We start from the raw sequence: 462879 nt of genomic DNA, 5'->3' as shown, positions 1-462879 counted from the left end.
TATATTAGGAATTATTTGCTTAGAACATATGGAATCCTCAAAACATGGTCTGTTTGAGATTCCTTAAAAAATCTTCCCAGTTTGACATGTTTGAAATGATTTAGGCATGCAGATGTTCTGCCTTATGTAGAATTTGTCAGTGGAAGTGAAATGATTCTATGAGGAATGCATTCATGATATATTCCAGTAATGTACAGAGACCATCTTTGAGTAATATAAAAATTGTATCCAAAGCAGGAGTGAAAAAAGACACATACAAAACTTGAACTCTTAACAACCATGTAAGACCTGGTAGACCATCAAAACTGTCCCCTTCAGAAGCAAGTCCATTAAGTTTTTAATAATAGGAAATGAATTGGCTTCTGTATATGTTTCTGTTATATATTTATATATATAAATACATAAGAGATCCCTTGTGTTTCAGGTGTTCATTAGTATCAGGCCATCTGCGAGTGTGTGTTTGAGCAGAACTGTTTCAAATCTGCACACTCTTTGGAGCATATGTCCTGATTCAGTGTGCTGGGGGCCCATTGTTGAGGCTTATGGCGCCAACTAACCAGAGCACAAATCCACTCCCTTCCTTAGACTACGTGAATGATTACATTGACCCTCCAACAGCTGCCAAAAACAACAATACTCTATGATCTCTGTACATGCAATCTCTCTGTCACACATACAATGTTTTACATACGGTAAAGTGTTGTTACTCCACATTCAACAAGTGCAGTTGTTAATAAGGTCATAAAACACACATTGTCAAATAAGCACTGATTTGATTTTGTGAACAAATTTGTACAGGCCATGCTTTGAAAAATTGTGTGGGATGTAAAAAAAACAAGAACAGTGAAAGAAAGCTGCATACCAATTTACAATACGGTGTTGTGAAGTAAGCTAGATGTGTTGTGCAAAAGGCTGTAAACTTGAATGATGGAAGCTTGATTAATCCTGCGTTGCTTTTTTCCTTTGCCTTTGAGAACAATAAGCAACATAATAATCTCTTATTTATGATATACAGTGTGCATTCCAACTGTTTGCTAACAAATGTTCTTCTAATCTTTCAGATCAGAGTCATGTGCCCGACCTCAGGAGAGATAGTGCTATCACAGTCAGGAACTACTCTACAAACATTAGTCTAGGGAGAAGTTCTGTGCTCATACAAAAGAAAGTCTATTTTGAAGCCCAAGGCTTGCCTCTAAAGAGCACTGTGGCACCAGAGTGTAGGCAACCATGGGAAAGGTAGAGTACTTGCAGGCTCAGTGGGATGTTGGAGCAGTGCAGCCAAAACAAACAAAGTCATATCACAAACCAGATGCTTGCCGCATCTTTGCTGGTTGTGGCGTGCCGAGTCATTTTTCATCCCAGGTTTTCCTCATTCCAGTCTTTACTGTGCAGTCAAATCACTAACAGCAAACGTAATGTCCTGGTCTGTGTGGATCTTTTATGAACATTCCACACCCTTAATAGCTTTGTTGGTTGCTCGTGGCGCAATGAGTGATTTAGCAATGACTAATAAACTGACAGTTGAAAATGACTTTATAGTGGTATACATATGTCCACACAGCAAGTTTCAAATGCTGACCTATACTGACCAAAAGAGACATCATTATGCTGTGTGTAGTACCTCTCAGATATAAATCTATAAAAATATAAAATGCAAACATCACTGGAAATATCTGGTTGGATTTTTTCTTTTTATTAAGTTCTTTAAATTGTTTTTTTTTTATTTACTACCAGTCAAAATGATGATTTATATTCATTAAAAAGAGAAAAAAAAAGATTTAACATAGTTAAAAGCCTCAAAAACTACACGTAAAATATAAAGTTATCCATCTTAAGAGGTTTTGACAACACATTTGATATTTGTGTAAATATAGATATGTGAAATGTATGAATATAAAGATGTCCCATGTCTTACCACTGTCTTTTAGTTATGTCTGGCTTCACAAATATTTTACTGTCCTTTCATCAGAATGCATTTCATTCACTGGAAATGATGTGGCATTTTTTTCTCTTGTATAACTAGCTGGCATTCCTGAGATAAGAGGAGAGTGATAGGCACTTTCCCACGATTGTTCTTGGTGCCCACACAGCGTTCAGGCCTAGTATTCTTCATTCCGCAGCTTGTCCAGGCCTCTGGGGGGGCAGAAGGACTCGCAGTGGGCATCAATGTCCCACATCCAGCTCTGTTTGCGTCTTCATTGTTTATCGCTGCTGAATGAGAGAGTTGAAGAGCTGGGTGGAGGGTTAAAGCCCGGGCTCTGTTCTGGACAGCCCCAGACACACTGGGCAGGACTCTTAAAATTCTCCAGAGACAGAGGTGTGGTATGTGTCTTATCTACATGATTCAGAGTGTGTGTGTTTGGGGATATGCAAACAACTCTCAGAATCTCTCACACACACACACAGTCTCTCCAGTGCTATGGTCGTTCCTCATTTGTCTAGTCTTTTTTGACCACATTATGGCTCAATTCCCTTATCTTTCTGTCCAGAGGGAGGTCGTTCAAGCATCAGCAAGCAAGCTCCATTTGTAGTCACCTCTTATCTGAGTTTCACAATGCAGTTTAGATAGAAAAGACACGTTTGGTAAGTGACTGACCATCAGATTATTATTCACATCCACAGTATCCCCGCACATCCCATAATTATGCATCCTTATTAAAAAAGGCTTACACTGTACATTAAACTGTACATTACATTGACGATCTTGACACTTGCACATCTCAGTTACAAAAAGGGCTGTATAAAGAACCATACTTCAAGGAACCATCCTTCATTTATTTATTCTATGGCATTACTTCAAGGAATCATTTCTGGCACTTTGATCTTGAAACCGACTCCTTCCAACAATCGTCACTCTATACCAGCCAATCATTTGGACCATGAGGACCTTTTGTTAGCACAGTTATAGAAATTACTCTAACCTCAACCCATTACGCAGTGAAGGAAGGGACTTTTTTTTGTAACTTCTTAGATTTCTGTTTTCTTGTAAATGGTTATTTTAGAAATGTTTAAGTAACTACAGTGTGATGCAGTATAAATCTCTATATGAAATGATCCTACCCCCTTTATTTGTGCACTTTTATTTTGCTTGTTGATTTGTTTGATGTTGGTTGATTTATTTACCCTCAAATACACCAGTGAGGAATCGGATAAGTTCCTGTTCATGAACCCAGTTTGGAACCATTTGACACAAAAAGCTCAGAGCGTCAAATAAACCGTTATCCCACAGTGGAGGTGGAAGGGTCATTTGCAGAGTGTTATATAAATAAATAATATGAAATAAAACACACATGTTTTTGGTTTGTGTGTTTTTCTGGGGCTGTGTTTAGCCCCACTTGCTGTTGGCTACTTTTCTCTGCTGTTTATGAGCTCAGCATGGTGGACCAGAACTCACCAACATTCACATACACATATCATATCTCACTCTGATTTGAATTTGAACCCGCTGTAAACAAGAATAAACAATGACTCTGTCCGTTTATCTCCGGCGCTGAATAAAGCCACAGCGACTAGAGTAACCCCACAATGCCCCCCACTGTTGATGTATCATTGGTTCCCATCTAAACAGGTGGAAATGCCCGGTTCCAAGAATCAGGAACTGAACTAGCTTGTTGTTTTGGTGGTGTTTGTGGGTTTATAGTCAAACTAATGACACTTTTGCACTGCATGTTACCTACTCCGCTCAACTCTGTCCTACTCTGCTTTTTTTCATTTTCCTTTAGGTAAATATGCTCCTTGATACCTAGAACCAGATACTATTTTTAGAACCTGCACACTCCAGTCTGGAACCAGTCCAGGCGAACCAGAATCTGTGCATGGGTCTGTCTAAGAAGAGGTCTAAAATTCCATGATTCTGATTATTTGAGAATCCAGGCATTCAATCTGGATAGTGTGAGAAGATTGTGGTGGTTAAGGGAATTGGAGTTCTATCTGATCTGACCACACTGGAAGCAGGCCACGGCATGGCACATGTGTTGGCAGTACGCTGTGTGTGATTACAGAGAATGAAATGAAGAGGAGATTGGTTTGGCGCCTGTTGGTAATTTGAAAAAAGTGCATAGATGTATATCTGTAAGGCCAAGGAAACAGCACCCATTTTGGATGAATGGCCTGGGTGAAGATGCATGTAAGTGTATCCCCACTTGCCCTATTGTTTGTGCATTTTAAAGCTAAGCAGTGGTGGTCCCTGTCAAACATCTCAAAGGGTGAAGATTGTTGTGATGATTACTAATATGACTTGTTTATTAACTTGTGAATTAAAATGTAGACATCCAGAATATTTGCACATTGCGAGGTACGATTTAATTAACTTGACATGGTCACATAATGCAGAACACACCTCGTGTAGCAATACCACTTTGTCTTTATCTACATACCGTACGTTGCCCCATTCACTATATAAAGTAGGGAGCCATTTCAAACATACCTCAGGTTACATCTGATGAAAACACATTAGGGCTAGCCCTCCTAAAAGTCATTGTTATTGCACTGCAGCCTCTACAATCAGAGCAATCTGGGTGATTTTTAAGCATAATGATTTCACCCAAAAGTTGAGGTACTGTATAAAACCAAACTTGAAGCTGAATGGACTACGATGTTCCGAGGTAGGATAAACCATCTAGAACATGTAGCTCTCCCATAACGCTGTGGTAGAATGTGATCGTAAAATTTCCTCCCTTTTCCTTTTGGTAGTGCATCACACAGTCACCCTAACAAACACATTGCCCATGAAATTAAACATTATTGCAGAATTTGATTTCTCATAAAGTTTGTGGTGTCTTCTGCTCACTCTATATGGAGAGAAAGCTATTTCCTTCCCTTGGGTCGTCTTTGGATATATCCTGTGCTCTTCTGAGTTAACTGTAAGCTTTCAGCTGTGCTTGGCAGTAGCCTCTGTTATGTAAAAATGTATTGTGTCCTCTCCTTTTGACCACTAATGAGAGCAGCCACTTGGAAACTGGCCTTAATTAAATTGGTTTGCCCTGTGACCACTTGCCCTGTCCTAGGTCTAGGGCTCTGTAACCCGCTTATGCACCTTGTTGCAGCAACTTCTGTGCTGCAAAAAAGATAATCTTATATCTTACAATATATTTAATATGTCAATATGAGATTATTGTACAGTTACATTTTATTTAAAATAATAATAATACTAATTATAATTGTATTATATTGACTAGATTGAAGATAAATTCTTTTTGTTGTTTTATTGGCAGAATTTTAAGAAAACCTTTTGTATCAGGAACCGTAAACTGATATAACTTCTTTTTGTTGTTTCTAATGTATGTATTCTAATATAAGATCTTGTTCTAAGTCATTTTGCATCTCATAATTGAAATTCAGTCATGTCTGAGGTGTTATGGAGAACACCAACTAATGGAGTTTAGAGTCTACTTTAGCAGAATAAGAAGAGAAAAATATTTTGGCATTAAAAAAAATATCGTTAACAAAATAGTTTTTGGCTTCTTGGATAATTTACTAACAAAGCAGATAAGAAATGCAACTCGGATTGGTACAATGAGTTAGGATAATGTTGATAGAAGTGTGAAGATATAAAGGAAATATATTGATGCCTTTTGAAATATGGCTCTGATGAAGACTTTAAAGGATACTGTGGATGGGAAGAAACCCAACAAATGTCTTTTAAAAGGTTGCCATGTTCCACAGATGTAAAAGAAAAATAATAAATAAAATAAAAATATATATAAAATGAGCTCTTGTGATGGCCAAAACAGTTTTGAATATTATAGGTGTGGAGAATGAAAGCCAAAGCCTGTGTGAATTAAAACGAATGAATAGAAGGAATGTCGACCCCTACTTTGTATTGTTTTAAGGAATGACTAAAGAGACAAATGAAGATTGGAGTGTGCTCATTTGTGAATCAATGCCAGCTCCCTAGGTCCAGGCTAAAGACTGCTATTCATATTCAATGCATCTGATAACTGCTGTCTTTAGCCTCTGTAGCTTTCACGCTTCAACTAAATGCCTCATTGCTGCAGCTCATTCTCTGTCATTGTTCGAGCTTGGCAAAGACTTCTTTTGAGGGAGAGCAGTGAATAAAGCCAGAAATATTTTTCTGAAATTAAAAGTCTTAAAACTTTCACTGCTTAAGATGCACAGATGCCTTGGTTTTGTTTCGAGGCGAAAGGGGAAATTGTTGTCGTTCCTAAATCCTTGCGCCACAAATTCTTCCTTAATAGTTAGCAGCCTTGTAGATGTACCAGTTTCTGGGTTCCTCTGAATATTGTGCTGGTTGATTCAGAAGGTTTTCAGATGTCGTATGAACGATTGACTAATTGCTTATGGTAATAGTAGAGTAAAATTATGTGAATATTTAACACAGGTCCTCAGCCTTATCTGCAAATATTGTTGGACATTCCTCTCGGTCAAGTGCCTGTGACCTTGCGCTGGATTCCTGTTTGCTTTTTGGAGGAACCGTGGAGGAGACTGATTGTATGAAGGAATGTGAAATGTGCAGAGGAGGGTGTGCCAGTCTTGGAGGGCTAAAATACAGGCGGGATACATTTACGCCTATGTACATACACATCTGAACTTTCTACACAAACAGAGAGCCGGAGGGATTACCTGTTTACATTCTTGCTCAGGGAGATTGACGCAAAACACTAAAAATATTTTGAATTTTGAATTCTTTCTAAAGTAATACCACTAACTGGTGGTCGTGGGTGGGACTCCAATACTATTTTGAGGCTTTTCAATGAAGAACAAATATGTTGAGCTTCAGGTTTTTCAGCTTAGTGATTCTAAAGCAATAGTTAAGCTCATATAATCCAATTTACACAATTTAACTCATACCCCAAATAATTGGTGTCCACGTTTTGCTTCTTTAATATTGCCCTGGAGCTATGAGGCTATTGTAGCTAACAAGTAATGATCATGAAGTCATTTTCAGCGACGATTAGCATTGTTTAAACCACACACCTAAATAATCTCTTACACACACCTCAAATTTCACTCAATTATGAGCTTTCTGTCCATGCTGAACTGAGGAACAGACAAACGTGCAGGCATATTTAGGCTTTGTGATGGCTGTAAATGTGGGATTTTGTTATGTAAAATATTTTTGATCATTTGTGTACAGATAATGTGATGTACACATCTATCTGAGATTCCTAACATTTCCTGAGAAGGAGAATTTCACTGATTTTCAATTTTTCTGTATAGTTATGTTCTTCCCATGTAAACAAAATCATATTTCTAGGTTTCTGTGGTGAGTGTTATCTCATTCTGTGGGAACTGTGGTCTTTACACTACAAGGTTCTTTGCACTATAATGTTTTATGAATACAGTGTATTCACATTGTACTATATTGTATTACCTAACGTGCTACTCTTATCACACTTTAACTCTCATTTTACATTTTAGACGCAATATACTCTGCCATTTACCCTGTGCCAATAATATGTGCAACACCTACAGCTGATCTATTGGGTCCCATTCGTCTCTGTGATTGAATTATGCAGAATGTTTGAGAAAGGTTGAAGTTGGTGTTCCTGTTTAAGGAAGCTCAGCACTGCAGGAGTGAAATGATTGGCGGGAAAGTGACTATATTTTTTAGAAAAAAATATAGCCTTATTTTTGTTATTTTGTTTAAATGGATAGTATCAAGCCATCTTTCATTCTCAGCTCTATGTGAGCCCTCCCCTTGAATTCCTCTAGAGCAGTTTACTGCAACAAAAGCATACCAGTAATTCTCAAGCACTTTTATGCTTGTGTCCACTTTGGTCTAATAACTGACTAAAGCCTTCATTATGTCCATCATAAAGTTGTGAGTAGGGGGGAAGATGAGAGAGACGAGTGTAGTCACCTGCGAGGGAAACTCCCCAGAGGAACTTCATCATAAATCAGCATGCCTTCTGTGATTCCTCTTTCTCTCACTCACTCTGTCTCACTTATTTTCTCGGGCCTGTCGACTCCTGTTATCTGAGCCTTTGATAGGTTACTGTTTGCATTCTGAGAAAAGCTAGTGTTTCTAAACTGTTTAACGGCTTAATGCACACCATATGAATATTTTGACAAGAAATATGTTGTGATGTTTTGTGTCATTCTTTTGTTTTGAGTCAGTTCAGCTGATGGAATTCAGTCTCCTTTTTTAGTTTGTTTGTTTGTTTGTTTGTTTGTTTGGATAAAAACACGTGTCCGAGGAGATGAGTACTGAGATGTAAAAGAATGCTTTAAAAACACTTCAGAGATTTTTTTTTTCTTTCTTTCTTTCTGAAAGTGCACTCCATGTCAGTGTTTGTACAAAGAACCGCTACTCATCCTGAAAACAGTGAGGACACTTTTTGGTACCTGCTCTTAAACGAGATTTTGTTGTTTTCAGCAAGGGTTCATCAAGGGCATTTGAAAGTAAAACAGTAGGACTATTATTTATCAACCTCTACTAAACTACTCAACTACATTTTCTGCACTTTGGTTGTGATAGATGCTATTTTTTTCATATAAAATCAGGAACTTTGCAAGTTACGGTTGTTCACACATTTCTTTGTCACTTAGGTATGTTTGAAACTTTTACATTTGTAGTAAAATTAAACCATTTAATAAATATGTAATAAAATAAAAACATTTAATATTAATATATTTAAATTAATATAAATAATATTAATCTATTCTTTTGCCATAGCTTGTTCTTGAAATTAATAAAAGTTTTTTTCAGTGTTTTTGGCATATTACTGAGAATATCATTTTTGCCAGTATATTCTGAAATATACTGTGAAATATTGTGATATTTCAGGATATACCCCTCGTGGGAATCTTTTAAGGCACACACAGTGATGATGCTTAATGGCAGTTAAAACCAGAAAATTATAGTAATCTTATTTACAATATATAATCTTATATCCAATATATTTTATAAATAACATTCTATAAAAATCAGGTTAACTGGTAACAGGCGAGGTTATCACGATTAGGCAACAAATGCAGCTACCTTTTAAAGGCTCACTGATTGCAAGCAAAGATGGCAGGTGATGCACCACTTTGTGCCATGTTTTGTGAGAGAATTGTAAGATATCAACATTTGAACTGTTAAATGCCAGATTTCAATACATTTCACCGGAAATCTCAGTCTGCATAGGGCTGTACTCTTGGGACTTGGCAGAACACATGATTAAATGTAGCCAAATGGGTTTGGGAGCACTTTGGAAAAAGCCCATCACATAACAATACACCAGTAAATCAAGAAAATCACCAGAAACTGTATTTTACAAGAAGAGAGCAAACACATCAGCTCTATGTTAAAATGCTAATGAGTTTACTGGACCCAAGCTCATCTCAGATGGCCTAAAGAACCGTAAGTGTGGTGTGGTCAGAGAAGTCCATATTTCAGCTTGTTTTCATGAAAAATGAAAAAAAAAAAACATTTCCTGTGCTGATGATGGAGACTGTAGCAGTGACCATGCCATGGGTGACTTGTGTTACTTTGATGTGGATGCGAACATTGGGCTGTAAAAGAGGCATGCTATTTTCAAGAGCACATCTTACCTTAGGAAGTCTATGGTTATTTCAGCATGACAATATCAAGCCTTATTTGCTATGTGCTACAGCAACATTCATTCATAGACATAGATTTGGTGGGCTTGACTGACCTGCCTGCAGTCCAGATTTCCTATGTTACTTCATGAAGAGAATCCTGGGGAGAATCTGGCAACAGTGACCACAGGCTGTTGAACAGATGAAGCCTATCAAATCAGAATGGGCAAAAATTCCACTTGCAAAATTTTAACAATTGGTATCCTCAGCTCACAAAGAACTTAACAGTGTAATAAAAAGGAAAAGTGATTTAACATAATAGTAAACATGCCTTGGTTTCAACTTTTTTAAATGTAATGCAGATGTGTGTTTGTATTTAGAAAATACAATGAAGTTGTTAAGTGAATTCATTGGATTTCTCTCTTTTTTGTGCATTTGTCAGTTTTGTTATAGAGTAATATTTGTCTCAGAGGAAATCTGATTAAATACGAGCCTATTCACACAGATATGATGGCAACTTTACAATGATGCATATATTATCAGACACAACTCAAAATTAATATAAATTTCCTTAATTGATCCTGCCTTGGGCCTTTACATTCAGTTCTCTTTTTCATTCTTCTTGTTTCCGAATTTTGTTTACCTCTAAGATGTTGTTAATGCCATCATTCTAAAGAACTATTTGCTTTGGCCATTGGAAACTTATTTTTAAGCCTGCTTGAGGAAAACGGAGAGCTGTGACAATTGGCAGACACTTTCATTCAAAGCAGCGTACACATTTTAATCATGTTATAGAATAAGGCTAATGCTGGGTTAGAAGTCCTGCCCAGGAACTCTTATATACTGTTGTTGCCTGGGTTCAAACCCCAATGTTGCACATGAAAAGCAGTGGCATTACTCCTCCTCTGAACCAAGAAGTATAGGTGTTCTTTAATCTAAAACCAATGCCACTAACATTTATCACTTCTCAGTGTCTATAATATTTAGAATTAGCCTGTTTTTAAAGCTTCCATTTATTTTATGACTAGAGCAGAAATACCACCACAGAGTGATGAGCACTCACTCACAGTGAGCACACTCAGCTCTGTTCCATCCATCTGTGAGCAGGAAATCGTGGCACATTGCCTCGGAGAGTCTGTGGGGAGAGCCAGAGGAATTCCAGGAATTCACATCCCCAGCAGGACACCATACAATAGCGGTGAAAATGGTAATGTGTGCTCACATGCAGGAAACTAAAGGCTGCAAGCTCCTACTGAGTTAATGGCCAATTCGACAGATTTCTGCATTCTGTTTGATCTTCATATATTTTAACAGGAACAAGAGAGACCTTTACATTTGTATGTACCTTTTTTTGCGATTTAGTTGTAGAGGTTACACAGTCATACCAACGATCAGTGTGAATTGGGAAATCACTGAAGGGTATGTCTGAGTGTAGTTTTTTGGAACTGTTTTGATTGTGTTGGAAGGTGCTTTCAAACATCCCAAGCCCTTTCCCACGTCCTTTTCATTCCTGATATGTGCTTTCTTTCTCTCTTTCTGTGTGTCTCTATGTGATAGACAAATGGCAGAGGTACTGAGGGTCAGTCTTATCTGACTGGAGCTGATACACAAGCCTGAGAAAGCTCCAGGCCTGTGTATGACATCAGACGCTCCATCGGCCGCCTGATGAAGCCTATCAGTGGCTCGCAGTGCTTTCGCTCCTATAGTGCCAAAGGCCTGCTGCTTTCATACTCCCTCTCAGGCAGCACATTTGTTTATATGCCCTGTCAGGATGTGAGGTTGTGAATACATATAAGAAGTGAGGGTGTGCAAATAGATCTGCTTTTTGATGCAGTAACTATTCTGTGAAGACGTGCTTATTAGTCCGTGAACATTGCTGTGAAGATTCGACAGTATTCAGCCATGAGAACGTTAATAAGACTAGGCAGTTGTGTTAGATAATTAATTTTGGAAATGAATGGCTCTACATTTCTCTCTTTAGGCCTTAAGAGCATGGTGATCCTAGCCTCTTGTACATGAGGTGCAGAGCATCCCATTTCATTCCATGCCTTTCTGTGGAGATAATAAATAAAATAATAATAATAAAAAAAAGTGCAATTACTTGTCATTGTACAATGAAATGTGTCTTCCACATTTAATCCATCTGTCGCAGTGAACACACAAACACACTAGTGCACTAGGGGCTGTGGACACACACCCAGAGTGGGAGCATTGCTCAAGGGCACTTCAGCCATGGATGTTCCTGCCAGTCCTGGGGATCAAACCGGCGACCTTCCGGTACTAAGCCGGTCCTCTAACCATTAGGCCAAGGCTGCCCCATATAGATTGTAATGTGTCTCTACCATTTTTTGGAAATATGGGTGTGGTGTTGTGAATTTTCTAAGCCTAACTTTAAAAGAACCAGTAGGTAAGTTTTTATTTTATATTTGCTCTTGGGTTGCCCCTACAGTTGCTGTGTTAAATCTCACCAGTGTGTGTATGTGGATTGAATGTTGTGTTGATTGTAAAGCATCCTTGGGTTTCTAGAAAGGTGCTATGTAAGTCTAATATTAAATAAAATAAATAAATATATAAATTTACATTTACAACACTGTCATGTAATCTGTGTGTGTTTGGGGGAGGAGGTGTTTCTATGTAGTGTTAAGTTATGTAGTGCAGTTTCTGCAGTGCTGAGCCTGAGTAGGAACAACAAATGCTCTATTCTCCCTTTTACATGACACTCAATCATCACCATGATTTTGAAACTAACATTTTTATTCACAAAAAAACAACTTGGTGTTGCTTTAATAGTTTGGACTTTCAGACTTACAAAGTTAAACTTGGAACTTTTAATAACCGCATTAAACTAGGACCTCTTTTTGGATTCTGTAGGTTAATTCTGTGTTTCTCTGTTTTTTACAAAAGCAGGACAAGCTGAAAGATACACAGACATTAAGGCAAACAAGGCCCAGTTTAAACTTGTGAGCTCAAACAATGTGTGTATGCACATGCATTTTTTGATGCTTTCTCATTCCTGACCCCCCAAATCCTCTCTTCCCCTCTCTCTCTCTGGTTGTGGTAGTGGTGGACTGTGGAGGGGTCAGCAGGAGCATTCCCATGGACAGTGGTAAGATGTTTGCTCAGTTGGCCTGCAGTGTTTTCTCAGGCTGGGTTCTGTGGCTGTGAGGGTCACATACACACACTTCACTAGGGGAAGCAGCTTGATAGAGAAAGTGTGACAGGACTGAGACTTTTTGAACATGGCCATACTCTTGGCTAAACTTTTACTTTCAAACCGACAACTTTGCTGTTTTTTTTTTCCTTGCACGTGTCTGAAGTAAAATGCATGATTTTAAATGGTAGAAATTCTAATATTTGAGCTGTATTGGACAAGAAAATTTAACCTAATTCTAGATATTTTTTATGAAATTATATAGTACTGATATGTTTGTGTCAAGACAAAAATATCTTAGAAGAAGAAAAATTACCTGCAAATACTATACTTTCAGTTTATAAAAATACATACAGTATCTAAGTCAAAGGCCAACTTTTTTTGACATCTTCCCAGTCAAAACTGTCATAAATGTATTATTTTTCATAAATGATTAAATATGGTTATAAAGAAATTGCAAACCTTGAAGGAAAACCTTGACCTAGTGCTTATGAGATCACCATGTCCAGTGTCACATGTCAGCCTTCTCAGCACTTTGAACAGTGGAAACACAGCCTCCACTGGTTTAAACACAACTGAAATAGATGGTTAACCACCAATGTCATTCCCATCAAACTGATTGTACCAAAAATTTCATTTTTAATAGACACAAGGAAAAACAATCTCCATTTTTTTCTTCAGATCACATGCAACCAGCATGTTCTATAGAAGTTATAATAATCTGTTATATTTAGTTAGTAATATAGTTGTTGAATTTTGCCCCAGAAATTGTTTGTGATCACAATATTCTGTAGATAGCTTACTTAATGTTGTTTTGTTTCGAAATATACCATTGTTTTTCAATGTCCAGTATTTGCATTTGTGGGGTGGTGAACAGAGATTTTGACATTGTAGCACTCTTTAAAACAGCACTTCTTCTTCCTGTGCTTATTGAGTTCATTAGAAAGTGTCTTTTGAAGTTCACAGTGATGTTTGACTTGAATGAGATACATTAGGCCTAGCTTCATGTTCTGTTTATTGCTGTGTGTGTGTTTGTGTGAGAGAAAGGCATGCTGGTCATGAAACCCTCCTGCCAGACAAATGTGCTGGACTTGAGCCCATTGCAGGACGGTAAACACGCCGTCCCCGTGTCTCCTTCACTTCCCTTTTGAGCACTCTCTGCAGCTCGAGAATGCAGGGGAAATATGCAGACGCAATTAGCTTATAGCAAGAATAGTTCGAGGGGAAAGCTCCCATCATCGTCTGAGATCGCCTTATTAACAGAAGGTGATAAATTTGGCTGCTTGGTCATCTTAATGTGTCAGGGGACACACAGGATCTTCTACACTTCAGTGGGTGTTTCAGGGTAGGGACATAACTTTGGGTTGAGCAAAGAAGCTGAATCCATTTCCAGACTATCGGGATGTTCCTGTATATATATTAATTTAGTTGTCATATGTCGATCTCAAAATAAGTACAGCAAAAATGATTACACTGCTTTTTTAAATCCCACCACAAGCAAGGCCAGATGTACATCTGGTTAACGTAGGAAACTTCCCAGAGGCACTCAGTAGCACCACAAGGTTGCTTCCAAAAAAAATGAACAAGAATGGGGCAAATGTACAAAAGATGTTCATCTGTTAACATTAAAATTGTATATGTTCATATTGTATATGATTACATATTCATATAAATCATACATTTATTTTCTATTCACAGTTCAGACCAGTAGTCTTATCTGAGTAGTAATAAGTGTCATTATTTCTGGTGCCTTAAATTTAGCAGACATTGGCAGAGTTATGCATAGAACACAGACAAAATAAACAATCGTTTTGGCATGAGGTAAAATAACCATAATGTCCCGGGGCACCAGAGAATTTTAATCTGGCCCTGACCACGAACATTCCAAACTAAATATGTAATAGTTTTAATAGCTGGGCAAACACGGAGAACTAATCGTCCTCTAAGTTATACACAGTAGTAGAGTGTATTAGCAGTAGCACTCATTAGGACATCTGGACATTACACCTTTTTTTTTTTTCTTTTTCTCAGGCCTGACACTCTGTGGTCTTGTCTTTACAATCAGCCACAAACAGACTAACACACAGCAGGGAATAAAGACTCGTAGCTGTTTCTCTCTTCTCCTGCTGTGGTGTTGCGGTAGCTTCAGAGCTGGAGGAAGAATGTGAACATTCAGGTTGAATTCTGGGAAGTTGAGACGGGAAGTTTGTATGGACAGGAACATAGATAAAACATTTCTGGAAGCCAGGTTGCATGTCACGCCAAGTACATAGAGTAAAGTGTCATAGAAGCTATTTGTATTAATTAATCTTCAATATAAAAATTATACAAAAGCTTTAAGTATTTCATTTGTCCATTCTTTCATTTTGTGTACTTAGTCCCGCTTTAGTCCTTCTAGACTTCCAGAGTTAAAACTGAAGATGTGTTACAGATGTGTCCTTCATTAAAACCTGTTCTCAAGGGTGTCAATGAAATGACATATTCACACAAGAAACTACTCAAAAATACCATAGCTAGCTGTGCATCTAAAGTTGCTAAATGACATGATTAGGTATAAAATGATCCACTTGCATATGGGAAGAGAATAAAAATGTTTAAAGATATTTCTGCATCTTTTACTAGCTCTCCAGTCTGGAAACTTGTCTAATGTGTTCATGAAACCCTAGTGTCAGAAAAAAAACAACAATAAAAAGGCTTAGTCAGACATGCTAGGCTTCCTCTCTCTTTGCTCATGGTGGGAAAAATGGCAAAGAGCCCGCCAAATGTTGAAAATCATGAAAATGATGAGGATATTGTTTTATTCCTGCTCCATATGTGGGTAATATTGACTTATTTTTGCTGTTTCAGATTATTTACATTGGAACTGACTATAAATTCTGCTAACTTTATGAAAGTAGACACAGACTGGAACAAACAGTGAATAAAGTTTTACAGAAAAGTTCAAATCGAGCCACATAAAAACAACAGTCAAACACAGCTTTTGAATGTAAACAAACAAGAGAGAACCGCAGTTCCCCACAGTCATAGACATTGCCTTTAAATTGTTAAAAAATATTGAGAAAATGGCACTTTAAACAAGATCTTCTAATGACGGACACTGTTACCAGTAGATAAACAGAACTTTAAGCACTTAAATTAGAACTACTTTTGCACCAGATCTGACAAAATCCACAGGTGTTTCTGTCCATAGTTAAAGAAGAAACAGAAACATAGGGCTCTTGTTCTTAAAGAATGTGTAGCTGTTAAGTAAGAATACATGCAAGAACTGGGCATCTGAGATACAACGGGAAGTCTAAAATTGTGTTTTCCTGGTTTATAAAAACAGAAAATGGAATCAGCCTTTAAGACACACAAATTGAGTAGTTAAGAAGAAGCATTGAAAATTTCCTTGCGTATTTCTTTGAAATATTTATAACAGTTGAGCCAAAGAAATGAAGCTAATAAAATCTGAAAATATTCATATTACATTTCGTTGTTCAAACTTCAGATAAATCTGATAAATGTTATTAACTTTGTCCCTGACATTAAAAAATGAAATAATGGCCATAGTAATTGCCATGACTGCAGCCAAACATCATGCAGTTATTTGATTTATTGAAGATTTCATCTGTTTTATTCACTAAACACACACACACACACACACACACATATATATATATATATATATATATATATATATATATATATATATATATATATATATATATATATATATATATATATACATATATATTCCCAGGGTGAGGCAGGAGTTTGCCAAAATTCCCTGGCTTAGCTCAAGATTCTGGTTTTATTCTCTTCGGTTATCTCTCGCACCTTCCAGCACTGTGGGAATTATACAAGTTATATCCATATATATTATTATTAAATTCTTTATGCTTAAACGCTAAGGACATTGCCCTCTTAGTCGTGGGATTAAGGGTCAGGGTTTTTCAGGGAGGGGATTTTTTCAGACCTGAAAATGCATTTCGGATGCTTGATGGTGGAATGTACAGCTTACAGGTCTCAGGACGTTTTCACATTCTTTAGAATTTGTTGCATATTCTGTAGATAGAAGATAACATATCAAACAAGCAAAGGCAACAAGCAGGCTGCGTTTAGAAAGCATAATGCAAAAGGAATGTTTCACTTTGGCTCGAGTGTCCCTTTGGTATTAATGTTAATTAAGTCATATCATACAAGAGCGAGTGTTATACTGAACATCATCACTGTGTTGTAGACAGAAGATAATCGCAGCTGTGCTGATATTCATTAAAACAGCACAATATTGAGTATGATACTGTATTTAAACAGCAGTTCTATAAGCATGATTTATTAGGTAGCAGTAATATGTGACAACACATCATGATTTATTTGTTTATATAATTATGTATTGGGCTGCACCCACAAATATTTCCACAACTGGAATGGGTTTGGACTTTTGCCAAGCAATGCATGCATATTTTCTTGCACGCTGGTCTGCTACTTTATATATGTCTATGATACCACAGGCTGGTTACTTTGTATTATGTTCCTATGTTGTTGTCTTCTTTTTTTCCATTCTGAGACCTTTATGCATGTTTTTATTTTTTAAATCTCTTTCAGACTTAATCAGCTTTTCTCTATCAGACTCTATCAGCCATTCCTTACACAAAAACACACACTCTCTCTGATTTTATTTCTGATTAAATATTTTAAGGATGGGTTTGTTGCTCCCTTATTTTATCCTTTAGAGTAAACTTTATTCTTCTCTTAGCTATTTTTTATGGTTTATTCTTGACATTTATATAATTGTGCTTATTTTGTGCTTGCAAACTATTTACTTTTCTATTGTGTAGTGCCCTTGGGTATAGTGAAAAGTTATTATAAATATCTAAATATATAAATTAAAAATATGTGATAAATAAATAATCATTATTATTACTATTATTAATAACTTGTTGTATGAATCGAATTATTATCATTTATAAAATAACAGGGTTCAAGCTTACTATTCGAAGTCTAACCTACCAGAAAAAAAGTTAGTTGAAAGAATTCAGATGAGCTTGTGAATCAGATGACAGGGTTAATGATACAGTTTGAAAGAACTGTTTGATTAATTGAATAGCACTAATATGATGACCTGTGAGCTGTAAAATAGTGACACACGTTCTCCTTCTCTCCCTCTCCCTCTCACTCTGCCTGTATCCATATCTCATTTTTCTCTTTCTCTTTAGATGTTTCTTTCAGCTCTGTTCCTCTTCTCCTCTGTCAAGTTGCCCAAGGGTTGGGATGGGCTTCAGCGGTGGGTTTACAGTGGTCTCAGGTAACTCCAGTAAGACAGAGAGAAAGAGTTTATGTCACTGACACTAGAGCTTTGGGTTGGAATGAAAGCTTTGAGGGTCTCCTTCTGTCCTACTCTCTTTGTGCTCCCTCAGCCAGGCTGCTATAATGTGGCCTGCGGCCGGCCAGGCCCATTTCCTCCTGCTCACTCACATGCTAATTGTCCCCTTTAATGTTGAAAGGTGACTTAGGCTTGGTTGAGAAACACAACACTGGTGGAGTAATTATAGGAGGAGGAAATAAAGATGAGATTTGTAGGCGCTGACAGGTCCACGCTATACCAGGATGAGAATGAACCTCTCAGATCCTGACAAAGCCATGTGAAATTCTTCTTATTCTTTAACTTAGCCTATAACAGATGAGAAATGTCTTTAACTGACATACATCAGCCTCCAGGCCGGTCTCTGTCACAGTGGTCCATCTGCACTGCTTTTAGTGGGACAGATTTATGTCCGTGAGATAGTTATGCGGAATATTCAGACTTGTTGTTGCTAACAAAAGCGTTTTTTGGACTTTCTTCAGCACCGTCTTGTTTGGAATACATTTTGTCCCCGTGTAAGTGTCTGTCCCCATGTCCTCATTTTCAAAGGTATGTGTCACTTCCTTTTGGCCATCGACAAGGTTTTAAGTGTGTGCATGTATGTGTGCGAGCATTTTGTGTTAAATGCCTGTATAGCCGGAAGTGCTTGTGCTCCAGACGCTTGGCCTGGAAAACGACAGGAATTGCGCTCTGAAATCCCAGGAAACATCCGTAATTTTTGTCCGCATTCCTTTGCAGTTGACTGAGCCCCCTCAGCCGAGCACCTCCTATCAGGAAGTGTGCAACAATGGGAGCAGAGTGGCAGAAACAGGCAGGCAGACAAGCAGACAGGCAGACAGGCGGCTCAGAGGTGGGAGGGGTCTGGAGTCAACCTCAGCCCCCACGTTCTCCCTACATCCTTCATTCCAGCTTCAACTAGCCATCCACTACAGCAGAACTCTGGATCACTCACAATGGGAGACAATGGCCACAACTTGTATACCTTCATGATCGGAGGGTGTTTTTTTAAATCTGATGAATGAGTTTAAAGTTTAATGGAATCTGTTTGGGCTGAGTTCATAAGTTTTCTTAAAGCTGAAGTTAACTTCTTCAAAAGGCCAATCACCCAAAGGAAATTTTCTGGTGCTTATAGTTATAAAGAAATAAGAAATATCATTTAGATGATGAGCATGGACTCCAGAATTCTTCCTTTAAAGAAGCATGAACAAAGCTAAACTCGAAGAGTATATGAGAAGATGTTGGTGGTGTTAATTAACTGTAATAAACAGTACTAGGTACAAATTCATATAAAGCTAAAGTGAGATTTTTTGAAAAATAACGTTGAGTATAGTTTATATAAATTTACCTAATCTGAAAATTAACTGAAAATATTCAGGTACGCAACCAATTCAAAGAGTTACTTGCAATATAAAATAATTTCTTGGAGAAAAAAATATATCAAATTTATAATAAACAATTTTTAGCCATTGGATAAAAGGAATAACCATTAAAAAACCCTGTGTCTGCGTGGTGCCACTGAAATGTCATAGCTGAAGGATCCTTTAATGTGTAACTATAACTGTAAGGCTTTGGCTAAGCAATGCTTTCAACCACATTGGATTCATAGCCACCTTGTAAACTGGTATGAGGACTTAATGTTTACAGTCCTGCATTAGGGGTTGCACGGTCAGCATTTCAAACAAAATGTGGCATTTCAAACAAAATGGCCAGCACAACTTTTATGTTGTAAGTTTGAAGGTGCCCAAGCACACAACAGAGCATAATATGAATACATTTTAACTATAATTACTGTACTATATCCAACCCAGAATGTTATAATCCAGCTCACTAATACACAAGGCAGGAAAGGCAGCAATGGTATTGTTTGACATTTTTGCTCCTGTGTAGCAAAATTGTATTCTGTCCATGAAAGTCTGATGCTTATTGCCCTCCTACAATGTTCAGTAGAAGCATTCTTCTTTCCTCTTGGTTATTTTTTTCTACCCCAGATGAAGTTGGTAGTTTAGCTGATAGTATACACATGAAAAATGAGGACTCCTTATTAGGAGCACAACTACTTTCACCTGATTGTTAACGATAAACAGTGCACGAGTATTGTCTTACTCCTAAGGATAAAAGTGTCAAAAACAGCAGCTGTGAGACCCCAAGATATTGATGGAAAATATGTGGTCAATGTAAATGGCAGTGCTGCCCAACATCTGCTAAAGGTAAATACACTGCATCAATAGACGAAAACCACAGAATTCATATCTGATGTTTGCGTGAATGCAGCAGATTCAAATCTTGATTATACAATTCTTTGCATGTCTGTTTGTGGGTAATTGATGTTCCATACGCTCTGTGGTGTAGCTGTAACCACCATCCTACAACAATACACAGAGATTGCATTCAGCAGCTGGGGGATGGGGTTTGAGATATACTACCCATCCCCAACCTCAGGCCTTCTCTTCACCACCTGGCCTTGCTGTAAGCGCGTGTGTGTGTTCATGGTCACTAGGCTGCAGGCTAAGAAGCATCCATCTCATTTCAATGCCTGATGAGTGGCTCATAGCTCTCCAGTCGGCATGGCCTTGGGAGACAGCTTTATCTGGCCTGGAAATGATTGCTTAGTAGCTCGTCTGCTCTGAGATGTGTGTGTGTGTGCGCGCATGTGTGTTAGAGAGAGAGAGAGAGAGAGAGAGAGAGATAGCATAAGATAGAAAAGACAAAATAAGAACAGATACCTTTTGTGCTTGGTCACCTTTTGTTGAAGAAAGAAAGTATAACAAGTGAAGCATCAAGTTCTGATACTGAATAAAAGAACTACCTGCCACTGACTGGCTTATTAACCCAAAAATGTATTAGTTCAGTATACTACAGCATATAATATACAGTCTGCACTGTAATGACTTATGGATGTTTTGTTTTAACTCTTATTCGTATTCCTTCAGAAGATCGGCCTTTCAGGCCCAAACATTAAGAAATCCAAGGGCAATCTGAGATACCAAACAGTGACAAATAACACTCTTGTTCCTGTCCACATGTTTTCTTTTTCTCAGCGCTGTGCATAAACCGCAGTTGGCTGGCAAAGCGATGCGCTTAAATGTAAGCATTTCAAGATGTTTGGAGTTGATAGATCATTTTCCCGGGACTGGTTTACAAAGAGCCTTTTGAAATTATGTAACGCAACACTGGAATCAACTAATATGGAAATGGCAGAAATGGCAGCAGCTTTTGGTGTTTATTTTTGGATGATAAACACATTCCTACGACAAAAGAGATGGAATGAAAACAACAGATAAATCAGCTCCAGTATTCATGGCACATTTTTTCCACTGCTTCCTTTTTTTCACTTTTGGTGTCTGAGCATTGTCCGTTTCCAACTGAGATTTAGATATAATTTCATATATTGCTAATATAATCCAAACACGTCTCCATTGTTTATATAATTATCTTTATAATTATACACTATTTAATACTAAATAGAAGTTGTGCTAAAAGACTTAAATATCTTCAGATTAACTTGCATTAATCCTTTGGGGAAACCAAGTTTTGTTACGACATATGTGATATACACTATATGGACAAATGTTTGTAGACGTTTTTTTGTGATATCAGCAACATTAAGGTGCACTAATAGTGGACACCAACATTTAGTTGTGCTCACACTACTTGCAAAATATCCAGAGAAAAGAATTTTAAAAGAATATCAAGTATCAATTAGAAGGGTATGAAGCCCCTCAACATTGGACTGTGGAGCAGTGGACTTGGGTTTAGTATGTGTTGGAGTGGTGTTTATGATCCAGATCTAATCATCTGGCATCAAATGTTCCATAATCTATTGTAAAGCAAGCTGTGTTCTGCAAAAATGGAACAAACTACCAGATGTATTACTTAATTTCAGAAGATATACTGGAGCTTTTAAAAATGCCAATTTTTCTTCACTTTACATGAAGAAACAGAAATGGTCACACTTGCAAAAGCCTATGTACATTATCATGAAATAAATTGGACATTATTGGAGGATATATGGTGGTGATATATTATTTTCCATATAAATGAATGTATTCACAACGTAGATTTTAAAGCAGCTCAGTTCACATTACATGGAGTGCATTTCCATATAGATAGCCTTTTCACAATGGCCCCTTATGGAGCTGGATGAAGCGGTGAGGGTTTTAAGGCCTAAAGCCAGGCTGCTCTCCCACCTGCTCTGGTATAATAGGCGTGTGGAATGTGGAGGGAAAGTGAGAGAATACCTCTCATTGATAGTGCGGCTCACAGCAGGACAGGTGTTGCTGCCATAGGCTTCTCTCGGTCCTCGCTGGGGGAGCTGGACACTGTTGGTAAATACATTAAAGTAATTGAGTTTGTAGCTGCAGGATGTTAGCCAGAAGCTGGCAGATCATTTTCACCTTTAATTTCATGAGTGTGAGCCTTTTGACGGAGTGACAATGAGAAAGATTATGTGGAATTCACCACATTTTATACCATAGATCAGTATAAAATGTTTATTTCTTTGGTCCATTCATCACAGATTGCTCACACAGTGTAGATGACAGCTGGTGTCTCAAATGGTATGGAATTACTAGTTTTTTTTTTACGACAGCGACATATGTAGAGGTTGATTAATGGTTTTAATATGTGTTTTGTGTGTATATGTGATTATGCAGGCAGAGCTGAGGGGAGCTGCCTGGTCCAATACTGCTCAGACACACCATATGGTGGTAGTGGAGGGACAGGTGCAGCTACTGCTTAATGCTCCAGGCTGGACTTCCTGTGGCTTTGTTTACACAAAAACAGCAGCACCCACAAATACTCCACACGAACCTACTCACAATTCATCTGCACAAATTAGCCCACATTTCAGACCTGGAATGAAATTTTCACTGTTCAAATGAACCTCTGTCTTCTTGTTTGGTTCTACGTGTCTAAATTGGTGAATTGTGTTTAGACCTTTGACACTGAAAATGAAGTGATGTTTTGAATTCCAATATGCACATACTTTTCAAAATAAAAAAAATTTGTCAGTACAAATGTGTACTTACAATAGTTTGAGAAGTGAAAGACAGAATAGTGTGGAATTAATATATCATCGCTGTCAACAATTACATCATATCTCTAAAATGTTAACTTTAAGAAAGTGATAAAACATTCTTAAATGTGGATGGAAGTTAATGTAAGACATTGATATTTTAACATAGTTGGAGCATTTCTACTGATCTGTTCATCATGACATACAGGAAATTTGAAGCAGAGCTGAAGTTTTCAAATCAGGGCAAAAAATAAAAACACCCAGAAATACAAGTTTTTGTCCCAACATTGACAGTATATTTTTCATGAGGAAAATCCATACATATTTAAATCAAGTAACTTCATTGCATTCATTTTTTGTTCTTTCAAAAGCATTGATTATTTGACAAAGAGATAATCACCTAACTTATACATAACAAATTATTTATAAAGCCTCAATGAATTTTCACAGGACAAAAAAGACCCATTTTTCTTCCTGTTTACCAAACAGTGTGCAGTGAGGGTTTAGCATTGTCCACAAACAACTTCAAAATGGGAAAATGGAATCTGGTCCTGACTTAAAGAGCTGGTGTTTATGGTGCAAACAAGAGCACTTTCTGTTCTGAATGCCACAAACAGTAAAAGCAGCGTTCCCAGCGAATTGGAATGCTTTTCCGCAACACTGATATCATGGAATGCCTGACCTTCTGCGGGTGGTGTAAGGGCAAGTTCCAACCTGGCTAGTTTTTTTTTTTTTTTCTTTTTCTTTTTTTTTTCATATACTCAGCATCTTAGGTGCTTCCATTGTTGTACTCATAACACAAAGGTTAACTTTTTTGCTCTTCCTTCAGGTGGAGCAGTAAACGTACAGACAACAGGTAATGTACTGTTGTCTGTCAACATGAGTCACTATGTAGCAGGGCTGCATTCATAACACTTTATACATATACTATAATACATGCAGACATTCTTCATATTGAATATGTTTAAGGAAAAGTTGAACTACATTCTAATTATGTTTTCTTAGCAAAATGTCATGTAGTAAGCTGTACCAATTTGAGACATGGCCTTTGGTCCACACACAAACTGCCCCTTTGTTCTTTGTGTGGACTCTCAGGCACTAGCCAAAGCTTTCTTTGTGTTCTTTACAGCGCAGGCGAAAGTTGTAACCTGGCTTTGAAGGCGGCTGTCAATGGGACATTTGGTGTTCAATTAAAAACTCAAAGAGCAGACGTCACACGTGTCATGGGGCATAGGAAATTAACTCTCTGCTGGGTTCAGTGCACACCTGGAAAACTAATACTATTTTTAACTTTTTGGAGCCATTGAAAGTCAACACTATATGGTAGAGGTGGTACTAAGTGGATTAGGCTATGTAAGAGACGGGAATAGCCTATTCAAAATGTGGGGGAAAGTGATAAATTGTGTATAATATACAAACAAAGAAATTACATTAAACCTACAGTTATCATAAATAACACGGTGAATGTTAAGGATATACTTAGCTGTCACGAAATACAAAGTACTACTAACTCACTAAAAACCAACAAAGAAAGTGAGATTTTACACTGAATATACAAGTAGAGAAACATAACAGATGTGTAGATGTTTGAAGACTGGTGGATTGTCTAATACACTTCAAGGTGCACTAGGTAAGATTTGGTGTTTTTGCTCCTGGGCTTCCCCTACATTTTCAGAGTGTAATTCATATTTATTTTACATTCCATTGTGACAGGTTCAGGTCAACATTTTGTATTGTCAGTAAATTACAAAAATGTAAAATACATTTTATTCTGTCTAATTTGTGACTGCACGCAAAACACCTTTTCATCAAAATTAAATCATCAAAATCCAGTTTTTGTAGGGCACATATCCCACATCATTATTTATTTTTAAGTCTGTTTATGTGTGGAGTGGTCTTATGAATCCAAAATCAATCTCTGTATCCACACAATGCTCTCTATCATTTAGAACTAAAGCACTTTTTCTGTTATTTGTAAATGACATTTGAACACAGCGGCTGTCTTTCACATCGTGTGAAAACTTCATGACGATCTGACCAATAGAAGTGCTCTAAAATGACTTGGAATAAAATCTTTTTACAGTGACTAACACTGAACTTTAAAAGAAGGTTCTGAAATCAAGGGGGAGGGTACAGTGCACTTTCTTTACAATGAACCAATTCAACAGGAACTATTTAAATAGCTCAACACTACTAATATAACAAGATGTATCTTCAAATTCAGCACAAAATGTCACTTTTAATGACTACTGCAGTCTCAGGATTTTTCAACCCTTTCATGGCAAGCATACATATAGTAGAGCACTCGTTTGCTGTTGTGACCTGCTGCAAACATGATGTATAGCCAGACAACAGCTTCTGGCAGCTCTCCTGAGGAATCTTAGCCCCTTCCCTATGGGCAATGACCTCCAGTTCACTAATAATCCTGGTTTTCGTGCTGCAACTGCCTTCTTTAAATCTCTCCAAAGCTTTTCTATAGGTTTCATGTCAGGCAACTGTGACAGACACTCCAGAATCTTTCAGGAGTTCCTCTAAATCCAAACCATGGTGAACGTTGTGCTATGAAGTTCTTTCCTAGGATTTCCTGACACTTGATTGAATCCATATTGCTCTCCACATGCTGCAGGTTTCCAGTGCCAGAGGAAGCAAAGCAGCCCCAGAGTATCACCGAACCACCGCCATACTTCACTGCAGACAGGGTGTTCTTTTCAGCATATGCTTCATTCTTTCTCTTCCAGACATACTGCTGATCCATAGGGCAAAAAATGTTACCGTTTTATTTCATTGCACCACAAAACAGAATCAGATGTATTTATATGGCTTCGAGCATACTGGAGCTGATTTTTCTTGTACTATACACTGTCAAAAAGAAAAGGCACTGTATAGGTACATTATTGTTCAATAAATGTACAAGCCGTCTAAAGTCCAGTTTTGTTCCCTAAAGGTACATTTCATTCTCTTCTCAAAAAAAAAAAGGAAAATCTGTTAGCATTTACTATAGGTCCGGGTAAAATAAAACAACAAAAAATAATGGAGATTAATGTGGATGTATCAAATAAACACAACTTTAAAATTAACTATTAATATAGAATTTGGTATAAATAACTAAAATGACCACCACAGTGACAATTTTATGTAGGAAATGTAGGTTCAGTACAGGTGTAGGTCTTGGAGCTCGGGCAGGGAGGCCTTTGGTGTTAAGCATTTACGTTACTGTGCAAACTGAAACCTCAGTGCCTGCTGTCACCAAATTTTGCTGCAGGTCTTTTGCAGTCACTTGAGGGTTTTTGTCCACCTGCTTCCTCAGGTATCTGGTTGCAGCTAGTGATATTTTCCTCTTTATGCCACATCCAGGTAGTGTAGCCAATATTTCTTTAGCTTTAAAATTAGAATAAGAAGAAAGGCCTTTATTGATACCCTTAGGCAAATTGCTTCTCTGCATCTGTGCATTAACCCATCCGTGGTAGTGAGCACAGAAACACACTACTGAGCAATTCTTGACACAAACTAGAGACTTTTGAACAACATTCTTGCCATAACCATATTTCTAATATGCAGTCAAAGTCAGCAAATCCCTAGCCCGTGCAGGTATCTGATGTGTTTTATTTCAAGAACACCTAATGCAACTAATGAAGAAATTGATAAATTATGTCAGTTGTGTTTGTGAGACACCTGATTGGCAAATGTGTGTATGCTCTTATGAAGAATGTTAACGATGGCAGTAGTCATTAAAAGTGCCATTTTATGTTGAATTTTGAGAAACAATTCTTATATTATCTGTGTTAAATTATTTAAGTTGTTCTGTTTTCATTGGTTTTCTACAAACAGCTAAACAATTCTACTTTTCACAAACCTAGTTTACACTGGGGGTTGAATTCTTTTTATTGCAACTCTGTCTTTTCTGTGAACTTATTACCAATCATTAAATTCTTTCGTTTTATTAGTGGAGGCTCATATACACTCAAACTGAGACTTTTCTTAGAGGAATGTTCCAGCAATCTAATATCTAATCTCATCTTAAGCATGTATTCTATTATATACAGAAGTTTTAGCACATTCCTCTGCAACCATTCTTAGTAACAGAACACTGGAAACACATTTCTTAGTAGATGCCAATGGGCAAGTATCCAGATTTTTTAGTACAGGGAATTTTTTTGTGAAGTGTGTAACATACCACTTTACTCAATATGGGTATAGAGTGCAGATTCACTAAGATTCACCAATTTAAGATTCATCAATTTATCGAGTGCAATGTACGTTTTTTTGCAACAAATCTCAAGATATGTGAAAGAATGATATGACATTCAGAACATGAGGTGTACAAAAGCAGACCAGACAGCTGAGAGCGTGCCGAGATGACCCAGAGTGAGGCAAGGACAAAGGAGGACAGTGATGTGGATGGTCACGGGCAATTACACATTTCGAAGATTTACTGCAGGACACATGCAGCTGTCATGTTTGTGTGTGTGTGTGTGTGTGTGTGTGTGTGTGTGTGTGTGTGTTTGTGATGGGTTTGGGGTTAGGCAGGGGTATGTGTGTGTATGGCGTGAGTGGTCAGCCAAGCTGTTAGTGGGCTCCATCAGCCCTCTGGCCAGGATGAATTTGGTTAGGCAAATGAGAGGTCAGCGGGTCAGGGGAAATATGAGTGATAAGGATCTGCTCCAGCAGCTGCACTCTGACCCCTGATAAGTTCTGACCCCTGGTTGCAGTGGCTCTAGCCTGATGGAACTGACAGTAAAAAAAATGGAGGTGGGGGGGTGCGACTCCAACTAGGCCAGAAAGGTTCACATTTTGGATTTTCAATATTTATGTGGCTAAATAAATGATGGAATATATTCAGGTATAGACCATGCCAAAATTTATATCAGTGTGAGTTTGTTCTTACACATTCAATGGTATATCTTATCCAATTTAAATATTTTTGGAATTATCCTCCATATGACATAAGGTTTAACTTGTTTGATTGTGTTTTTTTTTTTCTATTCATTTGGTACCCCAAGTTGATCTGAGTAGTGTATGAATTAAATTTTCATACTGAAAGATATTCACCTACTGAGTTTTGGTTAAATAGCTAAACCTCTCCTTTGGAGTCACAGTTATCACTATGTAAATGCCTGTTAGTTTTAGGGTTAATCAAATTTCCATGACACCGCGACCCTGAAATGGAGAAGCGGAGAAGAAAATGATGATGATGATGAAATTTCCATGATATTTTATTAAGGTAAATAAAAACATATATGCAGAATATAAACCTTGTTTGGTTTCAGATCATACAACTCCCTCTTCAGTCCACTTTTATGAAAACTAAGCCACAAAAACAGCCTGAAATAAATTCCATATTGTCATCATCCACAGCAAAACATATTCTCTAAAATATTAACTTTATAGGAGAAGTTAAAAATCTTCTTTTAAATTTCAGTGTTAGTCACTGCAAAAAAGGTTTTATTCCAAGTCATTTTGGAGCACTTCTATTGGTCGGTTCATCATGAAATATTCACACGATGTGAAAGACAGCCACTGTGTTCAAATGTCATTTACAAATAACAGAAAAGGTACTTTAGTTCTAAATGATAGAGAGCATTGTGTGGATACAGAGATTGTTTTTGGATTCATAAGACCACTCCACACATAAACAGACTTAAAAATAAAGAATGATGTGGGATATGTGCCCTACAAAAACTGGATTTTGTTGATTTATTTTTGATGAAAAGGTGTTTTGCGTGCAGTCATAGATTAGACATATTAAAATGTATTTTACATTTTTGTAATTTACTGACAAAACAAAATGTTGACCTGAACCTGTCACAATGGATTGTAAAATAAATATAAATGTAATTTGTTGTGTCACTAAGTGTAGCACTGTACACTTAGTGACACAACTGTACAGCAAAACAACAGTTATTACTCTAAATGACAATTTTAATTACATTAAAAAGTCAATATAAATGCAAGTATGTTTGAAGCAGTGGTCATTAGCTTTGTGCAGACACTGCAGTATTTGTTTGTTTGTGTGGTGCTCTGGTGAGGAATTTGTGCTGCAGGCAGGTGCACTTCGAGCCTGTTCAACAGCACACACTCCATGTCAATATAGACTAAGAGCAGTTGTTTGACACACTCCTCGCGCCATTCTACTGTTTGCTGTTTGTCTGTTACTGCCTTTCACACAACAAGAGCTCTGTTTCTCTGCTCATTTAGTACAGTCAACACCTCCCTCCCCCTGTATTCATTAACATTCTGCAGAACTTCAGACTAATGTTCTGGAAATTATTACAAAAGGCATGTCTTAAAATAACAGTTATTATGCATTATACCCATCAGAATCAGTTTCTATTTCTGTGTAAATCCTGTCATGGCATTTGTTAGAAAGCTGAAGTCTTTAATGAGGCACCTAACAGTCATAACATTATGACCACCTCCTTTTTTCCACACTCAACTCTCCATTCTCTCAGATCTCTGACCACACAGGAGCACTTTGTAGTTCTACAATTACATAGTGTAGACCATCAGTTGCTCTGCAAACTTTCTTTGCCCCCTTTTACTCTGTTCTTTAATGGTCAGGACCACCAGAGATTAGGTATAATTTGGGTGGTTTATCATTCTCAATGATGCAGTGACACTGACTTGGTTGTGCTGTTGTGCTGGTACGAGTGGCTGAGACACAGCAGTGCTGCTCTTTGGTAGTCCTTTGAGGGTCCTAATCATTGAACTACAGGCTGAAAGAGGGACAAAAATGTATGCAGAGCAACAGATGGACTACAGTCTGTAATTATAGAACTTCAAAGTAATCCTGTATTGTCAGAGAGCTGGGGAAATGAACAGTGAACGTAGAAACAAGGAAGTGTTTGTGTGTGGAAATGTGTGGGGAAAAAAACATGCCTGCATAACAATGAGTATTACTAGCAAATAAGGTATATATGTTCTTCTGGACAACCAGCTCCCTGGAGTGATATAGATAAAGATTACAGACAATTTTATAGATTTAACAGGAATGGTATGCAAATCTCATCCCAAATTTCCCACGGAATTCACAGTTGAGAAATCTGGAGGTTAAACATTTTAGGTTTGCAAACTATTTGAATGCAGGTCTATTATTAAAAAAATGTCATTTTTATAACTGAAACACGGTTTGTTTTTATATAATCTATGTTCACTCAAACTTATCCCCAATTGGATGCACACAAACACAGCTGCCATTGTGCTGTATACATGTGGCAGCTCAGGCATTCAGGCATGTTGTTTGTAAAGAAAAGCCTAATTAAGTAGAAAATGCCAGCCCCCCCCCACCCCTCAGTTGTAATGGCCGACAGGCCACTCCTCTTGCTCATGCTAATGTGTGGAATGCAGCTATTTCCTCCCACTGCAGGAAGACAAAGAGAGTCAAGGTCGAGGCTGGGGGCCTGATTTTAACTAACTTCTGGCCTATTTTTACTGGGTAAATGCTGTTTGTCTATTTATGTGAAGCTTCATAGCAAACTGATAGAATGGAATGCTAATCACATAGTATTATTTTCCACAAAACTACTATTCATGGACAAAGAGCCTCAGAATTGTAGGTCCTGTAATAGTTGATGAACGTTCATATTTGCAGATGATTATTCATTAACTTTTCTGATTTTGGGACCATTTCTAAATTATTCACTTGCATACCTCGCAATATAATTTCTTATTTTGATTGAGATGAACAATAATTTGGGTACTGGATTTTAAACACTGGTTGGAGATGTCAAAAGCAATAAAATGAACTTTTACAACTAAATAAATTTTTTTGTATGTAAGCTGCTGAACTACATAAACACTGATTTAGAGTTGGTTTGATGTTAAAGCACCATTCAAGAGACACTTTCCAATTTTTATTTTTTACAGTCGTGCCAATAGTAGTCAGAATTCCAAAACATTTAGTTCCTCTAAAATCTCAGTAAGACTTTAATGCATTATGCTTTTTTATTGTTTTGCAATAAATGTTTGACATTATACAGTTTTTAAAAACAATTCATGTCTTGGATAAGAGTGTATATATAATGCCTGGTTCCTATCATCACTATTTTAAAGAACTCTGGTTTTGATGCAATACTTTTCGTCAAACAACTTTGAATTACTTTGTTTATGAGGCCATTTATTCATGCACTAGATTAGGGTTTTAATTATTCCTCTTTTAAGCTTCATATAGCATTCATTTAACAATGCACCCAAAAGTCTAGACCCTACAGGTCTTGGGCTGAGGGACATGGCCTGAACACTACACACTATTTGTGCTTCATTAATGAACCATCATGTTCCAACTACTGCTCAAATTTGCCTCCAGGCCTTTTCTCAGAGAAGTCTATGGTTTCGATCCGGTTCTTGGTTAGGCTGTGCAGGAGAGGTTGGTTAAAAACAGATCTATGTGGCGATTGGATCACTGTGCCTCAACATATGTGGGAAGCAATAGCACACATCAACAAACAAAGACTTGGTTCTGCACCTGGTATTTTAACAAAGTGCCTACATTCTTAATGATGAGAATGAGCTCAAAGAAAATTGAGAGCGTTCGTAGCGTTCATATGTCAAATAATATGAGGTTTTGTTTTTTTTATATTTAAATTCTTACTGCTCAGATAAATACATTTAAAATGGTATATTTCTTTCAACGGGTGAGAAAAAATATATACACAGATTTATATGTGTATATTGTGACAGGATGAAGTGAGAGGAGTTTGGGGGGATGGAGTGTGTAAGAGCAGATGGTAGACCTCTCCCCTGTAATGTCTGCTGTGGGGACAACAATACGTCTCTCTGAAAGCTTATTAAGGAGGGGTAGACCATAGCACTCCATGGACAGCTGGCAGGCAGCATGCCTCAAACACACACACACACACACATATACATTCACCCCTCCCTAACTGTCCACACAGACACACACTCAGCAATTAACTGGCACGGGCCAGGGCTTAAATATTCACCAGCTGAAAGCAAACAAAAGAACCTAAAATCAATTCTGTATCAGTTTGGTCATTCACTTCACTGCATTTGGCGCAATGCATACTCCTTTTTTTTAATCTATCTGTTTGAATTACGTGTGCTATTTTTCAGATGTCTTTTTTGACAGTTCTAACCCTGTAAATAAATAAGAAACTCAATCTTTGTTACACTGACTGAGTTCAGAACAGAGGATAAATGAACGACGAGGATGAGAACAGTTATGCAAAAAACAGTTCTATATAATTTTATTGGTTATTGCACATTCGTGAAACAATTATAACAGCATCTAATGTGTAATATTAGTCTCCATTATCCATGGGTCATGCATATTGTCTATATATGCATATTGTGTATATATTTTTTTGCATGACAGAGGCAACTAATCTGCTCTTCACACTGTGTGCAATCACCAGCAGCTAACACTGTTGTTATATATGTATGTTAGCTGTTTCTTAGTTGAATAAAAGGCAATATTCTGTACTCACATGGCCTGCCTTTTTCATCATTTACCAACATACAGCTAGCGGTTTTTCAGCAATCAGGATCCAGAGGCTAACAAAGGCAGCTGTCATTGCAGTGGAATGAACTGAAAACAGGCTTGATTAAAATCCTCAAATTAGTCAATTAGTCAATGAGTCAATTAATATGTAAACATAAGCAAATAAAGGCACATATAGAATTAATATGATTAAGATATACAAAGACCCAATGCCTTATATAATCTTGAATATTTTATTTTCCAAAACAAGTTATATTGTTCCAAAATCAGTGTTTTTTTATGCATACGTATTTAAAAGTGGTCTTTACACCTACAAATACTTTAATGTAATATCATGGTTATTAGATTATTTATCAGCTGTTTTTTTTTAACAGAGGAAATTGATCTATATAAATAAAACATACAGAAAACATAAACTGAAAGACAACCCAGGCACAGGAGTCGCTCCAGCCGCTGCTTCAACCAATCAGCGCGGAGTGGGCGGGGCCTGTGTGAATCCCCTGGACTTGCAGCCTTCACATTCCTCACATTCCAGATCCGAGAACAATCGAGCGGCGGCGCTTTAACAGCGCTCCTCCTCCTGCTGCTCTCTTCATACACTCACACAGTCTCACACTCTCAGTTCAGTTTCTCTGTCCGCTACAGGAGCTCACGGAGCTCAACACGCCATAGCACCCAATGGACATATAACCTCCGTGACTTAAACCTAAGGGAACGTACTGTTTATGAGAATTACCAGCTCTAAATCACCGTCCTAATTTTTCATTTGTAGCCGCCATGCGACACTGAACTGGTGAGAGTTTTTTTCTTTTTTTCTTTTTGGACTGAGCTCCCGAAAGCCCCGAATGGCGTTTCGCGGATTCCATTAGTAGTTGCCTTTCTTCTGTGTATTTTGAGAATTGTTTCTCTTCTGTTTGTTTTGAGTATGTACCTTAGGTCTCACCCCTGGACGCACTCTTGTGTGAATCCCCTTACCGTAGGCTCGGATTCAAAGGCATGAGTGCCAATGTGCTGCGCTGTTTTTTTTTTACTTCATGCTTGAACTGCTTGTGGTTGGGTTTTAAAGCCACATTTGTGTAGTTGGGTCTTTGATACAAAATTCCAGTTGTAACGTTATCAAATGTTGTACAATTTGGGCTAATCAAGAGTAAAGTAGTTGTGTGAAGGTGAGGCAATAGAGAGGAATTTGGAGCAGGAAATTAGTGACGCAAATGAGTGCAGAAATCTCACTCACCCTCTAGTAATGCCTTGAGGTCAAACAGCCTCCAGTTAGGAATAGCTGGAGTGTTTCTTTTTCTGTGTCCTAGGAAATGCACAGGCATTGGAAGTGCTTGTATTTGTGTTGGTGCAGATTTGTTTATTATGTGGCATATTTGTTGGATTTCATTTGATACAGGTCCTTGGTAAATATATAATCTGCTTCTTAGCATGATATTCAAAGCGGCTGTTATGAGATTTTTAAAATGAATTTACTCTGAGACTATGACCTATACAATGTTACTTTAAGTTGTTTTCTTTTTTTACTTCTTTTAACCCAGGTTGACCAGTTAAGTCAGAAAAGCACTCAGAAGGTAGGATTTGATTTTATTTACAATTGAACTTTGCCCCTGACCAAGATGAGGACTGCAGAGGAATCATCAGGCACAGTTCTGCACCGTCTGATCCAGGAGCAGCTGCGGTATGGGAATCCAACGGACACACGCACTCTCTTGGCCATCCAGCAACAAGCACTGCGAGGAAGTGGCAGCGGCGGTGGCGCAGGAAGCCCACGCTCATCCTTGGAGAGTCTTACTCAGGAGGAATCACAGTTTCTCCACATGTCCACAAGACAGGAGCCCCAGGGCCAGGAGCACCAGGGGGATTACCAGCACTCAGAAAGCCCTGTCTGCCACCTTTACCAGCTCCATACAGAAGAGCTACCTACCTATGAGGAGGCGAAGGCTCACTCACAGTACTTGGCCTCACAGAGGGGTCAGACAAGTCTTCAGCAGGGAGGTCTGGACACCCCAGGTGCAGACTCGGGGCTTGAGCAAGACCAGGGCACATGGGACCTCAAGCGGGAACATGCTAGGTCATTAAGCGAGCGCCTGATGCAGCTTTCCCTGGAGAGGAATGGTACCCCTGACAGCATGCCCATGAGCTCTTCACACAGTTACCCCCAGTTGTCTGGTAACCATGCTGGTGCTGCTATCAATGATGGGCCCAATCAGCGTGGACCACCCCCAGAGTACCCATTTACAGTCAGATGCCCTGGATATATGCTGAGCCATTCACAGGAGAATGGACACTATTACAAAGAAGCTCCTCCTGCTTTCCACTCCCAACACCACAGGTGAAATATGCAACATTCAGTCACTGTGCACTACATTTACATATCAGTTTCTTCATAGTCGTTTGACAAAATGGCCTAACCTCGCATTTATGTCTGTTCCAGGTATGTTCCAGCTCAGCCACAGGTGGCTAGACACAACACCCTGCCCACAATGACACCTGCTGGTCAGGAGGTCATAGTTGGAGGCTACAGCATCACAGCCCCAAATCCTCAAATGGAGCAGCTGATAAAGGAAAACGAAAGGCTAAAGAGGGAAGTGGAGAGCTACAGTGAGAAAGCAGCAAGACTGCAGAAGGTAAGAGAACTCACATGGTTGGCTTTATGTTCATTTAGAATGTCAGTCACTTTTGAATAGGCAGTTATTCACATTCCTTCCTGTTTTGAGCTAAAAAATGGCTTACAATGGGTGTGGATGAAAGAAATCATAGTGTTCTAGTCACTGCCAAATGCTGCATTCCAAAGAGATTAACTCTCTAGCTATGTAGGAATGTGTGCAATGGAGGGGATAACAAGGATTTTGATTTAATTTAAAAAGTACTCTTTCTTGGTAACTCAGTGAAATTTCTTCAAAATAATGTTGGGTACAACTGCAATTCTGGAATGTTATGGTAAATTAAGGAAGGAAACCAAGTCTATATTGGCAATTTTTTTCTTGAATGTAGTGGGTTTACCTAAGCCAAGCTTCAATGCACAGGCTCCTCTTTCACATGCAGAAATTTTGCCATTCATTGCCTTTTTAAAGGATGTTAAACAAATTCTAATTCAGTTTATTTATATGCCATGTCAGGTCCTGAAAATCTATAGTTTACTCCTAAAAAGGGCATTGTCCATAATTGTTGAGGATTCTATAGATCAGGCCTTACTGCTATGGATCAATAGGCCATAAATTGAAGCAGGGAGGGGGTTGCATCCCTGAGTTTCTCTGAGGTCGTCTTTGTCTACCGTTTGGAACAGATGTCAGAGCTCATCCCAATGTGTCTGAGAGTGGTGAGGGGATTCTGAGCAGCCTGCAGCTGACGGGTGAACCCCGCAGCTGTGGATTCCCAGACAGAATGGCCTCTTTCACTTTCACCCCTAAGCAGAATCCCATTTAGAAACCCGTGTCTTCTCGCTGTGTGTGGAATGATAAAATATAGCTGTGTTTACATTAAACAGATTGGCCACTTGATTACCCTGAACACCTCAAAGCAAAATGTGGAATTGTGTTCTTTGGTTCCTGATCCCACATTTCTGAGCAACTATAGCATACAGTCTTGCCTCTGTGAATGGTACGTCTTCAACACGTCCTGTTCCTTTGTTCCCTTTGGCTTGCCTTTGGCATCCTGCCATGCAGAGAGATGAATGTGCAAACACCTGGGACTCATAAGTGTTCTTTCTGGAATGTTGATTCAATTCCCAGTCCCTGAAGAGCTCTGTGAGAGAGTGATTCACTTGTGGGCAAGCACAATGAGCAGACCAGCCAAGCACATTCTTCTCTGTCTCCCCTTCTCACTCATCCTGGCCAGATTCCTTTTAGGTGTAACACATGAAGCTTCCTATAAGCTCACTCAGGTGGCGTCTGAGGAATTCTTGTGGTCTGTTTTAAAAAAGAAAAAAAATGACTTATGTATTTTTTTTTTTTTAAGTTGGAGCAGGAGATTCAGAGGATATCTGAGGCTTATGAGACTCTTATGAAAGGATCTGTGAAGAGAGAGACTCTTGAGAAAACCATGAGAAACAAGCTTGAATGTGAAATTAAGAGGCTTCATGACTTCAACAGAGACCTTAGAGGTAAGTGCTATTCTGCAGAGGTTTTCTCAACTGCAACAAATTCTATGGGTTTAAAATTTGTGAGAAAGCACTATGGAGGCCTCAGTTCTGTGAATTCAAATTTCCACTTTTATGTTTTATTTTAGATCGCCTAGAAACAGCAGCCAACAAACAGAGAGCAGCCATGGAAGATCAAGATCATAGCCAGCACGTCTTTGCCAAACTAGCTGAGCAGAGTAAGTAAAAATTCCCCCTGTGCTTTAGTTGATTGAAAAAATCCCTCTCCTAATCTGTTGTAGAACCCGAAGCCCTGAATGTTACAGTTGTGTAGGGTTTTTAATCTTAAGTTATTATGACATATCTTAACATTCCTCCACCAACACAGTTCTGCATGTTTGTGATGGCTGTGATTCCTGAGAAAGCTGTTGTTTTGACATATCACATTCCAAGATTAAGCAGCCCATTAGCATTGCAAAGGCCAGCTCTCCTGTGACAAATTACAGTGGCATGTTGAGTTCAGTGTGAGTAGTTGCTCGTTTGTGCTAGCTGAGGCCCAGCAGAGGGGAACATGCTCTTCTCCAACTGAGAGAGCTGCTCTCGGAACTTGAGCGCAAGCCATTATTAACAGCATTGGTAAATGTGGCCTGGATTCCTGGAATATTTTCAGGTATTTTGGGCTATTCCATGCTTAGGGTATGTGTCCCAGCCCCCCTACTGAGGCAAAGAGGCCCTGAGCACCCGTTTCTGGAGGCCTCTGACACCCATTCCAGATTTAAGCAAGATCTGGCTTACTGTCTTTCCTTGTTTGGCCATAGAGGTGCTAAAGTATGCAGAAATGAAGTAAACAGGTTTTATGCAATACCAGTGGAGGTGTTTAGTTGCTCATGGCACTGAAGCAGTTTGGCTATTGTTTGAATCAACCTCTAAATTACAGCCTCTCACAAAAATGTTAATTTGGGCCTTGCATTGGTAACTAATCTGCTCAAAGTGAGCCTTACTTTGTTGCATAATGGCATTAGGTTTCCCTCAAGAGCTCAAATGTTTGTCTTAAAGGCAGCAAACCCCCATTTATGTAAAATGCCGAGTGTTGAAATGTTTCGAAATTACAGATTGTATACTTGCTGCTTTTTAGAATTTAATTGTTAGTTCTGGAAAGCATGTGATCCAGTGTCTCCTATCTTTTAAGCAATATGTACGCTAGCACTCTGTGACCTTGAAAAGGTATTTGAATTACTTGTTTACCACTTGGCCCAAAGGCATTCCAGAGTTCCACTGGATATAAAGACACGCCTGTGTGCGCAAGTGGATAAGAGGAAGTCTGCATTCCATTCCTGTCCGGCATTTTGGGTTGTATAAGCAAGGCTTGAGTACTGAAGGGAGTTGAAGAATTAAGACTTTGTAATTTGTTTTCTTGCTCAGCAAAGCATTCAGACTGGAATAAACAAGCCACTGGAGGTGAAGTGTGTTCTCCCATTGCTGAGAGATGTTAAGTGCTAATTGGGGCTGTGGAATTCGGCATACCAAATTGTAATTCAGTTGGCCACTCTGGTAGTCTGGGAATTTGGCCGGATCTTTGGTATGTTGGGTCAAAGGACAGCAACGAATATGCAGCTACTCCTACTATGGCCTAGACGAGCATGTGTAAATCAGGCAGTCCTCTTTTGTCCCTGTCTCCTGTGGGGAAGTTTGTCTCACAAGAATCTGTTAGAATGAAGCTGAGGCCCAGAGAATGCACTGGGCACGCCCTAGACCTTAAGTGTGGCTATTCATTTTGTGGCCCTCTTAACAACTATGCTCACTTGTCTCTGCTGCATTCACTGCAACATAGTCCATTTCAGAGAGGACACATGCCAAAATGCTTCCAACTTTGTGAGAAACAGCATTGTGAGAAAACACTGGTCCTAACTACTTTTCCCCTTTTTGTCTCTTGATGCATAGATGAGGAGCACAAACGTGAGCGAGAGTGCCTGGAGCGTGAGCTGCAGCGTTTAAGGGTTTCTGGAGAGGAATGGTGCAGGCGTAGGGAGGCCCTGGAGCAGGCCTTGGTGTCCGCTCAGACCCGGAACAGGCAGCTTGAGGAAGAACTGCGGAAGAAGAGAGCATACGTGGAAAAAGTGGAGAGGCTACAGAGTGCCCTGGCTCAGCTGCAGGCTGCTTGCGAAAAGAGAGAGGCCTTGGAGCTGAAGCTTCGGACAAGGCTGGAGCATGAGCTGAAGAGTCTGAGGGCACAGCAGGTAAACTTGGTCTCCATGAGATTGCATCGTATGATTTCTGTAATAATGATATTTCTTGGACGATGATGGGCAGGTTTACAGACTAAATTTGTCTTGTCATTCAATCAGTGGCAGTCTCAAGGCCAGCAAATGAGCAGCAGCACATCATCCAGCCTGAGCAACTCTTCTTTACAGCAACAGCTGAGGGAAAAAGAAGAGCGCATCCTAGCTCTGGAAGCTGATATCACACGTTGGGAACAAAAGTATCTGGAGGAGAGCACAATGCGTCAGTTTGCCATGGACGCCGCTGCCACTGCTGCTGCACAAAGGTGAATAACATGCTAATAAATATATTATGTTTATTTGTGATATAAGCTTTGGGTTCTGTTACTGACATTTATCTTTTTTATTCATTTTAAACAGAGATACAACCATTATTAACCATTCACCCAGGCATTCGCCTAATAGCAGCTTCAATGAGGTGCTTCCAGCGTCCAACCACAGGCATCAGGAGATGGAAAACAGGTATTTTACATTCCCTAGACTAAATTCAGGACTGAAACATCACCTCATTTGCAAATGTTCTGGGAAAGCAAACTGTCTAGTACATATACCTAACATTCCTTGTTTTGTTCAGGATCCGAGCTCTGTACGCCAAGCTGCTGGAGAAAGATGCTGTCATTAAAGTCCTGCAGCAGCGCTCACGGCGTGAGCAGGGACGAGCCGATCTCACCGGTCTGCGGCCTGCCCGATCCGTCCCTTCAATCAGCACAGTCTGCGCCACAAACACGTCTCGGCCCAAAGGTGAGGAATTAGGGGTCAGGAAAGCAGGCTTAAAATTGCCTGAAAAATTTCCTGACAACTGGTGGCTCCTTCAGTAGACAACTATGTATAGTTGCCCGTAGAGAATGTGTTCATCCGAAATAATGTCAGTGAAGCTGCCGGCAGTGCGCCTCAAATAGGTCCAAGTCTTGTGAACTGGAATGCATTTTTATGCCCATGTGCTGGAATAAGTGCTCCAGAATAGATAGAGCTTGTCTATAGGGGAACATATATGTGTGTCCTGGTGGGCTAGTGGCAGGGAAGTATTTGTGTATGTGTTAGGGCTGGTAATTAAACTGTTTTCTTTTTTTGACTATGTTGGCAGGGAAGAGTCTCTCAGATGACCAGACAGTGGCTGCGATAATGCCTCCTTCACCCCATTCACTTTCCAAGGCCCAGAGCTGTGACTGCAGCACTCAGTGTGACGAACCTTCAGGCGAAACAAATACCACACAGCAGATTTCTGATGCACCAACTGTCCAAGAACCTAAACCTGCATCCCTTACTGGTGTGTATCTGCCCAGACTCTCTTTCCCTGTGTTAAAGTGTCACCTTAAAATGTGTTTCTGGCATTAGCACAGAGCTAATATGTAAAGAGGTTGTATGTTTCCGCTTTTGAAACAGACATGGTTAAATAGTAACTTGCATAGCAAGGTAGAGGGGTTTGGACTCTGATTCCATTCAGACTACTTAGGCCAGGCTTTGGGTAAAAGCTTTTTGGTTTTTTCACACTGTTATCTGATCACATTTTCAAATGTTTTTATGTTACAGATTGTAGTACAGAGTCGCAGCAAACTCAAACTCCAGTCTTCACAGCCAAGGGCAACAGCAGTACTGACAGCGAAGTGGTGGAGATACTCATCTAAAGACAGTGGACATTTCAGTCAATTTCTGCAATATGTATAAATGGCATGCGGCTCAATGATGTCCATATATTGTGACTTGCACAGGATTTGCTAAGCAAGACTTTCTCATCTCTAATGGTGCTTGAGACAGCTGTTACCTATGGAGCCAGTCTGTTTTCCAAAAATGTAAGGTGAGGTGGTGAACGAGAGAGACAACCACAGACTTTCCTCAGTGCAGAGAGGAGAGCTGAGCTCCCTTTACTGTGTCTCTAGACTTAAAAAAAAAAAAATACATCAATTGCCATCCAACCCTTCTGGCAACTCTCTCAGCTTGCCTCACAAATTTGAATCTGAGGTACTTGTACAGTAACTCTGCTCAAAGAGTCAAAGAGGCTGCTGTGATATGACATGAACACAAACAGTGTGTGTGTGTGATTTTATATATATATATATAAAATGTATGTGAGTTTCCTTTTACTTCCTTGTATTTATATTTATAAGAATTGCTGCTGGACTGAGTGAGGTTTTTTTTTTCCGTTCCTTTGAGGAGTGTTATTGTATGTGAGAAGGGGGAAGGGGGAGGAAGGTATATAAGAGAACTCTTGAATGTCTTTTTTGCTATCAAACTGTTTTTGATACACTTTTCCTTGAAAGATGAACCAAGGGCAGTGTTTCTATAACTGATTTAGTATACAGTTCTTTGTAAAACAATATCCTGCATTCCTGGACAAATGCACAGACATAACAGCTAACTTTGGTCATTCTCCATATAGATGATGATTAGTTGCAACTGCTTTGCCCTTAAAAGTCAAAAAAAGAATAGTAAAATTTGCGGGTAGCCAACTGTAGTTTAAAAGTGGTAGACCTAGGATTACAGTTTACCAGAATAGTTGAGTGAAAACTGATTGACTGAACTGTGACACTCCCTTTGACTAAATTAACATTACAGTTGCTGTTCTTATTATAATTGGCTGGCAGTGGGCTTCTCTCTCCCTGTTTTAAGCAATGGAATGAGAAGCGTCCTTTTGTGGACTTAGGCTGCTGGGCACATACTTGTCTCTTTTAGTGAGGCTTATGAGACGTGTCACCCTTTGGATGGACAGGGGCTGATGCTTCAAATGCCAGATTATCATTTTGTGCCTCTAGCAGCAGCTACCCAGCATGCCTTTATGTCCTTCACTGACAAGCTGGAGCTAATCTTCTCGCATCACTTCATGGTGGTATGCTCCGGCTCGATGCAAAAGGCTATCTGCTTGACCCCTGGCCTGTTTGAAATGGCTGGCATTCATGCTGCTATTCTCTTTGTGGGGCTATTTATTTCTACACAACTACGGTAGCTGGTTCTACCATCAACTTCAAAACAGCAGAGCAGTTCACACAGCATCATGGAAATGCTTAACCATATTCGATGTTTCATCATTTTATTAGCTGTAATAACAAGAACACCACAAAGTTGTGGGTGACATTATAGTATTATAAAAATGTTACTGTCTTAACTTCAGAGACATACATTTCTGTGATCAAAAGACTGTCTGAGACGGTGTGATGTGAATTCACAAAGAAAAGTCAAGATCTGCATTGGCTGAAATGGTAAACTAAGGGTTAACAAATTACTCTTATTTGATCTAGACTGTGTATGCCACATTCTCTCAGAGTGACTCTAGACTGGAAGTGTGGGTAATCATTATTGCACCATATTCCTCTATGTCACTTAATGCTACTTTTTCTCTGTTCTCCTACACAAAGAATTTGCTGGTCAATGATTTGTAGAGGAGGCATGCTTTTATATTCCTGTGTGTGTGTGTGTGTATATATATATATATATATATATACACATAGATACACTTTTTTTGCGCTCTCTCCTTGGACTGTTTACAGAAAGGGCTGTTTGGAAAAGAAAAGATGTTAATATATTTTGTATATTATTGTGCCTTTTATAGTATCTAGTGACATAAACATAATGCCAAAGATTTGCATTACAAAATAAGTTATATAATGAAAATTTGCGAACTAGTGAGGTGAGTGTAGATGCCTCGCTAAGACTGGTTGACCCATACTTGGATGTTGCTGTGAACCTCTGGAATGGGACATGTTTGTATGCCAATAACATTTCATTAATTGAATAAAAACTTTAATATATATATATATATACGTTTTCAAAAATGCTGTGGTGGTCAGTTTGTTTCTTGCCAAACTATAGCAAAAAAAATTATTTTCTATCCCTAAAAAAAAGATGAATGGGAAATGAAAAATAGGAAAGAAAGAAAGAGGAAAGGAGGAGTGGTTGCATTCTGAATCACTGATGTTTTACTATTATTTATTTTTTTAAACACAAGTGCAAATCTGTACATACTTGTTCAATCTGGGTACTTCAATTGCCATGAATGGTATTTTAATTCTGCATAGAAGAAAACTACCTTACTGCAGGAAAACTATTCTGCCAGCTGCTTGACTTCTGGCAACCAACCTGTATCTCTGGTACATCAGCAGTATCTACTCATCATTGCTAATAGCACACTGCAATGGTATGGCATTTTTGATCATGTTCATTCATGATTTAAGGTTCAGTGTTCAGTTTAGTATAGTTTTTTTTTTTTGATAGTGTTGCCCATTGAAAATGACAAGCTGAATGTTGGACATTAGATATAAATGACACAAAAAAACTCGTCCATCTGGGTCAGTCACTCACAGACTCTCAGTCATATAGACCCATTCATGTGGGCACCAGGAAAATTGGGGAGGGTGGGGACGAGTGAGGCGTACCACACCCACAAATGCCGCTCTGGGAGTGTGTTCACAGCCCCTAGTGCATTAGTCGGTGTGTGTTCACTGTCACAGATGGGTTAAATGCAGAAGACAAATTTCATTGTACATTGTACAATGACAAATAATAGCACACATTTCGCATAATAGATACCCTAGTAAGTTTTTTGCTGTGTCTGAAATATGTATGGTTAATTTTCAGTGTTAATGGTTTGCAGTCACCAGAACACACAAAAAATGAATGTGTGCTATTAGTATACTTCTTTTAAACTAAAAAATAAGCAGGTATGCTTACATTTTACCTTTTGTGTACTTATCAGTGATACATTAAACACAATTATATTTGGCTAATGCTGGAAGAATTCAAGCTTTTGAGGTGCCAGATAAAGTTACTTTGAGGATATTCAGTTTTGCTTTTGTACCAGGGAATTTGATACATCATGGCAGTAATTAGAAATAGTTATAATGACTGGATCTACGATTTCACCATTATCATTGGAGGTATTAATTAGGGCCTTTAAGTGGGTTGTAGGCAGGGAGATGTTGCATGAGGATAATCTTCTCCCCCCTGGTATGGTCTCCCAAGGCAAATTGGTCCTAGGTGAAAAAGAGTGATCCACAAGACCCTGATGAAGTACACTAGAGAAACAGCTTCCCTTGCCTGGAGTAGGGATACCAGGGCCCCACCCTGGAGTTAGGCCTGGTTGAGGAGCTCCTCGACGAGCGCCTGGTGGTCAGACTTTTACTCATGGGGACCGGCTGGGCTTAGCTCAAAGAAGCAACATGGGTCCACTCTCCCATGGGCCCTCCACCTTTTTTGATCACCGTTTTGTGGATCTGGAGAAGGCATTCGACCGTGTCCCTTGGGATAGTCTGTGGGGTGTGGAGCCACTGCTGACAGATTTAGATTATTGGGTGGTCTATGCCTTTAAATGTTAGTTTAAGTACAGGCCTAAATTTTGTATGGCAGTAACCAATGGCACTGTGTGATTTATAATATATTATTTGTGACCACTGACTACAAAGGTTGTATTGTGGTACATGACACATTAGCTGGTGTAATGGATTTATCATTAATGTATTGCAGATGTTACAGTAAACAAGCAATACTCTAAGGATTGTAAGACTTCTGTTTACTGAAGCACATGCCTGCACTGTACTGGTTTCCCATTATGACCTGAAGAAAAAATTGATTCGCCCAATTTTCATTGTATAATTCGGACCCTGATTGAAAGGGTTATGAACACAGCCATAAGGAAGTGGCTAGGGTGTTGCAGTGTTTAAATAGCATGGCATGGGATGGGAGGGTGGTACTAGATTACCAAAAAGTTTAGCTGAGGAATTTAAATGTGCAAAGGTGAGTCGTGAGAGGATTTTGTCAGGATTGAAGGATGCAGTTGCAAAAGCGGAAGCGCCAGTCACAAAAGCAAGAAGGAAATGTAATCTGAAAGTGGCCGTGCAGGTAGCCAGAAGCTCATTAGAGCTAAGGAATGTGATTGGCCAAGTACAATGCGAAAGAGGTGATTTGTGGAAGGCTTTTAGTACAGCCACATTACCTGAGAGAAGGTAAATGATGACTATTGATGATGATTACCAGAGAGAAGGCAAATGATGACTAGATCTATTTACGGGCAGGAAGAGGAGGCATGGTTCACAACAGCAGCGTCACAGGCAAAACAAGGCCAGTTGCTTTGGTGGGAGAATGTAGAGAAGTGGAAGATTTCCTGGTGATGGAGGCCAGTCGTATTAAGTTTTTGCCGGGACCATTTTACGAGGCCTTTTCAACACCGCAAAATGTATCGGCTTGCAATTTTAGTTTGTCACAGGGACATTATACATGGAGACATAATTAGGTGTTATGTTTGTTGGACAGCAAATGCCTAGAGGTTAATGCATTGACGAGTAGCTGTAGTAATAAAATGCTTAGGCTTGTGCGTGAGGGGGACACTAAACTACACTGAGGCCAGACATGGTGCTGTACTCTGAAAGAAAATGGATAGTTTCTTTCATCGAGTTAACAGTTCAATTTTAGGATGCAGTAGATGAAGCATTCGAATGGAAGGAGCTGAAGTATGTGGACATGTTCACATGGAACCTGTGGCACTGAGCATGTCTTAACAGTGCCAGTGGGGCTAGGTACAGCCTTAGTCACCAAGGAGGCCAGTGTGGATTTATGGTTGTTGATGGTAAAGGGTAAGGTAGGACTGTAAAGCTGGCTTGGAGGGGTGGTGGGTCTGAGACACCAGACTTTACTGTTGGGGGTATAGTGGGCTTAATTCAGCGAAAAACAGACGATGGGAGGTGCCTACTTGATGACGCCTGTGAAGAGCTAGTGATAGAGTGAGTGGTTTGGGTACTCGTGCTGGGCTCATTGAGTAAACGTAGTTGTTAAGGATAGCTGGTTGCTGATCTGATCAAAAACGGCCACAACAACCTTGGATTGGCAATGGATATTTTACATCTTATCCAGTGTATGATTATAATTTTGGGATTATAATGTTCAGAGAATACATTTACTTAATCTTTAATCAAGATATACTCAAGAACATTATAATTTAGTATTCTTGGCTATAAATACATAAAATATATACATGTATATTTGTGTTGTAGCTTAGAGCAAATTTTAATCTGATACCAAACATATAAACATTTGTTTGATTTTATATTCTTCTGGAACAGAATTCAAGAAGCTGGGGAATAATGGCAATAAGACTCATAAACTGACATATAAGGGGACTAAATGTTTGACTATGAAAATTGTGAATAAAAAGCAAAGATCTGCCTCCTAAATCAAATTTATTGTGGATAGGTAAATCGACAAGTAACACCAGCCTTGTCTAGTCTAAATATTTAAGGTGGATTTGGACAGTAAAGACTTGTAAATACAAGGAAATGCTTGTTCCCTTTTTTGTCTTTCTCTTGCATAGGTAGATGTTTTAGTGAAATGATGGACACACTTCTGAGTATATATGTTGATTATGGCACATTCTTCATAGCTATTACGGTCCAAATATCATAAACTTTCTCTTGCTTGTTTGCCCAGTTTTCCTCAAACTGGAACCTGGTTGAGCTTCACATCTGAGGAGGAGGGGGAAGAGGCAGACCGCTCTTTCCACTGTTTTGAAACTGTATTATAGTTCTAATTTTAAACGCTTGGTGTCAGTATTACAAATTGCTCCTTTAATAAAATAAACTTCAAGTATACTTTTTATAAAGGCAGGATTGTACTATTTTCATTTTGATATTGTAAGAGGCACTTTGCAAAAATAACAGGAAAAAAGTAGCACATCAGTATATATCAGTCTGAATCCAGCAATGATGAAATTTAAGGAAAAGTCTAGGAAATAGCTGGAGTTTATTTGGTCATATTTTTCAAATAAGCTAGCAAAAGAGGCCACAGCATAAGGGGTTATTTGTTTTATTGTTCTTTGGACAAAACTGTACATATTACTTAATGTGCTATTTTATGACAGTTGAAACTTCTCCAGTGATTAACAGCAGAAATCTGTCTGAACCATTTCATTTTTCCTCCCTTTTTAACTTCTTTGAATGGCATTTATCTGTAAAAACTTGCACTCCCAATACTGTGCTGGGTACATTTAAATATATTGTTTAAGGAATCACACCCAGTATAATCAAATTACAAGAAATTACCTTTGAATTTGTATTTCAACTATCAGTATTCTGATATGTAAAGAGATATATTTTTTCATGCCTGAAGCCTTGCTTAAGTGAGTTAGTAATAAGAGGGCAGTCCATCGATCATCCAGAAGACATTCACATGGAACAAACAGGAACAACACTGTCTTTAATAATCGAATGTTGAAATGTGAACATAGAGACTGGAAGTCTGATTACAACAGTGGGAAAACATATGTGCCTTCTCTGTCGTCTGAGCTTGAAGATTTCTTCAATATTGAAAAAAGTAACTATTGCTATGGTTGATGTATTTAAACATTGCACGTATTGTTGTCATTCCTGACTATCACTGTCAAATTTTAGGTGAAATAATATTGTTTATATTAGGGTAGAAACCAATCAGAATTTTTCTTAATGGCCTCCAGGTTTATGCATTCATTCAAACTCTGTTGTTGCTGGAGTTGAAATAACATCATAATTTAAAAAATTAACTACCAGTTTTTGTTTTCAAATGGTTGGAATCTGAGATAATTAGAATCTGAGATCTGAGGACTTGTGGAATATGTGTATTGATCATTGTCTAAGAGTGGTTGCCTGACCAATAAAGAAAGAAAATATAAAATAGGCCTAGTTATAGAAAGCAGCTCTGCCAGGAATCGTTAGTGTATTACTCACGATCAAGTGTTACAGAATAAATTAATGTTAATATGTCATTTAAAATTATTAAAAAACAAAACATGTTTAATCTAGATTTGCTAATCTAGCTGCTTTAAGCATATTGAAATGCTACAAAAGGTGCTGCTAGGATTAGTGAAGTGTTTTCCTTATTTTTTATTAGTTTTACCATTTCCTATAGAACAAGCTGAAGTCTTAGCTTAAGTCATTATGTAATACCTCTGGCTGGATGGTCATATTATAGGATATGAATATCTAAACATTGTTAGCATACCTGGGCACAGAAGTTCCCATATTAGTTTAGTGATCGGCTGGCATATGTTCCTTACTGGTTCTCATTTTACACTCTATATATTTTCTTTCTATTGTGTTTCTCTCAAAAGGTGTAAGTTAACATTCCTTAAATGTTTTGGAAGTTTCCTAGCTGGTGGGTTTGCTTGTAGCAAGCGGGTGCGACTTTTCTCAGCTCAAGCTGAAGGTAATGGAGGTAAAAGCCACTTGAGGAATGTCTCACCCTGTTCTATCCACTGGGAACAAGGTAAAACCGGCATGTGTCAAGGTCAGTTAATGGGCTGGCATACCGTTTGCACACATATTCATCTTGTGATTAGTTGGACATGTTCAGCGATGGGTCTATTAGGACTCTGACATATCAACTGCTGAAACCATTCAGCGCTTGCATGCCTGAAGCATTTGGTTGACCAAATGTTTGTAGATACATGATCATCTTATTTCTGAAAACAAAGGTGAATACAGAGTTTGTTCCCTCTTTGCAGCTAGCTTCTTTTTATATATGAAGGCTTCATACTTGACACTGGAACATGTCTAGGATTGAATATTGGGTGATAAGTTCTACAGAAAATACAGTTGTATTGCTTCACAGCCAGAGCAATTTATAACTCTCTAGCTAATATTTGTCTATGAGCAACTGAGCTTAAGCTCATGCTCAGCTGTATCCTATTTCAGTTATATTAGTTTGTATAAATGTTTTACTAAAGGTGCACATTTGAGTGGATATGTCCACTATTGGGGCACGTAAAATTTGGTGAATTCGCTAATTGTGATGTGTCTCAACAAACTTTTGAAGACGTAGCATATTGTCCTATTGAAATAGATTGATTTGGTAGATGAAAAACACACTCTAGGTAAGAGGCTGTCCCTTTGAGGCTGCTGAGCAATGCTTAAACATCTCTGTGTATGTTACATGTGATATTCCAGGTTATGTTTAGGCAATCTCATTGCTTATGCCCTGCTTGTTTCAGCAACCCGAGTTTTCCCTTAAAATTCTACAGAATTTGTAGAGTTTGGGCATGTTCCAAAAATATCTGTAGTTTTCCAATGAAAATAATTAACAATGGTGGCTCTCATTAAAACAAAATATTTCACAACTGCATCCACTGCAATTTTAACTTAAATAAACTTGTTTACCCCAGTCATATTAATTTGGAAATAACATGACAAAATAATTTAATTTGGTTTTTCCTTGTATTGAAACGGATCATTATTATCACAATTTCAACATTTGTAAAGATTCTGAAGTGACTGTGTGGTTCTGGAAAGAGAGAAAATAGCAAAGCCCGGGCCCCCGTTTTTGGCCTTTCCACATAGTTTTTGTCCAAGATTTTAGTGAGAAATATTCGGAAAAACGGCTCAGTTCTGAGCTGTGTTTTGCTTCGATTGCCATGGAGATTCCAAAACTTCCTGCTTGGAGCGTTCCTGGAATGCACTGGCCCCCTGTTCCTTTTCCTCTTTTTTTTTCCTGGCACATAAGTAAGGTCTCATTTTAGAGCTGTAACTACTTTCATTTGCCAGATATCTAGTGTGTGTGTCAATCTGTCTGTCTATAAGAAGTAAAGTAAACATTTATTGCCTTATTGTGATCTCTCTATGATCTCCCTTCTAAAAAATAGGTACTGTATTGCACTTGCTACTAAGTACAGCATTTAAAATAGTGTAATATATAGGAACATAATGTGATCATAAAAGTAATTTACAGCAATATATTTCCCTACAGTATCTGCACTTAACCACTCCAAGTGGAGTATATATTTACATACCAAAAGCACCCAAAAAAACCCTTCTTGCGAAATGAATTGCTTGTTCTTGGAAAATTCAAGTGGTTGGAAAACAATTTACTGTGTGTCATATCTGCCCTCAAACCAACTCCCTCTAGAGTGGCTCTCCACAGCCTGAAGGTGTGGCGTCTCTGACTCAAGGCCTCTCCAGACAGACACGTCTTTTCTCACAGGTGAGAAGAGAATGAGAGGTAACAGGAAGCGACAACAATGCCTGTCCTGCCTCAGCCGTGACATCTAAGTGGTGTGAAGCTCATTCTGGCATATATAGCACTTTGAATTACACTGTCATATGCAGGAAAGACAATCAAGTACAAAACTACACAATCAAGTGAAAAATCTAAACAGTTTATCAAAGGATTATCAAAGGATAATCTTGATCCAGATACACAGTCAAAAATAATACAATTTATTTCATATCAAAACTCTGAAATGAATCTAAAAACAAATATAACCTAAATTTGTTCTTTATTTCTACATAACTAATACATAATATACAAAAACAATGAATGCTAAAAGTAAGTTGACTAATAAATTGCAAAGCAAAATTATTATAGTAGGCTCTATATATCCAAATGTTTGTAGATGTAGATGTTATTGCTAGTAAATGTAGCTAATTTAGGGTGCACCCATTGTGGATTTATATGATTGTGTAATCTTCATTGAAAAGCATGAAATGAAATGTTAAAGGTTGGCTAAATTAAGATAAATTCCTGGGCACTGAGCTCTGGAGCAGTGGATCTATTTGAATGTTTGGGGTGGTGTGTTTACCAGAACTTATCATTTACTTCCCCATTATTCATTCATTCATCGTCTGTATCCAGTTCAGGGTCGCAGTGGGTCCGGAGCCTATCCGGAATCTCTGGGTGCAAGGCAGGGACGCACCCTGAAGCGGGCGCCAGTCCATCACAAGGTGACACACACTCACACATTCACTCACACACTCACTATCACACACTCACTATTCCAAATCTGTACTTCACAAATGTTTATGTAGTTAAATGGCAAAAAATTCTCAGAAATATTTCAGTATCTAGTTTAAAGCCTCCCCAGAAGAGAAGAAGCTGTTACGGCCAAGAAAACACTGTGTCATATTATATCGTATTAATTGTATGTCATAAACAGTAAATAATTTTTTTAAATAATATACTTTTATTGTTTTCATGGCTGAGTAATAGTTTTAGTAAATGAAATTACTGTCAGCACTGTGTGAAGTTCTAAACAAGAACCTTTTTTTTTCTTGCATTATCTTCAATATAATAGATTTAAACAAAATCCATTTAATGCACACCTTGACTAGTCAAACATACCTGTATTCATTGTTACCGTGTTGCTAATCTGCTGTTGTGGAAACAAGCAAGTGAACACAGTCATACAGCCAAGTATGAGTGCCAGCTGGAGGAATATTCTCCCTCCTTATCTCACGTAAAACAGATTCCTGACACTGTGCTAGTAGTATGCTGCTCTGTGGGCATGAACAATGAAGTTGCAGAATGATTTTGATGATTTATAGGCTTGAATATGATTTGTAGTCTCCAAATGACCTGACAAGACCTTGGGACAGGTTCCTAAGTGTAGAGTGTTTTATGAGCTTTGCCTTTAAATCATAGTGTCAATGGGTGTAATATTCCGAGCCTATTTTCCTGCACAGCAATCAGTTCCTCAATTATTGGACATTAAAATAAAAGTCTGATGAAAATGAGATGTATTGTTTTCACTGGCCTCAGATGTAATCAGCTAAATCTAGTGTCTAAAGTCAAGTAATGAAAAAAGTGATATTTTTAATTGATTTAATGTTTGTTAAGTTTGATTCTTCCAGTGATAAGTAACAACAGCATGGTGACCCTCACAGGCCTCTCTTCTGGCTATGCAATAACCTCTACACACAGGAATGTTCTCCATTTCTGTTTCACAACAACTCTGCTAAGGCCCAACCATGACAGGTGAGAGTAGGCATGTTGCCACATATTTAGGATTTGTGCTCACACTTTTCTGCATGTGCAGCAGAGAGAGAGAGAGAGAGAGAGAGAGAGAGAGAGAGAGAGAGAGAGAGAGAGAGAACTATGTGAAGCAAAAAGATTTTATATAACTTTTATATAACAACCCTAATGTTATATTTTTCTGAACTGTGTGTTCCACAGATGGACAAAAGCCCATGTGTGGTCAGAGGCATGAGTGGTATGCGCACATGCATTTTACTGGCCGCATGAAAAACTCCACCACATGCTGAAGGATATTTATGTGTCTTGCTGCAGATTGTGCTGTGAGAAATCTGAGGTGTGTATTTTTCTTGTCTCCACAGCACCCTTTAAACTTCCTGAGCCCTGTGGAGAATCTGAAGCATTTTAAAAGATGAGGTTTGAAGGCCTAAAGGTCACATGTCCGACAGGCTTTATTTTGCTTGGAATGTTCTTTTTCTTTTTTTTTTTCTTTTTCTTTTTTGTCTCCCCTGTTGAAAGCTGCTATTTTATAAATCATTGTGTCTCCTCAGTAGTATAAATGTTGAATGTTGAATAAACAGAAAAACAAATATTCCTCTGCAATTCTTGTTGGGGTCAAAACATGAATTATACAGCTAGATGCCAGCCCTACTAGTGCACACATGTTGGTGGCCTGTCTTACAACAGTTTGTCAGAAAAAAGTGACTGTCAATATAGAGACAGAGAGAGAAAAGGAAATTCCATCTTTTAACAGATATCTTGATAAATTCTCTCTCTGGAACTTCACTGAAGGGATGTAAAACCATTCTTCCAAAAGAAAAGGATTCCCTCAGGTGGAGTTTTGATGGTGGTAGAGTGCACTGTAGTCCAATGCCTCCGTCAGGTTTTCAACTGAGCTGAGATCTGCTGATTGAAAAGGCCATAGCATTCATATTGTGTACATACTCTTGCTCCCCACAGCATAACGGGTTCACTGGAGCTGTACAGGAGCAAGCACTGAGGCTTGTACTGTATCTTAGTGTACACAAGATAATAATAATGATGATAATAGTAAGTTAATGGTAAACAATTCTACCGATCCTATCAAATTATATTTTTCCACACCTCTGTAGAGACATGCTGCTGAAATTTCAAACATGCTATCAACTTTGTAAGTTTTACAAACAAACTGTAAGTTCATACACTTTAGTTCTCATGTTTCTTAAGTTTGCTACCCCTCTTACTGAATAGAGATTATTCTGTATTTCGACAGATAAATATTTAGAAGACATTTATGTAAAGTTATGAAATATGAAAAAAATATACATAGCACCTTAAATTCCTCAAAGATTCCCATAATCACATTACTCATGGGATTACTGCTAACTGCACCTGCTCTTCACATATTTTCATTTCAAATAACAGGGCATTGTATTATAATTGCTGGTGACATTTTGGTTTGATGCTTTCCCCACAGGAGCTGTCAGGATTTCCTGCATGCAATACAGTATTGTGCAAACTGCAGACATGAAGCAACACTCCCACTTCTCAAGCTCGCAGAGTAATTCATTCATAGATAAATTGCTGTCTGTGAAAGTAGGGCAAAGGAGCATTCCTGCGGGAAAAATCTGGCATCCATCACCCAGCCCTCTGCTGGGTTTTTTTTTTTTTTTTACAGTAAAAAAGGTGAAGGTTGCCATTTTTTAGAGTAGAGACTTTGAGATGACATGTTGGTATGGGAAAAAGATTAAATAAATAAATAAATAAATAACTACTCCTGTCTACAGGTTAAAGAATATAGAAGCTCTAAATAACGCTGGTTTGGAATCTGATTTTGGCCATAAACTTATTCATCGATTAGCCATTACATTATGACCATTTCCTTGTTTCTACACTCAGTGTCCATTTTCTCAGCTCTAATGGCCATACAAGAGCAGTAGTTCAACAATTACAGACTGTAGTCCATCTGTTGCTGTGCACATTTTGTTTGCTTTCACCCTGTTTTTCAGTGCTTAGGACTCCCTCAAGACCACCAGAGAGCAGGTATGATTTGGGTGCTGGATCATTTTAAGTGCTGCAGTGACACACAAAGTGGTGGTGCGTTATTGTGTGTTACGAGTGGATCCACAGTGTAGAACAAGGAGGTGGTTATAATGTTGTGGTTGATTTGTGTATACAGTCCTTGCGTTCTATGCTTGTATTCTAATAATGAATTTTGTTGGTGTGCTGGGTAGAAGTCATTGTATTCCTCCAGAGAACTGTGGATAAAATACTTTTCCCAATACTGACTTATTGATGTGTACCAAGGCACAGCGTTGGTATTAAATATAAATACAAATGTAATTTGTGCCTTATAAAGTCAATTTATATTCAGTTCAGCTTTTTATTGTTTTAGAAATGCACTGGACTACTTGTGGATAATCTAATAAGGAACTCGTCCTGATTTATAGCTGTTTTCAATCACCAACGATACATCACAACAGTTGTTAACAGGTTTATGGACACAGGGCTATCATTTTATAGCTGCTTATCAGGTTTGATCCTGCAAACAACACTTGTTCATTCCACAGTGAATGACTGTTTACTGCCTTGATAGCAGTTTGGGGTTATCGTCTGCCTGCTCCTTTGCAGTGTGCCGCACAAAATTAAACACACTGTCCTAATCTATGTGCAAGTAATGTCATGGACAATGTCCTCCAAAATCATTCCATTCATATCATTCCTCTCTAATCAGACTTGAGCTCCCTGTGAATTTCGGACCAGAATAGACACACAGCTGGAGAAATTGTGTGGTTTTAGGATTTGAATGTGATTTGTTTTGATAGCAGTAGGCTGGTGCATGCCTCAGCTGTGCAGAGACACCTTTCTGAAGGGCTGTAGTAGGTGTGTGGTTTTGGTGTGTGTGTGTGTGTGGGAGGGGTGTGGGGTGGTGGTGGGGGTGACAGAAATAACTCATTGGCCCTGCGGAAAAATGGCTAGAACTCTTAGGGTCACGCATCACCCCGAGGCTGCCAAGTAGCCTTGATATCCAAATGATGTAATGCCCTCAAAGAAATGTGACAGTAACATGATGCCAAAGCCCATGGATTGTTGTCAGTGCTTAGAGTCTTTTCACATCCAAAATGGTCTGTCATGCTTCTAAACTTGAGGGGCCCTCACCTATACTGATTTTATTACTTCATTCAGCACATGTATGAAAAAAAAAAAACATGCTAGTTTTTCACCTCAAATCAGAGGTTAAAAAATATTCCACTTACCCCAAATGTCATCCATAAGTCAAGACATGTAGTTTATGTACTGGGCTTCTGCAGATTTCCACTTGCAATCTTTCAGGCCATGTCGGAAATAGATGATGAAAGATTATATCCATTGTTGTAATCTTAGATTAATTAGCTGTCTCATCACATTACATCAAATCACATTGTGTTCATATTTAAATTAATTATTTGGGGGAAAATGCAAGTTTGAAGATTGATTCTAATTTGTACATTTAACAGGATCTGACAGTAGTTATTTGTGTAAAAATCTCAATATCTAGCTCTTTATCTTAAAACAAACCTGAAAGTGAGTATACGGATAGGATGAGCTACAGTCCATTTGTCTATGGCCTCGCTTTGTTGTGCAAAATCAATATGGAAGGCCAATGCTTCAAAATCTCTCTTGTCATGTTGTAACATTTGCATCTAATGCTCCAACCCAGGGGAAAACCCACACTGATTTTTTTTTTCATATCCAATAAGATCCAAAGACTTGTTACACCTAAGAAAGAGCTAATTACGAGTGAGGCAAAGACAAATTACCTATGCCATGGTATGCGTGTTCCTCTAGCGTTCAAATGCTGAAAGACTAATGCTAGTGATTTTTAAGGGGGAATATGGAGGAATGTCTTGTGTAAATATTGATGGAGGCCCTTGGAATGTGATCTGGACTGGAGCCAGACAGGAAGCCTGGAACATTTGTTCCTCTGATCCCAATTTCCTCCGGACAATCGCGCTGAGAGATATTTTGGGATGTGTTTTTTGCCATTGGACCACAGTCGCTGTGAGGCCAAATATACAATAAAATCAGGACAGCATAAGGTCACTGAAATGGTACAGGGATGGTATATGTCTGAAAAAACTGTTTAAGAATTTCAGGGTTTCATTATACATTAGACTACATGTACAATAAATCAACATTAATGCGGTCACGTTCAGAAGTTGGAATTGTTTTGAATCTGAAAACATCCCAAAGGTATTGAAACTCCAAGTAAGAAGAATGTAGTTTCATTGCTTCACAATTCTTGGGCCTTTAGCCCATGTTTGGCATTGAGCATGTTGGCCTCCTTAATGTTTCATTTCATTTTAGTTTTTCTGTGAAGATTATAGAAGCAGCCTGTTCCTAACTGAATGCCAGTGTCCACAGTGAGTGCACCATAAAATAGTAGGAATTGGCAAAGGGGAGACTACAAATATATATAGCACTAGGATATGATAGTGTTTGTTTCTGAGGCATGAAACAGGAGCTAAAACTGTTCCTGGTTTTTGCCAAGTAGTTCCCATATTTTACTCTTTTTGTTTCTTATGCCTCAGTTGTGGAATACAGTAGTAGTGTGAGACAGCCTGCAAAACTGGGAACATATATCACTAAATACCTCAGATACAATGGTATCTAGGGTATTTAGTTCCACAAGCATTATTCCTGTTAAAATATGCTGAGGAATTAATAAGTATAGCAAGACTCTTCAAACAATGTCATGTGCATATTTAAAAGACAGAGAACAGCTTTAATGGATTACAGCAGGTTCTTGTACTCTGGTGTGTAGGGGATTTATAGTAGTAATACAAATTAGTATTTTAACATATTTTAATAACAAGTATTTTTGATCTGAAGGGTTATTCCACAAAACAGCATTCCTCTGTTTAGCCAGATAAAATAAGCCAAAAGTCAAATCTATCCAACTATTTATCTAATTTTTAAAAAGGTGAGAGACCGATTTACAAATCCTGAACTCTAGTGTTAAGTTTTCTGACTGAGAATTCCTACCCTGAAGAAGACCCTACTGCAAAAAAAAGTCAAAAGGAGGGTTAAATAAACCTTTTAAAACTGATCTGGCTTAATCCTGCCATCTTGTGGCAACAGGAAGAAAGCCGCTAGTCATTCTATAGCCTCAAACATAAATATAGATTTCTCTCTCTCTCTCTCTCTCACACACACACACACACACACATATAATATATAAATATATAATGTTTTGTCTACTTCTGCATTCTTTTGTAAAATAATAATAATAACATTGATACGTTAAAATTTAACTAAACCTCTAAAAGAACAAACAGACGTGTATGTGCAGAAAAGTATGTGTAATTGTTTTCATTTTTTTTAATCAACCAAATATTTAGTTTGAGCATTGACAACTTACGTTTGTCTTCAACAATAGCCACCTGTGCGCGAGCACGCGGAAGTGCGAACTTTTATTTTGAAGGGGGTGCTGCGCTCTTCGCTCCTCCATTTCAGAGCTGTTGATTGCTGCTGTGTTCACAGCGCAGTGATGGAGCGGCTCTGAATTGCTTAGTTCGGTAATGCTTCTGCAAATCAAACAGTAGATTTTATCGCTCTCTGATCAAATCTACAGCAGCGGAGGAACAGTGCAGAGAGACTAACCTCCCTTCAGACCAGAGAGAGCATGAGAATCCGCTGCTGTTCGCAGTAGCGCTCGACGGACCACAGTGGATGCTGGTCAAAAACAGTGTAATAATGATTGTTTCACAGCACAACTGACCTCTTTATTCCGAGCACAATGCGGGTTCAGGTGGTTTTACGGAATAATGCACTGGTCGGTTACTACTGCATGAAGATTAAGTTGAATTCGTCTTCAAATGCATCAAATTCTTTCTTCAATTGTCCGGTCCACCTTAAATGGTAGCGCCAGAATGCTACGGCTGCACTGTTTAAGGCGGAACGGAACATACGACTGTGAAAACAATGTTAAAAAAATGTTATGTTAATGTGCTGCTCGTTTTCAGTCAGGGTGCTCGGAATAACGTTCAGAAATAGCTTTAGAGAACAAATTTTAAATGGTTTCTCCGTGTTCTTGATAGATCCTTCTCACTGACGGGTTTCCGTTTAAAAACTCGCTACGTGAGTCTGAATTAACTTACACTGACCTGTCGCCCATAGTGGTGACCTAAATTATATCTGGTCAAATTTCATTTTCATAGCCCACTTTAGAATGTGCTTATGCAGGCATTCTACAATGGATTTCCATTTGAGTAAAACGTGTGTATAATTTAATATGTTAAATGGATAAGACGTAATTAAAGCGATCCAAAACGCTATGATGGGAAATGTACAGTTCTAGAGAAACAACCGCCTTAATTATTTTTCATAGTGGTGGTGATGTGAACCAGAACTCAGAAGAGTTTGTCACTGTCACTAGTGGTTATTAATATCACTAGTATGAAGAAACTACAGGCTGCAACTCAGTTTCTCTCTTTTGTGCAACAAGTGTTTGGCATAATTTATTTGACAGTAAAGGTCATATGAATGTAAAGTCTGCAGTAGACCAACTAAATATACTGAAGGTCTTCACACTTCTCTGAGACACATTAAATTATCTGATGGTGACACTTGAACAGGAAGTGAGGTGTCCTCTCTCAAGCTGTTCTATACTCTTAGGTTATTAAGAGAAGATGAGCTCTCAGCAGTTTCCTAGGACACCTCTGCCTCCGTCAGGGGTTTCCCAAGGCCCTGCACCTGCTGGTACCAATAACCTCATGCCAGGAAATCAGACAGGTAGAAGAACAATACAGTTTTATTTCACTTGTGTGGTTCATCCATGTTTTAGAATGTTAAATCACTAATTTATGTTGTTCTAGGTGGCGAAGAAGGCAACAGAGAGCCAGATCACCCTCAGGACTCTATGGCCACTAGCAGTGCTGCTGGAGGGCCTTTACCTTTCCGTGATGAGAAGCAGGAAACTGTAGTGGTCAGGCCCTATCCTCAAGTGCAGCCTTCAGCCTTGCCCCAGCATGTGCCTATTCAGCCCAGTCCCACGGTCACTGTGGCTGCTCCACCAGCCCACATGGGTCAGCCCCAGCACCCCCCCTTCACAGAGGGAGCAGTGAAGGTACTTTATTTTGTGATTAATTCAATATTTGTGTTTCTCAGTTAACAGGCTGGAAGAGAATAAATATAGTTTTGATGCTGTATTTAATTACACATTTGTATTTATTCTGTTGTATTTAATATTCTTGCTCTATACAATTTCTAACATCTGTTCTCAAATGAATGAGACAGCAAGTTGTAAACAAGTCAGAACTGAACTCAAGTTGACATATTTTAAAATCACGTGGTCAGTGGTACTGAAATAGACGTTTTGTTTCAGTAATACAACTATGATAATCCATTCGTTATTGTAGATAGAAGAAATCATTTTCCATCCATGGGCTTAGATTTTACTAATGGCTTATTTATAGATTAATGTTCAACAAATTTAAATATTAAACAGATAATTCCAATAATTACAAAGCAACATTAAAAAATACCCTTTTTAGGTGTGTACATCTACACTTTTACACTTTACGTAACTATGAGCTTGTGACTTGTTGCTTTTACCATTTTTACCAACTTTTAAATCAAGCAATAATGTAAAACCTGCTGAAATGTATTAGTTATATTTATTTCAGAAACCATTCACACAGTACTACTAAGTATTTTCATTGAAATTTATTATTATTTTATTTTTTTTTATAAATTCCTTCAGGCTGGCCTGAAGCCTACCATGCCCAGTCGGCTTATTGCCCCAGCTCCAGCTTCTAGTCAAGGGCATATTCCTGGACCAGCTAAGGTGTCTGGACATATTACCGTTACCCTGGAGAGCAGTATGTCTCCAGCTTCCATCCCTGTGGCTACCATCAGTGGTCAGCAGGTAGGGATGCAACATTCTGTGGTGTGTCATCATATTATTATGAATTTTAAATATGCAAATCAGTTTTACTCAGTAATATTGTGTTATAATAAAAGTGATGTTTTTGGAGAATCCTGAAAACATCTGTTTTGTTGCAGGGACAAAGTAACTTGCACCACCTGATCATTAGAAGCAGTACTCCTGCACTGCAGATTGGATCTCCTGCTGCTCAACCTCACACATTCACTTCCCACTTGCCCCGAGGTAAGTTTAAAGCATGTTTTCCTGAGTTTCAAGGTGTATGTAAATTATGTGCCACTGATTCTATTAAATGATTGAGATTACTTCTCAATACCATAATTATGTTGCTGATGAAAGAAGCTAAATTATATACTATTTACTTTCTAATGCAGCTGGTCTTTGGTGAATTGTTAAATACGTTTGGTAAGATTTCAGTATGTTTTGATTAGGAGCTTACTACTTCAGGTTGACTGTATGTCCTCAGTACCTAAATAAGGCAGAGAATAACTGCATGTTAACTATGTTAAATAGAAAATAATTAAATATATTTAGTATAATACAGCCACAGCAAATGAAATTCCGAATAAGAAACATGTAATTGGTAATTTATGATAAAAACATTTTAATGTGGAATATTTCTTGTCCGTTCAACATATAAAAATAAGTAAAAATGTTTTTTATTGAGGAAATGTGTTGAGTTTTGGTATTTCATATCTAGCGTGTAAAAAAATAAAAAATAAAAGAAATCTGAAACAAGGGCGGCACGGTGGTGCAGTAGGTAGTGTCACTGGAAGTTGTGGGTTCGCTTCCCACTCCGGGTGACTGTCTGTGAGGAATTTAGTGTGTTCTCACCGTGTCTGCGTGGGTTTTCTCCATCCAAAAATACACGTTGGTAGGTGGATTGGCGACTCAAGTGTCCGTAGGTGTGAGTGAATGTGTGAGTGTGTGTGCTTCCCTGTGAAGGACTGGCGCCACCTCCAGGGTGTATTCCCACCTTGTGCCCAATGATTCCAGGTAGGCTCTGGACCCACCGCGACCATGAACAGGATAAGCGCGTACAGATAATGAATGAATTCAATCTGGCATTTTTATAGCCAGTTCACTGAAACAGTAAAAAGTATACACATCTGGAAATTAAATATAACCACAAATATTACTGGCACATTCAATGAATTTATGTCTTGATTTATTTGGGACTGTTGTCATTGACTGTTACTGTAAGGTGAATTCATTCCAGCAGTGTAATGACTCTCTCTCTCTGTGTCTTGTGTTTTCAGGCGCAGCTGCTGCAGCTGTCATGTCAAGTACTAAAGGCCCTACTGTTCTGAGACCTGCATGTGGAGCTAATGCTGGCCCAGGCCAGCCTGCAGCTGTACAACACATCATCCACCAGCCTATTCAGGTACTTACAGATCCCTGCATGAGCTGCTGTGTTCTAGTTATTTTTTTATGTTAACTATTATATTACAGGGTTCTATCTGATGAAGTGATTATTTGTAATGCAGTTCAAATTTAGACAGAGTAATACAAAGTTTACATCCTAATGGGGAAGAATTAGAATTTTAGTCTTGTATGGTCAACCATTCAAGTTAAGTATATTTGCTGGACCCCCTACCAGGCCGGCCTAGAAGAGGCATATTCGCTTACTGACTGACTGACTCCTAAAGTTAAAAGTAGGAACTCTTAATTCAGCTGTATTTCACAAAGAGAACTTAAGGTGGTGCTACTACACCATCTGTTGTTAGTTAGCAATATTTTACATTCCAGTTCATGAACAAAATTTGTAATTGTTTGGCATGTTTCCTCCAATATAAACTGGTTCGCGAACCAGAAAAATTTGTTCCCAGCTGGAACCAAACAACAGGATGTTCTTCAGCGATAACCATGACTGAATAATAGGAAATAAGGCAGGTGTACACTCCAATTGTGAGTTTCTGGGGCATTGGCCAGAGCCTCCGCTCAGCGTTGTTTAGTTCACAAGCTCTGCAGTACAGCTTGGAACTCAGCAATATTTACACACATTATATCTCACAGAGAAAATTTGTCTGCTGAATTTGTCTTATCTCAATGAAGGGAAGTGGTGGGGAGCCATTTTGTGGCTTTAGTGTGTATATAAAACTCCATATAGCTGTGCACAGCCTCCTTCACATGCTTTAAACGGTTACATTAAAAAATTAATAATTTTAATTCTTAAAATTAACAAAATGTTCTTGGTCTTCTTTGTTCATTGGTTGTAGATCATCTAGTATATATTTTTAAATAAAATTTACAAGAAAACCACTAATGCCGGTGTTATATATATATATATATATATATATATATATATATATATATATATATATATATATATATATATATATATATATATATTATGAACAAAACTTTGTGCTCCTTTTTTCATTTCTACATTTATTAGTCCTGCCCTCGTATTTTCTGTACAACACAATCACATAATAAAGACTACATGTAAACAGACACTGATATGAAGCACCAAAGCTTCTCCAGACCTTCCAATAACAAAGATATGTATTTTTGAGCTTTCCTGTTCTTGAAATGCCAGAAAAACCTTTGATAATGGCTGTATTACTAATGGCAGTCGAGTAAAACTAGTTTCTCTTAGCTCTTGCTGTTTTAAAACAAACTCTTGTTTCAACAGTCTCGATCAGCCGCCACCACATCCACTGCTGTCCTGCCCACTGTGGTCGCCCCAATTTCAGCTGCTAGAACCCAGTCTCCTGTCATCAGTCCTCCAGTAACCCATGCTGCAGAAATAGTACATGGGTAGGCTTCTTTGAAATTTTTAAACACTTTAGGACATTTTAGTTTAATATTGCCTATAGCTATTGTGTAAAGAGCTGTTTTATTTCAGTGGATCATTCATTTTGGGGAAGACAAACAAACATGATTATTTTTGCGTTTCCAGGCGACCTGGACTTACCATCCACCCACCCCCTGCCACTATCAGTATCCAGCGACCCCCGACTCCAAGAGACACAGCTACACGTATAACCCTGCCCTCACATCCTGCCATGGGAGCCCAGAAGGCTCAGCCCCCACACAATATAACTCAGGTCAGCTTTTTTTTAAAAGCCAGTTTAATTGATAGGGCTGCAACTAACAAGTACTTTTGCAATAGATTAAGCAGTTTTCTTTAATAGTGCATTGAAACATAAACATTATTTTTCCCAACACTACATAGCAGCTACTAGATACTAAGAGGTTTAAAATTTTGGCCAAAATTTATAGAAGCATTTATTGTTAATATATTTTATTTAAAATGAACAAGCATTAGAGACTGCTTATCAAAATTTGAAAATGAAAATTAATCAGCTTTATCAACTAACAGTAATCCATCTAAAAATAAAATAAAATTTGCCCGTGAATTATATTATTAAGTAGTAATGCATGGGCTTGATGAGGTGTCTAAGACAATAAGAATATCCTAATATGTAATCTTAATACTAATAATATATTAAAATTTGTGGCACTTCATGTTTTTCTCTACAGAAGCCTATATTTAGCACTGTGACTCCTGTTGCTGCTGCAACTGTTGCCCCCATCCTAGCTACTAATACTGTCCCGTCAACCACCACTACAGGTAGAGTTTTAAAGTTTTAAAATTTAACAAGTAAACATTTCTGTTAAGATCTGAGACGGTGATTAAAATGTTAGTTTCTTTTGCAAAAGGCTCTGCACCCCACACCCAAATGACCAACAGTACCATAGTTACAATGACTATGACATCCCACTCCTCCCATGCCACAGCTGTGACCAGTTCAGCTATCCCTGTCGGTAAGTTCTGGGCTGTAATACATGCAGATTGGAGATCAGCTGTTCTAAGGAAATGTCTCATTTGTGCAATGTTCAGCAAGGTGCCATGTTCTTGGAAATGTTGTGTTTTACAATGTCTATGTCTTTATTTCTCTGTATAATTTGTGAAAGTTTTGCAGGTTTTAATACATGTAAAATCTCAGCAATGTCTGATAGAATGAATAAAATCAGATTCCAGATGCATAAGACATAAACAGGCACCCATCCCTTTATTAATGCCTGATCAATCATTTCTTTGTTAGACTCTGATAACATGTAAATGTATGTCATGTGCAGCTAAAGTGGTCCCTCAACCAATTGCTCACACATCCCCTCGGATTCAGCCGGAGTATGCTGGAGAGAGGACCAACCTGATCCCCATCTCTGGCCACCGCTCCTCCCCAAACCCTGTCACTATGGAGGCCCGCAGTGACAACAGGTAACAAATGATTTCACAGAATTAATAACTGATCACATTATTGAGGCATTTGATAACGTTACACTTGCAGGAGTTTCAAACTTCAGTGTTTTATTTTATTTACATGTATTTTTGGACATGGTTTATTTACACTCTGATCCTTTTTGCCACTCTGTTTACATAGGCCGTCTGTGCCAGTCCAGTTCCAGTATTTTTTACCCACATACCCTTCATCTGCTTACCCTCTGACACACACCTACACCCCTATTACCAGCTCTGTGTCCACAATTCGCCCCTATCCAGGTAAACTTATCCTACTTGACCTTTATTTTTGTCTTTTATTCATGTTGCTGTCTGCCTGATATTAAGCCTCTTGGTACAGAATTAAATGTTAATAAATAAAAAAATATATATATATTTATGGTTTTAGAATGCAATTCAGCTAAATTTGTTATAATGGGCAAATTTAAAAAAATCTTAATAAAAATAAAATTTATGCCTACTAGCATTTTTCTTATAATGTGAAAGCTTTGCGGCTTGCACAAGTCTAGCATGCCTAATTAATTGTATCCAGTTTTTGGAAACCAATCTGGTTTATATTATAGTAAATATTAATTATAAATTTTGAACGGTGATACCAAATTTTGAACCACACTGTATATATAGGTGCTGGTCATAAAATTAGAATATCATGAAATAGCTGATTTATTTCAGTAATTCCTTTCAAAAAGTTAAACTTGTATATTATACTACCGTATTTTCCGCACTATAAGGCGCATCTAAAAAACTCAAATTATCTCAAAAGCCGACAGTGCGCCTTATAATCCGGTGCGCCTTATATATGGACCAATATTGAGCCACAACAGGTCTCGCAACTACGGTAAGCAGCCGCCTACTTCATTTTCTTCCGCGCGCGGTGCATGCTGGATATATACCGGTATATATATATTTCATTTCCATTTGTTTTTTATGTAAAGACCCCAAAATGGCTCCTATTAAGAGACACGCATATGACGCAGAGTTTAAACTCAAGGCGATAAGTCACGCAGAAGAAAACGGGAATAGAGCAGCAGCAAGAGAATTTAACATTAACGAATCAATGGTGCGAAAGTGGAGGAAGCAACAAGATGACCTACGCCAAGTAAAGAAGACTAAACAGAGTTTCCGAGGGAATAAAGCGAGACACTACATGTTTTACCTTAAACTACGCTGGGTTGTAATCTATTAATAAAGTTGAATTGACCTATCTGACTGTTTTGTTGACATTCCCTTTAGCGCAGCTCCATCTAATTGATGCATAACGTAACCCCCAGCCTCTACTGTAGCGTCTATTGTATGCGCCTTATAATCCGGTGCGCCTTATATATGGACAAATTTTTAAAATAGGTCATTCAATTAAGGTGCGCCTTATAATCCGGTGCGCCTTATAGTGCGGAAAATACGGTATATTCAGTATGTCAGAAAATTAGAATATTGTAAAAAGGTTCAATATTGAAGCACCTGGTGCCACACTCTACTCAGCTAATTAACTCAAAACACCTGCAGAGGCATTTGAATGGCCTCTCAGTCTTCTGTAGTTCTGTAGACTACACGATTATGGGGAAGGCTGCTGACTTGACAGTTGTCCAAAGGACGACCATTGACACCTTACACAAGCAGGGCACGACACAAAAGGTCATTGCTGAAGAGGCTGGTTGTTCACAGAGCTCTGTGTTCAAGCAAATTAATAGAGAGTCGAAGGGAAGGAAAAGATGTGGTAGAACAAAAAGTGTACAAACAATAGGGATAACCGCACCCTGAAGAGGATTGTGAAACAAAACCCATTCAAAAATTTGGTGAGATTTACAAAGACTGTACTGCTGTTGGAGTCAGTGCTTCAAGAACCTCCACACACAGACGTATGGAAGACATGGGTTTCAGCTGTCGCATTCCTTGTGTCAAGCCACTCTTGAACAAGAGACAAAGTCAGAAGCATCTTGCTTCCAAAAAGGACTGGGCTGCTGCTGAGTGGTGCAAAGTTTTGTTCTCTGATGAAAGTAAACTTTGCATTTCCTTTGGAAATCAAAGTACCAGAGTCTGGAGGAAGAGAGGAGAGGAACAGCATCCATGTTGCTTGAGGTCCAGTGTAAAGTTTCCACAGTCAGTGGTGGTTTGGGGTGCCATTTCATCTGTTTTCTGAGGTCCAAGGTCAAAGCAGCTGTCTACCAGGAATTTTTAGAGCACTTCATACTTCCTGCTGCTAACCAACTTTATGGAGATGCAGATTTCATTTTCCAACAGGACTTGGCACCTGCACACAGCACCAAAGCTACCAGTACCTGGTTTAAGGACCATGGTATCCCTGTTCTTAATTGGCCAACAAACTCGCCTGACCATAACCCCATAGAAAATCTATAGGGTATTGTGAAGAGGAAGCTGCAATACGCCAGACCCAACAATGCAGAAGAGCTGAAGGCCACTATCAGCGCAATCTGGGCTCTCATAACACCTGAGCAGTGCCACAGACTGATTGACTCCATGCCACGCCGCATTGCTGCAGTGATTCAGGCAAAAGGAGCCCCAATACTTTTCATGTTCATATTTTCAGTTAGCCAGCATTTCTAAAAATCCTTTTTTTTGTATTGGTCTTAAGTAATATTCAAATTTTCTGAGATACTGATTTTGGGGTTATTTTTGGATTGATTTTTATTAATTTGATTTATCATCAAATTAAAAGATATAAACACTTGAAATATATCAGTCTGTGTGTAATGAATGAGTAAAATATACAAGTTTCACTTTTTGAAAGGAATTACTGAAATAAATCAACTTTTTCTTGATATTCTAATTATATATATATATACACACACAGAGTACTGTGCAAAAGCTTTAGGCACATGCAAAAATATTGGAACGTATAGATGACTTCAAAAATAATGGAATTCTTTATTACTGGAAAGAAAAAGACAACAATGTGCTGTAAACATTAATAAACAAAACAAAGTCAGTATTATGTGACAACCATTTTTCTTCTTAAATGTTAGTCCTAAGTACAGTTTATACAGTTTTATAAAGAAATCAGATGGTAGTTTTACTGAGTGTCTTGGAGAATCTTTTTAATGCAAAAACTCATCTGCCTTCATTTTATATATATATATATATATATATACACACACACACATATATATATATATATATATATATATATATATATATATATATATATATATATAAAAACAATAAATCTCACAAAAGTGAGTACTGCCTCAGATTTCTGCAAATATTTTATTATTTCTTTTCATGGGACAACTCTACAGAAATGAAATGTCAATATAACTTAAAACTCAATATAGTCTGTGTAGAGTTTATATAGCAGTATAATTTTACCTTCTTCTGAAAATAACTCCTTGCACATCATGTTGGACGATGACACAACTGGGCACAATTTGGACATGTTCACTGTGAGGTGTACTCACTTGTTTTGCCAGCTATTTGGATATTAATGGCTGTGTGTAGTGTTATTTTCAAGAAGACAGTAAATTGCTACTGCTATACAAGCTGTACACTGACTACTCTTAAGTCATACACAAGTTTCATTTCCGCTTAGTGTTCCCATGAAATATTATATAGATTCATTACAAACGGTGATCTATTTCAAGCGTTTCTTCCTTTTCATGTTGATGATTTATGGCTTGCAGCCAATGAAAACCCAAATCTGTTATTTCAGAAAATTAGAGTATTATATAATTTAGGAAATGACTTTTAATACAGGAATGTTGCTGTACTGAAAACTATGTACAGTACATGCACGCAATTCTTGGTCGGAGATCCTTTTGCATGAATTACTGCATCAATGTGGCGTGGTATGGAGGTGATCAGCCTGTGACACGGCTGAGGAAGTTGTGGAAACCCAGGTTGCTTTGATAGCTGCCTTCGGCTCGTCTGCATTGTTGGTCTGGTGTCGATCATTTTTCTCTTGACAATACTATATAGATTCTCTGTGGGGTTTAGGTCAGGCGAGTTTGCTGGCCAATCAAGCATGCTGATACTGTGGTTATTAAACCAGGTACTGGTAATTTTGGCAGTGTGGACAGGTGCCAACTTCTGCTGTAAATTAAATCAGCATCTCCATAAAGCTTATCAGGAAAGGGAAGCATGAAATTCTCTAAAACTTACTGGTAGATGACTGCGCTGGCTTTGGACTTGATATAACACAGTGGAGCAACACCAGTAGATGACATGGCTCCTCAAACCATCACTGACTGTGGAAACTTCACACTAGACCTCAACCAGCTTGGACTGTGTGCCTCTCTATTCTTTCTACAGACTCTGGGACCTTGATTTCCAAATGAACTGCAAAATTTACTTTCATCTGAAAACAAGACTTTGGACCACTGAGCACCAGTCCAGTCCTTTTCCTCCTTGGCACAGCTAGGACACTTCTGGTGCTGTTTCTGTGTCATGAGTGGCTTGACACAAGGAATGAGACAGTAGCCCATGTCCTGGATACATCTGTGTGTGGTGGCTCTTGAGGCACTGATCCAAGCAATAGTCCACTCCAATTTTCTCCCCCAATTTTTTTGAATGGCCTTAACTTGACAAACCTTTCAAGGCTGTGGCTATCCCTGTTGCTTGTGCACCTTTTTCTACCACACTTTTTCCTAACTCAACTTTCCATTAATATGCTTGGATACAGCAGGAGGGTGTCAATGACTGCCTTCTGGACTTCTGTCAAATCAGCAGTCTTCCCCATGATTGTGTAGCCTGCTGAACCAGACTAAGAAATAATTTTAAAGGCTAGGAAACCTTTGCAGGGGTTTTGTGTTGATTATTCTTTTTTACTGAGATAATGGCTTTTGGGTTTTTATTGGCTATAAGCCATAATCATCAACAATTTAAAAGAAATAAACTCTTGAAATAGATCACTTTTTGTAATGAATCTATATAATGAGTTTCACGTTTTGAATTGAATTACTGAAATAATTACATTATTGGTATTCTAATTTATCAAATTATTTGAGATGCTTGTGTGTATGTGTGTGTTCTATGAATTTTTTGTTTATGGAAAAACTTAAGCTATTTATAAAATACTGTTTGTTTTTTCAAGATTAAAAAAATTGGAGCATTTTTCCTGCTGAAGTTTTATTTCTGCTGCATTTCTTCTATTGTGCAGTTTGTCTTACACATTTGGAGATTTTGATTACAATATTGGCTTTTCTCTTTTAATTATCGTTTCTTTTTTCTAGTCACTGCACAGACTCCGACATCAGCTCTTCCTGCTCAGGCCGGTGTGGGTGTGGCCACCACTGTGCATTTGAACCCCATGCAGCTGATGGCTGTGGATCGTATTGGACTGCAGTCTGCCCAGATTAGCACCCAGAATATTCAACCAGCTTCCATGACTGCCCAGGGTATTCAGCCTGCACCAATTGGAGTTCAGGGTCTGCATGCCACTGCACCAATCAGCACACAAGGGATCCAGCAGGCCCCTGTTGCTGCACAGCAGCCACAGCCAGAGGCAAAACCATCAGGTACAAATAAAGAACAAACATGCTTTCCGAGAATGCATTTCCTTTGGAATTAATTGTTTTTGTGTGTTTTTTTTCCAGCAAGTGTTGTTTTGGCTGACAGCACTGCGTTTGTGACCAACCCTATTGGTAGCACATTTAGCGCTACACAGCCTGTCACCACTGTGGTTCAGACACACCCCCAGGGGTCAGGCACAGGTGCACCCACACTAGGCTCCTCCCCCAGACCTAGCATCCTGCGCAAGAAACCTGTGAATGAAGGGTGAGTGAGCTTTTAAGTATTTTTTATTTTTTTTATCAGCAGGATATATTTAAAAGTGGTAATTAAGTTTGACACTTCAGTACTGAGGCTCAGTGTTCTGGCCCTGTATGACTTTATGCTAGTATTTTTGAAATCGGGTTTGTAAGTCACAAAGTATCAAACATCTTATTGAAAATATAAGTAAATAAACTATGCCTAAACCAAATGATTAATTACTTAAACAAGTACGTACCTGGTTTCTTTATGAAAGCATTTTTCCCTACACTTGTGCCTGATGATGGTTAACAGAGTTACCATGGTAAAAGTCTCAGTCTTGATTAACAGTTTGGTTAAAGGTCGATTGTGCACAAAAAAAACAGGCAACAACTACTGGGATTTCTGTCATTCCTATTCAGACTCTGTGTCTGTACCAGACAAAAGGATAAAGCAAAGTCCACGATCCTCATTCAGCTGTTCACTTGGAAAAAGAGAACTCTGTTATCCGCACAGGCCTAACTTTGCCTGCTTCAGCCAGAGCAGAAAATAATGATAAGCTAACCCAGGTTTTGTGGTTTTGGGGTGAATTTCTGGGACTGTGCATGAATATGGTTTTGGGGTGTATTTCTAGGGCTGTGCGTAAAAGTCTCATCCCAGCCCAGCCGAATGAGCCTAATTCTTGCAGAGTGGATAGTGGCGTAAGACTGGCGGGATCCCCAAGACCAGCAGGGTAAGCCCTGGCTGATGCTCCTTTTATTTGGAGTAATTTCATAGGAGAATAGGACTTGGATCGTTTATTTTATTTTTATGTCAGTAGTTACTGTTCTCATATGTGATGCCTTCATATTCTGATATCGGCCTTATATAAATATTGACCTTAAAGAGTTTAAATGTAGTCTAAATGTGAATTTTTATTTTTATTTTTTTGTCCCTCCCAGAGTCAAGCCCAAAGCTGATGTCCATGTTGCCATGACACCTCCTGTCATGGCTGCGGTGGAGGCACTGCCTACCCATGGAGGAGAGCAGCAGCCCTTACCAACTCCTACTCAGCACTTATCACAGGCCATTCCCACTCTTCTGGCTCCACCTGTTCCTACACCCCCTTCCCAACCAGCTGCGGTTCTGTCTGCATTGCCTGCTGCCATGGCGGTCACACCTCCTGTGCCTGCCTCCATGGCCAATGCTGTCGCCTCTCCTACTCAACCAGCAGCTAGTAGCACAGCGGCCCTTAGCTCCTCCCCCTCTGAGGTCAAAGTCAAACAGGAGGCAGAGTCAATGGACACATCACAGCCAGGTGCATATTTTTTCTGTTTCTGGTTATTGTAAATGCTATATGGCTGCAATTTTTGCCTGTTACTGTTACTACTCTTACTAGTATTTCAGCTATTTTAACTAATTATGATGACAGTATACATTAATGAATGTCCTTTGTAAAATGTTTTAGCAGGCCATGGTGTTGGCTTACCCTATTAATCTAAATTAAATCAACAAAATATAAATTAGATTAACACAAACATTTTTATGGCCTGTTTAGAGTATTATTTTTTTTTTACAGCTGAATTAGCTTGTAGTGTGAGTTAGAGGAACAAATTAAACACACTTTCCAAGTAATTTCTGCTATCCACAATTGAAATATGGAATAAATTGTTTACTCTTATGTCCCAAACACACATTTTAAAGTCTGTAAAAAATAAATAAATAAAACTGTGCTGCACCTAATATAAGCAGAATTGAATTAATTTATTTATTTTTTCCAGTGTAGACACATTGAATGTCCACAGTGACACTGTAAAATTTCACTTGTGTAAATGTTTTTTTCAGTTCTTCAATAAGTATGAGACAAATAAATCAACATTTAAAAAAGGGAGGTGGGATTTAGAGGGGGTCTTAATATAGTTAAGCCATTTTGATCATAATTTTACAAATTTAGCCATTTTCAATCTGACAGAGAATGTATTTTTCCTTTACATATCCCTTATTTACCCTCATATGTCCATATATATGTACATAAATAGTATTTACATGAGGATGAGCTATCAGACACCTCCTTGTTATAACTTTTTACTTGAGATTAATAGATTTTCCTACAAATATTTATCTTGTCCTGTTATGCTTTGGTTTTTCTCCCCAAGGAACAGTGCATCAAAACTCAGGAAATTAAATATTTTTCCAGTGTTTTGTGCAATTCTGTCCAAAATAATTTTTCAGATACTCCCAAAATATACAATATACAATGGCCAGCCTATTGAACCCAATTTAGTCTCCAAAGTTGTTGTTGAGTTATAACTGATAAATGTGAAGCAGCAAGTGAGCTTTCCTGGCAAAAGAACAACAACAAAAAAAAGATTATATTAATAATATTTCTTGTTCCTGTGCTTGTTTAAAAGAAAAAAAAAAATCTGTGCTTTTGTTTTGCAGCACTCTCTATTCCTTCATCAATGGTCTCAGGTTCAGGTTTCTCATCCCAGGCCACAGGCCTCACTGTGCCCCCTCAGCCTGGAGACCTCCTGCCTGGGGCCTCACCACGTAAGAAGCCCCGCAAGCAGCAGCATGTCATCTCCACAGAGGAGAGTGAGATGATGGAGACTAACAGCACAGATGAGGAAAGGGCCAGCAGCAGACCCCTTGGGAACAAGGCAGAAAAACAGGTGTCCCCTCCCAGGGAATATGTGGGTGAGTGACCTGTCATTGAGAAAAAGCTTTAAAATGTACTCTGACAAAGATTTTGATTTTGATTTTTTTTCCCCATCCCCTTTTAAGTGATTACTTTATTTGTTCGTTTGTCATAACTTGTAGTAACTGTTTGCTGTTTTAATTGTAATTTTTAGTAAGTTGAACGTTTGTCCAGCTCAGCAATAATAATAATAATAATAATAATAAATAGTAAATTTACTATTATAAAAATATTGATTCTTTACAGTAGCTGTAGTAAAAACAGCATAAAAGGAAGTGAATAAATGTATAGGGAAAAGTGCCATAGATATTTAAGACAATTAACTAAAAATAGGAGGGGAACATTTGTTGAATTTTTGACTTTATTTTACTGTTTTCATTGTCACATATGTAAAACAAAAAAGTGTATTAAATTGTATTGTAAACATACAGATGAAGAGGGTGTACGCTATGTGCCAGTTCGTCCCAGACCCCCAATAACACTCCTGCGTCACTACCGGAACCCCTGGAAAGCTGCTTACCATCACTTCCAGAGATACAGTGACATCAGAGTGAAAGGTTAGTGCTTCTGCTGAGTGAGGAGCAGAAATGGGAAAATATTTGTTTGGTGGAAAATATATAATTATGTATACAGACAGAGAAATGACAGTGATGTCCAGTAATTACAGTATCACAATTATTGGTTCATAAACAAATGTTTAATTTTTATTATTATTTTTAATATAAGGTTATTTTATTATTTTTTATGGTTGATTATGAAAGTTTTATGTTTTATTAATTTATATTTTAGATTTTATTTTATAAAAGTTTATTTTCTTTTTACTGCACTCTTAGTCTTCTTCTGCCAGAACATAAACATCAGTAATGTTATTTTGACAGTTTCATCCTGTGGGCAAACTGCCTCGATGGATCATTAAACACATCTGCTATTTTATTTTACACTCAGTATTTTTTTTTTTTTTCTTTCATAGACAGTTTTTCCATTTCAGTAGTGATTTTTTCCTCCTTTGAGCCAACACCACCAACCCCAACTCATTTTCATATATGAACTCCTGAAAAAGTTCAGAGTATCATGTCTGGACATTTTCTGGAGTTGACCATCCACACACACATATAGCAGATATTTTCCATGTCAGACGTGTTGTTACAGTTGGAAATGTTATGAATGGGTTATGTACGTGGCTGTGTGTGTGCAGGATGAAATATTAACAGCTCTATTCGTACCTGAGCTCAGTTGGACATAACCCAGACTTTGTAATGGGGCTGTCAGGATAAATTCTTGGTAATGTCTGGCACATATGTTATGAACATTTGTATTCACACACAGAGCCCCTCTTGGTTATTGTTCATGTGTGAAAGGCACTATAGAATGTTAAATGATTAGGCATTCTTCCTCTCTATGAAACTGCCATGTACACAATGTAGTGATGGGGAGGAGGGGCTCTTTGAAGTTCTTTGCCGGTTTAGGCCAGTTATCATTCTCTTTAATGCTAAATTTGAGACTGCTAATTCACCAGAGATGCTTTTGTAACTTTTCCTGATTTATGAATCTGTTAATTATCTCTTTCAAAAATAACTTAAGTACATTGCTACTTTTTGTGCTTAGAGAAGTCCAAGTCTGAATTTCCTTTATTTTACTGTTTAAAAAATAATATATATATATATATATATATATATATATATTTTTTTTTTTTTTTTTTTTATTTACCTACCAATGCATGAACATTTATTCGAAGGAATTAAAATGAATCATTGTAATCACTGCAACTGAAATCATGAGTGTATATGCCATACTAGAAAAAAGCTATTGCTTACTGAAAATTACCCTATGGTTGTTTTTAAAACTGGTAATTTACAGTACCTAACAATATATCATAAGTTCTATTACATTTTTTACCAAAACGTTTTGCTGGAATGCTAATATTCTAAAAACTAATATTTTGTGGATTTGTTTTCGTCAGAGGAGAAGAAGAATTCTCTTCAAGATGTGGCCAATCAGCGAGGAGTTGCCTGTCGAGCTCAGGGCTGGAAAGTGCATCTGTGTGCTGCCCAACTCCTGCAGTTGGTGAGTGCCACATGTAATTCTGCTCCACTAGTGTGCTCTGACCTTTGCAGAGCCAGGTTCTGCCTCCCACTGTGAAGGTTTTTACTGAATGTTTTTACTCCATTGTTTCTCTTTAGTTCATTCTGTGATCTTATTTCATTGTAGACAAACCTTGAACATGATGTGTACAGCCGCCTTACCACCCTTCAGGAAGGGCTCATCCCAAAGAAAAGAGCAGGAGCTGATGATGACCTTCACCGCATTAATGAGCTAATTCAGGTGGGTTTGAGAGGCGATTCTAAAAGCAAAAATTGCTTTTTGAAGTATTCGGGCCTTGAAATGTGAGATCAGGTGTCTAAAACCTGAAACAGCCAGTATGGGGTTTTTTTTTATGTGATTTTGTTACTGCCCGTCAGTTTAAGCTACATATCGATTGGAAAGTTAGACTCCTTAAGAGTAGAAATTTACTCTTATTGGTTAGGGCTGGGCTTTTAGATATTTAGGGTGAATAAAATTAGTGTAGAAAATGGCATTTTCTAGTATGATTTTACGTGGTCCGCATTCTTAAGCGGAAATTCAAATGTTAAGCGTCCTAAGCTTGTGCTATAAACATTGTTCTCAGCTTGGAGGCATGACATGTTAATGCATTGAGGGTTTTTGTGTTCTTTGCCAAATCTGACACACTCTTAGAACTAATATTTATTATCTTATAGGAGAGTGTCACATCTTATAGCTCAGTGTACTTCTCATATTTCAGACAGCTATTTGTCCACCATAGCTTGAGGTGGGCATTGTCATCAGGGGGTGGCAGTATTGGTTGAATAATATTCATAATGTGACATTAGTTAGTGTATACTTAAGTGCTGCTGTAGCAGGGCTGAACCAGAGGGTACTACTCGATATTGACCATGATTATTATTTTTAAAAATAATAGTCAACATTTTATCAGAAAGACTGAATTCATTTATTGTTACAAGGAATTATATTTCATATATATATATATATATATATATATATATAAAGAGGCTGGGTATAATTAAGTCATTGCTTCATGACTTTAATGGTGAATATGTAAATAAGTTTCATGGTTTCTTTTGCCCGTCTTTGTGTCTGTGATATCCAGGGTAATATGCAGCGCTGTAAGCTGGTGATGGATCAGGTAACTGAGGCAAGGGACACCATGATGAAAGTGCTGGACCATAAAGACAGAGTTCTGAAGCTGCTCAACAAAAATGGCACTGCCAAGAAGAGCTCCAAGTTAAAGCGCAAAGAGCGGACCTAGATGTGACTGGAGCTTCCTCTCATTTTCTTTGTTTTTGCACCAGATGGGTCAAGCGGAAATATTTGGTCTGTTATGTGGACCAGTAGGGTTTTTTTTATTTTTCCCCTCCCCTTCAGGTTGCTGTGCACAATCACCCAGTCTGTCACCTCATTTATATTCTTTTGAGCAAAAAAAGCAGGTTCTAAACCTTTTGCCTCCCCAAGACCACAAATTGAATTCACAAGAACTGCTTATCCACAGGAAATGCTGCTTAACAAAGACTAATATCTACTTACATGGATACAATCTCCCAGTTAGTCCCCCCCCCCTCCTGTTTTAGTATGGATTTTAAAGTGTTCAGTTGCCTTATTTTGATTTTGTAGTTATAGAGGAGTAGTGTTCGCCATATTGGACTTTGGATATCACATTCTCTGATTTGTCACAAAAATCATGGACTATGAACAGCTTTTTTTTATTATTATTATTATTTATTTTTTTGCTTAATGTTAAGCCAGCTGAAGCAGAGTATGTACAGGTATGTATCTTGGTATGCAACACACACAAATGCACTAGGACAGTGTGCATACTGTCCAAGTTTCAGTGCCTTCTATTATGAGTGTAACTGTAGAATTTGTGTGTGTTTGCATTGAAGAATCTCGAGAACGTCAGTCAGTTTGGAAAATATGCTCCTGAAATATTCAGCCCAAATTTTTATTTAGCAGTAAATTCTTACCATACAAATACCCATTCTATATATTTTTCCTATTCTTAGTAAGCAAATATTAAGCAGATTAGCTGAAGAGCAATTGGTGATGGTACATAGATGTATATGTACTTGAAAGAGAACAATATAATTGTGTTATAAGAATGTGGATTTTTTTTTTTTTTTCAAATTTCATCCTCAGAATAAGATTGTTGTGTAAATGCGTTTGACTTGCTGTTTACTGTAAGTCTTTATATTTTTTTATGTGGTCTGCGATACCCTTTTTTTGTGCCCTGTATATGTGGCTCTTCTTTTACAGATTGTAAGTGAATGTTGTGGTTAACTGGGTTTAAGGAATAATTTTGACTCTTTTGTACATTGTTTTTCTTTTTTGTTCTCTATATACTATTATGTGCTAATGCAGTAAAAAAAAACTACTGTATTTGTAGCTGTGTAGTCTCTGATTCAGATTTGCAGTTTTGATCAGTGGGTTTTATTTGTGAGTTTGACACTTTTAGCGGTACTGCTTAGAAAATATGCATCAAATTTGATTTATTTTTTTATTTTTTTTCCCCCTTTTACTTGGTTTTGTTGCAGATGAATGAAAACCACCCCCCAACACACACACACACACCTGTGTTAAGGAGCCACAGACTAAAATAATCACACATTGATCCTAGATTATTGTGTACAATGAGCAGTACTTTATTCTTATTGTGTATTGTGGAAGTCTTTTGAGTTCAGTTCTTCAGGTTTTCTCTGCAGAAGGAATACCATAGCAGAACTTGCACCAGTTCTGAGATGCAACTACAGACAGCCCACAGCACTGAGGACCATGTGCAGCAGTGGGTGAGGCCTGCTATTTAGATTCAAATGGATATCATTTGTGCCTAAATACAGTAGGTAGCATTTTATTAGTCTCAGCCACAGTTGCTCTGCCTACAAGTTGATGTATAGTCTGATACATTCAATGCACTATACTGGCCTCACTGTCAGGATTCTGCCAGTTGCATTCTGATTGGCTTTCTGTACCCATGCATGGTGAAAGATCAAACTCTCCGTAGACAGCCTGGCAATGCGAGACTAACATTGACATCTATATCATTTATGCATTTGTGGTTTAGAGAACTATATGTTCACAAGTAAAATATTTAAGTAGAATGACGACTAAAAATATATTTAGTAATATTATTGAAAGAAAATAAATGTATAATTATAGTACTAAATGATTGTTGCTGTCCAATTAAAATGTATCTCCATTTTTGTGGATTTTTAGTTTTCTGCATCATTCATAATTTGCGAAAATTTCATGATGAATTAACCAATACAAAAGCTCCAAAATTACTTGAAATAAAATAAAAATCCTTTTACATTGATGTCCATTGAAAGATGAGGTTTTTCCTTCTTCTGTAAAGTTACTATTGAGAGAGATAAATGTTTTTAATTTGACAGTGACAATAGTAATAATGTCAGTTCAGTATGCTTAAAATTGAAATATAAGATGATAGCAGATTATTATGTGAAGTTTGTTTTGAGCATCATACCGTTCAGCTCAGTCCAGTCCAATATCTATTATATATCCATTATCTATTGGTGTGGTGTTTTGAGTATTTGTGCTCTAGCTTTATATGCAGTGCTGTAAAGGGTTTTAGTGTAGAGTAAATCTTATCAAATCTTACCAAGCTATCAGGAGACTCTTCAAACTTTTACTGGTAAACTTTTAATAATGTTAATACTGTGCAGAAGTAATCACAGTAAATCCAAAATAGAATACTATAAAACCAATAAGATATATAAGATAATTTATTTTTCTATAAATTAAATCTTTTGTTCAGATTCTCCTTGAGTGCATGAATTTGTTCAAATAAACAGCACACATTATTTAAAATGATTATTTATTAACCGATTAAACTAGGTATTGGATGATAACCTCAAATAATACGGACTCCACGAGGAGAGATTTGGGAAAAAGTTAAAACAACACATTCACACAGTATCACACTCGCTGGAATAATGGTGTTTAATTTTATTCTAATGTTGGGTGTTATTTGTTGTTTGTTTGTTATTTATCAAATAAACACTGCTCAGATAAATAGCTTTTTAAAACTCATAATCTCTGGTGCCCAAACCTTTTGCACAGTACTTTTCTGCATGGTGCATCAAAAAATTTCATATTGCATGTCTGCAAGACTTGGTTCACATCAACTGGATTTTATAGAAATGTGGGTAAAATTAATTTTAGTTCAATCTTTTTGCAATGTGGTCAAATTTGTATTTGATTAAGTTACTTAAATGGCCCTTTTATATAATATTTTTGCATAAGTTGTGTGATGAGAGAACTATTAGATGTTTTGCATGTATTTGTGATGCTGTCGTTTTGAAAGATTTTATTTTTTTTATTATTTTTTTTTTTGCTGTGTATTCAAATTCTCCATCCTCTGTTGGTATAATTCAGAAGTATTTATTTCACTTCCTGATTTTGGAGTCATTTTAGGCTACAGCCCCTTTTTCACATCTCTTTTGCTGGTGTATGATGGCAAGTTACAAGTTGCTTTTTCATTCTTTCGAGAAGAATTCTGTCAGTGGAAAACATTTCTCAGAACAAGTCCACCCCTTCTGTACCTGTGTCATCTGAGGCATGTACTCCGTCATTTACAACTTGATTACACTCCTATAACCCAGCCGGAGCTAGTGCACCTGCTCCATTGCAGGAGTCCAAAAGTTCACTTCCCTTCCCGATCATGGCATCTGGGTCCTAATTACATTCTTTTAATTATCTGTAATAAATACTTCAGGACAAAATGGCACATTTCTAAACATGTACAGTTTAGGCATTTGGCAAAGACTCTTCTCTAGATTGAGTTTTAGTCACATAACAGGGGTAAGCTAATGTAACGTTAGGAATCCTACCCAAGTCATCTATGGCATAGAGTTATTTTCCTACCAGAGTCTTGTAACTGAATCCCATTCTGAAGATGACAGCAGTGTTATAAATTACGTCATCCACCACTGCATTACTGTTACAGTACCACTGCACAATTTTATGAATAGATTTTATTCTAAGTACTTTTGGAACATCTCCATTGGTCCGTTCATCATGAAATTGTCACAGTGTGGTGTGGACAGTGGCGATTGAAAAAAGCCAGAACAGTCTCCAGAACATAACTGTACAAAACGGTGGGATCAAATCCTTAATTTTATAAATAGCATTTAAATAGTTCTATGCTGTGCGTGTTGCCTCTCTGCTGTAGTGTATTGCAATAGAGAAGCGGGTGCTCCCTTGGTTTCCATTGCTGTAATTACGACTGCTGGCTGTATTCACAGAGACCAAAGTCAAAGTGCCATAAACGATTGCTGTGTGTAGGGAAACACCCTAGGACACCATTACATCTGAGTCTCTGTGACACTGGGGCAAGTGGACAACTTGGAGAGAGGCAGAGGATTGTGCTTCGTTTTCCTTCTGAAAAATCTCAGTAAATCCAGGTAAAGTCAGACAACCTTGACTCTTTGCGTCGTTTCAGCTTTAAACGGCTGAACTAGAGGTTGACAGGTGGAAAGGATTACCGTGGAGTAACAGTATGATTTCATATCCAGGCCTGGCTGGTGCTGAGTACCTGTTATTTAATTCATAATGCTAAAAGTATATAAACTCTTAAAGTACATAAAATCTCTCTGCTTTATCTGGTTCTAGCGATATATGTAACAATTTTGATAGTGTGATCTGTTTGTATCATCTAATATGAAACTGAAAATTTCACAGGCCTCATCTTGAGTTTCTTATAGAGGTTATAAGTATAGGTGTAGTTCTGGGCACTTTTTATCTCCTGTACAGCAGTGCTGTTACATGATGATCTAATGTATGATTGGTTTATTTTTGTCCATATTTCAAGGCCGGAATTTTGTCTTTGTGCTTTGGCAATTAGACCGGGGGAAGAGATCACTCAGTCATGGTGGTCCTAAGGAAGGTAAGTCCTTCTGAATGCCTGTTTCAAGTTAGAAAAAAAAAAAACAGATTGGTCTTGCTAATACTAGGTTCATTTCCTTGACATGAATTTAGTTTCTGTCTTAAACTAATGTTCAGTGCCAGTAGGAATTTTACAGCTGAAAATTAATGGCTTAATTTTCGCCAGGAAAATCAGACAAATATGGGTGGTTTCCCAGATGGGGTTCAAGCCTAGTTCTGGAATATATCCTCCTTTCAATGGAAAAATAACTATTCAGAATTCTGTGTAGTCCAGGACTAGGCTAAATAATTGTTTGGGAAACCAGCCCATAATGTTTGAGTCATACCTAAACCTTAACTCTAAACTCTAGAATACTATGGACATGCCTCAGGACTAAACAATGCTTCAATAATTTAGACGTCTGGTTAAATTGAATGTCTATTGACTTCTTAATGATTTAATTATGCAGAAAATGAAACTTTCTGCCATTTAGTTTTTACAGTTTGTGTTGTTACTGAATATTTAAATGTATTAAGTATGCAATGAAAGCACAGGATGGAAATATCTCAATGCTGTTTTTGATGGCTTAAGGGAGATTATGTGTGGCTGGACTCCAGTACTGGTGTTCCGATTGGTGCTGAGGTCAAACTCTCAGACACAGGCCAGCTCCAGCTCATAGATGATGAGGGGAAGGTAACAGCAGTCATTCAAATTTTATTGATTCAACATATAGTTGTTGTTTTTTTGGACACATAGTGAATCAGAATCTCATCCGTGTTGGTTTTATTCTCAGGAGCACAAGATCAAGAAAGATGCCTCTCTGAAGCCCATGCACCCCACCTCTATAAATGGAGTGGACGATATGATCAGACTCGGGGATTTAAACGAGGCCGGCCTGCTTAGGAATCTCCTTGTTCGCCACAAAGAGGGAATCATCTATGTGAGTCACACAAAGCGATATTCAGTAGAGCTCTTTACAGACGAGTTGTTATCCTCCGCAGCTAAAAAAACCGTGGTTTAGGGAGAGTGGCGTGTGTCTACTGACTGGATCTAAGAGCTGACTGAAATGAAGTATCCGTCTGTGTGAGGTCAACTGCCTGCTTGTCTCGGACTTTGCCCTCTCTGGTTAATGGCAGGATTGTTTTTCTCCATAGAAACCAATAGGCCTCTGTCTGATGACAGAACTGAACTGTAGAACTGAAATGGCAGAAGTCCATGGCACATCTCACTGTCTTAAGCCAACTGTCGAATTTCCTTTTGGCACTCCATGTCAAAAATATGAACATATGTGATTGTTTTGTTGGCATAGTTTTTAAATAGCTTACAGTTTAATTAATTTTTCAACCTCCTACACAACCTCTTACACTTATGTGGTTGTTTCTATTTTACAGTAAGCACTTGACTAACTACAGTCCAAGTTAAAGTGTGATTTTGTCACACAAAATGCTACACTGAGTCATCCCCCTTATGCAGTAAGAAAAAAAATTACCCATTTAAAATATAAACATAGATGTACAAAAGTTTTAAATAGTTTTTTGTGTAATGTATATTCATGATTCAGTATTCTTTTGTCATATTATGTAAAATGTTGCATAGTATTAAATGATCATTTTATTTAACAAAAATAACCTAAAAAATAAGTAATTTGACAAGTGAACAATTTAAGCGAATGATTTAAAGTTGGTGATTTCTAGGTTAGAGATTGTGAACATAGTATTTTAATACTTTGTTGTTTTTTTGTGAATAAATAATAATTGTCATATACATACTATGCAACAGTTAAAATAAAATAACAAAAGAGTGGAAGAATATTTCAATTAAAATTATACATTACACAAAATCATACAAATATTCTGACCTAAGATAACAAATCATGCTGTGTTTCTTCTGAGATCAAGAGTATCAAAAATGCTGCAGTAATAGCTTCTGCACTTCTAAGGCTCTTGGACACTTTCTGTAAAGGTTTGATTGTATTCAGCCATTAAAAACTTTTGTGAGACTAGGTAGTGATGGATCTCAAACACCACTCCTAATCAATCAAAGTGCTGAACAGTGCTCCATCCCTCCAATACAAGCAGTTCCACTGCTCAACAGATTAGTTACCCCCTAGCCAACACTTGGCACTGAGCATGTTGACACTACTCTGATATGTAGTTGCCCCTTTTGTATTCACCCGTAGTTTTGTAGAATGTCTATGTCATTAGTGCATGCTAATTAAAGTACTGGAAATCAGTACATTTATATTTTTTGCTTTCTCTCTCTCTCTCTCTCTCTCTTTCTCAGACATACACAGGGTCCATTCTGGTGGCAGTGAACCCCTACCAGCTGCTGCCTATCTACACAGCTGAGCAGGTGCAGCTGTATACTGATCGGCGACTGGGTGAACTGCCCCCTCATGTCTTCGCCATTGCAGACAGCTGCTTCTTTAACATGCGCCGCAATCGCAGAGACCAGTGCTGCATCATCAGGTCAGTCACTTCTTCAGTTGTGCTCAATGTGAGATCACACTTCAGAGCAATGGAGCACTGGAGGTATTTAGTCTCGTCCTACTCAAATCTCTTCTCCTCCTCTAAACGTGTGTTGCAAAACAAACTTCATATCCAAATTTTGTATTTACCCCATGTCATTAATACTTATGGTAGATGTGTACACACAGCTTTAATAATCTTCATAGAAATATAGTAAAGAAATTGGATGCTCGGTCACTGCTGCACATGAGCTTAAAGTCACTATGCCCAGTGCCAAGCATAAGCTAGCTGGGTATTAAAGCCCAATATTAAGCTGTGGAACAGTAGAACTGTGTTTTTCACAATGCTGTAAACGTATCTGATACATATGGGATGACTTGGAATGTTGTTTGTGAACCACAGCTAATCTTTTAGTAGCAGTACCTGACCTCACTAATATTCTTGTGACTGGATACAATCAAAGCCCAAAAGCAATGTTGCAAAATCTAGTCTACAGACGTGATAGAAGACTAAAAACTGGTTCTGCAAAGGGATACACACTCTATTAAAACTTTTGAATAAGCACCTTTCCACATACATGAGTCTCTGTTGTTAAGCTGACCACCAAAATACCATACATTTCTGACTGTGGTGAATGTTTTATTGCGGTTTGGAAATGTGTAGCTGCAGAAATAAATCATTTCAAAACTAACATATACATGGGTTGAAATGATACATTTGTAATGTTAAAGAACATTCACTCGTGTTCTTTAAACTCGTGTTTTTTTATTTTTTTTATTTTATTATATACCCATGTTTCACATTCACATTGTGGTCTCTGTAAACTTGTGCTTATCAGTGGGGAATCTGGTGCAGGGAAGACTGAGAGCACTAAGCTGATTCTGCAGTTTCTGGCAGCAGTGAGTGGACAGCGATCATGGATAGAGCAGCAGATCCTAGAAGCTAACCCCATACTGGAAGGTAGTGTGCTAAACATTAAATATCGAATTAAAGACAGATGTACCATAAATTGGCCACAAATTTTCATAATAGGCACTTAGTTCTTCATGGTAGACTAAAAAGGTATTGTGATTATATACAGAATAGTAAGTCTAGAGATATAAATATTGTACAATAAGTGTTCAAGATGTTTACTTTATTAAGAATTCCAGGCTTCATGTCATATCGCTGAAATAAAAACATCTTTTACTCTCTATGCCTGTAGCCTTCGGTAATGCAAAGACCATTCGCAATGACAACTCAAGCCGCTTTGGGAAGTATATAGATATCCACTTCAACAAGGGAGGAACCATAGAAGGAGCCAGGATTGAGCAGTACCTGCTGGAGAAATCCCGTGTCTGTCGACAGGTACATAACATTTGACCTACATCTAAGCCAGTTGAGATATTTTTTATTGTTTTATTGCTTCCTATATATTTTGCTGGACTGGATATTTACATGCAGTATTGTTTTTATACTTCAATTTGGAAAGACTTTCTACTTATATTTGGAAGTTTTGAAAGCATGTACATAGTTTGTACTGTTACATGCATTTATTTATTTTATTTTTAATGGGTGGCTCAGTCTATATTGAAGTGGGAGGGCAACTTATATTGGCATACTGCAAGCCAGGTAGTTGTTGTGAAAGGACACTGATGGTAAAAATAAAACATACAGAAAACATAGTGTATGCTGTTAAACCAATAAAGCAGGCGGAAACAACATTACAATAATAAGAAAAGAATAAATAAATTGCATAATAAATGCCACTTGTATGCCCTTTTAAAAACATTTCCATTTATGTCTCATAAATGTTTCATAATTTTGGCTCAGGCTCTAGAAGAAAGGAACTACCACATCTTTTATTACATGCTGATGGGCATGCCAGCTGAACAGAAGAAGATCCTCTCTCTGAGCAATGCTGTTGAATACAACTACCTGTTTATGGTACTGTCCATGACTATCAACTATAAATCTGTACAAAACGGCATATGTAACTGGGTTGAATAAAGCCGGAATTGCTTATCTTGTCATTCTGATCTTTAAACCAGGGTAAATGCACTTCCTGTGATGGGCGGGATGATGTAAAGGAATATGCCCACTTCCGTTCTGCCATGAAGATCCTGACGTTCACTGAGAATGACTCATGGGAGATTCTAAAGCTCCTCGCTGCCATCCTCCACCTGGGCAATGTGACTTTTGAAGGTGAGGTGGCCTTAAAGATTAAAGAAGCAATCAGTCATGTTCACCACTAAATAAATAAATAAATGTTATATTTATTTTATTTATTTGATTAATGCAATTTCCCCCTCTATAAAGTGAAACACTCATTAGATCAAAAGATATCTTTGTTGTCCCTGAATGAAAGGCAGGGACCCCCAGATGGGGTCGGCCATGTTTGGAATAAGTTTAATTCAGAACCTCTGATATATCCAGGCCAATATGTGTCAATGAATTGGCAGTTTCATGATATAAATAAATATCACTGGAGAAAATGACTGATTGCTCCTTTTAAAGGCCAAAACATGGGAAACAGTGTTATCTGGTGTAATATAGAAGGACAAATAAGTAAAAGTAAAACTAATGTTTTCTCTTTTAATTTCTTCTCCAGCCATTATTTCCAACAATCTGGAGGGCTGTGATATCCTTAGCTCTAAGCATTTCAACATGGCTGCACAGTTGTTAGAGGTATATATGTTTTTAAGTCTTAACATGAACAGTAACTCTTGTGATCAGCCTTTTTATTTAATAGCCTCAGCTGTCTCTCTGTAGGTGGACACAAAAGCTCTGGATGTCAGTTTGACGCAGAGGTCTTTCATGACGAACCGAGAGAGTGTCTCTAAACCTCTGAGCTCTGAACAAGCTGTGGATGGCCGGGATGCATTTGTAAAGGTAAACACAAAATAAGTAATAAGAAAAACAAATACAAATATTAGCATCATTAAGATAACTATCCTTGTTAGCCTTAAATGGAACTTAGCAGTGCTAAATACACGCCTAATCATATTCACAGGCCATCTATGGACGTTTGTTCATATGGATTGTGGAGAAAATTAATAGTGCCATCTACAAGCCATCCACTGAGGACACAAAAGATACTCGACACTCTATAGGGTTGCTGGACATCTTTGGATTTGAAAACTTCAAACAGAATAGGTTTGGAAATATAGACATTTTAAAAATCTATTATATAAGACTTTTTGGTTTACACTCAAAGATTTAGGATAATTACAAGTAAGCCAGGAGGAAAAAACATAATTGTTTGAAAGAATAGAGAGAAAATTCATATTCATGATATAATTTTTTTTTCAGTGTGCTAACAATCATCAGATTTTCCTCCTTTGGGGGAAAGGGTCCATCAGATAACCAATGCTGCACAATGTTGTTTGATCCTGATGTATGTAATTACATCTTTCTAACAGAGAAGTCCCCCAAAACCCCAAAATCTCCAAAACCTATGTAGTGCAGCTTTAATTATGTGCACAGATACTGTATTTCTGATCTGAAAGTGATCCTAGGGACTGCTTTTGATCTGCATTCTTTTTCATGGTATTTATTTCAGCTTTGAACAGCTCTGCATCAACTTCGCCAATGAGCAGCTTCAACAGTTTTTTGTGAAACACGTCTTCAAGCTGGAACAGGAGGAGTACGCCCGGGAAAACATAATCTGGACGCACATTGACTACAGTGATAACCAGCACACTCTGGATGTTCTGGCCACCAAGACTCTGAACATCCTTTCACTTATTGATGAAGAAAGTCACTTTCCCAAGGTAGTTATGTATATGACTCGAGGCTTTTATGTGAAGGACACTGTTATCAATCAAAGTCAGCAATTTAATCTAGTTTTTTTTTGTAAATGCATTTATTTACGTCAAACACCCGGATCACCAGGATATATATATATATATATATATATATATATCTCCTGTGAATGTATCTTACATTACTAACTTTTATGTCTTTTATATTAGGGCACAGACACCACTTTGCTGAACAAGTTGGAAAAGGTGCACGGGAAAAGCAAAATATACCTCTCTCCCAAAAACAACCATGACACAAACTTTGGAATCCAGCATTTTGCTGGACCCGTCTATTATGACTCAAAAGGTACATGGGAATAAAAAGCCAGCATAAACATGTCTTTGCTGTCTCAAAGTAAATGAACAGTGTGCTATTGTAAGATAACGAGCATTATTTAATTTCCTGTATGAAGGTTTCTTGGAAAAGAACAGAGATGCTCTGAGCTCTGACATCATTCTCTTAGTGGAAACCTCAAGCAATAAGTTGCTCAAAAAAATCTTCCACAATGAGCTATCTTTAAGTGAAGTCAAGGGCAGAGGAAACTCCAAAATGATTATTACTCCCACCAACTCCCTTCGGGTAGGTTATTTTGATATATGGATATATATGATAATTCTATGAACTCTTTACTAATACAATCCCATTCTTTTACTTCTCAGCAAATGTCAGATGGTAAAAAGCGTGTGCCCACTCTGTGTGGGCAGTTCCGCCTGTCTCTGGATGCTCTGATGAAAACTTTGACTGCATGTCAACCTTACTTCATTCGCTGCATCAAGCCCAATGACTTTAAGAAGCCCATGGTAATTTCAAACCCAACTGTTGGTCCATCTATCCCTTCCTCCATCCATCTAATCAGTCCAGAGTGACTTGTATTCTTTATTAAATATGTGCAACTTGCTTAAGGTTAGTTATGAAGCTGGAAAGCTGTGATTTATCCATCATGCTATACAAGTCCATCCATGCATTCATTCATTCATTTATTCATTCATTACCTGTAACCGCTAATCCAGTTCATCCAGGTCGTAGTGGATCCCGAGCCCACCCGGAGTCACTGGGCGCAAGGCAGGAACACACCCTGGAGGGGGCGGCAGTCCTTCACAAGGCGACACACGCATTCAGTCACACACTCACACCTATGGACTTTTTTGACTTGTAATCAACATGTGATTTTGGAGCGTGGGAGGAAACCCGAACACCCGTAAGAAACCCACGCAGACACGGGGCGAACACAACAAACTCCTCACAGACAATCACCCAGAGCTGTGTGACTAGGACACTACCTGCTACACCACCGTGCCGCCAAACCATCCATTCATCTATCTGTTCATTAATCAGATATTTCATTAATTCATTGATTTAATAATTAGTGCATCTTTTGATTTGATTGTATTTTGGCAGATATAATTGGGTGTAGATTATTTAGTCATTAAATATAAAGTAGATGCTACTTACTATTCTGTTAATTAATTGACAAATGTCTTACAGGAGAATATTTTTTTTCCTTTTATGTGACATCTGTTAATTATTTGGTTATTAAAATATTAATTTATAATTATATTTTTCTTCCATCCTTAATGACCATTCTCTTTTTGGTTTAGTTGTTTGACAGGGAGCTATGTCTGCGTCAGCTGCGCTACTCAGGCATGATGGAGACCATCCGCATCAGAAAAGCTGGATACCCCATCCGTCACACTTTCCAGGAGTTCCTTGACCGCTACAGAGTTCTACTAAACTCCACCATCTGTGACCCAAAATCAGTGAGGAATACTGCTCTTTTTTGTATATAGAATTACAAAATACATGATGTATAGGATTGCTTTGTGTTTGTTATGGGCTTGGTACAAACATACAACGTTTTATAATACAGAAGTCATCTGATGGAATGATCAGTACATTTTTTTTTTCTTTTGTCAGGAGAGTGCTAAGGCCTGCAGTGAAAGTATTTGTGAGAATGTGTTCAGTGCTGAAGATGACTGGAAGATTGGCAAATCTAAAGTGTTTCTGAAGGTAAAATAATGAAGCACAGAATGACTATACCTGTCACTTTAACTTAGCATATGTTACTTAACACTCATCCCTGTCATAGGATTACCATGACACCATGTTGGAGCTTAAACGAGACAAGGCCTTGAATGAGAAAGCACTTATTATTCAAAAAGTCCTGAGAGGATACAAGCACAGGTAAATATTGGATATCAGATTGGACATCAGGACTGGATTCAATCCTTGTCCTACAATCGTCACACTATCTTTATAATTGCAGGAAGCAGTTTCTTAAAAAAAGATCTGCAGCTGTGGTTGTGCAGAAGTATTGGCGTGGCCACAAAGGCAGAAAATTCTACAGAGTGGTGAGTTATCAGCAGACAGACTATAAACTGATAAGCAATTTTAGACTGTTTTAACTTAAACTGTCCTTAGCGACACAAATGCAAATTAGACCATGTCTACATACAGAGCACACACCACTTAAATGGCTTATTATCTTTTTTCAGAAGAAACCCCTGTATCCTCAAAAAGTTAACTCCATGAATTAGGTTTATTATGTTGTAACAGATGTTAATGCAAATAAAATCAAATTAAAATAAAGTGCAGTGTATTTGTGCAATGTCTGTAATGTAGCAGCTCTTGTGTCCAGGTCCAGTTGGGATTTGCACGTCTCCAGGCAACAGTGCGTTCTCGTCAGATTGCACGTCAGTATGATCTGGAGCGAAGAGCAGCGTTACTGCTCCAGGCTCAGATCCATGGATATCTGGCCAGAAAGGAGTGGAAGCTCAAGAGAGATGCTGTCATCCTCCTTCAGGCTCACATTAGAGGCATGAATGCCCGCAGAGCTGTCAACAAGATGAAGAGAGACGTATGTTATTAACCTAATGCCTTCATGTGATTTTCACTCTTATAGTAAATAAGAACTACACAGTGCAACTAGCATTTTGTGGCATTTGATAAAAACTGCGTTATTTCAGTTATTCTCCATTCTTCTACTGTAACTAAGGAAGGTGATTTTAAAAGCATTTTTACACTGAACTGAAATCTGATTTTCTGTTTTCTGATTTGTTCTGTCACTCAGAAATTTTATTTTATTATAATGACTGAAGATTTTATTAAAACTGCATTAACAATCACAAATAACAATCACGCTGGTGCCACAATGGTGCCAGTTAATGTTCTTTACAGTGTCCTTTAAAAAATCCTTAAAACTTTTCATATACTATTTAGCTACAATATTTACTTACATTATAACAATAAAATGATTTCTATGCTCACACATTTTACAAAAATGTTTCTCTTTCTGGCAACTTTATTTAAATTTACAGTATTTTAAAAGTTACAGTGTATAATTTTCTATGACTTTAGCTTGTAAAGCATTTCTTTTTACTCAGTTATCACACTAGGGCTCCCCTTTACTGTATTGTAAATCTCTTTGTTGAATCATTTGTTGAGTCACTGGGGACTGTGAATCTACACTGTACATTGAGGTTTCTTGGATTTTTAAGGGTTAATTTCACTACAGAATGTTGGAAGTTAATGTTGTCTCTGGGTTGCAGGCTTTCCTGTCGCTGCAGGAGCGCAGGGCAGAGGAACTCGCTGCTCTGGAGAGACAGAGGAAACTCGAAGAAGTTCTCCGACAAAAGAGAGAGAGAGAGGCAGCTGAACAATCAGAGGCCATCACAGATCAGGAAATGGTGGACACCATCTTTGGATTCCTTCCCAGTATGGTGGGGGGGCAGGAGGGCCAGGCACCAACAGGATTTGAGGTTTGGCTTCAGTTCTCACAGTCACTACATCAGCAATCTAGTTTTCAGTAATTATTTGGGATACTGCTATTTTTAAATGTTGCTTAATACGCAAACCACTATCTCAAATGTGCTCCTAGGATCTAGAGGGAAAGCGCACAGTGCTGGAGGAAGTGGACCTGGATGATGCTCCAATGATTGAAGAGTTTCCTGAGGAAGACTATGATGATCTGGATGAGTACTCGTTCTCCAAGTTTGCATCTATGTACTTCCAAGGTGCTGCAACCCCCACATACATCCGCCAGAGACTACGCCAACCACTGCTGTACCATGAAGACGAGAGTGATGTGCTGGTAATTCAGCTTTATGCTGTTAACTGAAGCATATTGTATCCATTTAATTTTTCAAAAGGAGTAATAGTTCCTTTGTAAATATATGTCACTTCATTTTGTTTTGTTCAATAAAAAATAGCAGTTTTGTTTAAATTGCAGTGCTTGAAATAAGTTCCATTGGAGTTTTGGAAGCAAAAGCTTCTACCTTTATCTACCAGCAGTAACATTAGACCTCTTGCCTGTTCACAAACTTGTTGAATTAAGTAGTTTAAACAATAAATAATAATATTTGTCACCGGTTGTGTCAGGTATATATTTCGTCTATGCAAATATATGTGAATGGAAATTTGGTTTTAATAACTGTTGTTATTATTATTATTTAGTCAGGACTGCTTTTTATATAATCAGAACTGTGATGGATTTGTGCCTGTTCAATCCTGTGGTGTAACCTTGATCTGTAACTTAGCAACTTCATCCCATTGCAGGCCTCTCTAACTGTGTGGTGGATCATCCTGAGGTTTATGGGAGATCTTCCTGAACCAAGGCCTCAGCAGGTGCCCAGAAGTGGATCTGCATTTGCTGAACGCTCTCTACAGCAAGATGTGGCCTCCAGACAGGACAGACGTCTCAGCCACATGGTGGGACTTGACCAGGTGAGCTGGAATTATTCTGCTACAAAGCTTCTGCATTAACAGCATTCATTGTAACTTCATATGTAAATATATATGTCAATGGGACTGTAAAAACATCATTTTTAAAATTGAAATCACAAATTGAGGTGGAGATTTCATTTGTTTTTTGTTTTAACAAAATTTAAATTGTAATGTTAATCTTCTGTGTTCAATCAGAAGCAACCACTGCTTCTGATTTCTGATGCATCACTGTTTAAATAATAGTATGGCATTTTGCATTCAGTACTTAAAATTAAAGCCAGATCTTCTTGGTTTTTGTTATAAAACAGTTCTGGGCTAAATAGAATTAAAATCATAATCACAATATTGTTATCAACGTTTTTAGAAAGATTTTCCCTCTCTTTTTGCATTCTGAATTGAATAACAATGATTACACATTAATTTTATTTTGAAAATACAAATAAAAATATGAAGGATGCTGATGATGTAGGATGGCATTGAAGGTTTCAGTTTTGCCTTTAGATTCCAAATGTGCCCTTCATTTTTTTGGATTGTAGAGGGTGCTGAGAAACAAAAGGAACAGGAAAGACTCTTCAGTTCCAGAAGAGATTCCCCAGAACAGAAAATCCTCAACATTTACAGATCTGCTGTCACGAAGCAGGAAGACCTCCACCATGCCTGAGGAAGTTGTACTCAACCGGAAACCTTCCTCTGTACCTTCTGAGACTCCCAAAACCCGGAAGTCCTCCACCTTCACTGATTTACTCTCCAGGAACAGAAAGATCTCCACCATCCCTGAAGAGGGACCATCAAACAGAAGGTCTTCCAGAAAAACGTCCACCATTGAAGAAGAGGTATAGAGATAATCTTTCAAGTCATGACTCTCTACACAGTGCTTGGCACTGTTCTCTGTAGTCTAAACAAATCCTAAACATTGAATTTTTATAAAAATGTGTTAAAATATAGGATGTTAATTCTCAGTCATAACATTTTCATGTCTTTATAAACAGCCAGAAGATGACACTTCAGTTTCCAAGCCACCTACTGTGCAGACGATCAGTGAGGAAGAGGAAATAATGCTGGTGGAAGGACCCACCATAGACCGCCCACTCACCTCCCTCGAAAAGTTGCACATCATTATAGGATATGCCATTGTCAGACGTGACCTAAGGTTGGTAAATTTCAAACTGAGTCAATGCGCTAACATTGCATGCGCTAAAAATACTACAAAGCACAATGGCCTCTTTCCCTCATCTGAATGTATGTTAGACCATGTCTCATGATACAGTGAAGTGAAAAATACAGAGAACTAAAATGTACCAGTGTTAGTAAAAGTTAAGGTCACTATAAATTTTCTGAACATTTCAATGCCAACAAGTGTCAAGGTGAAGTGTAATTTTATAACTCATTAACATTATGGTCTTCAGCATCTAGGCTAGTAAATATACATTTAAGCATCAAGGTTCTGTTTCTCAGGGATGAGATCTACTGTCAGATCTGTAAGCAGCTCCAAGAAAATGGCAATCGCAGCAGCTTCTTCCGTGGCTGGATTCTTCTCTCTCTCTGCCTTGGCATCTTCCCGCCCACTGAGCGCTTCATCAAGGTGACCCTCACATACCTGTCTCAGTTAAAGTGGAATTTGTTTGCTTAGTTAAACTGTTGTGATTGTTGAAACAAAGAGTGACACAGTGGCGCAGTGGGTGAATGTCTGAGTGTGTGTCACCCTACAAAGGACTGGCGCCCCCACCAGGGTGTGTTCCCGCTTTATGCCCAGTGATTCCGGCTGGGCTCCGGACCCACTGCTATCCTGAACTGGATAAGCGGTTTCAGACAGTGAATAAATGAATGAATGAATGTTGAAACCAATTAATTGAGACTGATTTGTTGTGAAATGTGTTATTATATATTTGCAATAATAGAAATAGAAACCATGGATGAGTACACAAAAGCATAACACACTTACATTTCAAAGAATAATTTTCTTTGAGGCTGTGTAAATGTTTTGAACATCTTGGTGTTTTCCACATGCCAGGATTTCCCAGTTGATACAGGTAATATAATTCTCACGTCAAATGTCCTAAACTCTGCGATTATCTACCCAAGTCACTAAGAGAGAACAATGTTTTTGTTCCTATCACTTTTTATTATTAAAATATTATTTTATATATTTCTCTTGAATGAAACCCTCTGTTCCACATCAAAACACTCTCTTACATTAACATTTTAACTCCAGTGTATATAACAGAGTAAACTCACCTGCTTTAGTTCCTTAATCAGTTTAGTTATAAAAGCTGAGTAATCTCTTCCTTCCTCCTTACAGTATCTGCAGAGCTTCATTCGTCTGGGTCCAGTTGGATACGCTCCATACTGTGCAGAACGGCTGCGGCGCACTGTGGCTAATGGAGTGAGAGGAGAGCCACCCAGCTGGCTCGAGCTCCAGGTGAATCATTCACACGCTCCCCTTTAATTTGTATTTTATTATGTATTCTACAGTATAATGCTGCATTACTCAAGTCTCAACCCCATAATTTGATGGCCTCCGTATACGACAGAGGCTTACTCCTGTCTCTTGAGATTTGAGTGCCATGTCTCCTTTGTTTAATTTTGTTCTTTTTCATTTTGATCACAGTTTGTAAAATAAATTATTATAATCTCTAATAAGGGCTTCAGAACAGACACATACAAAAGACTTTGACAATAATACACAAATAAAAGTGCTCTAAAGTGTTTGTTTGTTTTTTTCTCACCTGACATTTTGCTTTGTATAGAGCATTGTATGGAGTACTGGCTTCTTAATGTTTAAAAAAAAAAAAGCATTGTAACTGTTCTGAAAATGATGAGTTATGGTTTATTAGTGTTTAATAATTGAGTAATAGTAAGGGCATTGTAAGTTTTTATAACATGATAAAAGAATGACCTCTGTAGTGTAATATCTAAACACTATAAGACATATCTCATCATTTTCCTTAAGCTTTCTGTGTTAAATCATAGGCCACAAAAGTCAAGAAACCCATGGCCATCTCTGTGACTCTTATGGATGGACAGACTTTGAACCTGGCAGTGGACTCAGCATCTACATCTAAAGAAATGTGTCAGATGTTATCACAGAAGGTTAAACTCCAAGACACCTTTGGCTTTGCTATTTACGTGGCTCTCTATGACAAGGTACGAGTCCTCACAACATTAGACGTTAAGAGATTGATACATGCACATGTGAACAAAATTGTTGATACCCCTCGGTTAATGAAATAAAAACCCCCAATGGTCACCGAAATAACCTGAATCTGGCTTAAAAAGTAATAATAAGTAAAAATTCAATGAAAATGAACACATGAAAATCCGACATTTGAATTTGAACAGTGGTTAACAGAATTACTTTAAAAAGTAAACTCATTAGACAGGCTTAGACCAAAATGATGGTACGCCTGAAAATGTGACCAAAGGGACATGTTAAATCAAGGTGTGTCCACTAATCAGCATCACAGGTGTCTACAATCTTGTAATCAGTCAGTGGGCCTATATTTAGGGGCTACAGGTAGTCACTGTGCTGTTTGGTGACATGGTGTGTGCCACACTCAGCATGGACCAGAGGAAGCGAAGGAAAGAGTTGTCTAAGAGATTAGAAAGAAAATTATAGATAAGCATGTTAAAGATAAAGGTTATAAGACCATCTCCAAGCAGCTTTGTGTTCCTGTGACTACAGCTGCACAAATTATTCAGAAATTTAAGATCCATGGGACTGTAGCCAACCTTCATGGACATGGGCGCAGGAGGAAAATTGATGACAAATCAAAGAGATGGATAATACGAATGGTAGCAAAAGAGCCCAGAAAAACTTCTAAAGAGATTAAAGATGAACTTCAAGCTTAAGGAACATCAGTGTCAGATCGCACCATCTGTTGATGTTTGAGCCAAAGTGGACTTCATGGGAGACGACCAAGGAGGACACCATTGTTGAAAACAAATCATAAAAAAGCCAGGCTGGAATCTGCCAAACTACATGTTGACAAGCCGCAAAGCTTCTGGGAGAATGTCCTATGGACAGATGAGACTGGAACTTTTGACAAGGCACATCAGCTCTATGTTCCCAGACAGAAAAATGAAGCTTATCAACAACAGAACACTGTCCCCACTGTGAAACATGAATCTGTGCAGGGTGCGATGAAATCTCAAGACTATCAAGGGATTCTAGAGAGAAATGTGCTGTCCAGTTTCAGAAAGCTTGGTCTCAGTCGTAGGTCATGGGTCTTGTAACAAGATAATGACCTTAAACACACAACTAAAAACACCCAAGAATGGCTAAGAGGAAAACATTGGACTATTCTGAAGTGGCCTTCTATTAGCCCTGACCTAAATCCTATTGAGCATCTTTGGAAGGAGCTGATACATGCCGTCTGGAAAAGGCACCCTTCAAACCTGAGACAACTGGAGCAGTTTGCTCATGAGGAGTGGGCCAAAATACCTGCTGAGAGGTGCAGAAGGCTTACAGTTACAGGAATTGTTTGATTGCAGTGATTGCCTTAAAAGGTTGTGTAACAAAATATTAAGTTAAGGGTACCATCGTTTCCGCTCCGGGTGACTGTCTCTGAGGAGTTTTGTTTGTTTTCCGTGTCCACGTGGGTTTCCTGCGGCTGCTCCGTTTTCCTCCCATGGTCCAAAAACACTGGCAAGTGGACTGGCGACTCAAAAGTGTGTGGACTGACACCCCCTCCAGGGTGTTTTCCTGCTTTGCGCCCAGTGATTCTGGGTGGGCTCCAGAACCACCACAACCCTGAACTGGATAAGCGGTTGCAGATAGTGAATGAATGTAGTCAGTTAAATTCTCATCATGTTTGTAAGCTTATTTAGCCTTTTTAGAGCAATCACCTTCAATTAATATTTAAATATTTATGCAGCTTTGTTCTTTTTGTAATGGCTAGTTTTTTTGTTCTTAATAGCATTTCATTGTTTCTCTATCTTCTCAGGTGTGGTCACTCGGCTGTAGGGGTGAGCATGTGATGGATGCCATCTCTCAGTGTGAGCAGGAGGTGAGGAGAAAGGGCGGAAAGGAGCAGCATGCCCCCTGGCGCCTCTATTTCCGCAAAGAAATCTTCACTCCCTGGCACGACTGCAGCCAGGACAGCGTCAGCACTGACCTCATCTACAGACAGGTCATAAGAGGCCTGAAATATGGAGAGTACCAGTGTGAGAAGGTAAACTGCCATGCTTTGACAGTAATGCATTGAGCATGTACAGTACAGAAATGTACAAATATCAGAGACCTTTTTTGCTCGTTTAATTTACAACTCCAAACTATTCACTTTTAGTAATTAACAAGGATACATTTACTATTCATAAATGAAATGCTGATTTGCTTTTGGTTAACAGGTATTTTAGTTGTGCTTTCCAGACCACCTTCTTTCTACACTATGGCCTGTTACCCAGTTTACCCACAATTGAAGCACTTATATTTGTGAATACACCACTGTACAAATATACTGCTGTATTTTACAGGAAGATGATGTTGTCGAGCTGGCGATGAAACATTTTTATGTGCAGTTTGGCTCAGACAGCAGCATGGAGAACACTAAAACTGTGGTCCAAGACTGCGTTAACTCAACCCTAGTAGAGGCCAAGTCAGAGTCCAATTGGATTCAGATGGTCAACACTGCACACCTCCAGGTATTTGCTTGTTGTCATCACTCTCTGAGAAATGGCTAAGTTTTGATTATGTGTGGAAATGAACCATTGACTGAATATGGAACTTGAAGTGGAATGTGATTCACATGAACTCGTTGCTCTTGTCTACCAGGGTCCTTATATAAACTCAAGAATCAAACCGGCAGAAATCAAAGCACAAGTGGTGGACTATGCTCGTCAGAAGTGGCCTATGTTTTTTTCGAGGTTTTTTGAGGTTGTCAGGCATTCAGGTATTAACTGAAATTGAATGTTTTAAAGGTATTTACAGAATTAAATTCATTTAAAGATTCAGGTTTACAGTTTAAGTAAACTGAAAGAAGTAGGATTACTCAATCATGAGGGGGAAATTTGTCTCTGTGTTGTAAACACTGATTGTCTGAGTTCGGAAGTCAGAGGTGTCAGATCTAGTTTGGTGGGGGGTATTCTGACCACAGCTTTACATCCTGTAGTGCAAAAATACAACAGATGTTATGCTTCTTATATATATTGAATACAATTAAACATTTTCACCAGAGAGGTCTCTCCAAAAAAGCTTAGTATTACAGCTTTAAGTTCAGGTTTAAAAGCTTGAAAGTAATACTGTTTATTTTTAAACCATTCTAGGTCCTTCCTTACCAAAGAACAAGTTCATTATGGCTGTCAACTGGACTGGAATAACATTCTTAGACGAACGTGAGAGGAAGCTTTTGGAGCTCTCTTACCCAATGGTCACTGGGATAAACACTAAGAGGTACAGAGCACTTTAGCTGATGTAGCTAATGGAAATGTGAAAAAACAATCTTCAAATATTTCTAAAACAGTGGTGCTCTGGGTTGGCTCTTCTGGGCAGATTTTAAACCGATAATTTTTACATTCACTGTCCATTCTCTCAGCTCCACTGATTATTGAACTGTAGTCCAGCTCCTTAGTTTGCCCCTTTCACACTGTTCCTCAATGATCAGGACCAGCACAGAGTAGGTATAAATTGGTTGGTGGATCATTCTGACCTGTTTGTGTTGCATTTGTACTGGATCAGTTTTGAAACACTGTGTCCACTCATTGTCCACTCTTTTACACACACCTAAATAGTTGGTCCACCTTGTAGATGTTATGTCAGACAGTAGCTCATCTGTGGCTGGACAGTTGTCCTCTAGTCCTTTTTTAGTTGTCACCTGACTCTGCCCACAGGATGCTGTTGGCTGGATATTTTTGTTTAGTGTACTATTCTTAGTCCAGGAGTAAACTGTGGTGTTAACAAACTCTAGCAGCACTGCTGTGTCTGATCCATTTGTACAAATCCAACACACAGTAACACCACCACTACAAGAGATTAGGCTGAGAGATTGGGCAATGAGTGTAGAAAAAAGGAGGTGGTTATGTTATTGGTTGATTGGTGTATATGCCCTCTGTTCTGACATATACAGGTGCTGGTCATAAAATTAAAATATCATGAAAAAGTTGATTAATTTCAGTAATTCCATTCAAAAAGTGAAACTTGTATATTATACTCATTCATTACACACGGACTGATATATTTCAAGTGTTTATTTGTTTTAATTTGATGATTATAACTGACAACTAATGGCATGGAGTCGATCAGTCTGTGGCACTGCTCAGGTGTTATATGAGAGCCCAGGTTGCTCTGATAGTGGCCTTCAGCTCTTCTGCATTGTTGGGTCTGGCGTAATGCACCTTCCTCTTCACGATACCCTATAGATTTTCTATGGGGCTAAGGTCAGGCGAGTTTGCTGGCCAATTAGGAACAGGGATACCATGGTCCTTAAACCAGGTACTGGTAGCTTTGGCACTGACACAGCTTTTGGCACTCTATTTCCTGGTAGACGGCTGCCTTGACCCTTGTACCTCAGAAAACACAGTGGACTAACACCAGCAGATGACATGGCACCCCAAATCACATGGTTTTGTTTCACAATTCTCTTCAGGGTGCGGTTATCCCTATTGGTTGTCCACTTTTTTCTACCACATCTTTTCCTTCCCTTCGCCTCTCTATTAATGTGCTTGGACACAGAGCTCTGGGAACAGCCAGCCTCTTTACAATGACCTTTTGTGTCGTGCCCTGCTTGTGTAAGGTGTCAATGATCGTCTTTTGGACAACTGTCAAGTCAGCAGTCGTCCCCATGATCGTGTAGCCTACAGAACCACAGAAGACTGAGAGACCATTCAAATGCCTCTGCAGGTGTTTTGAGTTAATGAGCTGATTAGAGTGTGGCACCAGGTGTCTTCAACATTGAACCTTTTTACAATGTTCTAATTTTCTGAGATACTGAATTTGGGTTTGGGAAATCTATAGGGTATCGTGAAGAGGAAGGTGCAATACGCCAGACCCAACAATGCAGAAGAGCTGAAGGCCACTATCAGAGCAACCTGGGCTCTCATATAACACCTGAGCAGTGCCACAGACTGATCGACTCCATGCCATTAGTTGTCAGTCATAATCATCAAATTAAAAGAAATGACCACTTGAAATAAATCAGTCTGTGTGTAATGATGAGTATAATACACAAGTTTCAGTTTTTGAATGGAATTACTAAAATCAACATGATATTCTAATTTTATGACCAGCACCTATACAGTTAAACTCTGATGTTATTTAATTAGAAGTTTATTAGATGTGAGTAGTTTTAACCTACATCAATACTCAAGTATTGTTACTTTTGTACAGTAAGGGCTTCAGTAAAAGAAAGAGCATATGAGTAAAAACAATCTGAGTAGAAGTACACATTTGTACTTATGTACACGTATTTAAATATAGGCAATATTACTATTCACCTCTGCTAATGTAACTGATTTTCATTTTTTTAGTGTGTTTAAAGTCAACTCTCTGAGATGTTTAATTTAAGCTGCTCTTGGACTGTGTAATCCTCCTCTCCTCTTACTGTAGAGAAGGGAAGACTTTTGGTCAGTCTGTGTGTTTGCTGACTCTGAAAGGGGACTTCACTCTGAATGCAGTGCTGGCTGCAGACATTGTTGATCTGGTAACTCTATTCCTGGTTGGGCTTACAGAGCGTTCTCTGTATGCTGTGGCCCTGCAAGAGGTCAACAGGCAAGGTCAGTTACCTCTCAGACTTCCAAGGGCTTAAACTATGGTCTTTAGGACCTGTGAATTTACTTCTTGGAGTACAATTCTACTGAAATATTTTTTTCTTTCAGATGATCCCACTTTCCTCAGATTCAAGAAAGGAGAACTTATTCTGCTTATTAAAGATGAGGACTATTCTTCAAACCGTGGCTGGGTGAAGGGACAGAATGACAGAACTGGACAAAACGGGGCAGTACCTACAGATGCCATCTTAATTCTGCCCACTCTAACCAAACCCTCTAATGAAGTCTTGGTAAGGATTTTGACTGTTTTTCATTCAGTTGCCCAAGCAGAAAAGTGAACAGATCATTCCTTCATTAACTGGTGTACACTAGTCACTAATTGTTGTTTGTTTGTTTGCTTGTTAGAGCTTGCTCAGTCTTTCTCCAGATCAGAGGAAGACCGTCATTAACAACACACTCAGAGGACAAGCTGCTGAGAGAGTGGTTCTTGCAACACTCAAAGAGTTCTCCATTGAGTACTTTAGGTACCTTTAGTCTAGTTTTCATTATCATGTCTCATTTTATTATTATGAAATATAAATAAAATATTAAAGTCTTGTCTGAAACAATATAAACAGAATTCTAATTCATTTCTCTGCTTCCCAAGACCCCTAACTAAAGATGTAAACAAGCAGGTGATCTCAAAGAATGTGGCTCCTGAAAGACTATGGGCCAACTCTAGAGAGCCCATTAGACAGCCTCTGCTGAAGCGGCTATTGGGGAACCCAGAGCTCAGCCACCAGGCCTGCCAGGCATTCACTGATATCCTTTAAATACCAGATACTTTCACATTTACTTAGATAGTGATATGTAATTTAAAGGGACATATTTTGAAAAAGATTTAGTGATAAAATATGGTGAAGTACGAGAATGGACAAAAAATAAAACCAAGGGAAATCTCTTCACTCCTGGGCTCTCATGCTGAACTGGTCTGTGGCTCATTCTCTTTTAAAGGAATAGGCACTGAAACCGGCTGTTCAAAGCAGTGCTAAGACATTTAATTAAGTGAATTAACTTGTTGTAATAAAAAATTTAATAATAATCCCCTTCAGTCTATAACAAAAGCCGAAAATTATAAATGTGCTTGCTTGAAATTTGAGTAATACTTTACTGTAGGGCAGTATAGATAACATTACAAGGCCACCTACATTATCCCGTCATGACCATTGACATAGGCCTACTTAGACATAACTGACATAAATATATTAAATATAACAGGACCACATACCAACCAGCCAAATAACTAACATTGAAATGACATCATGATCCCTACACACATTGTCCATTCTGTCAGATCTGTGTACAATTAGAGTGTAGTCCATATGTAGCTCTGCAGCCTTTGCCCCATTTCACCCTATTCATCAATGTCAGGGTCCCCACAGGGCCACCACCTGGCAAGTATTATTTGGGTGGTATACTCAGTGCTGCAGTGATAATAATGTGGTCAAAGCATGTTAATAAGTGTTACACTGGCAAGGGTGGGCTCAAACAGCAGTGTTGCTTGAGATTTTAATCAGAAACTGTTTTGGCTGATGGGTTTATAATGTTTTTTTAATAAGTGTAATAATAACATATTTTAGTGGTTGTAATTCCTTTACTTGATTTGCTGTGCACCTGTATTAAAGTATATGGGTGACTATCCAACCAGACAAATTCAGAATCCTCTGGAGCTGACAGATCAGATCTTTGGCCCTGCTGCTCAGAATGAAGCTCTCAGAGATGAGATCTATTGCCAGATCATTAAGCAGATGACCAGCAATAACAATCGGTGAGAATGTCCTAAGATTGTGGAAGACTCCACTATGGCAAATGCTGAATTTGTAAAATTATGTATACCACACTGTAGAATAAGACATTTTTAGATCTTAACCTCTTGCACATTTTGTCTTATGACAGTTACGCAACATTGTGCCAGAGCTCTGTAACAGATGGCATTGCTGAACTTGGCTCTACAAGTGTCATCTGACTGATTTCTTTGTGAAAGATTCATCAACACTTAGCCTCCATGTTCAAACTCATGTCCAGTTCCGATCTTAAAATGCACAAGATAAATAATTAGCTAAATTATTAATACATTTTAAAGAATAAAATATAGAAAAATAATTAGTACATTTTATTTATATATATATATATATATATATATATATGCATGCTATAATAATGAAATAGCAATGAGTCTATTTTAAAAGTAAAATATTTTCTCAGAACCTGAGTAGAAGTATACATGCAGCAGCATAATGTCATTTAGTAAAATAAAATAAAAAAGTGTTGTTTCTGTCACAGGTATAGTTTGGAGCAGGGATGGCAGCTGCTGTGGCTGTGCTGTGGTCTCTTTCCCCCTAGTAACTCTCTGCTGAAGCATGTCCATCGTTTTCTGGACACTAGGAAGAGAGAGAAGCTGGCCTCTGACTGTCTGCATAGATTACAGGGAGCTCTGAGGTAAACACTACCTCTTTATCACTGTGTCACAATGGACAAGCACAGGCAGCATGCAAGTAAAAAGTAATCAAAAATCTTAGGCTGAATCTTAAATATCGTCTACCTAGCGCCATACATATGAGTTTCAATGGCTGTCGGACAGCTTCCATTGAGCCTACTGAGAAAATTAATAAAAGCGAAAAGCTGTTTTATAGAGCTGAACTACATTGTTCGACTATACACAATGTTCATAAATATAATGAAATTAATGATGTACTCTTAGGTACTTGTTTAAAAATGTCCATGTTACAATTTCAACAATTAGAAATGCGAAAGCTTTAATTTATTTTTTTAGGTTTAGTTAATTATTTAGCAAACTCCTTCAGCCATGCATTTATATCAGATGTGGCAAAAGTAAAAATCTTATCCATTATTTCTTTCTAACTGCCTGGCATCTTTAATGATTCAAAACCACACACAGAGGTGTCAGGGCAGTTTTTTTTTCTTGAGGGACCTGAATTTGCCACCTATTGCCATTGCCTAAACTCTCAAAAGAAAAAGTTACTGAACCATTTTGGGGCTGGTGCCCCTCACGTCACTTAGGGTGGCCCCCTCAAGTGTCCGTCTTCAGTACTGTAAGTTAAATGAAAACGTTACATTGGCCATATTAAAGCTTACATAAGGTACATAGGCTTCAAGAAACTAGTTGTTTCTCTGAAGGTACATATTTGTGCAGTTTTGATGAACTAAATGTAATATTAGTTAAAAAAATGTATAAAAAAAACAGTTGAAAAAACTGTCTACATCTAATTCTTCAGCTCAATACTGTAGCAGAGAATTTGGATGAAACGAGATATGCAAAGGTTTTACAGTTTGGCATTTTCAAACCGTTTGACTCTTGTGTGGTTTTGAATAGCAAGCACATAAGGCTTTGAAGCTGTGAACTTTGGAAGTGTGTCTAAAGCCCTGGAGCATATCCCTCAGTGCATGTGTGTTATGTTTTTCAGCCAGTGGCTCATAAAACAAAGACCAGATCACTGTGCACATTTATAGCCACTGTTATATGTGCAGCCTACATAAATACTTTAATGTGTCCAAAATCAAGAAACCTAACATATGCAATGTTTCTTTAATTACAAAATGTAGCTCAGATTATAACTGAAACTGCTATGTCCAGATATGTGTTATGTTATTAACAATAGCATACATTCAAAGCATTAGTGCAGGGCCTGTTTGAAATGTGGCTAATTTAATACTCCAGTCATGGGAAACCATTTTACATTTTACTCTTACTGGCTAAAATGAATGGGTCAAATAATGGGTCTCATTATATCTAAGGTGTCCAAAACCTTTTCAAAATCAGAATCTGTTCTATGTGTTATCATGTATTCCATCTCTGAATAAAAAAAACCCTGCATTGTTTTTATTGTTAGATGCACTGCAATATATGGAGCATGGTTGATGACACTTGGAGAACAAAATTTTAATTCTTTAGGAATATTTTATTAATATTCATTATCTGTAACCGCTTATCCAGTTCAGGGTTAGGGTGTGTCTGAAGCCTCCCCGGAATCATTGGGCACAAGGCGGGAACACACCCTGTAGGGGGGCGCCAGTCCTTCACAGGGCGACACACACTCACACCTATGGACACTTCTGAGTCGCCAATCCACCTACCAACATGTGTTTCTGGACTGCGGGGGGGGAAACCGGAGCACCTGGAGGAAACCACGCAGACACGGGGAGAACACACACAACTCCTCACTCACACAGAGTGGGACTTGAATCCACACCCTCCAGGTGCCTGGAGCTGTGTGACTGCAACACTACCTGCTGCGCCACCGTGCTGCCCATGTTATTAATGTGTTTCATTATAGTAATAAAATAAAAAAATAAAAAAATAAATAAAAAAATAAAGTGTAAAAGTGTAATAGTATACAATATACAGTAAATTTATATTCATATTAATAAGTTTGATGCCTCAAAATGGCAGCATGTTTGGTTCTGTTGCTTCTCTATACACTTTATACACATTTAACAAAAGTTTGCTCTAAATAATATGTATTAATAATAATTAGAATACCATGCATTCAATTAGTAACTGAAATGTTGCTTAGACTATAAGAGGTTTAAAAAAGCAAATGCGTTTAAGGTCCAGGGTTAAAAGCAGAACTTTGTTCAGAAACTTTATATTTATATATATATTTTTTTTTCTCCAATAGAACTGAGCCCAGGAAGCTTCCTCCTCACCAGGTAGAAGTGGATGCTATTCAGCAGAACAGCACTCAGATCTTCCACAAAATCCATTTCCCTAATGACACAGAGGAGGTAAATCAGGGCCAATCAACACAAAACAGCATTTGTGCAAAACTACAAGATGTTGGTTGGCATGAGTGAATCTGTTTAGTTCACAAATTCTACTCTATTTTCCACTGTCTTGTGGGCAGATATTTGAAGTTTCGACTAACACTAAGGTCAAAGACTTGGTTCGATCCATTGCCACAAAACTTGAGCTGATCTCTGAGGATGGTTTCAGCATTTTTGTCAAAACTCCAGACAAGGTCTGTGCAGAGTTTATGCTACAATTAATTTCATGCCTATATTTGCATACAGGATGCACTTAACTTGCTAAATGATTGTGTTTCTGTTAGGTTCTGAGTCTGAATGAGGCAGACTACTTTTTTGACAGTCTAAGGCAGATCACTGACTGGTCCAAAACAACTAAGATGGCAAAGGATGGTAAGTTTATAGCATGATACAGGTCCTGTGATCAGCTGTAAAACATGCCTTGTCAGCATTTTATTCAGCTTATTACACAGTTAATACTATGGAATAATTGACAACATCAAAACACTATATTATGTATTTTATGTATATGTACCAGCAGAGTAAAAAATCATTTTTGTTTGGCAATTAGTTTTTTAAACTAGCAAATATATTAATATTTCACATATCAGTGGATTTTTTCCGATGAAGCACATTATATTCTGGATGTGTGCACTCTTGCTCCAACTATTGCATCCAAGAATAAAGCTGGTTTAGTGTTTATAGTGACAGTAAATCCTTCAATAACATATGCTATGAATTTGTGCTTGAACTGCAGGAGGACCAAGGAGTATGCCATACACTGTGTACTTCATGAGGAAACTGTGGTTCAATGTCATTCCTGGCAGGGATCTGGAAGCTGACCGCATCTTCCACTTACCTCAGGTTCACAAAGATCGTGGTCTGAATTTTCTAGCTGGGTATGGTCATAGCCCATTGTCTTACTTTAAATTTCTTCCTATGCAGGAGTTGCCAAAATATCTGAGAGGGTACCACCGCTGCACAAAAGAGGACATGGTGCAGCTGGGGGCTATGCTTTTCCGAATGAAGGTGGATAATGATAAAAGTCAGTTTGTCATGATCCCTAAGATGCTGAAAGAGCTCGTTCCTAATGACCAGCTCAAAGCCATGTCAGCAGAGGACTGGAAAAAGGTATGAAGAATTCTCATGATACACTCCCATACAAAAAAATTATTAAGTATGTCTTAAGTGTATTAACAATTAATATTAAATTGAATATTACAAAAAGGACCACTTCTCTCTAAAGACTAATGATCAGAAATTAAGGGAATTAAAAAAAATAATGTTCACACAACAAGGAACATCAAGAAAGATCCTTCAGATTGATGTTGTTGCCTGATCAGCTTCCAGTTTAAATCCTATAGAAAACTGTTGGTCTAAGAGTAAACACAAACCAGTTGAAAATTAAAATGTATTGCTAATTCTGGGCCTGGCTAATATTTATTTATTTTATTATCTATATTTATTGTTTGTTTGCTTGCTTGGTAGTGTTCAGAGTTATTTATTTATTTTTATTAAATAATTTTTAAATCTTTAGAGTAGGAACAATTTGCCAAGTCTCTGAAATTGTAGATTGATAAATAAAATAAATATATGTTTAATGGAAGTTAATTAATTCACATCCAGTTATTGTTCAGGTTGGGTTTTTAAATCATGTCAAAAAATAAATCATTTGCTAGGCTTTGATATGCCAGAAATGTTAACATTTGTTTGATTTTTAACTATATGTATCTTACTGTTTACAAATTGTAAATATAATACGCTGTTCCTTCATTTTTCGAAGAACATATTTGCTGCATACAACAAACAGGCAGGCATAACAGTGGAGGAGGCCATGGTTGGCTTTCTGAAAGTGGTCTTTAAATGGCCCACATTTGGCTGTGCCTTCTTTGAAGTAAAGGTAATTAATTATTCATACTGTTCTTGGAAGTTGAGCTATGTGATTTTTGATGATTTGGGCCATTATCATATATGTATTGATGTGTAAAACTTTCTGATTACAGCAAACATCTGAACCAAGTTTTCCAGACATTGTGAGAATTGCCATCAGCAAACAAGGGGTTACAATCATACACCCTAAAACTAAGGTAAAGACCTGTGAGCTCATTAGAGGAAAAATGATTAGCAGTACTGAATACATGGGGTTCTTCAAGTATTCTGTAGAAAAGTGCTGGTAATATAAAGGAACATGACAACTAAAAAAAAACTGACCTATCAATTATACAACAAACACCATTAGTGGAAAATGGGGGGGAAATGTCCACCTGTAAAAAGTAATTCTAATACAATACAAATCTGTATATGAATTTAACATGTACAGGACGAGGATAATGCATTAAATTTAAACACATAGTACAAAAAAATCTGGGGTAGATTTTACCCCTTTGGACCAAGTTTACACCACCGGTGTCTTCAAACCCGAGTATCCTGTGTCCATGCTGGGCTCACAACAGAGAAAATTAGTTCACCTGTTTGGAATATATAGTGTATATCAAACCAGTTTTGATCACAGCGTAGTGCAAGGACATAGATAGATGCACTACATATGCTACTCTATGTGCTTTTATTAATTATATAATGTTGAATTAATGACAAATCAATGACTGACAAAACATTTGCAAACCCTGTTATTCACAGCTACAGATGATTTTAGCCTGCTGTATGCTGTGCGCCAAAGCCTAGCATTGCCATTAACGTTGGACTCATATCATTAGTGAAATTTAAGTGACTTACACGTTTCTTTGAAAAATAGATTCTTATGTTCACAATTTTCTTTTTTGCTGCCATCCTCACTTGCTTTTGACACACACACGTTTTCACCCACATTGCACCTGAGTCTTGCACAGTAAGTCTCGCATATGACTGGAAAGTTTTCCTTCCAGTTTTGGCGTGGCCAACAACCAAACGTAGCTACAGAGTCTCACGTGACAGCAGGGAAAGGCACAGCCAATCACACTGGTCATATGTGTTATGGGGAGGAAGGACTCGAGTAGAGACGGTGTTTTAAGCCTTTCTGCACCACTAGGTCAACGAGACGTTGATAGATCAGGTTTTTTTTTTTTTAATTATTAGTGAGAAAATTCAATAATCGCTGAATATTGGTGGGGACACATCACTTCCATCCATGCTCATTCCTATGCCCTTGGTGTAAATGTAATGTAGTGCATCTGTGTGTGTGTGTTTGTGTGTGTGCACTGATCAGCCACAAGATCAAAACCACTGCAAGGCGAGGTATATAACAGTTCTTATCTTCTGCTGATTGCATTTTTGAAGGGGTGGGATATTTTCAGCAGCATGTGAACAGTCATTTCTTGAAGCTGTTTTGTTGGAAGCAGGAAAAATGAGCAAAGGTTGTGTGATGGCCATTGTTTTGCACATACAACTGGTCTAAGGAAGCAAAACATGTGAACTGGGTTAAGGGCACCCAAGTTTTATGCATATAACTGTATGAGGTCTTTATCTTGTTGCTGACAATACACAATTACAGTTTTATTGAAAGCTTTGATTTTTTAGTTAGATTTTTTTTATGAATCAGGTCATAAACATCTCCTCTTCTTTTTTTAAGGATATTCTAGCAACACATCCTCTGAATAAGATTGCAAACTGGTGCAGTGGAAGCACATACTTCCATATGACTGTAGGAAACCTGATCAAAGGGAATAAGATCCTTTGTGAAACATCACTGGTGAGTAACATTCAATAATAATGCAAACCACATTGCCATTAAATATGTGCCAATTATGCACATATTTAATTGAAAACTGTACAAAGACAACATTTCAGATGTTGAAATTGAGAAATATTTACCCATTCTGAATTTGATGCCAGCAACAGCTCTTGCATCAGCTCTTCTTTTAACAGCATTCTAAATTGAGGTAACCAGCATGGGGATGACAGCATGTTGCTCCACAACCTGTATATATATATCGTTCAGCATTAACGGTTACCCATGCTGTGGGCACTAATACACACCTATATCAATCATAGAAGCTGGCTGTTAACTTGTGCATATACAACAAGCCGGATGGTCTCTCTGTTAGCCCAGAGGAACTGTTAGCCCAGAGAACTGTTTTGTCGGACCACAGGACACTTCTTCACTTCAGTCCAGTTTAAATGAGCTCAAGCCTAAATAAAGCAGCACATTTCTCTGTCCTATTTATATATGTTTTCTTCTTTGCATGATTTTTGGAAATATTCTTGGAAATAAGGTTTGTACTTTTCAGAATGTTTCTATAGCTCTCCACATAATTACTATGTTTGTAATATTTCCCAAGGGCTACAAAATGGACGACTTGTTGACGTCTTATGCCAACATGTATCTGAACGAGACAAGAGCACAGAGACCCAGAAACCACCATTTTAATTGAGTGAGACCTCAGGGAGACTTATGAAACTGTTAACCTACTCACTCCTACTAATGTTTACAAACATCACCATTCACTGTATACAAGTTACGAATGTTATAAATCATTAATAATGTACAGTAGGGCCCATAGGTCTGAGTGCACAATCAATAGCATAGAGAAAGTCAAAATATTTTTTAAGTAGTCTCTTTTGCTGTAATCACAGCTTCACTACTTCCACCATTTTTTTTTTTAATTTGAGAATGTACATTTTTTCACCTTTCTATTCCCCTACAGAATGCTAATGCTAAAAAAAAATACTTTAAAATGATGTTTACTTCAATAGTAACTCTAAATTTGTATTATGTATTAATTTATTAATGATTGTTGAAATAAATTGTACTCAGATTTTTGGACCCTCCTTAGTGATTAAAACGCACTCATTATTGATTTTCTTGCCATATAACATTAAGTTTGCTGTTTTGGATCAGTTCTGTTTCTGTTCAGACTACTGGATCTAATATTATGTTTATTTATCATCTAAAGGTCAGAGTATTTCCACACTTTTCCAGTCATTGCCAAAATGCCACTGCTTAACTCATGTTCTCGTATAAAGTCTATTAGAGCTCAGTTAATCAGGGCGTTCTTGACATAATCAAGTACTGCTTAAACTTAAAGCTCACATTTCAATGTGTTTTGGATGTCAAATCAAGAATGGAATGGCTTTGGTGAAAATAATCAAATAAAATGTAATAACATTGCTCATTGGTTATTGCTTTTACTGGAGCTGAGTCTTATGATTATAGAAGCATCATTCAGTGTGGAGTGTTTATTAAACTGTGCAGAATCATTATATTGCAACTGTAATAAGTTTCAAACCTTATTAGACCCTTCAAACTTTAAGTCAGAATTTATAAAGTGTATTTATTTTGCTGAATCCGCAATGAAATATGAAAAATTAAAAAAATTAATATAGCAATAGACTGTCCTTTATGTAATGTGTTCATTATTTGCCTTCTTGTAACTGCCATACTTTATGGGAAACTTGAGGATTGGACTCTGGTGTGGCCAGTCCAGTGTTCTAGAAAACTTCAACCTCTTTTATTTTTTGGTTTGCTTTGATTTGCCAGTTTTCTACTTCTTTGTCTTTTTTTTTCTCAGTGGCAGCTTTGTGAAAGCTACACATCCTTTCAGATCCATAGCTTTGAGATTTTCTCACAGTGGAAGGTTGGACAAAAAACTTTCTCAGATCTGAAACGAGAGTGGATCTTGAATTTCCCCTGTCTCTCAGAGATGAAAGCTTTGCAGTGTGTATCAGAATTGGACAGTTATTTCTCTACATGGCAGATTGGGTTTTGATTCCCTACCCATACAAGTCAGACACAATAGAGCAATAACGTATTTATAAGTCCCTTAATGTTACATTTGCCTGCACAAGCCAATGATATAAATGTAAATGTGATGATAATGTGATTGATGGTGTAAGAGTAAAAGGGTATGCATAGTTGTTATGGGTCCAATTACCTTCTTTACTTAATACACATTTTTTTTACTTTTAAGACACATTTTGGAAACTAAATAAGTGAAGACAACTCTATATATTATGATCTCTTCTTGGGAACATGGGAACCATTGTGTGAATGAAGAAGATGCTCTTTATTCTGATTAAATGGGGGGTTAAACACTGTGTGTTAAATACAGAGGCTTGGAGCTGTCCCAATTAAGACTTGGCAGTGTATTACTAGACAGAGTTTAGGGGAGTATGAGAGGCCCAAATAGTGCCCTCATTCAAAGGACCGTGCTGTATTTGCATATCGATGAGGACGTGTCTGAACTGAAGAGAAAGAAGTGATGTGTGCACTACACAGCTGTGGACATCCAGAATGAAAGACAGATTATTAGCACCCCCACTGTTCCTTTGGGCCTCTTTTCCACATCTGTCCCAAGATCACATGATGAGAGGATTTTTGCCCTCTGCCGCCCCAATCTCTGATGCGTGCGGGCCCCCAACACAGCAGGGACCAAAGCAACAAGGCCCAAGCCTCTAGGGTCATCTTGTATTTTCTTTCAGTTTTCAGGCATTCCATTGCTGTGAAGCGACCACTGTGGGGGGGGGCTCCTCCGTCTGGCTCGTCCTGCTACACAATGGTTGGACTCTTTGGCCTTATGCCATAAACCTTAACCAGCCCAACAAATTACTGGGTGTATTTATATGGATGAAAACAGAGACATTTTTGGGGGGTGTTGGTATATTCCGTGCACCACTAGGCCCTGTTGCCATGGCACCATGCATGACTCTACATTGCAAAGGCACGCCATTATTCTCCCGCTGTCGAAATGCACCGCATCTTCTGACTCAAGCCTTTGTGGAGTGCACAAGTGGCTCTCAGAGGAAAATGGCATTGCGCAGAAAGGCTGGGGTTAAGGGGTCACGCCAGAGCCGTCCCATTGGCCTGGGTTTTTGTAATCACATTTGCTGTGGGCACGAAAAGAGCCATAGTAAACATATCTGGAGAAAAAATAAAAATGCCACAGAAAGGAGACATGTGGTCTTCAGTGTATTAGGGTCTTCACTTCAGTGTGCTACTCACTCCTCCACACATGCTGCTGGATCATCTCCTGCTCTCACAGCAGCTGTTAACAGACCCACCGCTAAAGCCAACTTACTCCCTCTACACTTTACACTCCTCTCCTCTAGACTCTTCTCGTCTACGCTCCTCTACTTTACACTCTACATCTCCTGTGCTGCTCAACTCTCTTCAGAACAACAAACATTGGTGAGTCTAGCCTCCCACTGAACTTATAGAATTTATCTAAAATTACTCCAGAAAAATTTCAGTTTTAACTTCTGTCTTTAAACCAAAATGTATTGCAACCTAAATTGAAGAATGTGTTTGTGACTTTTACATAAATACATAAATGCATATACTGCTGAAGTAATTGTTCAATATATTTCTAATTTGAATAAGAGACTACATATTAATCTCATAAGAGAATGATTAACATCATAAGGTTAATGCATGATTATCATAGGATTATTAAGGTCTATATGTTTATTGCTTAAACTAATAACTCATAATAATTTAATCATTTTCCAGTTTAAAAGTGTATATACTGTATAGAATCATGTTAATTTAGAGTATTAATTTAGTGCACCTGTATGTTAATTAAAAGGAAAAAAACAGCAACTTTTGATTCGTGTTTGTTGAGATTTTAATGAAAATTTTCTATCCTTTAGATGTCTATAACTATATACCTTTCCTGGCATTATATGCAGGGGTATTCTCAGAACACAATAATAGATTAAGGGTTTAACATTAAAATATAATTGTCTAAATTTATCAGAAAAATATGTTTCTGTAGTATCATCCACAATGTGATACCGTTTGGACTTAAGGCTATGGAGCTGAATACAACTCTGACATTTGAATGAGAATGGTCCAATTACTAAACAACTTCAGTCTTTTTGAAGAATATTTAGAGACTGAAATTCTGGAGAAAGTCGATGGGAGAAAATCAGGTGTAATATTTTATGTGTTTACTACTAGAAATATAGTACTACTAAATATACTCATATACTACTAAAAATATACGTTTTGCTGGACTATTCTTTGTTTCTTTTATAGTTACATTTTTGTAGAAATAGACTTTTCTCTCACACAAACACACACTCTCTCACACAATCTCTGAACAGCCTCAAGCCCAGGATTGCTTGTGTGGCCTTTGTGTGTGGTGCCAGCTCTGCACAAAGTCCAAGAAACTCCCTCCACCTTTTCTCAGTCTAAAGGCCAGATTTTTATTCAGGAATTCTCAAGGAAACAGAAGTTAATCTGCAGAGCCTTCTAGTTTAAAAAAGACAGTAACCAGGCAAACTGCTGTTTTTTCTCTCCTGAGAATATTTATTAATGCAAAATCCCACTGATTAGAAATCTTTGTGTCCATGGGCAAGAGCCATGCCCTTAAATCTGCAGCTTAATTTCCATTCAGAGATTAGATCTGAAAAAGTCATCAGTTGCAAAGAAGAACAGTCCAAAGCAGCTTTGTCTCCCAAACCCCACCATTTTATAAGTCTGCTTTAATCTCTCTGTTACTGAAGGGCTTGGTGAGATTGGAATTTTAATGTTTACCTCCCACTTACTTCCAATGTCCTGTCCTTCCCTACAGCAAAGGCCTCAAGGTCTTTAACACTCCCCAAAACACACCCTTTTCACATGTTCAGGGTTCTGAAAATATTGAGTTTGCTTAACTTGCTTTAACATAAGCCAGTTGTGAGCTTTTCTTGGCAAGATGATCATTATTGGATGTAAATCTGTGTTGCTTCTATTTGATTTATCTTTGTATTTCAGAACTTCAGAAAGTGCAGAAATTCATCTGCACTTAATTAATCTAACCATAGGTGAAACGTATTTTGGTACACTAATAGAGCCAAGAAAAGTCAAGAAAAGATTAACTGACAATACGTAGATGTGAAATGTCACCATGCGTACAATGCATATTTAGCCATTTGATTTTATTGAACAAAATTAAAGTGAATAAATCAGCCATCTGTTATTATGCAATATTGAAAGTGATAATATAGTGGTATATTAAATAAGAAATCAATTAATAAATAGTTTACTTTGTATGCTATAGAGTCTTAGATCAACACACATGTCCCTTAATAAAAAAAAATTCTACAAATTAATTTTACAATTATTATAAAACAATGTCTCAAACATCAGGTGGCATATTTATAGGCATTTCATACAATATCTTTCTGCAAAATAACATTTAGAGACTGATTATGTGACAATTTAGACTCTGTCATGGAGCACTCTACATCAAATTATTCTGAACAACTGATTACATCTTAGGGTTTTAGTGCCAGTCGTGAACAACCTGTAGCTGATTTGGATGGAGAGTGGAATGAATAACTACAGATATCGTTATTTCTTGGCACAAGGAAAATGTTGGGATTCGCAGAAACATGAATGTTTACAGTTAAGCCTAATATGAGTTGTCAATGACATGGTCTGTCTGATGACTTAAATTCCCTAAAATCCCTCCAGCTCTTAATAAATCATACAATTCCTGCGTTAGATAAGGTTGCCTGGAAACAGCTATGTGAAGCTGTAAGAAAATAGCAGGGTGTTGTACTGAAATCTCATGACACGGGTGCGGCTGTCAGATCCTGCCACAACCGCCTGCATTCAGGGAGCCAATACATCTGCACATTCCCCTGAGCCAACGACTCCTGTTTCAGAGAGATAGCGTATTACAGCCAAACACCAAACAGCCCCCTCTCACACATCCCCATAACAAGCACACACAAATAAAAAACTTCATCTCTGTGAACTCTGCTTGCACTCACACTGCAGTGGTAAAGGCAAAGGGCCAGAAGTGTGACTGAGGTATTTCTTAGGAAATGCAGTACACACACCTCACACCGAGGGACACATTTCAAGCCTCTGGCTGGCTTTAGAGTTATGCAATGTTGAGGGGATCCCAGTCTTTTTGGTCTGTGATTCACTCACTGTACCAATCCTTGGGGCTTTTGGGTCACTGTTCTGAAATGGATCATGTGAAAAGGAGAGTTTAGAAATCTATACCTTTGGGAATTTCAGGGTCAAGTCTATAGTTGGCATTTCATATCACGTAAAAATGTCAACTTTTAAGAGAAAAAAATCAGTGCTGGCAAATGAAGCTTAAGTGATTTATATGTCTGTAGAGATGCATGCAATTGTTAATTTTAATATATGTTCATTTTTAGAAATGAAGGTCCTATATTTTAACCATAAACCAAGAATATCTGGTTTAATTTTGATTGTTAAATGTAGAGTATCAGACTATCATTGAGTTGAGGTAGAGTGTGATTATAATTGCAGCTCTTCAACTCCTGAACATTGAACTCATTATAATTGTGATTTCAATGTTAAATAAATGTTTCAACCCTAATTTAGAGCTTATTTAATTATCAGGTGTCCTCATTAACACTACCCAACAATAAGATACGATTATATTTTCATTAACATATTATAAACTCAGAAAGGTTAAAGACTGGAAACAAGGAAATAGCCCTTGATGTGAAAATGAACCCAAAAGTATGTGCTTCTAAATATTCTCATTTTCACAATACCATGTTTAGAATAATTAGCTAAAGGGTTCAAGAGATGGCTTAGTGAATATATCAAACACACACACACACACAAACGTTTTGCAACTTCTAGGCCATCCAGAGGCTCTTAAAGCTATAAATTGTTTAAAGTTTAACTCCCAAACAGCATGTGGTTATTGTGAAAAACTTAAATATTTGGGACTACTAGCTGATATATTGCTTTAATTATTGTTTTACTATGAGCAATCTTTCTATTCTTTTGTTTCATCTTAGTTACAAAGATGGAGTCATCGTCACTGGTCTCCACCCTGGCGTCTAATCAATCTGTGGAAGGCTGTGTTCCTGTGGACAACTCAGCAGAGAACCTGTTGTTTGGCTTGTACTACATTATAGTCTTCCTCTTGGCGCTTAATGGAAACAGCTTGGCTTTGTGGATCTTCTCTCGTCAGAGAGGGCCCTCCTCTCCAGCCAATGTGTTCTTGATGCATCTGGCTGTTGCTGACCTGTCTTACGTGATTATTCTTCCTCTTCGTGCAACCTACCACTTGACAGGAAGCCACTGGCCGTTTGGCGAGGTCCCTTGCCGTGTAGCAGGCTTCCTTTTCTATGTAAATATGTATGCTAGTCTGTACTTTTTGGCTTGTGTAGCAGGAGATCGATACCTGGCTGTGGTTCACCCTGTAAGCTCTCTAAAAGTCCGTCATGCTCGTTTTGCCCACATTGCAAGCTTTGCTCTATGGGCATTAGTGATCATCTCGATGGCGCCCCTACTGGTGACCCAGCAGACTCTAGAAATGGATGGATCTACCGTGTGTTTGCAGCTCTACAGGGAGAAGGCCTCTCGCCGGGCACTAATCTCCCTTGCCATTGCTTTCACTCCACCATTTTTAGCCACACTTTCCTGCTACTTGCTAATCATAAACAGCCTGAGGAAAGGTTCCCGTCTGGAGCCGGAACTAAAACTACGAGCTTTGCGCACCATTGGCTTGGTAATGCTCATCTATGTGATCTGTTTCCTGCCCTATCACGTGAGCAGGGCCACCTTTATCCTTGGTTATGAACATCCAGATATTTCCTGCCAAATCAAGCGAGGCCTAGCGCTAGCTAACCGTCTCACATCCTCTCTTACCTGTCTTAATGGAGCTCTGGATCCTCTGGTCTACTTGTTTGGAGCTGAGAAGTTCAAAGGTACTGTGCAAAGACTTCTCTGCAGAGATAAAACAGCAGGTTCTGCAGCTACTAGTGGAGAACTCAAGGGGACACATGAGAGCTCCCTCAGTGCTAAGTCTGAGTTTTAAAATGAGAGGGTAATAAAGCTGAATGCTAACAATTGTTGTGAATCCAAGTTGATTTATAGATTTTGGGCTCATTGCAGGCCATTTTAAATGGTTTAGACCTTTGTTTCTTAGACCTGAGCACTTAATTTAGGTGTGTTACAAGGTTTTGCACCAGAGATCACAAAGGGAAATCATGCAAACACCAAAGACCTCAATTGGTCAATTTTCAATAAAGTCAGCATGAACTAAAAACTGATGAACTAAAAAAAGATGAATCTAATGAACAAATGTAGCCTCTTCACTTGAGGCAAATTTTTCTTGGATCAGTCATTTAATTGCTCCATGGAACAATAGCCTAAAGGCTAAATCTTTGTAGTAAATCATCATTTTTCACACATATTAGTTTTAAAGGATTAACAGTTTTGTATCAGTTTTGGATTTTTGTCCATCAGGGTTCTCTCACTGCATTTCCCATTATGTAGTTATAAAAATACTTCGGAATCCTTAACATGGAAATAAATATATGCTAAATGCTAACAATACACCTGAAGATAAAGCTACTAAATAGAGAGACCCTAGCAGATATTTTAAAGTCTCTTATACCACTAGCATATGAACCATCATACACACACACACACAAAAACAAAAAAAAAACATAATTCCAGACTTTTCAAAATGTCTTCTTACCTTCAAGATATATCTGAAGGGACTCTAAGTTTTAAAACTGGAAAATCCCATTTTAGAGACTGTTGGGACATGAGATGGTTAAGAAACTTAACAACAGAAGCAGCTAAGGTTACATTTTGGCTACTTTGACCAGAGTTTCCCTTTAAGCTTTTTGAAAAAAAAAACGTGATAAATATTTAATCTTCTGAATGAGTCTGAGCTCTGAAGAACATAAATGTGAAAATCATGGTACTCTCCACTATTTTTATTATTATTATTATTATTATTATTATTATTATTATTATTTATTTTAACTACACAAAATGGTCCAAACTTATGCAAATGTTTGAAAGGCAAAAGCAGCTTTTAGTTCATATATGATAAATGCCTTCATCTGACTTAGTGGCTTAATGCCAAAACAATGCAAAATATAATGTTTAATTATAAAAAACTGCCTTAACTAACTAACAACTGTTGGGTCCTCTAAAAACATGAATTGATGTCTAAAGCTAGGCCTCTGTGTAATATGTATGCATATGTATTCTTCATTAAGCATAGTTTAAATTGTGTATGCTTTTTGGCCTGCTATGAATTTGTATGTAACTGGAAGGGAAACGTAACAATATGTTATGATAACTAACTAACTGTATCTTATTACATATGTAATGTATTCATATATGATTTCATGCATCCAAAATATCAAACATTACGGTTGTTACACTGTTGTGGTGCTATGCAATGCTATATATAGACCTTCTGTTCAATTATCCATCTTCTTTTTTTATCCTTATCTTTGGGATATTGAACCACATCTATGTGCTTATTTTGCCTGAAAGGCTCTGAGTATGACACTATTTATTATTTTGTTACGCTGGGTGTGATGTTATGGCTTCTCGTGTTACTGTACCTCAGCATTGCTCACAGAAAATGTGCTAGATTCATGGTTTTGCAAATGTACTTGTACACAATGTAAATTAAACTCTCTCATATTTTTTACATATTTTTACTTTTCGTGTTTTCCATACGATTACAGTGATTTCAGCAGGATCTTGAGGGTGCTCATGCAAATGATGCCAAAGAAGGTTTCAGTGTCAGGTATCTCCTTTAATTCCAGGTTTTGAAATAACAGTAAAACATCATATGTACACAATATGGCCAAACATTTGTAGATACCCATTACTGCTATAATAGCTTCTGTTCTTCTTAGAAAGCTTTGTACTAGATGCAGGAACATTGCTGTGAGGATTTGACTGCACTGAGACAAAATGGCATTAGTGAGGTCAGGTACTCATACTGAATGGTACTATACTTGTACTATATTCAAACACTTGAGGGACCACAATTCAATTTCTCCACAGCCCAGTGCTGGAGAGAATTATACCTTAATGTAGACTTTAAGTTTGGCTGCCTCATCAGTGATCATACCAGTGACAGGGATTACAAGCTGTTTGTGTGCCTTTAACCAAATGTGCAAACAGTGGGTGCTGCTTAAAGTAGTTGATTGCTTAATTAGAAATTAAGAATATAATTACTGAGGATATACCAAGGGTGTTTTCAAAATCAATTAAATGATACATTAGATAAAATAAAAGGGGCAAACTGACAAAATGGCAATTATTTTTAATTACATGCTTTAATTAAATTAATTGTACAGTAATTACATACTAAACCCATTGTTCATTATACAAGAAAATTAAGGAGTGAGGACTGGAAGCCTGTAACAGTTGGTAGCTCCTGTTGTATGCTTTAAGAGGTCAACGGTGTAAATGTGTCACTGCAGCTGAAGTAAGCTGGTCACACTAGGGGGCTGATGCAGTGTGTGAAGGGAGCTAATAGACAGCATATTGTTACTGCAATGCATCACATGAACTCTGAGGCGCTAATCAGATACTAATTCTTCTAGAAACAATGAGGAGAACACTCAAGTCTCTCTCATTATACAGGTCGTGTGACCATTTCATGGTGGCTGGAGAACCTCTATTACAATGGACGAATAAAAGGAATGGGAGACAATGTCATTTCTCAACAGCGTGAGGTTTTACACAGGGTCTTTCACGTGGCCTCTCTCACACTTTTCACTACTGCATCACGTTGGTGTTTCTGTTGAGCACAGAGCACAAATGCTGTCACCAAAAGAGTGTGTGTGTGTCTGTGTGAGAGAGAGAGACAGTGAGAGCAAGGCAGGACGGAAACCCCCATGTATTCAGTGTTAGGGTTTTCAATTCATATCATGTGACTCAAACAGTAGATTGTCAGCAGATTAGTCTCTCTCTCTCTCCCTCTCTCTCTCTCTCTCTCTCTCTCTCTCTCTCTCTTTCACTTTTGAATCTTTGCCCCTTCTCTCTTGCTTTTTACTGTTTCCCTTTTCCATTATATTACTCCTTTTCTCTTTCATTAATGTCTTTCTCTTCCTTTTTCTTTACATTCTCTTTCTCTTGCTCGTTATTCTTTATACTTTTTGTTCAATTTCAGTTCTTTATCATCCCCTGTCCATATTTGTTCTTAATTTATTGATCTCTCTCTCTCTCTCTCTCTCAAAACCCCTCTTTATTCTCGCTCTTGTGCAAGATTTCCTCTATATTGCCTGAAGTATACCAGGTCATCAGAGAGAAAGGGGGTAAAGGGAGAGCACCAGTATAAAATGCAATGGGTGTGTGGCCTGTTGGTTACACAAGATTGCAAAACACTTTCTCAGCCAGTGGTTCAGAAAACGAGAAGCTTTTGAACATATAACTGGATATTTAAAACACACAGTTAATTGACTCGTTTAAAAGGGCTGCTCTAAGTGCTTTATGTCTTCTCCCTCTGGATGCCCTTGTTCTTTATTAAGGAATGTGTCTGACCACGTCCTTGTGAACTAGTGCTTTTATGTGTGAACTGTGTTTGTGTATATGTGTGTGTGACAGAGAGAGCGAGAGAAAGAGTGTCTGTGAAGGCCTTGCTAAACTCTGACACAATGCTGATGATGATACGTTGTGTGTTCTTGAGACTGCAGGCCACTTCCCTCTGGAGACTGAATCTTTGCCCCAGATTAATGTCATCATCTGCCTTTCTGCAAATATCTGTTTATTTGCAGGTTTATGAATCATCTGGAAGACTAATTACACACTTGTCCTGGCTGCTGTAGAGTTGTAATGATAGTAGACACCTAGACACTCAAAATGGTTTACAACTTCAACAGCCAGCAATGTGCTCCTTCTACCTGGATGATGTCACGGCAGCCATTCCACACCAATATGCTCTTTACACATGAGCTGGAGCTGTTCAGTGGAGAAGAGATGAGAGGGATTCACTGAGCCTGTTGGAGAGAGTAAGAGGCCAGAAGTGACCACAGGGGTGAATTTAACAGGACATTGGGTATCACCCTACTCTTCTAGGAAAAAAATACCATGGGAATTTTACTTCTCATCTGAAGCTTGGTCTTGTTGGTAAATATGTCCCAATCACTGCATTCAGGCACAGGGATTGGATCCACACAGACCACAGGGACAGTGCCACCTGTTGGCCCAACCAAGTTTTCTTTGGTGGTCTCCTATCCAAGTACTGACCAGTCCCAAACATACTTAGTTTCAGTGGATTTCTTGTTATTTCCTTCTTTCCCTCTTTTTTTTTCTTTCTTTTCCAGTGTCATTTGGAACTTACCAGGCCACTATTGTTAATAAGAATTTGTTCTTAACAGCCTGTCAGGTTAAATTAAATAATAAATAATTTTGGTGTTCAGGTGCTATGTTTGCTATCCACAAATCGTAGACCACCAAAGATGTATTTCCAAAATAATAATAAAACGTAACACTTATATAGCGCCTTTCACAAACCTGACAAACCTTTCACTTCACAATATTAGGGGTGGAGAAAATGTATTTGTTTTTAGACAGTTTGGAAGTATTTAGAAAAAAATTTAATTTTTAGTTAAGAATTCATTCATTCATTATCTGTAACCCCTTATCCAGTTCAGGGTCACGGTGGGTCCAGAGCCTACCTGGAATCATTGGGCGCAAGGCGGGAATACACCCTGGAGGGGGCGCCACTCCTTCACAGGGCAACACACACACACGCCAGACACTTTTGAGTGTCGCCAATCCACCTACCAGCGTGTGTTTTTGGACCGTGGGAGGAAACCCACGCGGGGAGAACACACCAACTCCTCACAGACTGTCACCCGGAGCAGGAATCAACCTCCAGGTCCCTGAAGCTGTGTGACTGCATCACTACCTGCTGCACCACCGTGCCGCCCTAGTTAAAGTTCAGTGGAAGTCAATGTTAAAAGATTTTATTCTAAGTCATTTTGGAGCAATGCTATTGGTTCATTCATCATAATATTTTTATTAATTTATAAATTTGAGACAAAAATACTAATTCATAGCTAATTATCAAGGGTTATATACAACACAGAAACCTCAGCTCTAGTCCAGTATTTAGTATTTACTCCAATCTTTGGCCATTCTTTCAGCTTCCTTTCTTTTTTCAGAGTTTTTTTCAAAGACGACTGCTGCAATATTTTCCACACCTCCAATGTTCAGTTTCAGAGGTAGGTTGCATTCTCTTCTTCTTATGATTCATGTAATGCTATATATTCAGAACGTATATATGTTTTATAACGTAAAGTTTTGAAAGAGTTTTAGTTATATATTCTGCTTATTTGTAGCACTGACTTAATAGAGTTTTGTGCTAGCATGCTAATCTGAGACACTGAGTTTTAGTACACAGCTTTTGTGAAAAAAAGAAAAAGGAACCAGTGTTGAATGAAAATGCAAGCATACTTAAGATGAAATAGGCAAGTTTTTTTGATTCGGTTCTGTAGTTTTGTACATGGCTTATATGGTGGAATGGCTCTCGTTCAGCTTTAGATACCATGTATAATATTTGATGTCAAAGTATCTGACTCCACACTTTGGCAATGTAAAGATGCCTGTGCCATGCTTCCATAGAATACATACATATTTTAGTAAGGCGTTACTGTGTGTAGCAGCTCTATGGCCATTCTCTCTCTCTCTCTCTCTCTCTCTCTCTCTCTCTCTCTCTCTCTCTCTCTCTCTGACTTGTGTACGCAGAATGAGGAAGTTCACCCTTGCATTTGTGTCAGCTTCCTTTTTACAGCTTTCGCCTCTTTAACAGGAAGAGAGAGAAAGAGAGATAGAGAGAGAGAGAGCCAGACAGCAAGAGACTGAGTGAGAGAGAAAAGCAGAAAGCAGCAGCACTCTGACGCAAACAGCACCATGAAACGGCCCTTGAAGGGACAGTGATTGCAGCCTGGTGTCCTGCTGATCGGCCTGCTGAAGCCTAAAGCCCAGTGATCAGGTGGTGTCCGAGGAGAGAGCTGTATAGGACGTGATCGGTGGGCAGGATGTCATCCCACCAGCCATGGTACCATGGCAATATTACTCGCTCCACGGCTGAGGACCTGCTGTCCAAAGAAGCCAAGGATGGAAGCTTCCTCCTCAGAGACAGCGAGTCCATAACAGGAGCGTATGCCCTCTGTGTGCTGTAAGTACTACACTTACTCCAAAACTAGCAGCTGCTCCAGTCTGGCAGAGCTGACCTGTGGTAGGGCATTTAGTTTTGGTCACCTTCATTGTTATTCCAAATCAACTGACAGTGAAGCCTAAGCTTTTTGCATGCTCTGACATTTATGTAAAGGGGTAATTAACAACACTGAGTCAACCAGTGTTGCTTTATGTGGCTCTCCTCCACCAGTTTAGAATCAGGAACTTAAAGCAACTGCTGGAGGGTTTCATTAGCTGAAGGGTTTTCATAGCTCTGCTTCCAAAGAAGTGATGCACATTCAAATGTCTCAACTCCATATGCTAAGCCCACATGCACTGATGATGAAAGCCTTCTGCAACTCTCTGAAACCCCAGTTTTCTGCAGACAACTTAATTGTGGTTAATATTCTGGACATCTTAACAGTACTGCTTTCACTAGCACACTAGAGGTATAAAGTAGCTTCAGAGTTCTACTCATTGCATAGACGTCTTTTGGGGTATATATGCAAAAGAAACATGCTAGCAGAGTCTTTTGCATGTAGTGTCAATATGCTGCAAGCTGTACTAAACACATTCATGCAAATGCTGTCTACAATTAGACACCAGCAAGCAGACAAAGGATCTGTAGTGCAGCTTGGCTTTTCTTCACACAAAAAGTGACAGTGCTACACTTCACTACTGTCAAAAAACAGATGGCTATATATAGTAGTCAGTGGCTAAACTGCAAAAGGCTGCACATACACAACTTTAGTACAGTTTCTGTGTTCCCTGTCAGAACTATACTAAAATCTGGGATAAAAGTCTTTTTCAGACCGAACTTAAGAACAGGGTTCCCATTGTACGGATACTGTACTGCCCATCTGTACAATAAATTTACTAGTCTTTTTTTGCTTCCTGAACAGGTTCCAGAACTGTGTATATACGTACAGAATACTCCCCAATGATGACAAGAAACTCTCAGTGCAGGTAAGAGAAGCACTAAAATGCAGACATAGGTCGTCCTACCTGTTTCAAAATTCATCAGTACCGTCTGTTTAAAGAGAGCTGACTGAAAACTGGTAGTGATAAAAATTAAAGGAGATGTAACACTAGTCTTTGTTTTCATCTTTATGTCTACCTGAGTGGCATTTCTCACTCATTTCACAGCTATGACACACAATGTTAATTTCAGCACTTTAGCTTGGGGTATGATTCAAATTCTTGCGTACATTGTTTTTTTCAATAACCTTGAAACTCATTCTGAGCACATTTTAAAAAATCTATTTTTAAATGACTGCTTTCCTGAAATAACACTGCTGTGCAGTTTAGACTGCAGTCACTGGAAATATGTGGCATATTGAAGTTTACAGAATCTTAGCCGTGGCATAGTTTTGTGCGTTGCCATGTAAATAACGCCTCTTTGGTTGTTTTGTTAGGCATTAGGATTATTGTTCATTCAAAATGTCAATGACATGCATAGTGGTGACATCTGAAGAGGAAACCTTTAAATCAGCCAATACAGAGAAGTACGATGTATTATGAAGGACAACGCTGTACAAATGTTAGAGACCACCCATTTTGTTTGATTTTTGGTCAAAGAGCAGGAAATACTGAAGACAAATCAAATGACTGCAACTGTTTAAAATCAAACAGATTAGAGTGGTGTCCTCCAACTAAAGTTGCTCCCAAAAAGTCAGAGTCTTACATAAACATGCATCCAAGTGAAATATCAAATGGAAATATTTGCAAAAAAAGACAGCAAAGCTATTACCATATGATAAGTACTCGAGGCTTTAAACTTTGAGAGACAAAAGAATAAAAGACCACTTCTTGTTTCAGATTAAATCAAACAAACAAACAAGTAAACAACAGTTATTTTTCAGCAAATTGAAGGAGAGGGTGGAAGGGAGTAGGCAAAATATGCAGAAGGACTACAGTCTGGTGTGTAATTATACCAAATGCTGTTGTGCTGATGTATGTTCAACCCTTGTGTAAAGAGCTTGTGAACATATATATATAATTTGCTGCTGTTGATAATGATTATCACACTGTCACTTTTTAAGACTGAAGTTTTAGGAAAATTATATTTTATAATACTAATGTCTAGGGAGAGCTTTAGCAGCTCAGGGACAGCGCAGGCGTTGCGTTCCCACATGTGTTGAGATGTTAATTTTGACAGCACACACACACACACACATATACACATTATTTATATATATATATATATATATATATATATATATATATATATATGTATGTATATGTGTGTGTGTGTGCATTGAAGAGATACCAGCCACTGGCTCACAAGTCAGTTATTAAGACAAATGATCCTGGAAGTGAAGCATTGTAAAAACCATGAACAGTCTTTTCTTGAACATGTGACTTCATGACAGTTGTGAGTTCAGGTGCTGTGGACAGTGGGATTAGTGTGTGGGTGTGCTGTAATATAGGGTGCACCTCTTGTATCCTCTGCAGAACAAGTGCTCGTCTAGTAGTGTGCTATTGCAGCATGGTGCACCACTTGCTGTTTTTATTCAATCTCTTCAGACTTGGAAGTGACTCATGATACATCCTCACTTTCAGAGCAAAACCTTCATTTTAGTCTCTTTTGCATAATTTGAAGTGTGTCAAAAAACTTGATGTGGTTCTGAATAGTAAAGGCTATATAACACATTTACATTGAAAGCTTTCCTCACTTTCTTCTGTTTAGTTTTGACAGAGACGATGTGCTATTACCTTCTACACACCATGTTTAATTGGGTGCCCCTATTGTCTTTAATTGTGTACACACACAGAAAACATGAATTTGGACAGTATGGAACCCCTGCACATGAGCCTAGGCTTACCATTTTCAGTGCCAAATGTTGGCTATTATAAAGCCCCCAGCCTTAGGCTGTAATGAAATGCAACTTTGTTCACTGGAGTGTTGGCGTTCCACCCGATACAGTTAAGATGGTTTGGTGTGATGTTTGTGAACCAGTACCAATTCTTCAACAACCGTACTTGATCTCATTACAGTTCTCATAGCTGAAACCCTCACAGAAATGTTTCTATATCATCCAATGTAAAGAAGAATGTTCCACAAGAGAAAAAGTTTATACTGCAGTCAAAGACTGCAAGCTAAATATAAGCAAGGACCAGTATAGTATACTTCACAAAAATGAAGAGTTCCAGTGAAGGAGATGTTGATTTCTGCCTGTTTAGCTTTTCTTTTGCAGGCCCTGAAAAGAAAGCATTGCAGAGTATATGCTCTGTCATCTGTCAAAGTGCAGAAAAAACCTTAATATCACAGTGCATCACCCTTCTTCCTCTTTCAGGTTCACTGTGTAGCACTGCTTCGGTTTAAATTATCCTTGAGCGTGGGCGTAAGGCAAGCCACAGGGTTCCTCTTGTGCTGGGCCCTGGATGGAAACTTTGATACTAATACTAGTTTTCATATCTCATTAAGTTTGATAAAAGCTGCAGTTGGTGCTCTCCTTGTTGATATGGTGAAGTATGTGAAAAGTGCGTAGGAGGTGTTTCAAGGCATTGAAACACTCTAGCTACCCTTGGCAGCCATGTTACGAATGGTGCCACTAAGATGGATGACACTCACATTTAAACGCTACGTTAAAATTTGAAGTGTTAATAAAGTTGCTGCATTGGTTGAGTAACACACTGTTGTATTATAACCACTGTATGATGCTCAGCTTAATATGTATTAAAGGCAACTGCATGTGTAGTGAAAGGTTTAGACCTTATACAAATGGATACCAATTGCTCTCACAATGGTTTTTTAGTTTAAAATTACTTCAGGAATAGTAATAGGTCTTAAGCAACCTAAGAAAAACATGCATCTAAATGGCAATAGTGACTTGTTGCTTGACAAATAGTAAGCCCATAATGATCTCTACAAGCTCGCTGCTTACTTTACTTTTGTCTTCTTCAGTGCTTCAGCATTGATTGAGGTAACGTGTCCTCACCAATATCCAGCAATTACTGAATTATCCCCACCAACAATTTAATTCCCTCCAAAAAAATCTCAAAAAATCTGTCAACATCTCATTAACCTAGAGCTGTAAGTCACTTAAAGTCAAGTTTGCTAATGAAATGAGTCCATCATAATAAAGTTAATGGCAATGCTAGGCTTTGGCGCACAGCATACAGCAGGCTACAATCGTCTGTAGCTATGAATAATATGGTTTGGAAATTAACTGCCAACTTCTTTCTCAGTCATTAGCTTAACATTAATTTAACATTATATATAACATGAATTAATTGAAAATGTATCAAAATCGACATTCAGAACTTGTAATCAACATAATTTTGTCTATATTGATTATTTTTAATCAGTTATGTCCCCACTGTGTGTTCATGTACTGTCCATTTAAAACCACATGAAAAACACTGTCTGGGGTTTGGATGTGCTGTGTTTTGACTATAATTAAGACAACATTGAACAAAAACAAATGTCAAATGTAAATGCTGAAAAAAAAAAGTTTCAGAAACAGTTTCAGCAAAATCACACACCAAATATAAACATTGCTCAAAAAACAAGAGAGGAACAAGCTCCCAGCAACATTAGAAAATAAATTCCAGCTTTAATACTGGAGAATATTTACAGCACAAGCCTCGTCACTGAACTATGAGGGTCGGAAATACAAAAAAAAAAAAAAAATTGTTCATTAACCGTAATTGTGGTAAAATGTACAATTAATCATATATTGATTTGCACTCATCACCCAGCACTAAACTAAACTGTGAAATGTTATTCAGAATCATTTAAAAGCACATATAACAGTATATGTGGTATATCAGTCCTTTATCATTTTATCACAGAGCAAAGAGAAAACTACAAAAAAAAAAGAAGAGAAAACAGGCAATTGTGGGTGGGAGGTAGATTCATAGGTCCCCACAAATGTCAAGAGCAAATCTACACCCTTGCTTTCATTCATGGGTCATGGTGGGTATACCTGGAATCACTGGGCTTGAGAGAGGAATGCATGCTGGACAGTACATCAGACCATCACAAGGTCTGACACATTCACATTTATGGCACTTTGAATAACCAATCCACATACCAGCAGGTGTTTTTGGTACTGTGGGAGGAAACTGGAGAACCCAGAATAACCTTACATAGACACAGGGAGAACACCTCAAACATTTTGTTTGTTTAACCAGGAAGTTAGTAGACATAAGAGCTTGTAAGACTTAAATTTTTGTGAAAAATATTTACACAGATCCTGATGCCTGAAATCAACTATCCAAAAAATAATGAATGCTGTAAAAAAAAAAGCACAGGTGGGCACATTAAACATTATTACAGCATTCATTATTATTTGGATCGTTTAAGTCTTACAAGCTCATTGTATTGTTAACTTCACACATTCTAGATCATCCCAAACAACATTTGTGGTTATGAATTTGGTGTGGTTAGTTTATTGTTCTATGAACACCAGGCTTCTGTGTTTGTTATTTAACTTTTCTCTGTTGTTCTCTTTTTTTTTTTTTTTTTTTTGGTCTAATTATAATTCTTAGTTTCTTTCTCACAGTAAAGGGAAAGACATAAGTGCTTTTTGTGACCTGAAGCAAGATTCAACTAAATATCTTTCAGGATATTTCAAAGAAGAGTAAAGGAGATCTTTAAGGTCTTACAAATTTTTAGGAAATCTATTCTTTATTGTCTCTGTACATACATAATAGCCAGTTTGACAGGATGTTAAATTGAAATTAATGTAATATAATTTATATAAATTAAATACAAATCCTACTTCCAAAAGAATAAGGCACTTTGTAAAATAATTTAAAAAAAAGGTTTAAAAAAACAATAAAAACTCAAAATCTATGATTTTTAAAATGTTTTACAAAAATATTTTTCTAACAATTTCACAAAATAAAAGACTTCTGATATTTCATGGACAAAATTGATTTTGTAAAGATAAAAAATGTAGAATTTGATGCTTGCAACACAAAATAAAAGGGAAAAAACATTCAAGTTACAACATTTTGAAATATGCCACGAGAAGCAGGTGAAAGTAAAGGTATGAAACATCCATCTATGGCCTGATCTTTAAAGCAATGTTGGGTTATGGCTCACCTTTCTGGGATTTTTTGGGTTACCAAAAGAAATCTCAGTCTGAGAAACTGTCTGCATGAGAAACTGTCATGCTACTGTAATAAATATAAGGTCATGGGCTTGGTAGTACTTCAAAAAGCCATTGTCACTTAACCATGAAATGCAACCTGAAACTGTATACACACAGGAGGAGACATACATCCATTATATACAGGAATGCTAATGAATTGCCTGGACCTGGGCTCATCTCAGATTATTTGAAAAACAGTGGACGTTTAAACAGTTTTGATGAAAGGGGGTTATAGGTGAACAGTTATAGGTGAAAGGGGGACAAAGTTTGTTCAAATGACTTTTGTTCAGGCAGTGATAATCCAAACTTCATGAAAAGGCTGAAGGAATAGTTCCTAACCAGCCTTCTTGCTGACGGCTTCGGCACAAGGGCCATTTTCGGGGATTATCCTAAGACACAATTACGTGTGAGAGAATTCCAGAGTTCGAAAGCTGAAGGTCTGCTCAGAGCTTGAACACTGAGTAAGCTTTTGATTTTTTTTTTTTTTTTGTTTATGTGAGTGTTAATGTGTAGCATGTTTTTTAAAGCATCTAAAGAGATCATCCTGCTATTGTGTTTACAGGCATCTGAAGGTGTCCCCATTCGCTTCTTCTCCAAGCTCCCAGAACTAGTGGAAGCGTACTATAAGGAAAACATGGGTTTAGTCACACACCTGCAGTACCCTGTACAGAAAGAAGAGGAGCCGGAAGAGGAACCAGGTAAGGGCCATGATACTTTATGTAACATATTAAACACAGTCAGGGCATAGGGGTTTATTATCTCATGGCTCCTCTATTTCTTACTGCTGAAAATCAATCAGTTCACCATCTTTAAAGGCATGTCAGGTTTTTTTTTTTTTTTTCAAAATTGAGGAACTGAGGACAGAAAGTGCTTTAGAGACACAGGTGCATGCTACACAGAAATATTTTAAGTTGTAGCTTAAAATAACCTATGTAACACCTTCCCCCTTATGGTGATTAATTTATTACTGAAATATTGCTAAATAATGCTAGCAAATGTTGCCCAAAGTGAAGCCCAGAAGATTGCCAGGCAACTGTAGCCTTAAAATATATTGCACATTTGTGTCATACTAAGATTTTTTTAAAGGAGTAATCTGTAATACTAACACCACGCATTTAAAATCGGAACTATAATACAGTTTCAAAACAGTGGAGAGAGCCATCTGCCTCCTCCCCTATGGAATCAGATTTGTGCCAAAAAGAAATCATCTCGTGCACAAAAAATCATCTCAAACATAAAACTTGCAAACAAAATATTCAGCTCTGACGTTTGTGCTCCATGACTTTTGCGCGTGCCCTCTCAGTTTTGTGCGTGAGTGCTTCGAGTTCTGCCCGTGCTCTCTGAGTTTTGTGCGCCTGATCCCTGAGTTTTGCGAGCAGTTTTGGCGAAAACCTCTCGCGTGGGCGGGTTTTCTCAGGGGTGCCTTTCCATTAGTTAATGAAGTTTTAAGTGACAACTCAGTGTGCAAGGTTCTTTGGACTGCGCATGCGTACTCCACGTTGCAGCTCAGCAGCGGAGAGACACGGTGGGGATTTTATATAAACATGAATACTCTCTGTGATTTACTGTTTTAAAACGCTGAAATACCTGCAGAGTCCGATGATATCAATGTAGATTGGTAGTTTCGACTAAAAGAAAAAATACTGTGAAAATAAACCTGTTTGTCTCTCGTAGATACTGATCTGAGGTAAATGCACAGTGATGTCTGTGTTTACTCAGGATGAAACAATAAATGAACGTTTATTTCTCTTTATTTGTAAAATATTTTTATAGGAGTGCTTGAGCTCCTGTTCAGAGTCCCGTGTACTAACGTATTCAACCTATTCCACAAGGCTGTTATGATTTAAATTCTCAAATTTTATTTTGATGATCAGTTATTCTGTTTTTAACAAATTTCATATGTGTATTTTGTGTTACATGTGGTCAGAGAAAAGAGAAACACGACAGACAATAAGGAGTGTGAGAGATGTTCCTGTTCCTTTAATAAATGCCAATTTAATAAAGTTGTATTTAACTTCTGCAAAGTCCATTGTCATTTTCGCATTTTGTGAGGAAATGTGAATGATTCATTAAATTTTTTTTTATCATAATCAGCAATAATTATAATAATAAGTATTATCAATATTAATAAACAAGAACAGGTGAAGTGACAAAATTTTTTAAATGTTCTAATAGTACGCAGTTTAAGCAAAAATGGCTATATGTTTAAATATTAGGAAAGGGGAAACTCTGAGAGCCATTCAGCAACGTTCATATGCGTGATATTCGGTACACGCGGAGTCCCAACGCCGAATAACACGCTGCAGTTACAAGTCGTGAACAACGTCAGTGCACCAAGTTGTCACTCAAAAACTCATTAGCCAATGGGAAGGCACCCCTGAGAAAACCCGCCCACGCAAGAAGTTTGTGCCAAAAATGCTAGCAAAACTCAGGGATCAGACGCACATAACTCGGAGTGCTCGCGCACAGAGCTCATGCAGCTCACACACAAAACAGGGAGAGGAGCACAAACTTCAGAGCTGGATATTTTGTTTGCATGTTATAAGTTTTATGTTTGAGATGATTTTTATGCGATTCTTTTTGGCACAAATCTGATTCCATACTTCCCCTCCTCCCCAGACGTGAAGCTCAACCAGGTTGCCAGTTTGAGGAAAACTGAACGAACAAGAAAGAGACAAATTTAAGAACTTGGACCGTAATAGCTATGAAGATAATAGAAGTGCCATAATTAGGGTGATCAGATCTGAGATAATAAGTAGATAATACCAATAACGGTAGCTCTACAGTCAGACAGTGCAATCAGAAGATTTTAGAGTACTTCACCACGCCCCCTTCTCACTCAAGTGAACCAAACTGAGTAGGGGAGGGCGGGACTAGTTTGTGAACGAAATTCTATGTAAGCTCTGGAAAAACAAAATCCCGGACGTTTGTGAAATTCCGCCTGAACATTATTTTTTTTCGAGCAGGAATCGAACCCACAACCTTCAGGCCCCTGGAGCTGTGTGACTGCAACACTACCTGCTGCGCCACCGTGCCGCTCTAAACAGAATACAATGATTTGCAAATTCTTTTCAACCTATATTTAACTGAATACACTACAAAGACAAGATATATAATGTTCTAATGGATAGATTTTTTTTTTGCAAATATTCACTCATTTTGTATTTAAGTGGAAGGCAAAAATATAAAGAGCCATCGCCGTTTTCCTTGCACTTACCAGAATGTAATGTCTAAATCACATTACAATTTAGATTAGACAAGGCTGGTGTTATTTTCCCTTCAACCATAAATGTCATTTCAGAAGGCAGATCCTTGCTTCCTATTCACAACTTTCATATTTAAGCACTTAGTTCCACCTGAAATAGGGTGACCAGATATGAGATGGTGAAAACGAGGACACTGACTTCCGGGGAGGGGGGTAGGTACATGCGCTTTGCCTGATGTAAACAAGGACTACTGACTTGCAGACCGACCAATTAAATGTTTACAGAGAAGGTTATATATAACGGTACCAATAACGGTAGCTCTACAGTCAGACCGTCCAATCAGAAGACTTTAGGCTACTTCACCACGCCCCCTTCTCACTCAAGCGAACCAAACAGAGTAGGGGAGGGCGGGACTAGTTTGTGAACTAAACGCTTCTCGAAATTCTGTGTAAGCTCTAGAAAAACAAAATCCCGGACGGTTGTGAAATTCCGGCCGGACATTTTTTTTAAGTCTAAAAGAGGACATGTCCAGGTAAAAGAGGACATGTCCAGGTAAAAGAGGACGTCTGGTCACCCTAACCTGAAATGGGTCCGTTTTACAGTCTCCAGCTACTTACTGAATACTCAATTCCACCTTAAATAGCTATGCGAAGCTAAAACTAGCGCTAGGCTTATAAACAAACCGCCACTTCTCAAAGAGAATATATTGCTTTAGCAATGCTGTGAGAGCAGTGTAGCTTTGACTGTTTCCTTAATCTATGGTCACACACCCTGGACATTTTATGACTAAATACAGTAAATATCCTACAGATTGCTCCTTTAAGCTTTTCCCAGGTCGAAGTTTCAACGCAGCAATGACCACACTTTGTCTGGGTGTGTAGGTGTCCAGTGTCCAATTTGGTGTCCACATTATGTCAGCAGCAGTGGCTGGCTTCATGTGTCATCTGAGGGTGTATGTTCTTGATTTGGCCCTCTTAGTTTGGCCACATCATGTGAATGGGGAAGTCCTATCAGGTGTGGGCAGAAAATTGGGTAAAAATGTCTCAAGTGTTTATGTTAGAAAACAAAATAAAAGAATAGCAATAAATCATTTGGTCGTGTTGATCTGCAAGTTTGCAATCATGATTTATATTAAGAATTCAATTATATGGGACCCATTGTGCAGTGCTGAGTACATGCATTCTGAATTAATTACCCCATTAATGAGCAAATATTACTATTATAAGACAAACAGCCCCAAATTTGGATTTGGATACTTCCATGAATATTAGTTCAACAGTTTTCATATTATTTTTCTTTTCACATGAAACAATGTTTGGATACTTATATTTCTTTTAGTAACTACACAAATAACAACTGTGCTATTATTGTTTCCACAGAGGCGTTCAGCGTCCCTCCTTTACCGCCCAGGAATGTCACTCCCAATGAAGGCAGAGATATGCATACTGAATGTAGCAGGGCACTGGAAACCAGCCGCTCCTCCATCCTGGACACTTATCACCAGCGACTGCAGCTCATCGACATGTCAAAGTACTGTCACATGACTTATACTATATCTTTGCTATATTTAATGTTTTTGGTGCCGGGTTAGTGTTTCCAAAAAACCTAACTTATTCATTACAATGTATTTGTACCTTTAAGACTGATATATAGGCAAAGGCGTAACATCTGGGGAAAATTACATAAGGCAATTACACAAATTTTTTAAAATATACGGAAATATAACAAATTAAATCTCACCACAAGTCTTCCAATCTAAATATGCAATAGTTTTAGAGAACCAGTCCTGTTCTTGATTTATATTGTAATATTTATTAGGGAGAGTCTACAAAAAACTCAATATTCATAATCCCAGTATTAGTACTCATGGTACAGGTATTTACAGTATTAGTTTTATCTAAAAAACATTATTTTTGCAGTCTTTTATGACCCTATAATTATTATTAAAATTCATTATTTGGGGCTTTCCTTGGCTGGGTTAAAACTATAACCATTGGAATTTGTTGTTGGCTGCACAGGGTATTATGCTATACAAACACAGGTATTGCACTGAAAGTAATGAAGCTATTTTGTATGGCTTTCCTGCTTTCTGCCTCATTCGAAAATGCTAAAATATGGCTTACAACTTTAGTTTGCATAGGGATTTCTAAATATATATCAGCTGGAAAAGCACATACATGTGTATGCACTATCGGTCATGAGATGATAGAAACACTGCATTGACAGTGGACTGTTTGTGTAGCTTAATTTCCATACACAGTCTAATGCAATGTCTACATTTTTTGTTTTGTGTTTTTTTGTTTGCTTTGTCATGTATTCTCTACTGCTGCAGATTTTAATACACCAGCACAATCTAGTTCCTTGAATTTAACATATTGTTGGGAGCTTTAAAATAAAATATAGAAAGATGCTTTATTTAAATTTAATTTGACTAGGGGGTGTTTATGTTTTTGCTGTCTAAACTGTATGGACTCTATTCACTCTGGAGTGTTTTTTTTTTTCATGAAATTGGCCCTTTAAAATGTACAAAACATGTGACCAAAATAACACAGTTCCCTGGTTTACTGCAATTCTGCAATCTCTCTAACGATTAGTATAATGACTAAACTGTTTGATGTCTTGTAGCCTATGTGAAGAGCATCAAAAAGCAATCCAAGATTACTTCTGCTCAGCAGTGGGTCTGGATGCTGATCAAGTTCAGAACGGAAACACTGCCCTTCCCAATTTGAAGAAATTAATAATGGCCATCTGCAAGAGCCTCAACAGGTAAAATCACCTGAGAGATATTTCAGTACAGCGTGTCACATCTAACAAAGATATAAGCCTATTTCATAATGTTATATCTTATCCCACATCATATATCATTATATTAACATCTTATGTTTTCTAGTGAGATTTCTCGTACAGTTCCAACTCTGGAGGCGATACAGAAACTTGTAGAACAACCACAGTCTCCAGGAGGAGGAAGACTCAGGGGACAGGTCAGTGATAACCTAGGGTGACCTTATTTGAGTTTTCAAAAAAGAGGACACATGGGGCAGGTTGGCAGCACAAATGCTTCTAAAACCCTGCAGCTATGCTACAGAAATTTAATAAACAGATACTTTTTAACAAGATGATAGAAGATAACAAATGCCTTTTTGGACAGATTTCTCTCCATTCAAGATTTGGCCCTAAGCAAAAGTAATAAAATAATCTTTTTGTAATTTCTTGACAGTTTATTATTGTTGAAACCTGTTATTTTCTGTTCGTACCAAACCACACAATGTGTATACACCAGAAAACTCATGACCCTGACAGAAACTGAGTTTACCTTTTAACTATGTTTTTTTTTTTTTTTTAATGTTTTCTATGGTTACTAAAAGCAAGTATCACACTTTATCAACCAGGAGTAATATAGACTTGATAAACGATCAGAGCATCGCTGGGATCCAGACATCATGTAAAAATACTTCTTTTTCATTTTTTCAAGTCTGGCTGAGTCAGGTGTGTATACAGGTGTATTTGTGTCATTATACGGACAGAAGTGGGGACTTTCAGTTTTGTAAAATAGAGAGCAGAAAGTCGTGTGACACAGAAAGTTTGAGGCTCCAGTAAAACACATATGTGGAGCGGAGCTCGGCTGAAAATGATGTAAGCACAGAAGGTGCGCGCGGCGAAGTGTGCCCCATTTCTGCACTTAAAGAGTCGAAAAGAAAATAAAGAACATTATAATATTTAGTATAATATTTGAATAGAATAGAATAGAATATGAGATAAATTATAATGTTTGGATTATGTTTTGTTTGTTTTAGCTGTCTGTTGATTCCAAAGAGTCTGTGGCTTGTAGGCTGGAGCAACTCACCAAGCTTATATATTCAATAGAGGACAAGGTATGACTTCAGTAAAACTCATATCTTCTCATTAAATATCCTTATTGCGACCTTGAACTGGATAAGTACTTACAGACAATGAATGAGTGAATGATTACTTTTTGTGGGTGGTGGCAGTAATTTATACTAATTATTACTTGAATTACGTTATAAAAATTGTATTTAGACTTTTTTTCTAAAAGGATTCTTGAGTGTTCATGGATTCATATTATTTGGAACAACAAACTTAAAAAACTTAAATATATTTGCTTTTATTTGCAGACTAAGAATACAGTATTTGAATTTGTTGGTTATGATGGAGGCCACAGGAAGTCCAATATTCCACCCGTAACCTTTGAGGTAAGAGGCACATCATTTATAGAAAACATTTTGAAGTGTTGTCCCCACACAGTACAAATGTTGCCGCTTTTAAATACATATTCATACACAAATATATAGAGTATACATCCAAAAGTCTGTAGACACTTCTTGTAATTAGAGATCTGTGATAATTTAAGGCGCACCCCCTTGTGCACTCACAGATTGCATTTCCACAGAAAAGCATGAAATTAATAGGAATAATTTGTTGAAACTGCACGAGTCTCAGGTTACCATACCTAATACAAATGTTGGCTAGAGGGGTATAAATTCTTTTCATATCACTCTAGTTTTATGCTGTGTAATCAGGGAAACTGTTCTCTGGCATGATGGACCAACATTCAGTAGCTTTTGTGAATCAGAACTGACCTGAACTCAGCTGAGTGAAATCGGGTCTTTGCAGAAATTTTCCAACATCTAACATATAACCTTCCCAGAAGGGTAGATGTTACAACAGCAAAAAGGAGCATTTCAGAAGAAATGGCTGAGCTTGTGGCCAAATATATCTGTCCATAAGTATTTGTTATTTATATATTATATATTATTTATAAATGTTAACATAAACATTGAGAGGTGTGTATTGCAGTGAAAACATGTATATATTCCACATGTAGTAGGTTTTTTTCCCCGAACCCTCATGCAAATCTAGGAGTCATTTTTAACTATGCGCAAAACACTGAGTGGTTATGCACATTATAGAAGGTTTCCTACCCAGAGTCATGCTTATGCTTTGTGTTTTCTGATCATTTCTGTGCAGGTGAAGTTAGAGTCTCTTGGCATTTCAACCAAAATGTTCCTGAAAGTGGATGTGGAGGGTGGGAAAGTTTACTTCAAGAAGTCCAAAGATGGCCCTGAGGACAAATACTTTGTGCACAACAAAAGTCAGTCTCAAAAATGTATCGATTTTTTAAGGCAGAAAACCATTATTTTTTTATTAGGGAAAATCTAACGTCTTTATCGGGGTAGCATCTCATCTAGGAGCACTCCCAAATGTCTTAAGTTTAATCATTGCCTAGCGTCACTATCAGTGTTTGGTTGCTGTCCATGTGTCTCCATGGGATTACTCTGACTGCTGTGGTTCAACAGTCCAAAAACATGTTGGTAGGTTGATTAGCTCTACAAAAAGTGTGAGAGTGAGAGTGTACAGGGCATCGCAAATCATCATACACTCACCCAGTCACTCAGTGTATATATACATAGAGAGAGTTGGGGGAGTAATATTAAATGTTGCATTGACTAATCTCACTATATTTGTTACCCTCTACAAATAAATGTTTTTATATTATTAAGGTGAATGTGCCATCTGTGCATTTGTGAATGCTAATACATCTGCATTGGCAGATATACATAAGTTATTGGAAATCAGCAGCGGTATACAGTTACCTTATTCTCATTCCTATTTTTTACATTTTGTAACCTTAGTGTGACTAAATATATTTGCTATTGTTATTGACATAACATGGTTTGGGTTCCTTTTGAATTGTTGTTGTTTTTATGATAAAAAAAAAAGCCCTTCCAAAAAATAACCAGGTTTTTTCCCTTGTCTTAATAAGCTGTATACAATCAACAGACACAGATATATTTAAAGATATTCTGAGAATTAACATAAATTTACTTACTCAGAAGCAGTGACTAATGGTGGAATCATTTACAGTTTTGCAGTTGGTGAAGGCCCAAAAAATGCACACCAAAGTAGAGGTTGTGGTGGAGACAGAAAAGGAGAAGACTCAGCGCAAAGAGTTTGTCTTCAATGACACAAAGGTGAACTTATGCTACTTTTAAAAGCGACGAATGTAAATTGAAACCATTGCACCAAGCTGCCTCCATTTGGTTATGCTGCTATCTTATACATTTCTGGTATTGTTTTGTAACATTTGTGCTATCAATCTGCAAATTTACTTTCCAAAGATTGGCTTTATTATATTGAAAGCAGCTGACCCTTCAGATGAATGGTAGCATTTGAGATAGAGGTTAGAGGACGACAAGAATTCATCTTTTACACAAGGTCTTCCAGTAACCTTTTATGACACATTATGGAGAATATAATTTGAATGAGTTCATTAAATATCTGTTCTGTTAAAATTAAGTTTTTTAAAATTTTGTTAATGTGGCTGTGTGGTATTTTTTATGGGGGAAGAAGCTGTGTTAACAGGGATAAAATTGGTCAACACACTATCTGTGCGTTTTTGCTGTTAAACTGCACTGTGTGTCTCAGAAAGATTCACACGAGGGGTTTCTTATGTCATAAACATAAGCTGCAGGGGGCTTTACAGATAGAGGCTGGAATTAAATTAATGTTAGATCCGCACATACTGAATGAATTTTTTTCTTGGAAATAAATCAATTTTACTGGCCATGAAACTATGGACTGAGATATTTTGTAAGAGGTGCTTCAGGAGTACAGTGCAAATATTTTAGGCACCAGAGATGATCAGATTTAAAAAGCTATTTATCTGAGCAGTCAGTGTTTATTTGCTTAAAAACAAACAACAAATAATGCCCAACATTAGAATAAAACCAAGTAATATTATTCCAGTAACTTTTTCCAAATCTCTCCTCATGGCAGTCCGTATTATTTGAGGTTATCACCAATACCTAGTTTTCTTCAAACTCACTCAAACCTACCACTTTATTGAAAAATAAAATCTTATTTATTTTATATTATTATTTATTTGTACTGTGATTATATATAATTTTATGCAAGCACCACGCTTACTGAGAAGGCATTTGTTTAAACTTATATAATTGTCTTAGATGCCTAAGACTTCTGCACAGTACTGTATGTGGGGCCGTTCAGGCAAGTACGGTCCTTGAACCCTCAGAGTTTGAGTTGTGTTCTCATCCTCAGCAGTGAATCAAACTTGTTCAGTGTGTTTGTTGGACTCTGTCAGGGCTGTTCCTGGTCTCCACTTCTGTTCTTGATATTCATAGACAGGGTAGTGAGGCGTAGCCTAGGACAAGAGTGCTTACGTTGAGGGGCTCAGGAGGTGGCATCTCTGCTATTTGCGGATGATGTTGTTCTTCTAGCTTCTTTGCACAGCATACACTTAAGAGGTTTGCAGCTGAATGTGAATTGGTCGGTATGCAGATCAGCACCTCCAAGTCTGAGGCCACAGTTTTCTCCTGGAAACAAATGGCCTGCTCGCTTCAGGTAGAGAGATGAGAACTTACCCCGATTGAAGGAGTTCAAGCATCTGGGGGTCTTCTTCATGAGTGATAGGAAAAGGGATTGTGAGTCTACATACCTACCCCCACCTGTTGTCATGAGCTCTGTGTAATGCAGATACAAGTGGCCGAAATGAGCTTTTTCCGATGGATTATTGGACATACTCTCCGTGATCAGATGAGGAGCTCAGTGATTAGGAAGCAACTCTGAGTAGATTCGCTGCTCTTTCATGTTGAGAGTAGTGAGTTGAAGTAGTTTGGGCATCTGATAAGGATAACACCCAGGACCCATTGGAAGAGTATATATTCCAGCTTCAATAATTTTGATACGTTAATTCTTTGTGCTCTTTAATTTGATTTATGTTTGTGTTTCTACATACAACTTCAAATTATCATTAATTTATGGTAGATGCTGAGATTGTGTCCCTGTAAATGGGAATATGAAAAATAGTTAATATGCAACACTTGAAATTGTAGCGGATTGGGGATGTGGGTCAGAGGGATTGTAGGGTAGAAGGTGGTGTGGTTGTGGAGTGGATGTTTGAAAGGAAGTGACGTTGTGGAGTTGATCTCACTGGAGTTGTGGACTAGGTGGTGGTGGGATTTGGGTGGTGTTGGTTTTTGTAATGTTTATTGCAATTAGCTGTGCCTTATTTGTCTACATTAGAAAGCGGCCAGGCTTATCTCACTGATGTTTTTTGTAATATTAATTATTGTTAAGGTTAGTAAATACACTGATTCAAGGTTTTGCCAGCATGCAAGTGAGTTTGCTACCACTTTTGCCACTGAGCTATGAATGGAGATCTCATGGAGTTTAATACAAATCTTTACCTGCTTTAATGATGAAATAACAACAGCACAGTTCTGTTTGTGCTGTTAACACATCTGTTTGTCTAATAATTCTGGCTAATTTAGCAACTATGCCACACTCAGTGCATGTTTATTATTATTATTTCTTCCATTGCCTAATGGGAAGAAACCTTTTGACTGGATGAGCAGCCTGCTAGTCATAAATGTATAAATATTTAACAAAAGGTTTATTTGCTTTCCAACAAAAGATGATATTTAGCATTTGAAATGTTAGGGTAAAATCAAAAGGGTCAAATGGCACTTTTGCCCTCTTGTATTTAAAATTTAACTCACATATTATATCAAATTTAATGTGTGTGTGTGTGTGTGTATTTGTACATTTTCAGAAGAGGGAAGGCTTCTGTCAATTACTTCAGCAAATGAAAAACAAACACTCAGGCAAACCGGAGCCAGATATGATCAGCATATTTGTTGGCACGTGGAACATGGGTAAGACCCTTATCATAACTTGACTCAAACGGCCACATTTTTCATAAGAAAACTCCTTTCTTCACAATAAACTGTAGTTTCAACAGCTTTAACTGGATTCATATAAATTCATATAAAGATTATACCTTTGCTGAGTCAGTGCACTGATTATAAACGGAACGGGCTATTTTTCCTCTGTGCACAGGTAATGCCAACCCACCCCACAATATTTCATCATGGCTTCAGTCCAAAGGACAAGGGAAGACCCGCGATGACACAGCTAATTACATCCCTCACGACATCTATGTTATTGGAACACAGGAGGACCCACTAGGAGAGAAAGAATGGATGGATACAGTGAGGGGTGCCCTCAGGGACATCACCAATATTAGCTTTAAACCGGTATGTACAGTGTTTGTTATATCGACTGCTTTATGTAACGAATTAGAGTGAAAAGACCTAGGGCTTCAGTTTGAACTGTAAACAGATATAAAGCATCTCTTACATAGTGCTAGTTTCTGTTGGCACTTGGTAGTAATCTAACAGCAATTCACTCATTTTTGGCCATTCCACATTGATTTAATTGAAAATGGAACAAAAACAATATTTAAAAACTGAGGAATTGTATTGTTTTTTTTTTTTAAATATATGCTAATTTTGGATTTGATGCCAGCAAAAATCTCAATGCTGGAATAACAAAATGAAGTTAAATGTGTGTAATGCTACAAACATTGAGTTAGGTTCATTGGCAACAGTTCAGTCAAATGATTTTAAAAAGAGCATCTTTCAGGAGAGTTTTTCTGGAGTAAAGATGGGGAGGGATTCACCATCAAAGATTGTGTGAGCAAATAGTGAAGCAACTCCAAAGCCCTGTTTCTTAACTAAAAAGTTTAAAGAAATTGGAGATTTCATCATTGGAGGTACATAATATAATTACAAGATTTAGAGAATCTGGAGAAAGCTATAAATGCAAGGGACTAGGCCCAAAACCAGTGTTGTATGCCTGTGGTCCTCAGGCTTTCAGGTGGCACTGAATTAAAAATAGACATGTTTCTGTAGTGTAAAAAACTTCCCAAAATCATGTGTAAACACAGTGTGTCGATGCATCCACAATGTACGTTAAAACTCATAAATGCAAAGAAGAAACCATATATAAACAGGTTCCGGTCAAAGCCAGTCCACATTTTGCATGAATTATAACAGTATGGCTGTTAAAAGAGGCCAGGTACTAAACTAGTTCAGACCCATCTCTCCTTGAAAAACAGCTGGTGCATTATGAAATAAGAATCATTATAACCATGAGTAGTTGAGCAGCTGAAATTCTCTTACAAGCAAGAATGGGGAAACAGTTCACTTTAAAAGCTACAGCAAATGGTCACCTTAAATTTCAAACACTTACAGAGTGTAGTTAAAAAAGAGGTGAGACCACACAGCAATAAGCACTCCCCTGTCACATGTTTTGGAACCTGTTTCTGGCATCAAATTCAAAATGGTGAATTTTTTCCAGAAAACAACTTTAAGAAGAAAATATGGTAGTTTATTTAAAAAAATTGAAAGGCTGTTTAAACCACTTTTGAGCCTTCAGACTTTCAGTATATTCTTTTACTAATAATTTATATAAGAATTTAGAATTTTCATTTTGCTTTTTCCTCTACAGGTAGCCTCTCAGACACTGTGGAATATAAGAATCATTGTTCTTGCCAAACCAGAACACGAGAATCGTATCTCGCACATCTTTTCGGACAGTGTTAAGACTGGAATAGCTAATGCTCTAGGTCAGTAGGTCTCCATCCAAAATACAGACTACGGAGCAGCCAGCCGAATTTAATACAACAGTAGAGCAAATCAAGCATGCTTGTTTATGTTTGTTCTCTCAGGAAACAAAGGAGCAGTAGGAGTATCCTTTATGTTTAATGACACCTCATTTGGGTTTGTCAACAGCCACTTGACCTCAGGGAGTGAAAAAAAGTTTAGGTAAGGTGTAGTCAGTCACAGTAACATTTTCATATTTAATGAACAAACTGAACGTATTTGAATGCTATATTATAGGATTTCTGAAGCAATCTTTCTGCTTTTGCTAGACGGAATCAGAACTACATCAGTATTCTGCGATTTCTGAACCTGGGAGATAAAAAATTGAATCCATTTGATATTACACATCGCTTCACACACCTCTTCTGGCTTGGGGATCTGAATTACCGGGTAGATTTACCATCAGGGGTAAGAAATGTGGAATTTTGTCTTCTTGCATATGAATGTCATTTTAAAAAAGTAGCAGGACATCTGGAAAAGGTGACACTTTACCCTGACTGGAATAATCAGTGGGAAAGTAAGGCCTAATAAAGGAGTAATGGATAAGAGGCTGTGTGTTACCAGAGTCCTTACAGTAAACTAGTCAGATTTTTGGCAATGCCCCAGATATTTTCAATCACACAAGACTGACTACTATGTTTCTGAATAAGGAGAGACTTATCCACCTGACAGTAAATGCCACAATAACATTTCAAAAATATATTTGGAATCCGGGGTAAAACCTGACAAAAATAATTAGCATTTGGCTCAAATTATGGTAAATTTTTTCATGCTTTTTTCTGCTTCTTCACAACAGTTTTTTTGTGATTATTTATTTAGTTTTTTAATGTTTTTTTTTTTTTCATTTTATCATCAAGCCATTCATTAATGCTGGAAATCTTACTTTATTTGAAAACATTCAATATAATTTTGTTATAAACCCGAACATTTATTTTTCAGCCAGTGACCTGTCTCCTATATAACACCATTATTGATACTCTGATTTTATCACTATCAAATTTGATATATAAAAAAGTAAGCTATTAGTAATAATAATAATGAACATTTCATAAATAAAAAAGCATAGTGGTTTGCTTATAAGACTATTGTTGCCAAGCATGTACACAGATTGCAATACATTTTATGCACACATGTGGCCTACATCTGCCATTCTCACATTTGGTAGTGAATGGCGTTGACTCAGGGTGGGACGGGTTGCCTTAACTCAGTCACAGGTCCACCTTATTTGGGCTGGATGTCAGGTATGTTGTGACCCAAATATCGATATTTGGTCTACGTTTGGCGCAATGAACACATGCTGTGTTCATGAAAGTGTAGCTCATGAAAGTTGGCCTATGTTTGTCCCAAATAACATTTCTATATATAATAGATATTATATATATATATATATAACTCTATGTTGCAGTGATTTAATTAAATTTTCCTTTTTTGACACATAATCACAAAATTATCATGACATGGCAGTGTTTAGTGGAGAAATCTATAAAAAAAGTTTTACTCAGCAGATTACCACCACAATGATACTATTTCCTGTGCTGTGCATCAGGCTAAACCACTCCTTATTCCCACATTTGCTTTAATACTGCTAAGCAAACCATTTGATGAAAGCATCTGAATGATACACCTTGTAGATGTAAATTGGTTCACATTGTAGATGTTCAATGGTTCATGTTGTAGATGGTCATCTTGTAGATCATCTGTTGCTGCACAGTTTGTGTTGGTCATTCATTAGTCCTTAATCAATGGACACATGACACTGTTGGCAGGTGGACTGTTCTCCAGCAGCACCTCATCTGCAGACATACTCAGACTTCCATGAGAGCAAATGATCTGAAGTGACTTTAATATAAAATTAATTCATTATGATGTCATTTGCCATCCTGTGTTTGCTTATTACTCTTTTACAATAGCTGTATATGGGGGAGCTAATCATATTAAATGGGTTTCTGTTGGGTTTCAAATGCTTATAGTTTCTATATACAGGTACTTTATAATCACTCATGACTACTCTTGACATTAGAAGGCATTTTCACATGTACATCATAGTTTATCTGCTACATATTCACACATCAGTTTCATAATGTTAATGTTACCACATACTCACCCACTCCTCTTATTTCTGTTTGAGTTTAAATAAGAATACATTAGTGACAAAGTTGCTTGATATTATTATCTTCATTTTGTCTAGGTAAGCTTGTACATACATATAAATAAATAAAATTGAATAAGTAAGACATTTTTGGTCACTGCAGTATTTAAAGTGAACTTTTATTTCCTGTGGAGGCTCTCTGGTTTTAACAGAAATATTAGAGGGAGTGAAGTGTCTGACTGGTGTGTGAAACTCTAAGCAGTTCCCCATTCAGTTAGCCTCTGACATCAGCATACAGGAAGACACACTGCCTTTTTGCATTGTTGTTGACTTTTTCCAGGAAGCAGAGAACATTGTGGTGAAAATCAAACAGCAGCAGTATCAGGAACTGCTGAGCAGAGACCAGCTGAACATAGAGAAGGGCTCAGGGAAGATCTTCCTGGACTATGGTCAGAGTCTGCTTTTACCTTGCTGACCTCAGCACACATTGCACTGTACAACACACAATCTTCACAATCCTCTCATGTAATTAAACAATGTCATGCATAATCTGCTTACGTAATACTAATGTGTGCATAATTCACACATTAATATAAATAAATGTACATCTGATTTATGCCCACAGAAGAGCGACTATAGCACAAACTGCTGAAAATAACAAAATTATCAATGCTGTTCACTTCTTGTAAACTCTCAATTAATGTTTAGATGCCAAATTTAGTAACATAACAAAAATGTGATCTGTCATAAAAAGTTTTATTTTTTATATAAATAAATATAAATTGTGGACAAAAATTGCAGAAAATACCACAGTGATAATTGTGTCCTGAAATGAATTATTTTATTTTTTAGGTCAAACAAAAACTTACAAATCAGACTATTTCCACATGAGTAAAATTATAGATGTACAGGCTGATACAGGCCTGTGTAGGTTAATTTTCAAAGTGACACGAAATTAACAAATGCCTATATCAGCCTGTACATCTATAATATTACTCATGTGGAATCTGATTGTTTTGTCTGTTTTGAGTTGAACTAAAAGAAATCATACATTTAGATTAAATTAAATCACACATTTCATTTTCCATTCTCTTTAACCATTATAGAAGAAGAAGAGATCACATTCCCCCCAACGTATCGCTTTGAGAGAGACACCCGTGAAAAATATGCCTACACCAAAGCCAAAGCAACTGGGGTACATTAAGTTACTTATTGTTTTCATGTTTATTTTGTATGTTTTTTTAATTAATGGGGACAATGTCCTTGAGTGGCTCCAGCAGCTGCCAATAACCAATTTGTAGCTGTTACCAGTTTGCATGTGGCAGCTTTCTCAACCTGTGGTCACTGGCTAACAGCTGGCATTAAGTTCTGCTTCCTACTGCTGGCTGCTAGATAGAAAATGAAGCCTTACAGGAAGCTACCAGTGTTCTCAGAACAACGTATTTATCATCCCAGATCCCAGAGACTTCAACTTTTGCGGATTCTAGACTATGAGCAGAAAACACAGTGTGGAATGTAATATCTCTGCAGATTTTAGTTTTACACACTACTGTATTTGTGAAATACCATACCAGCTTAGTTTCCTTCATATTGCATTTTCTTTGCTATACTAACAGACCAAATACAACTTGCCATCATGGTGTGACCGTGTGCTGCGTAAATCTTATCCCATGGTACATGTGGCCTGTCACTCCTACGGTGAGTAGATTTTAGATTATGCAACATTATATTTAATAACCTAACTCATGGACTGTTGTTCAGTGCAAATTCTTTTGAACCTTACCAGGATGTACTAATGACATCATGACAAGTGACCACTCACCTGTATTTGCTACATTTGATGTTGGTGTGACTTCACAGTTTGTCTCCAAAAATGGTAAGATATATTTCTGCCTGTTACATTTATGTCATTACTCTTGGGAAAGTTTCTACCCCATACTTCTAAAAACAACATGTGAGTACACATCTTTTTCCAAGTATGGTGTAAAATGTGGAGAACATTTTCTAATTCATGTCCAAAAATATTGAGATCTAGTTACCTAATATGTGACCTCTCATGCCTTATGGAAGCAGTCATAATCATTCTACTCTTACAATAGATATATTTCATCATTGGATTAAGGTCCTGATACGGAAAATCACTCTAATGGTCTCCTCTATTCTGAAAGAAAGTGAGCCAAAACCATGCCAGCAAAACACCCCACACAGCAGAGCAATCACTGGACACTCTCACTGTTAGGGTCAATCATTCATCTGCACTGTTCCTTTAACATATGCCACATATGCATTTCTACCATATATGACTTATCTAACCATATCACACATCTGTATATAAGTTTTATGGGGTGTATGCTCTGCAATTTTCTCAGTAAGCATATGCTTTCTGTGTTTTGTTATATGTTGCACTAACATGCAAGCCTCAGCCATTGAATGACTATAGTTTCTATCATTACTTACTGATAGTTTTCATGGATCTAAAGGCTCTTTTGTTACTGTTCCGTAGTTATAAAACAACCTTAAAACTCTAATCATTCCTAACTTCATTAAATATGGAAAAAGACCTTTATATCTCTTTTATTAGTTGTCTTTTGTAAGCAATCAGATTGCTCTATATATGGGAATCTGGAGTGAATTAGACATCTCTTGCCCATTTACAACTTGTTCAACAGGCCAATTACACTGAATAATCACTGAATAATCTTGTTTCTACACTCACTGTCTATTTTATAAGCTCCACTGTCCATACAGGTCTCCACTGACATAATCTACAATTATAGACAGTAGTTCACTTTTTTCTACATACTTTCTTGTCCCTATTCCCCCCATTCTTCAATGCTCAAAAAACCCCAAAGGAGGTATGATTTGGCTGGTGAATCAGTCTCAGCACTACAGTGACAATGATGTGGTGGTGTGTTGGTGTTTGTTGTGCTGATATAAGTGGATCAAACACAAAAATGCTGCTCAAGATTTTTAAACCCCTCAGTTTTTAATACTGGATTGAGAATTATCCACCAACAAAAATATCCTGCAAACAGAGTTCAGTGTCCACTGATGAAGTACTTAAAGATGACCACCTCAAAATGTGCAGTAACAGATGAGCTACTCTCTCTGACTGTGCATCTACAAGGTGGGCCAACAAGGTAGGTGTTTAACAAGGTAGACAGTGAGTGGATGCAGTGTTTAAAAACTCAAGCACCATTGCTGTGTCTGATCCAGTTTTACCAGCGCAACACACAAACACATCACCACCACATCAGTGTCACTGCAGCATTGAGGATGATCCACCACCAAAATCATACCTGCTCTGTTGTGTTCCTCTGGGGGACCTGACCATTGAAGAGCAGGGTGAAATGCGAATAAGAAAGTATGCAAAGAAACAAATGGACTAGGATCTGCCATTGCAGAACTACAAAGTGCTGCTGTATGGTCAGAGGAGCTGATAAAATGGAAAATGGGTGTAGATGCCGGGTAGGCGTTCATAATCCAGTAATCGTTCAGTGTACAATGAGTGTACAAAGGGCTTTTACCTTGTAGTTGTCGCTACTGCTTAAAATAGAACTAAATTCTTTTTTACTTTAGATCTTACAAAGGACTCTAAAGGTGCCATCAAATTCATGAATTGTGTTGCTACTCTCATGACTAAATCCAAGACCAAGTTCTTCATCGAGTACCACTCAAGGTGCTTGGAAAGTAAGGCCACTCCTTTTTACTTTACTTTAATGAACAGCAGTAAACTTTGAAATGAACTTTTCAGTATAAATGTTTGTTTTTGTGCTGTTATCAGTTTTAATTCTTATTATTTAAAATGACAGAATTTGTTAAGGGACCTGACGGAGAGAATCAAGAGTGTGTAGAGGGTTTCATAAAAGTTCGATTCGGGACACAAGCAGAGGTAATCTGATGCTTGTTGCATATTGGGGGTGTAAATGCACTGCAAGCTTTACTGTCATGTGAATCAACAAAATGTTTTGTGTTTCCCTGGGTGAAACAAAGTAAATCAGTTATTTCTGGGTTTTTTCTTTCCTCCACAGCTCACTCCCATCATTTCAGATCCAGAATACCTACTAGATCAGCACATCCTCATCAGCATAAAATCTACAGATAGTGATGAATCCTATGGTGGGTGTATTTGCAGTACAGATAGACAATGTTGTTGTTTGCTATACATGAACTTCTTGAACTGCATTTACCTGCTTCTTTGCTTTGAAGTTTAAATGATGTACAGTCGCCATTATAACCTTATGTAAATCCCTAATGATAGTATTTGACTATTTTTTTTTACAGGGTGCCCACCTAAATGCTGTATTATTTACAAAACATTGTACCAGTTCCCATTTGTTGAATTTACAAATCTTGGGGAAAAACAAAAAAAGAAACCAAGCTGTGCCAGGCACCCAAACTTATTTTATGGTTCATTTCTTTCCTATATGTTAAATCCTGAACATGAGGATGTGTACTTATTTTTACTTAGCAAAATCAACAAAGAATGCAATTTGACTAGGGGCACCTAAATATTTGCATACCTTATGTTCCAAGACTGCATGTTTGTTCACTTGTTTTGTGATGTGTACAGGTGAGACATGTGTGGCTCTACGCTCTGCAGAGCACACCTACACAGAGTTTGATGTCATACTCACGCATCATGGAGAACGCACAGGTTCTCTTACTGGAGGAATACAGCTGATAACCTCAGAGGGCAAACAGACAGAGAAACTGTATGGTGAGTCAGCCAGCATATGCCTCCACAATCATGGTATCAGTCAGGATTCCCACCACTGGGTCTATGTAATGCATGTCTAATAATTTTAGGACCCTCGAAAAGAAGAGGAGTAAAAAGGATGGTGTGATATGAATGAAGCTTAATATTCATTACACATTTTGATTATATAGGGCGGCACGGTGGAGCAGTAGGTAGTGATGCAGTCACACAGCTCCAGGGACCTGGAGGTTGTGGGTTCATGTCCTGCTCCAGGTGACTGTCTGTGAGGAGTTTGATGTGCTCTCCCCGTGTCCATGTGGGTTTCCTACCACGGTCCAAAAACACATGTTGGTAGGTGGTTTGGTGACTCTAAAGTGTGTGTGTTGCCCTGTGAAGGACTGGCGCCTCCTCCAGGGTGTGTTCCTGCCTTCTGCCCCTGAACTGGAAAAGCAGTTACAAAGAATGAATGAATGTTGATTATAGATAGACTTACTCTGTTTCTTTCCTCAAAGGTATCCTATTGTAGAGAACAATGCTTCAAATTTTTTAGTCCTTCATAAAAGTTTGGCTTCCCTGGATCGTGACTTTGTTTGATTCTATTTGCAAAACATAATTGCATTAAGTTGGCAAATTTTTTATAGCGTTTTTATTGTAGCAAATCTTGTCTATGATATTTGAAGCAGGTGACCTTTGGCCATATATTGTATATCCAACCATCATTTTTATTTGACCCCCTGATGTGTGCTGTCAATAGAAACATTTTTCTGGATCACTCCTCCATGGTTCCCTTTTACATTCTCAACTACAGAGAGTTCCAAATCAAGAGAAGAGTCTAAACAGGAGAAGTCAACAGAATTAGTAAAATGAAAAAAAGACCATTTCAGATTTGACCATGTGTGTTTTTTCCTCTCTGCAGACTTCATTAAGGTTGGTGATGACTCAGGGGGCAGTAAATGCAAATCTGAACTCAGCAGCAAGTGAGGCTTTTCTTTATTTTGAAATTACTACACACATCATTCAGTATACAGTCATATGCAAGACTTGCATATGATCAGTAAACTAAACTTTGTGAACAAATTGTGAACTGAAGTTGTGTGTAAATGTTAACAGAATATTTAATCAGGTATGTTTAAATTGGTTGCATATCTTTACTCCATTCTATAACAAATAATGATTTTTATACAATTAACAGGTTTTCTCTCGTGCTTCCCAGTGATATCAGTAACCCTAGCTACATGGGTGTTAGCTTCAAGGGCAGCAGTGCATCGTCTCGTGCTAAAGACATGGGAACGGGCAACGTCTCCCCAAAAAAGTCTGGATATGACCATTCTGTGTTCAGCCCAACAGCCAAGGCCTCCAGTCCTTCGTAAGTAAACACAAGCATACTCTTAGACTAAAGTGGCTATAGTAGGCTCTAATATCTCATGAAAGTAAAAATTGCACGTAAATTAGACTCTATGTTTTGTCCTTTATATTCATTTGTTGATTTACTCTCTTTTGTTGTTTGTGCCTCTGTATTATGTATGTTTAAGGTTTGTATTGTACCTGATTTCCTTTAATATGTTTATATTCCCCTAAAAAATATTATACATTTGATTTAAAGACATGGCATATTCAGAATTATTATTATTAGTAGTAGTAGAACTAGTAATAGCAGGCGGCATGGTGGCGCAGCAGGTAGTGTGTCTGTGGGAGGGGTGTAATTGTGGCTACAGTTCTAGGGTAGATGATGTTCTATTAGTGCATGTCCTAATAATCTTGTGCCTTTCACTTGATTGGAGGGGGAGTCTGAATGATTTTGTGACCAGTGTGGGTTGAGCCCTTTATAGTATTGCTAGCACTCTTTTGTAGGTGACTAGCATAAACTGTGACCAGATTGGGGAGCTTGGTTTGCACAATCTTCTGCGCAGACTTTACTATCAGGGCCAAGTCTCTCCAGTTCCTGTGCCGCTGGTTTACCACACTAGCTCTTAAACAAATTCACTAAGAGGTGAGAGGGCAGTTTGACATTTTAAGCTCCCTCAAGAAGAAAAACCTCTGCTGAGCAGGGTGTTAAGTGTCCATGTCAGATACTTTGTGATGTGGTTCAGGATTTTGATTTTATTATTTTTAATGTTGATTCTTTAAGTGAAAATGTAAGTGAACGTCCTCCACTACCAAGAACACATTTTAATGCATTAGTACTCTTTATTAGTGGAATAGAAAACATATAATGTGACATGTACAAAATTTTATTGGTGGCATGTTAATTTGCATTATATTAGGTTGAATTAATTGTGTATATTCCTATATGTTGCAATCAACAAATAAATAGAAACTGTGTTCCAAATTTCCTGACAAATTGCATGTTTATGTAAGAATATATATTCTGAAATTTTCTTGCAGAACTTTCAAGATAATAGACCTTCCCCATACAGAGCTTAAATTGATCTCTTTCTTTTTCTTTTTATAGAACGGAGGATGGCCAGCCAGCAGAGATGTTTGACAATCCTCTCTATGGCTCAATGGGAAAGTCAAGAAGTGGGAAGGATCAGGAAATCTGGAAAGACCACCTGCCTCCCCCAGATACATCTGCATTCCCCAAACCCTCAGATCCCCCTGTGCCTATGCCTCGCAACCGCTCCTTCACCTGCTCTGATAGCAAGTCGCAGAATCCCTCACCTCCCACCAACCTCACCCCCACCTCCTCCACCGGCAACAGCATTCTGCAAACTTTGTCAATCACCAAAAAACCAGTGGTGCCCTCTCGCTCAGAGGGGGGCATGATACTGTCAGGCAAGCCACCCCTGCCCATGAAATCACGCCCTGGTCAGCCACAGGACCCCCAGCCTCAACTCCAGCCCCAGTCCAAGCCTAGAGATTACAGAGACAGCTCAGAGTTACCATCCAAGATACGGCCACCCATCAGACCCAGCCAGATGCTGCCTAAAGATGGTACTCTATCATTGATGGAGCAATATTCTCAAAAACCTAAGTGCCAAAATTGACCCATTGGCTCAAATGTTTTATCATTGTCCCTATCACTGGGAGACAAATTACTAATTTAAAGTCTGGTGATGTATATACAGGCCACACTCTCCTATCACTCCCCAGGCAATGTTAGCCAGCACCTGGCATCTGTTAGCTGACATAATATAAATGACAATTAGTATTTTCTTCCAAATATGCTTATCTTAGCATTTTGAAGGAAGCTTGTGTTAGTATAATGTGTATAATGTGAAAAGGAGTTTTGATCAACATCTAGAATTGTGAAGTGTCAAAATCATTTTCAAGTTAAAAAAAATAAAATAAAATCAGTTTAGGAAAAACTATTGATTTTTAAAACCCCTATTTGAATTTTAAATTTTTTAACTTAAATCTCATGAACATGAGATTAATGTTGTTTACTAATTCAACCTTCCTTCTTTTTTTAAAACCCCTTCACACACAAACATTTGATTCGTAAAAAAAATGACACTCCTAAGAACTGAACAATTCTAAGATGATGCAAATGTGTTTCTGCTAAAGCAGGACTGCTCAAAGTTCAGTTATATGTATTAGTAGCAAAATATAGTGTTTTATTTTAAAAACATAATATACATTTAAAAAACATGACACTTATATTTTACTCAGAAGATTGCAATTTTGGACAGCACTAGTACTTTAGCACCTTTTTTTATGTACAGAATATTTTGATCCACAGCAACGATAAACTTAACCCCTTAAAATGCAAGAAAATGTATTTTTAATTCTTCATTCTCTTAACTATAACATTTAGGTATTAGTTCCTTAGTTTTTACTGAATAATTTGTAAGAGTTAATAATGATAAATCTAAAATTGAACAATACATGTCCTGTATAAGGCGTTTTGTATATAGCTGTGTACAAGTTGAGACATATAACCGCTAACTTATAGAATACTTTAAACAATTATACAATATAATAATTTTTTTTTTCTCTGTTTGCAGTGCATCATGAGACACCACCACCTCCAAAGAATCGGCCCCTCAAATGATTTTCTATGTTTCTCATTTCTAGAAGTCTTTTATGTCTGAAGCCTACTGTTCTACAGCTGGAAATATGACATTGTTTCAGATGAAAGACAAACACGTTGGAAGCTAGAGATATTATCTGATATTTCCCCAATCTTGCACAAACTCTATTTTTCTATAATTTCAGAGTGAATATATTGTGAATGTACAGCACATACAGTTTAGCAACTTTTGTTTCTGAGGATGTTGTGATATGGGGCTTAATGATAAGCAACACTTGTGTAAAGACACAGTTTCAGTTCAGAGAAAGCACAGACGTAGGAATCTCATGATATTTTTCATTGATTACTGATGTAGATGACTGATCATCACTGACTCATTCTGTTTCTTACAAAGTACACAAAACTGCCATTTGGACCCTAATGTTAGATGCTGTAATTGTCCTGAGGCTGTGCTGAAGATGAGCATATGGGAAGAATAATTCATTAAGTTGAACCAAGTCAAGAATTATATTCAACCATTTTAATTCATTTTGGAATTTTTTTAAGTCGTAATGTCCCAAAAATAGAGCTATTAGGAACAATGCCACAGAAGAATTTCTTGGGTTCTCTAAAGAACATTGCACAGTTGTGAACAAAAGATATAATATACAGGATCCATTTAAAAAAAATTTTCTCACACAATATAGCCAAGCCATGATCCATCAAAGAACTTTAAAATTTTATAAGACAATGGCCACTTGTTTATTTCTTCTTTAATAAAGCAAACCTCCAGTTTAGACCAGTTGTGATCAACACCTTATCACTTACCTCTTGTGTAAACTTTGCATTAAAACTTCTCTCAGATATGTCTTTGTCTATAATCCACAGTGTGATTGGATTTCTCTTGTTCTTGCGTCCTGCTGATAATCATACAAACTTCAGCCATTGCACACACACACACACACATACAATTAACGCCACAAAGCAAGTTTATTAATGTTGAGTTTATTATTAGAGACATTTGGCTGATATTTTACATCTCTCAAAATTTATGTTTACATTCTCAAAAAAGATATTAAACAGGTGGGTACCCCTAATGTCACCGGTGTTGTACCTTCACTGGTGCATCTTCAGTGCTTTTAATTAGGGAACATAATTGCAGAATATTCCAATACAAATATTCAGCTCTCAGCTTGAAGATTAAAACATCTGACAGGTGAAGTGAAATAACATTTACACCTGTGTACAGATGGGATACACTGGGCAGCAAGTTGTTGGAAGCAGTAAAAATGTATAAAATTAACATTCCAAACTACTTTTACAAGTGCCAAATTGTTATGTGCTGGCTGTGATTAAAAAGATGCCAATATGCAGTGCATCACAGCTTGTGGCATATGAGGGCTGCGTAGCTGCAGACAAATGGTTTTACATGAAACAAATATGCATGAATCCCCATGGGAAAAGGTTTAAATTACAAAAATTAATTTTAACAATATTATTGGGAGAGCAAGAGTGGGTAGGATGACCACCCTAGTGCAATGCAAGTATCTGTAAGTTTACATAACAGAATTTAGCACTTAGTGTTCTCCAAACGTGCTGAGCACTCAAAGATGTTTCACTGGCAGCAGTAGGTGGAATTGCTAATATTAAAACACTGGGGACAAAATACAGAAAAATTTAAGGGTTACACTATTATGATTCACTATGGATCCTAAAAATATCTAAGCATATACTGATACTGGAGAAAATACATTGAGGTATATTTTATTTCATTAGTAAAGATTGCCCGGTATGTCAAAGGCTTATCTTACCCTGCAGATTACTGGAGAAATCTAAGTCAAATGACCATAAATGTCCACAGCATCATAACATGGTTTTCTTTTAAATGAGCAATATATGACTCTTTCTTAGTGTACTCAATGAAAAAAAAAAGTTAATAATCTTAAACACCTTTTCCTCTACATGGAAGCGATTCAAATCTGTGAATAATTGTTTCTGTCAGAGCATGGTCAACTTCAGTAAATGTTACATCTTTGATCTCTGTACAAATAAAACACCCTAGCAAAAAGAATTGTTTACACATATAAAGACTTGAAATTAAAAACCATAGGAGCATATGTTTCACACATCAATCAAGTATTTTTGTTGTATTTTCAATATGTTGAAAATATTTTATGTTTGTGACAAACATAAAGGTAAAAAATAGTTCCCTAATATGATGTGGTGTGTAATATTAATTTCTGAATTAATACGCTTTACATTTAACCATTTGAATTGTAATAGTTTCCATTCGTTTCATCAAAAATATCAAGAGTTCAAATATAGGAGAATTTAAGACTTGGTGCTGTTTGAATTTTATAATTTTTCCTGTGGTAGTTCAGCTATAATTAATATGTGTCATTAAATAATACAAGTGTAATAGAAATAAATAAAATGGGATGGTTGATTTAAATTAGTGAAGTGCAGTGTTTTTCTTTGTATGATTAGGCCATTGTACAGTTCTTGGCTCTGACAAACCTCTAAAAACAAATAAAACCTCAAAAATATTTTCCAGGTGTGCAGATATAATTTGCTATTGGCATGTAAAAGCTAGGATTATAATTGTAACTTTTTAAGATATTGTCATACAACCCAGACTCTTTCCCAGCTAACAGGGAATGTTCCCACATCTTTGGCTAAAGTTATGTAAAAGCTCTCCTAATGTTAGTCGGAAACGTTCCAAGTGAAAGTCACATGAAAGTTATTTTAGCATTTTTTATATAAATAGTCTAAGGAGTATGTGTATGGTATTCTTTAGAAACATATTAGGAAAGAGTCACCTGTTTTACATCAATGTTTGAGATTAAGGTACACCATTGAAAGATCCATTGATTGTGTTCAAGAACATTAACTTTTTTTTGGAACATGGAACGTAACCTCTCTGGTGGGAAAAGAGCCTGAGCTGGTGCGCGAGGTTGAGAGGTACCGACTAGATATAGTTGGGCTCACCTCGACACACAGTCTGGGCTCTGGAACCAATCTCCTCGAGAGGGGCTGGATGCTCTTTCACTCTGGAGTTGCCCAGGGTGAGAGGCGTAAGGCAGGTGTGGGCTTACTCATAGCCCCCCGGCTTAGCGCCTGTACGTTGGGGTTTACCCCAGTGGACGAGAGGGTAATTTCCCTGCGCCTTCGAGTTGGGGAAAGGGCTCTGACTGTTGTTTGTGCTTATGCACCGAACAGCAGTTCAGAGTACCATGCCTTCTTGGGGACCCTAGAGGGAGTGCTGGAGAACACTCATTCTTGGGACTCCATTGTTCTGCTGGGGGACTTCAACGCTCACGTGGGTAATGACAGTGAGACCTGGAGGGGCGTGATTGGGAGGAACGGCCCCGCTGATCTGAACCCGAGTGGGGTTCAGTTATTGGATTTCTGTGCTCGTCACAGTTTGTCCATTACGAACACCATGTTCGAACATAAGGGTGTCCACAAGTACACCTGGCATCAGGACACCCTAGGCCGCATTTCGATGATCGATTTTATAGTCGTATCATCTGACCTGCGGCCATATGTTCTGGACACTCGGGTGAAGAGAGGTGCTGAGCTGTCAACTGATCACCACCTTGTGGTGTGTTGGATCAGATGGCGGGGGAGGATGCCAGACAGACCTGGCAGGCCCAAACGTGTGCTGAGGGTTTGCTGGGAATGTTTGGCAGAGGAACCTGTCAGAAAGATCTTCGACTGCATCCCGGGGGAGGCTGGTGACATTGAGTCCGAGTGGGCCATGTTCCTGACCTCCATTGTTGAGGCGGCTGAACGGAGCTGTGGCTGCAAGGTTGTCGGTGCCTGTCGGGGTGGCAATCCCCGCACTCAGTGGTGGACACTCCGGGTGAGGGGGGTTGTCAAGCTGAAGAAAGAGTCCTATCGAGCCTGGTTGGCTCAGGGGACTCCGGAGGCAGCCGACAGGTACCGAGGAGCCAAGCGGCTCGCAGCCTCGACAGTCGCTGAGGCAAAAACTCGGGTGTGGGAGGAGTTCGGTGAGAACATGGAAAACGACTTTCGGTCGGCTCCGAGAAGTTTCTGGCAAACCGTCAGGCGACTCAGGAGGGGAAAGCAGTTTTCCACCAACACTGTATATGGTGGGGGTGGGGAACTGTTGACCTCGACTGGGGACGTCACCAGACGGTGGAAGGAATACTTCAAGGATCTTCTCAATCCCACCAGCACGTCTTCCGCAGAGGAAGCAGAGCTTGGGGACCCCGGGGGGGGCTCGTCTATCACTGGGGCTGAAGTGGCCAAGGTGGTAGGGAAACTCCTTGGCGGTAGGGCCCCGGGGGTGGATGAGGTTCACCCCGGGTTCCTCAAGGCTCTGGATGTTGTGGGGCTGTCCTGGTTGACATGTCTTTGCAACATCGCGTGGACATCGGGGGCACTGCCTCTGGACTGGCAGACTGAGGTGTCCTCGGGGTATTCTGTGGGGGGTGCTCAGGGAGTATGGGGTACTGGGCTCTTTGTTACGAGCTATCCAGTCCCTGTACAAACAGAGCAGGAGTCTGGTTCGTATGGCTGGCAGTAAGTCCGACTGGTTTCCAGTCGGAGTTGGACTCCGTCAGGGCTGCCCGTTGTCACCGGTTCTGTTCACAATTTTTATGGACAGAATTTCTCGGCGTAGCCAAGTGGCGGAGGGTGTCCGGTTTGGTGGTCTCAGGATCCCATGTCTGCTTTTTGCAGATGATGTGGTCTTGTTGGCTTCATCGAGCCGGGACCTCCAGCTCTTGCTGGACCAGTTTGCAGCCGAGTGTGAAGCGGTAGGGATGAGGATCAGTACCTCCAAGTCCGAGTCCATGGTACTCAGTCGGAAAAGGGTGGAGTGCTCTCTCCAGGTTGGAAGTGAGATCCTGCCTCAAGTGGAGGAGTTTAAATACCTCGGGGTCTTGTTCACGAGTGAGGGAAAGATGGAGCGTGAGATTGACAGGCGGATCGGTGCAGCGTCAGCAGTAATGCGGGCTCTGTACCGGTCAGTTGTGGTGAAGAAAGAGCTGAGCAGAAAAGCAAAGCTCTCGATTTACCGTTCAATCTACGTCCCAACCCTCACCTATGGTCACGAGCTTTGGGTAGTGACCGAAAGAACGAGATGGCGGGTACAAGCGGCTGAAATGAGTTTTCTCCGCAGGATGTCTGGACTCTCCCTTAGAGACAGGGTTAGGAGCTCGGACATCCGGGAGAGACTCGGAGTGGAGCCGCTGCTCCTCCACGTCGAGAGGAGCCAGTTGAGGTGGTTCGGGCATCTGGTTCGGATGCCTCCTGGACGCCTTCCTGGAGAGGTGTTCCGGGCATGTCCAACGGGGAGGAGGCCCCGGGGCAGACCAAGAACACGCTGGAGAGACTATATGTCTCGACTGGCCTGGGAACGCCTCGGTATACCCCCGGAGGAGCTGGCGTCGGTGGCTGGGGAGAGGGAGGTCTGGGTTTCTTTGCTCCGACTGCTTCCCCCGCGACCCGGACCCAGATAAGCGGTGGATAATGGATGGATGGATGGATGGATGGATGGAACATCTTTTCCACAGTACAGCCCATTTTGCATACTGTTGCCAATGAAACGCCTAGGGAATTAAAACCAAAAGAAAAAGTTTTTCCAAGCTTAAGATAAATTATCACAAAAAGAGCTACCAGATTATGTTCTTGCAAAATTTTCGGTAATGTCATTGGTATTGCTCTTTAAACGTCTGCTGTACAATGCAAACTTCTCACAAGTGAGTCATTTTGTCATGAATAAAGAAGGAATAAGGAGCCACAGGCTCATGATCATGAATTAGATCATCATAGTAAATATGAATTATTTGGAGAAAGATTTTTTAACATATGGTAAAGTTTGAGCCCTCTTAAGGGGGATTAACATAACTACATACTGAGAAAAATTAATGGAATGTTAAAAGGGCTATCATTTTTTTAAAAATCTCAAGTTTTGACACTGCACTGCTGACTGTTCTTTGTATCTGACACAAGGAGCAAGAAACCAAAACAACAAAATAAATTCTCCAATGCAGTGCACAGAACATGATTCAGTGTATACATTCTACTAACTTGCAAGGAGCGAATAAGAAAGAACACGAAAACTGGAACTATAAACATTAAATTGTCAGTGGAAATAATGTTGAGGTAACATTCAGGGGAAAGGTGTTCCGGAAATATTATGAAAAAAAGCAATTTCCACAACCATAATAGAATGTTAAGAGAATGTTTTTTTTTTACATTGCACATACTCAGAACATTCAAAGACAATGTTCCTAGAATGTTAAATTGTCTAATGAGGTTGAAGTCATATTCTGGGAATGTCATAACTTCAATATTAAGCAAACTGGACAGATTATTGTTGAGGGAACATTCCAAAGCAATGTTCCCTACAACCAAAACAGAACATTATGGGAATGTTCTAAGAACATAATTTTGCAATGTTCTAAGAACGTTCCAAAGTAACATTAATAGAATATTAAATTATTAAAAATGATTCTAACGTAAAAATACCTGGACAAATTCATGTTGAAGGAACATTCCAGTGCAATGTTCCCACAAGCAAAATGGAATGTGAGGGAAACGTTCTGAGAATGTAGCTGGGCTGCTAACAATGTATCAATGTATCAATGTATTTGCATCAATGTATCAAAAGGCAATTTCTGCTTATGATAGTCACTATAAAATTGAAACTCTTACTCTTCATGCTCTATTTGCCCATTTTACATTTTCTATTTCTCCTTAAAAGAAAAAAAAGACAGTTATTAACAAAGTGACCGATTAAAGGAGGCCAAAAGAGTTTGTCACCATTCAATGCTAAATAAGTGTGGGGGTGGTGGTCTGAAATAGACATCATTCCCTTAATTGGATATCAGACGGACAGGGTCAATACACTTACAATATATATATATATTCAAGTCTGAAGCTTGCACTGGACCATGAACCAGCCTTAACAACATAAAGTAAAATTACACACCACATATCCACATTCTAGTCCACTTCACACCATGAATTCACAGCAGCTTCAGTCTAATTCACGGAAAATACACTCTGGGTGCTGGCCTCCTGTTTACATAAAAACTTGTAAGTCACAGAAAAAGAAGGGTTTCTAGAACACTGGAGATTTTTTTTTTTTTACATTTTTTTACATTGTTATCAGTGTGGCTGGCTTTTGGAAAATTCTGCCATCAAACAGATCACTGTGTAAATTAGCAGAGTGATTCAGGAGAGTGTGTGTATACAATGTGAAAATCTTAAGCCACTATGGTGGGGGACCTTGCACAAAAGCTAAATAGATTTATACTTTACATGAGCTCCTATGGGTTTTGGGCAATTTGAGTGTCTCCACAGTTTCTCTGTGGGTTAAAAACATGTGGTTTTGCACCTGCTTTGCAAGAGCTCCTTCAAATGCATTTGTTATAGATGAAGCAAGTTACAGGTGTACAACTGTGCACATGGACCAGGCACGGGGCAAACACATGAGACTTGAGGACCGATTGCCTCATTCTGGGTCACACACTCTTGTGCCAGTTAAAGTGAGTCAGATATATGGCTTAAAATTTTTGGGATGATGCTGGGAAAATTAAGTGCTTAAATTCCTGTCTGAAACATTCCAGTGTCCAAGGAGCCAAGCACAGCCAGCACAGGCACAGTTTTGAGAATAGCATCTGCTCAACTCTTTTTAAAGCTGGCTCTAAATGGTTGCAATTAAGAAAATGTATTATCTCTAAAGACACTAATTTTTTTGCCGTAGAACTCTGTCTTAAAACCAGCGCATCAGACATTACACAGGTGGATGACATGGACTCTAAACACGTAACACAATGATTTCAATTTTGCGACAAAATTTACATATAAACATAATAAACAATTGTCCTTTAGCTAATGTTATTTGCTCTGAATAATAGGCTGTGTTAGTAAGAGAATCATTGTGAAGTTTTATTTTATTGATTTACTTAGTTCATACATTTTAATGTTTAATTACATTGAATTAAAGTTCAGACATTTCAAGTGGGGTGGCGCAGCAGCTAGTGTCACCGTCACACAGTTCCAGGGACCTGGAGGTTGCAGGTTCGATTCCTGCTCCGGGTGACTGTCTGTGTGTTCTCCCCATGTCCGTGTGGGTTTCCTCCAGGTGCTCCGGTTTCCTCTCACAGTCCAAAAACACACGTTGGTAGGTTGATTGGCGACTCAAAAGTGTGTTGCCCTGTGAAGGACTGGCGCCCCCTCCAGGGTGTATTCCTGCCTTGCGCCCAATGATTCCAGGTAGGCTCTGGACCCACCGTGACCCTGAACTGGATAAGGGTTACAGATAATGGATGGATGGACATTTCAAGTGACAGTCTTTTGAACTTTATAAGTTCTGTTATAAGGTATGTGGCAAACACATTCAGTGACAGTTACCCTTTGTAAGAGTGTTTTTGAGTTTATATGGGTTTGTGTTTTCTTTTTCTTTTTTTTTGCAGATTAGTTAAGAAATTCTTACTTAAATTTAGATAAGTTTAGTGTGTTTAATTAAAAAAGAAATTTGGGGACATAGTAGTGTGAATTGGCATTGCACATTTAGTTTTAATTCCTCTGAAGTTGGTAAATCTAATTGGGGTTTAATTTCTGTTGATTATGGTAATATAGTAGCCATTAAACAAAGAAGGGAGAAATAATTTAAATAGTGTATGCTGTTTAAAAATGAATAATTAAGTATTACTTTACAATCAGGGAACATATCTAGCCATTACTAAGCCAAAAATGGGCACTGATGTTTCAAAAGGGATTACTCCTTAAGAAAATAATCCTTTAATTAAAGGCATTGCAAAATATATCTACTTAATCTCTTAAGTGACGGCTATGGCCAGTAGAAGGGACACTTAACCCAGATATAATTAAAACAATGGAGATGCTTGTCTCTACAAGAGACAAATAGAGCTTGGCATTCCCTGGTTATTTTAACAAGGGAGTCAGAAACTGATAAAAGCTGCAAAAGAAAAGAGGCAGAAATGTGCAGAAGCAATAGGTCAGTGTACAAAGGTAATAGAAATACAAATGGCAGAAATTAATGTGCCTTTTCACACATGGACTCAGTTAAGACAGCCCCACCTTATGAGAAGGAAGCGGAAACTGAGGAAGTCTATCCTCAGCACCCAGTGATCAGTAAAAGAGGAAGCTATCACATGAAGATGACTACATAATAGAAGCAGGGCAAGCAGAGACAATGATAAAACTGTATCTGATTTCCAAAAGCAAGAAGAGAACGCTACGTCTGCAGACTAAAGGTGACCTGAGAATGAGGAGGAGGACAGTTGGCAATGATGATGATCTGAGTGACTAGGAGGAGATCATGGGTGGATACGACCCAGCAATCAGACAAATAATGGCTAAAGCAGAAAAGGAGGAGATGCAAACAGGAGGAAAGAGGACTCAAGAAATGAGAGTTCTGATGAAGCAGAGAATGAAGACAGCAATGGTGTTTGGAAGAGTAAGGGACCATTCTCTTCAAGAGGATTCTTTTTACCATCGTTGTCAATGATTCTGTTCATAACCTTTATGGACAGAATTTGTTGGCGTAGCCAAGTGTTGGAAGGTGTCCTGTTCAGTGGTCTCAGCATCCCATGTCTGCTTTTGCGGATGATGTGGCCTTGTTGGCTTCATTGAGTTGGGACCTCTTGCTGGACCAGTTTGCAGCCGAGTGTGAAGCAGCAGGGTTGAGAATCAGCACCTCCAAATCTGAGTCCATGGTACTCTGCCGGAAAAAGTGTGGAGTGCTCTCTCCAGGTTGGAAGTGAGCTCCTGCCTCAAGTGGAGGAGTTCAAGTATCTCTGGGTCTTGTTCACCAGTGAGGGAAAGATGGAGCGACAGATTGACAGACGGGTCGGTGCAGCGTCAGTAATAATGTTAGCTCTGTACCGGTCCGTTGTGGTGAAGAGAGAGCTGAGCAGAAAAGCAAAGCTCTCAATTTACCGTTCAATCTACGTCCCAACCCTCACCTATGGTCACGAGCTTTGGGTAGTGACCAAAAGAACGAGATCGCAGGCACAAGCGGCTGAAATGAGTTTTCTCTGCAGGGTGTCTGGACTCTCCCTTAGAGACAGGGTTAGGAGCTCAGAAATCCGGGAGAGACTCGGAGTGGAGCCGCTGCTCCTCCACGTCGAGAGGAGCCAGTTGAGGTGGCCTGGACGCCTTCCTGGTGAGGTGTTCCGGGCATGTCCAACAGGGAGGAGGCCCCGGTGCAGACCAAGAACATGCTGGAGAGACATGTCTCAACTGGCCTGGGAGGAGCTGGAGGTGGTGGCTGGGGAGAGGGAGGTCTGGGTTTCTTTGCTCCAACTGCTTCCCCTGCGACCCAGACCCAGATAAGCGGTGGATAATAGATGGATGGATAAAAGGACCAGCCTTGCACCCAATTATTCTGGGTAGGCTCCAGACCATCATAAAAAAAATTTTTGAAAAAAAAAATCTCAATTTTTGACAATGCGCTGCTGACTGTTAGAAATAAGAAAACTGGAACTACACACCTTCAAAGAACATTAAATTGTCAGTGTAAACAACGTTGAGGTAACATTCCAGTGCAACGTTCCCAACAACCAAAATAGAACATTATGGGAACATTCTAAGAACATAATTTTGCAACATTCTAAGAACGTTACTAGAATGTTAACCCAGTAAACATATAACCGTTGATTCAACATTGAAATAATGTAATGACTGCCATCTAATCAACGTTCTCTTAAGGTTGAAAATGAAAGTTGAAAAGACGTCCAAACACAGACAATTAAAAAGACGACTATTAGACGTATTTTGGACGTCCATTGACGTTATTAATTGGACCCGAAATAAATTACTTGTATAAAACGCATTTTGGACGTCCACTGACGTTATCGATTGGTCACCACTTAACTAACTTATTAAGATGGATTTTGGACGTCCATTGACGTTTAAAATATGTCCTTGACGGACAGACTACTTTTAGACCTATTTTGAACGTCCAGGGACGTTCCTTGTTTACTGGGAAATTATTGGTGTAAATAGGGTTGAGATAATGTTCCCGGAACGTTTTTGTAACTTGAAAATGTTAGTAAAATGTTCTGATAACGTTAGAAAAACTGGACAAATACACGGAGCAAAAAGGGGAAAAAAGGAATATTGATTTTGCGAGACGAGTCATTGGATAAACGCTGGGCTTTGTCCCGCCCATCAGACGCTCAGCGTCTCTGGGGGTCTATGGGGCAGTGGGCTGGCCTCGGCTGGCCCGGACGCTCAGCTTCTGCATGATGATTGGATGATCTGTCTGAGGCTGAATCCCTTTTTGATTGACAGCGAAATGAGCGAATCAGCGACCCTTTGGTGTAAAGATCCGTGGGAGCACAGGCGGACACACTTCACATGGGCCAAGGCCGTTTAAGCAGCCTCTCTCTGCTGGCCGTTGAGAGGACACTAGTCAAGTCCCTGGAAAAGACGCCTTGTTGGTACGACAGGGTCAAAGATCACTTTCTTAAAAAGGAACGGAGGGTAGAATTTACGTATAAATAAATGGACAGATTTTATGATGTAAGCCGAAATTGAGCTTCCCCTCCCTGAAAGACCAGCATCCGCCACTGCGTTGAGGGAACATTCCAGTGCAAGATTCCCATAATCAAAATGGAACGTTAGGGCAACGTTCTGAGAACATAATTTTGTTAGCTGGATTAGTGCTTTCAGGGGACCTTGATTGTTTACATTTAATACATTTTTATTTTGCTGAAAAGCACATGAGGCTAGTTAAAGATTAATTAATTATCTATTTAAAAATTATATTAAATAAGTAAAAGAATATGACTGGGTTTTGTTAGTGGTGGGAGATATCTAGGATTTAATTTAGCTTATTTTATCAGCTTTAACTTTTTCAAAGAAAAAGTTTTTTATTTTTCAAAGAAAAAATAAATAAATAAATACATTTCCTGACTTGAAACAACTGTGGATGCTTTTATAAATGCTGCCATCTCCTGGTGAATGAGAAGAAACAGTATAAACACAATCGCAGCACATTTTTTTCAATCCCACCTACTTAAATAATAATAATAATTTTTAAATAAGATAAAAAAAAAGTTATATATATAATCTTTTATAAATTTTTGTAGATATACTAAAACAACCTACAGAAACTTTTCTCTCAGAGAAAATCAGTATTGTTTCCTGATGTCGACTTTTATTTTGAAATATGGAATTTTAATTCAAATTAAATATTTTATATGTGTATCATAAATAGACTGTCTGATTTTGGATCTATGGTAGTCTATTTAGCGGGTTTTATGTTTATTTACGTTGACAAGTCATTTGAAATTATTGGAGAAGCCTCATATTTACGACGACTTCAGAATCAACCAATGAACAAAGAGAATAAATTTGTCTTCGGATTAACTAGCCAATGCCGAAGCAGTTTATTCTAGTGTAGCGTACATCGGTTACAAAGAGCGCGTGAAAATGGTGAGTTTATTTGATTCTGTTTGTTTTAATAATCTGTTGTGTTCTGCTGTTTCACTGTAGAATGTAAACGAAGCTCTGAACCGTCTTTATCCACTTTTAACTCATAAAAGTGGAGGCTTTGCTTCTGGAGTGTTAGGGAATTCAGCCTTCGGATTAAACCTTCGTTCTTGTGACGTCTAGTTCTGCACGTTCACATAGTCATACTGTTATACACTCACAGAGTCATTCAAACACATTGAAACGTTCATGCAATTACAAAGTGACAAAGTCACTTTAATACAGATACACGTTCACAGAGTCACATTCACGCATTCGCTGTTACAATCACTTATTCTGTCACAGTCGTGCTGTTCAGTCACTAAAGGCTTACCCTGGAATACTCTCACTCTCCAACAGTGCTGATACATTTCACTACATTAGGCTACCACACCAAACACAGATTTTACTGCGTTCTACTAAAGGATCCACCCTCAGCACCTGGAGCTCAGAAGTGTGGAGGGGTCTTTATTCCAGTGCAGTGTCAGTGCTATTTTCCTGTGTTGTTTTTCTTTCAATTTACAGTGGGCAAACGAAAACATCAGTACACCAAGGCAGCTGTGTAAGCTGCTGTGCATCCCACGTCTCTTTCAGATGGAAAATTATTTAGAGATGAACAGATATTTTGAATTTCCCCCTCACATAAATTAGACTAAATCTAATGCTTAAATCTCTGTATAATGCTTTTGTCTTTATTGTTATGTAGTCTCAGAAGAAAAAGGAAGACATTTTATTATTTAATGAGCTTGCCTTATTATTTTAAACTAGATATAGATAAAAATATAACACAAACTGTGTTAATTTTCCTGTTCCTCATAATAGGAATTTAACACAAGTATTATTCATTCAAGTCTCCCCTGCACACATGTAAAGAACCAGTGATTTGATGATTTAATATCTGATATACAACACAGTGCATGGTTTATGGTCAAAACCTAACCTTAATCTAATGATTTATTTGCAAAGTTGAGAGATTTATAGTGAACAACCTGTACATTAGGAGGGACAAGGAATTATATCCAAACTGTAGAAACACATTTAATAATTCCATGACCAGAGTTTGTGGAAGAGGTAGAAAATTACATTTATTTAATAAATCAGTGAAAATGACAGCAGTTCACTATAGCCTTGTTTCCAGAAGAGTTGAACAATTCTGTAAAAACGTGTCTGATTTGTTATTACTCTAATATTTAACTGGCTAATGATATATTTTGTAAATAACTTAGAATGTTTTAAATACGATGCCTGCAAATCACTCCACAATAGTTGGGACAGAGGAATTGCATCACATTTTAATTAAATTGTTTGGGAACTGAAGATAGTAACTTGCAGTTTTGCAAGTGGAAATGTTCCCTATTCTTACTTGATATGTTCAAAATTCCTCTGTTGTCTGTTTCTCCTCATGATTTGCCACAAGTAACATATCTGGACTGCAGATGGGCAAGTCAAGTAGTCACACTCTGCTTGGGTATTGAAAGGGTTACTAAAAGTTTAAACTGACAAACAAAACTACAAATTGAAAAATTGCACCTTCTGGCAACACTTACACAAAATTGTTCTGTTAAACTCCAAACAACGAGAGAGGAACAATTGGTGCATAAACGGCTCCCTCTAGTGTTCAGACATTGACATTGACTATAAAGTGGTTTTCTTCAACTGATTTACGAAAGCTGTGGAGCAGTGCATTTAATAAGCTGTTCTTAAGTTTACAGTTTTATAACTTACACTTCTAGACCTACTTTTTACATGTCATTTTCCTTTTTAACTTTTTATAAAAAATGTTTTATTGCCCGTTCAACTAATTATTCACTGTTCAACTAATTATAATTAAGACTATGGAGAAGCGTACACTGGAGGGATTCTGCAAGTTTTCTTTCTTTTGTACACATTTTTGTCTTAAATTTCATTTTGTTTAATGATCTTAGATTTCATTTTTCTCTCTGACAATAAATCCAACTTTTTTTTTTCCTGATATCAGCTCAATATTGAAACCCATGAGTAAATATTGTGCAATCTCCAACTATTATAAACACTGTGGGATTTGTTTTCAAAGTTACTTACATTGAAAATGTTTTAGAATTAATTTTGTTGTATTTGTCTGAACATTATTTAATGTTATTGCAATTGTTTCACAGCTTTTCTACTCGTTCTTCAAGTCCCTGGTGGGTAAAGACGTAGTAGTGGAATTAAAAAATGATTTGAGGTAAGAGCTATGGATGATATATTGTGATGAATACTGTGTCTCAGTATCACTGCAACTTGTAATGGACAGAAGAGTGTCATCTACCATTTCTGTTTTCTAGCATGAACAAGAATAGAATTCTGCTATTTACTGTTCACTAATGTCTGTTTGAACTAATTGCAGCATATGTGGAACATTACACTCAGTAGATCAGGTATGATAGTTTAATATATCTACTCTTATCATGAGTTTTTTTAAGCCCTTGATTGTAACACTTACTTTTTTCTTTTGTGCATTTTCACAGTACCTGAACATCAAACTCACAGATATCAGTGTCACTGATCCTGAGAAATATCCCCACATGGTGAGCAACGCTTAAAGTTTCAGCTAACGCACTTCTGTTTGAGTGTGGGATGCTAAAAATGGGCAGACATAATGCTACAATGACACACATTAGGACATGGTGTATATACAGGGATGACCTGACTAGTATGAAGCTCATTATTAATTGTTCCTGAATCAAAAATCTTTTTCACTCTCGTTATGGTAGATGGAGGATATGTATTATACTGCCATTAATAATTTAATCGTTGTTTTGCTGTTTTTCAGTTGTCAGTGAAAAACTGCTTCATCCGTGGTTCAGTGGTGCGGTACGTTCAGCTTCCTGCTGATGAAGTAGACACCCAGCTCCTACAGGATGCAGCACGCAAAGAAGCCATGCAACAGAAACAATGATTAATTTACTGTTATTTTCTTTTTGATAGAAATATTGTAAAAAAAAAATGTAACTTCAGTGGATACCTTTTACTTTTTAAGCTCAAAGTTTGTATTGTGTTTTTGATCCTGTGCATGGTGTTTTGTTTTTGAATATCTGTTCTCTTCAGGTATGTGTGGCATATGGTTTAACAAGGTAATGTTTAGTATATGTCACTGTTAATTACCTCTTGGAATTTCTGGATCCTTTTTTCAAATTAGCTTGTAATATTTGGCTCTTGTCAAAAACAAAAATTAAGATCTACCATGTGAAAATGTAAAGGCCTGATTGTAGGCACTATATTTTGTGTTTAAAACAAGAGACTTCTGTTTGACTTTAGTTGTTCACTTTTAAATAAACAAAATCAACCCCAGAGTGATCTGACCATAAAAATAGACAATTACACTGAAATAACAATATTTGTTTCTATAGTTGAATGTTGTCCATTAAGAATGGACTTTTTTTTTTCCAAATACCAACATTTTAAAATCCAGTATGTCACACTTTGCCATCAGTTCAGTTATCAGTTATATTTGGGTTAAAATAGGTTTTCCTGACTACAAAACCATTTTAATCTTCTTTTTGAGTTTGTTTTTTGAATATATAATGTATAGTCACATTACTTGGGTGGATTTTGGAAAAACAGAAAAATCAGACAAAGATGCAAAAAAGTGGACGACAATAAAGCCGTATGAATGCTGATCTTTCCCCAATGATTTTGGTGAAATGATAACAGGCAAAAATGAGGCCAAAACAAGCCTTAGGCTTTAACAACCACACTCCTTTTATGTTCTCCTGTTTTTAAACTAGCCCAGTTGCACGTACAACTTTCTGGAAAAGGGTTAGGTAGCATAAAAAGTCCTCTGTTTTTGTAAACAGGGGACAAGCTATCCCAGTTCACTCTAGGTATTCATAAGAACAGAATTTCAACAAAAGGCAACTATTATCCACAACCACAGTCCTGGTGTGTAGATATTTGTTCTTATAAATGTGAAAACCTGCTTGTAACTCACGTACACAGACCAATAACATGACCACCACCTTGATTCTTCATTCACTGTCCTTTCTCAACTCCGCTGACCATACAGGAGCACTTTGTAGTTCTACAGTTAGGGCAGATTATAGACTTACAGCAGCAGTGATACAACTACAATAAAGACATCTACGTAAAACTGAATTTCACTTCCAAATTTTTATTTGTAATATATGTATCTTTAGACTTAAAATATAGCGCCTGATATATAACTTTCTAGACACCCAAGGACGCTTTAGCGATGCGCACAGCGTATCGACCAGGAACGACCGTCCACCTGGAGGACTGCATCGGGCACTAGAGTTTAACCCAGGATAGAGCGCCAATCCATATCTAACACACATTCACTCACACACCAGGACAGTGATTAGAGAAGCCAATTCATCGACCGTTCATGTTTTTGGACTGTGGGAGGCCCCCGGAGGAAACCCACGCAGACACGGGGAGAACATGGAAACTCCACCCAGATGGGACTTGAACCCAAGATCCCAGCGCTGAGAGGCGAAAGTGCTAACCACTAAGCCACCGTGCCGCCAATGATGGAAAGTCTGAAAAGGGGAACATTCTACCTTATGTTATACCCTGTATACATGAATAAAAATATTTTAGCCACTATAACCACTATAAAATAATAGGCTCAGGTGTCATATGTTAGAATTCTGAAATGATAGAAGTCGAAATGATTCGACGTCTGGTTCATCGGAATACACGATAAAGTTTGTCTAGAACAGGAAAAGGTATGGAACTACATTATTTATTTATTGTTTATAAATGAATCTTAGTGATATGATTATGCTTTGGTTTGGAGTTTTAAATGGGCGTGACCGAGTTACTCCTGAGTTACGCCGACTGCAGAGCCACGCGCCTCGGTTAGATTGAATCTACAGCCGCTCGCGGAGGAGGTCTGGGGACGGTCACAGTACTGGATGGGGACTCGGAGAGATGTTTGATTTAACTTTAGTATTAAAATCTTAAAATGAAAAACCCGCGTCCTCCCTCTTTTAAATACATATATCATTAGTAAAACACTGAACCAGAGCCTGGAATTAAAGATTGTGAGATGAGAAGGCGCTGAAACATCACAGAGCACTGTTTAGGCCTTTGTTGTGGTTTTTTGTGTATGTGTCAGACATCGGTTTCAGCTAGGTTTCTTTAATAATATTACACTATAAGACCCCACACCTGAGCAACGGCATTCGCTAATGTCGATTTTTAACGTTTAGAGGGTATGGGCGTTTAGCCATTGGTGCACATTAAGTTAATTGACGCCAATCACACGATCAAGCCAGGTGTTGATCTACTAATTTAGTAATTTACTAGGCTTATTAACGACGGTGCTACGCTGACAATATATATGATTGGAGGAGTTGAATCGCCTGCTGGGTTTTCTTTCAAACCTTTTCATTGAAGCCTGAGGCACTCAGAAAGAAGGTAGTGCTAACTTGACTTATTTTTTAAAGTAAGTTTAGTTGCACACGCTCTTAGCAAGCTTAGCCCTTGAGGTGGAGCCTGGCTTGTAACTTAGCATTCATTTTTTTGGCACAAAAGTCGTTCAGCGGCTAGCTACATTAAGACAGAAGCTCGAACTGTATCTTCGAAGTTCTGTTAAAGTTATTATCAGGAGGTTGTCCGCCAGTTCTACAAGGAACGTTTCAAATCTGTGACTGCGGTGTTTGACGAGCGGAATCTGTGCCATATTTTGTGCATTGCCCGTCTTTTTTTGGCTTGGAAATGTAAACCGATAGCTAGCTAGCGATACCACCTTTATCTTTACAAAGGGTAGTGCTAGGCTAATTTTCAGCTGAAGGTGCAGACGACAAAAACACAATTTTTTTGGGTCATTCACAACCAAACTCAAATTGAAGTTGTCTCTTATGATGGTGCAGAACACACATTTATAAAATTATGATTAAAAAAGCAGACATGTTTTGATAAAATAATACATTAATCCATATTTATTGTTTCTTCATCATTCTATATACATTTGCTATATTTCTATAAACCGAGCATGGTTACATTAATAAAGTTGAGGCTCATCATTTTGACTCCCAAGTTAAATCGAGGCAAGTTGTCTGACTCTTTGTGCTACGCATGTCTGATTTAGCTAGCTATCGTTAGCTTACTAAGGCATTAATGGTATCACTAACAGCTATAAGCAGGTTACGGTCATGGTGTGAAACACTGGTCCAGCTGGGCTAGAACTAAGGCATGAGTAATTTCTATTATAAATGTTAAGGTAAACTGATTAAGTCTGAGCATATTGCTGAAAGCTGTAGTGCTTCAGGACATGGCACTGTTACTGTTGATCTTTTATAGTAAATGACTCAAACGCTTGCTTCCATTAGCAGAGGCATGGAAATGGAGTCCTGCATTTCCTCTCACTATAGTGTGTCAGAGGACAAGGTAAAATGTTCTGCACTTTAGTTTTCTTGACAGATCTGCACATTCGTTATTATTAGTAACTCTCAGTGAAATTGTCTTGAGCGTTACCCCTTTTTCTCTCTCTTTTTAAGATGGACTGTTACCTCAGTGAGGATCTTGTTCTTAACTCCTCAGACTGTGACCTGTCGGATGAAGAGGTACAGAGAGTAACTGCTTCCTTTTTTGGGGTGGGCTTTATGAGAAGTGCATTTTGAGAGATTTTCTGTGGTAAATTTGAAGGTATGTCTTTTTAGATTTCAACAAAGAAGGAAAACCACAGAAGGCTTGGTCCTGAAGACCTCAATGATACTCTTTTGTATGATTTTGAGTTTGAATTGGAACATGTGTGAAGTGAGTGAAACTTTTGGTGTGACATTTGAAACCGTCACTCTTCTCATTTTATGTTTTGTTAAATATTTAAATAAATGGTCATTTTAACTTGGCAAATGCAATGCGTTGGATTACTCTGCTGATGTAAAGTCATATATTGTCTGTCTTCCTCATTGTACAAGATGTTTGGTAATATTTGATTTGGCAGTAAGTTGCCGTTTTACTGTGACAGTGGCGTATTTTTAAACATGTCCTGGCATTTCTTTTTTTTTTTTTATTAAGTTTAATAGGAGGAAGCTGAAAGTAAGTTACCCATCCTACAACAAACATAAAGGGATCTGATACCTTCATTGGTTTAGGGTGTACAATACGCCACTGTCAGTTTTGAGCAAAAAGGCTTTTACAGAAATTCAGTGCACATGTGAATCAGAATGGATCAGTTCATCAGGAATCCAGGGGTGCTGTTTACCCTAATGCCTTGCTAATTTAAAATTCAAAAATGAAATTTCCTCCATTAATGATCCATAATCCTCCAAATTAATTTCCTCCTCATGGTCAAGCTGCCTGTTTTACCAAATCCTCAAAAACAAGCAGATTTTAAGAAAGGAACATGATAATGGGAATTACCTGTTCTAAAATGAGTGTTGAATTCACATGTGTGACCATGTAATCTTAGAATGAAGGAAAGTCATAAGATCTTATGAGTCACTTTATCTTAAGGTTTTTTACTGGGCCCCCTGTCAGGCCAGCCTAGAAGAGGCATTTGCGCTGACTGACTGACACCTAATGTTGAAACATACATGCGCGAGTAGGAACTGTTAAATCAGCTGTATTTCACAGCTAAAACTTAAGGTGGCACTACTACAGTGTCTGTTGTTAGTTCGGCCATGTTTCACGTTCCAGTTTGTGAACTAAATTTGGAACTGTTCGGGGGTGACCAAATGTCCTCTTTTCCCTAGACAAGTACTCTTTTTGGGAGCTAAAAAATGCATCCGGCAGAGATTTCTTTATTGCTAAAAATGTCCTGGATTTTGCTGCCTGCAAGCTTTCCCTGTCCCACTTTTTGCCATAAACCCTAAACCCTTCATTAAAATGTTTACTTTCTGAAAGGTGAGCAGAGATGCAAGGGTTGAAGTGTTAAAGGGGCCAGGGAGTTGAGAGCTGAATTGGGACACACTCGTGCTGCTTCAGCGCTGTAGGTCCACTGTCCACTGTGGTGAGCAGCTCAATGTTTTACTCTCTTTAAATCTGTGGATGATTAAAGCCAGAACACCAGAGCGAGGTGTTACTCAAACTGAGGCTGTGAAGTCGTTACAGCAGTGTATTATCAGTCAGACACTTATAGAAATGTAAGTCAGTATTAAATATCTAGTTCCCAGTGATGCCCTGTTTCTTTATCAAGTGTAGATTACTTGGTTGATAAAATGTTAAGGTTCTTGGTTTTAGAAATGTTATCTTAAATGTTATGTTCTTGCTTTCTGAGAAATTAGTTGCTTTAATGTCATCTCAACTGTGTGCTTCAGCAACTGACAAGATAAAATATTTTTTATAGTTTTACAGTTATCATTGTAAACAAAGACATTGATATGAAGCACCAAATATTCTCCATAACTTTTTGAAATACCAGAAGCACCAAGTGCTGTGCAAAAAATGGAAATATCCTTTCTTTAATTTTGTTAACTCATAATTATTAATTTCAAGCTCCACTTTTGCTTAAGATCTGAAAAATTTAGTGTTTCTGTATATTCCTCCACCAAGAATGCAGCTTATCACTGTGGGTGTGAAAGAATGTATAGCTGTGAAGAAACAAACTGGACAAAAAGAAGAAAATCTGGGAGAGGGGGCCTAAAACCTAACACACAATTGAATATATTTGTGATGTCTTGGATTGTGTATGTATTGAATTGTTTTATCAATCCACCCCTGCAGACTTCAGCATCAGTTATAATCTGTTACTAAGTGTGGTGCAATAACTGTTAAGTGAAGTTATTTATCATGTAGCAGCTGTCATGTTTGTGAACTAGTGTAGTAAACAGTTGCTATGGGTTAGTATATTCTAGTATAGGTACTGTAATGAGCTAAACCTTTGTTGTTTCAAAGTCATAGAATGTGTTTCCCTGAGCATAACATTTGTATTTGTATTTATCCAAGTTGAGCTCATTATGGGTTCAGATTCTCTGTGGTGAACTGTTCTCTAGTGTCCTTAACTTGCTAACTATTGATTGTGCTTAAAATTTTACTTTTCTACTGAAGAAATCCTTTGTCTGTTCTTGGGCTTGTTGGTAAAAGTGAAATGAGATGTTGGAGGTGTAAAGCTTCTATTGTGGGTTTTTCCACTACCTCATGAATGTGATCGTTTAGTTCCTCATACTCTCGTGTAGTATGGCTCTCTAACAACTCCACTATTGTTATGGCATGGGCATGGCTTTTCCACACCTCAGAGTTTCAGGGCCAGTTAGGCTTGCTTCCCTAAACTCTGGTTTTGGAAGGCTGCAGGAGTGTGGTTTTGGTTTTCCAGAAGCTGTAAAGTTTTAGTTCAACATACGTTTTAGAGATGTATTGGCACGTGTTTTTGTAAGATGTTTATCTTGAAACATTTGGACAATAGAAAGTAACTAATTGTTTTACCTTTTTAAGATATACTAAGCTTTAAAATGACCTTGTCAATAAGACACTTAAAAAGCATCACAATGCAACCAACAAGGTGATGTCACTAAAGTAGAGAGTACAAAATATTGTCACTTCCACAAAACCCCAGGGTCTTGGGGGGTGGGTTCAATTCTTGTTTTAAAGAGTTTGTGTTTTCCCCACGTCTCGTTGCATTTCTCACACAGTCTAAAAAGATATGGTTTTAGAACCAATCAGTTTATCCATAGGTATGTCTGTGTGAGGGGGTGAGTTTGTGTTGTCCTGTCAGCGGTGTATTCCTCCTTTGCAGTCAATGGTTCCAGATAGGCTTTGGATGAACCTTAATCTGGATCGCGATGAAATGATTACAGAAGACGAATGAATGAATATCACATAATGTAAATGTGTGCTGTATATATATATATGTATATATATGTATATATATATATATATATATGTGATTCACATAAACACTACACCAGCAGGATTAATGACTATAATGTCTTGCATGCTTTCAACCACAATTTGGCCGGTAGTATGTTAATATTATGGAATATTACTATTTATTTTAGTATTATGTCATTCAAATTTGTTTTTCAGTTACTGTTTAAAACACAGACTGACTCCAGATTTAGACATAGAAATTCAATACTTTTATTTTACATTCATACACTTATTATACAGGTAGCTTAATGCATTTTCTTAAAAAAAAAGCCCGATCCTAAAGTCCTGAAGATGTACAGCTCAAGCAATAATGAGTTTGCCAGGGTTATTTTTTTTTTTATCTTTTTTTGAAAGTTGGTGAAAAGCATTTATAAAACACGCATACACACTAAAAGGGGAGAAAAAGACAGGTGTTGCCCTGCAGTTGTACCTTAGTAGGGCTGGGCTGAATGGAAAGGAATTCAGTCGCCATTGAAAAAGGCACCTTGAATACACAGTGTATATACAGACAGAGGGGAAAATAACTGGGAAATATAACAACCTGTTACTGTAGCTTCTAGTACAAGGACAAAACTGTAAACCTTCACTTGCTGATAGAAATAAAAGCAAACGTTTCTGTACAAATATAACAGAAGCAAAATATTATTTGTCGTACCATAGCGGTACCAGTTTTTCTTTACTTTTTTTAATGCATATTTTAATATTAAAGATCGGCTCTGCCAGCAGAGAGCAATCTTGGGGATATAATTATGCACTGTCACAATGTTTATGCATTTGCCTACTTAATGTTTACCAGTAGCAACCCACCTCATGCATGTTTTACACTTGAGAGAGCAGCTGTCATTCTCATATACAAATAAAACCAATTAATATATTAAACATTATAGTCACAGCCAGGATTTCCCTTTGTGACAGAGGCCATTCTAGTGTGGTGTAACCTGTACACATATAAAAATTTATTAACACAATTCTTTACACGGCCAGAAATACCACTGCCTTAAAATATACCAACCTTCAATTAAAATCCCCCAATACTTTCAGAAAAGTAAGGTCTTTGATATAAAATACTGTATTCTCAAAAACTGGATTTAAATGTTTTACATTCCATCTTCCGTTTTTTTTTTCCTCAACAAAATAAAGCTTTTTTTTTTACCTCCATTACTCAGCTTAAAAACACTCAACATTATGGATTATTTATATGCAAATATAAACAATAAAGTGACAAGAGACCATATGTGGTTCTATGTTCACATGTAGAGGAAACCCGTAGAATGGCATTTGATGCCAATTTAATTTTTTTTTTCTTTTCCTTATCTGATCAACACAGTGTGGCACTACAATATTGGATGATTGTACGAGTCAGGCTCAGAGAATGCCATGGTCAGGACTGGCCTGCTAGATTGTTCAGCAAGCCTTGGTCAGGTCAGTAGGCAGGTCTGTTGTGGACATGCGGTACTGAATCTTGGTGTTGGTGATTGCGCCGTGTTTCTGCCGAAGGTGCAGCCGCAGCTGACTCTTGTGGCGAAAGTGCAAGTTGCATTTCTCACACTGCAAAATAAAATGAAGGAGGACAAAAGGCACTTGTTTAGTATTTGTTGGTGGTAAGTTTGTAATATTTATTATTAATATTTATTTTTGATGAACCAAATAAAATTGCAAAATTAATCTCCCATTGTGTGGTATAATGTGTATCTGTACTCACATGATAGGGCTTTTCTCCCGTGTGTATGCGCAGGTGACTCTTTAGCGTCTGCAGGTGTCGGAAACGAGTGCCACAAATTTCACAGGGATATGGCTTCTCTCCCGTGTGGATCAGAACGTGGGCGCGCAGGTGAGCAACCTGGTCAAAAAATGTTCAGCTATGTTTATTCTGTCTGGTTATGGAATGATACTCTTAAACGTCACTGCTGTGCCCATTGCACCACACAGTTCTGGTTCCTTAAAAACATCTTAGTGTTTAGATCTTAACATGGAGAGTGTTCAGTGTGATGCTCACTCTACCACTTAAGAATCTGTGTTCTAAGATGCTTTTGGGAAACCCAGCCCTGATGTTTTGACTGAAACAAGTACCTGAACAAATCGAGCTCCGCACGTCTCGCACTTGTATGGCTTTTCTCCAGAGTGAATTCGCGTGTGGGTCTTGAGGTTAGCTGGCCTATTGAACTGTGCACCGCAGATGTTGCACCGGTACGGCTTCTCTCCTTCAGAATGGACAAATAGAATGGACAGGGTGAGGCACGGATCTGTAAACAGCTGGACTTTACACTACAAACAGTGTTTTTATTTTTATTAATTAAATATATTTACCTGTGTGTACTGTCTTATGGCTGGCAAGGTTTCCTTTGTAGCGGAATGCTGCTTGACACCGATCGCATTTGTATGGCTTGTCACTGTGGACCTGAAGCATGTGGCGTTTCAAAACCTCCTCTTCTGCAAATTTGGAGTCGCATTCATTACAGAAGTACGTACCGTTTTCTGCGAACCCAAAAAGAAAAAATACAAAATTAGCAAGATACATTGCTAAGCGGTTATAGTCATCACAACCTAAATAACATTAAGTGTATCAGTGTTTAAATCAAAGCTGTAAAAATGTATACTTAAATGATCTGCTCACCACAGCTGGAGTCAGAGTACTCTGAGTGGAGCTCAGACATTTCCTCCGTAAGACGTGAGCCAGGAGTGTTGGGACAGACGTCTGAGTGCTGTGGGGACTGTGAGCCGCAGGAGGTGCACTTTAAGTGGCTCATATAAAGAGAAGAGTGGCTGTCACCGTTCCTCTGTGATCCTTCCAGAGTTCTGTGGAAGAAAAACGTGAAGGGTTTTTTGCCTTTTCACTGGAGCAAATGCAGCCACTAGTAGCTTTCTCAAACTCATTTTTAGGATGTTTGATGAATTTCACACATCCTGGCTAAGAAGGTAAATCCTCACTGTGCTATAAGAGGATTGGAATGGATGAAGAAAAATTCAATCTGGGTTTTTAGAGTTAGTGGGAGGAGGACTGTGCCGCAAAACACTGGCAAGCCGGTTCTCCACATTAATTTTTATAGGGAAGCTAGATGGTGTAACCAGTTTAGAATCATAGTTCACTGGACGTGTTCTTTTGCTGTGACATCTCAACAACACGCCAACAAAATAGCTTAGACCACGAGTACTCATCTGAAGGATTGCGGTGCTTAATAATATGTATTTCCACTATGACTTCAGAAAGAATTAGTCTTTGCTTCAGTGTGTGGTGTTTCTTTGCAGTTTGTCTCATTGCGTAAAATGAGCTTATAATAATATACATATTTTAAAAGCAAACCTGAATCATCCATATGTGGACACAACAGTTCTTCACTGGTATCACTACATTTCTTATATATCCGTTTCTCATTATTCAGTTACTAAGATAATTTTGTAATGTGACTGCAGTTATTTACATAATGTACACTGCATTTATAACACGGACGGAAGTGCTCACCTGTTAATGATGTTGTTGAGACGGCTGGCTTGGGGTACCGTGAAGTCATCGCTGTGGTCACTCAATTTGTTGTTGGTGGACTGTGAATCTGGGTGGTCAGTCTCAGAAGTTGGATGGAAAGTGGGCAGTCCCAGACGCTGTGGTGAGCGCATCTCAGAGTCATGAGGACCGCTGTCTTCCTCCTTGGTGCTCTGATTGAGCACGATAAATTTGTACTTTTTCCAGTTGCGAGCCTTGGGGTCCTGTGTGCCTTGTGGAGTCGGAGGCTGTGAGGCTTGTGAGAGGGCAGCGTTCTTGCTACTGCTTGACTCTGTGGGAGAATTGGGCTGGCAGTCAGACTTCAGAGGGCTCTGGGGACTGCTCATTAGCGTCTTGCGGCCACTGGGAGGCATGCCCATGGAGTAGTGTTGGTGGGTCAGATCCTCTTCAGCCAGAGGGCCCTGCTCTTTACTCAGCTCCCTTTGCTGCTCCTGGGCCAGGCTGGACATTCCATGCTTTCTAGAGCTGATGCCAATGGACTGCACCAATCCTTCCAGGCTCTCTCTCTTCATCTCTTCATTTCTGCCCAGCTCCCGGGCAGAGTAAGGACCCACATGACACACGCTTGAGGACCCACTAGTGGTGCTGCGAGCATAGTCAGCCAACAAGGAACTGTTACTGTCAGCTGGAGAGCAGTGTTTGTGTTGAATGGGGCCTCCTTTGGAGAAATCAGGGAAAGTATTTTTGGCATCCGTCAGCTTACAGAGAGGGAAGGGGAAACTCTGCATGGGAAACTGGCTATAAAGATGATAGGAGCTACTAGGAGTGTTAACTCCATTGAATATGCCAGGACCATAGGGCCTCCCGTCTCTGAAAGGACCTGCTCTGCCCGGTAAATTCTCTACCACCTCGTGCGTTCTGTAACTGTGAACGTCTTGAGGTAAAAGCAGAGGGCTGACAAGGAAGTCCTCTCTGGGCAGTTTGATAGAGGAGTCACTAGGGAAAAATAGGAAAAATATATATGCATGTTGTAAAACTTTTGCATCTTCAGAATTATTTATTTTGTAATGCTCTTTACATTTATAAGCAATTTAAGTTTGGACCATTTCTTTGTGTCTTCATTTTTAAATATTTATTGAATGTAAGCAGCATCTAACATTAACATATGATGTCTTGGTATAACAAATAAAACTTTATATGCGCATGCATTCAAGCAAGTCTACAAGTCTTAGAGCATACCTGGACTTAATGAATCTGTGGCAGGTATCAACGACGTGGTCCATCTGCAGATAAATGGCTGTGTTCATGACGGCCATGATGAGGCTCTCCTTCAGCGTGAGACGTGAAGTGTACATAAACTCCAGCAGGATTGCGAAGCCCTCTGGGTCAACTTTCGGGTCCAGACTGATAGCGTTTAGGTTGCATTTTAGCGAGTCAGTGAAGATTGTGTAGAAAAGCCCACTGCAGAAAGACGACAGATGAGTACTCTTAAGATTTTAGCTTTGAATTTACACTTTAAAGAGAGTTCCACAGACAAACATTTTCTGCACATCTTACACATATGCGCCAAGAATTACCTGCATGCCATGAGGACTGTTTTGTGGGCACGAAACTGTTGTCTGTTGACCAGAATGGTGACATCTGTGAGAATATCTCTGCTGCGAAGCCGATTCAGGTTGAGAAGGACGTCACTTGCATGGCGTGTGAACTGGATGCAGCTGTCTGCTGCACAGGACATTTTGTCAAGATCTAAAGGAAAAAATATATGAGTGTTAATTTACAATTGATACATACAGCCTTCAGCCTTCTTTTAGCATTGCTCGGAAATGAACCGTGAGTGGAATAAGATTGTCTGGCTGAAAATAGAGCAGTAATTGTTACTATATTCAACTCAATTAGTTTGAGACCAAATATAAGATCAAATCAATGTTAATACTTTCTTTCATACCAGTGGTCCTCAATCCTGGTCCTGAAGTACCACTGACCTGAATGTTGTAATGTTCTCCCTGCTCTAAAACTCACAGTTCAGCTCAGGAAGGGGTTGGTAATTAGTTCATGAGTTGCCTCAGATGTGTTTGAAGCAAGGGATTCTCTAAGATATGTAGGGCAGTGGTACTCCAGGAGCAGGATTGAGAACCACTGCTTTATACCATTTAAAAAAAACAAACAAACTGCACTACAGTAAACAAAGCGACACCTGCTGTAGTTCCTCACTTTGCCGCTAGTCGGCGCCAATTGATCACTAATGTAAGCAAACAAGTTTGAAGCACAGAGCACTGTTTCTCAAGTGCAAAGTCTAAGGTCTGTGTTCATAAAACCTTTAAAAAGAACAGGTTGTTACATGAGCACTTTTAACATAATTGAATGTCACAGTAGAGTCTTCCTCTGTTTCTCTATAGACTCCTGCTATTCAAAGTAGGTTTTAAAAAAGGATGAAGTATTTAAAGCTATATTGAATGTATTAGAGCTCACCCAGCTTTAACCCATAACTCATAAGACTTTAATTGCGCTTTCTCGGGGACTGTTACCGCTTTAATCTTTCCTGTCAGAGGATAACACTGTCAGTAGTGAATCACCTCAGCAGTTTCACTTTGTTCATCGCCACTATATTAAGCACTCTGATAAATTTAGTCTGAGACTTGATAGAAATAAATGAGGTGGTAAACATGTCTTACATGTTGAACATTTTGTATCTGCTCTGCGCCAGGTTTCGTTTCAGTGTGAAGCCTCACAACAACAGTGTCCTCTCTCAATAACCTACATTCAGTGCCAGTGTGTGCGCGTGCTGACAACACACCATGAGTGAGGTAGATAATTAATGAGATTCCTCTGATGTAAATCATCTAAAACCTCTCAAAACCAAGACAAAGTCAGAGTAACCTCATTAATAAACACGGAAATACTGCATTTTGGCCACTGAGCTGTGTTGTTTGTGCCAGTGAAAAAGTTCTACCTTTTGGCATTTAATAACCTTTCTCGTACACTTCGACCACAAGATGTCCCCAAGACTAACACATTCACACCGAGCGCCATTCACTTCACACTGAGCTACATGTCCAGGCACCACATCATCAATTAAGCCATACGAGAAACATCCGAAGTGCTTTCCACGTTGCTTTTCTCGCCCGCTTTACTCAAACTGAGGTAGGGTTTGAACAAATAACGCATCCAACAGCTCACAAACCGCGCTGGCTAAAATGAACGCGGTTTCGAAAGTGTATTTCCATTTACTTTACTCTCAAGCTGTTCGATCAGACTTTTATTGGCACTGGAACTAAATACATGTAGGCGTTATATCCCGTGTCCAGCACAGGATCGTTTTTGACGAATTGTCTGTAACCCAACACACTCATACACACGCTCAAGTTTTTGTCCGTCCAGGAATAGCACACGCAGCGCGCTCATGAGCACGCGGTACCCGTTTGTACACACATGCGCGCGCACGCACACACACACACCCACACCCACAAACACGTCTATGACCCTCTTGCTAAATGCCAAAGTCTGGTGAAGGAACCTGTCATACACCTTTCAGGGACGCTCTGCAAAATGAATCTGGCGGTGTATTTTCCATTGAAAAGTGCTTCGACCCGCTGCTAATCACAAACATAATGCATAACTAATCCGCTCGCGCTAGAAACTTGTGCCTTGCCCTGCTGAATGTAATATAACGTTAGGGCTCGGTTGAGTGTCAACAAGGGCTGTTAAATGCAGTAAGCCTGCCGGTAGTGACTACGGTATGACTTCAATCAGCACCGCGAGCTGCTCTTACATTAAACTGACCCACAAACTTCTATTTTCCCATGTTGAGCTCACAGACGCATGTGTCAATAACTGCAGAAAGTCAGCAGAATCCATTTCACTGTCAACAAGCGGTGTGTTGTAGCTGCTTGTAATAACCGCAGTTGCACTGAAGTGACACATGCATAAACTTTTTTTTTTCTTTTTTAATATTTATTTATTTTGGGTACAGAAAAGTACGGCAACTTTTCAGAACTGTGACAGACTCGTTTCTACAGCGTTAGTCGCCTGTAATAACTTCACCCTTAGCTCAACAACTGCAGCATCTGTGAGCGTAAACTTTACCTACATTCAGACACACATGTTTGTGTCAGTAAAGGTTATTTCGGCTCATTCACTGTCAGCACGCAGCCAGTGGAGTGCAGGAGACCAGGGTTTGCCTCTAACGCTGACAGAAGTGCAGTCGAACTTATTGCTTACATGTTGCACCCGCGCGCAAACTTTTACTTTTGTATTTTTTTTAAATATCCAGCGCACATTTAATTTAACAAAGGCAGCGGACTAGATCAGGAGCGTCTGGAGTCAGTCCGGCAACAGGCTGGCTCAAGCCCTGCTTTCATCGTTCTTACTAAGCGCGCTGGGTTTTCCCTACAAGTAACAAGAGCCCGAGCTGAGCAGCGTGGAGGCTACGAGGGGGAGATAGCAGAGCAGGAGCCCGCGCAGAGCGCCCCGCATCGCGGCCAGCTCTTCCGCCGCCTCTCGGCTCCTTTAACGCGGCTAATTCGAACCAGACGCCTCGCGAGACGCATCTCGCGCCAAGTGGACGTGGAAAAAGAAGGCACCCGTACAACCAGAACAAAAACTGGATAATCAAGTCCTCCGAGCTTGTCGCTCCTGTGCAGCCCAGACATGAGCGCAAATATCACTAATGTTTGAATAAATATGAATAATTCTGAATAAATATTAACAGCGGTATTAAGCGAGCTGTCACCCCGACGTGCACCAGCCGTCAAGTTTACACATGTTTAACCCACTTCGAACTTCATCCTAGCGACTCAGTTCCTAGATTTAAAGCACCTTTACAAACACACACCCAGCACGTCTACTATGTTCTCCATGCTGAACACACCACTCAGTCTCACGCTCACGCACACACACCGTCCCTCAAAACTCCAGCCACATTCATCCACAGCCATCCCGACTGAATCTGGATGTGACAGTCCAGCCAAAGCTATCACGCACACACGAGCACTCTAGCCTGGACACACTGCCAACACGAAGCCCTCCAAACAGACAATTTTTTAAAAAGATAGAAAATATTCCCCGAAAAAAAGGTCTAGAGGCGCATCGCAGCAGCACCCAGCCTTTAGATTATGGAGCAAAAAATGAAGAATTTGATTCCAAAAAAAAAAAAAAAAAAAAAAATCATCACCTGGTAGTGCTTTCCTAGAAACTTCTTGCATCACCACTTCTAAGAAGCGCAGTTCTAAGAATCAGCGCAGCTCAATTCTCGGAATTTGAGCTTTGGGTCGTACCATTTTTTCCTGGCGGGGGTGTGCACGGTTTTATATCCGCTGCACAATTCTGCATCCCGGGGAAACGTTTTAATGCAGTGCGTTTAAACGACAATATTGAAGACTAATGCTTTTAAAATTGAAGATTCTGAATGTCGAGAAAAGATCGTATTCTGTTGTCCGCGATGGAAAAGAGCGCCGTGGACTTTTCGCATTTCCCCTTCGTGGTGGACTGTGCCAGACAGAGACGGTCACATGGGCTGAGAGAGCTGCCAGCCTCCAAATACTCCCAAACTAATTTGCTGTTACACAAGCAAAAGTGTGTTCGCTGGCTTGTTTTTCTCTCTCGCTCTCACTCTCCTTTTTTCCACCCCTCCCTGTGTTAAACCCACGGCCATACGCTACACTGAACATATCTGGAGCGGACGAGTTGCATAGGCTTGCTTTCTCGTTGTTATTTCTTTATTTTTTTTTCTTCGCTTCCAGCGATGGCTTTTTGACGTTTCAGTTCTCGTTCCTCCTTTGCTGCGGACTTGTTGGGTTTGTGTGGATGGAATTATTTTACCAGATATTTGCTTTGTCTTTAGCTGTCTCTCGTGGCTTGGCTTATAGTTTGATGGCTGTTTGCACTGCTTGCTGCCTGAACTAATGCTTTCCTTAGATCTCACTTAATTCAGAAATTCACATCGGTTCCACATAAATAAAATGCATCCCATTAACACGACTCAGGCTGTACGTCAGTACTGAACGATGGCGGTTGTGTTAATGGAGTTATGTTTCATTCATGTGGATCTCACTTACGTTTGAATACTGATCTTTCAAAGCAGCATTTCTCGCATTGTCAGGACGCTTCTATATGGACGTGTACATGGCTTTGGCAGTAGTGGTCTCTGGGGGGGAAATGCTTGATAAATGTGTGTTTATATAAAGCAGGATGACGTTTGTGTTTTAGAATGTAACAGTTAGCACTGACCCCTGCATCCGTTTATTATTATTATTAATTTATTTTAATGAGTGTTGAGTCTTTGTAGTAATACAGTCGAATCAGGCTGTGTTAAATTTAGCTGCAGGTGAGTCTACATGTGCCTGTACTGTTTTGTGCCTTTAACGGAAGCTACTTGACACAACAATCAACGAGACTTTATGTTTAAAGCCTGGTGTGGCTTTTAATCATTGGCATGAAGAAGTCTTGCTTGATTTTGTTAAGAGAATTGAGCACGTCTGTAAGGCTGAAAAGTCAATGGCCTATGAACAGCTTTAAAACACATGGAGTAACTATGTATTGTCAAAAAACTGTAAAGAGGCTAAAAATGTATGTGTAGTTTATGTGTAGTTCTTCTATGGCAGAAGGGTGTTTACAAGCCTGATTCGGGCATGCAATACTAATCAACATTCTAACTGCCTTTTAATTATCTATGTATTATATAGTAATATATGTCATATATAATATAAAATATCTAAATATAAACAGCCGATGAACATATAGCGTGTTATTTCAAGTATTGGCATGTGCAGGTTCAGATTTCACTGTGACAATTCTAACTCGTTTGGCACATGACTCACGTGCACAACCACTGTTAGAACAGTTAGTTCTCTGTTTGTTCAGTTATCTTTAGAACACTGTTATCAGGCTGTTATTACTAATTGTGATGTTTATTGAAAATTAGTACTGCTTTAATAAGATTATTCTAAAAGTTTTGCTCCATATTTGTGCCTCATTTGCTGTAAGCCTGTAAAAGTAAACCTCTGAGCTATGAGGCCTGTAAGGAATACAAGAGCGAAGAAAATGAGTCGTCAGCACACTGCCAGTAGGTTCACTTGCATATAGAAGGGTCTGAGAAAAAGTTGAGGATACTGCTTGTTGGGGCAGGACTGTTGTTTTACCTCTAACTGTAAGGCGTTAATGGCGTTTACATGCATAAAGTTTAAAATCAGAGTTGTAAGAGACAGAATTTTTTAAGAGTTGTGTGGGAATCTGGAACGTTAGTAATTTAATAAAGTGTCTTGATTAGATTTTATTCCTATTTAATTTTAACACGGTTGCAGTCAGAGAAGCAGTACCCTCACGATGGGGACGTACACTTTGCCAGTTCGACGTGTTTCCTACCCCCTCATGACTTCATATCTGCCATCGTAGACCTGTTGGTGCTTGAGAAGAGAGTAGGTTGGAGTTCACAAATCTAAACATTGTCATTTCATGCTAGTCAGGTTTTTTTCCCCTCCCCTCACATAAACAACACAGTTTCAAATACCGTCTACCTACTGTAATGGAAAATTGTAGATGAAGCTTTTCAATATTGTGTTCATGACTCTCGCTGTTGCATTTTTTTTTTGCCCAGACACGCAGACCATTTACCGAACACTGTATTCAGTTTTTTTTTGCATTTGTTATTGTTTGCTAAAAATAAATGTTTACTGAAGCAAATGTAACTGGTGCAGTAACTTAATAAAAATGATGTTTTGTACATATCAGTGGTATTGACCTTTTATTTCACTTGTAGTTACATGCTGAGGATTTTGCAAGTGTGAAGTGTGAATTTAAGTGAGTCATTCAGTGACGTAATAATACCTTAGGGTTTGTTTGTCCCTTTCTGTAGACATAAATTACCCCAAGACAATGTGGTGTGCAATTGTGGGGGAAATGGATCTTGGTATAACGCAGTAGTTATTACCTGCTGTCATATGCAAGTATTTTATTAAGACCACAGGATGAGGAAATAGATTACATTTATTTGATGTGATCTTGAACTGTGAATTGTTTGAAAATGTTATGAAACATAACTCACTGTACAGCAAAATCAAACTAATCAAATGGTTTATGATGAATGATTTCACTTAGTTTAAATACTTCTGAAATGAACACACACACACAGTTTCAGTAACCAGTTTTGATAAAAACCTCTAAATAGAATGATGGCAACTTAAGATTGTTAATTTTTTTATGATTTCTTTCAGATTGTGTTTTTGTGTTTGGTGCACTTGGTCTATTTACAGTCCGTGCCCCTGAACTGCAGTAAATGCCGACTTTTCTCCTTGGCCTGGTAGCCCGTTTTTTTGATGTTTTTTTATTTTTTATTTTATTTTTTATTTTTGACTTAAATGCTTTTAACAAAAGCTGAAAGATGATTTGTATTTAAATCATTGGTTAAATTAAGTTGTTTGTTTAAATCTCAAACCAACAACATAAATAGCACATGGCTAATATAATTCATAAAAACCTCAAGTTTAATCATAACCTATATTATCAACAAACAATTAAATGAGGAAATAACAATTTGGAAACTGAATTTCAGGCAGATGACTTAAACCAATCAGAATTAACCGGAAAACCATGTTGTGTACATAACACACCCACAGCTGGAGGTTTGGTATTTTACACTGAGCATCCAAGCATCAAGTCAGAAATATGAGATATTCTATTTTTTTTTTCTTGTCCAGGATAACAGTTTATGGGATTTAATTACTGTTTAAATTATAGTCATATAGTCATAAAATATTGGAAAGAAAAATCCTTTTCAGAAATTTTCACCATATCCACCCTCACTCGTAATAAAGTAAGGGGAAAAACGGCCTTACAAATAGTGTGGTCTTTTTTATTTATTTATTTATTTATTATTTTTTTTTTTTTTGTTCTCGCCACTGCTTCAGTGATAATTGAGCTAAACATTCAACGCTGGCTGACCTTTTGAGTGTGAACTCACCTGGGTAAGTGCGTTTGGGGCTCCAGGCCCTCGTCCTGCCCATGCCCTGACACAGGTGGAGCACTTGCTGGGCTGTAGGGGCGAAAAGAGGAAGAATGTGTGACAAAGCCCTCCATAGAGCCCTCTAATCTCAGTTGTATGACTGTTCCTTTTGTTCTTTGAGCTTTAAAATGTAAGTCAATGTATTTATTAAGTTAAAGATCTATGGCCGCGCATTTACATTTTTGTCTTTCAGCAGATGCGCTTATCTATAGTGACATGCAAAATGTTCAGTGTCATACTTACAAAATATGCAAACAGTGAAAGCTGAACTGCCACAAAATACAGTGTTGATATGCAAATCAGTAAAGCAAGGATTCCATTTGCATAGTGGTGGATTAAAAGAGTAAAATTGTGTGCAAAATGTTTTGAACCTATGCTGCCCAAGTTAAAGCTAACGTTGTTGTAATTACCCCAACAGATAAGGAAGTTTCATGCAGGTGGAGTGCTTCCTTTCTGCTGCATTCGCAGTGTGTATGTTTGGTGAGAGCAAGGCGACGTGCATGGATGATTTTCTGCTAGTGTCTGTCCCAATACCCTTTTTTTTTTTTTTGTGTAATTTTTCACCATTGCGTTTTAAGCAGAGATGTTTTACAACAAGATTTCAGTTTTTGCCTTCTACCAAATTGGTATTAGTCATTTAACAGCACATGTGCTTATGATGGAATACTGTGTTCATTATCTTTTAGAGCTCATCAAATATGTACATCTGTATTCATATACTATATACATGAAATATGATATCTTTTCATTGCATGATTGCATTTCTTTTGGCAAAGGGCAACAGCACATATCTATGCTAAGAGGAGAATGCTAATAGGTTATTACATGATTCTGCAGGTGCCTAATTGGTGGGTGCCTCACATAGTGCCGAAGTGGAAAACAGACTGGGACCTGACCATCTTTGCCTTCTAATGAGAGCACTGCCACTTGTGTTCTCAACTGTGGGACCCTACTTCTGGCACAGGCCATGAATGGAAATCCCAGCACTGATACACTCTTCTGCCTTGCTGAGCTGGGCTTTTCCAGGGTGGGCCCCATGGGGATGGACTCTGCTTTTTTTTTTTTTTTTTTTTTTTTTTTTTTTTTTTTTTTTTTACCTCAACAGAAACTATGCTGCCATTAGTGAGTGTTTTTGCATGCTTATTTTGGCAAGAGTTTCATTGTTAAACAGGAATGATCTTTCCATGAAACAATAATGCAGTTATTTATTTACTTGTTTTGTTTATATTTTATTTCAATTTTTTTAAAGGAGGGATTTATCTGTAAGTGAAAGCCACAGTCAGAGATTTCAGAACGTGTTAGGTCTGGCAGTGAAAGCTTCAACGTTGTGAGAGCGTTTCTGTTCTGGCATTTTACAGAAATTTACAGAGTATCTTTGTGAAATGATGAATGGGTGCCTCGTTTTGACCTTGTTGCCTGCAATGCATGTTTTTGTATTTAAAATTATTGATGATATTGATAATTTAGCAGAAGTTATATTGTGATATAAATAATATTTTTTTAAATAATAGTTTATTTAATACATTTTTTTTTTATAATCAAAAGGAACATTTCTGTTTTATTAGAAATTTTTATAAATGGTTTATACCCCAGATTTGAGAGGACAAACTAGCCTCTCACACACAATATTCTAATCAAAGTTATGAAGCAATCACCTCACAGATTAGGTCCAAGATTTTTACTATTGCAACTTTGCATCTCTGTTTTATTCCTTTTAATAAGGTCATCATACATAGCCTTAAATGTTTTCAATAGGAGCATAAACAACTATAAGCTCTGAGCACGCAGTACCTCTGGTTAATATAATGTATTCTCTCTGCCAACTGGCAGCATTACTAGAGTCAACAGTGACGAGTCACATGAGTGTCCTGTTTTCCAGGTCTCGTCTGTGAAGTCAACTCGCATGCTATTGGTGCACTGACCATATGTCGATGTTTTAAATATTATTTGAATAAAGATGTGTCTTTGTGTGAGAAGCCACTGTGGTGGTCTCCGGATGTAACCCTGACTTGTTTCCAGAAAAGCTGCTACATGTGCACATGCTTCTTTAAATACTCAATTTTAAAAAAATCAAATTCTGCAAAATGAGTTTGTACTTTATCAAAAATTGCACACTTTACATATTACACAGTTATTCAGTAAGGTCTTGGCACATGTGGTGAAGTCTACATGTTGCCAGTGTTGAGGTAAGAAAGGAAGACAGGAAGACGAGTTCCAAAAATAGTTTGCCTCTGCGCTACCTTGGCTAGCTGCACCTCGGATTTTGTGGGCTGATTTTATAGAGCACAGTTTAGGTGCAGGCACATGCAATATATCTCGTGAGTTTTTTTTTTCTTTTCTACGCCTCGTTTTGTTGGGTTATGGCTTGAGCACAATTTGACATCTTGAATATCTGTGACTGGGGTGATGACAGCCCACCAAGTGCAGAGTAATTTCACCAGAAAACCACATAAAATGCTGGGTGCTTTTGCGAAGTGAAAGAAGTCCCTCACTTTCGTCTTCTTAACACCAACTGACCTACTTTGTTGTCTTGCAGAAAGGAAGAAAGTGAATCAACTTAAAAATCGTATTGATGGAAAAGTGTGTTTTATTTCTTTTTCATTCATGTTTTTAATCTGGATTGCTTATTATTATCATAATGTGACCAAGGCGTTCAAATGGGATAGTTAAATAATCACCTTTAGTCTTTAATATTATTTCAATTAGCTTTCAATAAGTATAACCTTGTAGAGTCTTGAAATAACTATTTACGTGAATTAATCTCTTAAGAACTTTCATCCACATGAGGGAATATATACATTTCTCTGACAGGTTTAGCTACTACTACTAGACCTCCAAGACCTCATGTGAGATCTAAGGAGGAGGATTCTATAACCACCTCTCAGACCTTAATAATGGAAACTAAACATGTAATGAGATAATGGCTATTCTGAAATGCGAATAGACTTTAGGGGGCGCGATGGTGGCTGTGGTGGGGTGGAGGAGTGTAATGCTGCATTAGCGAGTAAAGGTTTTCAGCACCTTTTAGGTAAATTGTTTTAACCTTCCTGCGAGGGGTCTTGTCATGACTATAAAACAGGAGAACTTTTCTCACTGGAATTGCCCTGATATCTGCCCATTTGGATCCGGCGTCCCGCTAAAATCACCCCAGGTGATTGCAAACCAATTGGGAAAAACGTCTTTGAAATAATTAAGGCCCTCCTTCCCAACAATCTCCGATTCAGCACTGCCAAATAAAGAGCGTGTTGAGCTCCAAAACAAAGAGCAGCGTCAACTTTATTTCAATCCACTCGGGGGTTGTTTAAGGCGCTCCGACGTGGTTATGCATAATACACGGCCATAAAGCATCCAGGAGTTTGGAGAGAAACGTGTAATTTACCGCGGCCCCCTGCAGTGCCCAGCCACATGCGAATGAGATAATTACCGCAAAACCTTGGCAAACTTAGACCCAGCCAGTTCCACATGAAAACAAGTGACCCACTTAGGAATAGATGGAAGGGGTACAGTGGTAAAGGAGCCCTGATCAGTGATCCATGATGTTTTGTTTCTGTAGACAAGCAGTGTCTACTTCGAACAGCAACAGGATCAAGTATCACCTCAAGCTGCCCAGTGGCCACACACAAAATGGTCTTTACTCTGTTTGAAAATAAATTATATAGATGTGACCTGAGTGCAACTATTGATGAACCTGCATTGGCACCTGGTTGGTTTTATGTTTATTTATCTCCCCTCCCCCCCCCAAAATTACTCAGTTGAACATTAGCCTAATGTATTTCTTGGTGCTGATGACATACCTGACTGGATAGACTTGCGCTCTCACTCTCTCTCTAGCTTTGTCTCTCTCGTTATATGAAAAAGATGTACAAAAGAGCTGCTGCTTAAAAGTCGTTAGTATGGATCCTCTGCTCTTGGCCCAAGTGTTCTGTAAAACTTTTAAAACTGGGGTCTATTGGTGCTAAATTGGTTGCTGCTTTGAGTAGTGCCCATTAACACAAGCTTTAGCACCGGAAGCTGCTTCACAGTCTTTTGTACATGAACGGCAAAAATTTCCCCTCATTTCAGAGCAAAATTTTTGCCAGCTTCAGCGCTCGTCGTCAGTGAAGACTCGAACCGGCCGTGTTTGTCAGAGGAATGATGCAACTGCGCTGTAACACGGTGCGGATCTGCTGTTAGCAAGTACTCAGAGGCCCTCTCAGTTCCTCTTAAAAAAAAAAAAAAAAATAAAAAAAGGCACTTTTGTGTTATTAAGTTTGAAGGAGGCTTTTCCTCCCTCTGTGTCCATAGAGGACTGTCGCATGAACTCTTAACTCTGCTTTTTCATGTCAGCAATTTACTGCTTCGTTCAGACTAGTGTCATCCTGTTACTGTTGGACCCCTAGCATGGTTAGTGTGTTTTTTTTTTTGTTTTTTTTTTTTTTTTTTTTTTGTGCTTGAACTATATATATTTTTTATTTGATTTTTTTTTAAAGCAGAATATTGCAGCTTAAATATTTGGACTTGATGATCCCGGTAACACTGGTCCAGTTGGTGTTTTTCTTTCAGAAATTCCAGTAGCACTGCTGTGTCTGAGCTGCTGGTACCTGCAAAACACACACTAACAAGCCACTGTCATGTCACTGTCACTGCAGTGCTGACAGTGAACTATCACCTAAATAATATTTGCTCTGCATTGGTCATGTGTAGGAGGCTAGCAAAGTATGCAGAACAACACACGAGTAATTGTAGAACTACAGAATGCACCTGTCTGGTTAGTTGGATTGCTAAAATGCAAGGATGAGTGTAGAAACCATTCTGGCTGATGGGTGAAGTTCAATATCAGAGCTAATGTGTGTGAATGTGTGAATTGGCCTAAATCAGCACTAAGGCTGAAACAGGTTTTATATAAAAGCACACACAAACACCCCTTCTCACAGAAGATAGACATCTGAGTCAGGAGGATGCTGCTGTAAGGATTATTGCGTCATAAAATGCACAATAAATGTAACATCAGAGAGGTCAGAGACACTGTTGGTTCTGATGCAAGGCGTGATGAGAAAGCAGTCATTCAGAATCTTATTCAGTTATTAATGTTATACTAAATTATAATTATGTGCAACAATAAGAGATTAATTTTTTGACTCTGTGCTATTTTTAACACATACCAAATACAAATTCCTTTACTGGAGCTGTAAACAATAAGTGAAAGCATAGATATGCATGACAAAAGGTCATATTCAGCAGGTGTTGCTGCACCTGTCTGAGGTTTTCGAAACCTTCCTGTTTGGTGAAATAACTTGGGCCTAAAACCTCTGGATGAAATTGTGGTCTGAATTTTAGAAAACACGATGTGCTGACATTGAAGTGTTCTCTGTGCCCTGATCGATAAAATCTATACCCCGATAGTGAAAGCGCTCTTTGTGCACTGAAAGAGGGAGAGATTGCTGTCAGTGATGAAAGGAAACTGCGAGTGTTGGTATTGTTATCAGTCAGGCTCGGGCCTGTTTTTGTCACACTGACAGGGCATTATGCATCAGGGCTTTTCTTGCCTGTATAACCATTACATACATTTTTCTCGTGAACCGTTTAGCTTACTCCACCTACCCAACTGGAACTCATGCCGTTGGAGATTTGGTGGAGCTGTTGCTCAGTATGGACTAGATATCATTTTGTTCAGCAGGTTAGAAACTAGAGCACATGCTCAGAAAGATGTGGCAGGATGAACCACCATATGGCCTTTTCGGCTCTGTCAAAAATTATATAATATCAAAAGAAGAGTGACGCTGCGCTTATTTTAGGCATGCAAATCTTGCGCAGTGCATGCGTGTCTAGAGAGCATTGACATTGGAAAGAGCTGTAGGAGTGTGTCCTCCTCCCAGAGTGAGTCATGGTCAGACAGCTGAAGAGGCACAATTTCACCCCTGCTCTCTTCACTTCTGCCCTCAACACTCTGGCCTGCCTGCTTGGGGTCAAAGTTCATATTGACGCTTTTTACTCTGGCTTTTCATCTTTTTTCGGTCTGGATCTAAAACTCCAGCTCGTGCATTTATCTGCAACCAATATATGGCTCATACGTTTTACGTAATAACTGTTTTTCATTTTGATAAGAATATTTTTGTTTTCTTGAGGAATATTTTACAGTAGTATACAGTAAATATCTAGACAACTACAAAGCTATTAGCTTTGAATCTTAAAGATCTTAAAGTAATAATTAGTTTTAAACTGTAGATTAGGTTTAAGTAGTTCTTAAAATAAAATAAAGGGCAAAAATCTGAGACCATCCTTTAATTTCCAGTCACAACAGACAAGTACAAATTCATTTTTTAGCATCAGAAAGTTATTGCTTGTAATTTCTGCTTCTCACAATGAAAATCAAACAAAACACACGAGGTGTGGCCTCTTGAGTGGTTTTTACTTGAATTGGCAAATGTACATTTTTTTTTTCCATTTCCTGATTCTTGACAGCTGCACATCCTTCCAGACCCCCAATCGGATTTGTTTAATTGTTTGTTTGTTTACAGTAGAAATATGGACAGGAACATGTATAGATCTGAAGCACAAATTGAGCTTGATATCAGTTTACTTGTATGCCCTATATCAGGTCGCGTGGTTGTAAGGTGATTCGTCTCCAATTTCAAAAACTCCTGGTTTTACATTTGTTTACTTGCAGCTTTTTGCCTTCCCTTATGTCAACAGGTTGCTTTACATCTGATCAAATATCCCCAGACACACTTGCACTTTAATGAAATTAATTGAATGAAATAGAATTAAAGGTTGTCTCTAATTATTGCTCATTGTGTTTTTTCTTTAAACAAGTGTCTGAAGCTTTTCTCAGTTGTGGTGGTGGAGATGTTGATGCTACAACTTGTCGAGTGGTGTTTTCGATCTGCTTGGTGTCTTCAAATCAGACAAAATCCTTGACATGTAAAGCTGGTATGTTCCAGCCGCCTACAAGTGTTTCAGTAATGACACTCCATTTCTGTGGTGAGAATGCAAGGCTCTCTGTGGTTTGACCTGGTGTTTGTCTTGCAACCCCCGCAATTCTGCCTTTTCTTATGCTTTCTCATGGATGGGGGTGAGCTAAGAGCACCACTGCTTCGCAGTGGTATTTATTATTTTTTTTAGTATTTTAATACTTTCTAGCATCCTGTTCTTGTGTTAAGCTGAAATAGGTGTGACAGAGATTAGATCAGTTGTGTAGCGTGGGTCATGCAGCGTCATGGTTTGTGTGTGTGAACGCAGATCAGTACAGGATGTTAGAAGCTGGCTGGGGTGGGGGGATTGCAGGGATGGAGAGACACCACCTCCACTGTCTGAGCATAGTGACATTATAGAGGAGTCGGAACCCTGCAGATGCACACAATGGGGAGGGGGTGCTTAGAGCACACAGCTGTTATAGACACAGACACACACACACGCACACGCACACGCACACATCCACTTCCTCCACCAACCAGCTGCAGCCATGTTTTTTTGAGACTGTTTGTTATACTCTTTTGACCTATCAGTGCAGCACTCCTGTGTATGTACAGGGGGTGAAGAAATGAAAACTCTTTAACCCTGATTCAATATTTAAATTAAAGGATTATCCTTTAGTGACTCAGAATAAGAAAACAAAACAAAACGTACCATTAAATGTTCCATTTCTAGGCAGAAAGATTGACTCTGTTTACATCTGATTGGTTTATGAGAATAACATACATTTACAGTTATAATAATGTGGTAATATGCTGATATTTAACACGTTTCTGGTTAGTTGCTTTGAAATCTGATTCTGTCGTATGCAAATCAGTTTAGCCTGGGAACCAACCATGTGCTTCCTCCGTGGCTATATTCTTCGCAGTCATGGGTCACCTGTGATGTACTGTTTTTAACGGGGCTTTGGTTGTTGAATATAGGTTGGAGAGGTGGATGCATTTACAATTCTATAACATCTGGCTAAAATGCCTCTCACACCACCTCCTATTTTAAATGAGCCTTGGTTGCTTTGAACCTGCAGTTTTACATACTTTGTCATTATCTAGATATAATTTTAATAACCAAGATCCATGAAAGGAACATGTATACACAGGTTAAGAATGTCCATGTAAGGTTTTGAAAGGATCAGTGTGGGAATGTTTTGCAATCATTGTGTATAGTAATGTGAAACTAATGTAGTTCCATACTGTTTAAAATTATTCTAATAAGGTATCATATTCAGGAGGTTTTAACAATTTGTTTGAATAGACAATTCTCTATTTATTGGTAAAGATGTATAGATTTGAGTATAGTAAAAATGTATCCTAGTAGTAAATATTAAAAATTCCGAATGACTCATTTTTGTAAGCTAGAAACATTTCATTTGCTTTTTAAAACAATGTCAACATTCTTCCAAAAGTAAACAAAGCCGTGAATAAACCACTGGTGTATAGTTTGGGGTCTAGTTTTGACATTTAATAATAACAATCATGTCCAAAAGTTTTATTAGGTTTATTGAATGGTTTTGTATATATTTCCTTTTAGATTTTTTTTCTTGCTTTGTTTCTTGAGCAGAAAAGCAGTGTAAAGGATGCCGGATGCTGGGCAAGATCTTCTGAGCTTGTGGTCTTGTGTACATTTCTAAAAACATTCATGTGATCCACGTATCACAGAAGGCTTTGAGGCTGTAGCCTCAAAACAGGCGCACAAAATGTGCATTCCTGCTAGTTATGATCATTCTATACGGTACTGAATATTTATAGCCCCTTTTAGTCAGTCAGTATACTTTGATGCAGAGGCGTAATGTCCATTATGTTGCCTATGTATAACTTTCTCTGTAGTAGATCCAGTTGCAGATGCATCAATGAGAGGCATTCATTGATTAGTGGAAGGGCTTGAAGCACTGTTACACTCCCAGCAGACCTCCCAGGATTGCAGAGAGCCTCTGGGGAGAAGCTTTCCACTCTCTCTTGGACTCTTCTCGCAGCCATGGGGAACATATTGCATCACACCTTGGCAATGTGTCCTAGCTAATGCTTTATCTTAGCAGAGTGGCCTGCCAAAATTCAAGTGGTCAGTGTTCACATTGGTGTATTTGTGGTGTTGTTTTCAGAAGGTGACTGGCTCAGGGTCAGTACTCATTGCTGTTGAAACAAACATTGTATTGCAAGGAATCTCTTGTTTGTTCTAGTTAATCGTACTCCGTGAACCTTTGCTGATTTGAACTTGAACTATGAGATGTACTTTTCAAGTCACAGCAGAGGAGGTTGGAGGTTGCTTACCTGATTGTGACTTAATCTTTCAGGGCTGTTCTAGTCAACCTGGGGTTAAAAAAAAAGAACATTCTCTCCTGTCTGCCAGGAATTTTGAGCAGCCCTCTAAGATCTTTCAAATCCAACAGTGTTATGATACGTCTCAAAGTCTAGTCAGTGAACCCTACTCCTTACATCTGGTGTTATGAGGGCAAAGCAGTATAAAGAGACATAAACGAGAGTAAAATCTTAGTGCAGCAGAGATTACTGGTTTTGGAATCGGAGCAGTCCGGGCAAATCTGAGCATTCAGAATGGAGCAAGAATTTGGCTGCCTAAAGCGAGAGAGTGAGAAAGAGAGAGAGAGAGAGAGAGGGTGAAAAAGAGAGAGAGAAGGAGTGTGTGTGTAGATGGAGGGGTTGGGGGGTGGAGGGGGAACAAGTTGGAAATTATCCAGGAATGCAGTCAGTGAGTGCCTAGCATTTTGGAATTTTCCTGTTTTCCCGTTTTATCCAAACTGTGCCACCTGGTGGATAATACAAAACTATGAACTTCATATGTTCACTTTTCTGCTTAATTCTATACCAATGCTGTTACATTTAGTTTCCTGTGGTTTGATTCTTCATTTTAAAAAATGCAGATCATCTTCCAATTTATGGAGCTTGATTTTGCTCCCTTTAATGACAAATATGTATCACCTGAAAAAGAGTTTCCCCTCTGGTATGTGTGTTTATGGGGATAAGATGTGCCAGGAAGTTGCAAAAAAAAATTACTGAACAAATGGCTCATTATATATATATATATATATATATATATATATATATATATATATATATATTTTAATAGCAGTGTTGTGAAGAAAGTTTTGAGATGACTTGGCAGTCACTACTGAAACAGTGTGGGATGGAATGTGTGTGTACATGACATTTTAATCTTAACGTCCTGTTGTGTTTGGAACTCAACAGGTTTTTGTTTATCACAGGACTTTTACTGTAGGACAGTTATGTATTTATTTACTTTTTTCATGTTTTTTTAACGATTTAAGGAAATAAGATCATCAAAGAGGAGAGAGAGTGGGTTAGGATATTCAGTATCGGTTCTCTTGCTACTTTTAAAACCTCACAGACTGCATCACAAATCTGAATTTATTTTCCTCTCCCCTGCCCTTCGATCTGAACAGAAGATTCGACTAGATTTGCATTCTTATCAAAAATTCCCCAGGATGGATACATTGTAAACACAAGACTGATGTAGAGTCTCAGCTATGTGACTGAAGAGTTGTCCCCAGAACACAGACATTGTTTGTATTTGATTCATTTATGTAAATATGATGGGGACTGGCAGAAAGTGCAGCATGAATAATGAAATTTATACAAATGACAGTTTCTAAAAATCATAATATAATAGATTAAAGGAATACTAGGTGATATATGGTGTTTTTGCTCCTGGGCTCCATCTACACTTTCAGAGTTTAATTCACTTTTACAGCAATGTTCTGAAATCAAGGGGGAGGGGGGCGTGGTCTCTTATTCTCCTCCAAAAGTTGCATAGTCCAGTTTCTGCAGTGCTGAACTCAAAGTAACAACGACAAAGGCTCAATTCTTCATTTTACACTTTATTGTAGCATCAGAATGATATTGAAGCTGTAATTTTAAGGACATAAATACTACCCACTGTTGCTTTAAGGTGCTAATTCTAATATGGACTGCTACAAATGCTAAAAGTGCTGATTATATTAAAATGGTGCTAAATATATTTTTTTCTTAGAACACATTGCATATACCACTGTGCCATGCATCCAATCAACATTTTTGAAACCAGGAATTGTAATGCTTTAGTGTAATATCTGAGCGGTAGCTTTTAGTATTTTGGACTTTTTTCCCTCCACATCATATTGAATAAAAATTTCTACATTTACTGTAAGGTTAAAAGTTCAAGTGTCATATTTAATTCAAGGGAATTTAATTCCATTCCATTAATTTTTTTTTTAATGTACTTCTTTTCACATTGAATGCTGTCACAAAGTAGCTGTACAGAGATCCGTGTGCAAGCCAAAGTTGAGAGTGGGAAGGAAAAACTCCCTCATAGTAAGAAGAAGAAACTTTGAGAGGAGCCAAGACTTAAAAGAAGGAACCCATCCTACTCTGGTAAATTTTATTTATTTATTTTTTTGACTTAAGTCATATCTATGATTAGCTTGCACAGAAGGCACCAGAATCTGTTCTAATGGGAACACATACAGAATGGCAAGACAGAATTCACAGAGAAACAGCAGTAACAATGACCGAAACCTCCCATATAACACTTATCCTGTCTAATTAGTAAGTTTAATTAAATCCACTTTGCTGGAGTAAAGATGTTATAAGGGAAGAGTCAGTGGCTGAAAAATGCTTGTAATGATCACTATGGGTCTGCTTACACAGGCACTCCCATTCTTCAATAAAACGGGCAAATCAGCTTGCTGTTAAACTGCCAAGTTGTGGTGGAGGTGTGTACATGTAAAGAGAAAGAACAAAGTTGAAAAAAAAATTTATTGTTCTTGCATCAAAAAGCTATGAACTATTTATGCTGTTTCTGTGAGATTTTACAGTTGGTCGCGGTACAATTAATAACATGTATCTCCCAAAACAGTAACTTACAGGAGAAGGAAAAAACTTTCTTAACCTTCAGTGGAGGACAATATTTATTTATGTATTTATTTATTTATTTATTTATATATAGACACTGTCCAATTAAAACTCCAAATACTCCAAAATTACTTGGAATATTTTATGGTGTTTATCTGTTTTGAAAATGGCACAGTTTCATTGGTGATAATTGGCCCAAGAAAATATTTTCCAGACAATTACCTTACCATCTGAATGAAGAGGTGTAGAGGTGTTCCTAATAAAGTATTCAAAGGGTCTAGCTAGTGGTCAGCTTGAAGCTACTTACTCACCAGTGACAACAACATCTGCTACATTTGTGCACACTTCGTTTTTCTTTTAAATGCATCTGTACATAAGCAAAGAAGAATTCTACATAATATGAAAAGATGAACTGGCCGTAATAAGCTGTACTGAACTGTTAAGAATAGGAACAAAATGTTGTTAGGAAGTAAACTTTTACAGAGCTGAGGCTGGGAACCTTGGACAGGGCACCTGTGTGATTGGTCTGAGGAATTGTCAGACCCATTTTTTAATTTTTTTTTTTTCTGATGCCTCACTGCGTCATAACTAATTTGCATCATCTCATCTCAGCTTGATTTTTCTTTCGCTTGTTGCTCTTTATTGTATCACGTTCCTCCAAATTGCAACTACAGATCTCCTGCGCTCATAGGAAAGTATAGTGTCCCTATACTAGTATATGTATATATAGTATATGTTCTGTCGCCTTCTAGTGTGAATATGGGTGTTCTGTGAACACTGCGTTCACACCAGCAACAATATTTGCATCTTGTCCCCCATTTTGTTCATTGAGACGTTTCTCAAGTTGATCTTTGGTTGCCATGGTTTCACTGATGCCATATGTCTTTTTGGAGTAGCTGAGATAAAACATGGATCACCCTGCTCCATTTACAGTAGTAATTGCCACCTCGCTTTGCTCCTAAATTGTTTAAAGTTAAATATTGTTCAGCTTTTTTGCTCTGACTCTGCGCACTTTGACATCTGTTGCTGCTGCTCTGAATGCTGGGTGAAGACTGCCTGCCACATCATTTATAAGAGCCATCAGTTCTAATCACGCAGTCCTCTTTTGTAGCTTGTTTCCTTCTTTAATTCTTTCCCTTTCTCTGTGATTGCAGCCATTCGATTGATTTTTACTTTAGATCCGAAATGGTCAAATCTCAGTTAATATAGGGAATATGGTCTGTGCACACTTTTTAATATCAGGAAAGTCAGGATACTGGTAAATCCAATCTGGGCCAAATGCCTTAGCAGTTTATCCATTAGGCCTATGATGGGGTGTGTTTACGTGAGGTTTTTTTTTCCTGGCCCCCCTCCCCTTGTCCATCAGATGCACTAAGTGGAGTGTAATCCATGGTAACATGGAACCAGGAGCTTTTGGACAGGATGAAAGCAATTTAACCAAGCCTCTGCAATCGCCCTCTCTCAAAACTGATTTGCTTTGGCCAGCCTCCAACTCCAATTCCACAACCCCCCAAAAAAAGCAGATAAACAAGTACTTTCTGGCCTTTTTAATAACATATCAATTTACATGGGATTATTGGGGTGGGATTTGTAGCAATATATTTTGTTGGGTTAGTTTCAAAATGACTATGAACATATATGTTCCAAATCCATGCCATTAGCGTACTCTGTTGGCAAATGCTTGGGCAGATAATTTTTCTATGAAACATTTCTAATCATTTTTGAAATCTAAGTTTTTATACTCATGGTGCCAGTCCCAAATGTCCAGAGCAGCCTCTTCTAAATGAGACGGTTTATTCTAGTTTTGATGTGTGTTACCAACAACCTTGACTATCTAACATAATAGAGGAGTATATTCTGAATGATTGTAATCAGGACAGTCAAGTTTGATGGATGTCATGTTGTGATGACAGTGACAAACATGCTTTGGTTTGTCTTGATAAAGGTTGCTTCTGAATGCTAAGTTTTAGCCTTTTATCCTACTTATCTCTAAAATTCTTAAAGAGCATCATTTACCTTTCCCTAAAACATAACCTCCTGCCTTTATTAAGTTGTTAAGGAGTCTATAAATTCTATATTTTATGACATTGAAAATCATTTAACTGTTACTTCTGACAAAATGAAATGAAAAAATGTTTTTTTGGTTTGCAGACTGTCCTTTGTTTTCTGAAATCTCACTCATAACAGTCATTGTGTTATTCATACTGTGAAAATATTACTGAAGTGATATCCATTGGCAAATACAAATATCAATTTGTGTTTAAAAAAAAAAAAAAAAAAGGGTTGCAAGATTGGTATTCAACACATTTAGGAATAATATATATATTTAAACTAATGCCTTCTCAGTAAGCGTGGCGCTTGTATAAAGTTATATATAATCACAGTAAATACAAACTAATAATATAAACACATAAAAATATAATTTTTTTTCTGATTTTGTTCAGATTCTCCTTGATTGCTTGAATTTATTAAATCAACAGCACACATTATTTAAAATTGTTATTTATTAAGCGCTAAAACTAGGTATTGGATGATAACCTCAAATAATACGGACTGCCACAAGGAGAGATTTAGAAAAAGAATACTACACAGAAACTATATAAACATTAGAAACTATACTACACGGTACTTGGATTGTAAGAAGTAAACATCTAAGGCTATATCTATTTGTCTGTAAAATTTGGTGTTTCCGCTTTTTCCTCACACTCAAAAACAATAACTTTTTACTTAATGGATGGTTTGAAAGGAAATTAATAAAAGAAAGTTTGACTTTGAATAATACGCAATAATGATGTGAAAAAATTAAAAGATTTTAATTTGGTGACCCCCTCCCCCTCTGGTCATCTTTCTCCAATAGTATGCTTGCATTCTGGCCACAGATGGCATGCGCATATGCATTCTGCCCTGGCAGGCTCCAGGCTGCGTATGTAGCAAGTCACCCATCAACACTCGCCTGCACTGGACCTGACTGTGCCTCCCTTGAACCGCCCTGCTAATGTTTATGGCAAACACATCAGCTCGAGTCAGTGTCACCACTGGAGCAGTGTGTCATCACTGTGGAAAAAAAACTAAACAAAAAAAAACTCCTGCTCATGATGAGGATCATATTTGTGGGAACTGAAGCACAACAAGTGGGTCTTGACCTATGAGAAGTATCAGCTCAAAACAGCCTGTATTTGACCCCTGGATAGACAGAATTCTCCAGGCAAACCGATCTGCACTTGTACATATACAGAGAGGTTGATCAGTACTCTACCCACACTGAGTGCGTTTGATTTGACCTGTGCTGTGGCATTTGTGCGACCTTGCTGTGACATAACCAGCGCTGACCATGCTTGGCTGATTTTCACACCTGAGACAAAATGCAGAGCTCAAACAAACCCCTCCTTACTAGGAATGTAAAACGTTAGAGCGGTTTAAAATCAATTGTTCTTATGTTTCAAATTCAGTGCAGTTAGTATGTAAGTATGTACCACATTAAAGTACAGACAATGCAGTTAATACATTCAATTTATTTTTGTATAAGTTTTTTGTGGTTTGAAAAAATGAACATGTGCTTTATTAGACTCAGTTCCATGTTGTTTAAATAGCCCCTTCAGATGATCTGCATATATTCAATATATTAACAATAAGGTTGAAGGGGGTTAACATGTATCTTATGGGGCTAGGGATATGGAAAATGAGGGTGTTATTAAAAGATATTAATTGGAATATAAGACTTTAGGTAAACAAGTCAATACAGTGTATGACCTCAGTTATTCAGACTGCATGTTTTAAACCCCTACAAAAACAAGGGCATTTTCTTTTTGAAAAGCTTTTCACAATGCAAGTGAAACCTCACTGTCTCATGTATCTCTATAACGTCTGTGCTAAACAGAGCCTTTCCCAAAGTCAGAACGGACCCCTCCCAGACAAATCAGGAGCTCAAAACTTTACTGAGAAAGAGCACAATGTCCAGCATCAAAGGCCAGTGGAGTAGACAGTAGCTGCTCCTGAACGGAAGGATTGTTTTTGAAGTAGATAACGCAGCTTCTGCGTAAAGAGCATGCTTGCAGATGTGAGCATATGAGAGCAAAATGAGCTTTAACTAAGTCTGTAAACAGGGTCATATCCTCCGTGCTCTTAATCAGCTTCGTGACTGTTCCACTCCAGAGAGTCAGACAAGAGAACGAGTTAAGCATGCAGTGTACAGACCCATCACTGAGTTCATGATAGGTGATTTGAAGCATTCATGACATCCACTTGACTTCATTTAATATGTGCAGAGGGTAACATTCCTTATTGGGATTGTGTTGTTTTTCAATAATTACCGCAATTCAAACATTTTCAAACTGTGTTAAAGGAGGAAGCATTCAGCAGTTTGCATTGTGCTTTGTCTGTGTGTATACAAACATATTTAATTTTGTACATAAAGCTCTTTGTTGAGAGCCCGTGTTATTTATGTATATAGTAGTCATTATGCTTGTTTATAAGAAGGCAGTGTATTGTAATTCTTTTCCTAGTTTGTGATGCATTCTACATTTTTCTAGCAAAGCAATTATTAAAAATATTGTGTGTTATTAAAGCACGCATTTTTCTTTTCATGTTAACTCCAACCCCCTCGACTGTCCTGAGACAATCACTGCCTCAGAACATCTCCTCTAGTGTTTACAAGAATGTTCTTTATAAACACATTTCAGAAACGTTTTTTAAACCAAAAGACACTTTATCTCTTTTTTTAAAAATCGAAAAGTCACATTTTTCCTCCTGTGTCCCACCATCCACATGTTAATAAATTTATATATTCCCGTAAGACTTTCCAGACATGAATTGACCAACTTTGCAGCCATCTGCGAATGTTTATGTCGCCTTCTGTCAGAAAGGTCAGTTGGCTGTGAATGTGCATGGGATAGACACACTTTTTAATTTGTTGTCAAACATGAGTAAATTACATAAGCGTAAGTAAATAAGAGGAAATGAGTTTGATGCCTGAGAGCATTTTCTTCTGTTAAGATTGTGTTAGCAAATGCCAAGAAGAGAAAACAGTCTCAGATTAAAAGAGAGCACTGAGTCCAAACAGCTTCAGGCAATTTCCCTTCTATCTCCCCATGTCCCTGCTCCATTTTTTTCCTCCTTAAAAACCCACACATTTGACATTCTTATCGTATTAAAAATGCATTTGAAGTGGGACAGCGGTGCGGGTCACATGCAGCGCTGGCTGCTGCGTTATTCATACAGTGTTTGTGTGTTTCAGATTAATCTAATTGACTTGTGCTTGTGGCTGAGTTGGCACTAGTAGTGAATAAGAGGAGGCTCTGCTCCACGTTCAATGTGATGTGACATAACCCGTGTAATAGAGATAGTAATTTACTTTAAGCCCCGTCTACAATAAGCACGCTTGTTTGCTTAACCAGGAATCTCTCACTTATTACCGCCGATGGGAAATGAGCTTTGGATAACAACGTTTGGAGAGACGACCAGCTGTTCATCTTACAGCTCTCTTAAGTCTTCACTTCCACAGGCACAATTTTTCCCACCGGTTTGTCATTTGTTACTGCGCCTCACTAATTGTTTACAGTTTCTACTAAGTTTCCTGTTCGTTTTTTATTACTGCTCTGAATATGCTGTTTCTTTTTTCTTCTCCTCAGCTTGGGATTGCAGCACTAGCAGGCATGATGTGAGTGGGACGTTAGCGAGGGAGTGAGGTCAAAGGGGAGGACTGTGGGGATAAAGAGAATAAATGGACATGCTCACCGTGGCTCTGCTGCATGGAGTGGGGCATGCTGGGAGCGGAGGTGTGAGTCAGGGGGCAGTGCGCAGTCACGGCTTCACCACGTCTTCCTGGGATTGATTCTGTCTGTGGTCAAAGTCCAAAACAAAAAATAAAAGCTGCCAGGGTGTTTCAGATGGCAGGAGGTTTGTTGTTTTATTTATTTCTTTTTTTTCCGTCCTTTTATTCGGAGTTATCAGTCACGGAGCTCAATTAGCGGCGGATGCCTTGAGGGAAGCAGCAGATATCCAGGGGTTCAGTGTGAGGGGAGCAGAGCAGACTGGGGTGGCTCAGCGGCGGCAGGAGCGCAGCCCAGACTGGAGCGAAAGCTTGCAGGAAGCGAGGGAATGCAGAGCACTGGTTGTAGGGCTTGAGGATGATGCTGAGGAGGATGATGCTGTGGAATGTGCCTGGTGTTCAGGATGGCGAAGGCTGAGGCAAATTCCGTCTCGCTCAGTTCTCTCGTTCCTTCTCTCAGAGCCCCCCAAAAACAAAAATAAACCCTGGAGCTTAGAAGCTGTCCCGCGCTTGGGATGCGTCTGGCAGCGAGCGCGAGTGAGGATGAAGAGGATGAGGAGGAGGAGGATGAGCGCAGTGTAGAGCAAGCTGAAGTGAGCGGAGTTGACTGAGCGCACTTGGCGTCAGGGAAGAGGTCCACAGGGCATCAGTGGCACTCAGAGCTGATAGGCCGACTGCGTTGTAGCGTTCGTTGAATGCTGTGCACTCACATGGTCCACTTTCCACGAATGCTAAAAAATCATCGGGCGTGCTCCCTTTTGCAAAAAAAAAAAAAAAAAAACACAGATTAAACTGCCCTTGCTATAATCCCAGTCTCTCTCTCTCTCTCTCTCTCTCTCTCTCTCTCTCTCGCTTTCTCTCCCTTACTCTACCCCCACCCCTCTCTCTCTCTCTTTATAATACGTTTGAATGAGGCACAATCTGAAATCTCATTGAGGCGCATGAACTCTAAACCTTAGGCTACTATTCTCCTTAATATGGAGCGGCTCTCGGGCTATGGGCCATCTGCCAGATTAGAGTCCTTCATATACCGCTATGACACATTGTTTTATAAACAGAGCTTTTTATACAACAAACATTTGAGTGTCCTAGAGCATTAATCTACCTAAGCTGATCTCAATCCCGCGAGCTGGATATTGCTCTTTATAACTTGACTAGCAGGGGAGTTGATATTACATCATTCCAGATGTCACTTTACCCCAGCTCTGCCAATGGGGTAAAGCCAGGGAGGGGACTTGCCAGTTTAGGCCCGAAAATTGGATGGTAATGCCGGCGAATGGGGCAGCGTGGCTGCTGCGCTCAGTGGCATCGCATTTTCAGGCATTAAGCCCTGGGTATTATGACATATTTTATAATCTGTCATAATCAACTCAGTTTCGTTATCCTGCCTTTTGGCTCCTGCTCTGCTTGCCATTCACATTGTTTGGCACGTTGTCTGTCAGTTCTTGGAACTGTGCAGGGGGAAACGTATTATTTAAGTTAAATCCTTACATTTAAGCGCTGTCCACACCGGTTTGGCTCCCAAGCTTTATGTCAGCATATATGAATAAATGCTTATGAAAGAGAGAGAGAGAGAAAAGAGAGGTGTATTTGAGCAATGTCATGCCTTTGAATTACGATCCTACTTAGATGACAGTCCATACTGCCAGAGGCTTTGCGTCCCAAAACCATAAGTGCTATGGTGAGATGTTCCTCGTGGCTGCACACTGAAGGAACCTCTTGCTCCGTTAAAATTTAAAGTTGAAAGCTCACCGTGGGGCTGTTGTCGTGAGAAGGCTCTGAACATGCTCACCGCGCTGGGCAACACTCTTAATGCTGTAATCTGTTGTGACGGATCACTCTCACCCGTGGCACCAGGCGGAAGCAGCAGAGTTCACCTGACGCTGTTTAATCCTGTCATTGCACATCAGTGTGATCAGTTCATGACTCCAGGACTGGGGCCAATTTCTTATGTCTGATGCGGCAGTTTTTTTTTTATATATATTAGGAAGCAGGAAGCAATCTATGCCACGTGCTATTCTCTAGGTAGCATACTTTGAATGAATCATTCTGTGATTCAGCGTCGTATGGATTTTGCAAATTCATGCTTTGTCTCATTAATACTGAAACATTTGACCCAGTTCTGTCAGTAGGTCAAGCCCCAAGCTCCCTCACTTGAATCATCTCTTCGTATTGCTCCTCATTGTTAATCTGTAAAAGGTCGAGCTCCGTATGAGCCTGCCTCTGTCTCAGTTGACCCTCTGTGGTAATTCAGTTCTAACAGGACAAGGATGTGTAACAGGCCCTCACTAGTCTCAGACCATTTAGATGAGGCTCATGAGTCTCTTCGCATGCAAATTGCTGCATTCAAATTCACAGCAGTCTGTCATAACCTTTCCTATTCATGATGAGTGGTGGATTTTGTCTTGTTATATTTGGAGATTAGTTTAATAGGCTTTTGCCCCTGGCCTGAATGAAAACAACCAAGTGCTATGACACACGGTGCCAGAGTAATTATTTCACTTTGTGTCTGGGTTACCAAGCACAGATTGGTGTATCTTGGTTGTCTTTAAAGCCGTTGTTCCACAATCTGAAATTAATACAGAGTTTGCTTTCTGCACCTTGGTTGGAAAACAAGTTAGCAAACATATTAAAATCTGTTCCTGCCTCTGTTGCTTGTTTTAGCTGGTGTATGTACTGGCAAGGCTGTAAAGTTAGTCTGAAATGTAAACAGGCCTAATATTTGGAAGCCAGAACCTTCAAAGCCTGCAACTGACACACAAATTTTGATGGAAAACATACGTTAACGTTAACGTAATATAATATCATGTATCTAACAACAGGAATAATATTGTTTTCTGATGAGTTGTCAGTATGTCATTTTCTTCACAGTGGCAGGATTATTCTGTTGTTTGTCAATCAAACAAATAAATTTGGCACACTGGGAATTTTTAGGACCAAACGAATGTAACTAGTATAACATCAAGCAAATTAATCTTAAAAGCCAAAAAGGTCAGTATTTCTTTAACACATGCTCAAAAAACCCAAAACATTTAGTTTTCATTTTTTTTCATTCATTATCTGTAACCGCTGATCCAGTTCAGGGCCTCGGTGGGTCCAGAGCCTATCTGGAATCATTGGGCGCAAGGCGGGAACACACCCTGGAGGGGGCGTCAGTCTTTCACAGGGCAACACACACACTCACACATTCACTCACACCCTCACAGCTAAGGACACTTTTGAGTCGCCAGTCCACCTACCAATGTGTGTTTTTGGACTGTGGGAGGAAACCGGAGCACCTGGAGGAAACTCACACGGACACGTGAAGAACACACCAACTCCTCACAGACAGTCACCCGGAGCGGGAATCGAACCCACGACCTCCAGGCCCCTGGAGCTGTGTGACTGCGACACTACCTGCTGCACCATTTAGTGCAAATTTGAAATTAGACTTGTGTCTGACACCCACAGATGATAGTGCTGCGCAGATGTCAAACAGTTGAGCTCTTACCCTCCAAAATGTAGTTTGTGATCGCTCAGAGATGTCCCAGGAAAAAAAAAATTCTGCCAGACTTGCAGACGAAAACCAGCATCGATGACTGTGACTGTTCAACTGATTTCTGTTCAACAACTTCATTAAGAACAAAGTGTCACATGAGGTAACGGTCTACTTTAAGTGACAGTTTATTTTTTGTCATACATTTTGAAATCCAGATGGATGTTTCGTAGTTTTGATATGAATTACGGCAATCACATAATGCTAACAGAAGTAAAGAGTAGGGAGGGTTAGTTCTTAAGATGTCTGAGTGCTGCTCTTAATTTTAGAAAACACAGGAGTTATTTAGTCATTTTTATGATGTTGCAAAATCAGGATGTTGCAGCAGTTTTTTAGTAACAGCTCTCTAAGGCAAAGCATTTGGTCTTGATTATCACCAGAACAAGATTTACCACACTGGCAGTTATGGTGAAACTTTTCTGAAAAAGAGTATTATCTGTCATATTTGGTGTGGGGGAAGAAGTCATCGCATACACAGCTATTTCAGTCAAATCACTGATTTACGCCACAGATAAACCATGCTGTAAATATGGGTATTTTGTGTAGAGCAGATAGACATTAATGATATATTGGTGGTTGTAAAATGACAGAACACATTCAGTGTGCTTTTCTATACATTGTACAAGTTTCTGGAACTCTAAAAGAAGGACTAAAAACTGTTCTTACAAAAGATGTTTTCTCAGTTGTTCTTTTGAAGATGGTGGTGAAGAGCACTATCTAAACCATCGGTCTGAAATCTATTGTAGAGAATATTTACTATTCAGTGATTCTTTGTGCCTGTGTGTCAGAAAGTGGAATCTCGGAATAGACCAAATCCTTTGAGATAAAAATGTTTTAGAAATAAAGGATAGAAGATAAATTATTTAGCTTTTATATTGTATGTATTGCCTGACTAAATTTTCAGTCTGCTGGGCCTCCAGACATTCATTTAATTAAATTCACCACCGAGTCCATACCTCAGCATCGTGTTTGGTGTGAGTCGGAAAATGCAACCAGACTAAACTGTAACAGTCTGGAAATATGTCTACAGTCATGGTGGAAATTTTTGGCACTCCCAGAAAATTATTGCAAATACACGTTTTGTTATACGCGTTTATTTCCTTCGTGTGTATTGGAACAACACAAAAAAGCCAAAATTGATTTCAAAAACTCCAAAAATGGGCCAGACAAAATTATTGTTCCAATACACATAAAGAAAATAAACATGTATAACACAACATGTATAATGGCAATAATTTTCTGAATAAAATTTCAGGGGTGCCAACGCTTTTGGCCGTGACTGAATGTATATATCTTAGTAAAAGTCTCTTCAAACTTCTGTGTTATTTTCTGTTTACCATATTTTATTTTATTAGGAATATGTGCCCTAATGTTTATAGAAGAGGGCTTAGGAGTGAAAGGGCACTGGTTCGATTCCCATGAACGGCAGGAAAATTGTAGGTGGTGGGAGTGAAACAACAGCACTGTCCTTCTCCCTCAGTCCACACATGAAAAGTGCACTTGAGCAAGGCACCTAACAATCAAACTGTTTCCCTGATGCCAGGTATGGCAGTGTGACTCACTGGATTTGTATCCTCTGCCACTAGTGTATGTGTGTGTGTGTGTTCACAGCCTCAGAAGACACTTTTCCTAGTATGTTGTACAATGACAAATATTTGCACATTTACATATTTTTATTTTTGCATTTTCCCTGATGTTATGTATTTCCTAATATAGTTTATTTTTATCATAACGACTGCCAGTGTGCTGTTTTGGTACTTGTAAAATGGCGTTAATAAATATATGAAGTAGGCATGGCGCAACATGTACTCTCACGCAGCTCTAGAGTCCTGTGTTGTGGATTCAGTCCCTGCCTGGGGTCACAGTCTGTGAGGAGGTGTGTTCTCACTCTGTTTGCATGGGTTTCCTCTGGGTGCTCCGGTTTCCTCCCACAATCCAAAAAATACAACATAAATGTTGATAGGTGAGTGGGCTGAAAAAAGTGTGTGTGTGTGTGTTTGATAGCCTGTGAAGGTCTGGCATCTCATCCAGAGTGTGTTCCAGTTTTGCGCCCTGTGATTCTGGGTAGGATTTGAACCCACTATGACTTTGAACAAGATAAAGCAGTTAAAGAAAATGAATGAATGAAAGAATAAATATATATTTATAAGTAACTTATATTTATAAGTAACATATTCTGTAAATTCTTTCTTATTTTCAGGGTCACACTGGGTGTAAAGCAGTAACACACCCCAGACTTGGCCTTTGTAAGTATCTGAGGGCATGTACTCATAAAGAGCCACAGTATATTTCAGAATGACTTGTACTTTGACATAATTTAGAGATGGAAATTTCATTAGCATTCCCACACCCTGGGTGTCCTCTCCACATGATGCAGCATGAGTGGGTGATGCTTTTGTACGAGCTCTTCTCTTTCAAGCCTCAGTTACATACAGAAGGCATGTCTCACAGTTTTGCTGGGATCAGTTTCGAAGGCTTCTGTGGAGGTTCCTGGAGAGATGTGGAGTTATTGTGCTAACAATGACCTTTATCAAATGATCCCGTAATCATTGTGTCAGTCTGTGATAATAGCTTATCATAACAGCAGAGGTGGCTTCTGTGCGACTTTGAGACTTTATAATCTATAGCCGGTCTTTATGGTGGCCATGTTTCGTGTCAGGACGGTGCCCGCTGACATGCTTGGGGACCGCTATCGGCTTTAGTAAAGGTCAGACAGACCTAATCTCACACGTTTGCATTGGCTGACATTTGTAGCTTCAGAAAGAAAGGATACTGACTTTGAATATTGAGCTTAAAGTGTGTAACCTGTGGTCAGACCTCTTACTGTAGTATGTTTTACTAGTGTCCTTATGTCACCTAAAGCATTTACTTCAAGCTTTTAGTTATTTAACTTTCTGGAGTCTAAGGGGATTTAAAAAATAATGATAATGTTTGCGTATATTTATAAATTCACCTTTAAACGAACTTGATCCCCATATGTTTCATATCAGTATGTTCAGAACACTTTCAGTTCTCTCTCTAATGAGGCCCCATTTGACCTAAAGCACTGTGAATACAAATCATCTGTCTCTAAAGCTGACATTCTTCACATCATTTGTGAAAACATGCCCGTTCTCATACATTCCATTGGTAAATTTCACACAAATTAAAAATAGAAACAACATGCATAGCACCTGAACACCAGAACATGCAAATCCACTGAAGCTGAGCAGGTTTGTGCCCGATGTGTACTTGGATGGGAGACTTCCAAAGAAAACCTGGGTAGCTGCTTGAAGTGGTGTTGGTGGGGCCAACAAGGGGGCAATGTCCTTGCGGTGGGTTTGGACCCCGTTGCCTGAGTGCAGTGATGGGGCCACTGTACTTACAAATGGGGCCTGTGAAGCATTTCTTTGAAAAAGGTAGAATTATTAACCCGATGTCTTGCTAGGTCTATCACTGTGGTCAATTCTGGCCTAATTTTCCCCTTCCTCAAATCCCTCTCATCTCCTCTCTGCCTAATAGCTGATGTGTGATGAGCATACTGCAGCAGATTGGCTGCCTGACTGGGCATCATCCAGGTGAATGCTGCACATTAGTGCTGGTTGAGGTGACACCCTAATGTTCCAAAAGAATTTAAAGTAGCTAGATAAATGCTATATTTGTAAACATTATCCTGTATATTAAAGCCACAAGCCCCCAGAAGCTGTCTGTTACTGCGATTTTAGCATGGAGAAGGGTGTTTTTTGCACTACATAAAGCAGAGTGCCAAAAAGTCCCTTCAGTGTTATAAAACCACTGCAAAATTCTATCTCAAGTGGTTTATTGCTTTTATAAAAGGGCAGTCAATATCAAATATTGTAAAATACATTGATGTTCAGTTCATTTATTAAAAAAAAAAAGTACATTCACAATAAGCTTTTTTTTATGTAGTCTATTTAATGTGAGCACTATTGCTAGGCAACATGAGCGTGAAGGTTTAACATTATTAATGTGGCATAGTCACTCTATTAAACAAAATCTGTTCATGTGTATTCAAGGTTTTTAAGTTAAGCATAGATTTTTGTCCTCTTTCCCAAGGGACTCTTACACTAAAAGAGAAGTTGCAGAAATAGTTTAACCGAGTGACATAAAGCACTATTCTTTTGTTCTGATATCACGCTCTGGGGTTAGTACTTTGGCACATTAATATGGAATTTATAGGTGTGCTTATATTGTGTTTTACAACGGCTTCAAGCGTGGCTCAGATTTGGTGAAATCGAATTTGTGGATTCAAGAACCATTTTTTGCCCTGTATCATTGGAAGAATATTAATAAAAATATCAGTAAACATTCAGTTTGACATTCAGGCATGTTTATTCACCTTAGGATTAAGGCTTTTTAAAAGTAATTTCTATACTTTAGATGGTACATTATATTGAATTTCTTACAAACAAAGATTCTAAAGCCAGGTTTTGACAGTATTTATCATTCTGACAATGGTTTCTGACTCAAGCAGAACTCATCTCTTTATTGCACAGCCTGACTTCATAGTCTTCGGAAGCCATAGTCTGTATAGAATTTGATCTTAATTTCAGCTGCAGCATCTTGTGTTAACTGCACAGTGTACACAGGACTTTAGTTAGATTTAGAAAAAACTAAAGATGTCATATATATCATTAAATGTTCTTTCTTCCTACTGTACTGACTCAGCTATGCAGTCGGAATATCTACGAGAAGAAAGATATGCAAAACAAGTGATGGAAGACTTCCGCCAATGACCTTCTGATTTCAAAGGACTCATACAAATCTCTTTGAGAAGAATATTTCCTTCCTGAAGTGTTATAGATGGCCTTCATGCCCATATGCAAAAGCTGTCTAATCTCTTGGCCGTGCAACATATATAAAAGATCATAGTAAATATTCAGGAGATCCAGCTAGTGTCATTTTCTCATGTGATATCTGCTTTCTAGTGTTCAGGCTTACTGCCTTTTTCTTTTTTTTTTTTGAGCACTTTTTAACATTCATTCCAGAATTACATTCTGGAAACATGTTCAGGTATGTCAATAAAAACGTAGAGCTTTTCAAAGGAAATCAATGTGTAAAGAAATAAAAAATGTATGTCTGGATATTCTATGTGGATATTCATGTGTAACAGGAGTTAAAATCCCATCCCAGTTAAACATGCACAGGTTTGTTCATATTTCATGACATGAAAGTTTTATTCCCATGGGTCATCTACCAATTCACTGGGTTCTGCTGCTAATCCAGTGATGCCTGTTTGATCTTGTAGCTCTGAACCGACCATCCTGAAGAACTTTCAGAATAGGTTGTTGAAGGAGTGGTTTGCTTTCAAGAAGAAATTTCTCATGCTCCACTCACTGTGCTGTATGTTTGCAGACTTGTGAGACCACCACAATGTCTTCCTGTGCACTGTAGGGTTCACTTAGGGTCATCTGTACCTCTGCTCACTGTTTGAGTAACGCCCCTATTCAACACATGTGTTTCACACTTCCCCTCAAGCACTAACCACTTTATTACATCATAACACCTTTCACTGATCTGTCCACATTTACCATTCAAGGTCTGTCCATTAAATCAGTGATGTAAAACGTTATTAAGCAGCTTTCTGTGTGAGCTTCCCCTGTCTGGGAGGTTTTATTCACCTATAAACTTACATATGGCTGGAACTGGAAAGTTTTGATCTTAATTAAATACTGAAGAGGAGGGGGCTACAAAGACACTAACCCCAGTTCCATGCTGTGAGAAATGTAGCTTAAAATAAAATACGATACAAATAATTTTAATCCCATATATAAATAGAAATATTGTGAAAAAATGTAAATGTTGAAGCTGAGAAAGTGATCTATTTTAAAATATTATTTATTTTTAAAAATATTTAATCTTTTTTTGTTGTTGTTGTTTTAACATTGGCCCATTTTGAACTGGATGCAAGCAACAGGTTTAAAAAATTTGGGACAGGTGCATATTTACAAGGGTTTGTTTTTTGTTTGTTTGATTGTTTGTTTTTTTAAACAACTTCTTCTTTTAAAGAACAGAATGCAGACTGACATTATCTTACTTAAATAATCAAGGCCTTCACTGAAAAAGACATTGTCTGAGTATTGCTATAAAACTGTATGTATCATTTAGCATTAACTGTGCCCTCACAGATGTGCAAGTCACTCTGACCATGTGTACTAATAGAACCCCACACCATCACGGATGCTGACTTTTGAACTGTGCACTTAAATCAGGCCAAACGGTCCCTCACCTCTTTAGCCTGGAGGATGTAGCACCCATTATTTTCTAAATTATTCCAAATTTTCATTTGTCTGACCAAAGGACATTTTTCCATTTAATTTCAGTCCAGAGGTGGAGGCGGCATTTCTGGATCCTGTTTTTATATGTAGGAAGTGTTGTTGAGCTCATGCAGTGATTTCCACTACAGAAACGTATCTATTTTTAAAGCAGTGCCACCTGAGGACTTAAAGACCACAGCCAACCACTACTGGTTTTGAGCCTTGATGATAAAATCCCCAGGTTCTTTGATATTTGGAGTTGAAAAATATTATTAATGAGTACTTTCATATTCACAGATAGGTGAATGTTTCTCAATCTTCTGAAAAACTCTGTCTCTCTGAGATGCTCTATTTAAACCCAGTCATGTCTCTGACCTGTTGTCAGTTAAACTAACTCCTTTGTTGTACACAATTTGCCCATTCCAGATTTTTTTAAACGTGTTGCTGGCATCAAAATCAAAATGGGCAAATATTTTTCTCCGATACAACAAATAGAAATATTGTCCCAAGTTTCTGGAACAGGGTTTGTACAGAGTTTAAAGTTGCTTATTTAGTGTGTGTGTGTGTGGGAGAAAGAGAACGTGTGTGTGTGTGTATGTATGTATATTCAAGATTCAAGACCTCAGAATTTCAGATATATTTCAGGTAAGCCAAAGGAGTAAAGTTTTAAACAGAAAGGAGAAAGAAAATCAAAGCTTATTACACAATACTCTCATAAATACTCCTCATCCTGCCAGGAACCAAAATTTATGGTTTTGTTTTTCTGAATAATGTTGTTTTTGCTGCATGCTGAATCCTTGCTGAAAATGATCACCCTCAGTCACTGTGGATTATACTTATGCCCTACAGAGTTCAAAATACAAACACATTGTTTATATGCACTGTGTAGTGTGAACATCCTATTAATTTTCCTGTTTGTAACACAATATATCCTCCATTATAAGTACATTTACTGTGAACCAGCCTAGAAGAAACATGAAGTATGACACACATACCAGGAATTTGCCTTGGTAAATGAACACACACACACACACACACACCACTATCTGTTAGGAAGTACTCGAGGAAATAAGACACATTAATTAAGGTGAAAATGAAATAAAATACACTGCTCAAAAAAATAAAGGGAACACTACACTAACACATCCTAGATCTCAATGAATGAAATGTTCAAGTTGAAAATCTTTATTCATTACCTAGTGGAATGCGTTGGGAACAAAATAACATAAAAATGATCAATGTAAATCAAAATTATTATCCCATGGAGGTCTGGATTTGGAATCATACTCAAAATAAAAGTGGAAAATCAAATTACAGGCTGATCCAACTTCTGTGGAAATTCCTCAAGACAAGTTCAAATGAGGCTCAGTAGAGTGTGTGACATCCACGTGCCGTATGACCTCCCTTTAACGCCTGGGCATGCTCCTGATGAGGTGGTGGATGTTCTTCTGAGGGATCTCCTCCCAGATCTGGATTAAAGCATCAGTCAACTCCTGGACAGTCTGTGGTGCAATGTGACATAGGTGGATGATGTCCCAGATGTGCTCAATTGGATTCAGGTCTGGGGAAAGGACAGGCCAATCCATAGCATCATGCAGGAACTGCTGACACACTACAGCCACATGAGGCCTAGCATTGTCATGTATCAGAAGGAACCCAGGGCTCATTGCACCAGCATATGGTCTAACAATGGGTCTGAGGATCTCATCCTAGTACCTAATGGCAGTCAGGGTACCTCTGGCTAGCACATGGAGGGCTGTGCAGCCCTCCACAGAAATGCCTCCCCACACCATTACTGACCCACTGCCAAACCGGTCATGCTGGAGAATGTTGCAGGCAGCAGAAAGTTCTCCACAGTGTCTCCAGACTCTGTCACATGTGCTTGGTGTGAACCTGCTCTCATTTGTGAAGAGCACAGGGCCCCAGTGGCAAATCTGTCAAATCTTGGTGTTCTCTGGCAAATGCCAATCGCCCTGCACGGTGTTGGGCTATAAGCACAAACCCCACTTGTGGATGTCAGGCCCTCATACCACCCTCATGGAGACTGTTTCTGACAGTTAGCACAGAAACATGGATATTAGTGGCCTGCTGGAGGTCATTTTGCAGGGCTCTGGCACTGCTCCTCCTGTTCCTCCTTGCACAAAGGAGGAGGTAGCAGTCCTGCTCTTGGGTTGGTGCCCTTCTACAGACCCCTCCACGTCTCCTGGTTTCTCCTCCATGCTCTGGACACTGTGTTGACAGACACAGGAAACCATCTTGCCACAGCTCGCATTGATGTGCTATCCTGGATGAGCTGCACTACCTGAGCAACTTCTGTGGGTTGTAGACACCACATCTTGCTTCCTCTAGGGGTGAGAGCATTGACAAAATGCAAAAGTGTCAAAAACATCAGCCAGAAAGGATGCGAACAGAGAAATGGTCTGTGGTCACCACCTGCAGAACCACTCCTTTATAGAGGTTGTCTTGCTAATTGCCTCTCATTTCTACCTGTTGTCTGTGCCATTTGTACAACAGCAGCATTCCCATTAATATGAATGCAGGTATCAATTTAATCACTGTCCCTATCAAAACATTATCCAGTTGAACAGTCTTTAATTGCAACTTCTGCACACCATACATCAATAGTTAATTTTCTTTTAATCACTTAAGTGTTTTTCTCTTTCCATCTCAACTCCAGTTTGAGGTCAGTTGGACCTGTTCAGCATCTATATATCTATCAACACTTGGTAAATATATTTGTTGCTTAAGGACATTGTTAATTATGACCACCTGTCTAATATGGGCGTTGTCCTTTTTGTGTTGCCAAAATAAGTCTGAGACCTGAGGTATCATGGACTCTGCATGACCTCTGATGGTGCCCTGTGGTATTTTGCAGATTGGACTTCTGACTACATCATACAGATGTGTTGTTGGATGGAGATCTGGATGGTTTAGAGGATCAACTGAGTTCTTGAACTCTTTGACATGCTCATGAGGCCAGTTCTACACAATTTGTGCAGAATGGCAAGGTATTATTCCCCTTAAGGATGTATGCTGTGCAGTAGCCCTGTCTGGAAGCACTCATGATATATCTCCCGATCCTTTATTATTTTTTTAATTTTATCACTTAAAGGCAATGTTTATGATTTTAATAAAAACATATTGAATAAAATGGTGTGCATGCTGGACACCTGTCTAATGTGTTTACGAAGCCCAGGCGTCAGTAAAACAAAAAATTCTTGGTCCAATATGCTAGGCCCTCTCTCTTTCTGCTTATGGCAAAGAAAGGGAATATGCACTTGTTTAGATGGCTGAGAGACTTCCAAATGTTGAAAACCGTGAAAAAAATGAGGATATTGCTTTTTTCTGCTCAATAGGTGGTTTTCTTAAGGTGGAACTGATGCCAAATTTGGCCAATTCTGAAAGAAAAAACCTGAATTAAAAACTTACAGACAGAGACTTCAGCCACGAACAAAAAGTAGTCTTTTTTCTCTTCAAACATAGTATTCCACGTTAAAAGACGCAACACTTCTGAACATAAACAAAAGAGAGAACAGCAGTTACCCAGAATCATCAACATTTCCTTTAAATGCATGAGTTCACAACATATAAAGTACAGTTGGTATGTTCAAAGGACTTGCAAAGTTTGAAAATGACGGCGTGTGTGAAGTGTAGGTCCATATAGCAGCCTTTGCAGTTTAAGGGCTTCAACCAGGAGGTGAGAAAGCCTCACCTGTTCTACATGAGGACATCTGCCCACACCGGTGTCGCTCTCCTACAAGTCTCAATGACTTCTCTCAGTCTACATGGATCATAGCACTCCTGTCAGGTTCTCTCACGTTGTCTAAGTCAGGATCCGTGTAGGTTTGCTAGGGAATGTCACCCGAGCGAGGCTGACATGATGAAGGGAATCCACTGAGAGGAGGTATGGAGAGACAAGCTGACGAGAGAGTGTGTGTCTGCCCTAGTTTGTAGGCCTGGCTGTCTGGTCAGCTCTGTGTCACATTATACGTGCTCTTTCTGCCCTCTCTCCCTCAATCGCTCTTGTTTGGGTGCACATGTCCTCATAAAACACATTTCCTCTATCAGTTCTCACAGCATGTCAACTGCAGCTTGTTCAAACTTTCAGCTTATTTTCTTAAGCCAAGATTGTAGACAACAAGTATTTAAACTTTTTACTGACCCTGATACTTTCTCTGGTGGTCTACGTTGAGCAAAGGTTTTGAACTGAAGTCTATTCCTGCTAATCATACTAGCAATTACTTAGCTTACTTATGGGGTAGTGTTATAAAAATGGAAACAAATGCACAAAGTTTAAGGTAGGCTGATCACAGTGTCCTTTATTTGTGGTCAGTTTATTATTGAGACAGGCCTAGCTTAAGGTGGTGATTCAGTTTTGGAATATTAAAATCAGTTATTACTGTTTAGACTTTTGAAATAAAGTCATCTAGTCCTTCCAGTTTAGTCATGTTATGGTTAGAGTAGTCTTATTTGAGAACAAGACAAAATATTGATCACCAAATATGCAACTTAAAACTTGCATCAGTCTAAATAGGTGGCAAAAAAACACTAAGACTTTTGTATTCCTATTATTGAGAAATTAGAAGTTTGTTCCCCTGTGATGCTGCTGCCATTCTTATTCCATGAGACCACAACTACCCTTGCCTTCGCTGGTGTGTTGTGCTGTACTAGGTCAGTTTTCTTTTAGCTATTTTTTTTTTCAAAATATAATAATATGACCATTTTAAAAAAGTGTTAATGGATGGAAGATTGTTTGAATAATTAGGTCCTCTATTCACATTTGTATATTCATGTACTTATAGTGCAAATATTTCATGGAAATGTAAATTTTCCACACTTTTTAAAAGAAGTTGGAGAAAATATTAAAATTTTAGAATGTACCATTTACTCAATAATCTATTGACTGCTGATATCGAACTGACATATATCCATCACTTCATCTTACAGCCTTTTAGTCCAACCCACTGACACCCGAGTTATATTCCTGGACTGATTGCCGAACCTGGGACAATGCAGATAAAGTCAGTCAGACCAGATAATGTCCACGTTTACTTCACATTATTATTTCATCTACATCAAGAAGGATCTGAAATAGTCCTGAATATGCTGCCTACTCCCTGGGATATTGTTTTACAAATGTTTCAAGGTACGTTGTCTGATATTTTAAATCCCATTTTAGCAGGCAGGTACATACAGGTTGTTATTATATTGCAACATATTTGTCTCAGGAGGGGTCACAGGTGCTGACATTCACTTACCGAACATACACATGTTCATGTTCTCTGGCTGCTAGCTCCTTGCCAAAGCACAAATAAGCAGACAGTGAGAAATCACAGAGGCGTTTTCTCTGGAGAGACACTGGCCTTCGCTCAGTGGTGTACTGTGATAATTTAGCTCCCTGGAAGGCCTATCTCTTTTCTTCAAGAAAGAGACAACAATTTCAGAGTTATGTGGCTGCAATGCAATTGTATTCTCAGAATGCCTGGTTTGAGATATGCACAAACTGCCTATCAGCTGATTGCTATTGTGGTCACACTGTTGCCTGGTGAGAACAAAGGAATCCATGAAAAGAGAATGTTCATCTTCTTCATTTCTTCCCTTTTCTCCTCAAACTTCTTCACCCTTGCATTTTCAGTGCACCATGCTTTTTAATCTTCTTCCAGTACAGTGTAAGTCTCTGTCTGAAGAATTACCCAGTGATCTGTCTCACAGTTTCTATAGATTCTTCTCATCAGTCTACCAAAGATGATGAAGTTTAACTTTAAAAGGTTACCTTGAAATTCTGTGGATTCCTGCTTCAAAACAAACTCTTACAAAGTCACAAAATCCTTCTGTGGCCCAGGGACTCAAACACATTTATAAACCATAGAATTTATTCAACATGTACAGGGATAAGAAAAAATATCAACAACACCAAAACTTTCAAGCTCAAAATTGATTTTTCAAAGGGCTCGACATCAGATGGTAAAATCCATCTTTCCCTCCAATCTTCCAAAAAGAAAAAGGGAAGAAAGCAAAACACCTTAAAACGTCTCCATGTCTCCAAACCACGTTACGGGCTTGTTTCTTCCGTTGTGTGCTCAAATTCAAAAGCCATGGCCGCAGGCCCGGATTGTCTGCTTCTGCTATCCTGATGAATATTTACATGCTTAAACATTTCAAATTAGAATTCATTAGTATAATCTTAGGTCTAGATCTAGATGAGGAGTTGTTTGATTAGTTGCTTGAGGACATGGCTTTTTGTGCTTGGTTTGTGTGTCTCTTACCTTTTTCTCTAACTGTCTTTTCATGCCTGTGTCTGGAGAATGATAGGCTTGGCATATAAAGAAATGTCATCTCTGTTAGAATTCACAAAGCATTGCATGTAGAACTTGAGTAGTGCCTATCATTATGGCTTGTTATTAGATCTCTTTGGTGACGTAGACCACTTTGGTTTAGATTACAGTGCAAAGTTTATCTTCCTGATTTTACTTTGCTGGCTCAGTATTTGTATTTGAGAAACTACAGTGATGTGGGACATGATAAAAAAAATGAATTCTGTATTCAGCACAAACCATATCACAGACTTAGTGCACATGTTCACTAGAACTGATTTAGGCCTAATTCTCTGGGTTAATACTGATACTGAACCATACAGATCAGTCATGTTGTTTAAATGACCTCCTTGTTTGTACATTCACTGTCCATTTTACGATTTCCACGTACAGACTGTAATCCATCTGTTGCTCTGTGACTGATCCGCTTGTACCAGTACAGCATACATTCACATACAGCCACCACATCAGTGTCAATGCAGTGCTTAGAATGATCCACCACCCAAATAATTTGCAGAGCAACAGTTGGACAACTCTCTGTAACCGTGGAACTAAAAAGTGCAGGTATGTGGTGAATGGATTTGATAAACTGGACCCTGAGAGCAGAAACAAGGAGGTGATTTTAATGTTATGACTGTTTGGTGTATATTGTTCTCTTTTGTGGGCAGTTGGAACTGGTCATATTGTCTGGAGAATGATTTGTGAATGGTGATTTACTTAAGTGTTATAATTATTCAAAGGGTTACTCCATTATGTGTTATTATGTATACAGTTAAATGAGGATATGCATATTTATATTAGACAAACCGTTTTGAATCTTTAAAAAAACGTATCTTAAAGATTACTAAATATGGCACAATTTAACTTAAATTTAAACTCAATTTAAATTTAGCTTCAAAATGAACTACTTCTAATTAAAGCAGATCATTCATTCATTCACCCAGTTTAATCACTTCGTCTTGTGCAGGGTCGCGGTTTGGCCTGGATGCTTACCTGAAATCTATTCATATATGAGCACTCAAGTGACCCAATATTATTTCTTTACAAATACTAAGCTTTAACATTAGCTACTACTAATAAAATCACTTCATTTATGATGAGCATTAAAAAGTCAGTCTCAAAATACTCAAAGACTGTACAATCCCACAAATGAAACTCTTATTTTACAGGAAGGGGTCATGTATATGTTGTGCTTCGTTTTCTTGTTATTAAGCTGTGAACGTTCATTAACATTTCTTTAATCGATTCAATGGAATCAAAAGAATAATTTCAAACAAACAATTTGTTAAAGAATCCAACATTAGCATCCTGAACACCAAAGAGGTGTTGGTTTTCTGTACAACTTCCGCAACATTTTATTGTAAATGTTATTCATATGAATTACTTAAAACATGTATTTGGTTGATCATACTGTTGTAAAAATATAATTAACAGTATAAATGCAGTGAATGAGACTAGAAATGGAAAAAAAATCTTCTAAGTGCAGAGTGAGGTGTATCTGGTGGGATTTCAGAAGTTTCACGGATTTGATGTCCAAACCCAGCCAGTGTGACTAAGATTCACTACACCCATTCTGTGAGCTGGTTCAGTGTGATTAGAATTCACTAGGCCCACTCTGTGAGTAGAGAATCTATGCTCCAAAGACTCACGCACCTGTTACTCCTAGGACCCTGCCAGCTTCCTGTAATTCAAGCTCTAATATGACAGTTTGTTAATTGTATTGTAAACATACTTTGATTGAGGCCCAGGGTGAGGCCCAGGGGTGATCACCATCCACAGAATCACGTTCCATTGTAGCCATTATGGTTATCATGTCATGGAGTGTATGTGATTGGCTGTGTTTCATCTAAAAGGTGACCTCATTATGGCTGGACAGAGGTGTGTAAGGGTGTTGACAACAAAGGCAAAAAAGAAAATCTATATAAAATATATAATGTGTGTGTGTGTGTGTGTGGGTGTGTGGAATTATCATGCAAATGTACATTGAATCACTGAATTAAAATGTTTTTATCCAGTACATTCATTATGAATATGACAAAAAATGTATGCAAATATTTGCTTAATTGCTTAAAAATAGTTAAGTAATTGTATATTTTAACTTTTCACTCTGATAGAATACTTGACACAACTGCAATACCCTTAATGAGTTTGTAAATACACTGGGGTCCGGTTTTCCAGATGATGTTTAAGCACAGTCCTAAACAGACCTACATCATGGCTTTAAGAATTCTCACTCTCCTTGATGCATGAAGCTTCAGCCTTAATGAAAGGTAATGGTTCTCCAGAGGGTCTGGGTTTGGACAGGGTTATAGGAGGATAAAGTGTGATTGTAGCAGTAGATAACAGCTCTCTCTTCTCTTTACAGGTGCTTGAGGTCGATCTTGTGCTTTAGAGGAAGTGGTATAGGGAGAAGCAAGTGTCGCCCCCAACAAAGTACGTGTACAACAGGATATCCGACACAGGAGACGTTAGCCTTGTGTTGCGAGATGATAAAAAAGGAGAAAAAAAAAATAGATATCACAATGATCCGAGAGTCACACAACAGGGTCTTGTTTTGTCACCTCATTCATTTTGGTGCTCATTCTTTTTTCTTCACCTTTTGATCTTAGAAACAGCCTATACGGCCCACGCTATGTTCACACACGCGATGCCTGCTCTTGACATGCAGCATGCTAATGTGACTAACACATGCTTCTGAAGCTGTGGCATGTTTACGCTATGTTTCCTACTGCTTACTCACCCCTTATCATCATATTCCTTAGCGCTACCTACTTCATGCGCTGTTAATTTCGTCGTAAGAATGAGCATTAATTGCCACTTGATTGATGGCTGGAGAGCAGGCTTAATTCTGTCATTGAGGGGGATAGTAATTGTTTTCAAATGGGTTTAAGGGTGTCTTTTTGATCAGCTTTGTGAGCAAGTGAAGAGGAAATGTAGAGAGTGAGGAGGCACTACTCACGGGGCCCATTAGAAAATTGCCAGTAAGCAAAGTTGCAAATAAGCTGTCACACAGTACAAATGAGATTACCTTTCCAACGTGCCCTGAAACCTGCACACAGGGGGATACAGGGCCAGCCACGGCAGAACAAGGCACAATCGCCTGATTTATCTCTCTTCTTCATCTTCCACTGGTTGTTCTGGCTGCTGTTTTGCCGTGCATGGGGTGCAAAGCAGTTGACAGAGCGCTCGGAGCGGGAGTTAATCGGTTCACGACAACGTCTGAAGTAAAGCAATGCAGCGCTTCAGGTCAAAGCAGCATCTTAATAGCCTCCTTTTATTGCTATCATATGATTCAAATACACTTTGTGCAACAAGGATTGGAATAACTGCCAGATATATTGAATTACACTGTTGATGTCACAGAGATGGTTTGCCTCTTCATTTGAGTTTTGGTGATAAAATGGTTTGCTTGCATTGTAATCCTCATTTCAGTGCCTGTAGCAGTATTACATGATGGGCCTGTACAGTGTTTCGCAAAGGACTAATGCAAAAGGGGACTACAGTGGCATGTGTTTGTTTATTATAGACACCAGGAGTTTCCACATTCTCTGCTTTTTTACATTTGGTGTGAAAAGGCATGAAAATGACTAGTCAGTGGGAAATCTTGTGTGTCCTTTGGTGTCTGTTTTGAAAATCCCTTGTTCAAAAATAGTGCTGTTTATTGGTGGGGATTAAGAAGTCCACAATATCAGACTTTGTATTTCAGTAATCGTGATGACAGATGTGAAGACAGATAAAAGACTGGAGATCTGAATTCAGTGCAATAAATATAGTCGTTAGCCTGCTAAGCCTGATGAAACTCTTTCCATGAACAAAAGCGTGCTACCTCATTATTTCCATTCTTTAATTAATGTTTATGAATCTTAAAATATACCAGTCATTTTAGCTCCACTGCTTGCATGAGTCAGTAAGGACAAGCCTATGGAACATTTCTATACCTGAAGTAATTAGCATCAGAAAGAGGAGCAACGTTTGTGTCTGTGCGTGTATGTGTGTGTGTATATATATATATATTATTATTTTTTTTTTTTTAAGCTAATGCTGAACAGCTAGACTGGCTGTATGCATTAGGTGTGCAAATTAACTATGGTAACTGCTGCATACTATTAAAACAAATGACAATTTGCTTTCTATTTAAAAAAAAAAAAAACTAAAAGCATTAATTAAGCATTAATATGCAACGTTCACAATGGCTGACATCAAAGTCACCAGCTTTAAATAGTTTAAACCAAAGATTATATAACAAAATACAATATTATTATTATTATTATTATTTGTTAGGGGTTTAATATGTAATTCTTTAATCTAATTGCCATATTCAAACTTCTTTATTTTTAGGTTATATTTGGTGAATAAAATGACAACTGTTATTTTTATTACAATGCAGCAGTTACCATAAAATGAAAAAAGAGTGGGGAAATGTTTGAGTTTTTAATACATTTTACATACACACACACACACACACACAACTTTTAAACTTTAAGACTTGTACACTTAATACTTATATACCAAAAAGTTCCTGTTCCTGTAGTAGTCAATAAATTTAACTTTATATAAATATATGTTTTTAAGTGTGTGTGTGTGTGTGTGTGTGTGTGAGTAAGGTAAATCTGAACCTGCTTGATAGGCTTGTGGATGTTGTGTGGGTTTAGCATTGGGAGAAATTCAAACAAGAAAAATAAGTGAGAAGTCATCAGAAGTGCAGATTAGTAGACCGTTGTGTATTTAGAACATAGTGCTGTGTATAGGGCTTTACATTTTTAACCTCTTTAGGCCATTTTGCTATTTCTTGGAAAAGATGATCAAATTTTCACTTTGGATAAACAGTTTCTAGAGACAAAGGACCACAAAACTCATCTAGTGTGCACCAAAGCCTCATATTCTCAGCTGGCTTAATGTAACCTTTTGTATGTCCAAAATTATGATACTTAGACAGATCTGGAAAACAGAGGCTCGTCCTTTGAGTAGATGTTTGTTACCATTGTATTACTGAGAGAAGATAAAATGTGGTGAACCTTGCTCTATATCTCAGTCATTTTAAGTGCTTGTGAACATGGCTGCCAGCATTGCTCAGTGCTATTGTGGTGGATTCTCTTTTGCACAGAGAGAAAAAGAACCATAAATCTGAATCTGGAGTACAGTTATGATGCCGTTATAATTTTGCAGTGAGCGTAGAAACATGCAAAGACCATGCAAATTGCAGATGTGTGGCTGAGTGTTGACTGAATGTAGCGATACTTGTCATAGAGAGTCCTTTCTGGAAAAGGTCAAGAGGTGAATTGGGTCAGCAGGCTGAATGAGTTGGAATGGCCTTGCCATCTGACCTTACGTTTAACTCCATATCAAAATCTCACACAAAATCAGGCCTTACTGGAAAATAAAATTATGCTTATAACAGTGGAGAATAGTGTAAGAGAACAACCAACAACAGGATTTAAACAGACAATAAGATAAATCATGAACAATCCATTTACGGAGCACAAAGTACAAAAATTTTGGAGACATTTACCCATGTGGCCCTGTGAAGTCCAAATTGACTTGAAAGCACTTAAAGATAACAATTTAATTATATTACAGACTCCATTATCATGTTTTACACACTTCCCCTCTGTTTTATTCATTGTTGTAGACTCTGCCAGGTGACCCGCTGTTTATTCATTATTCAAGTCTTTCAAAAGTGTATACTTCTGCATCCGAAAGCACCTTGTTTTTCCTTGGTGATTTTTCTGACTAAAGGTTAATGGCAGATTTCACTCATACAGAACTGTACTAAAGGCTTGTACAGATGGATGCAGTCCAGTTTTTCTGTTTCGCATTGGCCTTCAGGACATATTATCCATGCACCACTCCTTTAACGCTGCATGCAGCACAACATGATTGATTTGAGCTCTCGCTTTGCACAATGACACTGCAGCAGTGAATGAGGCTGGGCTACACTGCCTTACATGGGCAACCGTGGCCAGGGCTCTGCTGGAATTTTGCCCCTTGACGTCACTGCCTGTTACTCTATGATTTGGGGGGAAAAAAGAAGGCTGTGTTCAAATTAGCGTGATTGGGCACTAAGTAGAAGGCGCAGCTAGACCGTGGAATTCGGGCCGCCAGAATTCTATTCATGAGCTAAGCGTCCTAGTCAAAGGGCAAGTCTTCACTAGTTCGATTGGGACACAGCCCTCACTTTTTTTTTTTTTTTTAAAGTTTCACTTTAACTGGGACCTGAAACTCCTGATTCTTAGAAAGCGAGGTAAGAGAAACATTGAACCTTCTCTCCTCTGTCTCCCAACGCGGGGTTTGGCCACCGGTCTCTTGTATACGGGTCGCTTTCTTTCTCTGCCCAAAACGCGCAGCAGTGAAGCGTGGATTGGAGCTGTTTGTGGGGCTTTTGTGCGAAGGTGAATGGGGATGTGCAGGCAGGCAGCGGGGCTGTGTTAGAAATGGAGGGCGTGGGCTCGCTCCGGAAAAGTAGGAGGGGGTCAGACAGACACTTTTCTAAAGAACTGAACCATTTCATACGTTTGCACACCTTGTCTAACACGCCGGGTTTACGTTGACGTTAGTTTACGCTAAGGGCAGCCGTTAGCCCCGTAGCACTGTGTGAGCGAACAGTGAAACTTGTCTCCATACTTCTGAGAAGTCGTCGAGGGGATACAAATGCGGAAATGTAAGTGTAGGGAGGGAGGCAGGCTGCTACGTTTTACACACACACACACACACACACACACACACACACAGCTGATTTAAGTCAACGTGTCTTCTCATGGCTAGCACTGAATGCTCTTACACTCTTCATTTTGTTGAGCGCTGCTAAACCTCGCAGTCTCTACATCTTCACCCTTTGGTTAAAAGTAAAGGATGTCACCCATGAGTCAGCATGTGTTGGGTGATCTGGTGGGCAGAGTGGCATTAAACCCCCTTCAAATAAATGTCTCCTAACCTTAGAACAAAAAAAAAAAAAAAACCAACAACAGACCTTACAGTAAAACTATAAATCAGTTATTGCTTCAACAACAACTACTTCATTTTATTTAGTCTCCGAACCAGTAATTTCTCAACAGAACTCATACAAAAGCTAAGTTATTGCGGAGTACAGGTGAAATTCTCACGTTTTTCTTTTGTTTCTGGCAGCAGTGTACCAAAATAGAGATTTAACATCACAGAACAATGACAGTTTCCCAAAATACTGATTCAGCGTATCGAAAAGTTCTTTAGGTTGAAAAAATCCGGACATACTGACTGTTTGGCTGTTTCTCAATACCAAGACCCCATAGAATAGGCTTGTGTTCTGTGGAAGCATGTTCTTGATACGTCACCTTGCAAGAGCTAACTTGTGATGACGTAGTGAAAGATGGAACTGGCAGGTCAGGAGTTTGCATCCTGTGGCAGATTAAGAACAGCGTCCTATCTTTTTAAGTTTTCTTAGGCTTTGTGCTCTTGCATGTTGGAATGTAGCATGTATCATAAAGCAAAAGAAGGATGCAAGAGCATATCCATATTGAACTGCCGCTATCTCAAAATGCTGATGTATTCTTATAACTCTATGTTGTGTAGAAATGCCAAGAACAGTTGTTACTTTGGCATAAAACGTCATTGATGATCAGTACTTATACAACTGTTATTGTTTATAGAAGGGCATTATTTCATTGTACACTTTCTTGCTGAAACATGTAGCAAACACACAATATGTTGGAGTGTATTTAGCTTAGATTACCACGTGTACATGGTGACATTGTTTTGACAATCTTATGCAACATAAAAAATGTTTCAGTCCAGAATTGCATTCATTTTTGGCTGAGATCTTGCATTGATGACTGAAAATAACACCCCTCTGTAATGTCTTCTCCAGCACGTCCAAAGACTTTCAATGGGGTCAGGCCAGGACTCTGTGAGAACCAATTCATGTGTGAAAATGATTCCTCATGCTCCCAGAACTACTCGTTCGAAATTTGAGCCAGAATCTTGGCATAGCTTTGCTGGAATGTGCCAGTGACATTAGCGAAGACTAAAAATGCATTGATGAGATAACCTAGTCATTCAGTACATTCAGTTTTTCAGCTGACATTTTTTTGCCACATAATGTTGCTGAGACAAGACTTGCCCAATTTAAGCAACCCCAGAACACAGCACTACCACGGGTAGGGGGCAGCCACAAAAGAGTGTGTCCATGTGTGTGAACTTGCACATGGGGAATTAGCTCTGTCTGAATGGGTCTTGGTCCAAGCCCACCCTTGGCTTTGCCCCTGGTTGGATAGATTGATTCATAAGCTTCTCTTCTTACCCTAATGTGCCAGTTACTCTAGAACAGGGTAAATCTGGATGGTTCACAGGGTATTTTTTCATTGCTCCAGAGTCCAAAATTTATACTCCGTAACAAATTGATGCCCCCCCACGCTGAGGCCCATGTTTAAATAATGTGATAAATATTTCCTAACTCTGTTCAACAGTTTTTTCTTTGCTTGATGCAGGCCAATAATGTAACACTTCTGAAACACAGTAACACATTTTTCTTAACCTGAGCATATATTAATCACGTCAGTGATTATCGAATTCCAGACTCTTAAGTAACAGTGGCTTTTATTTTGACAAGGCAGTGCGCTGAATCAATGTTTTAACCTTCTGTTGCCAGAAGTTCAGGAATTATTTAAAAGCCCACATTGCCTTGGGGATGGATATTTAAACCTTGAATAATGGCAAGTAATATGATGTTTTCATTTTTTTTGTTTATAACTCCTTTATAAACAACTTTCTTTTAAAATGCAGTATTTTACTTTTCAGTACTTAAGATCTACACATCTAAAAGTAGATCTGTCATCTATCATGATCAAACTTTTCTAACCCACACGAAGAAAAGTTACAAGCTACAGCTAACTACATTACATTGTGTGTATGTGTGTGTTTGTGTGATTGTGCTATTTCAGGCTAGATTTGTTACAGGTCCAGAAATAATTGCTTAAGCTCAAAGTGAACACTATAAACAACAGCAAAGTTGTCTAGGTGTTATCACCAATAAAACTAAATTAAACTAAAGCACAGAAATTATTGGGGCCCAGTATAAATTGCTAAAGTAAAAAATATGGAGAGCATTGATTGTTATGTTTAAAAAGACAAGTATTGTAATTTGGAAATACTTTATAATTTGGTATGTTTGTTGCCTGCTGTGAAACTTCAGGCCAGCATGTTTATCAGCCACAGCTTTCATTTTGGCATATGTTATCAATATTCTTTTTATAACAGGTTTTAAATGGGGACATTTATCCTAGCAACACAGAGCTTATGAGCTGCTGTTAGATGCCTTAGACCAGTCAGAATCAACAAAACACCTGCAAACTATACATGATCACATAGCACCAAATAACTGACTGACTGTTGAGGTAGAAGAAGTAAAGATGCTTGAAAACAGACATGGACCATAAATTCTTTACAGTTTGGTCTGAAAATCACTATTTATTGCCCTAAATCAGCACTTCTTCATATCGATCAGTTTTGCCTGTACAATGTCTGATTCAAATTATTTATTCCTTAACAACCACAATCACATCTTCTCTTCTGTTGGTTTAGCATTTAGCATTCTGCTTTTAGTTGCATGTGAAATGGAAGTGTGCAATCCTGTGGCTTGCTAATGTGTTAGGACACAGGAAGCTGTAGGCTGCTAGTTTAGATAGCATGAGTCAGAGAAAACCACTGACATTTTGATCACATACTTAATTTCAGTGTGTTCCTGTGAATAAACTGGCTTTGAAGGTTAGTGTTTACCAGTCTGGGTCTTGATCAGATATTTTAAATATCACACTATAGTTTGCTTTTCTGAATGTCTCATAACATGCAGATGTGTTTGTCCCTTGCAAGTGTAATTAGTTGCGATATTCATTTTTACCACATTTTCCTATGTTTACTACTTAATCCCTCTTAGATGAGTAGTGTTATCTGCAGTTAGATGACGACATTGCTCTCATCGCCTGTCCTTGACTTCAGTCAAAATGTGACTTTTTAAATGTTCTTTTTATATATTTTTTAAAGACCTGGACACATCTGACTTGCCAAGGTACAGTAATGTTGTGGCATGTCATTCATTTGACCCAGAATGTGCTTCCTATTTCAATAAGGCCTGGTCTTGTTGAAGCTGCCTTATCAGACAATAGTGCATTCTCTGTTTGCTTACTTGTATACAGGGAGCTAAATGGAGACAGTTTTCCTATTCTGTTTTAAAAGACTTTATTTTTCTTTGGGAAAGCAAATATTTCAATCGCAACTTGGCAAACATGTCTAGACCACAGACATTGTTTCTCTCAAAAGTAGCTAATGTGCTGAAATATTAATCCATCCCCCTACAGAAAGGATATTCAAACTTTCACTTTGATATGAATTTCAAATCAATAACATCAAGGCCCCTGCAGAGCTCAATCATCAAACCGAATTTCTCTGTCATTCCCCACCAAACGTTTTAACTTCACCAACGTTGAACCCGACTGTCTTTAAAACCTCGAGTTAAAAAAGGGACATGTTTGACAGGCTCTCCGATGCTCGAGTTAAAAGTTAAGTCTTGCCTTTGAGGTTAGCTTTCTTCGTTCTCTGCTGTAAGTCCCTTTGCTATTTTAATACAGTCTTTTTATGAATAGCGATTCTGCACGCCATCACCGTACACTAAAAGAATAGGCCACAGTGCACTTTCCGTTGCTGGGAGACTACAAAGAACAGAGAGATAACTTGAGTAATTATGCTATAGTCTCAATATTGTAAAAGCATCCACATGCACATAGACTTATCTTTAAGGATCACAAGAATGTGATTCAGAAAATGTTATAAACATTGTTTTATTGTAATTAGCTATATAGCTGATATTCTCCTTTCTTAGGTAGACAGCTGGCTTTTGACCAAAAAAGTATACAAAAAGCCATTTTGGCATTGGTAAACTTTAGTTCTTTAGGTTATTTTATAAAATACTTAACAGAATAATGACTTTTTAGCACAGTGTCAAACTGGTGGGTGAAATGTTTGTGTACAAAGCCTAGAAGAATAAACCCTAATGCAAACCTGCAGAAGCTCAGAGGAAAAAATGCTTACACACCAGCTACTTTCTGATAAAACACCTACAAGTGAATTACACTCTTGGAGGGTTTTCTTATAATAATAATAATAATATTTTTTTAAGTATGGCTCAAATGGGAGTGTCTTCTGCAAAAATGCATAGAACGTCTTTTTTCAGTAATAAAACATTGTAAAGTCCAGTAATCCAATTGAATTGCCCTAGATTTCATTCAGATTTAAGTAGTGTCTGACCAGCGTTCACTGGAGAGGCAGTTTTTCACCTTGTCTTCAGCTGGGAAAAATGACACAGTCCCTCTTTTGCCCATTGTGTTGTCCATAATTTCTTCATGTTGAATATTGTAATAAAATATTCAAAATTAATTTCTAGGAAGGATCATGTATGTGGTCTTTATTGTATACTGTATCTTCCCAAATCTACGCAGAAAACCCCTCTTAGAACATATTTAACTTCTTTACAGCACACTCATTGCTGAACTTCACATGTACAGCTTTCCATAGAGTATTCTCCGTATAATAATATGCTCTGAAGAATCCATACATATCTGTGGTCACCATGGTCAATGCCATGGTTAATCTAGAGGAATGTAAAGGCAACCCCTACCTTAATGGGTCGTGCAGCATTGTGCACCATATTCTCTGGAATAATCCTCTAAAATGAGTTGAATTCAAACATAAGCATTAGTAACGGACCTCACAAATGCTCCTGGTTGTATGCACTCAAATTCTCAGTGCAGTGTTTCAACATAATCTTGGAAAGCTGATTCGGTCGCAGTGGAAGTTTCTCTACTAACATCTTTTTCTGTCTTAATTTAAGATCCAAGGGGCAGTTTGTACATGTGATGTATGACCATTCCCCTTCAGCACCTGCCTTTGGCTTCTGTTCTAAGACAGATTCAACTCAACAGGTTTTCTTTTTCTTTTTTTGCTTCATATAAGGAAACATGCTGACACTATCTCCTGTCATGATTCGCTACATGCTGCAAACGTAGAATATATATATATATTAGTCTGCAAACATCAGAGCATTATTGTAATAAATCTTTTGCTGACTTTGGTGGTGTGACACACTTTCTCATGATGGCTATACAGAAGCTGCTGCCCAATACATATTGAGTACTTTAATGGAAAGCTATAATAGAACTTTTTAAACCATTGTCCATTGTTGAATACACTCTCTAATCTTAAATGGAGGTGGCAAAAATGTTTTTATTTTATTTTATTTTTTTCCCCCGCCTCTTCTCTCTAGTGATGCCACTCTTGATTTCTTGATGGATGGTTCTTTTATAAACGTTTTGTAAATGAGGTCTCAGTGTGTGAAGAATCTTTTTAAAGTTTACATAATGTAGAGGTTCTTCAAGGTTGTTTCTATGACAATGACTATGTCTATGACTATCCAAACCAAGACCTTTTTAATGAATGTTGAATGAAGAAATTTATATATATATATATATATATATAGTGTGTGTGAGTAAATTAATTAATTAATTTATTTATTTCAATTATTATAATTTTTTTTAAGCTTACTTCATTTGTGCTAGAATTAACAGTAATTCTAAAGGGCCATGGGGTTGTACAGTGATAGGAGCTGGATGACTGAAGGTATAATGGTTTTCTGAAGCTGTGCAACTGTCCCTCAGGCTGCATAGGACTGCAGTAGGGTTGATCCAGTTGCCTGTGACACCTCTGTGATTTTCACCAGACCTCTCCTTGTTCCTTGTCACCCTCTGTCATGTCACTCACAGCAGTGAATGCACAGTAAGTGTCCTGTGTGTAGTATAAGGTTGCTCCTAACCAGGCTGAACTGCATGGTCAAACTGTAGAAATTTTATTGCCAGAATAGGCCTTCCTTAAAAAAATAAATTATTATAAAGACACAGTATGAAAACAGGTATAAAATGTTTCTTTACAGTGTTTAGTCGACCTGCTTTAATATGTATAGCTTTTTGCTATATTTGCCTTGCAAAAAGCAATGTGCTATTTCTATGTTTTGAGTGACAACTAACATAAACAACTTACTTATGGGAACATACACTCTGACACGCTCTCTCTCTCTCTCTCACACACACACACACACACACTTAAATAATGCATTAAATCCAAAGAGAAGGCAGGCTGTGTATGCAGCCTTCTCAAATGAAAATAGTCTCATTCTTCATTTCCTGTTCATGGTTGATGTGTATAAATGTCTTTAGGCTTTTATGCGTCTGGTGCTTTAGGTCAATACCTTTTGACATTTAGTCCTTTTTACCTCTCAGCTTAGTGACAGCTTGGAACGCGCTCCTTTTAATGTCTTTGTTCTCACCAAGGTGTTTTCTCTGTTCAATTCAGTTACATTTTTGTTGCTGACGCCATCACCTAGTCCTTGCTCACTGGAGATGTCAGTCATTGAATAAACACTGCTCAAGGCTTGCTTTTAATTTTGCTATTTGTGACTGATTTCTTTTAGGCAGAATCCAGCACAAATTGAATTTGAGGAATTTTCTGTTTAATTCTCAGGTTCGGTCGTGTGCCTAATCAAGCCTGATCCTGACGAGAGATTATTGGAGCAGTATAAGAAAAACTGTGCAGTGATCAGAGGTATGTGGATTCCTGCTTTATGCTGCATACTTATGAGTCACAAGCATTGGAGATATGTTGAAAGATCAACCGTTGACGTCTTGTGGTCAGACTGAAGAATGTAAATTAAGTAATTTGTGATCCTCACATTTGATTGCACACCATCTTCATTGCACGTATTCTTTCCTGCAGGTGTGATGTTAAATGTTTCACTTAAATATACACAAGGATTTTTTAATAATTGAAAACCACTATAAGACCAACCTAATGCCTGTTGCATCCATATAAAGGTTGGATATTTAAACAAGATTGTTTACAACATGTTTGCAGTGGTACTATATGTACATTGCATGCAGTCTAGAAGATTGTCGCTGTAATGTCATCAATGAGCTAATTTGAAGGTATTAATGGAGTGCAAGGTACAGAACAAACATCAAAAAACTTGCATACTTGGGTGGCATTAGTGATAGTATGAGAGGATTCCGTACCAAGGCAAACTCAGCAGTGATACCCAGGATTGTTACAACTGTATTAATCCACATGACCTGCCGTTAAAACGTTCTAGCCCTGCTGCTTCCGACCATGTGCTTATTGCCATCTTGTTACATCTATGAACAGTTTGCAAATGCAACATCCCTTGAAGCCCAGCAGCCATGGCCTAATTGTTAGAGAAGTGGGCTTGAAGCAGGAGGGTTGCTGGTTAAATCCCTATAACCAGAAATTATGGGGCAGTGGAATGAAGGAACTGAGTTGTCCTCTTCCCTCGATCCACAGATGAGGTGCCCTTGAACACGTCACCTAAAGCCTAACGTGGGTGCCACGTCTGCGCTTTGAACACTTTGTCATGAAGCTTCAACCATTCCTGAAAAGTTTCTGCAGTGTGGCATGCGGAAAGATTCCACAGCTGTTAGGGAATACCATTGCTGTAAAGGGGTGTACTTGCTGTGCCACAGTGTTTTTTTAGTTGTATGTGTCAAAGAAACATTTCATGGATATATTTATTTAAAACAAAAAAAAACCAAAGTCACAAACTATTCTTCCACCGCACAATGTAGTCTGTTAACAGTGAGCAATATCACTAGGCCAAAGTAACATCTAAATGATTGTCCAATGTAAATGTTTTTGGGAGTGGACTGGGGTCAGCATGGTCACTCTGACCTGTCTGTGGCTACACACCCTCATGTTCAGCAAGCAGTTTTACATTTTGTGTTCTGACATGTTTTAGGTTTATTATGGAGCTCTTGGGCTAGTCTTCATTCTAGGGTTGTGTAATATGATAGCAGATCGTGAACGATAAGCATTTGTCCACGATGCACCATCACAGGGAGATTGTTGGATTGTGCTAATGCACATACAGTCACACACAGTTCTTAAAAGTGGTTTATGTACTGTGTACACATATTACACATCAGTCGACTGGGCAGACTCTCAGGACACCGATAATTGAAATCACTACTCTGACTACTGAATTAAAACCAAAAGAATTTGTTATTCCGTACATGAGACCTCTTCCTCGCAAAAAAAAAAAGGTGACATGAAGCCTGAAGAGCCCAAAAACACACACAAATGATACTAGTGCTTACGTAGGTTGTCCAGTTCAAAACAAGACCAAATTTGATCTTTCCGTCAATCCACTCGTTAGTAATCTTAAAGTCTGTGTAAAGAGGAGATTCACAAAGGAAAAAAAAAACAACAGTTCAAAATAAAGTAGAGCAAATAAAAAAAAATAATGTTGGTCTCTGCTATGGCTGTGTAGCTTTGGCTCTTAGCTTTAACGACATGTCAGTCAAGTCTATAGACCAATCAGGGGCGATATTCAAACAAGGATTAGATTAGATTAGATTCAACTTTATTGTCAAGTACAGGGCCAATGAAATGTAGTTAGCATCTAACCATAAGTGCAATATATAACATTATTTACATAAAGTGCGGTTGTGTGTGCCATATAGTATAAACACGTTGAAGTGAAATACGAAATTTACAGGATTATATATATATATATATATATATATATATATATATATATATATATATATATATATATATATATATATATATATATATATAATGTATGTATGTATAAAGGAGGTGGGGAAGCAATCATGCTTCGGCACTTAACAGAAACGCACCGCAAGAGACGACACAGACAGTTTTATATGGCAAAAGCAAGCAAAATAAACAACAATCAGGCGGCCTCAGTCTACAGCCAATTGGGGAAAGCTCCCTCCTTCCAACGCGTCTGGCCTTAAAGAGAAAGAGTACTGGGTTAGAAACAAGACTAGATCGGAGTAAATCTAGGTGAGTCAATTCTTTTTGTTCCTTTAGTGAGGGTAAAAAGCTATTTGGAGAGGTGCATGAGATTAATCAAGGAAGGTAAAATTTTGCCATTTAGCCTCGGTAATAGAATATTTTTTTCCTGTAGTAAAACAAATCCTTTTCTTTATGAAGAGGTTGGGGTCCAAAAAAAGATTTCAAAGAAGATTCCAAAATAAATTTAGAAAAGTGCTTGAAATATTTTGTTGTTTTGATCATATTTTGACCACTAAAAATTCAGTTCAATATCTATAAAAATTCTGAAGGTCTTTCAGTAACATTACTTCATATAACTGCCTCTAGTTGATTCACTGCCTCAAGATTTGAGTATGTAATTTCAGGCAGAAATTGGAAAAAATACCTGGAGAGTTTAGAGGTTAAAAACCAGCATGAAAAAGAATCGTGATAAAATCAAGGTCATGATCCTGAAAAAATAAATTGTGATAATGAATTTTTTTGCCATATCGCCCACCCCTACTTCAGTCCCCTTGTGTCTCTGTGAGCTCTAGGAACCCATGACCTTATAGTCAATTCACCAATCATTAGAACTCTTTTGCTCCATACCAACTACTGCATACCAGGAACACCCCACAAGACCTATATTTTTAGAGCGGCTCTGACGCCGATGTTATTCAATTCACATATTGGTGGCTTTACACTTGTAGCTGATGGGTAAGTATTCCAGTACCTGAATAAAAGCACATGATACACAGTGTAGGCAATACAACCTTTTTTGGAACAGACAGAGACCAGCAGTAAAACATAATGAATTTAAGTATATATGGATGAATGTATGTTACGGCATGTCAGTGTAGTCCAGTGCTCTCTCATGGAGAACAGGGTAAAATGTCAGCAACTTGCACAACATTAAAGCTTCCAAAACTAACAAATCTTAAAACAGCTTCAGTTTGAGACACTTCTTATTAGTCTCTCCCTTAAAGTTTCACACAGGTGCACTGGCAGTGTCTTGAGGTCCTGGGGTTGATCCTCACCTTTTTGTTTGCCCATGTGTGTGAGTGTGGATTGTCTCTGGTTGCTCTGGTTTCCTACCACAACCCAAAAACACATGTTGGGAGGTCGATTGGCTATGTGAAATTGCCTACAGGTGTGTGAATGTGTGTGTGTGTGTGTGTGTGTGCGTGTGTGTGTGTTTGAGAGATGCCCTGCATTGGACTGGCACCTATCCAGGGTGTGAAGTGCGCTGTCACCTCTCTACCAAATAGCTGATGTGTGGAGAGCGTACTGGTGGGGATTAGCTGCCGTTGCATCATCCAGGTGAATGATGCACAGTGGTGATATTTGAGGGGGCTTTTTAATGTTCCCAAGAATGTAAAGCACTTTGGGGTTCTAGAAATGTGAGTGTGAATAAGTGTGTAAAATAGAGTATTTTTAATTTCTTTTTCTATTATTTAAATAATTATACATGTTTTTACTGAATTTGCATTAGTGTTAAGTGTGACATAAGATTATACGTTTTGGATCTGTGCAACTGGACGTTTTATAATGCTTCTCATCCCTCTTCCTTTCTCCTGTACTAATCATCTCTCTTTCTCTCTCTCTCTCTCTCTCTCTCTCTCTCTCTCTCTCTCTCTCTCTCTCTCTCTCTCTCTCTCTCTCTTTCTGACCAGCTCTCCTCAGAGGGAGTGCAGGGCCACAGTTAATTAGGCTTCTTTAATCACCTGAAGTCACTCACTCTGACACTCTTTAACCTCACCGTAAATGGGTTATTATTACCTCTGAAAACCCCCTCTGTGGTTTCAGACATGAAAGACTTATTTTAGCTCTGCTCGGAAGTGAAACAAGCTTTAAACACTTTCTCTAATGACGGAAGAAAGCTGAGTTTTCCCCCACCCTCACCCTCCAATCCTTCACCTGTGTGTATGTATGTATATATATATGATTTCCTGTGGATTCTGCTTGGCTCATGACGGTTATAAGGAAGAGAATGTTTACTTATTAACATATTTAATTAAATTAAGAGCAGCCTGTCAAGGCTAAACATTTTTAATTATGTTTATCTTTTATCTTTATGACGATGCAGGGTTCACACTGTGTGCCTCAGTTATTTATGTGAGGCAATCAGTGCGATTCATTTTGTGATTTCTAGAACGCATGCTGTGTTTGTTTGGCCATATGAATCAAATAACCTACTTTTCAGTGCATTGTAATTACTGTGTGTATGTGTGCATGTGTGCGCGCATTTTCAGAGTGTTTCAGAAGACAGCGCTACACATCAAATGCAAGCTAGCCAAAAGTCCTTGATTATAGATGACAAGCTGGTCCTCAGAAGCACAGCTTTGTTGCCTAGTTTAAAGGGTCATATCTTGTCCAGTCTTGTATCCTAATGATGGAGCATAAAGCTTCTTAAATGTGCCAGCATTTCCATTTAGCCCCATGCATCTGTGGCATGTGTTCAGTAAGCCTGGTTATGTGCTTAAAAAATAACCCATCAAATAACTTTAAACGAGAGGAAGGCCAGTTAAAAAAAAAAAAATAAATAAATTGAATTAAAATAAAAATCAGACAATGTGCACTAAGGTTTAATTCAATGCTCCCTTTAAACGTTCAGAATATTCACATTACATCTCACAAATGACCATGAAAGATAAGCAAAAAAGAGCTGCTCTCTTTTCTTTCTTGCTCACACAGACAGAAACACATGAATTGTGGCGTCTGGCACTTCGTCTGGTGCCAAGCGTTTGTGCCCTGATGAAAAGTTATGCTAATAGCCCCCTGAGCGCTCAGATTGATGGATGAGAGCTGCAGCAGCTTCCATATTTGGGCAGTCCTTTTAGATTATCCATAACACAGAGGTAGTGAAGAAGCCCCCCTTCACACACCCACACACATACTCACACCTCTGATTTTATGCTGAATCAGACAACAGGAAAAGGTTGGGGGGAGGGGGGGTAGTAGTAGTACATAAATAGCAATTACAGCTGAGACCGGTAACAAGGGTCAAACCAAGACGAAAGGAGCCATTGATCCTGGAAAATATATTGATAGCTTTTATAACTATTGAAAATCTCAGCTGCGTCAGGTCTTTATAGTTATTCCTCAATCTAACATGTATACTGTTGAAAGAAGTGTCACTCTTCTGGCTTATTGTGAAACACAACAGCAGCACACTGCTGTTTAAAAGCTCAGAAAATGTTCCTTCTTTTATAACATAAAGCCACCATCCTGAAAATTGTTAAGTGTAAGGCTTTTAAAATTGGAACTGCTTTGATTTTCAAAAACAATAAGTTAAATTCACTTTTACTGCATATTAAATATTTGTTTAATATTAGTTAGATGCTGCTTTTTTGTATATGTTAAGCAGTAGGGTATTGGCACTTTTCCACTGCATGGAACCTACACGACTCTACCTGACTCGGCATGGTTCTTTTTGCTTGTCCCCTGGCCAAATCCGGTACCTGGTCCTGGAACTGGGTAGGCTTTCAGTCCCAGCTCACTCCGGGTCCCAAGCATGCCGAGTAGGCACTAAATGGTGACGTGCAAACACTGCCGAGTGCTGATTAGCCAGAGAGACATGTCAATCACCATGAAATGCAGAGCTCACTCAAATCCAGAACAAACCACCGCTTACAAAAAACCCTTAAGTTATAGCAGTTTAACATTTATTTTTATCAGACTCACAACAGCAGCTCGTAACTTTACCTTGAGGTGTTTGAAGATGTTTTATATGCTCCTTGGGCCGATAGCCAATGAAAATTTCGAGTGAAAACCGAACATTCAACAAGTTAAATTGATCTGTGAGATCTGGGGCAGAGCTGTGTTCAGTCCAAAAACAAAAACAACACACGAATACACGATGAGTAAACAGCACCTAACTTTAATGCCACTGTTGTGGTTTTCAAAGCCAGCGATTCCTGTTAGAGATGGGGTTTTGCTACGTCACCAACTCCATATTGCGGGGGAGCCCTGCCAGTAGAAAAGCGACAAGCTTTAAGCGTGCTGAGCCGAGTCATGTAGAGCCGGACCCATGTGGTGGAAAAGCACCAAATGTTTCATGACTGAACGCCATTCAGGTGTGGCCATTTCAGAGTCTGCCGTTACCCCTCCATTTCTTGTTTTTCAATTACCAGTCAAACCAGGGAATGACATAATCATGCTATTCAGCCACAGTGAAGATGTTTATAATTCAGTCCTGCAGACCCACCTCCATCTTCATTAGGATGTGATCAGTTGGCCCTGTAGCTTAGGATTGCCGAAGCATATTTTATGCCTCCTGCAGCCGTGCTTTTTGAATATTGCTTGTTTAAACGAGATACTCCCAATTACAGAAAATACTGGTGGTTTCTGCCTGTCATGGAAACTGACGGCATGAATGACATCCCTCTCAAAATCATACTACGTTTGTAATCGACTATGAACATTCACACTCTGTATGGTGCGCACAAACTTGTAAACAAGAACTGTATAGAAACATATTGTTGGTGTCAAATCAAAAGCTTTTATCTCAAAAAGATAACTTTGAATGGATGTTATTTGAGCAATATTTATCTCTTTGAACCATTTCAATTGGTTCATTCATTATAAAAGTTTCAGACAGTGTAAAGGGCAGCCAGGGTTATCGAGTTTTGTATAAATAAATAAATAAGACAAAAAAGGAAATTGTTTTGTTCTGATTGTGTGTATGTGAGAGAGAATGTGTTTATTCTGGGCAGTGTGCAACAGTTCAGCAGTTAAGCATGTTCCTATTTTTCATTATGTCAAAGCTGTTAAGATGTATGGTCATCTGTGACCATGTTTACATGATGTGGTTGATGGTCGCTCTCTGAGGGACCTGGCCCTGGCGTTCCTTCGTCTCCAGCCATTCCTAACCAGGGCTTTCTCACAACCCAGCACAGCTCTATCATTCTTATTCTGGCATCTGTGCAAATGCTAATAACCACATATTTGGCTTCTAAGTGACTTTGGCCAGTGAAAAGAGTGGCATTCCAGACAGCGAAAGCAAGCTGAATCAATTTTTGCCCCCAATCTTTCTCCCATTTTTATCTCCATATTTGGAAATGTTTACCTCCTTGTGGCTTCACAGTGCGGGAGGAAGAAGGGGTATGAGTCATTTTAACAGCATAAGGGCCTGCCTGTGGATCCTCCTCAGTAAACTCCCATTGAATAAGGGCTTCATTCTAGTCTATAGAAGCACAGGATATGCAGTGAGTACCTCTCTATTCCTTAACATGATATTCCCTATTTGTCTAGGTTTGCTTCCACCTTACTATTTTGTCTTTTCTTATACAGTCTGTGTGTCTGACTGGCACTGTCTGTTACACACTCTCTCTCTCACTCTTTTTCTCTCTGGCAGCTAATTAAGCAGGTAGGGCAGTGAGCTGGGCCGTGTTTTTGTTAGTGGTGTTGTGATGTGTTGTAGAGATAGCTGTCTCCTCACTGATGTGATCAGCACTCTTGATGTGTTTGGGCAAGTATGATTGAATACCTGTAGTGGATTACACCCCCCCCACCGACCTCTTTAGAACAGCAGTGCCCTGACTGCAGCAGCAGGACTTAAAAGAGAAGCACTTAAGGTGCTGTTTATGTGCGTTATTTTATAAATAAGCCACTTTTATAATTTTTTAGTACTTATATACTTTCCTGAGATGGGTTTTCGTTCAATTCAGGGTAAATTTAATGTGTTTCTCTGCTTTCGTATAATTTAACCCTAACCCTTGTACTTTTGTAGGTGACTGTCTTTTTGTACTTTTATATCATAACCAAATGCAATAAACTGTAGATTTTTGATCACCATACTCTGCATTTAGAATCACAGGTAAATGGCTAAAAAATAAAAAATAATGTGATAATTTTTTCACTGTTAAATACTTTCTTCATAGAAAGCATGCTATTAATGCTAAATGGTAAGGGAGCCCTCACCTCTCCCCTGACCTTTTTTGCCACTCCATAAAAGGTATTTTGTGTCCCCTGTGGAATGATGGATTCAGTGCAGATGCAGCACACTTGTGAATTTGCAGTGTCTTTATCTGTTGTGGTTTGGGTGGGGTGATATGACATAAATATTATTGTGATATTTTAAGACTATAATTACAGTACATATCTAAATATTTTGATCTCTCATTCTAAAGCATTTCATAACTGTTTGGTTTAACCCTTTAATGCATACTACAAACAAGCTTGATGATTCTCATAGTTTGTGTAACATATATCTTCATAAACTATATTGTGAGTTAATGAATGAGAGCGAGAGAGACTAGGTGTATATGTGATATCCTGTGACGAATTGGCACCTTGTCCAGGTTGTGTACCTGCCTTATGTCTAATGGTTCCGGGCCTTGTACTACAGCTGGGCGATGTGGCCAAAAATGTTATCACGTTATCACAAGGTTTTCTATATTGATCTGTCTCGATATTTATCACAGTATTGACAAATGTTGGCTTTTGCACTTATTGCTTATAAAAGTCTGGATATTTGGCTGTAATGTAATAAACATGGACTTGTCAGAACACCGCAAGTGTTTCCACTGTTTTTCTGTGTCTGAGATGTTCTTTAGCCCAGAATATATTTTCTTCTAGTGTTATAGCATTTTATGTCGCATTTCTTGATGCGGGACAGATTTAAGGATTTGAATTCTGATAATGTTTCCTCACCATTTGCATGCTCTCCAGTCTGCTTGTATACTCAAAACCGGTCTGTGTTTACGAACCCCCAGTGTTTGTAAATGCTCATGGCAGTGAAAAGGGATCTGGAGTTTTTTAAACAACATGGAGAATTCCAAACGAGTAAAGAAACAAACTGAGATGGTGATGTTGCTCCATTCCTGCTCTAATGGTGAGTAATATTGACTTATTTTTGCTGTTATGAATTACTTAAGGTGGAAAAGTCTCCAAATTCAGGAGACTTCTAACTGCATTAGGGGAAGTGCTACAAAACAAAACAACTAGACTTACAAGTCCTTTTCTGTAGAAATTCAAAGAGTGGATAAAAACTTATCAGAGAGATAAGAGCGAACAGAGAGTACAGCATTTTCCTGCAATTGTAGGCATCCACTTTAAAGGCAACATTTTATGATGGTAGGGAACAGCACTTCTCTCTAGTTTGTTTACATTCATAAGCTAAGCATACTTTAAGGTGGATTGGTAAGTTTGAGGAGAAAAATTACTGTTTATACGTGGCTTGCAAATTTTTATCCACTGTTTGAATTACCACAGAAACTCATTTGTAACCCGAGTTGTTTAGTTTTGTAGTACGTTCTTGAATCAGATTAGAGTCAGTTCCAACTTAAATAATCTGAAACAGCAAACATAAGTCAATATTACCCACATTTGGAGCAGGAAAAAAGCAATATCCTCGTCTCTTTTCGTGATTTTCAACATATGGATTTCTCTTCACTATTTCTCTGCCATGAGCAGAGAGGGAGGCAAGCCTAGCATGTCTGACTGAGCCACTTTGTTTTTAAAATTTGTTTACCGACACTAGGGATTCATAAACCCATTAGACCTGTTTCCTGCAAGCAAACAGACTGTAGAGCTAGCAAATTGTGAGGAAATCTTCTGCAATTTATTCAAAAGTTATTTTATTTTTATATCTTTAAATATTCAACTGCTTATAGTTTAAAGCTTTAAAATAGTGTGAAATCAAGTTTCTGTAGTTATTTTGCTTCTGTCCCAAATATTTGAGTGTGTTGCAAGCATCAAATTGTAAAGCATTTTATATTTAAACCCACTATTTTGTAAGTAAAAATATTAGAAATCTTTTCTTCTTTTGTCAGTTCAGCTTGTTTTGATTACATTTTACACAATGTCCCTACTTTAATGGATTTTGTATTTGCTAAATCCTACCTTGAACACCAGTGATACATTGCGTATATTCAGTGTATGTCCACCCCTTGTAGTGGCACTTTAGGTGTATTGGACCATGAAATACAGTAGACGCCTTCCTATGGTCAATGAAACACAGTAGACGCATTCTATGCTATGATCTGTTGGTTCTTTTAGAGAAGCATCATATACAAATACTTGAAATTCATTGAAGATAAGTGAAGGTAAATGTGCAAGGCCTCTTTTTCTTGTGATAAAATGATAAAATCTGAAATATCTTCTGTCTGACCCAGATGACTCAGGAAGAAGCAGATAGAAAAACCCAGTCATGTTTAGTTCTTAGTCAAAACTTCAAGTTTTTTTTTTTTTTTAGGAAAAATCAGGAAACATTTTGAAAACTATAGTACATAATTAAAAAAAAATAAGGCTTATTTTTCAGTGTCTCCAACTCCAGTCTTATAAGCTGGTTTTATTTTCTCCATTAATGATCAAACTTTTCATGGACATTCAGGTGTGGGCTCTGGGGAGGTAATTTTGTTGTTCACAAGCAGCTCATGTTTTACGAATGTACCTTTTTGTCGATTTCCTTTTCCTCAGCAACTGCTTCTACACAGCTACATGTTTTTTCAGACCTATAGCAGTGAATTACCTTCTCACAGTTTAAGAATGAACAGAAACTTTCTTATTTCTTATCTGACGCAAGAGCAGTAATTGATTTTGACTATAAATAAATAGTGGTCTTGGACTTTTGAAAGGTGCTTAATGGGCTTCAGTTTTTATTATGTTACTGGGCCACTGAAACCCCTATTGACTATTTTTAAAAATTTTAGGTATGTTTTCTGTTCACATTTGAGTTTTGTATTATATTTATCTGATCAAGTTTGTTCCAGTAGTGTGTATTTTCTGGTTGTAAGTGCTATTTTCTGTAACGTTTGCAAGGCTTTTTCTCATCTCAGATTTCCCATCTCAGTCCAATGGGTTTCTCTGTATTGGTGCATGCTAATAAAGCAGCTGGCCATGTAAAAAGCCCAACACTTTTTCAGAGGTTTTTTTTAGGAGTAAGACCTTGATGATTTTGGAAGAATCTAAAATAATACCTTTCATTCCTTTCAGGGACGAGCATGTCTTCTACTAAACTTTACACTCACTGTGGCCCATTTTTGGTCAAAGAATTTGTTGAATGCAAATGAGGCTTACATTCAAAGGGCACCATATCTGGAACAATGTGATGTCTGTTTAAGAGCCTCTTAAATCTTACCTTTTTAAATTTATTTTTATTCAAGTTAATTAAAGATAGCTTTTATTGATTTTAATTACAGTTATGAAATCATGATTACAGCAATAGGTTTTGCTGCCAGTTAAGGCTCTTAATTTACTTTTTACCTTGGAGGACGTGATGGTTGTAGCCCAAAAGACTACTGAATAAAAGTATTTAAAATCACTGCATGTTCTAAATCTTTAATTCACTGTTTATTTATTTATTTATTTATTTATTTATTATTATTTTTTAATCTCTTGTGGTCATCTGAACTTGTTGTAAAATATGGAGGTCTCCGCTGCTTAGGCCCACACAATGGGAAAATTGTACATTTGACGAAAAAGCCGTTTTGGTCATGCTCATAGCACTTCATTTTCCTTACACACTAGCATGCTATCTTTGACATATTTACTTGACAGTAACTGACTTGACATCTAGTGATTTCTGTATTTTTCAGAAGTCAGTCAGCCTTGCCTCTGAGTGAACAGGACTTCTGGTTTAGGACCTTTGGCTGAGCACCACAGTTAGCATTAAGTGCTCTTTGGCTGTTTACACATTTTTTTCATAACCCATGCCATGGAAACGGTGGCAGGGAAAGGTAGAGCCTAATGGGATTTTACATAGCTGAGAGGGGTGATGTTCCCTCTGCGAACGATAGAGCACTGTGATAATCCCATTACCTTTCGCTCCGTGCTAAACAGGGCCTGCACAGCCGGCACCATGTAGCTGCAGGCTAGCTAACTTGCTAGCTCTTCACTGCTTGTCTTAATGCAGCTTGATGCCTGTGTAAATGGTCTCACCTCTCTCAGAGCACAGAACCTTTCATAACTTTTACAAATTTCTCTACCAACATGTGAAACTATGCATCATGAATAGTAGATACGTTTATAAATGTCAGTTTCAGAAATTATTTCCATTTCCATTGTTCATTTGTTTGTATACCCAGTGTTTTTTTAACCTGATTACTCAAGACATATCTTTGTAATATTCAGCCATTTTTCTCTTCTTGTTAGCTTCAGAAGACACATATGTGACCGTGAAAATTGCATACATTCTCAAAATATTCCTTTTTGTATATATATATTTTTTATTTTAAAAACAAACTATGTTTAAAAAAAATAATCTTACTGTACTGTTTGTTGTGACACTGTCCCTTGGAGTTTAGAAATATGAAGACAACCCCTCCGTATTTATCATTGTTTCATATTAAGCACAGAGGGATGAGGTTACACAACATGTCTATTTTAGCGCTGCCTCGTAAACATGCCAGCAATCCTCTGATGTATCTCAAGAACCCAGATTAAGATTTTAATCTGGTCTCACTTACTTCTCACTGCTGCCCTTAATTTTGTGAGATGACTCTGCCTCCAGATTGAAGATGATCTGCTGTTTGTTTTTGCAAAGTGAAGTAAATCCAAGTGGATCTCCTGTCGACAAATAAACTTCAGGATTGATTAACGAGTGCAATTAGATGCTCAGGCAGATTGAGGGAGACTGAAGTCAAATAAGGGGGTGATTATCTGCTTAGAAAAGGAGATCCACATTAAGGCTTTGATTGCTTTCTATATTTACGCTAATTCTTTTATTGACACAGTATAAGCAGTTATTTTCCTCTGAGAATTTGAGTGTTAAATGACTGGGACTCAAGTCTCCCTCCTAACCCTCACAAACAAGTAAACGCTAGGAGTCTTATTCTATATGTTACTTTAAGGTCATGGTTAACCTTCACATCTAGGTTACTCCACTGTGGTTTTTAAATTTCAAAAATTTCCCGCATTTGGGACTCATTTAGTAAAATACATATGACTGTATATGACATCTCTTTTACTTGCTTATTAGGACATACTAGCTTACGGTATGGGGCTGCACCCACAGGTTGTGCCATGCTGGGAAATGCATGGGGCCCTTTGTATAACTATAGCATAGCTCTAGGCAAAAAGCTTACCTTATTTTATGGAGTGTCAGCAAGATGCATTGTTGTTTCTTGGTGAAATGCAGTGTCCTATGTCTACAGATTCTGGTTTTATATTCAGTGTATTGTTTGAGTTATCGCATTTAAAACTTATATTTCCAGTCCTGTGCAGAAGAACCCATCATTCATTTACTTAATTTCTAGTCAAAACAGCCAATACATTTTTATTTCTCCTTTTGTAAGGAGGTATTGCCCAGGAGTTTAGATACATAGGGAACATAATTCATTTGCAAGGGCTGGGGAAAGTCAAATGATAATATATGAAACAAACAGGCCACTCTTGCTTCAGATTTGGGGAAAAACTCTACAGGTGTTTCTGTCCATGCTTCTGCTGTGAGTGTTCAGTGCTATAGCATCTAAAATGGTGTGTAGCTCTCAGTAATTCACAGCTGAGGTGTTATTTGGACAGTTCTGAATGTGAGGCAATGAGGTGACACACTTAATATAAAAAAACTGTAATGCTTATTCAGTTGTTGGGGTTTCTGTTAAAAGCTCTGATAAAATTACTTGATCAAAAGTGTCCTGAACCACCCCACCAAACTTTTTCGTTTTGAGTGTTAAGAAATAAGTGGTGTCTTTTGCACGTAACTTGAAGTAGTCACTTAACAGGCAAACGAAAGCCTATGTTGACTTAATTATGTCTGTGTAGACATCCAACACTACTGCACCTCAGAGGGATGTCTGAACATTAATCTGTGCTTGGAGCAGTGCCAGTGGATTCCTATGATGCCAGTGCAGTGTCAGATAGAGGTTACCTTTACATTGCACAGGCTTTAGCAACACAAGCAAGACATGTTCCAATCAGCAATGATTTGTCATGTCCACTTTAACTTTAATTTTCCTTAATTTATTTATTTGTATTTAGATTTTTGTTTGTTTATTTTATGGAAACATTAATTTCTGCTTGTGTCAGGTGTGCACTGTTAGAGGACGTCAGAGTCTAGCTGCTACCATTTCTACCTCACTAGTGCCATTCCACATGAACAAGTTCTGTTTACCTATGCATTATTCTCCCATAGACCATGATAGATCAAATAAAGCAAAATATAAAGTAATCCTTTTGATGTTTATGAACAGTTAATTTGCTGTCCAGTCATCTTGAATGTCACCATGCCAGTTGCCAAAGACAAGTAATTGTTCGGTGAGTTTACGCCACTTGGATAAAAGCCCAAAATATAAACAAATGTCAAATAAATCATTCTTATTTAGACATTGGTAAGAATTATTTTGACTTCTGGACAATGAGATTATGTCTTCCATACAGTAGTTCCTAAATCCATGTGGCTGTGTAATAAATCTGTGTTCCTTAGTAACACTCAGATCTATCTATCTCTTACGTTGTTGCCAAATGGCTATATTTTAGTCAATAGTAATTAAACACAGAATAATATGTAAAATATGAAGTCAATGGGTAGTTCTCACTGGACACTTCCAAAGTGTGTTATTTGTGTATGTATGTGCCACAGTGCGACTTGCTGGACATGTTTAGATTTTATGCAAACAGACAAGTTTCTAGTAATATCTGGAATTCCAACAGGTGGAATTGGGGTAAAAGATTTTTCCCTATGATTATGAATGTTGCAGTCCTATGTCCAAATGAACACAGCAGTTTATTGCATCCAGAAATTTCTCTAAGCACAGTACTTTCCTTGCTGATTTTGTATGAAGGGTCAATAACAGATAAATCCTGCACAGATTCCACATTAATGGAATCCATGTTGTCGGAACATATAACATAGAGACAAAAACATAAGCCATTTCACCTGTACTGTTAATTTACTTTTGGCAAGTTTTTGAACTTGGTTCAAGTCCCGCTTCAGGTGACTGTCTGTCAGGAGTTTGTGTTCTCCCTGTGTCCGCATGGTTTTCCTCCGGGTACTCTGGTTTCCTCCCATTGTCTAAAAACACGTTGGTGGATTGGCAACTCAAAAGTGTCCAAAGGTGTGTGTGTGCGTGTCTGTGTCACCCTTTGAAGGATTGGCGTCCCCTCCAGTATGTGTTCCCGCCTTGCGCCCAGTGATTCTGGGAAGGCTCTGGACTCGCTGCGACCCTTATATGGAGTAGCGGTTATAGACAATGAATGAATGAATAAAAGAAGCTTTTGAACTATTAGAAACATGCAAAAATACTACTTTCAAGCATATATATATATATATATATATATATATATATATATATATATATATATATATATATATATACAACCTGTATTAATTTATTGTAGTAGAGAATATACAACTTTCAAGAAAATTAAGCACATTTTATATTTCAATGGATGTTAATATGAATAGTGATTAATAAATGTGATTTTAATCATCACAATTTTTTTAAATATGAAGGACAGCTAGAGATTCCAAACTATATCAATAATCAAAATGTAGATGCAAAATTTGTTTCAACAGCACCAATATTTATTTTCTGATAGCCAGAAATTAGATTACTTAAATAAGTACAGAAGAACTCAAATTGCCCATAGCTTTTAATCTGTTTAGCATATTAGATTTCTTTAGAGTGATGACTTTTTTTCTCTACCATCAAGAGCTAGTGAACATTTTTAATAAACACAGTGACAGCTCTTTTACAGTACTGCCTTGTTCTGCTCATTAGCTTTGCTAACAGGGATGTTAGTCTTGTGGTGAAGTCAAACTGATTTAATATTAAGGTCATAAACATCAGATTCTAAGCCATGTTCTCACTTCCAAGTTTGGCAGATTAGTTTTTTCAGTGCTATTTAATTAATCATAGAAAAGTGTGTCATGTTCACAAATTTGCAGTATCTCTGGTGCTACCAGTTGCGTCCTTATTTTAAGGCCACAACTGGTTAGATATTTGGTTTCCACACGTCATCTTATAGCCTCTTAAAATGCAACACTAATAGGAATTGTTCTTATTACACAGCACAAAGGAGAAAATGTGGAGCAAGGAAAAAGGCTGGGAAGAGCTATAATGGGTTATTAAATAGATGAGCAACGTGTTCTGGATTCTATAGAGAATGCAAATTGCTCTTTTTAGCTGGCATTATTGGCATTTTAAACGAATTCTCTGGCCATTGTTGGCTTCCCATTTAACTTAGCGGGGGTCTTGCTCTTGAACTTGATTATGAAAGGGAAAGGTAGGAATGGGTATATTATTTGTGAAAGAGGGGGAAAAAAGGAAAATGATACATTTTGGTTGAATGTCTGACTTTAAAGCCTCTGTATTTATATGGTAGGTCACGGTTGCAGAGGAAAAATGTCATTCAAGGTTATCAGCTAAGTAATGGAATGGCGTAATGTCTGCAGCAGAGTGAGTGCTAAAAGTGCTCTGTTTTAACCTTATTGTCAGATGTGTGTTTGTGGGATAGCACATTTTGTTTATCTTTATTTAGTGTCTATCAAAGTCTTTTTCTATCCTTTTGCAAGAAATCCAGTCAACTGAAACAGGATTCGGTGCATTAAGGCTGCCAGAGCTGTTAAAAATGAACCTGTTTTTGTGACTCATGGACTTGAGCATTGGCCCTGAAGTCTAGTCAGCATTTCAGGTGTTCAAATGCTCACCTACAGTTCCTTGTTTTGGCCTTTTATAGCAATATATAGTTAAAGGGACACCCTGACAAAAAACAAATGTTAAATTTGTTCTCCAACATGCTTACTTGCATCCTACAGCAGTATCACAGTAATTTATACTATGGAAATTTCCAGTTTAAAGCTTTTGAAACCCTTATGGAAACCCTCTCATGGTGTATCTTGAAGATGGTAGGAATATTTGTAAAACTACAGATACTGTGGGGTAATAACAGAATAAATAATGTAATGATAACATAACTAGACAATAACTAGAGATGCATGAATACCGATACTGGTATTGGGTGTTTGCCCAATACTATGTTCATTTACTCGTACACATAATCGCAAACAAGACCGATACCAATATCGGATACCTTTTGCCTAGTGCACATTACTGCGCTAATGAGCAGTCAATTCAGAATGTTAGTGATCCGGAATTATTTCACAATTTGTGATGGCAACACAAAGTGGACTGCAGGGAGAACCCAAGAACAGTGCGTATTGACTGTTTTGACTGTCCTCGAACACGGTGGGTTTTTCTTTACTCAGAGTGTATTTTCCTCAAGGGAAATTCTTTCCCATTTGTGAGAACGCTGTTCGTTGCCCAACTTGGTTTCTCCCTTAAAACAAAATTATATTTTTCGCTCGCAAATATTTAATTGGATCCAACGCCATAGCTCAGGCTGATTTCTGTTCTTTAATAAACACTGCCAATAAATAAACACTTCCAACTGCGGAACTTCCCATCCGTTATCATATAATGGAAACTGTCTTCCCAAAGATGCACAACACTGTACATATCAAGAGCTTGTTGCATCTAATGTTACTAATTTATAAATAGATACTTTATTGAGCCCAGAGGGAAATTCTAATTATAGGTTGTGTAATCAAAATGTTTTAATTAATAACTACACTATTGCACAATTCTCCCGATTGCTTAATTCTAAGTATCGTATCGGCAAGTAAAAAATACACATACTCGTACAACCCCTGGCAAAAATTATGGAATCACCAGTCTCTGAAGATGTTCCTTCAGTTGTTTAATTTTGTAGAAAAAAAGCTGATCACAGACATGACAAAAAACTAAAGGCATTTCAAATGGTAAATTTCTGGCTTTAAGAAACACTAAAAGAAATCAAGAAATATAATTGTCGTAGCCAGTAACAGTTAGATCTTTAGAACAAGCACAGGGAATAAATTATGGAATCACTCAATTCTCAGGAAAAAATTATGGAATCACCCTCCAAATTTTCATTACAAACACTAAAACCTGCATCAGATTAAAGCTGCTCGTTAGTATGCAGGTAAAAAGGAGTCATCGCACCTTGGAGAGCTGTTGCAAAAAGTGGACTGACATGAATCATGGCTCCAACACCAGAGATGTCAATTGCAAAACAAAGGAGAGGATTATCACACTCCTTAAAGACCAAGTACAAACAACATGGGAACATGGGTGGTTAAAGGCAAGCATACTGTTAGACAAAGGAAGACATCAAAGCGTCAAGACAGAAAACTTAAAGCAATATGCCTTGAAAACAGAAAATGTACAACAAAACAAATTGCAGAAAACTGGAGTCAACTTCTGTGACTGAACCTAAAGGAAATGGGATTTACATACAGAAAAGCTAAAAGAAAGCCATCACTAACATCTAAATAGAAAAAAAACAAGGTTCCGATGAACTAAGGAAAGGCAGTCATGGACTGTGGATGACTGGATGAAAGTCATATTCAGTGATGAATCTGCATTGTGCAAGGTGATGATGCTGGAACTTTTGTTTGCTGCTGTTCCAATGAGATTTATGCAGACGACTGTCTGAAGAAAACATGCAAATTTCCACAGTCATTGATGATATGGGGCTGCATGTCAGGTAAAGGCACTGGGGAGATGGCTGTCATTACATCTTCAATAAATGCACAGGTTTACATTGACATTTTGGATACTTTTCTTATCCCATCTATCGAAAGGATGTTTGGGGATGATGAAATCATTTTTCAAGACGATAATGCATCTTGCCATAGAGCAAAATCTGTGAAAACATTCCTTGAAGAAAGACACATAAGGTCAATGCCATGACCTGCAAACAGTCCGGATCTCAATCCAATTGAAAATCTGTGGTGGAAGTTAAAGAAAATGGTCCACGACAAAGCTCTAACCTGCAAAGCTGATCTGGCAACAGCAATTAGAGAAAGCTGGAGCCAGATTGATGAAGAGTACTGTTTGTCACTCATTAAGTCAATGCCTCAGAGACTGCAAGCAGTTATAAAAGCCAGAGGTGGTGCAACAAAGTACTAGTGATGTGTTGGAGTGTTATTTTGTTTGTCATGATTCCATAATTTTTTCCTCAGAATTGAGTGATTCCATAATGTATTCCCTGTGCTTGTACTAAAAATCTAACTGTTACTGGCTACCACAATTTTTTTCCTTGATTTCTTTGTGTTAGCCAGAAATTTGCCATTTGAAATGCCTTTAGTTTTTTGTTATGTCTGTGATCTGCTTTTTTTCTACAAAATTAAACAACTGAAGGAACATCCTCAGAGACTGGTGATTCCATAATTTTTGCCAGGGGTTGTACTCGTTTGGAAAGCAATTATATTTATGCATCCCTATTAATAACTTAATTGCAAGTCTGAATGTCCCTGGAAAATATTGAGAGAATATTAATTTATATTGCAAATTGGCCTAATATACATCGTTTTTCTGTTATAATGTGTGAACTGGAGATTTCTTTATTTGGTCAGAACTTATTTTACTTTATTTTATTTATTTATTTATTTTTTTTATACTGTCTTAAATTCAATTGATAAACATGATCCCACTGAGAAATAGCTTCTGTGAAATCTGTTGCACCTTTAGAGTGTTGTCTGGTCACTGCAGGACATGTGTAAAGCAGGAAATTAAGTATCTCTGAGTTCATACTGTGTTCAGCAGCTTGGGTGGGAGCTTCAGTGATGGGCCTTTTAGTCAGCCTCAGCTTCTCTGAACGTGCTCCAGGCTCACGTGGCCTCCAGCCTGGATTAATTGCCACCGAGCCCTTTGTGATCCAGGAATGCAATTACCTACTGACCCAAATCATCCGCTTGGCAGGGCGTCCCTGTTCCTTCCAAGCTCTGCCAGCACTCCCACTGGTCCACCATGCCCTCCTGCTATTTCTCTAACTACACTCTACCACTCTGCCCTGCACTGAGCCAGTGCAATATGTAGCAGTAGGTTTGCTCAAGCTTTTAGAATGAATTTTTCTACCATAACCAAAATAAATAAATAAACTTCAAGGGAAAATCAGCTTTTTTAAAAAAAAATCCTGTTAGAACTACATAACCTATAATAACCTACAAGAGTTAATATGCTGCATAAGCTATAATTGGTTCTGTGTTTTGCCTTTTTAGTTAACTAAATAAATAAATAATAATAAAAAAAAGTAAGAAACAAGACAAAATAATTTGCTCCAACAAGCTGGTCTAAATGCCGGAATGGCTCACAGCTGGGTTTTGAGTGCTCCTATTAAGAAAGATGAGATTTCGAACTAACAGGAAATTATTGGCTATGCATCCCATGCCAGTGAATGAAATGCTTTCGAACATTACTTCAGGCTCTGTATCAGAAACATTCAGCGCAAGCACATCCAGTCAATGTTTATAGACTTTGCTGGTTTGTTGAATAATAATAATAATAAAAAAATGTTGACTCTGTATTCACATGAGCATGGCCTTAAGGCTCTGATGAGATTTCATTTATTAACCTCTCAAAATATGGACTTGATGTAACTGTGTGCATAGTGTAATGATAAAAGAAACATGTAGACAACGGACAAATATTGACTTATATTTAAGCCTGAAAAATATTTTCATTGTGACAATCTCATCACTGCTTTATACTGCTCTATATTCACAACTATTTTAGAACTAGACCTTAATAACTTAAGAATTATTCAAAGAAAATGTAAGTAAACAATAATAATAATAATAATTATTACTATTTAATTATTAACAGCTGGCAGTATGGTTCTGAAGTCTCTGCTTCAGAGGGAATTGATCCTAAAAGAAGCCTTTATCCTCTCTGAGCTGCTTAATCTGTTCAGGTGTTTAGTCTCTAAACCTCGGATCCCAAGTTACAGCCATTATGTCAGAACACACTGTCCTGTAACTTATGAATCAGAATAATCACTGTAGTGTCACAGGGCAGCTTTACCCTTCTTATGTCAAAACTAATTTAAATATTCAGGTCTCTCAATAAAAATGAGGCACTGACTGAATTGAAGTTAATCATAAGTAATGATTAAAAGAAAAAAAATCCATCTTTTATTATTTATTTGTTTATTTTTTCATACATTATTTCTACTCTTATTAGTCATAGAGCCAAATCCACCCATTAATCTCCCTCATACCCTTACATTGCTTCCAGCCTCAGGAGGGTGGGGTGAGTCCATGCTTCCTATGAGACACGTGAGGTTGTTTTTGTACTTCAGCTTAATGTGCCTGAGGAAAACTGAAGCTGTCTCATTAGGTGAACTCAGGTGACAGACACCAATGCTATCTAGCACTGTGAGCAGAGAGATGGGTGGACAGAGGAGGGAACCCTACCCACCCAGAAAGTGAAGCCAATTGTGCTATCCTGGGTGGCTGACGCATCGCCGGAGATCAAACACTGGATCTCCTGGTGATGAGGTCAACACTGAGACCGCTGGCCAAAACTGGTATACGTCCAAACTGATTTTAATGCCGAAATATAGTTTAAGGTTAACAATCATTCACTACCTATGACTGTCAGCTATAAACTATAAAGTGTCAGATTTAACAGCCTTATTTATTTTCACTTGATTTTGTTAGTGTTTTAACATATTATCATTATTAGATCTTAAGATTTGTTGTATTTTAAATGTTTAATTGTTATTAATAACTATTCATTGTTTTGAGTTGACCAGGTTGGCCTGTCTAGCTGAGATGCATGTTGCTAACTGGTGATTGGCTAAATAGCTTGTGGTAATTTATCAGTGGGTTTTTTTCTTTGTCTAGGCAGATTAAGAGTAAACTTTGCCAGCTAATTTGAATATTAGTCTGAGCTACATTAAGAAACTTATATTCTTGGTCATGGGAATTCAACTCTAGAGGGATTTGAAACATTTTGACCTCTGTATGGACAGTGGTCAGAATAGTTTTAAGCTTATTAGCCACTGTAATAAGCAGGTGCATGTAGATATAATGAGATGCTGGCCAGCAATTGCAAGCCTGCTGTTTCATCTGAGATGCTGAATAAAGAGAACATTGGACTGAGTCCAGTATATGCCACGGGAGACTACAAGCAGCTAATCCTAGAATGACTGTAATGTAATGAATGAAAAAAAAAGTAAAGAATGTCTAGAGTGCCCCGCTCCAGTCTTAAAGAGATCAAAGAGCTGAAAATGAGCTGGGTAAATAAACGCCAGAGGGGAAAACCACTCATTGATCTTCATTCAGAATCATTATTTCACATGCAACCTACTATATTAAGGCTGTTTAAAATGTGTATTCATCTTTTATTCTGAGTAATTTTCCCAGCCTAAAACTCATGTTAAGGCAGCAGAGCCAAAAATGATCTTTAAAGTTTTAAAAATGATGCGATGACCAGTTTCCCCTGATTCACAGATATGGAAGGAAACCAAAGGCCTGCATTAGCAGCAATATTTTAGTTTATGTCAATTCTGGGCCACTAGCTGAACTCTGAGAAATAGTATTAAATCCATCAACAACGTGCAAATTCTCACAGGATGATATATAATGTATAATTTTTTTCCCCTCCATGTTTTCAAAGAACACCTAACTGACACATCATTAGATAGATGGGGATGATCCGAGGTATTCCAGAGCAAGCCAAGTGGGATTGCACCAAATCCAAAGAGCTCAACAGTGAAAGCCCTTTTCCTGGGGTGAAGACCCGGACCTCTCACAGGTTTGGCAAGTGAGAGGGAGGAGGAAATGGATGGAGATTAGTGTTTGCTCCACCCCTCCAACCCAGCATACCAGCTTTTAAGGCCGTTTATGAAAAAACAAAATATACAAAAAAAACCAAAAAAAACAGGGATTGGGTCAAATGGTTTACAGCACTGTACTCTGGGTAATAAAACAGATCTTTTGATAGTTACATTTAAATGTATTAAACGTGAACCCCTAGGAAAGCTCAGAATGAAAATGCACAAATATGAACATACTCCAAAGTTGCTTTCATCCTTAAGCCATCAATAGCATATTTTTCATAATTAAACGTACCAGTGACACACACAAAGAAACTGTTTAACTGTGGATAAAAAGGACTTGTCAGGTCTATGGTTGAGCACTTTTTATCAGAGCATGCAGTGTCCTGACCAAGAGCAGCATTGCTGCACATTGGTATGTGGTGAATAAAATGTGGATAACCGGAGTGTCAGCAGTGGAGTGATCTGCCTGGAGCTATAGCCAATTAACTACACCTGATATTACGTTGAGCCCACCATACAGTGCTACATGTTAAATAATGCCATTAAAGTCTATGTAACTGGAAAGTAGTCAAAGAGATAACTAAGCGATTCGCGTGACCTAACAAGATCATATATAATGTTTATACACAGCTTGTGAGGAAGAAATGTGGCTCTACTTGAGTTTTCCACAGTTTTTAGTCTTCAGAGAAGAGCTTACAGTGAACTGTGGAGATGTTAACTTTAAGAATGTATTCATGAGACAAATTTTTATTTTGTTTGAGGACAAAAGATTTTTTTTTTTTGTAATTTATTTATTTATTTATTTATTTATTTGCAATTAGTTTATTTGAGCTGGTGATCATGTGTTAATTAAGCCTACTAAGTGTACGTGGAAAATTGGAAACCACCTAATAAAAAGCAACCCATTGGCCAATTTTACTGTAATGAAATCAGAATGATATTTTTCTTCGGTTAAAAGTCCCTAATATCTGCATAACAGATATGGAAAACGGTTCCATTACTGAGTTTAGGGGTTGAAATGAATTTTGGTTTGGGCTTAAAACAGATCTACTCACATTAAGGTTGTGCCATATCGTATCATCCTTTGTATAATTGTTATCGTTTTTAAAACGATTAAAAAAATCAATATCATGATGATAGTGATATTCTGACTTGATTACATAATGACGACGTGCAATTACCCATAATATGGCATGCGTTCTTTACATGAGTCATTTAGACATAGTGACAAGTACGGTGGAAAGAGGCTCTGAGGTGGAGGAATTTGCTCCAAAAGATGGGAATGACTTCAGTTGTGTGAAAGTGATTTGGTTACAAAATATCAGATGTACAATAAACTGTCATTTTATGTAAGAAATAAAAGAAGCCCATAAGAACAGAAGGGGGAAACGCAACAAATCTGTTTCAACACTTTAAGCAGAAGCACTTGGTTGCGGACGAGGAAAATCAAAAATGTTGTTAGAATAGTTCAACAGCCAATGAGCTCTAACCCAAGCAGATAAAACTACACTGACTCAGTACATCAAATATTCTGTATTCTTTGCATCTGCTGTTTATATATGCACACTACATTTTCTACATGTTGATTGTGGTAGTATATTTATATGCTACATTACTTTTTTTTAAAGCAAAATCAGAATCTTGGAAGTTTGAAAATAAGCAAATGCTTGCAGGTTTTTTTGTCACTTCTGAATATCTGAAACTGTTACATTTGTAGCAAAATAAATTTTATTAAACAATTTAATATTATTAATGTATATTAAATATATTAATTCATTCATGGCCTGTAACCACTTATCCAGTTCAGGGTGGCGGTGGGTCCCACCCGGACTCACTGGGTGCAAGGCAGGAACACACCCTGAAGGGGGCACCAGTCCTTCACAGGGCGACACACACCTATGGACACTTTTGAGTTGAAATACACTGAAATATCGTGATATCATTTTAGGGATGTATCGCCAACCCCTAGTTTATATACATGTAGGTGCCCTAAATTAGACATCATGTAAGTAGATCATTCATGAAATCAAAGTGAGACCCCGCTACTGCTACATTACCAGTAGTCGAAGACCCATTCTACTCCTGGCTCTCCACTCATTTCCTCTGCTTTTCAGGAAGTGTCCCAAGGCAGTGCAGAAGTGGGCAAATCCAGGGTTATTTTCAGTGACATTGGACAATTCTAAACACAATGGGGAAATTTAGGAAAGAGTCCAGTAGTCCTCTAAAGCCCCCTTTCCCCCTGGCTAAATCTTTCATTTGTTCTGGAATCAGAGGTAGTTAGAGAAAACAAATGGGAACATCTGTCTTGCTGGCTTTTGGGAGGGGGGGGGGGCAGTTGACTGTGTGAGACACCAGCAGTGCTCCAAGTCCAGAGCAAAGATGCTCAGCTCATGCTTGCTTACTGAAAAAAGGGATCTGAATCTGTTTTTTATGGATTTGTGAAAGATATTCTTATAATGTGCATCAGTTTTCTCTTTAAATAATAATGTCCAAAAATGTGTATCCTACACAGTGGCATAGGATACAATGTGGTGTGGACATTGTAGGATTAAGACTGACGAATTTTTGCGGTACATTTATTTTAGGTGAAAGCAGCTCTTGTTTTGAGAACTTGACCTCAGTATGTCACAGATTTAACCCTGAATAAGGTCTGCTGCCGATGTGGCCTTGAGTATGGCACTTAACCCCATGCTGATTTAATGAGATTGTTCTTCTGGTTGGCTAATGTAAGCCACTTTGGACAAAAAGCCTTGGCTATATTACAGAATGAAAATGGACTTGGCTATTTTTGGAGGTTTTGCCGTGCCCTCTCTGATGCTAGGCTCTAGTCATCCGGCTGTAGCTGTGATGGCTCAATGGAGAGAGAATGTGTGCGGGAGAGGGAGATCAGCCTCTGGCATATCAGGTGATTTAGTTGGCGATGCATCTCCGCCGAGCCATTAAAATGAGTTGTAATGACATACAGCACAGATAAAGTGTGTGCCCCGGGAGCGAGCACTGGTTTGATCTTTTTTTGGGAGCTTGTTTGTGCAAACACATTGCCCGCAGGCATGAAGCCCAAATGATGCTGCGCAATTCTGCATTGAGCTAATGCTTCTCCTACAGTGTGTGGCTCACATAGGATTTGTTGGACTCTCTGTAGACACATTTTCCAATATTACAACCTTTCTTTTACAATTTTTTTTACTAACAACAAGGTTTGTAACAATACTCAAATTTCTACAATACCCATATATAAAATTGTATTTTGAACAAAGTTCAGTTATCAGAGTACAATTACTCCAACTGTACACAAAGTGGATTTTTTTTTGTTTCCTTTCCCTCTCCTCACTTTTGTGTTTATGTCTCTTTAGTAAAATCTTGCAGCATTTTAAACAAAAAATTATAGAACGTAATTGATGGCAGAATGTTATATGCCATATTCTGTTCACAGCACATACTGTCACACAGCCTCCATAGCGAGGAGAAAAAAATATATATGCGTATCTGGCACTGTAATGCTGTTTTAAAATATTGCAAATACACTGCCTTCAGTAATGTTTTTTTTTTAATGACAACAACTCCTATCTTTGTCACCCAGTGGAGAGTGATGGCACTTTTCCACTAAAGACAGGTTTGGTAAGATAGAAGGAGGCGTTGAATAAACAGGAAAAGGCCAAGCCTGAAGCTGTGGTTTCCTCCTTATATGACAGGCCACTGGAAGCCCTCCATTTCATCCCAAATTCCTGGCATAGTGGGCATTCCTGCGCCAAAGGAGGCCTGGACGTGCTGCTGCGATATGGGGAGGGGGAGTTGGAGGGTTGGGCTTAACAACACTCAAATATGAGAGTTATGAGTTTGTTGTGCTTTTGTAGCGCTGTATAAAAGTCACGCACGTGATTCCAAATCCTATTTACTTGAGGGTAGTCCTTCATGTTGATGGCTGCGGCCGATAGGAAGTTTTGCACCGACAGGCTGTTTTATTTGGGAGTGTGAAATGGATTTGTGGTGTCTGTGAATGTCCCGCAAGGGCCACTGATGTTGATGTGATAAATGCACCATGCGCACCAGTTGCTCACTCAGATCAATGAAGGAATGGCGCGGAAGTCCGACCCCCTCGCTCACTCAGGCAGGGTGCAATTACCCGCCAATCTTCCACACACAGCAGCGCGCACACAGTAAACACACGGCATAGAGCAGATGAGTCCTCAGCCATGTGTCTAAAAAAGAAGAGTAACTCCCATAGGACAGCAAACGGGTTCCTCTGACAAGATGTAAATTAGAGCCGCTGTATATACCGCACTCATTTTGAGCAACATTTCATATAATTTGTGCAACTTTAACGTTGGCCTATTTTATCTTGTTTTGAGACCTGCATTCTGTGGGAAGCCACCAAAACCCTGATTATCTTGAAGGACTCATGAAATACTTGGAGTTTATGAGTTTAGCTGCAGGCATGACAGACGACAGGCCAAGTGCGGCACTTAAGACGTTTACATGTTATATGTCTGTCTATACTGGTCTGTCATAATAAAACGTGAGAGAAATGAGAGTGAAGGCCTTAACCTTTGGACTCTCACTTTTTTTTTCTTTGTGCATATTTCCACAGCTGTTGCAGCTGAAGCCTGGGGTCATGGAGGTTGTTAAGGGCCCCTTGCTTTTAATGGCCCTCTAACCCCTTATCAAAGCCCATTTTGACCCATGGTGCATTGCGCTGTTTCCACCTGCGACATACCCTGCACTTTGCTCTGAATCCAGGAGAACTGTGCCTATTTATAGTTTGTAAAAGGAGAGAGGTAAAAGGCGAAGGTGATTTCAGGGGTATGTATTTTTCATCGGGAATCAGGAGGCCTACCTTTTTTGCTTCTCAGTAAACATTCAGCTCACATCAGACCTGTCCTGTGTCAGAGCACTTAAGGCCCAGTGAGTGTCCACACAACAGCAAATGGACCTGCGTCTCCCCAGCAATGGAGTGGCAGTGTTCTGGACTGTAGGAGCAGAAGGGGTAAGACCTAGTGCAGTGGAGCAGAGCAAAGGCATGAGAATGCTCTAATGCTCCTGTATACATGCCTCAGTTTCGCCTCCTAAGCTAAGGTTAGTGGGCCTCCTGCCCTGCTAGAGGTTACCTAGGGGCAAACAACTTCACATCCACTCAAAGGAGTGCCATTTGGTCTGCGCACCTCTTTCCTACAATACGAGAGCGTTCCCTGTACATGAAAGAACAGGCACTTTTTTTGGTAGTAACTAAATTGCGTTTCTTTGACAGATTAGTCTCTTTAGAAATGTGTTAATGACCTAATGTACTTGAATTGCCTGATTGCTTAAATATGATTTGAGATCCCTCCCTCGCCCTCTTCTCCCAGAAAAACCAGAGCAGCAAATGACTTAGATAATGTGAGAATGTGTCTCTTTGCATTTGCCCGAATAGGCTGCGAGGTTGAAAACGGTTTAACCTAAATTATCTTAATGGAATTGGAATTGAAATAAAATTGCTGTGATTTGTGCTTAAAATAGAAGAGTACAAGAGTAAAAGCTTAATTTTGGGAACCAAAAGCTGCATGTGGGTGTCTGATTCTTCCCTGATGCAACAGAATCGGTTAACAGATGTAAATTTCCTTTTCAGATAGATGGAGTTGCACATTAGGCTGGCAGAATGTTAGTGTAATGATAATAATTAATATAATGATTATATAAGAGAAGCTTGTCAAGCAGAAGTTGGGGGCAGTGAATTCGTCCCCAGCTATGGATCTCTTTCATGGCTGTGGGCCATAAAGTATTTACTGTAGTCTCCTTAATTTATTAGGTTAACCATTCCACCGGCATGAAAACTTGGCCAGGATTTGGCCTAAAGCTGCTGAAGCTGTATTTCACCAGCAGCAAAGTTTGACACAGATTGTCCAAACTGCTTCATTTTCCCTCATATGCAGCTAGTAAAATTATGTTTTGAGGAAAGGTTATGAATGAATGCAGATTTTTCTGGCAGGAAATGTTTTAAAACTGTGTACAGGTACATTTTATAACAATGAATAATTTTATTCATTCATTCATTATCTGTAAGCGCTTATCCAGTTCAGGGTCGCGGTGGGTCCAGAGCCTACCTGGAATCATTGGGCGCAAGGCGGGAATACACCCTGGAGGGGGCGCCAATCCTTCACAGGGCAACACACACACACACATTCACTGTGTGTCACATTCACGGACACTTTTTAAGTCGCCAATCCACCTACCAACGTGTGTTTTTTGGACTGTGGGAGGAAACCGGAGCTAAATAATTTTAATGTAACATTATATTGTTGCAACTGTGTGTTCTTGAAATTAATAAAACATTTTTTTTTCAGTGTTTTGTCATATGGCTAAGGATATGGTTATTGCCAAATTCTCACCCACCCCTATAATATATTGAATATTTGGTGTTTAAAAAAAATCTATTTCTAGACTTTAGTATTATCTAGTGTTAGTTTAGGTCATGTCTGTGTTCATGATTTCCATATCAGTTCCTGGACGGGCATTCCTTTGTCTTAACTTTGTATGCAAATAAGCAGAGTTTGGATTTGTATGACCAGTAAAAAAGTGATTGTGATTGCGTGTTTAAGAGAGTTGCTTATCTGTACTGATAAACATCACTCGAGACTTTTCTGTTCCCAGATGATGTGGACGTCAGACTCCACATTTGGATATCTGGTTGAGCACAAAGACATTTTTGTTGTCTCAGTGCCCTCAATCAGAGCTTTGAAATGAAAGCTTGTGGAGACAATGCAGATAAAAAAAGTAAAGTTAAAAAAAAAAAAGGGGGGGGGGCAGCAACAGTAACAGTCAAATGAAATGATGCCGATCGTATGTAGCAGCGCTGCTGCTCCCACTCCTTTTTCCCCTGTGGTCTCCGCCACATCTCAGCAACGTGGGAAACTGACAGTGTCAATTTATCAGAGAACAAAAGAGTCCCTCTCTGGGTAGGGAACGTGTTTGTGGGCCCTTAGAGAGAAAACACCCCCCTCCCCATCCCACGGTTACCTGTGCATCCAAACAGGATGCCGGATGCACACTTCTCCTGAAATAGACCAGAGGAGCATCTCCCTGTGTGTGTGTGTGTGTGTGTGTGTTTTTATTTATTTATTTTATATTGCTGTTATTGCCGTAGTTATTAGTTTTATTATTAGTGTATTAAATCCCACAGTCCTCTACTGGGTTTCAGAGTTGGAAAGGAGCTGAAAGTTACACATTGCCAGAAGTTATATTGTATGATTTGTGACCGACAATATGTGGAAGTGAGAAAAATCCAGTATGTAGTGCGGAATGTAATAAGATAATTTTACGATTGAAGGGGAATTCCACAGATCTTTCCAAGTTTCTGCTTGATTCTATCATTGTCAATAATGCAAACAAAGTCTTGTGAAATGCTTCATGCCTCAACACCCTGTGTGTACTTCTCCTAATTTCTGTATTTAAAGGATTATTATTTATTAAAGGTTTAGAGCATCACACCAATGTCAAAACAGTGGTTTGAGGTATCAGGCTTTTTATTCATAAACTTCACATACTTTGTGATGCATTCAACACTTCTGATGTCTGGTTTCTGTTAGAGCCAGTGTGAAATATTGTGACTTAGTAAGTTACTTAAGATTTTATATTAAACCATGCAAGTTAATCAAAGTTAATTTAATCCTACAGACAGTGCTTAAATAATGGGTCTTATTTAATAATGTTAAGATGTTTGTTTGTTTGTTTGTTTTTTCTCTCTCTCTCTCTCTCTTTCTCTCTCAGTGCTTAGTTAGCTGTTTGGTATCTCCTTGCCTCATCTCTGTCCAAGAAAAATCTGGTAAGTCTTGCACAGTATCTTCTGTTCTAGCTTTCCTTTTCATTCTGATAGGGTTTTACTGGATTTCTGTTCTCTTTGACTGATGTAGGTTTATCATCTTCCTTGTCCATCTGCAGCTGTATAGAGCATGATGCGGGCCGAAAGGTTAAGCAGCAGGGTGACAGAGTTATATAAACTGACCTGCGGTTCAAAGCCGACATGCTAGAGTTAGGACAGAAGGCTGTCTGTTTGATATGAAGGCCTTTCCATTTCTTTGGACCTCCATCCACCAGTTTATTTCGGTTGATTAGCCCAGGCTATCAGGAAACTAGGACATTATTTCTCCAGTTATGTAACAGTCCTAAACTCAGAGGCCCCTACCCACATGGCCCCTTTGTACTCTCTTAAGTCAAACCAGTCTCATTGGCTAACAGAATGAACATTCTCAAGATATTTTAATGTGAGAATATACAACCTCATCCAAACTCTGGAAAACACATTCCCAGATATATGCGCGCACACACACACACACACACACACACACACACACACGCACACACTGGTTTGGAAGGAAACTTAGGGGAATATCAAAAACGGTAGGTGGAAATACTATGAAAGTTCCTGTTACCCTTTTAACATATTGTTGCTGACATGTATAAGGCTTGTTTTTCTCTTTTCTAATTTTTTATTAAGTTATATTACTCCATTAATACACACCAAATGTTTTTTACATTATCTAAATATTTCATTTTGAATGCACCATTAGAAATAATCTAGTATGAAGAAAATGTATTAAATCAGCTTGCATTCAAAGTAAATACAATGTTGTACTTTGCCTACTGAGTTGCAATTTTAGGTATATGAGATTTTATTACGATGGAGACAGTATAAAAACGCATGTTGTCTATACTATAGAAAAGTATACATCAGAAATCAAGTATCTCAAGCAATTAAAATATTACCTTTTTGAGTTTGACTAAATTACAATTGAAGCTGAATAAATCACATGAATCACATTGATCTAGTTTAGCAAACGTAACCACAGTCATGAGGAAGACTGCTCACCTGACATTTGTCAAGAAGGTGATCGTCACAGATGTTCTACCTTTTTTTTTTTTCCAAAATTTATTTTTGAAAATATTAAATGTACAAATGCACACATGTATATGGATGGGAAATGTTAAAGGAAAGAAGCTACCAAAACTAGTATTTAGTAAGTAACTAAACATATCCATCAACAATTGTGACAATCGTTTAAGATCTGGAAGACCACTAAGTCTGTAACCTATTATTAGTGAAATCAGAATCCAGCTCCACTCTTGCTTGAAAATCTGAAAAAAAGACGTTCTTGTTCATCGGTCCAGACAACTCAGCCCTGAGACTGAAAGGATGTGTAGTTGCCAGGGGACCATTAGTGAGAACTGGAAATGGATAGTTAAAGCCAATTTGCAAATCAAACAAAAAAAAGCTGCTGGAATTCTAGTAGAGTGGGATGTTCAACCTAGAGCCCTCAGTATTAAATTTCATGTAATTATTCATATTTTGTTCTGAAAAGTAAAGAACATGATTTTGATATTAAAGCAAAAAATGCTAGACCAAGTATTTACATGCTCAAAACTTGATGTTAGAAACCGTACTTTAGAATGTATCTATTTTTATCCCCTTCTTAAAACAGGAAGAGAGGCAGATTTCTGAAGGCAAACACAGCCATTACACTAAATGAATTTGTTTTTGCATGTACTGATAGCACTAAATGCTTCTCACCTCCTAATTGATTAGCTCTGCGGTCTCGGGGGAATGTTTTTCGGAGCGACGGTCGCTTCTGGAGACAGCACTCTTCAAACAGGCATCAGCATGGACAATCCCAAACTCAACCAAACCCCCACCTCCTCCTTGGCACCCCCCCCCTCACCCCCACCCCTCAGCCCCCAGCCCCCAAATGCCTCTCTCAAATCCTTCCCCCAAAACTAAGACTTTGCCCTCGGAACTAATAATGGGTTTTAGCGCATGCTTTTGCGATTGATCTGGTAAGACTATAAGTGCAAGCAGAACAAATCCCCGTAATGATTGCCTCCGGAGGGGAGCCACAGCCGCGCGTTTAGACTTCTCTGTGCCTGCTCAAAGCACTTTCCACACAAATTATCTCTCCGCTGAAAAGAACTTTCTCGCAAACCTCCACTCCCAACTGCCGCATCAAACTCAACAGAGTTTTTCCTCTTTCGCCTGGTTTTCAGCACTTAGTTAGAAACTCTTCAGATAGGGATGTTAAGAGAGACGGAGGTTTCTCTGAAGCACAGGTGTGTTTTAAATACACATGCACATCTCACGTGTTGTACAGGCGCAGATGGTTTAAAGCCCAAGTGGTTATGCGAGCTGTTATTTGCTGATGGTGCAGCGTGGAACAGGTGGCTCGAGAATGTCGCTATCCCAGCTGTGATCTTTCTCATCATGTCTTTTTCTTAATTCATCCCTTTATTCCCCCCCACCCCACACACGCACAGATAGACACAATTCCTTTTGCTAATCAACACCTTGTTGGATGTTACAAATGTTCTTTATGCTCATGTGCATTTTGTTCTCACCAGATCCCTGCTAAAGGCTCCAAACCAGCCTTTGGCCTCTGATGAGATAGATCGATGGCCATATATATAATGTAGCGTGATACCTTTTGTGGCAAATCCATTGCGTGTAATTGTACACCATTAATCAAAACACCAAAGTCTGTCTGTTTAATATGCATCTCAGAGAGGTGGCATGTGTAAAGCTCGTCCAGATGAGTACCCAGACCCTGCATTTTGTGTGTGTCTGTCCAAATGAAAATATTTGCCTTCCGAAATAGTAACGTCAGAAGAGGAAAAAAACCTTCTTAAGTTTCAATGGAAGTAATTTTGGAGCATTTCTATTAGTTCCTTCATCATGATATTTTCACACACAATGTGAAGGACAGCTGCTGTTTTCAAATGATGTAGTGAACTAAAAATCCTCAGTAATGGAGAAGCATATTTTTAGTTGGACAGAGACAATATAATTTTATGTTAAAACACTCACAGTAAAAGACCCCTCATTTACCTCAACATCACATAAATGATCTGCTTGGACAATTAATGCATCATCATGTTTCAATTTAAAACATCAATCAGCATAAAAAATAAAATAAAATAATGTCGATACATTTATCTGTAAGTGCATCATAAACAACTTTTACAATTTTATTAAAATATAGCATGGTTGAAATCTTTTTTCTGTATGTTTTTTGTGTTACATTTTTGTGTAAATAGTTCCTTTAGTCACATTTATGTTAAAAAATATATAACTAAATGTTTGTAAAGATAATTCAGAATGGAATTCATTAGTTGTAAACGTTCATTTTTATTATGCATAGTAAGTTTTTTATGCATGGAATCATCATCTGTAGATGTGAAATAGAATTGTTATGAGGTCAGATTTACACCCTGTGTGTGTGTGTGTGTGTGTGAGAGAGAGAGAGAGAGAGAGAGCTGACAGATGCCTGGTATTGTTTGTTGTTTTGGGCACAAGTTGAGCAGAATTCCATGTGGTTGGCCATGTGAAGGAGGTGCTGCGGGGCTCTCTGTCATCTCCTGCCTGAATCTCAGCTCCGTGTGTGCAGCCAGGCGCTTCTGGGCTTGCTCTCCCTTTTCGCCACTGTCCATCTCCATATCCTCAAGCACTGTAAAAGCCCCCACTGCCTATGAGCTTTCACCCTGCCGCTTACACAAGCAAATCTCTCCGTGATGTTTTTAATCTCAGTTCCACAGTAGAACCACACACAGCACCACACACAATGTTGCAGTGTGGTAAAATTCTAAAGTGTGTGTGAGGTTCATACTCTACACAGCCGTAGTCTGTGCTTCTGCTGGGCATCTATTCCTTGTCATTATCTATACATATTTTAAAATCATTTTGATATTGTCCTGCAATGTTTACTTTCATTTTGTTGTTAGCTTTTTTTTTTGGTCAGAGTCAGACCTGGACTTGATACTGTATCGCTGGAGAGAGTGATACTATAGTGAATAATTACAGCACAGATGTTTAGACCCTGGTTTATAAACTGAGATTCTTCTTGTGGTTGATTGTTGGCTTTTGCGATTATTATTTCAGACTGTGTCTGTGTGTCAGTTTCTTACTCCTCACGGTCTCTTTTTCGTTGTCTGATGTGGCTTCCATTTTCTATTGAACACTTTAAGATCTGATGTTTTTGCCCCAGGGCTGCTCCTGCATTCCAGAATGTAATAGATTTTTACAGAACTGTCCCTAAAATAAAGTTTCAGGGAGGGGGTGGCTTCCAACCCGCCGCCTAAATTTACATGGTGCAGTTTCTGCAGTGCTGAGCCCAGAGTAACAACAACAGAGGCTCTATTCTCCATTTTACAGGTGAGTGAAATATCGCTATGATTTTGAAGCTGTAATTTAGAGGTTAAAAATACTACCTACTTTTCCTCTAAAGTGATCAAATTAATAATATTTAAAAACAGAATGGTGTACAAAAGCACAGATAAATTCCAGTTTAATTAAAAACGCTGTTGTGGTTTGTGCTGTGCAGCATTTTATTTAATTTTTTTTTTGATGAGAGAATGTGTGAAAATTAAGCAAGTCTTTTGGAAGTTAGATCCAGAGTCAGGTTTAGCCTTATGTAACCCCTCATTTGAAGGGGTAGCGTGAGTCACTCAAGCCTCCCCTTCATTAGCCGTGAAGATATATTCCACCTAATAGTATAATTAAAAAAAAAACAAAAAAAAAACAACATATATTTCTTTTTCTTTTTTTTTAAATGTTAATATGGGGTTTTTTTTCCCCTCAAAACAAGTCTCGTCAACATCTAAAGTAATTACCCTTGGTTGTGCTTCAGATTTTTCCCTTGTACTTTGCCTGCTGTCTGTGCTAAGGACACCTTCAGGTGAACAGAGTCGAACATTTTGTCCGACATAACAGTAACGAAGGGAGGTGGGACATAACTGAATTTTGTAAATGGACAGTTCTTCGAAGCACATTTCTTATCACATATTCCAGGTTAAGAAGGGCACTAAATCATGCAGACGGGTCTTTGGCAGGAGTTCAGGGAGCAGGGAGGAAGTCTCGAGTCCAGACACTCTGCTCTGGTCATCTCCTTTGTGGACTCAGCATTTGTTTCATTCTTTCTCTCTCTCCCTCTCTTTATTTATTTTTTTTCCTCTGGTCTGAGAAGCCAGAAACATCAGCAGTTTTAATGGTTTTCAAGGTAATTCACAGAGTGCCTCTTTTAAGTGGATTAGGATAAGAGGCTATTGTACGTTTGGCCAGGTTCCCTCATTCGTTTGTTCATTCTGTGAAAAACTGGGCTTTTAAGGCCCAGTCAGTTCCTCAGAGCTGCCAACTAGATTTGCTATTGACCACCCATGCTGATATTTCTGACATGAATGTGACTCAGCACCAGTCTCTCTCTGTGTCTTCTGTAGTTAGGTAAACCCCAGTGATAAGATTTAAGGTAGTGTAATTAATCCCAATTATAACCAATTACATCATAGCAAATAGTATACATTTTAAACAATGGTATTGTGTGGCATCTTATCTGTAGTGGGTAGAACCACTGTTCGTGTGTTTTATAGATCAAGTGATATTAAGGGATCAACTATGTACACATACAGACAGAAACTCGTTGATGCAGGTTTGATAAGTCATTGACAAGAAATTCATAACATGATTCGTATTCACATTCAGTGCTTTAAATCTTGACACATCCTTAAGGGATGTAATTTTGGCCCAATTGTGCAGGTGCACAGATGCTGTTACCTCAGCTGGAATTTGTGTGTGTGTGTGTGTGTGTGTGTGTGTATATGTACATGACTGGGGCTTGAAGAGGCTCATAGCAGGATTTCTTGTTTTTCTCTAACACTCTTTGGTACTTCTCTAGAATGCTGGCTGGGAGTCTGTGTATTTGGGCCAGAACTCATCACTCTCTCACACTCGCAGACACACACTTAGTCAAAGAATGAGCACCAGGACCTACTGCCAGCTGAATTTGAAGAACAACTCTGGCACTGCGGGGTAGACTATATTTTTAACTGTTTACTGGTTGCTGCGCTCACATCAGTACCAGAAGCACACTCAGCTAAACTTGTACACTATTACTGAATGATAGCTGTTTTTTGTCCTTGTTTTTTTTTTTTTTTTTTTTTTTTTTTTTTAAAGATATTATATTAAAAATGACAAAAGAGGCTGTTCATTTATTCATAAATTTTTAATGTTCAACCTTGGGTATTTTGCAGAATAGCTTAAATATAGCTGGGCTGGTCTCTCCGATAGATGCCAACAGGTCGAATAGAGGCTGTTTGTTAAAAGTTAACACATACTTTAATTATATAGTACCTCCTGCATATTATGAAGGAAGACGTGTTGTTTCTTTCCAATTTTTAGTCTTCACTGTCAATACATGCCTGCTTTTTTTTATTTGCTTAGTATAGCGTTTGATGTTGGCTAGCTTTTCAGTGTGTGTGTGTGTATGTGTGTGTTTTGCATCTCCTATACAAAGAGCAAATGTTCCTGTGCTCTAAAAATTGTGATTTCATTGGCTGCTTTAAGTGGTTTCAGAATTATGGCAGTTTTCCAATGCTTAGCTACAGTTTGTTTCTCTACACTAACCTGGAAACCTCTTTTGCACTACTATCTTTCCTCTCCTTTCAAAGTAATCCCAATTGGTAGGAATGTTTTGAGAAAAAATATGGTACCATTTTTGATTTAAATCTCTTTCTTCATTCAGGTAGACCACTTAGAACACTTTTTTCTTCCTTGGTAGGTCTTCATCTTGATTGTGACCATGCAGAAATAACTGTTGCATGTTTAGAACATGGAAAGCCCTATTACATTCATACATGTTCTGTAACTACTTCATCCTGATCAGAGTTGTGGCAGGTTCAGAGATGATCTGTATTGGTGTCAGTATCTGTTGGGAACATATTTAATTCCAGTCTGTTAGTCTTCTTTGGAGCAATGAAGACGGGGTCATTTAAGAAATCCTCCTTATTCTTAGAACATTTTTAAATTGGTGTGTTCCTGGTGTGTTATAAAAGGTAAAATGGGATCATTTTATTGCTCAGCAGTGATACTAATGTTCATGCATTTCAGGATGAGAAGGTTTTTTTTTTTTTTCCCTCCCACCTCCCCCAGCTGTCTCTGAAATAATACAATAAGAATAGATAACTGTATAAAGATGAAAGGTGGAACAAATGGTGGTGTGTTCTGGGCAAACACATTTTTAAATATGCAAATAATCTTTTACCCGTAGAGATGGCGTTGAATACTATTTAACCGGTGTGAGCTACTTCATATTACCATCTACAGCCTACTGTGCATTAGAAAGTTGCTAAAACACTTTTGACTCAGGACTATAGTCTAGGATAGTGATGATAAAACCATCATAGATCAACAAAGATTATTATGGAAGAGTAATAGTTTCATATATTAGTCCTTTTGAACTGAAGACCAATAACATCTCGTAGGATGCTTGATGTTTCCTGCCACATGCGTCAAAGCTCTGGCCTGCTTAGTATAACTACCAATGCTCTTTCAAAAAACAAAATATACTTCTACTTAAAAGACTCATACCTAACATTTCTACAAATATGTGCTCCTATGAGATTTCTCTACCTCTACCCTTTAGTTTGTGGAGTTCTTTTAATGGTGAGAGAAATTCATGAGGCATCTGATTAAAAAAAAAAGCCCTCCCGAAAGATGATCGTTACAGCTTGCACAACACGTGCCCTACGTTATACAGAGAACATCATCTGGAGAAGGTAGTGCACTTAATTGATTGTGACGTGTGTCACCACACGGTTGCTCACTTCATTAACATTAGGTTCAGCCTCATTCCATTGACTCTGTTACTGGAATGTGGCTAAAGTTTTCCAGTCTGTTTCCCACACAAGATCAGCCGTGTGTTCTCATGTATCACGGTTATGGAGTTTAAAAGTTAATTCACCCTTCCATATCCATAAACCTTCCTTTCCAAATAAAAAAAGAGAGAGAACTCCATTAGATGGATGACTGAAATGTAGCAGTTTATAATCTGATATTCTAAAAGAGCCCACATCCTCTCCCATTAGCTTCTTTGCATGTGATCTTTATCATTCCGATAACATTAAAAGCTGATGAGGCGCTGTGTGACTGATAGACAGAAGGACAGCATGCCGCTAGTGCAGGCTGATGATTATCACCTTCTGACACTGACACTGACACATCATTATATTCAAACTCCTGAACGGAGAATGCAGGCTCCACTGTGCCTCAGTTAAACTGTGTTTTGCCTGGAAGCCAGCATGTCCTCTTAGTGTTACAACTTGAGATAAACCTAAAAAGGCTAAAAAGCCTAAAGAGATTCCGTCAGTACATCACTGATCTGTAACTTTAGCTTAGCCTAAGGATGCTGTTAAATTTGAGCTTAGGAAAAGAATATACAAAGATTGCACTCACTCGAGTGATGTTTAGAGTAATGAAAACATTAAATCTATAAAACAACCAGTGCTGTCCAATTATTAAAAAATAACTGATTTTATTCAGTCACAGTTTGGTAGCTATTTAAATTTAGAGTCTTATTTTAATTAAAAAAAAGCAATGCTTTTATTTATATGTATATGAATAAACAGAATATGCTCCAAGATAATGAATTTGTTGCTTTATTAATAATCCAGATTCATTTCCAGCATGTAAGTGCAAAACTAATATAACTGTGATCAAGAAAATAGTTTTTTTTTGTTTTTTTTGTTTTTTTTAATATAACTAAAATGTCCATTCTAATAGGAACCACAGTATCTGTATGTTTCAGCCACTAATATGCATATATTTTATCATATAAAATGTAGTTTAAAGCCCTCTTGTAGATTGCAGTAGGACTGCTAAAGAGAATGGGTTATTTTTATGTGATTTTTTTTCTCATTGATTTATTTGTTGCCAAGTAAGCTGCAGCATTATGAAGGTATTGCTTTAAAGGCTGTATTTGAATTCTCGCTGATTCTATGATAGCAACAAACAGTGTACATACAGTTAAGCTCCAGTCTGTACAGAGGAAAACTCGGACAGCTTTGAACTTTTCAAATAAAGAGCCCAAAAAATAATAATGCATTAAAGGCACCCTATATGATTCTGTAGAACGGCTGTTGATATTTGAGCTCAGCAGCACAACAAACACATCCCTTCTGTCAGTGCCCCTTCCAAAACTCCACCTCCCATGTCCATGCGTGTGTGTAAAGAAACTGACCCCTGATCCTCCACTTCCTCTGTCTTCTGCATGAATCTCCCCGAGGAAGCATCCAAATTTTTCAAAAAGTATGTTAGGTTGGAATCTTAAAGCACCTTTTAATATTGAAAATAATAATAATAATATAATACAGTTCCAAATTTTGAATGGTAGTGTACACTATGAAGTCCCCTTATTTTGAGTGATACTGTAGATAAAGACAATGTCTCTAGACTTGTCTCTAGTATAACCCATTGAATTCTATGCTATACCTTTTAAATGATCATCTCCCTACCCATCTTTATCATTTATCTAGGAAATCCAATCCCAAACTAATCTACTTCAATAATCTACATAATATCTCTGTCAGAATATGAATTTCACCCTGCGAAGTGACCTGGAGTAGATAACCAATGTTCAGTGGTAAATCCCTGTTAGAACTTGACCTTGTTTGTCTATGTAATAAAAGTAGCATCCTTTACTTGGGACTTTATTCATGGTCCAATCTGGACCATATGTTACAGATACCATTTAATTCACCAATGTCCAGTTGAACTCACGAACCCAAGTGTGATTGAGTTAAGCTCTGAGTGGCATTTTATTTGAAGTCTAATATCAGTGTACAGAACCAACTTTCCCCATAAGCTTTAAGTAGTGACTGCCATCAGTCATTTTAAGAATTAAAGGCTATAAAGGCAGCTAAGAGTTTTGAACTTGTGCAGTAATCCTCTTTGGATGTCATTTTGCTGTGGAGTGAATAGTGACCGGGTGAAATTGTAAAGATGGGTTCTTTTTTTAAACGCCTTTAACCCTCAACCTGACATCACGGTTTAGCCATGAATTATCTCTTACCCAGATTTGATATGCTGAGAACACAGAGACAGATGAGTCATTGATGCCCAAATGTGTCCAATTTTCTTGCATGATTAAGCCTTTCAGTAGATAAACTGGCTCTGATGGAATCAGAAATATGCCTTTATAAACAAACCGTTGAAAAAAATGAAACAAGGCTTACCGAAGAAGAGGGAGCAATGTTTAAGGCAGGGATATTAAAACGGGTCAAAGTTGACCCCACACACTTTTGAAAGAAAAAGTGGACTTTTTCTTGCAAATCTTTCTTTTTCTTTTCAAATGCTACATGCTGTCCCATTTTGTACTCTGGGGGCTGTATCAAAGGACCTCCTCCACTGTTTTGGAGGGAACTGTGTTGCTGTGTTCCTTGCCTCTGTGTTCTTTTAGGCTAGTAATCTGCCTTCTGGTAGAATGTGTTTTGAGGAGCAGTAGCCTCCTCCTCTGCGTGCTCTGATAAAGACCCCCCAGCTCCTCATTGTTATGTATCTGAGGCCTTGCAGTGGAGGGCCTGAAGAATGGCTGCCTGAAACATGGGCGCTCTCTTGCCCAGCAGAAGGTGCCAGGCATGTCGGCATGAGCTCCGCTCAGAAACATGGAGCTTTGGCCTTTGAGCTAAAATGCAGCACACATTTTCTGGCTCCATTTCAGCCTTCTCTGCTCTTGCCAAGTGCTCAAATGAAGTCAATTTACAGACAATACACGCTGCGAATTTCAGCCCACTTTTAATACCTGTAAATTATAAGATCATGCTTTTAAAGCAGAGTTTATTCTGTCGTTAAGCTGTGTCCCTTTGCTAAGACGCTATGTATTTTATTCTCGCCCTCTGCTTGCATATAAATGCATTTCATCCTTAGCGTTTGGAAGGAGGTGCTATTGTAGAGAGCTTTTCTTTGGCTGTGCCAGTGAGGGGGTATGGATTATATAATGGAACCCACAACCTTCGCTGGGACGCTAAAGAGAGGAGACAGATTTTCTATTCCTTTTGTTAAAAGGAGTGAATTAAACCGCAGGATCATGCATGTAAAAGGAGCTGTTTCTTGATACCTGTAGATGGAAGCAGCTCAAAAACAGACCTTCTTCAAAATAAGAATAAATAAATAAATAAAAAAAAATAGGCAGAACCCGAAAACAATTAATGGTCTTGTCCCATCCTGTGAATTGCGCTCATTCTGCTGAGATAGTTCTAAGCTCTATTCACTGATGAAAGTTTCTAATCCCTTGAAATTTTCACTTTTTTTTGGGTCTGATTTAACTCTCTATATTTATACCATCTGTTTATCATGGGCTTACTCATAAGGACACAACAGATCATTGTGGTCTAATTTCTTGACGGATACTTAGCGAGGTGTGAGTGGAGGCATATGGCTGAGTGAGTATGAGTTGGAAAAGAGGGGAAATCCTCTTACTCCAAGGCAGCTGATGGCGCATGGCGCTGGATACGGCATCATCTCCTCATCCAGAGAGACTGTTTTTGTTGTTGAAGTTGACAGTCTTGGCCTGGCTTAAACAGGCTGATAGCGGGGTGATTAGGCCGCTTGTGATGAAGCTGTTTTGATTAGAGTAATGATGTGCTCTGGCAGCTGTCTCAGAGGCTATTAAACACTGAGCTGTTTATCAGACAGCTCTCTGCTGTTTTTTCCGAGAGAAAACAGAGAGACAACACTTTATTGCAGACGGTGGGTCCCTGCCAGTGTCAGACACTCTCACTCCAAGGTTGATAGTTATTGATTGATTTTTGTTTCTCTTTTTTTTTTTTTTTTTTTTTTTTATGGTCAGGCTTTCTATTCCAGATCCCAAGGGTCTATTATCAATAAAGGCAAGTTCTTGATTTTATGCATACCTACTAGTCTATTTACACCATGAAAAGTCTTGGTAAGCAGGTTCTGGTTCTGTGAATAAAAATGAATAAAAATCCATGCCCTGAGTGTACAAAAACATAAAGTCTGTTCTTTTGTAGCTTTGTGTCACTTATTGGACTGTGCACTTGATCTGCACAATCCATTTTGACCGATGGACCACTCCACGTACTCTGGGACTATATACGATCTGGGAAAACTCATCAATTTTTTGACACACTCAGATAAGCCAGCTATGCCCCAGTCATACTCTGTTCAAAAGGGCTTTTTTTCCCTGTCCTATTTCCTACTAAGGGTTTCTCTCAGCTGTCTCAAAACTTTGCACCTTCTGGTCAAAAAGAATGTTAATGGATGAGTCAGAGGTTTTAGGATTCCCCTGATAAGTCCTTCTAAAATACAGCATCTGTTCTATACATATAAATATGAATATGTGGACTTGTTAGAAGAATGTGACTGGATATTTAGTTTCTTTCATTCATTCATTCATTCATTCATTCATTCATTCATATTTGGCTAAATATTTATCACCCAGTTACTCAGGTACTGGGATTGTGAAGACGGAGGGGGAGGGGGTATTGTAAAGCCAGCTAATACCAAATTTTAAGATATATGTATTTATTTTGCTATTTAATTTTTTAAGCAATTTGAAACACTCGGTTCACTTGGAGGAGAATGCTAATCCATAGTCCTATTACATCAGCTGCTACATGAACTGGTAGAGGAATGTTTATTATACCCACCCAGAGGGTACTCTATATGTCTATTTGCACTTTTTCTCACTGTATTCCACTTCATTGCATGATTCTGCTTGCCATGCCAGTATTTGAAATCATAAGAATGAAGTATAGAATCTGCTGCGCTCATGTCAGAACTAAACAAGGTTAGTCTACTTGTGCCTCATTGCCTAAAAGCATTCCAGTTGTGATGTTTAGTTTCATAGAGCTGAATCGTTTCAGTGTGAATCACCACCGCTGTGGCGATATTCTGCACTGAAGTGAGTTGGATAAAGCCCATGAGGCTGCATATTCTAATTTGTCTAGTTATTAGCTTACTAACTAATCAAACACATGCATCCTCTGTCTTCACAAAACACCATTTTTTGACAGTAAAAATATAAACAGCAGCATATTCTGTGTATGTTTATATATGTATTGTTTGCTATCAGAAGATGGAGAGAAAAAACTCTCACTACTGTTTATTAGACCTGCTCCACTGCCTTCAAGCCTGTCTGGCCTCTGCTGTGGTGCTTTATCTCTGTTAGTCTGCTAACATCTAGGTTCGTTCATTTTTTTTTTTTCTTTTCAGTCAGGACAGCTGTAGCTTTGAAAATGGATGCTGCTTGGTCTAGGACCCAATTTTCAGTACGTGATAAAAATGCAGTGAGTGTTCCTAAATGATTTGCTTTACTATACCTTGCTGTATGTAAGGGACAAGGCTATGTTTGACATTCCTTCTGTCTTTACTTAGACCATATGTAAGGCATTATAGGAAAGTGCCCCCCCCCCCCCCCTAAATGCTTACTGAAGAACGATTATCTCTAGGCCTGAATTCAGTGTTAATTAGCACTTTGAGTAACCTCTCCCTTTTGTGAGTTATGAAGAAGATAAAAGCAGTTGTCACATGCATTGAGAAAGCCATGTTTGTAATGAAGAGGGAGTATGGGTCCTTCTGGGATTTTGACCGCATCAGCCTAACTACAAATATATTTCACTTTGATTTTAAGAATGCACTTTGGAAGGACTTGGCTGTTGTTGTAAACACAATTACTGAGCTGATTTACTGTACGGCAGGCTGTGGAAATATTCTTTAAAATTGCATGTTTTCAAACCCACATTATAAATCACTTCTACGATGGCGTTGAGTAGCGAAACTGATTTCACAGTGTGGCCAGACACTTGACTTGTTTGTGCATTTTGGGTCACATTGAGGTTACTTTGCATTATAAATGGGGTGTGCGTGTGTATGTATCCTCTCCTCCACTGACACCACAGCTATTCTGGGTGTTGAAGCACCCTCTTGCAATCAGCTTTAACTGTATATTCACACTTCTCGACTGCGCAAACACAAACACATGCACACATTTAAAGCTTTATCTCGCTCTTCTGATTGCCTGTTACGGTCTGCTTAAAACACTTCAAACTCTGTGTTTATTGAAAATAACTGCTGCGATTGAGACGCACACAAGTGCCATCTCCTGCTGGGACTTTGACCTTTAATGCTGATAGCAATTTCAAAAATTAATACAGCAGATTAAAAGATCAAGGATAAAAGAGCGTCTCTTTTCACCGTTAGTTCACAGAGGTTGCCATCCAAATTATCTCCCTTTAAGATAAGTGTTTGGGCTCTCAGTGAGATAAAACCCTGAGGCTACAGGCGTACCGGTTAAGGCCACTCATGATGAATGCTGTCTATGAAGATTGTGCACTTTTACATGCTTGTGACCTCACTCACGGCTCTGCTTTAAATGCTAATGCTGCTGTCTTTGAAGTTGCATAAGTTATGGAACACTCATTGGGTAAGACCACTTACCTTCATTGACATCATTCAAAGGAAGCCAAGGCCACACTCTCCTGCAGGACAGTGGTTCTGAATTGGCAGTGTTTTAAAGCTGATAAATAGGACACAATTCATTCAGAAGTTCAGTCATTCTTTTTAAGTTCAATTCATAATGAAGTGTCTACATAATATACTCATTGACCCAAAACGTTGTGTAGTATTCACATTTACCTGAATATTTGTTCAGCAGCATTTCACAAGGTGAGGTAGGAGTGTGTGTGTATTTGAGAGTTTGTGAGCTTGATCTTCTGCTTGGCTGTTTGGATTATATAGTAACTGGGGGAAATGCTGTAGGAGTCAGACTGAGGTCAACGAGATGTTATGCTAGTTTATGATACATTTATTTTTAACAGTTTCCGTGTCCAGCTGGATGTTTTCATTACTCACATTTTAGGTTTGTCTACACCATTGGTGAGAGCACCATTTTTGGAAGGACAGAAAAAGAGTAATAATGACTGTTCAGCGTCTGTAGTCATGTTTACATGTTCAGGGTCTGCGTTCATGATTTTCATTTTAATTCTCTCATATTCACTAGTATGAATCTGGTTTTTCCAAGTGTCTACAGGCCTATACTGCTGCTGTTAGCTTGGTCTGTGTTGTTGAAAGTGAGTACAAAATTCATTGATTTGTTTTTGGTTGTATTTATGAAGTTTTCATCCACCTCTTGCCCGCTCGCCATAGCCTGATTCATGAAAATTCATGCGATGTAGCTATGGACGAGGCATTTACCCCCAATGCGGACAGCTTCTATTGACGGGTTTGAGCTTTATCAGTGAACTTGTAAGGAACATTTTTATTATTATTATTATTATTTATTTTTAAGGAACACTATTTATGATTTAAAATTTTTGCTTCTGGGCTCCCCTACAGTTGCAGATTTAATAAAATTTTACAACGCTGTCCTCAAATCAAGATAGGTGGAGATGGCTGATGATTACCTATCCTCCTCCAGATGTAATATTGTACAGTTTCTGCAGTGCTGAGGACAAAGTAGGTACGACTGTAACTCTGTTCTCCCTGTTACAGGTCAGTAGGTCATCGCAATGATTGTGAAGCTGTAATTTTTAGGTAAACATATTACCTGGTGTTCCTTCAAAGGGTGCAATCAGTGTGACGTTCAATGATCAATGGCTCATTTTTTAACATTTGTTTATGGCCAAGAGATCACCTCAGAATCTACTGATGTGAAAAGCTGAATAGTGAAGGTATGACAGACTGACAGCTGTCAATTTTTAATTTACAGTTCAGCTGAGGATAGAATGGACTCTGGAGAAATTGTGCCACACCACCGGCAGCCTCAGAGATCAAACGGCTCACATTATCCAAGCTGTCCGATTCCATTTGATTTTTTTCCCCATGCCAATACGGGTCTGTCAGTAACTATTAAACTTCTCTTTTTCTTATTTACAGTTTTGCACTATGAAATGGCATGTCTCTGTCGCAGGGGAACTGAACCGGAGAGTACTGAAAAACTACAAGTAAAGACAGATAAGAAAACATCCTGACAAGCTGTGAAGACTTGAAGTTTTTATGGTTTTGATAAACACGTTCTATTATCAAGGGAGATGAGCACATCTTGTGACAGACGGCGGATTCGGTACTTCGGGCCCGTTTAGAGGTCTCACCCTCTAAAAATCAACATGGGGGGAGCATTCCTCTTGATACTCTTCCATAAAAACGATCAAATGCCAACATGGCGCGAAGGCACTCAGCAGGCGATATGCTAAACATGGGGAGGGTGCGCCTTCATCTTGATTTTACACAGCGCACACATTCCCATCTCACAATCTCGGATGAAGTAAGGATTGAGATCTCTTCAGTATTAGGCCTGCATTGTTTTAATCCCATTTGGAATGCCTATCAAACGGCTGGAGCCTCCTCAAACAGTCCACTAATTTGGAAAACAAATTAGTGATGGCCTTGTCATTTGATTAGCGCTGGTATTGTTAGTCTCCCCTATTAGCCTAATTAGCTCTATGGGGACGTGGGATGTGTGCCTTGGGGGCGTTTGCTGAGTAGATACTGACCTCCAGCACCCACTGACCCTCTGCCTGCTAAATAAAACCGGACAGATGGAGAGGCTGAGAGCAGACCACAAAATTAATCGTGTCTGATAAACAATTGACCGTTTTTAGCCTGAATTATTATTGTATCTGAGCAGAGGTGAACGTTTGATTGTGCCTCCAACTGTAAGCGACTACCAAAGGACATCATTTCCTCAGATAATGTCATAAACCAGTTTGAGACTGTTATCTGCGATCCAAGATTGACTACCGGATGAACTGATTAAATAGGCAAATACCCACTCAACAGAGGTTACAAGCAGATAAGGATCAGTCAGGAATAATAGGGAGTGCAGCTGATGTACTGCCGTTAGTGTCCGTTGCTATCAAAAACCCACCTGACAAGTCCAGTCACCACTTTCAGGAACTCATCAATTGTCTTCTTTGGCTAACCTTTAAATATAGACACACGAATCAAGTGTTTCTGGTAAGTTTGATACAACCTCGTAAGTTTGATACGAGAATAAGAGGTTCACCCTGAGCTTGACTGAATAACACAAAGAAGTGCTTCAGAGGCATTGTCCTATTGACTTGCTATTAGTTCTGCAGTCATTTCTAGCATGTTGTAAATGATAGCAGTTTGACCAAGTGACACCACAAAGCCTTACACATGTCTTTCACTCACTCTCTCTGCAGGATTGCCTGGGTAGATAAAGGTCAGACCAAGCTGCTGAAATATTAATGACTCCCTGCGCACCTGCATTGACATCTGCAGACCTAACACGTTTTGTGCGTTATGAAAATCATCACAAGGCAACACACCAATTATTATTGGCATAAACACTCTTAAACTCCAAGTAGTTCAAGGCATTAAAGAGAGTGTGTAGAATGCTCAGTCATTGTGTGTGCTTTAATGGCATATTGTGGAGTATAGCAGAAAACATTTGAAATGAATATTGAGCAAAACTTTCTTGTTCTTATAACAATCTGTATGATTTAAAAAAGTATGGGGATATTTTAGCACACTGAGCCAGCAGATTCTTCATATTCTGCTACATTTGAAATTAATTGTCATTAAATAGTTTTAAAAATCAGTCAGAATTGAATACCTGGCCACACTCAAAAATGGCCCTGTATTAGTACATGGTCACTAAAGCACAAACAGGTTTAATGTACCTTCAGAGGTATTACTGAGAATCCACCTGTGTACCTTTTAAGGTCCACCAAATTATCTTTTGCAGGAAGAAAATTAGTATTTACATAATATACTCGTAATATATCGTCTTGAAATAGAAAAACTTTTTGACAATTTTTATATAATAATTATAATAATAAAATACCCCCCCCCCCACACACACACACTTGAAGACTTTCAGCTAGCTCAAAGACCTTATACTCTTGGATATATACTATGATATGGAAGGAAAATTGTATGATTTCCTATTCACATTGATTTTAGTGAATTAAGCCCCATGCACCTAGAAATTTCTGTATTTGTATGTGTAAACACAAATGTCAGTAACGCAATCTCCCAAAGCCAAGAGAACATGTCTGAATGTGCACTACATATGTGAATGGTCTACTTTCATATGCATACATGGCATGATTATGGTTTGAGGTCATGTTTGGTTTCACTCTCCAGATTAGTGGCACTATTTTCAGCATTTTAGTTTTAAAAGTGGCCTTATTAGTATGTGTCCATTATTATATTTTAACTAATTTAATTTTATTTCCACTGCAAAGAGAGGGGAAAAACAACCAAAAAACCTTGACCTTTGGGGTAATCAGGGCACTGTTTTATACTAATTAATTAATTCTTGTCTGTAATAGCTTATCCAGTTTAGGGTATCATGTGGGTCCAAAGTAGGCACTCTTTCATATTTGTCTTTAAAGCAGGAGGGTGTCTAGGTGGTGTTCAGTGTGTTGAGCTCTGACAAATATGGACCTGCTGCTGAACACTGCAGAGCACAAGGAATTAGGACTGTGGGCCCTGACTGCAATGGCTGCAGATCCGCTTTTGCAATTCCACATTAAACATTCAATAGTTGGAAGTGCTCCAAAGCAGTCGTTTGCTTTTATTAATATGTCGACACGTGGCATAATGTCAGCCTTGTGGCAAGCTCAAATATTTACCTCCTTGTGCGCTCCGAACATTTTTGGGATGCATAATGACCACTTGAACTCCTAACACAGCCGTGTTTGCAAACACTAGAGCGAGGGGCAGTGAACCCTCGTTGGTGTGATGTTTTGTATGATGTCGCGTTAGTCAGCTCAGCTGTTCATCCAGCTGGCGAAAGCAGAGGCGGGCCAGGGCAAGACTGCTACTGTGAACGCAGAAGGGAAGCTTTAATTTTTAAAGCTGTTTTATCTGCATGGCTGAGCACCCCGCGAATTGCGTCATGCAGCCTATGAATGCTAAATCTGTCACCCCCCCACCCCGCCTGTCCAACCTTTCCCATCTTCCTCTGCTTTATTCCTACAGTCCAGATAGAATAGGAATGTCTAGCTGTGGTGAAGAATTGAGCACCAAGGGGCCAGTGTGTGGACCTACTCAAGGTGTATTGATACACTATGTCCATAAGTCGATTCTCAGCACCAAGTACATGACTTTCGGAAGTGGTCTTCAAACTACGGCCCATTGGCTATATATGGCTCGTTGCTTTCATTTAACTACAGCAGCAAAGGATGTGGTCTGGCCAAGTGCATGTATTTAAGTAGCGACGGTATGGACATGTCTCCATACCAATCCAGCAGCTACTGAATTGTCCCTCGCAATCGTTTTGATCGGTCCCAATACAGTGGTCTGTCATTGTCTAATCCATGTGGTACAAAATGTTAAGATCTTGTTCTTTACTCTGAGTCCTGCCTCCTGAACCCACACCACTAACCAGCTTTGCTGTTTCCTCCTAACATGAGAGACTGTGGGTGTAAGGAGACAAAGCACTGTAAACACTTGGCTGTGTAAGAAAGACTGTCCCCACTGTGTCTCGTATTGATTAAGGGACAGTGCCACCAGCTACAATCATGTTTTAGGGCAACGTCAATCCAGCTCTTTTGGAGATTCAATATTTGCACTTTTTGGCGAGAAATTTTTCCTGTGCGTTCACACACGTACCGTAAAACTCAACGTAGATGAGGGAACAAAGCTTATCACCATCCCATACTCCACAGTTTACATTTTCGGAATATTATGACTTTAAATAACTTCAAAATATTTATGACTTTGACATTGTATATAGTTTTTGTTGAGGTTTTCTTCTCGGGCTGCAGTCCTGTGAAAGACTGCAAAACTGTGAGCTGGCCCTTTTGATTAAAAAGTTTGAGGATGCTCTAGCTCAAACTGATTAAAATGATTCCCCTAAATTGTTATTGCACAACTTACATTTGTATCATATTTTTGTTCTTATTGTATCTATCTACTGTGTTCTTGCTATGTTTGTTATTTTCCGTCCATTGAGACTACTCCTTACAGTATTTTATTCAGATGTTGATATGATTTTTTTCAGGTTATGCACCATTGGTGATAAAGCTTTGAGTCAAAACACTCAGTTCTTTTAAGTAGCTGTTAAAGACATACCTTTTTCAGATGCTCTTTTCTCAGTTGTGGTTATATACAGGTGCTGGTCATAAAATAAGAATATTATGGAAAGGTTGATTTATTTCAGTGATTCCATTCAAAAAGTGAAACGTGTATATTATGCTCATCATTACACACAGACTGAATATATTTCAAGTGTTTATTACTTTTGATGATTATGACTGACAACTAATGAAAACCCCAAATTCAGTATCTCAGAAAATTAGAATATTGTGAAAATGTTCAATATTGAAGACACCTGGTGCCACACTCTAATCAGCTAATTAACTCAAAACACCTGCAAAGGCCTTTAAATGTTCCCTCATTGACTTGATAGTTGTCCAAAAGACCACTGACACTTTACACAAGCAGGGCATGACAAAAAGTGTCATTGCTAAGAGGCTGGCTGTTCACAGAGCTGTGTCCAAGTACATTAATAAAGAGGTGAAAGAAAAGAAAAGATATGTTACAAAAGTGTCCAAGCAATAGGGATAACCGCACCCTGCAGAGGATTGTGAAACAAAACCCATTCAAAAATGTGGGGGAGATTCACAAAGACTGGACTGCAGCTGGTGTCAGTGCTTCAAGAACCACCACGCACAAATGTATACAAGACATGGGTTTCGGCTGTCGCATTCTTTGTGTCAAGCAACTCTTGAACAAGAGACAGCATCAGACATGTCTTGCTTCCAAAAGGACTGGACTGCTGCTGAGTGGTCCAAAGAGTCTGGAGGAAGAGAGGAGAAGCACAGAATCCACTTTGCTTGAGGTCCAGTGTAAAGTTTCTACAGTCAGTGATGGTTTGGGGTGCCATGTCATCTGCTGTTGTTGGTCCACTGTGTTTTCTGAGGTCCAAGGTCAACACAGCCATCTACCAGGAAGTTTATGCTTCCTGCTGCTGACCAACTTTATGGAGATGCAGATTTCATTTTCCAACAGGACTTGGCACCTGCACACAGTGCCAAAACTACCAGTACCTGGTTTAAGGACCATGGTGTCCCTGTTCCTAATTGGCCAGCAAACTCACCTGACCTTAGCCCCTTAGAAAATCGATGGGGTATTGTTAAGAGGAAGATGCAATACACCAGACCCAACAATGCAGAAGAGCCTAAGGCCACTATCAGAGCAGCCTGGGCTCTCATTACACCTGAGCAGTGCCAAAGACTGATCGACTCCATGCCACGCCGCATTGCTGCAGTAATTCAGGCAAAAGGAACCCCAACTACGTATTGAATGCTGTACATGCTCATACTTTTCATGTTAATACTTTTCAGTTGGCCAGCATTTCTAAAAATCCATTTTTGTATCGGTCTTAAGTAAATATTCGAACTTTCTGAGATACTGAATTTGGGGTTTTCATTAGTTGTCAGTTATAATCATCACATTAAAAGAAATAAATACTTGAAATATATCAGTTTGTGTGTAATGAATGAGTATAATATACAAGTTTCACTTTTTGAATGGAATTACTGAAATAAATCCACTCTCATGATATTCTAATTTTATGACCAGCACGTGTGTGTGTGTAATGTTATTGTTTTAGATTTATTTTGATGTTTTATTATCTTTTTTCATTCTTTGTCTGTAACCGATTATCCAGTTGGTCTGGAACCTACCCGGAATCATTGGGCACAGGGTGGGAACACACACTCGAGCGGGGCACCAGTTCTTCACAGGGTGACACACACTCACACCTATGGGACATCTCTGAGTCACCACCTACCAACATGTGTTTTTGGACAGTGGGAGGAAACCGGAGCACCCGGAGGAAACCCACGCAGACACGGGTAGAACACACCAAGCTCCTCACAGACAGTCACCCAGAGCGGGACTTGAATACACAACTATCTGCTGCGCCATCATGCCGCATAATATCTTTTATACATTTCAAACCTTTTTTGTCTGTGATTGTGAGGTATAAGAAAATGATATACATTTTATATGTATTTCAAATTTAAATATATAAGAGAATATATATAAATATATATTCTCTTCAAGAACATTATAGATGGATTTGTTTGAATGTATAATATCTGCTTGAGACAAGGTATTCTGTAGTTAGTCACCATTGTTGCATCTAAGTCTCATCTGTTAATCACTTTACACAAGTCTTTACATTTTAAAAAGAGGTAATTTAACAAAACTTGTGACATCAGTGTTCTAGGAAATAAGTGAATATAGATACTGTTTTATAAACTTGAGGAGATCAGGTGCCACTCCACCGATGTAAAATGTACATGTCTTGTTTAAAAAGTTTTCATAAACTGAGCACTGGATGTCACCCACTGAGCCTTATCCAGAGTTATGTACCATGCTCCAGTGAGAATGCCAAAAGGCAGGTCAACAACAGGTAATAATGCAATATAGGCCCAGCCACTGACCTCAGTGGTCCATTGGTCCATCTTGGCAATGGTCCATTTTGATCTGTTGTTCTTTTCTTCTGGGGTAATTCCTCTGTTGTGTGTAACTTTAGAGAAAGCTCATATAACCTATCATAGCAGGCAGGTTCAGCAAAATATCCCAAAACCACTGTCTTTAATGTTGCCTGTCAGGTAAGCTCAATAAAAGACTACGGACAATGTGGTGATTGTTGTTGCAGTGTCATCTAAAAAGGGGTGGGGGAAAAAGCCTAAAATCTGTGAAATTATACAACCTAGTTAGTTGTTAAAATGAGCAATTCTGATTTTATGCTGTTTCATATATAAAAAGCAAACATTTTAGAATTGTCCTGCCTCCTCGTGTGAGTCTCTCCTGTCCCAGTTTAGGACCCTGCGCTTATATGAGAGCGCAAAGATGGTTTTAAACAGAGAAAATAAGCACAGGAAGAAATTCGTACTGTTTAATATGGAGAAAACAAGAACAGAAATGACCTAAACCCGAGCACTTCTGCAGTTACAGATGTTTTACTAAGTCCACAGGAAACTTTATTAACTTGTGGAATATGACTCTTTTAGAGTCAGAGCCCGCTGAAAGGCTACGGTGTGTTTTGGTATTTATTATATAATTTTCTTTGAAATATTGAGCAAGTTTGCAGCAAGGCCAAATTGATATTTCACCACAGACATAGCTTTGGCATTCAAACCTATCAAAACAGCTTCAATAAGCTGATTTATTTTTTTAATTGAATAAAATAAATAAAGAAATATATATTCCAGGTTCATCTGTTGAATTTGGGGTGTTTGTAGGTGTCCTGCCATGTACTGACAATTTTTTTTTTAATGAATATGATAAATTTTTTGTAATTTTACAGTTCTTAATGAGTATGTTGCTGACATAGCAGGCGAGGGCTGGACAATAATTCAATATGTATCGCAATATAAAAAGTTTCAATAACAATAGTTTAAGGTAAAGCATGTAGTGCAATGTTAATATACCCCACATAGTCGGGGGGGGGGGGCTTCCTCGATTCAATAATAATAATAATCACAATATAGTAACACTCGAAATAGTGCAAAGCGATAACAATATATCAATAACTCAACGTTGCTCAAACGTTAAAATCACACAACACACAAAATAAACACGTAAAGCTCACTTTACTAAGTTATTCCTCTATTCCCGTGTTCTTCTGCGTGACTGATCGCCTTGAGTTTAAACTCTGCGTCATATGCGTGTCTCTTAATAGGAGCCATTTTGGGGTCTTTACATAAAAAACAAATGGAAATGAAATATATATACCGGTATATATCCAGCATGCACCGCGCGCGGAAGAAAATGAAGTAGGCGGCTGCTTACCGTAGTTGCGAGACCTGGCTCAATATTGTTCCATATATAAGGCGCACCGGATTATAAGGTGCACTGTCGGCTTTTGAGATAATTTGAGTTTTTTAGGTGCGCCTTATAGTGCGGAAAATACGGTAATATAATTTTAAAACACATTTTCAATTATACATTATTTACAGTATTTGCCACTGAATGGCGTTCATTACAGGGTGCTGCCTTCAAAGCACTCACATTATAAAGATTGTTTAAAAATATGAATATCCACAAAGCCAAGAGGTTTATGTTTGATTTTGATTTTATGCTTCTTGTTTGATTAGGCATTTTGTTCAGAGGATTTTTTTATTGTTCATGTCAATATTGGAAATATATCGTGATATAAATTTTAGCCATATTGTCCAGCCCTACAACAGACCAATAAATCATGTTTGATTATTACAATCAGAAGCTGTGAAAGGTTGTTACAATCGTGTGTTCAGAGATAAAATAAAAGAACCCCTGGAGGGTTGTGTTTGAAAGTTACAGCTTCATGGTCAGGAGGCTGTAGTTTTAACCGAGTTCTTATCGTCTCCACTTGACCTCAGCTGAGTGATGACAGGAATCTGTTCGCAGCTGAATAACAGATTCAATTCATAATTCTCGAAGACAAGGGTGAGAGCGAGTTAATTTACTGGCCAATTATCCCTAATAAAGCGGCATAGACGTAATTGATAATTAAGTAAATTGCTATAATTACACCGTGCTTGGCTCAGTTGGCCTCTGTGGTTGTTCACCGTTTCACACAGGCATGAGGGGAAGAAACACTACTTCGTCAAGAAAAGCTAGAGTGGAAATCTTGTTTCCACATATATTTCCATTCTGTAGATTTTGTAGATTCTGTAGATTTCCATTTTCAGTAGATTTTGTTCTTTTTCAGCAGACACAACACTTTTTGATTTGATTTGAATTTCTCTGCACTCCTTTTCAGTCACTGATTTTAAAGTTGAGGAATTGAAAGCTGCCACTGTTTCCGTATTCATACTGAGAAGCTTCTAGAAAACGGAATGAAAACCTGTGCTGAAGCATTCTAGTTAAATGGTTCTTTTAAAGAATGTACACTAAGACCAACTTAACTTAATAGGTGCATATCATTGCTGGCAGACCCAAACAGTTTATATCCAAAAGGGTAATTTTACAGAAAGGAAAGACATTCCTAATTTTCAGTGCAAGTTGATTGGTAATAAGCATATTTGAACATCTGTTTAGAAAATGTCTTGACATTTTCGCATGGTCCATACGGTTTGCTTGCTTGCATACTTATCTAATCTATATGTCTATTTTTCTAATTTATCTATCTATCTGCCTTGCGACAATGAAAATATATTGTATTTTAACATGTAAAAATAGACCAACTAAAATGCATTGCATATTCATAAGATATGTACTAGTATTCACTCAATTCAATCTATGTATACCTGTTGTTTCACTGATTATACACAATGGGATGCAAAATATTGATATATATTGAACTATTGCATAAGTTGATTGTTAATATCATGTGGTGGTATTGAGCATCCAGAACTTATATTGAATAAAGTGAAGTATTGGTGAATGAATAATGTGATAGGGTTAAGGATTAATTTACCTTTTATGGAGCCTACCTTTGTTGGATTACATGGTTACTTTCATTCTTCAAATCTGTGTTTGGTCAAGGTGCACACAGCACATAGTAAATAATAATAAAATCGTATGACTTGAACAGGTTGCAGCTGGTTTTACATAAACTAATAGCCTGATAACAATTAAACAATATATTTTGCAGCCTCAGTAAACCCTAAAAGTTTATGTTTACCATGAGTTCTCCAAAAAAAGCTAGGGAATATGGAGATTTGCTCTAAATCGCTCATGCAACTAATGATCCTTTCCCTTGTGTCATATCAAAGGCGACATGCCGTCTTCCAGCCTTGAACTGAAGTGTTGGAAGTTGGCGAGAGTTTGATCTCGAAATGCAAACAGGCTCAGCTGCTTCCAGAGACCTTTTCCTGTGTGGATGTTTAACGCTTCCCCTTCAGAGATGAGATGAGTCACTCTGGGCCCCTCCATCGTACCTGTGTCTCACTCGTCTGGCCTGCTTCCCCTCTGATTGATAAACTCCAGACTCCTGTCACTTTGGGAGGTCCACAGTGGGCCTTGGGCGGCAGCTGTAATTTTGGATGATCGTCCATACAGCTTGAAAGGAACAGAGGGGCTTCTGTGCAGGAGGTCAGTCACAAAGCCCTGTTGCTTAGAAGCTGGAAAAAAAGGTGGTGAAAGGAGACTTGTCAAGTGACCATGTCAAGCTTTAATTTAGCTGTTTCACAATCATTTGTGAGTGACTCCAGCTGGCTGAGTTTCCATACTGCACCATACAGAATAGGGCAAAATCCATTACTACAAGTTCACTGAAAGCAGGGAAATGGAATAAATAGTTCCCCACATGCTGATTACTCCACCATGCACCCATGAAGCACTTTGTGCAGTCCAGCACTGTGTTTATATTTCTTTTGATGTTGAAAGGTCTCATACTGCCACTATTAGCCCATAGACGCATGTTGTGGGGGCAGTTTGTTTCTAGTGGATGAGCTGAAATGCTCTTATTGCTTTTATTTTCAGTTTGACAGAAGGAAGAAGAGGACGGTATTTTGGCGACTGCATCCAAAATCGTGTGCACGTTGTCCTGAGGATTAAGCATCACCTGACTTCAGGGTTTACATCTTCTCTGTCTCATTACGTTTTCTCCTCAGACAAAGGGCACAGAGTGTGTATGTTAGTGTGGGAGTACGGGTTGTGTTAGAGTGAAATGGGGAGGTTTGTTTTCATGATATTTTTTTTTTTTTTTTTATGTGGGTGTCCTGGGTGTTGTTTACTTGTCACTTGAGTCCTCAGATCAGGCCCAGCGCTCAGCAGTTGCCGTGACACATGCCCTGCCATGTCACGAGGTGACAACGGAGCAAGAGCTGACAAATTGTCACAGGCCGTTAAGATGGCTTCCATGGCCAATGCTATGCCAGGCCGGCGAGCAGATAATCTCAGCGAAGGCAGACAGATCAGTGCTCTACCTCTGCTTGTTTGCATTCTTATTTTTCTCTGGGGTCTCTTTGTCTGCTTATGGATTCTTCCACCCCTCATCCTCTCACATTATAGAAGGAACAGAACAACCCAATCTCTATAAATATGATATGTTAATGTGTAATATAAATATTGATACCTAAGGTGTAATGCTTAATGACTTGCTGTAATATAAGACTGATAATCAGTGGAGTTTACCATCTGTTTAGTTCTTTTCTGGCTAACTTTCTGTGTGCTACACACATACGCTTCTTCAGTCAAAATGGCTAATACAGAATTTAAAATTTTCATTTTTCATTCATTGTCTGTAACCGCTTATCCACTTCAAAGTCCAGAGCCTACCTGGAATCATTGGGCAGAAGGCGGGAAAACACTCCAGTTCTTCTCAGGGCACTTTAAAATATTCATCAGATATTTCTCAGGTTATTAGATATAGGATGATCCTTCTTCAAAAGTGAGGTTTAAAAACAAAAACCAAAAAACTTTCCAAAATGTAAAAGTTTAAATAACAATTATGAAAAGAGACAAAGCTCTGAGGACTATGAGTAGCCCATGAAACCTGTCACCATCAAATAATCACCACTTTAAGCATTCATCTTTCAGAGAAAACCAAACTGTTGCTTCATGTCTTTCCAACATTCACTGTGAAGAGACATCTCAGCAGAGTGAACCTGGAAGGATGTGTGTCTGTCAGAAAAGGAAATGGACCTAAAAACTAAGTAGAGGGACGAAAAGCATTTTTTAAATTTTCTTATTTTTAGAAGTTTAAAAACAAGATTATTGACCCTTGTTACATTTCACCCCATGTTGAGCTCTGCCCTGTGAATATTTTAACATACTGTAATGAATGCTATCGTATGTTGTGGAAGAACAAACACTGTCATTATATAAGTGTCTGTGGTTGTGTAGTTATAGTGATTTTAAGCTTATTTTAAACACACTAATAGTCAGAATTATTTTTGATTTATTTTGTTGTGTGTATATATATATATATATATATATATATATATATATATATATATATATATATATATATATTGATTAGTGTTCTCAGTTGAGATGTTTGCAGTCTAATAGCTCACATGACATTGCTCTGAGCAGATAAGAGCAGGGAATCCTCATGCAAACAGGTGCTGTAGAAACCCACTAGAGGTTTTTGCACTGGTGACCCTCATGGAGTGTGAGTGGCACTGAACATGCTCATTTCCCTCTGAAAGAGAAGCAGAGGTGGAAACTCAGACAAAGAGATGCTTCTGCACACTCTCAGTAAATAAGCGCTGCACACCAAGAGAGGGAGGAGGGAGGGAAGGATGAAGGGAGCTGGAGCAGATATTAAAAGATGATTGTGCGTGGGCTGTCTTGGCTCCCCTCCGGAGGGAAAACGTAAAGCCTGCATCAATCAGCGAGAGGATAAAACAGCAGCCAAACAGTGCAGCAACGGAAAAAAAAATCATAATAAATAAAAAAGCTTCTACAATAAAGAAAGCAACAGAAAAAAGAAAGAAAGAAAGAAAGAAAGAAGAAAGAACGAAAAAGAAATCTAACGTGGTGTAGAAATTTTTCTGTGTTTCAACATTTTACCACAGTGAGGATGGTGAAATAACAGCTGTTTGTGACCTCAGCCCGCACCAAGTTTTTTTTTATTCGTTTATTCTCTCTTTCTTTATTCTTTTCTTTCTGTATTTCTTAAGTGTTACTTATTTGTGCCTAGGCCTTGTTTTTCAGTTTGTATTGCTTTGTAAAAATCTCAAACGAGTTTCGCTTCTTCTTGCGACGTGCAAAGCCTCTGGCTCCTTCAGACATCTTCCTGACAAAAACATTACACGAAAATGGGTGTAATTCCTGAGTCGAGCTATGTTTATGGCTGTATTCACCATAAAGCACATATTCATCTCCTGTTCATGATCTCACCACTGATTCATTCATCATGCCGCACCTGCTTTGTGCCATCAATCATAATTTCTGACATCTGCTGTTAGTCTGAAAATCTGATGAATTTATTGTTTAGTGACATTAATAATAGCTCCTATAGAAGTCATAATGAGACATCTATGATATTATGCTGCAGAACAGTTTTTAGCCTAAATTTAAAAAGTGTAATTAAATATTAAATTGGTCATTGGAATTTATTGTTTTGTTAAAAAGACTTTGTTGCAGATTCCCATTTTAACTAGATTTTTCAAATGGTTTTTGAAATCATTGCATCTGAGGTGACTACATATTTGACACGTGTCAGCAGCAGTCTAGCTTCAGTCTGTTGTCACTGTCAGACAAAGATTTAGTTGGTAACTTTTGGCAAATTTTTAGGAGTAGGGAAAATATACTTTGCATTTGTATTGGACTGTTCTCACACAGTGTAAAAATAATATAAAAAATAAAATAAAAACAAAAAATGCGTTATTGTGTTAAGGTCAAAAAAAGGTTATAATAAACTCTATTTCTGACAAAAATACAATTTGTAAAATTGTGTATAAACACTATTCTGTGATTTGTTCATTCTCTTAAACATTTAGTTAACTAACGAAATTAAAAATAAATAATAACAATTAACAAAAAAGGCTTTATAATACTTGGGTAAATTAATGTTTTCCTTTTTTTGAAATATTTGCCACTTTCCCATAAGAATTCTGAACTTCACAAAGCAAAGTCAGTCAAGTTTCCATAAAGCCTGAAGATGGAATTAACCATTTTCATTAGGCAGTGAATCATAATTTATTTGTATCATTTGAATTTGAATGTTTTTGAATCATTCACTATGTAACTCATAGAGGTGTCAGTTCTGTAACGCAAAGCGAATGTAAGCAGCCTTGTGTAACCACTCCATCAGCGCTAAGTATGTGTGAAGTTCATCTAGGGTCTTGATTGTGGGCTTGTATCAACTTCTAGTGTCCCATCAGAACAGTATAGGTTCAGTCTGTAATTGATGGCTGCATTGCAGTACTTAAGTTGTCACTTGCAGGGATTTATTCCCCTCTTAATAACATAATTATATCAGATGTGTTTTGTTTGGTAGTCTGTGTTGTCATCTTAAAAAAAATGTTTAAAGGAAGTTCCTCTCTTGGATCATGAGGATTTGGTTAAGGGCAACAGGCCTGGGTAGTAACTGACCTGCTGTTGACCTGTACACTTAAATACAAGCCACAATTAACTTGGCCACACATGCTCCTCGTTATCTAGTTATGTAGCACTTTGCTGGCAGCACACACAGTCTCTTCAATCACACATATGTGTTTAGGACCTGCCAGAGATATCTGATCCCTGCCTAGCACAGGCTGAGTAATTTTCCACGTTTGCGACTACACCTCGAGTCATGCGCTAGTGGGTGGCCAGTCTATATTGCTAATGTAATTTCTGTCTCAACTCTCAAAGGAACCATTTTCATTTTACAGTTTTCTCTCATTATAACAATCTTCCTCAACGAAAACTAAGAGCAATAGCATCGTCATTAGCCTGGCCAGAGTATTCCCTCTCAAACCCTCGTCACATTCACCCCTAGCTGTTGATGCATTAGTGTTTTTAGTAACTTGTAAGATGTGCATTGAAGAGAGTTGACGTTTGTTGCTAATTCTAGACAAGTGACATTTCAGCAACGGTAGCAAGTTGCCGTGGCCTCATCTGCTGGTGCCGACGCTAACCCAGAGTGCTCAGCCAGGCTTAGTGTGAAAGTCCAACGCTCAAATCACACCACTCATTGCAGCATGGGATCAGATATCAAATTACAGGTTCACAAACACTTTCTTATCTGGGGGCTTGGGACTGCAAGGGGGATTCGAGGAAAGATTAGCACAGTCTATTGTTATGAAATCGGTATAGAACCGAGAGGCTTTATCTCTAGAAACATTCACCTATTAACTGACTTGATGGTGACACAAAGATCAGTCAGATAGTCCAAGAAAGACATCACCCTGTAATAAAGCATTAAGCTGTTTTCAAATCTAGATCTCCTAAAGTTAATTTTATTTCAGAAAATGTTGGCTTCAAGTGCAGTAGTCTCTATCTTTGAGTTAGCATTTCTCGCCTTAACTGAGAAACACACTGAAGTGTTTGAGCTTTGTGTTGTCTGAACCGTTTCTGTTTGAGTTTTCTGTTGTTTTAACAAATAAATTATAACAAGAATTTTTTTTTGTTTTCACTGATATGGCAGAACCATGTGGAGTAGCCAGAATGATGGAGACCAACATGGTCATGTAACTGCAAGAATGGAGACCAGCTTGCCCATGGGCACCACCAGCATCTCCATCTCCCAGCAGCAGGCACCTAAGAAGTTTGCTCCAGTGGTGGCCCCAAAACCAAAGTTCAACCCATACAAACACGGGGAGGGTGGACTTGAAGGTGCAGGTGAGATGGCACAAACTCACGCAATAGGGGGACATCTAGAGCTCTTAAATAGTAGAGGCACCTTCACAATGATTGTCTGATCCATCTTTCGAATATCACAAAGCTGAGAAGTGATAAATGATATGCTGTAGTTTGCCTCAGATTGTGCCAGAACCACACGTTATTATGTTTTTAGCCTACCTTTAAGCAAATGAGAGAAATACAAACATTGAAAGCAACATGAACTAGCATGAAAAATAAATATAGGCGATAATAATTAGGGGTGGGCAATATAGCCCTAAAATAATATCACGATATTTCAGGGGCTTTGTTATAATGGTATTTTTGCTGATATTTGCAAAATATTATATTGATTTCAGAATAAATGCTTAAGTAATATTTTAGTAATAAATGTAGCAATTCTGAAGATTCAGCAGAAACATACAAAACAAATATCTGGTTATTTTGTAAACAATTTTTGACTGTCCTTGTACTAAACTGGATGCTTCGGCTTGAGGCAGTGAAACAGATTAGTTGAATTTCCCCCCTTTGTTGTTACATGCTTCTTGCATATTTTACATATTGCCATGTTTTTTGAACATCTTACATATTATAATCAAACCACCCCGCACAACTTAAGTTGATCTTCTTTTTGGAACTAATTCTTCCACCACAGATCCACTTTCCACTATACTGCAACTGTTTCCATATGACTCCCTTACGAACATATGCCATATTATGCGTAACTGCACAATATATAAACAAGTCAGAATATCTCCATTATCACAATGTGGATTTTTTGTAATCACTTTAAAATTTACAACAAGATTATTGCGAACAATAAAATATGGAACAGCCCTAATACTAATTATTTTTATTGATAAATAAATGAAAACATACACCTTTTGTATATAGGCCTTGTACTGTGTAGGCCTACCTCTATTAATTCACTTCTTATGACAAAACAGGTGAGTTAAAAATAAATAAATAAATAAATAAATAAATAAATGTTAGGGTAGAGAGCAGGGTTCAAACCCTAGGCAGGGAAGCAGTTTGAGTTCCTAGAAGCTACATTAATCGTAATAACATCACTATGTGTGTGAGGAAGAGTGGTCTGTTTCGACATCATAATTCTTTGTTTGTTTATTATATTAAACTCCAAGAAAGTTGTCTTTATTTATTTTTATTTATTTATTTATTTATTTTTCTTTTGTCAGTGTTCAACTTATGCTGTGGATATTAAATACTTTGAACTCAATGAGTTCAAAGTATTTAAAAAATCCCCACCAAGCAAGTGTTATTAAAACAACAAAACCAATCACAGAATCTGATTACTATTTGTAGAGAGAACTGGTAAAATGTGTTACATTTTTAAGACCTTAGAGTCACCAAAGCAGTACTAGTCTAACTTACGTTCAGTTTTTAACTTGTTCAGCACTACGCAGCATGAGCTAATGAAATTGTGTGTGTTACTTTGATCTTACTGCTTTTGATTCACAGACACATTATTTTATAGGATTGTTTTCAAACGGAATAATTCTGCTGATTATCGTTAGTCAGGCTACAGTACAAAGGGAATGTAGTATCTAGTGCCCATAGGCACCATGAAAGGGGCTTAAGAGGTCTGAAGGTTGATTCCATGCCTGGGCAAATACAACAGGCTCTACCAGTAAAGGGGTCCTTGGGCAACAATCCTAATGCTACATTCACCTCCCTTTGTAACATGAATAAATTATAAGTAGTTAGTACCAGATAAAAGCATCTCCTAAATGCTATAATTGTAAATGTCAAAAGTGCTTGCAATCTGCTTGTTTTATTTTTACATTAAAATGCACTTTATACATAATTTCTAACTGGTCTCCAGAAATTCGCTAACACTGTACATCATCTGTATGCTTCTACAGCTCTCACTCCAGATTCATCAAAAACTGAATGCACCAAGTGTTTTTTGTAAAACGTGAAAGGATCAGACACATTTGCAGGAAGCTTGTATTACTGTATCAACTTCAGTGACTCACAGCAGAAGCAGTGTCTCATTGCTTTAATTTAACAAGTCCCTTTAATTTGTAGTAGGACTCATAATCAGAGGAAGCTGTTCCTGAAAGGCTGTAGTCGAGGTTGGCCACGGGCTTTTATAGCCAGGCAGAAGGCTTGTGTATGGACACTGAGAACTGGCTAATGACCAAGCCTCAAGGGTCATGTGATGTCGACATTCTCTGGAGGATTAGGAGAGCACGTTCTATTAGAGTAGCATAGCCTCAGTGTCAGGCTACAGTGTCTGATAGGTCAGGCTGATTCCAAGTATATACCGTTCTCTTCTGCTAACTGCTTTTTCTTATGGTGTCCATGGCTCCAAATGGACCCTTTAGCATAGTACCACCACTCTCATTCTGATCTTGATTAGGAGTTGAAAGGATTTGTATACTGACTTTAAGGAAGGCTTTACATTTTCAGTTATTTTAAGCAAGAAAGTATCTTTTCACTTTTCTGCACAGATGAAAATAGGGGATTTGAGTTCATCCTGTAGAACTGTAAAAAGGGACCCATTAAAAATAGAAAGTAATTCCACAGTTTTGTGAAAATTATTTTAATAAAAAGGTGTTTTTTTTTTACTTATTCAGCTGTGAGCAGTTTGTACAGTGTACGTATAAGGGTTTTGCACGGGACGATAAATGTCAACCAGCCCAATACTAAGTGCTGGCTAGAGGGGTGTAAAATCCTAGCAGTGGAAGAGTATTCTCTGGAGAAGCCTTTCTCAACTTGGGTGCCATCAAAAAAAAAAAAACAAATCCGATGTTGATGTCATAAGAGTATAGACGATGGTTACACAAGTTTATAATGAAACAAAAATCTGTCTCAGAACAGTTTGGGCCTGAATAATTTTAGCTTTTTTTTCAGCTTCACAGCATTTACAACCAGTGGTGTAAGTAGGTGTCTAGTTTAGTGTGTTGACGGTGCTTTCCAAACGCAAAGCTGTAGTTGTGTGTCTTGCACTGCCCTTGCCAGCTATACCAGCCTTCAAATTCTCAAACCTCAAATTCTCATTGAGAGGTTTAGTCAGTATTTTCCATCTGAACTTTAGCACATTGTGGGCGGAGCAGGACGGGGGCTTTGTGTTATTAGCAGATGCAGCAAAAAACGTGTTTCATTCTCAAGCAAATTATTTAATAAACGTCTAATAGATCTGGTGTCATCACAACTGTATTTTCAAGAAAGAATGTTACAATAATTATGGCAGATTATAGCTGAGAGTACCTGTGTAGTGTTTTTTTTTTCTCTTTTGTTTTTTTCCTCTTCCAAAGACTTTATTTTTAAAGGGGACCGTGATAGAAGGAAGGTTGAGAAATACTGCTCTGGAATGATGGAACACAATCCAGTACCTCTGAGATGAACTGACGTGATTTTCATGATTCAGAACTAATCCTCAAACATGGATCGGGGTATTCCACAAAGCAGGATTTCTCAGTTAGCCAGCTAACTTGAGCCCAAAGTCAAGCCAGTCCAATAGTAAAAGAGCTGAGGGAGATCAATTTTGAACAATCTTCAACTTTGGGCTCAATTAACTGAGAAATCCTACTTTTTGGAATACCCTCAAGTATCTGTTTTTAAAGTTTTTATGTTGAAATACTTCTAGTTTAAAGCCTTCCCAGAACAGAATCTGTTTTTATTGCACCATTTCAGAAGATGCTATGGGCGAGTGTGTGTCTCCAAACCTTTGGCCCTGTTGTGTGTTTTCATTTATGTTTAATGCAGAGGTGAGATCATAAGAGAGTTTCATATATTATCGGGTCCTGCTTTTACTACTTGTTCAAAAGAATGGCAACATAATCCTTTTCCGTTTGCTAATCTTGTCTATACTTCTGTGACCTGCACTGTAAATATTTAGAATGTTTCCTCCTGCCTGGGGACATAGTGTTCAAAAGATAGCTGACTGTTTACATGCAACATGGCCTTCATCTATGCCTCTCTAACAAAGACTGCTTGCGTGCTATGAAGTGCACATGTGCTGTGGAGTACACTTGAGGAATTATGACTTCCCAAGTTCAGATTATACCTGCATAAAGTATTATGTAAATGTAATAATGAGTTATGAGTCACTGAATAATGCTGCCATCAGTATTCACCACTGGAATCATGACATTAAAATCTGGTCAGAATGTGCCAGTGTCATCTAAATGTTTGTAATTATCCTATAAGGCCTGAGTTATTATTTATTCATAGATATCCAGTGTTGTAAAAAGGTACATTAACCTACAAGAAGCAATACATACAATGCATAGGGATTCAGAACCATGAATTCTGTATCTGGTAGATGTGCCTTTGTCAGCTTCAGGTCTTTTTGATAAATGTCTAGTATATTTGCACATAGACTTGCTGAAACTTTTCTTCAGTGTTCTTGATAAAAGTCTTGAAATGATCTCTTCCTTTCAGAAGTTCTTTGGTCTGTGATTAATTCTTGCCAAATGAGCATGTACTTTGCCTTTCACTGTTTGTGAATTTTGTAAGTTGATCTGAAAATATAATTGTAGTAGAACACAATACTAACATTTATCAGAGATCCTTGACTTCCTACCAGCGTGTGACTGGTGTTAAAGGCAATGTCCATGATTGTAATCAAAAAACACTTCTTATTAAATTCAGGTGTTACTTCACCATTTGCTAGTTCTCAGATCAGTCTGTGTGCTGGAAACCTGTCTAATGTGTTTTATGAAGCATCAGTGTCTGTAAATTAGTTAAAAAATTAAATAAAATAAAAAAGCTGTCTTGGTTCGCTATGCTAGGCTCTCTCTGCTCACGGGAGAGAAAAGGCATCTGTCATTTTTTTTAGACAATATAGAGAACTCCAAACTTTTAAAAGCACAGGCTGAAATGAGGATATTGCTCTATTCCTGCTCCATAGTTGGGTAATATTGACTTTGCTGTCACTGCGGATCACTTGAGGAAATGTCCCCAGATTCAACTTGAGTTAGAAATGAGTTTCATTGGTAATTCAAACAGTGAATAAAAACTTACAGACAAGTTAATCTTCAACCATGTACAAACAACAGTAGGTTTTCTTCTCAAACTGTTTCCCTGCAATTGTAGACATCCCCTTAATATGGATAATCTATGGTTGCTCAATGGGTGGATTAGTAAAGATGTAGAGAAAAAAATGTCAAAATTATTCATATGTAGTTTCCAGTAGTTGCTGCTTTTTAGAGTTTTATATCACATTGAACAACACACTGCATTAACATAAGACCAGAATTACTTTCTCATTCAGAAAATTATATAACAATAAAAGTACCCATACTAATCACTGTTGATTTAGATAATGGTGCTTGCTTTCTTTTATTAGATGTGAGCTGCTTTTCATATGGTGGACCACCACTTTCTTATATAAAAGTTGGAGAGATATTTATGTGTTACCACTAGGTCATATTGTCTGGAAATACAGTATTTCATTTCACTGTTATGCTGAGGATATAGAATTTCATCAGACTTTAAATTTTCATGATGGCACAGTATTAGGGAGCAGCTGTGGCCTTATGTTTATAGAAGCTGGGAACTGAAGGTTCTCCAGGACTGCTTTTTCCTTCCGCAGTATCCAAGCCCATATGATATTTATTTAGTCTGCTATAGGAGTGCAATATATGTGATGATTTTGCATCTGTGGAATAGTGAAAGTAGGACCACCCAACCAAATGCCACAAGTAAGTTGTATAGATCATCGATTTTAAAATGCACACACAGAAATCAGGCATAAATACAGCATATATGATTATAACATATTGTGATTTACAGCAAGTCCCATTTCACACTGAATTCACTTTTCACTGAATCTTCAGGGACTACAGAGTGGTGCCCAGTTTCACCCCTCTGTCCTGATTTCATCTCCATTGGTTTCAAGGGTGAGTAGGGATTGAAATGAGAATGGGGAGTTGGGATTGGGCAACACATTGTAGCTCGGTATCTCGTGTTTCCCCTGACAAAAAAATCAAACCCATGTAATCACCCAGTCACACTAGCAGGCGCCAAGTCGCTTATGTCTCTCCAAGTTTGCCCCTTGTGGGGGTGTTGGAGGCTGCTCGCATTGTCACGTGTGGTTGTGAAAAAGGTCCGAGCTTCATGTTTCATCAGAGACACAAAACAGTATCTGTTACTTTATTTCATGCTTAATTTTTCTTAAATTGTCCCTGTATATGTGCAAAGAAGCCTCATTTAAAAGACGAAACCGCGATTATGAGCATCTCTCCCACATTTAAAACCACACTGTTGAGAACAAGAAGTTCAGAGAAGTTCAGAAGTTGGGGACTTCAGACCGCTGTTTTTGTGATTGGGCCGAGGAATTTGTTGGAGCCAATTGTTGAAAATGTTGCATCACTACATCACAGCTTATATGCATAAAGTTGCAGTGATACTTGGTGCATAGAAAATGGCTGGTTGCTTGTCCCTCTGTCTCCTGCTAATGTGAACACATGTTTACATGGTGTGCTGCGCAGGTGTGTTCTGGGGAATTTTACTATTTTTGATACTGTGCATGAGTTTTTCAAAATGTGGTAATAGTAAATAAAATTTAAAACATTTTTCGTTAGTGTAACTACAGTTTGTCCAAAATGCAGCCACCTGAAAACTCACAGGCGCAGCAGAGAACTAGCATATTATGTTAATTCTAGAATCCCTATATAGGCCCCAATCCAATTTTGAATTCAGTTTAAAGTTTTGTTGTGGGTTTTTAAAGCTCTAAATGGGCTCACTCCCATCTTTCCAACTTATTTGAGTTTTATACACCATCAAGAGCCTAGAGATCTTCTGATCGGCTTCTAAAGGCTCCCTGGTCAAAGAAGAATCTAAATCTTTACTATGCTGTCTCATTGGTGGCCCATTGCTTTGAAACTATTTCTATATTGAGATTAAATGTGCTCACTACTTACTGTCTTTTCAGTCAAAATGTGACTTGGCTACCACACTCAATACAACAAAAAAATATGTAAATGGGGGGCATTTCTTGGGGAAGACGGTGAGGATGCTTATACACTGAACGATTACTGGATTAGGAATACCTACTTGGTTTCTACACTCACTGTCCACTTTATCAGGTTCACTGACCATACAGGAGCACTTTAGTCCACTTGTTTCTCTGCTGATTTTTTTAAATCTCCATTTCACTCTGCTCTTCAATGGGCAGGACACCCACAGGACCACCACAGGACCGGTATTATTTGGGTGGGGAATCATTTTCGGCACTGCACATGCTGATGTTGTGTCAGTGTGTTCTGCTGGCATGAGTGGATCAGACACAGCAGTGCTGTTGGAGTTTTAAACATTGTCCAATTTGTTAGACCTTCTTTATCCCTCTTTAACCCTCTGAAGGAAAAGTCCATCCACTCATCTTTTATTCTTAAAGATTTTCAGTCCCTGTTGCTGAGAAACAACCGTATAGCCTCCCACATATTTCTGTGTTGGTTCTCTTTCAAACAATCATGCAAAATGGAAATCTATTTTTCTGTTCTGAAAATCAAACCTTTAAGCTGTATCTTTCAAGTGCTCAGTTTTATATTGTACATGGGCTAATATTTCTTGATGGTACTTTTGAGGAAATTGTTGACTACTGTATGTTTTCTTCTATCTCAGCCATTGACTTTCAGACATGTTTTTGGCTTCATAGTTGATTCCATTTTCAGATTCCTCTTGACCCTACAGTTCAGCCTAGATGGATGGCCTGGGTTAGCAATGGTTTGGCTTGTGTGAAGCTTCTTCCATTTCTTGACCTTGACAGGACACAAAGTGATATTCTGACCTGCGATTTCCAGTAACCTTATCTCTACAGGTTGTGGAAAGAGCATCTGACTGACTACTGTTCAAGAGTAAAAGTAATAATTTACATGCACTCGACATAGTGTTGGAAGCTTCTAGGTGTATTGGTAAAGGTGCAATTTCAGAAATGATTTTGCACCAAAATAAAATTAGAACTTTTGTGTGTTCTGCCTGCACTGCATTACTCACAATGTTTTTGTCAGACTTAGTTAGTGTCTAAGTTGTGTTTTTGCTTCTGATGAAATATGACATTTTTATAAATCTCTAATTAGAACAAAGTAGATAAATGCAGTTACAGAAAACAAAACTGGACAAAAACATTCCAGACTTTGGTATAAATAGCTCCTTAGTGTCTTTCCAAACTGTGAACTTCAAATTCTGTCAGTACTGTCCAAAGTGTTAGGCTAGCAGCTTGCACTTTGGTCATTTGTTAATTTCTATTTTAAAGACTATAATTGAGAATTTGTTTCTGAAATAACAGTGCACTTTTCTTTCACTAATTAGTTCGTAGCAGTTCTGTCAGATGTAACCATGTTTCCATGGTTACCACGCCGGCTTTCTGGACCCTAAAAAGCTCACTGATTAGAAATATGACTTAAACTTTATCTTTGTGATGAAAATTGTATTAATTAAGCCATTCTATTTTGGTACTTTTCACAGCGTTATGAGATAGATTGAGAGGTTTGGAGGGGTTTCTTTTTCTCCTCTCGCCTTTTTCTTGTCTGCGGCGCCTGTAGCCCTGTGACTCTTTGATTGTGAAAGCGCTGAGAGAGAGGGAGACGGGAGTCTTTGTTAGAGATGTAAAGTGGCGAAGGGAGAAGGGTAGATTTAAGTCAAATCCAGCATGGAGATAGGGGAGCTATCGCAGCCAGCTGCGCGGGGGGAGTATTCTCAAGCTGAATCGTATCCCAGACAAAGAGCTGCTCCACAGCAGGCGAGAGATAACTCACCTTATTACATCACACACCATTTCAAATATATTAGGGCGAGTAGAAAAATGTCTGGCATTTCAATAGGGAAAGAAGTGTAATAGTAACTGATCGTTGTTTAAGTGAAGATCATCTAGATTGAATTAAAAGAAAGTGCACTCAGACGTTTGGCAGATTTCTTTGTTTTTGAATATGATCAAAGCCTGGTTTGTTATGCTGAAATGTTCCAAAATCATATCCACTTGTGAGCCAGACAGCTGAGAAGAACAAGCTTTGCTTCTTTATGTAACATACAGTCAAATATAATTATTATGTGGTAACTGGTGTTGAGTTTCTATTGTGTCTGATTTTCTTCATATAAATGTAGGTCAGGGTCCTTCACAGAGATGAGATGGGCTCTGGTGTCATTTCTAGAGGCTTAGGTAATAATAATAATAATTATTATTCTTATATATCTGTGAGCTCCTTTCTAATGTTTTGCCAGCAAGACCCTTTTTGTAGTAAAATTGCGATTGATTTATTTTTCTGCATAGCATGATGCTTTCAGTTTTAGTTATTATTTTCTAGGCAGTGTAAGTGCACTGTTGATGGAAATAGAAACTGTAGGTAACGTATGCGTGCTTTTAAACAAGATTAGTCTTGTTGAGGTGTGCTTTGCACCTCCTGAGCTATGACTGGTCGTATAAGTGTGTTGTGATGGTTGAAAACAGAAAGCCAAACGGACAGAAATAAATGGGCCTTTTTGAACCCTTGAGGGAAAAACGAACTTGCAGAACTTACTGAGCTGTGATGTGATATATATATATATATATATATATATATATATATATATATATATACACACACACACACACACACACACACACACTTTTACGTTCAATAAAAAATAAATAAATAAACAATGAATGCTCCTGAGTTTTTGCGCGAAAAAAACTGTGACAAAAAAAGTGTGACAATCCAACTTCTTAAAAGAACTGTGGCAGATTCTCCAAGACACTCAGTAAAACTACCTAATTTCTTTATACAGCTGTATAAACTGTACCTAGGACTAATATTTAAGAAAAAAAAGCAAATGGTTGTAACACATAATTTTTTTTGTTTGTTTATTAATATTTGCTGCACATTGTTGTCTTTTTCTTTCAAGTAATAAAGAATTAAAGTAAAGTCATCTTTTCTTTCCAACATTTTATGCATGTGCCTAGAATTTTGCACACTACTATATATGTATTGGTAAAATCAGGCCTGTCCATTTAGATATAAAAGTGAAACTGACTTATTTTGACATATTACAGAAACTGTATGGTTTCTGTCATCATTATCTTCAAGTTTATTCTGAATATTTTCTTGTAATGTTGTTTCTCAATTTGTAGAATAATAAACAAGTCCTGTCAACATATCAGTGGGGTTAATATTATACGCTGCAGGAGTCAGAGATCACCCTCTATTGATGTTTGATAAATGGTTAAAAAAAATATTTTGTATTTCAGAAAATGGGGAAAACCCAGAAAACATTTGAATAAAATAATAATAATAATAATAATAATAATAATAATAATAATAATAAAGAATTACAGAGCAAGGTGATCTTTTCCCAAATTTTTAGTCTTTCCAAACATAACGAGGGCTATTTAAAACATCTTTTTTTTTTTATATAATATTTCCAATTTTAAAATAGTCTTCTCTATGAATAGTTGTTTTATAGATCTAATTATTAGTCTCATTTTGTGGTTTGTAGTTTTGGGCAAAAAATGTAAAGCATCTACCTCACTGGAACACACTTTGTTCAAAAGATCAACATTGTTTTGCTTATAGCAGCTCATTTTCGGTCTCTTAACAACTTACCACATAGCAGCACAAGCAGGAAAATGTTCCTAACACTAAAAATGAACACATTTGTATGCTTCAAACACGGAAAAGGAGTTAAAACACAAGAGGCTTTAGCCTCATCTAATGTTTTTCCGTTCATTAATAAAGTCAACAGTGTTATTATAGGAAGGTTTCTGTTTGCATCTGCCCATGTTTGTGAATGCTTTGGCAATTCATTGAAGTGTGTTCGAGAAACCCTTTAAACTAAACATAATATCAACATTTTCTGTATTCACTAGTATTTTTATTTTTTAAAATTATAATTCTAAACACATTCAGGTCTGGGCTGTGGTTTGATCATTCCATTGTTCTGTTTTCTTATCTCTCAAAGATGAAAGCTTTATGTACTCTTTAGATCTGATGGAGACTTTTGTGGTGTCTTGAAATTTTTTTAGGAGTCCTGTTTTCTTAATAGTATTTTTTAAAACATTTTGCTCAGTTTTGAAATTTCATTTCCTCCTGACATTTCCCTTCACAATCCCCATCATTGCGCAAGTAGTCGATTTGAGAATAACTTTTTCTTTCCTTTTAAAAAATGATACATAGTTTCTGAGTTTTGCACAGTATTGTAGGTGCTGAATGGTTTGTGTAGCATTTAAATTTGGATGTACATATCTGGCATTCTCCCTCTGCTGGGTGTTGACACTAATGCATGGAAACCTGCCATTTGTGGTGTAGTGTAACATGTAGCTCTTCATTGAACTCTGTGACACTGGCCTTGACATTGTCAGGACCATTATGAATGGGGTACATGTTTCTTTAATTATTTTAAGATGAAGTTTATCTTTGGTGCAAAGAGTTACAAGAGCCAGTGATTATTTTGTCTTACTTAATTTTGCTACACAATTACACACAAGTTCTTCAGTATGTTTGTGGTACATATCTATCTGCCATAAATCAAATTAATTCAATTTAGTTCCTAACAGAGTGATGCTTAATGGAATCTGCATGACCCAGTAACTTCATCTCAGTATTTCAGATCTGTGTGCTTGGCTTTGTAGATTTAATTAAAGACTTATTTCATTTCCTTCCAATGGACAATAGATTTTGTCATATCTTGACTGTACTGTTGCTTTTAAAGGAACTGCTGTTTTTAATGTATATCTTAAGATTTACAACATACTTATACTTGATTGTCAGCAACATTTATATAATAACAAGCAAATTTGGACAGAGCATACCATGAATTGATATTTAAAGTTGTGGATGCTCTTTTTTGTGCCATTGAGAATGTCCACAAACACAGTAATATAAAGGTTGCTTTCATATAAATTTGATTACATTCATTTTGCTATACAAGATAAGATCACTGACTACAGTAAAAATGAAAGTTGTGGTGCATGCTGTGCCTTTGACCACAAGTTTTAAGTTTAACCATTCTTGCTTCAGTTTTGACTGAAACTGTTCTCAGTACGCAGGGGTTCCTGGAAGTGTTCCTTTTTACTCAAAATATGGCTTGACTGTTCCAGTTACATGATAGTCCAGGAAGTGCCTCTGTGCTGTACTGTGATGTGCTAAAAAGGTTCCCCTGGGCTTTGTGGTTCACACTTCTGCAAATGTAAGGATGCTTCTATATTGGAAAAAAATAAAAATAAAAAGACACCCGGAACAACCCTGTTATCAGATAGATTGTCGAGTGTTTGCCACAGGAATCGTAAGTATTGCATAACATCTCTTTTTCACTTCTCTAATAGGGTGTTGCTCTCAATGGCAACAGAAGCTTTCATATTCTTGCTTAAATTGATGAGACCTGACAGAACATAAATAACTGCCACCATTTGACCATTTTCAACATCTGTGTTTCAATTTAAAGTATAATATGTTATATTATGTGTATAACCATACTGTATTATACTATACTTGTATTTTCAAGGCCTACATGGACCCTTACTATTTGAACTTCAGCTAAACCTGTGATCTTTTGGTTTCAAATTTAAGACTGTTCACATCAACATTACCATCATATCTCCAGAAGTCTTTCCATACTCTTTAATTAGCTTTTTACAGCTGTTAAATTATATTTATTGTCACCATTTATCCTTGTCATTTCTTCTTCAGACTAAACAGAGGAGCCCAAATGCAATAAAACAGTGTTTTGTAAAAACAAATACAACAATAAAGTATTGTGCTTTGTGAGGCAGAGCCAGACCAGAGAGTCATTACAGAAGAGGGTCGGGGAGATATGAGATAAATGCCCTTGTCTCGCATTTAATAGCTGTAATATTCAACTCAAGGTTACTGATTTAGGGGGAATTTCCTAAACATGAGTGAAGTCATAGCAAACGTTCCAATATTACAATTATGACAGGAAGGATCTCAAAACAGTTTCATCTGAAACCATTTCAAAAGACTGATACAGGTTCTGTGAACATGTTTAAGTAAGTTGGTAAGCTAAAGTCCCAAAACAACAGGCTCATCAGGTATCAGTGATAGAAATGTGTTATAGAGATTCTACACAAAATATTTTGGTCCCTGTGATCATTTTCTACTGTGGTCAGGTGATCTTATTGCAGAATACTCGTAGCAATTTTCCAAGACTGAATGCAGTGCCTTCATAGAAGAGTGGAAAGTGTCAATGCAGATAAGGGGAGGGAACATTTCAGAAGAAATGTTGAGTGAGCAGGCTTTCATAATTTTTTTTTTTTCTGTAATGCCTGTATTGTAGATGAATCGTAGGTGAATTGTAGGTCTTTATCCTAAAAACAAGAATGACATTTTTAAGCTCTAATTCTATAATGCTTTTTTATATGCTGACAAAAGGGATCATGTTGCTACACTGCACTAACCAGTAGCAAATATTTGCTATAGTTAGGAAAGGATAAAAACTTGGTGTAAATATCAGATTTGGAAGTGGCTACTAATTTCAAACATCAAACATTGCAGTACTATGTAGTTTTAAACAGGCAATCATTAAAAACAAACAACATTCACAAAGTTGATGTAATTGATATAATAACTGTTTAATGATAGTAAGTTTTTATAAATAGGGTACACTTTCGTAAGATTTATACAGGCTGCTATTGTGAGCAAAACATGCCTCTGAATACACTCTCTGAAAACTGTGGTGGTAACCTCAAGGGTTATTATTATTCAGTACTTTTTGTTAGATAACATAATTTAAAAAAATTATTTTATTAACTGTAGAATTTAAAGTTGTTTTGATTTCATACTCCCATTTATTCTCCAGGACTTATATTATGCGCTTTTATTTTACACAGCCCTATAATGAAAACCTACAAATATTCACCTCTCCTCCTGGAGAAGAGAATGTAATGTAACTTTAGGGAACACAACTGGTCTTTAACACCACTGTTGTACCTTTAAAGGTACATTTACGCTGTTTGTACTTTTAGTGAACAATAAAGTACCTGTACAGTACCTTTTTTTCTGAGAGTGTAGCTCCCAAAATTTTCACTCCTCTGTGTAATCCTAAATTTTTGTGTGGAATAGAGTGTGTGGTACAGCGTTCTGTGGTTCAGAAAAAGGAACAATACAGGTACATTATTGTCATTGAAAGGTACAAACAGTATAAATGTACCTTTAAATGTACAACAGTGGTGTAAGAATCCAATTTTGTTCCCAAAAGGTACATTACATTCTCTTCTCCAGAAAGAGAGGTGAAAATCTATACAATTTCAGTACAGAACTCTGCAAAACAAAATAAGATAATAAAAGGCCTGGAGATGAATAGGAGTGTGTGAAATCAACACAAGTTAAGAAATTACAATTATGTTTCTCAACTAAAGGTACTGAATATATACCATTGAGAGTATCACCACAGTGACAGTTTTTCTGGGAGTGTACAGGGAGTAAAAGGCTCTGAAATCTTTCTTGAAGAAATGTTCTAGTTGGAGGGGACTATTAATTTGTGGCATTTGACCGACATTCTTTTTCAGATTTACCTACAATTTCAATCCTGTTATAGAGCTTGGCTAATGTAGCATTAGGAGTCTTGCCTAAGGACACATTTTGGTGTAGCATGTGTACCAACTGCAGTTTTTAAAAATGTTTTCCCCCTTTTTACAGACTTGTTAAGTTCTTATTTCAGTGGTTGTTGAACCTGTGTAATTTGCAGCACTACAGTCTTAAGAGTAAAGGTGATACAAACAGCTCTTTGAGTGATGACATAGAAGAACCATATTTGGTTTCTTAAGAAACCATGTTTGTTTAAGGGATGTGTGAGTGTGAAGAACCTTTTAAAGGTTTTAAAATCCATCACTTGATCTTAAGGTTCTTTACCCATTTAAATGTATTAGCAATAACGGTTCTTTATGGAACCAAAAGGGTTTCTTCTATGGCATCGCTTAAAGAACCTTTTGTAGTACTTTTCTATGTAAAACTGTAGTTCAGTTAGTGTTTGAACATGAAACAAAACACAGCTAACAGACCATATGTTAAATAGGGTCATTCACCCAGTTGGCTGTAGTCTTAGCTACTGCTATTCTCCAACTCAGGAAATGGAGTGTGTCCTCCATGTTCAAAGTCTTAAAGTCAGACTAACCTTTGGACCTTTTCTAGCCCGCCGTCTTGAATGTTGATAATGAAGGTCACCAAGAAGATAAAGGAAATAAAAGATGCTTTTGCTAACAGGCTTCCGCCTGCAAGCCTTTGTGTGAAGAGGTGAATATCTGAAGAAATTTGCACAATGATTGGGGAGTCGTGGCCTTGAGTTGAGTGGAGTTCATTAGGCCTACATTACAGAGGATAAGCACAGCTCCGCTGCAAGCTAATTGACTCTGTATTAGCGAAGATAAGTGAATGTGTCAATTATCTGACCAAGGGTACTTTATATTAAGTAGAGAACATAATAGGAGATAAAGCAAACAGTAATAGGGAGCAATTCAAAAGGCGTCTGGTTGAATGTAAAGGGGAGGGGGTGGTTTAGGGGTGTTTTTGTACATGGTTAATGAGGTTTTCAACAGTGATGTTCATATTGAGCTCCTCTCAGTAAGGATAGGTGGCAAGGAAAGATTTTGTATTTTGTTCCATGTGTGTGTATGTATTTTCTTCAGAATGAAGTTTTTCTGAGTTTAGCGTTTATGGTTTTATTTATTTATTTAACTTGTCATTGTAAGATACACCCATTTAAATTCAAATATGAGATATTTAGACATCTTTTGTTCATTACTTGTGTTATTAAATGCTGAACTTTTGTTGATGTATTTACTGTTGTATTGTGTCAAACATCCAGAGAAATTTCAGTGGATTGTTCAGTAAGTTTGCGTGCTCTGTTGTTTTGTTGCCAGCTCGGTCAGTGCCAGCAACACCTGCATGTCTGGTACTTAACGAATTGTGATTTTGGTCAGTCAAAACAGGAACTGCTGCACTCAGATGAACAGGAAAACAAATGCAAAGAAAGAAAGAATGAAACGCATGAAAGGCTGTTTTACCAGACTGTGGTGCTTGTTGTTGCATTTTTTTCAGCAATAACATCGAAAGTAGTTTGTTGATAAAGTGGGCAAATAAATAAATAAATAAATAAATTGTTTATGATTCTGCACTATTTCCACTCTATTTCTATTCATGTGTAAGCACATTAGCAAAATGTTAATAATGTTGACTCCTTTTGAAAAACGAACAGTTTGGTTTGGGTACTTTGGCCCAAATGCAGTTGAAGTTGATGCAAAAGGGAGACGTAAGAGTTGAAATTTGTAATTATAAACTTTATATAAAACTAGAAAAGAATGCAAAACTAGTTGTCTCAAAGTGTTGGTCTCTCTCTATCTATCTATCTATCTATCTATCTATCTATCTATCTATCTATCTATCTATATAGACTATTACAGACAAAGAATTATTTATTTTTAATTAATTTTTTTAAGGCTTATGCTATGACTGTTATAATCATATAAACACCCCTCTTATTCCAGGGTTTGCCAGCTGCACATTCAGTCAGTCCACCAGTGTTAAACAGGTTTGGAGAACAGGGGTTGTGGGGGTGGGGTGGAGGGAGTTCTGTTAAGCTAAAAGAAAAATAACATCTGGCCAATGCCTCTGCTTAAGCCTCTGTTTTTAGCAGCACCTGACAGTGTGAATTTCATGGCTGGAAATATATCTCCCCCATCTGATTTCTCCTTCAGATGAAAGAATGTGGTGGTTAAATAACCACGGAAACAGTTATGAAATCGAACAGGGGCAGGTGCTTGTTTTCTTGGCTTTTAGCTGAGGGAGGATGCTTCAAACGCATCTTTCTCATGGGACTCAGAGCAAATAGAGGCCCTTCAACCCATTATTTTTTTCCTTTTCTTATAGCATGCCTGGACATTGCTCCACTTTTGTATTTTGATGCTGATCAAGCCTAAAATACTGCACTTTTGGAAGTTAAAATTCTTAAAGTCTTTGTCTTATAGTTCTAGGAAAAACCTTTAAGATATGCTGAAAAACATTGTCAAATCTGGCTAATTCTTTTACCATAGAATGGACTTTCGTTAGTTGATAATTAACTCGAGCCCTTGGTTCACAACAGTCATTGTGAACCTAGATCTAAAAACTGATTTCTGATCTGCATTTGAAGCCTTTATTAAGTATATGAAAAGTGCCCTGATGTTACACTGTGGTATACACTGATATTAGAGTACAAACACCAACTGAACCCTGCTTTGTTGCACCTGTGTTAAAATATTGGTTGGATTATGCTGATGTATAAATTGACAGGCAGCTAAAATGATCGATTAAAAAACAGAAACAAGCATTGTTTAACAAATAGCATTGGTCAATTAATTTTTTAATTTTGTGGTAAATAGCTTACATGCTAAGTGTTGATTGTTCTCTGGGTGAAGACGTATTAAAGCTTGTGTGACAGTCAGTTTAGAGGGAAATAGCTCTTCTATGGCATCAATCCAAAGAACTCTTTTTTGGCACTTTTATTTTTAAGAGTGTACCATGTAAGCCTCCTCCAGAAAGTCCTGGATGCTGCCTACACTTTAGGTAGAGCAAAGTGCTGCTAATACAGCGCATGTTCACAGTCCATTGAAGATAAAGCAGCTGAAGTAAAGAACAGCAGGGCACTTGTTACTAAGGAACAACCAGTGGCCCTACACATCACGTTCCAGCAGCCCCTGGAGTGTGTGACATTTCCAGCGACGTGCCCTGAACTATGACTCTTCTCTTCATTACATGATTACATTACAAATGATGTGGCTATCCTGGCACGTACACCTCCTTATTACACTCTAGAGGTCTTAATACAGATGGCTTTGGATGTTTGTGTGTCAGGAATGTTCTAATTCAATAATGTGAAAGTGCATTTGTGGGTGGACTAAAAAAAGAGCAGTGTCTCTAGGCTGGAACATTACAGACATGAAGCTGTCATCACCACCATTTTTCACAGCTTTATATGTGCAGCAGTCAATGGGTTTGGGATGTTCTGCTGAATGGAAAAGAAGCACCATAATTTTTGCTTCAGATTTTGGTTGAGGGCCACTTAGTTGTAAACACATCATTGGCTTTTTGATGATCCCCTTATAAAAGAAATCCTCCTCCTTTTAAGATCATAATGGCTTTACAGTGTCCACAATTAAAGGTGTGTTCCTTAAGATTAGCATTTAATGTAAAAAGTATTGTGTTATGCCACATTCTGTAAGACAACATTGCATCTTTCAGACCTAGTCAGCTTGCCTTGCCCTTTATTACTACAATACTCAGAATTCATTATGCAAATGAAGGAATCCACTTTTATACAGCTTCCGTGTGAGCTTACAGATCACAGCTGCTGGACAAAAATATCAGATGCCAACATTACATAAAACATTTTGCATAACATATTATTTAAGTAGTTTTAGATCTGGCTTGATCTATATATTATAACATTTTGACACTAGGTAAAGAAAAAAAAATCAATCAAATCATGTCAACAATCAAATTTACAAAAATATAGATATGTTTTTTTGTTCCGTCATTGTCAAAATAGTGTTGAAACCATGCAGTAATATAGGTATCTGGCAACCTCTTGCATTTCTAAGCTAGCGGGGAGAAAAAAGTCTAACAGCCTGCCCTCAAGTATTCACCCCAGAGCAATTTTTTCCCTCCTTCTAGATATATCATCAAAAAGGGATTTTCCTAGTCTTTCGACTCTCATGACTATTGAGGCACCACTAGAGAAGGCTAGCAGGCATGTTTTCAGCTAATGTAGATGTGGTTAAATTGTTCATTTCTGCCAGAGTGCCCCTTTAGAAAAGACTGTATAAAGAATTAATATGCTACAGAGGCCCACCAGTACAGTTCCCCTCACGTTGGGAAAATGAGTAAGGCTCCATTTTTACTGTAATATGCGCAGTTCCTACTACTTCAATGCACCACTGACAGTGTACAACCACAGTTCACCTTACCGTGAGCAGGAACTTAATATGCAAATAAAACCTGTTGATTTTTTCTTGGTAATTAGAGCTGTTTTTCTTTCTGTCTTCCTGTGCAATTCAATACAATAAATTGTATATGGAATTGAAGTTTCAGTTCTGTTCTTCTGTTGTTGTTGGGTTTTTTTCTGTAAAGGTAAATGTTAGTGGCTCAGTTTAGAGTTCTCACTGGGTTTTAGTTAGGAGGTTGCAGCACACTTGTAATCCAAAACCTAATTTTGAGAAATGTAATCCAGACACATCAGCAGTGTTTTATCTGCATTAACTCCACTGTCTGTTTCCATGATAAGAGGATTAAATGATGAAATGTTGAGCTTGGAAACTTCATCAATGAGTAAATTGCTTTGGTATGGTAAACAAAACAGCATGGGAATTATTACAATGGTTTAGGGTATTATCATGTTATGGCTGACTAGAGTGTCTCTTTCCAGGCCAAATGTCTGTACAACAATGACACAAATGAGATTTCCTCAAAAGTGTTTGTGTGTGTGTGTGTGTGTATGTTTTATTTATTTATTTATTTATTTATTTAAATACAGTCTCCTTACTGCTTTAAAACTTTTAAGAAGGGGTGTGTGTTGTGTCATGCAAAGGCCAGTGATTTGCAGTTGCTGAGCTGGTAAATCACATCTCCTTGTATGTATTATGTTGTTTCACGTCTAGCTGTAAATGTGTTCTGGGCAGGGCACTAGCCTATAGGAGGTGTTTGCTCACTTGAGCAGAATTAATGAAGTGCCATGTAGGTATGTTATAGCTAGGGTTTATATTGATGTAGATTATGTAAATGTCATCAAAGATTTATTGTGATCTGATTTGGGTCACTGTGCTGTATTTAGAGAGAAGCACCTTGTGGATTAGCCAGGGGGTAAGCACGTGAACACCACTTGTGCATTTTTAATGCGTACACAGAAAGCTTCGCTGAATCGGTCTCACAGAATCTTTTGTAGGATTTGCTTTTTTAGTTACAACCATGACTGGTGCTTTACTTGCTGAAGGCATGTATGCTGTTAACAAGGGAGAAAAAGAAGTGTGTGTGTGTGTGTGTGTGTATAATATATATATATATATATATATATATATATATATATATATATATATATATAATATTTTTAAAATTCATTTTATTATCCTCTTCATCTAATCAGGTCAGGCAGCAGCGACTGAATTTTAGGTTAAAGAAACATAACAAGCAAAGCTTCCAGACGTCTACTCTGCTTATCAAAGGATAAGGGGACTTTAAGAGGGAGATTATGGCTGTTTACATTAATATTTCTTTTATATGATTGTCTATGTGTGCCTGATATAAAATAGAGGATTAGCATTATGCAAATTAGGGGCAACCATTTCTGGTAGTGCCCCAGAGGCTCCATTGTCTTCCAGGGCACCCATGTCCTGCACTGATTGGTTCCGAGCTGGTTGTGGTACATTTGGGCTTGGGGTGGGTGTTTGGAGGTTTTGGGGTGTGTTGTTCCAGGGCCTGATTTGGGACAGGGACACACTGAGCTTTTGGCTGCTGTTTTGCAGGTCACTGGGGCCTTATTTAACTGGACAGCCAATCATTGTTTTTCTTTAGAAAGCATGGTGTAATTGGGCCAGGGTGTCCGTTTGTTTGATCAAATATAAATAACAAAAACAATGATTTAATTCAGAGGGATTTATGATCAACAGTTGAATTTATGATTTATGATCAACAAAGAAAAAATGATTTCACGAGGTTGGAGAAGAGTAATATGAAGGCTCCTAATTGTTTTGTATCGTAAATCCACTGATATGTCCAAAAATCAAGGACACTTTGACCTTTCTCTTGCTGGCTGCCCTTTCTCGTTTTTGCTCCTGTTGTAAAGTTCTTGGAAGGCACCCATGGGTGTTCTTAAAGAATCTCAATTTGCGCATACTGAAGTCAACTCGCAGCTGTCTCCATCGATCATTTCACATGTTTTCAGAGACCTCCCTGGCAGGAATGGAGAATGTTGAACACCAGTAAGGTCAGAGGTCCTACTTCTCATACTGGCCCAGGCAGGAAACCTCTTCCATGGCTAGACTTACTATAGCTCTGACTATGCTTTCTGTTCTGTCATCACATGGCTGCTAGCAGTTGGCTCTCACATACTATCCTGGGCACTGCAGGATGGAAATAAGCCATTATGGCTGGCAGGCTGAGGGACAGAGGGTAAAGTCCTGTGCCTTTCTGCTGCTATGCCCCACTGGATCACCTCTGTGAAATCCAACATGATGTTTTTAGGGCTTTGACATGTTGATGGGCATGACTTCCTGTTTATTCTTGGCATCCACAGGGAACGATGAAGTTCTAAAGTGCTGCCATGAGGTAAAGTCAGGAAGATACATGGGTCATGTTATTTGGCTCGCAAAGTATCCTAACAGCATTGAATTTAACTGCTTGTTTTTTTTTTGTTTTTTTTTAAAGATGGCAGTATAGCAACAAGTACCTTACAGGTCCAATCAAGACTGGCTGCAACTGGCAGGTTAAAAACTGATGGGTTATTATTAGAGGAGCAGGTTTGGGACTGGATGTTCACTGGTTCTATTCCCACAACCAGCAGGAGAACTGGGGGCTGTGGCAGTGAAGAAACAGTGCTGTCATTCTCCCTGAATCTATGACTGAAGTGCCCTTGAGCAGGGCCTCTAACGCCCATATGCTCCCCGGGCACCAGGAATGGCTGGCTGCCCACCAGGTGTTTGTTCTCTGCTCATAATGAACTTTCATTTTATTTAATTTCATTTAAATTTGAGCAGCACAACAATAAAAGAAAAATATGTAATATAATTCATTCATTGAAATAAATAAACCCTACTTAGATTTAGTTTAATTATCTTGATTTGCAGCTGACAGCCTCAATCAGGAATTAAGAGTAAATAAATAAATATATAAAAGTTAGCGAACCATGATTAGAATGTTTCGGCCTAATCACATGTGTGCAAATGAGCGAAACTGAAAGTAAGCTCCAAAATGCAGTTTACTCTTATTTTTGTTAAGACCTCATCCCCATGGTGGTAATTACTGGTTTATCCTGTGCAATTAACAGCAGGATTTCTTACTGTTTAATTAAATGAACCTGACCACATGTCAACCCACTCTGCTCAGTTCAGATTTGAGCCTTGACCTGCTTGTGGAAACATTAAGTAAAAAGATTCGCCCAAAGACTGCAATACTGTGCAAAATTCAGAGACCACCCTTTATTTGCTACATGTTATTCGCTTTTTTCCAGAGGAGGAGGATTTAGGGGAGATTTAATTTAAAGTAATCCACTTATGTAAGCAAGAAAGTTGGTGCGTATAAGTGTGAAAAACAGCAGGTTCCTAAACTGAATAATTAATTGATTAAGAGCAAGAGAATATCTGACTTAAAACAAACATGCAAATATAGTAGACAACTAAAACTCATTATCAGAGAATTATATATGACAGATATGTTTGTAAATTAAATATGTGAATTCCAGCAGGTGAGATTTTAATTCATTCATTCATTTATGGACGAGCTGAAAGCAGTTGTCCTGAAAAGAATTGACTGAAAGCTGTAATAAAGAAAATGAACACACTATATACTGGAAAATAAATAAATATATATATATATGTGTGTGTGTGTGTGTGTGTGTGTGTGTGTGTGTTGCTGAGGCTTCTGTGTAATACTGTTCAGCTCTTTTTCATATGCTAAAATAAATCATACCTTTTACATTATGTCCATTTTGAGTTTGAAGAATGAACACATCACAATACAGGAAACCAAAACGGCAACTTTCAAGTAAAGTTTCACCTCTTCAATAAGACTTGAAAACTTCGAACCTTGGTTTCTTGATGAATAAGTTGGTACTTGAGGCTTAATTTAGCGTGTGAAAAGCTGACCTATCTCTTGCCTTTCTCATTGAGTGAGTTGTGCATTTTGTGATTTTGGTCACAAAGAGCCAGCTAAGCTCTCACTGTGAAGAGCATGCAGCAGGTCTGCCTTTGATCTCCTTCGCTCTTATGTCATTTCCCTTGTGTTGGTTTAATGTGGGGGAAAAGTGGAGTTCTCGTAAAGGACACAAGAATGTGGTGAGCGTCTACGGCTGCCATAGGAAACACAAACAGCAGGCTTCAGCATCGCCTTAGTGAAAACACTGAGATGACCAGTCAGTGGCTTGCTAGGCACAGGTCTGAGACCCGAACACACAATTTTTCCACTCATGAGTTTCTTGTGTAGCCTACACCTTGTGACTAAATGGGCACCTGAAAACTTTTTTACAGTTGAAAATTGTGGTAACTTGTTTGTCATTTTTTTTCCCCAACTGGATTGAATTAGAAAATGAGTTGTTTTCCTATTATTGTTCTACCATTATGGTTTGATTTGGTTCAAATGTTTCCGTCTGTGCTGAACAGGGGAAATCTTGAAGCAACTGAATTCCACCCTATAGACTATGTAAAACGCCTAAAAAAAAAAAGAGTGGGAATTGCACACAAACTTCATTCGGAATGTTTCCTATCTAGTTCAGACAGACAAGCACTTCCAGCATTTCTTCCATCTTAATTTCCTACAAGTAATCTGTGCTTTCATGCACTCAAAGAGATGATAATCCTTGAAAAAACATAGTTTTTCCACCATGTATGTAGGTGGTTATTAAAAAAAAAATCACCCCATCCAGCTTTTCATTTGTGATGTTCACATTCCCCTTTCAGCTCTCCTCACAGCTCAAAGAAAGGACTAGCACTGCTTGCAAGCTTTCAGTAATTGTAGACTTGAGTTCTGTCATGCTTTAAAGATGTGTGTCACACATTCATTTCATAAATCTTTAAAACAGGGTCAGGCCTCAGACTGTCACTGGAAATAATATGTCATAATATTGAGTTCAGGCGCCTGCAGCCAGTAAGGAAAAGATTACCATATAAAGTCTTTTGTAAGTTCATGACATGTCCTTTAAGTACTGCTAAGAAGATCCATCCAGTTCCTCTGCAACATGCTAATACTCCGGCGTATGCTCCAGTTCTATACATTCAGGGTTTTAGAGGTAGAACATGGATTAAAATCATGTTGTATATTATCCTGCCGTCTAGCCATCTGATATCATCTTTGATTGTCATCATTTGGCAGGATTATTGTACATTATGGCATCGAAATGAGGGACGTTTCTGCAAGACGTCCTGCGAGTACACGTTGGTGTACTGAAAGTCACACTGTGGATTATGCTTTACTATGATTTTCTTTTATATTTGAGTTATTTAGTACTATTATATTTTTTCTATTATTGGTGTTAAAGGCACCATATGTTTTCCTTCAGAAGCTTTACATCTTTAACATGGAACGCTTTGAGTAACTTATGTATTATAACTACGGACTGTAACTTGTTTATGGTTGAAGTCTAACTTGTCTTATTCACTCTTTAAATAACAACAAAAACTTGTTTTTACCTCAAGTTACTTTCTGCATGCCTTTACTTTCAAGCAGTTAGCGGTCTCCAGAATTTGGAGTCAGTTGTTCCTTACAACTGGAACAGGAACCGAACAACGTCCCCAAACCTTTTCATGCTTTTCATTGTTCAAAGGTCTCTCCATCATCCAAAGGTTTCCAGAACCAGTTTCTCGGCCATACCTTAGCCAGTGAGAAGAGAGCAAAGCCAGTTGTGCCCTACAAATTCCATGCATGGTGAGGCATACCCTGAATTCAAACCACTGACCTCTAGGAGATGAGGCCAACACCTAGTTTCAGATACTTTTAATGAAGTCTGGGCTCTGGTTTGTTCGGTATTTAATCTGGTTTTTTTTCTTGCTTGTCGAGGTTTTTTTTTGTCTGTTTCCTTGTTCTTGGTGACAGTTTCTTTCTGACCCAGAACATCAAGTATTTTTCTCACAGTGGAAGGAAGGACAGAAACATCTGTGAATTATTTCAGATTGGAAGCAAGAGTGGAACTTGGTTGTCCTCCATTACATAAAGCTGAACCAATAGATCAAAACTGTTTTGGTCTGTTAGGCCTTGCTTGCTTGTTAGGAGCCCCATATACTCTGCATTTGTCTTGTGTATATTTTGTGTATATTGTTAAAAGAAAAGGTGTGTGTGTGTGTGTATATATATATATATATATATATATATATATATATATATATATATATATATATATATATATATATTCTAATGTGTAATTAATAGCAGCAATAGTAGAAGTGGCAGTACTTGTTGCCAGGACTTTCTCTTTCTCTCTTTTTTTTCTTTTCACTCAATCTCCTTGCTTGGCTGGTCATCAGCTAACTGACTACCGGTTGTTATGTCAGCCTCCCCACAGCAGCCTCAGTGTTGAGGGTTGACAGGAAGCTCACCAAAAAGAATCTCTCTGTTCCTATAGAAACCTCAGGCATTTGCTTCAAATTTAGACAAAGGACCTGTTAGACAGTGCGCTTAACGTGCTCATTGACACTCTCCCACTGTTGTATAAACTAAAACATTCTGTGATAAGTGTGCATAAGCAGCTGAAAACTTGAGTCCATTCATTGTGACCTTCCACTGTGCTGAGTTATTGTACACTTTCAATTACTGTCATTTATTTTCAATGGGCTTTTGCTCACCTATTTTTCCCTTTTATTCATACATCTCTCTGGAATTTTAGTGTCATTGTCATCTTCTAGTTCAGTGGTTAATTATTTTTTGGTGCATTCGTAAAAGCAGGAGGGAAAGGAGTCAAATTAATGAGTTAGCAATCAATTTATGAGATGGAGAGAGGTGATATATATATATATATATATATATATATATATATATATATATATATATATATATATTAATCATAGACTCATAGAAATGCTTTAAATTACTTTGAGTTGTTATGCTCTACTGTTCTGTAATGCCTCTGTTTTTACTGCTCTAGGTTCAGTCCTGCAGAAACTGCATTAAGTACTTTTGGAGGAGGGTAGGAGGGAGCCCCAGGAGCAAATAATAAAATAAGAAAAATAACAAAAACAAAAATCATACTTAGTGTTTCTTTATAACAGTTTTTTCCCTTCTAATAAAAAGTTAATATTTTGGAGACATGTATTTATTTGAACAGAGATGAAATGAAGCTAAGGTCCCTGTGCCCAACAACCAGCTTTGCCTAGAGGGGTATAAAGCCCCCTAGTGCTGGCCTGTGGAGCAGTAAAGCTACATAGTGGCTGTTACTGCAGCGGAGGAGGATGATCTCATTTTTTTAAATAAGTTACATTTCAGAAGACTTTCTCTCAAGTGCAGGTGTCCACAAAGTCTAGGTGCAGATGCAAAAGATCACACCATAAATATTAATTTCACTTTGTTTACACTTTATTTTCTGACATGAAGAACATCATCCTTCTGCCCTCTGCACATAACCGTATAGTGCACATGTTTGTTCTTCATGGCCACACCCCTTACACAGTCTGTGGTGAGGCTCGTATGCTGTGGTCAAGTGCATGAGTGGAGGGAGGGCCTTCAGAGGTTTGACCTCGGCTTGTACTCAGCTATGCATGTCCTTCTGAGTCCTCACATGAACCTGAGGCCAAGCTGTTCACCTGCTTGTTGATGTATCTCCTTTATATTACCCAGCATTCCTTCTCTGACAGCAGCCTGACTGGGCCTCTCACCTCACCAAGCTTGCATCCCTTCTCTTTGTTGTCAGCTGTTTTGTTGTTAGTTTGGAGCCACTCATTCCTTCCCATAAATGTACAAGCCACACTCATCAGATTGGAACATCTTTTCATCATAAGCATCACGCACACCAATGGCAGAGCACTCGTAATATTAACTTTACAGCAGGACAAATAACTTTATAAACATTATTTCAACAACATTTTCTTCCAAGTTTTGGAGATGTTCTGTTCATATCCATTTGATATGATAATTCATTCATATATTAAATTGGGCAGATAGGATTTTCATGTTTGTGAAAATGAAAAAGATGCTAGAAAAGAGGTTTTGATATAAGAGCAATAGCTTTTATTTGAAGGTTGTTTATTTATTCAGTATTTATACATTCTCAGCCCCTTTTTATTTTTTTATTTTCAATGAAAGTATGTTTAAACATATTTTACATGATTACTCTAGAACACCCATCTACACGTTTTAATACACAGTAATTATTTATTTGCTTACTTTAATGTACTAAAATGCATAAGCATTTAATGTGGTAATTGAAAGTTGTAAAAATTGTATGTTCAACTCAGCAAATTAACTTAAACAGAACTAAAGCTATAGTCAAATTTGTTTCCTGTAGAGGATGTTTTAACCTCCTTTAAGCAGAAAAGTTAAACTTACTAGGGGTGACAAAACGTTTGCCTGCGACTGTATGCTTCTGTTGGCCTTGCTAGAACATGTTCTAGAGGAACAAACAGTCCTCCTTCACGCCCATCCACTGTGGCCAGAGAGACTTCTGTCCTATAATTCATTTCCCTTGTATTGGAATGTCTGCTTGGATCCTGTCCTGTGTGGAGATGTTCCTGTCCCAGCCACCGAAGGCAACTTGAAATCGCTCTGCTAATAATGCGGAGTTCCACGTGCCATTGTGCTGAAGTCTCTAAATCCTAACTGTTCTCTTTTACAGGCCCCTGTATTCCCACCCCCTGCTAGTTCTCATTTAAGTCTTAAGTATTTTATCAGGGCACTTGACTTTGGCTCTCCCCGGCAGTGTGTCGACAGTGGCTCTTTTTGAAGCCTCTTCCTGCTGGGAATGGCAGTTTGAAGCCGTCACCTCTCTACAGTTTTTGTTTCATTTTACTCCCGCACAATAGTTTAATCCCTCTTTTATGTCTAAATCTTTCAGAAAAAAACTCCATTTCCCGTCCCTGCGGAATTCCACTCAAATCCACACAAGCCAATTTGGTCGGTTCCTGTACACTTCCAAAAGCACATCTCTGCAGCCCTCAAAGCCTGAGCTCTGCAGCTCACAGCCACATGAAGCCATAAATCAGCCTGCTGTATATTACAGCTAATTAAGAGCAGGACTCAGTCGCCGAGCCGCTGCGGAAGGTAGCGAGAGTACGGCCGGATAATTACGGATAAAACTGTGTGTTTAGTGCTTCTTCCCATTCACAGTGCGTTCAGAGGCCTTTCCACAGAGATAAAGCGCTGGAAATTCCACACTGGTCATTATAACACACTATCCCTCTCTGTCTGTGAGGGATTATAGGTTTACACTACCTATTTTTTTTCCCTCTCTCAATGTTCCGTTCCCATCAAGCCCTCTTGTGTTCTGCGCTGCAGGATCGCTCAAAAGAAGGGGGGGGGGAGTAAACACAAACCAGACGACTGTGTACAACTGAGCACCACTTCTTAGCGCTGTAGCGTATTGTTGTATAATCTGTGGATTAGCCACAAGTGCAAATCTGTACAAATGATAGATTTTCAGCAAACTGGAAACACTTTTGCCATCTTTGTCTAATACTCCACCCCTGCCACTTCTAGTTTAGTGGAGGCAGGGGTATAGTGTAATTGCTGCTGAGAGCAGGTGTTTGGATGCTTCTTACGTGAAAATTCCTCAGATCAGTTCTCGAACTCCACTGAAACTTTACAACTTTTCTGTGACTTGAAACTAGCAGTTAGGTTTGTTTACTGTGGTCTTAGTAAATACTGGTGTAGAGAAGCTACAGAGGCCGGTATAACAAATCAAATTCAGAAGACATTTAGATATTATTCAAAATTTTCAATCTAAACCAACCTTTGAAACATAACAAGAAACACCATGCTGAGACCTGCAGTAGTGCCTTTACATTGTTTTATTTTAAAAAAAAAAATTATACATCACTAATTCATTTATTTTTGAACCAGCTGTCAGCTGTAGTCCAGTCAAAACTGTCCAAAATATCTTGGAATATAATAACTTTGAGTGGTGGTATTCTCCATTAAAGCTTTTACGTTCATTCCCGTGTTTTACAATAAAATCTACTTTTCACACCATAGCATTCATTTAAAATCTGTCATTACTTATTAGTTTAAAAAGGGGTGTCTCTGAAATTTAGATGACGAGGTACTTCAGATTAAAGCAGAACACATATAGCACACATTTTACTAAACCACTTCCCTGAGTGACACTTGTCCAGTTGTAGTTTCGCAACAGTAACAAGACCTAGACACATCTGACAGTCTTTCAGAATTTAGAAATATATATCGTGTGGTTAGGGTGATTTTTAAATCTGAAATAATGGCTATTTGAGTAAACAAGAAATTAGCCCATTGTATAAATATTTTTTTTAATATATTGGCAGCCAAGGGGGAGTTTGGAAAATGTTATTCAGAGTAATATAATTGCCAGGATTGGTCATGGTAATTTTCATTTTGATATTTGAGTACAATTTTATGAATTTTTGTCCTTTTAATATGCAGGATTTGTCTGTTGACACCCGCCCCCCACACACACACACTAAAATTAATGTTTTTTTTTTTTTTTTGCCTTTCTTTCTTTGCCATCTGTCTTATAGAGGTAAGGTTCTGTTAATTTTCAGAATTAAATTGTGTTTTCCGGTTTGAGATGCTTGCGTTAGCTGTCAGGTGTAGTTTACCCTACTGGAAAGGGCTTAAGGTCCCTGTTTTCGCTGTTTTTATGTTCAAATGTTAACACACAAACATCTCATTAAGTGAGAATTTATACGAAAACAAATGACACTTTAATATAAGCACATTAATTGGCTCTTGGGGGAGGGTAAGTTGCCCTCTGTCATTAATGCATATATAAACACTTAGGTTTGTGCAGGAAGTGTGTTTTATGAGGTCTAATGTCCTGCCAGACTCTCTTCCATCTTTTGTATCAAGGCCTTTAACAACAATCATGTTCCTGATAACCAATTATACCTCTCATAGGCCTCTCAAATAACTTTAATTGCTGATTAGAATGCAGCGCTCACAAAGTAGCCACTTGTGCGTAATGGCTCAATAAAGAGTGAGGGGTAATGTGTGGTATTAAGTAGGAGTTCCTGCTGCTTCTCTTCATGAGTGAAAGCGCGGAGCTGAGGCTTCACAGCCAGCACAAATGGAGTCACTCTCATTCACGGCACGGGGGGTTCTGGCTCACCAGAGCAGTGTCCAGCCCAGCGTCCAACCAGAACAGCCCAACAGGCCACAGCCAAACATGTTGTTCTGACCTCTTGCCACTCACTGTGAACTGTGCTCCATTGGCTACTGTACTGTACATTTTTTGTTTTTTTCTTTTCATCTTTCCTCTGCTTGTTGTTTGTGTATTTTTGGAATGTGTGTCACAATGTTCTCACCATGGTTATAGAGGCCAATGAACTGTTAATTACCACTCGTGGTCAGTTGATCTCTTTTTTTGGTTTAGCACAAAATTATTTATCCTTAAGGAGAACAAGCCACTATGGTTTGGCTGATTTATTATGATTTATTTATTGATGTTTAATTGAAATGCCTCAAAAATATTCAGTGACACAAGCCAAGTGTTTATTATTATTGTTGTTTTTTTTAATAATCCATTATGAAACATGTATATGTTGTCTTTTATAACAGTACAGGGAGGTCAATGTTTTTGTAGAAATCAGAGTAGGCTGTGGTCCTTAAATAGGCCCTTTTTTATACTGGTCTAATAGGAAATCTCCCTCTAAATACCAGCACTGCTGGAGTTTATAAAGAGTTTCATCTCTGGAATAGTGTAACTTCAAAGCCATGCTGAGAGAATCTGGCTCTCTGAGGAAATTCCTCATGCACATTGTGCACATGCTCTGGTGAAGGCCACTGTGTGCTAAAGAGAGGCATGGTTTTGAGGAAAAAGCTGCATTTTTAAACTCTGAGGGTTAAACTCTAAACTCTTTTTGTTACAAGAATGTCATATATTTGTTTTTGAAGCTTGCTTGTTTTCTCCAGGAGCTGCACAGGGGTTTGTGGCTGTTGCAATCTTTGGAAAATGTCCTGCTGTCTGAAGTCTGCTAAGATAAAGATGTAGAGCAGCTCTGTTGTGAAATATTTGGATGAAAAGTGGTTCACAGTATTAAGTCATATCTTGCATTAAAATGCACTGTGTAATAACACACAAAGAGCAGGTGAGCTTGGCTGTGTTACACTTTATGACTGTGGACTTCCACTAGGCAGGCTTCCAACTTTGACATTGATGCTGTTTGAGTTCACATTCTTGAATAGACCTTGTTTTTTACTTCGGTAGATCAACTTCAGATATTGCTGTTTTTGTTTGTATTATTTTTTGCTATAGTTTCAGGGGTGGTAAAGTGCAGTAAAAAAAAAATAAATAAAAATAAATGTGTGGTGTTCAAAATGCCAAAGTTTATTCACATAGGAACATACTCATACATCTTTTTTTTTTTTTTTTTTTTTTCATGTATTTACTTATGTATTTGTCTTATGCTGTGTATTTGTGTTTTCCGTAAAGAAATTCCCTTGGAAAAGTGGAAAAGTCTTTTTCTGCAAAACCTGAGGGTTTAATTCATGAATGGTATACAGTTATATGAAAAGTTTGAATATACTTAGTAAAATGACATGGAGGAAGTTCCCTACGGAGAACAAGCTTTAAATATACTTTGTTTGTTGATAAATATATACAAAAAAAGTTTTTTATAACAAGATATACTTTATTGATTCCTCAGGGAATTGTTTCTTGGATTATACATAGCAACAATTGATGCAGCATTTAAAAAAAATATGCATTATGCATTTAAATGTGCCAAAATATGTTCTCTGTACTGTTGTTATTACTGTGAGCTTATTTTCACCCATACAAAGGAACTGAACATGTGTGTGTACTCAGAAAATATCTGATTAAAGAATAAATCGGGTCTTCTCTAGATTTGAGTTACATTTTTTGACTTGTGTCAGTGTCAAAACATGAGAATGGCTTAAAGATTTAAAGTTCTCGTTTGGCAATTTCTCTTATTTATACTGAAGAAAATATAAGAAGTAGATGTAACAGTGTTAAGTGAGGAGTGTGAACTCTACACACTCTGGTCTGAGTTAATGTCATAAATGATGTGTGCAGCTGAGACATTAGTGGCTCCCAATGTAAATCCCTCTGTCCCTCCAGCTTTACACTCTTCAATAAATCATCTAATCTCTCGTGTTGCCCTGGAATAAGAAGTCCCAAACAACTCCAGATTTTCCAACTTAACGTATTAAATCTGTGTCAGACCGCAACTTACAAGTGACTTATTACAGCAAGTGAAAGGAGGGGCGAGAGAGAGTGAAAGGCAAAGAAGGGGTGGTGCAGAGGCAGTTCTTTTTTCATTTGTGAACGAGTGAGACACTTGCAGCCATGCTACAGACTTTTAGCACAGGTCACAAGGTTATTATATAAAATGCTCTTACTCTTGCAGAGAATCTTTAATGTCATGCTCACAGTCTGAGAGAAGTGGCATTGCGCAAGCAACGAGCATCTGTCTAATTTATGCTTACAGATTCACTGGGGTTTTATTTAGCTATCATAAGACTTCAGTTAATTAATTCGGTCATCGGACTTTGATAAACTACATGGGGGACGTCAATTAGGCGGTAATGAAACCAAATACAAGACCTTAGGACGTGTGGGGAGGAGGATGTGAATGGAATTTTTGGACAGGCCTCATCAAAGACATAGACTTAAAATGGCAACTAATTCCCATTGTGTCCTGATTTAAAAAAAAAAAAAAAAAAAATGCCCTTAATTTGCGAAGCTCATGTCTGGCTTGGTGCTTAGAAATACATGGTCAAATGATTCAATCCCAAGTTGGACACAGAGTGCTGCCAAATCTGAATCTAATTTGGAGAGCGGATCTTCATTCTGGCTGAAACATGCAGAGGAGCCCAATCCCGGGATTAGCTCTGGACTTTAGAACTCTAAATTTGGCTTGTTGCCGCTCTCTTAGCCGGACAAATACCCTGTTCAGCTTGCTGCGAACACAACTTACTTTTTCAATCTGAGTGAACACCTGCTTACCACAGATTAGGGGCTCTTGGTTAACCAAATTGTTGCAATTATATGTGTTAATCTTCTGCGGACAATATGGTTCGCGTGTAATCCTTTCTACACACCCACACACATGCGCGCACACACACACACACATAACATCTCAACCGGCCAGTGTTTATAAAGAAACAAGCTGTCCTGCTAAATCTTTCACAATACAAAAAGTAGTTAATCATCAAAATATGGACTGTAGTGTTCCAAGTTACACAGGAAGTATTATGTTGTCCTGTTTTAATCCAGGATTATTTTTCTTTTCCCCCCGTTCTGCAGTATTTGGTATGTCTAGATGTGGGATTGTGTCCATGTCTGATCCATATGATTTTGTGAATGTATTCGTCTTACTGCATGCTGTGAGGAACAGAGCCTTATTCTTTTGTTACTAAGCAGTTTACGGCATGATTTATACGTGTTTGACTCCTTTTTCTTGTTTTCTCTGAAATACGCAGGTGATTACCCACCTCCACCTCCTCCAGTAGTGGACACCAGTGGCCTGACATCCCCTATGTCCTTCCCTCCTCCACCAGTGGACGACAGCTCGTTTGGATTTCAGGTGAGGCTGTTTTGTCCTAGCAAACACACACACACACACACACACACACACACTCCCACACTAAAGCACCCTGCTGTAACCTGGCGTCACCTATGTTCTTTCTAACCCATTTCAGGCAGTGCTCTAATTGGCATGTGGCCCAGTGCCTTATCGGTTTAATTTAACCCCACTTCTATGGGCAGTATGGCCATAGTGAAGACTGACACCTATTGGCCCACCTTGGTCACTTCCCCCTGTAGAAATGCTCCCAAACTCTGCCTATATAGCAGCTCCAGTCATGTTTTTTTCATATTTATATCTCCATGTTATATGTACAGTTTGTAAAGCTGGTTACAGCTATGGCTCTGAGGTTATCTTACATCATTTTATTATCACTTCCTTGTATCACTGTGTGTGCTGTTAAACACCTCTTTTTCTTAATTAGTTGCTATGTTTGTTGGTAATATCTGCTCATTTAAAGACATGAAATGAAGCTGCTGACAGGAGAAAATTGACGGCACTGGAGCACAGCCGATGCTATATTTAATGTGCTGTTTTTTTTATTTACTAAGTTATTAATATCAATTGTGCAGTATATTATAGTGAACTTCGTGGTTTCTGCAAAACATGATTTATCTTATTAATACATTTTAAGTTGGGTCGTCCCATACATAATGACAAAATAGTTGAAATTAATGATTGATATGAGGTTTTGTTTTATTTTATCTTTTGTACATATGATGCAACTATTAATGTGCATATAGTCATATGACAGTTGCAGGCTGGTGAATGCATCCAAATGACATTCTGCGTGGAATGATGCACTAAGGTGTGAAATGGGATAATTATCAAAAATGATTGTGGCTCAGCTTACAATTATGTGATTATGTAATAACTGTAATCATGCCCAGGTGTGAGGGTGCAGGGGCAGTACTGGACAGCAGAGTTTAAGTGTTCCAGGATGCTGATTTAAAGCAAGGGTTTAGCAAAAAGTCAGTTTACGCATTTCCCCCCGCTTAGCCTCATAACTCATGTCTTGGCTTATCGACTACATGTGGGCTAACACGCACTAGGTGTCAGGTCACCCAGTCTTGTCCATAAATACATCCCCAAACTCCTCTCAGCCTGCTCAGGTCATATCCAGAACTACTTATATTTACACAAACTTGGTGTGCGCTATAATGAACAAAACCTCAGGAGTTGTGGATAATTCTGAGGCCCCTCCAGTATCTGAGAGGTATTTGGACACTTGTTTATGATCAAGTTTTATGTTTTTATTAAGAAAAATTTGATGTTACACTTATTAATAGTGATCTGTAGCATCCTGATGACGTGTAAAGTGCATGCAAACAAGCCAACAGTCAATAGTTGGTTAAAGTGCTGAGAGTAGCCTTGAGGATGTTTTTAGAGAAAAGATTCAGGTGATCATGGTCTTCTAAGTGTTTGATGGCAAAAGTAGCCTCGTATCTCCAGTGCTAAACTGAAGAAACAAAGTTTGGACACAGGCCACGTCTCCACCGATCTGCACTACATCTAACGTGCGTGGAAAGTTGTGTAAGTTTGATTTTTTTCACCCAAACAAGCCTTCACATTGAACAACATGTTTCACAGCTTCCTTGTGCTGTGTTCACACCAGAGATTGCACCATGTTACAATCTGCTGACAAATGGCTGATGACAGTTTTTTGTTGGCTGTTGAGTTTGTAGTCCTGCCCCCCCCTCCCCCCATCTTCAGAGCTACTGTTAATGTGCTTCACTGAGGTTTTTATGCTCATGTTTGAATGTATCATGGTAAAACATATGCAGTAGAAAACAATCTTAAGATTCTTAAGACATTAAAAACCAGCAAAAGGATCTCACTCCCACAGAAAGACTCCTTAAAGGAGTTTGTCGGTCATCTTTAGGTCAGAGACCTGGCTTTCTGTAGCTAACAAAAAGTTGTTTACAGAAAATCATAGTTTTGTCATGTGAAAACTTAGGTTAAGTACCTGCTCCTTGTACAGAGGAGAATTTAGTCCCTTTCTCTGAGAAGTTGCTTTAGTCTTTGTGCCTCAGATTGGGAGTCAAAACTATACGATACAAGACAATTTCAAAAAGGGAATACAACAAACTCTGCAGGGCAGCACTTTACTATTGTTCATTATGCCACTCCCTAAAGACCAGTTCTTTTTAACTCCTGCTTCCGATTAGAGTGGAGCTTGCAGACGCACGCACATATGTGTATTTTTGCTAAAAACAACAGAGCTATGAACCGCCGGAGCCGCAGCTTTCCCTCCTTCCAATTCTTTACATCTTTCATGAATGAAAAAAGGGATGTTGAATTATTTCTGTGCTTAAGCAGAACTAACAAGAGGAAGAGGGCAGAGTGCGTCTGTGAACATGAATAATCAAACGACACCGCAACCTAAATTCTTTTGTTTTCCCGTAATTTAATGCACAGGGGCGAGATGTGCTGGGACATCCAAATATGGGGCGTTGCATGAGGAGGGGTTTGCTTTTCCTAGCTCTGTCCATTCTACTTTGCAGGCTCAGCTTAAGCATTCTCAGCCTTCATTGGAGCTGTGACCACTCAGCCACCCGGTCAGCGTTTAAAAGGGGGTGACTTGCGTAACCCGAGGAAGTGCTTCATTAGTTTGTTCTGCCTTTTTTTTTTTTTTTTTTTCTCTTTACAAGCCGCTGTTCAAATATTGGGCTGACTTTTTGGCCCTCCTGCTAGAATGACGTTAATTCCTCCAACATCTTAATTATGTCCTGCACTCAATGCCAGATTCCCTCTTTGCCCTGTGCTGGGGAACAGGTTTGTGTGTGTGCCACTGCAAGCCTTCATTCTGCGACACTGCTCTTAAATGGCCTGCAAATTGTTCTTTATTGACCTGTTAGTGGAATAAGCATGAATCATAACCACACGCACCTCAGTTTCCATAGGAACGTGCCCTCGTATCAGAAAAGTTCGAGTCTGTACCCTTATATGCCTCTGAAGTGCGTCACTTTCTATCATTGAGCCTAATGACACGCAGTGAATCCTCTGTAATGTTAAAATCGCTTTAATGCATGGGGAAATGCTGGCTCTTCTTTGGACGATTGAGATTGTGCAGTGCTCTGTGTACATCATCTTCGCTATTTTCACCCTCCCGCATTTTACTTAATTTTTTTCTCTTCCATTTTGTATTTCTACCCATGTCCAGATTAGCTGGCATGACCCATACATTAGAGCAGGGCACAAAAGCCATTCACATGGCTTCCCGCAGCTCATTAGGCTGGTTAAAACAGGGTGTGCCTCTCTGCTTTTACTTCATTTAAGACACTGCATTAGTGCAGGCTTTGTTTGCCCTCTCCTCTGATTGCCTTGCGATGTTTTCAGCAGCGGTGCAGCTCCAAATAGAGGCGGGCTAGAGCTGTAATGGGTTGTGACAGGGAATCCGAACAGATAACATTAGAGCGAGAGGCAGTCACTGATCCGGCCTGTGAGCTCCAGGCCCACGGGCTATCACAGGACGGCTAATCTCCTCGACTCTACTCTACTGTACTCTTTTACTCCTATTCTTCTCTCTTCTCCTCTTCTTTTCACTAATCTCCGCTCTTTTACTACTCATCTCCCTTTTCCTGTACTTTTTGCATTATCTGTACTTTCTGTCTTTTCTCTTCATTTTCTCGTCTCCTCTTTTCTCTCCTATTATCTAATCTTCCTGTTTTTAATGCTCCTTTAATTCACATCCACTTTTTTGCTATTTTCTTCTTTTATCTCTCCCTACTTTTTTCACCTCTTTTCCTCTACTCTCCTAGTACTCGACTCCCTCTCCTTTCCTCTCTACTACTCATATTTTCTCCCCTCTACTACCCTTTCCTCTACTGCAGTCCTCTCTCCACTACTCCACTTCTCTCTTTCCTGTGTGTAGATTGCGGTGTAGTTCCGCACACTAAAAATACTCCACAAGGCCTCACAGCTGCAGAGAGAAATTCCCTGGAACTTTGGGGAGCGTAGCTCAGCTTCCTACTGTACTTCACTACCTCTCATTATTTCATACCACCTCGCCTCCTTTTGTTTGGTTAGAGGTCTATTAAAAGTTTCCTCAGGAAGTAGGTACGATACGAAACAAGTTTGTGTTTTTCCCCCTGTTTTGCATTTTTGGTTTAGTTTATTTCCAAAATTATTGCATAGCCACACGAGTTACCTAGAGCCCCTCCAGACAGTGCTCAGTGTCCCTTCACAGGTTCTCTGCCTTCCTGTTGCACGGAAGAACTATCAGCTTTACTTTGTTTTCCCTGTTTGAAATATAGGACAGAATATGCAATATTGGACAAAAGTCCCACCTTGGGAATAAATGCAACATGCACATGTTTCATGCACATGCACATGTTATATCCAGGTTTGATTAATTAGCTGTTGGCAAATGTATGTTCTATCTTAACTGAAAACTAGCAGTGCCAAAAAGCATTACTCAAATTTAAAAAACAAAAATTCAAATTTCAACATGTCCTGAAAAGTGTATTATTTATTAAAAAAAAAAAAAAAACACAGCAAATGTCCCAGTTCCTCTGCTTCATGTACAGATTGTCCAGAGAAAGCCCGAGTGTGTCTCCTCAGCTCTGTAAACTCAAAGGCACACAAGTTCAGAAACGGCAGAATGGTAAAGCCGGGAAGCTTTGAGGAGAGTGTGATTTCTCATCGATTGAGAATTGACACACATCCACAGAAAGCAAGGCTACAAAATAGTGTCCTCCGACCATGAGGCAAGGAGGAAAGCAGCGTCCCTTTGATGAGGAAAGGGAACACTGTCAACATCTGTCTCCCACACCTTCACTGTCACACTGCCACCATCGCTTTGATGAGTCTTTCATTCGTCCGTCTCAAACGCACTGGTATGACAAGCCTGGGCAGAAAGGCCAGCAGCCAGTAATTGCATATCTATTGCTCATCCACAGCCTCCTGCCCTTGAGTGCACTTCAGCCGACCTATTTCTGTCCTCTCTTAAGGAACGTTTTGATGGAATGATAATGCTAAGCTTCACTTACTGGCATGTTGTTCTGATTGAATAATAAGCATCTACATAAGCAGTGTACATAATAAATCTTCTGACAATTCTCATGTCGTATGGATCCAGGAGCTCTAGTTTTTCTAATAATGCTATTTTGCAGTTTTAACCTTCATTTCAATTATGCAGGCTGTCTGAATGATAATAAATGTAAACATGTTCCGTACATTTTTCTATTTTGGAATGAAGCTAATAAAGTCATATCCAAGTCAAAGCGTCATCTTAGGCCTAGGCCTCAAAACCCAGTTCTGTCTTTCATGCTTTCTTTCAGGTCATAAGAAAGATAGCTATGCCTGATTTAAGACATAATCATTTTCCAGTAGAATAAAAGCATTTTAATCAATAAAATGACCTAAAAATACTCCTCAGCCAAAACAACTTTTTCATTCTTTAGCAATATGCATCAGCTTTTAGGCCAATGCTGCTAACAAACACTAGCAATCAATAATAACCCAAATTCTCAGTAAATACGTGACCAACATTAATGTCAACGTACACAAACCGTCTTCATGTCTTCATTAAAGCTTTAAAGACCTGTAGCTTTGCTTAAGATAGTACTGACTTTGTATTAGAAAAAAATGATCAAAATATAGCCATGTAGCAGAAAATTCTGACCTGCTGTTTAAGAGAAGTTTTTAAAAACTTTATGCTCTCATCATGTAACAAGATATATTTTGTTTTGGACTAAAATTTCCCTAAAGTATTCGTTCTGTTTTCTTTATCATATGTCACTTCCCTTCCTTCTCTCCATTGTTTCGGTCATTCTTTTTCATTTCAGTGATTAGTGTGAGTCCCTTTCTCTTGTCGAAAGATCTAAAAGTTACAGCACCTAGATTCAGTTCCAATGTGTTTCTGTTCATAAAGTCATGAGGAGGAAATGCATGTGTGAGACTTTATTTGAAAAGAAGAATAGACAGCAGGTGAAAACAAAGAGAAAACAGGTGCCTGGAGAGAACAGAGGGTGACAGATATCATTTTTCTTTTTTTTTCTTTTTTTCTACACAAGCACATTATTCTTTCCTACACAAGGCTAATGTTACTGTAGTTTACTTTCAGACACTTGTCCAAGGCCAAGGTGAAAACTGCACTGAGTGACGGACTGAATCCTAAGGTGCCCAGGAGCTGGAACAGGGATTAGTCATTCTTGAAGAGACAAACATTATTATAGGTCTCGTTTCTTTCTAGTTTTCAGCAGAGACCCCTTTAAGCAGTAGTGTGCCTGTGTGTGTTGTAGATTAAAGGGCCAGAAAAGACTCTGGAGGAAAGACGCTCCAGCCTGGATGCTGAGATTGACTCACTGACCAGTATCCTGGCCGATCTGGAGAGCAGCTCCCCATACAAGCCTCGGACACCACAGGTAACGCACTCTACACATGTCTTCCAAGGTACCACAGCCTTACAGTAATTGGCAAAATGGCAGGCATTTGTCTTGATATACACTACGTGCTTACATTTAGACCCAGCTCTTCTCATGTTTTTCAGGAATGGTCATGATTTATGTCAGTGGTTATTATGTGAAGTTTGCAAATACTTAACACGTTAAGTTTAACTGAGGAAACAGCAAACAAAAGCCTTGTTTTGCCAATACTGACATAAAAACTGTATATTTTCTCCCCTTGTTTTGACATCAGCAAGCTTTTTAAACACTGCGTCCACATGCTGTCCACGCTGTTAGACACACCTACCTTGTAGGTGTAAAGTCAGAGACAGTAGCTCATCTGTTGCTGCACAGTTTTTGTGTTTGTTGTCCTCTAGTCGTTCATCAGTGGTCACTGGATGTGACTGGATTGATATCTATGGTGGGTGGACGATTCTCTGTTCAGAAGTCTGAGGGGCTTAAAATCTCCAGGAGCCCTGCTGTGTCTGATCACCACAACCATCAGTATCAAATCATACCTGCACTGTGGTGGTCCTGTGAGGAACAGCTCGAAGAACAGGGTGAAAGTGGGCAAACAAAGTATGCAGAGGAACAGATAGACTAAAGTCTGTAATTGTAGAATTACACAGTGCTCCTGTATGGTCAGTGGATATGAGAGAATAGAAAGTGAGAGTAGAAATAAGGAGTTGGTCATAATATTATGGCTCTTTGGTGTAATATCAATAAAAGCAAGTGATTTGACTGTTTATCCACTTACAACAAAAGATGTTTTGTACTTCTTGTGTCTGCCAGTTCTTTGTATGTGACATTTCCAAAGCATGCAAACTGCATCGGTTATGCTACTGTTTTGCTCAAGTAATGCAAGGGTAGCTTGTGTGAATCAGGCCTAATTGAAAAGTATCAGTGAAAACACTCATGGGAAATTCAAAGTAAGACAAATGTGTACGGGTGAAGCTCTGAATTTACAAGAATTTCAGGCTATTTAGGTCTCGCATCCTCTGTAGGCCTCTCTATTTTCTGACCCTAGATTTCAATTGTAGAGGATGCCATTCTGTCCAAATATGTGACCACCAAGATGGTCCATCAGTCTGTCTTTCATAGAATTGATCCATCAAATGATCAAACTGCAGGCCAATCCATTTATTCATACTTACATTTGACAATATAAAGAATTCCATATTTTAATACGTGTAGCAGTCATTTCTCATTTTTGGAAAGTGTTATGAGTCTAAAATTACAATGACCCATATCATTAATAGATGTTAAATGATATTAAGAGCAGACTGCTCAAGTTGAAGCCTAGGGCACTTTGCTAAATAGTTTTTCACATTGAATGTAGGCCATTGCATTTCAGACAGTGGTATTCCATTTGAAACGACCAGCTTTTTACCTGTTAAAATGTGGTGAGAGAAAAGAGCTTTCTGTGAACCCCCTTTTTCCCCTGAACCTGTTCTTATTTGTGTCTTAGGTCTTTTTATTTAGCTACTCCCTGGAATAAAAGAGGACTCTATATTATAAAACCATAATAACTACTGTAATGAGTAATGAGCATGTGTTCTGTACACCCAGCCCTCAGTGGTTTCAAATTCAAAAACTCCATGATATGATGAAGCCAGTGCTCTTAATACAGGTCTGCAGTCTGATTGGCTGAGCCATGTTCCATGCCTTGATACATCTAGATATGATTGCACACTTTTGATGAATTGAATATAATTCTTCAAACCCAAGCTTTTATCAGATTGTTGACCATGTATCCACTTAAAAGTATGGCTGTGTGTACAATAACTGCACTTTTGGACTAAACATTAATTGTTAATGTATGAAAAACCAAATCAATTATAGCTGATTTTATTTAACGCTTCACCAATTCATTACCCAATTTAAAAAGAAAAATTAGATCATCTCACCCCAAAACATTATTCAGGGCAGGAAATCCCAGCAATACAAATGAAATTTCAGAATTAATTAGAACATAGCCATTCAGTAAATGTCTTGAGAGTAGATTAAGCCCCATCACTTGATAAGAAGAGAAATATAAGGGCTGAGGGCATCATACCCCGGGGGTCTTTCCTTGTTGCCTTATTCTAGAGCCAATTGTATACTATCAGAAACAAAATGTAAATTACCAGTACACTGTTGTTCCTAATCTTGGCTCTGCTTCTTTTAAGGTGGAAAGTCATGTTTAAGTAAGAAGCCAACTGTAGCTTGTTCCTTGTAAGTTTTTATTCACTGTTTGAATTACCACAAGGTCTCATTTGTAACTCAAGCTGTTAAGTTTTCTAGCCCTTTCAGCATGCATTTATATTAGAAATCTATGTAGATTTTGGCCTAATTCAACTGTATGGGGAAGTCTTTACACACTCACTATTTCTAGTTGCATGTGATACTATAAGTGTCAGTAGCAGAGAATCACCTGGTGTATTGTTTGCCAACAAAGTAGCGCTGCAGAGCTCTAGATGGAGCTCTCTGGGGATTAGCAAGCAGTCAAGAGGTCAGGTATCAGTCACTCAGTGCCATGCTCTTGTTTTTATGGCTTTGGCTTTTGCTGTGGCAAATGGAGACTAGCTAATGATACAGTGCCTTCTGAAAACATCTGCCTTCAGCCAGGAGAGCTTATTTGCAGCAACAAGACACAAGTCTCTACACACACACAACCACAACCACTCAAATACACACTTTCCCCAACTCTCCACACAGACTTAAACCCACCCACATACACAGGAACACATTTTTAGCAGTTGTCCACCTGCCAGCTACTGAAATTGCAGGTAAATAATTTCTAAATAAAATATAATGTAAGTGCAGATCTTTGTAAAAATACCTCACGTGTGCTACAATATAGAGGAGGGTTTCTGAAAGCTTTTGTCAGCAGGATGTGAAAAATTGATGCCCACCTGTACAGAGGCCAGGGAAAGAACGCAGTGTGTTAGTAGGTGATCCGCCATGCCTGAGCAGTTTCTGCTGCTGGGGTCAGATCTCAGAGCCAGGCCCAGTTACTTCATGTTATTCTTCATTCATCCCTTTACAACGTTCATACTGTTTCAACATCATAGGCCGTGCTTCTGCCTCAGCCCTGCTGTCATTTAGCAATGACTGAGTACAATTGCAGCGGAGGGGACGATCTGGAAGTATCCTCAGGAAGGTCCTTGCCGCTGTTTAAAAGAAAAGCCTAAAGTGGCGCTTCAGGGGTGTGTTCTGAATGCCTGAACATCTTCCTGGATGACACAAGCGTGCAGCAATTCTGAAGAGCTTGATACAGTGAACCTAAGTGTGGTGTTGATGAATAGGCATGGTGTGGTAATAAGCTGTCATGACTCAAGGTAACCACATGGGTTATTGTTTTCTGTGGTTGCAGGCCACTTCAGGACTCTTGTGTACACACACACACACACATTCTTGCTGATGCTGATTCTGGCTGATTAACTTGTGTTGACTGGCATTTTATTCATCCAGCTGCTCTCTCCACAGTGCAGTAAGGGTTTTCGTCCTCCCTCTTGGGCACACTCACACTCTTTCTCTCTCTCTCTCTCTCTCTGTCCATGTTTTGTTCTTTTTTTTTCTCTTACCCTTTCTTACTCTTCTGTCATTTTTGTACATCTTTTTTCCTTCTTTCCTCCTTTAATTTGCTGACTTGTATATTTAATTAACTCACGCTTTCTCTCCTTTTTACCAATATTTCTCTCTTTCTCTCTCTCTCTCTCTGGCACAGCTGTTGAAGTGCTGATCTTCCGCTTGTTTAAGCAGAGAGTAAAAGGCAGCCTTAGTTTTGCAGCTTCGTTCCCTGTTTGATGGAGCTTCTTTGAGAGCTGCTGGGGGCTGGGAAGGTGACTCTAGCGCCAGGAGAGTAGACCTGCTCTGCGGTTTGTAGACGCCAGAGTGTGGAGAAAAGCCGCTGAGGTTGTTTTATGACAGGCTAATAAAAGCGTTAGCAGTGCTCAGCCCCGCCCCTGATGGCTTCACGCACATCAAAACAATTTTGTTTGCTTTACTTGGTAGTCTCCATGGCATAAGAGGAGGTAATGAAATGTGATCATTATATAAGTCCCAGTTGCTTCCTCCTCACTCCAATCCATTCGAGAGGCAATTTTGAGGTTGACATAGATTGCCAAGTTTTCTCCAAACTCTCAGGGTGCTGTGGAATTACTTCATAGTTTGTCATGTTAAGTCAGAAGTTGTTTTTTAAATTTTATTAATTTTTATTATTATTAATTTTTTAAAACTGTTTTGCAAATACAACGAGCTGTGCTTTGGTTTGCCTCCATGAAATATTGCTATGAAATTATTATAATTGAATCTATAATGAAGTCTGATCATTTATGAAAATGATTTGTTACAATGAGGTTTAATGCAGCTCCAGACATCATTGTAACTGAAGGGTGTTGGGGGGGGGTGCAAAACAACAACAACAGAAATAAGACAATAACCCTCCTATGGCTGCTCCTTTAAAGGAAGAGGCAGGCCAAGATTGTCAGTTTTTGAGGGTTTTTCTTTCTTTTGTGAATGCTAAATGTAGCACCACTGCTCAGCTCCTTGTTATCATGTGTGATTGGTGGTTATTTGTTGTTGTTGACATTAGTTTTTCATCAGCTAGCCAGTCAATGTCAAGAATAACATGCGGCTTCAGTTCTGTATCAGTAAGAGGCACCGTCCTTGAAAAGAGCAGGAAGTGCTTATTTGTGCATGCAAATCATTCTTCATATGAAATGGCACAATCAAAACCTCGTCTCTTAAAAGGACAAAATTAAACTCTTAGACATTTGTTGATATATCTTCTGAATATAAAGCAAGAGGCTTAAGTGTTGTGATGCTGATACATTTTATTATTATTATTATTATTATTATTATTATTATTATTATTATTTCCCTTTCCTTTTCTTTACTTGGCAGCATTCTCCTTGTCTGCTCCATGTGTGAGATTCTGGAGGCATGCTTTTACGTTAAAGATCACACATCCGTTAGCCGCCTTGTTGCTCAGTTCATGCTGGTGGCCCTTTCATGGTCACAGCAGTGGATGCGTGGTACGCGAGCACTAACACAGCTAGTGCGCAGCAGAGTTATGTCTCTGTGCATTACATCTGTTGGGGGAGAGTTAACAAGGAGTCTAGATGAGTGTCAAAACACAGCCTTCAGAGGCCCAGAGCAGTAGCGTTAACACTGGAGCTAGGAGGGGACAGGCGTGACCTCTTGTTCTCTAGCTACCACTCCGTAGCATAAATATGCTAGCACTCCTACCTAACGAGGTGTGAGTGGGCATACTCACCTGCTCCAGGCCTCATGTTTAAGCTCACAGTACCAGATTTATTAGCTGTTTTGGTTTGAGAAGGCCATAAATAAATCAATTAGAAACATGTAAAGCTAATCATGTTTAGTTTTTGTGTGTTTTTAATGTGGAAAGCCAGTGTTGTGAGTGTTTTTGTTTTGACAGAGCACCCAGAGTTCACTTTTTTTTTTTTTTTTTTTTTTTTTAGGAAAACCACAAATAAAACAATGAATAAAGTTAATCATCTGCTTTTTTTTGGTGTATTTTAATAAGTAAAGCTTACTTATCGCTCATGCCAGTGCTAGTCATTTTGGTTACTTTTGTTTTGACGGAGTGCCATTTTGCACATTCACTTTCTTCATTCTCTGTTTTGATTACAGAAATCCACAAATGAATAAACCAATCACAAGACAGGAATGAACTACAACTTTTGTTCCCATTGTGTGTCTTTTTAATGAAGAAAGTTTACAAGCCAGTCCCTGTGCAGTGGAAATGTTGGTCATTTTTGTTAATTTATTTGTTTATTGGAAAAAAAAAACCTTAAGATGCCTGAACACGGCATTGGAGATGTGGTGAACTGGAAAGACCCCCAGACTAGAAACTGCCAATAGACAGCAGGGGACTTCTAAAGTTTCAGCTAAGTGCCACCAAAACAAACTTATGAATGCCAGGGGTCTGAGATTCTGTAACTCTGGGCACAACCTTTAATGACTAGCCTGAGTTTGGAAATCCCAAAAGTAACAAGACTGCCATGACCTCTCTGCGTAGCCTGAAAATGTAATCTAGCTTATTTGCTGATGCTGAAAATGCATTGGCAGAATTCACGCTTTTAATTAAGCGCAACACTGAGACAGGGCGAGAGGTCGTGTTGGTATGCTACACATAAAGATGGTGTCAGAAGGGATGAGCCTGTGGCACTAATAAGTGCCTTCTCCTGTCTCTTCCACTGTGACATTAAGGGCCCTAATAATAACAAAAGTACCGCTGCCACTTCCAGGTGTTTCTGCTCTTGACAGATGTGATGAGACTTATTACATCACATGCTGAGTGGCTCCTATCCATTATAAGATGGACTTCTTAAACTGAACTGAACTGCACTCATTTTTCTAGAGACATCTCTTAGATCACATGTCCACCACATATTAAATTAGTGATTATTTTTTTAAGCCTCACCTCTACGATTTTCAGGATATATATATTTAATAGATATTGTAGTTGAAGTCACTAGAAAATCTTGCTGAAGTTAATAACTAGCTGCATTTCTAAATTTGCATTATTAAAACTTTAATTAATAAATAGCTAGCTCATGTAGAACATGTGCTATTTAAACTACAACCTGACTAACCTTTCACATACTTTAAAGGTTTAATATCTTATCAGGTGTTTATTGTGAGATTTCCTTTGTTATATACATTTGTTTCAACTCAAATGAGACTACACTAATACTGGGAAATGGCACTTGATTCTGTAGCTTCATTCATTTTGGTGGTCATGTTTGTTATTTCCACATACAAACACACAAACACACACAAGATGTGGAGGATTCACACATTACGTCATCTGGGAGCCCTAAGGCACTTTTCCCTTCTTCACTTCATGACCATCCTGTAACTGTCAGCAGGGGCTTAACAAATAACTAGACTGAAACTTAAGTTGTTTGTTAATTTTTTCCCCCCACACTTTCATGAGAAATGTTCCTGTCAGACATGTACGTTTCTATATTTATTTATTTTTTAAACTGAGAAATTGCCCCATCATCTTTAGCTTTGTTTCTCTCTCTCTCTCTCTCTACCAGACAAAGTGTAGCTGTCTCTCCCTCCTACGCTCCATTTCAAGGAGACACCGCTGTTTTCCCCAAATCTCAAATTGTTTGAGTACATTGTAAAGCAGCTGAACAAAAACGCTGTTCAGCGGCCTGTTGAGCTGTAAGTGGACCTGAGGCTAACAGTGCCATTCAGAGAGCTTTCTCTGCTCTCAGCTCAAATCTCCCTTTGCTCTGTGCCTCATTCCTGAACACCACTGCTTTACCAGCGATTTTGGAGCTGAAGAGTGAGCACACAATTGTAATAGGTTCATTAATAGAAGCAGTTAATACTGAAATAATAATTAAAATAAGCTTATTTATTTATTTATTGCACTGGTGTAAGTCCTTCAGATCAGAGTGCCAATGTCAGCTGTCTTCTCTTGTTGCACAGTGCATATTTAAATTACGGTAGGCAAAGTAAAGCACATAGACTTTAGGTAAGATATCTTAAGTTCCCGGTGAGCCTAAAATGGAATCATCTCAAACTTACACATGATAATATTTCTGCATAAGGAGGGGGATATCAAAAGAAAGCAGGTTGGGGAAAAATTAAAGAAATTCTTAAAGAATGAAAAAGCAATTGTACTCCTAATAGTTGTGCAAGAACTAGAAGACCTAGAACTGTCGTCATCAGGTCAACAACACAAACACCTTTCATCTTTGACAAACAGGCAGGTTCCACTTTAACTTCCTCAGGTGTTTCTGGCCATCCTTCCACTTTTAGAGGACAGCTTAGTGCTGTGGTTCTGAAAGAATGTGTAGCTGTCAAGAAGCTGCTGAGAAAAGAAGATATAAAAAAAAATCTGCCAGTGTTCTCAGATCAATGAAATGCTCAACTCAGAGCCCTGACCTCAGCATCATTGAAAATGTTTGGGGCTTCATGGATTATGCGACGCAGAAATTGTTACCAAACTATAAAACAGAACTTTGAAGGTGTGGAAAAATAAACCAGCAGATTTCTTTAAAAATAAACAAATGGTCTGGACATCCCCAGACCCTTAGGTTCTACAAAGCTGTAATTTGTGACTTAAGTGTTTTGTTGCAGAAAACCTGAGAGCTACTTTTTATTCTATGTCACAGCTGGGTTTCTCCTTCCTAATACAACATTGCACTGCTGTCAAGGCAGGAAACAGATGACTATTGTAAAGTGAGGGATGATTTTGGATGCCTTCTCTTAGGCTTGCCTTTTGCCCCACATCTTATACAAGCAGTCAGCTAAATGTTTTGTAACGAGGTGCCCCCGCTCCAGCTGAATTTAAAGTTTCCAGTGGATCAGGAGACTTCTGACCTCAATCTTCCAGCTGACCTTTTAACCAGGTGCTGTGTAATGCCCCCACCTTTTGCCAAGAGCTTTAAAAATTAACAGTAAATTTGAAGTTTAAAAAGCTTTTAGGGGGGCAGCCTATTTGATCTGCACTTGGGGAGTGACCAGCATGACAGTATTCCGGATGAAATATTGATAAACTTTCCTCTCCTTAAACATTTGGATTTGCTGTGTTTTCCCAACACTGCCGACTCTGTGGCCCCTCCTTTTGCTCTGGGGCTGGGCTGGGTCAGGTCAGGGGAAAATGAGAGAGAGGAGGGTATAAAGGCTGGAAGAAAGTGTGACAATTAAATAAAGGAGAGTGAGTGAGTCATGGTGGATTAAATGTAAATACATAAACTCATGTGCCACATCTTGCCCCATGGCTCCAGCGGAGGCATGTGGGAGCTAGAGTGTGTGTCAATGAGAGTTTATGAGGTCAGGGGGCCTTTCCTGAGTCTATGTCAGTCAAGTTTGCTGTTTGCTAAGGTGAAGTGGTCTGAACCCTGTTTGTTAAAGTAGTTTTTGATTGCATTGTAAAGGATGTAATTGCTTTGGTGTGAGAGGAACAGTGAGAGCGGCCCAGTGTGCTCACGTCAAGAGATTGTTTGTACACTGAGAGCTCACTGTGAAGTAGAGTCTGTTGACCTGCTGCTTTGTTGTTTTATCATGTAATTGTTAAGTTGCCCCTTTGGATCCATCAGGTGGATATCTTTATATGTTAGCGCTCAACTCAGTGACGTATGTTAATGTGGTAGCCCTAAGTGGCTGAGCGTATTCATTCTAGCCTTTTAAACAAACACACTGCTTCGACACTCTACAACATATACCATCTGTTTGAATGTACACTGGCGTTTGCATGTAAAACATCTAGTTTTTCGGTGTGTAGCTCTTCATAAAATGGGTTTGTAACTTTCTCACTCACGTTTTACAAAATGGTCCACAACTGCCACTATTTAGTACTTTGTATTAATCACATAGTGTGTCTTTGTTATTTAATAACTCGTACGGGTCATTAGGATATTGATTTGTAATTACATTATTAATACACATAGTTACACAATTCCACCTGCATTGGATTGTGCACCTTCACTTTCTTGCTGGCTCAGTATAACAGATATGAGGTTTGCATTTCCATCAATAAAAACAGTACACAAACTGTAACAGTTTGAAACATTTGCAACAGGGTGTGAACGTTTAGAGTCTATACTTTAGACTGCATTTCTAAGGGTTAAATTTATATATTTATTTATTATTATTATTTTATTTTATTTTTTTGGGAAAAGCTTTATCAGAACTTGAGCTCTAGCATTGAGGTGTTTCTCAAGCATCGCTTTAAAATATCATTGGCCTTTGGAATATTTCGGCTGACAGTTTGCAATATTTCGCTGGTGAATTGCTATTAGTCACGCTGCAGTTGAATTGGAGAGTTCAAGGTTCTTCTCGATGCCTCATTCTCTGTCCCCATGTTTATTTGCTTAGCAGTGATTTCATTTGTCAGGAAGGGAAATGGTGGGTCTATAGAAGTGCATCTTCACCCTGTCACTTCTTCAGCCAGCTACATTCTCTTAGAGAGGTTTGTGCAATATTGAAATCTTCCACACAGTTAAGCACCAGCTGAGGGCTTCCATAAGCTGCTGTCAGTGGATCTCTGTATGTTTGTGTGGTAGGTATGCACAGACAGGTTTGTTTATGTATCTTGTCAGAATGTAGGGTAATACATATATCTTGTTTTCCCTTTGTATTGTATGGGGCCTTTCAGTAAGTTCTCAGTATGTGTATGAAGTTAAACAGTTATGAAATGTATTCATTTTTTTCTCTCTTTCTATGTAATCATTTAATTCTACACATGTTTTAAAATGTAGCAAATAGATTTTTAATTCCCTGAGGTAAAATTGTTACTTGACAATTATGATTTATTGTCGTTTTCATCAGAAACTTGTACTCCACTGAGCTCTTTCTTCAACTATGGAAATCACTCAAGTGCGATCACTAAATGTGAGCTGTATGTTGGATTGCTAATGGTGTATGTTGACTAATATTTGTCAACGTATATTTGCTTTTAGGGCAGCATGATGGCACAACAGGTAGTGTTGTGTTACACAGCTCCAGGGACCTGGAGGTCGTGGGTTCAAGTCCCTCTCCGGGTGTCTGTCTGTGAGGAGTTTGGTGTGTTCTCCGCGGCGGTTTCCTCCCACAGTCCAAAAACACACGTGGGTAGGTGGATTGGAGACACAAAAGTGTCCGTAGGTGTGAGTGAAAGTGTGAGTTTGTGTTGCCCTGTGAAGGACTGGCGCACCCTCCAGGGTGTATTCCCGCCTTGCGCCCAATGATTCCAGGTAGGCTCTGGACCCACCGTGACCCTGAACTGGATAAGCGCTTACAGATAATGAATGAATGTGTTTCTCATAACTGTTTAGATTGTCACAGTCGCTATGAACACTAATGTCTGAAATGAGGTGGTGATTCCTCATAGAGTGTCACTTAACAGAATAATCATGAAATTACCTGCAGAATAGTAGATTATATCAATAACAAGAACTTACTGAACGCCACTTGTATGTAGAAATCATTTTATGAAGTAATTGTAGAAATCTTTCAGTTGTGATTTTTTTTCATTTGTAAGGAGATTTCTGAGGAGATTAGATACAAGGCCATCCACTTACATAAAGAAGAGGAAATTCGAAAGAAAAATATGAGCTTAAAAAAAAAAAGTTAGTTTAGAGAAGCGTGTTTGTGACTGATCAGTCTCTGGTTCAAGGTCCTGCACTCACAAGAAAAAAATGTGTGTTTGTAGAACAAAGACAGTGCTTTCTCCTCCCTAAACATTTATAGCTGAAGTGCCTTTGAGCAAAGCATCTAACCCCCAACTGTTCCCTGAGTGCTAAAGTAGCTGCTCTCCATCCTGGGAGTGGGTTAACTGCCCCTTGTCACTAGCCTGTGTGTTTCTGTCAAAGACAGGTTAAATGCAGAGTCCAAATTTGATTGCAATAATGTGCACTGAAAATAAAAGCATGTTTTACATATAAAAAGTTAATTAACACACACAGAGAAAATGGGACTTTGAATAATTACCACACAAAACCTTTGTGTGAAAGATACGTAATTATTTGAGAAATAATGTTGCTACCCACCCTTCCTGAAGTCAAGATATTTGTCCTGCTAAATGTATAAAAACAAAAATGTATGCAGAGCGTGCTGTTATAATACTGGATTTTATACTCAGCTGGCTTTTAGCATGACAATGAGTGTCAAAACCTTACAGCTGTGTGACTCTCAGCTTCCCAGCTAACACTTGCAGATTCTGAATGGTAATGAAGCCATGACATGCTTCTGTACTGTGTTATATGTAGTTTGTTTGGCATATGGGTAACTTCAGACAGCTTCAAATTCCAGACCATAAGTTTACATTCAGGTGGCAACTGCACAGGCTTGTATCTGTGGCCAGACATGAGCCACATTCGATTGGGCTTAGCCCCTCACAAAGTGGTGATATAAGTGACATAAACATACACTGTGGATTGTGTGATATCTTTATAAGAGGAGCATGAAAGAAATAATTTTGCTCAGTACAATACATGGACTAAAGTGATATACAGCCTCCCACCATTGAACTATGGAGCAGTGAAAATTAATTGTGTGGAATAATGGTGCACCATTCAGTCCCTTGGTTTGAGTTGTTGTTGTGTTTGTGATCCAGAACTAATCGTCCAACATCCACACATCACCTCAGTGATGTGATAACTGAATACCACTAAATCCTTGCTGAAAAGTTCTAACATAGTGTAAAGCCTTCCCTAAAAGTAGAGATTGTTTCTACACAAAAGAGGAAACAAAATCACTATTAATTACTTTTGATGAAGAGTGTATGAATGGGCTCATTCACAGTACAACACACTTTCTCGCTCTGTGGATGGATCAAGAACCCACCAAAGGGGTGACTGGGCTATCGACTCAAGTCATTTACTTTGGCTTAATTCAAATGAAAGCTGTGTGAAAAAGGCACACAAGTCCTGTTTAAATCGAAGTACATCAGAGAGGATCTCCCCCTCCTTTTTTTTTTTTAAACTGGTCCCCTGTTTCTAATTTGTGCTTTGTCTCTGAATTGTAATTAAGGAATCCATTCACAGACTGGCTAGCTGTAGACCATGGGAAATCTGCTCTGATTGAATTCTCTCACCTCCATTCTTTAGACTCACTATGCTCTTTTTCAGCTTTATAGACAAACCAAGTCTCACTAAATCTCAGTTGCTGTGTTTGAGTGGGAATTTTTAGAAACGCAGTATGTAATTTATGATGGCTATATGGTGTGTCTGCTCTTATGAACAGTAAGGAGACTGCTGGAAAAAGCTTAGGTGTAACTGCTGTTCCCGTTAGCCAAATAAATCTCTTGAAAGTGTCCCTCCTTTTTCTCAGGTTCATGTGCAGCGTTTAAGCTATGAGTTACGCCGCCACTGCCTCCACTCTGTAAAAGACAGCAGAAGTGCTGACTGTTTGGCTCTTTATTCGATTAAAGAGCTTTCCTGTGCATTGGCCACATAAATCTAAACCGGGATGCATAGTCCTGCCAGGCTGTTTAGTCTGACTGAGTGGTCAGTAGTCTATAAAGCAGAGAAGTGGTCTGGTCTGGTTACTGGAAACAAACCAATCCAGACGCTACAAAGCCCTAGGCAATTTAATGTGGAAAGGTAAGGAAACCAGAAAAATAGCAGGACTATAAATGACAGCCTGAACAGTGTTTCAGTTGACCAGTAATATCAGCTGTTATTGAAGTCTGATGAATATAATTAGTAGTTCAAAATTGCAAGGCATCTTTTCTCTGGTCCATATCCATGGTACCTTCTGTAAATATATAACGCTCTCAAGTAGTAGCACTGTTGCCCTTGGAGAAACTGACTCATTCCCTCAGACATCAAAAGATTTGGTTGCTGGTTAGCAGCTATTTTTCATAACCTTAGGCACTAAAATTGCATCATTTTATTTGTAACACTCTTATGTCTTAGTTTTGTTTTGAGCTAACTTTCTTTATTTTTTCTTTCATTCTGTATTTGTTTTTAATAATTGCTGGAAAATGTAACCAATAACTACAGATATTTTTGTAGTTAAACAAACAACAAAAAAAAAAATGGCAGCCTGATTTCGACATTTATTCAAGTTCAATTTCAGTGTGTTTATTAGTTTTTTTACCGTTCTGTCATCAGTTTCTCAGTTGTTAAAATTGAGTCAATGCCCTTGTAAAACATGAATAAGCATTTACAGTAAACAGCCTTTGAAACAAAAGATGATTGATTAATGTGATCAATTTCAGGGGCAATCGCTAGTGTTGTATAGAGCAGTCCTTACATGAGGACTAAGTGACAATAATGAGGGCACAGTTGTACAAATGAGATTGAGTGGTTGAGATCTTCAGTAGTATATTTGTACATTATTTTGACATTATTACCTCAAATGGTTTCTGATGTGAAAAAAGTTCAGTGTTAGAAGGTTGTCAGTCATTGATGTACTATTGGACTTCACTCTTACAAAGCTGCCAAAGTTGATTTTTTAAAGTCCCCCTCTGGCCATTGATTAAACCTCTAAAAACTAATCTCTGTTCATTAGAATTATATTTGTAGTTTTTTTTTTTTTTTTTTTTTTTTTTCAAATAAGTGGGTGAGATGTAGCTCTGTGCATTTGCTTTGTTTACTAGGTGCGGATCAATGCATATGCTGTTTGCCCTCACCTCTATTTCCACTCACCTCTCCACAGCTCACCCTGTAAGTTGATGGGATTGTTCCCTTAGGTTTATGACATAATAAAACCTAGCTCTTATAATTCAGCAGTTTGACACTGCTAATTTCATTCATGATGTGTCTTCTAGCACATAAACACCGCAGCATGCGAGGTACAAAATTGGAAGGGTCTTTAAATGATGTGTCCGATGGTAATAATTTTGATGGTCTACCTCGACTTGCTCGCACGGTTGTTAGAAATCCCATTTTTTCAGTGTTTATGATACATTTTTTAAAACTTTATTCTACTATTCTATTCCTCCCATGAAAAATTATTCCTTCTACTTAATGTTAAGGAATGAGCATGTTCTCTGTAGTTAGTCAATGATAAATACTGAGTCTGTGCTCGCAAGGGGCTAAGACAGCATGTGGTTATTTCACTGAAACTCTGCAAACTCGTGTCTGTTCGTCTGTGTATGTGTGTGTATGCGTGTCTTTGTCTGCATGTGTGATGTGAGCGCTACATGATTCAGGTGAGGGGTCAGGTGGAGTTCATGTTTACCTGCTGGAGAGAGAGCGGTTTGTTCTGTCCTGTAAATATTGTAATGTTGTTATTTTGTAAATGCATGTATCATGGGGTGTTAAATGTGATTTGCCTTTTTGGCAGCTCTCAGTTGGCCTCTGTTGTGAGAAGCAGCTTGCTGTTAAAATAGCATTAGTGTAACCTATGCGACATGCCCTTGCAGAAGCTGCAGCTCATCATAATTCAGTATTCCTTACCCTCTGAAAGCAGAAAGGCCCTGTGCTGTGCTCTGTTTTGCTCTTCAGACAAACCTGGCATCCTGAAAGTGCTCCAGAAGGTCACAGGAAAGCATTTGGCTTATTCTCAGCCATTCTTTCTTTCCTCCTGCTATTTCCTCTTATCGTTCTGGCTGAAGGGAAAGGGTGGATGTGCGGCTTTGTGAAGGTATTGTCAGCCCAGGTGCCACTCTCAGACGTAATCCTGTTGTCCTGAGTAAAAAAGCGTCAGGATGAATTTCACACCTCCATTCGAGCTGCCAGCGGGAAAAGTGACATTCTGCACGGTCAATAGCAGCGTCCCAGATAAATATTTATTAAGATGATTTGATTAACTCGTCCATGGCATCCCAATCTATCAGGCTCTGCAGAGGTAGAGGAGCGGAGGGAGGGAGGAGGCGGAGGAGTAGATGGATAATGTGTCTCTTATCACTGGCCATGAGAGGAAAAGTCAAAACAACTGAAGTTTCAGCTGCTGTTTATTAGAAAGAAAGAATTCAACAGCAGTTTTTATGGAAACAGAAATATAAATCTATCACAGCATCTGCTTTTTCACATCATTTCACGTTGCCAGTTTTGAATTTAACCTTCACAATCTGTTTATTAATAAGCTTTATTAAAAAAGGCTTTCAAACTAGGAATTGTATAGGCAAAGTTATGTGTGTGTCCCAGAACATATCAAATTTAACCAATCCCAGGTACTGCTTTAGAGGTGGATGTGCTGATTTTTGAACACATGAATTAACTAATTGATCCTACTCAGCAGCACAGATACAATTCCTTTACATCCATGCGATCACTTAGAATACTGGAGGATGTCTGGATTGGATATGTACAGCCTAGCTTTGTTTATACTGAAAAAATCTCTTCTACTGATCCAAAGTAAGAGGACGGCGTGGGGACAAAATCTATACTGATGTCATTTTGATGGTCTTCGGGGAGTTTAATGTGTTCATCCCATGTCTGAATTGGCCTTTTCCAGGTGCTGCAGTAGCCTCCCACTATCCAAATTTGTAGGTAGATTGGTTTTGTGAAATTGTCCATGGGTGTGAGAGCGTGAATGACTGGGTGAGTGTTCGATGCCCTGCCCAGGGTGTTTCGAAGTAGACTCCAGACGCACTGCAGGTCTGATCAGATTGAAGCGGTCACAAAAGATGAAAGGATGAATAAGTAAATCAATGTATAAACTAATTAGACATAAAATATGTACCAGCTTCACTGTAAACCACGTTATATATAACTGACCATTAGTGATGGCCTTTTAATATTAATTACCATGGATAGTTTTGTGTTTAAGAAAAAATGGTACAGTGATAAAGCCATAGTGTAGTGCCCAATCTCAACTCACCGTCCTAATTTTACTCCCCAAGGACCCTTGAAACCAGGGGAGGTTAAATGTGATTGGGAACACCAACAGAGTGAGTGAAGCTAAAGAGCTTGTTTAATGATAAACAATACGTCTCAGGCAAAAATGAATGCATTGTACATAGAATTACAAATTTGTCGCCCATTTCACCTTAAATGGTGCTAGGATTATAGTCGAGTGCGGTTCCCACCCCACTTTAAATGAAATACCGTTCTGTTGCCAGCATTAAGTTCCACATTAAATCTTTCAAATGCATTTTCTTTGTGCTTTATGAGCTGTTTGAAATAAACATACCTCTTACAAAGGGAGCACAATACCGCAATTACACTGATAACTATGGTCATTTGGTCATGATAATTGTGATCTTCACAGTACAGAGCCCATCCCCTTCAAGTCCTGAAAGTTTGAATTGTATCAGCCGTTCAAGACCTGACCACTGGAGTGCATCTTTAGTGAAGCTAGAGTATTAAATAATTTACGACATTGTAATATTGATTCTTGTACAGTTGAGGAATGTATAATTTTTTTCTGTGTCTTAACCACTTGTTGTACCAGCTAATTAAGCCTTGTGTTGTTGGAAAGCAATCCAAAGGACATGTCTTTAGAATGCATTGATCTTTCCTCAACTACTGACAGTGAAGCGTCATTAAATGAAAGGCCTAAGAAAGAGCAGGCTAGGCTGAGATTAATAAGACAAACAGTGAGCTGGCAACCTCTCAGCACGGCAAGCTGGAGGCGTGTCACACATCAGGGAGATTGGGTCGATCCCGATCAATACCTTACAGATGAATCCAGCAAGGGAGACTGTGTGTGTGTTTTTCCGTATTCGCTTGCAGGGGACAGAAGACTTTCTAATTTTGCTCCTGACCAGTCATTAATTAAGAATATTGGACTAAAGCAGCAGAAGGTCAGATGTCAGCTGGGCAGCAGCGGCAAGGCCGATGCTTCTTGGCGTTGGATAATGCCAGCTCGTGCCTTGCCAGCTGCCTGGCAACCTTTCCTCATTAATTTTGCCTGAAAGGTCAGACTCATCAGCCACTTCTTGTCTGAAGTGTGGATTTCTGGTCCTGAGGAGGGCGCTTGTTTAGTATGGTTTCATTATGGCTATAAATTACAGTACACTTTTCTGAGGGATGTTGTGGATATCATCACGCAGACCGTCTGCATTTCTCCTTTGCATAATTAACTCCTGTACTTACTTTAAAAGGGATGTTTGATTGTGGGGAACTGCTGTTTTCTTGTTTGTTTACGTAAAAAATCTCCATGTCTTTTAAGGTGGAATGGTATGTTTGAGGGGTTAGAATAAAAACTATTGTTTTATTTTTATGCAGTTAGCCCTCTTCCAAATTTGGCGTCAGTTCTACCTCAGACTGTGAAAAATTTCACACATTCTATCTAACAGCAGTTTATAGAGTGTCTGCATTGTGGTAGGAAACTGGAGCACCTGAAGGAAACCCATGTAGACACAGGGAGAACACACATCAAAATCCACACAGATATCATAACAGAACATTCAACACAGAGCATTTATTTCTAATTATAAATTATTATTTTGCAATTTATTTATTTATTAAAGATGAACAAAGGACTGGCACCCCTTCAGGGTGTGTTCCTGCCTTGCACCCAGTGATTCTGGGTAGTCTCCGGACCCACTGTGACCCTGAACTGGAGTAGCATGAGTGAATGAAATAATTAAAAACAAACAAACAAAAAAAGTATCTGGGTTGGTTTTCATCATAATGTGAGAAGACTCACATTTTAATTAATTTTAATGTCTTTTTTTTTATAGCATTTGTATCATTTGTAAATGTGGTGCTATGAAGGGTATATTGTCTGTTCCAATTATATTAACTTTGTTAATGTTACACCCTTTTCCCATTTCACAGCCCTATCAACAATGCAACGACAGAGAGAGGAGGGGAAAATGTTGAAGGGAAGTGTACAAAGAAAGATAGAGGGGTGTGAGAAGACAGTTTGTGTTTGTGTGTGAAGGGGAGGGGCTAGTGTAGAGGAGTGTCTGCTTGCCCAAGGCGGGTGTTGACCTTAAGGTCAATGTGGCAGCAGGTTTAGAGTTTTGACAGGAGCAGCCAACTGTGGAGAGAGGAGCATGCCCACAGGCACTCCATGTGGCCCGTCAATGCGTGTTAGTCTAATAAACTGCATACTATCACGCCTGTGTCTGTTTTACACACACTCAGCCAATCATAAGTCCTGTTTGTGGCCTGGGATGCTACAACCTGCCTTTGTACATTACAGTGTCAACAGCCCAAGCAGCAGAGCTTAAAGGTTCACTGTCAAACCACGGTCACCATGTTACCCATGACCCCTGTCCCATTCCAGATTCCTCTGCTTGGCCACTCAGAGCAATGATGTCTTTGACATTAGCGCAGGACATTTTTAACCCATTAAAGGACAACAAAGTGCTCAGCGATTCCAGGTAGGCTTTGGACCCAACTCAATCCTGAACCAAATAAGTTTTTGCAGAAAATGAATGAATGGCATATCTTTAAATGTGAAATATCCATCATTTTAAATATTAATATAGCAGCAAACAGTTAAAGTCAGTTTAAAGATATAGTGTAGTAAATGCTTCCTGAGCAGAGAATAAAGTCATACATCCTCTCTGTGTGCTATTCTCTTCTCATTATTTTGATGACTAGTCGAACCGTGCATTGCACCCTGTGAAAATTCTGGCCTAACCGATGTTTTGTTTTGCCCTCCACAAGAGACAAGACAGTGACTGCAAACACAGTATTGTGCATGCAGAGTGCAGTACCAAATTTTCAGGAAAAAGCACAAGACAAGGCAATTCACACTTGACAAGTTTTCCAAGATGGAGACCACCACACTGGGTCAGACCAGATTTTGGTCCGGACTGTGGCTGAGCAGAGGTGGAAAGTAACAAATTACATTTATTCACATTATTGTAATTGAGTAGGGTTTTTTGTGTACTTTTGAGTACTTTTTTAAGTAATTTTAAAATTTGAAACTTTACTTTTACTTAAGTACATTTTGCTTGAAGTATTGTACTTCACCACATTTAAAATCACATCCATTACTGAGTAAACATGTAAATAAAAATGCAAGAAAATACTTGGGCACCAGAAACCACCAAAGGGCTGGAGAGCTATCTACCACTAATATCACAAGAAATATGGAAACGGACAAGACCGTGACCATTGCAGACCCAGCTGAGTGCAAAGCTGAGTTGTTCTGGAAAGAAAAGCACCAGGAAATTTTAGAGAACTTCATGCTGTTCTCTTTTGACAAGCTTTATGGAGATGCTGATTTAATTTACAGCAGGAGTTGGCACCTGTCCACACTGCCAAAATTACCAATACCTAGTTTAATAACCACAGTATCAGCGTGCTTGATTGGCTAGCAAACTCACCTGACCTAAACCCCTCAGAGAATCTACAGGGTGAGCCATTTATATGGATACACCTTAATAAAATGGGAAAGGTTGGTGATATTAACTTCCTGTTTGTGGCACATCAGTATATGGGAGGGGGAAACTTTTCAAGATGGGTGGTGACCATGGTGGCCATTTTAAAGTCAGCCATTTTGGATCCAACTTTTGTTTTTTAAATGGGAAGAGGGTCATGTGACACATCAAACTTATTGGGAATTTCACAAGAAAAACAATGGTGTGCTTGGTGTTTAAACGTAACTTTATTCTTTCATGTGTTATTTTCTGATAAATATATACATTCTGATTATAGTAAGTTTCTGACCACTTATAAAATGTGTTCAAAGTGCTGCCCATTGTGTTGGATTGTCAATGCAACCCTGTTCTCTCACTCTTCACACACTAATAGCAACACCGCAGGAGAAATGCTAGCACAGGCTTCCAGTGTCCGTAGTTTCAGGTGCTGCACATCTCGTATCTTCACAGCATAGACAATTGCCTTCAGATGACCCCAAAGATAAAAGTCTAAGGGAGTCAGATCGGGAGACCTTGGGGGCCATTCAACTGGCCCATGATGACCAATCCATTTTCCAGGAAACCCTTCATCTAGGAATGCTCGGACCTGACACCCATAATGTGGTGGTGCACCATCTTGTTGGAAAAACTCAGGAAACATGCCAGCTTCAGTGCATAAAGAAGAAAACACATCATCATGTAGCAGTTTCGCATATCCAGTGGCCTTGAGGTTTCCGTTGATGAAGAATGGCCCCACTATCTTTGTACCCTATATACCACACCATACCATCAAGAAGTGCAGCACCTGAAACTATGGATACTGGAAGCCTGTGCTAGCATTTCTCCTGTGGTGTTGCTATCAGTGTGTGAAGAGGGGGAGAAGAGGGTTCCATTGACAATTCAACACAACGGGCAGCACTTTGAACACATTTTATAAGGCGTAAGATACTTGTAAATAACTCATGAAAGAATAAAGTTATGTTTATAACCACCAATGTTTTTCTTGTGAAATTCCCAATAAGTTTGATGTGTCACATGATCCTCTTCATATTGAAAAACCAAGAGTTGGATCCAAAATAGCCGCCATGGTCACCACCCATCTTGAAAACTCTTGTACCTATTGTACCTTTAAAGTGAACTCCAATATGGCATATTTCCAAATGACACATTGAGTGAGAGTGAGACAAAAATTTTATCCATCAGGACTTTGGGGTAATGAAAGGCAGACATTCCATACTTTAACTTTTTTTTAGGTTGACCTGAGAAAAGCATGAGTTACCTGGCTAGAGTTTTTTTTTTATCCTCATTGCTTTATGCTTCTTATGCTCATGGTAAAAGCAGAAGTTAAATGACCATCAGGTCATTATTCAGAAAATCTGTGCATGAGGAAGCAGTGGTTGGTGTGTGTGTGTTTGTGCCACTCCAATATCAATATGAACAAATGCTCATAACCACCAGTTATTATTAATTTGAAGAAAAACTTTTCTAACTACAGACCTGCAATAGGGAGCATTGAGCTTCTGTAGTTGCTACTCTTGGATCAACACTTCAGAAACTGCACTATGTAACCGTTGGAGTAGGGTGGGGAAACCACACCCACACTCTCCCATTCCCTGTTGATTACAGGACTGTGCCGTAAATATAAATTACACTCTTCAGCTTTAGGGGGAGCTGAAGTGTGAGGGCTGTCCAGAAGAAGAAACTTATGGAAAACACCATAAGATGGATGGCTTTTACCATAAAAGACCCAGAGACACTACATGTGGCCTCTATGGTATGAACTCGTTTATATTATGGAGAAATAACTTCACATTGTATTGTTACTGTGACGTTTGTTTAGCCTGAAGGATGCTTTACAGTGCATTACGTAAAGCATGAAGTAGAGCGTTGAGTCACTCGATATACTCATGGCTGTTGTCCTGCCTGTTTGAGAGTTCCCAGCACTGCTCAGTGGAGATTAGTGTTTTGAAGCCTTACAGCTGACACACACACAGAGAAAGCATGCGGGCCCTGTGGTCAGAGCCTCTGCTGCTATTTACAATTTTGCAAGGAGTTGCACATTTCTGCAGTATAAGGAAGTGGCCAAGAGTGCCAGTTTATCTCAAGGGATCAGGTAGAGTTTCATGTAAACTTTGACAACAAAACTCAAGCCTTCTTTCTCAAATTTTAAAGTCATAGCTATATTAATATCATTATAATTATATTTGCAGCCTCATCATCCTCATAACCCTAGTAGTTTAATAGTGTTTTTGCACATGATAAAGTTACACCTGCTTGTAAAATGAGGATGGAGAAGGACAACATAATACAGCATTTGCTTCTGTAACACAAGCACAAACTGATTGCTACAGTACCCCTTTTAGCAACACAACCCTCAACAGTGGGCACATGCTTTAGTCGGCCATAAAGTGGACTGAACAGTAAAGAACTTTCCACCTGTAGAGATAACCTTGGCATGTCGTATTGGCCTTTAGATTGATTTCAGAGCTGATGTCAATGAGACGTGGTTTCTCAGAGCCTTCATTCAAGTTGCATCCTCCATTGGCTCTTTGCTTTAACACCTGTGATGTCTCAAAGTCATGGCCACAAAAAAAAGACATTTCTCTGTCAGTTTACATATGTTTTTTTTTTTTTGCTGTGAAACCATCAAAGATCATATATAGATGGAATGAGAGATAATAATGAAAAATGTGCGAGGACATGAAAGCCCTCGAGATGGAAATTCACTCAAGGGGTGGAGGAGAAAAAAACCAACTCCCACACAAATTGGCTTTATGAAAGACTTTCTGAGAAGAATGTCTTTGATGGACAGTGTCATGATTGCTGCCATATGTGTTTCAGTCACAATTATAGCAAACCCCCCCCCCCCCCAACCGACACACACCTCCCCCCAGTAATGCCATGGCTCTCCTTATCTGATTCAAAGGCGGCCCATTATCGGAGAAGGAAAATGACGACAGATTCAGATCTAACTGCTATTCTCTAGATGAGCACATCAAAGTGTCCTTAATGCCAACCCTCAATTTCACTCGCACTTTGTGTTTTACCTCACAGACAGGCCCCGGCTCCTCATCTGTCAATTCATTTGCTCTTATTTTTCAAGCACTCAGGCAAATCAAGTTTAGAGGGAGAATAGCCACCTGTGCTATGAATGCAAAGGATTCATGCATTCTGGCTGACAAGCTGAGTACATCCAAGCAGATTATAATGTTTCCTTCAATGATAAGACTGAATGATCTGGAAGGGGCAGTTTTGTACTGAACGTGGCCTATTTAAAGTGTTCTGACTCTGTTAGCTGAGTCTCTTAAAGCAATGATTTAACTGCGCAGTTTATCCTTTTGTAGGTGAACAGGCCTTGGACTGAATTAGAGCTGTCAGGCTAATACAGGATAACAGTGTCTGAAAGCACAACTGATAAACCTTTACTTGAAAGAGAGCGCACAATCTTCACAGACCAACTGTAAAATTACAGCAGTCAACTTAGGACTCCAGACATGTTTTATCAGTTCGATTTGATTTTGGGTGAAGAGAAAATTTTGTAAGTTGGGTTTTATTGATTAAAAACCTGTTCCCGTGTGTCTCCACTGTCCCTAGATTTTGTACCAATTTTTAGTCTTTTCAAGTTCCCCCAGTTGCATACGGTGCAATCAGTCACTTGATGTTGAGGTTGAGTTTGTTTCTGGGTTGGCCTCAAATAAATAAAAATATATATATATATATATATATTTATTATTTTTTACTTGTTGCACCGTCCGGCTCTCAGGATTCTTTTGTCAGTCACCAATCCAAGGAGCCTTTGTACCTCTTCAAATACTACAGTGTAATTATGAGTAGGATGAAGGCTAATGTGATTACTGCTGTCTCTAATCACAGAGGCATCTTTGGTGATGAAACTCCCTGTTTCCTGAATTTAATTTTAGGGCAAATGCTGAGGCACATGTTGGGACAAATAGATGCATCATTCAAGAGCCCTGGAAGTTAGATTTTTGGCCTATGGTTCTTACAGGCTTCTCCAGCATAACCTTTCTATTTTGTTCTTGAAAGTGTTTTAGAGCTTGCCCTCAGATGCACAGTGGAGGGTCGGCTGATGTGCATTACTGTTAGTCTGGGAGGAAAAAAATAAATTAAATATATTACAAATAAAAGCCACAGATGTGTGGCAAAGGATTTCTCTACAGCAGTTGAGCACACTCTTTTTGAGAGTTCAAAACAGCTGGAGGTCCTTTATCATTTTAAGGCAGACATCTTAAATCATATTTAATGTACCTTAACTCAGACTATTTTTAAGCGGCTCGCTGATACGGACGAGCGCTGCGGTTTAAAGAGAGAAGAGATTTTTAATGCATGTAGCCGGAGATAGAGCCATTAATGTGCGCCTGATTGGCCTTTAGTGTGCGGGTGCAGCAGAGCCGATCAGACAGGATGACAATTACAGCGTCTCACTTCCTGTTAGGCAGCCTGCGATGGCTAGAGCGAAACAAGGGCTGGCAAACGCACTCCTTTCCCTCTTAACAGACTGACCCCAGCTGACCCAGAGGCAGGGCAGTTAGCAGGGGGAGGACAGGATCTTGAACTAAAGGCATGCAGTGGCTGCACCGAGTCGCATAAAGGAGAAACAAAGAGTGCAGAGTGCAGGGGGTTTTCCCTGTGCGCTGCAAAAAGTACGACTCGCGGCCCCCTCACGGTTTGAAATGCAAAGTTAACAGATTTAGCCAGGCCCTGGAGCCTCGCACGGGTTTTCCTAATCTATTCTAATGTGTCAAAAAAGCCTTTCTTAGGAGGCTCAGAGAAATTTCACACTCGAGTTGTTTGCAAAAGTCAGTTCAAATCAAGAGTTTTAGGGGGAAACTTTTTTTCAGAGTGGTGAGACTTTGAATGTGTGTCTGGATGGTTGTGATGTTCATGCATGCTGGTGTTTTCTCACATGTGTAAACACCCAGGCTCTTAGAGTAATGATCTCTCTGTTTTATTTCCATAGTTTTACTTGAAAATTTAGAGATGAAGATGGAGAAAACCCAACAAACTGCCATCAGTATTTTCCCCAGGGAGGTAAAAATGCATGTGTCTCTGCAAAAGTACTGTTAGAAAAGTGCTTCTTCAAAGCCTAGTCCAGCTTCCCGTGTGTCAGGCCTCTTGTGGGTTTGATGGCTGACAACCAGAGTGGCCTGCCACGATCACTTCACAGACAACAGCACATAGCAGTGTGGTCAGCTTACTGAAGCTCGCTCTCATGGTGTCAGACACTGTTTCTGTAGTGTGTAGACTCACACTGTGGAGACACTTCAGAAGCACAATACGTGTAGCTGCGAGTGTCCACTGATATGGAAGAGTTCCTTGCGCTTTCTCTCCTGGAAGTAGTGAGCGTGTGCCATATCCACTTGGTTATATAAATAAAGCCTGAGCTTATGTGCTCTGCACTCTAAACCCCACGGAGCTAAATGCATGGAATGGGTGATGTGATGAAAAGTAGCATGTTGTACAGAAAATCTGTAGGCTGAGGGCATATCTGGGCCTCTTAATCTCTCACTCTCTTTCTCTGTACCTCCTCTCTTTCTATCTCTCTCCTCACTCTTTCTCCTCTTCTCTTTTTCTTTCCTCTCATTGCCTCTGTCTCTTTCTTACTTTCTCCTTCTCGCTGTACTTCCTCTCTTTCATTGACTCGGTTTCTCTCCCTCATTTTTTTCTCATGTCTCTTTCTATTCACATCGTTGTTGTATCTCACTCTTTCACCCTTCTTATTCACTCTTTCTTTCTCACTTTTTCCCTCTCTGTACTTCCTCTTTAATTTCTTTCTCTCTTTCTTCCCGTTATCTGCTCTCACTCTCTCTCTCACACACATATTCTGTCTTTGTCTTTCTCATTTTCTCCCTCTCTCTACTCCCTTTCTTTTTTCTTTTATTTGTGTCTGTCCCCGACTCTTTTCTCCTCTTTTACTCTTCTCTCTCTCACTCTTCTATGCATCTCTCTCTTTTTTTGTCCCTTTGTCTTTTTCTCACTCTTTCTCCCCTCTTTCATGCTTTCTCTTCTCTCTCTCCTCTCTCTCTCTCAAATCTTTGCCTCTGTCTTGTTAACTTACTCACTCCATCCATCCATTACCCCCCACATCTCTCCCCCTCAGTCTCTCATCCTTAAGAATATAATAGTGCTGTTTCTTGTTCATTCACCACTGAAACATACAGACTCTTTCCTTTCATTGACTATCAGAAGTCATCTGAAAACATCTGATCTGATATTTCCGGAGACCCAGCAGCTTGCCTCCAGCAGAGTCTCTGAGAAAGAGGCCGACAGTGTGGTCTTTTCACAACCAGCGGATCAATCACGACAGTCATGCCATGCCAGGCTTCAGTTGACATATATGCTGTATAGTCTGCAGCTGAACGTAATCGTCTCATAACTGGAAGTGTTTCTTTCAGTGGTGTTTTTGCCAGCGCTATCATGTTTATGTAGGAGTTACTTCAGCATGAGACAGGATTCCTCTTCTCTAATTTATTCATGTTTTGGTCTCGCAGGACCAGATGTGACCTCAGTAACAGTTTGTCAGGAGACAACCAAGTATTTTGGGATAAATATGGTTGGAATTTTGGCTTTTTAGGGTGGAAACTAAATGAATGTTCAGTCTCTGATCTCATCTTAAACGTTATCCAGGTGGAAGGTTTTGTACATTTATTTTATAAATTATTTTTATTTATTTATATTAAAAAGTCATTATCAGCTGGGACTGTCAAATATTGTAGTCAATATATTGTCCCAGAAGTACTTAATAAACCATATTATTGTAATTTTAAGACTATAAGAGCTATATGATTAAACACAATAGTATAAATATGCAACTACAGCCCTTTAAATAGCAATTAACTTTTAGCAAAAGCTTAGTTATTAAGAATATTAAAGCATTTTAGGCTTTATACATTTTATCTCTAAAAAGAATGTCAGAACATGCCCTCCCCATGACTAGAAAAATGTATTACAATGACCTAATTAGTTGTCTTAATAATTTGGAGAAGCTAAAGGCCTGAATTTATGTGGACATTAATGGGAATAATTGTCATGGTTTGATGCACACACAATTTTGGACCGTTTATTTTGAGTGCGTAATTTAGATCTGCACATGATTCTAAACATTTGACTACAGCATGTTCTTTCCATAGTTTATAAATTGAAACAGTAATAATAATAATAATAATAATAATAATAAGTGGTAAAAAAGAACTCCACTCTGTGCTTTTTTTCTGATCTTATCCTGCCTTTTGTTTTCATCAGTGAATAAAGTACTGATGCTCTCGTCTCTCATCTAACAAGGAGAAAATTTGCCATGACGGTGTAATTATTTTCACTGTCATATTTGCATTTCTGGTTCTCCACTAAGTAAAAGTTTTTAAGGTCTTTTATAGATAAATTAATAATCTGAAGTATTTAAGAAAAAGCATGAAACATTTAAATTGGGTAATTCAGTTTCTGAAGGGCTCAGGCTTTTTTACATATGCATGCTGACAGACAAAAACATCTGAGCTAATCACATAAACGGAAATTATGGTTAAAGCATGAAATCTTTCACAGAGGCTTTGTGTGTGTGTGTGTGTGTGTGTGTCTGGCTGTGTGAGATGGAGATACCCATGCAGACTGAGAAGCAAGGCTGTAAACTGCGTCAGTGCAGGAGATCAAACAAGGCAGCTAAGGTCACGTCAGCCATTTTTTTTCTCACTTTTTCTACCACCACGTGACCCTTCCTCCGAGCAGCTCAGCAGATCTTCCCCTGTCCTTCAGCTGCGCACTCACATCCTTCATGGATTGCAGGGGGAGCCAAGGCCGAGGCCGAGAGGGTGCGTGCGTATGTGTGTGCCCCCTGCGATGCGTGAATAGAGCACAGGAGAAATCAGCTCGGCCCCTCCTTTGATTGGTTAGGCTAATGAACCACAGGGGAGCCCATGGCCCTGGGCTTTACGCCAGCATCTGAAACCCTGGCCTGTGTCAGAACAGCACTGTGAACAGTCATAGCAGGTCATAGCCATGTCTTTACACGCAGCCTACGGCTTTACTCTCATCATGAGATGAAGACGGTAATTGATTTCTCTTTCAGTGGCTGTAGGCACTAACCTAAAAAGAACAGCGTAGGTTAATGACAGCCAGTTTGTAGGTCATTTGAGATTTTGACACTTACACACTACTCGATCCAAGCTCAGTTCTGGGCTTTGATTTACTATTGTGTGATCGCTCCAGACACAGTCACCTTGGACTCGCTTTGTGTTTTGCATGGGCACACCCACTAAAATAGCCAGGCAGTGGTCAGGGCATTAGTCAGGCCCACACACAGACAATTCAGGGGGTTGGGGCCCAAGGACAAAAGGCAACATGAATATCAAAATTAATTTCTGAGGAGACCAAACCTAGTGTTCAGAGTTCTTCACAAAGCAAGCGAAAATATCAGCAGTGCTGGCAAAACTGGAATACATATTGCACCCTTGCATAGACTGTGATGTTATCCACAATGCTATCTCATTGCTCTATCACTTAGAGACTCACCCTAATTAGCAAATTATTAGAGGCTTTTCTTTACATTGTTCAGGATAACCTTCTTTCATAAAGAAACGAACAGTGCTTGATCGACAGGATTTCTGGAAATGTGGTGATTTTTCGGTGGAAAATTAGAGTAACTATGATGAAATTTCTTCAACTTGAATTTGAGTCAAAAAGAAATGTGACATAAAAAAATAAACGAGAGTTTGCAAAATTGAGCTTCACACAAATGATTCAATCCTTGGGGAGAGGGTGCTTTTGTTTTTGTTTGTTTGTTTTTCCTTCTGTGCATCCTTTAAATGTGGGGAGAAAAACAAAGATATGAATCTGTAAGGAAATATAGCCGTCCAGAAGTCATTACTGAAAATAAAAATAGAAAATTTTAAATTAGACAAACAAGTTACTGTAGTGTTTTCAGAAAACTCTGACCTTATGAAGCTCTAAAAAAAGACAGTGAAAGCACTAAATACTTAACAATTCATATTTTATGTCCTTGTTAATATTCTTTTAATATACGTTTTGTGCTTTTATGATATTATAAAAAGTTAGGTGTTTTTTTTGCCTATTTTAATTAATTCATTAATTTATTTATTTTGAAATTTATTTTTGTACATAATTTGCAAATAGATTAGGAATCTTTCATCTGATCAGACTTACTCCAAAGCACAAAGCAGTTCTTCCTCAATAACTAAACTGTTGATGTGAATGGAGAGCTCAGCTATAAGATAAAAACATTTTAATAAGCACATTTACCCCATCTAGATGTGTTAAAAAAAAAAAAGTAAAAAAAAAAGAAAAACATGAAATAGTGCTGGAGGCTACGATGGTATCATACCGCGTATTACTTAATGTTTCATCATGAAATTAGAGCTCAGTCCCTGTGGTCCTCATTTAGCTGGTTAGTTATGGCAGCCTACTATAGATCTAAAGAGTCGGCCAAACGGTGAACAAGAACAAAAAAAAAAGAACTTAATTTCTTAAACCTTGTCACACCATCAAACAATGCATCAAAACACTCCATAAACAACTCTCGGAAAAGGCTCCTAATGAGTACCATTGGTATTTTTATCTCCTCTGTCTGCCTCTACCAAAACAGCAAATTGTTATCATCCTGCAATTAAGCGCTCAGGAGGAGTTATCTCAGTTTAGGTTTGTGAAGCTGAACAGGCCTCTCAGAGTTAAACTACAGAATATCTGGCCTCTACCAAACCAGCCTTCTCCACCGCTGAAGAAGTCCAGCAGAAACAAATCTCTCTGATTTAGCTGCACTTCCATCCAGCCAGCTAGCGTCAGCACAAGTGTCCCGGCCTTTGCCAGGCCACCCATCAATGCTCCTTCTCCCTTTCCACCAAACAATTTCTCCCCTCCTCCTCAGCCGTCTTCTTTATTAGCTGTGCTTTATGATTGGACGGTGCCTGGGCAGGCCTGGCTTCTCCTGCAGATCGATAGCCACTGGAGGGTCTGGATAATTACAAGCGCTATAAGCCTCATGCTGAATAAATCGTCTCGTGGTGGAGTCGTAAGCCCCCCGATTTTTGTGAGGACATGAGGATTCCCTTTTAACTTTACCCCCATTGCTCTCGTTACCCAGCATTGGTCACCAACGTGTCTGATCTACAGCATGTCTGCTTTATTATAGCCATTAAGGAGTTGGGTCTTCGCTCCTAGGTGATGCACTCGTGCTTGCAAATGTAAAGGAACGACATTTTTATACAGCAAGTGAATTATAATCCTTAGAAAAGCTGTTTAACCTTGGAAACCAGCTTAAGCGCAATAGGCCTTTGTATCATAATACATTTTCTAGGTTTCAGTGTTGTACACTGATACTTCAGCTGAAATTTTTTGTGTACCTTTCTTTCGTTAAACCAATGATTTTCAGCTCTGGTTCTTTCCCTGGTGTTTGCCATTAACATGACCCTTCAATCTTCCAGCCAGAAGCCAAGCTGTACACACACTGTTAAGTTTTAAAGCTTTTGTGTAATGATGGAACCGGTACTGGAACCGATATTTCAACTTTGGAGAATTTGCCAAAAATAAGTTAAGCAGGTGTACTCCTGAACTTAAACTGGAATTAAACTGAACTGCTTCCTCTCTTTCTCTTTGCAGAATGCTGCTCAGCCCATCAGCCCCAATGCCCCAGTCACAGGCTATAAGCGCATGGTTATCCCTACCCAGCCTCCTCTGACTGCTACCAAGAAGTCCACCCCAAAACCTCAAGCTCCTGCTGCCCCTTCCCCTGTGGCCCCATCTCCTGTGGCCCCTCCAGCTGTCAGGCCTCAGCAGCAGCAGCCTGTCCCAGCTTCTTACACCACCGCCTCCACACCCAGCCAGCCCACCTTCAATGTTCAGGTGAGAGCGGCTCAGCCTGGGCCTCAGCAGCAGATCGGCCGTGGGCCCGCCCATGCAGCCACGCACACACACGCCCCGCTGCAGTATATCCCAGCGCAGCCCCGTGCCCCAGACTTTGCTTATGGCCCTCCACAGCCTGGCTTTAACCCCAATCCTGCTGGAGGATACCAGGACCACCATTATGGCGGAGCTCCAGCCTATGGAGGCCAGAATGCCTGGAGAGCTGAACCCAGTCACCATGCTTCCCTGCCGTACAATCAGCCCTATCAGCCACCTGCCACAAAGAAAACCTACATCACTGATCCCCCTGCTAGCCTGGCACCCTATGGAGCAGGACCTGCTGGCCCCCATAAGGTAAGAGGAAAAATGATATATATGAATAGCACCATTTAAAAACATGTTTACCATTAAAATCCGTTCAGGGATCAGAACATGTTTGTCCCATTTTCACATTCCTGTTAATCGTTTATGAGGAGGCTGTACACTTTTAGCAAGACTTCACACTGAATATTGGATTTGCTGCACAATATATTGTTTCAGCATAGTCATTGCAATGTGCCCTTGCCAAATATACAAGTCATGTGGAGCATTCTTGTCAATATCTATATGACATTCAGGCATTATACACCATGACAATTTCTGATTAATGTCAGTAGACAAAGTAGTGAAAATAATTTTTTCACAAATATGATGACTGTGGATAGGGCCGGCATTGCTTTTATATGCATATCTCCATCATCTGACAAACAGAAAAGAATCCGCAAACTCTACAGCTTGAACAGAGCAGACAAAACATAGTTCCGATATGTATTGCAAAAAAAAATATTGAAATGTCAGTTTTGTCCTATAATGTGCAGCCTTAGCAGTGAACCTACATAAAGAATAGAAAAGTCAGGTACTGGGTGGTGCCCCATCACAGTTAAATTCATCAGGATTTTAACAGATATCAGAATGTTAATGTCCACTGAAATACAGTGGTTCTCAGAGTTGGTTCTGAGATAACCCACTAAATTTCAGTCACTAATTTACCAGATCCCTTTTTGGAAGGGGTTGTAAGTTAACTGACTACTTGAATCAGATGTATAAGAATAAATGAAAAACACAAAGCAAAGTAGGGCTACCACTGCTGTAGTGCCACAGTCACTGTCTTTCCCAAACATGGCACATATTCTTGTAATTAATTCTTAACAGATTTATTTGATCTTGTCCTTTAAGCCAGTTGTCCACGTAGCAAATGGCACGCACTCGCACGCGCACATGCGCACACAGAAAGAGCCATGTGTTTAGCTCACGGGTGTATAGGGACTGATTTTAAGTAAACCACAAGAACGCCGACTAACTCAAAGAAAGAAAGTGCTAGAAGGTGCAGAGAACTGAAGAGGCAGCCTCATCTTCATCAAACACACCATGATGAAGGCGTACCTTGGCGCATAGCTGTCTTTCTCCATGCATAATGAAAAATGCATGAAAATACTTTGAAAGTGTGTCCCCATTTGTGCGGGTGAGCATGCATATATGTGTATTTGTGTGTAAGCACAAGCGAGTGTACATCTGTGTCTTGGTGTGTATGTACAACAGGTGGTAATACTGGGCATGGGTCTGTGTGTTTGTATTGGTGTGTGTTTGAGCATGTATGTGTTTGATTGTGCAAGTGTGTGTGTGTGCACACTACTTTTTGTTTGCACTTTAATTGCTTCTGATGGTAATGCAGCAGGGAGTTTCTTTGCGTCCTTCGTTGAAATGTTCAGAATAAACAGTTATTTTAACCTTTATGAATTTTTAACACTTCTTTTCTGCAGGGCTTTACACCGTCTGACTCCATTTGTCTGACAAAAGCAGCATGTTTATCTTTGCTCACGCATCTCGCCTCACTCCCCTCCCACCCCATGCTTATTCTTTGTCTTACTTTCTCTCTATATTACTTCATGGGGATCGCCAGTTGTAGGGCTATCAGGTCTGACTTGTTGAAAGTAACAGATCTGTGTCGCAACTTGTTCATCCATGAAATGAGTGCTTGGACTTACTGAAATCAGTAAGTTGCTATTCTCAGACACAAAAGAAAAAGGACTTTATAAGGTATTCTTAATGAAAACTGAGACTGGGTTTACCTTAAAACCACACACGTTACATTAAGCCTGCTGTTCACTTTTGTAAAGTAATTGTGTAGGGGGCATCTGCCTGAACTTGGCAGTGCTGGGTTTTTTTCCCCAAAAAGTGTTGTAACACAGTCATTGTCAAGAGGAGTGAGAGCTAATGCAGACACTGTTAACTAGATGTGCACTAGACATGGCGTTTATTGCATTTTTTTTTTTTTTTTTGATTGGTATGTCCCACACTTTTTGTTTTTCGAATTTCATAGACGTTAAACATGTATATATTATGTTCATTTATTTGGGTATGCAAATAAAAGGAAGTATATAACACATTAATAGAGTTTAAAATACACATAAATAAAAGATGACTGTCTGCCAAAACTGTAACATAAATATCATTATATGCCCTTAAAGTCTTACAGTTGCATATCTTACAAAGTCAAATGAACTTAGATGCGAATACTTTGCCATTTACATCATAACATTTCAATACAGAGCCAAAATGAATAACAGTTAATGACCAGTTGCTAATTGTGTTTTCTAGTTTGGTTTGTACATGTGTTTTTGATCATTCATTAATGATCATTAAACAGAGGGAAAAGCCGTCCTCCTGCTTTCCTATTCAGCATTTCCATTGAGTTTCAGAAGTAAGGGGGAATTACCTCTAAGTGGTTTAAGTAAAGGTAGGATTTACTCACAGAAGCTCAGTCACACAGCTTAAGGGAGATTATTGGAGGTTCTGCATTTGAGAGGGATGAAAAAGAAATACTTTATTGATTTTTTTTTTCAAAACATTTAAACCTAAATTGAACCCCTGCACGCACACTGGCCTGAAATGTGAACTTCTGTATGGTTCTTGACTTGGACGAATGGGGCTTGTGTTTTCTTTTTTTTTCTGTTTATTTTTTCCCTTCTCTCCCCATTTGTATATTACGTGATCATGTGGAGGATGTTCTTTATACTCATACTTCTCCATCAAACATGCTTTTTAAAGACCCAGCAATTGTTACAATTGCTACAACTAAAATTTTTTGGCACATCTATTTACAACATAGCTTATTAAAAAAAATTTTATGATCTGATCAGCAACTAGCTATACTTAACAGTTAAGGTTACTCATTGGGGCCAGCCCATTCCCTTCATTCATACTCAAAAGCCCACTTTATTGCTAGCTCATCACAGACATAGCTAGGTACTTTTCCTTTTTAGTGTTTCATTGAATTAAACATATGACACCTCCAGAAGGTTCAACAATGAGGTCGGGTTTTCCAGACCCCCCCCCATCCAAGATAGCTTCACAGCTCTATTGTACTCTTATATGTAAATCCACACTGACCTCCCTGTTGACCAAGTCTCTACCAAACACCACTGGCACCGTTAATGCGTGCACAGTACTAACAATTCCATGTGGACTTTACGCAGTATATCAACTGCCTGCAGTAACAGCAATCGTAAATCCACACAGGCATTAGTGCCACCAATTCCATGTAAGCTTTACGTGATACATCACTATTAAACCCCAAAACACGGCACAACACCTTACTCACCTGCCCTGTCTTTCATGTACATAAACCACAACACCCCTCAGCTGTAAATATGGAATGGCTAAGGTGTGTTGTTTTTATGTATTTTTGGATAACAAACACTTTTGAGATTCTTGACCAGTGAAATCAGGAAGGTTGAGATACAGGAAAGCACTGGTCAGTTTTAGAGAGTACAACAAGAGTTGACATTGACAGCAATACAGAATGCCAGATGTCCACTTTATATCATACTACTGACATCACCCTTTGGCACAACTTCCAGGTCACATGTTTTGATGCTGAGCATTCTGGGAAGGGAACATTCTTTACCTCAAGGAAGCATTTATTGTTTTTTTCAAGCCTTTCCAAGAATATCTGGTCTTTCTCAATCAGCCTCAGGATGAAACACATCCAGTCCACTTATTGTAAAACATTTCAGTGGTATAAAAATGTAGATTTATCTGTGATGAGATGGTTTCTGGTAGCTGTTTGTTGTTGTTTTTCTTTAGTCTTCCTCAGTTTGTAAAACTCTTTAGCCTATTAGTTATTTTAGTTATTACTCCTGCTTCATGTTATCGGGTTTACAGTGCATCACCCAAGGACATCAAAGGCCATGAGGAATTTTTCTCATATGGTCTGTTTGAACACTCTAAAAAAGACATGGTCGATAAACTGGGAAATGATTAGACACAGGAGTGTTGGTGGGTTTTTTTGGAGGGGTGTCTTGGGGAACCATCTAACTACATCAAATCCCCCACAGGCCCCTCCTTAGAGAGCCCTATCATGGTCTCCATACACACACTCTCCACGGCTGTGTGAGGAACTGAACAGACCCTTGAGTCTCCTCTAATTCAAGGATTTTATGCTCACACAAGTACAAACAACTGCAACCCCAGCCTTGGGGAATAGCTCGTCAAGGACTGTGTTTTACTAAACACAAATTAAACACCACATTGCAGTGAGCATCTTTATGTATTTAAAAAAAACAGCTAATTAATATTGTTTGAAACAAAAACTAAAATTTTTGCTGCTACATGTCTGCTCCAGTCACAGTATGGTGCACAAAGTAAACAACAGGTGTAGTTTCTGGATCTCTCACCCTCGCTTTGATTTCAGATAAAACAAATACAGAAGCGTTCTTTGTTTTGAATGTGCTTTTTGAGGCAGTGTGCTCCTGATTTGTTGAACAAATTGTTTGATAAAACCTGAAAGAGAACAGGATCCAGAGCAAACCACGTTCCTCACTAAACAATTAGACCACAAACATCTGCTTTAAAGTAACATTGTGATGTGATATCACAGCCGTTATTTACAATCCTGAGTATCTTAGAACTTTGGATGAGAGCTTGTTTCTGAAGAATGACACTCTCGTTAATTATTCTGGGAAGAGATTCAAAAAGATATTGTAGCGCAAAGATTTTGATTTCATGTTAGAGCAGGTATTGTGTTTCAGATAATACAATAAAAAATATGCTCAAAAACAGACCATGATGATTCAAGTAGATTTGATAACTTCTTTACACTTATTTGAGCAAGTCATTACAGTAAGAGTTTTGTAAAAGTAATGTATATATCATCGCTATTAGAACAAAAACCCTTGTGTATTACTACATCAACCTGTTTCTTTTGCTGTTGGATGCTGTACTTGTTGGGTTACTGTTGAGTGTGTTTGATGCACTGCTCTGGACTTTTGCATCTTTGTGGGGTTTATTTATTTATTTATTTGTTTTTATTTCTTTTTTTTCCTCTTGGTTGTTGTTGCTTCAGGAGTGGTGCTTCAATCAATGACACTTTTACAATATAAGCCGTTTAACCTCTACATGAGTGATTTTCAATGAAATGTGTGTGGAGCTGGAGCTTGTGTGTGGGAAGTCTTGACACGTGTTGCTGCTTTGGTTTTGACCCACACAGAGCTGTGCATGGCTCCCTCAGCATGATCCCGCCATTTAATTGGATCAGAGTGTGTGGTTTTAATGCGATGCCACAGCACCCGGTGTGAGGGCACCCACCTGCTCCCTGAATGCCAGCAGTGTTCCCTGAACCCCATCATGAGCACAGTACTGCCCCAGCCCTGAACCTCCACAACATCCACTCATCAGCCCTCAGCCTCTGTAAACATCGGTCGTCAACAAACAATATTAAAATGTCACAGTAATAAACACTGACTGCCATGTGGTGCATTAAGGTATAATAAACATCACAACACTAGTTATGTAGCTTGTTTTGTTTTACATTAAAAAGTAATTTAAATGCAATTTCATGGAATTAATTGTAAAGTTATTACATAATTATGTTTTAATTTAATTTAGCTTTCTCTATTGTTCCATTTGAGTCTTTACTTTCAAAACACGAAAAAGAAGAACAGTGAAAATAGTACTTCCTCTGCTCTCAACAAACAGACGCTATTCAGGAACATCAGGGAAAACAGATCAAACGTCACAATGCTTAACGTATCATAAACAGTGACTTTATTATAAAGCTATGTCTGTTTAGATAATTGCAAATTAAATTACATAATGAATTAGATTTACATTCATTTTACACATGGATTCACTGCACTAGAATCCAAATTATGTTGTTCTTTTGGTCTTTGACTATCACAATTAGAATGAGAAATAATTAAACTAAACATACACACATATATATAGACACTGATGCCTTCTCAGTAAGTGTGGTGCTTGTATAAACGTATATATATATACTACAAAACTAGAATCATTGTTTTTAATCAAGAAACCTGAAAGAATATGTATATACACACACACACACACATATACATATATATATATCTATATATATATATATTAGATTATCGGAGTGAAATTAAACTACAACAGGACATGAATAATTTCAACCAGTGGCACAGGAAAAGTGGGTGTCCAAATTAGTTTGGGGCTGTTTGCGTTCACTTTGTCGATTGTGGAGGGGGGAGGCACACTTAATGGCTTTCAAAAAAAAATGATGTAGCCGCGTTTTGTATAGCTCCACTTGCTGCCTCCATGCAAAGCTCCAAGTCCAACTTGCCAGAATGTGCAAAAAATGGCTAAAGAGATTGTGTGACAAAGAGACACTTGAACTTGCTCGTGGTGAATTAAAAGTGGCTGACTGGGTTAGCCTTGTTCCAGTAAAGTTATAATATTTGTTGAAAATGTGAAACACCCCACATATAAGAATATATTCAATTGATTTTTATGTGATTGATTTTTGTTAGTCCTCCAAGTCCCCACAGAACACAGTCTGCCATGAATGCAGCAATAAACACTTTCAGATTATACATGCCCAGATAAGGATTCTGATCCTCAAAACCTTGTAGGAGTATCTTGCAAATTGCTACAACATGAGAGCCGTCGAGAGCTTCTCTCTTTTAACTTCTTCTGTACACACAGACAGGTTCCACTCTGCTTGGCTCTAGTTGGTTGACATAAGTTTAATGTCACAATTCACAAAAAAAACTGCGCCTACCCCACCATCTACAATACTGTTAATATTGTGGATTGTACATATGATGTAAAATTGTGGTGATTTTACCTGCACTGGGAGAAGATCGTATGAGTACCGATTGGACTATGGACTCTCCACGCTACAGGAAAACATGGGAACATTGTTTACGATCACCCTGAAATCGGGAGACCCTTTGCATATGTTGGGAGGAGCAAATTGGCCTTAAAATCAACCCAAGTTATCCTTTAATGTGAGCCAGACATAAAACTGAGTGACTCTATGGTGATCCGTTGTACTGCATTACATGTGTTCATTTCCATCTATTTTTTCAGTCCTTTGATCCTTTTTCTAACCATCTAATCATATCATTCCAGTGTGTTTTATATTTCTCTCTATATTGCCATAATTTTAAAACCCTAATCATGAAATAAGGCAGAAACACAATGTAAAAGCCAGATTAGAGCATAAGCAAGTGCTGTCAGCTTCATGTTTATCGTTGTCATTCTGTCTAGTAGCGATATCATGACATTGGCACCTTGCAAGCTGTTCAAAATCTACTTACTGAAATTGCATTCTGTCTCTTAATCTAATGTGTAAATACCAAAACATTTGGTTATTTCTGAAATGGATGTCAAAGATCTTGATAGAATATGTTCCCTCTGCCTGTGTAGCTATGCCCTTATTCACACCAAAGAGGGGGGTTGATTTAGTGTGTGTATTATTGCAATGATCATGGATTATAATTGAGCACATTCATATAAGGTCAGTGTCATTGTAAGACTTTAATGGTGTATTATGACCATTGCCCTATTTGCCCCATGCTGATTGGCTGACGCCTGAGGATCTACACTCTGATTGGGTTCCATCTTTAATATGAGGGCTAAGGTGTAGAGCAAAGAGCCTTTCAAAATCAACACAGCTCAAGGACACTTAATTACACAAATCCCCTGGAATATGTTTGATCTTTATTTTGAAAAACTGGGGGAAAATTTCATGGCTGCTGCTTAATTTAACAACTTCTGTATTTTCCTTCCTAAATACAGTCTGTGTCTCTCCCTCTCTCTCTCTCGTGTTCTGTCTCTCCGTCTAAATTGGAAGAAGACTAAGCTGGATGATCACTTCTGTTATTGCTGAGCTTGACTGACATTTGATTGGTGGTGGGGGGGGGTTATTTAGAACTGCTCAACCCCTACAGGCGCCTAAAGCCCCTAGAAGGTCAACGATGGTTTCAGCTGTCAAACATTCACTCATAGTTTTCGTTCATGTGATGTTTCTCTTCTGTTTATCCTCCTCCCCCAACACTGGGTTAGTCATGCCCCTCTGAAGGCCTCTTTCCTGGGTGACCCACATAACGACATTTGCACAGGATCCGGTCAGCACCTTCCCAAAATATCCTCTGCTAGGACATCATGGGGATTGCTGACCCAAGAGGGGTCTCTTCGATTACAGGCTCTTCACCTTGAGGTCATCGAAGTCATCGCACCATCTCTCAACACATAAGATATTTGATAAGATCTTACTGAATGTTGCCTGCAGTACATCTAGAGACTTTAGTAATCTCATCTTTAACCTGTTCAAACCTTCCAGCAGAGCAGTTCAGAGGCCGACTTTCAGCTTTGTTATGGTGCTTTTCTACGGGTACTTACTCGGCTCCACTCACTTTTTGGTACCTGGATAGATTTACTCTGCAACAGCTCCCTCTGAAATGCAGCCTGGGACATTGCAGAAACAGTGCCTAACATGAGCTGTCGGCTTTGAAAACCACAACAACTGCTGGAGTAACATAAAATATTGTTTATTCATCTTGAATTCACATGTTGCTTTTGCTTTTTAGAACTGAACACAGCTTTGCCACACATGATTTCACCATCCTTTACTGATCTTTACTGTAGCTTGGAGATTTCACAAAATGGTTAGTTTGTGCTGGGTGTCTGCATTTTGTGGTGATTTACAAGTCTCTCTGGCCAATCAGCTCTCTGTTTACACATTACGCTTAGTTCCCACATGGTTTGCTTGGAACCATGAGTGAACATGTAGTAAATACGCATCTGGTTCCATGTACCAGATTTGCCTAGTGGAAAAGCAAAAAAGCTGAGTAGGGTCAAGTCAAGCAGAGTAGGTACCATGTAGTGGAAAAGCACTTGTAGCTTTTTATTCGTTCTTAAAGTTGGAGACGTTCAACATGCAAGCTTAGAACATTTGTGCTTCTGCGCTAGTGGGTTAACATTATGCTTCATTGTGAAGCCTATGTCATGTGGCAAAAACTCTTAACAAATTCTATTGTGTTACAGAAGGAGGTGATTGTTGTATTAGTAATTTTGCCTAAGGATTCTATGTGAGTAAAATTCATAATATTGAGAGTAATAGTAAATTAATGTGCGACTTGCAAAGGCTCTTTAACCACTGACTACTTTGTATAAGGCAACAAAAATTAACCAGGCCTAATTTGGCTCTCTTTGTAATGAATCCTGTAGTCTTCTTTACTGAGGATATCTACCATACACTCACAAAAGCATGTTATGTATAATGTGATATATATTTTTTTACAATTAACATAATGTTCTCCACTGGCGTCCTCTCCAGGGTGTATTCCCGCCTTGCGCCCGATGATTCCAGGTAGGCTCTGGACCCCCCGCGACCCTAAATTGGATAAGCGGTTACAGATAATGGATGGATGGATGGATAATGTTCTCCATGTTTAATTACACTTATGTACTGTAAATATGTTGTCTGTACCATTGTTATTATACACGGATATGAATTTTAGGTGACCTGTATTGTCTCTCCTGTGTTTGCATCATACTTTTGGCAGTGTTACGAACCTCATGTCAGAACTGCTGCCCTCTGACAGCTCCACGACACTGTTGGGTGACCTGTCTTTACAGTAAGGCTCTAGTAGATGTAGAACTTTTGTAACCTCGGAGATCATGTTTCATTTTGTGCCCAGCACACACTTCTCCAACCGAACTGGAAAAAACGACACAGATGGATTTTGCATTGTTTAATTCGGCTTATATTTATAATCACTTCCAGTTCCTTTTTCTTATGTGGAGAGATGCACTGCCAGCAAATGGAGTAATTTTACAGGAGGTGCTCTGTGTGTATGTTACCGCAGTTCACCTCACAATGTAAAAATCATAGAGATTTTTAAAATATGTGTGGAAGATATTTGCTAAAAGGAGATGTGTATTATCAATGCTTATGACATTGCTTTTAATTATACACTGTCTGATTTAACAAGACATTACAGCCATATATTGTTTTTTATACATGGCTGAAGTTTAACTTTTTTTATTCACTGTTTACGTTATCTCACAAACTAATTTGTAACAGGTTCTTTTTAGTTGTGTAGCACTCTTGGTCTATGTATACTTTCATGCACTTAGCTGTCTCCCCAGTTTGGAGTCAGTTCCATCTTAAGTAATAATTAAAGATAAAATAAGTCAATATAACTCATCTATGGAGCACAAACAGAGCAACATTCACATCTTTGTGATGCAAACATCTCCAGATTGAACTTTCTCCTGGTTCAACGAGCGACGCATTGAACACAGTGTTGGAGCAAGCCATTTTGGTTTTTCGATTGTTTTTCATTTACAGATTTAGGGATGTGTACAAGCACCTGAGAACCTTCCAGCATGCAAACTGACCAGAGAACTAGCAGGTGTTGAGGAAATATCCTGTGTTTTGTTAAAAGTGTTTTTTTTGTTTGTTTGTTTGTTTGTTTGTTTGTTTGTTTGTTTGTTTGTTTTTGTGAACACCACCTTTAAACTCATTCAGTCACATTTCTTTTTAAGAGGGGATTATAGCCTACAAGTGATGAACATTTCCACAATCTGCATAATTTGAGGTAGATAATGTCCCTAATTATAACAGGATTTTGTAAACTCTTAGACATTGTGTATGTCCCCTTTCCTCACTAAAAGGAATATATACTTCAGCAGCTTTAAATTATTGTATAATTTTACAAGGTCATTAAAATAGTTCATCTGTAACCACTGTACTGTTAACTTCAGTAGGTGTAAGGCAATTGTGCTGAAATCAGACCACAAGGTAGGAAGTGAAAACAGAGCGGTCATTGTTTCGTTTGTGTTGCATGAGTTGAGCCCTGTGTCCGGCTTCCACACATGGCCCTAATCTGTTCCTGGAAAGCAACTTCGCTCACACGTCAGCTTTTGCAGCCAGGAAACAACTGAAAATCAGCTCTCCGCTGTCCAAATGACATGTTACGTATTGCAGTAGCTGTGCTGGCTCTACTGAGAAATCCTAAAGACTGGCTGCTGTTTTCCATTTGTTGTGGTCACTTGGCAGCATAGCAGCATACCACTTTTTAAAGAACTCGCATGTTTCAACATAATCCCGGTCCTCTTCATATGTATTTTGCCAACAATTGTTTTTGTATTTTTTCCCCTTCAGTTACTACAGACTAAAAACTTGTTTATAATAGAAGCCATCTGCACATCAGTTTCTATTAGAGAAGCACTTTGCGTCAACTCATTTTCTCTTCCTTTACTAAGTTCAAGGAAATGCATCAAAATATTATCCAAAGAAATCAGTCAAATGCAACAGATGTTGTAGAAAGCAATTAGGATGAAAAACACTGCTTTTTTTCTTTAATAATATATTTTCCATTGTAGGAAAGGTTTGTAGAAAATGCTGCACCACCATCCCTCCTCTTCCTACTGCTCCCAGAAGCCAGTGTCTCTCGACCCTGGGCAGATGTTTGCCACTTCTCACTTTGTAGAGGGCAGGTCGTTATATTGATTGGCAGCAAGGCCGTCTCAGTTGATTCTTGCCTGGCCACACATCAGCCCAAACCAGCTGTTTCCATTCCAGCGTTCAAGCTAAATTTGACCTGTAAAACTCTTTTAAAGATGAAATACACACCTGTAGGTATTTTGGTTCTTGGGTCTTGAGTTTCATGTGCTGTACTAATAATCAAGAAGTATGTTTATGACGCTTCTCCTCTGCATGGAGCCTACACGACTCGGCTCTTGTGCTTTTTCACTGGACAAATCCGGTGCCTGGTCCTTGAAAGCAGGTACTTTTTTTTTTTTTAGTCCCTGTTTGCTTACGATTCCAGCTAAGCTGAGTAGGTACTAAATTGTGACCTGTAAACCCTGCAAAGCACTGATTGGCCAGAAAGACCCATCAGTCTCCATGAAATGCAGAGCTCCAACACAAACAAGCCATTTGTAATATCTTTGAAGTGACAGCATCTTTCACATTTGCTTTTTTTTCCGACTCACTATGACAGCTCGTGACATTACCCCAAGGTGTTTTGAAGAGGTTCAAACACTCCTTGGGTCCGGTGGCCAACGAAAATATCCAGCAAAAGCTGAATGTGCAACAAGGAAAACTGATCTGTGAGAACTGGGGTGCAGAACCATTTTTTGTCCATAAAACAAAACCAACAAGTGAACAGCACTTAACATTTACCACCAGTGTTTGTTGGGGTTTTTAAAGCCCACGCCTCCTTTCTCTGGGGAACTGGGCTAGTGGAAATGTGACCAGCTAAAAGTGAGTCGAGCTGAGCTGAACCAATCCCATGCAGTGGAAAAGCACCATTGACAAGTTCTATTAATGTTCTTATTTACATACTGTCACTATCTAAAGAAAAATATGTATTTTCAAAATTGTAAATTTACAGGAGAAGAAAAAACCTTCTAAATGTTCATTGGAAGTCAGTGTTTAAAAAAGGTTTAAAAAAATAATTACTCCACGTAATTTGGGAGCATTTCTATTGGTCCATTCATCATGAAACAGTGTGAAGGATGTCTGCTGTGTTCAAACACTGTAGTAAAATAAAATAAAAAATATGTCAAAGATAGGTTTTTTTTTTTTTCTTTTCTTTTTCCTTTCCCCTTTGGAGAGCGACAACATGTAATAAAGCTGAAAGTCCTATATGTACAGATTCACCTGTGGACTTTTACAGATCTGAGGCATAAGTGGAATTTGACATTGAATTATTGCTTTTGTTGATTAAAGAACAAAAGGTAAAGGTCTTTGACCTTTGTGCATTACTGTAGCTGAGGCCTGTAGCAGCTTCCTTAGGGTCCTGACGGCATCCAGAGTGTCTCTGCTAAGGAATTTACTGTGCAATGTGCTTGTTCTTTTTCTTCCCCTCTTGGTTAAAAGGCCTTCACACAAACTGAACATAATGACATTAAGTGCTCGTGGGTGAGGCAGCTCTATTAAGGTAATAACTATGTTGCTTCAGTAAATGTGAAACTTGGGCGCCAGCTTCAGCGCTGACACCTTCGGTCCCACGGATAAAAGAATGATCTGGGTGGTGTACAGGGAAAATGCTGACATCCATTTCTTTTTTTCGTAATGTTTTCTGAATGACTACATGGAACTAGATGTAACTAGACTCCTGTTTTGCCTTCAGTAATAAATTATTGACCTGGAGCCCCATGTTTTACAATATTTGTTTCCGTTTCCTCTTTATTAAGCCTTTGGAAGAGGTTTTTCATTAACTTTTTGAAGAGTAGCGCCTTTTATTAACATGCTGTTTCTGCGTTAATAAGACTTTGTGGTGTTGGTGTTTTTCTACAGGTGTTTATACTGATGAGCTTTCAAGCCCAGCTGCTGTAGTAGGGGTTTGATTTATGTGCAGCATACAGCCTGTTTCACTCCCCATCTTTGGATGTGAACTTGAGACGAGGTGATCAAATACGTCTCCTCATTATGTGACTATCTCTTACCTATGATACTCTGCTCTGTTTTAGTTGCATTACGTTTACTGTGGCTGTATTGACCTGTGAAGGGATGAGAAGGTTCTGGACGTGTGTTTAGCGTCACCCCAGCTCACTGTTTAAGTCCTAATCCATAACATGTGGATATAATATAATAAATGTTGCTGATATTGTGATTTACAGTTTTTGGACCCTCATATTAACTCCATCTCTCCCATTTCAGGATTCTCTAATTAAAAAGTAGGAAAAGCTGTAGTTATATAACAACCCATTATGTTCCATTATCATAATCTGAAAGTGGTGGGTTGAAGCACTTAAGAGAATATAATTAAATTTAAGAATTCTTTTACCATGGCCCTTCAAAACAGTAATCTTAACTCTGACTTCTAAGATGAAGATAATATGAAAGAGAACCTAGGAAGCCACTTAATTTAATGTGTTGTGCAACTTTTACAAAAATCAAGTTAATTTCAAATTTTGAACAACTGAATAGCTGTTATTTAGATTTTTAATTAGTTTACTCCTATTTACATCAAAGGTGTAGGTGTGGATGTATATGTGAGTCGTGGTGCCCGGTGGTCGATAGCGTGTTCCTGCCTTGCACCTAATGAAAGCTGCTAGGCTCAGGACCCACTGCAACTCTGCACAGGATAAAGCCATTCCAGAAAATAAATTAATGAATGTTAAGACTTTTTACAATTTTTTTTTCATTTTCAGCATTACATTTAAAAACGTGGAAGACGTGTTCACTAGTTATTTTAATGTTAGATCATAAAATATTCGTACATTTGCATTGTAATAATTGCAATTCTTGGTTTCTATCACCACCTTTCTGTGGGCAGTGTATAGTTTCTCTATTCACAACAAGCCGCTCGGGATGACCTTGTTTATTTCTCAGCCATTTAATTATGCATGCGTTTTGAAAAATCTGTAAAACTTCATTTTGAAGTTACTATATGCATCCAGTATGACACATTTCTAGTGGTTGCTTACTTTTTCCCCCCCAAGCAGTGTGTTTTACAGTGTGTATGGCAAGAGCCACTGGGAGTTCCTCTGAGGTGTGTGTTATAAATCACTTACAGAAAGTACACAAGTCCCTTTTGGCCATTTAAAGATAAGTAGTCAAACTGGACCTGTGTAAATTTTGGAGTGCTCAGTAAGAATGAAGCCCACACCCAGGGTCACTCCACTGAAGTTCAGGTTCACAGTGTGAATGTGAAATAGTTTGCAAAAATATCCTTTAACCTCTTATGGGAATTTGAATTGTGTGTGGGCTCTGTGTGTGTGTGTGTGTGTGTGTGTGTGTGTGTGTGTGTGTGTGTGTGTGTGTGTGTGTGTGTGTGTGTGTGCGCGCGCATGCCTGTACCTGCTTGGGTATGTGTGTGTTCCAGTTTTCTGTGAGACAGGCAGTGGAAGTCCATGTATCTGTTGATCTCTACTTGTTTGTGTGTAAATAGATACACATTTATTTTGAAAAGGATGAACTGTTATGTCTCAAACAAATTGGTTCTCACAAGACTTGGCAATACCAGTGGTGCCTAACCTTGGCCAAGCCTTTGTTAACTGCCTTGTTTAGAATTATAAATACAGAATATATTTTAATGTGGGACGGGCAGGATAACATTAGTAATAATAGTGAGATGGACATCCGACTGACTGAAGTGATGATGGACGCCACAAAAAAATGGTGCTCAAAATAGTGTCTGTTTATGGGAAAATTATTTGTGACAAATGTTACAAATTATTAGGTGTACAAATAAGTTTGTGTGTGTGTGTGTGTGTTTTAGTGTTTTAAACATGTAATTGTAACTCAATTTTCTCACATTCTTCCCCACTTTTCTTTTTACATTTTTTCGTAACTGTTGCATAGTATTAAAAATAACAATTGTCATTTTATTCGACAAAACATAAACTTAAAAATAAGTACTTTGAAAATGGTGAATTAAAAGAATTTGTCACTGCATTTGTTGAGATCCATCAAGTAAAATGTACTGTACACATATGCATTTATTTGTTCTGTTCTTGGGGATAATATTGTATATATTAAAAAAAATAGATTTAATTAGAATTACAATCACTTTATTGGCCACTGTGCTTTCACACAGAGGAATTTGTTCTCCACATTTAAGGCAATCTGTGCAGTGAAACACATTTAGACACACATTAATGAACACTAGAGTGCAGTGAGCATATTTGTCTGGAGCAGGGTGCAGCCCTAGCCCTAACCGACCATTTAAAGACGGTTTGCGATTATGAGAGTTGGGTATTAATACATAATCATTTTTATGCTATGCAACATTTAACATTTAAAGGACAAAAGATTAAGACTGTTTGGATTTTGATTTATAATTATACGTTATACAAAATCACTTTACTATTTATTTGTACATCTAATAGTTATGCAATTTTTTGCCAGATTTCACCAGTAATTTCAAGTACTTAAATGCTTTATTTAGTATTAAACTTTGAGTGTGAAAGTCACTCCATATTTAAAAAAAAAACACAGATGAGTGAAAAAGACTTTGCTGTGAGAAATAGTGCTAATGTGGTTCAATACAAGGCCTCAATATGGATTTTTATGAGCCGTTGTTCTGATTGCAATTGGCCCTCCTGATTTCCACAGTAGGTATGCCACCACCAGTCTTGTTAATGCATTTTATTTTCAATTTGTATAGAATAAACAGACTGAGCTTTTGCTGTTTCTCTGGGGATAGATCAGCAGGAAGATGGAGGTTGAAACAAAAACATTTTAAACATATTGCCTGTGTTTGGAAGCAGGCGGAGAAAGTCAGTAGGGGCCGCAGCCTAAATGTGACACAAGCAGAGAATTAAGTATGTGACTGTGGAACAGCTTCAACATACAGTTTGTCCTCTCCAGTCACTAACAGATTTGTCTGCTTTCTGTTGAATTCGGTTTCAGACGGTCATGTCAAAGGTTCTTGTCACGGTGTAGCTTTTTCTGTTCTGAGCAACATGTATACAGTCTTCATTGATTTCTGTTGGTAAGCCCTTGTTTGACTCATCACCTCAGGAGTGAAGCCACACAATTTTATACTCTAATTCAATTGAATGCTGCTGTAAAATTTGCCCGTAGCATCATACCTTGTGATTAGCTGCATTAGTTGGCACCACACAGCTGTGTGCTATAATTGGTGGGTTATTGCAGCGGCTGGGAGATATGTATGATGGGGTGTTTAAGGGTGTAGGCGGGGTTTGTGTGGTCTCTAGTTGCTGGATATTTCTGAGAGCAAAGGTTGCACATCCATTTTGATGTGATGGTTTGAGGTCATGTGGCTGCTACTCATATTTCAGACCCCCTTTTTTCTTTCCTGGACTTTTGGGGTGCACTAGTCTGCCCCAGGTAGATAAACTGCACCCATGCAGCAGCCCAAACCAAGCTCTACCTTTGCTGTTACCCTTAAATACATTTTATTTACTCCATTTACACAAACACACACACACACACACATACATCTATTCTTAACCTACTCTGAACCCCCTCAAACCACATACAGTTCAAAGTTGCACAGGCTTAAAAGTGTGGTTTAGAGCACAGTATGACTTACTGCAAAATGTAAAACCACAACATGTATCTTCAGTTTAAAAAAATCTAGATTAAGGGGTATTTATTTATAGAAATAACTGAAATTGTGAATGAAAGCTGTAGTCATCATGTGTCTGTGTAACGTACATGCAAGCAAAAGGGATTTGGGATTTCACAGAACACCTGCTGCTCTAAACCACATTTGTAAGTCTGCTCAACCTTAATGAAAACCTGGAATTTGAAAGATTCAGGTGACTGTTGATTCTGTCGTTTTTAAAGGAACACTAGGTAGTATTTTTACATCAAAATTACAGCTTTAAAACCATTGTGATGCTTCAACGACATGTAATGGGAAAAATAGCGCCTCTGACGTTTGGACTGCTGGCTCAGCACTTCAGATACTGCACTATGTAATTTTTGGAGGAGGGTAGGACACCCCACCCAGTTTCAGGACAGTGGTGTAAAAGTGAGCCCAGGAGCTAAAATACCTAATCTTATCTAGTATTCCTTTAAGTAATATTAAACTATAGTTCAGCTCTAGTGTCATACAGATTCAATCACAACATACAATGGTAAATGGAAAATTCTGTGAGGTTAGCTATATGGTTAAAGACACAAGAGCAAAATCATCATTTTCATCATCAAATTTCGGTTTTATTAAAGGAGCACTAAGTACGATTTGGTATTTTTGCTTCTGGACACCTCCTACAGTTCATTCATTCATTCATTCATTCATTCATCCAATATCTGTAACTGCTTATCCAGTTCAGGGTCGCTGTGGGTCCAGAGCCTACCTGGAATCATTGGGCGCAAGGCGGGAATACACCCTGCAGGGGGCATGAGTCCTTCACAGGGCAACACAGACACACACATTCACTCACACACCTACGGAGTCGCCAGTCCACCTACCAACATGTGTTTTTGGACTGTGGGAGGAAACCGGAACACCCGGAGGAAACCCACGCGGACACTGGGAGAACACACCAACTCCTCACAGACAGTCACCCGGAGCGGGAATCGAACCCACAGCCTGCGACACTACCTGCTGCGCCACCGTGCCACCCCCTCCTACAGTTGTAGACAGTAATTCACTTTTACAGCACTGTCCTGAAATCAAGAGGAATGGGGTGGTAACCTACTGTCCTCCAAATGTTACATTGTGCCGTTGCTACAATGCTGAGCCCAGAGAAGCAATGACAGAGACCTCTATTCTGCCTGTTACAGGTCACTAGTGCATCACAACGATTTTTAAGCTGTAATTATAAGTTAGGAATGCTACAAAGTGTTACTTTAATTTCAGGTTCATTCTGGCAAAATGGCAAGCAAAGAAGCCCAGACATCCCCCAGACAACTTCACCTAACTTATGTGGGATCCTTATGTCAGCTGGGAGATATAGTCCCTCCAGAGAGCAGATGCCTAATATACCTCCATTGTCTAGGTGGCATTCTGATCAAATGCCGCCCCCCCCCCCACACACACACCCACACACCATTTTGACCACTTGTGTCCAGAATCTCACAGTTTCAGTCTTTGCACATTACTTGAACTCCTCCACTTGGGCTTGGTTCTTGCACCCTACGTAAAGGGAGAGCATGCCTTTAAAAACAGTCTGCTTACTTATGTCTAGGTTGAAAAACGCTTGTAAAATTGAATCATGTTTATTTTGCAAATGTTATGATTGGAAGAAAAAATAGCATATAGCATTGTGTGTATATATATATATATATATATATATATATATATATATATATATACATATATATATATATTTCAGTGAAGTTCCACTGCAAACTAAACAAACACTTTTATTGATCACCAAACTTGACTGACATTTGGGCTACATTTAGGGTAAAGAGGACATTGTGAAAATTAGATTTTTTTTTTTGTCAAACTATCTATTTACCCTCTCATCTGTACTCACTGCAGTGAGTAAAGATGATGCCACTGCAGGCCCTCTGTCAGTGCTTTGGCCTGTGGAGCTGTCGGATACACTGAAAGCTCTTTTTGTTCACATAGTTATAGCAGCGAGGCAGACAGACTCTCGCACATTTGATTTGATTCACAGTGAGACCATCTAGTCTTTGATCTAATCAGGTGCGCTAGTGCCTACTTTGAGACAAAACTACCCCAGTTTGAACTTAGTCGCTTTCCAGCCACTTCAGGGGCCATTACAGGCTCTGGATCCCTCCAGTTTATACTTATTTAAGTGACTGTGAGGAAAGCCCCTCCCCAGCCAGCCACTCCAGAGGGCACATCAGGTCACTTTCTGCACCTCTGGAGCTTGGCTGGGCTGTGGGGGGAACCGTACTGCTGACCACAGCGCTGTAGCAGCCTCCAGTTGTTGGAATGGTGTGTGTGAGCCAGTCTCACAGTTCCCGTTAATAATAAAATACTGATGTCCTTCTGCTCCACAGCCAGCCTTCAGCAGTTGGTAACAGCCAAAATCAGTCTCTCTCTTTCTCTCTCTCTCTCTCTGTCTGTCTGTCTCTCTGTTTAAGAAAACTGCATCTCCTAAACTTTGTAAAACAAACAAAAAAATGACAATGCCATTATTACTTTGTGGTTGTTTCACAAATGTTCTACATCTTTCTTTACATTTTGAGATGTAAACGAAGCCATTGAGAGTTGTTTGTGTAATGCTTATTTATAGAATTACTGTCTGATTCAAATTTCTGCATAGTAGTGTGATGATAGGAACCAGTGGTCACATTGTATATGCAAATATAGCCTTTTATTTACTGTGCAGAGGAAAAAGGAAATGGGTGAATGTTTTAAATGTAATAGTCAAATAGTAATAAATCTTTAAAAAAAAAAAGCTATTTATTGTATACATCTGGTTTCATTACATCATCTGTTTGTTACTTCATTGTCTTTGTGATGATCTAAAAAATCTGCACAAAAAAAGTGAATACTTTGTTGGACAAATTGAGAATAACCACTGCAAAGTTGGGCATATTAGCTTCAAAGGGCTACTGTTGAGTAGATTCACCTTTAGTGTAGTGTGAGATGTGTTTATTCATTCATCAGATTCCACACGGTATGAAAGCCAGCTTACATTGACAAGTAGTGTAGGTTTTGATTTGGATGGATGTGCTGCTGTGAAATATAATTATACACACTCGTTGCCAACACTCAGTTTGATGATAGTCAGTTTGGCATGTAGTTTGATTAAGTTTTCTGTACAGCACGTAAAACTGCCCTGCACTGACTGCTGAGCTGTTCAATTTGGACTGCAGGGCTCATGTTTGATAACAAAGCAGTGAAGCACTGAATGTACACTGAGGTTTCTGTACATTTGGAGTTGCATTGAATTACAGTATATTGTATTTCTGCATAACAGCGAACCCTGCTGGTCAGTAGTTCATACAACAGCCTGTCACTCTCACTCCATCATGCCCTACTTGCCCTCCATGCAGCTTTGCTCAGATTGAACTCTTGAGCTGTTTTACTCAACACATACACACACAGACACAGACACGTTGACACCGTGTGTAAATGTGTGTGTGTGTCTCTGTCTGTGTGCACCAGTAACACCCCCCCCACCCCCACCCCCCGTGCGTTTTGGGTAGAGGAGAGGAGGCAAATCAGGATGCTGGTGTTTGGACAGGAGATAACCTTCAGCCCTCAATTTTAAATCATCTGTCATTGGCCTGCAGCTGTTTGGCTGCCGATGGAAAGGATTTACCACACTTCAGCTTTATAGAGCAAATGAGAGGGGAGCGGGGGCCAGAGTGTGGATTTACAAAAAGGACGACCAGACACTGGTTCGGAGGTGCAAACTTGAGTACATCTTCATTATGGCCACAGTAAATGTTTAAATATAACTTAATGACCCCTTTGCATGTGTAAACAGCGGCGAAGCCGTCTCGCTCGCTAGCCCTGGACAGAACAAAGAGTGTGTTTAGTGAAACGGTGTAATTATACACAGACAATGGCCAATTGTCACTCATATCGGACTTTTAGTGTTTGAAGTCTCCTCAGTGGTCTCTCTCTCTCTCACTTTCCCTCTCCCTCTCCCTCTATGGGGCTGTTTACAGGGCTACAATATACCTAAATATTGTAGCTGTCTAAAGAAAAACAAGTATCTCCAAAATAGTAACTTTATTGAATGGAAGTCAATGTAAAAAAAAATTCTGAAACATTTCTGTTGGTCTCTTCATCCTGAAACACACTGTGAATGACAGTTGCCATGTTCAAATGATGTAGTAAGATTAAAGCGTTTTTGTTTGTGTAACATCAATAAGCTTGTTTTGACAGTTGACTTAAACCAACATCATTTTTTTTTTAACTATAATTTATCGTACATATTGTTATCTTTTAATGTTTATGTCAGAAGCCATAGGCTTTCCATGATGTTTTTGAGAGTGAATAGACATAACACGTTATAACAGCTTTGTCACTATTTCACAGGGACATATGGCTGAGGAAGTGACATAGCTTTAATCTTATATACGGCAAAATGAGGGAAATTGTTGACACCGGGTTATTGGAAGCACTGCCATATTATCAGCATGAAGTCGTTGTGTCGTATATTGAGCTGAAGTCTTTGTTACTTCTTCCCAGAAAGTGTCATAATATCAAATAATGTCTGGAAATTCACACATTTCAGGAAAACGTACTTTTACTGTGAAAATACTCATCCTTTTATAAATCAGTATATAAGCTTATTCCAGCAGTCATCAGCTGCTGTAATGTATCCAGGCTGGAATTGACCACAGCAGTCTTTATGGTAACTGGCACTTGTTATCCTCAGCAGATGGTTAAGTAGGTTTAAAACTCTTAAAAAATAATAATAAATAAATAAAACACCAGTGTTACCAAAAAACTCTCACCAGACTTAGGTGTAATGTCAACTTAACATCATATTTGGCAAAGGCAACCTTGCAAATGTAACACCTAGTGGACTAAGTGGTCATAAATGTTTATGTAGGTCTCTGCCAGTTGTCATGAAGGGTTTATGTAGGTGCAGATTGTAAACACTGCCGTACAGTAAAGTGTTACCTCTGTGTCTCCCTCTCTCTGTGTCTCTCTCCCTGCTCATAGCACCCCCTTAGCACTTTAGACTTGCTCTTATCTGTTAGCAGAGAGACGTGTCAGTTTCCCCAATCCTGACCTACTTTCATGTACACACACACACACACACATGCACGCACACACACACAAAGGAAAACAGCAACACACTTTATTGGCTTCCCAGCCGTGCACATCAAGCTGAATAATTATTTCCTCTGAATCGAACATTTTTATATTCTCTCTTCGTCAGTGCAAACTTCTAATAGCAGGAATTCCTTGATCTTGCCTCTTTAATTATTATCAATGCCTCCTTCGTTCCTTCCCGCAGTTCTCCGTCATCACGCGCTTGCTTCTTCAGACGTGACTGTTGTGTTTTTTGCGCTGCCGTTTTAATTAGAGCTGAAACAACATGACCCATTTTATTCGCAGGGAAATGTATACTTTCTCTCAGTGTGTGCAGCTCAGAAGGTGGCCTTGAGCTGCTTTCTGCCTGAGAGTCTCTCCTTTACTCACCATGTTCCACAACAGAAAACTCAGCACCCCGGCACATCTGGGTTTTAGTATCGTTCTCAATATGTGCTCATCTGACACTGAATAATGACCAGTCTCTCCATCTGTCTCTCTCTCGCTCTCTCATTTTTTTCTTCCCCTTATTCTATTCCTCTTCTCTCAGGTTTCCTTTCTCTCCTTCCCAGGCTTCCATCTCTCTCTCTCTCTCTCTCTCTCTCTGTGAGAGGACACTCTGCCTCTAGGAATGTCACATGTATTTCAGTAGAACAGAAGCAGCTTTCTTTGAAGCATCCTTTCTGAACAGTTACACACAGTATGTGTATTAAACAGCATTAAAATGTGAAGGTTGAGCATAATTCAACTCAGTGTCATGTTGAAAAAGCTGACCTCAAAAAAGACATTCCTTACAAAGCCTGAAATCGCTCAATGGCTTGAATCGAGCCCTGGTATCTGTCTCAGTCTGGCTGAAGCCTCTCTTGCGTTGTGTAGTTCACAAATGTAGGAAACACTTTGTTGAAGTGTGGAGCCTTCCAACCAATCACAGGGAATTGTGCTGTGTTCTCTGAGAATCCTCAACACACAATGATGTTCCAAGTGAATTTCTTTGGGTGCCTTCGACAGTTTTGAACCATTTTGGTTAATGTAATGTCAAACTTAGTTACATCAGAGTTTCTCCAAATGATCTACTTATCCATGTTCCACCCACAACTGGGCTGTTTCTTGGATGAGCTTTGCAGGGAGAATCAACCTAAAATGGAGAGAAACATTCCACGATGCCCACCCATGGATATCATGAACCTGTTTTAGGTTAGCTGCTGTAAAACAGTCCAGCTCATTAGTGTAGAATTTTAAAATGGAAACTCAGCATTATAGAGCAACTCTAAACACAGTACATCCTGGCAACAGTTGCTGTGAAACAATACTCTTGTGGTTCGAGCATGGCCCACAAAGGCCACTTGTAATATGAAGCAATTTAATCCCAAGATGTTTTTTCTTATATCTTGCAACCATAGGGCAGACGAAAACAGACAACCCATAAAACAAACTATCAAGCTGGAAAAGTTTATTGGTCATGTCCTCCTCTGTCCACCTGCCCACTTTCCTCAACACTCTTTAACTCTTAACAGACACACACACACACACACACACACACACACACACACAGCCACACACCCAGTCAGTCTCCTGTTCGTCTGGGACTATCCTCTGGCATTGTTTCGGTGAAAGTGCTCGAGTCCCTTAAGCTGCTATAATCATCCATTTAGCACAGCGTCTTAATAACAGCAACAAATGCCTTAATCCCTCGTGGACCCACACAAATGGAGCGAGAGGGGGGCGGCAGCACCCCGCCCTGTTTCTATTATTATTATTTTAATAAGCCTTCTTATGTCTGCCAGGGGTTTCACTACTTTCTCTCCGTGTCTCTCTCCCCCTCTCTCCCTCTCTCTGAGTATTACTGTGAGCTCCAGTCAGGATGGCAGACTGCTCAGTGTCCATTCCTGTTTAATCCCCTCGTAAGTGAACTGGCTGCAGATAAAGCCAATGTTCAGCTCATGAAGCTTATCATATAGTCCACAGGGGCAGGTATTTTGAAAGGATTCTGGTTTGCCACTGTGTGTACAATGAGAAGGAAATGTATGGTAATACAGTCAGTGATTTAAGATGGAATAGTCTTAAATAATCATTAAAAACAAATTAACGCCTCAAATCCTAAGAGCCTATTGGATTGCAGCAGGCAAGGCATTTCATAGAGTTAAATATGATTGTGTAGTGTTCATATTTCAGTACTGATCCAGTATGGATATAGGTAACTGGACTTAAAAATACCTGAATTAGATGCAGAAAACAACAGGAAACTGTCATACATTCACTCACCCACAATCGACACTATGGGGAAACAAGCATACATATTGGATCGCAGATAGTGCTTTGTTTGAGTTTGGTGTAAAATAATGTGGAACTTGTCTATACCCTTTCCTATTACTGAGTATTTATTTACACTAGAAGTGCTGAGAGCTGGTCATTGTACCTGCTGCAAGTCTTGCTGTATTTTCACTTACCAAGATCACAGCTTGGCTGTAAAATGACCAATGACACTTCTTACACAAAGCATCAGTGCAGCTCATGTTAAGCCAACTTGTCACTCATTTTCATGTTCATAGTCAGAGGTTATTTCTCTTGAATATAGGTGTGTGCACAATCTTATCTTAAAAATAAGTTAGAGAGTTACTCTACATTTAAACAATAATGCAAGTTCTAACAGGTGTCATGGGTGACATTGAGTTCCTATAAAAACAAAGCCAGGAAATTAAGATGATGTGTAATATAGGTGATGTTTCCTTAGGAATAGGAATCTTTAATAAGAATACACACCGTGTCACTTATATTTTGAAGGCAGAAGGAGCCATGTTTGCAGGGAAAGAAAAGAAGAAACTGGCAGTGTGTTGTTGTTGTATGTTTGTAGGTTGCGACTAAAGAATTTCTCCAGTTCAGAGCTGCTGCAGTTGGATAATTGTTAGTATGATGCCTTGCTCGTAGTGGGGAAAGGGGGAGAGGGAGGGAGCGAAAGAAAACCGCAAAAAAAAGTGAGAGAGAAAGCACTGTGGAAAATAGCAACGTTTTTTTTCTTTGTACAGTGAAATAGAGCTACACTTTCAGTCAACAAATCAGAGAAATTATATTCTGTGCACACACAAACACACACACACTCAAACACAGATGCCTTGTTGCAGTTTCTCCATTTGGAAATGTTTTCATAGAAAAATAAGTGAAAGAGGGTATGTGAGAGAGAGGTAGAATGAGAAATGATGATGAGTGGAGTTGTGTATGTTGTCCTGCTGAGAGCGCCCCCTGTGGCGGTCAGCAAGTGAGCAAACAGCAGCATCTCTCAGAGCGACTGACAGAATGCCGATACTCAGCAGGACAAGGAGACTTTGCAGGCTCTGAGTGTGTCCTGCCTGCGAGTTCGCCTGCACTTCTGCAGCTCTGATACACACACAGTCAGACCACCTATCATCTAGAGCTTCGGCAGGAAAGTCAATACATCATCAACAGTGTCATTTATGGAAAGACATTGTAGCATCGTTTATTTAAGAGGTGGGCCAGTCAGTAATTTGTGAACTAATCCTGATCACCAATTGTAACTGTTTAATCATTTAAGGTGGAACTCAATATGGTGGTTAGTTAGAAAATCAATGGACATTTTAGGAGTTGACATTTATGGCATTTATCCAGGGCGGCTTACATAAGTGTTTTGACATCCTACTCAGAGAACACTTCCTAGCTAGTACAAATAGGATTAGAGTCCAAATACCATGGAACTAATATACATCTAGATACAGGGACATTGCTGATAAGAGAGAAATGCAAACTAAACATGCCATAAGTACAGTACCATACAACAGAAATTGACCTGGGATGGAGAAACAGCAGTGCAGTTCATTTCATTGTATTTCAGTACAATTCAAGACATTTCAGAAAGCACGGGATTAGTGGTCCTTTAAATACGGAGTCTTCACTCCACATTAACACACAGTTCACAGTGCTCAAGGCGCAGATCAGGTTTTGACCATCTCCGCCATATAGGGAGGGGCTAGTCCATTCTTGGCTTTATAGGAGAGCAGCAGGCTGTAAAATATGAGTAGCTACTGGAAGACAGTGAAGGAAAATCAGCTATAGACTAATATTCTACAGTGTATATAAAGTGATAGATGGCAGTAGACCTTATAGTATGTTTGGGAGGAGAATTTTTGGCATTTTTATTTTAAAATAAAACCATGCTTGTAAGGTTTTTAAATGGTTTATAATCTGTGTATTAAATGGATATTAGTTAGGTTGTAAACATTATAAAAGTCATTGATAATCATTTGTAACACAGAGGTAGAAAAGGCAATAGTAATTTTTATTTTTTTTGGGGTCTAATACTGAAAGCGTCTAAGGACTTACTGAAAATGTTGAGGTGCAGAGTAAGTGAAGACCTGGAAATGTGAATTTAGTCATTTCATATGTTAAGGTGCCTCACATTATCATCAGTGTCTTAATAGACCCTCTTTGTGGTTAATTGATGAAACCTAGTGGTTAAATTGTTAAATTTATTACCAAATATGTGCTGAAGCTGACAGTATTAATGTCGACTGATGGAGAAGACAAAGTAAAGTCAGTATCCGACGAGATCTGAGGTTTAACTGTAAATGGCAAATTTGGCAAATAACAGGTCACTGTTAATATTTATAAATAAATAAATAAATATTAATGATTTTCACTGTGTTTACGACTTAATAAATTAAAAGACTGGTAACAGTTTGTAAAGCTTTAGTGTAGACTTATTCTAAAACGGTACCCCTTTTATTTATTTATTTATTTTGTACACTTTAAAGTTTAAATTATGAATTTTGACATGAGAGCAAATGGTAGAATACAGAGTTTTCAGATCATTGCTGAGAGGTTCGGTTCATCCCTGCATTTCTCAGTGAGCCAGTCATACGAGCCAGCTCTTCTCAGCAGCTAAAACAGCAAGTCTCACTGTAAGCCAATCTGCCAGCTAATAAACCTGGCATCCAGTTAAACAGCACACTGGCTGAGAAGTGCCACTCTAACACACTGTTTGGGTTCTGTCTGTCTGCTGCTACAAAAGTGCGCTGCTCAGCAGATGTTTGGGGAGATCTTTTGAATACATGTGTTGTATATGCATTTTTTTTCAGCAGCAGTAGAATTCCAGGGAATTTTATTTTGTTTTTTATAGTTCTGGCATCATGATGTAAACAAATTCACTGATATGACATGGTTCACTGTAGGGCACAGATTTCTTTATAGTGATGTTGATTGGAATTATATTCAATAATATTTAATTTTATTTAGTGTCTAAAACCACCAATGAACCTATACATTTCTTCTGATTATTCTATGTAATGTTGATGATAATAAAATATTGATAACATCTTCCTTTGCATAGTAAACCCTAGCTCAAAAATATCATAAACTACCATCTGAAGATTGTGCATCAATTTAATGTAATAGCTTTTTGTTTGATAGTGCTTTTAGGAACATTAAACACGGTAGATGTCTGGCTCCTGTCACCACTGCTGTGAACTATCAGTAAGTTTCTCTAGAGTGGACCATTTCACATCAAGCTTCTCTGTATGACTGTGTCTGGGTCTCATTTTGAAAAGCTGTAGAGCTATCCTTTACAGTAACATATTAAACAAAACCTGCTTGGATATTGACATGCTATTTTTAGAAAATATCTATAAAATAAGATAAAATAAAACCCTTTTTTTTTTTACAGGGGACAGTCATTCATTATTCATTCATATTCTGTAACCACTTCATATTGGTCAGGGTCCAAAGCTTACCCAGAATAATTGGGAACAAGGCAGGAACACACCCTGGACAGGGCACCAGTCCATCAGTATTGTGAGATACTTTGAATAAAATCACTTTTTCAGTGCATGTCCATATTAATTAGTGTACCTGGAGTGCCTAGCAACCCACAAACTGTGATAAAAGACAATGATTTTTTGGTGGCTGCCTAAGTCATAAAACTTGGGATAACATGAGCTATTCTGATTTTGTTCAGCTTCCTACATCAAGACCTTAGACACTAGATATGAACCTTCCTCCTTCTACTGAGTATCTCCAGTCAATGCATTGGATCCGCGTGTATGGGAGAGCACAAAGACTAGGTTAAACGAAGCAAAATGAATCATAAAAATGAGTACTGATCAAAAATGGCCAGAAAGAGTGCGAAAGTAATGGTTGAACACTAGAGCATCTGCTCTCTCACTTCTTACTGCTGTGCGCTCAAGTTGGGGGTGAACAGTGGTTTATTCTCATTTAAAGGAGCAGGCACTGAAATCAGCAGTTCTATCGAGGCTCTTTACACGGGGAGAATTTTGCATTGAAATTGCAGCTTGTATTTTGACTGAAATATGTCAGAGATGGTTTGTTAGGTCCCCAGGGTACTGTATGAACATGTGGAAAAAGGGGTCCCCTTTAAAGCTGTGTGGGAGGTGTGTATGCTCCATTGATGCTGTAATCGATGGTATAGCTGAATATTCTACTAACTCTAAAGCCAGTTTTGTGCATGTTTACCCTGGAGCTGATCATTAATGATGTGCAAGTGTGATTAAGTGTTGTGTATTTATCAAGTCCACTGTACATTTACACTCTCAGCTTAATTAAAAATGAGATGCAGATTTATTTACTTGTTTTGTCTTTTTTTTTTTTTTTTTTTTTTTGTTCTTCTTTTGTTGTTGCCTAAGGAAGCATCTGCGCTCCATGGTTAACAACTCCTACCTGCTTTTTTTCCGCTAAATGTACCATTGCCGTTCTGGCATGAGCCTGAAAAAGGGCATCGCTCCAGTACCCACGGATAACACACATCCATTTGGGAAAACAGGAGAGAATCCCTGTAGGGGAGCAGGGCTGTGAGGAATGACTCTGTGCTTGTAGAAAAGGCTAAGCATGCTGCTTATGGTACCTAGACCTAAAAAAACAAAACAAAAGGTGGTTGGAGGGGGGGGGGGTGAGGACGACATAATACTATGTCATAGTCAGTTTGTTTTTATTTGCTCAGTAAAAGATTACTCAAATTACAGGAAAAATACATAATAAAATACGAATACAGTGATAAATCCACATTTTAATGTATTTAATTTAATATATATAAATGGCCTTTAAAGTACAGTCTAGTTTTAGCATTGGGGAATAAAACAGGGTATATATCTACTATAACACAGGTTTATAACGACCTACAACATACACTGAATGATCAGCATTAGAAAAACCTGTATTGTATCTACACTCATTATCCATTTTTATCAGTTCCACTGAACATACATGAGCACTGTAGTCCGCATGTTACTCTACATACTTTATCTATTTATTTCACCCTGCTTTTCAATGGTCAGGGACACCACAGAGCAGGTATGCAGGTATCATTTGGGTGGCGGATCATTCTCAGCACTGTAGTGAAGCTGACGTGGTTGTGGTGCATTAGTGTGTGTTGGACTGTTACAGATTGATCAGGCACGCTGATGAAGGACTAGAGGATGACAAACACAATCTGTGCAGCAACTGATGAGCTACACTCTCTGACTTTACGTCTGTTGTGTCAGACAGAATGGACACTTTAAAAACACGAGTAGCCCTTCTGTGTCTGATCCTCTCATACCAACATCCAAAGCTTTTTGTCCACTTACATTTTTCAGTATGTGCTGCTTGTCTGCTACACATCCATAAATGATTTTTAGCATTGAGCTCTTTCTCGTAGAAAGATTTTTATTTTATTTTTTTTTAATATTCTGTAGCAATATATTCTAACAGACTTCAAAGTTGAAAGAAGTAGGCACAGTTCATCTTACACTGACAGTTTTGCTGTCCTAATAAGACTTGCATGGTTGTTAGGACCCCCCAAGCCTCATATCTAATCTTTTCAGAAATATCTTGTGGAAAATTAATGGAATTTAAAAAACGATTGCTGTATGCTGTTACATTTTATGTGTTGAAGTTGTGTAGATTAATGAAGTAGATATCCCCCTTGTCAGTGATTAGTGAAAACAGAGGGTAGGTGTGCAGGAAGATTTGCACGTTTGCTAATAGGAGCATTCGTCTTCTGTTCCACAGCGATGGTGTTTCAGGCGTTATTTTTGTATGATGAAAACAGACCTCAGCCTCACTTTTTTTCTTTCTTATTTCTTTCTCTCACTCTCTCTTGATAACGAGCCCGTGACGCCCCCGATACAGCTCTGAGTGATATGTTTGGGGGAAAGGAGTGGTTAAATATTCATTTATTCCTTTTTTATTCATTTATTCCTAAGTTTTCTCTTTTATTTTTTGAACATAACTTTAAAGCCAAACACCCCCCACTCTTTACAACTCAAGAAAATGTTTCCTACAACTCTAAATTGTTTGATGATTGTAAAAGCTTTTCCTGGTGTATCTGTTGTGAACAGGAGGGGTGCAGAAGGCCAGTTTTGAGTCATTTACAAGACAGTAAGGTTAACTTACAGCAAACAGAGCTATTGGCACTGTTTAGCCATGCTTTAAGTGACAGGGTGGGACTGCTTCCTGGGTGACTGACAGAGAGAGAGAGTGTGTGTGTGTGTGTTATACTGTAGGCTAACTTGATGTTATACGAATTCATATGATTTTCTCCAGGAGGCTAATTTGATTCAGAGCAATGGTATTCCTTTGAGAAAAAAACAATATTGAGTGTTCTTAAAAGTGCAGAGCAGTGATGTTCACAAGTTATATCATGCAATCCATGTCGATTGTCAAGAGGGGATTGAGTGCAAATCGAGCAGAAAATCTAAGTTATGTCTCATTATTATCTTATCAGGTGATAAATTGTGTAAAAGTAAACTCTCGCTGAAATCCTGTCAGGTTTGACACCATTTCAAAACAAGTGTTTTACTATAGAAAGAACATCAGTCTGAAGGGCAGATTTATAGCTGTATGCCATTGAGGGCAAAACAGCTTGAAATCAGCTGGTTAGTTTCTCATTAGCACAGCAAGTATGCTAGCTGGCTAGTGCAGTAAGTAACTAGCTGAAATGTTTGTTAAAGTATAAATGAGAACTTTATTTTTAATGTATAATATTAAATTTGTAATGTTAAACAGCTCATAATTATTACCGTTTTACATTTTATATAGTCCACCTTACATGGGATGAAGAATAATATTGATTTGAAGTCCCTTAAAGAACCAGTCTGTTAAAAAAAAAGCAGGTAATCCACATAGAGGCAGCCGTGAATAAAAGGTTTTGTATAAAATATCTACTACATCCATGCCACTAGGTGTCACTGAAGAATATGACCAATTTGCTTTACACTGGACATATTTTGGTGTGCATTAGTATCTTAATTTGGGTTCTGAAGCTCCTACACACCCACAGACTGTGAAATAAAACAAATCTGAAAGCTGCCTGAAAGCATGGCAAAAACAAGTTATCCTGATTTTTGTGTTGCATTGTAAATAGTAGACAGGGTCTTTAGAATGTTGCCGCCTCCTCATCTGAGCCTCTCCAAACACAGCACTGCACCCATATTTATGTGTTAGCCCAAAGACAGGGTTAAATGGGACAAACCAAGCAAAAATGGTGTGAAGAGGTCCATGTAGTGAATAAAAAAATGACAATGGAGAAGAAAGAGAACCAAGCAAAAATGATTAAAAACCAGAATTTCTCTCTTGTCTCGCTGTTGGTTCTAAGTCTCATTTTCGTTTAAAAGAGCAGGTGCTGAAACTGGTCATTCTGAACAGGGCTGTTTAGACAGTATAAGAAAAATGCTGTGTTGTTTGATTCTTGTGCTATGTTTGATCCCTGTTTTCAGACTTTGGCAGATCATAAAACTGACTGTGTTGTTTCACAGATTGTGGGTTGGTAGCAGCTCCAGATCCCCAAATTAACATGCTGATGCACTCAAAAACTCCTATTCTTTTCATAGTGTGTTCCATTTATTGCTTGTTTTTTGGAAGCCATGTCATATCTTATGTCACTGCAAGTGGCTTAATGACTTTGCTGTTAAATCTGTTGGTAGCAACTCTGACTAGAACAGGGGTTAAAAACATATATATATATAGTCGTGTCCCCAATTCTCCAGATTGTTTATACTAAAAAATCAGCTTCATTTCTAAACCTATGAAATTTAATTAATACAAATATTGTGATATTCCTCAGGTCTGTTGGTCTGAAAGAATGGAAAGAACATGGGTCATTTGTTTCCATAAATGGTTGTCATATCTCCACTCTTCATTTGTCTCCTGTTGGGATATCCTGTCCAACAACCAGCACTAAAAACTGCCAGACCACTGGCTCCATGATGGGTGCATTCCTCAGTATTTTGTGTGTGTGTGTGTGTGTGTGTGTGTGTGTGGAGTGAGAGAGAGACTGTATTTAACGTGGATGTGGATGTGGATGTGGAAGTGTTTATCTGTGTGGTTACCTGTGGGTCCACACACAGCAGTAGCTGATGGTCACTCTTACACTGGTTTCAGATGGAAATAACCTGACAGAGAGTCCGTCTGTCTGTCTGTCCATTATACGGACTGTCATTCTGACTCTGTGGTTGTGGGAGCTGAATTGTTATAAGAGACTTGGAACACACTGTTCACATGGATCTGCATTTCCTTGAACTGTAGATGTTACATCAGAATGGCAAAGCGCTTTTCATAAATATCAGTTAAGTACTGTACAAAGTCAGAAAACAATCATGACCAGAATGGCTGTTGCAGTTATTCAGTTTCTGAGGTTAGATTTGCAATAAACCACTTTAATGAGAAAGGAGGAAAGTCAAAGGAAAAAAAAATATTTCTACACATGAAATGGGACCCCTAGTAACTAATAGAGACCCAAAAATCTGAGAAAAGAATATAGACAAAATGAGTCTCAGATAAATGTGCCAACCACCACATAACCCAGAAACTTCTTAATATCACTTATAGGCTACATACCCCTTTTCCACCAGGTATAACAGTTCTCTGGTGTCTTAATGAAGCATATGTTCAATGCTTTGATCAAAATACCAGAAGGACCAAACACCCCAGCACCATTCTCCCCGTATTTAAACAGCCTTGTTCAAAACAGCTGATTTCAGTGTCTATTCTATGCTTTCTAACTCACTCCCACAAACAAGCAGACACGGTTTCCTTATTTAACAGATTATGGGTTTGTGGGTCCTACCGATACACAGATTTATATGCAGAATACACATAAAATAACACTGATTTTGCCAATGTGTTTTGGATAAAAATAAAAAAGAAGTTTAACCAGGGTGCATCTTAAACTGAATCAGAAACTCAGGGTCAGTTCAGGGTACAGCTCTTGTCACATGTTCTGTTATACGTAGCAATAGCTTGTGTATGTGCTTGGGTACAAATAGATTCAATAACTGCCAAATGTGGAGGCGACCTTTCTCTGTCTTCTTTTGATATAGTGCTTTATAAAAGTGTAATGATGGCTGTTTGGTTTGAACAAAAGCCTCTGCCCTTGCTCAGCTCAGTGGAGTTGGGTTTGGACTTGAAAATACATCATTCTCACGGGCATACTTTCTTCATTAGAGTAAACGAACAGTGATTAATGGTATGTACTTTTCCCAATTTCCCAATTACAGAATTACTGTATGCAGTGTGTCTAATATTATCTTGACACTTCTTCTAATTAGTGAATATAGCTACATTAAGGGGCATCCATATCTGCTGACAGAGACATTCAGTTGAACAAAATTACTGTCAATAGAAAGGGAAGAGTAGAGAAGTTGTTGCTGCAGCAAACAGAGAGGACAAAACATTGGAAGAATGGGTACCCACAAACGTTAGGATTTAGGATAAAGCTTTATAATCAGTGTGGTGTCAGGTCACTGAGATGAACTCATACATGATCAGTTCTGCAGTGACCCAGATATTTGATCTCGTTGACAGTGTGTGCCTTGCCCAGTGATTAATGGTGTTTGTGCATGTATTTTAGTGGTCTGACATTTGGTATGAGTACACTTTTATATGTGTGTGCTGGTATGTGAAAGAGTGTCTCCGGTGTGTTTTTCAGGCCCCGGGCCAGTCCTCGGCTCGTCCAGAGGAGGAGTTGGACAGGCTGACCAAGAAGATGCTGTATGACATGAACCATCCACCATCAGAGGAATACTTTGGTCAGTGACCCTCACACTTTACATGGCACAAACATGGTTGCCCAATCAGAGAAAAAGTTTATAGTTTTTGTTTTTCCATGTCAAAGCATAGGATCCTGAAACTATCATATACTCCAGTTATTCACATTAAAACCAGAGAGTGGTGATGTGAATACCTTTACAGAATTACAGTGTTACCTCTCTAGGGGTGGGGTTTATAAGGGTTGATAAGGGACAAATTGTGGTACCTTAGTTTTAACTAACTTTCTTTTCTTAAAAGTTATGTTACAGTTAGAAACATGAAAATCCAAATTGTAGAAGGAATATGGCCACTTTATTTCTTCAAATACATTTAGCATTTATTTATTTATTATTATTTTATTTTATTTTATTTTACTTTATTTTATTTATTTTTTTTGGTGCTGCAAACTGAGACAACTCAGAGTTTCAACTCTATGAATCACTTGTCAGTGATTCACTAATACTTGTCAGTGATTCACTGAAGTTGATACACTGACTAATATTTCTCTTGTAGCCCTGAGCCCAGTAAACTGAGAATTTTCAAGTTTATATTTTGTTACAATTTCCTGTAACAAATAACTGGTAATCGTGCTAAACATCTCGTTATAGCTCTCTTCTTCAAACGATCACTATTACATTAGTAAACTTAAAATATGTTCTCGTGTAGTTATCATTGTGAAAAATATTTTTCAATATATATTTTTTCGTCATAGTTTTTTGTTAAAGAAATGAACACTGGTGTCAGAGCATCTCCAAACAGCAGGACGTGTGGGGTGCTACCAGTATGCAGTTGCAGTACTTACCATAAGTGGTCTAAGGAAGGACATAGGTGCCCAAGGATCACCAGTGCACATCAGGAGAGAAGACTAACAAATCTGGTCTAATCCCACAGACTCATAGCTTCTAAAGTGTGGAGCTATCAGTGGTATAATAACTTATAAAACAGTTAGTTCCAAAAACGCAATCTGTGAAGCTGAGGAGCAGTCTAGCTATGCTGTCATTTGTCATGAATATGTTCTGCTGAGCATCATTTGCTGAGCTACAGCTCACTTTATACTGCAGCTGTTACTCTTTTTTTTTTTTATTTAGCACATATTAAAACAAAGATGTATATTGAAAATAAGTCAAATAGAGTTTGATCTGTAAGATGTTTGGTCATATTATTAAACATAGTGAGAAAGCAAGCATGAGTTGTTGCACCCAAGCAGGCTTTTTTATGGCCTAAGCATATACCCACTACCTTAAACTCAGCTGCCATTGCTGATTTTAAAAATGAATACATAAACTTCACAAAATTAGCTGAATTGTCTATTAATGCAGGACCATCAGATATGAAATATGTAATAAAACAAACACACATGTATCTCAGGAAATCCCTTAGAGCTTAAAATAATGCATGAGTCATGTCCTGCATATGTGTGTGTGTGTGTGTGTGTGTGAGAAAGTGGGTCATTCACATGTGCATACTTCAGCGTGTCACAGTCTAATGCTTGCAAATGTTTCTGTACAAGGCCATTGCTGTGTGTGCGTTCTGTGGCACAAAGCTGCTGATGCTCCAGTCATGACTCATGCCACTTCTCAGCGTTTGCTTGTGTACTTGTCCTTCTTTGAACTCTTCCTTGATTTTTCCTTCCATCTCTTTCTTTCCTCTTTTTTTTTTTTTTAATCTGGCCTGAGTGTGTGTGGGTGTGTAATTGAATTATTATTAGGTATGTGAAATAGGGATGTGGATGTGAGGTGGTTCTGCTCTTTGCAGCCTTTACTGGCCTCATTTGCATGGATGGATGGGAAGAGGCTTCTTCTTTCCCTTTTGAGAAACAGGTGCATTTGTCACTTTGCAGAAGTGAACTTAACCCTGACAGATGTGGTGAAGTGTGTGTGTTAACGTAATCACTTTTCACTCGCCCTGCGTGCGTGCGCGTCCATTATAGTCTTTTCCATTAAGTGCTGAAATAGATCTACTGCAGATTTTTTTTTCTCCCGCCAGTCAGATGTTTATGCTTAGAGATTGGGTTCAGCACAGCACTGTGCCTTTTGTACCCACAGTAAATTATGTTCACTTTTGACCGTCATCATTTCTTGTTAAGCTCTTGTTCAGTTCTTACTGGAACAAGGCAGAAAACTCGATGCAAAAAGTTTCAATATAATAATGTTCTTATAAAACTCAGCTGGCTTCCTGTGATAAGCTGTTATGTTGCAGCCAGAGGAGTCTTAATTCTGTCTGTACCTTTTCAAAGTTAGATTACATCAGTGCCCGTGTGGTAAATGTGTAACCACTATGTCTCAAACTGTAACAAGACCACTGGAGTGTATGATACGATTGATACTGCTTGCATAGTCTATGTTGTCAATTAGGTCAGCCCAGAATGTTCGTTCATTGGGTAGGTATTCAGTGGCTTTTCTTATTGCTCATATGGCTATTGGATTATTTTTTTTTTTGATCGTCCAGCTGTATTCCAAAATAGTAATGTTTATAGGGGGGCGGGTGGAACACATTGTTGCTGTGTTCAAATGATTTGGGAAAAAAAACATTTACAAATATGGAGATGTATGAGAAAGGAATGTTTTTATTTGTTTAAATATGATAATTTAGAATATTAAATATGAAATTTTAGGGAAGCTTTTATATTTAATGTTTTTGTTTGTTTGTTCTTTTTCTCTTATTTTCTTGATTTGTTAAAAAGACATTGTTAGATAATGTCTCTTCTGCACCTGACAATTATAAGCTATAGACAGCTCTTTTACGAAAGAAAGGTTGGAAAAAATCAAGGTACCAGAACCTTTACTGGTATAAATTTCAAATGATACCCTAGGCAACAAGTCCTCTCATCTTCTCTCTCTCTCCCTCTCTCTGCCTCCCCCTCCCTCTCTCAACACCCTCACTCTGGCCTTTCTGTCCTTTTGAAGAATCTGTGCCCCAGAGCCTCCATCTCCTCATCTGAACCTAAACACACTTCCTAACTGCTTACAGACAACAGATGCCCTGTCAGACCCTTCCTTCAGCCCGAAACACTGACTGTGTTGAAAACACATAGAGCAGTTCTTTGTAGCAGCAGCTTTGTTACTTTGATTAGCAGACCAGATCATTTAACCCCTTAAAATCCAAGGACATGATGGACATAGACGTGTTTTTTTTTCACTTTTGTATTCTACTTTACCTCTAGAGTATTTTGTAGCTATGGAGTAATTAATTGACAGCACATCTTAAAAACAATAACAAAACGGTAATAATCAGACCTGATTTTTGTTTGATAGAGGTCTAATGTTGAACACCAACACCCAATGTATGATAAGCTGCGCATTATAGATATGTATATATGCGCATGAATAATATATACGGTAGTATATGTGTTTGTTTGTGTGGATGTGATACAAGTAGAATGTATATAGAATAATATGTGGGTAAGTGATGAATTAGGTTTTCAAAATCATATTTTAAGTTATATATAAAATACTATATGGCATAGACAGCCTAACTATGGACAGTTTCTTCATTGTTCCTGAAAGACCTTGGCATTGAACCCTTAAGTTCACTTGAAGTCTTTCTATGATGCAATAACTTTATCACTCTTTCTAAAAAGCATGTCAGACTAGTCCGAATTAATCCTTTTACACACCCCTTACAATTATTGAATTCTGATACTTAAAAGTGCACCCATTGTGAACCAAAACGTTCAGTTTCAGACAGCGCTGTTAAAAACTCTGAAGGAAAGCATGAATCAAAATGAGATGCTCTGGAGCAGCTGCGGATTGCATTGGTTACAGGGGTATGAAGCTCTCAGAACCGGGCTGTGGAGCACAGAAGCTGCATTCTCTGAACTGCATTCCCCTAGGGATGAGTTGGAGTGGAGTTTATGATCCAGAACTAATCATCCAACGTCAGAACCTCACTTCAAGGCTCCCTAGTGCAGTGTTGACCCTACCTTCAAGACATTGCCAGTTCAATTCTCACTGATACCACCTCACCTATCTAAGGTCAGGAATCCAGGAGAGCAGAATTATCCTTGATAACTGGGTGGGTTACTGTTACTTTTTACTAGTTACTGTTTACCTTTAATTACCTTTAATTTTAATCTCAGATGGTATTTTACGTATGGCAAACAGAAAATGTTTTTGGTTACGTTTTATTTAAACGAGTACACACTTTGGCTAATTTTGTGTTGTTCTGTGTAAAACTTGGTAAAATTTCACTTTTTATTACATTAATATATTGCAGAAGTATTTGCAATTATGCAATAATGCTGACGACCATGATAATTTTGGTTACTAGAATCGTGATATTAAATGTTCATATGCTTTCATGACTGTTGTGATATTTCATTAGTGGATAGTGGATGTTTGAAATGAGTCAGTGGCTGGCTTCACAATATCTCTGGTGGATCTTGTGCTATGCTTCACCCTCTCAGGTTGGTGGCCATATTTGTGACTGGGGAAGCCCTATCTGTCTATTGGGTGAAACTGGTAGCGACTGATTAAGGAGAAGTTTGGCATAACATTAAAAAAATTAAAAGAAACTGACTTCACCATTGCATTGCTACCATCTCATTCTCACAGCAATGCTCCAACTTTATAAATACTTACCCTTAACACTGGGGAAGCTCTTTTTCCATGTTAAATACAAAAGGCCACTGGTCACAGAGTCATGAGCATGGAGTGGAATGGGTTAAGTGGCCTAGTCTGCTGTATGTTGGCCTGCATGTGTAAATGTGTAATTGGTTGGCGCTGGAAGTTGAAGCAGGTCACTGGGGCTGGACCGAGGGAGAGAAGGGTTTGTCCAGGGCTGTCATGGCCTCTTTGGGCTGGGGCATGTGTCAGAGCTGTGTGCCCTGCAGTGAGCATGTGCCCAGATGCACAATCCACAACCGCACAGAGTCCGTGTTTGCAAACTCGCTGTTGTTGTCCAGAGGGGGGCTGAAAACAGCCTGGCCTGTAAATGGGTCAGAAGTAAAGCCAGGTCACAGAGGCAAACCCTGCTGCTGTGAATGACTGAGCACAGAGCTTTGGCCATGGAGAGAGGGATGAGAGCGGGGAGAAAATAACGCTTCAGTGGCATTACAGCTGAAAAAAAAAGAAAGAAAAGGTGTGAGATATCACTGCTGTAGGCAAAAGGTTAAGCGCAGAGCACTGAACTAGAAGCAGGGCCTTCAGACCACCGTCTCTATTTTGGATGCTCACTTTCCCTCTTCTTTTTTCATTCTTTATTTTATCCAGATCGAGGAAAATGTCTTTATTCAAGCCCCAAGAAGTGGCCTAGACAGAAAATGAGGTAGCTTTCCCTTAAGCAGCACTTCTATAAGAGCAAGCTGCTCCAGCCCACTCATCTCCCTGAGCCTGTACTTGAGGAATAGATCAAACCCAGGTAGACTTGAGCCTTTAAAAAAAGTCACATTCATACAGCTCTAGTGGTGCAAGACAGAAGAGTGAATGAGACCTGACCAGCAGTGGCCTGAACTAGGCCTGGGGACAATTAATCACTCCCCAAAGATTGTCTTGATTGATATAAAGATTAAAATAATTGAAATGCACAGGGTACATTTGCTTGGTGCATCAGGTAGGTATAGTTTCTATGTATATACACTTTTAGGACATTTTACACCACAGCTAATTATTAGCATTTTAAGTATTTAATTATCTACTTCTCCAAGGGTTTTCCTTTAGTTCAGGAAAACCCAAGAAAGATCTTGGAATAAAATCTTTTTTTCCTTCTCGTGTAAAGTAACGATTTTGGGAGATACATGTTTTAAATTAGTCAGCAACAATGTGTTCTTTCCGTTCTGCTCTTGTTTACAAAGAGATATGACATGATCTAATCAACTTCTTTCTTTGGGTTCAGTTACTGCAAACCAGTAAATAAAACATGCACATTAATTTAAAACATTCTGAGAAAAAATGTACCCCCCAATTTTATTCTGTATATGCGGTACTATGCAAAAGTTTTAGGCCCCTCACGAAAAAAATCTTATATTTATATTTAGCTAGTTCCATTCCTCAAAACAAACAAAAAAAAATAGAATTAAAAATAAATAAACTAATAGAATCAAAAAAACAATAAAATTATTACAGTAAGTATTGATACTGTCTGTGAATGTGTTGCTGTAGGTTATCATCCAATACCTAATTTTACTATTCTTTACCAGTAGGCTGCACACTGCACATACTACAGATGCAACCTCTCTTGCAGAAATTGTGTTCTTGGTGAATGTTTGCCCAGTCTTTGGTCTTCAATCCTATAGGAATGATCCTCTAGAGCATCATTCGTAGATCCATCTCACTACTCTAAGGACTATCACTTTCCCCTTAATCCCCGTTACCCCTAACTCCTCAGCGAGGGCGGCTCTTCGCTGCAGAGTTAAGCAGAAAACCCCTAGAGGGTAAAAAAGTCTATAATTACAATACATCACATTACATGTTCAAGGCTTTTTTTTTTGTCAGCGACGACCGTGTTGGGGGGAGGGAGGAAGACTTTTGAAACGGAACCCCAAGGCTAATAATTAACAGATGAATCAGAGCCAAGGCCGTGATCTCTCTCAGCTGGACGCTGTCTTTGTCCTTCTCTAACGAACTTTTATTGGTGTTGCTAATGGCTTTGATGAGGTTCTAATCAAACGGGGCCATTGTAGCTTCCGCTGCTGGAGCCGAGGGTTCTCGATCTCCTGAGGCAGCCATGATTCACTCTGGCCTCGGATGGCAGGAGAGGAGAATCAGACTCTGTGACTGTACCAAGTGTAAAGGAAGGCTGTTCAAAACAAGAATACTTATAGAGAAATGTACAAAACAACCAAACCACAAGAAAACTCTTTTTATAATACACTTTTCATAAGTAATGTAGTCAGACCTATTTTGTGTTATTGGTTCTGACAAGTATGAATGTTCTACACATTGATTATGGATCAAAAAATGTCAGGTCCTCCCACAGTTGGGCACAGGCCAAGCAAGTGCAGTAACAGTGTTTCTAAAGAGCAGAAGTTGAATGTGTAAATAAATAATGCAGCACTTGAGGTGCACTGTATCATTCATGAATAAGTTAAGCCAAAGTCAAACTTTCTGAAGTATCTGATGAATTAATATTTCCAGGTCAATATATTTTGTAATAGCTTTTGGTTCATTTGGACTTGGAAGCTAGGTCTGAGGAACATATCAGAGAGGGTGCAAAGCGTTGATATTTAGCACGCGAACCCCCCTTTAAAAGAAAAATTAAATAAAATCCTTGTTCATCTGTTTGTGACACAAAATGTACAAGGGTGTCTTTTGAAAGCTCTTCAAAGATGCAAGACTGACGGTCAAGCAGAATTTTTCGTAGCACCAGGAGACTATCTGGGCTTTTGTCTGCGTGCTCTGCGAGGAGGCGAGGGGAATCGCCACCTTCTTCTCTGCGTAATGTCAGCTGGAGCAGCTCTCATAATTTATGAGACATTTCATCATGAAATGTTGATGAAGAATCTTGGAAGAGTTTAGGAGTTTCTGTGTAGCTACTGTACTGGGCCAGGACCCAGAACGTGGGACCAGTCGAGGTAAATGGGTCAGGAAAACTTTAGCCCTGTGTCCACGTGTTCACGCAGAGACGTTTGAGCTCCTGTAAAGGATATCAGGGGGTGTGTTAATGTATTAATCAGGGTTACCGTCAGAAGGGGTTGAGCATTGTCCTAGATACTCTGGTTGAGTGCATTTGCATTTCACTTACTCACCCTTAGCCAGCTCTCAGGAGCCTGCTTTCATATTTGTTGCTGCTTGTGTGTGTGTATGCGTGTGTGTGTCTGTGTGTGTGTGTGTGCTGTTTGTCAAAGCAAGGAAAGGCATGTTTCGTGTTAAAGTGCTGTAACCCAGGAGTGGGTCAGTGCTTTGTGTGTTGCTATGAAAAACTAAAGTGTCCACCCTGGGAACTTTTAATGCACTGGACGATGTGACAGTTTCTGTGGGAACACTTTAATTTCAGCCCTAATCGTGTAATCATGCAGGGAAGGCATATTGCCATCAAATTTAGGCTTCTCTCCAGGTCATGCTCTCTGTTCTACAAAAATAGTCTCTCACAAAAATGCTGTTAAAAAAAATTAAATTTAAGAAAAAAAGCTCCAAACCTGAAGCAATACCAAAAGCTCATTTGCTGTGTGATCAAGCCATTGACCCATTCAGACATTTTAATAGTACATTTAAATGTTATTACTAGTTTAATGTGTTAAAATGGAGTTCGGTGTAGTCAGGGGCAGCTACTCTTTAACACCGTAATGGCTTTGATGAAGTCGAGGATTACATTTCAATCAGTTTAAAGAGACCAGAATGCCCACCTGAAATCATGTTTGGATGGAAATTCAGTGGTCAGAGTGCAACAAATATTCTGTTTTGTTTTACAGCAATAAGTCTGCAGGCTGTCAATCTTACAGCTACTTGTCCAGGCCCAACCAACACAAATGACACTTTCAGCACCAGGAGAGTCAAGGCCAGTGTGACATCCCAAATTAATTTAGTGAGAATTGTTTTTGCATTTTAAAGACCTCCTTATAATGTAAATATATATTCCAATTAAAAGTTTTTCTTGGAGCTAAAGAACCTTATGGTAACAGTTGAGTGTTATATATATTTAACTCTTCTGTTAACACCCAGGCAAATAATGTTTTTTGTACATTTTTAAGAACACCTCAGAGCCGTCTCAGTGTTGCAAACTGTCTGAGCTGAACTAATCACACCAAACACACCAAAATATTCCTGGTACTGTAAGACACAAAAATGTACAAAAAAAAATAAATAAATAAAGAGATCTTACATAAAACTACATTAAATAAGGTTTGGTATTTTTGCTCCTGGGCATCCCCTACAGTTGCAGTGTAATTCACTTTTATAGCACTGTCCTGAAATCAGGAGGGAGGGGGGATGGTTTCCTACCCTCCTCCAAAAGTTACATAGAGCAGTTTCTGCAGTGCTAAGCCTATAGAAGTTCAGAAGCTGAAATATTACGGTAAAATACTACCTAGTGCTCCTTTAACAGAATGCCTTTAGATCTGAGTCACTGACCTCAACACAATTTGCTTCAGAACTACAGGACGAACCAAAACAATTAAAATGGAGATGCAAGTTTTATTCTGTAGAATATCAACGATACATTCTGGGTTACATCAAGTTTCTAGTAAAATAAAAGTAGGATTTTGACATTCTCCTACAGGTTTAAGGCTAGACCTCTGCCCATCACAAAACTATCTATTTTCTACACTAACGGCAACTGGACTGTTGTTCACGTCTTGCCTGTTAACGGAGCTATACAGGACTTTGCATATGTAAAGACTTAATTGAATGTGGCATTCCACAGTGCCTTTACTTTATTATGTTGTGAGCTTCTGGTGATTAAATCAAGTCAGTATCTAGAGATTTGTGGTCCACTATATGTATAACTAAGTTTTATCTAAATGTGAAACCCCTACGGCTGGTTTTCTAGGCATGCATTAATTCTAGAATGATTTCCCAATGAAGAATTCTGTAAATGCAATTTATCCTGACTCCATTGGTGTTGATGTACAGAGGTGATCTCAGTTGGTTTTGGGTTCCCATTAGACAATTTTGTCTGGTTGGCTTTGCAAACTCTTGCTCAGAGAATAATTACTCCATGTGTGGAGAGGTGGGAGTTGGGTTATTTATTTGCCGCCAACCGAGTTCAGCTTTCTGTCAGTTGTCTAGAGCGTAATCTCTGGTGGATCATCACTCGATGTTGTTTCATCTAGCATTTTTTTTAAATTACACTTGCAGATTAACATGCAGGATACAAAACACAGGATTCAGTACAATGATTGCTTATTTATTTATTATACATAGTGCTACTGCTTCTCATTAGAGGATGACATGTAATTAAAAATAGTGGGATAAATTAAGCTTTATTAGGACTCTAATTTAAGTGCTGTTTGTTAGTGTTTTGGATGAATACATATAGCGTTTCCCTCATGGTGCTGTGTTGGCTGACTGGTCTTAGTTTATTCAGTAATTATGAGCCTTAGTCCTCCTTCCCCAGCCAGACACTGGCTCTGCTGCTTTCTAGTCTCTGAATGTCGTGCCAGCACAGTTTCTCTCTCTCTCTCTCTCTCATTTTTTCCCCCTCATGATGGTTCATGTGAGGTGACCTTGCCCCTCTGTAGCCGACTGTGCCTCGTTCAGACAGCTCCACTCAGGCTTGCAAGATCAGCTGCCATACAAGCCTAGCTGAAGCTGCTCGCAGCACACACTGACTCACGTTGCTAGATTTCATTGGTGAGTGAGCGTTTGACCCCAGGAAAGTCCCATTTATACACACACAAGTACACAAAACACACACGAATCACAACAGAATGCACTGTTATCTCCAAAACAGTGACTGCATTGAAGAATGAAACATCTGACCATAAATAAATAAATAACTGTGCAAATGTCAGAGACCAGTTATTTGTATAATTTCCTGTCTAATGAGCTGATGATTCATGGTTAATTAGTTTTCAGATGTTCAGACTGTTATAAAAAGTTGGGTCAACCATGCAAGACCCCTTGTAGAAGGGCTGGAAAATTGAAATTGACATTCTAAACTTATACTTGATATAATCTTACCTATGTTGATTATATTGATTTTTTTTTAACTCTATTCATTTATGTTTTTATTTAATTATGTAAATGTGCCCCATTGTTGTGTTCATTTAAAGCCATACTACATAAGATTGTGCCCCATCTGCCACATGGAAGCAACATGGAGGAGAACCTAAACACAGAGGCCAACTGAGCAACTTTCTTTACTAAAAAGGTCAATGGACAAAAAGTCATTGACACTGACAACAAAACAGTTTCAGCACTGTTTCAAGCACCATTAGGGGAAAAAAAGCACCCCAACTTTAATAGCTGAACATATTTACAGTTTGTCATTGAAATATGAGGGCAACAAACAAAAACGAAATAATCATTCGCAGCTAAAAACTATCACAATCAATACATAAAATCTCACTGAAGGAAAATCAAGATCCACTGTAGAGCTGCTGAAAACAAATTAAAAATGTCATTTTTTTGGGAGAAAAATGTAGCTGTCGGAAAAATTACTGATAAAAAATGTGAATGTGAACAATAATTCTGATTCGGTATATTTCTTTTAAAAATGTCTTCACAAAAATCAGTGTAGAAAAATTATAAAAACCAGTCCTTTCTTATGAAGGAGGCTGATTGATGCTTCACCCACGTTGTCTATCTGCTCGTCTTCCTCCTTTATATATTTTCCTTCTGACATGCAATTCATGTACTGAAACCCTTGACCCTATGTACGAGGGCGGCACTCTCCTGTCTCTTGTCTCTAAGTCATGATGTTCTGAGTTGAATAGGTTCTGGCATGGCCCCTCAGCAGTCATACAGTCATGGCCCAGTGTGCCTCATTGTTATCTGAAGTGAGATTACAGTGGGGTTATGGGTAAGATCTACAGAGCCACCGAGATACTGCAGTGCACAAATCATGGCTGTCCATTCTGTCTTGAGCTGACCCACGGGCCGCAAATCTGCATGAGGCCACATATACACACACACACAGATCACTGGACAAAGAGAATAAGGAAAGCAGAGAAGATAAAGAAACTTAAGCCCACACTCGGGCACTGCTGGCAGCTACAGTCCTAATGCATTCAGACACAAACATGGTCTGTTCTGGTAAATGCCCAGTGACCTACGGTGTTTATGATACTAATGAGGTGTAAACATTTTAGCATCATTTTGTACTTTTTTTTTCTTTTTTTGTCTCCTCAGATTTTGACATAACCAGTTGTTTCTTTGTGAGCTCTGTGTATACACTCAGGGATACATTACTATGTAATAAACTTGTGAATCAGAGCAGCATCTTTCGGAGCAGAGTTTGCTATCACGACAGATGTTTTTGGAATTGTTTTCTTCGTTCTGGTTGCTGCGGTTTGTTGTTACTGTTGTTGTTCCTGAAAACCAAGATAAACGCCATCCGTGAAAAGGCGCCGCTTTCTGTCGTCGTAGCGCCACTATTTTGGTCTCGCGACACGCCATTGTTTACACCGGAAAACATTGTTTTTCTGAAGTAGCGCAACTTCTTACGAGCCCGCAATGTGTTGTGGGCCCCGCGTATTTGTTTACATGTGTACGGTCGCGCTAGGCTTTGTTTTCTAATACCGCCAATGCTGAAGAGCCCGCGTTCGCCTCATAAAGGAACGCATCCCTCGCTCCTCAGTGAGTGTAAAAAGTTTGGCCTTCCACAAATACAAAAGTTCCGTGTATGCCGTCTTTACACGAGTGATGTTTGATTTCCGGCACCGCAAGATCAAAATTACCGCCGCTTGCTGCTCAGACACTGGCGCGACCGTGTTGTGTATGTGTGTGTGTTCTCTCGTCTGGCTTTCAAGAGCCCCGTGTATCTCAGTGTGAAAATACAAAGAGCGGCGTGACTGAATGTGGATCCGAACTTTGCTGCCACTCAAACCGTCCGCCATTGCCAAACAGAGGCCTGGGCCTGCCACCACAAATACATTACAAATCAATTATTTATAGAACAGAGTGGAGAAGGCTTTAATCTTCTTCTTTTATCCAATTAAACTGCCTAACCACCATAAGCCTCCTCCGGCTCGCAAGTCTTCGCGCACCGCCTCTTTCTTCTTCTTCTTCTTCTTTCGCCTTCATTCTCACCCCCCTTTTTTCTTTCTATCCCCCCTCTTTTTTCTTTTTTATTTTGACTTTGGATATGAGAGCGAGTGGAGGCTTCTGAGGGACGGCAAGAAAAAAAAAGAAGGAGAGGCTGTATAAAGTGTAAATGAACTCCTCCTCTCCCACTCCTTCTGCTTACAAAGGAGCTATTTGAAGTTTTAATATGAAGACTTGCCTTCCATTCCCCCAGCACGGGACACGAAGGGAAAAGCTCTTTCATGAGCTGTCTGTGCCCAGTGCTGAGAGGGTGGGGGTGGGGGTGTGGGGGTTGCGCTGGAGAAACCTCTGCTGGGCCGATAGAGCTGTTCAAGTGCCAACGTACATTATTCACAAACCTGATTGTAGCCGTTGTCACCAACTTATTTATGTAATCAACTAGAATTATTTATATGGGATAAATATTCTTTCCAGCTAAGAAGGCAAAATGCATGTTAAAAAAAGTACAGATAGAAGTCTGAGTGAGCTTTGTAATACACAACATAATAACAATTTAATTATAAAAAAAAGTATATTTAAAGTTCACAGCAGTTAATGAAAGTACTGCGACGACTACAATGTCCGTAATGACGTGATGTGTAAATGATAATTATTTTTATCTACAGTTTAAAAGTTTGGAATTACTTTTCGCTGTAAGATTTTGTTTCTTGTTACTTGCAGTAACAACTCATACAATGTATAGATAGTAAAGATGACTGTGACTTGATTTCAGTGCCCTAAACCAGGCAACAAAAGATACTTTATATAATACGTTACATTTTTCATGTGTTTCACATTTGGAAGAACAAGTTATTCAAGGTTTAATAAGTTGTAATTATCTATTTACGGGATTGTTATCAGGAATTCTGCCTAGAGATTCATTTTGCTTCTGAATTATGAGCCACTCTGGAAATTAATTTGATAACACTATAGGAATGGTCTGGTTTTGACAATGTCACAGTCCTGTTTCCAACATAGATTTAGTCATTATACACAATATTTATTTTAAAAAATTACGTGGAAAAGAAGGGTCTGCTAAAAAGTGAATAGTTGAGTCAGCATCGAGGCATTTTAACTATTATTTGAAATTACTTTGATTTTACGATTCTAGAGCTGTGATATAAAGTAAATTCTACAAATCCTTTAGATGGGCCGTAGAATGTTTCGCCATCCATACATGGTCCGCCCATTTAGTTGTGTTTGGGTCAATCCCCCCCAGACCCCGATTTCTCCCATCTTTCCATGTGCTTTTCTCCTTGTCAGGTTCCATAGTTACTCCCCGCACATGGGAGAGTCATGTGCTCACAGTGCTCACTGGTTTTTCCTATTGTGTCTTGTTTATAAAAGTTGTCATTTCATTGATATTTGCTCGTCTGACGTGTTTCTGATGTCTTGTTTTATGTTCAATACATATTCACCTCTGAATGTCGTATGCCTCCGCTTGCAACATTGTCTTCCCTCCACAAACGTGAGAGAATGAACAACCAAATCAAGAAAGCAGGAAGGTGGAGTAGCTGGGGCAAATGGGCACTAGACATGTTCCCAAAGTCAGCCTTTGTCACACAGGACGGCGAAGGCTGATGTGGCCATTAAGGAGCCTCACACTAAATTTAAAATATTCTCATTTGCCTTGCATGGCTGCCATTGTCGAAGGGTGCAGACCGGCGGATGGATCCGTGTCTTGGAGAGCACTGGAGTGCACATGCTTTTTCCAGAGCTTCAGAGTAGAGGGTGATTTTTAACTTGGAGCTGAGTTTTGGAACAAAAATCTACTGAAGTGAAGGTTAAGGAACAGAATGAACCTACTTCAAGCACCGTCCAGAGAAATGTTCCATGTCCTGTTCCTAGTCAAGTTTTAGGTCAAGTCCTGTATTGAGTCCAGATTCTGAGCACCTTCCAGGATTCTGGAGAGCACCTGTTTCTATGGATGTCATAGCAGTTCTGCCTGCTCCCATGGGTCTCATTGCAGTTCTGCCTGTCTCTGTGGACCTTTCGCAGGTATGGTCTCCACCTGTGCCAGCGCCCTGCGCTTCTGTTTCTGTCTTAGCGGCTTTGCCCACTTTTTTCCCAGTTTAAGAAATTCCGTCCATGCCTGCCCCTAAGTCTATGCTTGGTGCTCTTAGAGAATAGGTGCTATTTCAGGGTTAGTTCAGGGTTCTTGTGTCTGTATATATATATATATATATATATATATATATATATATATATATATAATTTTTTTTTTCTTTTTGGGGTTGTCATTCCTGAGTTGTTGTATTTTTTTGAATATCATGTTTTCTGTTGTCTTGGTATCCTGTGTTTTGCTCTATGTTTTTGTTTGTGTAGCTTTTATGTTTTCTAGTGTTTCTCTCCAGCGTCTGTCCTGTGTTTTCCAGGCTTGGCTCATCTTTGGATTCCTGTGCTTGGCGCATCTGGATTTGTGCAGTGTGTGTGTGTGTGTGTGTGTGTGTGTGTGTGTGTGTGTGTGTGTGTGTGTGTGTGTTTGTGTGTGTTCTTGTAGTGGGTTGATGTCATGATCCATGCCAGTTTTGCCCTATGTTTTGCTCACATGTTTGGTTTTGCATTTGTAGCAGTAGAGTTCATAGAGGTTCACAGTATGTCAGTTTCACGTACTAAACATTCCGTTTTTGCTATTTGAGGTAAACAGAGGTTTTTGAGGGTTTTTTCCCCAATTTTACAGCATCTTTAAAGTGCTTTATTCTTAAATAAGCTTTTATATAAGGGGCCATATATGTTAGAACTGCTATCTGGTAGTCAGACAGTGATGGACTAAGTGCATCACTGCAGTTCACTGAAGTTTGAGATCAGAATGAGTCAGTTATTTCATAGTCATTATGACCACCATTTTTGGGATGACTGAAGACATGTGACATTCTCATCTGATCAGGCTTTATATAAGAGCATATTTGTGTGTGTGTGTGTGTGTGTGTGTGTGTGTGTGTGTGTGTGTGCGTGCGTGCGTGCGTGCGTGCGTGCGCGCGCGTGTGTGTACATAGTTATTATGTAACATGTAGAATGGAGTTTTGCCTCCACTCCATCTCCCTCACTTGGGCTGAGTCACACAGAGAAATGTCACTCTCAGCCCTGGGGCACAGACCTGCTCGATACACACACACACACACACACACACACACACAGAGAGTTGCTGAATAACCCACAACAGGTTAACAGGTTCACTTCACCGTCAGATTAAACATCTGTAGTTGTGCCGTTGTTGAAGTCACAATTTCAAGACCTTCTCCCTCCAAAACATTAGTGTGTGTGTGATCCAATATTATGTGTAGTTGTAGTATATAAAGACCTATTATATGCATTCTCTCACACCCAAAAACTTGTAAAATAAATATTGTGAAATATAACGATTATTTCCGTAATTATTCAGTTCATCAGTTTAATTCATCGACTCATTCATTGAACCAAATGCTGGTGGGCTTTTATTTTGTTTTCTCATAACATAGATGTGCTTACTTCCTGAAGCAAAGCTCCCCAATCAATTTCTTACTGCTGCTGACAGTCCTTAAGTAATTAATTACTGTTGTTCCTAATAGGTTCCCCTCCCCCCCACACACACACACATTTGGAATTTTGTGCCATGTACTGGTCAAACACACACCAGTCAGAGACTATTGAATATTCCTAGTTAAGACAAGTGTTAAATTTAAAAGAAGGGGGAGAAAAAAAGAACATTACACAAAAGCTATAAAATATGAATGTAATGTAATATTTTTTCTATATTATGTTTCCAGTCTCAATTTTTTCCCCCAGGAGACCTGCTTGTGGTGTTTCAGACTTTCTGCTCTCTGACATTAGAGACTTTTATGCAGGCTACCAAGTCTTGCATGATTGTAAGGAGTCCCATTGTTGTGATACCTATTAAGAAACATTTTCTCTTCATTTTTAGAGATTCATTTTTTTTCCACATATATTTTTTCTATTGTTCCAGATTTATTACCTGATCTAATCTCCTTAGAAAATGCTCCTGAATAGTCAATTACATGCAGTCTTGGACTAAAAATAAATGAAGAGTTGTGTTTGCCTAGTAATGTAAATAAACTGAAAAGTAATGGTGCAAAAAAAAGGAGAAAGGTTTCTGTGTTGTTTAATTGTGGCAAAAATACTTAGTACCTACTTCATACAAGACAATGTTTTGTTGTCTTCTTTGCCTGTGCTGTTCTATATTCCTGCTGTTGTCCAGTCTCTCTTTTCTTCACTTTATTGGCTGAGAGACGTGTATGAAGTGGAACCCATAAAATCTTCCTATGGTGCTTCTTTCTTGCTAGTTTCGTGTGTGTCTTTTGTGTCCCACAGGCCCTTATTCCATTCTGTCCCCTCAACCTACTATTAGTTCACTGTAGCTCAGCTCCAGCATGAAAAAGCACACCAAACACACACTCATCGGGCTGGAGAAATATCACAGTGCTCAAAAACAAGAGAGGAACAAGCTCCCAGCAACATTAGAAAAATATTGGATATTTAATACTGGAATGTATTTACAGCACAAGCCTCGTCACTGAACTATGAGGGTCAAAAATACAAAATATTCATTAATCAAATTAATCATAATCATGATAAATGTACAGTTAATCGTGATATTAATTTGCACTCATATCGCCCAGCCATATTGTAAATATAGTTTTTTTTTGTTCGGAGTGGCAGGACACACAAACATTTGCAGAGCATATAACATGAGTGTGTTTGACTCCAAAATGCAACTGTTTGCTAGTAGTTATTGCCATGTTTGATCAGATATTTATCCCATTAGAGTTCCATAACATATCAGAAAGAAGCAAGGTCCAGCACCTGAAATGTTATATTGAAATAAATCAATAAGCTCATTGTTAACAATCCGTTGAATGATGGAATGAGTGAATGAATGCAGTAATTACATTACTTCAATGAACTATGAGTAAGCAATTATCGATTTCAAATGATATTTAACTATTATCGATGATAAACCCTATTTCTAATTGTCAGCTACATGGTGTGTGTCAGAAAGCAGCAGATATTCTGATTCTCCACTTTGGAACCTTCACTTGGAGCCTGATGTCACCACCGCTCTAGAACTGCAGCACAAGTTAACTTTAAGGGATAACTTTATCGCTTTGTTTATGTGTTTTGAGAGATTTTTCTCCTCTCAACTTGGAGTCAACAGAGGTCTTTTGAACAAAGATTACCTCTTAATGCACTGACAAGTGAAGGAAATTATCTAAGATGGAGATGGATATAGAGAGGAGGTTGTTGCCCATCAGAGCTTTGATATCTAATCTGAAAAGAGAGAGTTCAGTCTGTTTTTTTTCTTCTTTCTCTCCTCTGACGCATTGAACAGGGGAAATGAGAGGCTGTCTGATATTTCTCCTGCTCCCGTTCATGTCTCTTTGTGTGTGTGACACGCTTGAACTCCGGCGCTCTCGCGCTGACAGAGCGGCGATTGCCTCTAAAGGCAGCTTTAAATGATGCAAAAAAAGGAGGAAAAGTGAAAAAAAAAACCGAGGAACTACAGAATAAACTTAAATTAATTCACAATATCTCACATTTCCTTTTTCCGCGAGATTGTATCTGTCTTCAGATGTGTAAAAAAGAAAACAGCACAAGATACGCTTCTAAAGCCCATTATTTCCTGATACCGCTAATTAAATTGGTAGCATCATTAATTGGGTTGAAGATATCGTTGCATTGAGTTGGAGACATCTTAAACTCAATTAAAGATATCTTCAACTCAATTAAAGATATCCAAATGCCGTGTCCCACAATATGCAATCAGTCTTTTTTTGGTGCAACAGTATCTGCTCAGATGCCCTGTAACAAAGTCTGCTTTCGCTCCACTTTTAAAGTTTCTCCTTTATCATGAACACAGTGACTTTGAGGGGACCTAAGCCACAATCTGTTTTTGCTGTGGATGGAGGGAGCAGATATATATATATATATATATATATATATATATATATATATATATATAATTTTTTTTGTCCCTTTCCCATTTTCAAAGCATTTCTATTGTGACAGATAATCCTGCTCTTATCACTGTGGTAGTGCTGAACACTGGAAGCAGAGTAATGGGCTTAGTGAAAGTAACATGTTGACTTTGTACTATATAACAGTGTGATTTGAATGTTCATAGCATTTAATGTCCACATTCAATATGTCTAGTGATGTATCGGTGCAGATTACAGTAATTTAATGTAGATTGTAAGACTGTAGCACTATGTATTTGTAGAAGAACTGTAGCCAGAGTTATAAGTCAACAGATGGTGGACGGCATTTGTGTTAGTAATACCGTATTGATCTCCGCTCTCCACACAAAGGGAATTTCATCTCACTATGGTCTATATTAAAGGACTGACCTTATTAAACGCCTTAGATTTCTTCAATTGTAGGGCAACTGATCACTTTACCCTTTTTAAATAGGGAAAAAAAAAACGCAACACTATAAAGGGGTAAACTCCCTTGAGATGCTATCAACCTAACTTTAGAAGTGTTCCTCATATTCGGTTTCATTTGACATTGATTATAAACTCTTTTATCCATCAGACGCACAATTCTAGATCACATCTCTGTAGAGAATCGTCAGTGGCACCAGAAAGACTCATCTGCTTGAAAATGGGGGGATAAAAACCCTCTGGTCCTTATGCTTGAAAGATCAAATTATCATTGAACCAAAAGAGTTTTTTAATATCGCTCCACTCTAAAGCCCTAATATTCAACATGATCATCTGACCTGTTAGCAGTGGAACTGCAGGGAAAGAGCAGCTGCCATGAATTGGAATCAGAATATTCCACAGGTTCTATGGACTTTGAATAATCTGCTCATGAATGTTTCATGAGAATGAGTAATCACTGTATTAAATACTGTAGCATATGCTATAGCATCTGTTAAATTAATCATTATCAGTCATTAGACCTCTCAGTCCTTTATTGTTTGATTCTCTGCAGCAATTAGTTGCATCACATCTGCACTATAAAATACTATTTTTAATAGAAAAATAGAATAGAAAGTGTGAATAGAAAAAATGAATTTGTTGTACACAAAGATTTGTATATGTAGTTTTTCCCTGTAGTGTATGTGTTGTCTTCACTTAGATTCGATTCTAAGCTTTAGCACTGAACTGTATGTCAGTATTCATTGCAGTGTGTTTTGCTGTGTACAGGTCGCTGTGCTAGCTGTGGGGAAAATGTAGTAGGTGAGGGAACAGGCTGCACTGCAATGGATCAGGTTTTCCATGTGGAGTGCTTCGTCTGCATGACCTGCAGCTGCAAGCTGAGAGGAAAACCCTTCTTCGCTGTGGACAAGAAAGCCTACTGTGAGCCCTGCTACATTGTGAGTAGGAGGTTTTACACACACACACACACACCTGCATGAGGAGTGGCAGGCTTACTGTAGGTCTTGGGCCACATTACACCCAGTGCAGTGCCAAAAAATCAATGTAGTAGGAAAACACATTAATTTTTCATAGTAAACTAATTTCTCATTCACTGCATTTTATTCACTTGTTGAAAGAAAGTGAAGTTTAATGTGGAGAGCAGTGCAAAATTACTGGTGCTAAGCAAATATGCATCTTGCTTACAGTCATATATAGTTATTATATGTATTAATTACTTGTTATCTTTCACAATTTGAAATGGTACTAATGCAATAATCGAGCATCACTGATCCGACATAAAAAAAATATACTGGAATTCCACATATCCATAAATCTAGGAGATACAAGTGATTAAATTAGATAATGATAAGGAAAATGTATAAGTATTAAATATATCAATTATTAAGCTAAACATATAAGAATGAAATATAAGTTACACTTTACTGAAATCTCCAACCCTCTCAATCTCTCTCTCTCTCTCTCTCTCTCTCTCTCTCTCTCTCACACACACACACACACACACACACACACACACACACACACACACACACACACACACACACACACACACACACACACAGGTTAGTCCCTGAGTTCTGTTCCTGTACACCCTGAATACTTGCGTACGTACTTGAATACACTTGCATACATTCAGTAATGTCCTTGAATCCTGTAACAGATATAATAGGAAAAAGCTGGCAGCTAGTTTGCATGCACTTTGAAACTTTAATTTCTTCCTGATCAGACTCTAGATTTCACACTTGGAGTCCATTACTCTTTTGCTCTTATACACTTCATGTTTATTAAGACTTAAGAAGTCTTTAAAAAGTGTGGGAGGCTCTTTTTAAATGCAGTTAGTAGAGATGGTGTTGAATTTGTCACAGAAAAATTGATTTTTCTCTCTTACAGTCTTTCACTTGTTCCTACAGAATCACATCCGCGATTCCAGTTCCCAGCAGTTAGCCTATAGTCAAATCCATAAAGATTAGACAAACGGAGGGCTTGCATGCAAAAAACCTGAACACCATGCTTCCTTCCATCTCCAAGTGCATCTGATAAGCGTTCACATGGGCAAATTGCACTTGAGATGTAGCGCAGGTATTAAAATCACATTAGAATGCCAGATAGGATTACTTTCCTTTGTAGATTGGGAGCCAAATATTGCTTTTTGGTCTTTTCCCTCCACTTTGCTCCTTCCTTTTTTGTCACTAAAAATATATGTTGAAATACTTCTGTTTCTTCAGTCAAAAGTTCCAGTAGGGTAGTAAAGCTGTTATTTTGGTTTATAGAGGTTAGGAACTTCTTACAAAAAAGCTTACGAAAGCTGACTGTTTCCCAGAGCTTAGTATTTTGCAATAACCAAAACTCAGCATTGAGAAACTCAGTGCCATTCATATTTTCACTTTCTTAATGGGGTGGCATGGTGATGCAACAGGTAGTGTCACTGTCACGTAGCTTCAGAGTCCTGGGGCTCTAGGTTTAAACCCTGCCTCGGGGCACTGTCTGTCAAGGCTTTGGTGTGTTCTCTCTGTGTCTTTATGGGTTTCTTCCAATTGGCCCTTCCACAGTCCAAAAACACACATTGGAATATGGATTGGTTATTCAGAAGCGTCCACAGGTGTGAGAGTATGAGTGTGTGGTGCCCTGTAATGGACTGGCACCCCATACAGGGTGTGTTCTTGCTCTTTTGCCTTGTGCCCAGTGATTATGGGTAGATTCCAGACCCACCGCTGCCCAGAACAGGATTAAACAGTTATGGAAAATGAATGAGCATTTTTATTTGAGTAGTATTTCGCTTTGGGCATTACCTGGTGTACGTGTTTTCAAACTGTCAGTGATATATATATTGCATACCAACAGAGAGATGTGAGATACTGTGACATCAGATTTGTCATTACAAAAACTCCTTCACATTGACCCTGAAGACCGCATGTTTGGACTTTGTCATTCATTGCAGTTCCCACTCAGGTGGCAAAGGCCTGGGCCTGGCCTCAGCTGACCTAACTGAACAACATATTCAATGGGAACATTCAGTGAGAGCTGAGACGTGGGATCATTGGGACTGTGTACTCTGTCAGATCCTGTTGGACGAAAATGTAATGAAAATATTTTGTGATTAAAGACTTTTAATTAATTTTTTAGAGATACCTCAAATCCATAGAAGGCTTTGAAAACAGTTAGAAATGTCTTTAATGTTGAAAATACCCAAGACCATGAAATTGCCAGGCATTCTAGAAGTATTTACTCATGCCTGTAGTCTTGGGCTTTTTCTGACATGGCATGTTTTCTTAACTTCCCAGTGTGGTCTTAGTGTTGTCCAGTTTTCCCCTCATGAAGGTGCTTTGGAGAGTACTGAGGCAGCAGTGTCTGAATTAGCTTCCTTTTTTATAGCACCACTTCCCCTTCACAAATCAGGAATATTACTAATATTAGCACAGTTTTAAAATGAAAAGGCAAAATTACAGTTTTATTTGTGCGTTTAAATAAAGCTGCACATTTTAGCCTTTAATATTTTTTTTTTTTTTTTTTTTTTTAATTAAGTGTTGTTGTTTGTGATTTCTGTGTTGAAATACTAGCAGCACTGGGAGAAATGTAAGTCTAAATGTCATCATAGGTAATTGATGGGAATGCAGTGGTAGACCAGACACTGACCACAGAGCTGCAGTCAGTCTGAGCTCTGAGATTTCACTTCTACCTTCTTCTACTGCTCGTTGGCCCGGAATAACTGGGGAAAGTAGGTACATCCAAGAGAAACACCAAAAACCACCAAACGTGTAAAGGAGCACAATCTGAGCAGCTGTTAAGAGATGGCACAACAACAATTTTTCCGATAGTGATACTCTAAGCTTAAGTCCTGACATTTAAATTTATAATGCAAAAAGTTCCTTTAAATAATACTAAGCTTTCCAAATGGGCTATTTATTTTTAATTGAAAAACATTAGTGAGATATAGTATTTAGAAATGTTTTTGTCTAATATTTGTGTGTGTGTGTGTGTGTGTGTATGTGTGTATGTGTGTGTGTGTGTGTGTATATATATATATATATATATATATATATATATATATATATATATTTTTTTTTTTTTTTTTACATTTTATTGTTCCTGAAAAAATCTGTATAAAAAGATTTACAATGCACTTGTGTGCACTATTACAAGTTTTAAATTTGTAAATAATTCTCTTGCCTAATATAATACAGTAAATTCTAGATTTGTTCTTGATTTAGTATTTTTCCCTGTCCAGTAACCAAGTTTCAAGTTTCTAATGTTTTTTTTCTTTTAAACTCTAAAAAACTATAAAATCAATTATATCTATTAAATTGTTTTTTAAATGTCTCTCCCAAAACCCTGTTTCACTTCTTACTGTTCAGGGTGGAGATGAGTAGGGTGCCATTATCCTAAAGCTGTCAAGATGATTTTAACGGTTTTCTGATATGCACTATCTTTTGCATATTAAATCACGTCATACATTTATTTGGTCAACAAAAACTTGTGAAATGGTGTAGATTGAAATTTAGAAATAGCACTGTTTTCTTCAGGTGTTAACGAAGGTGTTAATTAATATATTTTTATTTTTTTTTTAAACGTTGGATTCTATGTTTGTTAAACTTTTGTAAGTGCACTGCTGTTTTACTAGTTCATATTGTCTGTTAGTTTTTTGAAAGTATTAGAAAAACACAATATTATGATACATATTTGGAAAGTGTTTACAAGTATGTTGCTTTTTCTCTCCACTGCCCACCTTCAAATAAAAAGAAGTGAAGAGCCAGAGAAATACACAAATACAAGAAAGGTATTTACATACAATACAAAAAAGATGGCAGCACGTTGTACAAGTACTTGATTTGTTCACAGCTGGTTGGCCTTCAGAATGCTTTTTGTTTGTTGTGTGCTGAGGTTATTTAGGTGCCTGATTAGGGAAGTGCTGTATATTTGTGAAAATCTGTGCTTTTCAAGATCTTTTCCAGTGAATGAAACACTTAGAGCTGTGTAATTACTCTCACAGAGAGATCTTTCAGCGAATACATGACATTTCTGCTTCGTTATTCCTTTCAGTTCTTTTCCATCCCTTTTTATTGAACACGCAGTGCTGTCAAGTTTTCACCTTCAATTACAAGGCAATAAACAGGTATTCAGCGGGACCGCGAGGCAATCGTTACCTTGGCAACTATGAACATCAATGCAGTGTAATTGCGATAAATATGTGATTACATGCCAAAGAGCATAAGTGGCTGTATTAGTGCACAAGTCACATACGTGTGACATGTATATATGTACATACCATACAGCGAGTTATCGTTTTATTTCAGCTGTGATTTGTCTCATGTGCTGGATAATCTTTTGGAATGCGTTTTGTCCTGGAATTCCTTTCCATGCTAAATCGTATTCCAGTTGTTTCTGCCATCATTATCCCACACTTGATTGGCTTGCCCTGATACATTTGTGCAATTCAAACAAAACGCGGAACAGAATAATACTGTATCAGTGACTCAAGCCATCTCTTAAATCAGCCCCAACCAGCAGCACTCAGACTGATTGTAGTTGTCTTCTCTGGAAGTTTTCCAACTCAGATCCATGCACTAAAGAGGAGCGGGATAATTTAAGAACTTTACTTATGCATTTCATCAGCATAAATGTTCTTCTGGCACAAGATCAAAAGCATGGGGAGAAATCTGAATTTCTTAATGAAAGTAATTTCTTCTTCTCTTCTTCCCATCCTCAGGGTCATACGCCTCTGTGCGATTAGGGAAGGAACGTGAGACTTGGGTCTCTAAAGAGACGTGGCAGCCCCCAGTGAACTAGGGGGGAAACTTGAAATGAGGCCGGCACGTCAGTCTAGGAATCTAAGAGGAGAGTGCGAGAACCATATTATTTATTGATGTATTTATTTGCCCGTTGTTCTTAGTTTACCAGAGCTGCAGTGAAAGCAAATGCAGGATCACAGTACAGCCATCCATATGCTCTGTCTTTCCCTGTAGACAGTCTCTTGAGCAGGACTCTTATCAGAGAGAAATCACCTGTTAAAACCTAGTAGGCTTCCTTGTATTGATATTAGGAGTTATCCAGCTACAAAAAAAAATTATTATTTGCTCAAGGTTATTATACAAATGTGCTGCTTGTTTACAAAGCACTTAAGATTTCTCACAGGAGAAGAATGTCCTGTAAAATGATTTATGCATTTGGAGATAGTTCTGGTCATTCAACACACATGAAAGCACTGGCATGCGTTTTGCGGCTTTGTTTAGTTAAACAAAGCAATCCAGTATTGCAATCCAGTAATATTTCACTGTGTCATCAAAAGGAAAATCTGATACAGTTTATTCAAACAACATCTTTTGCATATTTTTTTTACAACAGCACTTATATTGTTAGCCTACCACCACTTCAGACTGCAGGCTCTTTTTTATTGCTTCTAGATACCAGTAATTCCTTTTAGTAATGGACAGGAAAGCAGCAACACTCTGTGATTTTTCCCCATCTGCTTTACCTAGTCTCTTGTCCTCCTATCACCCATGTCCTACAATTTTGGCCTCACTACTGGTGACAAAGCACAGGGCCAAATTCCTAATTGTGCCCTGCTTTTTCCTCACTCTCCACACAGTGACTGAAAGAAAGTTGCTTGTTTAAATGCAGCGCAATGGCGATAAACTTTTCTGCTGTTCAATTAATCCATCATTTTGCATGAAGTGGTTTCTGATCTTGTTAATGTGACATTAGTCTGGGGACATAATTTTTTTTATTCTCTTTTTTCCTCTCACTGATGTATTGTGATGCAATACCCATGAGGTGCCTCAGGGCTCAATGCTCAGTCCCTTCCATTTCCTAATCGGTAATGAGATGGGGTTCCTAGTACGTTATTAGCAGTGTAATAATTTCAAACAAAATGGCCATTCGTGAGAACCATGCCAATTTAATGAACTGCTCATTTGCTGTGTTTTGTTAGAGAGCACTCCACAGATGTTGTGTGTTAATGCTCTTAATTGTCCTGACACTGCCGTGTTGCTACTAACCAGTTCTGTCATCCAGAAAAGGCATGCATTTTTCTGCTACCTTCTTAGAAAATGCCCAGACCCTTGGTGTGGATACATTGATCCTGAACATCACACACATTGTCCTAAATCCCGGAGTGGGGGTTTCCGTACCGAGGAGAATGTCTCAGCATTTATTCGTATGGTTCCAAGAAGGATGTCAAGGGACTGGTCTTGGCATTCAGTTATATTTTAATCCTGCTTGTAAATGTTTAGTCAATCTGTACCAAATACTCACGTGGGAATCTGACATCTGTAAAGCACACACAATCTCAATTGTTTCTGCCAAAATTCCCACAGCCACCCAACACTCTTCATACTCCCGTAATCCCTAGTTGTTTTGTTGGCTAGTGAGTGGAATTGCAGAGGGGTTTGGAGGGGGAGAGAAAACAGAGTGCCCCGGGGGGCTCTGTGTGGTGCACTGTGATTAGCAGTACCATTCTCAGCTCAAGTACATGGTGTAACAGGAGCAGGCATTAAACACTTACCAGTGTGGCTTGAAAGAGAGTGTAAGTGTCACTCTGGAGGCCAGAAGTGAGGGACTGCACGTACACAAGGCACTGGTTACAGAGTGTGCTTGTAGATTGTATGTGTATGCACACGCAAGGTGTAATATTTGCAGGGACCGCCCTTTCTTTTATTTATTTTACAGACAAAATGTGTAGTAAACCATATACAGTTACTTTTTTGTGACTTGTGGTCTCCAGAACCTCATTTTAAAATATTCAAATGAAAATCTAATGGGGAAAAGTATTGGGGAAAGTTTTTATGAACCCATGAGTCAGATTTGTCATCAGAATTGCTAACATTATGAGAAAATGAAAATGCAAACCGCTTCTGTGAGATTAATGTAACTGAAATGAAGTCCCCTGAAGTGACAAAGGGTCTCTAGAACGATGGACAGCCTCATCACTGATTATTTGAATGTTATATATATATGTGTGTATGTGTGTGTGTGTGTGTGTGTGTGTGTGTGTGTGTGTGTGTGTGTGTGCGCAGAGGCAACTTTATAATTAATTATCAGTTTATTACTTTCCAGTGCTGAACAATGAGTCACTCATAATAGATTATTTGGATTGGGCCACATTCATGAAGTGTTATAAAGGCTACTATTGTTGTTAATGTAAAACCTTTTCAACTTTAATGCCCTGACAAATGTTGCCTTTAAAAACAAAAAGAGGGGTGACATTTAGTGCTTTTCTAAACATATGTTTAGCTGTTCATTACATTTAATAGTGAGAGGGCATGGGCTAGCTTTATCAGATTGAGGCAGTTTAGAGTGTTCACAGTGGTACAAAGTTGGAACTGCTTCCTTCCACAATTTTACCCCTACTTAACTCATTAGCCGAGCATTGAAAAGAAGTAAATAATTTAAAATGGCCATATTGTGTGCATTATTTACTGCTGCATTAAAATTGGGTTGGGCGTAGTGCACAGTTGAGGCTGAGTTTGTGTGTCTTTTTTCCCTCTCTGCTTCTGTGAGTAGGCTGGGTGGAGGGTGGTGCGCATCTGCATATATCAGGGGCTCTGGGGAGAGAGAGAGAAAAAGCGAGAGCTAGTAGAAGGCGTGCGTCAGAGGCCACTGCTCTGCTCGTGGCTGAATTCACTAGCAAAAGATCAGCTTTGACATGTGTTTACTCCTCTACATAAATATTTAGGAACACGAAAATTCTCCCTGGCCGGGAGTAACGCAAAAGCCATTTTGTTCAGCTCTGTGGTCAAGTCCCCCACGGGCCAGCGCTTGTGTCACAAAGTGTTATCTATATTTATCAGCTCTCCTGCCTCCATGTCCTGCCCTTCCTCCACTCGTACAGACTGATCCTGTCTTTGGGACACTGATGGAGGGGTTTGAGGGCTGCTAACAGGAGAGCGGCATGTTCAGCTCATGGCCGAACTCCTACTTCCTTGTAAAAACAGTTGGTTTAGAGCAGTGTACCTGCGGAGACATGAGTCATCTGGCTTCTGAGTCGCCAGGCGCACACAGCAGCGCACCCCGAGGCACGGAGGAAGAGCCACTGGATGTGTCAGAAATGAAAATAAGAGCAGGGGCACTGCAACATTTAAGAAGTTAATGTTCTGAGCGCTTGCACTTGACCTTGTTTACGAGCACTCAACTGGAGTTGTAATTTTCTCATTAAAACAATCAGATTGAGCTAACCCAATGACATGGCTCTTAATCCACAATCAATGGGGGAAATGTTCAGCCCACTGTTCACGGCTGGGTAGTACACATAGTTCTGTTTTGTGTTCTCGACTTGCTGCTGACTGGCACTGTGGCGTGAACACTCTGTCGCCTTTCATCTGTAACAAAGTCTCTTAAGAATTTTATTTATTATTATTTTTTTTTAATTAATTTATTTATTTTAATTTATCACAGCTGGACTTCAAAGTTCCCTGGCACTGGGGTTAATTTTGTGCGCAGGGTGGCATGTATTTGGTACACTTGCGTATCTCATTCCTGCCTGCATGCCTCCAATCCTGCCAGGCAGCTGAAATTAAAGCTACTGGAGCACTTAACTGTCCTCAGCACTTAAATAATTGGAGATCATAATTTGTGGTATCTGGTCGTGTTTAACACTGGCCCCTCTCCTCCTGAGGATGATGATTTTATTTATTTATTTATTTATTTATTTTAAACTGTTATTGCACAGACACGGACAACCTGCTAGAAAGGGACCAGCTGAGATAAGTGCTCAGGTCCCTCCACCTGATTTACAGCTGTGGATAATGAGAGGACAAATGTGGCTTGCGCTGGGAGGTGTGTGTATTTTACTGAGGGGTTTCATGGGACAAAGGTTTTCTGCCATTTGAGGAGATATAACTAATTCACATCCCTGCCCTCTACTTCTATTGTGTACTTTTAGCTAAGAAACATGCAGGTCACAGAGGTGGAACAGATTACACAGGCAATGTGAAAGTCTACAGATATAATTGTATGATTTATCTTAAAAGGCTGTGTAAAATGGAATGCTTTTGTGTCAGTGTGGTGTATTTTCTTAATGTTTTAATCTCAAATTTAGTGGAACAGACGTTCTTTATAGTATATGACCTGCCAATCACCCATAAAACTCAGCATCTGGCTCTTAATGTGCACCGGTTCTGTGTCCACCCACAGCCTGTTGCAACTTCAGAAAGAAAAACATTGCAATATCTTTATTGGTGTTAAGGGGAGAGCTCATTCATACAGGCGTCTCACTGGCACACTCTATTTGATGTTCCCAGTGACTTCTCACTGCGCTGTTTGTCATGGTGTTAATTTTCCGGAGCGCTTCTTGGAGATGGTGGCCCAGGGAACTGTTGATATAAATTCCGGTGACAAGGCAATATCTTGGCCTCCTGTTTACGCAGGAGACACTAAAGACGGCTCGAGAGCTTTTCCTTGGGATCAGACCCAGGATCAAGCCTTAAAAAAACTTAGAAAGAGAGGTATGGCGGGACGTTGGTGTAATGCCTGGAAATCGTAAGTCAAATTACTGATGCCGCAATAGGATCTGACAGCTGATCATTAAGATGTGCTGTAGTCTGTAAATTTGGTGTAGCTGCATGTCCGTGTGAATCACTGCACACCTCATGAAGCCGTGTTGGCCAGGCTCCAAGCTGTGCAGGGACGTTTCCCCGAGCAGCGTGGCAATGATGCCCTCAGCGGCAAACGTAGTGCCATCTGCATCCGGAGCTGGTGGTAATGGACGTCCTCTACATCGCTGTGCCCTCTGCCTTCCAGGCAGAGTGTCACTCACAGGCCCTGCCCACAGCCAGGCCACCAGACACAGCCGTCATTGCTCTGGAGGAAGGTGACAGCGCAGCACAGTTGCCACTTTACACAACAGCACGCAGTGAAAGATTTATCACCTGCTGGGCATCATTGATTTAATATGTCACACTTATTCCTCCTAGTTTATTTTAATTTTCAATAATTGTTGATGACTAAAATATTACGTGTCGTTTTTGTTTGTATTTTTTGTTTTTTAAATAAAGTTATGAGGTAAACCATAAGCTAGAATAAGTGTTCGTTCGTTCGTTCATTGTCTGTAACCGCTTGTCCAGTTCAGGGTCATGGTGGGTCTGGAGCATACCCAGAATCACAGGGCGCGAGGCAGTAACACACCCTGGAGGGGGCGCCAGTCATTCACAGGGCATTCTGAGTAGCCTGTCCACCTACCAACGTGTGTTTTTGGACCGTGGGATTAAACTGGAGCGTTCGAGTTGTGTTTGACCGCAACACTACTTGCTGTGCCACCCTAGAATAAGTGTTGAAGAGTGTAATCTCAATATTACAAAAGATCCTCACACTCTAGGGGAGCAAGCTCCATTCAGGAACAGCTCTGTGAACCTTACATTTACAGTTATTTATCTAATGGAACAGTGATAGAATAAGATCACAGGTTTAAATTTAGTTTTGTGAAAATGAAAACATGTTGTTGACAAAAGCTTTTTCCCATCATTCTTAAAGATTTAAGCATATCAACAAATAACAAACCCAAAGCCGTTGTTGTCACTGGCAACCACAGCCATTTAAATTAAAGCAAAAATAAAAGAAGAAACTTAACAGCACACAGCTCCTTGCTACCCTGTGTCAGTTTATCCCTAACACAAAGCACTTTTAAAAAAACTCAGACGAGCCAAGCTAAAGTGCTGCTATAATTAAAGTAGTTTTTCTCCATTTCCATTCATTCTGCCCTTTCTTGACTGGATTGTACGCTGCTTCCCACCCAGTCCTGAGCCTTGCCTGACAGTTCTGCAGGTAGTCAGCAGGCCTAGGCTTGTAGACTCCAGTACTCCAAGCTGGAGCTGATCCTCCATATGGCCTGTTCACTGGCGGTACCCACGCTCTGCCGCCTCGCTAAACAGACAGGTGAGCCCACCCTCTGCGTTTTGCTGGATGTCAGAAACGCAGCGGCAGCAGCACCTACATTCCAGGCTTTCCACCCTCTTCTGTTATGAAATATTTATATTTGTCTGCATTAGCTTGCAGAGCTTCTAATTGAGTTCTGTATATTCAGACGTGATTAACTCGCTGGCATTCCTCAAAGGAGAGACCCAATTAGACAGTACTCGTGCGAATCGAGTTGCAACTCCCATTAGCCGCTTGTGAGATATGTGTGTGTGTGTGTGTGTTGTGCTTCTAATGCAGGTTTTGGTGTTTCAGTACCTGTTTATCTGGACTCTGTGTCTTTGAGAGTTGTCGAGCACGTCTTTGCATCTTTAATTTCATTCTCCATTTCTGTTGTTAAATTGATAGTCTTCATAATGCCGTCGACAATACTCACACTGATTAATAATAAGTCAATCCATTTACATTGGTTTCCTGCAGTTACTGAATAAGCCTTAGGATGTTGATATGCAAAGACATCACAAGGGGTTAGAATCATTCTCATTTTTATTTTTTTATTTTCAGCATGGAAAGCAGTGGGCCTTAATAAGCAGCCAGCCTCTGATTTCTAAGTATTCCTCTCTCTCACTCATTCCACGGTAAAATGACTGACCCCGAGCTGACCCCGAGCAACCCAGTGGATGTCGCCCCTAGTCTGAGCTTCAGAGAGAGCTAGTGCCCCAGTGTGTGTCACTTTGACTCTGTAATAAGAGAACGATGCGGAGCTCTGTGTCCACAGGGTCAAAGTCTGCTGCTGTGCTGATTTCCAGGCGGGATTAAAAAGAGGAGACCTGTGCTCTCTGCTGGGAGTCCTGAAGCATGCTTCCACTTCAAACCTCAGACACACTTTACAAGGTTTTCAGTCAAAACACATTTTTAAGAGCGCAAAATATGCCTTGATGTGATTGCAAGGTGCAAGCACAACACACCTCAAAATAACATTTGCACTTTTGAGGTGCAGTGTTTAAAAGGAGCAGTGAGGTGTAATGAGTATCATTGTGTTTTTTTTGTTTTGTTTTTTTTTTTGTTATTTGTGGGGTTTTTTTCCTTCCTAAAATGCACACGTATGCATATGAAAAATACATTGGTTCATACCTAACAAGTGGGCACACGTGTCTGAACTGCAGCTTTGGCCCTAATCGGTTCCTGATTTGTATATAGTTTTATGTGCTGTAACACAGAGGTTCATACACTACATAGAGATATAACAGCTTTCATTATCTATTGAGAGTCTAGACTACATTCAAATTGAAACTGTGACTGAATAGAGATCAGGAGACAGAAAAATAGATAGCCTGTGTTCTTCAACCACTTTATAGGCCTCCCCAGAATTGGCACAGCATAATTTTTCAACAGGATCATTTTTAAGTAGATGTGTGATGCTGTAAAATGAGGTAGTTGGGTAATCAGCTATGATGGCACATGGAATTTACGCTTGAGATTGTTAAACATTCTCTTATGATTTGACATCGTGACTGATCCTGTTTTACATGTTCAGATGTTGTGGGAGTGATCAAGAGAGGATGTGCAGTTGAATGAGTTCCACCATACTGTGTCTCGCCAAGTGTTTACATAGAAACTGTTCCATTAGAGTCTAGATTACAGTCTGTGAATGGTAGACTATAGTGCATAGATACAGAACTACATTGAAACTGGACAACAATTATTACTATGAAGGTTATGTCTTAAATGTATAGAATGTAGGTGAATCTGGGGAGCTGCTCTTCACATCTCAGCATCTTTTAAGGAGGAACTGTATGTTTCATTATGAAACAGGATTGCAGTGTGTATGTGGCTGAAGTTGTACTTTAAGTGTTCATTCACTGTTTGAATTACCACAAAAACTAATTTGTAACTCAAGTTGTGTAGCTTTGTAGCACTTTCAGTTTTCAGGCTTGACTTTCATGCAATAAGCGGACTCACAATTTGAGTCCAAATATAAGTCCATATTCTAAATTATGGAGCATAATAGAGCATCATCCTCAACGGTTTTAATACTTTTCAATGTTCTGAGGTCTCTCCACTATCCACATGCCTCCAGATGCCATTTTTCATGGCTCAGCCAGCGAGACACAGAAAAAAGCTTGAGACATTTCAGACAAGGGACACGAGTCCCTTTTTCCCCATTTACTGAGCCAGGGCTGTGTACAAACAGTGGAGCTTTTTCCAATGTGCAGACAAACCGGGAATTTTATAAAAAGTATTTTTTTAATCACTTATAACTGCTATAAATTATGCTAAAGCTTTAGGTTTACCCATAGAACTGGGGAATTATTACGGTCAGATGTCTATACAATTCAAATGTCTATACAATTCAAATATAATATTATTTATGAAAATTAAGTGTATAAAATTGATGTAGTGATGAATTACACAATGCCTGTGTTATTGCCAATGCAGTAATAATAACTGCAACTTGTAAGAGTTAAGGGATAAAAGGCAAGCCCTGAATATAAACAGCACCTGCCATAGTTTTTCCAGTCAGTTCTCTAGACCCCTGTAGCTGAACCCGACTCTAGGCACCTCTTGGTCCATGCACTAAGCAGGTTTCCCAGGGTGCCTCCAAAGCCCACTGGAGTGAGCTAAAAACCTGGGGTCTGCTTGGCTCTGGGGCTCTCTCTCTCCCTTCTGCTGATACCACCATCACACTCCCAGAGCCCCAGACTGGCTCTTACACTCTCAAGGTCAATCTGTGCTAGATCCCCAGAGTGGACTTCAGTCCTCCTATTCTCTGAACACTCCCCAATCCCTACCCCCATTATTTCTTATTTTCTTACTTTCTTTTCTTCACACAACCTTTGTCTGCCTTGGACTTTACAAACACACACACACACACACACAAAGCCAGCCCAATCTGGGAGAAAAGCACCCACTCTATCTCCTTCCTTCCATCCATCCCACCACTTGTATTTGTCCACTTTTGCCAGCGTCCACAAGCCAGTGTTTCAGAGTTGGTCAGGAGAACGCCTCCCTCTTCCGTTTAGCCGCAGGCGGCGCCACTAAGGGAGGAGACAGAAAGCTTTAATGGCTGCCTTAACAGCAAACAGCAGGTGTGAACAAAGTTCTTGTGTAACAGTTTAAGCTTTACACAGAAGCCCAGAGACCTCTCACCTTTCTGTCCGCATTTAGATGCACCAAGCTCTCAGCGGACACTTTTCCTGTTATTACACTTTATTTTATAAGCAGATGTACCAAACCCCAACAGCTTGAACAATAATCTCTTCAGACGCTATTTCATTGTTTCCGAAAGGCAGATGGCATTCTTTCAGAATTCTTATTGAAGTTAGTTTTCCCCGATATTGTCTAAAGGCAAACAGGGTAGTCACACAACCATTTTAAAGCATGCAGATGTTTAAATATTTCCTGCAAAAACAAATCTATGCCATGCAGTCAACTGAGCATCATGCAAAATGAATGCAACCTGTTATCAAAGGAGACATTCAGCAAGTTGGGGGTGTTTTGCTTAAGTACACATCAAGTGCGGACCTGTGGCAGCTTGTGCAGGCAGTGGAGCGGGAAAGAAATAATTTCCTCCCATAAATATCAGTGATATGCCGCTTTATCTTACACATATGTGCACATTCAAAACATTGCTCCCCGTTTGTTCTTTTTTCACCATTCATGACAGTAATTGCAGCATCAGTTCATATGATTTCTGGCCTTATCAGAACATCATAACTTTTTTGGTTTGATTTTTGACAACACTTCAGTTGAATTGTACACTTTTCTGCTTTATAGACATTTGCACCAAAAAAAACCTTTTAATTCACCTTTGTTTTCTAACTCTTTCTTTAATATGGTCAGCAGGAGTGAGTGTTGCACTTTGTGTCGGACTTCCCTGGCCTTGTGTTTCGGTTTCTCTGTTTCTCTGTCCTGGTGTCCCTCTCTCTCCACACAGACAGCTCAGTCAAAACAGAGCACAGCATCTCGACTCCCTACTGGGCTGGGCCGCAGCAGAGAGAAGAGCTTCAGCAGGAGACAGTCTACTCTTTTCTGAGCCTGCCATGCTGAGAGAGAGAAAGAGAGAGAGAGAGAGCGCAGGAGAGTGAGCACCTTGTCAGGAAATTGAAAAAGCAGCACGGGAGACAGGAGGCCACAATTGACTTCAACACACTCTACTCGGCCCTCAGTTCAGCGAGAGGCTGTCTGACCTAAATTCATTTTACCTCATCTGCCTAGACGTTTGTTTAGCCTTCTGGGCAAACACTTAGAGAAATGTATGAGGCAGAAAAAAAAGACGAAATACATGTGCTTGAATACATCACATTTCAGAGCCAGGAGATGTTCATGTGTGGTGATGCACAGACGGCTAGTGCCCTCTAGTGGCAGCAGCGGTCCATCTGCTGCATCTGCTCCAGTAATTCCATTGGAAGTATTTTATGGGGATTTTCCTAAACCATCTTTGAAAGTTATTGCCGGGCAGTAAATCTGCAGCGTGTAAATCAAAACTGCTTTGACGTCATGGCGAGATGCTTCTTCAGAAAAGAGGAGCCGGGCAGAGCTCAGAAATGGCATGCGTTCAGATGAGATGGTTGATTGAGTTAGAGTCAAGTGTTGGGGAGTTTAGACGGCGAGTGTAGTACACAGATGCTCAGAAAGCTCCAGTAAGGGTAGGGAGGCTAATGTTCAACTTCACTTCTCAGGTTAAAGCCACGCAGACACAGACTGATGGACACTATCCAGGTGAACTGGTTAAGGAGTTGACTACTTGCCTTGAGGCTGCCAGGAAGACACTCAGTTTATGTGCACATAAAAAAAATTATAAAATAAAAACACTTTTTTTTTTATTATTTCCCCTGCTTCAGTGTGACTGAGGAGTTGAGGCAAAACCTCGAGGGCTCAGAGCAGAAAGCTCATTAAAAGCTTTATTCCTTTTCCAGGATTTGCCGAGGATTGTGATATGGACATTGTTTGTATACAAGCGTTGATGTGGGAGAAGAATGTTGATTTATTTTATGCTCGAAGAAGAAAAAATAGAAATGAAGACCTCATGCCTTTCTTTTTTTTTTTTTTTTTTTTTTGTTATTATTTATTTACTTTTTAAATAAAACACAACTTGTTCTCTAGGGAAGCTGTGACGTTAAAACCCTTGGCTATTATTCTCTCTTAGAAATCCCTGCGGCACTTCGGCACGAAGCCGTTTAAATGATAGCAGGAAAATGTCTGGATGAACCGAGGTCAGCCCTTGACCTTTCAGCCCTGCTTCAGCCAAGTGACTAACAGCAGTGTCTAGTAAGAGACTCCAGGGACTCTTTCTAGTAACATTAGTCTATAAGACGAATACCCTCCATGCGTGAAAGCCTGCAGACAACACAAGGTTTCACCTGAAATCAAGGCCATTAATAAGGAGGTCCCCTCTTTACAGCCTCTACTCTTGGAATGGCTGTAAAGTAAATATTAAAATACGGCTATTTGTTTGCACTCAGATGTTTTAGTGAGGTCCGATATTGTTGACTAAAAAAGCTTCTACCTTGCAGACATATGGACATTAAAATAATGAATTTGATCTCACCTGAAATGTTGTGGTTTGTCTGCAATATTTTGTAACAATAGGGACATATGTTATTATAGATATTATTGTAAGATCATCAGAAAACAATTAGCCTTATTAGCTGCAGACGTGTGTTATGTTTAAAACTTTCTCAGGTTAGTCTTCATCTTTTAGGCTTGTCCTTAAAGGCTGAGTTCACAAGGTAAAAAAACAACCACTTCATAAAATTCAGATGTTTTCTCCCCATTTGCTAGCTCTCCAGTCTGTCTGTGTGCTCGGAAAAAAAACTCTGTCTGGTACATTCTCTCTCTCTCTCTCTCTCTCTCTCTCTCTCTCTCTCTCTCTCTCTCTCTCTCTCTCTCTCTCTCTCTCTCCCCTCCCCTCCCTCCCTCTCCTTCCTCATGGCAGAGGCATCTCCATTTTTTTTTCAGACAACAGAGATAATTCCAAACTTTGAAAAGCACAAACCAAACCACAATCTTAGACATTCCCTTTAAGGCCTCTGTATACTTGTTTCTGGAAGGCAACATTTATCTGACCTACAGGACAAAGGCTGTGATTGGTTGGTTCAGATGACAGAAACAAAGGAGAAAGCGGCACAGTAAATGAGTCTGTAAACGTACGGCTAGGGTTTCGACACAAACTTTTAAATGTTTAAATGTTTTTTATGAAGACTTTACAAGGTGTTTGTCAGTCTGTTTCATCAGTAAATGCACCTTAAAGTGCACTTTTACAGAATTCACTTGTTAAAAGCACTGTGAGAATACTTTCAGATGTATACCTCCTTTTTTCTTCACTCATTGCCCATAGAGGAGCACTCTGTACTTCTACAATTACACACTGTAGGCCAGTTTTGCTCTGCATACTTTATTTGCTTTTCCTTTCAATCTGTTAGTCTATGGTTAGGACCTACAGAAGAAAACCACAAAGGTATGAATATGATTCCAGTAAAGACAATGTCATCAGTGCTCCTGGAGTTTTTAAACTCCTCAGTGTCACTGCTGGATTGAGAATAGTCCCCCAACCAAAAGTATCAAGTGAAGAGCGTCCTATGACCACTGATGAAGGACTAGAGAACGACCAACACAAACCATGCAGCAACAAATGAGCTACTGTCTCTGACTTTACACCTACCTGCTTTAAAACTCCAGCAGCACTGCTCTGTCTAAACCACTTGTACCAGCGCAACACACACTGACACAGTACCACCACGTCACTGCAGCGCTGAGAATGAGCCACTACCCAAATTATACCACACAGGGTGAAGAACAGGGTGAAAATCAGCAAACAAAGAATGTACAGATACTGATTGACTCCAGTCTGTAATTGTAGGACTACAAAGCGCTCCTGTGTGGTTAGTGGGGCTCAGAGAATGGACAGTAAGTGGAGGAACATAGAGGTGGTCATAATGTTCTGGTTGATCTGTCAGGATGTTACAAACAGTATATCCATGGTAACGGAAGGTGGCATCTGAGCATGTGCATAAGTGCAGTCCTAACTGGCAGACCAAGGCTCATGGCAGAACACAGATCAGCTGTATGATTAAGCACAGCAATACCACACACACACACACACACATTCACACTGCCTACTGATTAGAAACAGAGAGAAGGATGGTGCCAGAGAGAACAGCTGCCACCTTCATTCTGCGCCAACAGAGACATGCCGAGGCCACTGAACCTAGACAGGAGAAATCCAGGAAATGTCTGCGCAACACACACACACATCTTTCAGAGAGCGAGGCGTCTGTAATTGATAACTCATAGATAATTTCGCCATCGTCTGCTGTAATTGCGTGAGCGGTCAGAAGGGAAAAAGAAGATTGTTATCTATTAAATATGGCAATAACAAATCCAGGGCTGCGGGTGGACATTAAGCAGAGGGACGAGGGGGAGAAGTCGTCAATGGGCCGGCTGCCCAGTGTCCGCGGCTCAGGAAAAGGCCACAGTCATCAGAAAGTCGACATATTTACTGTCCTGCCTCAAGCAGGAGGGAGCAAGTGAAAGATTACTTTGTTTACGACTGAGGGAGCAGCTAATCACACTGGCTGCCTTTCATGCCTCCATTTTAAAGATATACCCCATATCTGAGACTCTGAGGCATTTGAGGGAGAGTGATAAGACTGTGATATTCATTAAAACTGCCTAGAACTAGTGGCCTCTATTCTTACAGAGAAAAGAGTTGTTGCAGCTGAACTTCAGGACTACTCTACTGCTGTAAATATTACAGCTGATTTTATAGACAGTCCTTTAACTAGGAGTGTACTCCAAACTGTGTGAGAATGTTATAATGTGCTTTCTATTTATTTATTTATTTTTTACCTTGTACATTTTCTCTTTCCTTCTATGTCTTCGTCCTGTTTCTTTCTCCCTTTATTTCTTCCTAATTTTCTTCTCAATTCTATTGTCTCTGTTTCTTTTTCCTTTGCATTTCTTCTTTCTGTTTTCTATTGCTCTGTTTTTGATCATCCTCTTTTCTCTCTCTCGTCTTGCCACTTCAATATTCCTTGTTGTCTCTCCTACTCAGCACAAACACCAACACATTTTTTTTGTGTGTGTGTGTGTATATGCATGTTTGGAAAATGAGGGTCTTATGGCCTGTAGAGATTTTGGTTCTGCTGTTGCATAACTGTTCCATTCAAACTCAAGTGTTTGAGCCCGGGGTCCACAGCCTCAGCCACAGGTTTGGAACAGCTGCATGGAAAAGGTCATGCTTCCACTGCAAGTATTTCCATGGATATTTAGGGGAGCAACTGAGGATTTCTGAACATTCCACTGGCATGTCAAGCTTCATCTAAGCTGTCCAGCTGGACACACAGGCCACTGACTTTCTCTATTACTATGTTGAGTAAATCATGTGGGCAATATGGCAAAAATATAACAACCGTTAAAGACATTTTTAATGCATAATGACGTATGTGTTTTCCTACATGTACTGAAGTAACCCCTTTTCTGCTCTTGAAAAAGTAATTTACCATGATAACCGTGACAAGTCATAAAGTAATAATAGCTTATTTGAAATTTGTTAACAATTACTTATCGCACAGTTCTGTTAAGATATTAAAAATTAATTATATTAATGGGACAAACGTCACTCCAAAGAACACAATTCTAATGCTCCACAATCCAGTAAGGGGCCAGTTTATACCCCTCTTTTGACACATTGCATTAGCCATGATGAGCCCCTGGCTCCTGTACAGCTGCTCCAGAACATCCCGTCCTTTCTCGTTCTTTATTACAGAGATTATTCCGGCTTGTGAATAGTTGCAAACCAGCGGGCACATCTCACAATAGCTGAATTCTCTGATTAGAAAAAGGAACTTAATTTCGGAGACAAAAAGTGTATCTTAGCAACAGCATTATGCTTTTTTTTGTCCATTTTCAGTTGGTTTCCTGTAATGCTACTTTGTGTTTTTGTGAAGTGTTAAAGTGAGTTTGATTTGAGTGACGATGTTTTTATGTGTTTCTTACTCTAGAATACATTGGAGACCTGCAATATCTGCAGTAAACCCATCATGGAGCGTATCCTGCGTGCCACAGGGAAAGCTTACCACCCTCACTGCTTCACCTGTGTGGTGTGCCACAAGAGCCTGGATGGCATTCCCTTCACTGTGGACGCATCCAATCACATCCATTGCATTGAGGACTTCCACAAGTAAGTTGTCTATTACGCACTCCCACATCCATTAGAAAATCTGCATATCATTTACATTTGTAACCATAGTTTGTTTGTGTTAACTTATAGGGGAAGGAAAAATAACATGCCATTGCTGTCATGGCAAAATCAGCAAACGTTAACTTTACACCTGGGGAAAATATTTCCTTAAATTTTTCTGTATTTTTATATATATATTTTAAGCAATTTTAAATCAATATGTCTGTAAAATGCAATGTAATAAGAGAGGCAGAATGATGTCAGCATCATATCAGTTTTTGGAAAAAACGTCAGCACACCACTGAGGTTGGTTTTACCAGTATTTCAAACCGCTTCGTATTGTAGTAAGAAGGTAGAAAGCAGAATGTGTCTGTGAATGTAGTTTAGATTACTGCATTCCTACACTCTATAAAGTTACCAGGCCAGAGTCCCTTAAAAGAGAATACCAAGGCCTAAAAATGCAGAAACACCATTTCTACATGGGAAAAAGGTATTTGTTGAGGAACTGAAAAGTTTCAGATGGAAGCCGTTAGATGTGTGAATGTGGCTTGAACAGAAATGTCTTTGTGTCGAGGAACAGGCCATTTTCACTGTCTCTGTTGTGGGCTCTCTGAGCCACTGTATGCTCCACTTCCCAGTTTGAAACATTTATTGGAACAGCCCAGTGAAGAAGTTCTATCACCTGCCTGGACCAAAAAGCCTGGCTTTGTCTTCACATCCCCCCCTTTATTTCTCTGCTCACATCTCTGTTCCTTTTGTGCATTCCCCACTAACAAAAACGGCATTCAACTCTGTGGCTTAAATTATAATTGGAGTATCAGGCCACAGAGGTTTGTTGGAAGTAAGGTCATTTGACTTCAGATTTACAGCAGCTCTGCAGAAAAAAGGACAAAACGTAGCAAAATGTCAGCTGTTGACCAGAGCGCATTTGAATCGGTGGTCCTCGGTGTAATATGACTATAATTATAGGACATTCACTATAAGTGCTGCCATTTCTCAAAGCTGGTAATCCAATCCTTTGTATGCTTCCCTCTATAGGAAGTTTGCTCCTCGATGCTCTGTGTGTGAACAGCCCATAATGCCTGCTCCTGGTCAGGAGGAGACCGTACGCATTGTGGCCCTGGACAGGGACTTTCACGTGCAATGTTATCGCTGTGAGGTATGTTCACAAATGCATGTGTATCTACAGGTGTTTGTATAAAAGTACTGCCATATTATGCTAATATTTAAGATGTTAACATTTTACTCCGTTCATTATAAAGCTTGTAGCACAATAACGTAAAAACAGAGTGCCTACTGTTTATCTAAGTTAGAGCGGGTATCAAAAAACTGTGTTACATGTTGGGTGGTATATCTTAGTCCACTACTGATACTACTACTATTAATATATTGATTTAAAAAAAATATCCATACCTGAAAAGGTGAAAAATGGTTTTAATTGCAAGGTGAGAATTTCCAGCTGAAATCAGACACACCCCAAGCTCAAGTAAATATACTTCTGTGTTGCAGACAGTGTTATTAAGAAAGGCTTCTGTAATCTTTGTAAGACCTATGACATGCCTCAATGGGCCGTAGTCCTTCACTTGCACACAGTCGACTGCACTTGGGCTTTTTAACGCAGCGGTTGTCAGTCAGTGACTTTCTAAAAGGCAGAGACTTCTATAGAGTAAACATAGTGATTGGGTCGCTGCTTGTTTGCTCAAGAAAATCCGAAAATCAAAGGCCAGTATCACAGTAACATTTAACAAAAAATGTATTGTGTAGCCTTTATGTAGTGAGAGCAAGGATTTTAAGTGCATGTGTGTGTTTTGCAGGATTGTGACTGCCTCCTCTCTGAGGGGGATAATCAGGGTTGCTACCCATTGGATGGTCATATTCTCTGCAAGAATTGCAACACCAGCCGCATCCAGGCCCTGACCGCCAAGGCCACCACTGACCTCTGAGTGCCTTATGCACATAAATAAAAACGCACGTTCACTCACACACACACACACACACGCATGTGTCACACGTACGTATACCTCCACCAGACACCTATCATTCAATACAGTGATAGTACACGTTTATACTACAACACCTGTCATGTAGTTTGCCAGCAAACACACGAACAAGCCATTTTCTTTGGGAACAACAATATGTACTCAGAAATCAGTCAGAAAAAAAGAAAACTATAATGTTAAATTTCAGGACATTCACACACACACACACACACACACACACACACATGCAGTGCATAATTATGAATTTTAATAATTTACTGTTTGTCTAAGTGTATTTTGCTTTGAGAAATTTTATCTATATATATGTATGCTCAGAAATCGAACATTTTACCATGTAACAGTGCATTGAGGCTTCAGGATCAAATTCAACTATGTTTATGCAACTAAGCATTAGTTCAAGAAATTAATAAAAATAATCTCATTAACATTAACAAATACATAGATATTTGTTTACACAATGTTAGTTGGAAGGAAATGTTACACAGCAAAGACTTACACTGTCTCCTGGTGATATTCGAGTGGAAAAATAATACTTAATGTACTTTTCACAGGTTTGCCTGTGGTGGGGTAATGATTTTAAAATGTCACAGAGTTATTCCAGCCACAGATGTCTAAACGTTTAGTAGGGATGGCCTTTTCAATTGTGTTTGTAGTCCTTGTTAACAGGTGCCCATGCTATTGTCCATTAAGGAGCTAGTTTCAAAAACATTCTAAAAAGGGAACATAATTCGTTTGTTGTTTATTAAGCCGGATTTTCGACAATCAAAATAATGGCCTTGATTGTATTATTGATATTATGCAATAAGATTTGCAGCATAATTCATGTGATATATTTTGTGACAGAGCCAAGCATATATATGTATGTGCACAGATATATTCACACAAAATGTGATTGCACACACACAAGTGATATTTTAGCATGAAGCTCTATCTTGTTTCCACCCATTGCCTTATGTTATATGCAAAAGTGCTTGTCAGGATTGTTAATCAGGTTAAGAAATATGCAAACACCGTATAAAAAAAAAGAGCATACATGGGTTTAAAGCTCCAGCTTAAGCTGCAAGTAAACCAAAACAAGAAGTGTACCGAACTGCATAAATGCAAACATTCTCAAGGCGTGTTCAGGGAAGACAAAGTGGACGAGTAGCAATTTAAAATATGAAGTCCTATGTAATACAACCTTTTATATTTATATATATATATATATATATATATATATATATATATATATATATATATACTGATAGACATACTGCATATTAAACAATACAATCCACGCACATTCCAGGAGATGAAACAAGTCCCCAAACAGCTGTGTTTACATTCTTGTGTGTATAGTGTTTTATGCATTTGCAGTTCATAGAGAGGTGTATTGTATGAAACAGGACTGTGAATGACCAGCAGTAGCTCTCTGTCCGACTCAGACGTGTATAACCAAAGCCTGAGTATGCTGCAGTTTACGGCTGCTTCACTTTTTTTTTTTTTTTTTATATTCATTATATTGCTTTTTCTGTTAGTAGCACAGCTATTGTATTTATATGTGTATCATGAACCAGAGGCATGCAGTATGCCTCAGTTCAGAGTGTGGACACTGCTGATCTGTACGCCACAAACAGCTCTCCTTTCTCTGAAGCCTGTGATGGTATGTTGTTGCTACATTCCTTAGAGTGAGAAACGCTGAAATGTGATCAGCGTTGACGTTATGGTGTGACAATCATTCATAACAGAAAAAAGTCTTAAAGAGATTCTAACCAGAATTTCTTAAATATAAATGATAAAAGCATGAATTGCTTTTGTGTTGTCCACAATGCGCGTTATTATAATGGTTATTTCAGATGGCCTCCAATTATGAAATGATGTAGTGTTAATCAAGAAAGTATTATACCAGCACATAGTGATTAGGATTTATTTCATAGGCTTGTAAAAGAATAATAACAATATGCAATTTTTTGTTAATATTGCATTGACACTTTACATAGAATGATATGCAGACTTTTACCTTTTTTGTACCCTGCAGGAAATATTTGTATTGTGCTGAAGAAATTTTGGGGGTGGGTGGGGGTTGCTGTTAGTCAGCGGGTGGGAAATTGCAACAATTAGAACTGAAAAGACAGGGAGATAAACAAATATTATTTTTTTCGTTTTGTTTTGCTTTTAAAGAGTAAAGTTCTAACTCTGTCAGTGCTGATGGTATATGTGTTCTTTTACTCTTTGTTACATTTAATTGTGGCCTTCAGTATTCGTCTGAAAAGTCCAGTTTGCTTTAGGAATGAGAGGAGACACAGCAGTTTATACCTGAGACTGTTTTGCTAAACTCTAATTCTATTTTAAAATTATTACTTTATATATTTTTTGGGAAACCCTGCTCCTGCTCTAAAGCCTGTACCCAAATGTTGTGAGTGAAATGTGCTACTAAACTGCTGATCTCAATCTGGGTGCTGTATCAGTTATTCCTAGAAAGCCCCGTACATTTGCTCGAGCTGAATCATGTTTATTTTTTCACTAACGTTACCTGTGTCTTAAACCTTCTCCTGCATCTGTTCATTCAGTTTCTACCAGAGTCAATAATGTGGCTTTGGCCTTAATGAAGAGTCAGCGAGACTCTGTGAATAATGAGTGGGTGATGTACTGCAAGACTGTACAAGAAAGTGTCCAGAGCTGTTCAAGGAGAAGTTTGATGTCTTGCCTTGTCTCAGTGAAGCGATATAAACATATATAAGCAATATAACAGGCAGTTTAAATTAAATTTATTATCATAGCCATTCCTCAAATTTTTTGCATTATTATGCTTCGTCCTTGCTTTGCTGATGCAGGTGTTTTGTCAACTTTTAATTTGCAAATATTCGTCCCCTTACACTGTATTATTTTCTGTATCTTTAATAAAACTCTTTTTTGCTTCAGCCTGTCACCTTGGTTGGTCATGTGTTGTTGGTCAACATTCATTTCTTAAATTCCACACACATTAAAAGAACCTTGCTGCACTATTAAGGCATTTAGATCTCTTGCTCAAAAGCCGCGCTGCGCAGGGTCCAGGGAACAGAGGTCAGACCGCTTAAAAAGACCCTCTGTCAAATCCTATCTCTGTCTATTCCTTCTCCTTACAGGTTGGCAGGTTGCCCAGGTAACCGAACCCTCTCTTCATCTCACCATCTCACGCTCCACAGTCTTAATGGGTCCTGGCTGAATGCTGAACATGTTCTCAGCGAGTCATTCAGAGCCCACTCAGCTGCCCCACGGGTCACAGGGATGTCTATTAAAAATTATATTTTACCAATCACACAAGTTCACCTTCATTTCCTCTGACGTTCTCCAGAGAATAGCCCTCACTTACTGACTCCTCTGGAAACATCATATTTTTGTCGTCTGACAGTGTTTCCCTTCTCTGATATTTTTCCCCTTCTCTTTATCTAGAGGCTCAGGCACGCTGCTGGAATCAGCCTGATGGAGTCCTTAAAATAATTTAAGAGCCCCCAGAAAGGACCTTTTACTGGCGCCTTCCGAGCCCCTTGATTTAATCCTTTCAATTTGTCATCTTTCCTAGCGCTCTAGGAGCCGGCAGTAAGTCACCGGCCATTTTATTATTCTCTCCAGATTACTAAATTGGAGCAGCAATCCGAAAAGTAGAGCTGAGCAAAGCGATCCCAAAGGACAGAGCCGAAACATTCCATGTTAATAATTGATTGAGAGAAATGAAGAGCAGAGAAACACCATAACATTCATAGACCTGTTTGTTTTTAGCGTTCGGCAGCCTGAAATCACAGCCGTGAAGCGGCCCATGAGTTCAAAGTGGGAAAATAAAGGAGAATGAATTCCTTTAGGGAAATCACCCAAACCCCTGCTCTACCAGAGGAAACAAACACCTGGAGAAAATGGTTTCTTTGTTCAAATGTATTCTGTGATGTATGAAACTGTCCTAATGGTGCATTTTTATAACTGGGTCTTCCTCAAATGTTTGGTGTTAGTTGTTAGTTTGAATTAACTGTGAGGAGGGAAAACACTAGAAAATGGGTGTAGTCTCATAAAAAGTGCACTGAAGTTCCTTCAACTATATTTGCTCAATATACCATCGCCGTTATAATAACAGTGTGTATCTCTGAAATGGCAACTTCTAAGAGAACACAAACAATATTGCTAGCTTTATTATTTTTATGGGAGTGCACCATTGCACAACTACTATGGAGAATGGACCTACTTTGTGTATTCTCAGCTTCTCAATACAACATTGTGAATCCAATCGAAATGTGACATGTATCAGAAAACCCCTATACGTTAATGTCATGAGCTGGTTCTCTGGGAAGGTTTAGACAATTTCTATTGATGCATTAATCATGAGATTTTATTGAATGGAAGAATCACCTGGTGTGTTAAATGGAGCTAAAAGGGCTAACAATAATAATAACAGTAATGATGATGGAACAAAAAACCACAGAGATGACAGCTTTGGCAAACAGTGTTTGCCATTTAAATACTTGAAACTTTGGAGGATGTATTTGGAAAGTGAGAACCATGACATTAAGATAAATAGCTTAAGAGCTGATTGGCAGAAATGCCATAACCCTGCACATCTTTCCTTTTCTGCTCTTCTGTGAGCAGTTATTTTCTCCTTAAGCTCGGAAAGTGAGAGGGGAGGGCGGGGTGCTTTGGACTGTGTGTGTCCTCCAGCGATTCAGGAAGGGACACAGCTTACTCTGTTAATCTGCTGTTTACAAACAAATTGATGAGTACGGGTCCCTCAGGCTGACATGATGTGGCAATGTAGCACACCAATGCAAATCTGTGTGTGTGTGTCTTGAGTATCTGTGAATGTGTGGGAGCAAGGAGATTCTCTCCAGGGGCCAACAGTGGCATTTCTGAATGTCTGGCCCTAATACTAGGAATTAAACGGCTGATTTATTTACCATGAAGTGGGATGAGCATGAGAGGGCAGAACGAGTGGTGATGGAGCATAATCATGCCGGATTCACCCGCTCACTCAAAGAGAAAAGAAAAAAAAAAAACCTTGTTGAGTCAGATTTACATAACATTACAATGTGGGTCAATGCGGTCCTCCTCGTGGCCGTGGTTTGCTTTCAAGTGAATCCCCCATGGTGGTCTCTCGCATGGACAGCAGCCATTTCTCGGTTCCATGGCTCCACCCAGAGATAGGCTTTAATGCCTGAGTCTGCCTAGTCCTAAACACACATTTGCAAAGTAAAAAATTTAATAAGTGAGGAAGCAATTTTAGGATGCAAGAGGGGCCCAAGTAAACAGACCATCTCTTATGTAAAACATTTAAAATTGTAGTAACAAAGGTCACCCCAGTGCTAGAATTTAACACTGTACCGTTATCATTTATATACTCTACATCATATCCAAGGTTTTATACAAGATGCATAATATAAACTACATTCTTATAAAACTAAAGCACTGGATTATCTTTTCTAACGGCTACTCACATAAGGATTTCATAACACGTGATTAAGAACTGAAAATGTAGTAGGCCTCTGTTTTTTTTTACGTAATTGCAAGGTAACAAAATGTATGGACACTGGTCCTTAAATTTAAAGATGTTCAATAAATATCACTTTTATGAAGTAATACTTCAAAGTAATGGAGCTTTTTAAGCACAGGCCAAGCTAAGAATATTAGACACACTATGTCTAATAGATGGACACCTGCTCAGCGAATTTCCAGGTTATTAATGTGGATTATGCTGTCCTGGTTGAACACCTGTGGCAGCCATTGCTGCACCTTACAGTAACTGAATGCACTAATCACAAGTGTTGCCCGATAACACACAAATATGTCATACGAATATATTTAGCGTTCATATATGTACAAAATGACTGGGATACAAGTGGTAATTGATCAAATTTTTACAGGACATTATCCTTTACAGACTTTCTCTTTCTCTTATGAAGCTTTATATCATTGATCCTCAAACTACAGACCGCTGCTTTCATTTGACCGGAGAAAGAACTGATTTATCACATAAAACACTAGAAACATTAACAATGTTTGGGTCTGAGGACGCACGCAGAGTTGCAAAGTAGCACAACTCGTCAGAACACCGGCCCTGTTACAACAACAAAGCATGTGTCCTGGATACTGTACATCTTCAAACTAAGTACTAACGTTAGGTATACAGACGAAAAACAAAAACAGGTAAAACAAGTATTGGCCTCTGGGTACGACAGCGTTTTAGATGCCAGTCATATTTTGGAAATTAAATATACGGCATAAATAAACGGTCTTTCAGCGACGCCTCGTTAACGTTCTACCGTAAAACATAACGTACATGCGCAAGAGAAACGAGATGCCGTCAGGTAGTCCACAGGGACTGACAGTTCACTCAGACTTACGGAGAAACGCTGTATGAGGTAGGATAAATGAAAATTATCACTATAAACTGCAGACGAATATAAGACATAATATATACATTATGCCATGGTAAATTGCCTTTTTCAGTATATTTATTTTTTTATCCACACTCCGGCCCCTCTAAGTCTGGTAAACAGTGAGCAGGCCCTTAGGTTACAAAGTTTGAGGACCCTGCTTTATTCTCAGAGTTCTGCTGTCGGCTGCACAGTAGTCCATGTATTAGGAGTTTGTTCAGGTTCAAAGAGGAAGAGAGGTAACGAACGCTTGCAAACTGTTTGCTGTGCGAATAACGTGCAAAGACACTCAAGGAAATGTCAAAACACGCAGGCCAAAAGTGGAACTGGCTGTCAGACACGCTTACTGTCATATACTGCCCAGGGGACTGAGTCACACTACCTCTTCTTTGGCATGTTTTTAGGCTGTTTGTGTGTGTGTGTGTCTAGGTGAGTGTGTTTGTGTAGAGAAACGTATTCTGCCCCACCAAAGCACATTCATCACTACAAAAACACACACTTGGGGGTAGGGTTGGGCAGCAGAGAGCAGGGGTCACGCATCCTTAATGTATCTTGCCAACGCTAATTGTGCATTAACAGTAAACCCTGGAGCCCTTCAGTCGCATATGGCCAGTGGGAAATGGAGAGGGAATCGCTGAGTATACCAGCCGTTGCTGTAAATCATATCTGTCATAAGAAATATTAGTCTTCAATTTTCTATTGTTATGAATCTGTACCTAGTACAACATTTTTATTTTTACTTTACTTTCTTGGAATATTAGGGTGTCACCTCAACATCCACCACTGTACAGCGCCCACCTGGATGATGTGATTGCGGCCAATCCACACCAGCACAGTCACCAAACAGCTAATTGGAAACAAACCCTGGACAGGGTAAGTCCATTGCTCACCCCAGTCGCTTGTTTTTGTGGAGGATTTTGCACAGCCAACCCACCTACCAACATAAGATTTTGACCTGTGGGAGGAAAGCAGAGCACCCAGAGAAACCCTGGACCACAGCACCATGAACATACATAGCACTACTTTTTGCATTAGTGTGTTGCCCATTTAAATGAATAAAAATTTCACTTAAATTTAACTTTTATCATTTTTGATATTTTTAGTGTTGGTAAGTTAGCAGAATATGTTGTTTCATGGACTTTTGTCACCTTCACTGTTAACAACTTCAATCATTCATTCAGTCATTCATTGCCTGTAACCGCTTATCCAGTTCAGGGTCGCGGTGGGACCAGAGCCTACCCAGAATCACCGGGTGCAAAGCAGGAACACACCCCGGAGGAGGTGCCAGTCATTCACAGGGCAACACACACACACACATTCACTCACAACTATGGACAAATTTTAGTCACCAATCCACCTACCAACGATCACAGACAGTCACCCAAATCAGGGCTTGAACCCACAACCCCAGGACCCTGGAGCTGTGTGATAGCGACAGTACCTGCTGCGCCACTTCAATCATTCAATAATAACAAATTACAACCTGTTTGTGGTAATAAACTTAGCAAGGAAAAAGAATAGGAGAAAACTAAAGCTACAAACCCTAAAGGGTAACAAGTAGAAATCTCTAGATTCTCTCAGACCTAGAGAAAATTAGGTGCCAAAAGCAGATATTTATATGGTACCTGTATTTGGTCAGTAGGCTGGATCAGCAGTTGCAGGATCACATTACATTGGTAAAGAAACTGTGAGAAACCTAAAACATACATTTTAAACTCAACCCATGTTTAGAGAAATAATGTCCAAAACAGCACTTTTTCCTTGAAATGAATTTATCTTGCATTTTGTGCTGTTTCAGTAACAGAGAGGTGAACAAAAGCACTCTGACTTGCCTTGGGCACTATTCTACTCGTCATAATTGTTCATTTTAAGCTCAGTGTGCTGCTGGAACAATCATTGTTCACACTGAGATTTGAGGTACCACTCTTTCAGTCTCAAGGACAGAGCTGCACGTGGAGACATTATCCCCACATGCACCAGGAGTGTCACCTCAGATCACTTTGAAAGGAGGGTAGGACTTTATTTTTTACCGTTTTAGAAATTTGCTTTGTAGTGTAGGCATCTGTCAAGTTGCATGACTTCATGATATAGACCACGTTAAGTGTAGCTACAGGCCATGACTTCACTTCTTCATGTTTTCAGTTTATTGCATACCCAATTTCCCAAAGTGTGTTTTACGGAAAATATAGGCCTATTTTCAGTGGTGGACAGTAACGAAGTAAATGTAATTCGTTACTGTACTTAAGTAGTTTTTTGCATATTGGTACTTTCCATTTTGGACGACTATTTACTGTAACTCCACTACATTTCAAAGTCAAATATCTTAGTTTTTTTACTCCACTATAATATGAAAATATGCCATTTCTTTTGATTTATGTGTGAATAAAACCGTAAGGTGTCTGAACAAATCTCTCTCTAGAGTGCACTATTTAGGGAGTGTAGTGTAGAGGAGTTAATATTTCTGGACTTTTGAACCATGTTCTTCCGACTGCACACCATTCACAGTTGTGGTCTGTGTAGACACGACATGTTACATTTCTGGTGAGGTGTGCATCAGGCCGTGCTGCCTACAGCATATATTCAACACAGAAGCATTAATTGGGCTTAATACTCAGGAGAAAGTGACCTCTATTGGTTTGGAGGGGCAGCACAAAGACTGGGGACCCAAGAATGTGACACTAGTCTTTTTACCTACAATGGGTTAAGTATGAGTCTTGTTACAAAATGTACAATAGGAGATTAGAGACATAATACATCCTGGTACTTTTACTTTCGATACTTAAGTACATTTGAAGGTAAATACTGTATTTTTACTCAAGTGGAGATCTACAATGAAGACATCTACTTTTAATGGAGTAATATTTTACCTTGAGTATCTGTACTTCTATTGAAGTACATGGTTTGTGTACTTTGTCTACCACAGCCTATTTTGAATTTGATACCAGCAACGCATTCCAAAAGGCTGGAACAGGGGCATGTTCACCACGATGTGGCATCAGTCCTTCTTTAACAACACTCTGTAAATATTTGGGAACTGAGGAGACCAACAGGTCAGGGGCACCGTTAAAGTGTTTATCATTATAAATTCACCAACTCTGGGCTCTTTTACTATGGAGCCATGCTGTTGTTATCCAGGCAGAATGTGGATTGGCACGTGGTCTTCCTGAAATAAACAAGGCCTGCCCTGAAAAGATGTTGTCTTGACGGCAGCGCCTTTTGCTCCGAAGCATGTACCGCACCCCCACCCCTTTAAACCCAGTCACCTCACACACATATTACCATTTATCCTAATTAGTTTTTTTTAACATCACACAACTTTATATATTTTTTAATGTATTGCTGGCAACAAATCTCTCAGTTTAAATTTGTGCCTTTGTAGTTTTTTCAATTAAATATAAGGTTTAATGATTTGCATGTCATTACATTCTGTATTAATTTACATTTTGTCCAGCATCCCAAATTTTCTGAAAATGAGGTTTGTACATTTATATTATACAGAAGGATTCAGCCTGAACATTTAAATATTATTATCTACTTTAGTCAAACTGATCCTTCATTTATTAAGGCTGAGGTTGAAGTTGAATTACAAATTCTGAGTTTGAATCAAAGTGCTATTTTGGTATATAAATGGCAAGTGGCTGATTAGAGGGAGGTTTTCTGTTACTGTGGCTGGCCATAAATGTTGTGGAGAGCAAAGGGCAGACGCATCAGAGCATGAACGGATGCAATTTCTACTGTCCATGACTTGCTGTAATTCCCAGTGTTGTGACCACGGTTTAAAGCCGTGTTTGCAAAATGTTTCACATGCGCGGGGACATTTTATTTTCATACTCAATTTGTTGTTATTTATATATTTATTTTCCCCCCATGTAGCTGTGAGCTGCAATGTTCACTGAGACATGAGTAAAAAGGTCAGTGGTGTGACAGTGAGGCGGATTCACTGCCCGAGGGGCGATATTTTAGTTCTGCTGTGGACACAGAGGCTTAATTTTACCCTTTCGCTGTTGGCTTTGATTTTCCTCTCAGTGACTCTGTCCTCAAACCAAAAAGGAAAAAAAAAAAAAGAAAACAGAAAGAAATGGCAATTAGCCACGCACAGCTAGCAGGCTGTTCATTAGTCTGTTTAGAAAACAAAATGATGAGATTACATTGGGTAATTAAGCCCCCAGTTGTGCCATGAAGTGTGTTTATCTTTAGCCTGGCCGGACAGTGCTGCTGGTTGGAATGGAGGGGTGATGTGGTCCTCTTTTGCGCGGCATGCATTCTGTAAATCTCAGAGAAAGGTCACCAAGGCTGATAGCAAACATTCATAGTAGCAGTTTTTTTCAAGTTGTTCAAGAAGCCTGATTAGAAGGCTGTTTAAGTCTAAGGTTTGCGCAGTTACTCCTTTGTGAACTGTGAGCTAGGCCTTCAGGCCATGAATGTCAAACCATAATGAAAATTTCATTTATCTGATAGAGCCCCTACAGGATTCTAGTACTATGTTAGCACTAGGTTCACAGTGATTCCTATGAATATTTTGTGGCTGTTGTAACTTGGGAGAGATCACATGACCATAATTCCTTGTTTTTTAAAAAACAACGTCTTCAAACAAAATTTTAAAATGAAACGTGCAGATTAGAACACTTTTTAACAGAAAACATTATGCTTTGTCTGAAGTCCCTGTAATGGCCTGAGGGTTCTCCACTGATAAAAAAATTGCAAAAGATATATTGCATAGCTAAAAGCAGTAGTATTAGGCTTCTTTAGTATTAGGCTAGAACCTATATATATTTTTTTCCTTTTTTGGCCGGTGTGTACTTATAAGTTTAGTTTTTACTTTATTTAAAGGAATGCAATATTTTGGCCATGTCTAAAATTTGCTAAGATGGGTGCTCTGTCCAGTGTCCAGTGTACGTTCCTGACTTGCACTCAATGATTCTGGGAAGGCTCCAGGATAGCAATGAGTGAATGAACTACACACTACGAAGTGGAAATAAGCTTTCATTATTTTATAGCAATCGAATGGGTTGCTGTCATGTGTATATATATATATATATATATATATATATATATATAAATTACAGAGAAGACAAAACCATTACACTCTTTTAGCTAGCCACATTCGTAAGGTGATTTTGTTTTTCTAGAGCTTTCATAGAATTTCGAGAAGCGTTTCGTTCACAAACTAGTCCCGCCCTCCCCTACTCTGTTTGGTTCGCTTGAGTGAGAAGGGGGCGTGGTGAAGTAGCTTAAAATCTTCTGATTGGACGATCTGACTGTAGAGCTACGGTTATTGGTCGATAACCTTCTCTGTAAACATTTAATTGGTCAGTCTGCACGTCAGTAGTTCTTGTTTACGTCAGGCAAAGCTCATGTACCTACCCTCATTTGGAGCAGCTATGCCGAAACGTAAATGTAAGTTCTCGGATGAATTAAAAAAGAAATTCCTATGTTTTTTGTAGCAAATAAAGGTGTAAAGTACCTAAAAGCACAGCATACAACGGCAGCGAGGGGTGAGAGCTCATCACTCCCCCCCCCTCCCCCACCGAGTCGTGTCCTCTTTTTCTGCATCTGAGATCTGGTCACCCTACACATTAGCATTTCCGTCTTATAATCTAATGACACCTGTAAGAATCTAACAATCTAATAGCAATTTTGACTCCAGTGCATTTCTCTGTTCTTGTCACAGAATATAAGAAAGTTATTCATACACAGATCATATAAGGCTTTATTTGATCTTCATAGGTTTACAGGATAAATAATCTAATCCTCCGTTCCCTGCACTCTGACAGGGAGTGTAACAGATATTTGGAATATAATATTTAATCTCAACAGTCTGCCTAAATTATTTTTCTGATTTGGCCTAAAGTTGAATAAATTATTTCTATGAGTGATCAGTGAGAGATGTTTGCATGCTGCAGCGAAGCCAAGACAGACTCCCAAATGTCTTAAGACACCCTCTATAGGGGACAGTGTTTGTCATAAAAAAACAGTGTCTGTTCTCATGTAGCTTGTTGAATGATGAAAATAATTTTATGTCAAGTATAAGGTTCACATTTCCCTGTAGTATTATTATCTAATTACTGTCTAGGTGCAGGATTATTAGTTTTATTATCTGAGATCTGCACTGTGTAAGGAGTATGTAAGTGACGCTGCTTGCACCCTGTGGATTAGTGTCATAGCTCCATTATAAATACAAGAAAAAGCAAATGTGGAAACAAATTATATGTAAGCTGACTGATTGCTTTTAGATTAAGGGGATAATTATTATAACTATGACTTTACCCTAAGTTGACATATAATGAATAAATGCTGGGCAGATGTACACAGCTTGAAATTCTTAATTTTTCCACCTCTCAGCCCTCACTGAACACACTGTTGCATCTGCTTTCCAGTTTAGCTTGTTGTTTTGGAAGTTGAGGTAAAGCCATGCTCTCTGCTGTGCTGCTGTTTTGATGAATGACTTACATTTTTTTCTGCACATGTGAACCTCTTTAGGAAACCTGTGAGCATTTACTCTCCTTCACTGCTTCAGTGGGGCTCTGGCTGCCCCTTCTGCACTGACAGCTATTAATCAATTATGAACTCTGCTTGTGCCCCTCATAAACATTCACAACCTCATGCTCTTGTAATTCAAGCAGGCAGCACAGGTTGACGCCAGCCTACTATCAAAGCAATCACTCTTAGTTTTATGGCTCATCCTGAACTTTACAACCTTTTCTCAAAACTCACAGCAGAGCCGCTAGGAAAGGGAATAGCCAACTGCTTAGGGGAGCAATTTCTAGGTAGTTTTTCCCTCTTCTGCCCTTCATTTCATGAATGTTTCTATTTAAGGCTATTAGGAAACTTAATGAAGCCCTTTTTCGTGAACGCTGTTTTTTGCCATGTCAAAACTAGAGGGTTTAGCAGGAACGGAATGTAAACAGGTCACTGGAAGAATAAAAGACGGGATATTTTGGTGCATTTGTGTTTTACTGAAGAGTCTCTTCAGATTTATAGAGTTTTTGCTCTCAGTTGAACTTGAGGTGAGTAACCTTCAAGATCCTCTCAATTTCTTCCACATGGAGTCTGTCTATTCTCCCTCTAATTTCTGCCTCCCCAGCAGGGCAGTGTGTTTGTTGTACAGTAGCATGCCCTCACACTTTGCTACAAACTATACTACGTGATATGGATAAGAAAGCACATCCAGTGTCTTTCAGCACTGTCTGGAACCTGGAACAGTGTGGTGACTGCATAATGGATAACGCTGGGGGTTTTCTCCCAACATGGACAAGAATACTACCTTATACCAGGATTAATTATAATTATTATAAATTATATAGTAATTATTAAATTGTTATTAATTATATAGTTTATTATAAATTATTTTTCTTTACATATATTTCTTTTTATCACATATTGAAATATAACAAGACTCCTAACACTAGATTATTCTGCCTCTGTAACAAAATGGAGGTCTCTTTAAGTGGAAGTCAATGCCACACTTGAGTTAAAAATAAGTGTCTGGGGTAATTCAAACAGTGAATAAAAGCTTGAAGACATGTTCATCTTCAGCCACATACACACAATATTCCTTTCCTCTGTTTCTCTATTAATTTATTTTGTATTAACCTTTTACTTTTTTTTTGTTTTCATTGCATTTTGCAAGGATCCCACACAATTTCCTAGAAACAAGAATTTATACATGGTGTGTATATTGATGAATAAAAAATACCCCTTTTTGACAGTGTATGATTTATTTTCTATAAAACTAATGCTCTTATGTTTCTTTGCTCCTCGGTTAATAAAATGAGTTTAAGAGATCAGCGTCTTTGTCCTAAGCTGACCTTCCTGGTCTAATCAAAACATACAATGTTCTTGTGTCCTTCAAAGCAGCTCTGTGAACTTTCTCTTGTCGTCAGCTATGCTATCAGCATTCACTTTTGATTCCTTTGGATAAATGCATGCCCATCGTGAGTGTACAGTTCCAGAATTGATCGAGTGGGTTCTCTCCCATGTGCTTCTGTTTCTTTCTCTGAGATAGAGTCAGCTAAATGATTCCCAGCCTCTACAAACCACAGGAGTTTGCTGAGTTTTCCTCCTTACCTCCCAGGATCAGTGCAGACTCAGAGTACCCTTAAGTGGTAAGCCACTTTTGACTGATGACTGCTTTATATGCATCACAAGCCAGACTTTCAGATCCGACTAAATCCAGTGCCTTTACACCAGCAAAGCTCGAGAGGCCACACTGTCCAACTCTAGCTCAAACTAATAGAGTTCTCATGAGTTTAAAAGAATCCTCCACTCCAGTCTTCTGGCCTTCAAAAGGCAAGGTCGAGGTTGGCTGTATTTTTTTAATTACCCCTGCCATAAAGACCCAATTTATTAAGCTTATGAATACTGAATGGCACAAATATGCTGAATAATTAACCATGGCTTCACGTTGTGCATGCCTGAATTAAAGGAACTTTCTGCTCAGTCACTCATTGCTGGGTTAGAGCACGACTGCGTGAGGTTGTTGAGGCTCCTGAAATATTCATTAGTTCCATGAAGTGCAATTAACTCAAGTTCTGGATCTATTATCTATAAGTAATCATGTTACGCAAGGGCTTGAGCACAGAACACAAATAGTGTTTGTGCAAAATCTGACGCAGTTTTCCTCTTCAGATTCTGTTCAAAGCTCTGTTTGATCAGCTTTTTCACTGGTTTATTCAAGGAGGACATTTCTGTGGTATTCTGCAATATGCGTGGATTTCATGAACAAATTGTGTGATTAAATCTAGGTCAGGTTCCTGGAGACTCTTTATCCAATAACCTTAAATAACTCCAATCACAGGCAGTGATTATTTTAGGCCACATTACTACGGTATGAACTGGATCCATGCATGTATTGTTGGAAGACTGTTGGCTTTGATAATGTGAGACGCTAACAAAATAAATGTTTAACGCTGTGAATAATTTAGGGCTTTCTTGTGAAGTGCCACTATTTTTTTTTAAACACCCAGGATGCAGCTATATATTTGTAATTTTAAAACGAGCATCGGGGAAGAAGAGAAAAGATAACATACCCATGTGGCCTGAAGAACTTCCCACAGCTGAGAGAAATAAAACAAGAATCCTTTGAAAATCCCTGGACTGAGGATTATTTGATCACGCATAATAAGTCCAGCCACAAATGGTATTAAAGCTTAAAATGCATATCCTTTGGATAGAGAACAAAGAGAGGCAAAACACTGGCGTGATAAATTATTCACGTCAAACTTGTCGAACTTTCCTCCTGCCCCATGTATGTGAAGGCCGCCTTCAGAGATGTTTTAGACTGTGCAGACTCCTGACCTGAAATGTTTACACTGTTTCTTCATGCAAATATACATAGAACACTGAACTGGACCATTCACATTATGGATAGAACAGTTCAAAATTTCTCACTCACTCTGGGTGAATCAGATTTGTTCAATGCATTTTGCATCAGAATTTATCAAAATTTTGCATTTATTTTATGCTAGCTTTGATGAGTAGTAATTCTGGATTTCTCTCTCCCTCTCTCTCTCTCTCTCTCTCTCTCTCTCACACACACACACACAGTCTCTCTCTCAGAGCTGTAGGACCCTTCAGCTTTCTCTTTCATGCACTCGACACCAATGATCTTACCAACAATTTTGTCAGGGATTAGCTAGTGCTGCTTAATGGGATTGTCGGATTTGGCAGATTATTGTCCTGCCATTTGTAAATAAACAGTGGAGTTTGGCCTCTGCATATCATGACTCCTAATCAGCAGAATTGATTAATGCAGAACCACCGATCCATTCATTAATTAATTAAAAGATGCTGAGTAATTTTTCCCTCCCCGCACTCTGTTAAACAGAAGCTGAGAATGAGCTCTGTGTAAAAACTGCTGTGTACAGTGGGATTGCCTTGCCATTGCATCATGGAAGCACAAGGTACAGTTTGCATGTGAGTGGTCGTCCTAGTTTTCAGAAGTTTCACACTTGCAAAAAAAGAGGAAATATAAAAGTACATGAACAAACTTTCAACCCACTCGGGGAAGTTATTATAGTCTGTGATGGTACATTTTTAATTGGTCTAGGTTTATATACACTAAACAGTTTAACACTAGTGTGACTGCTGGCTAAAGTTTTGAAGATGTAAAACACAGATGCAGTCTGCATTTAACACCACTGCCCCTACGGTAAAAAAAGTATGTTTCTTGGCTTCATTACATGGGACTCCACTATCTTCAGTACATCACTCTGTCCCAGTCACTGCTCCAGAGCCTCATCGTGGTCCTGACCAGTTTGATGAGTTTGTATGCTGTATTCTGCCTCATCTGATTTATGTCAATACAGGACCATGGTTTCAGTCTATTCAGGATTGTAAATTATTTTTCATATCTGACTCACTGGAATAAAGCAGATGGGGGGAAAAGGGCTGGCTAACAGATGGGAAATACTGTGAAATGTAAAGGGTCAAAACAACTGCTAATGTTTTTAGAGCTGGAAATGGAAATGTTCAGAATCTTAGAACCATGTTTTGCATGGCCCCTATTTAAATGCATGAGAACGAGATGGGTATTTAATATTATTCAATGCAAGACATTTAGCCTATTGTGCTCAGAAGGCAGTATGTTGAAAGGTTTCATTTTTAAAATGCTCAAGATACAGTGCATAACTTTACAACTTCACATCAGTAAATTAGTCTTTGGTACAATTTAACTCAGCCCAGTGCTCTGTCTTTCTGTATTTTTCAGTTCTCTTGCAAAGAGAGGGATGGGAGTGAGCGAGGTGAACATCTGGCTGTGGCAAGCAGCCAGGCATTTGCTCAACAGAATTTCTTCAGTCAAAATGTTCATGAAAATCCACAGTCATTCTGTTTCCCAACAGCACACAAACAAACCCCACCCACCCTCTTTTTGGCTTCGAGGATTTTGTCATATTATTATTATTATTATTATTATTATTATTATTTTCTGCATTCTGTTTCTAAGGAGCTGCCTGAGGCTCTTGTTATGCAGCCATCTTTTAGAAGTATATATAAATCAGCTGTGTTTTATTTGGACTTTGTTCTTCAAAGCTTGGAGAGCACTGAGCTTTTTTTTTTTTTCCCAATCCAAGGTGCACGCAAGATGGTGCACAGAGACAAAAACACTACAATAAGCTGCTTCAAAACCAATGGCAGGCTGGCATGACTCTGGTGAGTTCTGCTGTCATTTAATCCATGTAAGGATCTTGTTAGCACAAGCGCCTTTACAGAGAGGTCATGAAAGTACAGCATTTAATCCTCCAGAGGCCTGTTCTGAGGCAATTAGTTTTTATGGACCCACATGAACACTTGATGGTCCTTCTGGAAAAATGGCACCTTACCACATTGCTTGGAATCCAGCAGAAGCTGAGAGCTGCCTTTGGTGGCGTAGATGATGTGGTGAAACTGGTTTGTTTTTCAGTGAGGGGTGTTGGTTTGTTGTTAATGTTTCTGGTTTCAAGTACTTCCTTCGGGTCCAGGGTCAGATTGCAAAAGAGGGAGCAGGAAATGGAGGCCTAGCACCACTTCCCAGAGGATATTTTGATACAATTCTCTGCTCGATTTTCCCCAACCATGCCTTTCCCTGCAATTTGAGCAAGATTGCATTTTAAGACGTGATCTCTTAAGCTATTTTGCTTGAGCCCGGTCAGAATCATTTGAATTCCTTTTCCGGCGTTATTCTGGGCTGTTTCTCTCTGATAAAGCCTCTACTACTCCTGGTCTGTCTGTCAGTCAGTCACCCTTATAAGCAATATCTAGGTCAGACATGCTTCTCTCTTATACAGGAGATGCTTCACTTTTCCAGCTTTCAAACACCTTCTGAAGGATTACAGCTCCCAGTCTGGAATTAGCATGTGTCCATCTGCACTCTTTTAAATATATAAACACCAAGAAATGTGTCATACAAGTACCGCTTTTCTGAAACAAGTCTGCAATGAATTGTGCTTTAAAGGACTATTTTACTTCAGAATTAATTATTCATAAACCTTTTTAAGCCGTACTCTCTGTACATTCGACTGTTTATCTTACATTACAGAGCTGAATTATATAAATGACTCTCACCTGGCCTGCAGTGCGTTTCAGAAAAAAAAGTAATATGTACTCAAAGGGTCATTCTAACTTCAACCTGGATGGGTGGAATTAAACTAGGCAGATATAAAGGCCCGAGGACATTCAGCATTAAACAATTAAAAAAAAAATAAGAGCCTTTTAATGAACAATTTTGTAAATGATATGTGCGAATATGAAGCATGATTTTAGAATTAAAAATAAATTGTTCCTTGTCATTTTTTGTCAGATTCACACTATAATATTTAAAAGGTGTATACCAGTTCCTAGTGAATTGCCTATTATCTATTTAGATGCTGTATTTAGACAGTGAAGATGTCACAGCTCATTCCCATCACTTCATGTGACTGGTGTTTACTTCCCTCAGCTAAATATAATCACAATGCAGTGCATGATCTTCAGTTTATTTCCGGTTTTAATCATATTTGCAAAACAGAGAAATGGACAGAAGGTTGGACATGCTATGGCTAAACTCTAAAATGTTAAATAGACAAGCTTGCCTTTCTTAAACCAAGATTCTCTGAGCTAAACTTTTCTCTTAACACGTGGATATGTAAACAACAGTAAACACTTACAGCCATCTTTCAAATGATTGTCTCTGTACCCTGCCTCAATGGCTGAGCAAATATCCAGCGATGCCTAAAAATGACCTTATAAGAAGGTACCTCAAAAGGCAGCCTATTTAAGACATCTAAGAACTGGGACAGGCTACTTGTTTTGATAGTGCGTAATGCATAATGACATAATATTCTGTTTGTGTAGAGAGCTCACTGGGTTTTGCGACAGACCCAAAGTAAAAATCCTTGTATTCTCTCAGTGACTCTTGCTGAACTCAAACACTACATCTAATTTTGGGTTATGCCACTGTGCTCCATTATCTGTAACCGCTTATCCAGTTCAGGGTCGTGGTGGGTCCAGAGCCTACCTGGAATCATTGGGCGCAAGGCGGGAATACACCCTGGAGGGGGCGCCAGTCCTTCACAAGGCAACACATTCACTCACACACTCAAACCTATGGACACTTTTGAGTCGCCAATCCACCTACC

General features: G+C 38.6%; 8 protein-coding genes and 1 long non-coding RNA gene across 21 annotated transcripts; 8 read left to right on the top strand and 1 right to left on the bottom strand.

Annotated features, from left to right (window-relative positions):
• Window positions 1-33003: 33003 nt before the first annotated feature.
• amotl2a (angiomotin like 2a) lies at window positions 33004-42509 on the top strand. The gene is made up of 11 exons (XM_066665637.1): window positions 33004-33242; window positions 33988-34781; window positions 34884-35076; window positions 36407-36551; window positions 36677-36766; window positions 38469-38764; window positions 38873-39072; window positions 39167-39268; window positions 39381-39547; window positions 39891-40073; window positions 40337-42509. Exons 2-11 carry the CDS (start codon window positions 34066-34068, stop codon window positions 40429-40431), a joined length of 2187 nt encoding a protein of 728 aa, XP_066521734.1. The 5' UTR covers window positions 33004-33242; window positions 33988-34065; the 3' UTR covers window positions 40432-42509.
• A 14493-nt stretch (window positions 42510-57002) lies between these two features.
• sap130a (Sin3A-associated protein a) lies at window positions 57003-76486 on the top strand. Of its 3 annotated transcripts, none has more exons than XM_066666181.1 (21): window positions 57003-57211; window positions 58139-58255; window positions 58339-58589; window positions 59226-59390; window positions 59528-59633; window positions 60668-60792; window positions 62047-62171; window positions 62314-62461; window positions 62898-62988; window positions 63078-63182; window positions 63498-63639; window positions 63803-63921; window positions 68844-69128; window positions 69207-69387; window positions 69995-70093; window positions 70302-70657; window positions 71782-72036; window positions 72469-72594; window positions 73998-74101; window positions 74246-74359; window positions 75204-76486. In XM_066666181.1, the coding sequence occupies exons 2-21, from the start codon at window positions 58153-58155 to the stop codon at window positions 75360-75362; spliced, it is 3159 nt and encodes a 1052-aa protein (XP_066522278.1). In that variant the 5' UTR covers window positions 57003-57211; window positions 58139-58152; the 3' UTR covers window positions 75363-76486. The 3 variants fall into 3 exon arrangements, with proteins under 3 accessions (XP_066522278.1, XP_066522277.1, XP_066522280.1); XM_066666180.1 differs by having other exon boundaries at window positions 59226-59411; XM_066666183.1 differs by lacking the exon at window positions 69995-70093 and having other exon boundaries at window positions 59226-59411.
• Window positions 76487-79991: 3505 nt separating this feature from the next.
• Window positions 79992-109560, top strand: LOC136690925 (unconventional myosin-VIIb). Its single transcript, XM_066663027.1, has 47 exons — window positions 79992-80009; window positions 80580-80681; window positions 80782-80928; window positions 82272-82456; window positions 83295-83416; window positions 83661-83803; window positions 84269-84382; window positions 84487-84640; window positions 85047-85123; window positions 85208-85327; window positions 85449-85591; window positions 85998-86208; window positions 86410-86545; window positions 86652-86818; window positions 86899-87039; window positions 87838-87996; window positions 88154-88246; window positions 88326-88420; window positions 88503-88587; window positions 88875-89093; window positions 89785-89994; window positions 90114-90326; window positions 90791-90958; window positions 91495-91791; window positions 91948-92108; window positions 92414-92540; window positions 93258-93377; window positions 93929-94102; window positions 95902-96129; window positions 96431-96598; window positions 96729-96846; window positions 97220-97346; window positions 99498-99664; window positions 99767-99948; window positions 100064-100182; window positions 100305-100459; window positions 101312-101465; window positions 101981-102136; window positions 104338-104443; window positions 104563-104676; window positions 104767-104854; window positions 105219-105325; window positions 105407-105592; window positions 106245-106361; window positions 106465-106548; window positions 108027-108146; window positions 108736-109560. The coding sequence occupies exons 1-47, from the start codon at window positions 79992-79994 to the stop codon at window positions 108826-108828; spliced, it is 6690 nt and encodes a 2229-aa protein (XP_066519124.1). The 3' UTR covers window positions 108829-109560.
• A 1835-nt stretch (window positions 109561-111395) lies between these two features.
• On the top strand, window positions 111396-117768 carry gpr17 (G protein-coupled receptor 17). Its single transcript, XM_066666070.1, has 2 exons — window positions 111396-111581; window positions 115172-117768. The coding sequence occupies exon 2, from the start codon at window positions 115180-115182 to the stop codon at window positions 116194-116196; it is 1017 nt and encodes a 338-aa protein (XP_066522167.1). The 5' UTR covers window positions 111396-111581; window positions 115172-115179; the 3' UTR covers window positions 116197-117768.
• Window positions 117769-121979: 4211 nt separating this feature from the next.
• inpp5d (inositol polyphosphate-5-phosphatase D) lies at window positions 121980-155271 on the top strand. 3 transcript variants are annotated; one of them, XM_066665182.1, is made up of 27 exons: window positions 121980-122325; window positions 123227-123290; window positions 128991-129126; window positions 133014-133164; window positions 134260-134400; window positions 134525-134615; window positions 135429-135506; window positions 135768-135845; window positions 136621-136744; window positions 137518-137624; window positions 140225-140327; window positions 140512-140708; window positions 141964-142081; window positions 142184-142280; window positions 142388-142526; window positions 144548-144656; window positions 145314-145402; window positions 145824-145905; window positions 145994-146083; window positions 147787-147897; window positions 148020-148099; window positions 148239-148326; window positions 148781-148927; window positions 149823-149883; window positions 150120-150272; window positions 151359-151840; window positions 152854-155271. In XM_066665182.1, the coding sequence occupies exons 1-27, from the start codon at window positions 122186-122188 to the stop codon at window positions 152898-152900; spliced, it is 3303 nt and encodes a 1100-aa protein (XP_066521279.1). In that variant the 5' UTR covers window positions 121980-122185; the 3' UTR covers window positions 152901-155271. The 3 variants fall into 3 exon arrangements, with proteins under 3 accessions (XP_066521279.1, XP_066521278.1, XP_066521280.1); XM_066665181.1 differs by having other exon boundaries at window positions 150099-150272; XM_066665183.1 differs by lacking the exons at window positions 121980-122325; window positions 123227-123290; window positions 128991-129126 and adding an exon at window positions 132097-132223 and having other exon boundaries at window positions 150099-150272.
• A 9899-nt stretch (window positions 155272-165170) lies between these two features.
• On the top strand, window positions 165171-169086 carry smx5. The gene is made up of 5 exons (XM_066665925.1): window positions 165171-165302; window positions 167474-167541; window positions 167704-167734; window positions 167825-167884; window positions 168130-169086. Exons 1-5 carry the CDS (start codon window positions 165300-165302, stop codon window positions 168253-168255), a joined length of 288 nt encoding a protein of 95 aa, XP_066522022.1. The 5' UTR covers window positions 165171-165299; the 3' UTR covers window positions 168256-169086.
• A 1555-nt stretch (window positions 169087-170641) lies between these two features.
• On the top strand, window positions 170642-172170 carry LOC136690723 (uncharacterized). The gene is made up of 4 exons (XR_010801770.1): window positions 170642-170738; window positions 171653-171710; window positions 171821-171886; window positions 171983-172170. It is a non-coding gene; the product is annotated as an uncharacterized lncRNA (long non-coding RNA).
• A 3187-nt stretch (window positions 172171-175357) lies between these two features.
• bcl6aa (BCL6A transcription repressor a) lies at window positions 175358-205227 on the bottom strand. 3 transcript variants are annotated; one of them, XM_066663347.1, is made up of 10 exons: window positions 205111-205227; window positions 187526-187597; window positions 180147-180318; window positions 179809-180030; window positions 178591-179565; window positions 177745-177926; window positions 177438-177605; window positions 177201-177331; window positions 176833-176970; window positions 175358-176678 (listed from the first exon to the last, which is right to left on the bottom strand). In XM_066663347.1, the coding sequence occupies exons 1-10, from the start codon at window positions 205136-205138 to the stop codon at window positions 176535-176537; spliced, it is 2232 nt and encodes a 743-aa protein (XP_066519444.1). In that variant the 5' UTR covers window positions 205139-205227; the 3' UTR covers window positions 175358-176534. The 3 variants fall into 3 exon arrangements, with proteins under 3 accessions (XP_066519444.1, XP_066519446.1, XP_066519447.1); XM_066663349.1 differs by lacking the exons at window positions 187526-187597; window positions 205111-205227 and adding an exon at window positions 183743-183786; XM_066663350.1 differs by lacking the exons at window positions 187526-187597; window positions 205111-205227 and adding an exon at window positions 181245-183386.
• lpp (LIM domain containing preferred translocation partner in lipoma) lies at window positions 176496-446304 on the top strand. 7 transcript variants are annotated; one of them, XM_066663351.1, is made up of 15 exons: window positions 176498-176731; window positions 176866-176961; window positions 223429-223520; window positions 223616-223683; window positions 234787-234867; window positions 265402-265456; window positions 296457-296650; window positions 329905-330008; window positions 336254-336376; window positions 366684-367280; window positions 401289-401388; window positions 421155-421324; window positions 441233-441411; window positions 442450-442570; window positions 443226-446304. In XM_066663351.1, exons 7-15 carry the CDS (start codon window positions 296461-296463, stop codon window positions 443352-443354), a joined length of 1713 nt encoding a protein of 570 aa, XP_066519448.1. In that variant the 5' UTR covers window positions 176498-176731; window positions 176866-176961; window positions 223429-223520; window positions 223616-223683; window positions 234787-234867; window positions 265402-265456; window positions 296457-296460; the 3' UTR covers window positions 443355-446304. The 7 variants fall into 7 exon arrangements, with proteins under 7 accessions (XP_066519454.1, XP_066519448.1, XP_066519450.1 ...); XM_066663357.1 differs by lacking the exon at window positions 296457-296650 and having other exon boundaries at window positions 176496-176731; XM_066663353.1 differs by lacking the exons at window positions 176498-176731; window positions 223429-223520; window positions 223616-223683 and having other exon boundaries at window positions 176942-176961.
• Window positions 446305-462879: the final 16575 nt, after the last annotated feature.

This window comes from Hoplias malabaricus, chromosome 3, assembly GCF_029633855.1.
Source record: "Hoplias malabaricus isolate fHopMal1 chromosome 3, fHopMal1.hap1, whole genome shotgun sequence".
Lineage (NCBI taxonomy): Eukaryota > Metazoa > Chordata > Actinopteri > Characiformes > Erythrinidae > Hoplias > Hoplias malabaricus.
This window is presented reverse-complemented; position numbering and strand designations above follow the sequence as displayed.

What these genes read in the sequence shown, in the direction of transcription:
- amotl2a (XM_066665637.1), top strand. Translation starts at nt 34,066, where the DNA reads ATGAGGACTGCAGAGGAATCATCAGGCACAGTTCTGCACCGTCTGATC. An exon ending in CTTCAACAGAGACCTTAGAG is followed by an intron (nt 36,552 to 36,676) that starts GTAAGTGCTATT and finishes GTTTTATTTTAG; the next exon opens with ATCGCCTAGAAACAGCAGCC. An exon ending in AGAGTCTGAGGGCACAGCAG is followed by an intron (nt 38,765 to 38,872) that starts GTAAACTTGGTC and finishes TCATTCAATCAG; the next exon opens with TGGCAGTCTCAAGGCCAGCA.
- sap130a (XM_066666180.1), top strand. Translation starts at nt 58,153, where the DNA reads ATGAGCTCTCAGCAGTTTCCTAGGACACCTCTGCCTCCGTCAGGGGTT. An exon ending in CATGCCAGGAAATCAGACAG is followed by an intron (nt 58,256 to 58,338) that starts GTAGAAGAACAA and finishes ATGTTGTTCTAG; the next exon opens with GTGGCGAAGAAGGCAACAGA. An exon ending in AAGAAACCTGTGAATGAAGG is followed by an intron (nt 69,388 to 69,994) that starts GTGAGTGAGCTT and finishes GTGTATTTCTAG; the next exon opens with GGCTGTGCGTAAAAGTCTCA.
- LOC136690925 (XM_066663027.1), top strand. An exon ending in AGGCACCAACAGGATTTGAG is followed by an intron (nt 89,995 to 90,113) that starts GTTTGGCTTCAG and finishes ATGTGCTCCTAG; the next exon opens with GATCTAGAGGGAAAGCGCAC. An exon ending in CCACTGAGCGCTTCATCAAG is followed by an intron (nt 92,541 to 93,257) that starts GTGACCCTCACA and finishes TCCTCCTTACAG; the next exon opens with TATCTGCAGAGCTTCATTCG.
- gpr17 (XM_066666070.1), top strand. Translation starts at nt 115,180, where the DNA reads ATGGAGTCATCGTCACTGGTCTCCACCCTGGCGTCTAATCAATCTGTG.
- inpp5d (XM_066665181.1), top strand. Translation starts at nt 122,186, where the DNA reads ATGTCATCCCACCAGCCATGGTACCATGGCAATATTACTCGCTCCACG. An exon ending in CCAAAGCCAAAGCAACTGGG is followed by an intron (nt 145,403 to 145,823) that starts GTACATTAAGTT and finishes CTATACTAACAG; the next exon opens with ACCAAATACAACTTGCCATC. An exon ending in CCACTCAAGGTGCTTGGAAA is followed by an intron (nt 147,898 to 148,019) that starts GTAAGGCCACTC and finishes TTAAAATGACAG; the next exon opens with AATTTGTTAAGGGACCTGAC.
- smx5 (XM_066665925.1), top strand. An exon ending in CATTACACTCAGTAGATCAG is followed by an intron (nt 167,735 to 167,824) that starts GTATGATAGTTT and finishes GCATTTTCACAG; the next exon opens with TACCTGAACATCAAACTCAC. An exon ending in CTGAGAAATATCCCCACATG is followed by an intron (nt 167,885 to 168,129) that starts GTGAGCAACGCT and finishes GCTGTTTTTCAG; the next exon opens with TTGTCAGTGAAAAACTGCTT.
- bcl6aa (XM_066663347.1), bottom strand. Translation starts at nt 205,138, where the DNA reads ATGCCCCACTCCATGCAGCAGAGCCACG. An exon ending in GCGGAGCTCGATTTGTTCAG is followed by an intron (nt 176,971 to 177,200) that starts GTACTTGTTTCA and finishes TTTTTTGACCAG; the next exon opens with GTTGCTCACCTGCGCGCCCA. An exon ending in CGGGAGAAAAGCCCTATCAT is followed by an intron (nt 176,679 to 176,832) that starts GTGAGTACAGAT and finishes TTTATTTTGCAG; the next exon opens with TGTGAGAAATGCAACTTGCA.
- lpp (XM_066663351.1), top strand. Translation starts at nt 296,461, where the DNA reads ATGTGGAGTAGCCAGAATGATGGAGACCAACATGGTCATGTAACTGCA. An exon ending in ACCATCAGAGGAATACTTTG is followed by an intron (nt 401,389 to 421,154) that starts GTCAGTGACCCT and finishes TGCTGTGTACAG; the next exon opens with GTCGCTGTGCTAGCTGTGGG. An exon ending in TGCAATGTTATCGCTGTGAG is followed by an intron (nt 442,571 to 443,225) that starts GTATGTTCACAA and finishes TGTGTTTTGCAG; the next exon opens with GATTGTGACTGCCTCCTCTC.